Below are 576,716 nucleotides of genomic sequence, written 5' to 3'. Positions count from 1 at the left end.
ATCATTTTCAAAACATTTTTTTTCTTCTTGAGCCCTTGGTATCAGCTCCTCATTTTTCCTCTCCCTCCCCCACCATCGCTCCTTCATGAGCCCTTGATAATTTATCCATTTGTTTTTTTGAAATTAGAACACTTTATTATAAACAAGTACAGAATATAAGCTGATTTTGTATCAGAACTCTGAGAACTTTTAAAACCAGATTTAGATCTAGGCTTATTATTGTAATAGGTTTAATTTTCCAATTTCCAACCTAGAATATACACGACATGTTAGACAATAATCAATCTAAATTGCTCACAGAGAAAAGCAACAAACAAAAAAGTGCCCCGCTAGAGCCAAACAACCCCAACCAAGAGCTAGATTCTGCGAAGCTTATTAATCCTCCAATTTCAAACAGTCTCCCAAGGGAAAATAACTCGACTGTCATAGCAATTTGTTTGCTAAAAAGCAGAGTCATTATCATTAAGGAAAATTCCATTATATATAAGAAAATGTAACGATGCCTTTAGAGAGTAAGGAAAAGTAGTTTCCGTGTTGGGGAGTAAGCATACTAAACTCTTCCCATTCAATTCGTCTTTGCTGGAGATTAAAATAACTGTTCATGTCAGAAAAGTGACATGAACATGAAACCCACAAAACCAAACTACTCAACAAGTTTTTGTTGGAAATAATCTTAGGGGAACCAATCATGTGCTATCAAAGTCCAAGGGTGGACTGGCCCCACAGCATTTCCTCCTCCGTCCTTTCTCCGCCTTGGGCCTTTTTCTCTTTTCTCCGCTTACGTTCCTCTTTCTTCGAGGATGCTTCTCTGCTCTGGTTCTCCTTTCCGCTCTTGGGCTTTTCTGTACCGACACTCACTGTTTCCACCTCTGCTTTCCTCCTTTAGATGCTCCCAACTTGTTTGCTTCCTGTGCTTGGGTCGTACCTCCATGGGGTTCTCTGCCTTCCTCAAGTGCCTTTTCCTCTTCTGGTGGATGTGTTTGCGACCGGCTTGATGGGCACCGGGACTGGTTTCTGAGGAGAGGTGCTTGTAAACTCCGGATTCTCCCCGACATGAGGCACAGTTATATTCTTGCTGACCGAGGCCCAAGCGTACAGTTTTTCTAGGCTGGAGAGTCTCGTCTCCGTCTGCTCTCATGAGCTGGGAGCTGTTAAGTAACCAGTTTTCCAATGTTCGTGGACGATTATCTGACCTTAGATAAGTCTGCACAGCTTCAGATGGGAGTATTTGATTAGACATTCTATATCTGGGTCTGAAATCAACCTCTTCTTTATACCCAAAGGTTTCCAAGTAGTCCTTTGTCAAATTTCAGAAACAAATCTTTGGCTCTAAGCCCCTGGCTTTTTGCACTTTTATATCATCTTCAAGTTCATCTTGGAAAGAGTCCTATGTCGTCTTTGAATGCACCATTAAGTTGACAACAAGGGATTCTCCTTATCAAGCTGAGAACTCGGTGGAGAAATGTGATATTTGCTCATTAATGGCTCCAGTTTTTCTGCATGAATTCCCAAATAATAAGTGTGTGTGGAACCAGAGAATTAAAAATTATGATGCAGAAATTATAAAATCAGTTTTTGTACAATAATCCATTTTCATTCTCCTCTGAGGCAGGGTGGGCATCTACAACTACTGTCCCCCTCCCCACCAATGCCACCAGCCAGGAGAGAGGCCCAGGTGGAGGTGTCAGAGAGGGAAGAACAACCGCTGCCACCCAGCAGGCGGGGTAAAAAGCTAATTCTATTTTTTTAAGTTTTACACTGACCAGTGTCTCCCTTCACACACTTTTCTGTTGTGTGTCCCTCTGGGAGGGGGTTATATGTAGATCATTGTGATCGGTTCCCCCTTTCTCCCTCCACCTTCCCCTCACCCTCCTGGTATGGCTACTTTTATTATTGGTCCTGAGGGGTTTATCTGTCTTGGATTCCCTGTGTTTCCAGCTCTCAACTGTATCCATGTACATGCTCTGGTCTAGCCAGATTTGTAAGGTAGAACTGGGATCATGATAGCAAGGAAGGAAGCATTAAAAAGTACAGGACTGTTGTGTCTTTCAACGGTACTATACTGCACCCTGACTGACTTGTCTCTTCCTGGTGACCCTGCTGGAAGGGGATGTCCAATAACTACAGATAGGCTTTGGGTCTCCACTCTACACTGCCCCTCATTCACACTGATATGATTTGTTGTTCTGGGTCTTTGAGATCTGATACCTGATCCTATCAACACCTCATGATCACACAGGCTGGTGTGCTTCTTTCATGTGGACTTTGTTGCTTCTCAGCTAGATGGCCTTTAAGCCATCTTCAAGCCTTTAAGACCCCAGACACTATATCTTTTGATAGTCGGGTACCATCAGCTTCCTTCACCACATTTACTTATGCACCCATTTTGTCTTCAGCAATCGTATTAGGAAGATGAGCATCCAAGGATGCCAGGTTATTAGAACAAAGTGTTCTTGCATTGAGGGAGGACTTGAGTAGAGACCCAATGTCTGTCTGCTACCTTAATACTAAACCTATAAACATATGTACATAGATCTATTTCACTATCATTGTATAGATTTACATATGCACATGCCTGTATTTAGACTTCTATAAATGCCCTTTGCCTTCTAGTTCTTTCCTCTATTCCTTTTGTCCCACTGTCATGTTCAGCCTTACTTACTTTCAGTAAGTCCTCTCCGTTACATTGCCCTTGATCAAGCCCTACTAGTATCCTACACCCTCCTCACTATCTACTTTAGCTCACTTGTTCCCTTGTTCCTGGGTTTGTTAACGCCAATTCCTACAACCCCCCATCCCCCTCTACCTTGTCCCTCTGGAACCATCAGTCCTGTTGTTTTCTCCTCAGGATTGTTTATCCTGCCTATCTTATCTAGATAAACATGCAGAGACAATAATAAGCACAAAAACAAGACAGAGAAAAACAAAACAACAGCAGCAAAAAGAAAAGCCTATAAATAGTTCCAGGCCTGTTGGCTGACCTTTAGGAGTGTTTTCTGGTTGAGTCTGATGGGGTGCCATGCCCTGGCCCCAATGTCTATTTTTGGTATTCCCCAGGGACTTCACTGCTTTGCTCTTATTCCTGCTCTGTTGCAAGCCCTTAGTGTTTCACCCCGTGTGGTGGGGTCAGATCAGGCATAGTTCCCATCCTGTGCCTCCACTGTTGTCCCTCTTAATGATATGGGTCAGTGAGGGATGTCGTGTCTCCTGGTGGGGCGGCCCTATGTCCTCTCTGTGCATTGCCTGCTCTGAGCAGGAATATTATCCAGGGGCTTGGTATCGCTGTTTTTTTTCTTCAAAACAAGTCCTTTAGTTAGTCATCCATTCTTATGTAGACTGGTATTATCCTTCATTCAAATGAATCTTTTTCTTTCTTTCTGAATAAATCTTCTTAATTTCATTTAAAGGACTGTGTGGATTGTTTGTTGTTTTTGCTAAAACAAATGCTTTTAAAATTGAAGCATCATATTTAAACAGTTCAACTATTAAACCGCCTTTAAAATAAACTTTGGGATGTGATCATTTTATGCATTGAAATTTCATTCTACCACTTGTAAAAGTGCCTCTCTTTATAGTGTGTATAAAGTATGCATTATCTATCATGAGCAGTACTCTTTTCTTCCCTCCCAGCTAATACCACCCCAGAAGTTCTCTTTCACACTAACACCCCAAACAAACAAACAAAATTATAAAAATAAGCCTGTTGCCCTGGAGTTCATTGTGACTCATATCAATCCTGTAAGTCAGAGCAGAACAGCGGTCGGAGGTGTTCAAGGATATCAACTGTACAGCGCAGACCACCCCCTCCTTCTCCGAAGAAGTGAGTAGTTGGTGGAGGTAACCACTGCTGACCTGCTGACTAGCAGCTGAGCACTGTGACCACTGTGCCACCAAGTGTCCTCACTGAGGCCCAAGAACTGATCACTATGGCTACTCTACTGGGAGTTTATTTTAAACCAAAACAAAAAATGTGGGGGAAAGGCCAGCCCCCCACAACTAATCATGGGTTCAATGGGTACAATTGTATGGTTGTGATACATAAAGATTACAATAAAGCCTCCCTGGGCTCTCCTTCAGGGAAACAATCTACTACTTGTTGTCAGATGAACAGTGGTGTCTGCTTATTCTAGATGGCTGATAACCCCTAGGGAGAATAACCCCTGACCTACTTCTGTTGACCTCCAAGTGTATAGTCATGTGCCGCGTGTAACAAGCAGCTAAGTTTGGGATATATTTGGGGGAGACAACTTGGGAGAAATCTTTCTGTTTCCCATACCAAAAGAACCCAAACTCACTGCCATTGGGTCAACTCCAACTGATGGCAACCCTATAGGAAAGGGGAGAACTGCCTCTATAGGTTACCTAGGCTTAAACTCTTTACAGGAGTCGAGAGGGAGTCTTGTCTTTCTCCTACAGGACAGCTGGAGTTTCAAACTGCCGATCTTTCCAATTGCAGCCCAAAGGGCAAACAATTCGCCACTGGGGTCCCTTCCATCTAGTAACACCTAGAAGTTCCCTTTCACACTAAGAGCTAAACCAGAACAGCACACCTGCTCCCATGGGGTCAATTGTCATTTATAGCAAAACTGTAAGTCTGAGTAGAACTACCTTAGGATGTTTTCAAGGTTATAATTCTTTTCAGAATCAATCTATGACCAAACTACCAATCCAGGTCCACAAACTAAAATGAGATACTTAAAAATGTTAAAAGATGTATATATTTAATATTCTAGTAGGCCCATATGAGAAAAAAAATATAAACTTGTTTAATAGATCATTTGTTGTAGCCTACTGTCCATTCCCAGAAAGAAAACAACCCGGACCACCAGCAAGTTCAAAAGAATAAGTTTTATTTCCTGCACAGGGACTGTCAGCCCTCTTGAGAGGAGACTGAGCGGTCACCAGTGTAACTTTCCAAAGGTTTATATATTATTGCAACGTGCAGATTCACAAGCAACCATAGAACGGAAGCGGGATAGTGCGGTTAGTCTTTCTTAGTTGAACAACAACTGCTCTGGTTGTTCTCTCAAGCCTCTGAACAAACACTTCCTTCAGTACATTCCATTGCGCTACGTCTGCACAGCGTACCTCCCCAATATCAGCTAGTACATTTACAGTTCATAGCTAATTCATGTACAGTTCATAATGGCTTCTGTCAGCTCAAAATGGCCTCACTCTTGTCAAGGCTGCTTAAACTTTTCCCAGAGCTACTACACATTCCCAAAGGTGGGTTCAGTTCCAGGTTTAAGAGTTTCTAAGAGCCATGGTTTCTGGGTTTCCACTAGTCTCTACACACCAGTAGGTCTGGTCTTTTTTATTATTTTGAATTTTGTTCTACTTTTTCTCCTCCTTCTGTTCAGGGATTTTGATTGTGTCCCTGATGAGAGTGGCCACTAATGGTAGACATGGACCATTCTAGTTTAAATATGAATAAAAACTGGGTAGTTCTAAAATTCTGAAAATTACTTGGGCTTCCACTAAGTTAAAGGTCTTTAAAATTCAACATCGGGGGGGGGGAGGGAGAGGCATTTCTATGTTTTAGGATGCATACAAGCTATTTATATACTTTCAATGGATAGAGTTTTAGAGCATATATTGAAAAGTAATTCCTCTAAATCTTTATTAAGATCAAGATTTAAAGGAATTACAAACTACTCTGTATCTCTGTTACTTCTACCACCAGAGCCTATCAGAATTTTAATCTCAATTTCTCTCATCTAAAATTTTACTTTTATTAAACTAATATCCTTGATAAATGGAACTTGACTCAATGATAAATTGGACTATATAATTTGACTGTGCTTGATCTATAAAAACAGCAATCTCATATGGTTAAACTTAGTACTGCACGATACAACCTGTGGTAGTTAGATTTTATGTCAACTTGAATTTGTATGAACATGTAGGGATGGAGTCTAACCTATCAATCAGGTCACAACTCAACAGTGCCTCCTGAGAAGTGTGACGTTTTTATAAGAGAAATACTGGTGACCCCTCCCCTCTCTCTTTGCCCCTTCACCTTCCTGCCTGCTGGGACTCTGTGCTCATCTCCAGGGGCAGCCCCAAGTGGCCCTCTCGACCCTAAGAATTGTAGGCACCCTGCCATGTCTCCATGAGTCCTCCATGACCTTGATTCCACATGACCGTGCACCCACCAGCCTATGGTCTTCCTGCAGCCTGCAGCTACGTGAATAAGAAGAGGGTTCCAGCTAACATAGGCCCCATGGACTTAAGTTGGACTGAGTTGGGACGCCATCATGATATAAGATTACTTCTTGATATAAAGCTTTTTCTTATACATATTTGAATGATCCTGGTTTTGTTTCTCTAGACAACCCAACCTAACATACCACCTTATATCATCACTTAGTTTTGCTTGTGAGATATTGTCAATTCACCTATCATACGTGTTTCTATGACATTTCTTGGAAGAGCACTACTACTAATGGGACAAAATACTGGACAATCCGCTCCTTGAAGTGTACAGCCTAAGCAGTCCTGTGAGGGAGTTCTATTCTGGCATATAGGGGTCATTCTGAGTGAGAATAAACTCAATAACCCACAACGTAATGTTTTCTGCTATTGTGGTGCTTTCAATAATGTCCTCACAATGCTCTTAAGTATCTTTGTAAAAGATCACTATAGTTGGAATCAATTTGACAGCAATGAGCATGGTTACATATAAGTCACTAATAATGCCAAGTTAAAAAAGAGAGATTCTGAACTTAAATATAAGAACATATATACTATCAAATTTCGGAGGTGTTTTTTGTTCCCCAACAAATGTTGAGTGTCTTATGTAAAGTGTGAGTAAAACACTGTGTTTTGCTGTGACTCAGTGGCAATAAATTCCATTTTGACCATGGAGCCCAGAAAGGGGAAACTCATGATTCCTACAGATATCATTTTGTGCTTCCATACCATGTATCTGGGATCAACTATCTTCTTTTTTTAAAAAACAGTGGAGAGCGCAGGCGCAGTCCCCCACTACCACAAATTATGCAGTCGAGTTTCCCACATTTGGGGAAATCATGGGGGTCATCACATCCGGAGTGCAATGGATAAGGCTCACCCTGGGAAAAACACCTTCGTGATCATGGTATCTCCCTGCCAGGTAAGTAGTCACTTTTATTCTTGGTGCTACTCATAGGAATGATTTGACTTGAGGAAAAGTACTTAATTTCTTGACACCGAAATTTCTTTGTCTACTAAATGAAAAAAAAAAAAAAGGACTGTTGATAGGATCCAATCAAATAATGCACTGAGGAATTTTAGTACTGTGCCTGGCACAAGATAAGCCTTTAGTCAGTGCTTTGCACTCGTACTAAGTGCCGTGCATTCTATGCTGTTGCTATAGCGGCCACCCAGTTGGTTCTGACTTATGGAGATCTCAGGTGTGCAGAATAGAACTACTCTGTAAGGTTTTCAAGATTGCAAATTTCCAAGACTGTCTTCCAAGGCACCTCTGGGTGGGTTCTGAGGCTCCACTGTGCATAATTTTGGCTAGTTGAGCACAAACCCATGGGCTGCATAGTCCCATTATCATTGAGTCGGTTCTGACATATAGTAAACCTATAGGACAGAATAGAACTGCTTTTAGGATCACCTTAGGAGAGCAGATAGCCTCATCTTTGTCCTGCAGAGCAGCTGGGAGGTTTGAACTATTGACATTGGGTTTGCAGTCCAATGCTCAACTCAGTACACCCCAAGAACTTCTTATGAACTGTGTAGTGGGCTGGAAATTACACATGTGCTGTAAACTGAAGTTTGAGCGTAAGCCGCATGCCCTCTGGACTTCAGATTGTATGGCATGTCCATGGAACTGATGGCCAGGTGTAAAAAGGTAGACAGGAACCTCCTAAACACTCTTTTCTTTACCCTCCCCCACTTGTTTAAAATGAACTTGTGTATCTCTAAAGAATCCAAGGTCACTTCACTTTTCCTTTTCCTCCTTTACAGTCACCCAGTCCAATGTTTACTGATGAATAATAAGGAATTTGGAGGGTTTTTAAGGCTGTGAGGCTTCACTCTTTCTTCAATGCTCCCCCCCATATATGTTGTTGGGTGTCCCCCCAACTCCAGCCCTCCCTCCCTTCATCTATCATTTTGTGTGCCTCCCCTTTCACTGTTCCAGCCCTCGTCTCTGGAATCTTCAGAGTTTTCAAAGTTGTACCCTTTGGTGTGAAAATAATTATTCTTCTTTGTTTTTCCTTACAATAATGGTATCATTAAATACTTATCTTTATAAAACTAACTTTGCTAAGAATAATATTCTCTAGTTTTTCCCTGTCTTGCAGGGCTTCACAAAATCAACATTGTTTTCCATTGGTGCATAGTATTCCATTGTATGACTATACCGAGTTTTTTTATACATTCCTCTACAAATAGAGTTTGGGTTGTTTGCATCTGTTAGCTGTTATGGAAATTGCTGCAGTAAACAAGCATTGCATAGGTTTGCACTCCATTTATTTAAGATATACACCCAGTAGATAGATTGTAGGATGATAAGTTAAATTATACTGGCATTTGTTTAAGGAAGCACCATACTGATTTCCATAATGGTTGTATAATTTCACAGTCCCACCAGTAATGGACAAGCATTCTCATCTCTCCATGTCCTCTCCAGCATTTATCATTTTCTGTTTTTCTTAATTTTGATAAGATTGTCAGTGTGATGTAAGGTTTCTCATTGTTGTTTTAATTTTTATTTCTCTGACTGTTAATAAATGTGAATATTTATTCATATAGTTGTTGTTCACCGGGATGTCATCTTGAGTAAATTGTTTATTCATGTCTTGTACCAACTTTTAATTAAATTACTTTTATTTTTCCTATTAATTCTATAGCTTTCCTATACTTTTATAGATCTTTGAAATTAGCCCTTTAAATTATGTATTTCCCCCCCAATCTATGGGAAATCTAATCTAAATACTTTTCCTAATCTATGGGTTCTCTCTCTGTTGTTGTTGGTTTTTTGGGGTTTTTTTAAAAATAACTTTATTGGAGGCTCATACAATTCTTATCACAATCCATACATCCACCCATTGTGTCAAGCACATTTGTACATTTGTTACCATCATCATTCTGAAAACCTTTTCCTTCAACTTGAGCTCTTAATATCAGTACTCATTTTCCCCCACCCTTCCCATTCCCCAGTCCCTCGGGAACCCTTGATAATTTTTAAAGTTTTTGTTTTTAACAAATATTTTATAGCATAGCATAATATTGTCGCGTGCCAGGTCTCGCCAGCAAGAAAAGACGCGCCACAACAGGATTCTTCCACAGGCGTTTAATTTTTCATAATGCGGTAAAAGACCCCGAAGCCCCAAACTACTGCTGCTTATATATGCTCTATGGGGATGTGCTGTGCCTTGATTGGTGCATTTGCCAAAACCTCATGCATTGATTGGTGAGTTCGCCAGAACCCTCGTTTGCATACTCCAGGGTGGAGTGATGACTACGTCATCTCAGCAGCGCGCATGCGCTAAGTGGTTGTTTACCACTTAGTTGGGCCACCGCCCTGACTGCCCAGCGCCATCTTGTAATGGCGGCGAGAGCTGCGGCTTCCCACATCGCGAGAGCTGTGGCTTCCCACATCTCGCGAGAGCTGCGGCTTCCCACATCTCCTCCTTTCTTTTTTATTTTAAGCCTAATCCATCGATCAATCCCGGAGCCTCCAGCAGCCCCAGGAGATCAAGATGGATATAAAAACCCAAATCTGGTCACCCTGATGTGTGCAATGAGCAAAACTCCACATGGTGCAAGGGCTGACCAAGATCCAATTTCTGTCACTCTTCCCAGTGCAATGGGACAATTCCCTTGGGGTGCAAGAGCTGACAACTTATGGGGGTTAGTTTTCTTTTAACAAAGAAAGCCAAAGATCATGGGAACCACCGCGCTTAATCGCTAAGAGCGCCTGCGTGATGATGACTTTGTCACGTTTTTGCTGAGCTTTAAGCTTGCAGAGCAACCATAGCAACAACACTCCTCCACAGCACATTATTGCAGCAAATGTAAACACCCCCACCCACTCTTTAAAGTAGGAAAAGGCAGTAGAAAGCCAAGAAGTAAAATCTCCAATAGTTATGGGTTTCATTCTTGTGCCATTAAGAGTCGTAATCTGCATCCGGAGTTGTTCTTGAAGTTCTTCCAGTTCAGCTGTTCATTGTCCTGTAAGGTACTGGGATATATTCTTGCTGCTAAAAGAAGACTCATTCAAGAATTTTAAAGGTGTTATGCAAAAATTAGGTGTTGAAGAAACACAACTTAATTGCACCATACTCGTAAGAGTATCCACTTGTTGTTGTAATAAATCAACTCTCTGGTTCACTAACAGTAAACCAGACATTAATCGAGCATCCATCTTATGGACTGTAGATAAAGCTTCTGATGTAGATTGCGTAATATTGTTAATGACATTTGCTGTCATTACTTGATTAGACATAGCCAATCCTGCTGTAACCGCTGCCGCAGCTGAGATAGTAATAGCTGTAATAATCGCTGCGGTAATGCCAAAATCTCTTTTATATCTATAGAGTGTAGCAATAGGAAAAGTATTGGGATCTGCTTCAACCGGTATGGGTATCATAGTGGGAATTTTTACTATCAAAGCAAATGGCTCAGAGCCATTCCAACATTCAGCAAGCCAACACTGACTGCTAAAGCTATTACATGAAGCTTCCCAAAATGTATCATTTGCATGACTAATGTTGAATGTTAACAGAAAGAAAAATGGAGGCTGGACACAAACAGGTGATGGCTGAAATTGCACTCTTGATATATTAACCATAGTATTTACTTTCAGCTTCCTTGTAGTAGTATTATACACACCTGTAACATTGAATAAGGTGTCATTAATCCCATACATTCTTGCAAAGGGAGTCACTATAGTAGATGCTCCTTGTTGATTATACACCATCCATTCATACCATGGCCAGGTATTATCAGGACCAGTGGTATTAATATTACTATTCCATTTTGCTTTACCTAAAGCTGGAGTCATATCAAAACCTGGTATAATAGGTTTGTTCCGATAATTTGGAGACTGACATTGAGTAAAAGTAGGCGGAAAGCTTTTTTCAGGTGAGCAACTAGGTAATATGGCACGTCTGGTCACATTAGGTGACGCTACTGATCCATTAATGGGCCCAGAGGGCCTGGATCCTTCACGAATCACCATGAGTATTGTAATATTTATCGCTTTTCTTTTCTCAGAAGTACCATTTCCACCTGTGACACCTTGTGCAACCTTTGTAAGGGTAGATATAATATTATTAACTGCAGAGTCTCCAGAATGATCCACCCAATTGACTAAAGATCCATTTCTTACATATATACAAGGTGCACTAGTATTAATGGTGGTAAAACACAAACTATATGCCAATGTAAAATTGCTTGCATTATATACTTTAGGAGGCTCCCCTCTAGGTGTAATACATGGTATTCCCAAATCACATTGCGTTGATAAGAATAAGGGTAATATTGACGCATTCGAGTGTATGGGAATAGGTACAGGCCAAGTTTTAGCTATAGCCCATAAAGAAACTCCTTTAACTATTGGGGTCCATATTACCATCAGTATCAGCAACATTATTAGGTTGATCATCGTCTTCTTCATTCTTCCTGCTCCCACGATCTTCATCCTCCTTAATTAGTCTCACCAGTCTCTCTGGCACCCAGATGGGGGTTTCTTCTTTCTGTGGAAAGATACAAATTGCTCCCCTGGACCTGATTAATATGGGGTCCGGGCCATACCATTTATTATCTAATACATTTTTCCATCGGGCCATTGCCTTTGGTGGTTTTGGCCATTGCCCGTGTCTGTCTGCAGCTGATTGGCCTTTCTCATCCAAACTTTAAAAATTTAGAGTAAAAAGAGTTAAAGATAAGGCCATTCTAGGGGTAGTGACCATCACGGCCTCTATTCCCCCTTTTTGTTTTAATAAATATTGTTTTAAAATACGATGACACCGTTCCACAATCCCTTGCCCTTGGGGATTGTACGGCAAACCCGTGAAGTGCTTCACCTGCATTTGCAAGCAAAAGTGTTGGAACTTGGTAGAAGTGTATGCAGGCCCATTATCTGTTTTTAACATGGTGGGCTTGCCCCATGCACTCCAAGCCTCTAAGCAATGTTGAATTACTTGGCTGGATTTTTCCCCTGTTAGGGGTGTTGCATGTACAATGCCAGAACTGGTGTCCACTGACACATGCACGTACTGCAATTTTCCAAAAGCAGATATGTGAGTAACGTCCATTTGCCAGATGTCGAGAGGACGGACGCCTCGAGGATTTACTCCAACTGAAGGTTTAGAAATAAATTCTGCACACTTGGCACACTGCAACACAATAGTGCGAGCCTCTGCGCGAGTAATTGGAAACTTAATGCGTAAAGTGGCAGCAGGCACATGATACAGCTCATGAAAGTCTTTAGCAAGGTCAAAGTTGGATTTAGTTAACACAGGGAAAGCTCTTGTAGCTTGATCAGCCAAATCATTACTTTTTACCATGGGTCCCGGGAGCAAGCTATGAGCACATATATGCTGAATATAAAATGGGTGTTTTCGTTGCAAAATACATTTTCTAATTTGAGACAATATGTCTGCTACCTTGCTGGATTGCTTAATGTAGCCAGCAATTTCCAGCTTAGACACCGCGTTGACTACGTAATGAGAGTCAGATATGATGTTAATTGGTTCAGTGAATTTCTTAAAAACTTCTAAAACCACCAAACATTCTACTAATTGAGGTGCATTAGCTAAAAATTGCAATGTAGTTACTTGATCATTTATTACATAACATCCTTTACCTGTTTTAGAGCCATCTGTATAAATGTCTAAAGCTTCCTTAATGGGGTTGTTAACAGTGACACGGGGAAAAATTACTGGATGAGCAGTCACAAATTGCAACAAGGAATGTTTAGGATAATGGTTGTCTATTAGTCCATTAAAACTGCATTTAAAAATTGCCCACTCATCTGTAGTGGCACACAGTGTAGCAACTTGCTCACTAGTATATGGGACAGTGACACTGCTAGGCTCTTTTCCAAAATGCATAATAGCTGTCTTAACACCTCTTAGGGCCATTGTGGCTACCATAGAAGGATAGTGTTCAATAGTTTTTGAAGGTGAAGAGTGAGCATGGATCCACAACAAAGGCCCAGTCTGCCACAGTACCACAGTAGGCGCACAGGCAGTTTTTAGAATGCACAGCTGAAAAGGAGATTTTATGTCTATTCTATCTAGCTGCGCTTCAGAAATGGCTTTTTCAACCTGTTCTAATACTTTCTGGGCTTGAGGAGTGATTTCTCGAGGAGAAGTAATATGGCTTTCTCCTTCCAAGATATTAAACAATGGTTTAAGGTCAGCAGTGGATATCTTTAAATATGGGCGGAGCCAATTGATATCTCCTAACAACTTTTGAAAATCATTTAATGTCTTTAACTGATCCTTCCGTATAGTCAATTTTTGAGGCGTTATGTGACATGGGCTTATTGTGGCTCCTAAAAACTCTCCAATTGAAGATTGTCGAACCTTATCTGGTGCTATTGCTAACTGATGGGATTCTAATTCCTTAACTACCTCACTGTATCCCTGCTGCACATCTAGCTCCTCTTCTCCAGTTATTAATATATCATCCATGTAATGGTAAATTTTTAACTGACCAAATTTCTCTCTGACGGGTGCTAGAGCGTGGTCCACAAATAACTGACACATAGTAGGACTATTAGCCATTCTCTGTGGCAAAACTCGCCACTGATAACGTTTATCAGGTTCTTCATGATTAATGGAGGGTAGAGTAAAAGCAAATCTTTCCTTATCTTTCTCATGCAAAGGAATGGAGAAAAAACAATCCTTAATGTCTATTATAATGACAATCCATCCTTTAGGTATTGCAGATAACAATGGAAGGCCTTTCTGTACAGGACCCATGAGTGACATTTGGGCGTTGATTGCTCTTAAATCATGCAACAATCTCCATTTCCCTGATTTTTTTCTTAATGACAAATATGGGCGTGTTCCACGGTGACACAGATGGTTCTAAATGTCCTAGTTCTAGCTGTTCTTTAACTAACTTTTGTGCCGCAATTAATTTTTCTACTGGAAGCGGCCACTGTGGTACCCAAACTGGTTCTGCTGAGAGCCAAGGAATGGGTAGCGGCTCCGCAGTGGCCCCTAGGAAAAACCCAGACCTGTACAATCTTTCTTCACTGCTACTTCTATTGGTTCAAGACAACCCTGCAGGTGTTTCCCAACTCCCTTTCCCGGTACATATCCCATTTTTTGCATAAGTTCCTGACTTATAGGTGAGTAATCATTAGTTAGTACTAATCCTAGGTCTGTCAATATGTCTCTTCCCCACAAATTTACGGGTAAGGGGAGGACATATGGTTGGAACTGGCCTGATTGTCCTTCCTCAGCCTTCCAGTGCAACCGCCTGGTGCTTATCATAGGCATGGATGCATACCCGAGCCCTTGCAAAGACTGTGAAGATTGTATTACCAGCCAGCAAGAAGGCCACCATTTGGTGGATATAATGCTTTTATCTGCCCCTGTGTCTAGTATACCTTCAAAGTTTTTCCCTTCAATATTCAGTGTCAAAGTTGGGCGTTGATACAACTGCACCGAAAAGAAAGCTCCAGCTTCTCCTGATGATCCAAAACTCCTTTTTTCCCTACTAATTTTGGTACTTGGAAACAGTGCATGCTCACTAGGCAATACCAAGAGCTGCGCTATACGGTCTCCAGGTGAGATGGCATATATTCCCCGTGGGGAGGAACACATTGCCTTTACTTGTCCTGTAAAATCCTGATCAATAACTCCTGGGTGTACAATTAAACCTTTTACAGTGGTGGAGGACCTACCAAGCAGCAAGCCCACGGTGCCTTCTGGAAGGGGACCATAAAAATCTGTAGGAATGGGCTGGCATCCCTGCTGTGGCATTAGTACTGCTCTGGTGGTGGCACTGAGGTCCACCCTGCGGATCCCGCAGTGGCCCTTTTGGGAATGGCCTCCCTAGTGGGAAGAGGCCGTCCTCCTGGATTGCCCCATACATTTGCGGGCCCTGGGGACAAGGGCCCCACTTCCCGTTTTTTGGCTCCTGGTAATATTGCTCTAGGGAGCGTCCCTTGCTATCCTTCACAGATCTGCATTCATTGGCCCAATGTCTACCTTTACCACACCGAGGGCAAACTCCTGGAGTCCTTTTGGCCCCTACTCTAGTTTGACTCGCAGTGTTAGTAAAGCAATGTTTTTTAATGTGTCCTTCCTTCCCACACTGAAAGCATTTTAATGGGCCTCTTTTTTGGGCCGCCAATACTGCAGCAGCCAGTCCTGCATTAGTTAAAGGACCGCCAACTTCCCTGCAAGCCTTCATCCATGCCTGCAATCCTTTAGACTTCCATGGCGTAATAACTGCTCTACATTCTTTAGTATACTGCTCAAAGACTAACTGCTCAATGAGAGGCATAGCTGTATCTTGATCTCCAAAAATTTTTCCTGCTGCCTCCAACATTCGTGCCACAAAATCTGAAAAAGGTTCGGTAGGTCCCTGTATAATTTTTGTTAAGTTGCCCCTAACCTCTCCTTTATTAGGTAAAGTTCTCCATGCCTTACTTGCAGCAGAATTTATTTGCTGATATACTTGCGATGGATATACTGTCTGATTATTAGCCCATCTTCCTTGGCCTGTAAGCATTTCAAAATCCCATGCTGGCTGCCCTGCCGCAGCATTTTCTCTAGCCTGAGCTGTTAATAAATCCTGCCATAAAGATTTCCATTCCAAGTATTGTCCCGTAGTTAATACTGCTTTTGTTACAAATGTCCAATCAGCAGGAGTCATAGCTTGACCCGTAAGCCTTTCAATTAAAGATTGAGTATAATTTGCACTTACTCCATAAGCTCTCACAGCTTGAGCTAAGTCCTTCACTTGTTTATGTTCTACGGGTGTATGATAGCGAGCATTATTCTGGTCCTCAAATACTGGATACATTTGTTGAATTGCTCTGCGGATATTGGATGGGCAGAAGGAGTAGCCACACCCTTTCTGCTTGTCTTCCTTATAAGGAGGTGGTGCTGACGGACTCACAGTTATCTTCCGTAGAGCACTATACTGCCCTCCTGCGGTCGCTTATAGTGCGTCATACCGACCTTCCTCATCGCGAGCAGCTATTTCCTCTAACTGCTCCTCCTCCTCCTCTGATATTTCCAAGAGTTCTAGTTCTCGCCACGGATTTAAAGGCTCCGAATGGCGGGTACGGTTCTTTTCTCGCCACGGATATAAAGGTTCCGAATGGCGGGTACGGCTCTTCTTCTGTTGATCAACTTCCTCCCCTAATTCTACCTGCGCAGTTTCTTCTGTTTTGGCATGCCTTTCCTGAGTCTCCTTAGACTCATCCCGAGTCTCTTTGGACTCGCCCCGAGTCTCCTTGGACTCGTCCCGTTCTGTTTCTGACATGCTTTCCTGAACGTCCTCCAAAGCCTGCTGTCCCTGTTGTAATGACTGTCTACACTCTTTATCCTCAATACATGCTTTTATTAACTTCCGGATGGGTCTAGTTCCCGATTTCAATTTCCCTTCTTTTGCTGCTCGATCTACATCTCATCCCAGTTTATTCCAACTCGCTAGAGTTAGAGAACCTGTAGATACAAACCACGGTGCTATCTCATCCACATTTTTTACAAACTTACGCAGCATCGGCTCTGAAATTTTCAATCCTCTCTTTCTTAATAAAGCATCAAGCACTGTAACCATGGTCTTTATTGCTGCGTTCCCCATATTCCCTTCTTATGTATACAAGGATTCAACACACAGGTTCACACGAGTTTATTCACACCTGATTTATGTGCAAAATAAGAAGCAGCAGGCTGTCCGCCGTCGAAACCGAAAGCGGAAGTATTAGAATGCATACAACAGTTCGCAGCTTTAGCAATCATTCAGGCTCATGTCTCTCAGAACTTACCTTTATAATTCACGCCATGTGGTTCTGAATCCTCCCTGGTGATAGGGGGTCTCCACTCGTGCCTAAGGTGATCGTAAATTCCCGGGTTTCTCGGCACCAATTGTGGCGCGCCAGGTCTCGCCAGCAAGAAAAGACGCGCCACAACAGGATTCTTCCACAGGCGTTTAATTTTTCATAATGCGGTAAAAGACCCCGAAGCCCCAAACTACTGCTGCTTATATATGCTCTATGGGGACGTGCTGTGCCTTGATTGGTGCATTTGCCAAAACCTCATGCATTGATTGGTGAGTTCGCCAGAACCCTCGTTTGCATACTCCAGGGTGGAGTGATGACTACGTCATCTCAGCAGCGCGCATGCGCTAAGTGGTTGTTTACCACTTAGTTGGGCCACCGCCCTGACTGCCCGGCGCCATCTTGTAATGGCGGCGAGAGCTGCAGCTTCCCACATCGCGAGAGCTGTGGCTTCCCACATCTCACGAGAGCTGCGGCTTCCCACATAATATGACTTGAATTTTATGAGATATTCTTGCACACTCTAAGAACTGTAAGTAAAACACTTTACACAGACTACTTCATTTAGCCCTCTAAGCAATGGAGAGATTTGCTGTTGTTGTTTACAGATGAAGAAACTAAGATGCAGTGCGACGTGATTTCCCAAGTCACAGCTAGAAAGTAGAAGAATGAAGAATCCAGTTATGACAGAACATTAAGTCATTGTGCTAATTAGACTGTTTCCCTGAGGTTAAAGTAACTGGACAATGTTCTCTGCTTTTAAAAAATATAAAATTAAAGCATAACTTAGGATAATGATTTTTAAAGTTTTTCTTGATTTTCAATAACAAAATACATCTTAGAGAATTAGTAGTAGAAGTAATAGAAATATAAGAAGTAGTCGGGGCATTTATGCCTGCACCACACCCAGCTAGATGAGCTCTACCCTATATAGCTAGCCTGAGACAGGGGAAAGACCTGATTACCTCCACCAGGTAATACTCTGCCCAACTTCCGAGCGGGGAGTTCCTGCCTGTGTTCCTGGGGGCATAAGGCAGCTCATCCAACACTTGTCAACATTCCAAGCTGCTGCAGGAACCTCTGACCAACCTCCGCAACACTGAAGCAGGCAACCCACCAGCCTTCTGGGGGTCTCCCCTGAGCTGGAAGCCACAGGAGGATAAAGTGGTAGGTTAATTCCATAGTGAAATTAGCTGTAAATAGTTTGAAGAAATATTCCTACAAGTCTCCCAGAGAGAACCAGTGCTCTTTGACTCCCTGGAAAATGGCACCTGGCTCCTCTAAAACAACGCAACATAAACAGCCATCAGCCCCAATGATCTCAATGAAAAAACAGGAGAAATAACAGGCAATGGCAGAAGGTGTCCCGAATATAACAACATACATAGAAGAAGCAGATACTGAGCTGCCACAGAAAGACATTTTCAGAATGCTGCTTGGAGTCATACAGGATATGAGGGAAACAATACAGAAAAGGGATGAAATGATAGAGCAGATAAAGGCCATACACCAAAGGGAAAAATAGGAACTTAGGGAGGAGATAACAAAAATGAGTAGCAGAAACAAGGACCTCAAGAATCAACTGGAGGAAGCAGAGAACCGCATCAGGGACTTGGAGGACAGCCAAGCAGACTTTCATACCCACAAACAAAAATCTAATAAGATCATCAGAGAAGCTGAAGAAAACCTAAGAGCTATGTATGAAGCGGAACAGTATTAGAATTATTGGATTATCAGAGGAAGACACAACAAAGAAGTCATCTGTAACAATAGTAAGAGAATTCTTGGAGGAAAACTTCCCCAGCTTAATGAATGGAAACCAAGCAACCAAGAACACCAGGTAGGTTGAACCCAAGAAGGAGTCACCAAGGCGCATGATAGTTAAACTATCCAACTTTGAGGAAAAGGAGAAAATCATGAGAGCAGCTAGGGAAACATAGGCAATCACATATAAAGGCTCCAAAATAAGAATATACTCAGACCTATGAGTAGAAACTATGAAGAAAAGGAGAGAGTGGAGTAACATACTCCAAAAATTGAAGGAAAACAATGCAAACTCAAGACTACTCTACCCAGCCAAATTATCAATCAATATAGATGGAGAAGTGAGTTTTCCCAGACAAGGAAAAACTCAAAGAATACGTTAGAAGAAACCCAGCCCTTCAAAAGATCCTTTCCAACCCAGTAGGGGCAGAAGACCAATACTCACCAAGCAGGAAGAAGAGACCATTACATAGAACAACCTCACCAAGAGGGCAACAAAGAGAAAACAGACCCCAAGATAACATTGGTTTAAGGGTGGAAAGAAGTCAAGAATGATACCCACACACACATGCACAACACACTAATGAGAATGGAAAGTAGGAAAAGACCCAACACAAAAGGTATAAGATGACATCACAGAGTCCACAGATGGAGATAATAATCCTGAATATCAATGGCCTGAAGTCAGGCATTAAAAGACTAGCAGACTGACTTAGAAAACACAACCTATCAATCTGCTGCCTACAGGAGACATATCTCAAGGTTACAGAAAAAAAAATAGGCTGAGAATCAAAGGCTGGAGAAAGGCATATCAAGCGAACAACCATTCAAAAAAGCAGGGGTTGCAATTCTAACCTCGGATAAAGTTGACCTCAAAGTGCAAATCATAAAACGAGATAAGGGACACTATATAATGCTCAAGGGAATGGTAGACAAAGAACAAATAAGCATTGTAAACATATATTCCACGAATGAGAGACCCCCTGAATACATCAACCATACACTCCAAAAGATGAAAAAAGAATTCACATCCTCAACAATTATAGTGGGTGACTTCAATACACTGCTTTCTGAGAAAGATCAATCACAGGAAAATAAACTCAAAGGAGGCTAGAGATCTAAACACCACATTAGACAATTTGATCTGACAAATATTAACTGAGCTTTTCACCCAAATACAAAAATAAATCCACATTATTCTCAAGCACACATGGCACATATTCAAAGACAGACCGCATGCTGGGGCATAAGATGAATCTACCTAAATTTAAGGACATTGATATCATACAGATCTCTCTCTCTCTGACCACTGTGCCATAAAGCTGGAAATCAACAAAAGGAAGACGAAGAAAAAAGAGCAAACAATTGGAGAATGAATAACTCTACTGTGAAAGGAGTGTGTAATGGGACAGATCAAGGATGAAATTAGGAAATTTCTAGAAACCAACGAGAATGAGCACACGACGTACCAAAACTTATGGGACACAGCAAAGGCAGTTATCAGAGGAAGTTTCATAGCAATACATGCGTACCTGAGAAAGGAAGAAAGACTCATGATTGATATGCTGGCACAAAATTTACAACAACTAGAGCAAAGTCAGCAGGACAATCCTACTAATAGCCAAAGAAAAATCAGGGTTGAGATTCAGGAGAGGGAAAATAAGAAAATTGTGGAAAAAATTAATGCTGCTAAAAGTTGGTTCTTTGAAAGGATAAACAGAATCGATTGCTGGCAAACCTAACCAAAGAAAGGAGGGAACAAATTTTAATAGCAAGAATAAGGAATGAAAGAGGAGACATTACAACAGACCCTAATGAAATCAAAAGGATAATTACACAATATTATGAAGGATTGTATTCCAATGAATTAAACAATTTGGAAGACATGGACAAATTCTTGGAAAAACAATCCTTCCCTAGACTATCTTTGATGGAGGTCAAGAATCTCAACAGACCCATAGCAATAGAAGAAATAGACAATGTTATCAAGGGATTACCAACAAAAAATCCCCTGGACCAGATGGCTTCACTGGAGAATTCTACCAAGCAATTAGGGAACAACTAACACTGATCTTACACAAACTCTTCCAGAACATAGAAAAAGATGGCAAACTCCTGAACTCCTTTTATGAAGCTAGTATAACTCTGATGCCAAAACCGGGTAAGGATCCCACAAGTATTGAGAACTACAGACCAATATCTGTAATGAACATCAATGCAAAAATCCTTAACAAAATACTAGCCAACAGAATACAAAAGTATATAAAACAAATAATTCGCCATGACCAAGTGGGATTCATACCCAGGGATGCAGGAATGGTTCAACATATGAAAGACCATTAGTATTAATCGTCACATTTACATGAAAGACTATAAGAACAGCATAATATCGATAGATGCAGAAAACACATTCGACTACATCCAACACCAATTCCTATTTAAGACACTTGAAAAGACAGTAATGGCAGGAAAATTCCTCAAGACAATACAAGGTATATAAGAAAAACCAACAGCCAACGTGGCAGTCAATGGAGAAAAGACTAACACAATCCCACTGGAAAAGGGGACCAGACAAGGATGCTCCTTGTCCCCACTCTTATTTAATATCATGCTGGAGGTTTCAGCTAACAGCATAAGGCAAAAAAGAGACATCAAAGGTATTCGTCTGGGGAAGGAAGAGGTGAAACTATAGTTATTTGCAGATGATATGATTCTATATGTGGAAAAATCCCAGAAGTTCCACAAGGGGAGTACTGGAAGCAATAGAGGAGTTTGGCAGAGTGGCAGGATACAGAATCAACAAACAGAAGTCCATTGGACTGCTATAAACATCAGATAAGACCACAGAAGAGGAGATAAAAAAGGTGATACCCTTCACAATAGCCAAGCACAAATTGAAATATCTAGGGATATACCTGACTATAAGAACAAAAGATTTTAAAAAAAGAACAAAAGATATATATGGGGAAAACTACAGAACACTATTACAAGAAACCAAGAGAGACCTCAACAAATGGAAGAATTGAATATCCCTGGCTCATGGATTGGAAGACTCATTATAGTTAAGAAATCAGTTCTGCCAAAGGCAGTATATAAGTTTAATGCAATCATGATATAATTACCCTCATCTTTCTTCAAACAAATGGAAAAACTGATTGCCAACTTCATATGGAGAGGGAAGAAACCCAGAATAAGCAGAGAACTCCTCAAGAAGAAGGACACAGTGGGAGGGTTGCTTTACCTTATTTTAGCACATACTATACAAACACAGTTGTCAAAACCACATGGTATTTGTACACTGACAGATACTCAGACCAATGGGAAAGAACTGAAAACCCAGAAATAACGTCATCAGCATACAGACAACTGATCTTTGATAAGGGCCCCAAAACTATCCAATACGTAGCAGATGCCCTCTTTAACAAGTGGTGTTGGAAAAAATGGATATTTACCTGCATACAAATAAAGCAAGACCCTTATCTCACTCCATGCACAAGAATAAACTCAAGATGGATCACAGACCTTGAAGTTAAACCCCAAACTATTAGGGCCATCAATGAAAGAATCTGGACCAACTTGAGAACTTTGGTACAGGGAATACATAGACTATCCATATTAGGGAAGGAAACAAACACAGGGGAGGCACAAATTGACAAATGGGATATGCTGAAGATAAAACACCTGTGTACATCAAAAGAATTCACCAAGAGAGTAATAAGAGAGTCCACAGACTGGGAAAACATTTTTAGCAATGACACATCAGACAAAGGCCTTATTACTAAAATCTACAACACTCTGCGAGCTTCCAAAAAGAAAAAAAAACTATAATTGCCCAATGAGAAGGTGGGCAAAGGACCTGAACAGAAGTTTCACAGGGGCAGAAATCCAAATGGCCAACAAACATATGAGAAAATGTTCCCCATCTTTAGTCATAAGAAAAATGCAAATTAAAACAAGAAGATACCACCTAACTCCCTCAAAGGTAGCCCAATTCAAAAAATCAGAAAGCAACAAGTGTTGTAGGGGCTGTGGGGAATCAGGAACTCTCATCCACTGCTGGTGGACCTGTAAGTATGTACAGCCACTATGGAAATCAATCTGGCAATATCTAAAACTGATGGAAATTGAGTTACCATACGAGCCAGTAATCCCCCTACTGGACATATGCCCAGAAGAGGCAAGAAAAAATCCAAGGCCAGACATCTGTATCACAATGCTCATTGCGGCACAATTCACAATTGCAAGGAGCTGGAAACAACCAAAATTTCCATCAACTGATGAGTGGATTAAAAAGCTGTGGTATATACATACAATGGCATACTATGCATCACTAAAAAGCAGTGATGAACGTATGAAGCATATCACTGAATGGGACGAACTGGAGGAAATCATGCTAAGTGAAGTAAGGCAAACACAAAAGGACAAGTACAACATGAGCCCACTGAGCTAAGCTTTTTTTAAAAAAAATGCAAAAGGGGCATAGGGAAAAAGCTACTGTATACAAACATTCCTGGGGTGAGGACCAGGTAGTATGACAGGGGCCAGACCAAATATAGAGATACACATGGTAGACAACTAAAAAGGAGGTGGGGAAAAGAAAAATTAAAAAAAAAATAGAAATGGGTAGCAAGGGCACAGTGTACTAGCCCACCCAAGGGGAGGGTATTTGTTCTATATTAATAGGGAAAGAGAGACCAGACTTTAACCCAATGTTCCAAAATGTGAATGCAACATGCCGGCATGGAGTAGGGGAACCAGTGGAGAGGTCTGTGGGGCCAGCCCCAATACCAACTACTAAGTGGAAACCTGCATCTCTCCCCAGAAGAATTTATTTCAAAGGATGGCATTGAATCTGCAGCTCTGGGAGAGGGACATATCTGATTGGAGCACACAGGAGCAGATGAATGGGAGGAAGAGAAGGTGGAGCACATCTTGGCCCACCAGGCCATGAGGACAATGTTCCAAATTAGAGAAGCCAGTCCACAGCAAGGACCACATGGCCGGCCCCACTATGAGATATGACGCCCCTCACTGACCCATAGTGCTACAGAGGACAACACCAGAGACAGTGTGGGAATGACACCCAATCTGATCCCACCACACCAAGGCAAAACACTAAGGGGGTGCAACAGGATAGCAAGAGAACGGAGCGGCAAGGTCCTCAGGGAATGCTGACGGTGGACTTTGGGGCCAGGGCATGATGCCCCAACAGACTGGACTGGAAAACACTCCTAAAGGCCAAGAAACAGTCCTTGAACTAATTATAAGCTTTACTGTCTTGTGTTTTGTTTTGGTTTTTGTCATTGGTTTGTTGTTGTTGTTTTGTATATTGTTGCTTGGTTTTCCTCTGTCTTCTTTTTGTGCGTGTTATTATTTCCACAGGTCTGTCTAAATAAGATAGGCTGGAAGAACAATCTGCAGTAGAAAAGAACGGGACCAACAATTCCGTGGGGACATGGGAGAAGGGGAGGTGGGGGGAAAGGTAGTGGTGTTAACAAACCCAGTGACAAGGGAACAAGTGATCCAAATCGGTGGTGAGGAGGGTTCAGGAGGCCTGGTAGGGCATGATCAAGGGTAATGTAACCAAGAGGAATTGCTGAAACCCTGGTGGGGACTGAGCATGATAGTGGGACAAGAGGAAAGTCAAAGGAAATAGAGGAAAGAGCTGGGAGGCAAAAGGCATTTATAGAGGTCTAGATAAAGATATGTACATATGCAAATATATTTATATATGAGGATGGGGAAATAGATCTATGTGCATTTATTTATAGGTTTAATATTAATGTAGTAGAAGGGCATTGGGCCTCCACTCAAGTACTCCCTCAATGCAAGAATACTTGTATTAAATTGGCATTCTATGATGCTCACCTTCCCGACACAACCACTGAAGACAAAGCGGGTGAATAAGCAAATGTGGTGAAGAAAGCTGATGGTGCTCAGCTATCAAAAGATATAGTGTCTGGGGTCTTAAAGGCTTGAAGGTAAACCAGGGGCCATCTAGCTCAGAAGCAACAAAGCCCACATGGAAGAAGTACACCAGCCTGTGTGATCACGAGGTGCTGAAGGGATCAGTTATCAGGCATCAAAAGACAAAAAATCATATCATTGTGAGCTCACCTCCATGATATGATTGCTGAAGACAAATGGGTGCATAAGCAAATGTGGTGAAGAAAGCTGATGGTGTCCGGCTATCAAAAGATATAGTGTCTGGGGTCTTAAAGGCTTAAAGGTAAACAAGCGGCCATCTAGCTCAGAAACAACAAAGTCCACATGGAGGAATCACACTAGCCTGTGGCATCATGAGGTGTCGAAGGGATGAGGTAAAAGGCACCATTAGAACAAAAAAAAAAAATCTTACCATAGTTAATGAGGGGGTAAGTGAGGAGTGGAGACCCAAAGCCCATTTGTAGCCCATTGGACATCCCCTTACAGAAGGGTCTCGGGGAGGAGACGAGCCAGTCAGGGTGCTATGTAGCAACTATGAAAAATACAACTCTCCTCTAGTTCCTAAATGCTTCCTCCCCCACTGTCATGATCCGAATTCTACCTTGCAAGTCTGACTAGACAAGAGGATGTACACTCATACAGATAGGAACTGGAAACACAGGGAATCCAGGGCAGATGATCCCTTCAGGACCAGTGGTGTGAGTGGAGATACCGGGAGGGTAGAGGGAGGGTGAGTTGGAAAGGGGGAACCGATTACAAGGATCTACATGTGACCTCCTCCCTGGCGGATAGACAACAGAAAAGTGGGTGAAGGGAGACGTTGGACAGGGCAAGATATGACAAAATAATAATTTATAAATTATCAAGGGTTCATGAAGGAGGGGGCAGCAGGGAGAGAGGGGAAAAATGAGCTGATGCCAGGGGCTTAAGTGGAGAGCAAATGTTTTGAGAATGAGGAGGGCAATGCATATGCAAATGTGCTTTACACAATTGATGTATATATGGATGATGATAAGAGTTGTAGGAGCTCCTAATAAAACAGTTAAAAAAAAGTATTCTACTTTTCACATTTTCTAGTAATTCGTGTTCATTATTAGAGCTATTGTTGGTAATATTTGACATGTGCAAATCTCCCCAAATTTTCTCTTCCTATCTGTCACAGCTTCGTGCCAACATTTTACTAATTCTATGTATGTGGGCAACTAAATAAGGTACATTTCTCCATTGTTTCTGAGATTAGATTGCCTTCTCACTTATATAGATGAAATTGTTGGGTTCTCTCTTATAAATCTTTTGATAAAGTCTTGTGATGTGCATAAATGTCATGTATTTAGAAGATCCAAGTCCTTTATTTTGTCCTCTATAATGTGATTATTTTTCCTGATTGATAGTATATTCATGCCTTACATTAACACTCTAAAGTTTGTCCATATTTTTTGTTGATGGTCTTTATGGTTGTCGGGTTTATGTTTAGATCTTTGATCCATCTTGAGTTTGTTTTTGTACATGGTGTTAAATATAGGTCTTGTCTGATTCTTTTGCAAGTAGCGCTCCAATGTTTCAATATCATTTATTGAAAAGGTTTCTCTCCCATTTTTAAAAACATTTTATTAGGAGCTCATACAACTCTTATCACAATCCATACATATACATACATCAATTGTATAAAGCACATCTGGACTTTCTTTGTCCTAATCATTTTCAAAGCATTTGCTCTCCACTTAAGCCCTTTGCATCAGGTCCTCTTTTTTTCCCCTCCCTCCCTGCTCCCCCCTCCCTCATGAGCCCTTGATAATTTATAGATTGTTATTTTGTCATATCTTGCCCTATCCGGAGTCTCCCTTCCCCCCCTTCTCTGCCGTCCGTCTCCCAGGGAGGAGGTCACATGTGGATCATTGTAATCAGTTCCCCCTTTCCAATCCACTCAACCTCTACTCTCCCAGTATCGCCCCTTACACCCCTGGTCCTGAAGGTATCATCCACCCTGGATTCCCTGTGCCTTCGGCTCCCATGTGCACCAGTGTACAACCTCTGCCCTATCCAGTTCTGCAAGGTAGAATTCGGATCATGGTAGTTGGGGGGAGGAAGCATCCAGGAACTGGGGGAAAGCTGTGTTCTTCTTCGGTACTACATCACACCCTGACTGACCCATCTCCTCTCCTAAACCCCTCTGTGAGGGGATCTCCAGTGTCCGACAAATGGGTTTTGGGTCTCCACTCTGCACTGTTTCTCTCCCATTTAATGTGTTTTAGTCCTTTATCAAAAATCTGGTGTCTATAGGTACTTGGTTGTATTTCTGGGTTCTCAATTCTAATCTATTTGTCTTCATGTCTATTGGTATACCAGTACCAAACTGTTTTGATTACCATGGCTATATAATAAGTTTGAAACTCTTGGAGTGAAAGGGCTTTTACTTTGTTTTTTGTTTGCTTTCAATAGGGTTTTGTATATCCTGGGTACCTTTCCTTTCCATATAAAATTGGTGATTAGATTTCCAACTTGGAAAGTGTTTTTGATAATATTGACATTTTCACTATATTTAGCCTACCTATCCAGAAGCATGGGGTATTGTTCAATTCACATAAGACTCTTTTGGCTTTGTTTAGGAATGTTTTGTAGTTTTCCTTGGATAAATCTTCTAGTAAAATTGATTTCTGTTTCTCTATTAAGATTGATTTCTAGATATTCTATCTTTTGGGTAGCTATTGTAAATGGTATTGTTCTTTTAATTTTCTTTTGTGTGCCACCTTCTTCAGTATACAAGAGTCCAAATGATTTCTGTATGTGACCTTTTAGCCTGATACCCTGACAAATTTTTCAATTAGTTCCAGTAATTCTGAATGGAATCTTTGGGTTTTTCTATACATTAGATTATATCATCTGCAAATAAAGAAATATTTGCTTCTTCTATGTCAATGTGGATGCCTACAATATCATTGTGGCATCTTACAGCTCTGGCTAAGACTACCAAGACTATATCAAATAAGAGTCATGACAAAGGGCAACCCTGTCTGGTCCCTGCTTGAAGGGGAATGTTTTCAATTTCTCTCCATTAAGTGAGATATTGGCCATTGTTTTTGCACATATGGTCTGTCTCATGTTGAGGAATTTCCTTTATATTCTTTTTCCCAAGTGTTTTTATCAGTAAAGGCATTAATCAAATGCCTTTTCTGTATTGATTGATATAATCATATGGTTGTTGTCTTTCCAGTGGAGAGACTTGTGGGTTTGAACTGCTTACCTTGCAGGTAGCAGCCCAGTGTTGGACCCACTCTGCCACCAGAGCTCCTTTGATGGTTGTTCCCTTTCATTGTGTTTGTGTGGTGGGTTATATTGTTTTTCTTTTTTTCTTTCTTTCTTTTTCTTTTTTACATTTTATTAGGGGCTCATACAACTCTTATCACAATCCATACATATACATACATCAATTGTATAAAGCACATCCGGACATTCTTTGCTCTAATCATTTTCAAAGCATTTGCTCTCCTCTTAAGCCCTTTGCATCAGGTCCTCTTTTTTTTCCCCCTCCCTCCCCGTTGTTTTTCTAATATTAAATCGTCCTTGGAAAACTTCTCTCCTTTCCTAGTGGAAGAGAGTTAAGAAACACAAGTTTAGCTTAAAGAAAAGAAGATAGAAATGAGGTTAATAAGACCTAGTATTCAGAATACCTGATTGAGACAATCTCCAATCAATACGATTAAATTAAGAACAAAAATAACAATATTTATTTGAAAAATTAGAAATACATTATCAGATAACTCATAGAGCCAAGCAGAAATCATGCTAGAAAATAAGGCATACTTAAATTGAGCAATAATGAAAATACAAAATATTAAAACTTGTGGATGAATCTGAAGCAACACACAGGGTGGGGAATATACAGCTCTCAGCTCATACACTTAACCAAATTCACTGGCATAGAATCAGTACTGACTCAGAGTGACCCCATGCACCACAGTAGAACTGTCCCTGTGGGTTTCTGAAACTAACTGTTTATGGGAGTAGAGAGCCTACTCTTCCTCCTTTGGAGCACCTTGTGGTTTCAAAGTGCCAACCTTGTAGTTAGCAGCCCAACACATAAATACTCTGCCACCAGGGTTCCTTCAGAGGTGACGAGGCCCATGTCATCATTGATACCAGCTGATAATGCTTACCTCACCAAAGAAAAGCAATTCAATAATTATAAAACCCTATTACAGGAAATCAAAAGTGACCTTCACAAATGGATGACCCTCCCCTGCTCATGGTTAGGTAGGCTGAACATAGTAAAGATGACAGTTCTTCCTAAAGCACTCTACAAGTTCAATGCTATACCAATCCAATTACCATCAACCTTCTTCAAAGAATTGGAAAAACTGACCACCAACTTCATATGGAGAGGGAAGAAACCCAGAATTAGCAGAGAACTCCTCAAGAAGAAGGACACAATTGGAGGACTCACCCTACCTGATTTTAATGCCTACTACACAGCTACAGTGGTCAAAACAGCATGGTACTGGCACAATGATAGACACTCAGACCAGTGGAAAAGAATAGAAAGCCCAGGAGTAAAATCATCAGCATATAGACAACTGATCTTCGACAAGGGTCCCAAAAACGTCAAGTGGGAAGCAGATGCCCTCTTTAATAAGTGGTGCTGGAAACAATGGATATCCACATGTAGAAAGTTGAAACAAGACGTCTACCTCACCCCATGCACAAGAATACACTCAAGGTAGATCACAGATCTAGAAGTCAAACCCCAAACCATCAGGACCATTAAGGAGGGAATCGGGACTAATCTCAGAGCACTGGCCCAGGGAGCACATAGGCTCACTGCAACAGGGAAGGGGACACACACAGGTGAACTGGAAATCGACAAATGGGATCTAATAAGAATAAAACACCTGTGCACCTCGAAAGACTTCGCCAAGAGGGTGACAAGGCAACCCACAGACTGGGAGAAGATTTTTAGTAATGACACATCAGACAAAGGGCTCATTACTAAAATCTAAAACACCATCGTGACCTGCAAAAAGAGGAAAACAGTTAACCCCCTAAGGAAGTGGGCAAAAGAAATGAGAAGAACTTTCACTAGAGAGGAGATCAATATGGCCAATAAACATATGAGAAAGTGCTCGAGGTCCCTTGCCATAAGAGAAATGCAAATCAAAACAACCATGAGATACCACCTAACACCCCTGAGACTAGCCCAGATCAGTAAATCAGAGAGCAACAAGTGTTGGAGGGGCTGTGGTGAAGTAGGAACCCTCCTCCACTGCTGGTGGTCGTGCAGATTTGTACAGACACTGTGGAAAGCAATCTGGCGATACCTAAAGAAAATGGAAATTGATCTACCTTATGACCCAGCCATCCCTCTACTGGGCATATACCCGGTTGAAGCAGCAAATAAAACATGACCAGTTATATGCGCTCCAATGTTTATTGCGGCACAATAGCAAAGACTTGGAAACAGCCTAAGTTTCCATCGATAGATGAGTGGATTAGCAAACTTTGGCACATACACACAATGGAGTATTATGCAGCACTGAAAAGCACCGATGAGCACATGAAACACGTTATTTCATGGGAAGAGCTGGAAGGAATTATGTTAAGCGAGGTAAGCCAGACCCAAAGGGACAGGTACAACATGAGTCCCCTGAGGTAAGTATAGTCAGCATGACAGAAATAGAAGAATAAACATCCATCCCACAATAAACGGGAGGAAGCATAGATAGTTGGAGGGAGGACAGGCCACACCTAGGGAGGTACATGAGAGCCCAGCATAAAGAAGGTGTAGTGGGGTAGGGAGAGGGAGAACCGGGAGGGGGAGAATCCGAATGGATGGTATGTGGGGGGGGGGGGGCAGGGTACTAACCCACCCGGGGGAGAGTATCGGTTGTGTCCCCACAGATCTGGAACATGCATACGGACCCCAACACGACACACCAAACAAGGAGGGCAACACAAAGTACAGAGGTCTACACAAAGAGGCTGGATGACAAGCCGGCCCAAACCAGAATTGGGCCGACCCCCACACTCGAAGGGAATACCACAGAAAACAAAAATAGATCGTCTGGAGTGGGAAAGGAACTGACCCACCACACCACATCCAGAAGGAAGCTGAAACAAAAGAAGGAGAAAGGACGTAGTGGAGTACACCTGGGTGCACCAAGCCCAAGGTCGATAGACCAGCTAGAAGGGCCCATCATACAGAGAGGACCATTCAGCTGACCACACTATGAGATACGACATCCTGCACCAACACATGGCCCTACACGGGACAGCACCTGAGACACAATGGGGGATGGGCGACTGAGCTGACCCCGCCACACTGAGGCAAACACTGGGGGCGTGCAATGGAGCAGTGGAGGAAGCAGAGCAAAGGGAGCCCGAGGGAGTATAAAGGATGGTCTTCTGGGCCAGGACGTGGCGCCTCACAAGCTACACCTAGAAAACACTCCTAAAGGCCAACGAAAGGACCTTGAACTACTAGCAATTTTTCCTTTGCTATCTTTTTGTTTAGTCTTTTTAAATTTGTTTTGTTTTTTACCTTGTAAATTTTGTATGTTAGTGGCTTTTCTGCTTATCAGCATGTCGATGTTGCTTCTGTCAAAGCCATGTTCTTATGGGCCACTTGGGCGCAGTCAAGTCATATCCATTTGTAAGCACATATTACTATGTCAGCAGGTCCACCTAGACAAGATAGGCTGGACAAATAATGAGAGAAGAAAACAACAGGACCAACGGTCCTGGAGGGACATGAGAGCGTGGGAGGTAGGGGGAAGGGAGGAGGTGTCGCCCAACACAGGGACAAGGGAACAGCGAGTGGTTCAAAACCAGAGGAGGGAGGGGAGGGGAGGATTGGAAGGGAGTGACCAAGAGCAAGGTAACTGAGAGGAACTACTGAATCCAGAATGAAGGCTAAACATGGTAATGGGTCGGGAGGAAAGCGAAAGGAAATAGAGGAAAGGAGTAGGAGGCAAAGTGCATACAGAGAAGCCTAAATACAGACATGTACATATGTAAATATATTTATGATTATGGGGGCAATAGATTTATATGCATATATTTATAGGTTCAGTAGTAGGGTAGCAGATGGACATTGGGCCTCCTCATGCATAATCCCCCAATACAATAGCACCTCGCCCTGCTAAGCAGCCATTGCAGGATACCCATCTTCCCGACATGATCACTGAAGACAGCCGTGTGTGTAAGCAAATGTGGTGAAGAAAGCTGATGGTGCCCGGCTATCAAAAAAAGATATAGCGTCTGGGGTCTTAAAGGCTTGAAGGTAAATAAGCGGCCATCTAGCTCAGAAGCAACAAAGCCCACAGAGAAGAAGCACACGGCCTAAGCGAATACAAGGTGTTGAATGGACCATGTAGCAGATACAAAGGAACAAAAACAATCATTGTGTGATCACCTTCCTCACATAATTGCTGAAGACGAAAGTGTGCATAAGCAAGTGTGGTGAAGAAGGCTGATGGTGCCCGGCTACTGAGAGATATAGCGTCTGGGGACTTAAAGGCTTGAAAGCAAACAAGCGGCCATCTAGCCCAGAAGCAACCGAGCCCACATGGAAGCAGCACACCAACATAGGTGACCATGAAGGACAGAGGAGACCAGGTCTCCAACAACAAAGGTGGGGTGGTGGTGAGAATCACATCACCGTGAAAGAGGGGGAGTGCATGATGGGGACCCAATGCCCACCTATAGACAGCTGGACACCCCTTCCAGAGGGGTAGTGAGGAGGAGATGGGCCACTCAGGGTTCAGTGTAGCAACAATGAAACTCAAAACCTTCCTCTAGTTCCTGAACGCTTCCTCCCCTCCCAATCATCATGACCCCAATTCTACCTTGCCTTGCGGACCTGGTTATACCAGAGGATGTACAGCGGTTCAGTGGGGATCTGGAGGCACAGGGAATCTAGGACAGACGAACCCCTCAACACCAGCGGTGGGAGTGGCGACACCAGGAGGGAAGGGCATGTAGAAAGGGAGAACCGATCTCGGAGATCTATGTGTAACCTCCTCTCTGGGAGATGGGCAAGGGGGAGGCGGGTGAGGGGAGACGCCGGGGAGTGTAAGATAAGATATAATAATTATTTATAAACTATCAAGGGACCAGGGGTGGGATCGGGGAGGGAGGGGGATGGGGGGGAAAAAAGGGAAACCGAGCTGATTCCAGGAATCCAAATGGAAGGTGAATTATGAGAGTGACGAGTGCAACGAATGTATAAGGGTGCTTTGCTCAATTGATGTATGTACAGATTGTGATAAGAGCCTTATGAGCCCCAATAAAAAGATTTTTTTAAAAAAAAGGAAAAAAGAAAAGCAATTCAAGCTATCACATTGCCATTTGCTATTTTTTTTTGTTAAGTCTCATCGAGTCAGTTCAGATTTATATCAACCCTACGTAAAACAGAACGGAACATTGCCTGGGCCTGGGCAATCCTCAATTGTTCTTATGTTTGAGTCCTTGCATGCAGCCACTCTGTCCATTCATCTTGTTGAAGGGCTTCCTCTCTTTCGCTGCCCCTCCATTTTACCAAGCATGATGTCCTTCTGCAGGGACTGGTCTCCCCGACATGTCCAAAGTATGTAAGATGAAGTCTCCATCTTTGCCTTGAAGGAGTATTCTAGCTATATTTCTTCCAAAATAGATGTCTTTGTTCTTTTGGCAGTAAACGGTACTTTCAATTCCCTTTGTCAGCACCACAATTCCAATGCATCTTTCTTCTTTCACATTCCTTCTTCGGTGTTCAACTTTCACAGGCATGAGACAACGGATAATACCATGGCTTGGATCGGGCCCACCTTAGTCCTCCAAGTAACATCTTTGTTTTTCAACACTTCAAAGAGCACTTGGGCAGCAGATTTACTCAAGGCAATGCATTGTTTGCTCTTTAGACTGCTGCTTCCATGAGCGTTGATTGTGAATGCAAGACAAAGTTCTTGACAAACTCACTCTTTTCTCCATTTACCATGATGTTACCTACTTTCTTCTTAACGTGGAATTGTAGTCCATACTGAAGGCTACAATCCTTGATCTTCATCAGCAAGTGCTTCAATTCCTCCTCTAGAAGTAATTATGTAAACATCCCAGCCCAGTCCAACTCAAGTCCATAAGTCCAATACTAATCCATAAATCCCTCTTCAGACTCACACAGCCACATACAATGATGCAGAATTCAGGAAGATCACAGGCTGGTGCATGCAAAGTCATGTGAATCCCAGGTCAACAGAAAACATGATAGTGTTTCAGAAGCTCTCAGGGTGACCAGCAAGCAGGAAGGTGAAGATAGAGAGAAGGTGGGGTGGGAAGAGGTTCCCAGGGTGGTCCTTATGAGAAGGCCACACCCACAAGGAGGTGTCATTAGGCTGTGACCCAATTTACAGCTTGAATATCACCCCTACACTTCTTTTTTTCCTTCTAATCATTGTATCGGGGGCTCGTACAACTCTTATCACAGTCCATACATCCATCATTGTGTAGACCACATTTATACATTTGTTGCCATCATCATTCTCAAAACATTTGCTTTCTACTTGAGCCCTTGGTATCAGCTCCTCATATGTTTCCCCTCCCTCTCCACTCCCCCCTCCTTCATGAACCCTTGATAATTTATAAATTATTATTACTTTGTTATATCTTACACTGTCTGACGTCTCCCTTCACCCACTTTTCTGTTGTCTGTCCCCCAGGGAAGAGGTTATATGTAGATCCTTGTAATTGGTTCCCCCTTTCCACTTCACCCTCCTTCCATCCTCTCCCTACACTTCTATATATCTTCAGATTGAGATAAAATTACATAATTATCACGTGACTGTTGGAAAAATATAATTAAAATGTTTACTCCCATCCCAGAAAACTTCTTCAAAGTACAGAGAAAGAAAAGTTCAATTATTTGTAGGAAAGCATTGCTCTGTTCCCCCTGGGAGGGTAACCTGAATGCATCACTATTTGAAGGTGCCAGGAACTTGGTGCAAACGCTGCTTATGAAAAAGAGATTCCTTCTTGCAAACAGCAGTGTGGGGCACAAGTATACAGAATTATATAGTTCAACTGTGTTAGGGCTAAAATAGGCTGCAGAAAACCAAAGTTTGAGATGGGCCTAAGTTTCGGTTTCTCGGAAAGGGCATAAGGTTCCTGGAACAGACGAAGACCACTGCCTGATGTAGTCTGACCCGAGCTGACCAATGGGACACAGTGTCCAACAGGTGACCACCCACCTTCAGCAGATCAATCGGGAGGACACACGCAACCCTACTGGCCAGTCACTGCTGGACAAGACTGGCACCAGAAATATTCTCCAATAAATTTAAAGAATAATAACCCTGGACTGCCCCTTGCCTCCTAACCCTATAAAAGTCTGGAGAACAAAGAACTCGGGGCTGATTCCCTTTGGATGCTCGGCGCCCGCTGTGCTGGACAGTGGAGGGAGGGAACCCCTAGCTCGAGCTAGAAAAATAAACTCCTTTTGCCGCTTTTGCATCTCAACTGGTCGTAATTCTTCTGTGCGCCCAAGGTGAGCCGCATTCTATTCCCCAATCCAACAGCAGGAAGCCTCCCTTAGGTCAGAATGTCTTTATGTGCAAGAATATTTTTATAGTCTGAGAACATCTTGAGCCTGAAGTTGCAGTTCCCTAGTATAACTACCACATTTGAAACTTTGTAGAATTTTTTTCTTTGGTGTGTTAATAAAACTGTCCAGTGGAGATGCTAGCAAGGTCTTCTCTTCCTTGGGTACCTCTCTCTTTCCTTCCTGACTGATTCTTGTTGCTTGAGTAGGTATCCCATGCATCTCAGCTCCCAGCTGGCCAGAGTGCTACAATTGTTGAAGACCCACTAAACCAGATGTAATGCATCACTTGCAGTCTTATAGAGGTTGCAAAGACAGAACAAAACCTTACCCTTTGAAATAGAGGAAAGAGTTAGGAGGCAAAGGGCATTTATAGAGGTCTAGACAAAGACATGTACATGCAAATATATATATGAGGATGGGGAAATAGATCTATGTGCCTATATTTATAGGTTTAGTATTGATGTGGCAGAAGGACCTTGGGCCTCTACTCAAGAACAACCTCAATGCATGAATACTTTCTTCTATTAAATTGGCATTCTATGATGCTCACCCTCCCGACACAACTGCTGAAGCCAAGTGGCTGAACAAGTAAATGTGAAGAAAGCTGATGGTGCCCAGCTATCAAAAGAGATAGCGTCTGGGATCTTAAAGGCTTAAAGATAAACAAGCGGCCATCTAGCTCAGAAGCAACAAAGCCCACATGGAAGAACACATCAGCCTGTGTGATCACGTGGTTGCGAAGGGATCAGTAATCAGGCACCAAAGAACAAAAAATCATATCATTGGGTGCACACCTCCATGGTACAATCGCTGAGGACAAACGGGTGTATAAGCAAATGTGGCGAAGAAAACTGATGGTGCCTGGCTATCAAAAGAGATAGTGTCTGGGGTCTTAAAGGCTTGAAGGTGAACAAGTTGCCATCTAGCTCAGAAGCAACAAAGCCCACATGGAAGAAGCACACCAGCTTCTCCGATCACGAGGTGTCAAAGGGATCAGTTATAAGGCATCATCAAAAAAAAAATCTTACCATAGTGAATGAAGGGGGAAGTACAGAGTGGAAACCCAAAGCCCATTTGTCGGCCACTGGAGATCTCCTCACAGAGGGGTCTATAGGAGGAGATGAGTCAGTCAGGGTACGACGTAACACCGATGAAGAATACAGCTTTCCTCCAGTTCCTAAATGCTTCCTTCCCCACCCCCCACTACCGTGATCCGAATTCTACCTTGTAAGCCTGGATAGAGCAGAGGTTGTACACTGGTGCAGATAGGAGCTGGAGGCACAGGAAATCCAGGGTGGATGATACCTTCGTAACCAGGGGTGTGAGGGGCGATACTGGGAGAGTAGAGGGTGAGTGGGTTAGAAAGGGGGAACCGATTACAAGGATCTACATGTGACCTCCTCCCTGGGGGACAGACAACAGAAAAGGGGGTGAAGGGAAACGCCGGATAGGACAAGATATGACAAAATAATCATTTATAAATTATCAAGGGCTCATGAGGGAGGGAGGAGTGAGGAAGGAGGGGAAAAGAGAGGACTTGATGCAAAGGGCTTAAGTGGAGAGAAATGCTTTGAAAATGATTAGGGCAAAGAATGTACAGATGTGCTTTATACAATTGATGTATGTATATGTATGGATTATGATAAGAGTTGTATGAGTCCCTAATAAAATGTTAAAAAATTTTAAAAAGAACTATTCGAATGTTGCTTATTGGTTCAGTTATAAGAATTTTTATCTTCTTTGTAATGTATTATAATTGATACTCAGTGCTATAGTCTTTGAGCTTCATCAGTAATTTCTTTATATTCTTTTCACTTTCAGCAATAAATATATGTCTTTATACATTAAAAAAAACCTTATCCTTTATATAAGTATAAAATTGAAGGGATACAATCCATTACACATTCATGTTTTCTAGATAATTGAATATCCTTATGGCCAGTCAGGCTCAATCACCTAAGATTTGCTATTAGCTTTCAGGGAGCTAGGACATAGATTACCTCATTTTAAAGCTATGGTGGTCGGGTTTAGTGTATATCTTAGATTTACATTGGAGATAAAGGACCTACAATTGCAAATTACCTAAAGTGAATTCTGGAAAAACAGGGGAAGAGAGGAACCTCGTAAGTAGGGAGAAATAAAATATCTTAATTCAATCTGCATTTGTACTTTATACTACGTATATAACCCATAATAAAATGCTATTCAAAATATATAAAGAACCCTAACAAGTAATGTTATCATGACTAATAAATGCCCAAGCCTTTTCTTTCTCCTTTTTCTTCTAGGCTTGTTCTGTGCCTCTCATGTCCCATTTGGAAACTCTAATTTTAAGACAAAATTACCCTTTTTCCATAAATAAAATACATTTTATAATCTCTAGCTTAAGTTACTGTGGTGAAGTTGAATTGCTTGGTATGACTCTTCTAGGCATAGTCTTTGTAACCCCTACCCAGCGACTACATAGGCACATTCAAAGAAGGTGTAGAATACCTGTTCCACTGGGAATAAAAGCGAGCCATTGCAGAAGCAGAAAGACAGGGAACCCCACAATCATCAAGAAAGAAGAATCAGGTGAATGGGGCAAAGGGTGTGTGTGGCATGGAGTAGAGACCCAATGCCCATCTGTAGACAGTTGGACATCCCCTCACAGAGGGGTCACAGGGAAGAGATGAGCCAGTCAGGGTGCGGTATAGCACTGATGAAACACACAATTTTCGTCTAGTTCTTTGATGCTTCCTTCACCCCACCATCATGCTTCAATTCTACCTTACAAATCAGATGGGGCCAGATCAGGAACACTGCTACAGAGAAGAGCCAGCAACACAGGGAATCCAGGATAGAAAAACCCCTCAGAGCCAACAAGGAGAGTAGAGATACCAGTAGGATTAGGGGATGGTGGGGGTAGAAAGGGGGAAACAATCACAAGGATCAACCTAGAACCCCCTCCCAGGAGGACAAATAACAGAAAAGTGAGTGAGAGGCAACAGAGGACAATGTAAGATATGGAAATAATAATCTCTAATTTATCAAGGGTTCATGAGGTAGGGTGGGGGGGAGGGAGAGGGAAGAAATGGGGAACAGATATCAGGAACTCAAGCTGGAAGATAATGCTTTGAAAATGATGGTGGCAGCATATGTGCAAATGTGCTTAACACACTAGATGAATGTATGGATTGTGATAAGAGTTGTAAGAGCCCCCAATAAAAGTATAAGAAGAAAGAAAAATCATCAGCAGAGTGTGAGAACCCTGCTTAAAGTGGTGGAAGCAGCAGAAGCACTAGAGGTCACAGCACTGAAACCTTGAGGCAGAGCAGTGGGCTTTCCAGGCCGTGGAACAAGTATGGCCGAGTGCCTTCAGGCAGGAGGCTGGCTTGCAAAGCCGGCCTTTATCCATACTAAAGGACCTTTGTAACACTTGCCAGAGCAGCACAGATGCCAAAGGACTGAATGTCCGAGGACCAGAAAGACTGCGGAGAAGTGCAGCAGACAAAAGGACTACATAAATGCTTTCCGACCCTGACTTAAGCTTTTTTGTATCCAGTGCCCTGGAGTAGTGAATCAATCAGTGAAGTAGAGTATTGTAAGAGGGGTCGTTTGTATTAAAAAAAAAAAAGGGTAAGGCTTAGGGTAACCGAAGTTGGAGGGTGGCGATACATCTGACTCTGCCTTGTGGCAACCAGCCCTGGGTTGATTTCTCCTTCAGACTTCCTTTGTAGCATATATGGAGCTCCATGCTATTTCTTCAATTACACAGTAAGAGTTTGCTTTATGATTTTACTTTCAAACTTTACATAGTTCAAGTGGAAATTTCTTAATAAAGTTCTTTTACTCAAATCTCTGTAACTCCCACTACAGGATTGAGCGGAACTACAGATATGGGGTGGGGGGGAGTGTTACCACTAATAAATGGGGTAGGTCAGTTTTTGGTACCAGCCCCTGATTGTAAGGATGAGCCAGCCGTCTTTGAGGCAACACCAGAGAGAAACCCAGAGGGCCTTGGAAGAGCACGTGCAAGATCTCCGTCAGCCAGATGCTGCACAGACAGGGGCAAGGAGACCCAGAGAAGGAGCATCGAGACCATGGGGAACCTTCTCCTTAACTGGCCTGAGACCATGGAACTGTAGGAGCAGAGCGACAGGTGTGCCGGTTTCGTAGCCCCTGGAGGCAAAGGTCGAGGGACCACATGCCTGAGAAAGTAAGAACTGGAGAGAAACTTGGCTACCATGTGGTTAAACAGCTGAGAGCCGGAAAGAAAACTGGTCATTGGCTGAGAAGACCCATGATTGCATCCTTACTGTTTGCTGATCTTGACTTGTGGTAACCTGTTAACTTCGGAAGAACAAGTATTGTTTGTGAGTTCTGTGTGGCACTGCAATGGATGATCGAGTCCAGCGTAGTGTAGAGTGGTGCAGGAGCAATGGTTGGTGTCAGAAAAGGTAAGCATGGATGGAGCACCGAGGTTTGTCTGACTCTTGCCTGTGGCAATTCGGGAAGCCAGAGGATGTCCAATATGCCCACCTCTACTGCTGTTCACCTCACAAAGAATAAACCTTTGCCAGAACAAATTCACTTCTGTTAATTCCTGAGAATATTAGGACTATTTTATTTGTATATGGACTTATTTATCATTAAGACAATCGAATAAATCCATTGAGGAAATATAATCTAATTTAATAATACCAACTGGAAGTAGTAATTACTTCCTTTTTGTGGGAAACAGATTGTTCCCAAGTTGTCTTCCCCAAGTATATTCCAAAGTTAGCTCCTTGCTATACATGGCAAATGATCATACACTTGGAGGTCAACAAAGTAGGTCAGATTATCAGCCATCTAGAGCAATCAGACTGTATAGTCTGTCCCACCCTTAGTAAGGCCCACTCCCTTCTGATAAGGATAGTAGTAGATTGTTTGATTGTTTCCCTGAAGGAGAGCCCAGGGAGGTCAAGCTCACTCAAGGGTGACCAAGGTTAGACTTCCATCATGAATCTAAGATCCGCCCTTCTTGTCACGTGTATACCTTTAGTCCCTCCCTTTCCTATCATGTACACCCCTAGCTCATCCCCTTCCTGTTATGCTTATGTCCATTGTATATCCCCCTCCTCTTGCTTGTATTACCTATTGTATAATCCCTTCCTGTAATGTGTGTCTTTACCTGTAATTAGAAGGCATGCACACCCCCAAAGATATATAAGCCTTGGTTAGCAATAAATCTCTCTCTCCTCTCTCTCCTGCCCTGTACCACCAAGAAGAGCTGAGGTGAGCATGCTACTATGAAATGTGTCTGACTCCTTCATTTTTCACTGTCTCTTCTGTCTCTCTTGCTTTTTATGACTTTACTATAATCTTTACTTATTATTGCTGTACAATTGCACCTGCCATGCCTGTGATGATTTGTTAGGGGCTGGCTCCCCTGACACCTTTTCATAATGATGTTTTTACAGTGAGTCTGTAAAATGTGTGCTCACAGACTTGAGGCTATCCTGCAAGTCTCAGCAAGTGCAATTAATTCAACTTATTGGGCTAAAGTAACTTCAGGGAGAGTGTCACTCCAGAAAACCATGGTGGAAATAGAGTGTATCCTCTCATATTGAGAATTAGTAGGAGTGGATTTAAATACAATCAGCCAACCAAAAAGTTAACTTTTAATTATCAAGGAAACTACATCCCAAACCAGTGTTCTAGTATGGAGAAACTCAGGTTTATTTATCACTCACACACACACACACACACACACACACACACACACACACACACACCTCCACGAGCACTTCCATCCAGTCACTTTTGACTCATAACTAACAGATAGGTCAGAGTAAAACGGCCCTTCCAGGTTTCCAAGATGGTATGTCTTTAAGGGGCAGATTGTCACGTCTTTCCCCTGGAGAATGGTTGGTAAGCTAAAACCACTGACCTTTTGGTCAGAAACCCAGCAATAAACCAATATGCCACCAGGCTTTTATATGGACTGAAAAAAGAACAAGGAAACCAACCCATTGCCACTGAATCAGTTCTGACAAATCACATCCCTACATAGGCTCGAGTTCTGAGGCTCTAAGTCTTTCCCAGGGAGCGGCCCTTCCGTTTGAATTGCCAACCTTGCAGTTTGCATTCAGATGCTTACCTGACAGGCAAGCACCCCCAGTTTCTTCAGGTGGACCAGCTGGTATCCATCAGGGAGTCCAGGTTGGTAAGTTTTCATCAGAATTCTAAATTCGCCCTCAGTGTGTTCTTGAGACCCACACACTGCCATTGACTTGATTCCGACTCGTAGTGCCGTTCGAGGACAGAGAAGACCTGCTGCTTGGGGTTTCTGAGACTAAAGCTTTCAGGGGACCAGCCAGCCTCATTCTTCTCCCATGGAGTCGCAGGTGTGGTTGAACTGCTGACCTCCTAGTTAACAGTCTGCCTTTGACCCACTGCACCCCCAGGATCCCTTAAACTCTTTTGACAAAGAAACATGGAAACTATCCAAGAAGAAATCCAAAGGCAGCTGCCACGGAAAGTGCAGAGGAAGCAACTGCCAAGTTTGGGCAAGTTCTGATAGGCTGAAACAGCTGCTGGAGGGGCCGAAAGAGAAAGGCACTTGAAATTGACATTACTTATATAGTTCAATGTATCTCAAGATTGTATCTTGTGGGAGGCAAATTTTACTATCCTGCTGTCTTTTGATGATGTATCACCTTGGGGGAAATCTTCTGAAAAAGAGCTTTCTCCCTAAAGTGTTAACAAAGGAAAGCACCACACCCACTGCCATGGAGCCAGTTCTGATGCTATAGAACTGCCCTGTGGGTTTCTAAGGCTGTACCGCTTTATGAGAATGGAAAGCCTCAGCTTTGTCCTGCAGAGCAGCTGGTGGTTTCAAACTGCTGACTGTAGGTGGTCGAGAGGCATCAGAGATCAAATCAGTCGAATTTAAGCAAACAGGCTGTATTAAAGAGAAAAACCCAGCCTAGGCAAAGTCCCACAGTGCAGTGTCCAGGCTACAGGGGTGGTGTTTATATGGCCGGTGAACATGTGACTGGGCTGCCTTGAGTCCATATAAGGTAAAGTAGTCAGGGATTGGGAGATACAGGTATGTCCAGGTTTCTGGAATGTAAGATGACTTCCTGGTTCCGGATGCATCCACGCCGGGTGCAGGGTGGGCTGTGAGCAAAATAGGGTGGGGAGGGAGTGGGGAGGACTTGCAAAGCTGCTGACAGTTTACATTAGTCAGCTCTGGTCAGCTCCTCAGGTGTGTGGGGGAGATTCAAGGCCACTTGCTGACAGTTGCTTCAGCCAACTCAAGGTTACTCGCTGCTAGGAGCCGGCCTGATATTGATCCAGCCAGACACTGACCTTGCAATTAGCAGCCCAACATATAACCCACTATGCCACCAGAGCTACAGGTTAAAAAGGAAGTAGTCATTTTTAAGACTAAGGTGTATCTGATCTTAGATATGGAATTTTCAATTGTCTAATAAGTATGTGAAAACCAGACAATTATCAATAAGGAAGACTAAAGTAGAATGTGCTGACTTTGAATTATGGTGCTGGTGAAGAATATTGAATATATTACGGACCTCCAAAAAATGAATGACTCTCTTGAATTGTCTAAACCATTGAGTTCAAATAATCCACATGCAAGATTAATTAGAGATTAATAAGCCTTTATTGGCCAACGGTCAAGAGGCAGCTACTGTCTAATATGCTCTCCGCCACAGTTTTTCTTTTTTTAAATAAAAATAAAGTGGACTTTATTTAGAAGATAAAAGTATGGTGGTATCAGTTTTGGTCAATCAAGTTAGGCTCACGTGTTTTAACAGGTCTTTAAATGACATCACAGACGGGCATGCCAAGGACATTCTGAAGGCATATTACATATTGAAGTTATTTCAGACACCAAGATGTTCTCAAATACTCATGAGTTTGGATTTCTCTTAAAGTCAGACTAACATTTCAATAATGAGGGACGAGATTGCTGAGTTGTGAAAGTGAAAACACACACACACAAAGAAAATGGAAACACTGCCTAAGCAGTCCTTCTCCCGTCCCCACCAGGACCTCAGACAAAATTACAGTTACCTCTGACAGCCAACCGGTCATCAGAGGGAGTTGATGGGGCACTGGAGAAGGAAAACGTAAATCCATAAAGGTCATTATAGTTGATAAAGGCAACTGCCACATGTGGCAAACCAAAGCCTAGTCCCATGCCCCTAAGAATAAGGGCACTCTGATCTGATCCCACCACACTGAGGCAAAACACTAAGGGCATGCAACAGAACTGCAAGGGGAACAGAGCAATGAAGTCCCCAGGGAATACCAAAAATAGACTTTGGGGCCAGGTCTTGGCACCCCTTCAGACTGGAGCGGAAAACACTCCTAAAGGCCAAAAACAGCCCTTGAACTAACGACAAGCTTTTCTTTTTTGTTGTTGTTGGGTTGGGTTTCTTTGTCATTGGACTTTTGTTGTTTTGTTTTCTTTTTTTGCTTGGTTTTGCTCTGTCTTGTTTTTGTCCATGTTATTATCTCTGCAGATCTGTCTAAATAAGATAGGTTGCATGAAAAATCTGGAGGAGAAAAAATGGGACCAACAGTTCTGGGGGGATATAGGAAAGGGAGAGGTAGGGGGAAAGTAAATGGTGTTAACTAACCCAGGGACAAGGGAACAAGTGATCCAAATCAGTGGTGAGGAGGGTATAAGCGGCCTGGTAGGGTGTGATCAAGGGTAATGTAACTGAAAGGAATTACTGAAATGAAGGCTAAGCATGATAGTGGGGCAAGAGGAAAGTCAAAGGAGATAGAAGGAAGAACTAGGAGGCAAAGGGGATTTATAGAGGTCTACATAAAGGCATGTACATATGTAAATATATTTATATATGAGTAAGAGGAAATAGATTTATGTGCATATATTTATAGGTTTAGTATTAAGGTAGCAGATGGGCATTGGGCCTCCACTCAAGTACTCCCTCAATGCAAGAATATTTTGTTCTATTAAACTGGCATTCCATGATGCTCATTTTCCTGACACGATTTCTAAAGACAAAGTGGGTGCATAAGCAAATGTGGTGAAGAAAGCTGATGGAGCCTGCCTATCAAAAGATATAGCATCTGGGGTATTAAAGGATTGAAGGTAAACAAGTGGCCATCTAGCTCAGAAGCAACAAAGTCCACATGAAAGGAACACACAAGCCTGTGTGATCACAAGATGTGGAAGGGATGAGGTATCGGGCATCAAATAAAAAAAATCATATCATTGTGAATAAGGGGAGTGCAGACTAAAAACCCAAAGCCCATCTGTAAGCAACTGGTCTGGGGGAAGAGACCGGTCAGTCAGGATGCAGTGTTGCAATGATGAAACATACAACTTTCCTCTAGTTCTTAAATGTTTCCTCCCCACCCACTATCATGATCCCAATCTGGCTACCCCAGAGGATGTACACTGTTACAGATAGGAATCGGAAACAGGGAATCCAGGACAGATGATACCTTCAGGACCAGTGGTGAGAGTGGCAATACTACAGGGTAGGGGGTGGGGGGGAGGTTTGAGTGGAAAGGGAGAACCAATTACAGGAATCTACATATAACCTCCTCCCTGGGATCAAACAACAAAAAAGTGGGTGAAGGGAAACGTTGGACATAGTAAGATATGACAGAATAATAATTTATAAATTATCTAGGGTTCATGAGGGAGGGAGGAACCAGGAGGGAGGAGGAAAAATGAGGAGCTGATGCCAGGGGCTTACGTGGAAAGCAAATGTTTTGAGAATGATGAGGGTAACGAATGTCCAAATGTGCTTTATACAATTGATGTATGCTGGGAGAGTGGAGGGTGAGTGGGTTGGAAAGGGGGAACTGATTACAAGGATCCACATGTGACCTCTTCCCTGGGAGAGGGACAGCAGAGAAGGGGGGAAGGGAGACTCCGGATAGGGCAAGATATGACAAAACAACGATGTATAAATTACCAAGGGCATATGAGGGAGGGGGGGAATGGGGAGGGAGGGGGGGAAAAAAAAGAGGACCTGATGCAAGGGGCTTAAGTGGAGAGCAAATGCCTTGAGAATGATTGGGGCAGGGAATGTACGGATGTGCTTTATACAATTGATGTATGTATATGTATGGATTGTGGTAAGAGTTGTATGAGTCCCTAATAAAATGTAAAAGAAGAAAAGAAAAAAAAACAATTGATGTATGTATGGATTTTGATAAGAGTTGTATGAAACTCCAAAAAATGATTAAAAATAAATAAAATGAAAAAGAATAAGGGCACATTTGCACTGACAGCTTCCCTGACAGAAATTTTAAAGGAATATGCCAAGACTAGGGTGGGGAAGGCCTAGAGCAGTGAGCAGACAGAATACATCTTGGTGCAACTGATTCACAACAGTGCCTGGACTGTGGAAACCCACTAGCCAAGGGAACTGGAGAACTAGGAGGACGACACGCACAACTAGTGCAGACTAACTGAGAGGCGCCAAGGCCACCAATCTCTCAGCCCATTCCCCTCCTCTCCAGCACTGAATGGATCTGGGAGAAAGCAATACTAACAGCACTTGTCGACTGCTTCCTTGGAACAAAACAGAACACACAGAAGACGTGGCTTCCATTCTGGTGCTCAGTGCTCTCTATGCTCCTGCTTTCTCGCTAAGCAGCCCTCACAGGACAGAAAGGGGAAGTCCTGAGGAATGGTCAGATTTTTTACTCTCCTAGGCCCCAGCCCATTCCGATCGAAGACCAGGAATGGCGAGTCTTTCGCCTGCTTCCTTCAAACAGCTAAAACTAAAGGTATTGAAGGGCCAGGCCTCCTCTAACAGGGCGTAGGAGCTGGTGCAAGCTCTGTTCACATTGAAGTGTCTCTCCTTCAGATAACTGCATTCCTGTTTGTTTGTTTGTGTACATGGACTTATAGCTCGGCACTTGAGTTTGAACCTGCCTCCAAACGGCACAATATCTGATACCCCATATAAGAGCTAGTCGAGGTTCTGCTTCATGGATGGTCAAACAAGCCCATCCACTTATACGAATGGACAGCTCGGATAGGGAAGGTAAGATGGTGAAGGAAGAGGCAAAAGGAAAATAAAAGCCCTTACTTTTGCCAGAATGGAAATGAAAGTCTTATTTTTCATTCTTCCAAATACTGGGAAGAAATTTTTTTTAACTGCAAAAAAAACAAACAAACCGTAGTTTCTTTGAAAGGAACATATTGGAAAGGCTAGCAATGATACCGCACAACTGTAAAAGCTCACCCACAGTCCTTATGCTGGAGGATTCCGAACCAAAGTGGAGGACGCCCTCATCCCACGGGAAAGGGGAAAGAATGAACTCAGAATCATGGTATGCACAGCCCAGCGCACCTTGAAAAATGTACACTGACGTGTGTGAGCAGGGGACTATTTAACACCATTTTCTTCATGTTCAGTGGAAAAATAGAACCATTTTCATCATGGACAGTTCTCATAGCTATACATTATCTATCTATCCATCTATATATGTATCTATTTATACATCTATCTATATGTATCTATACATCTGTCTATCTTTTTGTTCTGTTGGTTAGTTGGTTTTGAAGTGCAGCAAGTGTAGTCACGAGCAGTTTCCAAGTGGTTACTTTATCAGATTGTTTGAACATTAAATTTATCTTTGTTCGCAAACCAAAATAGCTACCTAAAGTTTGCTGGGTTTGCTTTTATTGTCTATTTGTTTTCTAAACCCTTTGGTATAGTGTTCTGGTGTGTTCAGACTGCCATGATACGGATCAGGCGTTTGACTTTGGTGCCGCCAATGCTGCGCAGTTACAGCTTTTGATTTGTTGGGTTGTGGATCTTTTTGTCTGTTTGAAGTCTGTATTCTCTATTTATAACAGTTGTATTTTCATTTTTCCTATATCCTCTAACTCCAGAGCTTTTTCTCCCCACCCTGCCCCCCTTCTACATTCACACACGAACCATATTATCAGGAAAGGTGCCTGCTGACAATACGAGCTCTGAAAACACTCATCAGTGTTTTCCCTCAAAGATATTTAGATTTTTTTTTAATTGAGACAAATGAAAACCCTAAAGAGTGTCTTTCCTTTTTTTATGGTCTTGAACATCTCTTGTGGAACCCAGTTTTCATACTGTGGAATAGACAAGCAGAGGGGCATGTGGCATTATCTGTGTGGAAAAACAGGAACTTAGATACAAGGGCAGTTGGTGCTACGCTCTTCAGATAAATGGGAACTTACAAAAATAAAGAGGGGGTTGCAAGCAACATCAGCAATTACAGGAACAAGTGGTAACAGGTCAGCAGTCTCAGAAGACGTTAAACAGTGGCGAAGGCCACACTTAGGCGAATAGAAAATGGCTACCCTTGGGCTAACGAATACAACTGGTTACATTGGAGCTCATGGTGGTGGGAAACTACACAAAGGAGTAAGGGCAGAAGACTCTTAGAAGTGAGGATGATGAGACCTTGTCTTGCATACTTTGGACAAGTCATCCGGAGAGAGCAGTCCTTGGAGAAGGATATCGTCTTTGGTAGCGGGGAGGGTCAGCACAGAAGGTACACACTCGCAGTGAGACAGGCTGACACAGAGCCTCTCACGGTGAGCCGAAGAAGCACAAGCAATGCTGTGCAGCTGGCACAGCACTGGCAGGGCCGCATTCTGTGGTACATACAGTCACCATGAGTCAGAAGGTAGGCTCCATGCCACCTAACAACTCAAAGCAGTGATCCCATTTTTATTCCATGTGGAGGGCCTATTGCCACCAGGCACTTCCCATTTTCCCTTTGATAGCAATCTGGTTTTCTCTGAAAAATTTTATTTTAAAGGTTGAAAAGACGCACATACCATCCACGCTCCCCACCCCCACCCCTGGGTGGTAGGGGGACAAAAGAAGACACACTTTTTATATGTAAAAAGGTTGAAATTTGGGGACCACTTATGGTGGGAAGTGGACATTGAACTTTTCTGGTTGCTTTTGGCTAGAGAAGCAGAGGTTAAGAAACAATTTTGTGCACTCAAAAAATTTAAAGGCTTAATGCCAGCAGCCACACAGGAGCTCCAGAGAGTCAGATGCTAGCTCAGTGCCTCATATTCTAGTTCTGAATACTTTCCCTTCTGAAAAATCCGGAGGGTGTGGCCTCTTATATAAAAAGCTCGACCTCTGAGACTTTTCAAACTTGAAAAACCCAGCTGGCTATGGAGACATTGAACTGAAAGCACAAAGAAAGACAGAAAGAAGCCATTAATAAACTTCAAAGGATCTCAATGCAAAGAAAGTGGAATTCTGATCGAGAGGGCTTACCTTGCAGACGTCTCCAAAGAAACAGTGGAGAAAAATTTGAGATTAAAACATTCAAGCAGATCTGGATGTTTTCTAAGGTCCTAAAGACAAGACCTCTTTGAATCACAACCACTGCCATAAACATGGCAACCAGTAAAAGAACTTGACCTCTGTTTGAAAATAAAAGCAAAGAGGAGCTGATGCCAGGGGCTTACGTGGAGAAGAAATGTTTTGAGAATGATGAGGGTAACAAATGTACAAATGCGCTTTACACAGTTGATGGATGTATGTATTGTGATGAGTTGTATGAGACCTCAATAAAATGATTTTTAAAAAAGAAAAAAGAAAAGAGGTTTATTACAGTAACTAACAGTAAAAAGTGTTCTGACTGGCTACAAAAGTAAGTTCTTCTGATTGAATAGTTTTGACAAACTATTAAGGACATGCCCAGCTCAAGGAAGTTCTTTGTTTAAGAAGAACATGCCTAAGCAAAGTCCCTCGTTCTGTGTTGTAGCATAAAAGTACATACTAGTTAATAGTTAAATAACACTAGTAGGAAGAAAACTGAATAATAGTTCATCTGCTTTCAAGGACATTCTTCCTGAAGACAACTGCCCCTCCCTAGGCTTGACAGAACTTGTCTAAGCATAGCCACGTTGCTGGTGTATTAGTCAGCCAACATCGGGGAAGTGATCGAAAGAACGCAAGAGGGTCTGAACTTGTGTCAAGACTCATCCGGAGTGAGGACTCCAGCTATAGACCAAACCTTCCATGATCCAAGTGCTTTAGGACTCGCACACAAGGGCTCACCCATAATGGACATCATTTCTTTAGCGAAAAAATGAGTCTCTTTTGAGTCTGGAGTTCATCAATCGTGTGGCTACTTAACATTTTAGTTCACAATCTAATCACACTTGGGAAGAGATGACCCTGCCAAGTAGACTGAGGAGTCTGTAGTCAAGTCAGCTTGTCTTCCATTGGCAAAAGGCCTACTTTCCTTTCCTCTGCCTGCCCTTAAAATTCAGTGCATCCTTGGGATGGTTAGAGTTCCTATCAGCCAAACATTCCTCGGTAGAGGTGGAACCCAACCTGTCAATCGGGTTGAGGTCTGATGACACCGCCCTAAAGGTGTGGCCTGTTGTATAAGAGAGAGAGAGCTTTAACAGAGCTGAGTTCTCCTTTGCCCTCTTGGCTTCTGCTGGAGCTCGATTCTGCATTTGCTTCATTGATCCCCTATTACAGTGGGTCTCAGCCGTCCTAATGCCTCAGCCCTTTCATACAGTTCCTCATGTGGTGGGGACCCCAGCCATACAATGATTTCCATTGCTACTTCATAACTGTAATTTTGCTACTGTTATGAAACATCATGTAAAAATCTGATATGAAGGATGTATTTTCATTGTTACAAACTGAACATAATTAAAGCATAGTGTTTAATCACAAAACAATATATAATTATAGATTGTGAAATATTTATTTCTAATTACAAATAAATGAAATTTTGTCTTGAAGCATGGTGTAGCATGGGTAACAGTCTTAATATAAGAGCAGTAAACTACAGTACTACATTTTGCGAGAGTATGCTTAAAAAGCCAATGTCAGTGTGAAGGTAGAGTTTATTTCTCACCAGATCAGCATATCTGCATGTGGGCGGACCCACCTAGAGACGGATAGAGGAGCTGTCTCAGTTCCTTCCTAAAACCATCCGAAATATGTGTATTCCGATGGTCTTGGGTGACCCCTGTGAAAGGGTCATTTGACCCCCACAGGGGTCGAGGCCCACAGGTTGAGAACCGCTGCCCTATTGTATTTCCTGCTGATCCCAAGGAGGTATCAGCAGACTGTCGACCTTGGGTTCATTCAGTACAATTTAGATTCACTTACTTCTGCTTCTTCGGCCATACAAGTGTAACTGGTTTTGCTTCTTTGGAGAACCCAACCTAACACAATTCTTAAAATACTTGAGGTTTGTGACTTAGAACATAGAGCAGTTAAGAGCTTTGAAAGAGGAAGCTGCTGCAATCATTTCCTAAACATTTCATTAGTTTCACTTTGCCCTGGAGAAAGACTCCACCTTGCAGTAGTCAAACCAGTTCATCGCTTACTTGTGAGACTTGCCTAAAGTTTCTAAAAATAGATTGACTGTGAGTGAATAAGCATGTACAAAAGCACTGACTGCAGATATGTTTCTGGAAGAATGTGCCTTAGAGCCTCACATCAAAATGCACTTGGTCTGTCCACTGCTGGGGCCCTAACTCCATGTTGAGTCTTGATATACTTTGGATACCCAAAATGTATTTTTTTTCAAAGCGGTGTATTTAATTTTTTTTTAACAAAACAGCCCTATCACGTTCAAAGTACTCTCTATTACACTTAATACATTTGTCAAATTTGTGATTCCATTATTGGAAACATTTTTCAAACTCATCTATTTGGATGACTGACAACACCTCCCTCTTTCTTACTTCACTTCTTGTAATGTCTTCAAATCACTCTCCGGTCATGCCCCTCTTTATTCTTGGAAACAAAAAGAAGTTGCATGGAGCAAGGTCAAGTGGGTAAGGTGCCTGGGGCAATAGAGGGATGCTGGGGTTTGTTTGTTTTCCCAAAACTGGCACACTAAGATGGCTGCAGGAGCAAATGGCAAAACCAGTCCCCAGTCTGCCACAAACCAGGCCTTTTTTGTCACACACTGTTACATTATCTTTACAGAACCTCTAAATAGAAAGCTTGATTAACAGTCTGACCTGGTGGAGCAAACTCCAAATGCACTACCAGTCAATATTTTAGTCTGTTTAAGCAAGATGACAGATGTCCAGAATAAAGTTTGTCATTAATCGACATTTCCCCTTTTTGAAATGAGAAAACCACTCGTACCCTTGAGCTTTTCCCAGTAGCGCTGTCCTTGTAAGCTGTATCCAACATCACAACAGTTTCTGTGGCACTTCCCCCATGCCCCCCACCCAAGCAGGAAACAAAATTTCACAGCAGTACGCTGTTCTCTTAAATCGGCCATAAAAAAAAAAATGAGGTTCAAGCCAAGCTGCTTTTATGAAAAAATTCACTGTGAGCAGAGGAGACCCTTCCCAGGCGATGACACTGGGTGCACTAACTCAAAACGAATTGCTTGATACTCGCTAGCAGGAAAAAAATGCGTACTACAAAAGCTCTGCTCTGCCCAGTGCAATTCTGAGTTTTTTGGGTATCCCCTCCAATAAGTTCCAATTGTATTTGAGTTCTTCAAATGCTTCCGCAATGCTTTCTGACCATTGCACTAGCCATGTGGTTATGCTTAGACAAGTCTGGGCAAGTCTTTGGATAGAGCAGCTTACCCTAATGAAGGGTGTTTTTGAAAGCTGAGTATTTAGTATGTAAAAAAAATTGCTTACTCAAAGAACTAGGGAATTGGCCTGGATATGTCTTTCTTACACAAACAAGAGATTTAGATAAAAGTAAATTATCACATATTTTCCACACTTCCTTTACCCAACCACTGCCGTGAGTGGATCCCAGTGGCTAGTGACCTATATATAGGATAGAGTAGAACTACTCCATCGGATTTCCAAGTATGGGAGCAAGCAGCCTCCTGTTTCTCCTGCTCAGTGACTGCTAAGTTTGAAGCACTGACCTTTCAATCAGCAGCCTCACTCTTACACCCACTGTACCACCAGAGCTCCATTCATCTACCTGTGGGAAACGAAGGGACCGGATGACAATGTCGATGGCCAAATTCACTTTGCTCATAATTACAGTGTCTGGAACTCCGCTCCAGTGGGGGAAGGTCCTCACAGTTATGAGATAACAAAGATTCTTAATACACATTCTCATGACTGAAAATAGTCCCTACTAAAGCCCTCCATAAGGGAGCTGTCATAAGGATGTGCTTGGCTGTTCACAGGTTATTTGCAGTTAAGAGCAATCAAATTATATTGCCTGTTTCACCCTAAAGAGTAGCTAACCCCCTTCTGAGGTCTTCTGGTACTAATCATAGATTGTTTCCCAGGGGAGGACTCAAGGACATATGAGGTTAGACCATTCTTACATTACCCATTCCCTCTGTTATGTGTTCACTGTATTTGCATGCCTTTTGAAAGACTTATAAGCCCCATAAGTATATATACTCATTATGAAATACATTTACTCTCCTGGTCCCGGCATAAAAACAAGGAGCCCCTAGGCCCCGCTTTGTCTAACTATCTTATTTTCCACAATCGCAAAGTTGCTCCTAAGCTGCTCCTAAGGACCCATTCAACTGTTGGGGGCTGGTACCCCGACATCTTCCTTTGGTATTTGGGAAGTTATAACATTTGTTGGACCAGTAAAGACCCTTCTGAGTATCAGTACTGAAATGTATACCAATGATTAACCTAGAAAACAATCACAGAGATTTAGCAGTTACTAGAAAACCAATGGAAAGGGAAATTTTTACTTATTTGTAATCTCAAGAAAAGTGTGCATCTGTGTAGACCTGTTGAAATTAGCATATTAAAAACAACTGGGGATAGTCAACGCATGCGAACTGATGTATAGCCATTTTGCTATAGCTGTGTACCCATTTTTGTAACCTCCCTGCAGACACTTCCCTGAAACCCAGAGCTCACCCCCACTTACCCAGATAACTCGTGAAGAGGAAGCCATCCGTTTTTTTTCCCAGTATGTGTCTCAATGTAAAATGAACAACAGGAAACCACAGTGTTCCAGATGCAAAACAAGATTAGCCCAGATCCTGTTTTGCAAGAAGTTTTCTGCTCAAATCTTTGTTTAAATAATGATAAACACCACTGATGCAAGCCCTCTTGACTGTCTATGAGTATAAAACCCCTGCCTCTGATCACTCAGGGACAGAGTGACTTAGTGATTGATCGCTGACACTGCCTGCATTATGTCCCTTTGATCCACACACTGAGGCTCGCCGTTTCTCACATCAAGGTTGTATCTTCATACCATACTGATTCAATCTGTATGCTGAGCAAATGATCAGAGAAGCTGGGTTCTATGAAGAATGTGGTACCAGGATTGGAGGTAGGCTTCTTAACCTTTGATGTGTAGGTGACACGGCCTTGCTTGCTGAAAGAAAGGAGGACTGAAAGCACTTGCTGGCGAGGATCAAGGAGTTAGCTTTCAGTGTGGAAGATATTTAATGCAAAGAAAACAAAAATCCTCACAACTGGACCGATAGATAACATCATGAGAAACAGAAAAGCATGCAGTTGTCAAGGATTTTGGTTTGCTTGTATTTGCAATCAATGTTCATGGCGTAAAGCAATAGTCAAGAGATCAAAAGACACATTGTATTGGGTAAATCCGCTATAGAAAACCCCTTTTGAAATGTTGAAAACAAAAGGACTTTGAGGACTAAGGTGCACCTGACCCAAGCCATAGTATTTCTGATTGCAAATGAAAGTTAAACATTGAATAAAGAAGATTGGAGAAAAATCAATGCATTTGAATTATGATGCTGGCAAGGAATATTGAAAGGACTATGGATTGCCGAAGAAACAAAGAAAACTGTCGTGGGAGAAGTACAGCCAGAATGCTCCTTAGAAATAAGGAAGGGTGGTGAGACGTCTCACATACATTGGACCTACAAAAGGGCATCATGCACGATCTAGTGGCAGGGTAAGAATAAGAAGACCCTTGATAAAATGATACAGTGGCTACAACAACAGATCCAACGACAATTGTCAGGATGGTGCAGGACTGGGCAGTGTTTTGTTCTTTCAAGTTTTCTTTTATGTTTATAAATCACTTTATTGGGGCTCTTACAGCTCTTATAGCAATCCATACATCAATTGCATCAAACACATGTACATATGCTGCCATCATCATTTTCAAAACATTTTTTCTACTTGAGCCCTTAGTATCAGTTCTTCTTTTTTCCCTCCCTCCCCACACTCCCTCATAAATCTTCATAAATTGTAAATTATTATTATTTCCATATCTTACACCATCCTCTGTCTCCCTTCACCCAAGTTCCTGTTGTTCATCTCCCTGGGGGGTGGGGGTGAGGTAGGTTATATGTTGATCATTGCAATCGGTTCACCCTCTCTCCCTCTTCTCCACCCACCTCCCGCCTACCCTCATGGTATCACTACTCCCATTATTGGTCCTGATGAGGGATTTATCTGTCCTGAATTCTGGGTGTCAAAAGTTCTTATCTGTACCCTTGTACATACTCTGGTCTAGCCAGATTTGTAAGGAAGAATTGGGGTCATGATATTAATGGGAAAGCATTAAAGAACTAGAGGACTGTTGTGTGTTTCATCAGTACTATATGGCACCCTGGCTGATTTGTCCCTTCCTTGTGACCCTTCTATGAGGGGATGTCCAAGTGGCTACAGATGGGCTTTGGGTATCTACTCTGACTCCCCTTGTTTGCATTGATCTGACTGTTTTGGGCCTTCTGATGCCTGAACCTGTCATCACCTCATGATCACTCAGGCTGCTGTGCTTCTTCCATGTGACTTTGTTGCTTCCATGCTAGATGGTTGCCTGTTTAAAATCAAGCTTTTAAGACGCCAGACGCTATCTCTTTTGATAGTCAGGCACCATCATCTTTCTTCACCACATTAGCTTATACACCCATTTTGTCTTTAGCGATCGTGTCAGGAAGGTGAGCATCACAGAATGCCAGGTTACTAGAACAAAGTTGTCTTCCATTGAGGGAGGTCTTGCGTAGAGTGCCAATGTCTGTCTGTTCCTTAGATGCTTAACATAGCAATATATATATAAATAGACCTATATCCCTATCATTACATATGAATATATTTACATACATGCATGCCTATATTTAGACCTCTATAAATGGCTTTTGCTTCGCAGTTCTTTATTTCCTTTTACTGCCCTCCTGTCCCACTATCGTGTTCGACCTTCATTCGACTATCAGTAATTCCTCTTGGCTACATTGCACTTGATCAAACCCTCCTCACCATTGATTTTAAATCTCTTGTTGTTCCCTTGTCCCTGGGTTTGTTGGCTTCCTTCTCCCTTTCCCCCACCTCCCCCTCTCCCCTTTTCCCCCAGAACCGTCAGCCCCCTTGTTTTCTCTGAGCAGTGTTTGTTCTGTTGTACACAGTCTCACACTGAGCCAACCAATTCAGTGGCACCAAATAACATAGACTGCTGACTGTAAACTTCTTCAGATTCGGATAAACATCGCTCTGACACATCTGCATCAACCAAATAAAGTCTCTGTTCTTCACTGCTATAGCTGTAATGATTCTACCCTAGGACAAATGCCAATGAGTGGTCATATGGGTAATGACAAAAGCATCAGATACATTTTGGGTTAAGATGGTAGGTAGAACTCCTGATCTAAGGTTTTTTTTCTCCACAAAATTTACTAAAAGTAAAATAGTGAGCTTTTTAAAATGACATAAAAGCATCCAGAGGAGGAGGGCAACTATAACATTTTGGAAAAATTAAAACAGACAGATGGTTGTTAACTGACTTGGAAAAACTGAGAAAGGTTAGTTACGAAGCCATCATGGAGAAAAACTGAGAGTCCAAGAAGTGGAGGTCAGCAGGTACAGTTGAAAGCATGGATCCTGTGGCCGTTAGATTTTATGTCAACTTGAGCCTGTGTGGACACGTACGGGTGCTGTCAACTGATGCCTTCCTAGGGGTGTAGCCTTTTCGACGGGAGACACTGGGACCTTCTCCTTCCTCCTCATGGGAACTTCACTGGGATTCAGTATCTGCCCACGGTCCAGCATAGGCAGCCCTAGGTGGGCTGCCAACCTGGAGGATTGTTGGCATCCTGCCATGTTTCCATGGACTGGATTCACCAGATTGTGCCCTCACCAGCCTATGATCTCCCTGCTTCCCACTCCACCTTTCTGCATTACCAGGCTGCAGCTCCATGAGTCTGAGTAGAGAGTCCTGGCTAGCCTCAGACCAAGGGACTTGAGTTGGACTGGGGCGATCTGGCTCCTGGATATAAAATTACTTCTTGATGTAAAGTTCCTTCTCTATTTATGTCACTATCATGTGTTTTATTTCTCTAGACAAACCAAGATACCTTAAAAAAATGATATGCTGACAGCTGCTAAGGTTCCATACCTGATCAACAGCCTTCATTCCTCAGTCAGTCCCTAAACTCAGGACACCCAGATCTTTACCCTTGAGGTAGAAGATTCGAAGAGCTTACTCTGGGGATTCAGAGCAGCACGAGAGAAAAGAAATAGAGATACTGATGCTAGGGCAACAAATGCATGGTCTTACTGTAAACCCGAGGTATGGTAGAACAGTGGTTAATCACTTGGCTGATAGATTTCATGTCAACTTGATCCTATGTCCAGGTGTAAAGGTGGGGTCCAACTTGCCAATCAGGTATCACGGCCTGATGATACCCTCCTGGGGGTGTGGCCTTTTAAAGGAGAAACCAGAGGATGTACACTGGTACAGATAGGAACTGGAAATAGAGAATCCAGGACAGATGATCCCTTTGTGACCAGTGGTGTGAGTGGCGATACTGGGAAGGTGGAGGGAGGGTGGATTGGAAAGGGGGAATCGATTACAAGGATCTACATGTGACCTCCTCCCTGGGGGGTGGACAATAGAAAAGTGGGTGAAGGGAGGCATCGGACAGTGTAAGATATGACAAAATAATAATTTATAAATTATCAAGGGTTCATGAGGGAGGGGGGAACAGGGAGGGAGGCGAAAAAATGAGGAGTGCCGGGACCACTTCCAACCATGGGCCTTGACAAAGTCAGCAGATAGAGGAGGAGCATTCAAAGAAGGCTCCACCAAGGAAGGTCTCTTCCATGAACCCTTTGAAATAATTGACCTGATATCATTATTGATAATTATAGCTGCTCTCTGGTTCTTGATAATTTTGATCACTTCCCCTTTTGGGAAACAACTGATGTCAACCGAGGAATATTCCCCAGAAGTTGAGGTTACTCCCCTTCCTATGACTTTGAAAGATCCATGTCCTGACTGCGTGCAAAGTGTATTGTATAATAAAACTAGAAACTGGAAGCCAGTAACCCCCTTAAGGAATTTATGTTAGATCTTGAACACGCTGAGCTATTGCAACCAAAACCCACGGAAATCTCAGAGGCTTGTTGGAAGCTTTTGGGCAAGACTGTCTAAAAGTTTGTCATCCTCTTCCCACGGTTTTTCCCTTTCCTTATATTGGTTACCACATAGGGAGTAGAATATGGCACCCCCTCCCAAAGAGAAATAGAGTTCCTGGTCCCGATTTACCTTAAAAGGGGCTGATAATGAAAATGGCATAAGAATAGTTAACAAAGAAGGTGTACAAGTTCCTTTTAGTAATTTAAGTTTTATGGAACGGTTAGCAAGAAGAGGGCCTCTGTGATGTTTGAAGTCCAAATTACCTATTGTGAGGCAACTTGAAATCCACTGAAGCAAAGTTACCTATTGTGAGGCAACTCATACCTTGGTACAGAAAGACTTTGGGGCGCTTAATTTATGGGAACTTAGTGGAAAAGTAAGAACAAGAAATGAAAGCACTGGAGGAACAGCCTAAGAAAGAACAGAAAGAACAGCCAAAGCCTGTCAAGTAATCTTTGATAATGAAATGTATTAATGCTTTATTGATTCATGGTTAGAACAATGAGCCCTAGTTGGATGATTTTTTTTCTTTTTTTACATTTTATTAGGGACTCATACAACTCTTATCACCATCCATACATATACATACATCAATTGTATAAAGCACATCCATACATTCCCTGCCCCAATCATTCTCAAGGCATTTGCTCTCCACTTAAGCCCCTTGCATCAGGTCCTCTTTTTTTTTCCCCTCCCTCCCCTTTCCCCCCTCCCTCATGTGCCCTTGGTAATTTATACCTTGTTATTTTGTCATATCTTGCCCTATCCGGAGTCTCCCTTCCCCCCTTCTCTGCTGTCCCTCTCCCAGGGAAGAGTCACATGTGGATCCTTGTAATCAGTTCCCCCTTTCCAACCCACTCACCCTCCACTCTCCCAGCATCGTCCCTCACACCCTTGGTCCTGAAGGTATCATCCACCCTGGATTCCCTGTACCTCCAGCCCTCATATGTACCAGTGTACAGCCTCTGTCCTATCCAGGCCTGCAAGGTAGAATTCGGATCATGGTAGTTGGGGGGAGGAAGCATCCAGGATCTGGGGGAAAGCTGTGTTCTTCATCGGTACTACCTCGCACCCTAATTAACCATGTCTATCACTCTTGTAGTTGAGAAAGTTTTAGTTTCAAGATGTACTAATTTTTAACCAAGGATCATGATGTGATTGATGTAACTTGTTACGGTCTTGTGGCCTAATATATGATCTCAGGCCATAAGCTTTAAGCCAAGAAAAAGAATGTATAAGTTGAAGCTTTGCATGAATAAAATTGGAACAGTCACCTGCAACCTTTGAGTCGTGTGGTTTCTGTCTCCCACTCGTCGACGCCGTGACCCACATTGAGGAACCCCTGGACCTTGCTGCAGCTGGACTGCGGCAGAGGAGCTGATGCCAGGGGCTTACGTGGAGAGCACCTGTTTTGAGAATGATGAGGGCATTGAATGTACAAATGTGCTTTACACAATTGATGTGTGTATGGACGCAATAAGAGTTGTATGAGCCCCTAATAAAACAATTTTTTAAAACATTAAAAACAAACAAACAAAAGAAAACAAGGTGCCTTACGTATATGCTCCTATGTACTTAGAAAACAAAGAATACATTGCCAAATTAGATGTAATATTCGGACAATTTAGAGATTTTTATTTTTCAGTTAAATGTCAGAAAGCATGAAAACATCATCCTTTAAAAAAAACTACAGAAGGGGCAAAGAATGTACAGATGTGCTTTATACAATTGATGTATGTATATGTATGGATTGTGATAAGAGTTGTATGAGCCCCTAATAAAATGTTTTTTAAAAAAAGTAAAAACAGTAAAAACAAAAAATAAATAAATAAATAAGACAGCCCAAATAAAGTAAATAAATTTTTTTAAAAACTACAGAAGTTTTATATCGACCCGTATAAACTGCTGCCACAAAAGAAGCTTTCACCTTGACCTCCGGGTGAGAAAGGACCTTCCAAGAGGTGGTGCCCAGAGAGGCTGAGGAGGAAGAAGTGGAAGAGGAGGAAGAGGAGGGGGTGGCAGAGGGGGTGGGGGTTGCAGAGAGAGAAGACATTGGATGTAACAGTGCACAAACAGACCTCACCGTTTGACTTCTGCTTTAGCCTTCATGGTCTACTTATTTCTGAGTCAAGTCTGAAGAACTGGTTATTTGTGACACTGGATTTGCATTGTCACCATCATACAAAAAACCCGAGTGCGATAGGATGGCCATCTTGCTCCCCAAGAGCAGGAACTCAGTCATTTGGTGACGGTGCTACTTAGGAGTTTTCTTTTGAAGACTATTTGAATTTTTTAAAATAATCTTTTTATTCTTAAAAAAAATCATACCCTTGAAAACCTATCTGTAGAATTATTATGAGTCAGTCAACTCAACAGCAGTGGGTTACTGTCAACTCAAAATATATAGGACCTGTCCATACACACAGAATTTGAAATCGCCTTCCTATCCCATTGCTTTCATTGTGAGTATCACTGATAGAGTACCATAACACTAAAGAAAGTGTCTGACATGCAAACACAAAAAGTAACTTCAAGAAAACAGAATGTGTAGGTAAAATAAAACTTTGTATAATTTGTATTTAATCAAATAAGTCTGTCATGATGGAGGACATTGTGCCTCTATTCAAGTCCTCCCTCAAGGTAAGAACACTTTGTTCTAATAACCTGGCATTCTGTGATGCTCACCTTCCTGACACGATCGTTGAAGACAAAAGCTAATGTAGTGAAGAAAGTTGATGGTGCCCAGCTATTACAAGATATAGAGTCTGGGGTCTTAAAGGCTTGATGTTAAACAAGTGTCCATCTAGCAGGGAAGCAACAAAGCCCACATGGAAGAAGCACACCAGCCTGTGTGATCAGGAGGTGTCCTCAGGATCAGGTATCAGGCATCAGAAGACCCCAAACAACCATTTTGATGTAAACGAGGGGGCTCAGAATGGAGTCCCAAAGCCCATCTGTAGACAATTGGACATCCCCTCACAGAGAAGGGATGAGCCAGCCAGGATGTAGTATAGCACCGACAGAATACACAATATTCGTCTAGTTTTTTAGTGCTTCCTCTCCTCCATTATCATGACCACAGTTCTACCTTACAAATCTGGCTAGACCAGAGCATGTACACTAGTACAACTAAGAGCTCTCAACACACAGAATCCAGGACAGATAAACGCCTCAGGACCAATAGTGAGAGTAGTGATACCATGAGGTGGTTGGAGAAGGGGGAAAAAGGGGGAACTAATCACAATGATTGATGTACAACCCTCCCACCACCACCAGGGGGATGAACAACAGAAACGTGGGTGAAGGGAAATAGTGGATGGTGAAAAATATGAAAATAATAATAATAATGTATAAATTATCAAGTGTTCATGAGTGTGGAAGGGTTGGGGAGGGAAGGGTAAAAAGAGGACCTGATACCAAGGGCTCAAGTAGAAAGAAAATGCCTTGGAAATGATGATAGCAACAACATATGTACAAATGTGCTTGACACAATTGATGTATGGATTGTTATAAGAGCTATAAGAGCCCCCAATAAAGGATTTGTTAAAATAAAAATGAAAAACAAGTAAGTCTGACACACTTAAAACAAAAAATAACAAAGATAACCAACAAGTTTATGCTTAGTTTAAGAGAAATGTAGCGGGTAAGGGAGGCACTACCCAGAAGAACTTGCTGAGTAATTTGAGTACGTACATTTTCTAAAGTTCTATTGGAGAAGAGTTAGTAAAAAAAAAAAAAGAAGAAGAAGAAGAAACAGAAAAAAAAACAAACATGTTTTAGAGTGAGAATTGCCGATGGTAGGGGAAGGGAAGGAAAGAAAACGAGCAGTTGGGGCAAGTTCTTCTGAATTTGCAAATAAGCTGGTATCTGATTGCTTGCTGATAGGTTAAGGGATGTGTTTTCAAGCATCTGTGGTTTTATCTTTTCTGAGCACATGGGTCCAAGCTACACTGCTGCTGAAAGTTGATCTGTTTTGCCATTTGTGGTTTTTTTGTTTTTTTAAAGTAGTGGTTTCTATAATTTTCCACTTCACAGTCCACAGAGAGAAAAGAAAAAGCTATTTCAGCCTTAAGATATGAACTTTTTTTTTAACTAAGGGGAACATTCAGAGAAGAAAGAAGACCTTTTAGAAGTTAAAGGCATAATAAAAACTTAATAAGAGTTGAAAGATAAATTTAAGGCAATTACCCAAAAAGTAAAAGAAAAAGACAAGAATGTATGAAGTAGGAGAAAAAAAATATTTAAAGCCAGTCTATGAAGTTGGGCATTCCATGGAGGGAAAAACACATGGCAGGAAACCTACAATGAAGTAACTTAAGAAAACTGTCCAGAACTGATGGACACTGATTTCCAGATTGAAAGAGTTCATCCTAATAGGTTTCCATGGTTCTACATTAAAGGATATTCTTGTAAGATTTACAGTATTTAAGTCAAATTAGAGATGTTCAGACTTCCAGATGGAAGAGGAAAAGGGAAGGAAACAACAAGAACCACAGTGGCTTTGCATTCCTCAGGAGCAACAGAGCAAGCTCGAAGACAGTATAGAAATGCTTTCAAACTTGTAAAGGAAAAATTCTTAGAACACAGAGCTCTGTATCTGGTCAAATTATCAAGCAATTGTTCGTTTCTGTCTGTAGACTTGCAAAGATTAAAGGGAATAAGGGAAGGAGGAAGTGAGCGTGGAGAGGGGGAGCGCTGATAGGCAGGCAGGCAGGAAGGAAGGAAGAGTAGAATTACTTCCCAGTTACCCTTTCTAAGGACTCTATTGGAGGTAATATTCCACTAAAATAAGAAAACAACTGAAAGAAAGGAAGACATAGAATATAAGAAATAGGAGAAGGAAATGCCCCCAAATAATGCTGAAGATTACAGATGAGAACTAGATGCCAAGTGCAGGGGCAACTAGTCTGGATTGAAAGCTGTATGACTCAAGGGTGGCATCCTTGGGGATGTGTTATGTATGCTTTGGGTGATGCCCTCAAATCTCTTTATGTGTGCCTCTATAATGTCTTTTAAACTGTACGATCCTTTTTAAAGATGCTCTTCAATTCCTATGCATTTAAACAAAGAATAAGCAAAAAGTTCATGGGAAAATGCCGTTTTCTTTTCATTCTGTTTTTCAATAAACTTTTTTTTCCAGGGGTGAGAGTGAACGCAGTCCCCCACTACCACAGATTATGCAGTCGAGTTTCCCACATTTGGGGAAATCGCAGGGGTCAGCACATCCGGAGTGCAAAGGACAAGCCTCGCCCTGGGAAAACCACCTTTGTGATCATTGTATCTCCCCTGCCAGGTAAGTATTCAACCAACTTTTTGAAGACCCCTCAGAAAAGTCACTTCGTAGGAACTACAAGTCACTAAAAAGTTGTTCTGACCTTAGAGATGAATAAGGGGACTATGAGAAATATGTGAAATATGTTGTAAACAACTTCCCTAAAATAACTGTACCTGCATACTGTGATTATTTATTTATTTTTTAAGTAACATCCATAAGATCTCTGTAACTGGCCTGGAACATAACTACATCAAAGGGGAAATCATTTAAATTCCTTTTGCCATTGAGTTGATTCCTGTTCATAGCAAACCTATATGACAGGGTTGAACAGCTCCACAGTGTTCCAAAGGCCATGATCTTTACCGGAATGAGCCACAGCCTCCTCCCAGACAGCAGTTGAGAGGTTCACTGCTAACCTTTCGGTTACTCAGCCACTGCACCAGTAGGACTCCTTTATGTCACATAACAACCCTATTCATTGCGTTTTCAGTTTTGTGCAAGAAACTGGTTTATGTATTATTCATGTTTAAACTTTTTATTAGGGATTGGGTGAAGGTTTTCAGAGCAGATCAGCTTTCCATTCAATAATTCAGACACCATTTTGTTTCATGGTCATTGATTGCAATCCCCACAATATAACATCACTTCTCCCATTTCCTCTCTGTTTCCTATTTCCATTTCTTCTTTGATAACTCTCTTGCCTTCTGAAATTTGTCTCTGGGCAAATGCTGCCCTTTTGATCTCAAACGGTTGATGACTCTAAGGCAGAGGTGGGAACATCTGACCTGTGGGCCGTACAAGGTCTGTGAAATCCTTTGGCTGACCCCACCAAGACAAGAACAGGCGGAATTGAAATGCAATAGATCCAGGAGCTTCTTTCATCGTAATAGATACTTATATTAAGTGATTCTTAATGCTAACAGACATTTTGAGGGGCAAGAAAGGAACATCTCTATGGGATAGATAGGACATACACAAGTGTAGGCACGTGTGGTTGCCTGAGGCCCATCTGCTTGTATTATCGTGACTCAGAAGACAGTAGTGCCTGACAGGCTGGGAGTGCGACACTGTTAGCACACTGTGGAGAAACAATGGTGGTCTCCTAACGACCAGAAAAGATGCGAGGAGATGTTTCTTCACGATGTTGATCACCTTGCCTCTGGTGATGAATGAGGATGTTGCTGACTCCTTCGTTGACCTAGACTATAACTCCAACCCAACCTTTATCTACCTGTCCATGATCAACACTCCTCTCAATAACCGCATCTCAGTTGAAGATCAAGGAAATTACAGTACCTGGAAAACGCCACAAGAGTTGATGATGTAAGTGCTGAATATGGTCCAAATCCAAGATGCAGGATTAAAACTATGATCAAAGCAAAATCATGGAACCACTTATGAGACACACACTGATCTCGTACTATAAATGGAGACTACAAAGAATAAACGAGTTGAGGCCGAGTGTCGATCGTTCCAAGAGTGTGAGACTGACCAGGGACAAGAGGAGTACAGTCGCACATGAGAAAGATCGAGAAAAAAAGACAAAGTTGGGGGTAGGGACTCAAGTAGGGGAAATCCCAAAGTCCAGATCTTTATTCGAGGCAGGCTTTATACAGTACTTGTCACGTATACCTGCCTCCTGTGACAATTTCTCACAGAAAGTATTTGTTAATAATTATCTGAAGGCAAACAAAGAAGAAATTATATTTTAGCCAATTTGTCTGTGGTCTGGAGAGGAAGATAGAGCCAGGTACAAGGAATCCAACTGATATTTTGCAGGATGCTGTGTTTCAGCTGCCTCCCAGGGAACAGGAGGGAAAGTGTCCACTTTATCTTCGATGAAGGTCAGACTATCAGCTTTCTGGGCTGAGCCATCAGCACCTTCCCACGGGGTCTTGCCTAAACTGTGGTGTGGGAAACAGCAAACGGGAGGAGAGTGTATGAGAATGAATCCTTTATTCTCATCTCTCAAGAAGCCTGGCAGGCTGTGGAGGGAGGCGTTCACCCTTGTGAGTTGGAAATGAGTCCCAGTCACATCCTCATAATTAATATTGTTCCCCACTATATCCTCCCATAACAGTGCTGCCTTAAAGTTATCTCTTACAAGCACATGGCTGGATTGCTGTCAAGCTGGTAGCTTTAATTGTAGGAGCAGAAGTGTGCTGTTCCCTGTGGCAGTGGTTCTTAACCTTCCTAATGCCGTGACCCTTTAATACAGTTCCTCATATTGTGTTGACCCCCAAACATAAAATTATTTTCATTGCTACTTCATAACTGTCATTTTGCTACTGTTATGAATCATAATGTAAATGGGAATGTGTTTTCCAGTGGTCTTAGACGATCCCTGTGAAAGGGTAGTTCAACCCCCAAAGGGGTCGAGACCCACAGATTGAGAACCACTGCCCTATAGGCTCTGCAGACAGTCACTCCCCTTACCTGCCCCCAGCACTGGTGTTAGGTTACTCCTCCAATGAACTCAGGACCTTGAAGTTTGGGGACAGCCCACTTTGTTACCTCTGTGGTTTCCTGTGATTAGGGGGAGATTGCCTGCTTGTATATAAACTGTTGTTGGAACTACACTATCTTTTTCAGCACAGACCTGGCTACAGAAGTCATGGCGGGAGAGGTGAGCTCTTGCATGCTTTATCTTGTCTGGTGTCTCTTTAATTTACCCCTCAACTACACAACCACTCCCTTGGACCTATTTGTTTGTGGGGCTCACACCCTACCCCTTGGCAGGTGATGATCCTTTCCTACTAGAAGGTTCAACCTATCTGTAAATGTACTCTGTTACTAAGAAGTCCGGAACAGCATTCTGCTGCAGATTCTTTGCATTCAGAGAACTTAACACCAATATCTCCACATTCAGAGACTTTAGCGCATAATCTTTTCTCAGAATTCATCTGAGGACAATCTGCAGCCACACAAGAAATTGACAAATGATTTCTGTTGTTCTTGAAGTCAGACAAGCCTGTGTGCCTAGTTTGTGGCAATCCATTAGCAGTAACCAAAACCCATCCGGAGTGCCATTACAGCTCAAAGCATGCGGAAGTCACGAATTGGGAGGTCAGATGCATCAAGACAAACATTAATGCTCCGAAACAGAGTTTGGAATCACAATAAGCTCTTATCACTAGTGAGTGAACTATGAGTTAGGTAGTGAGTGAGCATGGAGAGAGGGAGTTTGTTAAAGAGTGCATTTTTCCTGGTTATTGTATAAGGTCTGATAAGTGGTAGGTATTTGGAAAGTAGACATCAAGAAGATTAATTGTAGAGTTCTTATGGACATTAGCTGTCACATACACTAAACAGTTAGTCAGCTTCATTGAATGTGCAACTCATGTTGCTAGGAAAATGGTGTGAATGTTTCCTGTGGACTGAAGTGATCTGAGGACAGGCTAAACTGTCCTGGTTACAGTTAGATACTGCTGGACGTGGTTAGCTTAGCTTTCAAATAAACGGCTGTTCTCTTTCTCTTGTCCATTGGGAGTGGTTATTGATTAGGCTCCAGGGCACAAGACCTAATGTTTTCAATAACATCTTGCAGAGCTTCCTCTTTCTAGAGAGCATCAAAGTCAAGAGATTGATGTTCTGTCCATGCCTTCTCATGATGGGTGAGCAGATCAGGCGAACTCACCTTGGCTTCATAGTACAAAGGCCAGCAAGATGTCAAAGACTAGCTTGTTAGAGCTTGTCTCCAAGTTAGAGATTGTGAAGATTGTTTAAACATTTGGGTTGGGGTAGTTTACAAAGATTAACTATGTGATGTTTTCTTTTATCCTACCATGTTTGGGTCAAAGCGAATGTAAAGGTTGTTGTGTTAGTCCGGGTTGACTAGAGAAACAAATTCACAGACATATGTGTATAAGAAAGAGCTTTACTTTAGGTGGAAAGCAAATGTTTTGAAATGTTGACGACATGAATGTACAAATGTGCTTTACACAGTTGATGTATGTATGGATCATAAGAGTTGTAAATGCCCCTAATAAAATAATTTTTTAAAAAGAAAGAGCTTTACGTACAAGAGCAATTCAATATTGCAAAAACATCCCAGCCCAGTCCAAATCAAGTCCATAAGTCCGATATTAGCCCATATGTTCAACACCAATCTATAAATTCCTCTTCAGACTCATGAAACACATGCAATGATGCTGAATGCAGGAAGATCACAGACCAGTGGGTGGAAAGTCCTGTGTATCCATTGGCTTTGTAAGCATGTCAGTGCTGGTGTGGGTCTCCACATGTCGCCTTCAGCTGCAGGGTACTAGTGTAGCTCCGTGTGTCTTGTCATCAAGAATATCAAACAGAAGAACACAGCTTTCCCCCAGATCCTGGATGCTTCCTCCCCCCAACTACCATGATCCGAATTCTACCTTGCAGGCCTGGATAGGACAGAGGCTGTACACTGGTACATATGAGGGCTGGAGGTACAGGGAATCCAGGGTGGATGATACCTTCAGGACCAAGGGTGTGAGGGACGATGCTGGGAGAGTGGAGGGTGAGTGGGTTGGAAAGGGGGAACTGATTACAAGGATCCACATGTGACTCTTCCCTGGGAGAGGGACAGCAGAGAAGGGGGGAAGGGAGACTCCGGATAGGGCAAGATATGACAAAATAACGAGGTATAAATTACCAAGGGCACATGAGGGAGGGGGGAAAGGGGAGGGAGGGGAAAAAAAAAGAGGACCTGATGCAAGGGGCTTAAGTGGAGAGCAAATGCCTTGAGAATGATTGGGGCAGGGAATGTATGGATGTGCTTTATACAATTGATGTATGTATATGTATGGATGGTGATAAGAGTTGTATGAGTCCCTAATAAAATGTAAAAAAAGAAAAAAAAAGAATATCAAACAGATAGTACATGTGTCCCGCCTCCAGTGAGCTATTTATCACCAGGCGCCTCTAAATGAGGTCATCAGGCAGTGACCTGATTGACAGGCTTAACTCCACCCCTTCACTCTTAATATTCTCAAATTGGCACCAGATTATGTAACTACCATGGTTGTTTACATCCTTTTCATTTTTTTTAAGTGCACCAAGACTTTCTTTGTTTCCCCTCAAAACCATTTTATTGGGAGTTAATACAGATATCATACCATTCCATAGCTCAATCATTCTTTTATTATTATTTTTTAAAATCATGTTATTAGAGATTTTCCAGCTCTTATCACAATCCATACATGCAGGCATCCTGTCAAGCACATTTGTACGTATGTTGCATCATCATTTTCAAAACATGTTCTTTCTACTTGAGCCCTTGGTGTCAGCTCCTCATTCTTTCCCCTCCTCCCTCATGAATTTATAATTTTTTTTTCATGTCTTACACCGACTACTGTCTCCCTTCACCCACTTTTCTGCTGTTTGTCTCCCTGGGTGAGGGGGTATGTTATATGTCAACCATCGAAACCGCTTTCCCCTTTCTTCCCCTCACCTTTCCCCTACCCTCCTGGTCAATCATTCTTTTAGAAGCTCCCAGTGGCACTGTTTGGTAAGTGCTAGACAGCTAACTGCAAAGTCAGCAGTTCAAACTCACCAGCTGCTCTGAGGGATAAACATGAAACTAGTTGCTTACACAAACATTTACAGTCTAAGAAATACTATATCAGGTTGTTATGAGTTGGAATCTACTTGATGACAGTGAGTTTGTTTTTTTTATTAGTCTACCATGGAAGATTGGGGAACTCTTCTAAGAGGAATTTTGCTTACATGGCACCATTTGACATCAGCACCAATATGTGAATAAATGCAGAAAACAAAAAGACCAAATGACTCGTAAAGGATGGGTTTGAGAGCATGAGGAAAGTGCTCTGGAAGGGCATCACGTACCTGAGAGGGTGGACACTTTATGAAGAGATTTGTATATGGTGCTAGGGAGTGTCAGATCTTTTGGACTCCTTACTGATGGTGAGTGCCCTAGTCTCGAGTTGTGCTGCTAACTAACCACAGGGTCAGCAGTTCAAAAGTACCAGCCACCCTGCAGGGGAAAGACAAGGCTTTCCACTCCTGTAAAGAGTTGGAAACCCACAGGGACAGTTCCACCCTCTCCTCTAGGGTCGCTATGAGTCAGCATTGACTTGATAGCAGTGAGAGTTTGAGTGACAGTGAGTACTTGCAAACTTAAAGTAGAATCTGGCACAATCACATTTGCAGTTGATGAATTACCCTGAATATGACAAGGACAGATTTAGGGGAAGTAGAAAGTAGTCAAGGAGGGTGAAAGTGAAGAAGGGCAAAGACCCCAAAGCCCTCAATAACTCTCAGAGATGAAACACTGTCATTAGATGATAAATTTTAATACTTACTCATTTTTCATAGTGAAAAAACAGCTGATAATTGAATATGAATTCATAAAATATGTCCTAGATTGCCCATCAATGCTTGGCTGTTGAATCCTAGCTTATACCTGTTGTCCTGGCTCCTGCCTTCTCTCTCAAAAGTGACTTGGATCCCCCACTATCATGATCCCAATTCTACCTTACAAATCTAGCTAGACCAGAGGGTGTACATAGATAGAGATAGCAACTGGAAACACAGGGAATCCAGGATATGACTCCTCCAGGACCAGTGATGAGAGTGGCGATGCCTGGAGGGTGGAGAGAATGTGGGGTAGAAAGGGGGAACTGATTACAAGAATCTATGTGTAGCCTCCCCCCTGGGGGAGGAACAGCAGAGGAGAAGGCGGGGGGAGACATTGGACAGTGTAATATATGACAAAATAATAATTTATGAATGATGAAGGGTTCATGAGGTGGGGGAGGGGAGAGGGAGGGGGGAAAAGAGCAGCAGATATTAAAGGCTTAAGTAGAAGGCAAATGTTTTGAGAATGATGATGGCAACAAATGTACATATGTTCTTGACACAATGGATGTATGTATGGATTGTGATAAGAACTGTATGAGCCCCCAGTAAAGTGATTTTTTTTAAGTGACTTGGTTTGAATAATGGTTTATAAATTCATGCTCTTTTTCTGGCAACCTCTGCTTTGAATAACAGTGATCCATGAAATTGCAGTTCAACTCTTCCTCTCATGATCAGCGTGTCTTTAAACTGTAAAAGCAAACCAAAGCCATGGCTGTGAGTTGATTCTGAATCATACGGACCCTGTGGGATCGAGCAGAACTCTCCTGTCAAGTTTTGGAGGCCAGCGACCTTTACGGTGGCAGATTGTCACATCTTTCTACACTGGAGCCACTGCTGGAGTCAAACGGTTGACTTCTGGGGTACCAGTGGAGTGCTTAACCACCGCACCACCAGGATTCCTCTGGCATGACTTTACCTCTCTATAGGAGTCAGTTTGCAAAGCAGACATCTAGGTCATATTCTCGGTGGGTTCTGGTTCTTTTGAGGATCTCTATTATCAAATCTCTTCCCTGCATTAACAACTATGCTTGTGTTTTTAAACCTTTGATTAAAACGCACAGTTCAAGTTCAATTTTACATCACCAAAAAGCAAAACCATTGCTATCAGAGGGACTCTGACTCGTAAACCCCTATCTAAGCTCCCTGAGGTTGTAAATCTTTACTGGAGTAGACAGCTTCACTTCTCTCCCTTGGTGTCGCTGGCGGACTGGAACGCCAACTTTACAGTGAGCTGCTCAGTGCCTAACCCAGAGCCACAAAGACTCCTTAATATATCCACAGATATATATAGATATAGATATATATATATATATATATATATATATGTATATATTTTCACAAAATAATAACCTTACCTACTACTTGCCCTGGGCTCTAGCATCTTATATTCTCTTGTGGTGCTATTTTCTAGGTTACTCCATTCTTCACTTTGAAAGCTCTCGTCAAAAGCTACCATCTTGGTTCTGTGACTTCCTTAGGGAGTCGCAGTCCACAGTGAGACCTGGGGGCTGTCATGTGAATGATCAAGAGCGTCTCTTTATATATGTGTGCCTGAATGGAAGTCTTCTTTCTGGAGTGTCAGCTCCTAGCTTTTTCCCATTTAAAAAAATTAGATTCTCTTTTTATGATTCAGATACTAAATTTTTCTGTCAATATTTAGACATGTACATTGGATATGTACTTTTTTAGACGTGTAATTTGTTTAGATAGGTACTTACTGTGGCATTTGCTTTTTTCATTTTATTTATCTTTCTTTTCTTTAAAAAAATCATTTTATTGGGGGCTCATGCAATTCTTATCATGGCATATACTTTTTAAGACATGTACTTTGGACAGAAGATCAGTCCCTTATAATGGACATCATGCTTGTTAAAGCAAAAATAAACATCAAGGAGATAGACTGACACAGTGGCTGCACAAATGACCTCCAACATAACGAAGATTGTGAGCACAGTGCAAGATTAGACAGTGTTTTATTCTATTGTGCAGAAGGTCATTATAAGCAGGAACCAGTTCCACGGGACCCAACAACAATATAAACTTTAGAGGTTCATGCTTTGTTAGATATGTCAGTGCCTGGGGGATGGGAAACAGAAAAGTGGGTGAAGGGAGATGTCGGAGAGTGTAAGATATGACAAAATAATAATTTATAAATTATCAAGGGTTCATGAGAGAGGTGAGTGGGGAGCGAGGAGGGAAAATGAGGAGCTGGTGCCAGGGGCTTAAGTGGAGAGCAAATGTTTTGATAATGGTGAGGACAATGAATGTACAAATACGTTTTACACACACAATTGATGTATGAATGGATTGTGATAAGAGTTTTATGAGCTCCTAATAAAATGATTTTAAAAAAGAAAACAATGGATGTATGTATGGATTGTGATAAAAGTTGTATGTGCACAGTCGATATTAAGGGCTCAAGTAGAAGGCATATGTTTTGAGAATGATGATGGCAACAAATGTACAAATGTGCTTGACACAATGGATGGATGGATGGATTTTGATAAGAATTATATGAGCCCCCAATAAAATTATTTTTAAAAAATACAAAAGAGAGAAGATTCATCATGGGTTGGGTAACAATTTAGAAATTCATGATTACTGAGCAGACAGTAAAAAGACAGAAAAAAAAAGAACAAAAATTATCCACTGCAACCCCCCCAAAAAAAGATATGTCAGTGCCAGAATTGTTTTCGCAATCATTAGGTTCTCTTCATAGTCTTTGGGAAAGGCTTTTAAAGTGCATCAACAGTTAAATTTTAGGAGGTCCTTGTCTGTTGTTTATACATTTTTACTTACCGTATATACTCAAATATAAGCCAACTTGAGTATAAGCCGAGTTCCCTAATTATTACCTGGGAAACCAGAAAAACTGATTGACATGAGTATAAGCCTAGGGTAGAAAATGCAGATTATTGGTGAATTTCAATAATCAAAACAAATGAAAATAAAATTACTAAAAATTTAGACATCAGTGGAGTAATGTATTTAAATATTTATTTTAAATTTAAAAATAAAAGGACAAAAAGTCTTTTAACATAAGTAAACCAACAGTTAGTGGAAAACAGGTTCAACAAAAACAATAAGGTATCAACAATGATACCTTAAGAGTACTATTCACTGAGCTCAATCAGCAACCAAGCTAAAATGTAGAGTGAAAATCCTTCAAAACTGGATTCCTCACCATCTTCTGTATCTCAATGCAGAGCTTCAGCTGGTGTGAGGTCATGATAGACACTGTCCTCACTAAGATTGCTGCCATCACCATCACTGCTGTCATTTTCATACAAAGCGCAGTCTTCACTGCCATCCACAGCATTACTAATACTACATGTCTGGAAGGCATGTCGCACCATGTCTTCTGAAATGTCTTCCCATGCATCTCGAACCCACTTTGCTATTAACTCTATGTCAGACTTCATGAGATTTCCTCCTTTTGTTAGTCGGGCTTGACCAGATGACATCCATTCATGCCACATCCTTTGCACATGGTCTTTAAAAGGCTTATTGAAAGATACACCCAGAGGCTGCAGGACAGATGTAAGCCAACCTGGAATAACAGCTAAAGTAACTTTACTAGATTTTGCCAATTTTTTTTATGTCATCCGATAGGTGGGCTCTGAACATATCCTAAACAAGTAATGATGGCTTTTTCTTTAAGGCTGCTCCTGGTCGTTGGTTCCAAATTTCTTCCAGCCGTTTTTTTTGGTTCCGTCTTCATCCATCCAACCTTTAACATTTGCACGCACAATAATTCTTGGTGGGAAATTGATCTTTTTAGGCAAGGTCTTTCTTTTAAAAATAATGACAAGGCGCAGCTTAGTTTCATTAGCCAAACATGATAGAACAACTGTAAAGTGTTTTTTTTCCATTTCCTGTGGTTTTGAGAAAAATGGTTTTTCTTCTAAACTTGCCACAGTTCTGTTGCTTGGAAGATGAAAAGTCATGGCAGTTTCATCCATATTCCCAATATCTGCCAGGTCATAATTATAAATCCTTCTTTATTTTATAATAAATGACTGGAATGTCATAATTTTTTCTTCAAGGTCTTGTGGCAATTTCTGGGAAGTCTTTGTTCTTTGTCTCAAACATACCAGTAGGCCAAACCTATTCATGAAGCGGGTACACCATCCTGCTGATGCAGCAAATTTTTCAGTGCCTGGTGCTTTAGATTTGTCATCCTTAGCCATTTGTAGAGCACGTATGCGAATTCCCATTCATATTACACAGTAACCATTTGACGACACTCCATAACCCATTTATGCAATTCACTCTCTAGAGCCCCCTAAAAAGACGTTAAACCACGACGAGCTTTTTTAGCTTTTGGAATCTGTTCCAAGTCAGCCTTCATTTTACGCCACTCCCTCACTTGCTTTTCATCAGCACAGAATTCCCTACTTGCAATACTGTTATTGCTGTCTTCTGCTCTGGACACAACCTTCATTTTGAAACCAGCCTCATATGACCAGCATTTTTGTTTTGGTTTACGAGTATCCATTTCTAATAGGATAAAAAAACCAAGACTTTGAAAAAGAGCTTTCATGGTAATGCCCCCCTACTCCCCTGCAATGTGTTAGCCGGGAGGAGGAGGGGGAGTCCGTGCAGGCGGAGGATGCAAGATGTGAATTAAAACACGAGACCAGAGGGGAGAGATGGAGCGCAGCCACAGACACATCCTTACCAGTTCAGCTGCCAGTGTAAGTTAATCACCACGGGTGCTTCTGCTAATTGGAGCCGTCCACGTCATAGGATGGCTCTGGTTGGTTAGATGTGAGTAAACAAACATTCAAAGCCCTGCAGTGTCAGCGGGGCTTTGAATGAACAGTGGAGAAACGGCAATCACCTACGAGATAATGGGCACTGTCCCATTACCTCGGGGGGCCCCAGCGAGATGTTACACCTCACTGGGGTACCACTGACCCGTGTATAAGCCGAACCCCAGCTTATACACGAGTATACACGGTATGTTTGATAGGCAAACATACTCTAAATTAGGACTAAGTATACCCCTGTTTTTTTCCTCCATGATCTTTATAGTTTTGGGTTTTACATGTAGGTTGTTTATCCAGCTTGAGTTAGATTTTATATATAGAGTGAGATATTGATAGTTTGATTTTTCTGCAAATGGATATTCAGTTTTATCAGCACTGTTCATTACATTAATTAATTAATTAATTAATTCTCTTCCACCTTTTAATGGATTTGATTCTTTTGTCAAAGACTAGCTGTCCATGGTGGATGGATTTATTTCTGGGTTCTCAATTTTCTTCTATTGGTCTATGTGTCTATCTTTCTAATACCAGGCTTTTTTGGACAATCTTGGCTATGTGGTAGATTTTGAGGTGGGAAGTGCAAGGCTCCTACTTTGCTGTTCTTTTTCAGTGGTGCTTTGCTTATCCAAAATCTTGTTGCTTTTCATACAAAAATTGGTGATTTGTTCTTCCAAATATTTAAAGAAGGTTGATGGGATCTGGATAAGGATTGCATTATATATTTTTGATAGCACTGCCATTTTCACAATTCTAGGTCTTCTCTCCAGGAGCATAGTATGCTTTTCCACTTATGTTGGTGTCATTTGGTTTCTTGCAGTAGTGTTTTATAGTTTTCTTTATATACAGTTTTCACATTCCTGCTTAGGTTTAGTCCTAGAAATTTAATCACTTTTGTAATCCCAGTTTCTTGCTATTGCTGAGTAATATTCCATTATGTAAATGTACCCTAATGTATAGTATACCAGCTGTACATTCATCAAGTGATTGTTTCCCATTTAAAAAATATTATGAACAAGACTATATGTAGGAGATCTGCTGGTCAATATGTTTATTGGTGGGTGACTAATTAGCCTCCTGTGCCTCTGTTTACCTTGCAGCTAAAAGCATTGAGAGATAACTCAGTTATTTGTGAACCCTTTAAGACTCTGGAACCCTGCATATCATTGGGGTTACCTAAGAATATAGTGCTATTATTATTCAAGTGTTTAGACAGTGTCACTACTTAAGTAATGTTTACATAGATAAGAGGTTCAGAATGTTTTTTTAAAAATTAGTACTTTAATGTTTACTTTGTAATCATTCCCTTGTAAGAAGAGTATAAAAACCAAGCTTTGAATGTACTCGGTACTTCAGTCCATCAGACCGTTGTCCTCCCAATCCCATGCTTTGTCTATGTCTTTCTTTTCTTTTCATCTGCATGGCTCAGTTCAGATGCAGCTTGATGCGAGATAGCTGGTCTATCACCTGCAACTATAATGAATGATCAAGTACAATTCTTTGTGGTAATTATTTCATTGCTTTGGGGTAAGTACCTTGGGTCAACTTGCTGGTTCATATGGTAAGTGTATGTTTAAGTTAAGAAGGCACCAAACTATTTTTAGCTGTTTTCAAAATATTTGTACAATTGTGCATACTTGCCAAAAATGAATGAGAGTTCTAAGTGCTCTGTGGTCTCACCAATACTTGTTATAGTTACCCTTTTTAATTTCATTCCGTGTAGTCCGTGGGAAGCATTGCGATTTTAGCTTTATCCCAATGGATAGATGATGAAGAGCATCTTTTTATATACTTATTTAGTATGGGTTATATTTATTATATATTAATAAGTATAATTATGTAATACACACTATATATTAATAAATGTAGCCATATACTTATTATATACTAGTTAATGTGAATTTAATTAATTCACATAGATTCTTTGATGAAGCTGAAAAAATACTTTTTCTTAGGCAGCACAAATTTTATCTTATTTAGTTTGAATAATTATGAATAATTATTTGATATTAATAATTGGTGGGATCCTACTACAGTGGGACAATTTCAACATACAGAATGGACTCAAAAAAGAGTCCTTACACTTGAACTTAATATATCCCTTGGAGAGATTGGATGAGTGAAGACTCAGGTGGCAGCTTTATTTAGGCTACTTCTGAACTTGGTGGACAAAAGTAACTATAATTAGTGTGCTTACTCTAGCTTGGTCCCTAAAGACGTATATATCCCCAAGCTAAGACATCCTAAGGGTAATTATATTCGCAAGTTTTTTTTCCTTTCCCCCAAAGATTTTATGCATGTTACAATAAGTTAAAAGCCATCATACCCTACACCTGGACTTCTAATTACATAAGATAATAAATTCCCACATTGTGATGAAAGAAAAGATAGGAAGGAAATACAGAAAGGAGGAAGCAAGGAAGAAAAGAGAAGCAAAACAAAAAGCAGCTGGGCTAGAAATGCCATCCTGTGCAGTGACTCAGGGCTTCCTTGAAGAAAGGACTCTGCTTGCTACAGGATAATTGCACAGTTCTATGATGTGGAGATGCAAAGATGTTTGGAAGCCATTAAATTGAATCCCCTGATTAAAACAAACAAACAAAACCTCATAAAAGGTAAATAATTATTTTAGTTAGAACCAAGCTACAACCATAATTTAGATTGTCTGACCAATAAACATATATGCCTCATTCTATGTCCCACTACTGCCTCTCCAGTCACTTAGTTCAGTAGAAAGAACAAAAAAACAAATATTAAACACTCTTTGCCATCATGTCTATTCCAACTTAAAGCAATCCTATAGGACACAGTAGAACTGTCCCTGTGGATTTCTGAGACTAGATCTTTACAGTAGAAAGCCTCATCTTTTCCCCTCAGAGAGGCTAGTAGTCTCGAGCTGCTGACCTTGCTGTCAGCAACCCAATGCATAAATCACTATGCCACCAGGGCTCCTACTCAAGGAAGCACATAGTAGGACACAAATTCAAACAGCTAAACAAAGATATTTAGCTACAACTTAATTATTCTAGATAAGAGACCTTTCTAGACATATTCCTTAGAATGCAATTAATATTTCCCTGAAGTACTAAAGCGAAGTTTTCAATTCTTTAGACACCTCACATGATTAGGGATTGTTAGGCACTAGAAAGAAGATAAATACATCCTTTGTCCTTACTTCTTACAATATAATAATCAGGTAGGACAAACAATTTTTTAAGAAAAGATGGGTTTATCTTGATTAGGACATACTATAGGCATAAAGGATTTTGTCAAGTTGGATTCACAATCATTGCTCATAGAAGCAGCAGTCAAGAGGTCATACAAGACATTGCATTGGGTTACCATGCTGCACAGGTCTCTTTAAAGTGTTGACCAACAAGGGTAGCACGTTGAGGACTAAGGTTGACCTGGTCTAAGCGGTGACATTTCCAAAAGCTTCATATGCATGTGAAGCTGGATATTGAATAACTCACTCACTGCCATCGAGTTGATTCCAACTCATAGTGACCTTGTAGGACTGGGTAGAACTACCCCTGTGGATTTCTTAGACTGTAACTCTTGATAAAAGTAGAAAGCCCTGTCTTTATCCTGAGGATGTGCTTGTGGTTTTCAACTGCTGAACCTGCTCATTGCAGTCCAATACAGAAGCACGACACCACCAAGGTCCCTGGACATTGAATTAAGAAGACCAAGTAAGAATCGATGCATTTGAATTATGTGCTGGCAGACAACACTGAAAGTACCATGGACTGCCAAAAGAATCAACCAATCTATCTGTCTTGGAAGAAGTACAACCAGAATACTTTGTAGACACAAGGATAGAGAAACTCTGTTTCCTGTACTTTGAACACGTTATCAGGAAAGATCAGTCCCTGGAAAAACACATTATACTTGGACAGCAAAAATAGAGGAAACCTTTCAACAAGATGGACTGACACAGTGGTTGCAACAGTGCCATTTTCCCTGCAGCATGTGCTAATTTTGTGACATATTTTAGTAAATCTTACAATATTTCAAACTTTCATAATGCTACTTAATGCTATTACTTACTTAATGCTATTAAGTAATAGACTGTAATAGAGTATAAAAGTAACTTTTACAAAAAAACTCATGTGACTAGCTTTATTGCCACAGCTGCTTTATTGTGGTACTCTGGTACAGAAACTCTAATAGCTTCCTGTATTATTTATACCTGCTAAAGACACAGCCAAGACAAGTAACGAAGTCTCAATTGAACATAATACTTTTACTCAGGCTATTGCAACAGGGAGGAACCCTGGTGACTTAGTGGGCTTCTAACTACAAGGTCAGCCATTCAAAACTACCAGCTGCTCTGTAGGAGAAAGACAAGGCTTTCTACTCCTATAAAGACTTACAGTCTCTAAGTTTCTATGCAGTCCTTGGTGACTCAATCCATGGGTAACCAATTAGTCTATAGACTACTGAGCCTTTCAACTCTCTTCTTTTGAGGTGCACAATATCCTTCAGAGTGCAGACCAGAAGGACTCAATGTGGAAACCCTACTTAGTGAACTGGGCTTTACTTCAAATTCATCTGTCGCCATTGGACTTAAGGCTGAAACTCCCTAGTGTGAGAAGAAGCAGAAGACTGGTATACCAAGGACATAGAATTGGTAGGTAAACTTTGATTTGAATCTCTTGCCTTGAGGATGCCCAATGAATGGTGGCTCAGAACCATATACTTCCAATTTCAATGCCCTCCTTGCTTCACTATGACATGTATTAACTGGTAACCATGACTCTGCTATTGTGAATGAATATCCTTGCCTATCACCAACACCCATGGTAAATAGTGCCCCGTCACTTCAGAGTTTAATCTTTAATAATTACCAGTTCATGTATTATGGTTCATAGCTGGCCTATACTCATATGATTTCCTTTCCTCGGCAGTGTTTTAAATTCTATACCATTGGCTAAACTAATCACACTATCAATGTGTAATGGTTATACATTGGGCTGCTAGTAGCAAGGTCAGTAGTTCGAAGCCACCAACCAGGAAGAAGAATAAAAGATGAAAGAGCATGAAGCTTTGTGCTCCTGGAAAGATTCACAGTTCTTTCCTATCCAATGGGGGCAGTTCTGCCCAGTCCATAGGATCACTATGAGTCAGCATTGACTTAATTGCAGTGGAAGTGATGCCTCAGAGGAATGACTAATAATATTCTCCAACATAAAATGGTAATCAAATCTTTAAGGTGAACCAGGGACATATATAAACCATAGACATAGAGATGGGTTTTGAACTTGTACTTAATTTTAGTCCCAGTCTAAGAACAATCAGTTCTTATAAGATGCCCCTGCTTGATGTTCACCCTGTGAAGAGATCACAGGAACTATGGATGCAACAGCAAAGTGTGGTGAAGAAATTAGACAGTGCCTGGCTATCCAAAGGAATAGCTTTTGTGTCTTAAAGGCTTAACTTCAAGCATGCAGCCATTACAAATGAGACATAAACTAAGCCCACTTGGAAGAAGCACCTAGCCTGTGTGGTCCGAGAATTGTAAATAATAAAACCCAAAATGGTAGCAGAGCTTAAATTGTGAACACCTGGCTTGAAGAAGGCTACGGATGACAGTGGAAGCCCAACATGTATTTGCAGGGTCCGCACGTGGATTAAGCCTCCCGTGAACACCCTCTGATCATCATCGAGGGGTGTGAATAGCCTTGTCATCAGCAGAGAGCACGGTAAACTCAGTTATGGCAGCCACAGGTCAAAATGAAATAGTTTCCATTTCATCTCCTTTTTGAAACATTTTAAAGCTATTTCGGTCTCAAAAAACTTAAAGTGATGGGAAATACACATGGATTAAGTCTCTAGGGCAACGGTTCTCAACCTGTAGGTTGCAACCTCTTTGGGAGTTGAACCACCCTTTCATAGGGGTCGCCTGATTCATAACAGTAGCAAAATGACAGTTATAAAGTAGCAACGGAAATAATTTTATGGTTGGGGTGGTGGTGTCACCACAACCTGAGGAACTGTGTTGAAGGGTCGCGGCATTAGGAAGGTTGAGAACCACTGGGCTAGTGGATGCCCTCTGACCACAGACCAGGGATGTTATCATGCAGAATGCACTGGAAAGTGGATTCTTGCAGATACACTTAGGTTAAAATCTAATTCCCTATCCTCTGCTTTCTCTTTTGATTCATTTTAAATTTGTTCTAGTTTTCAATATTTTCTTTCTCTTTGATTGAAATTTTTATCTGTTTTTTGTTATTGTTGTTAGTTTAGTTTTGCTTTTTTAATGTTTTTCTGTAGATGAAATCTAAGATAGTTAAATCCAGAGAGACAGAAACTGAATTAATGGTCCCTTGGGGCTATGGCAGGGGAAGCTGAGTGGAAAAGGAGAGCTAATAACGATGAGTACAAGAACAAAAAAAAACGTCTTAAATGTATTGTGGTGGATTGCACAACTCTGATGTGATTGAACTACTGAATTGTGTGATACGGGAATTATATTTCAGTAAAACTTGAAGAAGAAGGAAAAAGAGTTAATAGTGTCAGAAACTCATAGGTGTAGTTTTACTCTGGACCATAGATTAACTATAGGGTCAGAAGTGACTCTATCAGTGGGTTTAATTTTGGTTTATTATAATAGAGGTCCGTGGTGACTCAAACAGTTAATGGCACTTTGTCACTAACTTAAAGGCTGGAGGTTCAAGTCCAGCCAGAGGTTCCTTGATCTACTTCTAAAACTTCAGCTTAGAAAACGCTGAGCACATTTCTACATCGGATCTTCATGAGTCAGAACTAATTTGACACTTGGATTTCTGACTTATTATACTAGGAAGGGCACCTCAGATCCCAAAGCAAAGGATCTCTGGCATGTGGTTTTGCCATAGATTTTATAGGGGGGTGTCAGGGGAAGCCAGCCCCTAACACATCATTACGGGTCCGGTAGGTGCAATTGTACAGCGATAATAAGTAAAGATCATAGTAAAGTTACAGAGAGCATGAGAGATAGAAGAGAAATTTTGAAATAAATGGAGTCAGTCACGATTCATGGTAGCATACTTACCTCAGCCCCGCATGATGGTCCACGTGGAGGGAAAAAGCAATCTTTAATGCTAGCCCAGGCTTTTTATATTCTCTGGGGACATGCAAGCCCCCTAATTACAGGTAAGGACATACGTCACAGGGAGGGATTGTGCTATAGGTGATACAGTAATGGGAGGGGGTGATCTAGGGGCATCCACGGAATAGGAAGAGGAGGGATTGGGGGTATACATATGGCAAGATGGGCGGATCCTAGATTTAGGATGGCAACTTAACTTTGGATGTCACAGAGCCAGTTTTGCCTGTTACCTGGCTCAACTGATAGAGACCATTATTGGTAGGGTGTGACCGCTTGGTTACAGGCCTCAGGGAGGAATAGTTTATTGTCCCCAGTAGCAGGGAGTGAGACCTACCCTGTAGTCTGGTGACTAACTGCCCTAGAGGCCTATCCTGTAGTCTGGTGACTAACTGCCCTGGGGAGGATGTCTGTAAGTGTCTGACCTCTCCCCCAGGGGGGCGGGGGTGGTGGGAGGGGTGGAGTAAAACAAATTGCAGATGGAGTGATTTACAGTTAGAGTTCCTCTGCGAAAAGAGGAAGTTTCAGCTGAACAGGAAATGCTTTTTTTGCGTGGCTAGCTAGTTTAGGGTTGTTTCTGCTTAGTAAGCAGCTTTAAGCAAAAGAAGGACCTGTGTGTAGACTGCCAAAATTGTTCTAGTGAACAGTCTTTGAAGCGCTCATTATTTCTTGATTAGAAGAGATCCCACAGGGAACCAAATCATCCATTGTTTGGTCATAGACTTGGTAGAAAGCTCTTTTACCCCCCCCCCCCCAAAAAAAAAATCTAAAGAAAATAAGAACAGTTTATTACTAATGCTTTTAAACTTTTCCTTATGAAAAATTTGCAGATAATGATATTGTGTAGCCAAAACTTCCAAAAAAGATAGACCTCAGTAAAAGTAGCCTGGTATAAGAAAAATAAACTCATAGAAAAAAATCAGAAAGCATGAGAAAATCTTTCTAATAGTAAGAAAAATTTATGTACTGTCTAGAACAAAATTTACTAGACCATTTATAAGACATAAAAGAACATCTAGATAAATGGGTATACATTTCTAGATGAAAAAAACATCTTAAAATAGAAATTCTCCAATTGCTGTATTCATTCTATGCAATACAAAGCAGGTCTCGTTGATTTTTCAGTCACCTCATATATATGCAAAAGCTGGACAATGAGTACAGCAGATCAAAGAAGAAGAATCCAATGCCTTTGGATGATGGTGTTGGTGAAGAATATTGAAAATACCACACACGGTCAACAGAGAAAACAACTGTCTTGAAAGAAGTGCAGTCAGAATGCTTTCTACAAGCAAGGCACATGTGCTTCATCTCATGTACCTTGAACATGTTATCAGGAGAGATCAGTCTCTGGCGAAGGATATTATGCTTGGTCAATGAAAAAGTGGAAGACACTCAAAGAGATAGATGGAAACCACAGCTGTAATATGGGCTGATGCATAGCAATCGTGAAGAAGGCACAGCATGAGACAGTGTTTGATTCTGCTGTACACAGGGGTCCCGGAATGGGAAGCCACTCAAAGGTACCTAACAACAGAGCACTTACTAAGTCACCCACTTCCTCTAATGTCACGCTCTTGGGAATTTCAGATACTTGCCCACAGTGCCTATCTAATGTAAGTACGGAATGACTACAGGGGCATATATAAAGTTAGGAGTTAACCTGTAACATTAGGAAGTTGTTAGACTGTGCATCATCAAAGACAGCCCCAAATATAATAAAGCTCTATTATCCTCAAGAATGTTAGCCAGAATATAGCAAATTTAGCAATTTGTCTTCCCCCTTCCCATCTGATTGTATAAGTAAGTCTCTATTCCTTAAATACTTCTAAATCCAATTACTTTCAAGTGTGTTGGTTCCTATGAACCTATAAAACCTTTATATGTACTAATGAATTCATCTAAGAATTTTGTTTCAATATAATTGTTTATTCTCTAGACAGGGTTCTGGAAGGAAAATGGGACAGTGGGAATTTGAAGTTTTACATTTATGCCTTTCTTTTTATAAAAGTTCTACTTTTAAAATGTTCATATGCCTAAGTAAAAGTGGAAATAATGTCTAAAAGAACCTTGTTTCATCACTAGGTATAGGGTTTAGTAAACTACAGGGCCACTTTTTCTTGAGAAAATACTCATTCTTTAAAACTCTATTGTATTAGAGTATGTGAAATTTAAAAAGAGAGAGAAAACATCACAAAAAGAAATCATGAGAGTACAAACACCAGTATATTAAAGAGTGCAATCACACCTTCCCTCCCCCCTTCATTATCCTCTGTGCCTAAGGAGCATACATTGTTTTTATAATGAGAAAAATGTTAGTAAAAACAAAGCATCCACATGTTTCAGCATGTCCTGACCTTTCTCTTCTAGGATATCGGATGCAATAGCTCGGCCTCTTGTGACTTAGAAAAAGCTTGTTCATTTTTGCTTCCTCCCCTACTTCGGAAGTGTACTTCATATTAGGAATATTTGGTTGTTGGCTTTTTTTTAAAGGAGGGCAAGCTAGCACTTTAAACTGTGGTTGAATGAGGTAGAGGATATAGTTATCATAGATTTTGATTAAGAAGACATAACACAATGTAAGACATGAAAAAAATAATAATAATTTATAAATTATCAAGGGTTCGTGAGGGAGGGTGGAGGAGGGAGGGGAAAAAATGAGGAACCAATACCAAGAGCTCTAGTAGGAAAAAAAAGTTTTGAAAATGATGGTGGCCACAAATGAAAAATGCTTGACACAATGGATGGATGGATGGATGGGTTGTGATAAGAGCTGTCTGAACCCCCAATAAAATGATTTTTCTAAAAAGAAGACATAGCACTTTTATATGTGTTAATCAAGTGAACTTCATATGGCTTATCTATTTGGGAAGCACTCCTTTATAGTCTAAACAAAAATGAAGTCCCTTTTGGCTCTCTGCACGACACCATGGCGGTTGGCAAGAACAAGCGCCTTACCAAAAGTGGCAAAAAAGGAGCTAAGAAGAAAGTGGTTGATCCATTTTCTAAGAAAGATTGGTATGATGTGAAAGCACCAGCTATGTTCAATATAAGAAATATTGGGAAAACACTAGTCACCAGGACTCAAGGAACCAAAATTGCATCTGATGGCCTCAAGGGTCGAGTTTTTAAAGTGAGCCTTGCTGATCTACAGAACGACGAGGTTGTCTTTAGGAAATTTCAGTTAATGACCGAGGATGTTCAGGGCAAAGACTGCCTGACCAACTTCCACGGCATGGACCTGACACGGGACAAGATGTGCTCCATGGTCAAGAAATGGCAGACCATGATTGAAGCTCATGTTGATGTCAAGACTACCGATGGGTATCTACTTCGTCTGTTCTGTGTTAGTTTTACTAAAAAACATAATAATCAGATTCGGAAGACCTCTTATGCTCAGCACCAGCAGGTCCACCAAATCCGAAAGAAAATTATGGAAATCATGACCCGAGAGGTGCAGACGAATGACTTGAAAGAAGTGGTCAATAAATTGATGCCCGACATAGAAAAGGCTTGCCAGTCTCTTTATCCTCTCCAGGATGTGTTTGTCAGAAAAGTAAAGATGCTGAAAAAGCCCAACTTTGAATTGGGAAAACTCATGGAGCTTCATGGAGAAGGTGGCAGTTCTGGAAAAACTACTGGCGATGAGGCAGGTGCAAAGTGGAGCGAGCTGATGGCAATGAGCCTCCAGTTCAAGAATCTGTGTAAAATTCAGACTCAATGTTGACAAATTAAAGGTCTTATTGTGAAAAAAAAAAGAATGAAGTCAAAGCATCTATGGGGTAAACATTCATCTTTCTTAAAATATGTGCGAAGCTTTGGTCCTTTGAGGAGTTCTCGGGCATTAGAAAGGGATTTTATCCAACACAAGTGTGTTTAGTAGTGACACGGAAGGAAGGGAATAGGACCTGGGGGATGTATAGGAGGAATAGAACAAAGGTATCCTGGGGTTTTTATTTTAAGAATAAGTAAATAAATGCTCAGAGTTGTCATGCATAAATGTGTTTACATTATTACAAGGTATTGAAAGCCACAAAATTAATTCATTTAGTATTCAAACCCATCAAACACACTGTCACGGAATCAGTTCTGACTCACAGTGACCCTGTCAGGCCGAGCAGAACTTTGGGTCTCCAAGACTTTAAGTCTTCATGGGAGCAGATAGCTTCTTTTTTCTCCCATGGAGTGGCTGTGGAGTCAAGTCACTAACTTTGTGGTTGGCTACTATATGTAGCTATATGTACCCACTATGCTGCTGGGCTCCCATTTAGCCCTGTAGAATCAGAATTAATAATTACAATAGTTCAATGATTAGAACCAACTTTCTAGAGTTTGGGCTTTGCCTGTAACTAATTGAGAGGCATTCCCCTTGTAGGTGAGAGTAAGAGTTAGCGAGACCTTTTGCCCCTGCAAATTTACAGATTCTTAATTAGTTGACAATGATATCAATTGTTTTGTGAAGTATATTTGTCTCAAAGCCAAGTGATTAATTAGAATCTATGGGAATCGTATAGTGACCTATTTATATTTCAAGGCTAAGTTAATTAAAATGATGAGAATTTTTTAGTGATTTTATTTCAAGGCCACTTGACAGAAACATGATTAATGTTAAATTTCATTACACAAATTGATGCATAGCCAAATTTAGGGAAACTCTGTGCCCTCTTTCGCACACTTTAATTTTCCATTTCTAAAGTTAGAATCGCTTTCTAGTTGCATACTTTCTAAAGAGTAGTAAGTCTAGAATGACTTACAGTTAATGATAAGAACACATCAGACATATTTACACATGCACGAACGGGGCAGTCTGCAGATTACAAACATCCATTCCCATATTGTTAGTTATTTGTAGGTTGGTCAGACCATTTCATAAGGTTCTAATTTATCCTTACTTTGGTGCAAGGAAAAGCTTGAAGGCTTTTCAATGTTTTTAAAACTCTACCTGCAGCAAGCCCAGGTAATTATGACGAAGAACTTGTGAATAGGCGTGAGTTTAGTCAGCTCAGTCACAGTGGGAGTAAATTTACATAAACCTAAAACATCAATATCCTAATCTAATGAGCACTATCTCTGTGTATAAGGCTATTGATATACTTCCCCTACCCCACACCCCAGTTATTATCCTCTATGCCAAAGGAGCATGCATTGTGTTTATAGTGAGAAAAATATTCGTATTCCATTGTATCTGTGTATTGATGAGCATTTAGGTGATTTCCATATCTTTGCTATTTGGAATAATGCTGCAATGAACATGGATATGCATATGTTTGTTTATGCCATGGCTCTTATTTCTCTTGGATATATACCTAGAAGTGGGATTACTAGACCATACAGGATTTCTAGACTTTTGAGGAAAATGACATATAATTTTCCATAGTTTGTTACATGATTTTCAACAGCATCTGTGGGAGAAAGACAGGGCTTTCTACTCCCATAAACAGTCACAGGCTCCTTGGAAACTCACAGCAGCAGTGCTACCCTGTCCTAGGCCACTCTGGGTCAGCATCTACTCAGCGGCTGTGATTTTGGTGTGGATAACACAATTTTAAGAGCTCCAATCTCCCGGACCACTTTGCCAGCATTTCTTGTTCATTGTTTGTGTTGTTGTGGTAAGTGTCATTTTTATAGGACTGAGAGATGGCATCCCATTGTGGTTTTGATTTGCATCTCTCTGATGACTAATAAACGCGATCATCAACTCACACGTTTGTTGTTGTTAGCGTCAGTCAAGTTGGCTCTGGCTCACAGTAACCTGTGTGCAACACAGCAAACCATTGCCCAGTCCTGTACCATCCCCATAATTATTTTGATGTTTAAGCCCATTGTTGCAGCCACTATGTCAATTCATCTCATTGAAAGTGGCCGTTCTGGTTTTCGCTGCCCTTCTACTTAGCTGAGCATGAAACCCTCCAGGGACTGTACTCTGCTGATAGGACGTCTAATTCTAATGGGCATGAGATGAAGTCTCAAAGTTCTAAGGAACATTCTGGCTGTACTTCTTCCTAGACCGATCTTTTGTTCTTTTACCAGCCTGTTAAGCTTGCACTATCTTTCACCAACACCATAGTTCAAATGCATTGAGTTTTCTCCAGTCCCCCTTATTCAATGCCCAACTTTCACATACATATTAGGCCATTTAAAATACTGTGCTTGGGCCAGGTGTGCTTTCATCCGCAGAATAACACTTTAAAGAAGTCTTGTGAGGTAGATTTACCTAATGCAATGCGCCATTGGATCTTTTCACTGCTACTTCCATGCGCATTGATGTGGATCCAAGAAAGATGAAATCTTTGATAACTTCAATCTTTTCTCCATTTATCATATTACCTATTGATCCAGATGTGGGGCTCTGGGGGTTCTTTACACTGAGTTGTAATCCATACTGAAGGCTGCAATCCTTGATCTTCAACAGCAAGGGCTTCAAGCCCGCCTCACTTTCAGCAGGCAAGGTGGTACCATGCTGATTCAGTAAGTATGGTGAGAGGATACAACCCTGATGCACAAGTTTCCTGATTTTAAACCATGCAACGTTCCCTTGTTCTGTTCACACAGCTGCCTCTTGATCCATGTACATGATCTGCCTGAGCAGATTTGGGTCTTTCGGAATTCCTATTCTTCTCAAGCCTATCCATGAGTGTCTGTATGTTGATATATTTACTGCTAGGTCCTTAGTTTTGTTCAATGATCTATGTCTATGCACTAGTATTATGCTGTTTTAACTCCCATGGCTCTGTAGTAGGTTCTTCAATTATTCGTCTTCAATAATACTTTAGCAATTCAAAGCCTCTTTCCTTTCCACATAACATTCATTACTTTTTCCATTTCATTAAAGAACATTATTGAGGTTTGGATCAATATTATGGTATATCCATGGATTGATTTAGATAGTATTGCTATGTCACAATGTTAAGTCTTCTTATCCATAGTATGTTTTTCCATTTAAGTAGATCTCTTTTGGTTTCTTGCAGTGGTATTTTGTCATTTTTCTGTACATAAGTCTCTATTCCTAGATATTTTATACTTCAGATGGACTATTGTAAATGGTATTCTTGATTTTCTTTTTGGAGATCTCTTTATTAGTGTAGCAGAATTTAATTTTTGTTTGTTGATCTTGTATCTTAAAATTTTGCTGAATCCTATTAATTCTAGTAACTTTCCTATGGAATCTAGCATTTTCTATGTATAATAGCTTGGCATCTGCAATTAGGAAAAGTTTTATTTCTCCTTATTAATTTGTATACTACTTATTCCCTTTTCATACTTTATTGGTCTAGCTAAGAATTTCAGTACAATGTTGAATGAGTGATGATAGCAAGCATCTTAGTCCTGCGTCTGTCCTCGGTGCTCTCAGTGTCTCTCCACTGAGCATAATGTTGGGACTCTCAAGCACAGTGTTTATGCATTGGGCTGACCACTGCAAGATGGGCGGTTTGAAAGCACTAGCTGCTCCTTGGGAGAAAGATGAGGCTTTCCACTCCCGTAAGCAGTTACAGTCTCAGAAACCCACAGGGCCATTTCTAGCCTATCCTATAGGGTTGCTATGAGTCAGAATTGACTTGATGGCAATAAGTTTAAAATTTTTATTGTTCCTTAATTATGTTGTGGGATTTTCCTTCTATTTTTATTGGCCACATGTTCTTAATAGGAGAGGGTGTTGAATTAATTTATCATATGGCTTTTGCATCATTTGAGATGATCATGTGAATATTATGTTTTGTTTTACTTATGTGGTGAGTTACATTGATTGATCTGATGTTGAACCGTACTATATACAAATCCTTTCTGATTGTGATGCATTTATTTATTTACTTTGAATGCTGTTGAATTCTGATGACTTAAATGTTGTTGAGAAGTTTTGTATTTATATTCATGAGATATTAGACTGTAATTTTTTCTGTGGGTTTTTTTTTTTGGTGGGGGGGTGACTTTTTGTCCCAGCTTTGATATCAGGGGTATTCTGGTCTTATAGAATGACTTGGGAAATAGTCTTTCCTTATCTATGTTCTTGAACAGTTGGAGTAGGATTGGGTCAACTCTTCTCTGTATGAAGAGCCTGTGCTCGGGTTGTACAGTATGTGAGTGCTAGGCTAACTGAAAGGTTGATGGTTCAAACCCACCAGTCAGTGTGCTGGAGGAAAATGTGGCAGTCAACTTGTGTAAAGATTTAGAGCTTTGGAAACTATGGCGCAGACCTAGTCTGACCTGTAGCCATGATGAAGCTGAATCAACTGTATGGCAACGGGCTTGTTCTTTTCTTCTTCTCTGAACATCTGTTAACACTCTCTAGGGAAGTCATCTGACCTTGGGTTCCTTTTCAGTTTGGTTTTTATGACATCTTCCATTTCTAATTCTGTTTTATTTTATAGGGGGCTCTTATAGCTCTTATCACGATCCAGACATATATCCATTATGTCAAACACATCTGTACATCTGTCATCATCTTTTTCAAAACATTTTGCTTATACTTGAGCCCCTGGCATCAGCTCCTCATTTTTCCCCTCCTTTCCCCACCCTTCCTCACCCATGTCCCCTTGATAATTTTTTTATTTAATCCTTTTACTGGGGGCTCACACAACTCTTATCACAATCCATCCATCCAACCATTGTTTCAAGCACATTTGTACATTTGTTGCCATCATCATTCTCAAAACATTTGTTTTCTACTTGAGCCCTTGGTATTGCTCCTCATTTATCCCCTCCCTCATGAACCTTGATAATTTATAAATTATTATTATGTTGTCATATCTTGCACTATCTGACATCTCCCTTCATCCACTTTTCTGTTGTCCGTCCCACAGGGAGGGGGTTATATGTAGATCCTTGTAATCGGTTCCCTTTTTCAACCCCACCTTCCTTCCACTCTCCTGGTATCGCCACTCTTAGCAGATGATCCCCTGAAGGATTCTCTGGATTCTCTGTGTTTTTGGTTCCTATCTGTAGCAGTGCACATCCTCTGGTCTAGCCAGACTTGTAAGGTAGAATTGGGATCATGATAGTTAGAGGGAGGAAGCATTTAGGAACTAGAGGAAAGTTATTTGTTTCAACATTGCTATGCTGCACCCTGACTGGCTCATCTCCTCCCTGAGACCCTTCTGTAAGGCCTACAGATGGGTCTTGGGTCCACAATTTGCACTCCCCCTCATTCACAATGATTTGGTTTTTTGTTCTTTGATGTCCGTTACCTCATCCCTTCAATACCTCATGATCATACAGTCTGGTGTGCTTCTTCCATGTGGGTTTTTTTGCTTCTGAGCTAGATGGCCGCTTGTTTACCTTCAAGTCTTTAAGACCCCAGATGCTATATCTTTTGATAACCGGGCTCCATCAGCTTTCCCCTTGATAATTTATAAATTCTTTTCTTTTTTTCCATGTCTTACACGGACCACTGTCTCATTTCACTCACTTTTCTCCTGTCCATCCCCTGCCAGAAGGTCCACAAGGAAGAGAAGAGCTAGTCAGGGTGCAGTATAGACAAAACACACAACTTTCTAGTTCTTTAATGCTTCCCCCTCCCACCACCATGACCCCAATTCTATCTTACAAGTCTGGCTAGACAAGAACATGCACACTGGTATAGACAGGAGCTTGCAACACAGGGAATCCAGAACAGATAGACCCCTCAGGACCAATAAGGGGAGCAGCAATACTAGGAGGGTTTGGTAGGGTGCAGGAAGGGGGAGTAAGAGGGAACAGATCACCATTTCTTCTTTTGTAAGGGACCTATTTAGGTTTTGCACCTCTGTGCTAGTTTAGGTAATAATGTGCTTCTAAATATTTGCCCATTTCATCTAGTCATTCAAATTTGTTAAGTACAGTTTTTTCACAGTATTATGACCCATTGAATTTCATTTGGTTCCAATATAATGCTCTCCATTTCATTTCTTATATTTGGTTATTTGTATTTTTCCCCCTTTGTTTTTTATTTTTCAATTTGACCAGTGGTTGGATAGTTTAATAACTCACTCCAGGAATCAACTTCTGAACTTGATTTTTTCTACTGAGTTTCTACTTTCTATTTATTTGTTTCTGCTCTGATTTTTAATTATTATTTCTTTTCTTCTAATGACTATAGGCTACTTTGGCTGATCCTTTCTTACTTGTTTGAGTTGTAGGGTTAAGCAATTACTTTTTGCCTTTAGTTCATTTTTAATGTGGGTATTGTTATAAATACTAATCTAAGCACTGCTTTTGCTACGTCCCAAAAGTTTGGGTACATTGTGTTTTTATTCTCATTTAATTCTAAGAATTTAAAACTTTCATTTTGAGTTTCTTCTACTGCCCAGTGGTTTTCAGCACATTATTATTTAACTTCTATGTATTTGTTTTCCCCTTGTTCTCACTGTTATTCCAGTTTTATAGCATTTTGATCAGAGAAGATGCTTTGTGTTATTTCAATGTTTTAAAATTGTATTGAGGTTTGCTTTGTGACCAAAATTATAGGCTATGATGGAAATGATCCACAAGCTTTGGTGAAGTATGTGCACTGTGTGGCTTTGAGTGGTGTGTTCTGTACATGGTCCTCGATTGTGCTATTAAGATCTCTGAGATAATAAAAAAATTGCTGCTATCTTTGAGCTATAGTGTTTCTGTCCATCATTAAAGTGGTGTGCCGCCAGAGCTGTTTCATGCCTAGGGCACATTAAAAAAAAAAAGTGGTGTGCCTCCTCCTATTTTTATAGAATTGTTTGTTTCTTTTTCAATTCTATTAGAGATTTTTTTCATGTTGGAAAGCATTTTGTTTATTGAGGTTTCAAATGTATACAGTAAGGTTCACTTTATGTAGTCATGTAACCATTCACATGTAGAAGAGTTACATCATTTCCACAAGGCCATGCCTACCCAGACAGCCACTGTTTTCAGTCAAAAGGGTAAAATATGATCATTAAATCATACAATTAAATGATTATAGTATAAAGCAAGCTGTGACATAAAAATCAAAATCACGTTTTGTTAGCAACTGAAGAATGAAAAGTAAAAACCATCTCAAGTGCGGGGAAATTGCATAAGAGACTCTCACGCTGCAGGGAGAGAATGGTTTATGTGGATCACCAGTCTGTTCACCAGAGAGGCTCAGGTTGAGTTTGGGCCCAACTGTAGAGACTTGTTGGAAAGAGTTGCTTGACTAAATTTTGCTAACCAGTATTTTGTTTCATGATTCTGAATTGATTGGGAAACAAGGACTGTCTGGCTTTGATATTAATGAGATTTAAAATATCCCAGTCAAATTCTGATGGGGGCTGACTGATAGAATGAAGTAATATAAATGATTTTCTATGCAATTGTCTTTGGTGCTGTTAGCCTGGGTAGACTAGAGAAACAAATCCAGGGAGATTCTCATATGTGTATAATAAGGCGTTTTATATACAAGAGCAATTGAATATTGAGAAAACATCCTAGCCCAATCCAGATCAAGTCCATAAATCTGATATTAGCCCATATGTCCGATACTAATCTATAAAGTCCTCGTCAGACTCACGACACACATGCAATGACACCAAATGCAGGAAGATCACAGGCCAGTGGGTCGGAAGTCTTGTAGATCCAGTGGCTTTGTAAGCATCTCAGCTCTGGCAGTGGTTCCTCCAGCTCCAAAACTCTGACTGCCTCAGGGTAGCTTCATGTGGCTTCTCCTCAGAAATGTCTCTGAGGGAGTGAAGAGAGAGAAAGAGAGAGAGAGAGACAGTCTCCCACCTCCAAGGAGGAAATCCAGCTGTTCCCAGAATCCTCAGGAGAAGGCCATGCCCACCCAGAGGCCTCATTAGCTATGACCCAATTGACAGACTGGACTCCACCCCTTCATTCTTAATCCTCTCAAGACCCAAATTGACACCAGATGATGTAACTACCACAGGTGCCAATTCAGCCACAAGGGAAAGCTATGGATAAGACATCTTCCCCTCTCAAAATTCATCCCTGCCACATAGTAAGAACCTCTATTTTGTATGTATCCATCCTCTCACATTGAAATAAACCTTTACCTACTCAGGAAAAGGGTGTCTTTCACAGAGCAGCCCTACAGTCCATTAGCAACTTGAACTCCACTCAGCCAAGTCCTTTGCTGCAGCCAAAAACTAGAACTTATTTTATGTATTTTGGAGCTCTGTCATCAGGTACGGAAATATTTATTATGGCATGTCCACTTGATGGACCCGTATGTCACAATATGAAGGTTTAAAAACGTATGGAGAATGTATATCATAAAAAATTATGCATGGATTCAAGCAAAATTGGCTTCAATACCACCCCACCCTCCATCACCACCACCAACACATGGGTAAGGTTATATTTAAAGGCCACCCAATGAAATTGCTACCTTCTGTAAGCTGCTTTCACTAGCCCTTTTTCTGAGCACATTCCTAATACTTTTGATCACCTATTACCTGATTCAAATAATATCTACTCATAATAAATATATTAATAACACTAATTTCTAGTCTTCTCTATGCATTTACATTTTTTAACAAAACGTAAAGCTATTAGCAGGACTTCTATGATTTTTTAAATAAAGAAAATATCATAGAAATATATATCATGTGAAAGTTAATTTTTGACCATAATCTCGATGTAAGAATGCACGTATTCTACACATTTCACATGGTATATGTGTATGTGTGTGTGTGTGTGTGTATACACAGAGAGAAATTTTAATTAAAAGATAATGGAATCCCCATGGTCAATGTAAACACAGTTCAGTCAATTAAGAACACAATCTGTACAAAGCAACAACTCATAGATTGTGGGGACCAGCCTTCATAACCCATTGGGCCCAAGGGGGTGGTGTGATTGAGGGGTAAATTAAAGAGACATGAGATAAGCCGTTCAAGGGCTCACCTATTCTGAAGGAGAACAGAACCAGAATGAGGGAGTAATGTGTTCTCTCACAGCCTTATGTACTCTCGTGCATGCAAGCCACAGTAAGCACATATATAACAGGAAGGGGTTGTGTTACAGTCATACATGTAACATGAGGGGGACGATCTAGGGAGGTTATGCACTCAATAGGAAAGGGAGGTGATAGAGGCATATGTGTGACAGGAAGATACATAGGTAACAAGATGGGGGAGAGGGGCAGTTCTAGAGTCAAAATGGCAGCCTAACCTAAGTGGCTTTGAACTCTCCTCCCAGGGAATAATGTATGATCCTTATCAGAAGGGACTGGGCCCTACTTAGGGTTCGATGATCTGACTGCTTTTGATGGCAGATCACATTTAGGCAGACAGCCTTCAAGCATTTGACCTTCAATTGTCTATAGTAGCAACCTGTGCTTGCAAGCACCTTAAGATAGGCATTATTTTGAGGGACATCAGTGAGTAGGACGCATCTCCAACCCACAAACATGAAGGTCTCCCCCAGGGGAGCCGCAGCCTCCTAGACTGAGAGTTTCTCCCCATACACTCTCTTCCCACTTCTGTTTTCCACTATGGATTGGAAGTTGGACTATATTCACATAAACTCCTTAAATTATTTTTTCTTTTTTAAATTGTTGTATTAGGGGCTCATATAACTCTTATCACAATCCATACACATATCAATTGTGTAAAGCACATTTGTACATTCATTGCCCTCATCATTCTCAAAACATTTGCTCTCCACCTAAGCCCCTGGCATCAGCTCCTCATTTTTCCCCTCCCTCCCCACGCCCTCTCCCATGAACCCTTGATAATTTATAAATTATTGTTTTGTCATATCTTGAAACTCCTTAAATTCTATGCCATTGGTAATATATTGGTATCATCAGTACAATTGCCTTATATCCCAGGGAGGTGATTGACAATGCTTTGTTGTTGTTGTTGTTTTGGTTTTTGTTTGTTTTTGGTTTTTTGTTGCTCTTCTTGTTGGACTTTCCTTTTGTCATAAAATGACCCATAAAGTAGACCTGAGTCATTCATAATCCATGGACAAACAGATGGAATTCTGGCCTCCCAGTTAATTCTAACCCCAGTCTGAGAACAGTTAGTTCTGATAATATGGCTTTGGCTCAATGCTCGCCTTCATGAAGAGACCACTGAAGATAAGGGTGCTACAATTGGAATAGTTTCTGGGATCCTCAAAGCTTGTATTCAAACAAGCAGCCATCTAAGTGAGACGTCAAGGATGTCCACAGAGAAGCTCACACCAGCCTGTGTGATCCAAAGATAACTGTAACAAAACCCAAATTTGAAGAAGGGAAAAGAATCCGAGCTTAAATTGTGAACACACATTTGATGACGACTATGGAAAAGAGCGGGAGCCCAAAATCCATCTGCAGAGTATCTAGTCAGATTAAGCCTCTGGCAGACCCCTCTGGCCACCGGCGAGGGACTTGAACACCTTTATGATCAGACAGTGATTATTGTAAACATGATTGATTATGGTCTAATATGATACTTAGTCAGTTGACCTCCCTCTTGACCCAAATTAAATTTGTTCAAGGCATATTTGTTTGTTCCATGACAGAAATTTCTTCTCTGGCTTTTTAAAATCATGCTGGTGGTCTTTGCTTTCTGAGTCTTTGTTTGTATTTTTGTAATCTTTATATTATTATCATTTATTCTTTATGTTTTGTTTTGACTTTTATTGTTTCTCTTAGGGTTCCTAGTTTATGCAGCACAGAGGAGTGGGTGCAGAGATAATAACTCTTGCAGTGGTTTATCAGGGGTGGGGTGGGGGAGGGGACAGGGGGGCCAACAATGAATGAAGCCATGGGAGGACACACTAGAATGGATTGTCATGATGTGTATGCAACTCTTTTTATTGAACAGTTTGGTGGGTATACAACTCTTTTTAAATTGATTTACTAAGTAAATAAGTAAAGTGATTCACTATGGAAGTTTATATGATGTGAATTTTATATCAAGAAAACTACTAAAAAAGGAAAGAAAAATACCAAAGTTGACCAGTGGTTACCATGGGTAAAGGAAGAAGAGTTTTTGCTTAGGGGGCATTGAGTTTTTGTTAATGGTGATGGAACAATTTGGAAAAGTATACAGTATAATTGTATAATATGAAGAGTATAATCACTGGTACTGTATTATACAGGTAGAAGTTGTTGAATTGGAGAATGCTTTGTTGTGCATATTTTTGCCACAAAAAAATAATAATTACACTAATAGCAATGAGTACAAGGAAGATGAAAATGGTCTAAAAGTGATTGTGGTAATGATTGTACAACTCTTCTGGACATGATTGAGTTGTATGATATGTGGATGTGAATGAAGTGCCAATAAAACTGTTTAAAAAATAGATAATGGAATTCTTCCATGAATTTTTTGAATCCCCTTTACTTCTTTAAATGAGCACAATAAAATGTACTGAAAGTTGACTGAGAAAATTGATGGCTTAGTGGTGCTGGAAAAAAAGGTAAGTGGAAAAACAAATTGTGGGGGGCCAGCCTCCACAACTGAATGAATGGGTCCTAGAGGGTGGTTCTGTAATTAAAGGGTAAATTCAAGAAACATTAGACAAGGCACATAAGAGCTCACTTCTTCCATGGAGACCAGGACCAGAGAGAGGGCAAATGCATTCTCTCACAGGCTTCTATAATCGACGGGCTTATATAATCTCACAGGCTTCTATAATCGACGGGCTTACATAATCAACAGGAAGGGGATGTGTTAGAGACATACACATGACAGGAAGGCACACAAGTAACAAGGTGGGCACGTCTTAGAGATAAGATAGATGCTTAACCTTGGTGTCCCTGGGATGGCTTGACCTTAGATGTCCCTTAGCTCTTCTCAGGGGAATAATCTGTGATTCTTACCAGAAGAGAGTGGGCTGGACTTAGGGTGAGGTTGTCTGATTACTTTTGATGGCAAACAAGCTTCAGGCAGATAACCTTCAAGTAGTTAACCTTCAAGCAATTAATATTCAAGCCTATAGCAGCAGCCATGTGCTTTCAAGCAGCATCTTAAATTTGCATTATTATGTTGGAATAACTTTAGTTAGGAGGCTATGACTGGGATTCATCTTCAACTCACGAATGTGAAGGCCTGCCTCAACCAGCGTCTCGTCCTCCCAGACCCCTTAAATAAGAGCATAGAGATTTTGTCCACATGCATGATCTTCCTGGTTCTCAGTCTCCCACAAATATTACTCATTACAGATTGATGTTGAAAGATGATGGTGTGAACTAGATGCTGATTTATCTTTTCCGTAAGTGAGCATCCAGCTGTCTCCATTTGTTAAAGTGACTGTCATCTAAGCGAGACAGTATTAGAGCTTTAACCTGAACATGACGCCCCTCTATTTGTAAAGGGCTTCTTTGAGTTTTCTCCAGTTCCAAGTATAGCGATCTCATGGGTTCCAGGGTGGAGAGCTTGCACAGATATTGGTAGAATTATCCCAAAGTATTTTTATGCTTTTAGAAGTGGTATTATTTTAAAATTAATACTTTCTAATAGTTTATTCTTAGTATTTAAAACTATAATTGAATTTTTGTATATTTAACTTTGTTGAATTGCTCTGGTTTAACGCCAAAGGGTATTTTTCAGTTTAGTCTTACTTAACTTTTAGCAAAACTGAGCACTCTCTAGCCTTGGGACTCGTTCTCTTTCCGTTGCCTCTGTGATTTCTTTCTTCTGGTTTTACTTTTCCCTCTCTGAACTGAGCATTCTGTCTCCTTAAGGCTTGTCCTCTATCAAAGAAAGAGCTACACAGAAGAAGGTTAACCAGTAAGAATGGCCTTTGCTCTAATGGGTTAAAATCAGGTAGGAGAAGAGGGATGACAAAAAGCCTTTGGGGACATGGAGCTCTACTCCATTGAGACAGCACCCTGAGAACTGTGTACAAGAAAGGTAGTGGGATTGACTATAGCGCTGAATAAGTGCTTTACTCGGGTAAATTGAATAGGACCATTTTGTTCAGAATATTTTTTCCTATAAAGTGACGTGGATCTTGGGGTTGAGAAATAATGATAAAGATTAGGATGAATAAAAAAGTCTATAAAATTATTTAAACATTGTAGTATTAAATCCATTTTGATCAATTGTTTGCACTAAGCCTTCTCCACAAAAAACAAGCTTCTTCCCCAGGTATAAGGCATCATGCAAAAAAAAAAAAGATATAAGTGTGTGTATGTATGTGTATATATGTGTATGTGTATATATGTATGTATATATATGTATATATATATCATATTAAATGAAGGGGGAAGTGCAGAGTGGAGACCCAAGGCCCAAGTGTCGACCAATGGAGATCCCCTCATAGAGGGGTTTAGGAGAGGAGATGGGTTAATTAGGGTGTGAGGTAGTATCGATGAAGAACACAGCTTTCCCCCGGATCCTGGATGCTTCCTCCTCCCAACTACCATGATCCGAATTCTACCTTGCAGGGCTGGATAGGACAGAGGCTGTACACTGGTGCATATGAGGGTTGGAGGTACAGGGAATCCAGGGTGGATGATACCTTCAGGACCAAGGGTGTGAGGGACGATGCTGGGAGAGTGGAGGGTGAGTGGGTTGGAAAGGGGGAACTGATTACAAGGATCCACATGTGACCTCTTCCCTGGGAGAGGGACAGCAGAGAAGGGGGGAAGGGAGACTCCGGATAGGGCAAGATATGACAAAACAACGATGTATAAATTACCAAGGGCATATGAGGGAGGGGGGAATGGGGAGGGAGGAGGGGAAAAAAAAGAGGACCTGATGCAAGGGGCTTAAGTGGAGAGCAAATGCCTTGAGAATGATTGGGGCAGGGAATGTATGGATGTGCTTTATACAATTGATGTATGTATATGTATGGATTGTGGTAAGAGTTGTATGAGTCCCTAATAAAATGTAAAAGAAGAAAAGAGAAAAAAATGATTAGGGCAAAGACTGTACAGATGTGCTTTATACAATTGATGTATGTATATATATGAACTGTGAAAAGAATTGTATGAGCCCCAATAAATTGTTAAAATTTAAAAAAAACAAGCTTCTTTAACAAAGGACTGAGATAAAATTCAACTTTGTCACCCCTATTTTGTCATTTGGTTTATGCATTTTTTCAAGGTTTTGTTCTGTATCAGTTTTCACTCTCCATTTTTTTTTAAAGTCAGGCAATCGAATGAAAAATAATTTATTTACACAATGCACCTATAGATACCTAAATACATTTTGGTTTTGAAACTAAATGAGACCACATGTCTAACCATTACATTCGGAGTGCGTTATCCAAAAGCCATACAACAAAGTGAAACAGCATGGCAAATCCAACACACATACAGATGTTCTTTGAATTCACGCTTCATCGAGCATCAAACACCACCAATCTTTTAGTCCTTTTCTTGTACATTATTCTGTATCCACATTCTCTGCATCTGATTGGATCCCTGGATTTTATTTCATTTTCTGTGTTACATTCTCCGCAGATATATATCATTGGCTGCTGTTTTGGGGGTTGCACGTCGTCCTCCTGGGGGTCCATTGTTAAGTGCCCCTCATTTTCCTACCGACGAAGTCCTCACTCTCCATTTTATATATGCTATCTGTTTCTTTGGTGTACATTATAGCTCAGTGAAAAGACCAAAACCTCACAACTGGACCAATAGATAACATCATGATAAACAGAGAAAATACTTACATTATCAAGGGCTGTGTTAGTCTGGGTAGACTAGAGAAACAAATCCATGGGCACTCATGTGTACAAGAAAGAGCTTTATATACAAGAGCAATTGAACATGGAGAAAACATCCCAGTCCAGTCCAGATCAAGTCCATAAGTCTGATATTAGCCCAAATGTCCGATACCAATCTATAAAGTGCTCTTCAAACTCAGGAAGCACACACAATGACATTGAATATAGAAGATGACAGGCCATTGGGTAGAAAGTCTTTGGATCCAGTGGCACTGAAAGCATCTGAACGCTGGCACGGGTCTCTGCATCAGATTGGGTCCATGTCTCTTGCCAGCTGCTATGTCTCCCAGCATGTGAACAGAGAGTCTCCAACCTCCAAGGAGGAAGTACCAGATTTCCCAGAATTCTCAGAAGGCCATGCCCACACAGAGGCTTCATTGGCTATGATCTGATTGACAAGCTGGACTCCACCCCTTCACTCCTAATCCTCAAATTGACAAACGATTGTATCTCTACCACAAGGGCAGCGTCTTGCTTGGATTCTCAATCAGTGCTCATGGCAGCAGCAGCCAGGAGATGAAAAGGAGAGGTGACTGCGGAAGCCTTCTGCACCAGCACGCTTGCATGTGGTGAAGAGCAAGGACACCCCTCTGAGGACCACGGTGCACCTGACTCGAGCCATGGTATTTTCCATGGTCTCCTATGCATATGTAAGTTGGACATTGAAGAAGGAAACCCAGAGAAGAATTGATGCACTTGAATTATGGTGCTGGTGAAAATAGAGAAAATATCATAGATTGCCGGAATAAACTTTATCTCCAAAAGTACTCCTGGGAGGCAAGGATGATGAGGCTCTGTCTTAGGGGCTTTGGACATATTAGCAGGGTAGACAATGCCTACAGAAAAACATCTTGTTTGGCAAAGTAGTGGGGCAGAGAAAAAGAGGAAAGCTCTTGACAAGATGGATTGATACAGTGGCTGCATCAATGGACTGGTTATCCTCTTGGGGTGTCCTTGACCTTCTGCTCCATTTGCCACTTTAGAATCACAGTCAGTGACCCAATCACGGTAGAAAAGTATCACGTGGGCACAGCATCTCACTCAGTGAAACACTTCTCTCAGGCAGCAGTTTGTTGAGGGAGGAACAAGTGTGGAGGGGACATGATCTAGGGTGTAGCAAGCAGAAATATCTATTCTGTTTTTTTAATGTGTGATAGATAACTAAGGTGAGGAGGCTCATGACGGTTCAGGGGAAACAGAGGCATGAGGTTTCTTGAGTGGGTAACACCTCGCTTCTTGGCTTCGCGTGGGAGAATTCACACCGAAGTCTGGTTTATAATCCAAGTGAGTTTTTATGAAGGACGAGAGAAGTTTCAGGTTTTACAGTCTCAAGAGTACACTCTATTTCATGGATGCATACCAAGCCACGTGTAAGCCACACAGTGTCTCACAAGTGAACACAGGCAACCTTGTGGGATTGCGCGCCCACACATTGTAAACTGAGGCCAGAGAGACTGCAGTACAGCCGAGTGGGCACAGGAACAGGGGCAGAGAACGTGCTTTCATGCTGCCTGGGTGTTTTAACCTCTGGCTGGATAGGCGTGGTCGAAGGTATTGGTTGACCTCATTGGCTGAATCAAGCCCACGTGTGGCTAATTTGGGCCACCCAAGTATAATACCCACCTGGCTCAGGGGCCTGAATTGGAGCATGCTCAGTTAAGGGCTTTATGGGTGACTAATGATCACCTGATTTTCCTTTCCAACCTCCAGGAGGGGGGCTGTGCAGGCAGGGGGACAACCCTCCTGTCCCTATCCTGGCTACCTAACAGACAGAGCTTCCAATAAGTCTGAGGTGCAACCCTCACACTCCCTTATTTGGTTAGGTTGAAAGTATCACAGCGCTCCCCTAGGTCATAGTAAGCTACCATGGTTCTAGTGGGTGTGATTTTTATTATTATAATGAGCAGTCAGTAAGGTCTCTTTAGGTTATTTTTTTTCCCACCATGCAAGCTCAAGATGGGAGAGTGTTCTCTAATCATTGGAGGTCCTTAGACTCCTCCCTTATTCTTAGCTTGTTTTTTTCTCAGTGGAATTTTCCAGCCTGCTTGTTCTTTCCATAATAGGTTCACACAGAAGAACAATTGTGAGGATGCTGCAGGATTCGGCAGTGTTTCATTCTGCTGAATAGAGGCTCATTATGAGTTGGGACTGACTGGATCGCACATCTCTCTCTCTCTCACACACACACACCACATCTCTTTCATATAAAGAGTTTAATCAACTTTAAAAGACAAATATACTTCTCTTTCTATTTAAGTAATACTCTAGAGCTCATTCAGGTTAATGGAGTTTTTTCCCCATAAATATTTCAGTATCTCATCTCCTTCTTTTTGATTCTTTAAAATACTCCCCTAAAGAAAGACTATAACTTAGAAGACTTCTATTGCTGCATGACAAATTGTCATTAACTCAGCTGTTTAAACAACATCGTATTACCTTATCTGTGTGGCTTCTTTTTATTATCTCATGATTGTAAGGAGAATCATAACAAGGTATATTAACCTTTGGAAAAGAAACTCAAAGCACTGCTACACTCCATGTATTTCCTCTTTCCTGGAAAGTATCCATTCCCCTGGCCCCTTTACTCAGGACCATGTCTGCACTAGAAACTCCTGCCTATTCCACTTCTGTGACCTTACTCATGCAGATGATGAAATATAAGAGCCACGCCCACCTGACATTCAGGGTTCAGATCTTGCAGCATGCGAGTTCCTCTCTTGTGTTGGTCTGTGTAGACTAGAGAAATAAATCCAGAGACACTCATATATTTGTAAGAGAGAGCTTTATATCAAAGAGTAATTGTATATTAAGAAGACATCCCAGGCAAGTCCAGATCATGTCCATCAGTCCAATATTAGCCCATATGTCCGATACCAGTCTATAAATTCCTCTTCAGATTCACGCAACACATGCAATCACACCGGGTGCAGGAAGATCACAGGACAGTGGGTGGAAAGTCTTGTACATCCAGTAGTGGTGATAGCACCTCAGCACTGGTGTGGGTCACCACATAGCCCCTCCATCTCCAGGGCTCTGGCTCCATCAGCAGATCTCCATGTGTCTTGTCAACAGGAATGCTAGCAGGGAGAGTGTGTGTCCTGCCTCCTGGGAAGAGGACAGGAGTTCCCAGAATCCTCAGGAGAAGGCCATGCCCACACAGAGGCCTCATTGGCTATCACCTGATTGACAGGATAGACTCCACCCCTTCCCTCAAGATGAGAGTAGATTATGTAACTGCCACATCTGGGAAATCTATCATTTTTTCCTCCAGCTAAAAAATTTTTCCTCTTTCAAGTTCTCCAAGAGTGCTGCCTTGTCATTCCTGAGTCATGGATTTTTCTGTAATATAATTACTTCATAATTCTACCTTATAATACCTCACAATTACCTCAGAAGTGTGTTTGTAGTGTAGTTTAGTTAGATTCTCTGTTTTGATTTTTACTGAGTACGTACCTAAAAGCAAAGGCACCCCTGAGAGAGCCTGGTTTCACCGAAGCTTTAAAATAGTCCAAATGCCATCTTGAACACTCCACATTCACTCTCTGACCACCAGGCTGCCAAGGTGAAGCCCCAAGGAGACAAGGAAGGGCAGTAACCCTGAGGAATCTCCTTAGTAATCTGGGAAGGCCTGGAAGAGCATGTTATTTATGGGAAAGACAGATGAAGGAGGAACATACGAATTGACTAGACACATAGGTGAAGGGGGACATAGACAAAGGATAAGGGTAGACATAAGGAAGTTCCCTCTGGTGACCAAGATATGCAAATAGAAGAGGACCATCTCCTTTATCTTCCTCAATTCTGGCTTGGTGGTTCAGTGAAAGACCCCTTCTGATTGTCTTTACCATCAGCCTTTGACAAATGTTTTAAGAAAATACTGCTTACGTTCATCTCATTTGTTGTAAGAAACGAACCATTACCAACTCTTCATAAAAAGAGCAAATCATGTATGGCTTTTTCGATTCGCTCAGACATAGTGTTGATGGTGTCAACCTGTTTCCCACCTTTCTTTTCACTTTGCCACATATCTACCAAATGAAATTCCGTTTTTCCTCACTATTATAATCTTTTGGTTATTTTCCCTTTGTTATTGCTGTCAGGTGTGATCGGGTTGATTCTAACCCATAGTGACCCTATGCCCAACAGAATGAAACACTGCAGTCCTGCACCGTCCTCACAAACTCTTCCTCTGCTTGAGCCCAGTATTGCAGCAATGGTGTCAGTCTGTCTCCACGAGGGCCTTCCTCTTTTTCGCCGCTGCTCCACTTTACCGTGCATGATGTTCAAGAGCACTGATTGTGAATCCAAGAAAGATGACTACTTGGCAACTTCACTTTTTTCCGTTTATGATGTTACCTGTTGGTCCAGTTGTGAGATTGTTGGTCTTCTTTACATGAGTTGTAATCCCTGCTGAAGGCCTGCAATCCTTGATCTTCATCAGCAAGTGTTTGAAGACCTCCTCACTTTTAGCAAGCAAGGTTGTGTCATCTGTATAACCCAGGTTATTAATGAGCCTTCTCCCGAACTCGATACTCCATTTTTCTTCATATAATCAAGGTTCTCTGATTATTTGTTCTGCATGCAGATTGAACAAGTATGGTGAGAGGATACAACCCTGACATGCACCTTTTCTGATTTTAAACCATACAGAGGTCCCTTGTTCTAGTCTCACGACTAGCTTTAATCCATGGACAAGTTCCGCATTAGTACAATGATGTGTTCTGATTACCATTCTTCTCAGCACTATCCAGAGTTTATTATTTGGAAGACAGCTACTTAGCCAACTGACTGGAAGAAATCTATATTTTTCCCTTTCCAAAGAAAGGTGACCCAACAAAATGCTCACATTAGAGAACAATATGATCAATACGATCACTAATAACACATGGGGGAAAAAGATCATCAATATCACATGTAAGAAAATTTTTGCTGCAAATCGTCCAATGACTGGAACCGTATATTGACAGGGAGCTTCCAGAAGTCCAGGTAAGATTCAGAAGATGAGGAACAAGGGATATTAATACTTTTGTGAAATGGATCTTGGCTGAAAGTAGAGAATACCAGAAAGATGTTTATATGTGTTTTACTAACTGCAAAGGCATTCAACGGTAATTTTCCCCTAAGGCACTATAACAAAATATATTTAAATTATAAAAATCTTAATAACTCTTACCTTACTCTTTACTTATTTTATTATGAATCTATTTCTTTCTCTCTTTTTTTTAAATGTGTAAGTGTTGTGGGTTCAAATAAATGATGACCACTGTAATGTTTAAGAAACTTAGGTGTGTATTAGGCTAGGCAACAGCAGGGAACTAAAGCATTCTGGTTGACTGCAGCACTGAGCACAGCTGCAAGCAAGTTTATAAAGGCAAAAACCACAGCCTGCTTGGCTTGTTTGTCAGGGACTTTCTAATAAAGCAAGCAGGTAACACAGAAACAAGACTAGCAAAATTAATTTCAATGTCCTGGTTCCAGGTACCTAGGGTACATTCCGAAATAATCGCCAAAGAGCTTTCTGAGAAGGGAGAGAAACGGGGGCAAGAGTGCCTGATACAAGCAACAAAATGGGGTTACTGTGAGTAGTTTGCCTCATTCCCTACTGATTTTCTTTCGGAATCAAAGAGTTGATTCATCAGCAACTTCTTCTGGGTTTAGGGCTGTATATTGGGTTCTTAACACCATAAGCCTGACAGCCCCTGTATGGTTTTGGATGACCTTACTAAAGCATTTATTTCACATAGTCTAATTAGTACCATTAATAAGAGGAGACAGGCAAGGCCGGTAATTAAGGTAGTGACCCAGGGAAACCAATGAATAAGTTTCAATACCAATTGCTCATGGATTCCATTTTTTTTTCACTGCTCTTCCACACTCTTGCAGACTAAGGCCAGAGTGTCTCAAACAACCCCAGTTTTGTTTGCATAAAAACAACATTCTTCTGCAAGGGCAGCTCATAGCCCACCTTGTTTAAGAAATAATAAATCAAGATCTCCTCTGTTCTGCAAGGCTACCTCAGCTAAGGACTCAATTTGCTCTGATAATTCTGAAATGGATGTTTGTAGTCAGCTGATGCCTGCATCAATCATGTGGGAGATGCCTTTTAGGCTTTGATCTTGAGTGATGTGTGCAGAGACGCCTATGGCTGTGGGACTGGCAATACCTAGTCCTATTTAAAGGGGGATTAGCATAGGGGCTCATCTGTGCCTAGGATATTCAGGAGCGGTTATCAGCGCTAAGCCTTCATCCTCTTCATATGGATCAATACAGGGCAACAAGTACACTAAGGTACAAAGCTCTGGTGTGATTGAAGTGTTAAATGCCTAAGTAAACAGGCAGGTGATAGGCCAAAAGAGCAAGAAAACCATGTCCCAGGGGAGCCTTGAAATATACTTGTGATCCATTGTAACACATCTAATAGTTTGATTATAATATGCAGAAAACCTAGACGGAGCCACCTTACACCAGGATGAGGTGAAATAATACCCTGGTCCTTGCAAATCTCCCAAGATTAAGTAAGCAACCTGGGCACTAATTCTTGGGTGGTGGTTGGAGGGATTTGTCAGGCTTTGAGGCCCCCATAAAAAGAGGGCCTTGGATTTAGGCACAGCCAACAGTCTTGAGCTAAGTTAGGATTGGAAACATTTAAAACTTGGTGGGTACCAATCAACAGATCCGCCAATGAATTAGCTGAGTCAGTTGTAGGGGTGGGGATATTGGGGAACTATGAGTTTGGAGACAACTGGATCCGGGTGCTTTTCTCTCTCTACAGAAAAGAATCTGGCCTCCTTGCAGGATTACAGCCATTGGTTGGATTTGCATGGTAAACAAGTTCTTTGTAGCATACCCTTTCTATAAAGTCTAATGCCCCAAATGTGTCCGCTCCTTCATAATTGGGTTAAATCATCAGGGAGCAAAATAGTGATATTTAAAGGAGTGCATTGGCCTACTTGGCAAGAGAGAGGGTCAGGGAGGCATCAGACCTGGAGATGCTTATCATTTTGTTTCAAATACCCATGTATGGTGGAAATAGTCTCACAACTCCTTTCATGGCAATAATAAGCTCCAAGGTCATTGCATCGCCTTGTTTGTTGACTGGGTGACCCAGGACAATTGTAAAATCTAATTCTTTGAAGGTCCTTTTCTCTTCCTTATTTTCCGAACCCATACAAGTAACTGGACTTACCTTCATAACATACCTGGACCCTGCCCTTCACCCTACATTGACAGTCGTTGATGATTAGCTAGGGTCCCATCAATAAACACAGCTATACCACAAAGCTTAGGGGTTGCCTATACATTTTGGGTTGAACTAGAGTAAAATTATAAACCACTTGTCCAGTAGTCCCAAGGAAAGGTAGCTAGATTTGGGGAAAATTAGGGTTGTCTACCCAATGCCTGCAAGAGGCCCACATAGAGGGGCTGGAAAGAGATCAGGCACTAATTGGACACCTAAGGGAAGACCCAAACTGAGCATGCACAGACTAGGATCCCCTGGCACAAGTGAAATCTAAAACCTAACCTCCACCTAGACCAGTACATCATCCACGTGGACCTAAACTCAGTCGATGAGGTCAACCAATACCTTCCACCACACCTCCCTAGCCAGGGCTGTTAGATACGCAGGCCTAGGCTCTCACTTTTACTCTTTTTGCCTGCCCACGTTCTGTTGTAAGGAGGGCCTCTAGCATTTGGGGCGGGCAGGCACCTGCGTGCCCCCTCAGGGCCCGCTCCAGGCCTACTTGGGCCCACAGGATCTTGGTCTCTCTGGGCCTCTTGGTCCCCAGGGATTCTCTTCCCAAGTTGATTTTCATGCCCAGCTCTGAACCCCAGCATGGTTTCCACGTGGCCTGGCACTCATTCCAGAAATAGCATGTACCTTTTTAGACTAGAACACCTGAATCTTTTTCATTCCTTCCTAAAAACTCAGATTACAAAGTGCTTCTGTGGCGTGAATTCTTTCAACGTTGCAGAGCAAGAACTGAGGTTTATCCCACTCGAGAAACCTAACACTTTTGGTAATAGTCCACCTAAATCTAGTGGGGGAAATTTCCCAACAGCTGCCTGCAACCCAATATACACACATAAAAAACATTATTTGGGAGAATGGGACTGTCTTAGCTTGAGGGGCTGGTCCGGATTCTTGGAAACCCACTATTCTGTCTCAACTGGTGCAGGTTTTTGGTGTGAGTGGTGGACCCACAGGGTGACTCCACCCACCTTTACAGCTGTAGGGTGTGGGGAGGACAACAGTTAAGGGGCCCTTCCACTTTGGGGTGAATCCAGTTGGCGTGTGCCGCTTGCCCAATTCCAAGTCTCCAGGCTGGAGCTGATGAAGAGGCTCAGCTGGGTATGAAGGGTAGGGGACAGCACCCTTTACAGTCTGGGACACCTGCTGCTGCGCTACCTGGGTCATCTGGAAGAACTCAAGCAACTTCTGGTTATACAATTCAGCTTGTTTTAAATCTGGAACTTTAGGCAACGGGCTTGGCGGGGTGGTATCTAAGAAGCATCGTTTCATAAGGGTGAAACCCTTTATACGGAGTGCAGATTGCTTGTAATAAGGCAAAGAGAAGCAAGGATGGCCAGCCTGCCGCTGTTTCTACCAAAAACACAGACAAAGTTTCCTTTCTGTTCATTCAACTTGTCCAGAGCTTTGAGGCCTATAAACAAAATGTAATTTCCACTCAACCCCTAGGGTTTTTGAAATTTGTTGCGTCAATGTGGCAGTAAAAGCTGAGCCATTGTTGGACCCAATTGATTGAGGCAAGCCATATCTTGGAATTACTTCTTCTAATAACTTTTTGGTAACTATGATAGCAGTTTCGTGGGTGGTACAGACAGCTTCAACCCAAACTGAGAAGGTGCCAACTAGCAAAAGCAAATATTTGTACCCTTTAGCTGGGGACTTGATCTCGGTGAAATTTAATCCCGCTATTCTCTTGCATTTGTCATTTTAATCCAATACCTTGCTGGGCAGGGGGCTGAAGTATAAGCATTTACCTGAGCTGAGTGCACGTTGCACATCTAGTTATTACAGTTTTGGGTATACTGTTTAAATGTGGGATATGTGGCAGTTACATAATCTCCTTTCAACTTGAAAAGGGGTGGAGTCTAGCCTGTGAATCAGGTCACAGCTTGATGACCTCATTTGGAGGTCCCATGGAGATAAATAGCTCACTGGAGGACAGATACAGACAGAACTCTGATTGTCTTACTGTGAGATATTCCTGATAACAAGCCACATGGAGCTATGCTGATGGCAACCAGAGCCTTAGAGCTGGAGGAGCCACGTAGGCACACGCAAGTGCTAAGATGCTTCCACAGCCACTGGATCTACAAAACTTTCCACCTCCTGGCCTGTGGTCTTCCTGCATTCAGCATCATTGCATGTGTTGTGTGAGTCTGAAAAAGAATTTATAGATTGGTATCGAACATATGGGCTAATATTGGACTTATGGACTTGATTTGGACTGGGATGTTGTCTCAATATACAATTGCTCTTTGATATAAAGCTTTCTATTACACACATATGAGTATCTATGAATTTGTTTCTCTAGTAAACCAGACTAACACAGAATATAAAACTATTTTCTGATTAATTCACTGAGCTTGGTTTTACCTAAATGAGTAAGTAGCATGATGCATTTGTTGTACCATTGTCTTTTTGTTTTTAATCAATTTATTGGGGGCTTGTACAACTGGTATCACAATCCATATATATATATATACATTGTGGCAAGCATATTTTGTACCATTGTCTTACCCAGCACCTCTGGAACCGTGATCCTACTGTCAGGGAGAGCCAACCAACCTTTTTTTCCTTTCAAGGGAGAGCATGAACACAGTCCCCACTACCACAAATCATGCTTAAAAAGGCAAAAACCACAGCCTGGTTGGTTTGTTCATTAGAGACTTTCTAATAAAGCAGGTGTTATAGAAGCAAGAGTAGCAAGATTAATTTCAACATCCTGGTTCCGGGTATATAAGGTGCATTCTGGGAACAACCACCAATGGGGCTTTCCAAGAAGAGAGGGGAAAGGCCGTGCAGATCACCTGGCACAGTCAACAAAATGGAGTTACTGTGGCTAGGTTGCCTCATAAGAAAGAGTTTTTTTAAATCATTTTATTGGGGGTTCATATAACTCTTATCACAATCCATACATACATCAATTGTGTCAAGCACATTTGTGCATTCATTGCCATCATCATTCTCATAATATTAGCTCTCTACTTAAGCCCTTAATATCAGCTCCTCATTTTTCCCCTCCCTCCCTGCTCCCCCTCCCTCAGGAACCCTTTATAATTTATAAATTATTATTATTTTGTCATGTCTTACATGACTTTTTTTGTGTCCATCTCCCAGGGAGGAGGTTATATGTAGATCCTTATAATCGTTTCCCCCTTTCTACCCCACCTTCCTTCCACCCTCCAGTACATCCACTCTCACTACTACTGGTCCTGAAGGGATATTCTGTCCTGGATTCCCTGTGTTTCTGGTTCCTATCTGTACCAGTGTACATCCTCTGGTCTAGCCAGATTTGTAAGGTAGAATTGGGATCATGATAGTGGGGCGGGTGGGGGAGGGGAGGGCGAGCATTTAAGAATTAGAGGAAAGTTGACTGGCTCATCTCCTCCCCATGACCCTTCTGTAAGGGGGGTGTCCCGTTGCCTACAGATGGGCTTTCGCTCTCCACTCTGCACTCCCCCTCATTTACAGTGATATGATTTTTTTTTGTTCTTTGATGCCTGATACCTGATCCCATCAACACCTCATGGTCCCACAGATTGGTGGGCTTGTTGCTTCTCAGCTAGATAGTGGCTTGTTCACCTGCAAGCCTTTAAGACCCCAGATGCTATATCTTTTGATAGCCGGGCACCATCACCTTTCTTCACCACATTTGCTTATGTACACATTTGTCTTCAGCGATTGTGTCAGGAAGGTGTGCATCATGGAATGTCAATTTAATAGAACAGTGTTCTTTCATTGAGGAAGTACTTGAGTGGAGGTCCAGTGTCCATCTGCTGCCTAGTACTAAACCTATAAATGTATGCACGTATATCTATTTTGCTATCATCCTATATAAATATACTTACATATGTGCATGCCTGTATTTAGACCTCTATAAATTCCCTCTGCCTCCTAGTTATTTCCTCTATTTCCTTTTACTAGGAAAGAGCTTTATATGAAGAAGTAATTATGAAAAAAAGAAGTAATTATGTATCAAAAAAAATCCCAGCCCAGTCCAATTCAAGTCCATAAATCTGATAATAGTCCATAAATCCTTGTAGGTTCACAAAGTCATATGCAATGATACAGAATGCAGGAATATCACAGGCTGGTGGGTACAAAGTTCCGTTGATCCGATGGTAGTGGATGAATCTCCAGGGCTCTGGCAGCAACCAGAGTCTGCCAGTAGGAAGCTGAATCTATTTATTTTACTTAAACTATTTTAACAAATGTTACATTCATCTCTGCTTCCAAAAAAAAAAGCAAAGTTAATTCACCATCAACTGTAACCTGTATTAGAGCTTATATTAAGAGCACTGTGTTTGTAGGAGACTATGGATGATAGTGAATGCCTATAGGGAATCACTGAATTTTAACTTAAGTGTACTGGTGACTGTCTGGGGTGCTTGGGGACACTGTGTCCTTATGAACCTAGAATGTTGGGACAATGGTCATATGTGTCCAAGATGAATTCCAGGATGTGTTCCTTGGTTCCAAGATGCCCTGAGTATACTGAGAACAGAGCTGCATTTGTTAAGATTAGTCCCAAGGAACTGTTGGTGTTTAGAACAGTGGTTCTCAACCTGTGGGTCGAACCCTTTTGGGGGTTGAAATGACCCTTTCACAGAGGTCAGCTAATACATGTTTGTATCAGATATTTACATTACAATTCACAACAGTATCAAAATTACAGTTATGAAGCAGCATTGAAAATAATGTTATGGTTGGGTTCACCACAACATGAGGAACTGTATTAAAGGGTCATGGCATTAGGAAGGTTGATAACCAATGGTTTAAAGCAATTTTATCAGAATGTTATTGTTACACTATGCACGCTATGTATCCTTGGCTAATTACTACATAAAGTTGTACTTTGGAAATAAAATTTGCTTTAGATCATCAGTCTACTGGTCTGTCTTTTTATTCAACTTGTCACTCCCTGCAGGTCCATACCGCTGGATGGTAACAATTAGTAGTATTAGCATTAAGTTAATCACGATAAACATCAAGTATATTTTCATAATATATTATAATTAATACAGAGATCCTTAAGTACCATTTACATTTATCATTTTCAAAGTTATGACTGTCATATCTGTTACTAAATTTAACTTCATCAATAAATTCAAACTGATAGTGATACTCCCTATAGGCTGTCTGAGGCAATAAATCTTTTTTGTTTGTGTGGTATCATACAATGTGATAGTTACATAATCTCCCGTAAACTTGTGAAGTGGTGTAGTCTAGCCTGTGAATCAGGTCACAGCTTCATGATTTCATTTAGAGATGCAAGGGAGATAAATAACTCACTGGAGGCCATACATTCACTCCCTGCAAGACATTCCTGTTGACAAGCCACAGGGAGCTACACTGATGGCGCCAGTGCCCTGCAGCTGGAAGAGCCATATGGAGATCCACGCCAGTGCTGAGATGCTCACATCACCACTGGATCCACAAGACTTTCCACCCACTGGCCTGTGATCTTCCCGAATTGGGAGTCATCCATGGCTGCATGAGTCTAAAGAAAATATGGACTAGTATTGTGATAGTCAGCCTGAGTGGAACCATCTTCTAGCAGTTTCCATTTTGTATAAAGCTATGGAAATTCCTCTGAGGTTAAGGTCAAGCAAACATTTGCCAGAAAATAGCAGCTGCAAGATAAGGCCACACACTATCCTCGAAAAGAAAAAAAAAAGTTTTAAAATGTCAAGGCTAACTGCAAGGTCTGCTTCTGTTCCTGCTTACTTGCTTGCTTGCACAGCTGCAAAGCCCCATTGTTTGTCCCACCCTATAAAACCCAAGTCTGTAAGCAATCGGGGCCAGTCACTCGAGCTAGACTCGGGGGGGGGGGGGGGTGGTGCAGAGAACTGGTCCCTGTGCAGGTTTTCCTCTTTTCCCTTTTTCAAATAAACTGTTTTGTTTTATACCAGACTCTGAGTTGTTCTTGTCCAGTTTATGTACAACAGTATCAACATATGGGGTAATATTGGACTTATGGACTTGATCTGGATTTAGCTAAGATTTTTTCTTAATGTACAATTGCTCTTTGATATAAGGTTCTCTCTTATACACATGAGTGTCTATGAATTTGTTGCTCTAGTCAAGCCAGACTAACACATACAGCAATGTTCTGCTAGTTTTATCCTTTTAAAAAAAAACTCCTTAAAACAGTTTTATCAGCACTTCATCCACATGTCATACAATTCAATAATTCAATCACAGCAAGATGATGTGTACAATTGTCACCACATTCAATTCTAGAACATTTTTCTTCCTTGTACTCACTGTTACGCATGTAATTACTATTTTTCTAATTGTGGCAAAAATATACACAACAAAACATCCTCCAATTCCACAACCTTTACTTGTATAATTCAATACCAAGGCTATCAATCTTTAAGGGAGCAGAGTGCATGGTGGTTTTGGATTGCTGACTTTGAGATTCAATATCTAATCCACAGTACCACCAGGGCTCATTCACATCTGCATCTAGAATGTATTTATTTGTTTAAAAAGAAATGCATGTTGCCATATCACATATTTAAAATGTTTTAATAACTTTCATATTGATCTTCTTTGTAATTATTTTATTCATTCCATAACATTATGCTAAGACATGGTATCTGTGACTTACCAAACTACCTAAGAGGTCCAGGGCATAAAATAATTAAGACCTCCTGACCTTGGACCTCATTATTTTTCTTTTCATAGTTGATATAAGTTAACTACCATTTCTACAAGTGTAAGGTGGTCGAGGAGTGCCAGATACCAAATCAGTCGAATTTTAAGTAACCAGGCTTTATTAGGGAGAAAAACCCAGCCTGGGTGAGGTCCCACAGCCCACAGCATCCGGGCTGAGGAAGTCACGCCCCAGGCTACAGGGGTGGTGCTTATATTGCAAGGGAACATATAGCTGAGCTGCTTTGAGCCTGTATAAGGTAAAGTAGTTAGGCGGGATTACTGGCATGTCCGGGTTTCTGGCCAGGCAGAGGTGTCTTCTGGGTTCCAGGTTGTCTGCGCTCACGTGGTGTTACATGCAAGGTCAGGAGAGAGTTGCATCAGCCAGTTCTGGTCAGCTCCACCAGTGGGTGAGGGGAAGTTCAGAGGTCAATCACTGTGGGAACCAGCCTGATACTGATCCGGTCAGACATTAAGTCAATCCGAGAGAATGGAGGATGAAGGAGAATGTCAAGAAAAGCCATTTCTTGAACAGCAGTTATGTACTGTCCTCAGATGTCATTGGTAAGAACTGACGCATGGCAACACCTGGCTGCAAGGGAAATTGTGCCAGCTAAAACTGTCAAAGAACAGGAGCCAGCTAAGAAGTGATAAGCAAGGAAACAAAAAGAAAGCCAATGACACAATTTACAACTTAAATAAATGATAGTTATCTTCTGTAAATCAATATGATTTGTTTGTATAGACATGGCCATTATGTCATATAATGTCTCTAAACCATTTTTAAAAATTTTTTTTATTTTAACAATTTATTGGGGCTGATACAATTCTTTTCACAGTTCATACATATACATACATCAATTGTATAAAGCACATCTGTACAGTCTTTGCCCTAATCATTTTTTTCTCTTTTCTTCTTTTACATTTTATTAGGGACTCAAACAACTCTTACCACAATCCATACATATACATACATCAATTGTATAAAGCACATCCATTCTAAACCATTTTTTAAAAAACATTTTGTTAGGGATTCATACAACTCTTATCACAATCCATACATATACATACATCAATTGTATAAAGCACATCTGTACATTCTTTGCCCTAATCATTTTCAAAGCATTTGCTCTCCACTTAAGCCCTTTGCATCAAGTCCTCTTTTTTCCCCTCCCTCCCCGCTCACCCCTCCTCTAAACCATTTTTCAAGCTTTGGAAATAACAGACACTTTGAGACTGAGTCCTCTCCTGAAAAGATTGAGGTAACAATGTAATAATTCAAACCATTTTAATAATTTAAACCATTTTTATGAGTGAATTTGTGGATAAAAAAATTTTTTAAGTTTATTTGCATTTATCAGCAATATAGCCGAGAGGAATTACTAAGAAGCAGAAGAAGAGCTAGAGTGATGGTGGGAAAGGAAAAAGGTAAAAGGAAACAGAGGAAAGATCTAGGAAGCAAAGCTATGGATAGAACTATGGATAAACATAGGTGTGTATATATGTAAACACATTAATTCATAAAAACAGAGATATTGGACTATGTACATATATTTATATTGCAATACACTTAGCTCAAGCCCTAACCTGACGTTCTGTGATGCTCACCCTCCCAACACAATTGCTGAAGACAAAATAGGTACACAAGCAAATGTGGTGAAGAAAGCTGACAGTGCCCAGCTATAAAAAGATACAGGGGTCTGGGGTCTTAAAGACTTGAAGTTAAATAAGCGGACATCTAGCAAAGAAGCAATAAGCCCACATGGAAGAAGCACACCAACCCCTGCAATCACGAGGTGTCAATGGGATTGGGTAACAGGCATTAAAAGACCCAAAACAAACAAACAAAACACCCATCTTATTGAGCACAAGAGGGGTTGCAGCAGAGACCCCAAACCCATCTACAGACAATGGGACATCCCTAACAAAAGGGTCACAAGGAAAGGATGAGTCAGCCAGGGCTCAGGTTAGTTGTTTTCAGTTGTGGGCACCAGTGTAGCTTTAATGCAGTTCGGCATGCTTGCCTGGAATAGACTATACAACCTGAAATTTCTTCCGTCCTTTATAAAAACACACTTGGATCATGTGTTAGTCCATGTAGACTAGAGAAACAAATCCATAGAAACTCATATGTGTATGAAAGAGTTTTATATAAAGGGTAATTTTACATTGAGACTCCAAACCCAGTCCAGGCCAAGTCCATAAGTCTGATATTTGCCTATATGTCCAATACTGATATATAAAGTCCTCTTTAAACTCACGAAATACATGCAATAATGCCAAATGCAGGGTGGTCACAGGCCATTGGGTAGAAAGTCTTTGGATCCAGTGGCATTGTAAGCCTCTCAGCACTGGCAGGGGTCCCTGTGTAGCTTCTCCAGCTTCAGAGGTCTGGTTGCATCAGGGTAGGTCCATGTGACTTCTCCAGCTCAGGGCACCATTTGTCTTGTCAGCTGCAATGTCCCCCAGGTAGTGAGCAGAGAGAGAGTCTCTCCCACCTCCAAGAAGAAAAATACCAGAATTCCCAGAATTCTCAGGAAAAAGCCATGCCCACAGGAGGCCTCATTGGCTATGATCCGATTAACAGACTAGACTCCACCCCTTCACTCTTATCCTCAAATTCCAAATTGACACCAGATTATGTAATTACCACAGATCACAAACCAGGCTTTGGCGTGAATTCTTTCTCCTGGGAAGCCAAAAACCAAGGTATTACATACTCAAGAAACCTAACTCCAAGTTCGAGATTAAAAAGAGATAAGTTTATTTGTGTAATAAAGGTGACACCATTAGGGAGACCACTGTCATTCAGGCTGTCTTGATAGAGTCACACTGTGATCCGAATATGCAGAGTATATACCTTTATTCTGGAATTTTGAGGGGGAAGTTGTGTACTTTTCCAGGTACCCTCCGTTACTCAAGTCACATAGTCACAAGGTATAAATGTCCGCTCTAACAATCAGATAAAACTAGAAGTATGACACTGATAATGCACAAGAAATTTCCTTCTGATGTACATGAGCCGGACAAGAACAACTGAGACGTGAGATTGGAAGAATTAAAAAAGTTTATTAACAAAAATAAAAAGAAGAACCCTCCCAGGGACCAGCAGCCTGAAAGGAAGAGGGAGCTTGGCTGGCCGGTCCCCTCTGCTTCCAGCCTTAGGTTTTTTTATGGTTTCGTCAAACAGTTGAGCTGCTCAGCTGAGCAAGCAAGCTGGTACAGAAGCAGATTTTGCGGTTGCACAATTTCCTGGTACAGGATAGTCTATTGCTAGTTCTAAGGACAAGGTGCTTTTTTTTTTTCTCCTGAGAATGCTATAAGGCCTGTGGTTGTACTTTAGGACTGGTGCAGAATGTTTGCTTAATATAAAATGACTTTGCTTAGGCTAACTATTACACTTCCGTGTCTAATGAACCTCCATGCGATGTTGCCCAGATGGCCCTCCAATCTTCCAGATCGTTCTAAAGATTCCACAGAAGCTGGAATGAGGAGCAAGGCAAACCTGGAAAGAGGTAGGCTAACTCCAAATAAGGAGCAAGTGGAGGTTATGCTGTCAAATGCAGACCACTTGTGAGATCTGGAAAAGAAGGCAACACCCACCAGTGAGCACTCTCACTGCATTGGTGAAGCGGGACTCCAGCGGGACTCCAGCGGGACGCCATTGATAAAGCTCAGATCCTGGCCAAATAGCCACATGGCAGCCTAGCTTGTGCATTCTTTCCAAAAATCGGGACTTTTTTAAAACGCTGAGGGACGCAGCAAAAATTGTTAAAAATCAGGACTGTCCTGCCAAACGCGGGATGCCTGGTCACTGTATTTTACTGTAAACAATGTGGCCTTGAGACCCTAGCTGCTGTTTGTCTTCTTGCAGGCACATCAGCATAAACTCGGTGGTCCGGCTTTACCTCAGGCCAGCAAGATTCGAAAAGTAACAATTATGTGAAAGCATGAAGGTGGAGCATTGTATTTCCTTATCTAGATTACGTTTCGGGTGCAGCCGCTCAAGGAGGAGGCTCAGTGTTTCCAGCTTCACTCCTCAGTTCAGGCTGGGGACAATATTCAGCCAAGGGTCAGAAAAGATTTGAGCAGAAAAAGTGAGTCTATTGAAGGGGGATGCTTTGGAAAAGAAGTCTCAACAACCACTAGCTAGTCTAAAAGGTCAGGTGGGGGTGGGGGAGATACACAACGCAGGGCCTTATACTGGCTAACGTGGCTAATGGTGGACCACCCACCAAAGACTGGCTTTCAGGTGGGTCTTCAGCTACTGGCTGGTCCTCTTCCTTTCCGTACGTGCATCCCAGACTCCAAGCTGTGCCTTTGTCTCAGATGCAAACCGAGTCCCTCCTTGTGGGGGTAGTGTGAATATTTTCTCTTTCTCCACCCAGCCCTTTCATTATCTCCGGTCTCTCCTATTGAGACGCAAATGTGTCCTATCTGCCCTTCACCTTCCTTCGGTGCCGGAGAGGTCCGGGCGAAGCCTGTCTCCACCTTTCTGGTGTTCAATACTCCCGCCAGTTTCTACTTATCCGCCTCGTCTAAGCTTACGATTTTCCGACTAGATGACAACGTCTTCTTTTTTCCTTTAAGATCCATTCTTGTTTCTGCAAACTCTTTAATGGATGGCCTGTGATGCATAACAGTTTGGTTTAATGCGTATTCAATAATTAATCTTTTCTTCCTCTTCTATTTCTGTGACGAGGTTTTCTGAATTGGGGGTAGATTTCATTTTTAGTAATCATCCACCCCCACCCCCTCAACACATTTCTTTATTGTGTGTTTTCCCTCACACAACGTTGTCTGCTTTTCTATCTCACACTCAAAGCTTCACTGCCATCAAATCCATTCCAGCGCACAGAGACCCTGTGGGACAGACTAGACCTGCCCTGCCCGGCTGGGTTCTCGGACAGTAAACCTTCCTGGAGTAGAAAGCCCAATCTTTCTGCTGCTGAGTGGCTGGCAGGGTCAAACTGCTGACCTTGGGACCTAACCCAGTGTGTCCCCAGAGCTCTTCAAAACAAAACAAACTCACTTCCACAGGCCCACAACACCTCATTGTGACAGAAAGGCAGGATAGAAATCACCTTGTGAGCTTCGGAGGCTGTAGCCCTCCATGGGAGTAGAATGCCCCGTCCTTCTCCCTGGGGAGGAACAGGCACTAAATGATGCCACTAGAAACAGCCAGGTAACTTAAACCGCGCCCCACAAGTGGGAGGCAGGAAGGGATCAAAAGGGACCTATCTCCTTTGGTTCCCGGGCTCTCTAGATTCCCAGGCCCTTTCTTTCTGGTCATTTTCTCCGTGGAGCTCCCCAGAAACGGCCATTTTCGGTCCTCCACTCTATTGCAGCTTCCCTCTCGGACCTGCAGGCGTTTCAGATGCAGCTCTGGGGGCATGAAACCTTCCTGGGCATTGAACTCTCCTTAGTGGTATACCAATGGGGCCCTTACCAGACCTTCAGGAACAAAATCCTTTCTCTTGGGTTCATTTCTGCTTAGCTGTGAGACTAGTTGTTGGAAAACCCCTTATCTGAGCCAAGTGCTAAGGCCGTCTATAGGGCTCACTTTACAGATTTCTAATTCCTTTTTAAAGATGTCCTGGTTATTGAGAGGAGGTTTCTTGCAAGAGACACTAGACACAGTTGAATTCAGGAGAAAGACATTTATTAAAGTCTTGCCTGTACCAGGCAGACACGAGATGAGATTGGGGTCTGCTCACCCACAGGCAGAATGATTTGGGCTTTTTAGGGGGATTTTGTGGAAGCTGGGGCCAGCAGAGGCTTTGGCCTCTCAAAAGCAGGTTTTGTCTTGGTTCTTTTGGCCTATGCTGGAAGGTGAAGGGGTAAGTTGAGCTATTCTGGGCAGTGGAAGGATGAGTTTTGATTGTTCTGGATTCGTGAGCTAAGCAGATTTTTAAAAAATCATTTTATTAGGAGTTAATACAACTTTTATCACAATCCATACATACATCAATTGTGTAAAGCACATTTGTACGTTCATTGCCCTCATCATTCTCAAAACATTTGCTCTTCACCTAACCCCCTGGCATCAGCTCATTTTTCTCCTACCTCCCTGTTCACCCCCCATGAACCCTTGATAATTTATAAATTATTATTTTGCCATAGCTTGCCCTGTCTGATGTCTCCCTTCACCCACTTCTCTGTTGTCCATCCCCCAGGGAAGAGGTCACATGTAGCTCCTTGTAATTGGTTCCCCCTTTCCAGCCCACCCTCCCTTCACCCTCCCAGTATCACCACTCACACCACTGGTCCTGAAGGTATCATCTGCCCTGGATTCCCTGTGTTTCCAGTTCCTATCTGTACCAGTGTCCATCTTCTGGTCTATCCAGATTTGCAAGGGAGAATTTGAATCCTGATAGTGTGTGTGGGGGGGGGGGGCGAGGGGGGGTACGAAGCATTTAGGAACTAGAGGAAAGTTGTATTTTTCATCGTTGCTAAATCGCACCCTGACTGGCTAGTCTCCTCCCCGAGACCCCTCTGCAAGGGGATATCCAGTGGTCTACAAATGGACTTTGGGTCACCACTCTGCACTCCCCCCCTCATTTCCTATGATAAGATTTTTTGTTCTGATGATGCCTGATACCTGATCCCTTCAACACATCTTGATCGTACCAGCTTCTTCCATGTGGGCTTTCTTGCTTCTGAGCTAGATGGCCGCTTGTTTACCTTCAAGCCTTTACTACCCCAGATGCTATATCTTTTGATAGCCGGGCACCATCAGCTTTCTTCACCACATTTGCTTTTGCAGCCATTTGTCTTCAGCGATCATATCATGGAGGTGAGCACACAATGATAAGATTTTTTTTGTTCTTTGATGCCTGATAACTAATCCCTTAGTGATCACACAGGCTGGTGTGCTTCTATGTGGGCTTTGGCTAAGCAGATTTTTATCTTTCTGTTATCCAGTGCTGCTGGAACAGAAACATAAGTGTTTATCAATTGAGGAGGTTGGACATCAAAAAATTCAGAGTGCTAATGTTCCAATCTACAGTATTTTGACCTACCCCCTCGAGTAATATATGTAATGCCATCTTGCCTTAAAACCATGTCCCCTATAGCCCACTAGTATAACTGGTAGTTTGCTATGTCTTGTGGTAATTTCCCAAATCAAAGTTGGTAGCCTTCAGGTAACCCTCCACCTCTACCCTGTTCCAGCATGTTATTGCAAACTTCATTCAGATACTAAGTATGTACCCTGATCCTGTTTTAGGATGTTATGTAGACTAACACCTCTTTAAGCTGTAATTGGCCTAAATATTAGAGTAGAATGTCTGTACCCCAGCAATTTGGAAAACAGGGTGCAGCTGGAGTCCTGCACCTTGCAGCCAGAAAAACAGGATACAATTTTTGCTTATATATACCCTAACTACTATTAGGGGCCTCAGGGTTTTAAGCAACATTGGTCCTCCGGAGGCTGCCAGCTTAAAAAAGACTCCTAATTTGGATTCATGGCATTATAGTGGTCTTTAATCTCCTGTGGTATGTAACAGTAACTCTAAGAGGAAGGCCTGTTCTCTTTCTATTGGCTCTGCAGGAGAGGGCCTTGTTTATTTTCAATATGTGTGGGTTTAGTGTTCCTTGAGGATTCCCCTGAGTCTTAGCATCATCCACCTTCTCCTGGATCTAGATTTTCAGCACAGGGACCCCAGGTTTTAAGGACATGCTCAGCTCCTGATTCTTCTTGCCTGGTGGTAGTTCGATCTCTTTGTTCTTCTCTTTTATCCTGGTAAGATAAAAGGTAATTCTTGTGCCACACCCCAGGAAAACTCTCCTCACATTAGAACAAGCCTATGGCCTCAGTAGGGATACTACCTCCCTCCCTAATCCTTTACATGTGATTGGCTGATCACATCAGATCACACCATGGGGATGATGACACCATCACATAGTTGACAACCCACCAAGAATGGCCCAGCTGAGTTGACAAATGTTTAGGGAATCCACTTTAATCCATGACAACACAGCAAAAAGAGATGCATATTTTATATTACTTTTTCCTCTAATAGGAACCTAACTCTATCCAATTTCACACTTGAGTCTTTAATATCCAAAATCTCTTCTGTCTAGTGATTGTTATATTTTGTCTGTGATGAAAATAGTAGGAAAATGGAAAAATGCTTCCAAATTATCAATCTATTAAGGGTTATTTAACTAAGGTGACCAGACGTCCTGCTTTGGGCGGGACAATCCCGATTTTAAACAATTTTTCCCAAATCCTGTGGTGTTTTTAAAAAGTCCTGATTTTTGGAAAGAATGAATGACAAGCTAGGGTATACGGTTTTTAGCTGCCATGTGGCTGTTTTGCCAGGATATGAGTTTTATCAATGGTGTTCCACAGGTGTCCCGCTTTACCAATGTTAAAATCCGGTCACCTTAGTTTAACTCAAAAGTCCATATAGACATAAGCCCCATATGAACCCATAAAATACTCCCCAATTGCCCTTTCCTTTTACCCCTTCCCTCTTCTTATTCTGCCTACAATAGCAACCTACTACCAGCCACCTCTTATCCCTCCCAACCTCTATACCTTTGGGACAAGGAATTTGGTTTGACCTTTTGATTCTGATTTCTGAAAGCAAATGCAAACAAAAACAACCTATTACCATCTAGTGAATTGCATTCTGACTCACAGTGCCCCTAGAACTGCTCCCATTGGCTTTCCAAAGCTGTGATCTTTACAGAAGCATGTTGCACATCTTTCTTATGCAGAATGCCTGGTGAATTCAAACTGGCATTTTTGTTTAGCAACAAGTGCTTAACCACTGAACTATCAGTGTGGGGGGAGGTCAGACACTTACAGACATCCTCCCTGAGGGCAGTTAGTCACTAGACTACAGGGTAGGCCTAGCTCCCTGCTACTGGGGACAATAAACTATTCCTCCCTGAGGCCTGTAACCAAGCGGTCACACCCTACCAATAATGGTCTCTATCAGTTGAGCCAGGTAAGAGGCAAAACTGGCTCTGTGACATCCAAAGTTAAGTTGCCATCCTAAATCTAGGCTCCACCCATCTTGCCACATGTATACCCCCAATCCCTCCTCTTCCTATTGCATATATGTCCCTATACCACCCCCTCTCATTACTGTATTACCTATAGCACAACCCCTTCCTGTGATATACGTCCTCACCTGTAATTAGGGGGCTTGCATGTCCCCAGAGAATATAAAAAGCCTGGGCTAGCATTAAAGGGGGCTCTCTCCCTCCACGCGCACCACCAAGCGGGGCTGAGGTGAGCATGCACCATGATTGTGTCTGACTCCATTTATTTCAATACTTCACTTCTATCTCTCATGCTTTCTATGACTTTACTATAAACCTTACTTATTATCGCTGTAGTGATGTGTTAGGGGCTGGCTTCCCCTGACATACCAGGACTTCTTTCCCCCTGAAAACTGTTCAAGCAATTCAGGTGTTCTTTGTTTACAAACTAGCCAAGCAAGTCGGACGGCACTGGCCCGACACTGAGACTAACCTCAAGAAAAGAAGGAAAGGCCTGGTAGTCATGAGTACTCACTGACTGGATTGGTCCTAACTATGCATTAAGGCCAAAGTAAGACGCGTTTATTGAGGTTCCAACAGCCAGAGAACCCAGAACCTTGGCCTACTCTCTCTGGGGGCGGCCCCTGGATTGGTGAGAACATCAGTGACTAGTAGAGGAAGCAGCAAGTCCTTGGGGACAACGATGCTCCCATGTTTGGAACTCTCCCATCTTGCCTGGTGGATCTCTATACTACATTTATATCCTTTCTGTGTATAATAAATGGGAAATGAAAAGTGTAGTAAACTGTTTTCATGAGTTCTGAGTTCTCGTGAAGCACTGAGCTCAGGGAGCAGGGAGAACCAGGGGAGAGAACACGCTCCTCCTTGGACAGTGATCAAACCCTAACTGGAAGAGAGCCCACGGTGTAAGATTAGGGTAAAAGCATGAACATACCACACAGGTGGCAGAATGATGATGTGGGAGAGGGGGAATATGAGGTAGCTTCCCATTTTGGAAATTAGTCTATTGTCAGCTGTTACTCACAATCTCCTATACCCACTTCCCCTCATGCATCCCAAATCACCATTCCTCCAGGAACCCAGAGATAATGTCACAAATGAGACCCTAGTAAATTCTCTTGAAATCTTTGTCCTGAGAAGACTTACATCCATTGGTAAGCACTACCTGAACCTTCATAAAAATCTAGAAGAATTAATAAATCAGTTCAGAGTAATCCTAGCAGCATGCTACCCGCTGCAGCTTAACCTTCACCGCTTCAGTGTATTTATTGGCTAGTGACTAAGGCAGCTCTAGGGTTTAAATGAGCGATCCAAAGAGATGTTGGTAGTTCCCTACGTACAGCGAGGTTCCATGATGATGACTCCTAAGTCAAATACCTTTCCAATGTATTTTATTCTTTTTTAGTTTCCATGTTTATTGCCTTTACCATCAGTATCTTTATAGATTCAGTTGTTTGTTTTTAAGAGTTGAAAACCATACATATAAACTTAAAGCTTCAACAATGCCACTTTCTGCTTCTCTAGTTATATGCTACATGCAGCAAGATTAGATATAAAATAGAGGTCACAACTTGTTAGCGGGACTGCCTGTATTTAGAAAAACCAAATCACTCTTGCAGCTTGCAGGCCATAGGTGTAGAAGATCAACTCCCATACCCTATTCTTCTTGTATCCCCTTCTAAAATGGATTGTTGCAAAGTTCAACATTCATCAGTATTGATATAAGGCAGAGGTGTGCAAATAACTTGGAAAACTGTCCTGGCCTTCTTTTAGATAACTGGCATTAGATAACAGAGTTGGTGCTACCCACTTGTTTGGTTAATACATTGAAACATGGAACAGGGACGCCAAGCTTCATTGATACCTTGCTCCAACTGAGCACTGACAACTTGGCAAAAAAAAAAATCTTTGAATCTATTCTCCAGATCAAACAATCGGAGGAAATGGTGGTATAAGGTTCAACGTGACCTGCTTTGGCCACCCAGTGAGGAAGGAAAATCCAGTTCCACACCAGGCCAGGGCAAGACATGCTCTGTGAGGTCTCTCGAGTGGGTGAACACCTCCGTTCTTGGCTTCGCACGAGAAAGAAGTCCCGCGAGTTTTTATGAAGGTCAGAGAAGTTTCCGGTTGTACAGTCTCAAAGAGTACACGCTATTTCAGGGCAGTGTGCCAAACTATGCCGAAGTTGTGTTGGGGCTTCAGGCAAACTGCTGGCACAGCCCGCCTACATGTGGTGAACTCAAGCCAGAGAGGGCAGCTGGGTGAGCAGGCGTGGGAGGGAGGGGGTCATGGTAGTGAGAAGAGAGAGGCTGTGGGTCCCAAGCAGGCCAGGAGTGGGTTCTGAGGGGGTCCGCCCAGGCAGCGTGTGTGCCCCTCCTACCACCACCTGCCTCTGGCTAGGAGCTCTGTAAAAAGAGAATGGCTTTTCCCTGCCACTAGGGTATTTCAAACCTCTGGCTGGGGAGGAATGGTTGAAGGTATTGGTTGACCCCATTGGCTGAATTAAGCCCACCTGGGCCTAGTTTGGGCGCCCAGGTGCACCACCCACCTGGCTGGGGGCTTGAATTGGAGCATGCTCAGTTAAGGGGTCCTCTCCTGATTCCTCCCCAACGTCTCTGCAGGCATGGGAGAGACAAACCCCTGTCCCTGTCTCCAGCTACCTAACACTTCCACTCTCTAATTTCCTTTACCTTTTCCTGATATCAGCCATCTCTCCCATCCACTCTACTTCTCTATTTGGTTTAGTAATCCATTGCTTTTGAGATGGATCATTTTTCTATTAAGTGGAATCGAAAAATGCACCAGAGTTAGAGCCCCATTTGATGCTCCCATCCAGTTACTAGGGGTGAGTTACAAAGACTGAACTGAAGAGAGATGCCGGGTGATTTCCACGATGTCCAAAGAAAAGAAATCAGGGAAACCAGTCTTTTAATCACGGACTTGCCTCTGAGGGAATGCTTTCCGGTACCATCAACTGCCCTAAACACAGGGCAGAAGTTATCCTTCCTTCAGTGGGTATCTCACTAGTTTTCTCATAGAAACCTGGACTACTCACTCCCTCGACCATCAATACCTAACTTCCCCACCCTCTGAATTCAGAAATCTTTCCCCGTGGTCTTGATAGTTGTCTATTACCCGTATTCACCTAACATTTTGCACAGCCTTACTACCCTAGCAAGGTGCTAGAAGGAGAAGTGCTCACCCATGGAACACTAGCACTGTGTGCTTCCCAGAGGACTCGTCCTGGAAGCTCCTGATCCGTCTCCTACTTGCCAGATTCCCTTATCACCTTGACGCATATCTCTCACCTCATAGTTCCCTTTTTACTCCTATTTTATTTCTCTTTCAAATTCAATTTTATGCTTTCTATCCTTGAGGGCAAATATACCTACAGAGTTGTCCCCATATGTGATCATAATCAGGAAACTCTGAATTTCCTGTCATCCTAGAGTTTCTATCACTCTGAACTTGTCTACTATCTAAGTCTGGTAGCCAGATGTATTAGCAAGAATTCATTATGTACACTCATGCAAAGACTTCACGTCATCACCTAACGGAAGGCTCGCCCAGGCCTGGACCCAGGTATTCCAAATAAAAAAAGTGTAAATCCTATTCCAAACGAAAGTATATCCCTACAGATGTTCTTCAATTGAAGTTCGTCTGGAACTCACTTTTAAGAAATAATATTAACTTTGACGGCCATAACATGTTTCCTCTAATAAACAGTGGCTAAATTTTATTAAGAATTCATCATGTTCCAGAAACTATTGGAAATGTTACATGGATTAATTAATAACAAGTATTGAAGCAATCCTATGGGTAGGAACTACAGTTACCTCCTATTATGTATGCCTTCATGTATAAGTTAGACTGTTCTGTATGCTTTTCACACTGTTATTGCAGGGGGAGTGAATTATTTAATATGGCTTTTCTAGTCAAAGTCTCTAATTCCCACCAAACAATCTTTTCCTGCATGGGTCTGGTAAGAAGGTAGGAGAAGACACTGACAGGACTCACCTGTGAGTAATTGTGAACAGGATTCCCTGGGATGCTATCCTGGTGTGTGTAAATGAGCTCTTTGAGGTGCAAGAGTCAGTATCTCATTATCAGCAAGAGCTGAGATCCCTGTTCAGTGAACCACCTGAATCCCCAAGAAAGAGCAACTGCAGAACCAGGAGTCAGCATGGCGCAGAGAGATGGACTTCTCAACCCAGGGAGCAAGCAAAGCTGTGCTTTTGTACAGCAGGTTGGTTTGTGGCCTGGGCTGCCTCTGGGAACTTAACTGGGGAAGCTGGGCTTGCTGACCCACTAAAATGGAGCTAGATGCTTTCAGGCTGAGGGTGACTGGATTGGAGTGCCTCTGGGCACTGAATTCAGGGAAATAGGTTTGCTGACCAGTTCAGCTTGAACTGAGTGCCTTAGGGTGGAGATTTATAGCAGTGATATGCCCCTTTGGGCATGTTAGCAGCCCAGACAGAACATGGTAACATGTCCTGAGAAAAAACTATCCTGAGCATTTCTCACTGTTAACTTCCATTATGAACACTTTCATCATAAATTTTGTCTGTGAGTTCTTTGTAGTCATTGCAATGGATATGAGACCCCAGTGAGGTAAAATGAAGAACGCTAATGAAGACATTATGTTATGATGCTTTTAATGTGTAATTCAGTTATATGAAGTCAGAAATAGAATTTCTGAATTTAGAAGCAGAACTATGTATACATTACTTGTATGATGCTCTCTAACCATTAACTGTTAAGTCATTACAAATACAGCCATTAGAAAATGGTTCTAAACCTCAGAAATGGGTAATACATGTATATGGATGATGTTGTCAACAAGCATATAAATGTCATGTCAACCTTTATTTCTCATAAATAAAATCTCTAAGTAGTTGTATGGCTTATGTGTGACAATAACACATACTAATGATTTAAATCTCTGTAAATTGGCCACTAATTAATTCCTTTAATTGGCAATAACACGTACCATTTATGGTTACACATGACAGCACCTTCTTAGGAAGTCAAGACAAAGATGCCAATAATAAGCCCTGGGTTTCTGTTCACTTTCCGAAGCAGAAGGCGTCTACAAAAGGGCTATGTAAATCTGCCTCTCTATGAAGACTGAGATACTGCCCACACAACCAACCTCAGACGGAGGGGGGGGGGCGGGGGGGCTCCTCTGAGTGTAAGGGATGGGGTGAAGTCTCCTCCTTGAGACTCTTCATTAGAGGCAATGAGTGGGGGGGGGGGGGAGGAGAGGCGAAAAGAGGAGCCGACCCTAAGGACTCAATAGAAAACAAATGTGTAGAGAATAATGATGGCAACATATGTACAAATGCATGCATTGTTACAAGAGCTAGAAAAGTCCTCAATAAGATGTTTTGTTTCTTTTCAAAGTAATGAGTTGTAGTCAATTGATAAAGCCTTCTCACGGTCATCCCTTCCATGATGTACTGTGATGCTGGCTCCGTGCCTGTGGCTACCATCTCATTTTGGTTGTCATTTTCTCCTATAGTTACAGATCCCATGAGGGTGGGATTAAGACCTGCCTTCTAGTGCAAACCAAATCACACCTTGTTTCCTCGGGGATATCTTTGACTCTGCCTATGAGAGGGTGTGGCATCTTTGGCTAAGATCAAGTGAGAGGGTGTGGCTTAAGATAACATCCTTTGTACTCCTTGGATGGAGGTATAAATGCTGGTGCCAGCTACCAACATGGTGCCGCACAGCACAGGAAAAACCATACTTCTACTCCCTGACTTGAGTTTTGGTCGCAGCAGGAAAACCTGCTGTGACTTTTGGACATTCTGAACTTCGGATTCTGGGCCCTGCCCTGCATTTGCCTCCCCACTGCCTGAGCTTCAGTTTGGGGATTACACAGCACCCACTGCCATGGGAAGGCATTTGCTTTGTTTGGTACGTTTCTGAGGGAGGTTGCAGCGGCTTGAGGGAATGTGCTCATGGAAGAAGCCGTGGGGGTGATGGAGATGAACAGCATCTTGGAAGAGCTGGCCACTTGGGAGGCTTTCATCTTCAACTCCTTGGGACTAGTCTGCTATTAATTCTAAAACAACTATTGCCACAGGTAAAACTTGATGCCTTAAGATGTAGACTCTAACCATTAACAGAACATTGTAGTTGTTAGTTCTTATTCTCCAATACTAAATGAATGTCTTGGGATCTTGTTGAATCCTGCCATGATTGTGTTTTAGGGAGATATGATCATAAAATTATAAAAGTTGGGGGTGGGGAGGGAAAAAATGAGGAGCTGATACCAAGGGCTCAAGTAGAAAACAAATGTTTTGTGAATGATGATGGCAACAAATGTACAAATGCGCTGGGCACGATGGATGGATGGATGGATGGTGATAAGAGTTGTATGAGCCCCCAATAAAATGATTTTTAAAAGAAATAATTATAAAAGTGAGGAAAATAAAATTCCATCTATGGAAAAGAGGTGGGAAACCAATCAAAGCTTTGTCTGTCTGAGTAAAACTAACAATACACAATTAATATCAAAGGTTAATAGAGTCAAAGTCCGGTCCTTTCAATAGAGGAGTTTTTCCAAAGGTCTTCATTACAAGCTTTTGTGGCTGGGGCAATCCGAAAGGGTCTTTTCAACTAGCCAGAAATGGAGAAAACAAAAGAAAGATAGCACGATAGTTTATTGTGCCAGCCTGGCCGATAAACACAAGTAGGATTAATTGAAGAGTGGAGGGATGAATGGATCTGTGAGCCTCGCCTTGCTTGCTCTATGCCTCAATTTAAAGGGGTACACTACCTGTGGGATGCCTAGCCTGTGGACTGTGTCGCTGTAAATTGAGGTCCCTTTAATCCCACACGATTGGAATGTTCATCTCTGGAGCTGGGGACCGACAGTTGATGACAGTTGGTGACCTGCCTTGCTGTTTGCTGCCCAGCTCTCTCTACAGAAAGGGACTGGCAACTGGCGGCTCGCAAGCCTTAAAGGACTGCTAGTGTCTCACTGCTTTATAATTTAACTGTTAATTTCTTGTATTAGCTATCTGTATATAATTTAATGGTTCATTTCTTGTATTATATATCTATCTTTATAAATATATTTAATTACTAGCAATCTGGTTTGTCTCTCTAGAGAACCCTGTCCAACACATCATCCTTTACTTGTCTTAGTTCGAATGACTCCCTTAAACCAACCTTTCTTATTCCTTGTGGTTATCTGTCTGCCTACTAGGCAAACTGCTCTTCCCATCCTAGATTATCATGGAGATTCCACTGTCCTGCCTTGTCTCCTTGAGATCTCACTTTGGCAGTTGGGTGGTTGTCAGAAGTAGAATCAAGACACTCAAGATGTCCTTAAGGATTATTTCAAGGTTTTGGGTGGAACTTGGGCTTTGGCTGCAGGTTAGGGAATTGCTTTTGATTTCAGGCACTAACTCAATTGCAATGAATGAAATGTGTTTACTTGACACAAACTTGGGCATTTATTTATCCTCAAAATAAAAATTCTCCTGGACACGAGGATTGTACAGATTATAAAACTGAGACATAGCAAAATTAAGTGATTATTCCATGGTTTATAACTAGTGAGTGGTAGAGCAAAAAACATATCCCAAGTGTCCGGTCTTGGCACAACAGACTCCATGTTGAGTCCTGCACCTCCATCTTAGCTCTCAAGACTGACCCCTAACCAACCTCCCCTCCCCTGCTCAACCCCAAATGCCTGGAACCAGCTCGTCCCGGAGCCAGAATGTTTTCTGAAGATATGTTCACTCCACCCGTCCCTGACATGTAGATAAGATTAGTGACCTTTTCCCCTCTGAGGTACCTGTGTGCGCAGATCCTCCCCAGCCGTGCCTGCCGGCAGTGGGTATAAAAACGCCCAGGATTTTTTTCCCCTCTGCGCAGCTTCAATAGCTCAGTACCCTGAGTTGCTGAACCCGCCCACAAGCTTCTCAATAAAGCCTGCTTCTAAAACTCCGTTAATTGGGTCTTTGATTTTGTTTTCGCGTCCAAATAAACCTTATACCAAGGACAAAAGAATATTCCACCTCCTGCCATATATGTAGCCCCACTTTTGGATTAATAGAAGATTCCTTAAAACTCAAGGTCAGTGTCCACTTTGAAAAGGTTCTTCAGCATTAGTGAGTGCATTCGTCCTAAGAAAATCCGTTCCTTAATTGTTTAGGAGCACACTGTCTTTCCCACCAGTATTGCATTGAATTGTGTTTACCATAAAGGGATTGTGAAGTGTTGTCAATGGGACCTGGTTTGGAAAGTCTTTAGAGATGTTATCGGTTAACATGAATGTTGGTTTTATTAGGTAAATCAAAATCCAGTTTGACTGTGAGAAGAGACAGATACACAAAGGGAAGGATGCCAGGCAATGGCGGAGGCAGAGTGTGACTACAAGAGAGGAACACCTGTGTCTACCAGAAACAGACATCTAGAATCTTCAGAGCGAGTCTAGCCACACACAGAACAAACACACCAAGCCCAACCCAAAGAGAGGCGTGGTGATCCCCTCAGACGGAGTGGAACTTCCCCACAGTGTCTCTGCCCCATAGTATGTAAATTTTTACAGAACTAGACACACACATCTCTCTCTCACAGAGCTGCTGCTGGGTTCAAAGAGCCTACCTTTTGGGGGTTAGCAACTCATCACTTAATCTCAATACCACCAGGGCTCTTATAAGCCCCCATAGACACACTGAATCTGGGATTCATGGCGGATTGTGAGAAAACACGGTTTCCTTTTTATAAGCCACCCACTTTGTGGTACCTCTCACTTTATGCTTAGGAAATGGAAACAGAACTAAAGTCTAGCTAACCACAGCTGAAGCTAATCACAGAAGAGGGGTGAGAATTCGCTGTTGTTTTTTTTTGACAGATCTGGAAGACAGTGAGATGTCTCTTGACTGCTTTGCTTTCCCCAATCCAGTGAGTGTTTTATGCCCTTCTGGGTATCACAGTACATCTATATTGTCCTATTCTTTTCTCAGTCTACATTCCACTGAATCACAGTGGTTTACATCCTGCCCCTGATTAATGTTCCTAATGACAGCATCTGCATAAGGGTCCATTCTTTAACGCATGAGCCTATTAGCCCCGTTTGTTTTTGTCCTTTTCATAGCTAGTTCCCTTATTCAAAGTTTGAGTTAACAATACAATAATACAACATTAAATCAGTCAGCTTATACGTTCCAGAAGCATGGGCACTTGGTAAAGATTAGAGCAGGAAAAGACTAAAGGGTTTAGACATAGTATTACTGTTGTAGGATCTGTAGTCTGGTGTAGGCGATGATGACAGAAAATGAGCAGGCACTCAGAGGAGGAGAAAGCCAATCTTTATTAAGCTGGCAAACCTAGAGGGGCAGCTGTTCCCAAGCTCTCGGCCCAGAATGAAGGGTAAGCAGGCCTTTCATACTTTCCTACTTCCAATTTGTAAGGGGTTCTGCGAAGGGGTTCTGTGAATGTTTTTTTGTTGTTGTTTGCGAATATGTTTTTACAGAAACAAAAGTTTGGTCAGATCAAGCGATGTTCAGAAAGTACATTGGTGAGACATTCTGTGGTCAGGAATTCTTCCTGGGTTGGTGGACCACCTCCAATTGTTTGTAGCCCTGGGTTATTCTGGCGGTTTCACTGTTTCTCCACTTCATTTTGAGATATTTGATTTTTAAAACTTATTTTAAACCCTTCTCTCAAAACGAACACAACAGGAAATGAATACGGTACTCCTGGTAGAAAATTTTTGCCTACCTGTATAGAGCATATAAACTCAGAATATGAACTAAGTATCGCTCAGCCTTCATGACATCACTCCAAATGGCCTTCCAAGAAGTGAAACCAAGATAACATACCACCACCATGAAAAGGACCTTATCTGGAAACCATGTGGGGTAAAGGTTTTCATTTAGTGAAACATGGGCTTATCATATGGGCATAGGAACTAGACCATTCCCACCAAGTAGCATTCTCTTGGGCCTGCAGCTCTAGCTGTTGCTCTGGGGGAGCGCTCCCCTCTTTCTTAGGATATTGTTATTTGCTGGGTTAATTAACATCTGTGTGAGAGAACATAGATCAACAGCAATTATACTTGTCTTGTGATGAGAGCAATAAAGAACTGCCTTGCAGGGTGATGGATGCTGAACACTTGCAACTCCATCTTGCAAGAAAAGGAAAGCCCTACAAGGCCCCGCAGAAATGCGGAGTCACAGCAAAGAAGTCAACAAGTGGACTAGGAGCCACCCCAGAAAGTCTGGGGGCCCCTGAGAAGACCAGACTGACGTCAAACGTCCAGCTGGACTGCCTGTATAAACCCGGGTAGAGAGACTGAGAATTCAGTTAGGACCCACGGAGACATGGACTCCTGCTCTCTCCAACTCTACCCGGGTGAGGACGCCCATGAAGCAGGCAATGCTTAACGGGCTATGACGCTGAATTAATTGTGTGTTACCCTTACAACTTAAGTACATTTAAAAATTGTTAGACTGATGTGTGCTTGCAGTGAATAAACCGAGCATTCGAAAATGTCCAAGAGCGTTAAGTAATTATTGTTTGCGCCGCTCGTGACCCTCCTGTGCATTCTTAACCGGAATCTAACTCAGTCGCTGGAGACACTGCGCCAGGCCACCCGGTTCTGAGGCTAGAACTCTTCGCGTCGCCAGGAAACTTCTTGGAAATGCTAATTATAGAAGGCTGACCCAAGACCTTCAGGCGATTCCGCTGACAGTCAGTCACAAAGGAACTGCTCTGGGCGGTTCACTGGCCGGCCGACGGTGGCGTGCCCGGCTAGCCTGGGCTGCAGACCGCGCGGGCCGGGCCGCCGCGAGCGGGGCGCAGTAGGACCGCGGGGACGCCGTCCTCGACTGCGGGGCGGGGCCTCGCGGGCCGCAGGGTGGAGCCCCGCTTCCTGTGGGCCCGCCCCGGGGGCGGGGCGGGATGGGCTTGCTGTGGCGTTGAGGCGCTCGGCCGCGGCTGCCCTCGTCGGTGAGTGGGGAAGGGTACCCGAAGCCCGGCGCTCGCCCCCAGGAGCCCCCGCGGAGCCGCGCCGGGGTCCCGACGTGCCCGCCGGCGGGCTCGGGGCGGGGCGACAGCGCTTTTGTTCTTCGGTGAGGACGGAAACCCAGGCCGCGGCCTCGGCCCCGCGAGCGCCCGCGCCCGCGCCCACGCCCGCGCCCGCGCTTGGCGGCCGCCGCTCGGAGCCCGGGCCGCCCGCCCGCCCGCCCGCAGCACTCGCCGCTCCCCGAGCGGCTCCGGGCCGCCGCGCACGCCCCAGCCCTGCCCCCGAAGGGCGGTGTCTCGCTTGTGTTTTCGTCATTCGCTGTAGAGGTCGTGGGTGGTGAGGCAAGTGTGCATTTTGTTGGCACGGTGCAACGATTGGCGAGGCGGGCGACGGAGCGCTGCGTATGTACCGAGTTCTTTCTGGTCGCGGGAGGGAGGTGGGGGGAAACCTTTGTCTGCTCGGTTGCGGTTTCCCCTGCGTTGCGCGCTCCGCTCCGCCGGCGGCCGTGTCGGCTAGAGATGCTGGCCGGTCCCCGGCCAGCGTTCCCTCTTGGAGGCGCTTGGAATGAATAGATGCACACGCTTTTTAGGTGGTCCCCAGGGAGGCGGGAATGCCCGGAGGGTCCTGAGTTTTGTCACAAGCTTCCGGGGGACTGTGCCGGAGCAGTGCATTAGTAATCCTTTCAGTGCCTGCTTTCAAAACATTAGGTAAACAGGGGACGTACCTTAGGGTGGGGATGAATTTTTAATAGGCCGGCTGCTGAGGGCTGGGGATTTTGTTTCTGTTAAATGTGTGAAATCATGTTGAAGCTAGTAGCTGTTAATATGCCCCTAGGCCAAGGTTTTATTTATTGATTTGTTAACTGTACAATAGATTTCGATTATCTGTTAATGTTCGAACTCAAAGCCATACATTTTGGCGAGATTCCACAGCGACGCCTGGACATTTTTTCACAACCGCACATTAGGCCAGGTGACCTGGGGAAGGTCAGACCTCTCTGGAGAATATGCTTTCTCTTTAATGCAGACTTTGGAGTACATTAATTGGGACTTTCGAGCCTGTTTTGAATCAGTTTCCCATTTAAAAGTCCTGCCCACTAAGCAGAGTGCAGTCCAAACCCGGTGTTAAACAATGAGTTCCCTTCCTGCACTTCCACTACCCCTCCCCTCAAAGCCAAGACCTTTCTCTAACCACTCTTAAGAGCATCTATCATTGCCTTCTGGACCCTCCCCCCAAAATAAGCCCTGTGATAGATTAATCAAACCCTGTTTACTCAACTCAGTGTTCTTGAGTAACAAATCAGAGTTCTACTTAGCGTTTATTTTGGAGAGGGCAATGATGGGCTTGAGGACTACCCAGGAATTCTAACTCAAGAAGTTCATTGCCATCAGAACTAGTTTCTACTTTTTTGATACCTAACACAGAATGAAGTGTTTCAGGTGTTTAAATGGCTTCCCTCAGTCAAGCACCAAATGTGAGTTACTCGAAAGGCCATTTAAGAGAAACAGCTTGTCACAATGTCAAACAAAAATACAAATGAAATCAAACGTTATCGGCACGATTTGTCCTGTCAAAATAGAAGCGACGTTAGCATTCACTGACCAACTTAAAACCAAAGCATAATACGATTAACCAATCAAATCAAAGTGGTAAGAGACTTACCCTAACCCTTAAAAGGACTCTGATTTTTAAAAAAAGAAAAGAGGAGAAAAAAAAAAAAAGAATGTACAGATGTGCTTTATACAATTGATGTATGGATATGTATGGACTGTGATAAGAGTTGTATGAGCCCCTAATAAAACGTTTAAAACAAAACAAAACAAAACAAAATTAAAACTAGAAAACCCTAAAAAAAAAAAGAGACTGATTTCAGCTTTCTACCCATTTCCCATTTGGGATGCTCTCAGTAGGGGTTCTCACTCATTAAACCATATTAACTAATTCACTCATCTTCCATAGGTACAACCTTAATGATACTCAATTGCAGTGGTGTGCCATGTAACAGATTAGCAATTATCAAGTGTTTATTGCTTGTTCCTGGCCCCGAAGATGTATGTCTGGAGGAGGGTGGCCTGCAGGAATGTATGATAATTGAAGGGCAAAATTGTGTTTAAAGGTAATCCTTGTGGCACAGGAGGTTGAGCATTGGAGCACTACCTGAGTGGTTACAGCCTTGGAAACCCTCTGAAGCAGTTCTGTCCTGTCCTCGAGGGTCATGAGTTGCATCAACTCAGTGGCAATAGGATTGTGTTACTTCTGAGCTATCGGCAGGTTTAATTAACTGAGTGGTTATTCACACTCTAATCTGCTTTTAGGTTGATTCCAGCTCATAGTAAGTAACCCAGTAGTTTATACCAACAATAAATCTTCATGGGAGCAGACAGCCTCATTTCTCTGGAGCCACTGGTAGGTTTGATCTGCAATCCTGTGCTCAGTTGCCTAAAGCCCAACCCAGGTGCCACCAGGGCACCTTATTGACTACTACAAAGTAAATGATCTGCAGAGGAGCTAAGTACATAATAACAAAATGTCTGGAAAATGTTAGCAGCTAATTGTGCTGGTACAGGAGCAAGGAAACACCACAGAGGATCACTCTGGGAGAAAATTTCCCAGACCATACAGCCCATGTCTAAAAGTTCAAATGGGGTTAATTTCATGCTTGTTTGTAGCCCTGATTGACTCTTGGAACGGATATTCCTTGACTTTCAGAGACGTTGCCAAGGGCTTAAGCATGACCGAAGGTATGCACTGCATTGTTCCTGATAGGAAGTTGTGGAAGGAAATCTATATCCCAAGGTCAAACTGATTTAAGCACAGTGTGTAGTCCAGACAACATTTGGATTGACCAAACTGTTCTTCAGGTTTAAGGCCAGGGTACATGCTAGCAAGCCACTGGAATTCACTATTCATTCTTCTAGACGACCTTCGGAAGTTCACCTCTCTCTGCCTCATCTGTAAAATGCCAACAGTAGCATCTTGTAACATATAAATTACAGCAGGTCCTGTTGCTTGCTGAGTCATCAGTAAATTCTAGATACTAGTTTGTTGAAAGGAATAATTCTTAAGGTCAGAGATAATTAAAATCATGTCTTAATAGAAAATTGCTGTTCTCACTTAAATTGGTCAGTTTTGCATTAATTAAATCCATCACTGCATTCTCTGTTGTAGACTCTAGGTAGGGATTGCCACACACTACTTTGGTTTTCAGTTGCAAGCTTGTTTTAAATCAAGAATGCTACTGTTCAACTGACGTTGCTTGGGCACATTTGGACCAGGTTTCTTCTTGCACACTACTTCCCTGGTGGCACTGCGCCTTACTAATTTGATTCCTAGATCTTCCCTTTGTAATAGAAACTAAAATGTCTACCTAACTTGTTTTAAAAGATGTATTCTAAAATCATGGCTCCGCCCACAAAGGAATACACTTGTAGTAAAGAGACAATGGAAAGAATGTAACCACTAAAGGACCCTGAAATCCTAACCCCTACAATCTTGTTGTGACCTTGTTTGGAGAAGTAAGGTAGCCTTTGTGATGTTATCAGTTAAGGAAGTAGGGTGGATCTTCTTCCCTCCTGAGTGCTGGCCTTATAAAAGTAGAACAGGCAAAGTGACTAACAAAGGGATGGCATCGTTAACATCTGGCTCCTATATCTAGGAATGCCCATACCCACTGGGCTGTTAACCACACCAAGGTCAGTGGCTGGGAACCACCAGCATCTCCAGGGAGAAAATGCTTTCTACGCAGCGCAAAGAGTTCCGGTCACGAAAGGAGCGGTGGTACTCTGCCCTTTCGGGTCACTATTAGTGGGAATTGACTTAGTGTCAGTGGGTTTGGTTGATTTGTGGAGGGCACATTTCAATCCATAACAACCTCATTGTACTTTTTATTTATATTTCCTAAATGGTTCATAGTGTTGAACTTTTTTTCCCATGTTGGCCAATGTGTATGTTCTTTGGAGACTTAGTCAAATTTTTTGCCAACATTTAAATGGGATTGATTTAAGTAGAGAGAAATTCTTTACATATTCTGGGTATTAGTTCCATATCAGGACTATCATTTTCAAATACGGTTTTTGAGGATTTTCTTTTCCCTGCCATGATTTCTTCTGCAGTACCAAACACTTATATTTTCCGTAAGTCTCAAGCTACCTCTTTTTTTGGGGTCACAACTAAAGTCATAACTAAGTCTAAGATCATAACTCTTAGAACTCTTAGCAGTTACGTTTTAGGTCACTGATCCACTTAAAATGTAAGTTTTGAGTGTATTGTCCAATTAATTCTTTTGCAATTGGATATCCGATTGTCTTACACTATTAGTTCTTTCTCCCATTTAATTGCATTGGTCCCCTTGTTAAAAACCTAGTTCTGCATAAAAAACATCAGGATTATTTGTGTTGCCCGAGCTTTGAAGTACCTTTTGAAATAGGGAAACTCGAGCTCCAGTTGGGCCCTCTTTTCATACTTCTGCAAACCAGGCCTTTAGGGTTTAGATAGGATTGCCTCTTTATCCTGGAATGTGGGGTGTCTTTCCACTTACTTAGGGTTTCTGTGGAGCTGCTCTGTTCTGGACCACATGAGTAGAAATAAACCTGAGGGCAACCACGTTTTTGTGTGTGCCCTAACAGATAACTGACCCTAAATGTTCTGTAAATGTTTGATGCTGTTTGCCTGTGAAGCCATCTGGGGTTTTCTTTGTGGGCAGTTTTAAAATATTTATCCTATCTCTGCTTCATTTTCTTTATTAAGACATTGTATTCTTGAGTTAATTTCTATCATTAGGTTTTTCTAGGAATTTGTTCTTTTTTTTAACGTAGGGGCCCTGGTGTTATTGTGGTAATGCATTGGCCTGCATGTCTACGTGGTTGGCAGTTTGAAACTACCACCAGCTCCCTGGGCGAAGGACTGGGTTTTCTATCCCATCATGTTTGTCCTTGAGCCATAGGATCCCATGCTTAAGATTGTTGTGCTCTGTGTGGTTTTGATGAGGAGCCATGGTGGCACTATGACTAGACTTCAGGTTGTTACTGCAAGGCCAGCTGTTCTGCAGGAGATAGACAAGGCTAGCTATCTGCTCTGGTAAAGATTTACAGCCTTAGATGGCAGTGGGCTTGGTTTTTTTAATAGAGTTTTCATTGACATGTTCAATGTCTTGAAGCTTCACTGAAACCTAGCCAGTGTCACAGCAGCCTGCAAGCTTCCACTGCCAGATGGGTGGTGGTTGTGCTCTGGGTTCACTGGGTGGGAATTGGACGTGTGTTGGCCTCATGAAATCAGAATTTTATCACCGATGCGCTACTATCCCCAGAGCATAGGTACCACCCTGAATATAACAGATTGCTAGAACTGTTCTCCCTGTGTGACTTCACCGACCTATGGGTCCCTTGAATCACTAATTTCCACCTTTGGTCCTATAAAATTTGTCCTAACGTCATGCCAGCAAAATACCTCAGCTTAGGTTCTTGCAGCCTTTAAACAGAACCAGAGTGGACCCTATACTCCTGCAGTGTGGACCCCATCAGATGCTGTTTGTGACTTTTACTTGTCTCTGGTGCACACTAGCTTGCTATTCTGTAACGAATCCGGGGTTTTCCAGATACAGTTGTGTTAGTGCCTCATGTTTCCTTGAGGTACACGTCCACAGAGGACTCCAAGGCAGAATTACTATGGAAAGCTCAAAGGGAAGGATACCTAAAAGCTCACAGGGAAGGATACCTAAGTCCTCCTGTGTACTCTGATCTGTAATGTATGTTTACAGTGGGGATAATAACCAGAAAGGGTAGCCTGAAGTTTGTCTCTGGCCTTGGCTCTAGAAAGAAGCAAAACAAACTAGTATAGCTGTTCTTTCAAGAACAATGAGATGTAGTGAGTCATGTTGCTTTGAATTTCCTGTTGCCTCATCTGCTGGCATGCGTTCTATTGGCAACACCTGATGCTGTACCCAGATTAATCAGGAAATGACTGTTTTCCCACTTCAGGGAGAAGGTAGTTTGGCTCAGACTGGTGAGCCTTATTTCAGTGGCTTATTTTGCTGGCCTCATTCTGGATAGGCAGGCTGGTTGTGACTCTCATCCAAATAGGACTGCTGTGTAATCATTTTGCATGGCTCAACAATCAAGGCAGAGGGAAGCAGCCTTCAGGAAAGCAAATGCCTTGTTGCATGTGTTGCAGAGGGCGGTTCTGCACAAGAACCATTTAAAGTGTTGTACAGCAAGGATGCCACTTTGAGGGCTACAGTATGACTGACCCAGTCAAGATATTTTCCATTCCCTCCTATGCATGTAAAAGTTTGATGAATAAGGAAACCTGCAGAAGAATTGATGGCTAATGGTTAATCCATTTGTTCAACATATAATTAATTTTTGAAGACTTGTAGGCATCCATCTCCTGGTTTATCGAGTAAAACATCTTTCGGGTGCCCTTTGACACTAATGCTTTCATAGGGACACTATTGAGTCCATGACTCAGTGGCACTGAGTTTGGCTTAGTTTAAGGGGCCTCAAAAAGTTCATAGGAAAATCCCAATATCTTTTAATTTCACTCCCCCTCTGCCCCCACAAACTTGTTGAAGCCTCCTTATATAAACCAATTCTTGCTGTGGTGTTTTGTACACCAGGTTGTTTCTTGCCACGTCATCTGACCTGTAGCGGATGCTGAGAGTCCTGAACAATAGGGTGGGTCCTGCCTGCAAGAGCTCTCTGGGGAAGAGCCAGGGAACCTTACTGACTATATGGTAATATCCCTTGAAACCATTAGTACAAAAAACAGCGCCATTAATCAGCTTAGACTTGACTGCCGGAGAGACACATTGTTCTCTTACACTGTTCAGTGTATAAATATCCAGGTGATACTGCACAGAACTTGGTCTGGCCGACTCTTGGGAGTTGGCTTGATATCTGACACTCAAGTTTACTAGCAAAGCCTTGTCTTAACCATTTATCAGTTTTTACTGCTACATTTTTTTGGAATCTACCCTGTGTCCCTCAGCCATGCCTGTTGCCAGTCCAGTGGATACATGGACAGCCTTGGGTGGGGTGCCCTACCATTAAGGGCTGCACACCTTATCAGCACCAACATTAGAGCCCCACCTATTGTGTATCTGCAAAACTTAGAGCCAGATAGGTAGGGTTAAAATACAGTCCAACTGCCATCTATATTTAGGATGAACATTTTGGGTTTGATAATTTCCCTGTAGCTTGTCTCTTAGCAAAGGTCTTAGGGGAAGTCTCCAGCTGTGAGAGGATCATACCCACTTGACACCTATTACCCTCGCAAGCGTACTGACCCTTTGCCCAATTCTTGATGAGAGTCCTTGGATTGGTAGGTTCAATCCACAGAAACTGCCAGGGTAGATGGTGGTAAGGAAGGCAAGACATTGATAGATTTTTTTTTTCTCTTTTCTTCTTTTACATTTTATTAGGGACTCAAACAACTCTTACCACAATCCATACATATACATACATCAATTGTATAAAGCGCATCCATACATTCCCTGCCCCAATCATTCTCAGGGCATTTGCTCTCCACTTAAGCCCCTTGCATCAGGTCCTCTTTTTTTTCCCCCCTCCCTCCCCCATTGATAGAATATTTATGCCTTTTCTGGCCATTATTGAAAGAAAGATTTTGAAGTCTCCAATTATTATTCCTTTGTTAGTTTTTGCTTCATGTATTTTGACATTGTTGCATCTATTGATCACTTTCCTGATGGATTGATCCCTTTCTCATTATAAAAAGTCCTGCTTTATCTATTAGGAGCCCTGGTGATGTCGTGGTTATGGGTTGGGCTGCGATCCTCATGGTTGGCAGTTCAAACCCACCAGTAGCTCGTTGGGAGAAAGGCTGGTCTTTCTAATCCCTTAAACACGCAGTCTCTGATACCCACAGAAGGTTGTTCTGAGTCCACATTGACTCAATTGACATTTTCCCGTCTGCTTTGTCTTAGATTATTAGTAAAGCCCCTCCAGCTTTCCTGTGGCTGCTGTTTACATACATGATGGTTTTCTGTCCTCTGACTTTCATTTTATTTGTATCTGGATTTAAAGTGTATCTCTTGTAGGCAGTATATAGTTTGATTTTGGCCTGATACTTGCGTCATATAAATTGAGTAATTTTAAACAATGAATCATTTATTATATTCTCTACATATGGCCTCTCTTCACATTAATTGTAGAGTGGAAATACTATGAACCTGGCTTAACAACACTGTAGTCTGGCCAACCTTGTATCTATGGAGCATTCTGCCTGTATTTCTTCCAAGACAGATTTGTTTGTTTCTCTGGCAGTCCATGGTACTTTCAGTAATCTTTACCAGCCAATACCATAATTCAAACACATCAATTCTTCAGTCTTATTTAATGTCCAACTTTTCTTCACATGCATAGGAGGCCATTGAAAACACCATGGCTTGAGTCAAGTGCATCATTTTTGTTTTTTACTTATACATAGTTTTATTGGGACATAATCCAAGTAACATTTTAATAGTTCAATTATATCAAGAAGAGTTGTACATTCATTATCACAGTCAGATCTTCTGTCAGTGTTCAATGCAACCAATCTGTTTTTAAGAAATTCTTGAAATTGAGATGGAACAGACTGAAGGTTATATTTTTGGCTCTGGTGGACTTGTTTTTAATATCTTCAGCTTCAACCTAAACATAATAGTCAATTTGATTTCTGGAGAAGTCCCATGGTATATTGTCACCTTCTGTGTTGAAAAAAGGTGTTCACTGTGAAAAAGTTGTTGGTCTTGCAAAATTATTTCATGGAATCTGCTGCTCCTTCCTCTTTGTGTCCAACCATTGCATTCCAATTGTCAATAATTTTCAGTGCATCTTGATTGCATGTTTGATCAATTTAAGACTGAAGATGTTGGTAGAGTCTTTCAGTTTCTGCATCACTAGCTTTAGTGGTTGGTCCATAAATTTGAGTATTTGTATTGATTTGATCTAAAGGTGGATAGATAGCCCTATTATATACAGCATTATACTTACTGATCTTAAAGTGCCTTTTTTTGATGAGGAATGCAGCGCTACTTCTCTTGATTGTCTCGATAATTCTCTTCTCACCACAATAAACCATATGATTTTCTGATTCAAAATGGCCAGTACTATGAATTATGAAGGCTCATGAGGGAGGAGCAGGGGGGAAATGAGCTGATATTAAAGACTCAAGTAGAAAACAAATGTTTTGAGAATGATGGCAACAAATGTACAAATGTGCTTGACACAATGGATGGATTGTGATAAGAATTGTATCAGCCCCCAATAAAATGAATTTGAAAAAAATGATTGTTATCTGAGGTGTTATTGAGCTCATGAGCCTTCATAATTCATAAAGTGTCATATCACACTGTCCGACGTCTCCCATCACCCACTTTTCTGTTGTCCAATCGGTTCCCCCTTTCTACCCCACCTTCCCTCCACCCTCCAGGATATCCATCTTTATGATGTGTTTCATTTCATTGTTGGCTGCTTCTCAATTTTCCTAGAGTCATACTTCGTACACTCCAAGTTCTGATTATTAAATTCATTTTTGCAGATGTTTCTTCTCATTTAGAGTCATGCTCCATCATCAGTAAATGAAGGTCCCCAAAGCCTTACATGTGGGATCCAGTTCCTCAATTGAACGGCTCCTTAGGAGCAGCTGTGTGATTCAAGAAGAAAAAGACAACAGACCGCAAGGCACAGGGACTTGCCCCAACCTCAGGGTCAAGAGGCTTGCCAAGCCTCCCGCAGGTATAGACTTAATAGAATAAGCAGGTAGTAGAATGAGGCAGCAGCTTCCCCATTGGTGTTCCTAAGCTCTCCCCAGGGGAACAATCTATGATTGGTGTCAGAAGGGAGTCGGCATGTTGGGTGGGCTAAAGAAATCTGCATTCTCTAAAGACAGGCAGCCTTATGGAGGGCTCTTGTGGGGACTTTTTCCAGTCTGGAGAAAGTATTTGAAACTGTAGTTGTCTATCAGAACTGTGGAGATCTTTCTTCAGCTCAAGAGCCTATTGTGCTGATGATGTGACCAGAGGGACCATCCTTGAGAATACCACCTTAAAATGTCCACCTCGGGATAACCTGCAAAAAATTCCCCAATAACAAGTGCTAGACAACCAAGTTTCCATGGGCTTCCTGGTTGGTGAAATGACATCAATGTAAATGGAGGTAACACATCCCTTTTGGGGTCAGGGGATCACGTGAGGAACACCCCCACACCTTGCACTATGTGTGTCTCATCCTTTTCCTGTAACAGCTGTAATTTGTACTGAGCTCCTCTCAGGTCTAACAAAGTACCAAAACTCAGTGAGTAGTGGGAGCCAGGAGGTTTAGAAGTAAGAGATCTGGTGACCTCCAAGCTTATGGCTGGGCTGGAAATGGAGGGAACCCCAAATTTGTATCCAGCAGGTTAAAGTGGGAGTGTGTGTCAGGAAGACTCCCAAGCTTGCAGTTTGTTGGTGTGTTGAGCAGTCTTAGACACACACTTGGCCGTGCGGTGTCCTCTGAGTCTGATCTAGCTCTCAAGTGTTTAGGGTGAGGATGAAGCAGCACTACATGTGTAATTGAGGGCAGAACAGAAGCGATAAAAAGTGGAATTTTATATCAACAAAGCAAGAATTAGGTGTATCTTCAGCTATCTCATTTAAAACAAACCATAAACGAGACCAGGTAAGGAGAAATTAAAGCAGCAAATGCAGATTCGCTATAAGATGGTTATGTGAAGAGGAGCGTAGAAAGTCAGTCTGTGGCTGGTGTGGAAGCATTTCCTCAACCATCAAGTTGATGCCAACTCATAGTGACCCTGTCCAAAACCAAACTCCCTGCCATTTGTCATGCCACTCACAGCGACCCCATAGGTAGAACTGCCCCTTTGAGTTTCTAGGACTGTTTATGGAGTCGAAAGCCTCATCTCGAACAGTGCTGGGTGGCTTCAATCTAGGACCAAGTAAAACTGCCCCTGTGGGTTTTTGACTGAGGCTTGGAATATTTATGGAAGGAGACTGCTTCCTCTTTCTCTCTTGCAGCAGCTGGTAAATTCAAACCATTGACCTTGTGGTTAGTAGCTTGAAGTGGTGTCGCCCACTATGCCACCAGGGTCCCTCTTGTGTGTTGTTTTATTTATGAGTACAAGGCAACTGCCTTATAGAAATTAACAATCTTAGCATATTGTAAGGTAGTTATGGCATGGTACACAAGGCATTGTGTTTATTGTTGTTAGGTACCTTTGAGTCAGTTCTGGACCCATAGTGACTATGCACAGCAAAAGGAAATGCTACCTGTCCTTTGCCATCCTCACAATTGTTCCCATGCTTGAGCCCATTGTTACAGCCACTGTGTCACTCCCGCCCTCCTTTTTGCTGCCCTGCCCCTCTACTTCACTATGCATGATGTCCTTCTTCAGGGACTAATCTCCTGATAACATCATGGCCAGAGTATGTTAACATGAAGTCTCACCTTGCCTCTAAGGAGAACTCTGGGTGTCCTTCCAAAACAGATTCTTAGCCTGTTCTTAGCCTGGAAGCTCCACTGACACCTTCTCACATTTGAGTTAATCTGCTGATATTTGAAATATCAGTGACATGTTTTCCAGCATCACAGCAACACAGAAGCCACTATAGAATGACAGACTGACAGACTAGTTCTGGAAGACATGCTTTTTCATGCTGGAAAATGAATTAACTACAGCGTGCATTCAGTCAATGGTTAATGTCTAAGGGGTTTACATTTAGCAAGTTGTCTTGAGAGGAAGCCTTGGCCATGTCTCTGAGAAGGCAGAGGTCCCTCGGAACTAAGGTCCGAGGTTGGTGGCAGTAGGCCTCCATTTATAATGTCAGTCTTGAGGTAGTCCATGATGGCCCTCTGTTGAGTGACCAGAAATTCCAGGTTTATACGTGACCATCTTATTTGGACCTCATGGAAAGGGCCAAGGTGACCAAAGACCAGTAGGTCACATCCTGTGTTAGAGATTTCCTCCAAGGTTAGAGATTATGGAGGTTGTTTGGATTTGTCTTAAGGCTAGTTTCATAAAGATGAACTTGTTCTGCTTTTATCAGCCTACTGGTGCCAAAGTCAATTTACAGGTTGTTTACCAGATTCTTCACATGCTTCTCCCGTTTCTATTTTTATAGTTAAGAATTTCTAAGTAATTTGTCTGTGATTTACAGTTAATAGTTAGAGAGCTTTACAAAAACAGATCTATTCCTGTTTCTGAATTCATATTATTTATTAGTACTTAACAAGAGGGTAGTTTGGAAGCATACCTAACAATGACTTCATGTGTTAGTGATCTGGGAACCTTTTAGAAATATGCTGAATAATATTAAGAGTGAATGTGTATAGACCACTATAATTGAGACAATTTGATAACGGAGAATTGGAAAGGGGGAAAATAAGGTTAAAGATCATAGAGATCTACACCTCTTCCCCTCTTCTGAAATACAAGCAGCTGAATAGACAGGTTATGTCTGTGAGTTTGAGTGGCTTGGATCAAAGAGGAGAAAAAAGGTCTTGGAGATTGGGGTGTAGGGTAGGGGGATTTACTCAAAATAGGATTACTGCCAGATCTGATGTTTTTTGTTGTTGTTGTTGTTGTTGTTGTTTTTAACAATTTATTGGGGCTTATACAATTCTTTTCACAGTTCATACATATACATACATCAATTGTATAAAGCACATCTGTACAGTCTTTGCCCTAATCATTTTTTTCTCTTTTCTTCTTTTACATTTTATTAGGGACTCAAACAACTCTTACCACAATCCATACATATACATACATCAATTGTATAAAGCACATCCATACATTCCCTGCCCCTCTGATGTTTTTTAATATTTGTGCTCACAAATTAAAACCAAGTCTCTGTCCTTGTGTGATTTTTTTTTTTTTGCCCCCTCCAGAAAACGTTGGCTGCTTTTATGCAGGAAAGGAAATTCAGCCACTGTTGGGAATTTGTCAGGTCAGCTACCACCAGGTAAGAAGTGGGGATTGGTGAAGGAGATGTGGAGATTTCAGGGCAACATATTGAAAGGATTTGTGGGAGGAGAAATAACAGTGATAATTGTTGTTTGTAAATTGATAATTGTAAATGATAATATCGCCCATAGTTTGAAGTCTCACAAGTTTTAAGTGTTCTTGATGGAAACATTCTTAAAGATTTACTCTCTTTCTTACCTTTTGCAGCCCCCACATTTATACTGTCAGTCATCGTTAGAATGTTTTTAAGTTTTCATTGTACCCCTCCTTAATTTACATAATTCAGAATGCTTTCCCAGGCTTCCTTGACATCAGAGAAAAGGAAGACTACTTGCTACTTTGTGTTAAACTCCTTCATCTATCTGTTCTATTAAACTTCATAGCAAGGTTATGTGAAATACATAGACCTTTGTTCTTAGGGTATTCTATTAAATAATAATAAGATGAATACCTTCTCCAATCTTTAGCCCCTTCATACAATTGCTTCCACTTTTGTGATCTAATCAGTAACTTGTGTGAAGTATATGATCTTAACAAGGGTGAGAATGGTGATATAAATGTAAACAGATGACTTGGAAACTTTATTATTTTTTAAAAACATTTTATTAGGGGCTCATACAACTCTTATCATAATCCATGCATATACACACATCAATTGTATAAAGCACACCTGTACATTCTTTGCCCTATTCATTTTCTTTTATTTTTTTTACATTGTATTAGGGGCTCATACAACTCTTATCACAATCCACACATATGCATACATCAATTGTATAAAGTATATCTGTACATTCTTTACCCTAATCACTCTCAAAGCATTTGCTCTCCACTTAAGCACTCTGCATCAGGTCCTCTTTTTTTCCCTCTCCCTCCCCGTTCCCCCCTCCCTCATGGGCCCCTGATAATCCACAGATTGTTATTTTGTCATATCTTGCCCTATCTGGAGTCTCCCTTCCCCCCCTTCTCTGCCGTCCATCTCCCAGGGAGGAGGTCACATGTGGATCCTTTTAATCAGTTCCCCCTTTCCAACCCACTCACCCTCCACTCTCCCAGCCTCACCCCTCACACCCCTGGTCCTGAAGGTATCGTCCACCCTGGATTCCCTGTGCCTCCAGCTCCCATATGCACTTGGAAACTTTATTAAGGAAAAAATATAGCCAGGAAAAATGGTGAAAGACACACAGATTAAAATACCTAGTAGCTAAAAAACAAAACAAAAAAGCCCTAGTAATTACTGCATTTATAATTTAGTGGTCATATTGATTAAGGATTTATGAGGTCTTCTTTATTTTGTCATTTGGTGTTCATATTGTGGTTGTCATGTCTGATAATCCATTGATTACTGCTAGATCCTGTAGTTAAACCCCTATATATTTTTCTTTTATTGTTTGATTTTTAAATTTAGTTATTTGGTCTACTTTGTGTAGTTCTTTTATCATGTGTGGTGCGAAACATGAACTTTATTCATTCGTTTTTTTGCTTGTGGAAATTGCATATTCACGGTAGTAGCATTTCTTGAACTAGACTATCCCTTCTATGCTGAACAGATTTGGCACACTCACTAAAAACCAGTTCACCAAAGATGTGTAGGTTATATCTGGACATTCATGTTTTGTTCTATCTGGCACAGGGTCCTCTACTTTTATTGCTAGGCTCTATAATTCATTTCAGTGGACACTACCGTAGGGAAGTTAACAGGTTACCACTCGAGTGGAAATGCTCCTTAAAAATTGTTCAGACAGCACATGTTACAGAATTCTTTGGAGATTACTTATTAACATGGCATGCCCATTGTGCTATAAGCCTTACCCCAAAAGCAACTCAGCTCTAGCTCCATGGGTCAGCAAAATGAGCTCCCCCAATTAAGTGCCCAGAGGCACCCCCACTCCATAATCCAGCCTCCTACACAGAAGCACTCAGCTTTATTTGCTCTGTACATTGGGAAGTCCACTGCTGTGGCTCCTAGCTCTGCACCTGTCAAAGCTGTCTTCTTGATTAAGGAGGTTCCCTGTGCAGGAATTTGGGCTCTTCACAGGATGTGCTCCACCCCTAGCTCCTGTTAGTGGGATCCCTCCTGAGGGGGTTCATTTTATATGCAAGAGGATGGCCTTACAATGAGTAACAAGCACTCACAACTTTACCCTATTAGTGTGTTTTCCCACCTTCTACCCAGAGCATTGGAGAAGGTTTCGTGTGACTACAGCTAGAAGAGTCACATTAAATTCTCTTTCTGTTCTGTGTGTCTATTACTGTAATACCAGCTTCAGGCTGTTTTAATCACTGGCTTTATAGTATGACTTAAATCAGAGTGTGAACCCTCTTTACTTTAACTTCTAGATTTATTCCATTGTAGCCTATTCTGAGTTAGTTTGGTCTTCCAAAATTGGACCTTTGCTTTGACTTGAAGATTGGCTTTTGTGCCTCTGCAAAGAAGGCTTTTTGAATTTTGATGGGAATAGTAATAATAATGAATTTTCAGATTGCTTTTGATGTTATTGACCTCTTCCAATCAACACAAATGAGCTGTCTTTCCACTTACTGAAGCCCTTTAAAAATTTTTGTTACTTAGCCAGTAGGAGGCGAGGAGGCTTTAACTGAAATTAATTTTCCTAAAATAAGTAGACTACAACCAAAAGTTAAACACTCTGCCATAGAATCGATTCCAACTATAGTCACACTATAGGACAGGGTAGAACTGCCTCTGCGTTTTTCTGAGTGTGTAATCATTTCTGGGAATAGAAAACTTCATCTTCTTCCACAGTGTTTCCTAACGGCTGGCCTTGCATTTAGTAGTTCATTGTATAACCACCATGACACTAGGACTCATTATTAGAAGCTCAAATTCATAGTGCCAGCTCAAAGGGAAGACTGTTGGGAGGAAAATTGCTTGTATTTCTAGCTTCTATTCCTTGTTCCTTGCCAATATTCATGTGATATCTACCTTCACCCATCTCAAGTACACAGGTGAGTCAAGGTGTTCGTAGAGTAGTAGTATCTTGTCATTCAAAATTTTTACTGATAGCTTTTTTCAAAATTAAGGAAATTTCTTTAGTAGAAATACTTTTAAAACATGCCTACCATTTTAATACCTACAGGATCTATAGTGATACCTTGCTTAGTGTATTAACTTTTTCTTGTTCATCCTATAATCAGGCTAATCAGAGGCATATTAATTTTATTCTTTTAAAGAACTAGCTTGTGATTTGCTGAAACTGTTTATACATTTGTATTCATTTCCCTCATTTATTATTTTTATTTTCAGTTCTTGAGAATGAACGGGGAGGATAATTTCCAGCCTTGTTAAAAAAAAGTCTTAATTATCCTAAGTCATTTCAAAGTGTATTGCTTTCTTTCCAATTTGCATTTTCTAGTTATCATATTTTCTTTAATTGGTAGAGTATTCCACAGTAGTAAACTTTGTAAATTTTGCCTGAAGTATTCCAGGTGCACTTAGAGTGTATGTTCTGCTTTTATTATTGATATTATTAGTGCTTATTAAGTTGTTTGTTTTTTTGTTTTTTTTTAAACATTTTATTAGGGGCTCATACAACTCTTACCACAATCCATACATATACATACATCAATTGTATAAAGCACATCCACACATTCCCTGCCCCAAAGTCATTTGTTAACCATCCATTTTTCCTCCCGTCCTGTGCTGAGAAGGGCTGTTAGGTCTCCCTCTGGTTGTAGATCGGGAATCTGTCAGCAATCTTTGGGGTACCTTGCACCAGTTAGGCTTTCCTTCTAGAATATTTCCATTGGTACTCTATTTAGGTAGAACAGCTTTTTTTTATACTCTTATAATCCACACATACATCAATTGAGCAGCGCACCCTCATACATTCGTTGCACTCGTCATTCTCAAAATTCGCCTTCCACTTGGGTTCCTGGAATGAGCTAGGTTTCCTTTTTTTTTTCTCTCCCCGCTCCCCCCTTCCCCCTGCTCCCTTAATAGTTTATAAATAATTACTTTATCGTATCTTACACTGCCCAGTATCTCCCCTCACCCACCTTCCCATTGCCCATCTCCCAGAGAGGAGGTTACACATAGATGTCCAAGATCAGTTCTCCCTTTCTACACCCCCTTCCCTCCTGGTGTCACCACTCCCACTGCTGGTGTTGAGGGGTTCATCCGCCCTAGATTCCCTGTGTTTCCAGATCCCGACTGCACCGCTGTACATCCTCTGGTATAACCAGGTCCGCAAGGTAGAATTGGGGCCATGATGATTGGGAGGGGAGGAAGCGTTCAGGAACTAGAGGAAGGTTTTGAGTTTCATTGTTGCTACACTGAACCCTGAGTGACTCATCTCCTCCCCACTACCCCTCTGGAAGGGATGTCGAGCTGTAATAGCTTTTTAATAAAAGGTTTTTTATTCTTACAGGTTACTGATGTTAAAAACAACTGGTTTTTAAATATATGAGTACATCGAATCAACAATGAACTGGAATACAAAACCAACAAGTGATATGATGCCACAATTGCCCTCTAAAAGCCAGTCATCTTTTTTGCAGCAGGCTTTAATAAACCCGCTGGCCTCAGCGTCTCACGGTTCTCTGAACTACTCTGGAAGTAAGCAAGAATCCTGCATGTACCCCAGTCAACCAAATACACTTGCACAGCCACTGATCAGCCTCAAAAATTATGCAACTTCTCAACAAATCTCCATTTCTGATATGCATGATGGAACAAGTATGGCCTCACAGACTTCAGTAGAAACAAAACCATCCTCAAATGTTAAAGGACATAAGCAATTAAATCACAGTTTGCAATTGTCTACAGGAACTGTACAAAATACATGGTTGCACTCACCCATGAAGAATTCCAAGCTCTCTCATACAAGAACAACTGTTGATTCTAATCAAATTAGTTTTGGAGCTAATCCATCCACTATTCATATAGTCCAGAATCAATTTGTGTCATCAGATACATACTCTATGCAGTTACAAATGATCCCTTCTAATTCTGGAAGAGGTCCTGTAACTTGCCAAGGAAATCAAGGACCCAATCCATCTTTAACAGAGCGATGCATTGACTGGGCACAACAACTTACTTCTAATGGCATGACATTTCCAGACTACAGATCACCCCAAAAGCAATATTGTAATTCACAGCAAAGATCAAGAGGTCACATACTTCAGAAACAAAACCCTATGCTGTCTGAACTGTTACATGTTAAAAATACTCCAGTTTCAAATAGTACTCATTTTCTTCAGTCACAGCAAAATCCACCTGCACAGTCACAGCAATATGCAATTTCTCAAATTGGTGACAGACTTCCGCCTCCAGGTTATAACTATAAATATGTACCTGGACAGTCACCGCAGAATGTAGTCTTACCGTCACAGCAGTATGCAGTTCCGCAAGTTGACAGTAGACCTCCTCCTAGTTATGGCTATAAATATGGACCTATGCAGGCACAGCAGCATGCAGCTGTGTCACCACAGGAGAACATACCTGTACAATCACAAAATGTACCTGTCCAATTACAATATGTCGTTTCTCAAATTGATAATAGAGGCCCTCCTCCCAATTATGACTGTAAATACACAAGCCTGCCTTTACAAAATACTCAACTTCTTAGTAAACACTCTCCAAAGGAAATTCCTCAGAATCATGATACACACTTAAATGAAAAAGACTATCGCGGTGACTTCCAACAGTGGCAAAACCCTAATAAAGAAGTCAACACGATTGGAAAATTTTGTAATTTGCAAGTAAATCAGTCTGTAAATAAACCAATGCGATCTCTTGTGAATGGTGTTCAGACTGCTTCTCAACACAATCAAGATAAAAGCGTGGTTTCTGGCAATTCAGCCTCAACTCAAGTACTGGACACAAATGTCACTAAAGAGGTGATAGCAAGCGACATTAAGACATTAATGGAAATAAAAAGGAACTTCTTGGAACTTGCGAGAAAAATTAAAATAAATAAAGAACTTTTGATGGCAGCAGGTTGTAGTAAAGCATGTAATGCTTCTCATGGTGAATTAGCTGAGAATTCTGAATTGCCTATGAAACAAACTTCCAAAATCCAATCCAGGCCACAGGTAACCCATGTAATTGCAAAGTTTTCTGAGGGCCAGCTAACAAGAGTAATGAAATGTACGGGAGAAATAAATAGAACGCACAGTACATTGAATACCGAGATTCAGGAAATTGATGGCAAAAAATTAAACCAAGACAAGTCTATTTTACTCAACTCCGACTGTTTGGAAAAATTACCAGTGACAGGTCAGTTTGGTGATTCGCAAGCTTTAAAAACATCAACTGTTGAGTTTACCCAGACATTCAATGACAGTCAGTTTCCATCAGAAAATGTCAAAGGTGACCAGAATGTGTCCGCAAATGCTGAAGCAGTTCCTGTTCCTCAGCTAGTACTTTTAAAGGAACGTGTTCCAATACCGACAGACAAAAAGGCTGTCCTCCAGTTTCTTTTGTTTAGGGATAAAGCTAAAGATGCAGCCAGAAAAAAAGCTAGTGAAACTACACAAGATCCTAAACCAAATCATTTAGAAGTGAATCCGAATACTCAAGTCATCAGTGAACCACCAAATCTGAAAACCACGGAAACTCAAAATACTTACCATGTACGTACCAAAGACTCTGACAAGTCATTTTGTGTTGATCAGGAATCCTCAACAAATGGAGGTTCTAAAAGTGACTGTTCCATGGAATTGATAGCAACATGTCTTTCTCTGTGGAAAAAGACACCGTCAGAGTCTGCAAAAGAAAAACACTGCAATGAACTGAGAACAAACAGAACAACAGGGGACACTTGTAAACCTGCAGATCTGTATGTTGAGAATCCATGCGTGGTTGTGGAAAATGCTCAGAACAGTACAATGTTAATTAACTCAGAACAGCAGGAAACTTTGCCTGTGGTGGTGCAGACTTATGAACCTTCCGGTACAAATGTAACAAAAGGATCAGAACTTCAGGTAGCTGTAGTGTCACCTCTGATCCTTTCAGATGTCAAAACCATGTCTGTCAAAGCAGTTACACCTGAAGCATTACCAGAAACTCTGTATCCCGTTATTAAAGAAGGTAGTGTTTGTAGCTTACAAGATCAGTCAGCAGAAAATATAAATGTAATTACAACTTTGAAAGCTGATGCTAATCAACCAAATACTGCACCATCAACTAAGATTTCTCTACTAATTCAGAAAGAAGAGCAAGACAAGCCAACTATTTGTAATTCGGGTGTACTGAATACTAATCAAGAAAAACACATCAAATCAACCTCAAATGTCTACTCTTCTTCAAGTGAAGATACTTCAATTTTCTCCAGAGTGAGTGGTAATCAGCAAATGAGTAGTGACATGTTACAGATTGCCAATATTTGTTCTCTTGTTGAAGGTGATAGGTCCTTTAACTCCCAGATAGCAGAGATATTTAACTCTCCCTCTTTGAATAAGGTTCAGCCACAGAAACCTTGTCTGCCTGATGAGCAAGTAATGAGTTGTGTACAACAAAAAGAAAAATTAGATAATGCCATAGAAAATAAAAACTTTGGTTTTCAAAAAGAGAATATTGTACAGTTCACAGATGGTTCTTCCAAGCCTAAGATAACAACGGATACTCATCTGCCATTTTCAGAACCATCATCTTTGAAGAGTGTTGAAGTAAATGGAGAAATCTTAGAGGCAAACAAATTGGAGTATATTGCTAATAAAAACACCATTACCAATACATGTTCAGCTGATACTAGACAGGCTGTTCCAGAAACTGATACACCCTACAGTTATACTGCCCAAGATCCTGCAAACAGTGCAGTACCCAATGACAAGACATCTATCTTATACCTGCATGATCAGCTGTCAGAACTTTTAAAAGAGTTTCCATATGGCATTGAACCTGTAAACTCCCGGGACAGTCCAATGGGCCAGCAAGTAGAAGATGACATATTGACAAATGATCAAAGTTGTGATAAAGCTGGTTGTGACTCCCCAAATTCAACAGACCAAATAAAAATTACTATAATAAGCTCAGAGCAAATGAAAGAACTATTTTCTGAGCAGGAGGATCAGCCCAGTGATGGAGACAACCTGGCCAAATTGACCAAACTCCAGAATGAAAACCCTTCCACAAAAGTAGGGAGCAAGTGTGCTCCAAAAGAAGAAACACATGAAGGAAGTCATTCTGTAGTACCAAATGATCACAAAGATGATATCCATTGCTGTGCACTGGGTTGGCTCTCTCTGATTTATGAAGGAGTACCCCAATGCCAATGTAAATCCAATAACTCGGCTTCAAAGGAAGAAAAAAACAGTCAGTGTTCCCCTTTGGAGATCAGTAAGTGTGAACAAGGAAATAAAGACTCTGACAGAAACCTCACTGTTGAAGGTAATAATCCTCCCAGTAAGGACCAGAAAGTTTCTGTGACGCCGCCAGGTGGTCAAAAAGGGAATAGGACTTCAGATGGAGACATCACTGCTGAATGTAATGGTTCACCCACTGAAGACCACAAAATGTCTCAAACTCTGTCAGATGGTAAAAATCTTGTCTCAGAAATAAAACAAGACAATAACATAAAGGATAAATCTAAAGCAAACCATAACTCAGTAAAGACAGACAGAGCCAAGTGTGATAAAAAGCTAGATCCCTTGCACAGTCACAAAAGAAAAAGAGAACTTCAGTTCCATGAGATAACTTTTCACTCCAATAGTAAAATGCCCAAAATTGGTGAACAAGATCCTTCAGAGAGCATACAGAAACACCAGGCACAAAACCCATGCCCACCGAAAGCAAAGACGGGTAATTTGACAGATCATAAGAACGGCTCTTTGATGCAGTCAAAATCACCAGAGAAGAAAAAATTGAAGTTCAAAGCAGGTAGCTCCAAATATAAACTTATGGACAAAAGGAAGCCAGAATATGGAACTCCTGTTGATAAGGAGAGACAAAAGAAGAAACATGATCAAGGAGAGCAGAACAAAGACACTAGAACTTCCTTCAACCCAAAACCTTTGTCACACTCAAAGGACAGAGCCAGTATTAAAGAAAAGACTGTATCCATAGAAGTAAAACCCACAAACGGGGAAGCCAACATCCACAGAAGTTTAACGAAGTCTTCAAATTCAGACATTAAACCCTCAGAGTCACAGGATGCTTCATGTAAAATTAAAAAGAGAGTTCTCACACCCAAGGAGTATTTAGAAAGGCAAAAGCATAAAGAAGCCGTGAGCCACAAAGCCACAAAGGACAGTATAATTGAGAAAGTGAAAACTGTGCCTGAAGACTCAAGACCTAGTAAACATGAAGATGTGAGACCTAATAAACATCACACGCGAGGAGAGAGTTTGGGAAAGTCAAACGAGAGAGGAAGCAGCCTTGTACAGACTTCAGAGTCACTAAACCTTCCAACAAGCCATGGTAAACCCCTCAAAATGCACCATCCTGAGGAGTCTAAGATGCCCAAGAGTTCCAAAGTCATTGAAGGAAAAGATGGTAGACTGCAACATGATAAAACATGCACAGTTAAGTCCAAGACAGACAAACACTTAGCCAGTCTAAACAGTGAAAGTCACATGGCAAAGGATCAAGGGAAACGGTACCTGAACAGGGTTGCATTTAAATGCACTGAACATGAAAGCATTTCTCTCTCAAAATTGGACAATTCCCCCAAGAAGCCAAATACAGAGAGGAGGCAGGAAAATGACACAAAAAATGTTCTACCTGTGAAACCTTCCATTACAAAACCACCAATGCTAGAGTTTAAGTTATGGCCGGACACAATTTTGGGGAATAAGATTGATGAAGAGAGGAAGACGCTGAAGCCAAGTCCTAAGAAAGAGCAAGCTCCCATACAAGGTCCGGTATGGTTTTCTTGATGGTGTTTTGCCATTACTGTGTGCTCCATTGGGCAAAATTTGTTTAAGTTGCCATTAATTAGTTTTGACAACATGTGTATTATACAGTTTGTCAAATACAGCTCATTTTATACAAGAAATGTATGTTACGTAGAACATCTCATACGTTAGATGTGTCAAAGTTAGTCTAAAGCAGATGTTCTCAACCTTCCTAATGCCGCGACCCTTCCATCCAGTTCATGTTGTGACCCCCCCAACCATAAAATTATTTTCATTGCTCCTTCATCGCTGTAATTTTGCTACTGTTATGAATAGGGTCACCCCTGTGAAAGGGTCGTTTGACCCCCAGGGGTTGCAACCCACAGGTTGAGAACCGCTGCTCTAAAGAGTCTGCTTGCTGGTTCTTGGTGGTTCTCCTTTGCACTTTGCCCTTTGAAAGCCTCATGAATTTATAATTTTGCTCTAAATATGAGATTTGATGCATGTTAAATAATTTTTTGTTCAATGGAAATGGCTTACCTTACTATAAACCATCTTAGTAGCCATCTCAGTTTAAATGGATGTTAATAGCTTGCCTCCTTGTGAAATGGAAGGCTGTGGGAGCAGTATTGCTCTGTCCAAAAGCCAGAATAACAAATGTATTTGGTGATAGCAATGAAATTCTTAAAATGTTTGGAGAGAAGGGAGAAAATAGGTAGCTAGTTATTTATAACACAAATATTAAAGGTACAGAAAGTATTATGCTTAGAAATTAAGATTGGAAAATAAAATTTGTAGTGCTTTTGAGAATATCTGTTGGGGTGCATAAGCTTAAACTAGCAATGTATTTTCTCAGGGTGTTAGGGATTCACAAGTACAAAGTTTGTTTTTTTTTAATGCTGTTTTTTCTACTTTGAAATCTATATTAGACTTGCATGATTTTCCTTCATTGAAACAAGTTTTAATAGACATTGTAAAAAAGAGTACTGTCTTGAGGTCTGAAAAGAAATGTTTAAATAGTTTCAGGAATGAAAAGTACAAAAGAAGCCTGGCTAAAATGTGTCAACAGTGAGAAAAGGATGCTGGATGCCAACCAAAGAGGTAAAATCATTTTCACTTGTACTCCCACTCTGCTTTGTAAAATGGAGCATAACTGTGGTTTTACCCGTGCCTTTTATTTGTGTGTATGAGTGGTGGCCTGACGGAACTCTGATCTGTTTTTAATAAAAATGAAAATCTCCAAAACATTGAGTAAAGTGTTAAGGATTAGTGTTGCCAGACTTTTTTGAAGGAAAATACAGTAACTATGTCAGACCTCTGTTACATTCCTTCTGTTACCTATAGAAAAAGGTAACTAAATGAACATGGCCTCATGGCAATAAAATTTTATTTGCCAAAACAGCGGCATACCTTGTCCATTAAGAAGGTATTTTAAGGATTAGGAAAAGAGAACTAAGACTCTTGGCAGCTTATTTTTTGAAAGAGGGTTTTGGGGACCATGTCAACCATAAATATGAGATATCAATGTCCAGATAATTAATGGAACTTATGTACTGTTATTTTGAATGAGAAGTACAAACAACACTTTGGGAGTTTGGATTAATATAATACATAAAGACATGGGTTCAGAGTCAATTGAAAATGGAGACAAGCAGAACTTTACAAAAAGCAGTAAGCAAGTATATTGTGGAAGAGAGACAACTTTACATAAGCAAACATATAGGAGGAAACCAGGAAATACAAAGAAAAAGGTGCCCTTAATCAGTACGGGAAAGCAGCTGAAAGAATTAAATCAATCATTTCTACAGGTAGCAAAGATGAGATAAGAACTGGATATAAGAGACTGGGACCAAAAATGGCCATGGAAATAGAGTAGTCAGTACTTCAGAGAGAAGGGGTTCCAGGGATATAAGCTACGAACAGGAAAGACTGCACAGTAAAGGTCAGATAGCTATTCAGTTATGACTCAAAAGAAGACAGGAAACAACACATCTAAAGCAGGATCAGAAAAGCACAACAAAGAAGCAGTTACAGATGTATATACATAAAGTTAAGTGATATAAAGCAGTCCAAACTGATAGAAAATGAGAAATTGGAGGTGGTGCCACATGGGTTTAAGAGATATTTCTGACCAATGGGATTAGGCCTAAAATGTGTCTGGGAATAGAGTGAAAGTTGAAACATAAACATATGATTAAGATTAACAATGATCTATTAAAAAATGAGACCAGGCGGGGGACAACGCACATCGTTCCAAAGGATTGTACCTAATCTGTTTGCATATAAATGTGATAGGAAAGTTGAAATAGAGGGTGTACTTTGAGACATAATCAGTTTAAAAAGTAGTGCAAGTTTGACAGATCTAATAGAGTTTAGCAGAGAAGCTCATTTTCTGCATCTAAAAGTCGGTGTGTTACACACAGGGTTCTCTAGAGAGATAAAACCACATTGCTGATAATTATATATATATATTTATAAAGAGATATAAGAAATGAATTGTTAAATTATATACAGATAGATATATAATACAAGAAATGAACAGTTAAATTATAAAGCAGCACAAATGGCTCAGTGCAACTCATACCCATGAGAGAGTTGTGAGGCACTGGCAGTCCTTCAAGTCTTGAGGGCTACTAGGTAGTTCTCTGTAGAGAGATTGAGGCTATCCCAGCACAGGCAGCAAACAGTAAGGCAGGTCACCAACAGTCAGTCTCCAGCTCAACAGATGTAAATTACAATTGTGTGGTCTTAAAGGGACCTCAACTTACAGCAACACAGTCCACAGGCTAGGCGTCCCGCAGGTAGTGTTGCCTGAAAATTGCACAGAACAAGCAAGGCAGCTGTACACTATTCCGATGTTCACAGAGCAAGAAACAAGAAAGGCAAGGCTCACTGAGCCATTGATCTCTCTACCCTGCAATTAATCCCACTTGTGTTTATTGGCCAGGCTGGCACAGTAAACTGTCTCAATCCACCCCTTGCCAACCTGGCACCTGTATACAATTCTTTAACCATATATACTTATATAATTTCTGGACATTGAGGAAATCACACTTATCACCAATCATCTATCATACATATAAATGAAAGCACGTTGAGTCCAATTATATCTGATATATCATACCTGAACAAAGGAAAGATATGCAATAAGCACATAAAAAGAAAATACATTGAAAATTACAAACCTCGCTTTTGCAATTGATCATGTGGTTGTAATTGATAGGTGGAACTACCTTCTACTACTACCCATTATGTATTGACTTTGCCCTCAGCAAGCACCTCAGCAGTCTGTGGTTTTTTTCCCTGGTGGGGTGACCCGGACCTTAATTCCTGAGAGTTCTGGGTCATTATACGTCCTGTCAGGATTGGGTTGCTGTAATTTACTATTTACTTTAATCACAGGGCATGGTAGCACTCAGAGTCAGCCTATGGGATCTCCTAGATTCCAGACATATTCTTCTTTCCCTCCATTATGTAACACCAGTCCAATATTTCTCTTTGGTGATCAGGATCAGTCACACCACTTACTACAGTGACACCCTTCCTGACCTGTTGATCCAAAGGCATGAGAAGCCCAAAGTGGTCAGGGGGCATTCTCAGCTGCCAGTTCAGTGGAATCTGTGCCATGTTTCCAGGTGGGAGAGTTCCTTCCTTCGAGACCAGGACCTCCAGGCTTGAGGAACACAGGGTTGCTGGGACAGGAAGCAAAAATGCTGCAAGGGGATCACTAGGAGTAATAGTGAGTGGTGCCCCTCCAGCTTCTACCTCTTGGGTCTTGGACCCATGAATTCTGACTTGAAGACACAGCACCATATATTGGCCGCTGGTTTAGAGCATATACAGCTTCCTTGAGAACATTGCCCCAGCCCCACAAGTTGTTGCCACCTAGTTGGCACCGTAATTGTGTCTTTAGAAGTCGATTCAATCATTCTATCAAGCCAGGAGCTTCAGGATGATGAGGAGCATGATACGACCAGTGGATTCCATGGGCATGGGCCCATTGCCGCACTGCGTTTGCTTTGAAGTGAGTTCCTTCATCTGAAGCATTGCTATGTGGGATGCTATGCTGGTGGATGAGGCATTCTGTAAGTCTGCAAATAGTCGTTTTGGCAGAAGCATTGCGTGCAGTGAAGGCAAATCCATATCCAGAGTAGGTGTCTATTCCAGTAAGAACAAAACGCTGTCCCCTCCATGATGGAAGTGGTCCTATGTAATCAACCTGCCACCAAGTTGCTGGCTCATCTCCCCAAGGAATGGTCCCATATCTTGGACTTAATGTTGGTTTCTGTTGCTGGCAAATGGGGCACTCAGCAATGGCAGTGGCCAAGTCAGCCTTGGTGAGTGGAAGTCCATGTTGCTGTGCCCATGCATAACCTCCATCCCTGCCACCATGTCCACTTTGTTCATGTGCCCTTTGGGTGATATCAGGAGTGGCAGAAGAAAGAGGAGGACCAGTCTCCACAATGCGTGTCATCTTATCCACTTGATTATTAAAGTTCTCTTCAGAGGTAATCCTTTCGTGAACATTCAGGTGAGATAGAATCACCTTTACTTTCTTGGCCCATTCAGAGAGGTCTATCCACATACCTCTTCCCCAGACTTCCTTGTCACCAATTTTCCAATCATGGTCCTTCCAATTCCCTGACCATCCAGCCAAGCCATTAGCCACAGCCCATGAAGCAGTATGCAGTCTCACATCTGGCCAGTTTTCTTTATATGCAAACTGAACGGCCAGGTGCACTGCTCGAAGTTCTGTCCATTGGGAAGATTTCCCTTCACCACTGTCCTTTAGGGAGATCCCAGAAAGGGGCTCTAGTGCTGCTGCTGTCCACTTACAAGTGGCACCTGCATATTGTGTGAAGCCATCTGTAAACCAAGCATGACTATTTTGGTCTTCAGTTAAAGTATGGTAAGGAACTCCCCAGGAGGCCATAGGTGCAGACTGGGAGAAAGAAGGTAATGTAACAGGTGTGGAGACCGTGTGCATTTGGGCCACTTCTTCATGCAGCTTACTTGTTCCTTCAGGTTCTGCTTTGGCCCGATCTTGTATATACCACTTCCATTTAACAATGCAGTGTTGCTGCGCACATCCAACTTTTATGCTTCTGTGGGTCAGACAATACCCAGTAGTTAGGAGTATGGAGATTATTAATAGAGGAAAGAAGCTGATGAAAGTCAGGTCTAGAAACGCACAGAGGCAGGAAGAGCTGAATCCATCACAAGGATAGGGAGGAGAACCATGCTGAAAGAGGCTAAAGTAATGGCAGCAATGTTCAGATATGTCTTAGCATGTTAGACAAGACCAGCTATTAAAACTGTCCTTCCCACTCACTTTAAAGCTGTTTTGTGCCAGAACTTTTGAAACACCACAATAGATTTGTAACACCACAGTAGATTTTTAAAATGAGGGTATAAAGGAAAGCTCATCGGAATGGGATGAGCCTTACTGGAACCTTCCTCTTAGAAAACACAGGGCATATTTGTGCGTTGCACTGACCAGCCAAAACGAAAACAATGGTGTCTACCTGAAAGATGATGACTGGCGGTGTCACTGAATGTGTTACTGTGCACAGTTCTGGCATAGCAGTGATCTGATGTCACACAGCTGACTCCTGGAGTTTCCCATTCCAAGACTTCCCTTAAAAATGTTTTCCGTTCGACTAAACATCTGGATCACCAACATTTCGAAAATTTGTTTCTGCCCAGTTTCACTTCACGTGCCATGACTGAACCAGTTCAAACTTGGTTTGAAGCCCTGATTTCAGCTCCTTGGTGCTCTCTCAAGGACAGTTAAGAAGATCTAGGTGACAATAAAGTGTGTGAATAACAGATACTTTATTGAGCCTAGAATAACCCTGGGCAGGAGTAATGGAGAGAGTTGGGGGGAAGCTCTTAGAAAGGAGAGGTAATATAAAGAATTGTACACCCACCCTGCACATGTCAACATTGTTAGGTTCCAAAAACTGGGTCATGTTTGGATAGAATCTTGGAAAAACGGTGACTTGAATCGGATCACAAACTGGAGAAGTGACCACATCATTATACAACAAGCATCATTATGTAACTACCCAACCACTGATAACTGGCTCTGCTGATCTGAACCACCACAGGCAACAGCACTCTGCCCACTCACCTCTGCCAGGTGCAGTTCATATGCAAAATAGATAGTAGAGATAGGGTGTGGATAGGTTTTGACAAAACTTTTTGCTCTTTAATCTAGGATTCCATTCAAAACTCAGGCCATAGGTGATGAATGGTGTTTTCCCTGCTAAACATGGTTAACAAAATTTTTGTTTGTATTCTTAGATAACAATATTTTGCCCAAATCAAAACTCCCGAAAAGAAGCATCAGTGCAGATGGACCTGAGACAGTACAAAACACAGTAAAAGATTCAACAGGAATGTTTCAAACCTTCAAAAGAATGCATATGGAAAAGAAAAATGCTGGAAATGGCCTGTCAACGTAATAATGTGGGGTGATTCTGTAATTGCTTTGATTTTGCTGAGTATTTCTCTACCAGAGATGTATATGCTTCACTGAAATTTTAACCAAAACGGCAACCTCTTGTTTTGAGACAGCCTACACAAATAGTTTTTGGTGTTGCGGGCAAACAAGGTATTCGACCATCTACACTATTGAACGAAGTTTACCATCATTTTACAAGGAATTCTTCCATGAATCTTATTTTGAAATCTGTGAAAGGACAGTTCCCAGTTAGGACATGTTTATTTTAACTGGCGCTGTGAATATATTTTGTTTAAGCTACATTAGCAAAACTTTATTTTTAAACAATACACAACAAATGTCAAAGTATATTCTCAAGTATTTTGTACTTAATTGTAAACTTTTTTTAAAAGTCTTTTTTTACTTGTTAAAATGAACACAAACTTTGAAAAATGTTTAAACTTTTCTTTTTAAAAAATAAACATTTATTTTTTAAAGAAAACTGAGAAGTCTATTGGTTTGCTCTGTTGGATTTTATTTTCCACTTTAGAAACATTTTATAATGCTGAAATACAGTTTTACTAACTTCAGAAGAGTGAGTAATGTATACATTTCTGAATTGTGCTTTCTGACTATCAGTCAACTACTATACCACTAAGGAGGGGCTCTTTAATGGCTATAGGTTTGGCTAATTCTCAATTGTTTTCATAACATGCAAAAAATATACCCCAAAACATTCACCCAGCACAACCTTTACTTTTGTAAATCAGTGACATTGGTTATATTTTTCAGATTAATGGTATCCCTTAACAAATTTTCCAGTCACTACTAACATAAGAATGAATGCCTTTAAATAAAGACTTTCCATCTCTTAGCACTGTGGCAGCCATTAATAATAATTTCCTGTGTGTGTGTGTGTGTGTGTGTGTGTGTGTGTGTATGTTTGTGAGATTATTCAATGTTTGCCCCATGGAATGGACTGATTTTGCTCAGAGCAGTGTTTTCAACATTTATCTCAGCAGTGGCATGCTTCCATCATTTTATGTAATGCCACATTCTGTTTCCACATCCATTTTTAGATGGTTTAATTGGCATGTAACTTATGTACCATGTACTTCAATGGCTTAAATATGTTAAAGTTGTATGGTCACAATTTTAGAACATTTCTTGATACTTGTCATTTATTAGCTCCCCATTTTGCCCCAACCTCTCCTGCTAAACACTAAGGGGCTATTATATTAATTTAGTTACTGTCTGTAGATTTATTTTTTCTGAGTTTCATATTAGAGAAAATTGTACCAAAACCTTCCCCCCAAAATAATGAAACAAATTCCTCAGTCCAAAAGAAAGCGCAAAATGAAATTTAGAACAAGTTAAAAATGGGTCAAAAGGGAAATTGGTGACATGTTAAATTTTAATATATCTATTATAAATCCCTTGAAAAAATAGGTCTAATCAAAATAATGCTTTCTGGTGATTCAGAGGAGTAACCTTGATTTTTCTTGATCTGAGAGTGTCATGGGGACTTATCATGAAGTAAGAAAACTGAAGACTGCATTTGTAAGAAAAACAGCCAGGAAGTTATACCAAGGAATGCCATCTAGCTCAGCAACAAAGCCCACATGGAAGAAGCACACTAACCTGTGTGATCATGAAGTGTCCGATGGCATCCGGTTTCAGGCATCAGACCTAGAACAAAAAATATCAATGTGAATGTGGAAGAGGGCAAATGAGACCCCAATACCATCTGTAGAAAATTAGACATCCCCTTACAGAAGGAACACAAGGAAGAGAGGAACCAGTCAGGGTGCCAAATCGCTCTGATGAAACATACAACTTTTCTCTAATGATTCTTCCCCCCCCCCCCCACCCACACACACTTATGACCCCAGTTCTACCTTACAAATCCGGCTAGACCAGAGGATGTACACTGGAACAGTTAAGATTTGCAACACAGGGGATCCAGGACAGATAAACCCCTCAGGACCAATAATGAGAGTAGTAATACCAGGAAGACAAAGGAAAAGGTGCAGGGACAAAGGGGAAACTGACTACAATGATCGACATAACACCCTCCCAGGGGGATGAACATAGAAAAGTGGGTGAAAGGAGAGAGTGGTTGGTGTAAGACATGAAAAATATAATTTCTAAGTTATCAAGGGTTCGTAGGGGTAGGAGGTTGGATGAGCTGATACCAAGGGCTCAAGTAGAAAGAATGTTTCGAAAATCATGATGGCAGCATATGTAAAAATGTGCTTGACACAATGGATATATGTATGGATTGTGGTAAGAGCCCCCAATAAAATGATTTATTCCAAAAAGAAAAACTTCAGAAGTTTATAGACCTAGATGGACAAAATGTTGAGAACCATGTTTTGCCGTTTTTTGAATATTTCTATGGTTTGTAAGCAGTTTTGAACTTATCCTTGTATGCTGAGCATTGGGTGGCTGGGTCTTATTTCAACATTTGCCTAAACTTCCACAGTGCTGACCACCAGTGAATAAGGGTTTCAGTCTGCACATGCCCACAACCCTTGTGCCCCTCCTTTTTATAGGTAGATGTTCATTATGTCTTGAGGAATTGGTATCACCTTTTTCTCACTCATACTCTGGATATACCACGATCTGTATATCCACTTATTGGATACCATCTTAATCACTTCCATATTTTGGCATTTATGGATAAAAGAACTAAACCTTGATATGTGGGTTTACATTGACTAATTTTTTTCATCTTATAAAACACTTGGAATGTGATTGCTAAATGATATGCATGTTAATTGTGCAATGGAAATTGAATATTTTTCAAAATGACATTAATGAGTCTTGCTCCATACCCTCAGAGTGTCGTGCTGTCAGTGTCCTGGATTTTAGGCATTCTAATAAATGTTTTGATTATTTTGTTTAGCAATTACGTAATGACATGAAGGTCGCTGAGTGATACAGTTTAGGTGAACAGTTGAAAGTTCAACCCCACCCAACTGAACCATGGGAAAAAAGCCTAGGAAACATTTTCTGTAAAAGATTACAACAAAAACCCTGTGGTCTGAAGGTCTACTGTAACACTTGAGTGTGAATCCTTGAGCTGGGTTTGGGTTCATGACATTTATAGAGCATCCTTTTACTTCCATTCGTATGTCTTTGGTGCGGTATCAAAAAATGTTTGCCCACTTTTGTAAATAAATGGTTTCCTTATTGTTGATATTAGGGGTTCTTTCTACATCTTAAGGATGCTTGTGGCACTGTTGTGTAAGTATTAGCCTACTAACCATAAGATTGGTGGTTCAAACCCTTCAGCTATGATTTGTAGTAGTTTCGTAGGCAAAATGCTTCTGAAAGTGACTTGAAGCACCTAGTTAGTGAACATCAAGGGCTACGCTCTTTGGTCTGTTTTACATTCTCACAACAACCAATAAGCAACATCATTAAAAAAATCATAAGTGGAAAATCTTGAAGTTGTCAAAGACTTAATTTTTCTTGGATCCACAAAATGTACATGGAAGCAGCTGTCAGGAAACCAAAGAATGTCACTGGACAAATCTGTTAGAAACAACCTGTTTTAAAGTATTTAACAATCAAAGAGAACTAAGGTGCAGTTGACCCAACCCAAGCTTTTAAAAAATCAAATATATGCAAACTGCTGTGATTGACATGACTTGATGGCAGTGAGTTTGATATTCAGCTTTCATTTATGTAAAATGAGTAATCGAAGCATTACCATGGAATGTATCTTCGACTGCTGGAAGAACAAATCTATGAAGATAGAAGTACATCTAATGTTGGATGTTGTGTCAGTGGATGTCATACTTGATGTAATAAAAACATCTGATGTTAAGTATTGTCAATCCTTAGTTCAATGTTTTCACATGTTAAGTCTTTGACTACTAAAAGCCAGGATCCCAGAATTAGCTTGATACTTTTCCGGGGCATCAAATATTAAAGGATATTAGCCAAAAGTCACCTTAGAAAATTTCTTACTAAAGATCCTATTAGTACTTAGGTCTACTTACTAACTACTAAATTTTTTTTTTTTTACTAACCACTAAATTATAGGGGTTTAAGACTAAGATTCACCTAACCCAATAAGAAAATACTGTAGCTAGAGCTATTTGTGCTATCTACTGAGGAACTTGAACTGAAACGAAAGCACCCCAGTGCTCATAAAAGAGCTTGACACAAGACCAAGTCAAAGACTACATGTTGTTAGATATCATTGACTTGATTGTAGCTCAGTGAAATAATATCCAGTCCTGGGTTACCTTACAAGTAATTGAACATTTTGCTGCCCCTGTGTCTTCATCTCCCCGAGTGTCTTCCTATTTTTCCCTGACCCTTTAGCAAGCATGATGTCCTTTTCCAGAGCCTGGGCTCTTCTAATAGCATTTCCAAAGTACTGAGGCAGTCTTGTTATCCTCATGGTTAAGGAACATTCTGGCTGTATTTCCAAGACATTTGCTTATTCTGGTAGGCTATGATAATTTCAATATTTTTTGTTAATAAGCAATTCAAACAAATGCATTAAACCAAACCTTTATTCAGTGTCAAAAGTTGACATGTATATAAATTGGTTGAAAATACCATAACTTGGGCCAGGCACATCTTAACCCTCAAAATGATAGTTTTGTTCTGTAAAGAGGTCTTGTGCAGCAGGTTTTCCCAATGCAGTAAGTCATCCTACTTTTAGTATTTTGTACATATTATCTTATTCTGTATTTTGTTCTATGACAGAAAATCCAAAACCTCAAATTCACTGCCATTGAGTCAATTCTGACTTTAGTCCCTATAGAAAAGTAGAAATGTTCATTTGGGATTTGAGACTACATCATTTCTGTTTGTTCTTGTTTTAACAATTTTTTTAAGTCTACAACTTTTTAAGATTGGGAGTTAATACACATATTCCATAGTTCAATAACATCAAACAGTATTGTACAATTCCTACCACAATCAATTTCCATCATTGGATTTCTTTACTGTTGCTTCAATTAGCTTTGATTGTGGATCCAAGTAAAATTAAATTCATTTCTTCCATCTTTTCTCCATTGTCTGTTAATCCTGTTGGAAAAATTTGTTTTCCTTACATTGATGCATAATCCACACTGAAGTCTTTTTTTTAAATCATTTTATTGGGGGTTCATAGAACGCTTGTCACAATCCATACATCCATCCATTGTGTCAAGCACATTTGTACATTTGTTGCCATCTTCATTCTCAAAACATTACTTGAGCCCTTGGTATCGGCTCTTCATTTTTTCCTCTCCTCACGCCCCACTCCCTCATGAACCCTTGATAATTTATAAATTATTATTTTGTCATATCTTACATTCTCCAATGTCTCTCCACCTACTTTTCTGTTGTCTGTCCCATAGAGAGGAGGTTATGTGTATATCCTTGTAATTGGTTCCCCCTTACTACGCTTCCCCCCCCACCCCCTGCCCACTTTCGCTCCACCCTCCCAGTATCGCCACTTTCACCACTGGTCCTGAGGGATTCATCTATCCTGGATTCCCTGTGTTTGCAGTTCCTATCTGTACCAATGTACATCCTCTGGTCTAGCCGGATTTATAAGGTAGAATTGGGATCATGATGGGGGGAGGAAGTATTTACAAATTAGAGGAAGTTGTGTTTCATTGTTGCTATACTGCACCCTGACTGGCTCATCTCTCCCCGACCCTTCTGTAAGGGGATGTCCAGTTGCCCACAGATGGACTTTGGGTCCCCAATCTGCGCTCCCCCCTCATTCACAATGATATGATTTTTGTTCCTTGATGTCTGGTACCTGCTCCCTTCAGCACTCGTGATCACACAGGCTGGTGTGCTTCTTCCATGTGGGCTTTGTTGCTTCTGAGCTAGATGGCCGCTTGTTTACCTTCAAGCCTTTAAGACTTCAGGCACTATATCTTTGATAGCTGGGCACCATCAGTTTTCTCCACATTTGCTTATGCACCCATTTGTCTTCAGTGATATACTGAAGTCTTTGATCTTCACCAGTAATCACTAAATTCTCTTTTAACTCACAAAATTGTGTCACCTACATATAACAGATTTTAATGATCCTCCAGTCCTGATGCCACAGTCTTCCTGTAATCCAGCTTCTTGGATAGTTTTTTAAAAACATTTTATTAGTGACTCATACAACTCTTATCACAATCCATACATAAATCAATTGTATAAAGCACATCTGTTCATTCTTTGCCCTCATCATTTTCAAAGCATTTGCTCTCCACTTAAGCCCTTTGCATCAAGTCCTCGTTTTTCCCCTCCCTCCCCGCTCCCCTCTCCCTCATGAGCCCTTGATAATTTGTAAATTATTATTTTGTCATAACTTGCCCTGTCCAGCGCCTTCACCCCCTTTTCTGTTGTCTGTCCTGGTCATTTGTGTAACATAGAAATTTAATACAGTGGAGGGATAAATCCCCGATATACATCTTTCCTGATTTTAAACCACATGGTAACTTGTTCCATTCAAATGACTATCTCTTATTCTATGCACAGGTTACTCCCCAGCACAGTTAAGTGCTCATTCTTTCCAATGCTACCTATAGAAGATAGCGATGTTCCTGTAAAAAGTCAGCACTGGGCAGCATTTCACCTCATCCCAAGAGAGGAGGAGAATCAGCTGCAGTGCCCCAAGGCTAGTTTGCAAATAGCCTTCAGTCCTCATGGGTTGGAAAGTCTCTGCTTTGCCTTATGCTCTGGCTCTTTGTTCTTTTGCCACCACTCTTTCTCCAGTGTTTGGTTAACAGGAGTCTGTGCACAGCCTACAGCATTACAGCCCCTTTTGGGGATCTCTCTGGAAGACTAATGGAAGGAAATCTTCCCAGTGCACAGACATTTGAGGAAGGCACCTTTTTGCTCATTTTGCTTGGAAGGATAAATAGATGTGTAAATTCATATTGATTCACTGGCTGTGGATAATCAATGGTTTGGCTGATTGGGATCATTGAAGGAAATGATTGGAAAATTGGTTACAAGAAGATTCAGGATAAGAGGCATATGGACAGACCTCTGTAAATGGACCGAAAATATGAAGATAATTTGTTTCTCACTGGGAATGCTGATCGAAGTGTTCCTTGGCAGAGGAAGCTTTTCACTCCACATGGTTACAATTAGATCATAAATCAGACCTATACTGTCTTATGGTACAATGCTACTTACAGTTATTGTCATTATAAGGAACAATGAAATGCTATGTAAAAGTTACTGCCAGTGTTTTGACCCAGAGAACCAGAATGAGGGGTACCCCAAAAACCAGAATTGCACTGGGCTGAGTGGAGCTTTTTTTTTTTTCATGTACATTGTTCCCATTGGGCGAGCATCAAGCAACTTGCTCTGAGTTAGTGCACCCAGTTGGTGTTGCCTGGGAAGGTTCTCACAGTGAACTTTTTTGTAAAAGCAGTTTTGCTCAAACCTCATCTTTGCGATGACCAATTTATGAGAACATCATGGAGCTGTGAAAATGTGTTTCCTGCTTGGAAAAAAGGCAGCAGAAACTGTTGTGATGTTGAACACAGCTTAGAAGGACAGCACTGTAGCAGTTACATAATCTTTGAATTTGCACAGCTGTGGGGTCTGGCTGGTCAACCAGGTCGCAGCTTGATGGCCTCATTTGGAGGTACAATGGAGGCCAGATACACTCTCTGCTTCGTCTTTCTGTTGACAAGACACATGGCACTAAGCTGACAGAGCCAGAGCCCTAGAGTTGGAGGAGCCACAAGGAGACCCACGTAGTGCTGAGATGCTTCTACCACCAATGGAGCCACAAGATTTTCCACCCACTGGCTTGTGATCTTCCTGTTTTCTGCATCATTGCATGTGTTGCTTGAGTCTGAAGAGGAATTTACAGACTGGTATCAGACATATGGGTTAATATCGGATTTTAGGGAATTGACCTGGACTGGGGTGGGATGTTATCTTAATATACAATTACTCTTTATATTAAGCTCTTTCTTATACACATATGAGTGTCCATGAATTTGTTTCTCTAGTCAACACAGACTGCCAAATCGTTGTAGGAAAAACTCAAGTGTGCGGAGTGGTTTTCTTGTTTCAAAAAGATAGAAATGTTGATTGATGACAAACCTATTTCTGAACAAGAATGTTGACTCATTGTGCATTTGGAGTTCATTCTACCAGGTTAGACTGTTAATTAAGTTTTCTATTTAGATGTTCTGAAAAGATTGCTTAACAGTGTGCTACAAAAAAAAAGGCCCGATTTGTGGCAGATGGAGGACTGGTTTTGCCACCACGACAGTGCACCCGTTCACCCAGCCATCTCAGTGTGACAGTTTTTGGCAAAAAAAAAGCATACCTCTATAGCCCCACTCACCTTACTCACCAGGCCTTGTTCCATGCGACTTCTTTTTGTTTCCATGAATGAACAGGGACATGAAAGGACTTAGAAGAGGTGAAGGAAAAAACAAGGGAGGTGCTGTCAGCCATCCAAACAATGAATTTGAAAAAAATGTTTCCAAGAATAGAATTGCAGATTTGACAGATGTATTAAGTGTAATGGAGAATACTTTGAACATGATAATGTTTTGTAAAAAAAAAAGTTAAATACATAGGTTTGAAAAAAAATAAGTCTGAGTGTTTTTATTGGGGGGTACCCCCTCGTATGCCACAGTATGGCTGGAGTTCCAAGATTGTGTTGAACAAAGTAAGTCAGTCGCAAAAGGACAAACAAGTTTATTAGTGGTTAGGAACGGAAGGAAGGAGAGAGTTAATGACAATCTGGACAGACACTATTATTGTTATAAACCAGAAAGACAAACGCCACTTGACGGTATGGAGAACCGGTTGTTTATTACGCAGGCACGCTCAGTGGGTTAGCACCCAAAAAACCTGAGCTCCCAACGGAGTGGCGGTTAGGTTTCTATAGAGTGGGCATCATGTGAGGTGGTTGACAGATGTGGAACTTAGGAGTGGGAACGTTTACATGTAGGAAACATCTGTCAGGATACATGGGAGAAACATTTCATCCGAAAATATGATTACAGACAGGAAGCAGGGTGGAGTTACCGGCAGGAAACATCAGACAGGAAACATGGACAAATTTTCTACTGCAATAGGACAAAGAATGAAAAGCAAACAGTTCAGACATTTTGAGGGAATTGTGTCAATAACCTGTAGTGTGAGGCTTCCAGTTGTATAAATCTGAAGTAGTAAAGGGGATATGAACGCACACCAAGGCTTGAGTTTGCTTAGGACCCTCCCTGGTATTTGTGGCTGAGCTACTGCTCTGCTGGTCTCTGCCATAGGTCTTGGCCAGAGCTTGGTCTCTGGTGTGGGTACCCTTGCTGTGTGAATTAAAGGCTAAAGGCCCTCTAGCCAGTCCTCGTGCTGCATTTTATGGACCTGGTTCTGCGTCTGGGAAGGGTTCGGGTGAGTCGAGGCTACAGCTGGTAGTCTGAGGCAAATAAATGGGAAGCTGTAGCTCAGGACTGAACTAAGACTTTACATTGTACTTGAATATTATTGTCATGATATAAAGACACAAAAATATCCTCATAATATTAATCTTTTCTGCAGAATAGAGACCCAAAGCCCATTTGTAGGCCACTGGAGATCCCCTTGCACAGGGGCCTCAGGGAGACCAGCCAGACAGGGTACAATGTAGCAACGATGAAAAATACAGCTTTCCTCTAGTTCCTAAATGCTTCCCCACCTCCCAACCCCCCAACTATCATGATCCCAATTCTACCTTGCAAGTCTGGCTAGACCAGAGGATGGACACTGGTACAGACAGGAACCAGAAACACAGGGAATCCAGGGCAGATGATCCTTTCAGGAACAGTGGTGTGAGTGGTGATACGTAGAGGAAGAGTGGGTTGGAAAGAGGGAACCAATTACAAGGATCTGCACATAACCTCCTCCCTGGGGGACGGACAACAGAAAAGTAGGTGAAAGGAGACGCCAGACAGAGCAAGATAGGACAAAACAATAACTTATAAATTATCCAGGGTTCAAGAGGGAGGGGGTAGCGGGGAGGGAGGGGAAAAATGAGCTGATGCCAGGGGCTTAAGTGGAAAGCAGATGTTTTGAGAAGGATGAGGGCAATGAATGTACAAATGAGCTTTACACAATTGATGTATGTATGGATTGTGATAAGAGCTGTATGAGCCCCTAATTAAAAGAAAATTTTTATGATGGGCCAAAAGGAAAAAATATTAATCTTTTCATTTTATCCAACTTTTATACATTATAAGTCTAATTTCAAGATACGTGTTATAATTTCATGACCCATTTGGAGGTCAATATTCTTGGTTCCCAAGGTGGTACTGATATTGGGAATTGGAAAAATAAGCCTGTTAGTCAGTACTGGAAATGTAACACAGTGTGTTGAGTTATAGTTTGTTAAAGGGGACCCAGATTGTAACAGCCCCTTCCCCCATAGTAAATTCCTTTTAACCCTGTGAATTATTCAAGCCCTGGGTCTGTTTTAAAATCTGTTTTGGCTGGAGAGAGGGGGGGAAAAAGAGAAGCTGATATCAAGGGCTCAAGTAGAAAGAAATGTTTTGGAAATGATGATGGCAACATATGTATGAATGTGTTAAATACAATTGAATAATGGATTGCCATAAGATTTGTAAGAGTCCCTCAATAACATGATTAATAATAATTTTAAAAGAAAATCTGTTTTGTTACTTAGGATGCTTCTAATTCAGAAAGGGAGGTGCAGGGCCATATGATAAGCAACTGGAACTGAAACCTCAGAGAAGAGGGTCTGATAATCCCTTGAGGAAATTGTAAATCATTTCCTGTGAACCTTGCTCCCTTTGTTCCGTTGCTTAAAGGTGTTCTGATCCTTGTAAAACCTTGTTAACTATGTTCCCCCACCTACCCCCCTGCAACCTGCCACAAAATTTGGGCTACATAGCTTGTTTGATTATAACTGGTCTTTGAAACCTGGCTGGTTCCTTCTGTCAGCACTTGCTGGAATAAATTTTAAATTTCCTGATCACCCTGTTCAGTAACTTGCTCTCTGACTCTTTGACAACCAACAACAGTACTGGGGCCAGACTGTATTTCACACACACAAAAATAATTTTCTCTTTCCTCATTGGCTCAAAGCCAAATTAATAGTAATTTTAAAAAATCTTAGGTGCTTGTCCTTAGGAATACTCTGTTACTTATGATTGAGTTTTTTGTTTTTGTTTGAAACAAACTCATAGGTTGCTAAAGAATCTACGTCTGCTTCAGTTTTGCTTTTCTTCCTTTTGTAGCCGCTCAGACCAATGTTGAGATCTGATGGGTAAAGAATGCGGAGGGTTTTTAACGCTGTGATCCTTCAATCCGATTTTTCAGTTTAAACCTACATATATGTATATTCCACATTTGTGTGTAGATTATAATCAGTATAATTTATATCTATAAGAATACATCCTCTGTAGTCGCACACACCATCTCATCAAGTCAGATCAAGAACAGAATCCCATTACACCCCCCCCACAAACCCAATAAAAAAAGTCAGAAAATATTAAACACTGAAACAACTTTGAAATGGGTGAAAAAGGAGATCAAATGATAAAATATTACATTCTAACCTAACTAGATCTGCCGTAATCATATAGACTGAGTCTTTTACAGTTTCTATCTGTTTTCAATTGTAGAAATTGCTGCAATAAACATAGGTACGAATATATCTGTTTTTGTTTTGTTCTTTATTCCTGTAGTAAAGGGATTTCAGGATCATAAGATATTTATTTGTATTTGTTTATGAAAGTATCGAAAGATAAATAGAAAGATTTCCAAGAAATGGGGGGAAAAAGTATCATACTGGTTGCACAATTCTACAATGGTCCCATATCTCCTCATCCACTCCAGAACTTATTATTATTATTAATTTTTGCTGAGAGTTAAGTATGAGGTAGTATCTTCTTATTGTTTTATTTTGTATTTCTCTTATTGCTAGTGAACACAAATATTTCTTTGTATACTTTTTGGCTGCCTGGATGTCATCTTTAGTAAATCATCTATTCATGTCTGTGCTCAATTTTTAATTGGGTTATTTATATTTTTCTCATTAAGATGTAGTTTTCTATAGATTTTGAAATTAACCCCTTATCTGGTATATTATTTCTAAATATTTTCCCAACCTATGGATTCTCTTTTAACTCTTTTGATGTGCATAAAAGTTATATTTCAGAAGGTCCCAGTACTCTGGGTTTTTTGTTGTTGTTGTTTTTAATCACTTTATTGGGGGCTTGTACAACTCTTATCACAATCCATACATACATCCATTCTGTAAAGCACATTTGAACATTTTTTGCCATCATCGTTCTCAAAACATTTGCTTTCTGCTTAAGCCCTTGATATCAGCTCCTCATTTTCCCCTCCCTCCCCGTTCCGCCCTCCCTCATGAACCCTGGATAATTTATAAATTATTTTTATTTTGTCATGTCTTACACTGTCCAATGTCTCGCTTCACCCATTTTTCTGTTGCCCATACCCCAGGGAGGGGCTATATGTAGATCCTTGTAATCAGTTCCCTCTTTCTAGCCCACACTTCTCCACCTTCCCAGTATCGCCACTCTCAGCACTGGTCCTGAAGGGATCATTTGTCCTGGATTATTTCCTGTGTTACCTGTTCCTATCTGTAGCAGTGTACATCCTTTGGTCTAGCCAGATTTGTAGGGTAGAATTGGGATCATGATAGGAGAGGAAGGAAGCATTTAAGAACTAGAGGAAAGTTGTATGTTTCATCGATGCTACACTGCACCTTGACTGGCTTATCTCCTCCCCCTGACCATTCTGTAAGAGAATGTCCAATTGCTTACAGATGGATCTTGGGTCCCCAATCTGCACTCCCCCTCATTCACAATGATTTGATTTTTTGTTCTTTGATGCCTGATTCCTGATCCCTTTGACACCTCATGATTACACAGGCTAGTGTGCTTCTGTCATGTAGGTTTTGTTGCTTCTGAGCTAAACGCCGCTTGTTTACCTTCAAGCCTTTAAGACTCCAGATGCTATATCTTTTGATAGCCTGTCACCATCAGCTTTCTTCACCACATTTGCTTATTTACCCGCTTTGTCTTCCTGATTGTGTTGGGAAGGTGAGAATCATAGAATGCCAATTTAATAGAAGAAAGTATTCTTGCATTGAGAGAGTGCTTGAGTGGAGGCCCAGTGTCCATCTGCAACCTTAATACTAAACCTATAAATATATGAACATAGATCTATTTCCCCATCCTCATATATAAATATATTTACATATGTACATGCCTTTATTTAGACCTCTATAAATTTATCCTTTGCCTCCTAGTTCTTTCCTCCATTTCCTTTTACTTTCTTCTTGTCCCACTATCATGTTCAGCCTTCATTTGGGTTTCAGTAATACCTCTTGGTTACATTACCCTTGATCACGCCCTACCAGGCCTCCTACACCCTCCTCACCACCGATTTGGATCACTTGTTGTTCCCTTGTCCCTGGGTTTGTTAACACCACTTCTTTCCCTCCCCCCACCTCCCGTATGTTTTGTTTTTTGTAGTGTGATTATTGTTACGTTCAGTTGTGTACTTAAACCTTGTATTAGGGCCTATAAGTTTGTCCCCCTGTTTTCACTGAGAGTCTTTACAGTCCTAGGGTTTATATTTCGGTCTAATCTCTCTTGAGTTCGGTTTGCACATGGTGTGAGTAGTGGGTCCTGCTTAATTCTTTCACACTTGGAGATTCAATTGTTCCAGCACCATTTCTTGGAAAAGCTATCTCTTCCCCACTTTGTGTATTTTAAACCTTTACTAAAGATCAAGTATCTGTAGATATTGTGTTTCTGGATCCTTAGTTCTAATCCATTGATCTTCTTGGCTATTATTGTCCCAATTTCAAGCTGCTTTGATTACTGTAGCTATATAATAGGTTTTAAAATCTGGGAGTTTTGTTTATTCTGGTGTCTTTCCAAATAAAATTGCTGATGAGTTTTTCCAGTTCTTTGAAGAATTGTTCTGGAATTTGGATTGGAAGTGCATTGAATTTGTAAAGTGTTTTTGGTAATATTGACATTTTCATTATTTTTGTTCTCCCTATTCAAGAGCATGGGTTGTTGTCTCATTTGTGTGATCTCTGGTTTTTGTTTGTTTTGTCAAAGTGTTTTATAGTTTTCTTTGTATAAGTCTTTTATTTTGTTAAAACTTATTCCTAGATATTTTATCTTTGAGTAGTTTTGTAACTGGCATTATTCTTTAAATTTTCTTTTCATTGTCATATTCTTTAATAGACAAGAATACCACTGATTTCTGTATGTTGATCTTATAGCCTGCTATGTTGACAGATTTTTCAATTAGTTTCAGAAAGTTTTTAATTGAATGCTTGTAATTTTCAATATATGGGATTATGCATCTATAAATAGAATTTTGTTTCTTCTGTGCCAGGACAGATGCCTTTTAATTTTTGGTGTTTTATAGCAATGGCTATGACTTCTAGGACCATGTTAAATAAAAGGAGCACCCATTATCTCGCGGGTGATTGCTGTTTCTCCGCTGTTTATTCAAAGCCCCGCTAATACTGCAGGGCTTTGAATGTTTGTTTACTCACATCTAACCAATCAGACTTGTCTTATGACGTGGACGGCTCCAATATGCAGAAGTACCCGTAGTGATTCTCTTACACTGGCAGCTGAACTGGTAAGGATGTGTTTGTGCCTGTGCTTCATCTCTCCCCTCTGGTCTCTGTGTTAATTCACATCCTGGATCCTCCGCCGGCACAGACTCCCCTCCCCCCCCCCACCCCCCGGCTAACATGTTGCGGGGGAGGAGGGGCTGGCATTACCATGAAAGTTCTTTTTCAAAGTCTTGTTTTTTTTATCCTATTAGAAATAGATACTCTTGAACTAAATGAAGGCTGTGTCAAGAGCAGAATAGAGCAATAATAGTATTGCAAGTAGGGAATTCTGTGTTGACGAAAAGCAAGTGAGGGAGTGGTGTAAAATGAAGGCTGACTTGGGACAGATTCCAAAAGCTAAAAAAGCTCGTTGTGGTTTAACGTCTTTTTCGGGGGCTCTACAGAGTGAATTGCATAAATGGGTTATGGAGTGTTGTCAAATGGTTACTGCATAACACACATGGGAATCCGCATACATGCTCTACAAATGGCTAAGGATGACAAATATAAAGCACCAGGCATTGAAAATTTTGCTGCGTCAGCAGGATGGTGTACCTGCTTCATGAATAGGTTTGGCCTACCGGTATGTTTGAAATAAGAACAAAGATTTCCCAGAAATTGCCACAAGACCTTGAAGAAAAAATTATGTCATTCCAGTCATTTATTATAAAACAAAGAATGATTTATAATTATGACCTGGCAGATATTGGGAATATGGATGAAACTGCCATGACTTTTGATCTTCCAAGCAACAGAACTGTGGCAAATTTAGGAGAAAAAAACATTTTTTTCTCAAAACCACAGGAAATGAAAAAAAACCACTTTACAGTTGTTCTGTTATGTTTGGCTAATGGAACTAAGCTGTGTCCTGTCATTATTTTTAAAAGAAAGACCTTGCCTAAAAAGATCAATTTCCCACCAAGAATTACTGTGCGTGCACATGTTAAAGGCTGGATGGATGAAGACAGAATAAAAAAATGGCCGGAAGAAATTTGGAACCAACGTCCAGGAGAAGCCTTAAAGAAAAAGCCATAGTTACTTGTTTGGGATATGTTCAGAGCCCACCTATTGGATGACATAAAAAAATTGGCAAAATCTAGTAAAGTTACTTTAGCCGTTATTCCAGGTGGGCTTACATCTGTCCTGCAGCCTCAGGATGTATCTTTCAGTAAACCTTTTTAAGACCATGTGTGAATGATGTGGCATGAATGGATGTCATCTGGTCAAGCCCGACTAACAAAAGGAGGAAATCTCATGAAGCCTGACATAGAGTTAATAGCAAAATGGGTTCGAGATGCATGGGAAGACATTCCAGAAGACATGGTGCAACATGTCTTCCAGAAATGTAGTATTAGTAATGCTATGGATGGCAGTGAAGACTGCATTTTGTATGAAAATGACAGCAGTGATGGTGATGATGGCGATCTCAGTGAGGACACCGTCTATGATTTTTAAAATAAATATTTAAATACATTACCCCACTGATGTCTCATTTTTTAGTAATTTTATTTTCATTTGTTTGGATTATTGAAACTCACCAATAGCTTCTGCATTTTCCACCCTAGGCTTATACTCAAGTCCATCAGTTTTTCTGGTTTCCCAGATAATAATTAGGTACGTTGGCTTATACTCGGGTCGACTTATATTCGAGTATATATGGTATATATCTTTTGGGGGCATACAAGCCCCTGATTATAGGTAAAGATATATGTCACAGGAAGGGGTTATACTGTAGGTAATACAGTAATAAGAGGGGGAGATTTAAGGGTATATAAGATATAGGAAGGGGAAGGTTTGGGGGTACACATTTCAGAAAGGCAGCCTAACTTTGGATGTCACTGAGCAGGTTTGACCTGTTCTCTGGTTCTCCATGGAATCAATTTACTATCCTTATCAGTAAGGTGTAAGCCCCACCTACAGTGGACCAGACAGTAATCAGATGGCTGAATGTCTTCAGGGAGAGTATCTCTAAGCATCTGACCTCCCATCGTGTGCTGCCAAACAGCCTCTAGTGTTTGGCATATCTTTGGGGGAGACAAAGCTGGGGGAAAGTCGTTTTCTATCCCACAACATTGGAGGAAGGCGTCTTAACAACCTGTGATGTGCAGGCCACAACCTTATTTGCTGAAAATGAGGAGGAATTGAAATGCTTGCTGATAATAATCAAAGATTTCAGTCTTTGATGTAGATTATGACTCAAGGTAAAGACAACCAAAATCTTCACAACGGGACTAACAGGTAACATCATGATAAATAGAGAAAAGATAGAAGTTGTCAAAATATTTCATCTTATATCCACAATCAATGCTCAAGGATGCAGCAGACAAATGATCAAAAGGTGCATTGCATTAGATAAATCTACTGTACAGGACCTCTTGAAAATATTGAAAAGCAGAGATGTGACTTTGAGGACTAATGTGCGCCTGACTCAAGCGGTGTTTGCAATCATCTCATATTCATGTGAAAGTTGGACATTGAATAAGGAAGACCAAAGAATATCAAACTATTTTTAATTATGGTGCTGCCAAACAGTATTGAAATTACCATGGACTGCCGAAAGAATAAATAAAACAGTCTTGGAAGAAGTACAGTCAAAATGTTCTTTTGTTGCAAGGATGGTGAGACTTCATGTCACTTAGTTTGGAAATGTCAGGAAAGACCAGTCCCTGCAGGACATCCTGCTTAGTGAAGTATTGGGGCAGCAAAAATAGGAAGGCCCATGACAAGATGGATGGATTGACACAGTGGCTGTCTTGCTGGGCTCAGCTCAAACAGAAGAACAATTATGAGTGTAGCATAGGACTGGGCAGTGTTACATTCTATTGTACACAGCATTGCTATAAGTTAGAACCAACTCAACAATATCTAAAAACAACCACACGGGCAAGACATGTAAGTTCAGGTTGAAGTTGAACAAAATTAGACCTTGAGCATATCCCATCTGATTTTAGAGACCATCTGAAGAGCAGATTTAAGACAGTGACCACTAAAGACAAAACCCCTGATGAGCTATGGAATGACATAAAAAAGCTGAACCTTGTGAAGATCAGGGCATCAGGATTACAGGAAGGCGCATTTTAAGAACCTGAAATATGCAAATAATGTGCCCCTGCTTGCTGAAATCAAAGAGGACTTGAAGCACCCGGTAATGAAGATCAAGGATTGTAGCCTTCGGGAAGGATTGCACTTCATTGTAAAAAAAAAAAAAATAAAATCTTCACAATTGGACCAATTGACAGCATCATGATAAATAGAGAAAAGACTGAAGTTGTCAAGGATTTCATCTTAGTTGGATCTGTTAGGGAGCTAGATTCAGGGACAAGGGGGTTGTCCCTCTTATGCCTGCAAAGGCCCCCATAAAGGAGGTTGGGAAGAACTCAGGCAACCATAAGACACCTATGAAGACCTTAACTGAGCATGCTCAAACTCAAGCCCCCCAAGCCAGGTGGGAGGTACACCTGGGCGCTCCAAACTAGGCCTGGACCCACGACATCCCCCAGGTGGACTTAACACAGACAATGGGGGTCAACCAATACCTTCAACCCCACCTTTCCAAGCCAGGGGGTGGGTTAGAATAAAGGCAGGAAGCAAGTTCTGGTACACTCTCTTCCCCCAGCACTCTCTCATGCCCCGTGTTCTCTCTAGACCCGGTCCTCTTCTCCTTTCTCCCCAACCCTTAGGTCCCTGGGATCCCTCCCCCAGTTCCGCACATTCGGGTGTGCTATTCCATGAGGTTGCTCATGACCAGTTGTGAGTCCTAGCTAGGTTTCTGTGCCACTTTGTATGCTTCCCTGAAATAGCATGTATTCTTTTGAGACTGTAAAACCTGAAACTTAGGGGAGGCGGGGAGGGAGGGGAAAAATGGGGAGCTGATACCAAGAGCTCAAGTAGAAAGCAAATGTTTTGAGAATGCTGAGCACAACAAATGTACAAATGTGCTTGACACAATGGATGTATGTGTGGACTGTGATAAGAGTTGTACAAGCCCCCAATAAAATGATTTAAATTAAAAAACCCTGAAACTTATCTCATCCTTCATAAAAACCCACTTAGATTACCAAACAAACTTTCTTTGGCGTGAATTCTTTCTCATGCGAAGCCAAGAGCCAAGGTATTACCTTTCTTTGGCGTATTACACACTGGGGAAGCCTTAGAGAACTACAAGGAATACTCAGAAAAGTCGCAGTGAATAAATCAAACTACATATTGCATTGGCAAATATGCTGCACAAGACCTCTTTAAAGTGTTAAAGAGCAAAAAAAAAAATTCACTTCATGGACTAGGGTGTGCCTGAACCAAGCCATGTGTGCTTATAACTTATTTTATAAGAATTAATACCAAATGAGTCCTATGAGGATGGAAGTTGAAAAAGTCCCAAAAGTCAAACTCTTGAAAGATGTTCTGTTCCATTTCCCCCTGCTCTGCCCTTGAGTATTATCCCTCATATCATTACGGTATTCCACAAAACTCAAAAAAATTCAAGAAACTTTCTCATCGGTGGTGGCTACATTTCAGTCCAAAGTCTGAAGGTCAGGCTGAGGTAAGCCAGGTACCGGGACCAGAGGACATGCTCTACTCCTGGCTTTCTCTAGTGATGAGATCACATCCCATGCTTCTTAGCTGATTCATTTTATATGCAGCAGATGGCATTGCAGGGAATCCTGTTACTCATAGGCGAATCCTATCAGTATCTTCTCCCACATTCTTACCAGACCAATGCAGGGAAAGATGGCTGCTAGGAGTTACATGTGCAATCAAATGTAATAATCTGTTCTCCACCCCGGACTGTTTCTTACTTATGCATGTATGATCTGGGGCCTCTAGCAAGATGTTTCCAGTAGGCCTCCATCTCTGAATCAGCTAGAAATTTTCCCAGGCCACTCCAGAAACAGTGTTCTTTGTAATCTCAGCTGTCGCATATAATTATTACATCCATTATAAACAATAGTAGCTATGATAACCATTAAATAAAGAGTGTGATCCAATTCACACCATCTGCTAAAGTCAGACCTGAATCTCATCCCATTCTTGTTTGTTAGCAAATAATGCCTTCATATTAGTCTGGGTTGACTAAAGAAACACATCCATAGACACTCATATGTGGGTAAAAAAGAACTTTATATCAGAGTAATTGAACATTAAGAAAACATCTCCGCCAAGTCCAGATCAAGTCCATAAGTCAGATATTAGCCCATACGTCTGATACCAATCTGTAAATTCCTCTTCAGACTCACAAAACACATGAAATTATGCCAAATGCAGGAAGATCACAGGCCAGTGAGTGGAAAGTCTTATGGATCCAGTGGCGGTGGAAGCATCTCATTACTGGCATGGGTCTCAATGTGGCTCCTCCAGCTCCAGGACTCAGCTGCATCAGGGTCGTTGTCAGTACTGTCTCCTAGGGAGTCTGTCTGTTTCTAGCCTCCTGTGAGCTTTTTATATCCATGGCGCCTCCAAATGAGGTCATCAAGCTACAACCTCATTGAAAGGCTAGACTCTGCCCCTTTGCAAGTTGACACCAGATTATGTAACTACCACACCTTCCAGAATGGGACCACAGTCATAGGCATATGAAATCCTGAATTACCATTTATCACATAAGGAATTATCGTTGGAAAGGCCATATTAATTGAGTATGACTCACCATGGTATTTTCAATAGTCTCATATGTATGTGAAAGTTGGACAGTGAAAAAGGAAAACCAAGAAGAATGAATCCATTTAAATTATGATGTTGGTGAACAATATTCAAGTTATGGTGGAATGCCAGAACAAAAATATCTGTCTTGGAAGTATTGCTAGAATGCTTCCTAGTAGTGAGGATGGTCAGACTTCATTATACATATTTGGACATTTCAAGATAAACCTGTCCTTGGAAAAAGACATCCTGCTTTGAACATAGGTCATAAGTAGAGAGGTCTGAGGGGCTGGTCCCAATCCCAACTATGTGGACAGCTGCCCCTCCCCCCAGAAGAATTTACTTCAGAGGAAGCACTAAAGCTACAGCTCTGGGAGAGGGACATGTCTGATCAGAGCACACAGGAGCAAATGAAGGGGGAGGAAGAGAGAGTGGAGCACATCCTGGCCCACCAAACCCTGAGGACAATATCCCTGCTCAGAGCAGCCAATGCATAGAGAGGACCATATGGCCGGCCCCACTATGAGTCACAACATCACTCACTGACCCAGAGCCCTAGAGGGGACAACACTGGAGAAAGTGTGGGAATTGTGCCCGATCTGACCCCACAACACTGAGGCAAAACACTAAGTGTATGCAACAAAACAGCAAGGGGAGCAGAGCAAGGAAGTCCCGAGGGAGTACCAAACACAGACTTTGGGGCCAGGGCATGGCACTCCATCAGACTCCACCAGAAAACACCCCTAATGGTCAAAAAGCAAACCTTGAACTATTTATAGGTTTTCTTTTTTTGTTGCTGTTGTTTTTTCTTTTGTTGCTTTGTTTTGCTGTCTTGTTTTGGTGTGCATATTATTATCTTTGCAGGTCTATCTAGATAAGATAGGAGTGATAAACAATCTGGAGGAGAAAACAATGGGACTAGCAGGTAGGGGGAAGGGGAGAAAGGAAGTGGTGTTAACAAACCCAGGGACAAGTGAAGGACAATTGATCAAAAATCAGTGGCGAGGAGGGTGTAAGAGGCCTGGTAGGGTTTGATCAAGGGCAATGTAACCAAGATGAATTACTGAAGCCCAAATGAAGGCTGAGCATGATAGTTGGACAAGAGGAAAGTAAAAGGAAAAGAGGAAAGAATTAGGAGGCAAAGGGCATTTATAGAGGTCTCAATAAAGGCATGTATATATGTAAATATATTTATATATGATTATGGGGAAATAGATCCATGTGCATTATTTATAGGATTAGCATTAAGGTCGCAGATGGACATTGGGCCTCCACTCAAGTACTCCCTCAATGCAAGAACACTTTGTTCTATTGAACTGGCATTACATGATGTTCACCTTCCCGACACAACTGCTGAAGACAAAGCGGGTGCATAAGCAAACGTGGTGAAGAAAGTTGATGGTGTCCGTCCATCAAAAGATACAGTGTCTGGGGTCTTAAAGACTTGAAGGTAAACAAGCAGCCATCTAGCTCAGAAGTAAGAAAGCTCACACGGAAGAAGCACACCAGCCTGTGTGATCACAAGGTGTCAAAGGGATCAGGTATCGGGCATCAAGGAACAAAAAATCATATCATTGTGAATGAGGGGGAGTGCAGAGTGGGAACCCAAAGCCTATGCGTAGGCAACTGGACACCCCCTTACAGAAGGGTCATGGGGAGGAGACAATCCAGTCAGCGCAGTATAGCACCAATGAAACATACAACTTTCCTCTATTTCCTAAATGTTTCCTCCTCCCCCTCCCCCCCCACCCCACTATCATGATCCCAATTCTACCTTACAATTTGTGGCTAGGCCAAGGATGTAGACTGGTACATATAGGAACTGGAAACACAGGGAATCTAGGACAGTGGTGAGAGTGGTGATACTGAGAGGGTGGAGGGAAGGTGGGGCAGAAAGGTGGAACCGGTTACAAAGATCTACATATAACCCCCTCCCTGGAGGATGGACAACAGAAAAATGGGTGAAGGGAGATGTCAGACAGTGTCAGAGATGATAAAATAATAGTAATTTATACAGTATCAAGGGTTCATAAGGGAGAGGGGAACAGGGAGGGAGGGGTGAGGATGGCAACAAATGTACAAATGTGCTTGACACAATGGATGGATGGATGGATGGATGGATGGATGGATGGATGGATGGATGGATGGATGGATGGATGTGATAAGAGTTGTACGAACCCAAATAAAATGATTAAAAAGAAAGAAGGAAAGAAAAGTAGGTCTAGAAAAGGGGATAAACCTTCACAAAATAGATCAGGACAGTCGCTGCAGCAATTGCTGCAGTCCTCAAGCAAGCAGGGATTGTCAGCAGGGTTGAAGCCTGCACAGTGTTTTCATTTGTCATATGCTGTGAGTCAGAAGTGACTTGGCAGCACCTAACAAAATCCGCATGTCTATATATGTAAAATGAAAGACAACGTTTGAGATTGGGATTGGGTTTCTGGGTTTAAAGCTTTAGGGCCAGAGTATCTTGTGGGACAACTCTGTCAATTGGCAAAATATAATTTCGAAAGTTTAGGCCATAAATGATAAGTATTACTTGAATTCTTATGTGCAGCCATCTAAGATACCATGTTCAATCTCTGCCTATATTGAGCAAAGAAGAGAGAAATTAAAGGCTCAGTGAAGAAATCAGATTAAACTGTTTACACAAACCTTGACCTTTCCTACCTAAAGACCAGAAGAATTAGATAGGGCCAGTTACCACTATCAACCTTCCTGATCTGGGCCACAATGATAGACACCGATAGGAGGGAAGAAAAATATGGAACAATATTTAAATTCTTTAAAAGTTCAAATATAGTGAACTGTTAAGACTAGAGGATTCCCCCACCCCCTGCCCTGGGATACTCCAAAAATCTTGCACTGGAAATACCTTCTGCAGGCTCTTGTTAGCTAAATAACCGAACCCCAAGTGACCAAATTCACTGCCATTGAGTGGATGCCAAGTCGAAGAAATCTTATAGGACAGGCTGCGGACCAGAGAGAGACTTGGCTGCTGACTGAGAAGAGATTTTTGATCTTGGCTTGTGGTAACCAGTTAATTTTCCTCATAACCTCCCTACTGAAGCTAGAGGAAGTCTGATGTGGCCCCAGGCTTTTTCCTCAGGGTTATTAGAGAAATAAACATCAAGAGGTACTAGTGATAAAGTATTGTGTGAACCATTAAAAAATTGTTATATCACTAGTATGATTTATATTCTCCCATCAGGAGCAGATAACAGTAACTTTTTAAAATAGCTTTGAGTTGTTTATACTGCAAATTCTTGGGTTTAATTTTGAAACAGAGAAAGTTAATACTGATTTTTTAAGCTCTATAGCAGTTGGAAGCTAACATAGTCCAGACAGGCAAAAGCCAATATTAATGACTAGAACAAGTATAAAGAATGTCCCATCTAGTTTGCACTATCTTGGCTTTTGAGGGTAGAAAGATGAGGCTTTCTTCTCCAGTAAAAGATCAACGGTCTTAGAAACCCACACAAGCAGCTGTACTCTGCTGTATAGGATTGCTATATATCAGAATCTACTCCATGGCAGTGAGTTCGGTGTTTTGGGCTTTAGGAACCTTGTCCTCCAGTGGCTTAATTTAACAGACCATCACTGGTTACTCCCATTGCGAGTGTCTTTAGCATTTCTGTCCAATAATTCTGTATCTGCACTGTCAATTCAAGACTGTGGGTCAGACGGTAAGCTGGAAACCTCTCCCAACCTTTATAGCTGCAGGATGAGAAGAATCAGGAAGCAGGAGGACCATGGGTTGCAGAAAAGCTGATCCCAAGGGCTCAAGTAGAAAGAAAATGTTTTGGAAATGTTGATGGCAACTGTTGTACAAGTGTGCTTAATGCAATTGAATGATGGATTGTCATAAGATTTTTAAGAGCCCCCCCACCCAATAAAATGATTAATTAGAAAAATAAAATAAACAAAAAGAATGAATCCCTCAAAAAAATAACAACAGCAACAACAAAAGGCCACAGGCTGCAGGAACCCAGGTCAGCAGTCCACTGATGGCTCCTGGGGCTGCTGGGACTGTTGATGGGAAGCGTTGGCTCTGTCACCATGGACAAACTACTTAGGCTTTTTAAGCCCAAATGTTTACTTCCCCAATATTCATTCATTTATTCACAAGATAAATGCTTATTCAGAAGATAATTAATAACTGAGTTGCAATGGTGAAGAAGATAAATGACTTGCTGCTTAGCACTGGGAACAATAATCCCAATATCACAAGGTTATGTTAGATCTCTCTGGAGCTAGATCGATACCTCGGTCCTTGGCTCCGCGTGAGAGAGAATTCACGCTGAAGTGAGTTTTATGAGACAAGTTTCAGGTTTACACGGCACCCACAGGACTCCTCCCGAACATGCAGCCTGGCTGGTAGCTGCTCGGTGTCACGCAAAAAGGTCCCGCTCAACTCTGGGCTTCTGCCTTTTCAAGGATTCCACGGGGAGGCGTGGTGGACGTCCCCTGATCGACCCCATTGGCTGAATTGAATTCCCACAGGGGTCGCCCGATTCATAGCAGTAGCAAAATGACAGTTATGAAGTAGCAAGGAAAATCACTTTATGGTTGGGGCATCACCACAACATGAGGGAGCTGTATTAAAGGGTCGTGGCGTGAGGAAGGTTGAGAACCACGGGAATATAGGAAGTCTCTCTACCTCTCTTGGGCTTGAGGCAAAATCCTATTGATAAAATGTCTTGCTAAAGAAACGAAAAAAAAAAAATAAATAAAAAAAAAAAAGAAACTCCATAAAACAACAAATCTCAGGATGTAAATGATACTAACAAATTTAAGATTATTGTTTAATAAGTCTTGATAACGTTTAATCTTATTTCTCCCTCCCCTTTCTGTGCCGGTGAAGCACAGTCAAAGTGTGTTTCGTCTGACAAGCAAACTGCTCTCACTCTCTCTGCAGATCAGGGCACACACTGCAGCCTTTGCTTGGGCTCTTGTGTCTCCTCACTTCGAAAAATCTTTGTGTCTCTATCCCTCCATAAACCTCTTTGCATTCATTTCTGGTGGAGCATGAGCCTGGTGTGTTTTCATCTCAGTAGGACTGGACAAAGAAAGAAAAGGGGGCTTGTTGTTGCTTGTCACCCCTTTGGTTCTGGCGCATAGTGACTCTACATACAATAGGATAAAGCACTGCCTGGTCCTGTGCCATCCTCACAATTGTTCTGTTGTCTGAACCTATGGTGACAGCTACCAAATCAATCCGTCTTGTCAAGGGCCTTTGTCTTTTTCACTGCCCCTCTGTTTTAGCAAGCATGATGTCCTTCTCCAGGGACTGGTCTCTCCTGACAACACATTGAGAAATGTGGGGCAGTTTCAAGGCCATCCTCTGGGCAGAATACAGCCAGGGTAGAAGAACTCCAAGTGCAAGCGAAAGCAATAAAAGCAGCCCTCCCAAAAGGTCTTTGTTACAAACTGTTAGTAAGACCTGTCACATACCTGGCTTGTGGAGTTCATTTAGTATCCCTGTTAGTTTAGTATCCCTCTAGTCCTGTCTGCCCAGGACCAGTTTGTCTTCACGTAAGAAGAGTATTAATGGACATTAACCTTAAGTTCACCCGACAAACCAGTTCTTCAGTGTACAGTACAGCAAACAGAGGCCTCCACGAGGATAGCTGCAGGGAAAGGGTGTCAACTGAATGTGGCCAATTACCCAGAAGGGTAAGGCATGATATGGGGCTAATAGCAACAGAAATGACATATTCAGAGACATTTCCAGCGCTACAGAAGAACAACTCTGTGCTGTGTACAATAGTTTGCAACTAAGGGAAAACTTCACCAAAGGAAGTGACAGTACAAAGATAAACGGCATGCATACCTGCATCAGAGAAGTACTGTCAACTAGTACCCTGAATGCTGAGCTACACCAGCTCCTCTGGCCAGTGCCACTTGACAATGAGGAAGCAGACAACTCACAGAGCAAAGAGCTGCCCTGGCAGAAAAGCTCCAGAGTTGAGGGCCTGGGGCCAATGCCAGAGGAGATCCAGCACCCAGATGGATTGATGCAAGGCACCCATTCCTGGTTGACTGTCAAGGCTACCCAGGAAGCTACAAATGGTAGGTTGATCTACAGGAGGCAAAGGTTTTTTTTTTGTTTTTTTGGGGGGGCTGGGGGGTGTTGTAGCAGAGCAGCCAATGGACAAAGCTAAGGCCTGCCTGAATGGTCCTGATACATGACCTTGTCCCTTTCTGCATTACATAGCAGGCCCCTGCCAAATCGGAGGCACACTGGCTCCATCAAAAGACAGGACACAAAGGACAGTAGACTCTGAATGCTATGGTCAAACAAGTGAGACTATTTCTCTATATGAAGCACGCCACGGAGGCTTACAGGGATTTCCCCAGCTGCTTGCTGGGAAAGCGTAACTCTACCTGCCCTCAACAAAATGCCCCATGCAGATACGCCAAAAGATGTCCATAGCAACTGGGGAACCCACTTCACTGGACATAACAAATGGACCAAAGGCTCCATGGTGCCAAGGTTGAAAATTCAAGTGTCTGGTAAAGATGTGAGATGCTTTTTGCCTCTTCCTGGGAACTCCCGTAATCTACCGTTGCTTTGGGCCCAGGACAGGCCCCTGGAAGACAGTGTTCTCTACCATGGTCTTGGCAAGACAGTCCTTGGAGCCTCAATGTTTTGATACCTTTGGGGAAAGGGCTAAAGTTAGGATTGTAGATGGTGCCTGGTCTCCAAGAACTCTATGTATATTTCTGGATGGTCATGATTTTACCCAATATTAGTGCTTCTCATATGGGAAGAATGCATCATTTAAAGTCAGAAAAGCTCTACATCAGGGTTGTATCCTCTCACCATATTTGTTCAATCTGTATGCTGAGCAAAAATGAGAAATTTGACTTGTAGGAAGATGAATGTGGCATTAGGATGGGAGGAAGGCTTGTTAACAACCTGCAACATGCAGAAGACACACTCTTGCTTGCTGAAAGTGAGGAGGAATTAAAGCATTGGCAGATGAAGATCAAGGATTGCAGCCTTCAATATGAATTACAAATCAATGTAAAGAAGACCCAAATCCTCACAACTAGATCAATAGGTAACATCACGAATAATGGGGAAAAGGTTGAAGTTGCCAAAGATTTCCTCTGCTTGGATGTACAATCAATGCTCATGTGTGGTAGTTACATATCTAGTGTCAATTTGGAACTGTAGAGAATTAAGAATGAAGGGTTGGAGTCCACGCTGTGAATCTGGCCAGACCAGTGAGGCCTCTCTGTGGTCATGGCCCCGCCTCCGGAGTCTACCCATTCTGCTCCTTCCTCCGTGGAGGCAGGGGCACTCTCTTTCGGCTCTCTTCCTGTGAGACATCCTTGAGGAGAAGCCACATGGACCTCACTTGATGCAGCCCTGGGTGCTGGAGAAGCCACGTGGAGACCCTGCCAGTGCTGAGATGCTTACACCACCACTGAATCCAAAGACTTTCTACCCACGGGCCTGTGATCCTCCTGCGTTTGGCATCATTGCATGTGATTCGTGAGTCTGAAGACGACTTTATAGATTGGTATCGGACATATGGGCTAATATCGGATTTATGGGCTTAGACTGGACTGGGCTGAGATGCTTTCTTAATGTATAATTACCCTTCACGTAAAACTCCCTCTTATACACACATGAGTTTCTATGGATTTGTTTCTCTAGTCTACTCAAACTAAGGCATCATGGAAGCAGTAAAGAGACCAAAATATGCATTTCACTGGATAAATCTTCAACACGAGACCTCTTCAGAGTATTGAAAACCAAAGATGTGACTTTGAGGATTAAGGTGTCCCTGACTCAAGGCATGGTATTCTCCAGTGTGACCAAAGTGCTCCTTAGAGTCAGGGATGGCAAGACTTCGTCTTATATACTTTGGTCTTGTTAGAAGAAACCAGTCCCTGGAGAAGGACATCATGTTTGGCCAAGTAGAGGGGCAGCAAAGGAGAGGAAGACCCTCAGGAGATGGATTGACACCATGGCTGCACCACTGGGGCTCAAGCATAGGACAATTGTGAGGATGGTGCAGGACCAGGCAGTGTTTTGTTCTGTTGTACGTAAGGTCGCTATGGGTTGGGACTGACTTGAAAGCACCTGGCAACAACAATAACAAGTGTGTCTCACTTTCACTCCAAGTGTTTCCAGGAATATTTTTTCTTGCCAGTTGAGCCATAATGATTGCTGATGTCGAAAATCAACTAGATTGTGGAAAAGTCCTAACATTTTCAGCTATCAGCCTATTGTAGAAGGTTGCTCCAGCCATTGCCAGTATAGTACCTCCACGTGCCTACTGAACTATTGGAACCAATCCGGAATGTGAAGGTTGGGGGTGGGGTGGGGTGGGGTAGGGGTCGGGGAGACTATTCCCTGTTCCTGGAGGTTATCTATAGACAAGAGCAATCAGATTTTCTTCTTTCTTTTTTTATAATCATTTTATTGGGGGCTCTTACAACTCTTATAACATTCCATGCATCAATTGTATCAAGCATATTTGTACATAAGTTACCATCATCATTTCCAAAACATTTTCTACTTGAGCCCTTGGTATAAGCTCCTCTTTTTTCCCCCTCCTTTCACCACCCTCCCTCCCTCATGTATCCTTGATCAATTTTATATTGTTATTATTATTTCATATCTTACACTATCCATTGTCTCCCTTCACCCACATTTTTGTTATTCATCCCCTTCAGTGGGGGGCTATATATCCAATCTTGTGATGGGATCCCCCTTTCTCCCCCTTCCCCCTCTTGGACCATCCCCCTCCGCTCATGATATCAGTACTCCCACTACTGTTCCTGAGGGTTTATCTGTCTTGAATTTCATGTGTCGAGAGCTCTTATCTGTACTGATGTGTGTTCTCCAGTCTAGCCAGCTTTGTAAGGTAAAACTGGGTCATGGTTGTGGCGGAGGGGGGGGGGGGGAGGAAGTATTCAAGAACTAGAGGAATGATGTCTGATTCATTGGTGCTATACTGTACCTTGGTTGAATCATCCCTTCTTTATACTGCTTCTGTGAAGGGATGTCCAATTATCTATAGATGAGCTTTGGGTCTCCACTCCAACCCCCCTTATTTACATCAATATATTTTTTGTTTTGGATCTTTTTATACCTGATCCTGTGAACACCACATGATCACACAGGCTGGTGTGCTTCTCCCATGTGGGCTTATTTGCTTCCCTGCTAGATGACCGCTTATTCAACTTCAAGCCTTTAAGACCCCAGACACTATATCTTTTAATAGCAGACATCATCCACTTTTTTCACATTTGCTTATGCACCTATTTTGTCTTCAGCGATTGTGTCAGAAAGGTGAGTATCAATGAGTGCCAGGTTATTGGAACAATGTGTTTTTGTGTTAAGGGAGACCTTGGGTAGAGGCCCAAAGTTCATGATCTATCTTAATACTTATCATATAAATATATGTACATTAGCCTTTACCCTTTTCATTATAAATTAATGTATTTACATCTATACATGCCTATAACTATATCTCTATAAATAGCTTTTGCCTCCTTTTCTTTCCTCTATTTTCTTTCACCTTCTTCTTACCCCACTATCATGCTCACGCTCCATTCGGCTCTCAATATTTCCTCTCTTGATCAAGCCCCACCCAGCATTATATGCCCTCCTCACCATCATTGTTTCCTTCCCTCTGAGTCTGTTGGCTCCCCACTCCCCCTCCCCTTCAGGGCCCCCCAGAACCATCAGTCTCACAGTTCTCTCCTCAGGATTGTTCATCCTGCCTATCTTATATCAACAGCATGGGCAAAAGAAAAACAAGGACAAACAAAACATAATAAACACACACAAAAAAAAACAGAAGAGAAAAAGATAGTTCCAGGTCTGTCTGCTGACCCTTATGTATGTTTTCCGATCAAGTCTGATGAGGTACCAAGCCCTGCCCCCCAAGTCAAAAGTCTATTTTCAGGATTCCTTGGGGACATGATTACTTTGCTCCCCTTGCTGCCCAGTTGCACTCCCTTCAGGTTTCCCCCCATTGTGCATGGGGCAGACTAGGTACACTTTCCACACAGTGTCTCCAGTGCTGTCCCCTGTAGCGCTATGGGTTAGTGAGGACCATCCTTTCTGGTAGTGGGGCCGGCCCTAGGGTCCTTTCTATGCACGGCTACTCCAAGCAGGGATCTCATACCTGGAGCTTGGTGGGCCAGGATGAGGTCCACTCTATCTCCCTCTCCTTCTTAGTTCATTCCAGTGTGGACTAGACAGACCTTCCACTCTCCCTGGGCTATATCATCAGTGTTGTCCTTTGTATTGCCTCCTTCTGGTGAGGAGGTCAAAATAGCTTGGCTTGGGCCCAACCCCGTGGCCCTCTCTGTTAGTTCATTGTTCCATTGAGGTAGTTAGTTTATTGTGCCAACCTGGCTGATAAACACATGTGGGATTAATTGAAGGGTGGAGAGAAAAATGGCTTGGCGAGCCTTGCCTTTCTTGTCTCTTGCTCTTTGATCATCGGACCAGTGTGAAGCTGCCTTGCTTGTTCTGTGCCTCAATTTTCAAGCTACACTACCTGTGGGACACCTGACCCGTGAACTGTGTCACTGTAATTTGAGGTTCCTTCAAGACCTGCTTAGCCACACACATCTCTTGAGTTGGGGACTGTCAGACCCTGTCATCTGGCTGACTGTTGGTGACCTGCCTTGCTGTTTACTGCCTGTGCCTGGATAGCCCGAATTGCTCTACAGAGGACTACCCAGTGGCCCTGAAGACTTGAAGGACTGCCAATGTCTCACAACTGTCTCACAGGAGTGAGTTTCACTGAGCCATTTGTACTGCTTTATAATTTAATTAACTGTTTATTTCTTATGCTATCTATCTGTATAAATATATATATATATATATATATATATATATATATATATATATACATAATTATTAGCATTCTGGTTTTGTTTCTATAGAGACTCCTGTCTAACACATCCATGCCATTTTATGAGCAATCAGGTGCTATAGCCAACCCACTGTAAAATGTAGCAAACTCTCCTCTGCCTTATCTTACTGATATTGATCACAGATTACTCCCCTGGGGAGGGCTCAGGGGTGTTTGAGTTCAACTAGTAATAGATCAAGATGATGACTCACCTCATTGCTTTTTTATTGTTACCACTTATGATATTACCCATGGACTATGTAAAATGTTCACTGCATGATGTGTATGTCTTTTGAAAGATCTGTAAGTCCCATTATATACTAGTAAAATAAATTGACTCATGTACATTAATAAAACCTAATCCTTAAATTATTTGCTTGGCATACAGATTGAATATGGTGATAAGAAAAGTTGCTTCTTGATCCATGTATAGATTCTGCAGGAGCACAATGAAGGGCTCTGGAGTTCCCGTTCTTCTCCAGGCTACCCACAGTGTATTATGGTCCGCACAGTTGAATGTCTTAGCATAATCAATAAAACACAAGTAAATGTCTTTTGGTATTCTCTGATTTCAGCCAAGATCTAGCCAACATTAGCAATGATATCCTTTGTTCCACGCCTTCTTCTGAATCAGGCCTGAACTTCTGGCAGGTCCCTAACAATACTGCTACAACCATTGTTGGATACTCTTCAGCAAAATTTGACTTGCAATAAATAAATAAATTGATAGATAGATAGATAGACTTGCATGTGATAATAATCACATTGTTCTATAGTTTAAACATTCTGTTCAGTCACCTTTCTTTGGGTTGGGTACAAATTGTTTCTGTTCTAGTCCGTTGGTCAAAAGACTTTCTAGTTTCTTGGCATAGAAGAGTTGAGTGCTTCAGCTTGTTCACACATTTCAATTGGTATTCCATTAATTCCTGGAGCCTTGTTTTTGGCTAATGCCAAAAGAACCAACAAATTATCTTGAAAAAAGGACAGTCCTAGTGAGACTTTGTCTCACATACTTTGGACATGTTGTCAGGAGAGACCAGTCTCTGGAGAAGAACATCATGCTATGGAAAGTGGAGGGGCGGGGGAAAATGAAGGCCCTTCATAAGGAGGCTGCAGCAGTGGGCTCAAACATACGGACAATTGCAAGGACTGTGCAGGGTCGGGCGTGCTTTGTTCTGTTGTATGTAGGGTCCGTGAGTCAGGCCTGAGTCGATGGCACCTGACAACAATTCCTTCAATGAATTTGAGCTCTCGCTCTAAATACTTCCTATTTCTACGAAGGAGTTCGTCTAAGGGAGCCCTGTTTCTTGCTAGCACTTGCACAAGATCACTGAGGACTGCGCGCCTGATGAAGGCATGGTAAAGACAGTGCATAGTGCCTAGCCAGCCTTAAACACTTGCACTAATGTCAGCAGCCATCCAAAATGCAATTAAAATGAAATGGGTGTGGGAAAAGTACCCTCTTGTGTGTGCTCAAAGAATTCTGTGATTTTTTTTTAATCAAAAGGAGGAATGAAGAGTCTGAAATTTGAGGTAACTGATGTGGGTAACCGAACAGGTTGTAAATGGAATTTCCACTCTATGTAGTGTCTTAACATGAGTCTTGAATCCATGTGGAATTTTAAAGTTAAAAATGCCTAACAGCAGTGGTTTTATCTTTTTCTCCTGTGCTTCACCATATATCCTAAAGATGTTTATCTCTGTTATGCAGGATGTTGGCACCTTATTCCTAGAATATCTATCCTCTGTGATCAAACAGATAGAGGGTATGATAGCCTATGGCCAAAGGATCTTGATGTATATCATGATCAACACATCTTCTATAAAATAAACCCTTGGGTAAAAAATGCTTCAAAGAGAAGATTTAATAAGCATATTCCTAGAAAAGCATGCTGAGATAATTAAGGTTGATTGTGCCAACTTGGCCGATACACACATGTGGTATTAATTGAAGGGCAGAGAGATAAATGGCTCAGTGAACCTCACCTTTCAAGTTCTCGGGTCTCTTGCCCTCTGATGGTTGGATTGGTGTGCGGCTGCTTTAGCTAGTTCCCTGCCTCATCTTGCAAGGCTCACTTTCTGCAAGACATCCCTGAGGAGAAGCCACATGGACCTATCCTGATGCAGCCCTGGGTGCTGGAGCAGCCGTGTGGAGACCCCTGCCAGCGCTGAGATGCTTACACGCTCACTGATTTGGCTTTCCTCCTGCATTTGGTGTCATTGAGTGTGTTTTGTGAGATGAAGGAGGACTTTGTAGATTGGTGTCAGACATATGGGCTAATGTTGGACTTCAGGGCTTGGAGAGCACTGGGTTGGGGTGTTTTCTTAATGTACACTTACCCTTTATATAAAGATCTCTCTTATGCATCTGAGTGTCTGTGGATTTGATTTCCTAGTTTACCCAGACCAACACACATGCCCTGTTAGTATCATGTGTTTGCCCCTTCATCAGCTGAGAAGCACTTTCTTCATATATCTAGCTTCTCAGACTAGTTGATCATACAGATTGAATAAGTATGATAAAAGTATATAACCCTGACACATGATTTTAAACCATATAGTATTCCCTTGTTCTATTCTAACAACTGCCTATTAGTCCATGTATAGATTCCAGATGAGCACAACAAAGTATTCTAGAATTCCCATTCTTTTCCATGGTATCCATAGTTTGTTATGGTCCACATTGTCAAATGCCTTGAATCATCAATAAAACACAAGAAAACATCTTTTCGGCATTCTGTGTTTTCAGCCAAGATTCTGTGTCAACAATGAAATTCCTCATCTTATTTTCTTTTGCCCCAAAATTGGTTTTTTTAAGGCACCCTAATGAGTCTTAAGAAAGGTTATTATTGTGCTCGCTTCGGCAGCACATATACTAAAATTGGAACGATATAGAGAAGATTAGCATGGCCCCTGCGCAAGGATGACACGCAAATTCGTGAAGCGTTCCATATTTTAAAAAAAAGAGAAAAGTTATTATTAAAAGTACATGCCTGTAGCCATCTGCTGATTGCAGAGGTATAAATAAACATAGTTTGCATAGAATAAACTTTTATGTATATATAAACTGGATTCCTAGTACCAATACTTTTTTTTATTTCTCCTTGTATACCAGAACCTAGCAGTATTGCTCTCAAGAAGAGCTGCAACTAGCTGATAAACAATTTGCAGTAAGTAAGACTTTTCATATAGTATTATCTTAATGAACAATTAAAATAATTACTGATTTACTCTAGAACAGGTGTCCCCAACCTATGGCCTGCAGGCCACCAGCGACCCGCCGAGGACATTTATCCAGCCTGAATGTATTTGCCCCGTTTTTTTTAACTTCAAAATAAGATATGTGCAGTGTGCATAGGAATTTGTTCGTAGTTTTTTTTAAAACTATAGTCCGGCCCTCCAATGAGTCTGAGGGACAGTGAACTGGCCCCCTGCTTTAAAAAATTTGAGGACCCCTGCTCTAGAATATAGTTCCCAGTCTGATTTTGGAGTTTGCTTCATTTAACTGATGGAATGTCTTTAAAAGATCACAATGCTCAAGGCTAATGGTCTTACTAGCTCACCTAAGCCAAGGGTTGGCAAACATTTTTTAAAAATTATTTTATTGGGGGCTCTTACAGCTCTTATCACAATCATACATCATCCATGTGTCAAGCCATGATCATTCTCAAAACATTTTCTTTCTACTTGAGCCCTTGGTATCAGCTGATTTCCCCCTTACTCCACTCTCCCTCTGTCATGAACCCTTGATAATATATAATTTTTTATATCTTACACTGACTGATGTCTCCCTTAATCCACTTTACTATTGTCCTACCCCTGGGAGAGGGTTATATATATAGATCATTGTGATTGGTTCCCTCTTTCTCCCCACATTTTCCCCTTACCCTCCTGGTATCACTATTTTCATTATTGGTCCTGAGGGAATTATCTGTCCTGGATTCTCTGTTTTGATCTCTTATCTGTACCAGTGTACATGCTCCAGTTCAGCTGGATTTTTAAGGTAGAATTGGGGTCATGATAGTAGGGGCCGGCGGTGGTGGGGAATGGGGGAGAGGAGAAAGCATTAAAGAACTATAGGAAAGTTGTATGTTTCATCGGTGCTATACTACACCCTGACCGGCTCCTCTCTTCCTTGTGACCCTTCTGTAAAGGGATGTCCAATTGTCTACAGATGGGCTTTGGATCTCCCTTCTGCCCTCCCCATAATTCACAATGGGAAGATTTTTTGTTCTGGGTCTTTGAGGCCTGATACCTGATCCTACTGATACCTCATGATCACATAGGCTAGTATGCTGCTTCCATGTGGGCTTTGTTGATTCTCAACTAGATGGCTGTTTATTTATTTTCAAGCCTTTAAGACCCCAGACGTTGTATCTTTTGATAGCTGGGTACCATCAGCTTTCTTCCCTACATTTGCTTCATTTTGTCATTAGTGTTCGTGTCAGGGAAGGTGAGCATCACAGAATGTTGGGCTATTAGAGCAAAGTGTTCTTGTGTTGAGGAAGTACTGAGTAGAAACCCAATGTCCGTCTGCTACCTTAATACTTATATAAATATATGTATGTAGATCTATTTATTTATTCCTACCAACAGATAATCAATTTATTCAAATAGTTGATTTAAGCATCTGCAATGGTGGCTTCAACCTCTATGCTAGGCTCAAAGCTATTGGAGGTGATCTGCTTAACTATCTCAGAAGGATTGTACAAATCAATGAGATGCTTGTGGATTCTCATCTGGAAATGATCCCAGGCCTTAGAACATTCACCACAGGGAGTTTTCCTGGTTGTGATTCTCAGTCTTGATAGGCATCCTAACTGGTCCCTTCACGTTCAGGTTCTTCTTCTCCTTAGCCCCTCTGATCAAGTCAGCACACACTTTCTCCAAGGATGTCATGTTGCGGCTGGTTAGAATCATTTTAATCCGGTGAATGGCCCCCTCTGGTTCTACAGGTGTCTTTCTGGTGTCCTCAAATTCCATGGCGTTGAGGGAGCTTCCTGACCGACTTATTCCTCAACAAGAGCAAATGGCAGTGAGTGTGGAATTGGAGCAGGGGAACGGAGAACAGTGAAACTACAGCTGAGTCTTCCTCAAAGAGCCATAGATTTATTTCCCTATCGTTATATAAATATATTTATATATGTACATGCTTGTATTTAGACCTCTATAAATAAATGTCCTTTACCTCCTAGTTCTTTCCTCTATTTCCTTTTACTTTCCTCTGGTTCCACTATCATGTTTGGCCTTCATTCAGGTTTCATTCATTCCTTTCAGTTACATTGCCCTTGATCGAGCCCCACCAGGTATCCTATACCCTCCTCACCAGCAGTTTCAGATCACTTGTTGTTCCCTTGTCCCTGGGTTGGTTGATACACTTCTTTCTTTCCCCACCTCCCCCTCTCCCTTGTCTCTCTGTGGCTCCCATTGTTTTCTCCTCCAAATTGTTTATCCCACCTATCTTATCTAGATAGACATGCAGAGACAATAGGTGCAAAAACAAGACAAAGCCTGACAAAACAACAAAGGAAGAGAAAACAACAAAAATCAATGACAAAAAAAGGAAAAGCCTACAAACAGTTCCAGGTCAGTTTGTTGACCTTTAGGAGTGTTTTCCCCTGGTGTCTGATGGAGTGCCACGCCCTGGCCCCAAAGTCCATTTTGGTATTCTCCCCAGGGACTTCACTGCGTTCCTCCCCTTGCTGCTCTGTTGCAGGGTGGGCATACTTTTGAGACAGGAGAGTCAATTGTGTTCCTCACAACAATTTAAAAATTATTCAAGAGCCCTAAATATATTTTCTACAAACAAATGAAATCACCATATCTGAACAATATCCTTTAAAATTTTTCCATTTAACCTCAGAGCCACATGTTTATTTGTACTCAAAAGAGTCACACATGACTCACAACCCAAAGTTTGCCAATCCCTGCCCTAGACCATTTTTCAACTTGAAATTGTCTTTTAGGAACCAATGTTTCCCAAGGCTCAAAGTCTAAAAGACATCCAAGAACAATGATCTGGGTTCCCTACTTTCTATGAAAGCCTGAAATCTGAATTCCATGAGAATTAAAATATTTTCTGTATTTCACATTAAAAATATGGAGGGCTTCAAAAATTTTGTGAAGAATTTAATTTCGTTTGTCTACCACAGTTTTGAAACCTCCTTGTAAAATGATGGCTTTCTGTGATATAAACATCCTGGTTTGGGCTTAGCCCTTTGAAGGGTGTAAAAATATTTGCACTGTAGCTTCCCTGAAACCACAATATGTGCCAATAATCTTGATGGTCACAATTCAAAGATGTTTCATGCTCTTTGGGGCCAAAACAGGAGCCCTGGTGTAATACTGTGTTACATGTTGGGCTGTTTACCGAAAGGTCAGTAGTTCCAATCTACCTGCCACTCCATGGGAGAAAGATAATGTTGTTGTGTTTTCCCTCCCTTAATGATATACAGCCTTGAGCATGATAGTGGGAGAAGAAGAAAGTAAAAGGAAATAGATGGAAGAACTAGGAGGCAAAGGGCATTTATAGAGGTCTAGATACAGGCATGTACATATGTAAATATATTTATACAGGATGATGGGGAAATAGATCTACGTGCATGTATTTATAGTTTTAGTATTAAGGCAACAGGTGGACATTGGGCCTCCACTCAAGTACTTACTCAATGCAAGAGCACTTTATTCTATCATGATGCACACTTTCCCAACATTATTGCTGAAAACAAATGTATGCATAAGCAAATGTGGTGAAGAAAGCTGATGGAGCCTGGCTATCAAAAGATATAGAATCTGGGGTCTTAAAGGCTTGAAGCAGTCATCTGGTTGAAAAGCATCTAGTTAAATAAGCAGCCATCTAGTTGAGAAGCAACCAAGCCCACATGGAAGAACCACACCAGCCTGTGTGACAAGATGTCGAAGGGATCAGGTATCAGACATCAAAGAACAAAAAATCTTATCATTGTAAATGACGGGGCTGGAGACTAGAGACCCAAAGCCCATCTGTAGGTAACGGGACATCCCCATACAAAAGGGTCGCGGGGAGGAGATGAGCCAGCCAGGGTGCAGTGTAGCAACAATGAAACATACAACTTTCCTCTAGTTCTTTAATGCTTCCTCCCCTCCCCAATTCCCCACTATCATGATCCCAATTCTAGACTAGAGGATGTGAGGGAGATCAGATGCATACAGACATCCTCTCTGAAGACAGTCAGTCACCAGGGAGTAGGCCCTGCTCCCTGCTGTTAAGGACAATGGACAGGCCTGCAGTCATTGATTTGGTTCCTTTAGGTGGAATTCACACCCTACTAATAATGGTTCTTATGGAGATTCATGTTACGGAGTCGCGCCCAACATAGACCACTGACCCACAAGCAGCTGCAAAGTAACAAAGCAAATCTGGATTTGGGCTACAGCATGGCCACACAGGGTCCAAAACTGAAGTGTCTGGCAAAATTTTTCTTTCCCTTTTATACACTAAAAACCAGCCAGGCGAGGGGGGTAGAGCAAGGAATGGGGAAGGGTGTTTACACAAGATAACAGGGATGCGGGTAGTTCGGCATGTCCTGCCCAGCTTATCTTGGACCAGATGTTCTTGCAAACTTCTTGCTGACATTTACAAGCGGATATTTGCAAGGTCACAGTGACTTGCTTTTCTAAAATAACATACCTCTCTTAGAATGGGGGTGGCACTTAAGCTTTTCAAAATGGAGTAACTTAAGACAAATTATTTTACTCTATTAAGCCTTAACAATTCAGAGAACAGATCAAACTAGCTCCTTGACATCCAAAGTTAAGCTGCCATCCTGAACCTAGGATCTGCCCATCTTGTCACATGAATACCCCCAATCCCTCCTCTTCCTATTGCGTGTATGTCCCTAGATGACCCCCTTCCATTACTGTATAACCTATAATGCAACTCCTTTACCTGTAATAAGTGGATTTGCACGCCCCTAAAGGTATATAAGCCTGGATTAGCAATATAGGTCTCACTCTCTCGGCTCCTCTCTTGATCTCTCCTTGGCTCCCTCTCTTCCCCTATTTCCCTTTCCCATTGCCCTCCTTCCCTTCCCCCTCTCTCCACGTGGACCACCAAGCAGGGCTAAGGTGAGCAATGCTACCATGAAATGTGTCTGACTCCATTATTTGACCCTCTTCTATCTCTCATGCTCTCAATGGCTTTATTATAATATTTATATGCCTCAACCGTACAATTGTGCTTACCAAACCGGTGATTAGTGGTGGGGGGCTGACTCCCCCAATTCAAACCACAAGAGGCTGTACACTGGTACAGTTAGGAACTGGAAACATAGGAAATCCAGGACAGGTGATCCTTTCAGGACCAGTGGTGAGAGTGGCGATACCAAGAGGGTGGAGGGAAAGTGGGGTACTGATTACAAGGATCTACATATAACCTCCTCCCTGGGGAATGAACAACAGAAAAGTGGGTGAAGGGAGATGTCAGAGAGTGTAAGGGAGGGGGAAGCAGAGAGGGAGGGGGGAAAATGAGATGCTGATACCAAGGGCTTAATTGGAGAGCAAATGTTTTGAGAATGAGGAGGGTAATGTATGTACAAATGTGCTTGACACAATTGATGTATGTATGGACAGATAAGAGTTGTATGAGCCCCCCAATAAAAATGATTTTTTTTAAAAAAGAGATAAACATTTAGAAATCGGAAATAAAAAAAGGTACACAGCCTTGTCCCATCCACTCATCAGGTCCCACCTCCCCAGTCCCAGCAGCAAGCCCAGACCCTGGTTCTTCAACCCATGTTTCCGTCTTCACCTCTGTCTCTCCCACCCATTTCCGTCCAATCCAAACCACGTCTAGCACCTATTAAGCCTCTTGCATTTGGGGCTGCTAAGTTATCTGCTACCCACCAACTACCACTTCACATATCAGGGCAAGTTGTAGGCACCCGATAGCCAGGTACAGCCCAGGCACAGGCTTTGGGGTTGGCACAGCTGGCAGATGCTGTATCTACTTCCCAGGGAATGCCAGGGGCAATGCAGGCCACTGGCCAGGCCCATCTGGGTGCTTCACCACCTCTATCCCAGGCTCCTGGTGCACCGCAGGGTGCTCTCCCACACTGGCCCTGGGGTGACTCTGCCCCTGTGCAGAGGACAGCACATGTTGTAAAGGCATTGCAACGACATTCTCACCCGCTGTAGCCCAGCTTCCTGCCCCCTTCCTCCCCGCGCAGTCAGTGCACGTAGGGCAGACACCAGACTGGCTATCAAACCCAAGGCTGCGTCTGAAGGAGAGAGAGAGGCTTCGACGTTGATTCAAATGCTTCCTGCTGTGGAAACAGGACAGGGAAGAGTTCACACAAGGCCAGGGTTTCCTGGAGGGAACCTTCACATTCATGGGCTGGAGATTCATCCCACTCACATTCTCCTAAGTCAGTGGTTCTCGACCTCCCTAATGCCACGACCCTTTACTACAGTTCCTCATATGGTGGTGACCCCCCAACCATACAATTATTTTGGTTGCTACTTCATAACTGTTATTTTGCTATTGTTATGAAGCGGGCGAAAGGGTTGTTCAATCCCCAAAGAGGTCACGACCGACAGGTTGAGATCCACTGTCCTAAGTAAAAGTCATTCCCTTCAACGTCCCCCCATAATAATGCCAACTGCTTAAAGGCTATCTGCCTGAAGGTTGTCTACCATCAAAAACAGTCAGACTTTATTGTCTGTCCCACCTTAAGTACAGACCACTCCCTTCTGATAAGGACCATAGATTATTCCCCTGGGGAAGAGCTCAAAGACACCTAAGGTCATGGCTGCCATCTTGACTAGAGTTTACCTCTCTTGTTATGTATGTACCTTCCTGTCACATGTATGCCCCTAGTATATCCCCTTCCTATTGTATGTATACCCCTAGCTTGTCCACCTCCTGTTACATGTATGCCTCTAGCACAACCCCTTCCTCTTACATATGAGCTTACTGTGCCGTGCTTGCCCAAGATTATATAAGTCCGTTAGAGAATCAAGTATGGTCTCCTTCTGGTTCCAGTCCTCATGAAATAGGTGAGGCCTTGCATACTTTATCTTGTCTGATGTCTCTTAAATTGATCCCTCAATTACAAAACCGTCCCTTGGGCCCATTCAGTTGTGGGAAGGCTGGTCCCCCACATCCTGCCGATGCATCTCCAGCACCACCTCTCCCACGCATCATGGTGTCCAGACAGACTGGTGACTCAAACCCTACAAAGGCCAGTGTGAAGCACCAGATTCTCGCTCACATCATCAAAGGCTGTAATCCGGAAGAAGACCCTTACCCGGTGAGATGTTCCCAGTTGCTGAAAGAGTCTGAGAAGCCACCACCGGCAGGTCAGGTCCCCCAACAGAACTGAATGAGAATCTCTCAGGCGCACCCTGGGGGACAGCCCAGCTGCCAAACTAGACAAGAAGGCGAGTACGGGGGTAAGTAGCCCCCCGAGGAGCAGTTTCAAGGGTCCATGATGTGTGCCAGGAAGTGCAATGCAAGCAGGCAGCCACCAGTGCTGATTGAAGAGAACATGGAAGCGATGCAGGAAGCCAGCTGTGCTCTTCTTTGCTGGCCAGGGCCCTGACACAGCTCCTCCGATATTGCCAGGGCCCAGATCCAGGGCAAGTGCCGGGGGGTCAGGAGGACTCTAGTCGGGGTTCAGATAATTCCACTTATGACGAAGCACTCTCCAACATCTCCTGGGCCTTTGTCAGTGAGAGCTGGGCATGGAAAAGATGACCTGGGAACTCTATCAGGCTGCCTGGAGATTGTAGAGGGATTTCCCTCCCAGGAGATTGATGGACAGGCTCTTTTATTACTTAAAAAGAATAATAACTGATGAGCACCATGAACGTCAAATTGGGTCCTGCCCTCAAGATCTTCTCCAAGATGAATGTCCTCAAGGAGACATGGTAGTGCACCCTCTAGCACAAACTAGCCTAAGACTTGCCGCCTGGCTCATTCAACCTGGAGCCAGCAGAGACTGTTCCAGGGAAGAGCTGCCCCAATCCTGTAAATCTTCCATGGAGGATGGCTGGGACAGGGAAGGCCAGTGCAAGAACTGGCTGCTGGGGCTACATGTGTGGCAGCAGCTTTTGATATTTTCTCTGGGTTCTACCTTATTTTAACGTCTTCACCGCTCTCACCTTCCCCGCTGACCCTCCTTCTATCTTTATAAAAGTGCCAGTCTAGAGCGCCAGGACTGCTCAATCTTATCCTGGGGTGGACCATCTAGCCAGGGCGGCAGTTCATTCAGAGGGGCTGATAAGGCAAGGAAAGGGTGCGATATAGATTTGCTTCCCTAAAAGGGGAGAGAAGGATAGGGCTTTCTAGCTTGTGTGACAAGTAGTAAAACAGGGCATACCTCAACCCCTCTTCCCTCTGGATTGTCGTTGTTACTCCCTTAGAACTGAACATTTCCACCTGTGTCCATAGCAGGTCACCAGCCAGTGATTGGTTGGCATCTTTCTGATTTGCTGCAGGGATTACATTGTTTCCCTGGCACCTGTGTGGCTGTGGTCATTCTTTCTGCATCTCTGCTCCCCTCCAATTTATCTGTTGTTTTCTACCCTACCTCCTTTACAACGTCACCTCCGCTCTGTTTATAAAACAGGAGCATGTGGGGTTAAGGCTAGGCATATATAAGTACATTCCTTGTACAACAAAAATGCTAATTTTTGTTCTTCCTCAGTAAAAAGATTGAAAATAAAATAAAAGGGTTTACTGCCTTGGGAACCCAAAGGGGCTGTGGTAGTTACATAATCTTGTTAATTTGAGACTTAAGTGTGAAGGGGTGGGGTTTAGCCTGTCAATCAGGGCACAGCTTGACCTCATTTGGAGGTGCTAAGGAGGTAAATAGCTCTCTGGAGGTGGGACACACGCTTCCTCCCAGAGAGACATTACTGTCGTCAAGGCATTACTAATGAGGAGTCTGATAGAGCTATGCTGCTGATACATCCTGGGATCTGAAGGAGCCACATGGAGATCCCTGCCAGCGCTGAGATGTTTTTACCACCACTGGATCTGTTAGGGACCGAGAAGCAGGGACCAGAGTTGTCCCTCTCCATACCTAGAGACCCCTACAGGACGTTGGAAGAGAATCAGGTGAGCCTATAGCCCGTCATAAAGACTAACTAACTGAGCATGCTCCAAATTCAGGCCCCCGAACTAGGTGGGCAGTACACCTGGGGTGGGCCCAAACTAGACCAGGTGGGCTTAATTCAGCCAATGGGGTCAATCAATACCTTCTACTATGCCTCCCAGCTGAAGGCCTTAAATACTGGGACCTCGAGACTGCCAACTGCCTCTCCGCCTTCCGCTCAGCTATGTTGCGGTCTGTCTCTCAGGTCTTCGGCCACCACATGTGGGTGTGCAGTCCCGCCAGCTTGCCCGTGTTCGGGGCTGTACAACCTGAAACTTCTTCCATCTTTTTATAAAAACTCACTTGGCTCACAAACCACACTTCGGCGTAAATTCTTTCTCATGCGAAGCCAAGAACTGAGGTATTTTCCACCCGAGAAACCTAACAAGGCTTTCCCCCCCACTGGCCTGTGATCATCCTGCATCCGGAGTCATTGTATGCATTTTGTGAGTTTGAAGAGGACTTTATAGATTGGTATCGGGCATATGGGTTAATATCAGAATTATGGACTTGATCTGGACTAGGCTGGGATGTTTTCTCAATATTTGATTGCTCTCATATATAAAGCTCTATACACATTGATTGGACTGAACTGAAGCAGGTCAGGGCCCCACTCCCCTGCATGTCCCCAGAGGTCAGCAGATGTCCCCCTGAAATGAGGAGACTGGAAAATAATGCCTGGAAGGCCTGACTCCCTGAGAACCGGTGGGCCTGCCTGCCAGAGCTGATAGAGTGCATCCTGGGCCACACACCTTGCTGCTGCAGCACGGACCGCCCTCTCCCCGCTCTCCTTTAAAACCCCAGACCCCGGGCAAAGCCCGCGATTCCCCCGGCTACTTGCTAAACCATGGAGCTTTGCCCAGGAGTTCCCACTAATAAAGCTATTTCTGTTTCTGCTCTCCTTTTGTCCTGTCAGTTATCTTGGTCTGTCTCCCTGTGCCTCAGTTTACCTCTCACTCGTCCTGTGCCTAGGTTTATCTTCATACACACTAGTGTCTATGAATTTGTTTCTCTAGTCTATCCAGACTAACTCAGGGGCAGTTTGACTCTGCCCTTCACTCTGAGTTGGAATTGACTCAGTCACAGTGGATCTGGTTTTTTTGGTTGGTTTGGAGACTATCAAAGAAATCCAGAAAGCTGTGTCTAGAAGCTTCAACCCTTGCTTTCTTTCCTCTAACTTCCTTTCTCTTGCTATCATGCCCACTGCCTTTATTAAAGTCTTACATAAGACGACCAGACAGGTGTTTAATTGTATTTACTATAGAAAGGCGTAGAGAGTCACTCAGTTTTAACTGAAGTGTTGTGGTGACTCTCTGGGGTGTTTGGAGACACTGTGTCCTTCTGATGTTTCCCAAATTCTGAGACACAATGAGCACCCTGAGAACACAGCTGCATTGTTAAGATTAGTCCCAAGGAGCTGTTTGTGCTTAGAGCGATTTATCACGACAGTATTGTTACACTATGCACCCTTGCCTCATTATATGTACAGCTGTACTTTGGAAATAAAAGTGTCTTTGGATCATCAGGGCATTATCCCCTCTTTTTCTTCAGGTCATCTCTCACTGCGGGTCCAAACTGCTGGACAGTAACAATGTGGCGCCTAAAACAGGGACCTGATGGTGCCATCAACCACCTGGAATGGTATTAAGGAGCGACGACTCCCCTAAGGTGAGGGGCTGTGGAGCAGTGGCTCCCTGGGGAACTACCAAGGAAAGTTTGGGGCTTTTCCTGGACTGATCTACCGTATGTTAAAAAAACAAAACAAAACAGGGGCTTTCTGTGTCTATAAATAGGAATATTGATTGAAAGTAATCTGAAAGTTTAATCCCTGGTTTCCAGATGAAGGCACCCTTGATGATGAGAGTTGGTTTAGAACTATAGAAATTTTTGGAAAAGGCTTGAACTTCTCTAAATGAGTATGAAGTAGATGATGTAAACTTGAAAAACGAAGGGCATAAGATTATCCCCTCTATGCCTTTACCACCTATCCCCCCGTAGTGTGTTTTTTTATTTTTATTTTTTAGTTCAAGGATCGTTTGTTGGCCTTTAGGAGTGTTCTCCAGTCTAGTCTGTTGGGGCACCACACCCTGACCCCAAAGTCCTCTTTCAGCATTCCCTGGGGACCTTGCCGCTCCATTCCCTTGCTGTTCCACTGCACTCCCCCAGTGCTTTGCCTCGGTGTGGCCCGGTAGTCATTTTAAATAATCATCCTTTTGCTTTAAATATTATATCTGATTCTGTTTGTTGTTAATTCTTTTTTGTTTGTTTTTTAAAAGTTTTATTAGGGGCTCATACAACTTTTATCACAATCCATACATATACATACATCAATTGTGTAAAGCACATCAATACATTTATTACCCTCATCATTTTCAAAACATTTGCTTTCCACTTAAACCCTTGGCATCAGGTCCTCTTTTTTCCCCATCCCTCTCTGATCCCCCCCTCCCTTGTGAGCCCTTGATAATTTATAAATTATTATTTTGTCAAATCTTGCCCTTTCCAACATCTCCCTTCATCCACTTTTCTGTTGTCCGTCCCCCAGGGAGGAGATCACATATAGATCCTTGTAATCAGTTCCCTCTTTCCAACCTACTCTCTGTCTACCCTCCCAGTATCGCCACTTATACCTATGGTCCTGAAGGTATCACCTACCCTGGATTCCCTGTGTTCCAGTTCCTATCTGTACCAGTGTACTCCTCTGGTCTGCCTAGACTTGCAAGGTAGAATTAAGATCATGATCGGGAGGGGTAGGGGAGGAAGCATTCAGGAACTGGAGGAAAGTTGTATTTTTCATCAGTGCTATATCACACCTTAACTGGCTTATTTCCTCCCCTAGACCCCTCTGCAAGGAGATCTTCAGTGGCTGATAAATGGGCTTTGGGTCTCAACTCTGCACTTCTCCCTTCATTCACTATGGTAAGATTTTTTTGTTCTGATGATGCCTTATATCTGATCCCTTTGACACCTCGTGATTGGACAAGCTGGTGTGCTTCTTCCATGTGAGCTTTGTTGCTTCTGAGACAGATGGCCACTTGTTTGCCTTCAAGCCTTTAAGACCCCAGACACTATACCTTTTGATAGCCGGGCACCATCAATTTCCCCCCCCCCCACATTTTCTTATGTACCCATTTGTCCTCAGCGATCATATTATTGAGGTGTGCACCGAATGATATGAGTTTTTGTTCTTTGATGTCTGATAACTGATCCCTTCAGCACCTCGTGATCACACAGGCTGGTGAGTTCTTCCATGTGGGCTTTGTTGCTTCTGAGCTAGATGGTCACTTGTTTATATTCAAGCCTTTAAAACTCCAAATGCTATATCTTTTGATAGCCGGGCACCATCAGCTTTTTTCACCACATTTACTTGTTCACCCGCTTTGTCTTCAGCGGTTGTATTGGGAGGGTGAGCATCATAGACTGCCAATGTAATAGAATAAAGTATTCTTACATTGAGGGAGTGCTTGAGTGGAGGCCCAATGTCCTTCTGCTACCTTAATACTAAACCTATAAATATAGGCACATAGATGTATTTCCCCATTCTCATATATCAATATATTTGTATATGTACATGTCTTTATCTAGACCTCTATAAATGCCCTTTGCCTCCCAGCTCTTCCCTCTATTTCCCTTGACTTTCCTCCTGTCCCACTATCATGCTCCGTCCCCACCTGGGTTTCAGCAATACTTCTTCCTTACATTACCCTTGATCACACCCTACAAGGCCTCCCAAACCCACCTCACCACCAATTTGGATCACTTGTTGTTTTCTTGTCCCTGTGTTTGTTAACACCACTTCCTTTCCTCCTACTTCTCCCTATCCCATTTCCCCCGAAACTGTCAGTCCAGTTGTTTTTCCTCTAGATTGTTCATCCAGCCTATTTTATTTAGACAAACCTGCGGCGATAATTACACGCACAAAAACAAGACAGAGCAAAACCAAGCGACAATACACCACAAAAGAACAGCAACAACAACCCACTGACAAAGAACAAAGCAAAACACAAGAAAGAAAAGCTTGTAGTTAGTTCAAAGATTATTTGTTGGCCTTTAGGAGTGCTTTCCAGTCCAGTCTGTTGGGACACCATTCCCTGGCTCCAAAGTCCACTTTCAGCATTCCCTGGGGACCTTGCTGCTCCATTCCCTTGCTGTTCCTCTGCAATCCCCCAGTGCTTTGCCTTGGTGTGGTGGGATCAGGTCGGGTGCAATTCCCACACTGTCTCCGATGCTGTCCCCCGCAGGGCCATGGGTCAGTGAGGGACATCATGTGTCTTAGTGGGGCTGGCCATGTGGTCCTCTCTGTGGACTGGCTGCTGTAATTGGGGTCTTCGTCCTGAAGGCCTGGTGGACCAGGGTGTGCTCCACTCTCTCCTACTCCCCCTTCACTGATCCTGTGTGCTCTGATCAGATATGTTCCTCTTCTGGAGCTGCAGATTCAATGATGTCCTTTGAAACAAATTCTTCTAGGGGGAGGGGCAAGCATCCACTTAGTATTTGGTACTGGGGTCAGCCCCCCCCAAACCTCTCCACTGGTTCCCTACTCCACACCAGAATGTTGCATTCACACCTTGGGACACTGGGTTGAAATCTGGTCCCTCTTTCCCTGTGGAGATATGTCCCGACTCGCAGGAACTGCAACGCGGACCCTGGAGGAGGGAGTGGGAATTGGGGGGACAAGAGACATGAGAAATGGAGACAAGACAATAGCCTGATCAAGTCTCGTTTATTGAGTAAAAGGCTACAGCTTATATGGGCCAGGGAAAAGCAAACACCCGTCGCACATGTAAATTAGGCTACTTTGGTGATGGACCAATCAGGGAGTTCGGGGGAGCGCGCCCTGCCTGTAAAGTCAGTATCGGCTTAGTCTTCAACCAGGTACGCAGAGTGACATGTTATGCAAATCAAGTGCAGGCGCTAGATAGGGCAAAGACAATCTTTTACTCAATCAAGGGGAAGCAGGATATAGGTGCTTTAGAAGCGAGCTGCTTCCTGTGAGTGGAAGGCTGGCAAAAACAAACTGCCAGCCCCTTCTCTAAAGGGAAACAGGCAGCACTAGTAAATGGCGAAATAGAAATTTACAAGGCTCGGGCAGAAAAGATCAAGGCTATTGCTGGGCCTAATGACTCCGGACAGGGATATAAACAATACCCTCCCCTTGGGTGGGTTAGTGCCCTGTGCTCCCGCTACCCATTTCTTCCTAATTTTCATCCCTTTTTTCCCCCTTTCCTTTCCCCACCTCCTCCCCAGTTGTCTACCATGTGCATCCCTGCATTTGATCTGGTCCCTGACATACTACACGGTCCTCACCCAAGAATGTTTGTTTACAGTAGTTTTTCCCCCATACCCCTTTTGCATTTTTTTAAAACACTTACCTCAGCGGGCTCATGTTGTACTTGTGCTTTTGTGCCTGACTTACTTCGCTTAGCATGATTTCCTCCAGTTCTTCCCATGCCGCTATGTGCCTCATATGTTCATCACTGCTTTTTAGTGATGTGTAGTGCTCCATTGTATGTATATACCACAGTTTTTTAATCCAATCGTCAGTTGATGGGAATTTGGGTTGCTTCCAGCTCCTTGCAATTGTGAACTGTGCCGCAATGAACATTGGAGCACAGATGTCTGGCCTTGGTTTGTTTCTTGCCTCTTCTGGGTATATGCCCAGTAGGGGGATTGCTGGGTCATATGGTAACTCGATTTCCATCTGTTTTAGATATCGCCAGATCGATTTCCATAGTGGTCATACATGCTTACAAGTCCACCAGTAGTGAATGAGAATTTCTGTCTCCCACAGCCCCTCCAACACTTGTTGCTTTCTAATTTTTTGAATTGGGCTACCTTTGAGGGTGTTAGGTGGTACCCATTGTTGTTTTAATTTGCATTTCTCTTATGGCTAAAGATCGGGAACATTTTCTCATATGTTTGTTGGCTATTCGGATTTCTACCCCTGTGAAACTTCTGTTCAAGTCCTTTGCCCACCTCTCAAGTGGGCAATTAGTTATTTTCTTTTTGGAAGCTAGCAGAGTATTGTAGATTTTAGTAATAAGGCCTTTGATGTGTCATTGCTAAAGATGTTTTCTAGTCCATGGACTCTCTTAGTGAATTGTTTTGATGTGCACAGGTGTCTTAGCTTCAGTATATCCCATTTGTCAATTTGTGCCTCCTCTGTGTATGTGTCCTTCCCTATTTCTGATAACCTGTGTATTCCCTGCACCAAAGTTATCAGGTTGGTCCCAATTCCCTCATTGATGGCCCTAATAGTTTGGGGTTTAACTTCAAGATCTGTGATCCACATTGAGTTTATGCTTGTACATGGAGTGAGATAAGGGTTTTGCTTCATTTTTCTGCTGGTAAATATCCATTTTTTTTCCAGCACCACTTGTAAAAGAGGGCATCTACTTCCCATTTGGTTTTTTGGGGGCCCTTATCAAAGATCAGTTGTCTGTATGCTGATGGTTTTATTTCTGGAGTTTCAGTTCTTTTCCATTGGTCTGAGTGTCTGTCATTGTACCAATGCCATGCAGTTTTGACAACTGTGGCTGTATAGTATGTGCTAAAATCAGGTAGTGCAAGCCCTCCCACTATGTCTTTCCTCTTGAGGAGTTCTCTGATAATTCCGGGCTTCTTCTCTCTCCATATGAAGTTGGTAATTAGTTTTTCATTTTCTTTGAAGAAAGATGAGGGTAATTGTATCGGGATTGCATTAAACTTATATAGTGCCTTTCGCAGAACTGGCAGCATGGGATATTGTTCCATTTGTTGAGGTCTCTCTTAGTTTTTTGTACTAGTGTTCTGTAGTTTTCCCCGTATAGATCTTTTATATTTTTAGTCAGGTATATCCCTAGATATTTCAACTTGTATTTGGCTACTGTGAAGGGTACCATCTTTTTTATCTCTTCTTCTGTGGTCTTATCCGATGTGTATAACAGTCGGATGGACTTCTGTTTGTTGATCTTGTATCCTGCCACTCTGCCAAACTCCTCTATTGTTTCCAGTACTCCCCTTGTGAACCTTTTGGAATTTTCCGTATATAAAATCATATAATCTGCAAATAACAATACTTTGACCTCTTCCTTCCCCAGATGAATACCTTTGATGTCTCTTCTTTGCCTTATCCTATTAGTTAAAACCTCCAGCATGATATTAAATAAGAGAGGGACAAGGGCATTCTTGTCTGGTCCCCTTTTTCAGTGGGATTGTGTTAGTCTTTTCTCCATTGACTACCACGTTGGTTGTTGCTTTTTCATATATAGCTTGTATTGTCTTGAGGAACTTTCCTTCCATTCCTGTCTTCTCAAGTGTCTTAAATAGGAATTGGTGATAGATGTTGTAGAATGCTTTTTCTGCATCTATCGATATTATCATGTGGTTCTTATAGTTTTTCATGTCAATGTGACGAATAAAACTAATGGTCTTTCGTATGTTGAACCATCACTGTATCCTAAGTATGAATCCCACTTGGTCATGGCGAATTATTTGTTTTATATACTTTTGTATTCTGTTGGCTAGTATTTTGTTAAGGATTTTTGCATTGATGTTCATTGGGAATAATGGTCTATATTTCTTGATTCTTGTGGGATCCTTGCCCGGTTTTGGCATCAGAGGTATACTAGCTTCATAGAAGGAGTTCGGGAGTTTGCCATCTTTTTCTATGTTGTAGAAGAGTTTGTGTAGGATCAGTGTTAGTTCTTCCCTAACTGCTTGGTAGAATTCTCAGGTGAAGTTATCTTGTCCAGGGGATTTTTTGGTTGGTAATCCCTTGATACACTTCTGTATTTCTTCTATTGCTATGGGTCTGTTGAGATTCTTGATGTCCACCGAGGTTAGTCTAGGGAGGGATTGTTTTTCCAAGAATTTGTCCATGTCTTCCAAATTGTTTAATTCATTGGAGTACAATCCTTCATAGTACTGTGTAACTATCCTTTTGATTTCATTAGGGTCTGTTGTAATGTCCCCTCTTTCACCCCTATTCTTGCTGTTGAAATATGTTTCCCTCCTTTCTTTGGTGAGGTTTGCCAGCGATCTGTTGATTCTGTTTATCCTTTCAAAGAACCAACTTTTAGCAGCATTAATTTTTCCCATAATTTTCTTATTTTCCTTCTCCTTAATCTCAACCCTGATTTTTATAATTTCTTTCTTTCTTTTTTTTTGTGCTATTTGTAGGATTTTCCTGCTGACTCTGCTCCTGGTCTAGTTGTAAATTTTGTGCCAGCATATCAATCATGAGTCTCTCTTCTTTTGTCAGGTGTGCATGTATTGCTATGAAACTTCCTCTGATGACTGCCTGTGCTGTATCCCATACATTTTGGTACGTCGTGTCCTTGTTCTCGTTGGTTTCTAGAGAGTGGTTTGTTGAAATCACCCACTATAATTGTTGAGGCTGTGATTTCTCTTTTATATTTTAGAGTGTTTGGTTGACATATTCAGCGGGTCTCTCATTTGGGGAATATAGGTTTACAATGCTTAGTGGTTCTTTGTCCATCATTCCCTTGAGCATTATATAGTGTCCCTCCTTATCTCTTTTTATGGTTTGCACTTTGAGGTCAATTTTATCAGAGATTAGGATTGCAACCCCTGCATTTTTTGTATTGCTGCTTGATTGGTAGGACCTTCTCCAGTCTTTGATTCTCAGGCTATTTTTGTCTATAGCCTTGAGATGTGTCTCCTGTAGGCAGCAGATTGATGGGTTGTGTTTTCTAAGCCAGTCTGCTAGTCACAGTCTTTTAATGCCAGACTTCAGGCCATTGACATTCAGGGTTATTATTTCCCTTTGTGGACTCTGTGATGTCATCTTATACCTTTTGTATTGGGAGTTTTCCTACTTTCCTTTCTCATTAGTGTGTTGTGCATGTGTGTGTGTGTGTGTGTGTGTGTGTGTATCATTCTTGACTTCTTTCCATCCTTAAGCCAATGATATCTTGGGGTCTGTTTTCTCTTTGTTGCCCTCTGGGTAAGATTGTTCTATGTGGCGGTAGAGACATGGTGAGTGTTGTTCTGCCCATACTGGGTCGGCAAGGATCTTTTGTAGGGCTGAGTTTTGTCTGATATATAAAGATTATAGTAAAGTCATAGAGAATAGGATCCATGGTAAGGGTGGTTATGCAGGTGGGTGGATGGAAGGTGGGGTTGAGAGGGGGAACAGATTACAAGGATCTGCATATAAACTCCTCCCTGGGTGATGAGCAACAGAAAAGTGACTGAAGGCCAGGAGATATCAGACAGTGTAAGATATGACTAAATAATAATTTATAAATTATCAAGGGTTCATGAGGGAGGGGGTAGCAGGGAGGGAGGGGGGAAAATGAGGAGCTGATGCCAGGGGCTTATGTAGAGAGCAAATGTTTTGAGAATGATGAGGGCAATGAATGTACAAATGTGCTTTACACAATTGATGTATGTACGGATTGTGATAAGAGTTGTAAGTGCCCCTAATAAAATGATTTTTTCTATGTACATATAATTCATTTATTTATTTTAATAAATCATTTTATTGGGCTCATACCACTTTTATCACATTCCATACATACATCAATTGAGTAAAGCACCCTTATACATCCATTGCCCTCATCATTCTCAAATTTTACCTTCCACTTGAGTTCCTGGAACCAGCTCATTTTCCTCCTTTTTCCCTCCCCCCTCTCCTCCCACCCCGCTCCCCCTTCCCTCATGAACCCTTTATAATTTGTAAATTATTATTTTATTTTCTCTTACACTGCCCGGAGTCTCCCCTCATTCATCTTCCTGTTGCCCATCCCCCAGAGAGGTGGTTACATGTAGATCCCCAAGATCGGTTCTCCCTTTCTACGCCCCCTTACCCCCCAGTGTCACCACTCTCACCACTCTCACCCCTGGTCCTCAGGGGTTCATCCATCCTAGATTCCCTGTGTTTCCAGATCCCTACTGCACCACTGTGCATCCTCTGGTCTAACCAGGGCCGCAAGGTAGAATTGGGATCATGAGAATTGGGGGGGGGGGGGAGAAGCCTTGAAGAACTAGAGGAAGGTTTTGAGTATCATTGTTGCTACACTAACCCTGAGTGACTCATCTCCTCCCAACTACCCCCTCTGCAAGGGATGTCCAGCTGTCTACAGCTGTCTACACACTCCCCTCATTCACAGTGATGTGATTTCCCCCCCAACCTTTGTTGTTTGGAACCTGGTCCCCTGAGCCCTTCATGATCACACATGTTGGTGTGCTGCTTCCATGTGGGCTTTGTTGCTTCTGGGCTAGATGGCCACTTGTTTACTTTCAGGCCTTTAAGTCCCTGGACGCTATATCTCTCAATAGCCGGGTACCATCAGCCTTATTCTCCACACTTACTTATGCGCACATTCGTCTTCAGCGTTTATGTGAGGAAGGTGATCACACAATGATGGTTTTTGTTCTTTGGTGTCTGCTACCTGATCCATTTAACACCTTGTATTCACTTAGGCTGTATGCTTCTTCTCTGTGGGCTTTGTTGCTTCCGAGCTAGATGGCCGCTTGTTTGCCTTCAAGCCTTTAAGACGCTATATCTTTTTGATAGCCGGGCGCCATCAGCTTTCTTCACCACATTTGCTTATGCACACGTCTGTCTTCAGTGATCATGTCGGGAAGGTGAATCTCATGGAATGACCATTTAGCTGAGTAAGGTGCTATTTTATTGAGGGAGTAAAATGATTTTTTTTTTAAAGAGGAGGCAAAATAAAGGAATCAGACACATTTCATAGCATGCTCAACTCCTGAACAGCCATGATCTCACTAGCTAGCACCGGCAGAGAGGGCAGTACCATCTCTCTCTTTATTTCTGGCCAAGGCCCATATATACTCAGGGGTTTGATTACAGGTAACCACACACATCACAGGAAGGGGCTGAACAATAGGTATAAGTGTGACAGGAAGCGAATGAGCTAAAGGTGTACATGTAATAGGAAGGGAGAGACTAGGGGTATACACGTTACAAGATGGGAAGACCCTAGACTCAATATGGCAGCCTAACCTTGGTCATCCTTGAGTGAGCTTGACCTTGCCTGTGGGGTCTCTTTTAAGGGAATAATTCACTACCCTTATCAGAATGGAGTGAGTCCTACTTATGGTGGACAGACTGTACAGTCTGATTGTTCTAGATGGCTGATAACCCATATGCAGAATAACCTCTGACCTGCTTTGTTGACCTCCAAGTTTATAGTTCTTTGTCATGTGTAGCAAGCAGCTAGGTTTGGCATATATTTGGGGGAGACAACTTAGGAGAAATCCAGCTGTTGCCTGTGTTGAAATGTAATTTTTTTTTCTGAATAAATCCTCCTGATCTTATTTAATGACTGAGTAGTCCTCCCCCCACCTGCCACCACCACTGTGACAGTTACATAGTCTTGTCAAGTTGAGCAAAGAAGTGAAGTCTAGCCTGTCAATCAGGTCATAGTCAATGAGGCCTCTGGTGTGGGCATGACCTCCTGAGGATTTCTGGGAATTCCTGTGTTCCTCCCTGGAGGAGGGACACACTTTCTCTTTCACATGGAGACACACTGATGGAGCCGGAACTCTGGAGCTGGAGGAGCCACATGGAGACCTACACCAGCACTGAGATACTTCCACTGGATCTACAAGACTTTCCACCCATTGGCCTGTGATCTTCCCGCATTCGGCATCATTGTATGGCTGGGTAAATCTAAAGAGGAAATTATGGAATAGTGTGTTAGTCTGGGTAGACTAGAGAAACAAATTCATAGATACTCATGTGTATAAGAAAGAGCTTTATATACAAGAACAATTGAATATTGAGAAAACATCCCAGTCCAGTCCAAATCAAATCCATAAGTTCAATATGAGCCCATATGTCTGATACCAATCTATAACTTCCTCTTCAGACTCACACAACACATGCAGGAAGACCACAGGCCATTGGGTAGAAAGTATTGTAGATCCAGGGGCAGTGGAAGTATCTCAATGCTGGCAGGGTTCTCCACATGGCTCCTTCTGCTCCAGAACTCTAGTGTATGTAGCTCCATGTGCCTTTTCAACAGGAATGTCACAGGGAGTGTGCAAGTGTATCCTGCCTCCAGTGAGCTATTTACCTCCTTAGCAGCTGCAAATTGAGTCATCATGTTACTGCTGGCTGTCCCTTGGCCCCAGGAACAGAGAGGCAGAGTCACCATGGCTGCAAACAACAGTAGTTTATTGGCTAGCTCGAGCTAGTGCCCATGTCCCAAGGTACCAACACAGTATCCACCAAGTACGAGGACCCCGGCCGGGGGTATTAGCCAAGCTTTTATACTTCTGACAGCTTATATAAGCTGGGTAGAACATCCCCTCCACCCTCCCTTTGTTCAGTGAATTCATCTGGAAACAACTGGTCTTGTAGGTCCTTGATTGATTGACTCCATTCTCAGGACATTCCATTCTCGGGACTTTCCAGTTGTGGTCAGTGTCATCTCGGGGAAGAGGGTGACTTTTATTAGGGAAATGAAACTTAAGGCTGTTAGAGAAATGAAACTTAGGTCTGCCTTAGGAGGTGCAGCCTACCCTGGAGTATTCCACTTTTCTTTCTTGTCTTACATTTCCCCCCTTTTTCTTATACCTACGAGCACTCTTGCTCGTGCTGATACTGCTGTTGCAGCACCATAAGCTGCACAGTATTGACTCATTCTTTTATGAAGGCAATTAATTTATTTAAAATGCACAGTCAAAAAGTAAGAATGAGCAGGAGCACAATTAGGGGTCCTAATAATGTGGAAAGCAGAGTAGTTAACCAAGGGGAGTTGTTAAACCATCACTCAAACCACCCTTCCTTTTGAAAGGAACACCAGATCCAACCCGTTCCTGTTCTGCAGCACCACCTCGGTCAAAGAGGTTAGGAACTTTTCTAGGTGGGAGATGGATTTCTCAATCCTACCTATATATTCATCTATGGCTGCTCTTAGGATATTAAATCCTCTGTGCTGGACCGCTAAGGATGAGATACCTGTGCGTGCTCCTATTGCACCTAGAATAAAAATGGTTGCTAAGGTTATTGCTGTAAAGGGTTCCCTTTTTCCTCTCATTAACCTGTTACTTTCCATTCCCTTTGTCCATGCATCATAAATAACATTTTCTTGGTGGTAAATAACTTTTGGGAACACCAACACCATGATGCAGAATTCTACTGATTCATTAAAAACAGTTAAGCTGAGGCAGGGAGTCAGGCCAGTTGCAGAGCATACCCACCACCTGTTGAGTGCTGGAATTATCCATTTTCCCTCATTGCTTCGGTTTACGGAAGGATGGACCTTAGCGCAGAGCCGGGTGTGACTGGGAGGCACCTTCCCAGTGCAGGTTCCGTTCCCTGTGACTGCCTGGAGTGTAAGTCCTGGCCCTTTTGGGTCCCACGCGCAAAACCTAGGGGTCTCCTCACCCGAATATTTGTAGGGGGGAGCTACTCCTGCTGCTTCATAGAAAGGGGGTCTGATGTCATAACATACCCACAGTTGCTGTCGCACTGGGGTCGGAGCAGTTTAAAGCCTCTTATGCTGCTGTTAACATCCTCCACAGAGGATCTCCTGGCTTTTGCCCTCTAGGGGCCATTCCGGTCTTTAGTTTTGTGAAAATGTCTCTTCCCAACAATGGGGTGGGGCACTCTGGAATGACCATGAAGGCATGGCTGACTAGCCCTGAGCTCAAGTTCAATTTTCTCTGGGTAGTCCATCGGTAGGGCTTGGTTCCAGTTGCCCCCTGCACCCAACTGGTCTTACTGGTCAATTTTCCAGTGGTTTTTGTAGTAACAGAATGTTCAGCCCGTGTCCACCAGGAAACTGACCGGGTTCCCCTCCAAATCTAAAGTTACCCTGGGTCAGGGAAGGGATCCAAACCCCGTCTTTCCTATTCACTGTCTTCTTTTTGCCCTGCCACTAAGACCTTCTTGGGCAACTCTTTTCCCGGGGCCCCCTTCTTCTTGGGACACGCGCTACCCCAATGTCCTCTTTCTTTGCAGTATACTGTACTGATCCTTTTCTAGCCTTCCCCTACGAGGGCGACCCTTTTCTTCTTCACTGTAATGCTTTCTTTCCAATGTGCCCCCCGTTGCTGCCGAAATAATTTTAGCCATCTCCTTACTGGCTTTTCTGGTTTCCCCCGCCTAAAATTTTCTATCCTCTTGTCTTATTCTCTCTAGTCTTTCTTTCAGGGACTCCCTATGATTATAGACCCTCTCAGCCACTTCCAGCAGGTCCTGCAGCATTTTCTCTCCGAGTCTGCCTATTTTCTGCACTTTTCTCCTTATATTGGTGGCTGCCTGGTTTACACAAGCCATCATTACTGCTGCCTTGCTCTCCTCCACAGTGGGATCCATAGGCGTGTACTGCCTAAAAGCTTCCATAATTCTCTCTAAAAAGGCTGCCGGACTCTCTTCCTGTCCCTGGCGAACTTCTCCTACCTTAGCCAAATTATTAGGCTTTTGTGCCGCCGCTCAGAGACCGTCCATTAGAGCCTGGCGGTAGACCCAGAGACGCTCCCTATCTCCAACCTCACTGTAATCCCGGGTGGGTCGCTTAAGTGGAAACGCCTGGTCTATGACTCCTGGATTGGTTGTGGGTCTGCCATCATCTCCTGGAATCAATTTCCGCGCTTCCCCTTATATCCTCTCCCTTTTTTCCATGGTGAAAAAGACTTTTAGTAACTGCTAACAATCATCCCAAATGGGCTGGTGAGCGAATAGACAGCATCTAAAAGGTTAATTAAATCTTTAGGATTATCCGAACAATTGGTGTTTTGAGACTTCCAGTTACACAAATCGCTAGTTGAAAATGGCCAATATTGGTAAGCCTGCTCCCCATCTACCTGCGGAGGCCCTGTGGCACGTAGGGGTAGAGCTGCCACCGGCTCTGGGTCTGGGGTCCTGGTGGCTCGTTGCTGAGTCCCATATGCCGGGCGGTCCGCTGGAGGAGGTGCCCCAGCGGAGCCTGAGGCTGCTGCAGGGTTATAGGGAGGGGCGAATTCCACTCCAAGCCTACTAGGTCAGGATAGGGAGTCGAATCTGGGAGAACGGGGCGACTTAGAGGGACCACTATCTGCGGGTTCTGACTTTGACCCTTTTTCCTTCCTGTTTCCCATCGCCAGCATAATTTTGCTGAGTCCTGTCCGGCAGGACCTTCCTTAACCAGGGCGGGGGATCTTGGAACAGACCCTGCCAGACTATAATGTATGGGATCTGATCCGGGTGGCCATGTGGCCCTTTATTAAAAATAATTTCTTTTACCTTAGAAATGACATTAATGTCAAATGTACCATCCGGGGCCACCACACCCCGAAGGTTGGCCACTCGGACTCACAAAAAGCAATAAACTTTCTCCTTTTTATTTCTACCGAAAGGTTTTGAGCTCGATCCCTGACCTCCTTAAAATGGTCTAGGAGAGTAGACAGAGGCGTCGTCTGAGTGTCCCTTTCTGAAAATGTAAAAGTTAAAACACAAACGAAAAACAACAGTGTTAGAGACAAACAGAAAAAGCAGAGACAAAAACACGAGACAGAGACAATGACAAAACATTGAACAGTTCCCTAATCCTTGCTGTGGTTTCCCTTCCAAATGGTCCCTAGATGATCCTCCGGAAACCTACCCAGGGAGTGAAGAACATCTCCCTGCGCTCCCCACCAGTGGCCCTCCAGCGCGTCCACCTAGGTCTTCTGCTGGTCACCTTCTAAGGCCCGAATACCTGCGCTGCACGGATTTCTCAGAAGTCTAACTCCTCCTCGGGTCCAGATACCGTTCTGAGGGCTTTGGGATCCCGGACGAGCCCCCAAATGTTACTTACTGCCGGCTATCCCTTGGCCCCAGGAACAGAGAGGCAGAGTCACCGAGGCTGCAAACAACAAAGGAGTTTATTGGCTAGCTCGAGCTAGGGCCCATGTCCCAAGGTACCAACACAGTGGCCACCAAGGGCAAGGACCCCGGCCTGGGATATAACCAAGCTTTAAAACTTTTTTTTTTTTAAACGTTTTATTAAGGGCTCATACAACTCTTATCACAATCCATACATACATCAATTGTGTAAAGAACATCTGTACATTCATTGCCCTCATCATTTTCAAAGCATTTGCTCTCCCCTTATGCCCTTGGCATCAGGTAGCTTTTATACTTTTTACAGATTACATAAGCTAGGTAAAACATCCCCTCCCACCCTCCCTTTGTTCAATGACTTCATCTGGAAACAACTGGTCATGTAGGTCCTTGATTGGTAGGCTCCATTCTCGAGACTTTCCAGTTGTGGTCAGCGTCATTTCTGGGAAGGGGGTGACTTTCATTAGAGAAACGAAACCTAGGCCTGCCTTAGGAGGTGCAGCCTACCCTAGAGTAATCCACTTTTCTTTCTTGCCTTACAATCAAGCTGCGACCTGATTGACAGGCTAAACTCCACTCCTTCACTCTTAAGTCTCAAATGACAACAGATTGTGTAATTACCTCAACTTGTATTGGACTTATGGGCTAATATCGGACTTACGGACCTGAGCTGGACTGGGCTGGGATGCTTCTTACTATACAATTACTCTTTGATATAAAGCTTTCTCTTACATATATATGAGTGTTTCTGGATTTGTTTCTCAAGTCAACCCAGATGAACACAATGACCCCAAACTGCAACAATAACCAGAGGCAGGATACTCAGATGAAAAAAGCTTTAAAAGATTCATGGAAAAAGTCCAGTATCTTTTCATTCCAGTTTACCCCATTTTGAAACCACCTCATATACATTAGAGATTAGTGTATTTATTTGGGGGACATTGAGATATTTAGTGGGAATAACTAAAAGAAATATAAGATAGTTATCAAGGGGATGGGACTAAAAATAGCTTGGACATGATGTTTGAAGAGCCATTGTTGGGAGCCATCCCAGCCATGCTGTCTAGCAAAGCTCCAGCCTGGTTGAAGGAGCTTCTGCAGAGCAGAGCTTCCCAGGGAGGGTTTCCAACATCCCTCAAATATTTACTGTTGTTAACTCCATTCTTGAGAATTTTGTGCATTGTCATGTTTACTGCACCTGAGAAGTACGAATGAAAACAGATCTAAAATTTGCTTCAATATGACGGCATTGGAGAGGCATAGACTTCTTTGGGAATTCTGAGGAGGATATGTGGGACTTGAGAAACCCCAAAGTTGAGGTCAAAGGAGAAAATGAAACCACCGACAAACCTTAGATTCCATTCAGATTAGGTACAGGGGGACTCTTTTGGCCTCCCCTATACAGAGGACCATATAGACTCCCTCCCCCAACTGACGTCCCTATACCTTGGACAGGGGTTTATAAAGAAGGAGAGAGAACGATTAACATTAATAGAAAACATGTAAAATGGAAAACATTAAGTCTTTGGCAAACAATCAGATGTTTTGACCCCCCATGGTGCCTCAGGAGTACAAAAAATAAAAGAGACATTGGTAGACAATGGAGCAGTTACCATGGGAGAGCTTACCCTAATTGTGAAAATTGCTTGATGAAATGGGATAATGGAGCCATTGTAGAATAAAGGAAAGTATTTGAGAAGCATTTGACTCTGCCTTTAGACATTTTTAGAATAATGAAGACTTTGAAGCAGCACACGAAGCAATCTGATTGTTACGTTAGTCGTCAACGAGGAAACGGACATTGAGAGCAGAACATAGGGCAGTGCGCAGGATATGAGTCTAACCAAATTTTCTGAACATCTTAAGAATAGCATGAGACTTATAAAACAAACAGTACAGAAAGAAAGAACCAGGAAGAGGACAGAAAGTGATAAAATAAAAAGTACATTTATAGTTTAGGTTGACTTTATAATGGTCTTTTATTAGGTTTTAGTGGAAACAATAGGGTGACGAGTTAATCATAAGGCATTGTTTATGTCTAGTGGTTTGCAAAACATTTTATGGTATAAATAAAGCTGTTTGGAAGAACTCAGCAGAGATTGCCTCCACCAGAACATCTCTCGTGTCTATCTCATCTGTGTTTGCCGACTCCACACCTCCTTCAGGTGTGCAGTTCAACCCTCCTGGAGCTGGACTCCAGCAAACCATGACTATTGTAATTTATATTTAGTCTTCGGCTAGTTGCAAGTTGTTTCTATTTCTCCACTGGGAACCCACAAGAACATCACTAACAAAACATGTTAAGAATCTACAAGGAAGATGAAATGCCAGCCCTTTCTCTATACCAGTCCTACACAAAAAATGAATAAAATGTTATCAATACCGATGTAAGCATCAGTCAAGCTATCAAAGAACTCATTATATTGGATAAATATGTGCACAAGACCTCTTTAGAGTATTGAAAAGCAGGGATGTTACTTTGAGAACTAAGGTTTTCCTGACCCAAGCCATGGTATTTTCGAATGCCTCATAAGCATGGGAAAGTTACATTGACTAACGAAGGCCAAAGAGGAATTTGAATTTTGGTGCTAATGAGGAATATAGAAAGTACCATGGACTGCCAAAAAGACAAATAAACCTGTTTGGGGACAAGTATGACCAGAATGCTCCTTGGAAGCAAGGACGGCAAGACTCCATCTCATGTACTTTGGAAGTGCTGTTGGGAGAGAGCAGTCCCCAGAGAAGGACACCCTGCTTGGTAAAATAAAGGGGAATTGAAAGAGTAAGGCCTTGCTGAAATGGATTGACGCCGGCACTGTGACTCTGGACTCAAGCGCAGGAACAATTGTGAAGGTGGCATGGGACTGGCAAGTACTTTGTTCTGTTGTGCATAGGGTCACTGTGTAGAAACAGACGCAGCAGCACCTAACAATGCACTATGGGACGAGAAAGTCTCAACTTTTTTGGGCAGAACACCTGATGATTTTGGACTCTTGAACTTGCAGTGAGCAGCCCAACTTATAAGTCACTGTGCCACCAGGGTTTAAATTTTTGTTTTAAAGCAGAGTTTAAAAAGCCAAAATATTGATGAAACATACAACTTCCCTCTAGTTCTTTAATGCTTCCTTTTCCCCTCCCACCCCCATTATCATGACCCCAATTCTACCTTATAAATCCGCTAGACCAGACCATGTACACTGGTACAGAGAAGAGCTCGAAGCACAGGGAATCCAGGACAGATAAACCCCTCAGGGCCAATAATGAGAGTAGTGATCCCCGAAAGGTAAGGGGAAAGTGAGGGGAGAAAGGGGGAACCGATCACAATGATCTACATATAACCCCTTCCAGGGGGACGGACAACAGAAAAGTGGGTGAAGGGAGACATCGGACAGTGTAAGATATGAAAAAAAGAGATCATTTTATATGGGTTCATGAAGGAAGGAGAGTGGGGTATGGGAAATGAGCTGACACCAAGGGCTCAAGTAGAAAGAAAATGTTTTGAAAATGACAATGGCAACATAAGTACAAATGTGCTTGATATAATGGATGGATGTATGGATTGTGGTAAGAGTTATATGAGCCCCCAATAAAATGATTAAAACAAAAATATAAAATAGCCCAAATAGCCTAAGGTACATCCACCTAGATGGAGGCACAAGGTGAGGAGAAAGGTAACCTGATTTGTTTCAGGATATGGGGGCTGAGTCTTGAGGGCAAAGATTTATAGCAGCTAATCTAAACATATCTCTTTGGAGCATATAAAACCTAGGCAGCTTGTGCTAACCAAGATTTGATAAACATAATAAGGTGACTAATGAAGGAAAATGTCTTCATGAGATAGGGGTTGCCGTGGGTCAAACCAGCCGCATGAAGGTTTTTTGACATCTATTTCCATCTTAATCCAAAGCAGTGTGACTTTGTGGTGCAATGGACCCTGAAAAGCACAGAGTGATTGGAATGCCACATGTTTCCTTGTGCTGTGGAGACACAAATGAGAGTCTGCTGGTCTACAGTCAGGTTGACCTGGAGGAGTATTTGTCTGACAACCGCACTGGGTTATTGGTGTACAGCTACTTGAGAATAATGGACACTAAATGTAGTTGGATCGGTTTCCCTGGTATTAAATCTGTATTTGTATGGCAAATTCAACAACTGTTTGATTGTTTCCTCTTGTCTAGTATTTAAGAAACTTAAAAATAACATTAGTATTCCAGGAGGTCCCTTCCAAGGGGTATAGTAGAAAAGTAAAAATATAAAGAGATTGTTTTTCTCATGATAGCAGAACAACTGATTATTTAGTAATATCTAGAAATCATTATATCTCTTTGGGAAACTATATAATTATATGTAAAACACCAATAAACAAAATAATAGAAGTAAAAAATACTTAAAATCAGAACTAGTTGTTACTGCTAAGAACCAGTTCGTACCTGCTAATTTGTGGAGTCTTTTTAAACATACGCTTTAGTTCATCTAAACTAGGGAGCATCTCCATTTGGTAGGAAGCTGTGGCATCTGTTGACCTTAAGCAGCAGTGGATGTTAGTTTCACCATCATATGGTGAATCCCTCAACATGTTCCTCCAGTCAAGAGTGCAGAGAAGGTTAATATCAATAATCCCTGTGCTCTGATCCACTTTTCTTCAAGGTGTACTTTTGTACCCCTCAAATGTTCATGGAAATACAACTTCCTGGTTTGTGCGCAGGGAACCTCAGCCATTGGGATGGTCTGGAAAGTGGCTTGAGTGTACGTGTGAGGAGAATCCAGAATTTCACTCCCCCGTACCCATGTCTGACTGATAGTTCTCCAGGCTCATGGATTGTTACTCCCCACATTTGTGCCACATTGCCACTTCTACCGTCTGGATAAATCTGAGGAAGCTAAAACAAGTCCACAAGGGCCACAGTACGATCTTGCGTCTCTCTGCTGCCGTCAAGTCAATGCTGACTCGTGAACTCCTGTGGCTTTCTGAGACTAACTGCTTGTGGGAGTAGAGAGCCCAGTCTGTCTCCTGCACAGTGCCTTGTGATTTTGAACTGCGGACAATGCGGATTGCAGTCCACACATAACCACAACTCCACCTGGCCTCCGACCTTGAGTCTATGTCACCTGAATTTTGAGAACGTCTCAAGAACAGATCGGACACACTGAACACGAATACTAGAAGGTCAGATGAGCGGTGGGAGCACATCAAGGACAGCACTCCTGAGGAAAGCAAAAAGGACAGTTGAGAGATAGGGAAGAAGGACAAGAGCAGAGTGGGTGTCAGGAGAGACTCTGAAACGTGCTCGTGGTCATAGGGCAGCCAAAGCAAAGGGAAGAAAGGCGCAAGGCAAGGTGAACAAACTCCAAATGCACTATCCTCCTCACATAAAAAAAAAACCAAAAACCAAATGAGCATTGTCTTGATCTGTGATTTCACTTGATGAGCTTTTTTCGGGTGAGGTGAGAATGGCATCTTCCACTGGCTTGATTGATGTCTGCTTTCAGGGTCATAGAACAGCTCCTTGTCATGTCACCTTGGGAAAAGTCTGGGTGGCTGTGGGGCTGTTCTTTCAAAGCACGGCATGTTTCCACTGGACTCTCTTTTTGTTGGTCAGTCAGAACCCAAGGCACGAATTTTTCAGCGAGCCTTCTCATTCCCAAATCTTTTGTTAAAATTCACTGAACCGAACTCTAAGGTAGTCCAAGTAACTTCCCCATCTCTTCAACGGTCGGTTGTCAGTCTTCAAGCACAAGTGCATGACTTTTGTCAACATTTTCCTCTGTTCGGGAAGTTGATGGACGTCCAGAAAGGGGGTTGTCATTAATCAATCGACATTTCACATTTTATGAAACAAGAAAACCACTGTACACTTGCATTTTTAACCATAGCGCTGTCTTTGTAACATGGACAACATGTTACGACATCACAACAGTTCAACATCACAACAGTTTCTGTGACATTTTTCCTGAGCAGGAAACAAAATTTCACAGCCACACTCAGCCAGGACAGCCTTGTTCTCCGTCCTCTTCTGAATGCAACCTGTACCTCTGGAAGTTCCCTGTCAATGCGTTGTTGCCACAGGTGTTGGATGATCTACAGCAAAATTTTACTTGCATGCAACATCGCTGTTATCGATGTATACTTAGAGCGCTCTGTTGAGTCACCTTTCTTTGGAATGAGCACAAATGGGGATCTCTTCCAGCCGGTTGGCCGAGGAGCAGTCTTCCAAATGTCCTGGCATGGGAGAGTGAGTGCTTCCAGTGCTTCATCAGCTCGTTGGAACATGTCAATGGGTGTTCCATCGATTCCTGGACCTTGGTTTTGACTAATGCATTCAGTGGTGTTTGAACTCCTTCCTTCAACACCATTGCTTCTTACTCATATGCTACCTCTCGAAATGGTGGGATGTCGACTAGTTCTTTTTGGTCCAGTGACTGTGTATCTTTCCATCTTCTTATGATGCTTCCTGCATCCTTCAATATCTTGCCTACAGAAACTTTCAAGATTGCACCTCGAGGCTTGAATTTTTTTTCTTGAGTTCTTTCATTTTCAGATATGTTGAGCATGTTCTTGCCTTTTGGTTTTCTAATTCTAGGTCTTTGTACATTTTGTGACAATATTTGGTTTTGTCTTCTGTCGCTGCCATTTGAAATTTTCTATTCAGCTCCTTGACTTCCTCCTTTCTTCTATGTGCTTTAGCTACTCTGTAAGTAAGAGCAGGTTTCAGACTATAAACCGACCGACCTGAACATCATCCGAGGCACCTAATTTTACCACAAAAACGGCATAAAAAATGCACTGAAAAACTCAGCTTATACATGATTATATATGGTACTTTGATCTTTTCTTTCTTTCTGGTCTTTTTTATTTAATAGTTTTATTAGGGGTTCACACAACTCTTATCACAATCCATACATACATCAATTGTGTAAAGCACATTTGTACTTTCATTGATCTCATCATTCTCAAAACATTTGCTCTCCTTTCTTGTCTTTCAATGATCTTTTGCTTTCTTCGTGAGTGGTGGTCTTAATGTCCTTCTACAATTCATCATGTGTCAAATCTGTTCTTGAGATGCTCTTGAAATTCAGGTGGGATAGACTCAGGGTCATAGTTTATCTACATGGACTTGTTTGAATTTTTTTCAGCTTTAATCAGAACTTACATATGAGTAGTTGATGATCAGTTACACAGCCAGCTCCTGGCCTTGTTTGAGCTGCTGATGTTGAACTTCTCTATCATGTCTTCCCACCGATGTAGTCAATTTGATTTCTGCGTATTCCAGCCGGGGTATTGCATGTGTATAATCACCTGTTGTTGAGTCGCTGACTTTGCAAAATGCTATCATGCGATCTCCAGTTTCTTTTCTACCACCGAGTCCATGCTTCCCAACTACGTTTCCTTCTTTGTTTCCAACTTTTACTTGCCAATCACCAATAACTATCACTGCATCTTGATGGCATGTTTGATCAATTTCAGACTAAAGTCCTTGGGAGAATTCTTCGACTTCTTCATCACTAGCTTTTGTGGTTGGTGCATAAATTTGAATAATTGTATGGGCTGGATTTCCTTGAAGGTGGATGGAGATAATCCTAACACAGACAGCATTATATTTCATGAAGGATTTAGCAAGATTTTTTGTGACAGTGGATGCCAACTATTCCTCTTGATAGTGTTGTTCTCAGCATAGTAACTCATATGATTTTCTGATTCAAAATGGCCAAAACCAGTCCATTTCACTTCACTAAGACCTACAATATCGATCTTTGTGCATTCTGTTTCATTTTTGACCAATTCCAAATTTTCTGAAGTTCATCCTTCCTACATTCCAAGTTCTAATCATTAGCAGATTTTTGCACCTGTTTCTCTTTACCTTGACTCGTGCCCCATCAGCTAATGAAAATCCCAAAGGCAAGTCCCCACAATGGACTTCCCTCCAAGAAATCATCTCCTCAGTCACATTTCAAGTGCCCTGGGACCTTAGCGGCCCATCCTCTGACTTTATCTCCCACAATGTACTGCTTCATTTGTTTATGTTTTCATCATTTGACAATGCTTCAAAGTTATGTAGAAGATTTTCAGTGGCTTTTCCCTCCAAACTGGAGAGCCAAGTCCTTCTTCCTTTTCTCTTCTTATTCTGGAAACTCCACGGAAGCCTGTTCACTTTGGATGGCCCAGCTGGCATTTAAAAGACCAGTGACACAGCTTCCAGCATCACTCGTTAGAATGGCAAATTCTTGACCTTCACCCCAACCGGTTCGGTCAGAAGCTCTGGTAAGCTTCAGCAAATTCTTCAGGTGATACTTATGCGAGGCACTGGCCAACCCATGTTACCATCTGAGCGCTTCCGTTGCTCACTCCCCTGTTCTACTTAATTTATCTCTGTCAATTATGCCCTCCTTAAAACTCCTTATTGTGTTCACTCATCTTAGCATTCTATTTTGTAACAGATACTTCCATAAAGCAAGACCCACATGTAAGCCTTCTGTTAGAATCCCTTAGTAATTCAGTCTTCTTCAGAAAGACTTGACCTGCACGGTTTCAGAAATTGGCATTCCCTTGAAAAGCAATAACACTATTGCAGTGATTCCTTGGAAACCTACATATTCCCTTGAGTGTCCTAAGGGGGCACTTAAAGCTCTAGTTAAGTCTTTGACTGCTTGCCATAAAATCGGTGGTTCAAATCCTCCCAGCTGGCTATATGCCCATAAAGGTTACAACCTTGAAATCCCTGTGGGGCAGTGCTATAGGTCTGTGACTGTGGGGTCCAGCGCCACAGCTGGATGGGTCCTTAGGAGCAGAGTGTGTTAGGAAAGGATGATAGACAGCAGGGCACAGGGTCTCCTCCCGATGTTGGGATCAAGAGAGCTAATGTATTTTTCAGTGGGTTTATATAATCACGAGGCTTGCAAGCCTCCACCAGACACATGTAATAGAGTGGACAGGTAATAATGTGAGTCAGTGGCTTAACCATTGATGTCCCTGAGCTCTCCCCAGGGGAACAATCTATTATCAGAATCAGAAGGAGGCATCAGAAGAGAGTTAGCAGAACTTTGGATGGGACAGATAAAGGGATCTGATTGCTTTTAAATTGGGTAGCCTCTGGACGCATAGTGAACAGGTGCAAGTATGAGCCATCTTTTATGGTAGCACCTTTATGGGGGTCTATTGTAGGGGCGTTTTTTTCAGTCTGAAGAATGTGTATTTGACGTCTTCTCTATCTTGGAACTGTTGAGATCTTTTTCTAGCTAGAGCCAGTCTTCCAGATTCTGTGGGCAAGGAGCAGAGTTTAGGCTGCATACACTCCCTTCCAGGTCCTCAGTATTCCACATCTTACATGGGGTTGGAATCAACTCCACAGCACTGGAGAACAGAGGGACACTTGATGAAGAGGGCTTCTACGGGTTTTTTTTTTTAAGTTAACATTAAACAAACAAACAAACTCACTGACATGGAGTCGATTCTGGCTCGTGGCAACCTTATACGACAGGTGAGAACTGCCCCTGTGAGTTTCTGAGACGGTAACTCTTTCCCGGAGTAGAAAGCCCGTCTTTCTCCTGATGAGCTACTGGTGCTTCCCAACTGCTGACCTTGCAATTAGCAAGTCAGGGCCTAACCACTGTACCACCAGGACACTATAAAGGTAATATTTGTGAAACATTGACCAGATAGTTCCGTACTTTTAGTCTCTCTCAAAGCAACCTGTTATTATTATTTTTAAGCATTTAATACATGTTATATTTTATTAGCTCAGTTTTTATAGCTAGTTCCCCTGTTAAATCGTAAGCTTCCTGTGGGCTGGGATCTTTCTCTGACTCCTTCAGTTGGTTTACTCGGCACTGAATTCAAAGCCTGGCATGAGCCATGTAGGTGCTTAATGATAACTTGGCAAATCAATGACTGAATTGTAATGAGATAACTTAATTTCTTCTTCAATTATTTCATTAAATATCATTTTCTTATTCTTAAATAAGGCAGGACTAGATGCTCTGTGAGATGATTTCTGTTTGAGCAGGTTATGATTCAAAATAAAGTTTCCACATTAAGCCTGTCTGCTTATACACATTCTCCGTGGACTTTCCTAACTCAGTATGTAAGGCATTTATGTTAACTTCCCCAATGAGTGAGAGGTGGCGCCACCTGCCACCACTGACTAGCACGGGCCCCTTGAAAGGACTGGAACGTGGACATTGCTCAGCATTACCGCAGAAAGCACTAGGTGTAAAGAGAAATACAGAGAACCTTGTCATTTGGGTCCAGGAAAAGGAGGCTTGGGAATATGTTGAAAGGGTCCAATAGCGAGACCGTTCCCCGTTTCCAGCCAGTTTTAGTCCCCCATCTTCTTTTACAAACAAATCCATGCTCCCTGTCTGTCCCGCCCAGAACAATGTCACCCCTGCAGACCAGGGCAAGCATCCGCCTCGGGGCGCTGTAAGATCAGACCGGAAAGATGCGCGGGAACCCTCCTGCCTGGGTCATAAATTATCCTCCTGGAGATGTAAAAGTGGGGGAGCTTCGTTGTTCTCGCCCCCACCCCCACCCCTTTCTGGCCACTTCTCTTTTGGGGCACTGCCCTTGCTTTCTGCAGGCTCCTCTGTCTCAGCTTGGCCGGCCTGCCTCGGTCTTGGCTCCTTCAGGTTCCTTAACTCATTAACTCTTTACTTGCCCAACCCTACTACACTGTGCTATTGGATCTGTGTTGAAACCCGCCAGTGTCTTCTACATCGGCTGCTCTTGTGGTCTTTTTCTTCCACCTGTTACTCTAATGTCTTCACTTCACTTCCTTTGATCTCCAGAAGTCCCAATACCCCAAAATAAAGTCCATTATTAAGACCCTGTCTCTCATCTCTGGCCTCTGAAATACCTTAGAATGTATAGTTTGTTTGAAATAAATTAGCGTTGTAACACACTGAACAACGAAGAGTGCAAAATTGTGAAGAAAAGGGTGGAATCATTTCCACAGTCCCAGACTTTTTGGTTTTCGCATCATAGACTTGCCTTGGAATTCAGGGCAAGTGCCAAACCTCTTTTGGTTGTGTGTATGTGTTTCAGTATGCAGACAGTAATTTAAATACACTAAAAATAAAATTTCCATGATATCAATAAACTACAGATATGATAGTCTTCCAAATGTTCTCTTTGTTGATTTGGGAGGGTTGTCTGTTGTTTTAAGATCTTTAAAATACCTTGTTCAGAGCCCAGGTAACCACACCTCCTATCACACTCACTCACTCACTGCCACCGAGCAGATTCCAGATCATAGCACCCCTAGAGGACAGACTAAACTTGGCCCTGTGGGTTTCTGAAACCTTCTCCAGCGGATGGACTGGTGAGTTTGAATCGCTGACTTTGGGGTTTGCAACCAAGAGCATAACCCTGCTATGCCACCAGAGCAAGGAGACCCCAAGTCTGAAACACAGAGATGGAGGTCCTACCTCTAAGCCCATCATTAAATTGCTGTGTGACTGCAAGGAAATCATTCAATGTCAGTGTCACCTTTTCTTACTTGTAAATATGCTGGGTCAAGATGTTCACTATAGGCTCTTTTAATCTTAATGGTTTTTTTTTTGTCAGTATGGGTCTATTTGGATAAACACACTCTATTTGGCTTTTTCTTTATTCATACCGTGAAGATAGACAAAGAACATAACAAAATGAGAACAAAGATTGCTCATTCAGTACATGGGAGTTAACCATTACTTGTAATTGGCAGCGAGGAGCGTGGGGAAGCGTCATAGTGGGGAAACAGAGAAGTCAGAGCCCCAGTGGGCTGCTAACCTGTTCACATATTTCCAGTCTCAGAACCCTTAAGGAGCAGTCTGACCCATCCTACAGCCCTGAGGACGGTGGGTTTGGTGCAATGGTTAGCGTGCTTGATGGCCACGCTAAGGAACACTATGTAGGTTGCAGTCCATCAGTCATTCTCGCTGCTCTGCAGGAGACGGCTGTGGCCGTCTGATCCGGTCATGTTTACAGGTTTTAAAAACCTACGGGGAAGCTCTCTGTCCCACATGCTTGAAGTCAATTTGAAGAGCTTGAATTTGGTTGATTGGGGCTAGCTTGAATAGGAGAGTGAAAGGTTTAATAGAGTCTGCTACGAATCAGTCCCTATATGTTCACCCCAGAACTTCTGCTGTAAATTCCCAAGTTCTTCACAAACTGGTAAGAAAGTATCTTTGTCAGAAACAAGCAAACCAAGAACAGCGTTGCAAGAAAAGGGACCACCTCAAATGAACACCTGAAACCATTCTGAAAATTCGATGATGCAGACGATCACAAGCACAAGGAAACAATGTCAGACTACCGATCCCCACCGCACCCCCACCGCACGTACCCCGATCCTGATCCTTTGCCTTGCACTGTATAACCCTGTAGTTGGGGCTGATGCAGTTATAAGCCCAACCCAGGCTAGTGCACTATTCTGCCTCAGCCTGTCTGCACCGAGAGAAAATAAATCGTGCCATTTGCCAACACTTGACCCGCTAAGTCACCTAGAGGAATCTATAGATTTAATTGTCTCTCCCCAAATTTTGTGTTGGAATTTTAATTCCTATATCAATATATGTAATTCCACTGAAGTGTGGATGTAGTTTTTATATTGGCAAGATCATAGACAAATGAGGCATCACTGGCTATGATGTTTGAAGACCAGTCTTTGACATCTGATTCTATTTGGTGTGCTATTTGTGTTTTCTTGGACCATGTGTGATCAGTCTACTCTAATAAAATAGATCATCTAAAAACAACAAGACCCAGGGATGACTGACACTGCTTTATTATCAGTTCCGATGGGGTTTGTTTCTCTGCCTGCCTTAGTTTGCTTGTTTCTGTTTGTCTCTTGTCATCTGCTAGTTGGTTTGTTGCTGTTGTTGGGGTTGTTGGTCACACGGCGTTTTGAAATGGTCATAGTACAGCTGCCAAAGTAGACCTGAGTCACGCATACCCCAGGCACAAGCAGTTGGGATTCCGGGCCCCCTCTGAATGCTAGTCCCAATCCAAGAAGAGTTAGTTCTGATCACATGGCCCCACCTACATGAAACGATCATGGAAGATAAGGGTGCTACAGCAAAATGTAGTGAAGAAGGCAAAGGGTGCCTGGATATCAATTGGAATAGTGTCTGGGGTCTTAAAGGCTTGTATTCAAACAAACAGCCATCTAGGCAAATCGCTAACTAACTCCACATGGAAGCATACCAGCTTGTGTGATCCAAAGATGATAATAACAAAATTCAAAGTGTTATTGAATTTTGATAAAAAAACAAAATTCAAAGGGAAAAGAATCAGAGTTGAAATCGTGCACACCAATCTGTAGGTTATGGAGGGCAGTGTGAGCCCTAAACCTATCTGCGCAGTAGTCACATCAGCCACTGGCAGACCCCCACAAGATTCTTCTAGGTGTATATTTCTTGCTTGTTCCATGACAAAAATTTCTTCCCTGACCTTTTAAATATTCACGGTGGTTTTTTCTTTCTTACCCACTATTTTATTTTTATCTATGTATTATTTTATCCTCACAGTAATGTTGGGTCAGGCACTGGTCGGAGGACATTAGGACCATTAGGACATTGGGAAAAGCCTGCCTGTCCCAATAATTCCAGGGGCAGCATATCAATGAGCCATCTGCCTTGGCGCCAAATGACCAAAGCACCACCCTGCCTCGGAATTTTTATGGACAGAGACCCATTAGAGCCTCCCCACCCCCCAGCTGAGAATCTTCTCCCCTTCCTGTATATTTGCCCACATGTGTTTCTACCCACTCCCTTTATTGCCTTCCCCTGCTCCCCTCCTGACCAGCTTAAAACTCGCTCTCCACCACAGATAATCAGACCTTCTCCAGTCCCCTCAATAAGGGAGTTTGCAGGGGAAATTAGGGCTCCCGTATTTCTGTCCTTCTCTACTTTCCCTCTTCCTTCTGGAGTCCTGAATCCCTCCTGGGAAGCGCAGAATAAACTTCCCCCTTTCTTTCTCTCTGGCCTTGCCTCTGATTATCTCTCCAGCGAACTCACCATTTAATTTTTTCCTGTTTTTTACTGTTTCTGTTGGGATTTCTAGTTGGCAAAGCACTGGAGTAGAGACAGAGCGAATAACTGATGCAAGGGTTTATAAGGGAGGCAGGGGTGCAGGGTGGGAGACAGGGAGGGGAATTGGGGAGCAGACAATGCATGTGGGAGAAAATGTTCTAAAATTGATTGTGGTAATGATTGTACAACTTTTCCCGAAGTGATCGAACTATTGAATTGTGTGATATGTGGGTGAAGTGCCAATAAAACTGGTTAAAAAAGGTTAAACAAGGGGGAAAAAAGAAGAAGAAGAGGATGTATAACAAGGGATATCATTGCTGATGTCAGATGGATCTTGGCCTAAAACAGGGATATCAGAAAGATGTTTACCCGTGTTTTCCTCACTGTGCCAAGACATTGGATGGTGTGGGTCATAAGTAACTGTAGAGAGCCTTGGGAAGAAAGGGAACCCCTGAGCGTTACCTTGCGCTCATGCAGAAGGTATACAAACAGAACGTGAGAACTGTGTTGGTTTAAAATCGGGGAGGGTGTGAGTCAAGGCTGCATCACTATACTTATCCAATCTGTGTGCTGAGCAAACCGTCAGAGAAGCTGGCTTGAAAACAAAATTCAAAGTTACTCCTGAAGATCAAGGATTTCAACCTTCAGTAAGGATTAGAATTCAAAAACACAACTTTCCTCCAGTTCCTAAATGCTTCCTTCTCCCCCACTATCATGATCCCAATTCTACCTTACAAATCTGGCTAGACCAGAGGATGTACACTGGTACAGATAGCAACTGGAAAACACAGGGAATCCAGGGTGGATGATCCCTTCAGGACCAGTGGTGTGAGTGGCAATACTGGGAGGGTAGAGGGAGAGTGGGCTGGAAAGAGAACCGATTACAAGGATCTACATGTGACCTCCTCCTTGGGGGACAAACAACAGAAAAGTGGGTGAAGGGAGACGTCGGACAGGGCAAGATATGACAAAATAATAATTTATAAATTATCAAGGGTTCATGAGGAAGGTGGGAGCAGGGAGGGAGGGGAAATAAATGAGGAGCTGATGCCAGGGGCTTAGGTGGAGAGCAAATGTTTTGAGAATGATGAGGGCAATGAATGTACAAATGTGCTTTACACAGTTGATGTATGTATGGATTGTGATAAGAGTTGTATGAGCCCCTAATTAAACTATTTAAATAAAGTAGAGCTCATTTTGTGAAAAAACTATATATATAATAAAATATGGGGGGAAAGGATTAGAATTGAATGTCAAGAAAACCAAAACCCCACAAATGGATCACTAGGTAACATCATGATAAATGTGAGAGGTGAAAATGGAGCCGCAGAACAGAGATAAGATTCAGTCAGGAATGTGAAGTTAAGAGAGGCTGTATTGAGGCAAGGAAAGAACTCCCCAGTGGATCCCACAACCTTTGGAGGCAGGTTAAGGAAGTCGCAGCGTGGCAGTGGAGTGGCAGGATGTGTATCTATCTGGTTTGAGCCAAGGACTTAAGCGCTGATATGGGGAAGGGAGGCTTTTAGTGTTGCAGCTGTAGGATTTTAGTCAGGACATTTGTGAGTGAATTATCTTGCTAATTGAAAATCTGCATTTTGGAATGCTGGGGGAAGGGGCTAAGTGGACCCGGTTCTGAGAGATAAGTAACTGGGCTCAGCTAAAGCAGGCTGGCCCGCTTCCCTGTGTATCCATGGAGGTCAGCAGTTGCCCTCTGGAATGAGGAGACAGAAACGGAGCCAGGGATGCCCGAGTCCCCCATAACCGAATATCGTACCTGCCAGAGCTGATAAACTGCTAAACCTTGCTGCTGCAGCATGAACCTCTCTCTCCCGCTTTCCTTTAAAAATCCCAGACTCTGAACAGGGCCCATGGTACTTGGTAGACTAACAGATTTCACGCTGGAAGGGGGAGGGGGGGGCGGAGGCGGTGTCTTTCTCTTTCTTTCTCTGTCTCCCCTTCCCTGCTACAATAAACTTTCTCTGACTGCATCTCTTTGGTCCTGACTTTCTCATGTGGTGCCTTACTCTTTACTATAACCTTCTTGGAATGCTGGAAACTGGAAGCAGGGGAAGCAAAGTCGAGCAGGTCATCGTCTTCCTGAGATGCCAGGGAAGGGGCTGCCTGGTCTAGACCTGGTCCAAACAAAATGGAGAAAAGATTGAAGGTCAGGATTTGGTCTTGCTTGTATCCACAATCACTGCTCGTGGAAGCAGCACTGAAGAGATCAAAGGGTGCATCCCATTGTAAATCTGCTGCACAGACCTCTTTAAAGTGTTGGAAAGCAAAGGGTGCTACTTTAAGTACTAAGGTACACATAACCCAACCCGTGGCGTTTCCTATATCCTCTCTGCCTGTGAAAGTTGGATATTGAATAAGGAAGACCAAAGAAGAATCAGTGCTTTTGAATTACGGTGGCAGGGAAGAACACTGAAAGTATCACGGACTGCCAAAAGAACAAACAAACCTGGTTGGGAAGAAATACAGCCAGAATGCTTCTTAGAGGCAAGGACGGCGAGACTTCCTTTCACATTCACAGACTCTGGTCATGCTATCAGTAGAGACCAGTCCTTGTAGAAGAACATCATGCTTAGTAAAGTAGGAAGGCATCAAAAAAAAAAAAAGAGCAAGACTTTCGACAAGATAACTGATACACTGGCGGAAGCAAAGGACTCCAACATAGAACAACCGGGAGGATGGCACAGGACTGAGAAGCGTTTCATTCTGTGGTTCACAGGGTCGCTATGAGTCATAGCTGACTCAACAGCACCTAATAACAGCAGCAAACCTTCGGGCAATTCCAGGACACCTCTGTTGCTAAATCAGAGAGCAGGAATTAGCTGACACTAGAAGGCTATGTGGCTGGTTAAAATTGCTGTCAAGTTGTTTCCAACTCCTGACAGCCCTGTGCTGTGCCTTGAGGGAGGGGGTTCAGTGGTGATTTTTCCCTAACTAGATTGCCAGATCGGTTGTTCAAGGTGCCTCTGGGTAGGTCAGACCTCCAGTCTTTCGAATAGCAGCCAAGTAAGTACATTAGCCATTTACACTACAAAGAGGCTTCCTGTGACTGGTGGGGGAGCATATTGGGTTGGTTGTACATTGGAAGCAAGGGCAAAAATCAAGTAACTACCGGTAGTTGTCAATCAAAGGCTGGTTTGAGGGAGCCACTGTTGGAGAGCTCTTTGTTCGAATCTGTGGAATCTGTGGGTTGTAGGCCAGAGTTCTAGTTTTATATTTGGTTTGGCCCCATGTTCACATAGTCTCTCAGCCCGATGAAAAGTTCATTAGCCTTGGCCTAGGATTTAGCACGTGTTCTGTGAGTTTGCATAGAATCAACCTTCAAGAATGCATTGTTTTAAAAATTCAGTTGATGGTTCCAAAGTTTCTTTTTTTAAAAGTAGAGATGTAGTTGTCCCATATGCAAATCAGTTGTTTGTTAAAGAACACACCAATTAATTAGTGTTCAATAAGCAATATTTTAAGCATGTTACACCTAGCAGGATAGTTTGTTGTTTTAAAAATAATTTAAATCCAGGGTGGATGATACCTTCAGGACCAGGGATCTGAGGGGCGATACTGGGAGGGTAGAGGGTGAGTGGGTTGGAAAGAGGGAACCAATTACAAGGATCTACATGTGACCTCCTCCCTGGGGGACAGACAACAAAAAAGGGGGTGAAGGGAGATGCTGGACAGGGCAAGATATGACAAAACAATAATTTATAAATTATCAAGGGCTCATGAGGAGCGGGGAGGGAGGGGAAATAAAAAGAGGACCAGATGCAAAGGGCTTAAGTGGAGAGCAAATGCTTTGAAAATGATAAGGGCAAAGAATGTACAACATTCTTTGTACAACATTTGTACAACACATGTACAAATATGCTTTACACAATTGATGTATGTATGGATTGTGATAAGAGTTGTATGAGTCCCTAATAAAATGTTAAAAAATAATAATTCATATAGCTTGGAAGTTCAGAACCATAGTCTCAGGGAACACAAGTGTCAATTGGCCTAATAAAGCACACAAAGACTATAATGGTCTATATCAGGGTGTCACACTGGCGGCTTCTGGGTAATTTTTTGAGGTCCATGATGTTTTTCCAGGCACTTAAGACTAGCCAAAGACCTGTTAGGTAGCTAAATTCAGGGACAAGGGGAGGTTGTCCCTCCCATCCCTGCACAGACCTCCTATAGCAGGTTGGAAGGAAATCAGGCAACTGTTAAATGCCTATGAAGACCCCTAATTGAGCATGCTCCTAAATTAAGCCCAGAAGCCAGGTGGGAGGCACACCTGGGGGGGTCCAAACTAGGCCCAGGCTCATGACATCACCTAGGTGGGCTTAACACAGCCAATAGGGTCAATGGATATCATCAACCACACCTCCCAACCAGAGATTTGAAATACCCTGGCTGTAGGAAGGTCATTCTCTCTCTCTCTCTCTCTCTCTCTCTCTCTCTCTCTCTCTCTTTCTCTCTCTCTTTTTAATCATTTTATTGGGGATCATACAACTCTATCACAACCCATGCATCCATCCATTGTGTCAAGCACATTTGTACATGTGTTGCCCTCATCATTCTGAAAACATTTGCTTTCTGCTTGAACCCTTGGTATCAGCTCCTCATTTTTTCTTGGTCATCCTCTTTTTACCCTGCTCCCTCAGGGCCCGCTCCAGGCTGTTTGGGGCTCACAGCCTCTCTTTCTCTCTCTCTTTTTCTTATCTCTCTCTCTCTCTCTTTCTTTTTCTGTCTCCCCTCATGCTCCATGCTCTCTGGTCCCTGCTCGTGCCACAGCCTCTCTGGGCCCTGTTCCACCCATGAGGGTGCTCTTTTCCACAAGTTTGCTCATGTCCAGTGGTGAACTCCAACATGGCTTCCACATAGCTTGGCACGCTTCCTGGGATAGCGGGTATCCTTTGAGGCTGTAACACATGAAACTTCTCCTGTCCTTCATAAAAACCCACTTGGATTACTAAATGGGCTTCGGCATGAGTTCTTTCATCATGCAAAGCCAAGAACCGAGGTATAACCCACGTAAAAAACCTTATAGACCCTTTGGACTTCTTTTTCAAAGTACCCCCTTCCATAAACTCAACCTTTCTGCTTAAACCTTTTCTCTAACTCATTAGAGTTTTGCCTCTACCCCAAGATCTTTCTCGCAAGCAGGGCAAGAACTGTAGAGTGGAGAAGCTTGGCACTCTGACCTTCCTCCAGCTTACAGATGGATGGTAAGCTTGAGTTTGGTGGGAAAGTAAGCGTCTTTCGAAGGGAACCAGAGGGTGGTGTTAAAAAATAATAAAAATGGACTAAAACTTGAACAGTTTTTTTAAATTCTGCACAGTACCCTACATGTGTACAAGGAGGCCATTTTGTTTTTCAAATGTAAAGAAAAAAATCAAGTAAATTTGTGGAGGAAATCAGCCCCCCACAACTTATCAAGGGTTCGGTAGGTGCAATTGTATGGTTAAGATATATAAAGATTATAGTAAAGTAATAGAGAAATAGGACATATGGGAGAGAGTACAATAAAGAAGTCAGACACATTTCATGGTAGCATGCTCACCCAGCTCCTCTTGGTGGTACATGTGGAGGTGGGAAATGAGCAGGCAGGAGTGAGAGCATGAGGTTCTATTTCTAACCAAAGCTTATATATCTTTGGGGGCATGTAAACCCCCTGATTACAGATAACAATCCATGTTATAGGAAGAGGTTGTAACAGAGGCAATACAAGGATTAGGAAGGGGATGACTTAGGGGTGTATGTGCAATAGGAAAGGAAGGGAATGGGGGTATATATGTGGAAAGATGGGCGGTCCCTAGACTCAATATAGTAGCCTAACCTTAGTCATCCTTGAGTGGTCCTGGGCTTGCCTTTGGGCACTCCTTCAAGGTAAAAATGTCAGAAGGGAGTGAGCCCTGTGAGTCAGGTTATACAGTCTGTTTGCTCTAGATGGCTGATACCATTAAGAAGAATAACCTCTGACCTACTTCTGTTGACCTCTTAGTGTAGAGTCATTTACCATGTGTAGCAAGCAGTGCCTTGGGTTTGGCATATATTTCAGGGAGACAACTTGGGAGAAATCTTTCTGTATCCCACAATTCCCCCTTTTGTTTTATATATTAAATTCAAAAGAGCTACAGAGGTTTCATGGTTATTTTCTATACTGTAAAGACGAACTGAGGCACAGGACAAGCGAGAAGTAAACTGAGGCACGGGGAGACGGACAAAGATAAGTGAAAGGATAAAGGGAGAGAAGAAACAGAAATAGTTTTATTAGAGGGGAGCTCCCAGGCAAAGTCCCATGGTCTAGCAAGTAGCCCAGGGGGATCGTGAGCTTTTCCCTGGGGTCTGGGTTTTTTAAAGGAAAGTAGGGAGAGTGGGGTGAGAGGTTGAAAATGGAGGAAGGGGCTGTGCACTGGTCAGAGGAAGGCCAGGGCAGCACAGAGGTACCTCCTGTCCTTCCCAGGTTTCGGCACCAAGATGAGAGGTTGGAGACTGAAGCTTGGAACCAAGATAGACTTTAGCCAGGAATGTGGACTTGAGAAAGATTTTATTGAGGCAGGGAAAGAACTCGAGGGAGGGGGCGGGGAGGGGGTGGGGAGAGCAGAGTAAGGGATGGGGTGAGGTAGTTAGTTTATTGTGCCATCCTGGCCGATAAACACATGTGGGATTAATTGAAGAGCGGAGAGATAAATGGCTCAGCAAGCCTCACCTTTCTTGTTTCTCTCTCTTTGATCATCGGAGCAGTGTGCCTAGCTTGTTCTGTGCCTCAATTTGCAGGCCACATGACCTATGGGACACCTAACCTATGGACTGTGTTGCTGTAATTTGAGGTTCCTTCAAGTCCTGCTTGTAGGAGGCGGTTGGCTGGTCCATGTGTTTCCTGGTATGTGACTTGGAACAATAGTTACATAACTATTCAGTCCCCTGTGCCTCTGCTGACCTTGCAACAAAATATATTGCGTGACAACTCAGTTCTTTGTGACTTCCTTGTGACTCAATTGAACCTTGTATGTCCTTGTGCTTATCTTAGAATATAGTGTTCTTATTATTCAAGTGTCTAGACAATGTGCCTTGTTAAGAAATATGTTTGCATAGATAAGAGGTTCAGAATGTTTTATGAAGCAAGTGCTTTGTTTTTTGTTTTGTAACCATTTCCTTGTATGAATAGCATATAAACCAAGCTTTGAATAAACTCAGGGCTTCAGTCAAGCAGACTGTTGCCCTCCCAACCCCATGCTTTGTACTTGTCTTTTTTCCTTTAATCTGCACTCCTCATTTCAGATGCAGCTTGGTACGGGATAGCTGGTCTATCTCCCACACCTGCTTTGCCACACAATTGCTGCCTGTGCCTGAATCTCTCTATAGAGGACTTCCTGGCAGCCCTAGAGACTTGAAGCACTGCCAGTGTTTCATAACACTCTCACAAGAGTGAGTTTCACTGAGCCATTTGTACTGCTTTATAATTTTTTAAAAATTATTTATTTTTTAATAAATCATTTTGTTGGGCTCATACAACTCTTATCACAATCCATACATACATCAATTGAGTAAAACACCCTTACAGATTCGTTGCCCTCATCATTCTCAAAATTCGCCTTCCACTTGGGTTCCTGGAATCAGCTCATTTTCCTTTTTTCTCTCCCCCTCCCTACCCGCTCCCTCCTCCCTCATGAACCCTTAATAATTTATAAATTATTATTTTATCTTATCTTACACTGCCCGGCTTCTCCCCTCACCCACTTTCCTGTTGCCCATCCCCCAGAGAGGAGGTTACATGTAGATCCCCGAGATCTGTTCCCCCTCTGCTTTATAATTTAACTGTTCTTTCTTGTGTTATATCTCTATCTATCTGTATATAATTTAATTGTTCATTTCTTGTGTTATATATTTATTTATCTGTATATATATATAATTATTGGCAATCTGGTTTTGTCTCTCTGGAGAACCCTAACACACTTTGGTACCAGGAGTGCTTCTAGAGAAATAAAATAATAAATATGGGCTTCTTAAATTGGCTCTCCAGCCTGATTAGTCTTAACACTAGTAATACTTTCAACACCCTCACCACCCATTATTTCCACTAGACCTGTCACTAAAATTAAGTCTCAGAAAGCTCCTAAAGGTGAGGTTGAGATGATTATCCAAGAAAAAGCACGCTATATTCATAAAGACCTGCTCGAGTTTTCAACTACGTACAAGCAGAAGCCTGGGGAATATCCCTGGGAATGTTTACTAAGAGTGTGGGATACTGGTACACAAAATGTAATATTAGACCGGTCTGAGTTTCTGGATATGTGACCCCTAAGCACAGACTCTTCTTTCAATGTCTCTGCAAGAAAGGCTAAGAAGAGGATCTAATTCTTTATTTGGTTGGTTCAGTGAAGCATGGACAGCCAGATGGTCTAGATTAGACCAACTTGAAGTACCTGACCTACCTTGGTACACTGTAGAGGAAGGCATCCAAAAGTTTAGTGCAATTGGTATGTTGGAATGGATCTATCAGGATATTCCCATAGACCCTAAAAGGGGGTGTCCTGAGGACATACCCTTTACCACAACCATAAGGAACAAGTTTGTGAAGTGGGCCCCAGCATCTCTTAAGACTCCTGTAATTTCTATTTTATGTGCATCAGGATTAACAGTGGGCACTGCCCTAAGAGAACTCCGACATTTACGCACAATGGGGCTGATTGGTCCCCATGATGGTAGAGGACAGGTGTCAGCACTGAATCAACAGAGACAGGGTGGGAGTGGTTATGATAGACAACAATGTTTCTGTAGTAATCAAAGCAACCTGTCTCGTGTAGAATTTTGGTATTGGCTACTTAGCCACGGTGTCCTTAGGAATGAAATAGATGGGAAACCTACTAAATATTTACATGATCTATACAGGCCAAAGAATGATAGATCAGGTGAACAGCAGAATAGACAGTCACAATTGCTCAATCAATTTCCAGACCTGAGCCAGTTTACAGACCCACAACCCCTTGAATGAGGGGAAGTCCAGATCCCTTGTAAGGAGGACCTTGCTACATCACCGAAGGTCTATACTGTTAGTCTTTCTTCTAGCCTACCCCAAAAGGACCTGCAACCTTTCACACGAGTGACTGCTCACTGGGGGAAAGGAAATAATCAAACTTTTCGGGGATTACTGGACACTGGCTCAGAACTGACAGTAGTTCCAGGAGACCCATAGTGTTTTGATGGCCCACCAGTCAGAGTGGGGGCTTATGGAGGTCAAGTTATCAATGGAGTTTTAGCTCAGATACACCTCACAATGGGTCCAGTGGGACCCTGGATCCATTCTGTGGTTATTTGCCCAATTCCAGAATGTATCATTGGAATAGACATACTTAGTAACTGGAAGAACACACATATTGGATCCCTGAAATGCGGAATCAGGACTATCAGGGTAGGAAAGGCCAAGTGGACACCATTAGAACTGCCATTACCTAGGAAAATAGTGAACCAAAAGCAGTACCGCATTCCTGGAGGGATTGCAGAGATCAGTGCCACTATCAAAGACTTGATAGATTCAGGGGTGGTGATTCCTACTACATCCCCACTTAACTCACCTATTTGGCCTGTAAAGAAGACAGATGGATCCTGGAGAATGACAGTGTATTATTGTAAACTTAACCAGGTGGCGACTCCAATTGCAGCTGCCGTTCCAGATGTGATTTCATTACTTGAGCAAATTAGTACTTCTCCTGGTACTTGGTATGCAGCTATTGATTTGGCTAATGCCTTCTTTTCAATACCAGTCTTGAAGGACCACCAGAAGCAGTTTGCCTTCAGCTGGCAGGGGCAACAATATACTTTCACAACTCCTCCCAGGGGTACATCAACTCTTCTGCTCTGTGCCATAATTTAGTCCAAAGGGACCTTGATCACCTGTCTATTCCACAAAATATCACACTGGTTCATTATATTGATGACATCATGCTGATTGAATCCACTAAGGAGGATGTATCAAAGACTCTAGATTCATTGGTACAATATCTGCATACAAGTGTTTGGGAAAGTAACCCAACGAAGATTCAGGCACCCTCCACCCCAGTAAAATTTCTAGGGGTCCAGTGGTGTGGGGCATGTAGACATATTCCTACTAACGTGAAGGATAAGCTATTGCATTTGGAGCCCCCAACGACTAAAAAAGAGAGACAATGCCTAATGGGCCTCTTTGGATTTTGGAGGCAACATATTCTTCATTTGGGTGTTCTACTTCGACCTATTTATCAAGTGACATGAAAAGCCTCCAATTTTGAGTGGGGCCCAGAACCAGAAAAGGTTCTTCAACAGGTTCAGGCTGCCGTGCAAGCTGCTTCGCCACTGGGACCATATGATTCAACTGACCCAATGGTGCTAGAGGTGTCAGTTGTAGATAAAGATGCAGTGTGGAATCTTTGGCAGACCCCTATTGGTAAGTCACAGTATAGACCTTTGGGATTTTGGAGTACAGTCCTGCCATCCTCTGCAGACAACTACTCCTCCTTTGAAAAACAGTTGTTGGCCTGTTACTGGGCCTTGGTGGAGACGGAACGCCTCACCATGGGCCACCAAGTCACCATGAGGCCTAAACTACCTATCATGAACTGGGTATTGTCTGACCCACAGAATCATAAAGTTGGACATGTGCAACAACACTCCATTGTTAAATGGAAGTGATATATACGAGATCGGGCCAAAGCAGGACCTGAAGGAACAAGTAAGCTGCATGAAGAAGTGGCCCAAATGCACACGGTCTCCACTCCTGTCACATTGCCTCCTTTCTCCCAGTCTGCATCTATGGCCTCCTGGGGAGTTCCTTACCATACTTTAACTGAAGACCAAAAAAGTCATGCTTGGTTTACAGATGGCTCTGCACGATATGCAGGTACCACTCGTAAGTGGGCAGCAGCAGCACTACAGCGCCTTTCTGAGATCTCCCTAAAGGACAGCGGTGAAGGGAAATCTTCCCAATGGGCAGAACTTTGAACAATTCCCCTGACCATTCAGTTTGCATATAAGGAAAACTGGCCAGATGTGAGACTGCATACTGCTTCATGGGCTGTGGCTAATGGCTTGGCTGGATGGTCAGGGAATTGGAAGGACCATGATTGGAAAATTGGTGACAAGGAGGTCTGGGGAAGAGGTATGTGGATAGACCTCTGAATGGGCCAAGAAAGTAAAGTTAATTCTATCTCACGTGAACGCTCACCAAAGGATTACCTCTGAAGAGGAGGACTTTAATAATCAAGTGGATAAGATGACGCGCGCTGTGGAGACTGGTCCTCCTCTTTCCTCTGCCACTCCTGTTATCGCCCAATGGGCACATGAACAAAGTGAACATGGCGGCAGGGATGGAGGTTATGCATGGGCACAGCAACATGGACTTCCACTCACCAAGGCTGACTTGGCCACTGCCATTGCTGAGTGCCCCATTTGCCAGCAACAGAAACCAACATTAAGTCCAAGATATGGGACCATTCCTCGGGGAGATCAACCAGCAACTTGGTGGCAGGTTGATTACATAGGAACACTTCCATCAAGGAGGGGACATCGTTTTGTTCTTACTGGAATAGACACCTACTCTGGATATGGATTTTCCTTCCCTGCGCGTGATGTTTCTGCCAAAGCTACTATTCGTGAACTTACAGAATGCCTCACCCACCGGCATGGCCTCCCACATAGCATTGCTTCAGATCAAGGAACTCACTTCACAGCAAATGCAGTGCAGCAATGGGCCCATTCCCATGGAATCCACTGGTCGTATCATGTTCCTCATCATCCTGAAGCTGCTGGCTTGATAGAACGATGGAATGGGCTCCTGAAGCCATAATTGTGCCAACTAGGTGGCAACAACTTGTGGGGCTGGGGCAATGTTCTCCAGGAAGCTGTATACGCTCTAAACCAGCAGCCAATATATGGTGCTGTGTCTTCAATAGGCAGAATTCATGGGTCCAGGAACCATGGGGTGGAAGCTGGAGTGACATCACTCACTATTACTCCTAGTGATCCCCTTGCAGCATTTTTGCTTCCTGTCCCAGCAACCCTGTGTTCCTCAGGCCTGGAGGTCCTGATCTCGAAGGAAGGAACTCTCTCACCTGGAAACATGGCACAGATTCCACTGAACTGGCAGCTGAGAATGCCCCCGGACCACTTTGGGCTTCTCATGCCTTTGGATCAACAGGTCAGGAGGGGTGTCACTGTAGTAAGTGGTGTAACTGATCCTGATCACCAAAGAGAAATATTGGACTGGTGTTACATAATGGAGGGAAAGAAGAATATGTCTGGAATCTAGGAGATCCCATAGGCTGACTCTGAGTGCTACCATGTCCTGTGATTAAAGTAAATGGTAAATTATCCCATCCTGCGGGAACTTCCAACGTGGATAGCTGGAGGAGAGAGTGGGAATTGGGGGGACAAGAAGCACGGAGAATGGAGACAAGACAGTATCCTGATCAAGTCTCATTCATTGAACAAAGGGTTACAGCTTATATGGGCCAGCAATGGGGGAAGCACCTGTCACACATGCAAATTAGGCTACTTTGGGGACAGACCAATCAGGGAGTTCAGGGGAGCGCGCCCTGCCCGTGAGTCAGTAACGGCTTACAGTCTTCAACCAGGTATGCGTAGTGGCATGTTCATGCAAATCAAGCACAGACGAGGACAATCTTACCCAATCAAGGGGAAGCAGGCCCAGGTGCTTATCTAAAGAGCATCACACCTTGTTTGCTCAAGCTTTACAGCTGCAGTGCTCTGTCAGTAGGCTGGGGTAGAAGAATACCCAGAGCCCAGGCTAATAAATTCCAAGTAATGGCCGGGCCTCATGGCGCCGGACAGTAAATTAAAGCAACCCAATCCTGACAGGACTTATAATGACCAAGACCCCTCAGAAATGAAGGTCTGGGTCACCCAACCAGGGAAAAAACCACAGCCAGCTGAGGTGCTTGCTGAGGGCAAAGATAATACAGAATGGGTAGTAGAAGAAGGTAGTTCTACCTATCAATTACGACCACATGATCAATTGCAAAAGCAAGGTTTGTAATTATCAGTGTATTTTCTTTTTATGTGCTTATCGCATATCTTTCCTTTATTCAGGTATGATATATCAGATACAATTGGACACAGTGTGTTTTCATTTATATGTATGATAAATAATTGATTATAAGTGTTATTTCATCAATGTCTGGAAATTATATAAGTATATATGGTTAAAGAATTGTGTACAGGTGCCAGGTTGGTAAGGGGTGGATTGAGGTAGTTAGTTTAGTGTGCCAGCTTGGCCAATAAACACATGTGGGATTAATTGAAGAGCAGAGAGATAAATGGCTCGGCAAGCCTCGCCTTTCTTGTCTCTCGCTCTTTGCTCATCGGACCAGTATGCGGCTGCCTTGCTTGTTCTGTGCCTCAATTTGCAAGCCACACAACCTGTATGACACCTAACCTGTGGACTGTGTCGCTGTAATTTGAGGTTCCTTCAAGGCCTGCTTTACCACACAATTGTAATTTACATCTCTTGAGCTGGAGACTGACAGTTGGTGACCTGGCTGACAGTTGGTGACCTGCCTTACTGTTTGTTGCCTGTGCTGGGATAGCCTCAATCTCTCTACAGAGAACTACCTAGTAGCCCTCAAGACTTGAAGGACTGCCAGTGTCTCACAACTCTCTCATGGGTATGAGTTGCACTGAGCCATTTGTGCTGCTTTATAAGTTAACTGTTCATTTCTTGTGTTATTTATCTATCTGTATATATATATAATTATTAGCAATCTGGTTTTGTCTCTCTAGAGAACCCTGTCTAACACACAGGGTCATCTTAAGCTCCCAGGCATGGTCTGAGACCCAACAAGTTAGGTCAGGGAAATTGCGCCTGGCAGTGAAGCAGTGGGACATATGTAGGGCTTGAGCCAAGGACGTATGTACTGAGAAGGGGAAGGAGGGCCTTCTGGTGCTGCAGTTGCAGGGTCTGAGTCAGGATGTGGTCTGTGAGCAAATCATCCTGGAACACTGAGGGAAGGGGCTGTACAGACCGGGCCCTGAGAGATAAGCCCCTGGAATGCTGAAGGCAGGGACTGCACAGTCCAGCTCTGGCCTTGAGAGGTGGGGAAAGGGGCCACACAGTCCAGCAGGCCATTTTTCAGCAGGCCATCTAAGGGAGGCAGCTGCATAGTCCAGACCTAGCCCATTTAGGAGGTCTGTGCTGCCCAGCAAGGTTTATGGCCCAGGAGGTCAGCAGTGAGGTTTATGGCCTAGGAGGTCAGCAGTGAGGTTTATGGCCCAGGATGCAGTTTATCAGCTCTGGCAGGTAGGGTGTCTGGTTATTGGGGAGTCAGGTATCCCTGGCGCCATTTCTTGGTCTCCTCATTCTGGGGATCAAGTGCTGACCTTGAGGGATGTGCAGGGAAGTGGGGGCACAGCCTGCCTCAGCTAGCCCAATCATATACATTGAAAGCCGTCAAGACAAAATTGATGACAATATTAAAGTAGCCAAGCCCCAAAATTCAGGCTTATGGCAGGCATTTTGAATCCAGGGTAGGGGATGCAGTCCCCCTATTCCCATCTACTATTGGGGGAAGGTGTCAGAAAGGTTGGATGCCGCTGCGGGGAGAGATAGAGCCAGTAGGAATGTCTGCTTCTGTAGGAAGACAGAATCAACCATGCGCTCACTTAAGGCAGCACAGCTTTAAGGGGAGAATCTGTGGGAAAGATTGTTAATGCAGGTAAATGTACTTGGACTATATCTCTAACTTTTCAAAGTGGTGGCTTTCCTTACGTAGAATACTAGCTTTCCAGATTCTGTGTGTACTAGTCAGGGAATAAAACCCAGTCATCTTGCCCATATTATTTAAAGAATTTAACTCTCATGGCCTGCTGGAATCTGACTCATAGCCACTCAACCCAGCTTGTAGTCCACTACACTACCAGGTCTCCTCTTTAAAGAAGGCAGGTACTGTTAGGTAGCTAGCACCAGGGATGGGAAAGTCCATTACCGCATGCCCAGGAGAGCCAGCATAGGACAAAGCTGGATTTTCCCACCGGTGGACTCGGATGGGCGTTACACCTGGAGCAGCCCACCTGGGCCAGGTGATTACAATTCAGCCCATGGGAGCGCCCTGGGGTCGTTCACCACGTCTCCCCCGGGAATCCTTGAAAAGGCAGAAACCAGGAGGGAGAGGGGGCTTGTCTGGTCGTCTTCGTGGGAGGAGAGAGATCCTTGCGTGACCCGGCCGCATGGTCAAAGGAATCCTATGGGTGTCATGTAAAACCTGAAGCTTCTTTTGACTCTCATTAAATTCACTTGGATCACGAGCCCGGCTTCGGCATAAAATCTTTCTCGCACGGAGCCAAGGACCGAGGCTGAAATCTAGTCCCAGAGAGAGAGAGACCTCACAGTACAATTGAGTTTAGAAAGAGAGAAGAAGGACGCAATATAGATCAACCACTGGCTAATCAGCACAGGATTGATTGACCCTTTTACCAAAATCCACCAACGCCTGGTTAAATTCTGGCTGCTAATAAATTCTAGCATTTCCCCTACCTACAGCCTAGATTAGAGGCTTTTTGAGATTTAAATGAGGAGTTAGTGGCTTGACAACATCCTTTTCCAGTAGGTTTTCATAGCTTTGAATCTTCCCTATAACAATGTAAATTTGTGATAAATGGAGAAAAGTTTGTAGTTGTCAAGGAAGCAGCTGTCAAGAGATGAGAAAGGTACATTGCATTAGGTAAATCTGCACAAATCACTTTAAGCAATGGTTCTCAACCTGTGGGTCGTGAGCCCTTTGGAGGTCAAAGAACCCTTTCACAGGGGTCGCTTAAAACACATATTTCCAATGGTCTTAGGAACCGAAACACTGCTCCTCAATCCGTCTCCAGGTGGTTCTGCCCACATGCAGAAACGCTCACATACGAGTACCTGGTGTGAAGACTGTTACCCATGCTACATCATGCTTCAAGACAAAATTTCATTTATTTGTAATTAGAAATAAATATTTCACAATATATAATTACATATTGTTTTGTGATGAAACACTATGCTTTAATTATGTTCAACATGTAACAATGAAATACATCCTGCATATCGGATATTTGCATGATGATTCATAACTAGAAAAACTACAGTTATGAAATAGCAACAAAAAGGATTTTATGGTTGAGGTCAACACAACATGAAGAACTGTATTAAAGGGTCGCGGCATTAGGAAGGTTGAGAACCACCGCTTTAGAGTAGTGAAGAGCAAGGAGGTTACTTCGAGGACTAAGGTGCACCTGACCCAAACCATGGTGCTCTCCATTGCATTATATGCATGTGAAAGTTGGACATTGCATAAGAAAGACTGAAGAAGAACTGATGCATTTGAATTGTGGTGCTGGAGAAGAATACTGGAAATATCTCGGACTGCTAAATGAACAAACTGATCTGTATTGGAAGAAGTAAGGCCAGAGTGCTCCTTAGGGGTAAGGGGCTTCATCTTTGGGTATATCATTAGAAGAGAGCAGTCCCTGGAGAAGGACATCATGCTTGGTAAAGTGGAGGGGCAGCAAAAACGAGGAAGACCCTCAGGAGATGAACTGACACAGCGGCTGCATCATTGGGCTCATTGTGAGGGTGCTGCAGGACCATGCAGTGTTTCACTGCATGGTGGATAGGGTCACTATGGGTCAGAGCTGACTAGATGGCACCCGACAAAAACAACAGGGCAGATCCAAACCCACCAGCCAATCAGCAGGAGAAAGATGAGGCTATCTGCTCACGTAAAGATTTAGAGCCTCAGACACCTTCCACCGGATTGCCATGAATCAGAATTGACTGGATGGTAGACAGTTTGGTTTGATTTTATAGGACACTTTCTGGCAGACTTTATAATTAATATTTGGCTTTATGCATATGAAAAACCACACAATCTTAGCAAGTTGTCGGTTACTGATTTTCCTAGTTACAGTGTAAAACACAAAAATTAGGCAAGTAAGGAGATTGATTTTATTCACACACTTGCAATAGTCAGCACTTCAGGTCAGAAGATCACTGTCTTCCAGTAGACGGTTTTTGTTAGGTTTCCCGGGTGGGAAATAGCTCGGTTCTTGGCTTCCCATTAGAAAGAACTCATGCCAAAGCCTGGCTTGTGATCCAAGTGGGTTTTATAAAGGATGGAAGAAGTTTCCGGTTTTACAGTCACTGAACACGAGCAACCTTGTGGGACTGCACACCCACATGTGGTAGCCTGAGGCCAGAGAGGCTGGGGCATGACTTAGAATGCACAAGGCAGGAACCAAAGGGCAAAGAAGAAGAATGGCCCAGGAGTCTCCTGGTCTATGTATTTGAGGCCTTGGGTTGGGAGGCGTGGTCAAAGGTATTGGTTGACCCCATTGGCTGAATTAAGCCCACCTGGTCACATGGTTCACGGGCCTAAATTTGGAGCATGCCCAGTTAGTCTTTATGGCTGGCTAAGGGCTCATCTGATTCTCTTCCAACCTCCTGTAGGCGCCTTCAGGCATGGAGAGGGGCAACCCTGTCCCTATCCTGCTACCTAACAGTTTTGCCTTAGCCTTTTGCTTGTTTCTGGTTTACAGTCGCTGTGGAACTGATGCTAACTCATGATGTACCCATGTGTGTCAGAGTAGAATGGAGTTTTCAATGTATTACTGCCGGAGTCCAGCTCCCTGGGGGTGGGGGTGGGGTTGAACTGGACACCTGAAGGAGGTGTGCAGTCGGCGAGCACAGATGGGACAGACACGAGAGAGGTTCTGGTGGAAGCAATCTCTGCTGAGTTCTTCCAAACAGCTTTATGTATACCATAAAAAGTTTTGCAGACCACTGCATAAAAACAATGCCTCATGATTAACTCCAAAGTCATGCTTATTGCTTCCATTAAAACCTGATAAAAGACCATTATAAGGTCTGTACTTTTTTCTGTTACTTTCTGTCCTCTTCCTGGTTCTCTCCCCCTGTACTGCATGTCTTATAACTCACACACTATTCTTGATTGAGGTGTTCAGAAAATTTGGTTAGACGCATCTCCTACTCACTGCCCTACTTTTTGCTCACCATGTTCCTTTTCTCATTGACTAACTTAACACAATGAAACCACCTCATGTGCTGCTTCAAAGCCTAATATCTACAAGCAGAGTTAAATGCTTCTCAAATATTTTCCTTTACAAACTCTCCCATGGTAACTGTTCCATTGTCTACCTATGTCTCTTTTATTTTTTAGACTCCTGAGGCACCATGGGGAGCCAAACCGGCTGATTCTTTGCCAAAGACTTAATGCTTCCCCTTATACGTGTTTTCTATTAATGTGAACCATTCTCTCTCCTGTGTAAGCCCCAGTCCAAGGTATAGGGGTGTTAGTTGGGGGAGGCAGTCTATAAAGTCCTCTATATGGGGAAGGTCAAAAGAGTCTCCCACTACCTAATCTGGATGGAATCCAAGGGTTTTTGGTGGATTTCATTTTCTCCTCTGACCTCAACTTTGATGTTTCTTCCTCAATCGATTCCCACATATCCTTCTCAGAATTCCCAAAGAAATCTCGCTGTCTAAGCCTCTCCATTGCCTCAGTTAAGGAAAGCCCCATCACATTGAAGCAAGTTTTAGACCTGGTTTCATTCGTACTTCTCAAGACTGCCCTCACATCCACTCCAGGTGCAGTAAACATGGCAATGCACGAAATTCTCAAGAATGGATTTAACAACAGTAAATATTTGAGGGATGTTGGAAACCCTCCCTGGGAAGCTCTGCTCTGCAGGCTGCAGCTTTGCTAGATGGCATGACTGGGATGGCTCCCAACATATTATGTAGAGGAGACTCAGAGTTTCAATCTTCTCCACTGCTCAGTTTTTATCCCACTCACAAGAAAGATTTCAGACAAGGGACAAAATTCACGCCAGGGTCAGAGAAAAGGTTTGAACAGAAAGAGTGAGTTTATTGAAGGGGATACTTGGGCAAAGAAGTACAAAGGACCCTGTAGACTAGCTAAAGGGCCCGGCAGAATGTAGAGCCAAACCTTATATTTGGCTATTGGCAGACTTCCTACCACAGGCTGGCCTTGTGGCAGGTCTTCTGCTCTGGACTAGTCCTCTGTAGGGAACTTCCTCTTCTCAGGTACGTGTGTCCCAGCACTGCAGAGTTCCTGCTGTGCCCTTGTCTCAGACCTAAACCCCAGTCATTGTGCCAGGGTAGTTACTGTTCATATAACTGTAGTTATCTGCCCTTTACCTTCCTTTGGGTTGGAAAAGTACCTTCAGGGAAACTGTCTCCACCTCTGTGTGCTAGAGAGCTATGTATGGGAAATGGGTCTTCACCCCCTTTACAGTTTCTGCCAGATTCATGCCGTCACCACCTCCTCTCCTTTGGACAGCCTATGGCTGGCTACCAAATGACAGACACGCAGACACAATCATCAGACTCGTCTTCTAAACTCCTCTGGATGGACTCAAACTGCCAACCTTCTGTTTGGTTAGCAACCTTGTGTATTAACTGAATGAATCCTTTATTACAGGGGTTCTCAACCTGTGGGTCGAGGCCCCTTTGGGGGTAGAACGATCCTTTCACAGGGGTCGCCCGATTCATACCAGTAGCAAAATGACAGTTATGAAGTAGCAACGAAAGTAATTTTGTGGTTGGAGGGGGTCACCACAGCATTAGGAACTGTATGAAAGGGTCGCAGCATTAGGAAGGCTGAGAACCACGGATCTAGGGACTCCATACACTTCTTTACAGGGTAGGGTTAAAAAGCGTTACAATTCATAACTAATTCACTGCCACTGAATTGATCCTGCCTCTTAGTGACCCGATAGGGCAGAATAGAATGGCCCTGCGCGTTTCTGAGGCTCTGCATCGGCACAGGGACAGAAAGCCTCATCCTGCTCCTGCGGAGTGGCCGGCAGTTTCACAGTGCTGACCTTACTGTTACTGGGTGCAGGCTCAGAGCCTCAAGCCTCTCCGCTCCTTGGTTCTTGTCCCGCCTGAAAGAATTCAGATGAGGGACAAAATTCATACAAAAGTTTTGAACAAAAATCGAGTGAGTTTATTGAAGGGAAGAAGTCCAAAGAGCCTTTAGCTAGTCTAAAAGGCCAGGCAAAATGAAGGTGATGCTGGACCTAACATGGGCTAATGGTGGACTTCCCGCCAGAGGCTGGTTTTCTGGCAGGTCTTCTGTGTGCTCTTGACTGGATCTCTGTAGTGTCCCTCCTCTTTTCAGGTTTGCAGATTCTGACACTATCACTTCAGTACCCTAGACCCCATGCTGTGCCCTCCAGTGCAGATCCAAAACTCTAGGGTCTGTTCAGTCATTGTGGGGGTTGTATGAATATCCCCCCCCCTTCTTCCTGAGGGCCATTTCATTATCTCCAACATCTCTGTTCTCTTCCATTGATAAGGAAATGTATTCTTTTTTCCCCCTTTTCCTTTTTAAATCATTGTATTGGGGTCTCATACAACTCTTTTTTTTTTTAAGTTCCAACAAAGATACCTTTATGGTTAGGGGGGCCACCACCTGAGGCAGGAACTACATGAACGGGTCTTGGGGTGGGGAAGGCTGAGAGCCACGGGTGGTCTAGATCCTCCCAGGTGCTTCTGGGAAGGGACCGTGTCCACACACGGGGGCGGGGGTGGGGGGGTGGGCAGGGAGGGTGTAGAGCATGCACTGTGCCCACAGTGGCTGGCCTTTCCTAGCTAGGTCCCCGTGGGCGGGCCGGGTCTGGAGCCCTGGCGCACCTTGTAGAGCCCGCCCTCGATCTCCTCCTGGGCCTCGTCCTCGCCGTCGGCAGTCTCGCGGTGGCTGGAGCCGCTCTGGCCCAGGCAGCAGCCGGAGTCCCTGTCGGTGTCGGAATGCTCCGAGTCCCGCTCCCCGCAGTTGGGCGGTGGCGGCGCCCGGCTCTGGCGCACCAGCAGCTGGATGATATCATTCAGGTGGACGTCGTAGTCGAAAAGTCGTGTGGCCGTCCTCCATCTGTTTGCCCCGCTACAAAAGTCTCTGCAGCCGGGGCTCCACGTGGAAAAGCTCTTGGATCTTGTGTCGCACCTCCTCCACCTTGGTCAGCCTGGACAGCGAGTCCACCCTGTGGGTCACCTTGCCGTCCGTGGTGCGTACTTGGATCCACATCGTGTCCTGCCTCTGCCCGGCGGCGGCGACCAAGCGCTGCGGCAAGTTTGGGGTGGGGGGGGGGTTCGTTCTCGGGGGACGCTAGAGCCCGGCCGCAGACCACCGCCGCTAACGCGACCCTCTCTCTCCAGCCCACGCCCCCCTCATACAACTCTTATCACAATCTGTACACCCATCCATTGTGTCAAGCACACTCGTACATTTGTTATCATCATTCTCAAAACATTTGCTTTCTACTTGAGCCCTTGGTATCAGCTCCTCATTTTCCCCCACCCTCCACCACCCCTCACGAACCCTTGATAATTTATAAATTATTATCTTGTTATATCTTACACTGTCCAATGTCTCCCTACACCCACTTTTTGGTTGTCTATTGTCCCGTCCCGCGGGATATTCAACGTGGATCCTGGAGGAGAGAGTGGGAATTGGGGGGGGGGGGGTACAAGAGGCACGGAGAATGAGGACAAGACAGTATCCTGATCAAGTCCTGTTTATTGAGTGGAAAGTTATAGCTTATATAGGCCAGGGAAAGGGAAACAAGCCGCAAATGTTTCCCTGAGAACAATAGTGGGGAAGCAAAAATGCAGATGTTTATATATAATCATTACACACATGTTTACCCAAGGTTGGAGCAGAGTTCATACCAGGAATAGTGACGGCAGAACAGAATCGTGCAGACAGAGACTTCCTTATCTATGTCTGTCGAGATAAGTAGTCAAACACAGCTGCAGTGCTGCAGGCTGGGGTATAAGAATACCCAGAGCCCAGGCTAATGAATTCCAAGGAATGGCCGGGCCTCATGGCTCCAGACAGTCTATCCCCCAGGGAGGGGGTTATATGTAGATCCTTGTGATTAGTTCCCCCTTTCCACCCCACCTTCACTCCACCCTTCCAGTATCGCCACTCTCACTAAGGGATCATCTGTCCTGGATTCCCTGTGTCTCCAGTTCCTATTTGTACCAGTGTACATCCTCTGGTCTAGCGGATTTGTAAGGTAGAATTGGGATCATGATGGTGGAGGGACAGAGCATTACAGAGCTAGAGGAAAGTTGTATGTTTCATCGGTGCTATACTACACCCTGACCGGCACGTGTCCTCCCCGTGCGACCCTTCTGTAAGGAGATGTCCAGTTGCCTACACATGGGTTTTGGGTCTCCACTCTGCACTCCCCTCATTCAAAATTGAGAGGTAAACTGAGGCATAGAATGAAAGTGGAATTCAGATGAGAAACATGATGTTAAGAGAGATGTTATTAGAGCAGGGAAAGACCAATTGGGTGGGTTCTGCAACCCAAAGAATTAGGTCAGGAAAATCGTGCCCGTCAGCAGGGTGGTGGGACATATATAAAGCTTGAGTTAGGGAGGTATCCGCTGATAAGGATAAAGGAGGTTTCCTGGTGCTGCAGCTGCAGGGTCTGAGTCAGGAGATGGCTTACGAACAGATTATCTTTTTCACAGACCAGCTTCTTGGAATGCTGGGAAATGGGCTGCCAAGTCCAGATCTGGCCTTGGGAGGCTGGGGGAAGGGGCCACACAATACAGCAGGTCATCCCTCTGGAGAGCTGGGGAAGGGGCTACACAGACCCAGCCCAAACATTGAGATGATTTTTTGTTCTTTGATGACTGATTCCTGATCCCATCTACACCTCGTGATCACACGGGCTGGTGTGCTTTTTCTATGTATGCTTTGTTGCTTCTCAGCTAGATGGTCACTTGTCTATCTTCAAGCCTTTAAGATCCCAGATGCTTTATCTTTTGATAGCCAGGCACCATCATCTTTCTTCACCACATTTACTTATGCACCTGCTTTGTCCTCAACGATCATGTGGGGAAGGTGGGCATAATGGAATGCAACTTTAATAGAACAAAGTGTTCTTGTGTTGAGGGAATACTTGAGTAGGGGTTCAATGTCCGTCTACTACCTTGATACTTAACATATAAATATATTTACCTAGATATATTTCCTCAACGTTATATATAAATATATTTTCATATGGACATGCCTGTATTTAGACCTCTATAAATGCCCTGTGCCTCCTAGTTCTTTCCTATATTTCCTTTGACTTTCCTCTTGTCCCACTATCATGCTTAGCCTTCATTTGGGTTTCAGTAATTTCTCTCAGTTACATTGCCCTTGATCAAGCCTTACCAGGCCTCTTACACCCTCCTCACCACTGATTTTGGATCATTTGTTGTTCCCTTGTCCCTGGGTTGATTCCTTGTCCCTGGGTTGGTTAACACCACTTCCTTTCCCCTACCTCCCCTTCTCCCATGTCCCCACCCCACTCCCAACCCCTGAACCATTGATCTGTTGTTTTCTCCTCCAGATTGTTTATCCAGTCTATCTTATCTAGATAGACCTGCAGAGATAATAATATGCACAAAAACAAGACAGAGAAAATAAAGCAACAAAATAAAACAACAACAATAATCCAATGATGAAAAAAAAAAAAGCAAAGCCTGTAAATAGTTACAAGGTCTGTTTGTTGCCTTTAGGAGTGTTTTCTGGTCAAGTCTCATGGGGTACCATGCCTTGGCCCCAAAGTCTATTTTGGTATTCCCTCAGGACTTCGCTCCTCTGCTCCCCTTGCTGTTATGTTGCATGCCCTTAGTATTTTGCCCACACTGTGTCTCCAGTGTTGTCCCCTGTGGGGATATGGGTCAGTGAGGAACGTCATGTCTGATGTGCTCCACTCTCTCTTCCTCCCCCTTCATTTGCTCCTGTGTGCTTTGATCAGACATATCCCTCTCCCTGAGCTACAGTTTCAGTGCCCTCCTCTGAAGTAAATCCTGGGGGAGAGGGGGTTGTTCACTTAATTGGGATTGGGGTTGGCCCCTAAGGAAATGTATTGTTTTCTATCCTTCACCTTTCTTTGTCCTGGCGAAGTATGTGAAGAAGCCTATCTCCCCATTTTTTGTGTTGAAGATCCTGCCCATTTCCTTCCCCCCTCCCCCCCTTCCCCCCCCTTGTCACCTCATCTAACCTTGTCATTTTCTGACTAGCTAACATGACCATTAACAGCCCAAATCATAACTCAGTATAGCATCAGGGCATCTAAAAATGAAAGAAGAAGAAAGAGAAGAAGGAGGTGGATAGTTGGGATGATTTTGGTTTGGAGTTGTGTTTTTTTTTTAATAAACAAAGAAACTAAAAAAACAAACTTGCCACTGTCACAGATTTGGATAAAAGGAGACCACTACAATGTCCAATTGGAATTATTTTTCTGAAGTCTTTATTTTTATATCACGCTAGCCTGGACTGCAATGGAATGTTCAAAGAGAACTTCTCTCCAGACTGCAGCCCCCTCTTCCCTGTGCAAGCCACCCTTATATTACTCAGGGAGGGCAGAATACAGAAAGCATAAGAAAAAGCAAGTTAAATACAGATGCCACGAAGTGGTATTGACAAAAGTAAAACAAAAATATATTTAGTTAAAGTTCAAGCACCTTGTTTTATGACCCCATCCCTGGATTTCTTTGCTAGCTTGCCCTGCTAGCAGGGGTGGGAAATGAACATTCCTTTCCCTGAGAAAGACATACAGCCTCTCTTGATAAGAGTCAAGGGGTAGTTTAAATAGGAATTGCTCTGAAGGCATTTACAGACCTGCATTCCTTTGTGATGGGCAAACAGATTGCCTCAGGCCAGGCAGAAGCTGGTTGGAGTGGGGGTGGGTGGGAGGGAGAATGGCCTCAAGAAAAAGTGTTCTTTTTCAGGCATCAAAGAAGAAAAAAACCACATCACAGTGTGCTCACCTCCATGATAAGATCGCCTGAAGACAAAACCGGTGAGTAAGCAAATGTGGTGAAGAAAGCTGATGGTGCAGGGCTATCAAAAGATACAGCTATCAAAAGATACAGCTATCAAAAGATACAGTGTCTGGGGTTTTAAAGGCTTGAAGGTAAACAAGTGGCCATCTAGCTCAGAAGCAACAAAGCCCACATGGAAGAAGCACACCAGCCTGTGCATCACAAGGTGTCAAAGGGATGAGATATCAGGCATCATCAGAACAAAAAATTATGTCACTGTGAATGAGGTGGGGAGTGTGGAGTGGAGACCCAAAGCCCATTTGTAGGCCACTGGACATCCCCTTGCAGAGGGGTTTCAGGGAGGAGATGAGCCAGTCAGGGTACAATGTAGCAATGATGTAACACACAACTTTCCTCTAGTTCCTAAATGCTTCCTCCCCCCCATCATGATCCGAATTCTCCCTTGCAAGTCTGGCTAGACCAGAGGATGTACACTGGTACAGACAGGAATTGGAAACACAGGGAATCCAGGGCCGATGATCCCTTCAGGACCAGTGGTGTGAGTGGCGATACTTGTAGAGGGAGGGTGGGTTAGAAAGGGGGACCCGATTACAAAGATCTACATGTAACCTCCCTGGGGGATAGACAACAGAAAAGTGGGTGAAGGGAAACATCGAACAGGGCAAGATATGACAAAATAATAATTCATGTACAAATGTGCTTTACACAATTGATGTATGTATGGATTGTGATAAGAGTTGTTTGTGCCCCTAATGAAACAATTTTTTTTTAAAAAAGGAAAAGTGTTCTTGGGATAGTTCTTAAATGTGGTGATATGAGCTTGTCTACTTCACGATCACTGAGTCAGTAGTGACCCCTGTGCGTTTCCAAGATTGTAACCATTTAAGAGAATAAAAAGTCCAGTCTTTTTCCTGAGGAGCGCCTGGTGGTTTCAAATCATAGACGATGTGGATTGCAGCCCAACTCTTAACCACTACACCACCAAGGAATGTAAGTATTGAAGTCTCAGTCAATTATATGAACAGAAAAATGTTTTCATCTGTGATTAACTGGTCTTGGGGGCATCAAATCATTATAATCTTAGCTAATCAATCATAAAAATAAGATCTGTCCCAGAGGATGTACATTGGTACAGATGGGAACTGGAAACACAGGGAATCCAGGATAGATGATCCATTCAGAATCAGTGGTGAGAGTGGCGATACTGGGAAGGCGATGGGCAGGGGGTTAGAACGGAGGAACCGATTACAAGGATCTACATATAACCTCCTCCCTGGGGGACGGACAACAGAAAAGTGGGTGAAGGGAGACTTCGAACAGTGTAAGATATTACAAAATAATAATTTGTAAATTATCAAGGGTTCATGGAGGGGGGGCGATGAGGAGCTGATACCAAGGACTCAAGTAGAAAGAAAATGTTTTGAGAATGATGATGGCAACAAATGTACATATGTGCTTGAAACAATGGATGGGTGAATGGATTGTGATAAGAGTTGTATGAGCCCCCAATAAAAATTATTAAAAAAAAAAGAATAAATAACTTTTTAAATGTCTGTTGCATTAAAAAAATAAGGTCTGTCTTTGGCATGATGTTGAATGCCATAGTTCTTATTGTGTAGGGTTTCCACCTGACAGAATAGGATAGTTTTCTAGGCTGTAATTTTGGGCAGCTAGTTTAGGGACAAGTGGTTGTCCCTCCCATGCCTGCAAAGGCCCCCATAGACAAGGTTGGAAAGAAATCGGGCAACCATTGGACACCTCTGAAGACTCCCAAACAAAGCATGCTCATACTCAAGCCCTGAGCCAGGTGGGAGGTACACCTGGGCGGTCCAAACTAAGTTTAGGCTCATGACCTCACCCAGGTGGGCTCAACCCAGCCAATGGGGTCAGCCAATACCATCAACCACGCCTCCCCAGCCAGAGACTTGAAACTTCCTGGCTGTGGGAAGGTTGCTTGCCCTCTTTGTACCCTGCTCCTGGTCAGAGGCAGGTTGGAGGGTGGGGGCACTTATGTGCCTCCTGGGCGGGCCCAGGTGCAGCTGCTGGGGGCAGGGTGGGTGGGGCTCACAGCCTCTCTTGCCACCTGGCTCACCCTGCTCCTGGTCAGTGGTTGGTCGGAGGGTGGGGACGTACACATACTCCGGCTGGGCGCGCCCCCTCAGGGCCCACTCCACACCTACTAGGGGCCCACAGCCTCTCTTCTGCCCCCCCCTGTGCCCTCTTGTCCTCGCTCCCTCAACTCCTTGGTCGCTGGGACACCCCCCCATCCCCGTTTCGCAACGGTGTGTGCTCTTTCGTTATGAACCCCTTTGAGACTGTAAGACCTGAAACTGGCCCTGCCCTTCATTAAAAACCCACTTTGGGCCTGCGAAGTTAAGAACTGAGATCTTACCGCCTGAAAAACCGAACATAATCTGTTCAGGAGGGGCCTGGGGTCACCGCCAAGGGCAGCAGCTCAACTCCACCCGCCGCTGCACTGGAGAACGGTGAGCCTTTGTGCTCCTGGCACGGATTTAGTCTCCCTGAGCGGGAATTGGCTCAGAGGCAGTAAGGACTCTGTAATGTTTACAGGCGGAGGTCCCTAGACCTACCCCCACACCCAATACAGCTAAGGGGTGGTTTCAAACCGCCAACCTTTCAGTTAGCAGCCAAACTCATAACCACTGCATCATTAGGGTTCTTGAGTACACCAGGGTCCAAAAGGGACTTTTTCTTTTTTTTAAAATCATTTTATTGGGGGCTCGTACAATTCTTAATCACAATCCATACATCCATCCATCGTGTCAAGAACATATGGACATATATTGCCATCATCATTTGCCTCAAACTCTTATCTCAAAACATTTGCCTTCTACTTGAACCCTTAATATCTGCTGCTCATTTCCCCCTTCCCTCCCCACTCCCCGCTACCTCGTGAACCCTTCATCATTCATAAATTATTATTATTTTGTCATATGTTACACTGTCTGACGTCTCCCCCTGCCCTCTTCTCTGCTGTCCCTTCCCCAGGGAGGAGGCTATATGTAGATTCCTGTAATCAGTTCCCCATTTCTACCCCCACATTCTCTCCACCCTCCAGGCATCGCCACTCTCATCACTGGTTCTGGAGGAGTCATCTGTCCTGGATTTTCTGTGTTTCCAGTTGCTATCTGTACCAGTGTGAATCCTCTGGTCTAGCCAGATTTGTAAGGTAGTATTGGGATCATGATAGTGGGGGGGGGGGGCCAGGAAGTATTTAAGAACTAGAGGAAAGTTATATGTTTCATCGTTGCTACCCTGCACCCTGCCTGGTTCATCTCCTCCCCACAACCCCTCAGCAAGGGGTGTCCGGTTGGCTACCATTGGGCTTTGAGTCTCCACTCTGCACTCACACACATTTTCAATGATATGATTTTTTTGTTTCTTGATGCTTAATACCTGATCTCTTCGACAGCTTGTGGTCACACAGGCTGGTGTGTTTCTTCCATGTGGGCTTTGTTGCTTCTGAGCTAAATGGCCACTTGTTTATCTTCAAGCCTTTAAGACCCCCAGATGCTGTATCTTTTGATAGCTGGGCACCATCAGCTTTCTTCAACACATTTGCTTATGCACACATTTGTCTTCAGTGATCATATCAGGGAGGTGGGGACCACTGATATGGTTTTTAACTCTTTGATGTCTGATAACTGGTCCCTTCTGTACTTTGTGGTCAGACAGGCTCGTTTGCTTCTTCCTTGTGGGCTTTGATGCTTCTCAGCTAGATGGCCACTTGTTTATCTTCAAGCTTTTAAGAGCCTAGACGCTATGTCTTTTGATAGCTGTGCACCATTAGCTTTCTTTACCACATTTGCTTATGCACACGTTTGTCTGCAGTGGTTGTGTCAGGAAGGTGAGCACCCACAGATATGGTTTTTAGCTCTTTGATGTCTGACAACTGGTCTCTTCTACACCTCGTGGTCAGCCAAGCTGGTGTGCTTCTTCCATGTGGGCTTTGATGCTTCTCAGCTAGATGGCCTCTTGCTTATCTTCAAGCCTTGAAGACTCCAGACGCTATATCTTTTGGTAGCCGGGCACTGTCATCTTTCTTCACCACATTTGCTTATGCATACATTTTTCTTCAGCAATCGTGTCAGGAAGGTGTACATCATGGAATGCCAATTTATTAGAACAAAGTGTTCTTGCATTGAGGGAGTGCTTGAGTGGAGGCCCAATGTCCATCTGCTGCCTTAATATTAAACCTCTAAATATATGCACATAGATCTGTTTCCCCACACATATAAATATATTTACATATGTACATTCTAGTCTTTAGACCTCTATAAATACCCCTTGTCACCTAGTTCTTTCCTCTATTTTGCTTTCCTCTTGTCCCACTATCATGCTCAGCCTTCATGTGGGTTTCAGTAATTTCTCTCGGTTACCTTGCCCTTGCTGAATCCCTACCAGGCCACTCACACCCTCCTTGCTACTGATTTTGGATCACTTATTGCTCCCCTGTCCCTTGGTTAGTCAGTACCACCTCCATGCCCTCAACCCCCTCTCCTGTGTCTCCCCAGAACCATAGGTCCCATTGTTTTCTCCTCCAGACCATTCATCCAGTCCATCGTATCTAGATAGATCTGTAGAGATAATAATATGCACCAAAAATCAAATCATTGCAAGATAGGCAATGAGTGAGAACACAGCTATGACAATAAAAAGGGAAACCAATTACCCATAGAAGAATAAATTAATAAAAGAAAAAATTTTTAAAAAGAAAGAAAAACCTGTAAATAGATCAAGGTCTGATTTTTTATCTCTAGGCATGTCCTTCAGTCAGGTCCAATGGGGTACCATGCTCTGGCCCCAGAGTCTGTCCTTTGTACTCCCTTGGGGGCTCCCTGCTCTGCTCCCACGGTTGCTGTGTCACATGCTTTTAGTGGTTTGCCTCAGTGTCACAGGGTCAGTCTGGGCCAGTCCTGGCCCTGAGTCTCCAGTATTGTCCCCCTTAGGGCCCTGGGCTATCAAGGGATGATGTGTCTCCTAGTGGAATCAGCCACATTGTCCACTCTGTTCGTTGGCTGTTCGGAGCTGGGATATCGTTCTCCAGGCTTACTGTGCCAGGATGTGCTCTACTCTCTCTTCCTCTCCCTTCTTTTGCTCCCATTTGTGCTGATCTGACATGCCCCTTTCCCCTAGCTGGAGCTTCAGTGCTGTCCTCTCAAGTAAATTCTTCTGGGGTGAGAGGCAGTTGTCCGCATAGCTGGTTTGGGGGCCAAAAGGGAGATTTTTGTTTTGTTTTTAAACATTTTATTAGGGACGCATACAACTCTTATCACAATCTATATATACATCAATTGAGTACAGCACATCTGTACATTCTTTGCCCTCATCATTTTCAATGCATTTGCTCTCCACCTAAACCCTTTGCATCAGGTCCTCTTTTTTCCCCTCCCTCCCCGCTCCTCACTCCCTCATGAGCCTTTGATAATTTATAAATTATTATTTTGTCATATTTTTCCCTGTCCAACATCTCCCTTCACCCCCTTTTCTGTTGTCCATCCCCCAGGGAGGAAGTCACATGTAGATCCTTGTAATCTGTTCCCTCTTTCCAACCCACTACCCTCCCAGTATCGCCCCTCACACCCCTGGTCCTGAAGGTATCATATTCCCTGGATTCCCTGTGCCTCCAGCTCCTATCTGCACCAGTGTATATTCTCTGCTCTTTCCAGACTTGCAAGGTAGAATTCGGATCATGATAGTATTCTTCATCATTGCTACATCGCACCCTGACTGACTCATTTCCTCCCCTAGACCCCTCTGCAAGGGGATCTCCAGTGGCCGACAAATGGACCTTGGGTCTCCACTCTGCACTTCCCCCTTCATTCACTATGGTAAGCTTTGTTTTTTTTCCCGATGATGCCTTATACCTGATCCCTTTGACACCTCGTGATCGCACAGGCTGGTGTGCTTCTTCCATGTGGGCTTTGTTGCTTCTGAGCTAGATGTTGTAGCCAGTGCGCTAATCTACCTTGTCAAGAATCTTCCTCGTTTTCATTGGTCTTCCACTTTATCAAGCACAGTGTCCTTTTCTGGGGACTCATCTCTCCTGATAATATGACCCTTCGTCTCAGGATCATTCTCACTGTACTTCCAAGAAAGATTTGGTTGTTCTTCTGGCAGACCATGGTACTTGGACTCCTCTTTGTGGCACTATCATTCAAATGCGTGGATCCGAGCAGATGGATCCACAGTTGTGAAACACTGCTGCCACCAGGTGGTGTGAGTGGCAAACCTCAACCGTGAAAAGAAATAAGGCCCTTTTCCTTTTTTTTGGCTTTTGTTCTTAATCATTTTATTAGGGGCTCAAACAACTCTTATCACAATTCATGCATACATCAATTGTGTAAAGCACATTTCTACATTCATTTGCCCTCATCATTCTCAAAATATTTGCCCTACTCTTAAGCCCCTGGCATCAGCTCCTCATTTTTTCCTCTCCCTCCCCGTTGCCCCCTCCCTTATAAACCCTTGATAATTTATACATCATTATTTTGTCACATCTTTCCCTGTCTGATGTTTCCCCTCATCCACTCCTCTGCTGTCCATCCCCCAGGGAGGAGGTTATATGTAGATCCTTGCAATTGGTTCCCTGTCTACTCCACCCTCCCTCTACCCTTCTGGTATCCCCACTCCCACCACTGATCCTGAAGGGATCATCATTCGTGGATTCCCTGTGTTTCCAGTTCCTATCTGTACCAGTGTACATCCTCTGGTCTAGCCAGACCCACGAGGCAGAACTGGGATCGTGATAGTGGGGGTGGGGGTGGGGGGAGGAAGCATTTAGGAACTAGAGGAAAGTGTATGTTTCATTGTTGCTACATCACACTCTGACTGGCTTGTCTCCTCCCCGAGACCCTTCTGTAAGGGCATGTCCAGTGGCCTACAAATGGGCTTTGAGTCTCCACTCCGCACTCCCTGCCTCATTCACAATGATATGATTTTTTTCTTTTGATGATGCATGGTACTTGACCTCTTCTACACCTCGTGGTCACACAGACTGGTGTGTTTCTTCCATGTGGGCTTTGTTGCTTCTGAGCTAGATGGTGGCTTGTTTACCTTCAAGCCTTTAAAACTCCAGACGCTATCTCTTTTGATAGCAGCTTTCTTCACCACATTTGCTTACTCACCCGCTTTGTCTTTAGCGATTGTGTTGGGAAGGTGAACATCATAGAATGCCAATTTAATAGAACAAAGTATTCTTGCATTGAGGGAGTACTTGAGAGGAGGCCCAATGTCCTTCTGCTACCTTAATACTAAACCTATAAATATATAGACATAGATCTATTTCCCCATCCTCATATATAAATATATTTGCATATGTACATGTCTTTATTTAGACCTCTATAAACGCCCTTTGCCTCCTAGCACTTTCCTCTATTTCCTTTGAATTTCCTCCTGCCCCACTATGATGCTCAGTCTTCATTTGGGTTTCAGTAATTCCTCTTCGTTACATTACCCTTGATCACACCCTACCAGGCCTCCTACACCCTTCTCACCACTGAACTGGATCACTTGTTCCCTTGTCCCTGAATTTGTTAACACCAGTACATTTCTCCCCACCTCCCCCTCTCCCATGTCCTCTGGAACTGCCAGTCCCGATGTTTCCTCCTCCAGATTGTTCATCCAGCCTATCTTATTTAGACAGACCCGCAGAGATAATAACATGCACAAAAAGAAGACAGAGCAAAATCAAGCAATAATATACAATATAATCACAACAACAAACCAATGACAAAAAAACAAAACAAAACACAACAAGAATGAAAAGCTTGTAGTTAGTTCAAGGACTGTTTATTAGCCTTTAGGAGTGTTTTCCAGTCCAGTTTGTTGGGGCACCAAGCCCTGGCCCCAAAGTCTATTTTTGGTATTCCTTGGGGACTTCATTGCTCTGTTCCCCTTGCTGTTCTTTTGCAGCCCCTTAGTGTTTTGCCTCAGTGTGGTCAGATCAGATCAGGCACAGTTCCCACACTGTGTCTCCAGTGTTGTCCCCTGTAGGGCTATGGGTTTGTGAGGGTTGTCCTGTATCATAGTGGGGCCGGAAATGTGGTCTTCTCTGTAGATTGGCTGCTCTGAGTGGGAATATTGTCTTCAAGGTGGACCAGGATGAGCTCCATTCTCTCTTTCTCCTTCATTTGCTCCCCTGTGCTCTAATCAGACATGTCCCTCTCCTGGAGCTTCAGAGTCAGTGCTGTCCTCTGGAATAAACTCTTCTGGGGGGAGAGGCAGGTGTCCATGTAGTTGAGATTGGGGCCGGCCCTTCAGACCTCTGCACTGGTTCCCTACTCTACGTCGGTATGTTGCATTCACATCTTGGAGCACTGGGTTGAAGTCTGGTCCCTCTTTCCCTGTGGAGATATAAACAATACCCTCCTCTTGGGTGGATTAGTGCCCCGTGTAAGGCACTTTTTCCATGAGCCAAGTAGGCTGGACTCTCTGTACTCCAGGAGTGTGCAAAAAATATATTAGGATGCAGGGCCTGGGGTACAAAACAAAAGCTCAAATAAGTTTCCAAACTGATGAGTACCTATTAATAACATCCTGGAAAAAGGAAAGTACAAGTCTTCCTAAATTTTCACAGTAGTTACATTCTTGAAAGATGCCTGTGAGGTAAACCATGCAAAAATTATTTACATTCAGATCATTGTAAATGGGTTTTAAACCTAAATCAATGTGCAGAGGGCTTCTGGAAGCTCACGTGGGTTGGGAAACAGTTTTGTTTTTCGAGACTACTTTACCCATTGTCTAGTGTCTGCCTCCTACTCACACAATGAGTGTTAGCCACAGAGAGTCTTCCACTTCCAAATTCCAATCAGTGGGGCAAAGTTTCCCAAAATTCACGCTAGGGGGCAGTACTGTCTCTGTGGAGAATCACTGAGCTAAACCGAGAGCTGCAATTGACTAAGCCTGCAGCAGGGAAACTTTTTCCCCCCTAGAATTGCCTTAGTTTTAGAGGAAGCCAAAAGGAAAGGAAGGGGCATAAAGGAGAGGAAAGGGGAGGAAGAATTCTCTAAAGCAGTGGTTCTCAACCTTCCTAATGCCGCAACCCTTTAAAGCACTTCCCCGTGTTGTGGTAACCTCCAATTATTTCGTTGCTACTTCATATCTCTAATTTTGCTACTATTTTGGATTGTCATGTGACTATCTGATATGCAGGATGTATTTTCATTGTTACAGATTGAACAGACTTAAAGCATAGTGATTAATCACTAAAGCAAGATGTAATTATATATTGTGAAAAATTTTTTTAATTACAAATGAAATTTTGTCTTGAAGCATGGTGTAGCATGGGTAACAGTCTTAATATAACAACAGTAAACTACATTGTTATATTTTTTGACAGTATGTGTGAAAAGCCAATGTCAGTGTGAAGGTTGAGATAGCTTCTTTCTCACCAGATCAGAAATTCTCGGGGCAGTCTTTGCAAGAGCAAGAGCACAACGAAGATCATCTTCCACAACAGGTCTAATTCTGTATTTAGACTCGATACCCAACAAGCTGGAAAACCCTGTTTTACAAAGATATGTTGTTGGAAATGGGAGAAGACACAACACAGGCTCAGACAGAACAGGATATGACTGCAAACATTTGATCCAGAATTTTGTAACTGACATTGTAGAGAAATCAGTTCTCTCTACAATGCTGTTAATAAGTTCAATGAACTCCTCTTGTGCTGTCTCAAGAACATCTTCAACTTTAACTGTGAATGGGCTTCTGGAAAGTGCAAATGGGGTGTCAAGTAGATTTGGAAAGTATGATGAAATTTTGTTTGGAAGCATGTGCAAGTGTTCTTTTAAAGAAATTATCATCCTAATCCTTTTGTCTGGTTCAATGTCATATTCCTCAAAGAAAGCAGATAAGGTAGGCAACATGTACATTTTATTTTCATCATTTTTTTTGTTGTTGCCAAAGCTGAAGTTTCATTTGGAATGATCAGATCTTTTCAGAAAAATTGAGGCATGTTGCATTTGGTCCTTGCAGTAATAAATGTAATTCATTCAAGATGACAAAGATGTCAGCCAAGTAAACTAGTTCCTGCAGTTCACGTTCATCGCTGAAAAGTGCTTTAAGTTGCAATCTTGCTTTCTGATTAAAAAACGTTTTGAGTTCATCACAAAGCTCAAAAACTCATTTTAAAACTTTTCCTCTCGACAACCATCTCACTTCAGTGTGAAACAGCAGAGCATTGCTCGGCGCATCCAGCTGGTTGCTCAGTTATGAAAATAGTCAACTATTTAAAGTGCCCGCCTTTACAAAATTGACAGAACTTAGGACGCTTTTCATTCCTTCTTGTAACTCTTGTGGCAGCATCTTCATTGCTAATATTTGCCAATAAATCATGCAGCAAGTTCCGATGACTTTTGGTGACTCATTCAGTACCAAACGTTGAAATCCAGATCGACATCCTAGCATAGCTGGAGCACCATCTGTGCAAACACCACAAACCTTTTCCCCAAGAGATCTTACGCTCTTTCAGAAATGAACCAACTGTATCAAATACATCACGTACAATAGTTGTCATTTCAAGATGTTTGCAAAAAAAAAGCCCTCATCTTTTAAGTCGCCATCAGTAATATACTTCATGTAAACCAGTAACTGTGAACAGTTTGCAACGCCTGTAGATTCATCAAACTGGATTCTAAATATTGGAAGTGGAGCAGATTTAATTTCCTGGATTACCTGATCGAGAATATCAGCAGCCATGTCATCTTATTCTTTTGCGGACAGTGTCATGAGATAAGGACATTGCATTCAATTTCATAACAAATTCATCTCCAACCATAACTCAAACAATGTCTTTGGCTGCTGTCAACGGTAAATCCTCAGCAATGGTGTGAAGTTTCATAGCTCTGGTGATTCTGAATGCCACCAAATATGATTCTGGTGATTCTGAGTGCCACTTAATACAGCTGCTTATTTGTGATACTTGCCACCAGTGTTAAGTCTGGCTTTCTTGAGTCCATCAGCTTTGCTTCTAAAACAGTTGGTATCCTTGCTGGTAAAACTCAGATGCTTGCTATCAAAATGGTGTTTTAGTTTGTTTGGCGTCATAGATTTGGCTGATAGAACTTCACAACAAATAACACATTGCAGTTTCTCAATTTCTGGTGTAATTATTGAAGTTAAACCATAATGTAAAAAATCCTTACTATATTTTCTTTTCTTTTTTAAAAAAATATTTTCATTTTATAACGTTCTTCTCTATGTGATCCATTGTCATGGGATGGTTTGCTAATGAAAATAATATGTAACAATAGCTTTATTAATACAAAAGATGATATGTGGCATAGTTCATTAAGTTTCCTATGATTTACCATTTTTTGTTTTTTTTACATACCTGTTACTACCATAAGGGGGCAGTATTCACATTAACCACAGCTGAATATGAAATGACTGATTAGCATCCAGATTAAGTTCCCATGGTACACTTTGTTTTGCAGTAGTTGATGATTTTACAGTACATGATTTTACATTTACCCAGTAATTATAATTCATGAAATTTTGTTTTACCTCCAATACTGATGCTTTTAACAGAGTAGTTACTTTCAATACAGCAGCTGCTTTCTACACAGTAGCTGCTCTCTACACATGTGTCCATATAAGTACATTATGGTGCCAACCCTGTCACATACACCTGTATCTGTAGGGGGTATATGTGATGGGGTTGGCGCAATTATGTCATCACATCGGGTGCTTGGATGTGGCGTATCTGCATGTGGGCAGACCCACCTGGAGATGGATAGAGGAGTGGTGTCTTGTTTCCTATGACCATCGGGAAATATGTGTTTTCTGAAGGTCTTAGGCGACCCCTGTGAAAGGGTTGTTCTACCCTCAAAGTGGTTGTGACCCACAGGTCGAGAACCGCTGCTCTAAAGCAAATGTGGTTAAAAAAACAAAATGCTTGTATATAAGTGAATGGCATATATTTGCTCATTGCATTATTGCTGCAACTTTTCTTTTTGTTTTCCAATGTGTTTTTTTTAATTATTTTGTTGGGGGTTCTTACAGCTCTTATTACCATCTATACATACATCCATTGTGTCCAGCACATTTGTACATATGTTGTCACCATTTTCAAAACATATTCTTTCTACTTGAGCCCTTGATATCAGCTCCTCATTTCCCCCCCTCCCATCCTCATGAACCCTTGATAACTTTTAACTGCACCCCCACATATCCCAATTCTTACACCAACTGCTGTCTCCTTTCACCTACTTTTCTGTTGTCCATCCCCCTAGGAAGGGGTTATATGTAGATCATTGATCAGCTCCCCCTTTCTCCCTCTACCTTCCCCTTCCCCTCCTGGTATCACTATTCTCATTATTGGTCCTGAGAGGTTTATCTGTCCTGGATTCCCTGTGTTTCTGGCTCTTATATGTACCCGTGTATGTGCTCCGGCCTAGTCAGACTTGTAATGTTGAATTGAGGTCATGATAGTGGGGGGAGGAAACATTAAAGAACTAGAGGAATGTTGTATGTGTAATCAGAGCTATACTGCACTCTGATCGACACATCTTCTCCTTGTGACTCTTTTGTAAGGGAATGTCCAATTGTCTACAGATGCGCTTAAGGTCTCCACTCCATACCACCCCATTCACATTGATAAGGTTTTTTGTTCTGAGTCTTTGATGCCTGATACTTGATCCCATCGACACCTCATGATCACACAGGCTGGAGTGCTTCTTGCATGTGGGCTATGTTGCTTCTCAGCTTGATGGACCCGTGTTTGTCTTCAAACCTTTAAACCCCAGATGTTATATCTTTTGATAGCTGGGCACCATCAGATATCTTTACCATATTTGCTATGCGCCCACTTTGTCTTCAGCGATTGTGTCAGGAAGGTGAGCATCACAGAATGCTGAATTATTAAAACAAAGTGTTCTTGGGTTCAGGGAGTATTTGAGTTGAGGCCCAGTATCTATCTGCTACCTTAATACTTAACATAAATATAAGGACATAGATTTATTTCTCTATCATTATATATACATTTACACATATACATGCTGTATTTAGGCCTCTATAAGTATCCTTTGCTTTCCAGTTCTTTCCTTTATTTCCTTTTACTTTCCTCTTGTCCCGCTATCATATTTGGCCTTCATTTGGGTTTCAGTAATTCCTCTTGGTTACATTGTCCTTGATTAAACCCAACAAGGCATCCTACGCCCTTCTCTCCATGGAATTTAGATCCCTTGTTGTTCCCTTATCCCTGCATTGGTTGACATCCCCCTTTCTTCTCTCACTTCCCCCTCTCACTTGTTCCCCCAGAACTGTTGGTCCTGTTGTTTTCTCTCCAAATTGTTTACCCCACCTATCTTATCCATATAGACATGCAGAGACAATAGTAAGCACAAAAAGAAGACAAAGCCAGACCAAACAACAAAGGGAGACAAACAACAAAACAAAATAACAGCAACAACAAAAACCAATGACTAAAAAGGAAAAGCCTATAAATAGTTCCAGGTCTGTTTGTTGATTTTTAGGAGTGTTTTCCAGTCGAGTCTGATGGGGTGCCACCCCCTGGTACCATAGTCTATTTTTGGTATTCTCCGGGGTCATCATTGCTTTCCTCCTCTTGCTGCTTTGTTGCATGCCCTTAGTGCTTTGTCCCAGTGTGATGGAGTCAGATTGGGGCACAGTTGCTGCACTGTGTCTCCTGTGTTGTTCCCCGTATCTCTGTGGCGCAGTGAGGGACATCGTGGGGCCAGCTCTATGGTCCTCTCTGTGCATTGGGTGTTCTGAGCAGGAATATGTCCTTGGGGCTTGGTGGGTCAGGATGTGTTTCATTTGCTCTCTTTCCCTCTTTCTGTGCTCCTGGGTACTCTCATTAGACGTACCCCTCTCCCCAAGCTGTAGCTTCATTGCTGTCCTCTGAAGTGCATTCTTCTGGGGAGTGGGGAGAGGACTACATAGTTGGGATTGGGGCCTATTCCTGCAAGTTTTCTAAAGGCTAATTTCTAAAAGTTTAATTTTTTTTCAGGATAAAAGTAAAGAAATATTCAAAATGTAACTTTCAAATACTTAAATACATGACTCTCACATGAATATAAAATGATTATGTACCAAACAGGAACCTAGGTTATGGGGAAATTCAGAATCATTTGAATAGACAGAACTAAGGAACATATGCAACATCTTGTGGTGTTTCTCCCTTGGTCTGGCGTTTGTTTGGCTGGGTCATGCCTGTCTACCCTGGGACTGGAAGAAGCTCTGGCGGGAAGTGTTTAAACAGTTCTGCTGCTAACCAAAGAGCAGCAGAAGGGATGAAAGAGCAAGCCTGCTGTTAACCAGACACTAGAAGTGTAACATAATTTAGGATTTGGTCTGTTTGAGATTTTGGTCTTTTTGATAAAAAGGACCCAGAATGCAGCAGCCCCTTCCTCAATAGTAAAAATTCTTTTAAACCTGTTAATTATTCAGATTGCAGGACAGGGGAAGCAGGGCCATTTAGATAAGCATGCACAGTGAAACCTGAAGCGGTATCAATCTCTGGGTGATGAAGATATTCACAGATGGTCTGTGAATCTCTCTGGAGGAAATGTACATCCCCCTGTGAAACTTGCTCCCTGTTGTCCCATTGCTTGGAGGTCCTCTGATCACTGTAAAAGCTTGTTGGTTATCACTACCCCCCCCCATGCTAATGCCGACTCATTGTGACCCTATAGGGAAGGATAGAACTGCCCTTGTGAGTTCCTAGGACTGCAGCTCTTTGAGAATGGAAAGCCCTTTCTGCCCCAGAGCAGCTGGCGGCTTAGAACTGCTGACCTCGTGGATTGTAGCCCAATGTGTAACCACTACACTACCAGGATTCCATACATACTTTGGACACATTGTCAGGAGACATCAATTCCTGGAGAAGGACGTTATGCTTGGTAAAGCTGAGGGGCAGTGAAAAAGAGGAAGGCATTTAGGGAGAGGGGGATTGGCATCATGGCTACAAGAATGGGCTCCAGCAGAGGAACAATTGTGAAGATGGCACAGGACTGAGCTGGGTTTAGTTCTGTTGCACATAAGGTCACTGTGGATTGGGGCTGACTTGAAGCCACCTAACAACCACCTGCCATACAGTTGATTCTCACTGGATTCTCACTGGATCTTCGGAACAGTGTGGCGAGAGACCTAATTATTTTTTTCTATCAGCGCTTGCAGGAATTAATTAGGATTTCATGACTCAACCTGGTCTCTGTCTTTGACTATGCAGGGACAGGCTCTCCTAGACCCCTTGTAGCCGGCAGCAGAGGTTCAAACCCACCTGCTGCTCTGTAGGAAAAAGCCGGGATGATCTGGTTCAGTAAAGGTTTTACCTGTCCTATATGATTGCTACAAGTCAGTATTGACTCAAATGCAAGGAGTTTGTTTTTTCCCTTCAGAACCAAGGAATGATTGATTCTTTTTTCCATAGGAATTTGAACCAGCTTTGGGCTGGGTAAAAGCTCATATATTTCATCTTTATTTAGAGTTTCAGTTGCCAGCCGACTGCTTTGCCACCACCAGTTTTCCTTGACTTAAACAATAGGCATCTAATACCTCACATGGCAAGGCATCTGGAATACGCCAACTGCTCAGCGAGGTCGTGGAAACAAGGGATTCTCTCTGTCTGTCCCCTGTGCCACTCTCGGCACATGTTTGTGGACTTGGGCTGTCTCCTCATGGTTCAAAGGTGCCTGACACAGCTCTCGGGCTCTATTCCAATGGCAGGCTCAGAGGCAACATCTTGTTTGGTATAATCATTGTTTAATCAATATATATATACATTTCTGTTTGATTCTCCTTTTGAGAACAAGGCAAACCTTCCCAGGAGGTCTCTTAGCAGACATCATTGGCTGGAACTTTATCGCTGTCCCTTGGCAAGAGACACAGCACCTTTGTGATTACTTAGGCCAGTAGACTCATCTCTTGGTCTGAGAGGATGCTTAGATCATCCTGAATACTTTGTCTGGATGATGAACAAAATCTGGTTTGGGTGAGATGACCAAGTGTCTGCTATACTTTCTCCTTCTTTAAAAAAAAGGTGTTTGGTGTTTGGGTGATATCGAAGACAGAAAGTGACTGAGTATAAAATGATATAGAAACCAGGTGAATATAAAGATAAGATAAAATGAATTATTTAGGTCAGTACCTGGCATGAAATATATATTAAGTATTCTTTTTTTCTCCTTCTTAAGATTTTTAGCTGTTGCTTAGCGAAAAGATGGCAGTAGTGCGAACTATCTTCAATTTCATAGTCTCTGCTGTCAGCTGCCAAGCGGAGATGATTAATTCACATAATTCACCACATCTATTTTAGAATCCACAGGCCCGCTAAGTGCTCTGAATTTTGATATTGCTAACCTGGCACTATTTAATAAGCCATTGCTTACATTTTAAATTCTGTAGCAACTATTCTTGGAGATTTCCTTTTACATCAGTCCACTTCAGAGAAGAGACTATAGGAGGGTAAATTTTAAAAATATATCACTATAAGTTGTTCAGCTCATGCATGCGCTGCTTTATTCAGAACAAGGCATGTTTAAAGTGTCTCTGAGATCGGTGGATGTCTACAAACAAATGATCTGTGTCGTGGACTTGTCTGAGTTTTGCTAGGGAACCTTCAAAAATAAAATGTCCAATCAAAACAGAGCCTTCCGCGGGGATCAACTTGGCCAGTTCAATCCAAGGCAGAGAGGTCTGCTTAGAAGATTATGGTGACTGTGTCCTGGAATTCCAAAGGGAGAGTCTTGATAGATTCTCTCAAAGGACACAGGACAATCACAGGGCTGTGATGCACATGCTCTGTATCCCCCCACTTATTTGTACGCCTTAAAACCCACTTTGACAGAGGAGGCCCTACCTAAGCTGGGCTCAGTTGCTCATGTTGGGGGTGTGTTCGGCTGAGGTGTGTAGAGAAACTAAACCAGTTCCGTGCATATGTGTATTAGAAAGAGCTTATCTCAAGATGTAGCCTTAATTAGAATCTGTGGGGGTGAGGCCTTGAAGTCTAAGCCTTTATCTCACTCCCCAGAGAATTCTTATGTATGATTGTATTAGCTCCTGCTATGTTTAACTTTGATGTAGTTGTTAATTTTTGTTTGTTAGTTTTGGGTTTTTTTGCTGGTTTTTCTGTCTATGAAATCCAGAGTAGGTCAATCTGTAGAGCCAGTAGCTGGATTAATGGTACCTTGTGGGTATGGTAGGGAAGGCTGAGTAGAAATGGGGAGCTAGTGATGAAAACAAGAACAAAGACATGTTCTAAAACTGTGGTGATTGATCATTGTGCAACTCTTCTTGATGTGATTAAACTACTGAATTGTATGATATGTGAATAACACTTTAAAAATGCAAATAAAATATTAAGGTGCAAAAAAAAAAAAAGAGTGACCGTCTCAGAAACTCACGAGAGCAGTTCTACCCTGTCCTAAACTATCACTGTGAGTCAGAGCCCACCCGAGCAGTGAGTCAGTAGGTGGCACAGGGTGAAGCACTTACCTACTAATGAAAAAGCTGTTGGCTTGAACCCATCAGCAGCGCAGCCTGAGATGATGCAGCAGTTTGCTTCCAGGAAGATTTGTAGTCTTGGAAACACTACAGGGTCATTGTACCCTGGCCTAAAGGCTCATGGAACTGACTTGATGGCAGTGGTTTTGGTTTTGGTATCGGTATATAGTGGTCGTTCATTGTGATTTTAATTTACATTTTCTTGGACTGAATGTTCGTTCATTCTTAAGTGTCTGCTCAAATACTTTGTCTATTAAAAAATTGGGTTGTCTTTTTACTGTCAGATGTAAGGGTTCAAGTATTCTTAATGTAAATTCTTTGTCAATATGTATTTCAAATATTTCTTCCAGTCTATGAGGGGGTATTGCCCTCATAATTTGGATATTTTCTCCCCTCAAAGCTATGTAATTAAAATTTTTATAAAACAACCTTATCACCTTCTAAGTATTTTCTATTATACATAAAACATTGTCAAATCTGTGATTCCATTCTTGGAAATATTTTTCTATATTTTAAAGATCATTTTATTAGGGGCTCTTATAGCTGTTATAATAATCCATACATCAGTTGTACCAAGCATATTTTTACATATGTTGCCATCATCATTTTGTAAACATTTACTTCCTATTTGAGCCCTTGGTATCAACTCCTCATTTTTGCCTCCCCACCCCTCCTTGTGACCCCTTGATTATTATTTTCATGTCTTACACTGACCACTATCTCCCTTCACCCACGTTTCTGTTGTTCATCCTCCTGATGGGTAGGGTGGGGGTAGGGGTGGAGGTAGGGTTAGGTGTGTGTGTGTGTCTGTGTGATGCGTTGATCATTGCGCTCGGTTCTCCCTTACTCCCCTCTTGCCCCTGCATTTCCCCTACCCTCCTGGTATTGCTACTCCCATTTCTGTTCCTGAGGTGTTTATCTGTCCTGGATTCCACGAGTCATGAGCTCTTAACTGTACCAGTGTATATGTTCCAAACTAGCCAGAACTGAAAGGCAGGCCTGGGGTCATGATAGTGGGGGATGTTGTGTGTGAGTGAGTGAGGAAGCCTCAAGGAAATAGAGGAATATTGAGTGTTTTATCAGTGCTCTACTGTGCCCTGGTTTTCTCATCCTTTCCTTGTGACCCTTTTGTGAGGGGATGCCCTTTTGTCTACACATGGGTTTGGGGTTTCTGCTCTGACCCACTTCATTCTCAAAAATATGTGTTTTGTTTTGGGTCTTCTGATGCCTGTTTCCTGATCCCGTCGATACCTCATCATCACACAGGTTGGTATGCTTCTTGCATGTGGGTTTGTTGCTTCTCTGCTTATTTAACTTCAAGCCTTTAAGACTACACCCTATATCATTTGATAGCTGGGCACCATCCGCTTTCTTCAGCACATTTGCTTATGCACCCATTTTTGTCTTCAGTGATCATGCAGGGAGAGTGTGCATCACAGACTGCCAGATTCTTGTATTTAGGGAGGGCTTAAGCAGAGGCCCAAAGTTCATCCACTTCCTCAATGTATTGCCATATAAATATCTGTAGATAGGCCAATACCTCTATTTTTATGAATTAATATATTTACATAGTGCACATTTACATTTACACCTCTATCCATAACTTTGCTTCCTAGATCTTTCCTGTTTCTTTATACCTTCCTCCTGCCCCACAATCATGCTTGCCCTTATTCTGACTCTTAGTAATTCCTCTCAGTAAGATTGCTGTTGCTCCAACTTCACTGGGATCTTTGCAGGCTTCTAGTTGTTGTTTTTAATTCCCTAGTTGTTCTGCTGTCTATGGTGTTGTTTGCTCACCACTCCCTTCCCCACACCCCCTTCTTCCTCCAAGCCCCTCCACAACCATTGGTCCCATTGCTTTCTCTCCAGGCTTGCTTCCTATGCCTATCTTGTATAGGTAGGCAAATCAACAATAACAGAGACAAAAGATTGGATAAAAAGAGAAAAAAACTAGCAAAAAAAAAAACTAGCAAAAAATGAAAACGCTTACATGATTTGAAGTCTGTCCACTGACCTTTATGACTATCACCTCAGGGGCTTTGTGGATTTGCTTTGCTCCCATTGCTGATCTGTTACGTTCCCTTCTTGGTTCACCTCACTGTGGGGGAGGTGAGACCAGGCTTACTCCCCGGCAGCCTATGTCCCTAGTATTGCCCTCTGTTGTGGTAGGTTCCCGCCAGGGAATGTCCTATCTTGAGCTGTTGTTGGCCCTCTCTCTTTTCCCTTCTTGGTTTGCTTTCCTGTGGGCGTGGCAGGCCGGCCCCTCTGTAGCACACACTGCTAGGGTGGGGGTCAGTTTGGCTCTGATTGAGGCCGGCTCTATAGCCCTCTCTGCTAATGAGTTGCTCTATGTACTTACGTTGCCCTCGAGGTTTGGTGTGCCATGGTGGAGTCTGCACTCACTCTTCCAATTCTGTGGAGACATGAACAATACCCTCCCCCGGGTGGATTCGAGCCCTGCTCCTCCAGTGCCATCATCTCCCTCTTTCCCCCCCCCACCCCCACCCTTCTCCCTTCTTTGTGTTGGAATGACATGTACATCCTTGGGTTTGCCTCCCCCCCTTCCCCCAGACTGCCTGTACCTCAAGCCGGGTTGTGAGAGAGAAGTGGCTTTTCTTCTGTATCTTCTGTGCTGATTGTACTTACTGCGGTGGACTCATGTTGTGCTTGTCCTTTTGTGATCGGCTAACTTCACATAGCATAATTTCCTCCAACTCTTCCCATGAGATTCTGTGCTTCATGTGATCATCAGTGCCTTTCAGTCATGCATAATACTCCATTGTTTGTATGTGCCAGAGTTTTCTAATCCACTCGTCCATCAATGGAAATTTAGGTTGTTTCCAATTCTTTGCAATTGTGAATTGCACCACAATAAACACTGGAGCACAGATGACTGGTCATGGTCTATTTCTTACCTCTTCTGGGTATATGCCCAGTAGAGGGATAGCTGGGTCATATGGTAGCTCAATTTCCATTTGCTTTAAATATCTCCAGATCACTTTCCACAGAGGTTATATGTATCTGCAAGACCACCAGCAATAGAAGAGAGTTCCTCTCTTGCCACATCTCCTCCTCTCTGCTTTTCTGATTTGGGCCATCTTTAAGGAAGTTAGGTGGTATCTCATGGTTGTTTTAATCTGCATTTCTCTGATGGCTAATGATCCGGGAGCATTTTCTCATATGTTTATTGGCCATTGGGGTCTTCTCCCTAGTGAAACTTCTGTTCAGGTCTTTTGTCTACTTCCTCAGAGAGTTAACTCTTATTTTTGCATGCTAGAAGGGTATTGTAGATTTTAGTAATAAGCCCTTTGTTGTGCCATTGCTAAAAGTCCTCTCCCAGTCTGTGGGTTCTCTTGTTACTCTCATGGTGAAGTCTTTCAATGCACACAGGTGTTTTATATTTTTGTTTTGTTTTATTTGATCTTTAGCATATCCCACTTGTTGATTTCAACTTCATCTGTGTGTGTACCCTTCCCTATTACAGTTAGCTTCTGTATTCCCTGTGCCAAGGTTCTAAGGTTTGTCCTGATTCCTTCGTTGATGGTCCTGATAGTTTGAGGTTTTACTTCTAGGTCTGTGATCCACCTTGAGTTTGTTCTTGTTCATGGGGTGAGGTGAGGGCTCTTTTCATCTTTCTACAGGTGGATATTCACTGGGAAACATTTTTCAAACTCATCTGTTTGGATGGCTGACAGAACCTCCCTTGTTGTTGTTTTTTCTTACCCTCTTCTATTTCATCAAATTGCTGTCCTTTCATGTTCCTTATTATTCGCAGAATCAAAAACAGGTCACAAGGAGTGAGGTCAGGTGAGTGAGGTGCATGGAGCAAGAGGGGAATGCTGTTTTTTGCAAAATGGCACACTGAGATGACTGTGTGAGCAGGTGCATTATTGTGGTGGCAAAACCAGTCTCCTGCTTGCCACAAATCAGGCCTTTGTTGTCACACACAGTTATACAATCTTTTCAAGCTAATAGAAAGTTTGATTAATAGTCTGACCTGATGAAACGAACTCCAAATGCTCTACGAGTCGACATTTTCATCTGTTTGTGAAGTTGACTGACATCCAGAATGAAGTTTGTCATTAGTCAACCTTTTTTCCTTTTTTGAAACAAGAGAACCACTCATGCACTTGAGTGTTTCCCATAGTGCTTTCCTTGTAAGCTGTGGTCAACATCCAACAGTTTCTGTGGCATTTTTCCCTGAGCAGGAAAAAAAATTTCACAGCTGCATGCTGTTCTCTTAAATCAACCATCACAAAAAAACAAGGTACTAGTAAAACTTTTTATTAAAAAAAAAAAATCACTGTGACCAGAGAGAACCTTTTCCCCAGGTGATGCCACTGGGTGCACTAACTCAGAGTGATTTGCGCCATGCTTATATGTATATATATATCATATTAAATGAAGGGGGAAGTGCAGAGTGGAGACCCAAGGCCCAAGTGTCGACCAATGGAGATCCCCTCATAGAGGGGTTTAGGAGAGGAGATGGGTTAATTAGGGTGTGAGGTAGTATCGATGAAGAACACAGCTTTCCCCCAGATCCTGGATGCTTCCTCCCCCCAACTACCATGATCCGAATTCTACCTTGCAGGGCTGGATAGGACAGAGGCTGTACACCGGTGCATATGAGGGTTGGAGGTACAGGGAATCCAGGGTGGATGATACCTTCAGGACCAAGGGTGTGAGGGACGATGCTGGGAGAGTGGAGGGTGAGTGGGTTGGAAAGGGGGAACTGATTACAAGGATCCACATGTGACCTCTTCCTTGGGAGAGGGACAGCAGAGAAGGGGGGAAGGGAGACTCCGGATAGGGCAAGATATGACAAAATAACGATGTATAAATTACCAAGGGCATATGAGGGAGGGGGGAATGGGGAGGGAGGGGGGGAAAAAAAGAGGACCTGATGCAAGGGGCTTAAGTTGAGAGCAAATGCCTTGAGAATGATTGGGGCAGGGAATGTATGGATGTGCTTTATACAATTGATGTATGTATATGTATGGATTGTGGTAAGAGTTGTATTAGTCCCTAATAAAATGTAAAAGAAGAAAAAAAAATCACTGTGACCAGAGAGAACAGTTTCCCCAGGTGATGCCACTGGGTGCACTAACTCAGAGTGATTTGCGCCATGCTTGCCTAGCAGGGCAAATGGGTACTTATGAAAGCTCAGCCCAGTGGAGATGTTTTCTGTTTGGGGGGTGGTGTCCCCTCATATAGCTTGCTTTTTAAATTTCCTCTTATGTGACTTTCACAGAGAAGTTTTACTTATTGACGAAGTCCAAGTCACTGGTTATCCCACTATTTTTTCTTTTGATATCTAAGGTAACTTTGACTAATACAAGGTTGTAAAGTTTCCCTCCCATGTTTTTGAAGAATTTTGATGATTTTAACTTTTATCTTCAGATTTGTGATTTACTTGGAGTAATTTTTGTGTATGTGAGGCAAGTTTTGAGGTTCACTTTTCCCCTCAATATGAATATGTGTGTTCGCACAATTTGTTGTAAGACTGTTATCCTTTCTCCATTGAAGTATTGATATTCTTGTTGAAAATCAATTGGTCACATATGTCTGAGTGATCTCTGGACTCTATTCTTCTACACTCATCTATCTGCCTACCTCAATGCCAGCACAAAACTGCCTCCATTACTCTAGTTTTTATAACATCCCTTCAAATCAGACCATGTGTTCTTTTAAAATAATACTTAGCTATTTAAAGTCCTTTGAATTTTTATGTAAGTTTTAGATTTAGCTTGTTAATTTCTACAAAAGAGATGCGCTATTTTCATTGGGTTGCACTGATCTGTAGATCAACTTGGGGAACATTAGCACTTTATATTGAATCGTTTGATCCATAAATATGACATACTGTTATATCCATTTTAATTTTTTTAATGTATCTCCATAAGGTTTTGTAGTTTTCAGTGTACAAATCTTTGGGTTTTATTTATTTATTTAGAGAAAGTTTTATTTTACTTTCATGTTTTTCTAAAAATCATTTTATTGGGGGCTCATACAATTCTTATCACAATCCATACATCCATCCATTGTGTACAACATATGTACATTTGTTGCCATCATCATTCTCAAAACATTTGCCTTCTACTTGAGCCCTTAATATCGGCTGCTCATTTTCCTCCTCCCTTGTAGGGAGCTGCGTGTCTCCCCACCCTGGATTTTAGCCATGAATTTACTCTCGCCATACAAACTGCCCTGAGGTTTTACTGCCCTTTGTTCCTTTCCCGCCACAGGGTGACTGCCCTGACCCTTGCTAGGATTGGTGATCTATCACTAGCAGCTGCTATGCTCATTGGTCAATACATGTCTGATGGCATCTCCCCCCAGGCTCACCAGGAATGCTTCATTAGCATACTTACCTGTTTGATCAGTTGCCCGCCATTCCTTCCTTGTTTGGAGATGCATGACTATTAGCTTACCTCAGCTGTTCCTTATTTTACATGTGACGTAATGGTGCCAGCCCCTCGCTGGCTATTTAAACCTCTGCTCTCAACTCAATAAAATGAGGCTTGATCAGATTCCTGTCTTGCCTCCATTTCTCGTGCCCTTGTCCATCTTCATTCCCAGTCCCTCTTTCAGGTCCACGTTGTTGATGTCCTGCGGGCCAGGACACTCCCTCCTCACTCCCCCCTACCTCATGAACCCTTCATAATTCATAAATTACTATTATTTTGTCATATGTTACACTGTCCGATATCTCCCCCTGCCCTTTTCTCTGCTGTCCGTCCCCCAGGAAGAGGCTATACATAGATTCTTGTAATCAGTTCCCCCTTTCTACCCCACATTCCCTCTACCTTCCAGGCATCACCACTCTCACCACTGGTCTTGAAGGAGTCATCTGTCCTGGATTCCCTGTGTTTCCAGTTGCTATCTGTACCAATGTACATCCTCTGGTCTAGCCAGATTTGTAAGGTAGAATTGGGATCATGATAGTGGGAGGGAAGAAGCATTTAAGAACTAGAGGAAAGTTGTATGTTTCATCATTGCTACCCTGCACCCTGACTGGCTCATCTCCCCCCCACAACCCTTCAGTAAGGGGGTGTCCGGTTGGCTACTAATGGGCTTTGAGTCTCCACTCTGCACTAACCCACATTTACAATGATATGAATTTTTGTTCCTTGAAGCTTGATACCTGATCCCTTTGACAGCTTGTGGTCATACAGGCTGGTATGTTTCTTCCATGTGGGCTTTGTTGCTTCTGGGTTTGTTTTAATCATTTTATTAGGGGTTCATACAACTCTTATCACAATCCATACATATATCAATTGTGTAAAGTGCATTTGTACATTCATTGTCCTCATCATTCTAAAAACATCTGCTCTCCACCAAAGCCCCTGGCATCAGCTCCTCATTTTTTCCACTCCCTCTCCGCTTCCCCCTCCCTCATGAACCCTTGATAATTTACAAATTATTTTTTTGTCATATCTTTCCCTGTCCGACATCTCCCTTCACCCACTTTTCTGTTGTCTGTCCCCCAGGGAGGAGGTTATCCTTGTAATCAGTTCCCCCTTTCCAACCCACCCTCCCACCACACTCCCAGTATCGCCTATCACACCACTGGTATGTATATCCTCTGGTCAAACCAGATTTGTAAATTAGAATTGGGATCATGATAGTGGGGAAGGAAGCATTTAGGAACGAGATGAAAGTATATGTTTCATCATTGCTACATCTCACCCTGACTGGCTCATCTCCTCCCCAAGACCCTTCTGTAAGGGGATGTTCAGTGGCCTACAAATGGGCTTTGTGTCTCCACTCCATACCCTTCCCCCCATTCACAATAATATGATTTTTTGTTCTGATGATGCCAGATACCTGATCCCTTTGACACCTCGTGATCTCACAGGCTGGAGTGCTTCTTCCATGTGGGCTTTGTTGCTTCTGAGACAGATGGCCATTCATTTACCTTCAAGCCTTTAAGACCCCAGACACTATATCTTTTGATAGCCGGTCACCATCAGCTTTCTTTGCCACATTTGCTTATGCACCCATTTGTCTTCAGCGATCATATGAGGGAGATGAACACACAACGATATGATCTTTTTTTCTTTGGTGCCTGATAACTGATCACTTCAGCACCTCTTGGCCACACTGGCTGGTGTGCTTCTTCCATGTGGGCTTTGTTGCTTCTGAGCTAGATGGCCGTTTGTTTACCTTCAAGCCTTTAAGACCCCAGATGCTATATCTTTTGATTGCAGGGCAGCATCAGCTTTCTTCACCACATTTGCTTATGCACCCGTTTTGTGTTCAGCAATTGTGTTGGGAAGGTGAACATCATAGAATGCCAATTTAATAGAAGAAAGTATTCTTGCATTGAGGGAGTACTTGAGTGGAGGCCCAATGTCCTTCTGCTACCTTAATCCTAAACCTATATATATATATGAACATAAATCTATTTCCCCATCCTCATATATTAATATATTTACATATGTACATGCCTTTATTTAGATCTGTATCACTACCCTTTGCCTCCTAGCTCTTTCCTCTATTTCCTTTGACTTTCCTCTTGCCCCATTATCATATTCAGTCTTCATTTGGGTTTCAGTAATTCCTCTTGGTTACATTGCCCTTGTTGAATCCCTACCTGACCTCCTACACCCTCCTCACCACCGGTGTGGATCACTTGTTCCCTTGTCCCTGGGTTTATTAACACCACTACCTTAACCCCCACTTCCCTCTCTGCCATGTCCCCCCAGAACTGTCGGTCCCGTTGTTTTCTCCTCCAGATTGTTCATCCAGCCTATCTTACTTAGACAGACCTTCAGAGATAATAACATGCACAAAAACAAGACAGAGCAAAACCAAGCTACAATATACAACAAAACAACAACGAACCAATGACAAAACACAACAAGAAAGAAAAGCTTGTAGTTACTTCAAGGATTATTTGTTGGCCTTTAGGAGTGTTTTCCAGTCCAGTCTGTTGGGGCACCACGCCCTGGCCCCAAAGTCAACCTTTGGCATTCCCTGGGGACCTCGCTGCTCCATTCACTTGCTATTCTGTTTCACCCCTTAGTGTTTTGCCTTGGTGTGGTGGGATCAGAGCCAGTGCAATTCCCACACCATGTCTCCAGTGTTCCCCTTTAGGGCTATGGGTCAGTGAGGGACATCATGTCTCATAGTGAGGCTGGCCGTGTGGTCTTCTCTGTGAACTGGCTGCTCTGAGCAGAAACTTCGTCCTCAAGGCCTGGTGGGCCAGGATGTGCTCCACTCTCTCCTCCTCCCCCTTCACCTGCTGCCGTGTGCTCTGGTCAGATACGTCCCTCTCCCAGAGTTGCAGATTCAGTACTGTCCTCTTAAATAAATTCTTCTGGGGAGAGGAGAAGTTGTCCATGTAGTTGGGATTGTGGCCGGCCCCTTGTACCTCTCTACTGGTTCCCTACTCCATGCCGGCATATTGCATTCACATCTTGGAGCACTGGGTTGATGTCCGGTCCCTTTTCCCTGTAGAGATATAAACCCTCCCCTTGGGTGGGTTCATGCCCTGTGCCCCTGGTACCCATTTCTTTATTATTATTATTATTTTTAAAAATTTCCCCCTTTCTCCACCTCCTTTTTTGTTGGCTACAATATGTATCCCTGTATTTGGTCTGGTCCCTGCCATACTGCCTGGTCATCACCCCAGGAATGTTTGTATACAGTAGTTTTTTCCCTATGCCCCTCTTGCATTTTTTTAATGCTTACCTCATCGGATTCATGTTGTACTTGTACTTTTGTGCATGTCTTACTTCGCTTAGCATGATTTCCTCCAGTTCTTCCCATGCAGTGATGTGCTTCATATGTTCATGCATAGTACTCCATTGTCTATGTACCACAGCCTTTTAATTCACTCCTCAGTTGATAGAAATTTGGGTTGTTTCCAACTCCTTGAGATTGTGAACTCTGCCACAATGAACATTGGAGCACAGATGTCTGGCCTTGGTTTGTTCCTTGCCTCTTCTGGGTATATGCCCAGTAGGGGGATTGCTGGGTTATATGATAACTCAATTTCCATCTGTTTAGGTATCGCCAGATCGATTTCCATAGTGGCTGTACATACTTACAGGTCCACCAGCAGAGGAAGAGGGTTCCTGTCTCCCCACAGCCCCTCCAACACTTGTTACTTTCTGATTTTTTTGAATTGGGTTATCTTTGAGGGTGTTAGGTGGTACCTCATTGTTGTTTTAATTTGCATTTCTCTTATGGCTAAAGATCAGGAACATTTTCTCATATGTTTATTGGCCATTTGGATTTCTGCCCCTATGAAATTTCTCTTCAGGTTCTTTGCCCACCTTCTTAGGGACAATTAGTTTTTTTCTTTTTGGAGGCTAGCAGAGTGTTACAGATTTTAGTAATAAGGCCTTTGTCTGATGTGTCATTGCTAAAGATGTTTTCTAGTCCATGGACTCTCTTATTACTCTCTTGGAGAATTCTTTTGATGTACACAGGTGTTTTATCTTCAGTATATCCCATTTGTCAAATTGTGCCTCTTCTGTGTTTGTGTCCTTCGCTATTTCTGATAACCTATGTATTCCCTGTGCCGCAGTTCTCAAGTTGGTCCCAATTCCCTCATTGATGGCCCTAATAGTTTGGGGTTTAACTTCAAGGTCTGTGGTCTACCTTGAGTTTATTTTTGTGCAAGGAGTGAGATAAGGGTCTTGCTTCATTTTTCTGCTGGTAAATATCCATTTTTTCCAGCACCACTTGTTAAATCTGCTTCCCATTGGACCTTTTTTGGGCCCTTATCAAAGATCAGTTGTCTGTATGCTAATTATTTTATTTCTGGGTTTTCAGTTCTTTTCCATCTGCTTGAGTTTCTGTCATTGTTCCCATACCATGCAGTTTTGAGAACTGTGGATATGTGCTAAAGTCAGGTAAAGCAAGCCTTCCCGCTATGTCCTTCTTATTGAGGAGTTCTCTGCTAATTTTGGGCTTCTTTCCTCTCCATATGAAGCTGGTAATCAGTTTTTCTATTTCTTTAAAGAAAGATCAACGTAGTTGTATCGAGATTGCATTAAACTTATATAGTGCCTTAGGCAGAAATGACATCTTGACTATATCCATGAGCATGGGATATTCTACCATTTGTTGAAGTCACTCTTGGTTTCTTGTAATAGTGTTCTGTAGTTTTCCCACTATAGATCTTTTGTTCTTTTAATCAGGTTTATCCCTAGATATTTCAATTTGTGTTTGGCTATTGAGAAGGGTACCACCTTTAAAAAAAATCTCTTCTGTGGTCTTATCAAATGTATACAGCAGTCTGATGGACTTCTGTTTGTTGATCTTGTATCCTGCCACTCTGCCATATTCCTCTATTGCTTCCAGTACTTCCCCTTGTGGAGCTTTTGGGATTTTCCATATATAAAATCATATCATCTACAAATAATGAGTTTCACTTCTTTCTTCCCCAGACAAATACCTTTGATGTATTTTCTTTGCCTTATATTCTTACCTAAAACCTCCAGCATGATATTGAATAAGAGAGGGAAAGGGCATTCTTGTCTGGTCCCTTTTCAGTGAGATTGCGTTAGTCTTTTCTCCATTGACTACCACATTGACTGTTGGTTTTTCATATATAGCTTGTATTGTCTTAAGGAACTTTCCTTCCATTCCCATCTTCTTGAGTGTCTTAAACAGGAATTGGTGTTGGATATTGCCAAATTCTTTTTTAGCATCTATCAATATTATCATGTGGTTCTTACAGTTTTTCATGTCAATGTGGCAAATGATACGAATGGTCTTTCGTATATAGAACCATCCCTGCATCCCTGGTATGAATCCTACTTGGTAATGATGAATTACTTGTTTTATATACTTTTGTATTCTATTGGCCAATATTTTGTTAAGAATTGTTGCATCAATGTTCATTAGGGATATTGGTCTGTATTTCTCGATTCTTGTGGGATCCTTGCCCAGTTTTGGTTTCAGAGTTATACTAGCTTCATAGAAGGAGTCCGAGAGTTTGCTGTCTTTTTCTATGTTCTGAAAGATTTTGTGTAGGATTGGTGTTACTTCTTCCCTAAATGCTTGGTAGAATTATCCAGTGAAGCCATCTGGTCCAGGGGATTTTTTTTTTTGTAATCTCTTGCCTATTTCTTCTATTTCTATGGGTCTGTTCAGATTCTTGACATCCTTTGTGGACAGTCTAGGGAGGGATTGTTTTTCCAAGAATTTATCCATGTCTTCCAAGTTGTTGAGTTCATTGGAGTACAGTCCTTCATAGTACTCTGTAATTATCCTTTGATTTCATTAGGGTCTGTTGTGATGTCCCCTCTTTCATCCCTCATTCTTGCTATTGAAATTTGTTCCCTCCTTTATTTGGTTACTGTTGCCAGCGGTCAGTCAATTCTGTTTATCCTTTCAAAGAACCAACTTTTAGCAGCATTAATTTTTCCCATAGTTTTCTTATTTTCCCTCTTCTGAATCTCAGCCCTGATTCTTATTATTTCTTTTATTTTGCTATTAGTAGGATTGTCCTGCTGATTTGGCTCTAGTTGTTGTAAACTTTGTGCCAGCATATCAATCATGAATCTCTCTTCCTTTCTCAGGTGTCCATGTATTGCTATGAAACTTCCTCTGATAACTGCCTTTGTTGTAGCCCATTAGTTTTGGTATGTTGTATTCTCATTCTCACTGGTTTCTAGAAATTTCCTAATTTAATCTCAGATCTGTGCCAATACGCACTCCTTTTGCAATAGAGAATTATTCATCCTCCAATTGTTTGCTCTTGTTTTCTTCGTCTTCCTAATGTTAATTTCCAGCCTTATGGCACAGTTGTCAGAGAGAGGTCTGTATGATATCACTGTGCTTAAATATATGAATGTTCGCCTTATGCCCCATCATGTGTTTTGTCTTCGAATATGTGCCAAGTGGGCTCGAAAAGAATGCATATTTTTTTAATTTGGATGAAAATCTTTGTAAATATTTATCATGTCAAGTTGTCTAGTGTTTAGATCTCTAGTCTCCTTGTTGAGTTTCTTTCCCTGTGATCTATTTTCTCAGGGAGTGGTGTGTTGAAGTCACCCACTGTAATTGTTGAGGCTGTGATTTCTTATTTCATCTTTTGGAATGTTTAGTTGACGTATTCAGCAGATCTCTCATTCGGGGAATATATGTTTACAGTGCTTAATGGTTATTTGTCTACTATTCCCTTGAGCATTATATGGTGTCCCTCCTTATCTCTTTTTGTAGTTTTCACTTTGAGGTCAATTTTATCTGAGATTGGGGTTGCAACCCCTGCTTTTTTTCATTGTTGATAGCTTGGTATGCCTTTCTCCAGCCTTTGATTCTCAGCCTATTTTTGTCTGTTGCCTTAAGATGTGTCTCCTGTAGGCAGCAGATTGCTGGGTTGTGTTTTCTAAGCCAGTCTGCTAGGCTCAGTATTTTAATGCCTGAGTTAAGGCCATTTATATTCAGGGTTATTATCTCAATCTGTGGACTCTGTGATGTCATCTTATACCTTTTATGTTGGGTGTTTGCCTACCTTCCTTTCTTATTAGTGGTGTGTGTGTGTGTGTGTGTGTGTGTGTGTGTGCGTGATTCTTGACTTCTTTCCATCCTTAAGCCAATGCTATCTTGGGGTCTGTTTTCTCTGTGTTGCCCTCTGGGTGAGGTTGTTCTATGTGGCAGTCTCTTATTTATGGTTGGTGAGGGTTGTTCTCCTGCCCATACTGGGTTGACAAGGATCTTTTATAGGGCTGGGTTTCTTCTAATGAATTCTTTGAACGTTTCCTTGTATGGGAAGACTCTTACTTCTCCATCTATCTTGAACAATAATTTGGCTGGGTAGAGTATTCTTGGGTTTGCATTGTTTTCCTTCAATTTTTGGAATATGTTACTCCACTCTTTCCCCTTCTTGATAGTTTCTGCTGATAGGTCTAAGCATATTCTTATTTGGGAACCTTTATATGTAATTGCTTGTTTTTCCCTAGCTGCTCTCATGATTTTCTTTTACCTCAAAGTTGGATAGTTTAACTATAATGTGCCTTGGTGACTTCTTGGAATTATTCTAGCTGGTTTTCTTTCAGCCTCCTAATGGTTGCCTGGTTTTCATTCATTAAGCTGCAGAAGTTTTCCTCCAAGAATTCTCTACTATTGTTGCAGATTATTTCTTTGCTGTGTCTTCCTCTGGTAATCCAATAATTATAATGTTGTTCCGCTTCATAGCATCAGACACAGCTCTTAGGTATCTCCAGCATTTCTGATGATCTTGTTAGATTTCTGTTCGTGTTTGTTAAGGTCTGCTTGGCTGTTCTCCAAGTCCCTGATGCATTTCTCTGCTTCCTCCAGTTGGTTCTAGAGGTCACAGTGGGTCTTGCTACTAGTTTTTGTTATCTTTTCCTTAAGATATTGTATTTCCCTTTGGTGTATGGACTTTATCTTGTCTATCATTTCATCCTTTTTCTGTATTGTTTTCCTCAAACCCTGTATGACTCCAAGCAACATTCTGAAATTTTCTTTCTGTGGCAGCTCAATGTCTGTTTCTTCTATGAATGTTGTTATGTCCAGGACATCTCCTGGCATTGCATTTTGTTTCTCCCGTTTTCTCGTTGAGGTTGTTGGGGCTGATGGCTGTTTGTGTTGCGTTGTTTTAGAGGAGCCAGGTGCCATTTTCCAGGGAGTCAAAGAGCACTGGCTCTCTCTGGGAGACTTTTAGGAATCATTCTTCGAACGGCCTACAGCTAATTTCACTATGGAATTAACCTACCACTTTGTCCTCCTGTGGCTTCCCTTTCATGGGAATTCCCCAAAAGGCTGGTGGGTTGCCTGCTTTTGCGTTGTGGAGGTTGGGCAGTGGTTCCTGCAGCAGCTTGGAATGTTGACGAGTATTGGCCGAGCTTCCTTAAGCCTTGTGAGGCACTTAGGTAGGCTGGAGGAAGTTCCCTCAGTCACATGGAACAGAGGAAAAATAGGAGCTCCCCTAGCCACACAAGTAGGAATTCCCCATAAGAAGTTGGGCAGAGTTTCCCCTGGTGGAAGTCAGCATGTCTTTCCCCAGCCTCATGCTAGCTGCATAGGGTGGAGCTCACCTATCTGGGTGTGGGGCAGGCGTACATGCCCTAGGCTAAGGGGAGTGGTCTGAAGGTCAGTAGTGGAGTGTGAGAGAACAGGAAAGAGACAAAGAGGAGAAAAAAATTAAAAAGTAAACCTGGTGAGACAGGGGAGGGGGGTAGAGAGAAGAGAGAGAAACAAAAGTAACAATGTAGCTGAGCCCCAATCCCTGTCCATGTGGCTGCAAGGGTTTAATTCCTGCCCTCAGGTGGCGGCAAGCTGTGGCTATCTTGGGAAAAAGCCTCTGCGCTGGTCCTGGCTCCGGCCAGGACAGTGGTGGGGCTAAGATCAAGCCCTAGCCAGCCTCCACTGTGGTAAGCCAAAAACCCACAGCCCCACAAAACCTTTTGGGTCTGTGCCTACTTATCTTTATGATGCTCCTTCTGCTAGCTGGCAGTGTTGATTTTCCCTCTTAGTAACTCTCCTGGGCTGATTTCTGCAGAGTCCCTCAGTATGTATTACTCAGTTCCATCTTCCTGGAATTCCTCTTTGGGTTGTTTTTTTTTAAATTTAGTTTTGACCTCCATCCCTCTAGTGTACGAATCTCTTGAATATTTGGTTTCAAAATTCTCCAAGTAGCTCATGTTTTTGGAAATTACCATAAATCACTTGTTTCAAATTTCTAGCTTTTTTGTTGATATATAGAAGTAAAATTGATATTGCTTATTATTTTTGTGGTTTGTAGACTTGCCAAATGAATTTATTATTTTAAATGCCTGTTTTTGTATTGAGAGAATTATGCTTAAAACTGTCTAAAGTATAGAAATGTTCATCACTACTATGTTGTCATTGCTTTTCGGGATTTTCTCTGGAAGATATACATTGATAGAATCATGAATGTACAATAATATCTCAATTCAAATTTTAGATGACTTGTTTTTTAAAATTATTATTAACAGTTTTATTGGCATATAATTCTCATATACAATTTGTTCTATCATATTAAAAGAATTGTATGTACAATTATCACCACATTAAATTTTAAAATATTTTCTTCTTTCTTCTACTTATTGTTATTAGCTCCCCATGTACTCCCAACCTGCCCTACCATATCCCCAAGAAACTATAAATCCAGTTACTGTCTCTTTAGATTTACCTATCTTGGATTTCATATTCAGAAAAACATACCTCCCAAACCCAATAACAATAACAAAGTAAAACAGATAGAAACTCCAATAGAAGATAAGGCAGAAGTAGGAGGCAAAGGGCATTTATTGAGGTCTCAATACAGGCATGTACATATGTAAATATATTTATATATGATGATGGGGAAATAGATCTATTTGAGTATATTTATAGATTTAGTACTAAGGTATCAGATGGACATTGGGCCTCCACTCAAGTACTCCCTCAATGCAAGAACACTTTGTTCTATTAAATTGGAATTCCATGATGCTCACCTTCCCAACACAATCGCTGTAGACAAGGTGGGTGCATACGCCAATGTGGTGAATAAAGTTGATGGTGCCTGGTTATTAGAAGCTGTAGTGTCTATGGTCTTAAAGGCTTAATGATAGACAAATGGCCATCTAGCTCAAGCAACAAATCCCACATGGAATAAGCACACCAGCCTGTGTGATCACAAGGTGTTTATAGGATAAGGTATCAGGCATCAAAAACCCAAAAATCATACTATTGTGAATAAAGGAAAGTGCAGAGTGGAGACCCAAAGCCCATTTTTAGGCATTTGGACATCCCCTTACAGAGGGGTCACAGGGAGGAGATGAGCCTGTCAGGGTGCAGTATAGAAACATACAACTTTCCTCTAATTCTTTAATGCTTCCTCCCCACTACTATCATGACCCCAATTCTACCTTACAAATCCGCCTAGAGCAGAGCATGTGCACTGGTACAGATAAGAGCTGGAAACAGGGGGATTCCAGGACAGATAAACAAACTCATTAGGACTAATAATGAGAGTATTGATACCAGGAGGGCAAGGAAAAGGCGCGGGGGCAGGGGGGGGGGGGGAGAAAGGAGGAACCAATCACAATAATCTGCATATAATTCCCTCCCTGCAGAATGGACAACAGGAAATTGGATGAAGGAGACATCGGGCAGTGTAAGACATGAAAAAAATTAACAATTTATAAATTATCAAGGTTTCATGAGGGGGAAGGGTGTGGAAGTGAAGGGGGAAATGAGCTGATAACAAGGACTCAAGTAGAAAGCAAATGTTTTGAGAATAATAATGGCAACAAATGTACACATGTGCTTGACACAATGGATGGATGTATGGGTTGTGATGAGAGTTGTATGAACCCCCAATAAAATGATTTTTAAAAATTTAACATTCAAACAAGAGTTAACATAAAACCTTAATAAATTAAATAATTTCTGAAAAAATAAAAAAGAAAATAAGGCAGAAAATATTAAACTAGGACAAATTTAAAATGGATCAAAAGGGAGATCAAATGACACCTTTGGGTCAAGTGCACCTGTAGTAATCCATTTGCCAATGCACTCTGCATGAGAGCAAAGCTGTTGACATCCCTAGTCTGTTGTTAGAAGGGATTCACCAGAGGCTTAATCCACATGTATTCCCCTTCACTTGTTTTTTTCCTAAAGTGAAACAACTTTAAAATGGGTCAAAAGGCAAATCAAATGATAAGATATAATTCTGCCTGTCTGATAACAGGCCCAGCATTGAAACCTTGCTCTAGGCCTACTGAGTCTTCAAGTCAATGAAAAATAAAATCTGGTGAAAGTAGGGCCTCTGCCTCTCACAGGGAGGAATCTGGAGTTGGCCTGCTTAAGTGAGCCCAATGTCAAGTTCAGATGTCCAACTTTTCCCATTTTCTCTTCCTCATGCCAACCTCATGTTTCTAGTTTGATTGAATGGAATTCTATTCTGTACACCTCCCATTCGCCTTCTCTCTTCATCCCACAGAGCTGGCTCCACTTACCTGGATCTCCATGTCCTGGCCCGAGTCTGGGACATCTTTGGATTTGTAATGGTAGCATGATTCTGACAGCAGGTTTTGCCAGTTCCTATTGACTCTTATAGGAGTGCTGGTGGCAATGTGGGTTAAGTGTAAGGTCAGCAGTTCAAATCCAACAGCTTCTCCAAGGGAAAAGAATGAGGCTATCTGCTTCCATAAAGCTTTGTGTTTACTTTGTCTGACATGACATCAGAATCCACTTGATGGCAGTGGGTTTTAATGGCTCTTGTCCTGAGATTCCTAACTAGTCGAATGAACTCCTTAGCTAATGAGTCCCACCTGAATCAAATATCCATTACACACTCCCTAGCAAAACTCATAGAGGTGCACACACACATACAACCTATGTTAGTCTGGGCACTTTAGAGAAACAAATCCACAGAAACTCATGTATAAGAGAGAGTTTGACATAAAGGCTAAGTGCACAGCAAGAAAACATCCCAACCCAGTGCTCCCAAGCCCCCAGTCCAGCATTAACCCATTAACCCATATGTCCAACACCAATCAACAAAGTCCTCCTCCATCTCACAAAACACATGCAATGATGCCAACTGCAGGAGGAAAGCTGAGCCAGTGAATGGGTAAGCATCTCAGCGCTGGCAGGGGTCTCTATGTGGCTGCTCCAGCACCCAGGGCTGCATCCGGGTTGGTCCATGTGGCTTCTCCTTGGGGATGTCTTGCAGGAAGTGAGCCTTGCAAACTGAAGCAGGGCAGCAAGGCAACTGCACCCTGGTCAGAAAGCAAGGGACCCGAGAACTCGAAAGGCGAGGCTCACCGAGCCATTTATCCCCCCGCCCTTCAATTAACCACACCTGTCTTTATCGGCCAGGTTGGCACAGTAAACTACCTCACAACACCTCCCTCCAAACAAAACAAAAAACCATCTTTGAAATTTTAATTTCAGAGGCTGTCTTCACTTTAGATGTGGTTCTTTTACCCTTAGTTGTAGTTCATTTGCTCCTTGGGCTTACTTGCCTCTCCCTGCTGAGTCACTGTGGAGCTCCCAGCAAACCTCAAGGCCAGGGCTATGTATGGATATGAGAAAGGCTCATCTGCTTCCACTTGGCGCTGCACAAGGATTTCCTGTGACAAGCAGCTAAATGCCAGACTTACTGCTTCCAATCTCCCTTATTTGTCCACTTCTTTGGAAAGGGAATGAGTCTTGCTCTCCGTCTTAAACACCAAACTGACATGATATTTTTAAAGTTGAGTTTTCTTATGTTCTCTTAGTTAATGGAGTGGACTCCTGATCCAATGTTGGCAAACAAGAAGGGAGAGTTGGCCAGAGAGGACTTCCTTTCTTCCCTAACAAGACAAAGAAGCATGAGAAGAAGAAGCGTGTTTGTCTCCTGTTTACTGGTGTGGATTGAACCAGTGCTTGCAGCAGCAGGGACAGCCACCATGCAACCCTGGGCTGACATGTATGTGTACACAAGCCAACATGCTAAGCACCGCAGAGCAGGAAGAGAAAAGCTTGAATCTCTGATGGCATAATTTTTCAGCTGAACTAATGCCAACAATAACCTGTTTCTAGCTGACTTGTTTGCTGAGAAAAGCCACTTAGTATTTATTTTAACTTGAAGCTGGATTTTCTATTACTTGTAAAAGCATGAATTCCTAACGCAGTTAACTTTCTCTTTTTAGCACATCAGTCTGGTCTTATTCCTAGGCATTAACTCATCCAATACTTTTTTAAAAAATCATTTTACTGGGGTCTCATACAACCCTTATCACAATCCATATATCCATTCATTGTGTTAAGCATGTTTGTACATTTGTTACCATCATCATTCTCAAAACATTTTCTTTCTACTTGAGCCCTTGGTATCAGCTCCTCATTTTTTTTGCCTCCTTCCCTCACAAACCCTTGATAATATATAAATTGTTATTTTTTCATGTCTTACACTGACCGATGTCTCCCTTTACCCACTTTTCTGTTGTCTGTCCCCCAGGAAGGGGTCTGTTTGTTGACCTTTAGGGGTGTTTTCTGGTCAAGTTTGATGGGGTGCCACACCCTGGCCCCAAAGTCTGTTTTTGGTATTCCTTCAGGATTTCGTTGCCCTGCTCCCCTTGCTGTTCTGTTGCATGCCCTTCATCCATTGCTTTTTATGTTCTCATATTCACTCATTCCTGGCTCAGTCATCTCACTGGATTTTATTTTTCCTTTCATTCTAGCCTTGACTGTATACTTTTCCCTGTTGATTACTGAATGTCCATCTGCACTTTTCTCTAAGAGGGTTAGTATTCTCCTCCAACATAAATATCAAACAAAGAAGGAAGGCTGGTAGGTGGAAGTCCTAATCTATGGGGGAGTACCCCCACAAAAAAAATGGAGAAAAGCTCCACTGGGCTGAACTTTTGTAGTTCACATTTTTCCTTCTAAGTGAGCATTGAGTAACTAATTCCCTCTGAGTGTCATTGCCTAGGAAGGTTTTCTCTGGTCACAGTGAATTTTTTAATAAAAATGGTTTCACTCTAACCTCGTTTTTGTGATGGCTGATTTAAGAGAATAGCATGCAGCTGTGAAATTTTATTTCCTGCTTGGGAAAAAATGCCACAGAAACTGTTGTGACGTTGAACTCAGCTTACAAGGACAGTGCTTTGGGAAAAACTCAAGTGTATGAGTGGTTTTCTTGTTTCAAAAAAGGGACAATGTTAATTGACGACAAATCTCATTCTGGAAGTCTGTCAACTTCCCAAATGGATGGAAATGTAGACTCATAGTATTGACTCATTTGGAGTTGTTCCACCAGGTCAGGCTGTTACTCAAGCTTTCTATTTAGAAGTTCTGAAAAGACTGCATAACAGTGTACCATAACAAAGGCTTGATTTGTGGCAGATGGGGGACTGGTTTTGCCACCACAATAAAGCACCTGCTCACGCAGCCATCTCAGTTGCCAGTTTTTGGCAAAAACCAGCATGCCTCTCTTGCCCCACACGCCTCATTAACCTGGCATTGCTCCTTGCAGCTGCTTTTTGTTTCTGAAAACTAAGAGACATGAAATGACAGCGATTTGATGACGTAAAAGAGGTGGAAAAAAAAAAGGTGCAGTCAGTGATCCTAAGAGATGCGTTTGCCACATGTCTCCAAGAATGGAATCGCAGATTTGACAAATGTATTAAGTTTAATGGAGAGTACTTTGAAGGCGATAAGTTTCTTTTGTAAAACAATTTAATCCATAGCTTTGAAAAAAAAATCTGGTTTTTATTTTGGCTACCTCCTGGTATATCATGTACCACACCAGGTGCTTTATAATTATTACCTTACTGAATCTTCAAACATGCTGATGTGGCTTTGAGTACCTTACCCACTTTCCCAGAAGAGGAAATGTAGGCACAGAGCAGTAATTCTGCCCAAAGTCTCTCAGCAAGCAATTTGTAGAGTCAACTTTTACAGGATTCCAGAACTCAGTATTTTTGATGTACTAAAATGCTGCATGGCTTAAAGTCAAGAAAGCTATGCCTCAGGGTTGTATTATCCCCCCATACTTATCGAATCTGCATGCTGAAATAATAGTTAGAGAAGCTGGTCTGAAGAAAGAAGAAGAATGTGATATGCAGATGACCCAGTCTTGTTAAAAGCATGGAGGACTTGCCGCACTTGCTGACGGCAACCAAGAACTGCAGCCTTCAGTACGGATTGCAACTCAACGTAAAAAAATAAAAACCCAAAATCCTCACAACGGGACCAATAGGTAACATCATGATAAACAGAGAAAAGAATGAAGTTGTCATGATTTTCGTCTTTCCTGTGTGCACAGTCAATGCACATGGGAGCAGAAGTCAAGGGGTCAAATGATATATTGCACTGGGTATGTCTGCCACACAGACTTCTTTAAAGTGTTGAAGAGCAAGCATGCTACTCTGAAGAGACGGAGGTACACAGAATCAGCCCATGTTACTTTGGACATTGAATAAGGAAGACTAAAGAAGAATGGATCCATTTAAATTACGGGGCTGATGAAAAAAGTTGAATCTACGGTGGTCGGCCAAAAGAACAAACAGATCTGTGTGGGAAGTAGTACAGTCAGAACGCTCCTTAGAAGCAAGGATGGCAAGACTGCACCTCAAGTATCGGGAGAGACCAGTCCCTGGGAAAAGACCATGCTTGATAAAGTATTCGGCTGTGACAAAGAGGAAGGTCCTTGACGAGATGAACTGGCACAGTGGTGGCAACAAGGGGTTCAATATGAGAACCACTGAGGACGGGCCTGGACCAGGCACTGCTTCCCTCTGTTGTGCACGTGCATTGGAACCCCTCACAACAGCCACAACACAATGCCCTTGCATTCTGGAGGGCGGGCTTATAATCACCACCCTAATTTAAGCAAACATGAACTTTTCAGGGTATGGGATACCTCAGAGAATTTCTGATAGAGCCAATAGCCACTTTTTTTAAGGGCCAATCTTGAATGCTGAACATCCAACTATATCACAGAATGTCGTCATAGAAACCTCACTGTAAATTGCTCAAGGAACCCCTGGGTGCCTGTGACACTAGTGGTCAGTCGAGCATTGTATAGCAGCACTGGGGAAACCAAGTGCTTTTGCCACCAAAGACAGCCGGCCTTTCTGTAGCCAATCCTCCTGGGGATCTCTATTCTTGCCTGCCAGGCTCCCATTGCTGTGTGGTGGGGCTGGGACATATGTGCCACTGTGACTTCAGACGAGTTTAGAAAAGATTTCTTAGTTTTCCAGTATCTAGAGTGCAGAATGGCAAGCTAGGAGGGGTTGGAACTAGTGTTGAATGAGCTAATAGGAGGGTCTGCTACAACTTCCTTAAAGACCTTTCTTATTTTTAAATATATTAGTTGAATATTACCATAGGGCAGAGAGAACAAATAGTTTTCAATTCAATGTCCACTCTGAACAACTGGTATTGGCCATTTAAAATACAGCATGAGATTGATTTTCAGGCCAAATTTCAAAAAAGAGGCAATGACAGATGAGTTATGTCATCTGTATTAGTTTCCTGAGGCTGCTGTTACACAATACTATAAAATGGATGGCTTAAAAACACAGAAGTTTATTGCCTCGGGAGGCTAGAAGTCCAAAACCGAATGCCCGTCAGACCATACTCCTTCTGACGCCTCCATGGGAAGGTCCTTTCTTGTCTTTCCAGCTCTGGCAGCTGGGAGACATTCCCTGCTTCTAGGTGCATCTTCAGGTGACCATCCTTTCTCTGTCTGTCTCTTCTTTTATAAGGACACACACAAAATCGAGAAAATAAAATAAAACATTGAATCGATTCTGACTCATATTGGCTCTAGTAAAACCTGTATGGGATCAAATGGCTTCATCAAACTTCTGAGGCCACTGGCGGGTTTCAACCTCAGCCTTGCAGTTAGCAGTTGATAGCAATTACCTACCAGGGCCACCTTCCAGATTAAAATCAGGACGAATTCTCTCTTGGCCTCCTGAGTGCTCTCATGCTAACTTATAACATCTTGAAAGATCCCATTTCCAAACAAGATCACATTCACAGGTACTGGGATTAGGACGTTAATAGATCTTTCTATGGGAACACAATTCAATCCATAATCGCTTCCGTGAGCTGCAAAGTGGGACATGATAGTTTCTTGCCATAGGCAGTATATCTGAAATTTCTTTTAGGTAGCTCAGTCTGTAATCTATTGAAAATATTCACATGTGTCTTTTTCGAAAAAAATCAGATGACGATTTGTTTTGTAGAAATCAAGAATTTATTTTTTAACCTGGTTTATGTTATTTGCTGTTGTTTTATGTTATTTGTGTTGAGGAATTTGACCAAATGAAGATTTTCTTCTGCTTCTAAATGAGTATATTGAAAAGTCAGCATGGGGCATTTAAAAAATGTTGCTGTGATCTTATGAAAGATAGTAAATCCAAGGTCTTCTCATTAGTTGTGAGGGTTCTGGGTGAGTGGAGTGTGGAATCGGGAGAGAACCCATTCTAACTGCGTCGTATTCAACAACTTAGCAGTGAGCACATTTCCACATTTTAAGAAAAACCTAAACTATACGTTTCTTCTTTATTCTGTGCTAAATTATGATTTACAATTTGTTGGCTTTTCCCCCTTTTAAATACAATATTCATTAATTTAATGTCACCAGCTGGTTGACAGTTGCCCTCTAGGCTACCAAGGGCACTGACAAATGACAAGGATATTGCTTTTCCTGAAGGGCTCGGGAAGGTCTTCCACCCCAACTCACAGGGGACTGATGGAGGAGGTCAAGTCTACTGGCGGGGAGTCTCCAAGTGGCAAATCGAACACTTCCTACTGCTACCAAATGGCCAACGGCAGCTCCACTTTGTATTCAGCATCCTCCCGGTTCATTCCTTTGCAGAGCCCGTGTTTCCTTTGACAACACTTCTCAGAGAGAGTTGTGACAAATGTACAAATGAACTGTCTACCCCTGCTTTGCAGTACACACGTCTGCTGTCTTAAATCCTCAAACATCGCAGCTTCTAGTTCACTTTCTTGACGCATTCATTATGGAAGCTTTCCTGGCAGTTATTGAATCAACTTTTCTTTAGGGAAGCATGCCTCTCTTGGCAAGCTCTCATAACGTTGACTATGAAGTGACTTTAAGCAGGGGCATGCCCTTCTTATTAACATCTCATAAAATAGGAACTTCAGGCTTATTAAAAAGAAACTAGTATCACCATTCTCACCACTGGTCCTGAGGGGTTCATCTGTCCTGGATTCCCTGTGTTTCCAGTTCCTATCTGTATCAGTGTACATGCTCTGGTCTAGCCAGATTTGTAAGGTAGAATTAGGATCATGATATTGGGGCAGGGGGGGAGGGAAGAAGAGGAACCATTTAGGAACTAGAGGAAAGTTGTATGTTTCATCATTGCTAAACTGCACTCAGGAGGGCAGAGGGAGGGTGGAATGGAAAGGGGGAACCCATTACAAGGATCTACATATATCCTCCTCCCTGGGGGGATAGACAACAGAAAAGTGGTTGAAGGGAGATGTTGGACAGTCTATGAAATGACAAAATAATAATAATTTATAAATCATCAAGGGTTCATGAGGGAGGGGCGAAGGGAGAGGGAGAAGAAATATGAGGAGCTGATACCAAGGGCTCAAGCAGAAAGCAAATGTTTTGAGAATGATGATGGCAACAAATGTGCAAATGTGCTTGACACAATGGATCTATGTATGGATTGTGATAAGAGTTTTATGAGCCCCCAATAAAATGATTAAAAAATATATGTAAAAAATAGAAAGAAACTAGTGGAAACACTTAACAGGGTAAGGTGCATTCAGAGGAAAAAACTGTTAAAGAAAAAGAAATAGCAGGAATAACAATTTCAGCACGTTTCAGTGCAAATATCCTATTCAATGTTTGTATTAGTCTGGGTACTTTAGAGAAACAAATCCACAGAAACTCATGTATAAGAGAGTTTTATATAAAGGTTAAGTGCACATTAAGAAAACATCCCAACCCAGTGCTGCCCAAACCCACAAGTCTAACATTAGCCCATATGTCCAACACCAATCAACAAAGTCCTCCCCCATCTCACAAAACAGAGGCAATGATACCAACTGTAGGAGGAAAGCCAAGTTAGTGAATGTGTAATCATCTCAGTGCTGGCGGGAGTCTCCACATGTCTGTTCCAGCACCCAGGGCTGCATCACAGTAGGTCCATGTGGCTCAGGGATGTCTTGCAGGAAGTGACCCTTGCCAGCTAAAGCAGGTAACTGGCTAAGGCAGCTGCACCCTGGTCCAACCATCACAAAGCAAGAGACCCAAGAACTTGAAAGGCGAGGCTCACCAAGCCATTTATCCCTCCACCCTTCAATTAGTCCCACTGTGTTTATCGGCCAGGTTGGCACAATAAACTAACTACCTCGGTGTTCATTTAGAACTAAAATCATATAACTGGGAAATTAATTTTCTAGGTTCTCAAGTTTATGTAACCCTTCTAAAATCTCAGCTCTATACCTTTTAGCTGTTGTTACAAAGGAATTTAAGGAGCCTGTGTTTTGTTGTTGACTCAACAGTTTGGCTTGGTTTCTGTTGGTAAAGGTTTCTGTATGTGTTATAGGTGGTGCCGTTTGCAGAATTTCTGATGTAGAAAATGCTTATGAGCTGTCTTTTAAAACCTACTTTAAGGTTTTTATTTTGTTCTGGGGAATGTGGCCAAATGAAGCCTCCCTTCCTTCTAAACAAACTTAATAAGCAAGTAGAAGTTTTACATGGTTTTTGGTAAGCCAGGGCCAGACTTATGAGCAAGATGATCATTTTAGCTTTTGTGTAAAGTTTCATCTGCACCTTTAGGGTAAAAGACCCAAGGAATGTTGTCTCCTAGAAAAATCCTCCTCATGACTCAAGTTTCTTCTGCCCTTCTTAGCTTAGAGTCCTTAGCTCATCTTCTTCTTCTTAAAAAAATGTTTTTATTGGGGGCTCATACATCTCTTATCGCAATCCATACATACATCCAGTATGTCAAGTACATTAGTACATTTGTTGCTATCATTGTTCTCAAAACATTTTCTTTCTACTTGAGCCCTTGGTATCAGCTCCTCATTTTTTACCCTCCCTCCCCAACCCTGCTTCACTCATGAACCCTTGATCATTTATAAATTGTTATTTTTTAATGTCTCACAGTGACCACTGTGCCCCTTCACCCACTTTTTTTGCTGTCTGTCCCCTAGGGAGGGGGCTATATGTAGATCATTTTGATCGGTTTCCCCTTTCTCTCCTCACCTTCCCCTTCCCCTCCTGGTACTACTACTCTCATTATTGGTCCTGAAGGGCTTATCTGTCCTGGTTTCCCTGTGTTTTAATCTCTCATCTGTACCCATGTACATGCTCTGGTCTAGCCGGATTTGTAAGGTAGAATTTGGATCATGATAATGGGGAGGAGAAAGCATTAAAGAACTAGAGGAAAGTTATATGTTTCATCGGTGCTATACTGTACCCTGACTGGCTCCGCTCTTCCTTGTGACCCTTCCGTAAGGGGATGTCCAGTTGTCTACAGATGGGCTATAGGTCTCCACTCTGCACTCCCCCTCATTCACAATGATATGATTTTTTTGTTATGGATCTTTGATATCTGATACCTGAATCCATCGACACCCATCGACACCTCATGATCACAAGGGTGGTGTGCTTCTTCCATGTGGGCTTTGTTGCTTCTCGGCTAGATGGCCGCTTGTTCACCTTCAAGCTTTTAAGACCCCAGACACTATCTCTTTTGATAGCCGGGCTTCATCAGCTTTCTTCGCCACATTTGCTTATGCACCCGTTTGTCCTCGGTGATCGTATCATGGAGGTGTGCAGCCAATGATATGATTTTTTGTTCTTTGATGCCTGATAACTGATCCCTTCGGGACCACGTGATCACACAGGCTGGTGTGTTCTTCCATGTGGGGTTTGTTGCTTCTCGGCTAGATGGCCGCTTGTTTATCTTCAAGCCTTTAAGACCCCAGATGCTATATCTTTTGATACCTGGGCACCATAAGCTTTCTCCACCATATTTACTATTCACCCTTTTCGTCTTCAGTGATTGTGTCAGGAAGATGAGCATCACGGCATGCCAGGTGATTAGAACAAAGTGTTCTTGCCTTGAGGAAGTGTTGCTTAGCTCATATTCTTGACCTTATGGACGCAAGTGGTTTTGTGTGCTTCTCTCCCTTTGTCATGTTTGAAGGGTGTAACAAAAATATCACAAAGTGTACTTCCAAGGTGGAAGTGCTTCTGGAAGGTATCATTCTTGACCTACTAACTTCTGAGATGGACCTGCACCTTACAAAGTTCTTTCTTTCTTTCGTTTTATTAGGCATTCATACAACTCTTATCACAATCCATATATACATCAATTGTGTGAAGCACATTTGTACATTCATTTCCCTCATCATTCTCAAAACATTTAATCTCCACTTAAGCCCCTGGCATCAGGTCCTCATTTTTCCCCTCCCTCCCCTCATGAGCCCTTGATAATTTATAAATTATTATTTTGTCATATTTTGCCCTGTCCAACGTCTCCCTTCAGCCACTTTTCTCTTGTCCATCCCCCAGGGAGGAGGTCACATGTAGATCCTTGTAACCGGTTCCCCCTTTCCAACCCACCCTCCCTCTACCCTCCTAGTATCGCCACTCACACCAGTGGTCCTGAATGTATCATCTGCTCTGGATTCCCTGTGCCTCCAGCTCCTATCTGTACCCGTGTCCATCCTCTGGTCTAGCCAGACCGGCAAGGCAGAATTGGGATAATGATAGTGGAGGTGGGGAGGAAGCATTTAGGAACTAGAGGAAAGTTATACTTTTCATTGTTGCTACATCTCACCCTATCTGGCTTGTCTCCTCCCTGAAACCCCTCTGCAAGGGTATTTCGAATGGCCTACAAATGGGCTATGTGTCTCCACAACCGCACTCCCCCGCTCATTCACTATGGTAAGATCTTTTTGTTCTGATGATGCCTGATACCTGATCCCTTCAACACCTCGTGATCACACAGGCTGGTGTGCTTCTTCCATGTGGGCTTTGTTGCTTCTGAGATAGATGGGCAAAGATCTTTCATCTGTATTAGCTCATTTGATTTTGGTGACTTCTGTCTGAAATCATATAGGTATTATTATTATTGATTTTTTGGTTATTTTTATTTTTTTGTTGGCATTATTATTTCTGACAGATGATAAAATTAAGGCCCAATAAGGTTATGTGATTTCACCAAGGCCACATGGGACATGAATCCAAGTATTATGACTATTGGGCCACTGCCTTACCCACTGCAGCATTTTGGCAAAGAAGATTTTAATCTCAGTTTTATATACTAATGGGGATGGAGGAGGAAATGGTAGAAATGAGATAAGAAGACATATTATATTCACAGCTGATGAACATAATTTACCAGTTGTGAAGATTTGGGCAAAGGACATAACCTCTCTGTGCCTATATTTTTTCATCTGTAAAAGAGGAATAATAAGAGTATTAACTTAATAATAATTACCTTCAAACTTATGGGGCTGTTGTAAGAATTAAATTAGTTGTTATATATAAAACATTTAGAATAGCACCTGGCAAAAAAATAGCACTTAAAGGCTGTTATCTTAAAAACTGTTTTCCCTTTATACAATTGATGTATGTATATGTATGAACTGTGATAAGAATTGTATGAGCCCCTAATAAATTGTTAAAATTAAAAAAAAACTGTTTTCTTTACAGTGGAATCCACACACACACACCCCACACACACACACATTTTAACCATGTCCATTGATGGGCATGTAAATAAAATAAGTATATACAAACAATGGAACGCTGTACAATAATAAAGAATAGCAACAAACATGTGAGACACCGTAACATGCACAAAGCTGGGGGATATTCTGCTGAATGAAATTAGTCACTCACAGAAGGACAATATTGTATAAGCCCACTATTATAAGGAGTCAAGAAAAGGTTTTCACTCTCAAAGAAACATTGCACGATGTTACCAGGGATAGGAAAGGAAGCAACTGGCTAGAGGCAGACAAGTGTTAACGTGAACGAAGGGGAAGGCACTAAGTAGACACACAATAGACAGGTTGGAAAAAGTATGGCAGCAGGGGAAGACACTGGAGGAGTGTGAGAATAAATAGAGGCATATTGAGTTGTATACAGAATCCTGCAATAACAGTGATCTCCAAGCAGATGCATGGTAAACACAGCTGGACAGATGTGGGAGAGAGATGGAAGTGCGTCTTTAAGTATACGCAGGTGTAACAGGATATTTGTACAGAGGCATTGACCTTTGCTGCAAATCCATCCATGAATATGGTGGCACTACAAGGATAAAATCATGAAAACGTCTTAGGCATAATAACCCCAAACCTTGAGTGAATGCGTCCTTGGGAATTTGGGGTCAGGATTACAGGGGACACTTAGGTCTATTGGCATAGCAGAGTTCACAAAGACAAGGTTCTATATCCTTCTTGAGTGAGTGGTGACTGGAATCTTACGGCTCCTGAGTGGTCAGCTAAGGAGCAGCCACTATTGAACTAGACCAGCTCAGCAAAGAGACGAGTGGTGACAATGGGAAGAGACATGGAAACAATCCAGTGGACGAAAGGACTGTGAGAACATCAGTCTCCATGAGCTGGAGACTGAAGAACAAGGTGGTGCCCAGGTACCAGTTGCTCTGAAAGGGATCACATTAGAAGGTCAGGATAGAGTGGGTACAAAATGTGGAACATAATTTAAAATCATAAGGTTTACTGGTTGGACAGAGGTTAGTGGAAACTGTAGACTATGACCCTGAGTGATGCTTCAGGAGTGGAAATGAAGTCATCCCCATGGCTCAATGTTCAGCCAGACAACAGACAGGCTGTAAGACGATAATACCACTGGCGAGGGACCAGACCTTAGGATAATCAGCCCTTTGAGATTACAGGGCCAGCATTGGCCCAAGGACAAGTTCAGAAGGGTTAGGAAAAAAGAAGAATGGAAACAGGAAACACACAGAGGAAATGGAATAAGTAATGTTACATTATGGAGATTGCATGAAACGAAATGTATATTAATTATTGAATGAAAAGCGGATCTTCTCTATAAACCTTCACACAAGTCACAATTAGAAATGCCCCCAGAAAACAAGCCAAGAACACCAAGCTGTATGTGAGCTCTGTTCAACTCTGTTCAGTGTGTGATCGTGAGTTGGCTGGAGAAAATGTTGGCGCTTCAGCAACCTCATGAGGATGGGCTGCTCTATCCAAGGACTGTATTTGGAGAAATCAGAGGACTTCTCTGGCATATACTTTACACTCACTAAATTTTTACTAAGAGAACAGGCGACCCTAAAATGTTAAAAAGAGAAGCTAAGAAGTTGAGTTGGGTGTGCAACACGGTGCTACACACTTGCTACCTTCCCTCCACTAGCAGCGAGAGGAAGCATTTCAAACGTTATTGGACGTCAGTAGTTGTAGCGGTTGATTTGCCTTGGTTTACTAGAAATTAGGTGTGTGAGCTGTTTGTGCAGCCATGGCATCTGCTGGGTGTCCATGGCTGTAAAGATACGTACTCTTCTATGGTGTTGGCATGAGGCACCCTGGTGCCATATAGCTATGTAGGGCTGCGCCCGGAAAGTTCAGCAGTTGGAAAGCACCAGAGCTCCTCAGGAAGAAGACAGGCTTTCTACCCACATAGAGAGAGTCTCAGAAACCCTGGGGGGAAGCTCTGCCCTGCAGGGTTGCTATGAGTCAGAATTGACTGGAAGTCAGAGATTTTATAGTTTGTAACAGAGAACAGCTTGACGATGATCTCAGTTACTTTGTAATTCAAGGAATGTCATTTCAACTTGCACAAAACTTATATTTTACTATTTTCTGTAATTGGCTATGATTTAAAGGGGAAAAAAAGAAAGAGAGATTTGGAAGATGTTCGTTAACTGTTTTTTGCTATTGGAATGACAAATTCATTCTTAGTTAACAAGATAGCAGCTCACTCTTAGCAAGACCTGTATTCTGGCTTAGCCAATCATTTGTTTCCTCTCTCCTTTATTCCGGTTCCCACTGGGATTATTCCTCTGTGAAATTCCCATTCCAGACGTGGAACAGAGCAAGATAGGACAAAATAATAATTTATAAATTATCAGGGGTTCATGAGGGAGGGGGGATATGGAGAGGGAGGGGAAAATGAGGACCTGATTCCAGGGGTTTTGGTGGAGAGCAAAAGTTTTGAGAATGATGAGGGCAACGAATGTACAAATGTGCTTTACACAATTGATGTATGCATGGATCGAGATGGGTGGTGTATGAGTCCCTAATAAAATGATTTTAAAAAAAAGAAGTGGGGGAAAGTGGGAAGATGCCATTATATTTTAATTCATTTTTTTCTACACTTTAAAAAAATCCCCTCATATTATACTTAGCCTTAAATAATACACTGTTTAATGGTATTTAAAAAAATATTATATGCCATCTATGTAAAAAAAAAGTAAAGAAAATGTTTTGAAACCGACTGTGGTAGCAATTGTACAATACTGTTTTATGTGATTGATGGAATGTTATGATATATGTAAGAGCTCCCAATAAAATGTTAATTAAAAAAAGAAATTCCCATTCCACCCTGCCTTTCTCTCGCTCAGTAGATGACTCTAGACACGTTAAACAGAGCTGGCTTATTGTCTCGCTTAAGTAGCCAAAAAGGAAGCCACAGAGACCTCAAAGGAAAAGTTCAAATGATGAGAGATAGAAGAAACATAAATGATAATATGTGTTTTTTATGCAAAGAGTCAATCTCATTCATATAAGGGAGAAGTTTATGAAGCCTTTTGACTGGATTAAAAGATTGGATTAAACTTAGTGTTGCTGAATTAAATTGATCCTTTTATATGCCTGTCCTGTATTCTGCCTCGCTACTCTAAGTAAGTCAACCGTAACTTTTTACAGGTGCCTGGTATTGGTTTTGAAATTGCTAGTGGCCTTGAGGGAACAGAAGGGATGTTTCTCTATGCGGTCAAGTCAGCATGTAAAAGAAATGCATTCCAAGGAAGAGATTTGTTTTTTTAAATTGCGAATTAGGTGGGTGTTTCCATTTCAGGTCATCATTTTGCATTCAGCGATTTGTCTAACCTCCCAATAGCTGTCCCTTCCCCCACCCTTCTGCTCCCTTCTGACCTTGTAGGCTATTCTCTCTCGCTTCGCCTAAGTCAACACCTCTCTACCCGGCCTATTGCATCCCTTCCCTCCTTCACTGGTTCACTCGTAGCCATCAAAGTCTGTTTCTTTTTGGATGAAAATATTTTTCTTGATTTTTTTCCTTAAAAAATCATTTTATTGGAGGGGTCTTACAAATCTTATGACAATCCATCATCAATTGTATTAAGCACATTTGTACATATGTTGCCATCAACATTTCCAAAACATTTTCTTTCTACTTGAGCCCTTGCTATCAGCTCCTCTTTTTCCCCCTGCCACCCTCATGAATCCTTGATCAATTATATATTATTGTTATTTCATATCTTACACTGTCCATTGTCTCCCTTCACCCACATTTCGGTTATTTGTCCCCCTGGGGGGCTATATATCCAACCTTGTGATGGGGTCCCTCTCTCTCCCCTTCGCCCCACCCTCATCCCCCTACTTTCATGATATCCACACTCCCATTACTATTCCTGAGGATTTTATCTGTCCTGATTATTTTTTTTATGACATAGTCTCATCTAATATTTGTCCTTTGTGATTGACTAATTTCACTTAGCATAATGTTCTTCAAATCCATCCAGGTCATGACGTGCTTCACGATTCCATCTTTATTCTTTAAGCAGGGTGTGGAGAATGCTTTTGCATCTGTGTTCATAAGGGCTATTGGTCTGCAATTTTATTCCGGTAATGCCTTTGGCTGGGTTAGGTATCAGAGAGATGCTCGCTTCATAGAATGTGTTTGAGGGCCTGCTATTCTTTCCCACATAAAAACTGAGATGTAGACACAGGTAACTTTATATGCAAAGGGGCCTAAGAAATATTTCTCCCGTCATTACATTAGCTGTAAAGAGTCCTTGAGCCTGCGTTATCAAGAGTTTCCCAGAAAACATCGCAACATTATGTTTTAACAAGCAGTTCCTGGGAAAGGGATCACCAACATGGCTCTCATAATGTCTAAGGCATCTGATTGGAGTTGTTTCCCATCAATCAGTGATGTTTTTATGACCTCTCCTGAAGGATATATAACTGATGGAAAACCTTTGTAATAGGTTCCTAAAATCAATCGCTGTAAACCTCTGTGCCCAGTTGTCCAATAAAAGCCCATTCCTGTCTCCTAACCCATTCTTTCTCTGACCTCAAACAAAGACCAATCAATGGGTTGTTATTATCATTTCTTTGCTCCTTGGACATATCTGTCCTGGTTAGAAGCATCTTTGCTGTAGCCATCGACATGTAACCTGAGGTCTCCTGCCTTAGAGTGCGTTTTTCGTTGTTTTCTGAATGAACACTCTTCATCTTGTTGTAAGGCAGTGCTGGTGGAGCGGTGGGCTATGTATGCACTGAGCTGCTAAACACAAGGTCAGGGGTTTCAACCCAGGTCCATCTGAAAGAGAAAGATGAGACTGTTTACTTCAGTAACGATTTAAAGTCTTGAAAACCCAAAGGCGTATTTCTACGCTGCTGAAATCAGCTCAGGGGTAGTGAGTTTTTGTTTTTAAATCTTGTTTTAATGGCTCTCTGTTGGCAGAGTGGTTACTCAATTGGCTGCTAACTGCAAGGTCAGCAGTTCAAAACTACCAGCCACTTTTCAGCAGAAAGACTTTCTATTCCAGTAAAGAGTTAGTCTTAGAAATCTAAAGGGGGTTGTTTTATTCGACCGGGTCAACAATGAGTCTAGGAGGGTAGAAGATTTCAAAAGAGCAGCTGTTTTTTGTTGCTAGTTACTTGGCTTCCAGGTTTGATAGACCATGAAAGTCAGAACATTTTCTTTTTAAAAAACACTTTTTAAGAAGAACACTTTTCTTTTTAAAAATGTATTTTATTTTGTTCGGGGCCCAGGAGTGCATCTCTGGAGAGATAACGGCAGTGAAGGAGAGCCAGGTTGGCGAAAAGGGTGGCAAGGATGCAAGATTTCCAGAGAGGTCCTCAAAACTCTGGGAGTGGATACCTGAAGTTTCTCATGAAGGGAGAGAGTTCTGGACTAGGAGATACCTACACCTAGGAGCCAGGTGGCAGCTGAGTCTCCCCGTGGTCAGGCAGACTTTCACTTGAATGTGAACTACCCATCACTGTCATCTCATCTCCTTGCAGTGCTAGGTGAGGACCTTGCTCCTTCCGGTTCCTGCACTTAACCTGGGTATGAACCACTGCAAGATTTCCGTGAATCCCTGTCCATTAGCCTGCAGGATCATCCTCTGCCACCATGTCCTAAGACATTAGTACAGTAGTTCCCAACCTTCCTAATGTCACGGCCCTTTAATACAGTTCCTTATGTACAGTAGAATGAGACACTGCTCATCCTCACAATCATTCCTGCCATTGAATGCACTGTTGCAACCCATGGCGTCTATTTCTTTGAGAGTCTTCCTGTTTTTGCTGAGCCTTTACTGTATCGAGCCAGGTGTCCTTCACAGGGACTGGTCCCTCTTAATAACATGGCCAAAGTATGTGAGACAGGGTCTTGTTATCCCCTCCTCTAGGGAGAACTCTGGTTATATCTTTTCCGGCATGGATTTGTTCATTCTTCTGGCAGGACATACTATACTTACAGTTCTATATCAATATCACAAGTCAAGGCATCGATCCTTATTCAGTGCCCAACTTTCACATAGATATGAGACAATTGAGAATCCACGGCTTGGGGTTTGGTGCACCTAAGTCACCAAAGTGACGTCTCTCCTTTTTTTTTTTTTTTTTTAACAATTTCTTGGGGCTGATACAATTCTTTTCACAGTTCATACATATACATACATCAACTGTATAAAGCACATCTGTACAGTCTTTGCCCTAATCATTTTTTTCTCTTTTCTTCTTTTACATTTTATTAGGGACTCCAACAACTCTTACCACAATCCATACATATACATACATCAATTGTATAAAGCACACCCATACTTTCCCTGTCCCAATCATTCTCAAGGCATTTGCTCTCCACTTAAGCCCCTTGCATCAGGTCCTCTTTTTTTTCCCCCGCTCCTTCCCCTTTCCCCCCTCCCTCATATGCCCTTGGTAATTTATACCTCGTTATTTTGTCATATTTTGCCCTATTCGGGGTCCTTTTTAACACTATAACCAGGTGTTTTTTTTGTTGTTGTTTTTTTTTTACAGCAGAGTTGCCTTTTTTGCTTCCTTGGTGCTTTCATAGCCTGTGCTCGTTGGGCCGTTCTAGCTTCAGGCTTCTGGCTCCTCTTGGCCATCACATCAGCAAGCGATGCACTGGCGGCAGCCCCTTGGAAGGTGACTGCCCAGTGGGTCCTTTTCTTGTGGATGTTTTTCCAGTGACCCCTTTTTATGTTTCATTCTGTCGAGGACAGTCCAGTTTATCTGATGGAGGTTCCTCTTGGAAAGGAATGCCAATTCACATTTTGCATGAAGAAATTGGAGAACTTTTCCATCGGTCCTGGCATAGCCTGTCTCCCAGGTCCGGGATCAATCTTGTCTTTGCCGAAACGGCACAGCTTTCCCCCTGCATGGCGGCAACAGCGGAGGTACAGGGAAGGCGGTGAAGAACCCAGCACCATAATGCAAATGCATCAATTCTTCCTTCAATATTGAAACCCAAGACTTTGATTTTTTTCTTCTTCAGTTCTTTTAGCTTGAAAAATATGGAGCCTATATATATATATTTTAAATATATATATTTTAAAATAACTCCTGCTCTTTGCAGATTTCATTATAGTACTTTGTCTTTTTGAGTTGGAATCTGCTCAGCTCTTTTACTTCACCTTTCTGTTCCCTTTAGCTTTTGTGGTAAAGATCAAGTGTCAGTCTCTTCTGACATCTCCTTTAGACTCTTATTTCTTGTCCTTTTAATGATCTTTTGTTTTCTTCATATATGATGTATTATGTCATCCTATAACTTGTCTGGTCTTCGGTCACTAGTGTGTAAGAAGGCGCATCTATTCTTGAGCGACTCTAAACTCTGGAGCGGTGTATTCCACGTCTTACTTTAGCACTCATGGACTTTTTCTAGCGTTCTTTATCAACTTGAACTTGTATATGAGCCACTGGTGGTCTGTTCCACAGTTGACCCCTGGTCTTTTTTCCCTAAATGATGATATTGAGCTTCTCCACAGATGTAATTGATTAGATTTTGTGTATCCCATCCATCAAGGTCCATTTATGTTGTTGAAAGAAAGGCATGTACATCGAGTAAATAGCTGTTCTGGCAAAGTTCTAATGTGATATTCAGAGCTTTTCCTCTCAAGGTCATTATTTGTCAAGAAGTGATCCTTCTTGTTGCTGATTTTCACCTTCCAAACATCAGTAATGATCAATGCATCTTGATCACTGGTTTGATCAATTTTATACTGCATATATTGGTAAAAAAAACTTCAATGTTTTCATGTTTGGTATTAGTGGTTGATGTATTAATTTGAAATAATAATCTCATTAATTGATCTTCCCTTTAGATATATGGAAATTATACTGACCACTGACAGCATTGCACTTTAGAGTATATCTTGAAATGTCCTTTTGGATGATAAATGTGTTGCCAGCAACAGAGCTCAAATTCTAGCTCTATAAAAGAATACTCATAAGGTTTTTAATCGCTATCGTTTTCAGAAAGAGATTGCCAGGTCCTCTTTCCTAGTCTGTCTTTGTCTGGAAGCACCTGTCCACATGGGTGATCCTGTCAGTATGAAATATCAATAGCAAACCTTCCAGCTTCGTAGCCACAGGTGGACCACCACAGTGTGGCCAACGGTCAGGTGAGCGGTAGAGGGGTGGAAGAGTGGAAGAGAAGTTTAGAGAAATAATGGGGGCTAGAAAGTCTTTAAATTAGTAGGGCACTGTAAGGCTTTTGCTTTGCATTTGACTCACGTGAGAGCCTTTGAAGGGTTGTGAACAGAGGAGTGACATGTTCCGCCTTCCATTTTCAGAGACTCAGTCTGGCCATGTGGTAAGAATGGATGGTATGGGCAAGGCACAGTGCACAAACAGCAGTTGGGGGGTCACTATACTCTTCCTGGTAAGACTGGAATTAGAAATTGGGACAAAGAAGGAGCTAGAGACGATCCCAGTGTTGTCTGAGGAACAAGGATGGGGTTGCTATTGATTAACATGAGATGACTGGGTGACAAAAGCTTTGGGGGCAAACATTAGGAGTTCATTTTTGGACATAAGTCTTCAGGAGAAACAGAGTTGTTTTGAAAACTGAGGATAAGCATGTGGATTTTCTCTCTCTCTTTTTAAACTGTAGGCAGTGCCTGATTTACAACAGGATCCTGTTCTGAGCAGCCCATCTTAATTCGATTTGCCTTGAGTTAAAGTCTACTTATTTTTTAAAAAGTCAGCATTATTAGCATGTTTATCAATATTGTATTTGCCTTTAGGGGTTGGAAACATCACATATAAACACGTGGCAGTGAATATCTGAGAATGACAACATCAGCAAATCAATATTGGAAGTAGGTTGTTAAAGAAGAAGCCCACAGAGGGTCATAAATGTAGTTTGTTGTAGCTCAGAAATGGGTAAGACGGGGTGCTCAGTTACTTTGTTACACAGATTTTCCACTGTCCCTCTCAAGCCAGAGGAAGACTTGCTCCTCTGTTGGTATGAGGAGGATTTGTCCTGTTCTGGAAAAGCCAAACAGCCACGTGGTTTTCCTGTTTGTTTGTTTATTTAAAATAATTTTATTGGGGGCTCATACAACTCTTATCACAATCCATCCATCCATCTAGTGTGTCAAGCACATTTGTAATATTTGTTTTTCTCATCATTCTCAAAACATTTGCTTTCTACTTAAGCCCTAGTTATCAGTTCCTCATTTTCCCCCTCCCGCCCCCAGCCCTCTCCCACATGAACCCTTGATAATTTATAAATTATTATTTTGTCATATCTTACACTGTCCGACGTCTCCCTTCACCCACTTTTCTGTTGTCTGCCCCCAGGGAGGGGATTATATGTAAATCATTGTGATCGGTTCCCCTATTCTCCCCCCACTTTCCCCTTCCCCTCCTGGTATTGCTACTCTCAGTATTGGTCCTGAGGGGTTTATCTGGCCTGGATTCACTTTGTTTCTAGCTCTAATCTGTACCCATGTCCATGCTCTTATTTGTAAGGTAGAAATGAGGTCATGATAGTTGGGGTGGGGGGAAGCATTAAAGGAAAGTTGTATGTTTCATCGGTGCTATACTGCATCCTGACTCACTCTCTCTTTCTTGTGACCCTTCTGTGAGGGGATGTCTACTTCTCTACAGATGGGCACTAGGTCTACACTCTGCCCTCCCCCAACGTGGTGTTCATTGCTTCTGTAGATTCACAATTTTTAACTTGAGGCAGGCTCTTGACTCAGTGTGGCCACAAAGTGAATTACAAACAACCTCTATATTTTTTGACTGATACCACTTTTTTTCCTTTATATCCCTCCCACCTTTTTTCCTGGTCTGTACTCTTCATCTCTACAATAGTTTTCTAAATAAAATTTACATAGAGGAGGAATTGGTTGATCAGAAACAGGTAACTCAGAACATTGCCTCCAATCAAGAAACTCCAGGTTGCTCAGTGGATAAATTCTAAAGAGTTAATACTTATTGATTAGAACCCCTGAGTGTTACTCTAAAGATTCTTTCTTTAAGTATGTAATATGAATGTATCACAGTGCGCTACAAACTCTTATGAATGTTTTCACCCCAGATAGATGGACAATGAGTTTCATATTAAAGAATGAATAAGATTGAGCCCTGAATTCAGAATGAAAGAGAACAGCAGTTCGAAAGTAAAATTTGACAAAAGGTGGAAAAATTGTCATGCCAGCTGAAATTGAATACTTGGAGAATACCAGTGTTTTCCTGTGCAGAGCTGACTGGGATGCAGGCTGTGGATGAGAAAAATCCCAGCAGCCACAGAGAAACAGAGGCCACTGGTTTCAATGATGTTTTCCTAATCAGCACCTTGCATCCTGAAAGAGAAGAAAGAAAAGTTAGCCGACGAGCTCCTGAATAAACAGAAGGCGCGGGAACAGAGGAACAAGGCTCATCAAGCAGCTGAGTGGAGGGAAGCAGCACCCTCAGGACTCCGGTAGGGCTGGGCCCAGGGGTGTTCCAGATTTAGGAGCGTATTTGGACTTGTTCTCCAAGCTGCTCTGTGTACCGATGTCTGAGTAGCTTGGAGAGCAAGTGCCAGGGCCCCAGAAGGCAATGATTGAGAGGACAACCTCACATCTACTTTAAGGATGCGTCTCCATAGATGAGATGCTTTAAAAGGCAGATTTCCCCCCAGTGGTTTACAGCACAGCACCTCAATGCATCACAGACCGATCTTCCCATGTTACCCCTTTAATCATTTCTGAAGTTGTCTGCTCAGGCTGCTTCTACTTCTTTTTTAAAAAAAAAGTTTTATTTATTTATTATTTTATTTATTTTTTATCATTTTATTAGGGGCTCATACAACTCTTATCACAACCCATACATACATCAATTGTGTCAAGCACATTTGTACATATGTTGCCATCATCATTCTCAAAACACTGCTTTCTACTTGAGCCCTTGGTATCAGCTCATTTTTCCCCTCCCTCCCCGCTCCCCCCTACCCTCTGAACCCTTGATAACTTATAAATTATTATTATTTTGTCATATCTTGCTTCTACTTCTTAAGTTACTATTTGAGTTTCAGTTCAAACCAGGTTTCCACCCTCTCTGTTCAACAAACTATTAAGAGGATCCACCTTCACGCTGTCATGAAGAACAAAAGAACTCACTGCATTGAGTCGATGCCAACTCAGAGTGACCCTCTCAGACGGGTAGAACTGCCCCTGTGGGCTTCGGAGACTGTAACTATTTACAGGGTGTAATTGTTTACAGGGTAGAAAGCCCTGTATTTCTCATATCCAGTGACATTTCTATGTCCTCAATCACACTGTCAAGCTGACTCAGACTCGTAACAGCCTTACAGCACCGAGTAGAGCTGCTGCCTAAGGATTCCGAGGCTGACATCCTCACGGGAGAAGACAGCTCAGGCTGCTGATCTTTCAGTTAGCCTCTGAGGGCCCCAGGCCTGAATCTGTCAGTGACATCGATGTGTTCCTTAGTCCTTCATTCCTCAAACACTGTTCTCTTTGGTTCCTTTCAAATATTGCCTTCCTGATTTTTCTTTCATCACACTGTATGGTCCTTCCCAGCTTTCGTTGCTGGCTTTTCCTCTTCAAGTTGAAGTGCAGTAGTGGAGGCCTCACAGCTGGGTCCTAGGCCTCCTTCTAGTCCCTATTTAGAGTCTTTACTTAGCTAATTCCATCCATTTTAAATATTTAAAGATACGATTTTAAGCAAATGATTTCTAGGCGAGAATTATTACACCTTTAAAGAAGTCTCTTGTTAATTCATCTTACCTCTAATTGTCTGTTAAAGATTTCTATTTTAATGTCTCAATCTTAATATGTCCAAAATGATATTCTTGCTCTCCTGATACTGCCCGCCCCCACAACTTTTCGAATCTAAAGGGGAAATCATCTTAATTGACCCAGTCAAAAAATTATCGATGCTTTCTTCACTCCCTACCACACACCCAACTCCAAGCAATTCTTTGCAATGATTCCGTTCCTTCCCCTAGTCTGTCTTGCCTCTGCCCACCTCTCTTCCCCTCTGCCAACACCTTAGTCCAGGCTGCTGTTTTCTTCTTCCTGCACGCATGCCATAGCCTTTTAGCCGTCCCCTTGCTGTGTTCAACACGTCCAATCTTTGTAGCAGGCTGTACTCTTCTCAAAATAAAAATGAATAATTTCATTCCCTAATAAAGCCCACTGACCTGCAAGGCAGGGATGGTCCATCCTGCCTACCTGCCTGGGGTTGTTTATGTCTCCAGGGCAATCTCGGGCAGTTAGCTGCCTTGGCTCACTAAGCACCAGCCTTCTCATGTTTCATTCCTCAACCTCTGGAAAAAACGCTCAGGCTTTGACACAGGAGGCCCCTTTCTGGAAGGCCATTTCTCCACATTTTGCTGCTCTAAGTCTGTCTCACTGTTTTGGCAGTGGGATAAAAACTTCTTCAGAAAGACGTCACTAGTCATCTTTGTCTTAATCTTTCATTTGTTTTGCTCTTCTTAAAAAAATTTTTTTTGCTTGAAAACAACAACAAAACATGTGGTATCAGGTACTGTTCTATTTAACCAATTCTATTTTAAATAGATTCTCATCCAGGAGTTCTTTACCTCAAATGGAATATTTAACTATTTAGAACTGAAAGGAATTACCTAGGGATAGACTGTAAACAGGGATGAGGAAGCCTAGGACCTAGCTCTGAGGTACTCATTACGAAAAGTTGACCTGAAGGTGAAAAGCCAGCCAAGAGAGCGGAGAAGGACCATGTATTTCACTTTTATAGCAACCTAATCAACAGGATGTATCATTATCCTGTTTTTTTTCATTAATAAATTTTTTTATTGGGGGCTCATACAACTCTTATCACAATCCATACATACATCAATTGAGCAAAGTACCCTTATACATTCGTTGCACTCGTCATTCTCAAAATTCACCTTCCACTTGGGTTCCTGGAATCAGCTCGGTTACCCTTTTATTTCCCCCTCCCCCTCCCTTCCTGTTACCCCCTTCCCCCTGGTCCCTTAATAGTTTATAAATAATTATTATATCTTATCTTACACTGCCCGGCATCTCCCCTCACCCACCCTCCCATTGCCCATCTCCCAGAGAGGAGGTCACACATAGATCTCCAAGATCGGTTCTCCGTTTCTACACCCTCTTTCCTCCCGGTGTCACCACTCCTACTGCTGGTGTGGAAGGGGTTCGTCCCCCCTAGATTCCCTGTGTCTCCAGATCCCCACTGCACCGCTGTACATCCTCTGGTATAACCAGGTCCGCAAGGTAGAATTGGGGTCATGATAATTGGGAGGGAGGAGGCATCCTCTGTTTAAGAGTGACGCAACGAAGGCACAGAGATGTAAAAACAACTTGCCTATGGTCACATAGGAAGTTGAATTTGATGCAAGCGACCCATTTTTTTATCGTAAAAAAAATATTACTCCCAAAATTCCCTTTCCCTCCCTAACCCCCAACCCCTGCATTCCCTATGACCCCTTGTATCAGTTACTCTCATTATGCATTCACTCCGCCTGTGCTTCATAGCTGGGAGACCCAACAGAAAACAATAAAAAACAAAATCACCCTAAGGTGGTAAGGTTAGAAACATACTAGTATACAAGCAAAAATACAAATAATGTGCAAGAAGGAAAAGACCTTCACAAGCATTCCCAAAGTCAGGGAGGAAATTAATGTCATGGAACAAGTAAGAGATACTTGTCCCCAGTACAAATGCCGGTTATGTCTATAGGAGGGTCATATCAAGTTCGATTCAGCATAATCAAGATTACAATGGTCCCCGCCTGATAGTAAGGCTATTTGATACTCTTGCCCTTGGTGAGAATGGATCTGCCAGTGGCTCAGTCTGACTAGATACTCTCCAGAAGGGTTTGGGGCTCCCGCTGTCCTCTACATAGCCTTCTACAACTGGGGTGTTTAAAACTGTAGCTCTGGTGCTTTGCTCTTTACCATACTTAAATGTTGTAATTATCATCTGTGGATCACACAGGCTGGTGTGCTTCTTCTGGGTGGCCTCAGTTGACTCCTTGCTTAGATGGCTGCTTGTTTGATACAAGCCTCTAAGACCCAGGCACTCTTATCTTCAGTGATCATTTCACGAAGGTGAATATTGAACAGGGTCACGATGCAAGAACTAACTGTTCTTAAATTAGAGCTAAGATTTAGTGTGAGTCCAAGACCCATGCCTGGGTCGTGAATTATCCTAATAGCAGTCAATCAATTAAAAGGGAATTTCCTTGGGGCCGTGGTCTACTACCAGTATACCTGCAGGCTTTGGCAAAGCTTGCTTGCTTTTTGCTAGATATGGATCCTGGACCTTGCTTGCCATCTGACCGTCAGTCCTTTGGACTTGAGCCAGGGGCCTGCCCTATTGCCTGATGACCCTGGAATTCACAGACCAGTCATTCTTGGCTTCATTCACCTCTACCACCAGAATCCTACCACCTGACCTGCCAGTCTTGGGTTTAACAGCTCCTGAAATTATGAGTCAGAAGTCACCAGCCTGACATTTGACCATGGACCTGGAACTTGCCAGCTTCCACAGCCATTTTCTTGAAATAAAAACCAACGAGCTGACCCCCAAACAAGCTTATCGCGAGCTTGTCAACTTTGACTCATGTTGACTCTAGAACAGAGCAGGATTGCTTCTTTCGGTTTCTGAGACGACACATCTTTGTGGAGCAGGCACCCCCATCTTTCTTCTGCGATTGGCTGGCGGATTTGAATCACCAACAGTGGGGTTAGCAGCCCAGCACTTAACTGTGTCATTGAGACTCTTTTTCCTGGGATGAAACTCTCTGCACATGCACATATACAAACGTCACTGGTTTTGCTTCTTTAGAGATCCCAACCAAAGAGACCATGCATTTTGCCCACTTTAGATATCTCACTAAGTGGGGCTATATAATATTTGTCTTTTTGTGTCTGACTCATTTCACTTACCACAATGTTTTCAAGGTTCATCCATGTTATACTATCTATTAGTACTTCATTTTTCTCTGCAGCTGAATAAAATTCAGCTGTATAGCGATAAAACATTTTGTGGATCCATTCACCTGCTGATGGGCATTTGACTTGTTTCCATTTGTTTCTTTTGGCTGCTGTCAATAGTGCTGCAGTGAAAACTAGTGTACAAATATCTACTTGAGTCACTGGTTGCAATTCTTTTGAATAGATAACCCCTGGGAATGCTGTTCTGGGTTACGCAGTAATTTCTGTCCATCTTTTTGAGGAGCATCAAACAGTTTCCGTAGCAGCTGTTGGATTTGACTTTCACACCAGCAAAGGATGTGGGTTTCAATTTCTCCATATCTTTGCGGTCTTTTATTTTTGTTGCTATTTTTTGGGCAGGGGGGTGCGGAGGTAGGGGGCTTTCTCTCCAAGTGTAAGAGCACAATCATGACTCAAGAATGGCTAGGAAGCACTCTTGGAGAACTTGAAAGAGGAAAAATTTATTGGCTGTCGATCTAGAGGAACTAGGCTCCGGAAGATCCCAGTCCTTGTTTGTGCTTTATTTACATGAGCAAGGTCTCAGAAGTCAATAGGCAGGGATTTCTAGGGCAGGCATGGTCCTTAGTAAAGGAGGAAGTGGGGTTGGGGGATTAGTGCCTTCTGGAAATGAGGAAGTACATGGGGTGAGGCAGTGCATTGGGTTTCTTTTCTAATTGGTTAAAATTCTCTATTGGGATTTTCCTTACACAAAACACAAGCCCCATGAGGTCAGAGTTCACTGACCACTGACATCTTATTGATCATGATTTCAGAATGCCTACTACTGTATCATTAATATCACATGCAAGTAAAATTTTGCTGAAGATCATCCAACAATGATTGTAGCAGTACTTTGACAGGGAACAGCCAGAGGTTTCATCTGGCTGGATTCAAAAGAGGATGTGGGACAAAGGATAGCATTACTAATATTAAATGGATGTTGTCCATGCAGATAATACCAGAATGATGCTTGCTTGTGTTTTTTTGATTGTGCAAAGACATTTGACTGAGTAGATCATAGTAAACTATGGCCAGCCTTGAGAAGAATTGGAATTGTGGTACACTTCATTGTGCTCATGTGGAACCTGGACACGGATCAACAGGCAGTTGTGCAAACAGAACAAGGGAACACTTCATGGTTTAAAATCAAGAAAGGTGTACATCAGGGTTGTCGCAACAGATATATTCCATTTGTAGGCTGAGCAACCAATCAGAGAAGATACACAACCTGTGATATACAAATGACGCAACCTGGCTTACTGAAAGTGAAGACTTGAAGCACTGGCTGGTGAAGATCAAGGATTGCAGCCTTCGCATGGATTACAAAGATTATAAAGAAAGCTATTGGAGGGGGGGGGGAGAAAAAAATAAAGAGAGCTATTGGTAACATCATGATAAACTGAGAAAAAGTTGAGGTTGTCAAGGATTTTGTTTTGCTTGGATCCACAATCAATGCTCATTGAAGTAGCAGTCAAGAGACCAAATGAAGCTTTACACTGGATAAATCTGCTGCACAAGACTTCTTGAAAGTGTTGAATAGCAAGGATGTTACTTTGAGGACTAAGGTGTGCCTGACCGAAGCCATAGTATTTTCCATTACTTTATATGCATATAAATGTTGGACATTGAACAAGGAAGATGGAAGAGGAATCAATGCATTTTAATTTTATGCTGAATAATATTGAAAATACAAAAGACTAACAAGAACAAGCAAATCTATTTTGGAAAAAAATACATCCAGAAAGCTCCTTGGAAGCAAGGATGTTGATACTTCATCCCATGTAATTTTGATAATGTTATTTGGAAAAGAATTTCATGCTTGATAAAGTCAAGGAGCAGCAAAAAAGAGGAAGGCTCTTGACAAGTTGGACTGACACAATGGCTACAACAATGGGCTCAAACATAAGAACAATTCTAAAGATGGTGCAGGACCAGGCATGGCTTTGTACACAGGACTGCTATGAGTCGGACCGACATGACGACACCCACCAACTACTGTACCTAATGTGTAACGTATACTTAAGAAACATGTTTAATGAATAAATGAGTGACAGGAAGAGAAAATATTCATGCTGGAAACGTTCAAAGCTCTATCCATTTCTAAGTAAGAACACTATGTAAGTAATTGGGGGCTACTGTGATGAAAAAAGTGGATCCCTGGTAGTACAGTAAGAGTTGGATTGCTATCCACAGGGTCCGAGGTTCAAAATCACCAGCTGCTCTGAGGGAGAAAGTTGAGGCTATCCGCTTCTGGCAAGATTGGTAGCCTTAAAAACCCATAGAGGATTGCTGTGAGTTGAAACTTAAGGACAAGTGGGCAGGACAAGAAATATAACAGAAGTTTGGTTCTAGGAATGGTTTAAGATATATGGTTTTCTAGATATATGAATATATATATATATATATATATATATATATACACACAAAAAAAAATAGAGGGAAAAAGGAGGGAATTGGAGATGTAACTTCTTCATGTTAGAAGAGCAGGGTGTATAAGGAAACAAATTTATATCCATGTTAGAGACCAACATATAGGAACAAAGCTATAATACGTAAAAATAATTGTTAAAGTACTCCCTCAATCAATAACTCTTTATTCTATTATTATTATTTAATTAAAAGATCATTTTATTGGGGGCTCTTACAGCTCTTATAACAATCTATACATCATTTGTATCAAGCATATTTATGCATATGTTGCCATAATTATTTTCTAAACATTTACTTTTTTAAAAAACATTTTATTAGGGGCTCATACAACTCTTATCACAATCCATACATATACATACATCAATTGTATAAAGCACATCTGTACATTCTTTGCCCTCATCATTTTCAAAGCATTTGCTCTCCACTTAAGCCCTTTGCATCAGGTCCTCTTTTTTTCCCCCTCCCTCCCTCATGAGCCCTTGATAATTTATAGATTATTATTTTGTCATATCTCGTCCTATCCAGCGTCTCCCTTCACCCCCTTCTCTGTTGTCCGTGCCCCAGGGAGGAGGTCACATGTTGTAGATCCTTGTAATCAGTTCCCCCTTTCCAACCCACTCACCCTCTACCCTCCCAGTATTGCCCCTCACAGCCCTGGTCCTGAAGGTATCATCCACCTTGGATTCCCTGTGCCTCCAGCTCCTATATGCACCAGTGTACAACCTCTGCTCTATCCAGACTTGCAAGGTAGAATTTGGATCATGGTAGTTGGGGGGAACATTTACTTTCTATCTTCTTGATATCAACTCCTCTTTTTTCCCTCTCTCCCCCCTCCCACCCTTGTTGACCCTTTGATAAATTATAAATTATTTTCATATCTTACACTGACCACTATCTCCCTTCCTCCTGTTGTTCATCCCCGTGTGTGTGTGTCTATATGCCCATCATTGCGATTGGTTCTCCCTTCCTCCCCTCCTCTCCCCACTTTCCCCCTACCCTCTTGGTATCGCTACTCCCATTCCTGTTCCTGAGCATCTTGAGATTTTATCTCTTATCTGTATCTGTGTGCATGCTCTGGTCTAGCCCACAGTGAAAGGCAGGATGGGGGTCATGATAGTGGGGGGCAGGAGGGTGAGGAAACCTCAAGGAACAGGAGGCATATTGTGTATTTCTTTCATTGGTGCTATACTGTTCCCTTATTGACTCGTCCCTTCCTTGTAACCCTTCTGGGAGGGGATGTCCCATTGTCTCTAGATGGGTTTGGGGTCTCTGCTCCGACTTCCCTCTTACTCAACAATGGTTTGGGGCACTTTGTTCTATTAAATTGGCATTCCATGATGCTCACCTTCTCGACACAATCGCTGAAGACAAATATGTGCATAAGCAAATGTGGTAAAGAAAGCTGATGGTGCCCAGCTATCAAAAAATATAGCATCTGGGGTCTTAAAGGTTTGAAGGTAAACAAGCAGCCATCTAGCTCAGAAGCAACAAAGCCCACATGGAAGAAGGACACTAGCCTGTGTGATCACATGGTTCCAAAGGGATCAGTTATCAGGTATCAAAGAACAAAAATTCATATAATTGTGTGCTCACCTCCATGATAGATCGCTGAAGACAAATGGGTACATAAGCAAATGTGGCGAAGACAGCTGATGGTGCCCGGCTATCAAAAGACATAACATCTGGGGTCTTAAAGGCTTGAAGGTAAACAAGCGACCATGGAAGAAGCCTATGTGAGCATGAGGTGTCAAAGGGATCAGGTATCAGACATCAAAGAACAAAAAAATTATATCATCATGAATGAGGGAGTGTAGATTGTGGACCCAAAGCCCATCTGTAAGCAACTGGACATCTCCTTACAGAAGAGCCAGTTGGGGTACAGTGTAGCAACAGTGAAAGATACAACTTTCCTCTAATTCCTAAGTGTTTCCCCTGCCCCCCCACTGCCACTTTCATGATCCCAATTCTACTTTACAAATCTGGCGGCTAGGCCAGAGGATGTACACTGGTACATATAGGAACCAGAAACACAGGCAATCTAGGACAGATGATCCTTTCAGGCCCAGTGGTGATACCAGAGGTTGAGGGAAGGTGGGATAGAAAAGGGGAACTGATTATAAAGATCTACATATAACCTCCTCCCTGGGGGCAGACAACTGAAAAGTGGGTGAAGGGAGATGTTGGACAGTGTAAGATATGAAAAAATAATAATTTATAAATTATCAAGGGTCCGTGAGGGCGGGGGAGCGGGGAGGGGAAAAACTGAGGAGCTGATACCAAGGGCTCAAGTAGAAAGCAAATGTTTTGAGAATGATGAGGGCAACAAATGTACAAATGTGCTTGACAGACAATGGATATATATATGGATTGTGATGAGTTGTTTGAGACCCCAATAAGTTGATTTTAAATAATCATTAAAAAGTATTAAATAGTGTACATGCCCGAATGATGTCAGACTGAACATTTAACAAAAGGATCAGACGGAAAACTGATGCAGGATAAAGCAGAGGGAAGGGGCTACAATGGAAACTTAGAAAAAGGAAAATTACAGAGGCAAATTCCATTTTTAGTTCCATCCAAGGGAAAGAGAGGCACAAGTCATCTACTTCAAGTATTATGACCCTTTCTGAAAGAGCTGAGCTTATTTTGTGATGTGAGCAATGGCCAGGGAAGGTAGGTTAGCAACCTGCAACTACAGGTTCCATGTCCTTCTGTTCAGGAGCTGTTAAAGGCCATTCATCAGTGAGATGGAGAGGGTGGGCATACGGAAGCACCTGGGAGGAGCTGCTCCACTGGAAGGTGAGATATAGGAAGCATAGGTGTGGGGTCATTATCACCTGCTTCTCTTCAAGGTTGCCTATTTCAAGGAGTTTATTTTTAGATCGGATAATCAAGGGAGGGTATTCTATTTTGATTGTCAGCATCTGTAAGGAATTTGCCTTCTTTTCTGGGGCAATGAAAACCACATCCAGATTGCCGATCAGTGGAGACTTTGTAAGGATATCGACATTCTCTCTTCCTCCTGCCAGCAGCACTTTTTTTCTCTCCCTTGACCACGTACACAGTGATGGAAGAGTTGGGTCCTGCTTCCTAACTTACAAAGCCCGTGTTGATAGAGTAGGTGAAAGAGTTAGCTTGTTAATAAAAAAACTGGGAATAAAATTTAAGATTTAGTTGTTGGAAATCCAAAATGTAACAAACCTCCAATCTTGCAGTAAGGATTCCTTGTAAGTTTCATTTGGAAGCTGGGAAGTAAGGCATTAGGATAGGTAAGCAGGCCAGGAGTATCACCCACGGAGACAAGCAGTGGAGCACAGTGCTTCAGGGGATAGTGGTCTGCCCGTAGAAAACTCCAATGTACTTGTTTCCTGCATTCATTCCAAACTCACTCTTTTGTCAACACAGTTTGAGGTCTATAATTTGCTCGAGTTTCAGTGGACTTTCAAAGCGGTTTGGAGGCAGCAAACCCGGCAGTGTCCTTCTGACTTGCAGAATAAACACAGACTTCTCTCAAATCCACTTGGTCTCTATCTGGCTGAAGCAGGGACAGGCCATCCTGGACCCTTGTTACAGGAACCCTGAGTTGTGCATTTCAAACACCTGCCCGCTGAGAAACAGCTCTGGGATAAATGACCAGCAGACCAGCAGGAGCCCTGGTGACGCAGTGGCTAAAGCTCTTAGCTACTAACCCAAAGGTGGCTTGAACCACGCGGCCTCCCTGCGGCAGGAGAAAGCCGTGACAGGCTATTTCCAATGACTGTAGTCGGGAGACCTTATGGGTCAGTTCTACCCTGCCCTACAGGTTAGCTCGGAGCCGAGTCGGAGTCAGCTCTATGGGAGCAGGACCATGAGCATCAGTAGGTGTGAGGGCCTCCGTCTCTCCACCCACTGTCATCCGATCCGTGTTCACCCAGAGTGCGCCTGCAGAACAGTCTGGAACTGTGCCTTTGGGTTTGTTTCCAAGGCTCGGAGAAAGCGTTCTCGCAGAGCCGAGTTGTTGGTGGGTTCAAATACAACCCCATTATATTACCAGGGGTCTTCATTGTCTCCTAAGACACAGAAATCAGTCCACCCACCCCACCGCACCTGCCCCGCTCCGATGACTTCCTCCTGGGCGGTTCTTCGTTCCTCTCGACTTCATTTTTTCACCATGACTTCACCTTGACCTCTTTTGGAGTGAGTCTCTCTCATCACCCTGACACCACGCTTGATGGACGAGTCTGCAATGTGGTCACCCGAAGCGCCTATAACACTTACTGGATTTGGTATTATTAGTCACTGAAGATGAAGTCGGAATCGGCTCGGTGGCAGCGAGTTCGTGTTTTGGGAGTAGGGCGCACGGGGCCAGCCCCGGGAGGGCGCGGTGAGGCGGGAGTTCGGCTGCCCCTGGCGCGTCCGCAACGTCGGGCAGCGCAACGCTGCCCCGGGCGCACGGAGGCGGCTCGGGCAGGAGGCTGCCAGGCTGGTGGGCGAGTGGCGGGGACGGCGAGGTCCGACGGCGGCCACCCCGGTTTCCCTTCGGCGCGGAGGCCAGGCCGTGGCCTCGGCTTCCGACCACGTTGCGGCGGGCGCGGGGGTGCCCACGCCGCACGGGCCGGGTTCCACTCGCACGGAGGCGGGGCGGGCGCCACGCCGGGCGCGGCCAGCTGTGCCGGGCGCGCGGGGCGGAGGCGCGCACCTCGCGCGCGGGCGCGTCCTGACCCCGGCCGGCCGGCGTCTCCGCCTCGCGCGCCCGTGCGCGGCCGCCGCAGCCCCGCGCGCCCGTCGGGCGGCGCCGCGGGGAGTTTCCGTCCGGTGCTGCCCCCCCCCTCGCCCCTCCCCGCCCCTCGCGCCGACTCCAGCCTCCTCCCCGCCCCTGCGCGGCGCCGGGCCCCGGCGGGAAGGGAGGGAGCGGGGCCCGAGACTGCATCATTCTGCACCGGCTGCTGCAGGGCCGGGGGAGCAGGTGGAGAGAGCGGGCGCGCGGGAGCGCACCAGCCCGAGAGTGGAGACTGCAGTGACGTTGCCCGGGAGACCCGGTGTCAGTGAGGAAGCAGAACCCGGAGCCCCCTCGTCGCCCCCGGCCGCCGCAGCCCGGACCATGCCGCACGGCTGCTGACCGCTCGCCAGGGCCGGCCCACAGGACCCCGGCGGCCGCCGCCGCCCTTTCTCCGCGCCGCGTTCTCCATGTTGCATTTCTGCTCAGTTTCCCGGGCCGGGTCGTAGCTGCGGGCAGAGGAGCCTGCGGGACGTTGCCCTGCTCCTTCCGCCGCTGCACTTTTTCTTCCCCGCCCCCCCCCCCCAGCTCCTGCTTTCATCCCCTCCTCGCCCCGTGCGCCCCCGCCCCCCCATCTTGTCTGCCTCCATCGGCCGGGGCTATGGCCGCGGAAGAGGGCTTGCAGACGGTGGACCATTATAAGACGGAGATCGAGAGGCTGAGCAAGGAGCTCACGGAGACCACCCACGAGAAGATCCAGGCTGCCGAGTACGGGCTGGTGGTGCTGGAGGAGAAGCTGACGCTCAAGCAGCAGTACGACGAGCTGGAGGCGGAGTACGACGGCCTCAAGCAGGAGCTGGAGCAGCTCAAAGAGGTGGGTTCGCGGCCCCCCTCTGCCCTCCGCGACCCCGCCCGCCCCCGGCGCCAGCCCCCGCGAAGGATGTGATTGAAAGCACCGTTTCTTCGTCTTAGCAGTTCTTTTGTTGATAAGCGGAAAATGGAAAGAGCCCATTCCCCCCCCCAATCCCACCCCCAAGTGAAAAATTGCTCGGGAAATGAACGTGTCAGCTAGCATTTGGGAGGCAATGGGTGTTGGGGCTGTGGGGGAGGGAGATTCATGAAAGTCTTCAAGTCTAATCAGCACTCTTAAAAGGACAGCGGGGTTGGAATGAGTACACCAAACTTACCCAAACTGTGGTTTTCTCCACCCCAGGTTTCAGGGACCATTCCTGAGACCACAAAGGCAGTGGGTAGCTTTGGACCTGCAGACCCACTCCCTGAGGCGATGTAGTTTTTGGGACCTCAGCCTTCAGCTGAATGTAACGACCTTTGGCGAGAGGGTGCTGTTATTAGGAACAACCCCCAACCCCCAGCCCCGGCAATCCCACTTGACCACAGCTGGGAGGTGTTCGTTCTCCTGGGCTGTGGTCATTCTTGTCCTCAGGCTGCCGGAGAAAAACAATTCTGCTGGGCTGCTGCCCGCTGCCTTGATTTCACCTCACATCGAGGCTGGGCCATGCCCAACCTTATGAGGTCACCCCAGGCAGGGAAAACTGAACTCACCTACAAATGGTAAGAAAGGATGCTGTATACGCAACACCTGCCTACCTGGGTAGCCTTGTATTTCATCTCCAGCGAGACTTTCCTGGTTGAAATAATTATATTGAAACAAACAAACAAACCCAGAATCTCACAAATGAGCCATGTATAACATTTGCTCTCTTTCGGCTTTGGGTGTTTTGGCTTCTTTCAACAGCTGTCTAATGTACTTGGGGTGGGGGTCAGGGTAGGGGTTGGCAGAGGCTGGAGCGGAGGGATGAAGGTGCTTTGATTTCCTAGCAAACGCTCTTAGGAATATTGCTGATTCCCGAGGCACCATGGGTAACAAGCAATCAGTTGCAATTTTAATATATATACTGCTTTTCTATGCCGCGAGTCTTCATTTTCAGGTGCATATTGGTGTTGTAAATGTTGATTCTTGTTTGGTATAAGATATTGTAAAAAGTATCTCTAATATACTCACGCAGTATTTTTCCCCTTTAGCTAAGAAATTGGGTCTTGTTTTGTGTTTTTACAGCTAAAAGTTGACATCTAATCAATTTGTCTTCTTTAATACATCATAGGGAAGACATTTATACTTTTAGACGTTTCTGATTTTTATTCTGGTCCCTAAATGACAAAGCAAACAAACACCCCCCCCAACAAAACAACAGAAACACAAACACCCCCACAAAAGAAAATGAAATACTTATAGTTGAAACTGTCAATTAGAACTTTCATTTGGGTGGATTAGGCTGTGCATTGCTAGTTCATGAGTGTCTTTTGTTTTCCCTTTGATCACGTCTCTGCTGTTAACTAAAGAGGCTATTTTAGGCTTTAGGCCACTATATTTCACTGTACTGATGCTAAAACTTGTGCAGCAGGAAGCACAGGATGCTGATTGTAATTCTCAGAGCGTGTTTTGATGCTGTCTGTGCCAATCAACACTGCTTGGTCAAGATAGGGAAATGCAAACTGGACAATGCTAAGCCATCACCACCATAGGATAGGAGGGAGACTTAATTTTATGAAATCAAGTACAACCTGCCCACTTGATTTAAACAAATCTAAGATATTTATGTGTCATTGTTCTTAACTCTACATGAACACATTTCTCTCTTTTCTTAGTAGACCAGGAGCTCTTCAGGCAAGAAATATGTGAATTCATTTTGTACTCAAGCCTTTATCATAAAACAAATTTCATAAACCATGAAATTCATATTGATAGGGGATACATCTTTTATCAGGTATTCAGAGGTCAAGATTAGTTAGTGTCTGAGAAAGATTCAGAAAATGAGAAAGTGACCAGGTTTTAGAAACTACTAGTATTCATTTCATCAGCAATGATGACAAAAATGAAAAAAGGAAGCATTTTGTAGGAATGCCAATGGCTTCTTATGACAGAATAGTGCAAATACCCATTACAAGGTACTTTTTTTAAATTAAAAATTGAAACACATTTTGTTTTATATAGCTGGGGATTAATAAACATTTATCAGAATTATTTTTATCAAATGATACTTGGTCACATATATAGTATAAGTTGGAGCTAGCATCAGTATAATTCAATTGAAAATTTTGGTGAACAGCCTTCAATAATATTTAAAAACATCTTTAAAATGACAAGGTAATGACTTGATGACTTGATAGTGAGACCTTTATATCCTTTCAACATACTGTAGACTTTAGTTGGCTTTATTATTTAAATAGGCAGAATCAGTCTCAAGTAACATTTCCTATTTGAAAAATAAATCCAGAATAGTTGCGCAAACTGAGGTCTGTCAATGAGGATATCATGAAGAAACCATTTTTGACAAACATGTTTGTGTGTGTGGGCTCTTATGCTCTGGTTTTTGAAAAGGAAGTTTTGCTTATTTCCACAGGGAGTAAACATGACTGTTGCATTATATCTGTAAGCCAAATTGGAAACAAATCTGGAGCTAACTTTTCATCTGTTTCAGCAATTATGTTTAATTTAAAAATAATTTTAAGATAATTGCTAAAAGGAAAAAAGGCCATACGGATTTGAAGTTGGATATTGGTAACCTGCGGTGCAGGGCCAGGGCTCAGTGTTTACTTTCAATGCCCGCACGTTCTCCCCAGGCTCAGGACTGTTGTCATAGTTAGGCAACAAAACAACATTGCCTAAAGATGCGGAGAAGCAGATGTGCAAAACTCATGAATTTTCATTGCTCGTTATTTTCCCCCCTCATCCAGATGCTTTTTGGCCCCATACCATTTCAGGCTCTGCCCTGTACCTAGTTGAGTGCCTGCTGGAATTCTGTTCCCAAAAGGACACTTGAAGGAAAAGAGCTAAGGGCCTGAAAAAAAGATGACTTTGCTTTTCCCCCAGTTTGCACAAGTGGACCAAGCAGCACGTCCACTAGATGACTTGACCATGGTTTTGCGATTTCACAAATCATGTCCATTCTTCCGTGACCTCAGGGGCCCCCAGGCCTGGCCTATTCTAGGGATTGGCTCATTGTGTGTTTGAGACTGTGCACAAATGAGCACTATGCTTCTGTCATGCTGACAAAAATAGCATCTGAAGAAGAGTCATAGTTTTCAAATGATTTGAAAATTAAACACATGAAAAGCCCCTACATGTTAAATTTAACTTTTAAAAAATCCAGTTGACATTGGAAATGCAGTAAGGTTTAAAATGTTGAGTTGTTGTTGAGATTATATTTAGCAGGTAAACACCGATTCGGCAGTTCCTGTTTGTACATTTCAGCGACGCTGATGATATTCTCATGTACATCCTCTCACTCTCCAGTGCTGGGCGGCTCTTCCTCCAGGAGCACCAACGCACTGCCCTCGAAGGCTCCCAACTCATTTTGAAAGTTTCACGGTGCTGTTGTCAATTTGATCCCATAAACAAAACATAAAACGAAACAAAATCTCACTCCTATACTGGCCATTCTGACTCAGCAACCCCAGCTAGTGTTTCTGAAATGCTAAATCCTTAGGAGAGCAAGCAGCCTCATTTTTCTCCTGAGGAGCAATAGGTGGATTTGAACCACTCATCTTGTTGTTAGCTATTCAGCGCCCAACCCAGAGCACCATTTGGTTCCATATACCTAAGAGCATAATGTTCAAGGCAGATTTAAAAAAAAAAACTACTTAAGCTAAAAATACGCCAGGCTTTAAAGTCCCCCCTTCTCTGCCATGGAATGATTCAGCAATATTGACACAGTTTTTAAAAAGTCAAATAAAAACTTTAGAAAATGTTTTGCAACTAGATTACAAAAGTGTGTACTAATAAACTTTAATTTTAATTTTTGAATCATTTTATTGGGGGCTTATACAACTCATCACAATCCATCCATCCATCCATCTATTTGTGTCAAGCACATTTGTACTTTTATTTCCATCATCATTCTCAAAACATTTGCTTTCTACTTGAGCCCTTGGTAATAGCTCATTTTTCCCTTCCCTCCCCACCCCCTCCCTCATGAACCATTGATAATTTATAAATTATTATTTTTTCATATATTACACTGTCTGATGTCTCCCTTCACCCACTTTTCTGTTGTCCATCCCCCAGGGAGGGCGTTATATGTAGATCACTGTGATTGCTTTCCCCTTTATCCCCCAACTTCCCTCCACCCTCTCGGTATCGCTATTCTCATGATTGGTCCTGGGGGTTTATCTGTCCCGGATTCCCTGTGTTTCCAGCTCTGATCTGCACTTGATCTTAGCCAAAAGGCCGGGAAGCGATCCAGTTCCGATCTGTACCATTGTACATCAATTAACTTTAACTAATTTTCTGAACCCTGCCTTCAGGAGAGTCACCGTCAGCTGCCGGCTGTTGTAGAACGCTGATGGACACTCAGCAGCTTCTCCTGGATCCCACTTTAAGCTTTTTCAGGGCTTTTGTTCAAGAAAGGTGGCTAGTTGGCATTTCAAACCAACCAGCTGCTCCTTGGGAGAAAGATGAGGCCAACTACATCTCATCAAGATGTACAGGGTCAGAAACCAAAGGGGTACAGTTCTTGTCTGTTCTCTCGGGTCATTGGGAGTCAGAATTGCCGAGTGGCACTGCGGTTTTGTTTTTTTTTAATATATAGTATCAGGGAATGTCACAGATGCATTGAAAGCCATTTAACCTGAACTATTTTCTTCAAATATTTAGGAAGATTGTTTTATATCTGTAAACTCACATCTTATATATTTTGTATCTATAAACTCTTAGACATGAAATCATGGGGAAATAATCACGAAGAGAAAGTTAATATTTAATTTATTATCTAAATTATTCTTTAACTTACTGTTTATTTTTACTTACTGTTTTAAAGGAAGAAACATTCAAATTAGGAAATTATGTTTAAAAATCTAAAATATGTCAATATATGATCTTAGAAACCGTTTACCAACAACTTGAACAAAGAAACATCATTGGTTACCTTCATTCAAATCCTTTTTTTGACCCAAGTGGCTCTGACTTGTCCTATCTTTTTATCTCAATTTAAGACTTGATCTGTGCCCGTTATTTCACAATAATGGCATAGCAAAATCTTATAATCTTTTATCACCTTTCCACCATCATACTTTCATGGACATGTGTTTCAGCCACAATTTGAGGGTTTGCCCCCAAATCCTGTTGCCTGCTAACTTGGCTCCTAAATAGAAGGAGGCTTCAAAAACATCTAGAAAAATTCCACTTTTTCCCTGAAAAACTTTTTGAAGCCCCCTCGGATACTTGTATTGATATTGTGTTCCAGAAATTGAAAATATGATCACTTACACTTTGCAATATGCGGTGAAGGACTTTCTCACTCAGGAGAGTATATGTGTAGTTAAGGAGAGGAGGCATAAGGACACGTATGACCTTGCTGTTCAATAAGCCATATGCCGAAGACAACGGTATGTAAAGTCAAATGGTGGAGGATGGGATTGCACAAGTGGCCATGGCCACATGTTGTCTTGTGGATGAGAAACTGTTGCAAGGAAATGAAAGTAAATGATATGTGTTGAATGCCCTGCACATCGCCTCTTTTAATCTTCAAAAGGGTGCAGAAAATTATCGCCCATTTTTACGGATTAGAAAATATTACACGTAAAAAAACATTGGATTATGTAAATCATTTAGGAATAGTAGCTTTGCATTCCTTCTTTTGAATTTTTATAACTCTCCTTATACAAAGTAGTTACTGCTCACATATTACAGAAGATAGGTTAAGGGCCCTTTGGAAGGCCACAAAACTAATAAGTGAAAAAACCTGATTTAGGAAGCCTTCTTTTTTTTTAATAGATTTTTAAAATTGTGAATTAAGGTGGGTATGTTAGTCCAGGTAGACTAGAGAAACAAATCCAGGGAGACTCACATGTGTATAAGAAAGAGCTTTATGTACAAGAGCAGTTGAACATTAGAAAACATCCCAGCCCAGTCCACATCAAGTCCATAAGCCCGATATTAGCTCATATATCTGATACCAATCTATAAAGTCCTCTTCACTCACAAAACACATGCAATGATGCCGAATGCAGGAAGATCACAGGCCAGTGGGTGGGAAGTCTTGTGGATCCAGTGGCATAAGCATCTCAGCATTGGCAGGGGGTCTCCTCTGGGTCCTCCAGCTCCCAGACCTCTGGCTGTATCTGCATAACTATCAGGCTCCTGGTCTGTAAAGTCTCACAGGGAGTGAGCAGAGATAGGGAGAGAGAGAAAGAGTCTTCCTCCTTCAAGGAGGAAGACAGGACTTCTCAGGATCCTCAGAAGGCCATGCCCATACAAAGGCCAAATTGACTATGACCTGATTGACAGACTAGACTCCACCCCTTTACTCTGAATCCTCAAAGTGACACCAGATTATGTAACTACCACAGTGGGGGTTTACATTTCAAACCGTGAACTCTGCATTCAACAGTTCAAACCACTCACTAACATTCCCACACCCCCCACCATATTCTATCCCATGGCTTCTCCCCTGAATGGTCTCCCTCTCAGGGATTTCTGTCCGTGTTTTCACCCAGGCCAATACCTGCCAGCTTTCCAGTCCGCTGCTTCATCTTCCCACCCTCCTTCCCTTGGGAACCTCCAAAGTCTGTTTAGTATTCAATTATTTGAATACTAAAGGGTTTAGTGTTCAATTTTTTGTCTTGATTTTTATCCTGATAAGTAGTGGTCTCATACAGTATTTGTCCTTTTGAGATTGACTAACTTCACTTTGCATAGTGTTCTCCATTGTTTTTTCGTGATGTGTAGTATCCCATTGTGTTTATATGCCAGACTCTTTCTATCCGAGCTATTTCCAACTTGGAAGGAGCCACATTGTTTTCATTGGACCTTATCTCAGATTTCATTGTAGTTGGCTCTACAATGAACACTCATGGAAGCAACAAGCAAGAAATTAAATAACATTGGGCGAATGTGCTGTACAAGATTTTTAAAGCATTGATGAGCAAAGATGGCACTGTGAGCCTAACACGTGTCTAATCCAAGCCAGGTTATTTTCATTTGCCTCATATGTATGTGAGTGTTGGACAGTGATTAAGGAAGACTGAAGAGCACTTACTGCATTTGAACCATGGTGTTGGTTGAGTGTACTGAGAGTACTAGAAGTTGTCCCAAAGAACAAACAATTCTGTCATGGAGACAGAACAGTCAGAACGCACCTTAGATGCAAAGATGGCAATTGTATCTCATACTTTAGACATGTTATTAGGCAAGACCAGACCATGATACTTGGTAAAGTCAAAAAAAGAGGAAGCCCCTCCGTGAGACTGACACAGTGGCTGCAACAGTGGATTTAAGCATAACAATTGTGAGGATGGTGTGGGACTGCGCAGTGTTTTCATTCTGCTGCACCTAGGGTCTCTAAGTGAGAGACGTCTCAGTGGCATCTAACAATGCCATCTCAGCCCAGTCTGCACCTGCAATACAGAAGGTCGCTATGATGGTCACAAAGGGTGGGTGGGAGGGCAGATGACTTAGGCAATAGTAATAGGAATAACCCCCAAACTAAATCCACTGCTATCGAGTCAAATCTGAGTTAGCATCCCAATGTAGGGTTCACAAGACTAAATCGCTATGGGAGTAGACAGTGTCAGTTTCCTCCACAGAAGCAGCTGGTGAATTTGATCACTGGCCTTGCGGTTAGCAGCCCAGTGCATAACCAGTACTACGCCGCCAGGACTCCACCAGGTGGTCGGGATAGAAGCTACCACATCCACTGTCACCTGGCCATTTCCAGCTGATGACGACTCCAGCGTAAGATGGAGCAGACCTACTCCTTAGGGTTTCCAAAGCTGCAAATCTTCCTGGTGCAGATAACCTCACCGTTCTCTGTCAAGGCCTACTGGGTTTGAACTGCTAACCTTGGAATTAGTAGTCCTTTGCTTACTTAACAGTGCCACTAGGGTTCCTTAGTTAGCCAAAGCATATATAAATTAATAACTGCCCATCCTTTCATCCTAGGCTTATCTCTATTTACTACTTGGTATGCATTCTTTTATATTGTTCAACATATGCAGGGGAGTTTTGTTCACATTTGTTTGTTTTTATAACAACCGAATCATGCATTATTTTTTCCTTTCATTTGATAGTAGTCTTTTTAAAGACTGGCATTTCTAGGGCAGGGTTGTGGTTTTTAAGTCACTGATGCTTCAAGGGTGAAGAAAATGGGACTGATTAGAGATGAGAGAGACCAGAGAGACTCAGGGCATGTGAGTGACATGTGGTGGAGTGGTGGCAACCAGATCTTAATAACTTGGCTCAGGTGCAGCAGGGAGATGGGTGGTGAGATGGGAAAAGTATAGTGGGGTGAGTGTGAAAGAGAGATGGAATAGTTGGTTGCCCCAGAGGAGACCTGTGTATGATAATGTGTAAGGCTTGTGGGTGAATTAGCAGGAGTCTCTCTTCCTTGTCTTTATCCTGAGGTTGGAGATACATGCTTCAGCATAGCATGTGGCTGGTTTCCATGGCCAGCAAGTGCAGGTCCTACAGTGTGACCACATGTTTGTCCTGGGTCTTGGTTAGATGACACCATGATACAGAACCTGGGCTTTGTTCTGTTAAGCCATCTTTGCCTTTGGTATTGTGTTTTGAGATGGTTGAGTGGGATTTCATAGAGAATCTCAGGATGTGCATGCTCCGCAGGAGGTTAGGAGAAGAATGGACAGGACTAGAAAATTCTTGGCGGAGTGTTTTTACGTACAATAATGGAAGAGAAAGGGAATATGAGTGGCAATTGATACTGTCTCCTTCTAGGGCTTAATTACCTTGCCAGTGAAATTAAGGGGTTGAAATGGATAATCTCTATAATTGTTACCAACTCTATTTCTGTGAAGCTATTTTAGAGCTACTTATTTTACTTTTTTTTCGCCTGTCTTTATTTTTTTTTTCATTTTTTTAAACCCAATACAGAAGAATCTTACTTAACTGTAATAATTTTCAGCTGGTCTTTAGGGATTTGTAGCAAGTGTTTTTTGTATTTTTCTTCCATCCATTTATATGATGGTTACTCAGTTCCAGCTGGGATAATCTATCTGTTTTGTACTCTGTTCCTCCAAACACACACACACACACACACACACACACACACACACACACAATCTCATAGTTATCCCTTCCTTTGGGCACTTGGCTTACATTTATTTCTCTTCTAGATGTACTGTATATACTCAAGTATAAACCAACCTGAATATCAGCCGAGGCACCTAATTTTACCCTAAAACTGCAACGAACATGTGCTGAAAAACTTGGCTTATACATGAATATATATGGTACTTCACTTTTTTAGTCATACTGCTGTAGAACTGACTCTCTGAATTTGGTCAGTGAGTGTATTAGTGTGGATAGACTAGAGAAACAAATTCATAGACACTCATGAGTATAGGAAAGAGCTTTATATAAAGAGTAATTGTACATTAATAAAACATCCCAGCCCAGTCCACATCAAGTCCATAAATCTGATATTAGCCCAAATGTCCAGTATCAGTCTGTAAATTGTTCTCCAGATTCATGCAACACATGCAATGATGCTGAGTGCAGGAAGATCACTGGCCAGTGGGTTGTAAGTTTGTGCATCCAGTGGCAGAAGCATCTTAGAACTGATGTGGGTCTCCACGTGGCTTCTCCAGCTCCGATGCTCTGGCTGCCATCAGCATAACTCCACGTGGCTTGTCAACAGGAATGTCTCACAGGAAGTGAATGTGTGTCACGGCTCCAGTGAGCTATTTATCTCCTTAGTGCCTCCTAATGAGGTCATCAAGCTACGACCTGATTGACAGGCTAAACTCCATCCCTTCACTCTTACTAGTCTCAGGTTGACAACAGATTATGTAACTGTCCCAGTGATGTATTTATACTTGGCTTAAGAGAGTAGAACAAAGCCTAGTAGGTCACTAGTAGCCAGACTTTGGACCAAAATAAAGAACTTTCTAGCAAATATAGAAAATAAGGTAGTCCTCTTTAGGAAGCAATCTGTTCCTTGTCATGAAAGAAGTTTATGAAGCAGCTAGCCAACCACTTGCTTGGAATAAATAGGGTCATCTTTGTAAAGGAGTTTCTTTGTGACCTCTAAGGTCCTCCTCCTCTCCCGTCCTCTCTTTGGTTTTATCATTCCAGATGCTCCAAGTAACTTCTTAAGTCTTTTATTTTGCCTTCCGCACCACTGGATTACAGTGTTTTCAACATGGTGATAGGGCTTGATGACTTTTGAATATTTTGGAATGTTTTCATAGTGTATAAAACAAAACTGGAATTAATAAAACTTAAGTTTAAGATGACTTTAGCTGTACACTTTGAGACGTTTCATTTGAAGCTCTATACATTTTGGATAATATGGTGGCTTTGAGGATTATTAGGACCTTCAGAATCTGTGCTCTTCATCCACAAAGACATAGACACACAGATATGAGAGCGCTTCAAAAGGTTTTTGGGAAAATTCCATTATCTTTTAATTCAAATTTTCCACTAGCGTTTTGATGTTCCTTTGTACACACCATACTTGTTTATGTGTTTTGTCATTAGCAGTCCAATATTTTAGTCTTGTCATCTACTTGCATTATTTGCTAAGTTACTTCTTTGGTTTAGAATGTGTATTATCTCTCGTTCTGTTTTACTTATTCAGCAATTTCACTGAGTGCCTACTAGGTTGGAGAAGGAGCCCTGGTGGCGCAGTGGTGAAACGCTCTGTTGCTAGCTGAAATCCACCGGCCACTCTGTGGGCCAAAGTTGTAGCAATCTGTTTCTGTGCAGCTTTATAGCCTTGGAAACTCTATGAGACAGTTCTCTGCCCTGTGTTGGAGTTGACTTAACAGCTATGTCAACTGCTGAGGAGAGAGTGTAGAAGCTCCTGAACGAAGACTGTGTGTCCATGATGAGCCGTAGTCTACACACATGCAGATTTGCAGAGAGATGCCTTGACATGTGCAAAGCCTTGAGTGAAGCTATAGAGGCTGGTTGGGAAAAGGTGATCAGGTTATGTTTTGGCAAACCCAGGAATGATGTGAAGCCTGTCATGTGGAGACTGCTGAAGTCTTTTTTAGGCAAAGGGATACGTATAAAGAATTTGGGATTTTGTTTGTACTCATTAGGGGAAATGAATGACCATAGACTGAGAGAAAATTAACCATCTTTGAACAAGACGATTCTGTGAAGATTTTTCTGAGATACTGGTTCTCATCATTAGAAAGATTTGATCAGAATCTTGAAGACTCTTAGGGTTTGTTAGAGGAGGTGAATCAGCCCAAGCGACCCCGGTGCAGGCTGCCTACGAGGGGGAGCTCTTGCTTTAGTATTTTAATCCCCTTATCTTTGGATAGAGCTCTGGTGGCGTGGTCAGGTGAGCATTGGGCTGCTAATTGCAAAGACAGCGGTTCAAACCTGTCAGTTGCTCCATGGGAGAAAGATGAGGCTTTCTACTCCTGTAAAGCTTACAACCCTAGATAGGCTTGCTACGGGCTGGAATTGACTGGCTGGCAGTGGGTCTGTTTTGTTTGTTTGTTGTTGTTGTTCTCCATAGGAAGAGCACTGATGGTGCTGTGTGGTAGGCATTGTGCTCCAACATGCAGGTTGATGGTTCAAACCCACCATCCACTCTGAGCCTTGGGGGGAATCTGCTTCCCAGAGATCACAGCCAGGAAAACTCTGTAGGGCACAATTCTACTGGGGTTGCCACGAGGGGGAGTCTCCTTACAGGCCACTACTTTGATTGATTGTTTGTTTGTTCTCATGGGTGTAGTCAGGTCTGAGAAGCTTGCATCTAGGTATGTCCAATTCTAGCATTGAATGACTCCATAAGAATAGAAGAGTTTGTTCAAATGGGAAGTTATAAGGTTATTTATAAATCCTAAATGAAAGCTTTTGACTGTTTGCCCTTTTCCCCCCCTGGAAATGAAGGCACTATAAAACCTTCCGGAAAGTCAACAGACATCAAGAAAACTGTGGTGGGCAGAAAGATGGCTGTAAACATTTACATTTTAACACTTGAGGGTTTTTTCATGTGTCTTTTAAAAGTTACTTGTCTTCTTGGTTCTATTCTGTTCACAGTTGTTTATGCCAACTTCACAAGTGTGTAAATAGAGTAGTAGAGAAAATCATTGCTTTGATGGCTTTCTCTTTCACTTCTGGAATTATTTTTAATTGCTCTTTTGGTGATGCACACTTGCTGTTTGCAAACATCATTTCATAGGGGTGGGAAAAAATTTTTTAAACATTTTATTAGGGGCTCATACAACTCATCACAATCCATACATATACATACATCAATTGTATAAAGCACATCTGTACATTCTTTGCCCTAATAATTTTCTTTTTATTTATTTATTTTTTACATTTTATTAGGGACTCATACAACTCTTATCACAATCTATACATATACATACATCAATTGTATAAAGCCCATCTGTACATTCTTTGCCCTCATCATTTTCAAAGCATTTGCTCTCCACTTAAGTCCTTTGCATCAGGTTCTCTTTTTTCCCCCTCCCTCCCCGCTCCCCCCTCTCTCATGAGCCCTTGATAATTTATAGATTGTTATTTTGTCATATCTTGCCCTATTCAGAGTCTCCCTTCCCCCCCTTTTCTGCCGTCCATCTTCCAGGGAGGAGGTCACGTGTAGATCCTTGTAATTAATTCCCCCTTTCCAACCCACTCACCCTCCACTCTCCCAGCATCTCCCCTCACACCCCTGGTCCTGAAGGTATTGTCCACCCTGGATTCCCTGTGCCTCCAGCTCCCATATGTACCAGTGTATAACCTCTGCCCTATCCAGTCCTGCAAGGTAGAATTCGGATCATGGTAGTTGGAGGGAGGAAGCATCCACGATCTGGGGGAAAGCTGTGTTCTTCATCGGTACTACATCGCACCCTGACTGACCCATCTCCTCTCCTAAGCCCCTCTATGAGGGGATCTCCAGTGGCCGACAAGTGGGTCTTGGGTCTCCACTCTGCACTTCCCCCTTCATTTACTATGGTATATATATTCTTTTTTTTGCATGATGCCTTATACCTGGTCCCTTTGGCACCTCGTGATCGCACAGGCTGGTGTGCTTCTTCCATGTGGGATTTATTGCTTCTGAGCTAGATGGCCGCTTGTTCACCTTCAAGCCTTTAAGACCCCAGACACTATCTCTTTCGATAGCCGGGCACCATCAGCTTTCTTCGCCACATTTGCTTATGCACCCGTTAGTCTTCGGCGATCGTATCATGGAGGTGTGCAGCCAATGATATGATTTTTTTGTTCTTTGATGCCTGATAACTGAGCCCTTCGGTACCACGTGATCACACAGGCTGGTGTGTTCTTCCATGTGGGCTTTGTTGCTTCTGAGCTAGATGGCCGCTTGTTTATCTTCAAGCCTTTAAGACCCCAGACACTATCTCTTTTGATAGCCGGGCACCATCAGCTTTCTTCACCACATTTACTTGTTCACCCGCTTTGCCTTCAGCAGTTGTGTCGGGAAGGTGCCTTCTCAATTTAGGGGGGATGGGGAAAAGAAATAATAGTACGTAACCATGACCTTTATAAAGATGGCGCTAGTGATTTGTACTGTACATGTGTTCCCTGGTAAACATTCCTGCTTTGGCCTCATTGGCCCGTTTTCATTGCCTTTGTCCTCAGAGATGTTTTTTGTTGCATGTGCAGCATTTTTCTGCCTGCCGCGTTTTCTAGATCTTGAATATTGATACTGGAGTTGGAATCAGTGTGAATGAGGGCAGGCCTCGGTGGTTATGTCCACCTCTCCTCTGAGCATTAAGAAGAGGGATGTCAGGTATCTCCTGTGACTTCCATAGTGTTGGTGTGTTTTCATGGTGCAGAGTGGCGAAAGGTCAGCATGGGATTTTGATCGTGTAAATGGGTGGTGTTGGAAATCTTACTGGGACCTACGATCTAGGTCTTGTACTGTCACTGTAGAGACAAATGTCATTGAAGAGTTTTTCATAAAGTATAAAACCACAGCTATAAGGCAAAAGTCTCTTTTGAGTACACAGGTACATATTTCTAACTAAAACAGGGCATCTAAAATATCTTAGGAGACCTATAAAATTTTTTCCTTTGGTTGTTTTTGCCTTGTAGTCATTGGCAAGATAAATTACAACATTGCTTCCCAACCTCCTATGTGTAACATTTTATTTCTAACATAATTTTTAGTTTATTATTGTTATTTATCAATAACATCAATACTGTCATGAAATTTAAGATCTTCCCAGAAAAATCTCAGATGAAATATCACCTAAGGAGGATTTTTTAAATGGCTTTATATTATTTTATTTTCAGTATTATTAAAAATGTATTGTGGAAATGACCTTTTTATTAAAAAGAGATTATTGTGTGATTTTTGCTCAGATAGTTCGAAACCAATAGCATAAAGCAAATTTCAAATGTCTACTTCTGGTGAAAAAATATACATAGTAAAACATGCTCCGACTCAACACTTCTACACCGTGTCTGTGATACCTGGTCTCACTCTTCACGGAGTGTGCATGGACTCACTGTTTCCTTTACCGGGGCATCACTTCCGTTCTTCGCACCGCCCTTCAAGGCTCATCTCTGCCGTCTCCATCATCTACTGCTGCTGTAACAGCAAAGAGAGTGGATTCAGCAAAGCGACATGTATTTCCTTCCAGTTTGAAGGCTGGAAGTCCGAGTTCGGAAAGGAAGGCCTGTCGCCCTGTGTACTCTGGAGGAAGGTCCTGTTCCTAGGCAACCTTCCTGTGGCTTCTTATGAAAAGCCTGTCTCTCCCCCATCTGTGCTTGCTTGCTTCACTGCTTGTTCAATCTGTTCTTTTTATATCTCAAAAGGGATGATTTACAGTACACCCCACATTAATACTATCCATTAACATAACAAAGAAAACCCTTTCCCCACATGGGATTGTAACTATAGGTTTAGGGGTGAGGATTTATAGTGCATGTGCTTTAGGGGATGATTTAATTTGTATATTATAGATCATTAGAATAATTTGTTTATTTGGTGTCATGTAGATTAGTGTGTTTTTAAAATTAGCTGTTTTTTAATGCAGCTCTTATAACAATCCATACATCAGTTATATCAAGCACATTTGCACATATGTTGCCATCATCATTCCTAAAACATTTTCTTTCTCCTTGAGCTCTTGGTATCAGCCACCTTTTTCCCATCCCTCCCCACTCCCACCCTCGTGACCCTTTGATAAATTATAAATTATTATTTTCATATCTTATCCCATCTGCTGTCACCCTTCACCCATGTTTCTGTTGTTTGTCCCCCTTGGGGGGGTGGTGGCGGCGGCAGCTATATGTCGATCATTGCGATCGATTCCTTGTTTCTCCCCATCTCCCCTCACCTACTTGCTACCCTCATGGTATCACTATTCCCATTTCTGTTCCTGAGGCGTTTATCTGTCCTGGATTCTCTTGTTGAGAGCTCTTATCTGTACCAGTGCACACGCTCCTGTCTAGCCGGATATATAAGGTAGAACTAGGGTCCTGACAGTGGGGGGGGGGGCAAACTAAAAGCACTCTCCAAGGTGACGTGCTTTACTATTTAAGCTAAACTGTTGAACAGTTTAAAGGTGACTTTGTGGGTTCATAGTTTTGGTTCAAGGTGTAGAGAGTTCTTGGGAACACCTTCAGTCTCAGTGGATCAAGTAAATCCAGATTCCTTAAAGATAAGAAGTTCTCTTCCAGTCAAGATCCGTTGATTGCATCCTGGAGCAGAAGGTCTGGAAGTGGTAGCTGTGCACAGTCTAGCTCTTCTGGTAAACCAGTAGGCTTTCCTCTTATGTTAGCAGGTTAAAATATCCTAGTTATCTTTTCTTAGTGGAATTAATAACATGGTGAGGAAAAGTCAGTAACAGCACCACATTTTATTTTAACAGATAATTTTATTGGGACCTTTTACAGCTTTTGTAACAATCCATATATCAGTTGTATCAAGCACATTGTGTGTATGTTGCCATCTTCATTCCAAAACGTTTTTCTTTCTATTTGAGCCCTTGGTACCAGCTCCTCTTTTTCCTCCATGCTTCCACCCTTGTGAACCTTTGATAATTTATAAATTACTTTTATTTCTTATTTTACACCATCCACTGTTTCCCTTTACCCACCTTTCTGTTGTTCATCCCCCTGGTGGGGGTGGGGTGGGGTTGGATACTTCCATCATTATTAATCTCCTTTCTCCCCCTCCCCCCTGCGCCTCCCCCCTACCCTCATGACATTGTTACTCTCATTATTGGTTCTGAGGGGTTTATCTCTCCTGGATTCTGTGTGTCAGAGCTCTTATCTGTACCATTGTACATGCTCTGGTCTAGCCAGATTTGTAAGATAGAACTGGGGTCATGATAATATGGGGGAGGAAGCATTAGAGAAGTCGAGAAATAGTGTGTATTTCTTTGGTGGTATACTTCTCCCTGGCTGGCTTAACCCTTCATTCTGACCCCCCTCATTTACATCGAAATGGTTGTTTGTGTGTGTGAAGGATGTGAAGGTGTGAAGGATGCCTGATCCCTAATCCCATTGACACCTTGTGATCCCAGAGGCTGGTGTGCTGCTTCTGTGTGGGCTTTGTTTCTTCCCTGCTAGATAGCCACTTGTTTAACTTCAAGCCTTAAAGACCCCAGATGCTGTATCTTGTAATAGCTGGGCACCATCAGCTTTCTTCACCACATTAGCTTATGTACCCATTTTGTTTTCAGCGATCGTGTTGGAAACGTGGGTGTCAGAATGCCAGGTTATTAGAACAAAGTGTTCTTGCACTGAGGGAGGACTTGAGTAGAGAGAGACTCAGTGTCCACCTGCTACCTTAATATTTAACTTATAAATATATGTACATAGACCTATATCCATATCATTATACATTAATATATTTACATATGTACATGCCTATATAAATACCTCTATAAATGTCTTTTGCCTTCTAGTTATTTTCTCTATTTCAGCAGTTCTCAACCTGTGGGTCACGGCCCCTTTGCGGGTCAAAGAACCCTTTCATGAGGGTTATGAGGTGTCACCCGATTCATAACAGTAGCAAAATTGCAGTTATGAAGTAGCAATGAAAATAATGTCATGGTTGGGGGTCACCACAGCACGAGGAACTGCATGAAAGGGTCACGACCTGAGGAAGGTTGAGAACCGCTGCTCTATTTCCTCTTACTCTCCTCCTGTCCCACTATCATTGTCATGTTGGACCTTCATTCGGCTATCTGTACTTCTTCTCAGCTACAGAACAGCATCACATTTTAAATTCCTTCTTTAACCTTAAAATTAAAGACTTTCCCTGCCCCTCTTTTCTCCCTGTACCTATTTCTTCATCTGTGTTTTAAAAATTCAAAGCATTTGTCAATTCATCTTCTCTTTATATGTTCAATTCAAAGATGTTAATTACGTCAAGCATGTTATGTGGCCATCACCAAAATCTGCTACCAAAATTCCCATCACCATAAACAAACTCAGTGCTTCCTAAAAAAAATCTCTTTTAAAAACAGTTTTATTAGCTCTTAATATACATATTATATAACTCAATAAATAAATCATATCAAAAAGAGTTGTATAGTTGTCACCACATTCAATTCTAGAATGTTTTCTTCTTCCTTGTAGTATTTGTTATTCATGTAATTTTTTTCTAATTGTGACATAAATATACCCAACCCAACATTCTCCAGTTCCACAACTTCTACTTGTATAATTCAGTGCCACTGAACAGTCTTTTAGAAACTCCCTCTATTAACTTTAATGGATTATTAAAGAATGATTTCTAGTTGGAAGAAAATTCCAGAGAACATTTATTAAGTACCAGTGTGGAGGAACTCTGATTGAGCAATATCTAAACCAGTATTTCCCAAAGTGGGTGAAACTGCCCCACTGTGGGGTGCTGCAGCGGTCAGGGGAGTTGTCAAAGCAGGCAAGTGTGCACCCTTAGCAAAAAAATAGACCTTTATGTGATCTTGGTCTGTACTAACAGACACCATCTAGAAGACATTGGTAAACACAGGCCTCTCCACTCCCAGAGCACCATGTTCTAGGTGCCACAGAAAGCACCAGAGGGGACCCATGCCGGGGGTGGAGGAGGGCAGACGGAAGAATAGAGAGCTCTGAATGCAAAACTAAAAGGCTCTTCCTTAAAGACGACGAGCAGTGTGGACATAGCAACCATCGAGGAGCGAGACTTCCCTGATGTTCAAGGAGAAGCCAAAAGTGAACTGATAGGGATCTCTGGGAAGTGACTCGGGCTCTTGATTTAATACATTTAATAATAATTGTATTTAATTCAATACATCAGAATTTTCCATTTTAATATGTAATCAATATGCAGCTGTATTTGAAGTGTCTTCTACATATATATTTAAATTCTAGAAAGTCTTGCAGATCTGGTGTGTATTTTACACATACACCACATACCGGTTTGGACTGGCCGCAGTTCAAGTGCTCGGCAGCCTCGTGTTAGTGACACAGCCCTGTGATGGATTTCGAATCAGCTGATGTTTAAATGGGTTTGAGCACTGTGGCTGTCATGAAGGATGCCGTATTAAGACATCAGAATGAGAATGAAGTCCACCGAGTAGCACTTGTTGTCCTGAGGCTTATTTTGCAATGACTGCTTGGTTTTTACTTTAAAGGTAGAAAAAACAATGTAGTTAAATGCCAGCAACTATGGCCACCTCTTCTCTAGAGCACAGATAGAAACTGTTGTCCCATGGGAAGTATCCAACTCAATGTATTTTGATTTTGGGAGATTCTTTTTTAAATAGGATGGTGAGTTCACCTAAAAACTAGATTCGTTCCACCCTAGAAATTGGACAGTCTTAGAAAGGCAAACAAACCATCCAAAAACCACGTATCTTCTGTTCCATAGTCCCTGCCATTCTAGTTCATTCATTTCATCTTGCTGCTTGTCCACGTCCCTCACTGACACCATCTGTCTCTCATCCTCGTTGACCTTTGAGCTCTGCCTTTTCCTTTTCCTGCCTCTTCCCCTCATTGGAAAGCTAAAGGAGGAAGGGAAGTGAAGAATGAGAAAGTAGAGGCATGGAAGGAAGATCACATTTAGAACACAGTGCCTTGCAGTCTTTTTCTAGTGATTCTGGCTCGTGGTGACCATGTGCAGGTACAAGTATGGCCCATAGGGTTTTCACTAGATGATTTGGGGGAAGCAGGTCTTTATTCTGAGGCACTTCTAGGTGAACTAAACCCCCAACCTGTTTGGTTAGTAGCTGAGGACATTAACTATTGACATCACTCAGGGACTCTTGGAGTAAGACGACCCTAATTTAATTCTCGGTTCTTCCTCATATTTCAAAGCCTCAACTGACTCATCTGCTAGATAGGAGTACTGTTTAAATTTGAATGAGATAGCATATGCAGGAGCACCTGGCATATAACCTTGCCCAAAGTACAAGACCAGTTCAAGTTAGCTGAGGCTACTCTAAAACCCAAGGAACAGATTTTCCATAGGAATCCAGTTGTTGACTTTTGTGTGTACTTCCCCTACCAAATTTTGTGTTTGGAAGAAAAGAGAATCTTGAGAAAAGGGTGATGGCTGAGTGTTTCCTTCCTCTCCCCAGAACTTTGCTGCCAAAAGCTCGCTGTGGACTTGCCTCTCTTTGGAAGACTGTGTCCATGTTGAACTCTCACAGGAAACTAAGAAATTAATTTTTTTGTTAAACATATCCTAATTTCTTAGTTAAGAGCCTTATTATCAAATCTGCTAATGGCTCCTGACATATCTATTCATACCTAGAGCTAAAACATTATTTTGGTTCATTATGTCTCTGATTTTCATGGACTACTTGGTATATTGAAGTTAGTTTTATAAAAAAATCTTTTTGCTTTTGTGACCCAAAGCAAGACTCTTAATATAATTATTCTAATGAGTAATTTCTCTTTGTTTTCTAAGAAGGAAACCTTTACATCAGCAGAAGAGAACAGGAGAGTCCTCCTGTTTAGTGGCTTATGTTTTATGGGGACACCTGCCTGGAATACCTGACATACAAATTCTTTGGAATTTAGCGTTTACATGCTGCTTTGTGTTATTGTGCCGTATTAAGTACTTCATTATAAAGCTTTGATTAAATGCCCTATTTTGTATCTTTTCTAGTAGCAAGACTACAGAACTTGCTTTAAATTAATCAGGACACCCAATTTTAATTTTCTGTACACAGGCTATGTGGTTGGAGCTAAACATTTAACCTGTAAAGATAGTTAACTTATAGTCACTGCCTCGCACATCCTGGGCATGATGCTAGATAGTTGGTATGCTTTACCATTTTAAAAATAGATATTTTTAGTATTATTTCTATTTTGTAGATGAGAACACCAAGACAGAAAATGAGGGAACTTGTCTAGCTAGTGATAGAGCTAGAAGTTGAGTCAGGCAATGTGACTTCAAAACTTGCATTTTTAAACTGAAACAATAATATTAACAACAACCATAATAATACGGTAGTGATAAAAATTCTATAGGTAATCCCTGACAAACATTGGTTATGGTATATTAACCCCATCATACATTGGTTCTGACAAGTCAAATACCTCTTTAAATTTTTTTCATTATTATTGGCTTTTATTATCAGACCTTTACAAATCTAATCTTTCTTTATCTTTAGGAGTTGGAACTATTATATCCCAGAATCATTGCATCAGCAAATTTTGTGCTTCCAGTAACATATGTAGTACATATTTTGAACGATAAGCTGTACAGTGAAACAAACAAGGTCCTAAATGCAGTTCCTCGTAACTCAAGTGCATGGTGGGTTGGGGACTGTCTGCAGTGATGTGCCAGGCAGCTGGCCAAGTACCGTACGTATATTAACTCTTGGAAATTCATTCTACACGTTCTTAATTCATAGAGTTGTTATGAGCATGTGTGTACTGATATCCATGCTGTGAACATTGTAAATTAACTCCAAATGATTACCCCATTACAGAGGGCCGTGATTGTCTTACAAACAGCAGCTCACTGCCATGGAGTCGGTGCTGCCTCATAGCAGCCCCCTTGTGGGACGGTCACTGGTTACAGGAGGAGAAGGGCCTGTCTTTCTCCCGCAGCGCTGCTGGGTCATGAGGACTGCACAGACATCAAAGCGCAGAGTTTTGTCATTTGGGTTGATTCATTTCTATCCTTTCAAGGTGAGCGGGAAACTAGATTTTACTGCACACAGAACAGCTGCCTATCCAGTAATTTCCTAACATCTATGCTAGAAAGACCTTGGTCCCTCTTTAATCAGTTTGTAGCTCACCTTTTATTTTTTTCTCAAACTTCCGGCAGTATAGAATTTTCCCAGTGTTGTTACTTAGAAGCTATATTAATTATTTTGTGCTTTATTTCATGTGGTTGCTCTGGTGACGAATTTACAAAGCATTTGCCTCCTTTGGCTACTGATGAGGTTTTCAGTGCACTATACTTGTGCTCTGGGCCGTGTTTTCTTATGTGGACTTTTCCCCTGTAAATTTGTGCTCTTTACCTCAGAATTATCAAGGCTGTTGTTTATGGCCAACATAATACTCTCCTTTTGTGTGTGGGCAACATGGTGATAAATAAAACCAGAATTGAATCCATGCCCTTAAACTGGAGGATAAGCTTCTTTGGACCCTTTTCCGATCCCTTACATATGGTCAATTCTTGTGAATTGGCTCTAAGCTGAAGGATAACATTTAGCGTAGCATATGGTAGACCAATGCATAGAGTTTAAAAAATGATGCTGGTAGTAGAAAACTTGTTGGCATGCATCCATTAAATTTTTTTTTTCATTTTAAGATTTTTTTTCTAAAAGGTCTCATACCATATGAGATCCAGCAGGACCATCTGTCCCCTGTACCTAGGACGGATCTCAGTCATCCTCTGTTCAGTGGCTACTCCCTTTGTAGTGGATTCCCTTGCTGTGCTGTAATTAAGTCAGCCAGTGGGAGTCCCTGCAGGAAGGGCCCCCCTCCCTTTGGGTGAAGTACTGCCACCTTTCTGTTATCTGCCATGTTATTGTGGAGTGGCTAATATTTTTTTCTTGCCTGGGCTTGATTTAACAGCAGGATCCTCTGGACCTCTTCCAAGAAGGACCATGTTTCCTGGAAAATAAATGGAGGATGAATTCTTTTTTGAAGTTATGGAAAGCTGTTAAGTAAAAGCGTTCTTTTTCTGATGTTGAAAGCAATGATAAATATTTACAATGGTGCTCCCAATGACTTACTTGTTTCACTCACTTCCTCTGGCAAAGATGGACTTCCCCCTCATAGCTGAGACATTAAAAAAATTAAAGTGTAGAGAAATGGCCCCAAAGTCGAGAAAGCAACATCTTTGTAAGGCTCTCTCTGTAGTATAATAAAAGAAAGGCTATAAATGAGACTGCTAAAATTGGATCTGCATATCCTTTATTCATCTTGTCTCATGCTGAGCAAGCTTTCCTGACTCTTAATGTCGCCCAAGAATGTTCTTTCATTCTAACTTAATTTACCTGTCTTTCCCTGCAACCTTTCGTAGAAAATGTTGTCCATTATCTCCCACCTCCTACAAATTAAAGAACCCAAGGAGAGTGAGATAATTTCTCTTCCCCCACTGCACCCTCTAAGCCATTGCTCCATTATCATGAGCTCTGCTTTTCCTTCTCCTGTGCTGTGTACTCTTGGCTCTAGTCTATTTCGATTAAATCATTTGGTGAGGAGGAAGACACCTCCGGAGGACACCTAAGTGGGCAGGTCATTTTCATGGTATAGTAATTTTACCATGAAATCTTCTTTTTCGAATCTAAATCCATCCCTGTGCTCTCAGTTCTGACGATATAACTAAGTAGTAAGGAACTTCAAGAATGAGACTGTGAGGGGGGTCTTCAAAAAGTTCTTAGAAATGTAGAATTCCCACGATATTTTTCTGCTAAAGCTTTGCCTAACTTCCCAGAAAACGTTCTCACAATAAGCAGATAGTGTTGTTCTCTGGCCCTCTAGAAAGCTAACAAGCTAAATGCCGTGAGCATCCCTAAAGGCTGTACCCTGACCTTGTCTTCCCCAGTCCACTTTGACTTTGGCTGGATCACTTCTCCCTCATTGTGGCCATGACATTGATTGTGCTTTGTCTGCAGGATCATACTGGCTGAGACTTGTTTCATCTTTGGCAGTTCTTAGAAGAAATTCTTCAGAACCTTGATCCCGTTGGTTTAAAGTCTCTTTGAAAGCTCTCTTCCCTGCGGCAGATCTGGGTACCTACCTGCCCATCGCGTATCAAGTTTGCTCTGTGCAGGTTCTTTAGTCAGAATTGTGGAAACTGAGCTAATTGTGATGTCTGAGGTGTGGGCTATTGTTTTTACTTTTAATCGCCAGTCCTCTTTAGTTAGGACAGGAATGAGACTGCTCCCTTGCAAATCGATGTGACGGTTTTCCAGTGTTAGGAAAAACTATGCATAGACTGCAATGTTGTCCAGTTTCTTCTTAAAATGAGTTATTCATTTGTAAGCTGCTTATTTTTCTAGGGGCTCATACAACTCTTATCACAATTCATACATACATCAATTGTGTACAGCACATTTGTTGCCATCATCATTCTCAAAACATTTACTCTTCACTTAAGCCCCTGGGATCAGCTCCTCTTTTTCCCCCTCCCTCTCTGCTCCCCCTTCCCTCATGAACCCTTGATAATTTATAAATTATTATTTTGTCATATCTTACACTGTCCGACGTCTCCCTTCACCCTCTTTTCTGTTGTCTGTCCCCCAGAGGGAGGTTATATGTAGATCCTTGTAACTGGTTCCACCTCTCTATCCCACCCTCCTTCCACCCTCCAGGTATCACCACTGGGATAGGAAAATTTTCAAACCGATGCCTCAAACTAGACCCTATCCAGACAGGCATGAGTTTATTATTGAAAAGAAAAAGAAAAAAATGGAGTCTATGCATAGTTTTTCATAATGTTATTTCCTTGAATTTTTTGAACACTCTTCTGTAAGGATTGGGTATGGGTAGAAATATTAACATTTCATTGATAAGATGCTTGCTTGTTCTAACGTTTGGCTAATTAGGTCAAAATGACCCTTAGGACTTTTCCAAGAAGCATTTGATGGCTTTTATGGATCAAAAGATATGCTGAAACCCTAACTTCTGGTTCCCACGTGTGAGAAGACTTCAAAAAGTTTGTGGAAAATGGAATGAAAGATAATGGACTTTGTTTGGCAATAAGGTCTTTGAAGATGTTACCTATAGCATGAGGTCCTACTGAAATAGGCTGGGAACCAATCAAGTTTGAATAGGGTCCTAAAAAAAAGAAGTGAGAGACAGGGACCCCGGAGAAGAGAGGGATGCGTGAAGATGGAGGCAGCGATGGAGGCAGGCTACAGCTGTAAGCTATGAGAAGCGTCCAGAGACATGAAAGGGCCTTACTTTAAGCTTTCAGAGAGAGCATGGCCTTTGCCTGTCACCTCGAATTCAAATGCTGTGGTACAGTGGTGAAGCACTCTAAGGTCGCTGGTACAAACCAACCCAGCCGCTCCGGAGGAAAGCCCTGGTGATCTGCTTCCATGTAGATGGCAGCCTGGAAGCCCTCTGGAACAGTGCTGTTCTCTTAGAATAGTGAGGCCGAACCAACTGGATGACACTGGATAACAGCAACAATAACAGCCGTCTCCAAAATGGTGACACCAAGTCTCTGCCATCCTATGTCAGATCTTATTGTTTGATTTCCCATTGGCCCCATTTTAAAGTTGTTTCGTTTTTAATATTTTCTGCTTTCTTTTCGATGGAGGTGTTCCTCGGTTCTGGCTCGTCATTATTGTTAGGTTTGTTTTTCTGTGTGTTAACTGTTGATATTTTGTATGATATTTTTGTGCATGAAATGTAGGATGTGCGAGTGTCCAGAGGCAGTAGAGTATTAGAAGTGCGTCAAGGGAGGGTGGGGAGACCTGGGCGTGAACAGGCGTGAGGACGAGGGAATGCTCTGCTAATTCTGCTACTCGCGCAGCTCTTGGGAGGAGTCAGTGATTCACTCCTGTGATGTTGAAGTTTATATCCAACAAAACTGTTTTTGAAAGCGTTTCTACCATCTTGAGCCACTTCTTTGTGGGACTTTGCCGGGGTGGCCCTGGGAAACGAGCACACTGGTAAGCCCATTTCTGGTTTGAAAGCTCCCCAGTCCTGCCCTTGGGAAGTCTGCCATCGCTCCCACGATGCAGTCACAGAAATGACACGTGATTGGAAATGTAAGTTATGAAACACGCTGGATTGTTACCCACTTGTACATGCAAGAGGTGAAAACTTCCTCTTTTCAGCATCTGGTTGCCTCGACGGGTAACACAGGGCATGCTTATTACTTAAAATATTAAAATTATTAAGCAGGCTGGATAGTTATTGTTCATCTTGTTTGGCTGCTTCAATTCTTCCACTGTCAGAATTTTTTTGGGGGTGTGTGTGTGTGGTCTGTGTCCACGGCCTTTTTTTTAACCAATTTGTATATCAGTGCCTCCCTAAGTAGATTCCATTGCTTGAAAGGACCTTTTATTTTCTCAACTGATTGTTTGATTACATATTTCTAATAACTGCAGCTAAAGATAAAAAGCTAGATGTTGAGTTTTAAATTCTTCAGGCTGCATACCGATGTACATGGATGGTTCTGTCACAGTGTTCACGTCTCACACTAAGTGGGTGTCATTTTGGGAACAGAGCAGCCATCACCGCCACCACCATCAGTGACACCATGACAGACCCCAAGAAGGGTGACAGTTTAAACTCAGTGACTTAAAACTCTAAACATTTTCAGTCTAGTTGAAATCTCTTCTTTGACCCAGAAAGGAAAAAAAAACGTTAGAAGGCTACATTATTTACCTGCTAACTCTGTAAAAATTGCTCACATTCGAAGTCTTCTCTCACTTTTTGAGAAGCACTACTTTAGAACCAGTCTTTCTGGTTTGCATCTTTTCCTTTGGCCCAAGTGGTTTACCCTTTCTGGGTTTCTTGGACTGCTTTCTGTGAGCATACGGTATTCCATCTGCTGTTTCAAAGTGAAGATTAGAATTCAATCAAGAAAATGTTTTCATGTTATATCCTCCCCCCTCCTTGTTTTTTTTAAACAATATACCAGCTCAAAATCAAGAAGATGGAATTATTCAAGACCTTATTGTCTGGTTTGTACTTTTTCAGGATTCATACTTATTTACTTTTGTCTTGATATCTGCTTTTGACGGATGTGTTGTGTTTTTGTTGTTAAACCCAAATCTAGGACAACAAAACAAAACAACCCTAGCAAAAACGAAATCTTATACAGCTAATGTACAATAAGAAATTTGATTTAAAGGTTCCTCCTTTGGACCACCTTAACCATGGTGTGTTATAAATATTGGTATTTTTGACTTTTCTTCTTTCTTATTCTTATTCCTCATTCTTGGTAAGCTTGCTGAATTAGCAGTCTTTGTCTGATCTGCCTTTCTCCCAAGAGCCTCACACCTGGTAGGTGGTGCACAAATGTCTGTGGAACATAAGGTAAGTCGTAGTTCAGTTTAGACAAAGAAGTGTTTTAAGTTGGTGAGTTTTATACCTATTTGGTTTGCTCTTTTGCTTAACCAAAGATGAGATACTGGAATTTCTCTTTTTAAAACAGAATTCCATTACAACAGAAATTAAAATGAAAACCACGGAGGCATCTTCATTTTGTTCTTCAAGTGCTGCTGAAGAGGAACTGAGCTCCGGGGAGGAGCACATGGTTTAGACTTCAGAAATGTTGACGGTGTTAGGGTGAAACACGTCACATTGTCATTTTTATGTTAAACAATGATAAAATGCTACAATTCCCAGTGGCTTACACAGAAAGGAGGTGTCAGTGTGAGGGCTTAAAATGTAGTTCATTTTGAGAGCCTCTAGTCCTTGAGAAAGGAGCCCTAGGGAGACGGGCTGTGTCAGTCTGGGCACATTAGAGAAACAAATCCACAGACACTCGTATGTAGTTTATGTAAAGTTATGCAAGTGCACATCAAGAAAACACCCCAACCCAGTACTCTCCAAGCCCATAAGTCCAACATTAACCTGTATGTCCAACACCAGTCCACAAAGTCCTTCTCCATCTCACAAGACACACACTATGACGCCGACTGCAGGAGGAAAGCTGAATCAGTGAGCGTGTAAGCATCTCAGCGCTGGCAGGGGTCTCCACACGGCTGCGCCAGCACCCAGGGCTGCATCGGGGTAGGTCCATGTGGCTTCTCCTCAGGGATGTCTTGCAGGAAGTGAGCCTTGCCAGCTGAAGCAGGGAACTGACTAAGGCAGCTTCATCCTAGTCTGACCGTCAGAAAGCAAGAGACCCGAGAACTAGAGCGGCCAGGCTCACCAAGCCATTTATCTCTCCGCCCTTCAATTAATGCCACATGTGTTTATTGGCTAGTTGGCACAATAAACTTTATCTCACATTGAGGGTTACAACTCTCAATTGTTAAACAAAAAGTTCAAACCCGCCAGTGGATCCTTGGGAGAAAAGATCTGACGATCCGTTCGATCCGTTCCTGTAAAGATTACAGCCTCGGAAGCCCCAATTTGTCCTGTCGGTCAAAGTCAGCATCCGCTCAGTGGCCCACAGCCATAGCAAAACCTGGGAATAACTGACATACAGAAAAGCTCAAAGCAGAATGAATGAATTTAAAATGCAAACCAAACTTTCATAGTAAATAGGAAAAAAAAAGACAAATTGGAGCCTTTATAAAAATACCTAAACAGAAAATACATAGATACTTTCCTCATAACTATCAACTATTTTTGTAAATTAACAGTGAATACTTTATTATTATTTTGGTGCACTTTTTAAACAAAACTACAAATAAAGACACGTTAATGAAGTCTTCACACTGGACTCTTGGAACATTGCTGCCAAGCGATTCAGGATTAAACTTGAGGGCTTAATTTTTCAAGGGCTCAAAAAAGTCCAGAGAGAGATGGGGCTTTCTAGTCCTGTAAAGAGTTACAGACTTGGAAACGTAAAGTGTTACAGGCTAGGAAACAGGTTTGGAAACGCACAGGGGCAGTTCTACCATGTCCTTAGGGTCAGCACCGACTGAGATGAAATCCTACTAAAATGAAAACTGCACAAGAGAGAGGACTTTGTTTTCTTCAAAGCTATTTCCCCAAAGCCTACTATGGTGCCTGGCACATAGGAGATGGGCAGTAAATATTTGCTGACTAATTGAATGAGAAACAAAGGCTCTAGGGAAACATCAAGAATGAGCATTCATTGCAGATATTCTCCTGGTATGATTTTTCTGTTTCTCTTTCTTTGTTTTTGCAACTCGAAACATGCAAGGACTCAAATAATTAGATATTGGAATAAAATAGAAGAATCATTCAGGAACCACACACTGAAAGTATTTTCTTCAGCCCAGTACAGAAGAGCGAGCACTGGAATTTGGCCCAGTTCAAGCTGTGGTTTGTAGGCAGTGTTATAAAAGAAATCATTAAAAAACAAACAAACCAGCAAAGCACTCAGATCATCGATGGCGTGAGAGTCAGCAGGTCTGAGGTGGGTTTGGCTCGAGATTGAAGTAGGGGCTAGCAATGGGGCTGAGCATATTTTTCTGTTATTTCATCAGCCATAAAGATATCACTATGTTAAAATGTTATTCCTTGGCTAATTTTCACGTTGTTTTTTTTTTTACCTCATCCAGATAGTACTTCCTTAAAGAGATCTTCTCTGTTCTCTAGGTTGACTTTGTCGTTAGCTGCCTAGAGTGAACCAGGCTCATGGTAACCCCATGCGCAATAGAATGAAATGCTATGCCATCCTCATGGCTAGTTTCCACTGGACTATTGTAACTCATAGAGTTTTTATTGGTTGACTTTCAAAAAGAGATCTGCAGGCCTTTCTTCTTAGTCCATCTTAGTCTGGAAACTCCATAGAAACCTATTGGGTATCATAGTAACATAAAATCTTCCACTACAGACTACCCCTACAGATGCGCGTGTGTGGCAGTGGGATGTGTGTGTGTGTGTGTGTGTGTGTGTGTGTACGCGCTGTCCTTGAGGTACATTGGCTGGGCATGGACCTCAGGTCGCCTGTGTGACAGAGGAGGATGCTTCTATTGAACCTCCATGCCTTTCAAACCAAAGCCTATCATTGCCAAGTCAATTCAGACCCATAGCAACCTGTTAGGCCAGAGTAGAACTGCTTCACAGGAACTCCAAGACTGCATCTTTAGGGAAACAGACTGCTACACCTTTCTCCCTTGGAGTGGCTGTTAGTTTCCTTAGGTATTTGTCTATTTTTAAAAATTGATAGCAGTGCACGCATTATATGTGTCCTGGATCCTAGTCCTTCATAGGTTTTCTGTGTTGCAAATAGCTTGTTTTACACAGTGGATTTTTTGCTCCCTTTTTTGGGTATTATCTTGTGTTAAAACTCCAATTTTAATGGAATTTAACTTCTCAGTTCCCCTCCCCTTGTTCATATATTTTTGTGTCTTCTTTAAGAAATTCTTTTTACTCCAATGATGTTTTTTTTAACATTTTATTAGGGGCTCATACAACTCGTATCACAATCCCTACATATACATACATCAATTGTATAAAGCATATCTGTACGTTCTTTGCCCTAATCATTTTCAAAGCATTTGCTCTCCACTTAAGCCCTTTGCATCAGGTCCTCTTTTTTACCCTCCCTCCCCGCTCCCCTCTTCCTCATGACCCCTTGATAATTTATAAATTATTATTTTGTCATATCTTGCCCTATCTGGCATCTCCCTTCACCCCCCTTTTCTGTTGTCCGTCCTCCAGGGAGGAGGTCACATGTAGATCCTTATAATCCCTCTTTCCAACCCGCTCACCCTCTATTCTCCCAGTATCGCCCCTCACACCCCTGGTCCTGAAGGTATCATCCACCCTGGATTCTCTGTGCCTCCAGCTCCTATCTGCACCAGTGTACAACCTCTGCTCTATCCAGACTGCCCCAATGATGTTTTACGTCAACTTTTGTCTTACATAATGGTTAAATTGGCACAACTTTGTTATTTTTTCTCCATTAAAAAATCATTTTATTGGGTGCTCTTACAGCTCTTATTACATACATCAATTGTATCAAGCATATTTATGCATATGTTGCCATCGGTTCCAAAACATTTTCTTTATACTTGAGCCCTTGGTATAAGCTCCTCTTCCCTGGATGCCAGTTCTTAAGAGACCATATAGGACAGAGTGGAATTTCCCCTGTGGTCTTCCAGACTTTGGCCAGAATACAAAGCCGCCTCTTTCTCCTGTGGAGCCAAGGTGGTCTCAAACTGCTTATCTTGTAGTTAGCAGCCCAACATGTAGCCAACTATGCTCCACCAGGGCTACTTCTGAAGTACAAGAGGTATGGATTTTTCATAAATACTCAAGATTATGGTTTAAGCCAGAAAAATATACTTTCTTTTAAAAAAAGTGTCTAAACTACAAGAAATATGTGATCAAATAGTCCTTGGCTTTATATGAGACACATGGAGACTCATCAAGAGATGTTATATAGTGAAATCAATCCACTTATGGCAATAGCACTTGTTAATTGACTTCATAAATCAAGTTAGGTCCATGTACTATCTACTTGTATAGCAATGTCAAAAAAAATCCATCTTCTACTAAAAACTTCTGTATAGCAATTAAACTTTGGTTGCCTTCTTAAATATTAAAATTCAAATATTAAGCCAAACTACCCAGAATCCCCCTTTCTTTCTCACTTTCCTGGTGCCTGCATCCCCATCTACCATGGGTTGTCAATCAACGCAGGACCCAGAGCTCTCCTCTTTTATACTCAATTGTCAGGTCATCTGCTCACTTTGATGGACAGCTACTAATGGGTGGGTGCTAGTGACATTGTTTCTTATTGAGGAAAAGAATCTGCTGTCTCCAGATGGTTGAATGGTATACAGAGACTTAGGGAGACTAAGTTTTCATGAAAGCAATACTCTTGCCAGTGTTTTAATTAGTACCACTGCATATATTATTTCTGCATATTTTAGCACTTTGTGTTGGACTCGTGTTCCTGGTCATTGGTTCTGATAAGGGATTAAGGGAAGAATAAGGAATTATGACAGCCATAATGTTAGATAGGTCACAGCAAAACATCATCGAAATCACTAGGCTTTCTGATACGAGATACTGATTGTGGGTCTGACACAAAATGGAAGAGCGAATGAAGCCAGGGAGAGGTGAAAAGTAGGAGAGAGGCAAGGATTTATCTTTGCGATCAAAATCCTCTTCGTTATTCTATAATTTTTTTTCCTTTGGAGTATGAATTACTGGGTCCAATTAAGTTTTCAGGTACTCTGTTAACATTCAGTTGTTAAACAGGAAACCCTAAAATTGTGTAAGTAGTTCCTGTTCTTGGGAAAGAGAAGGATAAAGATGTCATTATAATACATTATAATAGGCAGAAAGGAGTCCCTGGTAGTGCACAGTGTTAAGCACTCTACTACGACTTGTTAAGGGTGGCGATTTGAACTGACCTTGAGGTGCTTTGGAAGATGGCCTTGCATTCTGCTTCTGAACCTTCGATATGAAGTACCTACTCTATACGAAGTACAGTTATTAGGTGTTAGGACTATGACAACAAGTGGAACAGGTGTGGGACCTGATGTCATAGTACTTAGAGTTGAGTGAAGAAAATGGAATAAATCAGATGTCCGTATTTATAATTACAAATGACATGCACCTCCAAATAAAAGTTCTGTTACAACCCATAAGTTAACAGTTACTTGTCTGACTTCTTGAGCAACCAGTTTTGCAATCTTCCTCGTTTTTGCTAACAGTTACTGTGACACTGGTCACTGTTATCTACTGGCCAAGAGTGCTCCCAACTCATGATGGCTTCCATCATGATTTTCAGTGTGGAAAAGCTGAGATGGATAGAGCTGCATCAAAATAGAAAACATAGGGGAAAAGATTTGAGGGCTGTTTAGAATTAGGGTTTGAGCAGGTGGAGTTTCAGGAAATTGTAAGATATCCTGGTGGAGGGTACTAGATAAAATTGAAAAACCTGTTGCCATTGAGTTGATTGGATTGATGCTAACTTATACGAAGCCTACGCGTTTCACAAGAACTGTGTTCCGCAGGGTCTCCAGTGGCTGCAATCTTTTGGAAGTGGACTTCCAGGCCTTTCTTCCAAGCCATCATTTAGTAGCCAAGCACTGTGGTACCCAGGAATGAAGTGAGTTTGTAAGTGAACTTGTAAATAAGGAATAGCATCATACCCAGCTGTGAACTTGTAAATAAGGATAACATCACCACTTGAAGGCAGTTGATAGTGGCTGTGTGTTATCAAGTTAATTCCAAGTGATAGTGACACTATAAGACAGATTAGAGTAGCAACACTATGGACCCAGTAAGACAGCCTAAAGGGTTTCCAGGCCTACAATCTTTATGGCATCAGATTGACAAATTGTTTTTTCCCCTGAGGGCAGCTGGTGAGTTTGAGTTATTCACCTTAGGAAGGAAAATCTCAAAGCTACAGAAGGGCCCCCGGTCAGCAAGCTTTCAGTATAATCTTGAGAAAAATACTACTTCCTTTCATAAAGACTGCTGCAATCCAAGATGCGTTTTTTTGTTTTGTTTTTTAAGAGAAGCAGAGAAAGAAAGACTGGAAGAAGCAGATACTGTCTGTGTCCAAGCACACACCATGAGCAGGGGTAAAACAACAACGACAACAAAACACAAAGAGCAGGGGTAGGTATGCCACCTGGTCACTGTCGTGGTTAGTTCAACTGAGAGGCCCATGTTGTGGGGACGGACACATTAGGCGTTAAGGGCCCAAGGCAGTGATTTTCCAACGATGCATGTCTCATTTTGATTCCTTGCTCCCCACAACCAATGACCTGGCTTGTCTTTGGGGGAGAGTATGTGACTTTCCCAGTGATGTCCTTCTCGGACCTCTTGGCAGTTATACAATTCTTACTGTAAAACATCCTGTATTTGTGTATCAGTTTCCCATGGCTTTAATCCATGTGCACGAGCATCACTGAGCCTGAATGAGCCAGGAATGGGGTGAAGTTCCCTAGTCCGTGGATCAGGACCCAAATTGTGTCAAATTCACCCAAGTCAAGTAAGGTTTCTTGGCAAGCAGCAGGTTCTTTTTATGAAACCCCTCCTTTGTGTGGCCATGAGGCCTTCCACTAGGAACGTGTTTTAAACCCTAAAACTGACGATGTTTAATGTGACAAGAATGAATTCTCTAATCGTAAAGACGTGAAGTAAGCATTATCTGATATGAAATGAGTGAATGGCTGTTTGAAGCAATCCATGGCTTGTTCCCACACAGCCATGGGTCCCCTTGTCTTCACCTACACAGGAGAGGCCCTTTCCCTTTGACTGGATAAGGGAACATAATCTGTCTAAGCGTGCATTCATTCCCGAGGCTTTGTTGTTCCCTGTGGCTTTGAGTTGATTCCAGCTCATAGCAGCCCTCTGTATGTCAGAGTAGAACTGGACTTCATAGGGTTTTCTCAGTGGTGGATTTTTGGAAGTAGATCTCAAGGCTGCCTCTGTGGATACTGACATGCAAGCCTTCAGTTAGCAGCTGAGCCTATTAACCATTTGATTCTGCCTTAAACATAGATCTTGGGTAATATTGGAGTCTGTGTTGTTATCAGTAGAGATTTGCTTTGGGATGACAAGACTAGTTTCTTATAAATGACGCCATCCTTACAACAGTGTGTCCTTTGTATGTTGTGTGTAATTTAACAATCGTGTGTTCCAGGCTGTATTTTATATTTTTCCATGCTTATTGTAGGATCACCTTCCCCCCACCCCACAGACGTTAGGAAACATGGGTTGCTTCATGTTGGTAAATGTATATGTTTTGTCAGATAAATATATCCAAAATATTATCTAAGGAGATATAGTGCAGTAAAGTCAGAGCTTTAGATTGTTTAGGTGAACCAAGAAAAAGAAGACTGGAGTCACAGTTAAAAATATGCACAAATAAGAGTTAAGGAATAATGTGGATCCTGCGTGATATGGCAACATTCTGGCCATGTGGTCCTTAGAAGAAAGGGTAACCAGTGCAGGATTTCTCCAGTGGGCGATCTCTGTGCATGGACTGTCCAAGGCGTTCTGTCAGGCACTAAGAAGGCAGAGATTTTCTTTATTTTTTTAAAATCATTTTATTAGGGGCTCATACAACTCTTATCACAATCCATACATACATCAGTTGTGGAAAGCACGTTTGTACATTCATTGCCCTCATCATTCTCAAAACATTTGCTCTTCACCTAACCCCCTAGCATCAGCTCCACATTTTTCTCCTACCTCCCTGTTCCCCCCCATGAACCCTTGATAATTTATAAATTATTATTTTGCCATAGCTTACCCATAGCTTGCCCTCCCTTCACCCACTTCTCTGTTGTTCGTCCCCCAGGGAGGAGGTCACATGCAGATCCTCGTAATCGGTTCCCCCTTTCCAACCCACCCTCTCTCCACCCTCCCAGTATCACCACTCACACCACTGGTCCTGAAGGTATCATCCGCCCTGGATTCCCTGTGTTTCTGGTTCCTATCTGTACCAGTGTACATCCTCTGGTCTAGCTAGATTTGTAAGGTAGAATTGGGATCATGACAGCGGGGGAGGAGGAAGCATTTAGGAACTAGAGGAAAGTTGTATGTTTCATCATTGCTACATCACACCCTGACGGGCTCGTCTCCTCCCCGAGACCCTTCTGTAAGGGGATGTCCAATTGTCTACAGATGGGTTTTGGGTCTCCACTCCACACTCCCCACCTCATTCACAATGACATGATTTTTTCTGCTGCTGATGCCTGATACCTGGTCCCTTCGATACCTCGTGATCACACAGGCTGGTATGCTTCTTCCAAGTGGGCTTTGTTGCTTCTGAGCTAGATGGCCGCTTGTTTACCTTCAAGCATTTAAGACCACAGATGCTATATCTTTTGATAGCCAGGCTCCATCAGCTTTCTTCACCACATTTGCTTATGCACCCATTTGTCTTCAGTGATCCAAGGAGGTGAGCACACAGTGATATGAATTTTTCTTCTTTGATGCCTAGTACCTGATCCCTTCGGCACCTTGTGGTCACACAGGCTGGTGTGCTTCTTCCATGTGTGCTTTGTTGCTTCTGAGCTAGATGGCTGCTTGTTTACCTTGAAGGCACATCTTTTCTCCTTAGAATTTGGAAAGAGTTTTAAGTCTGCTGTTTCCTTTGTCGAAGCAGATAAATCTTGGGTATGTGTGTGTGTGTGTGTAAAAAAGCAATGAATTCTTGATAGACAAGATGGATGAAACTGGAATTAAAAGAAAAAGATCCTGACCAGGCTTACTGATCGGAAAGAGACTGGTAGAACTCTGAAGGCTATGACCTTTATTCATGGCTGGCACTGAATTCAGCTCCAAGTTAGAAAGTCAACCATTTAAGATAAAATACGACAGCATTTATCCAAGGACAAAGTTCAGAGACTTAGAGAAGGAGGGATGGAAACAGGAACCATTGGGAGGATGTGAGATAAGCGATGGCACATTGAGGAAATTGCAGTAGAATTCAATTAGAATGTGTATGAATTGTTAACTATAAAGCTGTGGTCTACTCTGTAACCATCACCTAATTCACCATGAAAAGCTACAAAAAGAAAGAGAACGAAAAAGAACTACCGTATATACTCGAATATAAACCGACCCGAGTATAAGCCGAGGTGCCTAATTATTATCTGGGAAACCAGAAAAACTGATTCACTCGAGCATAAACCTAGGGTGGAAAATGCAGGATGTGAATTAACACAGAGACCAGAGGGGAGAGATGGAGCGCAGCCACAGACACATCCTTACCAGTTCAGCTGCCGGCGTAAGCGAATCACTATGGGTGCTTCTGCGAAATGGAGCTGTCCAAGTCAAAGGATGGCTCTGATTGGTTAGATGTGAGTAAACAAACATTCAAAGCCCTGCAGTGTCAGCTGGGCTTTGATTGAACAGTGGAGGAATTGAAATCACCTGTGAGATGTTAAACCTCGCTGAGGTACCACTGACATTTTTTTGTGCTGACAAACCCAGCTTATACACGAGTAGATATGGTAGGTCTCTTGGGCTGAGTGGAGAGATTGAGGGTCTAAGAGGACACCTAAGTAATTGTGATAATTCAGGTTATGAGTCACCTTGGCTGAGCCGTGATTGGAGGTTATGATGTACTTCACCTCCATGATGAGATCTAATCTAATGTAATCATATCCATCATGAGATCTTCCATGAGCAGCCAGTCAATTGAAAGGGCATTTTCTTTGGGGATCTAACATATATATATATATTCCAGTAAAGCTTGTTTGCTTTGGGCTGGATCTGTAACCTGTACCTGGCTTGTTGTATAACTTCTGGTTTTTGGCCGTGAGCCAGTGGCCTTCTGTATTGCATACTGACCTAGGATTCATACACTTGCCCAACCAGAAGCCTTCCTTTTGACCTGCTGATCTGGTTCATCCACTCCTGAAGCTTCATGAGTAAGCGGAAGTCTCTACATGAGATAACTCTCCTTAAATACATACACAAGTCAGTTTCACTGGTTTGCTTCTTTATAGAAACCAGCCTAAGACAGTGAGCTTTTCTATATAAATGCATGGCTTATTAACCTATTTTTTGAATTCACACCCTTGCATTTCACATCATAGGCAATTTCCAAAGTACATCCCTCAAGAGAATGTCCTTTCAAAGATGATGTGGAACTACTTTGGAGAGTAGTGATGGAAATGTAATTTATAAAATTACCTGTGTAACCTGACAGAGGCCGGGGATTTCCCATGAGGAACTTATGCTGGTGTCTCTCTGCAGTACAGTCTTGGTATCTTCTGAAATAGATAAGGTTGCTCAGCGTTGTTGTTCAGAGCTAATGCTCCTGGATAATTCATCGATTCTGTCTAAGCTTTTCACTGCCATGCTCATGATAGTTTTTCCTGTAACCTTTGTATAAATTCTGTGTTTCTCTGATTTTGATAAATCTATGTACCTCAGCAAACATTCCAAAGAACAACAACCACAACAAAAAGTTGGATCCACTGGCTTATGTGTTTACATGGTTGTTGGCATCAAAATCAATGGTGATGGGATTGTGGAAGTGTTGGAAGGATGACAGCAGACACAATTTGCTAAAGATACATGTTTTCTTTCCTGTGAAAAGAATTCCAATAGTAATGTGACCAAAAAGCAATTATTATTGTCACAAAGCAGGAGTCAATGTAAGTCCGTTCCCAGTGTAGCATGCAGCAAGGGCTCCCCGCTGCCCGCGGCCCTCACGCAGGTGCCAACTGCAGTGCTAGAGCCCAGGCAGCTCTCGCCAATGGAGAGGCCCGCTCCTCGTGCGGGACTCCTCAGTCTTTCTGACTGACTGTTCTGGAGCCTGGCTGCCCGCCTGGCTGCCCACCTGCCTGCTCACCAGGTGCAGCTCATTCATTACGTGTACTCACTGTGCTTATTGGGTTATGGCATTGCTTTGCGTAAATCACCGACATTTTTCACCCTGATTAATTTGGAGACATGCACATGCCAACACGAGCACAATCAATCTTACAGCGTTTACTGCAAAGTCGGAGGAGCTGAGGGCCATTCCCAGGCTTACTGTGGAACATGATGCTTACTTTATATCGGGTGATAACCAGATCGACTTGATCAGATCCTCCCGCTGGTGGAGACTCAGAAAGGAAGGGGTAAAAATGCCAGTGAGGGCAGCAGAGGGAAAGGAGCAGAGACAAAAATCAATTGAACCAGAGCACACCGAGTCACGGCGCGAGGAGTCTCCGAGTGTACTCAGGTGCATGGGCATCGCTGCCTCTGTCTGCACATCTTTTTCCTACCCTGCCTCTACATTGCTGTCTTAACTTCCCTAGGGTGATAATTACCAATGTTCAGGAGAATGGCCGAGTCGAGACTGACGCCTAGCAACACCATAGCACACGGTAGAACGGCCCCTGTGAGTTTCCGAGACTGTAACTGTTTATGGGAGTAGAAAACCTCACCTTTCTCCCGAGGAAGCGCCCACCTGGTGCTGGGCAACCCGAGGATTAACTACTGCCCCACCAGGGCTCCTTCCAAAGAGACCAGCACCTTTCAACCCTACGTCCAGTTACTAGAGGAGAAGGAGTTAATTCCCCCCTGGGATCAGATGTTTACTATGCTTCTATTCTGCTGTAACCAGGAAGCTAGATTAATGTTTAAGGAGGTTGCTGAGACCCAAGCCCAGGAACACAGAGGTTGGAGTAATGTTAGAATGATAAAGTCCTGCTCATTGTGGAGTTATTTCTGGAGTCGTAGCATAAGCTTCACATATATCCATTCCACCACTCCCCCACCCTCACTTTTGAAGAAGCTGAACCCATTTTAGTAATTACATAGTCAATGAAACAGAGCCTAATCTGGTTAGATATTATTTATTATCTACCATTGGAATTTGAATGAAGGGTGCTAATTTTCATCCCCAAAGCTGAAAAATTACAGGGTAGCCAAATTATTCTGATCACTGACTCAGCAAGGCCTTGGTGACAGCAGAGAAAATCTAAGAACAATAAATTAATAACAGATTCTCCCAATGCTTGAAGTCAGAGGATGGAATCAAAACTCACCCAGCTCTAAGATTCTTTGATCCAAACTCCAGTCTCACTGCCATCGAACCAGTGCTGACTCATAGCACCCCCTTGTGGGTTTCTAAGACTGCTGTTCATAGGAGTAGAAAACCCAGTCTTTCTCCTGAGGAGCTGCCACTGGTTTCAAACTGCCAACCATGTGGGTCACAGCCCAATGCATAACCACTATGCCACCAGGGCTGCTTCTCCAAGTTTATTATGGTCCTCATAGTAAACAAGTTAATGAGATATGTCTTTCAGTGCTAATTATTCTGGACTTGCTACTTTTTAAGTACGTCCTTGTTCTTTGAGCTTCTATGACATAATGTAGTTTTTTTTTTCCTGATTTTATCTCCAAACGTCCCTCAACTCTCTTCATCTTACCACACTGAATAGAACAGGCTTCAGTCCATGGCTTCTTTTCTTCTTGTTCAGTCATGTTCACCCAAAGAAAACAAAACAATCCACCAGACGCACTGCCATCAATTAGGTTCCAACTTAGAGTGACCTATAGAGGATTCCCAAGGCTGTTTATAGGAGCACACAGCCTCGTCTTTATTCAGCCGAGCAACTGGTGCATTTGAACTGACTACCTTGAGGCTAGCAAGGCATTGCATATGCAACAGGCCCACCAGAGTTCCTAACTCATGTTCCTAAGTTTGTCCGATGTCCTCGTGCTGAAGAGGCATATTTCTGGTCCTGATTGCTCCCATTGCCAACTAAATAACTCAGTGCCTGTTTACTACACAATTAGGAACGTCTCTATGATACAACCAGTCAGTGAAAGGCTATTGTCCACCTAGGCGTAATGCCACACTGTCCTTCTGAAACCTCCTCTCTTCCACCAACCCCAATGAAACGTCTAATGGAGGTTTCCATCCCAGTGTCTCTAAAAATAATTCCTTCCTCTCCCGTTGCCATGACCACAGTCCAGATTCTAACTAGAATGCTTTCTTCAATGATTTGTAAGATATCTTCTTCCCTCCCTGCCTGCCTCCTCCTCTCTACCACTAGTCCAGTGGTTCTTAGCCAGGAGCCACATCAGAATTACTTGAATATTTTCAAGTTGGCTCCATAATTGTCACAATCTCTAGAGTGGCCTGAAAAAAAATGGAGCTATGGTTTATTATGAAAAAGCTGTTCATGATTCTGATGTGAACCTTTGCTGACAAACCACCGCTCCTGGCTTCGCTCCCACGCTCCGCACTCTCCACTGTTACATCAGTGCCTTCAACACCATGTGAAGCCTCTTTTGCCAGCCTGTCAGGTTATGGTCCAACTCCTCAGTCTAGCATTCACTGCTTACTCTTGCCATACCCCGCCCCCCCCCCCCCGAGTTCCAGGTAGGTCTGTGTCTTCTGTGCTGCCGTATTCTTACTCAGTTTGGTGACTTGCTTGTTTCATGATGGCAGTTCTTCCTCGACTCCCCCAAGAGTCACCCTCTCCGTTAAGCATTCCCAATGAGTGCGGCTCATGCTGTCTTTCTTCCCTTCCGAATTTCAGTGTTCTTGTAGTCCACCCTGCCGGCAGGTCCTCTGGTGGCACAGGGTTATGTGCTGGGCTGCCAGTGCTAAGGTCAGCAGTTGAAACCACCAGCTGCTCAGCGGAAAAAGATGAGGCTTTCTACTCCCATGAACAGTTACAGTCTTGGAACTCACAGGGGCGGCATGCCCTGTCATACAGGCTTGCTATGAGTCGGCATAACTCAGTGACAGTGAGGGTTTGTTTGTTTGTTTCATATTGCTTGTAAGGTTATGCTTGGTTATGAACCGCTTTACACTAGGGCTTCAAAAGATGGGATACAAAGATAGCATTTTCCATAAATTTTTGATGCCCCCGCCTCTGTAGGAAAATGGCAGATAATCAGTTTCCTATCAGTAGAAGAAAGTCTTTGGTGTTCTGTGCAGTCCACCATAGCCTGGCACTCCATGGGACACAAAGTCGTACAATAACTAATATCTATGCTGATGAATTGCGGCTAATGCTCTTAACTGTATTCTCTGTCCAATTAAAATGATCCCATCTCAGATTTCCTCTCCTTCAGACATTCGGCCCCATGTTGTTTCTGTAATTAGGCAGATAAGTGAGCATCTGTGAAGTCAACCTTTTTGCTTTCCTGACTCCAAAACACTGCCAATTTTAATAAATGTAAAAAAAAAAAACCCCAGCAACACAGAACCTTGAGCAACATACTTTTTTAAAAAAAGAATTTATTCCCTTCAGTTCACTATGTTTTCAAGTTCATAGGACAGACATGTCCCAAAAGCAAGTATCGATTTTGTCCAGAGCTGTACCCATAGGCTACTAAAAGTCTCAATGCATCATTTCAAAGGCACAGCAGTCATTTACAGTTTTTATTACCCAGGGGTATTTCAAACTGTTACTGAAATGCATTCATCCCTGGAGTAGCCATCTGTGAATGGCAGCACCATAAGGAAGAGCGATGAGAGGCGAGATCTAATTGGTGTGCAAAAAGGAGTTACAGCTGCCCAGCTCCAGAGATGGAAATTCAGCCTTTCTGGCTCACGGTTCAGCTAGATTAAAAAAAAAAAAAAGAACCTAAAAAAAAAAAAAAAATAGAACCTAGCTCAAGACCTCCTGTTTCTTCAGATTTTCAAAGATAGAAATAAAGCAGTTTTCTGCTGAGATTTGAATGTCTCAAAGCGAAAGTATCTTCTGCAGTGATACTTCTTTACAGGAAGATTCTTGTGAAATGCAAGGATGTTCCTATTGTTGCTATAAAACAGCAAAATGACAGCATTGCATTTTCTTTGTTCATTTGCCTGTACCCCAACTCCCCTGTGGGAGGAAAACAAGGAAAATGCCGTGATTCAATAATACTTTACTTGCTTTAAAAGCAAACTTGGGGAGGAGCATTTGTAACAATGACCTGAAACCTTAAAACAAACAAACAAATAAAAAACACCTCCACTTTAAGAAATGTAGTCTTGAACAAATGACTTAAATTGGCCGTCTGGCAAGATGTCCCTAGGCCACTTAGAAATGTCTAGGGATCCCACAGATCCTGCAGAGATTTCACAAAAGAGGTTTCGGGATGATGTATAAGTCTATGTGGGCAAATAGCACCTTGCAACGGTAGCGAGGTCTTGAAAGCCCTTTTGCTGCTCCGTCTTGGGAGAACTAGACCTGTTCTCCTGAGGCCACCTCCACATGCTGATGTGAACTGACTCCTGGCAGCCCGCGACAGCCGCGGATTATCAGACACTCATAGAGACAACAGCAGGCTCGGGCCTCTCGGCAGTAAGACAGCGCTGAATAATGATGGATCCTCCAGGATTGTTAGATGCAGGAGTAAGGCTCGCGGCCTCTCAGACAGCAGACACACAGCGCTCTATTTGATGGCTGGACAAGCAAGTCCCTGTGTCGAAGGCATCTGCACTTACCCGGCCCTGGGTCAGGGAAGCCACAGAGCCATTGTCTCTGATCCTCAGCAGGGCTCAGACCCAGTTCCTGGGATGACTTAATAAAGGGATATTGCTGAGGGCAGCTTTCGGTGGGGCTCAGGTTTCCAGCTGTATCACTGTGGAAATCTAAGGATGTGTTTACCATAATGGGAGGAAAGCCCTTCAGGTGTGTATTGGCTGGGTCTGGATGCTGTGGGGAGATCACTGTTGGGAGCTACTTGACACTGGAAACCTGGACTAATGACCCTAAAATTTCAATATTTTAAGGTGGAAGTTTGGGCTCCAGATATGATTTTTCCTTAATTTCTTTTTAATCATTTTATTGGGGGCTCATACAATTCTTATCACAATCCACACATACATGAATTATATAAAGCACATTTCATTCTCAAAACATTTGCTCTCCACCTAAGCCCCTGGCATCAGCTCCTATTTCCCCCCTCCCTCCCCGCTCCTCCCTCTCTCACGAACCCTTGATAATTTATTTTGTCATATCATACACTGTTCAGTGTCTCCCTTCATCCATTTTTTCTGTTGTCCATCCCCCAGGGAGGAGGTTATATGTAGATCCCTGTAATCGGTTCCCCCTTTCTACCCCATCCTCCCTCCACCCTCCCAGTATTGCCACTCTCACCACTGATCCTGAAGAGATCATCTGTCCTGGATTCCCAGTTCCTATCTATACCAGTGTGCACCCTCAGATCTAGTCAGATTTTTAAAGTAGAATTGGGATCATGATAGTGAGGGGTGTTTGAGGGGGGGAAAGGAAGCATTTAGGAACTAGAGGAAAGTTGTATGTTTCATCGTTGCTATACTGTACCCTGATGGGCTCTACTCCTCCCCGTGGCCCTTCTATAAGGGGATGTCCATTTGCCTACAGATGGCCTTTGGGTCCCCACTCCACAGTCCTCCTCATTCACAATGATGTAACTTTTTGTTCTTTGATGCCTGATTTCTCATCCCTTTGACACCTCGTGATCACAGAGGTTGGCGTGCTTCTTCTATGTGTGCTTTGTTGCTTCTGAGCTAGATGGCTGCTTGTTTACCTTCCAGCCTTTAAGATCCCAGACACTATATCTTTTGATAGTCGGGCACCATCAGCTTTCTTCACTGCATTTCCTTATGTACCTATTTGTCTTCAGTGATCCTATTGGGGAGGTAAACACACAATGCTATGACTTTTTGTTCTTTTATGCCTGGTAACTGATCCCTTCTTCACCTTGTGTTCACGCAGGCTGGTGTGCTTCTTCCATGTGCGCGTTGTTGCATCTCAGCTAGATGGCTGCTTGTTTACCTTCAAGACTTTTAAGACCCTAGACGTTATGTCTTTTGATAGCAGGGCTCCATCAGTTTCTTCACCACATTTTCTTATTGACTCACTTTGTCTTCAGCAATTGTGTCAGGAAGGTGAGCATCATGGAATGCCAGTTTAATAGAACAAAGTATTCTTGCACTGAGGGAGTACTTGAGTGGAGGTCCAATGTCCATTTGCTACCTTAATACTAAACCTATAAATATATGCACATAAATCTATTTCTCCATCCTCATCTATAAAGATATTTGCATATGTACATGCCTTTATTTAGACCTCTATAAATGCCCTTTGCCTCCTACCTCTTTCCTCTATTTCCCTTGACTTTCCTCTTGTCCCACTATCATGCTCAGTCTTCATTTTGGTTTCAGTAATTTTTCTCAGTTATATTGCCCTTGCTGAATCCCTACCCGGCCTCCTATACCCTCCTCACCACCAATGTGGATTACTTGTTCCCTTGTCCCTGGGTTTTTTAATACCACTTCCTTTCCCTCCACTTCCACCTCTCCCATGTCCCCCTGGAACTGTTGGTCCTGATGTTTTCTGCTCCAGATTGTTCATCCAGCCTATCTTATTTAGACAGACCTATGAAGATAATAACATGCACAAAAACAAGACAGAGCAAATCCAATCAACAAAAGAAAACAAAACAACAACCAAACCAATGACATAAAAAACCCCACAGCACAACAACAACAACAAAACAGAAAAAGCTTGTGGTTAGTTCAAGGACTGTTTGTTGGCCTTTAGGAGTGTTTGCCAGTTGAGTCTGATGGGGTACCAAGCCCTGGCTCCAAAGTCTATTTTTGGTATTCTTGATTTTTTTTCTAAAGAATCAGTAACTGTCAGTTTTGGAGTAATGATGTCCTTAAGCATTTTTCAGTATTATTTACAATGAACAGATGCTTGCATTTCAGAATACTCACATTCAGAGCAAGGACCATATTTTAAGACAAATAATGGGCCCAGTATGTTATGTGTGCTACTTCCCCACCTCCACATTATCATAAGGGAGCTACAAACAATATTTTTAAAACAAAATAAAATGTGATAGCTTTAGTTGCTGAATTTTCTGTCCAACAGACTTGCTGTTAAGTCTTTGTCCTGGTGCCTGTTAACACAGGTACAGCAGTAGACACTTACTTTCGAGTCTTGGGTTTCTAAGACAGCCCCTTTCCTGGAAGAATTCCTTCCCTGCTCAGCAAGCCACTTTCTCCATGTAAGAAAGAGTCACTTTTTCTGTCCCAGAAACAGAGCCTTGTCGGAGTGGCCAACACCCAGCCAAGGAGGCACATGCCTCTGTGGCCACTCAGGTGGGTAAGGCTGCCCAGGGGCATTGCCAAGGACCTGTACACCCTCCTTGTCGCATTGCCTGGCTTCCCATGGGGCCAGCACCTCAGGACTCTGGCACATATGGACAGTAGCCCCTGTATCCCATGAGACCACCCGTGCTCAGACCGCCATGGCAAACCTCTTCTGTAAAGATTTACAGCTTGGAAACCTTGTGGTGCAGATCCGCTCCTTCATAGAGGGTCGCTCTGAGTTGGAATCCACTTGATAGCACCGGGTTGGTTTTGCTCTCTCTATTGATGCAAACAGATACTGCAGGACACAGTCCACTCACATGGATGCTGTCAGCTTACCCTCCCTTGAAGGGTTGAGACATTGGAAGGACAGTCCTCAGAGGCCGGGCCTGGTGATCTGTTTTCTAAAGGTTAACGCCCCACCAAACAAAAAAACAAACAAAAATGATAGAACAGTTCTACTCAGCATAGATCGGGTATCCACGGGTCAAAATCCACTTGATGGCATCTGAGTTTGTTTTTAGCATTGTTTGTGTATTAGCGAAACTGTTGGATCGTGATTTATTACTGGTGTCGCAAAGGTATGCCAATTTTGTGGCATTAGGGATTAAAATGAGTTGTGCCTGGGTTGTTAGGGCAGTTTACACTATTGCATATTACTTGGGAAAATATTTTTGGGATATAAAATTCTAGAGGAATATTGGGATAGAGGCTCCTCTCTACTGACAGCTGACTGATGGCCAGTACCTGGGGGGTCACTAGGTTGACCACCTCTACACCTGTACCCTCAGAGCCTGAAAGGAAGCCAAGACCTTTAAATAAATAAAACAGATGCCACAACCGTATTTAACTTTCATTCGACCGTAAGTAGTGTGCGAGTTGCTGTGTGCTGAGGGCTGGAGGTGGTAATAGAATTGCCGTAAGTGGTTGAGGTAAGGGCTTTGGAAACAGATGGCTAGGTTTAGATCCTGCCTCTATCACTTATTCTAGCTGTGTGACCTTGGATAAGTTACAGAACTTCTTGGTATATTAATCATGAGGGAGGGCGGGTGGCCGTGGGAGGGAGGGGGAAGAAATGGGGAGCTGATATCAGGGGCTCAAGTGGGAAGAAAATGCTTTGAAAATGATGATGGCGGCATATGTGCAAATGTGCCTGACACACTGGAGGAATGTATTGATTGTGATAAGAGATGTAAGAGCTCCCAATAAAAATATTAAAAAAATAAATTTATAAAAGCACAATGCTTAAAGGTATTAAGGACTAAACAAATTAATTTGTGGAGAGAATACCTGTGACGCATAATAAGTACTCAAAAATATTAGCTGTTCTTATATATATTTTTAAACACTGAAAGAATTGTCCTTAGTCCTGTTCTCCCAGAACTCCCTGTCTAAGTGCAGAGACGGTCATGCACTTTATTCATGTGTCGCCCTCACAGATGCCTTAACCTCCTCCTCTGTGCGCTCCTCCCGTGGGTGGGGTTCTGTTAGAGCCTGTGCTAGACCACTGCAGTTTATTTTCTCCCATTTCCTTCTGCCCAGGATCATGAACCCTTCTAAGGCAGGGGCCACGCTGTTTGGTTATATTTTCCTGGCGCTTTGTGTAGTGCTTGCCTCTCTTAGGAATGCCTAAGAAATGTTTAATGTGGGAATGAAGGAAAGTGTGGGGCCAATGATTTGTAGACCCCATTGCATACATTAGACAATCGTTTGGTGAGACTAGGACTCAGTGAGTGTTTAAAAAGTCTGAACAGCTCATTTTTGTTGAGTGCTTGCTCTGTGCCAGAGGCATTCCTTTCCCAGGTCAAGCTGGTTTGAGTTCTAGGTCTTCTAGCCAAAGACTAGTTGGCGTGATGTGTGGCCCACTGGGGGGTGGTAGAGGAGAAAGCCAGGCATGCTGACTGCAAAAATTAGCCGCCAGGGACTACAGAGGGGAAGAAGAGTATAGAAAGCATTGCACTCTCGGGCTACTCTAGTCCCCACACTGGCATGTTAGTACAACAGCCAGTTTGTCAGTGTTGCCCTCCCAGTGCTGCTCAGCTATGCCGTTCATGTTCCTCACTTGATGTAGTACTAGCCGCTTGGTTTCTAGAGCTAGCATGCGCGGTGAAGGTTCACAGAGAGCCACTTCTCCAGCTGGTGAGATGCCGGGTTTATCTTGTTGCCAAAGATGTCGTCTTTGGTGTGTCTGTGCCAGTATATTGGGTATTTGTGTCCCAAGCCAACACCAGTATGGGCTTAGGCGCTGCCTTGGATCCAGCCTATTTGCCAGACTTCACATGTAGCCCAGCTTCCCTCTCCACGCTCCTTCTTGGAGACTAATAAAGAAGTAATCAGTTCTTCCTCCAGGAAGGGATACAAGACTGCTTGCTTTGGACAGAGCCTTCCTTCAGAAGGCCTGAGCTAGACAGGCTGAGGGTTAATGCCAGGCTCCAGTATTTCTTAGCTATCCTGAGCAATGCTCTGCGTCTTAGTTTCTCACGAAATTTAATGATAATGCCCACCTTATATAGGTTTGTTATGAGATTAGATGGCATGTATGTAAGGCACCTGACACATACTTAGCTTTCAACAAATGGCAGCTGCTGTCCCTTTTGCTGCTGTGTCTCATTGTTAGATAAGCTTGCTCTGTAGATCACCCCCCTCTGGAACCAAGCGTACCTTTCTTGACCAGGCAGCTGTAGCTAATCCTGGGAGATGAGTGCCACAGCAAGACCAGTTTTTTCCCAGCATGCCTTACGCAGTTCCTGCTGACATGATGTTCACACTACCCAGTGTTGTTAAGAAAAGATTATATCTTCCAAAAGCTAAACTATCCTAAGCTATTCAAAATTCTATTACATTTTGTATGCAACAAATAGTTCCATAAATGGGATTAAGATAAAAATATAAGCTCATTTATCTTGAAAACCATAATGCCTCACTTAAAAAAAAAGAGAAAGAAACCAAAAGCAATACAACCACCCTTCTCATCCCCAAAACAACAAAAATAACAAACCAGTGCTGGTACAGATTCTGGAAAATCAGACGAAAAATAGGAGTTTTTGAATATCAATTCTGGGACATTATAGCTAGGTGACTCAGATTAGTTTTATATCTTGTCATTTGATATGGACATATGAATTTCCTTGAAATACAGTGATGCTGCCTGAAATGAAGTTTGTTTCACTTTATTCCCTCATGCTTGCTGACTTATGTACATGGTACCTAGGTAGGTGCACATTCCTGTTGCTAATGGTGAAACATGTTTTGGTATAATAGGAGCCCTGGTGGCATAGTGGTTTGTGAGTTGGATTGCAAACTACAGAATCAGCAGTTCAAAACCACTAGCTGCTCCACGGTAGAAAGATGTGGCTCTCCACTTCCGTAAAGAGTTACAGACTCAGAATTCCACAGGGGCAGTTCTATTCTGTCCTATAAGGTTACTGTGAGCCAGAATCGACTTAGTGTCAGTTTTTTGGGTTGTGTTTTAATTTTACTTTTTTAAACTTAAGTCATCATGTACACACATACATATATATGTATAAAATCCCTTTCCCCTTTCATAGTCAACATAAATGAAGGTAGATAATATTTCAATTGTATTATCTAAATTTGCTTTACTGACAACAAAACTGTTGAATAGTAACATTTACTTTAAAAGTTTTGTTTGTTTTACACAGTAGGTAAACTTTGACTTAATGCGTTGCATATTTTGATCTACGTTTTGAAAAATAATATAACATGTAGATACGTAGGACTGCCCATCAGCTGCTCACATCCAGAGAGAAAATGAGTGGAATGTGACTGTGCTTTCACATGCTCCTGGATGTAGCCTTTCACACGGCTCTTTCACATGATCGCTCCAAGATCTGACCTTGAAGACGCCCATTGTGAAATCATTACCCATCATGCTGTTGAGTATTGTATAAGCTGAGTTTTCCCAGCACATTTAAAAAATCATTTTATTGGGGGCTCATACAATTCTTATCACAATCCATACATCCATCCATTGTGTCAAGAACATATGTACATTTGTTGCCCTCATCATTCTCAAAACATTTGCCTTCTACTTGAGCCCTTAATATCTGCTGCTCATTTCCCCCCTCCCTCCCCACTCTCCCCTATGTCATGAATCCTTCATAATTCATAAATTATTATTATTTTGTCATATATTACACTGTCCGATGTCTCCCCCCGCCTTCGTCTCTGCTGTAGATTCTTGTAATCAGTTCCCCCTTTATACCCCACATTTTCTCCACCCTCCAGGCATCGCCACTCTCACCACTGGTCCTGAAGGAATCATCTGTCCTCGATTCCCTGTGTTTCTAGTTGCTATCTGTACCTATGTACATCCTCTGGTCTAGCCAGATTTGTAAGGTAGGATGGGGATCATGATAGTGGTGGTGGTGGGGAAGCATTTAAGAACTAGAGGAAAGTTATATGTTTCATCGTTGCTTCCTTGCACCCTGACTGGCTCATCTCCTCCCCACAACCCTTCAGTAAGGAGTGTCTGGTTGGCTACCAATGGGCTTTCAGTCTCCACTCTGCACTCACACACATTTTCAATGATATGATTTTTTTTGTTCCTTGTTACTTGATAGATGATCCCTTCGACAGCTTGTGGTCACACAGGCTGGTGTGTTTCTTCCATGTGGGCTTTGTTGCTTCTGAACTAGATGGCCACTTGTTTATCTTCGAGCCTTTAAGACCCCAGATGCTATATCTTTTGATAGCTGGGCACCATCAGCTTTCTTCACCACATTTGCTTATGCACATGTTTGTCTCCATTGATTGTATCAGGGAGGTGGGCACCCATTGATATGATTTTTAGTTCTTTGATGTCTGATAACTGGTCCCTTCTGCATCTCGTGGTCAGACAGGCTGGTGTGCTTCTTCCATGTGGGCTTTGTTGCTTCTCAGCTAGATGGCCGCTTGTTTATCTTCAAGCCTTTGAGACTCTAGATGCTATATCTTTTGATAGTCGGGCACCGTCAGCTTTCTTCACCACATTTGCTTATACACACATTTTTCTTTAGCAGTCGTGTTGGGAAGGTGAGCATCCTGGAATGCCAATTTAATAGAACAAGGTATTCTTGCATTGAAGGAGTGCTTGAGTGGAGGCCCAGTGTCCATCTGCTGCCTTAGTACTAAACCTATAAATATATGCACATAGATCTGTTCCCTACACTCATATAAATATATTTATATATGTACATTACTGTCTTTAAACCTCTATAAATACCCTTTGTCACCTAGTTCTTTCCTCTATTTCCTTTTACTTTCCTCTTGTTTTACTGTCATGCTCAGCCTTCATTTGGGTTTCAGTAATTTCTCTCGGTTACCTTGCCCTTGCTGAATCCCTACCAGGCCTCTCACAACCTCCTTGCTGTTGATTTTGGATCACTTATTGCTCCCCTGTCCCTGGGTTGGTCAGCACAACCTCCTTGCCCCTTCCTTCCCCTCTCCTGTGTCTCCCCAGAACCATTGGTCACGTTGTTTTCTCCTCCAGTCTATTCATCCAGTCTATCTTATCTAGATGGATCTGTAGAGATAATAATATGCACCAAAAATCAAGCCATAGCAAGATGGGTGATGAGAACACAGCAATGACAACAATAAAGGAAACCGATTACCTGTAGATGAATAAATTAATTAAAAGAAAAATATTTTGAAGGAAAGAAAAACCTGTAAATAGATCAAGGTCTGATTTTTGATCTCTAAGCGTGTCCTTCAGTCGGGTCCAATGGGGTACCATGCTCTGGCCCCAGAGTCTGTCCTTTGTACTCCCTCGGGGGCTCCCTGCTCTGCTCCCACGGTTGCTGTGTCGCATGCTTTTAGTGGTTTGCCTCAGTGTCACAGGGTCAGTCTGGGCCAGTCCCGGCCCTGAGTCTCCAGTGTTGTCCCCCTTAGGGCCCTGGGCCATGAAGGGACGGTGTGTCTCATAGTGGGATCAGCCATATTGTCCACTCTGTCCATTGGCTTTTCAGAGTGGGGATATCGTCCTCCAGGCCTGATGGGCCAGGATGTTTCAGCACATTTTTAATGCAGTTTTCGTGGTAAAATTAAGTGCCTCGGCTGATATTCAGGTTGGCTTACACTCAAGTATATATGGTAATAATCTTTCCAAGCTGAAGGTGGCTTGCTGTTTAGCAGAGAGAAGGGAGCATCCACTAGAAAAAACATTAGTGAAATCAATATCATTTCAAACAGAGACATAGACTCCATTAACAGTATGTCAATATGACCAATTATTTTCAGTAGTACTGACATCCCCTGTTCTTTAGGAGAGTATAATGTTGCTCACTGTGATCGTTTCAATGATAGCCATTCCCAGAAGGTCCTCATTTTGGAACTGTTACAGTATGATCAGACCTGGCTATACTTGTCTTTATTGATAGCTATGTTCTTGATTGTAGTTTTCCTTACGTTGAAGGTTAAGACTATTAAGCTGTACTCAACATTCCGTGAGTTTTTATGGGTTTTATACACATTGTGAGTTTCGGGTAGGCTCTCTGACCCCTCAGGACCCCAGGTGTGCCGCGCAGAGCTGCTCCATAGTGTTTTCAAGGCTGTGACCTTTGGGAAGCAGTTTATCGGACCGTTCTTCCAAGGTGTCTCTGGGTGGGTCTGTCACCAATGTTCTGGCTGGTGCTCAAGCACTTAACCATTTGTTCCGCCCAGGGACTCCAACGGGTCGAGTATAAGATGAAGTGGAGCCTAAAGCAGACCATTGAGAGTTTATAAATATGTATGTATTTGCATAATTATTTGTTCATTTCTGTTCCATCAGCTAGACTGTAAGCAGAGCTGGTGGGTTTTGCTTGCCATTGTATTCTTATCATCTAGTACTACTGTAAAACAGCCACCGAAAACCCTACAGAGCGCAGTGCCTCACGGGCCCTCATGGGAGGGCCACAAGTCCAAACGGAGGGAGTAACTATAGCAACTGGACTGCATTGTGCCTGGCTTATAAAAAACACTGGATGCATGGTTTTTGATGAAGTTGCTTGTAATTTTTCATGAACAATAATTTGATGCCCATATTGGGAAGTGGTCTCTATAGCTGCCAGGGCTTCACCGCTACTGCCCCATTGAAGAAGCTGCTTTGATTAGGAAACTACCGCTGCCGATTCCAGAGTTAGTCAGATCTGCTACAGTGTCCAAAAGCAAGATAGACACCTTCATTATACGTTTCCAACATCCAAGGAATGAGAACGTGAACACTGTAGCCTTTGATAACCTGTCACCTACCTCTGTGAACATGTTTCTAATCTCAATTCCTCTCCCGCTTTCTGAAACCAACATGGGTCCATCTGATTGGTGGATGCTATATCATGCCCAAACCTAGCTGTAAAAGACAGCTATTTTTAACAGTCCGCAAGGGTGGGGGCAGGGGAGGGAAGCACATGAGGACTGTTGGAACGGATGCTGAGCACCAATCTACTGTATCCACATTACCTCCTTAAAAACATACATTTTTGTAACAGTCTTTGGGAGAATTTGATACAGACTAAGATTTTACAGGGCTACCAAAAAATATCCATGTATGAGGATAGGTCAACGAGTATTGCTACTAAGGTTCCAGTTTATTCCAACAAAATGTGCTTAAACATGCTTTTATGATCAGTGGATGGCTACAGACAAGTTCTCTTAAGCAACACATTTGTCTTTGCCTTATGAAGGGCCTTTCACAAAGAGCAGCGACTTCTGAAGGCATCTGCTGAGACGGTTACATTCGCAGCAGAAAGGTCTGCTCATAAGGAGATGACTCTTGTTTTTCTGGGATTCCAAAAGGATAAATCCTTGTCAAAGAACACAAGGAGATCACAGAGGCTTATTATCAGGTGATTTAGACAAAGCTAAAAACTACATTGGAAAGACCAGGAAAGATGTGCCAAGGAATTGTTTCCACCACAATAAAGCATCTACTCATTCTTCCAGGATAGCGAGAGCTGTCTTAGAAGAATTTCATTGGAAAGAAATAAAAGGCCTGTACAAAGAAAACTAGAAAACACTACTATAGGAACCCCAAAGAAATCCACATAATTGGAAGCATGTACCATACTCCTGGATAGGAAGATTAAACATTGTGAAAATGTCAATACTACCCAAAGTAATCTATAAATATAATGCAATCCCAATTGAGATCCCAGCACTATTCTTTAAAGTAACAGGAAAATTAATCATCAATTTTATATGTAAAGGAAGGAGACCTAGGAAGAATAAGGCATTACTAAAGAACAACAGAGTGGCAGGGCTCTCTCTTAATGATCGCAAAATCTAGTACATAGCCATGGTAAATCAAACAGCCTGCTACTGACACAATATTAGCTATAGAGATCAATGGAACTTACAGACAACTGATTTAAAAAAAACATTTATTGGGGGCTCTTACAGATACTATAACAATCCATAAATCAATTATATTAAGTGAACTTGTACATATGTTGCCATCATTTTATTTTCTTTTTTAATAAATCATTTTATTGGGGGCTCGTACACCTCTTATAACAACTCATAACATCAATAGTATCAAACACATTTGTACATTTGTTGGCATCATCATTTTAAAAACATTTTCTTTCTACTTGAGCCCTTGGTATGAGCTCCTTTTTTCCCCCTCCCTCCCCACCCTCCCACCCTTGTGTCCCCTTGATAAATTATAAATTATTTTTATTTTCATATCTTATACCATCTGCTGTCTCCCTTCACCCACATTTCTGTTGTTCCTCCCCCTGGGGCGTGGGGGCTATAACGTGTCGATCATTGCTCTCTGTTCCCCTTTTCCCCACACCTTCCCCCTACCCTCATGGTATCACTACTCCCATTATTGGTCCTGAGGGGTTTATTGTCCTGGATTCTGTGTGTTGAGTGCTCTTATCTGTACCAGTGTACATATTCTGGTCTAGCCGGATTTATGAGGTGAACTTGGGTCATGATATAGTTGGGGGAGGAAGCATCAAAGAACTAGAAGAGTGTTGTTTGTTTCTTCAGTGCTGTGCTGCACCCTGACTGGCTTATTCCTTCCTTGTGACCCTTCTCTGAGGAGATGTCCAGTTGTCTACAGAAGGGCTTTGGGTCTCCACTCTGTCCCCTCTCCTTCACATCATTGTAATTGTTTGCTTGTAATCTTCTGATACTTGATCCCATCGACACCTTGTGATCACACCAGACAATCAATTTTTGACAAAGGGCAAAAAACTCTAAACGAAGAAGAAATAGTCTCTTCAACAAATGGTGCTGGCAAAACTGGATTTCCATTCACAGAAAAATTAAGCAGGATCCATCCCTCACTCCATATGTGGATTAAAGAGCTAAATGTAAAACTTAGAACTGTACCAGTAACAAAAAGGAGATAAATCTGGCAACTCTAATACAGAGGATAAACACTGTTAAGCATAGCAAAACACACGCACAGAGCAGAAGACAAAATAGAATGAGGCTTCCAAAATAAGATATCGAGGGGCATCAAGAGTCTTCACCAAAAGAATAAAAAGAACCCAGAGGTGGGAAAAAACAAAAACTCAAAAATGACACATTGGACAAGGGACTAATCTCTCGAAACTTCAATACCTCAACAACCAAGTATAAGCTGAGTTTTTTCAAGCACATTTTTATTAATAAATCATTTTATTGGGGCTCATACAACTCTTATCACAATCCATACATACATCAATTGAGTAAAGCACCCTTATACATTCGTTGCCCTCATCATTCTAAAAAAAATTCACCTTCCACTTGGGTTCCTGGAATCAGCCCATTTTCCTTTTTTCCCTCACCTCCCTTTCCCCTCCCCCCTCCCTCATGAACCCTTAATCATTTATAAATTACTATTTTATCTTACACTGCCCGGCATCTCCCCTCACCCACATTCCTGTTGCCCATCCCCCAGAGAGGAGATTACATGTAGATCCCTGAGATCGGTTCCCCCTTTCTACACCCCCATCCCTCCTGGTGTCACCACTCTCACTCCTGGTCCTGAGGGGTTCATCTATCCTAGATTCCCTGTGTTTCCAGATCCCTATTGCACCACTGTGCATCCTCTGGTCTAACCAGGTCCGCAAGACAGAATTGGGATCATGATAATTGGCGGGGAGGAAGCGTTCAACAACTAGAGGAAGGTTTCGAGTGTAATTATTGCTACACTGAACCCTGAGTGACTCATCTCCTCCCCACTACCCCTCTGCAAGGGATGTCCAGCTGTCTACAGATGGGCATTGGGTCCCCATCATGTACTCCCTTTATTCATGGTGATTTGATTTTTTCCCCCGCCTTTGTTTCAAGCACATTTTTAATGCAGTTTTTGTGGTAAAATTAGGTGCCTCGACAGATATTTGGGTAGGCTTATACTCGAGTATGTACGATTATCCAATAATAAAAAAAAAGTTCACTAAAACAGACTTTTAGGCAGCCAACTTATAGATGAAGAAATGCTCATAATCATTAGCTATTTGAAAGGTGGAAATCAAAACAATGATGAGATACTCTCTCACCCCAGCATTGATAGCAAATTTAAGAAATTACGTGCTGGAGAGGGAGCAGAGAGATTGGAACCTCCACACACTGCTGGTGGACTAGACAGTGGCGTAGCCATGTAAAGCCAGTGGAGCAGCTTCCTGAACACATTACAAGTAGAAATACTGCATGACCCAGCAGTCCTACTCGGTACATACTGCTAAAGAAATAAAAGCCACAACACAAGTAGATACATGCACACCTATGTCCACCAGAGCATTATTCACCCCAGCAAAAAGCTGGGACAACCTAAATGCCCATGCATGGAAGAACGGATAACCAAGCATACACATGTGCAATGCCAGGCAGCATTACAGATGGAGGCCCTCATGATGGGGATGAACCTGAGGCCACTGTGCGGAGTGAAGCTAATTAATCACAAAGGATACATATTGGGTGAGACCACTGTTAGAAAAAAATCGGAGAAAAACATTCACACTAAAAACAACAGACTTTGATGCTTCCCAGGAGTGGGCGAAGCCACAGCCCCGAGAGTAGACGGGTGCCAACTGCCCCGAGAGTAGACGGGTGCCAACTTTGATGAAGGAGAAGATTACATGGAACCAGAGGAGGATGAACAGAAAGTGATACAAAGAGGGCAAGAAGACATTGGGACATTTGTTGAGTTGCTGAAAGGAAAACGGATGATTTGCTTTGTAAACCTCCACCTAATGAAAAATAAAAAGTTTAAAACAAATTCTCAGTTAAAAACAGACTTGCACTGGGCAATCTTACCCCGTCTACATGATAGCCCTAGTCTTCCCCCTTCAGACTTCTTTTTGTTCTGAAAATTCAGAATAAAAGGAAGAGAACCCCTTAAGGATTCTCAAAGCGTCGTCGTTTTGATGTGGTGTCAGATGCGGAGTGCACAATTCTTTGGGGAAGATTAGCAAGAAGGAAAGACTGCCTTCAGAAGTGTATATACCTGGCTGGAAGATACGTGGAGATGCAATTGCTCCGTTTTTGGATATTTTTCTTTAAGAAAAGTATCTATGATTATCTAACAATTTTCTAACAGTATTTTTTATTTACTCTTACTTAAAGTAGTGATTGGGAGCATCATGCTACCTGAAATCAAATCCTCTTTCACCTCTCTGTGCTCCTTGCATCTGTAAAATGGGCATACTCTCTCTCTCAAATATTAATTTTAGGGATATTCTGTCTCCCACGGGACTCTGCTTTGCCTTCGCTCTCCTTTTCTTCCTAGTTTTCTCATTCATTTCAGTGGCCGCTCAGAACTTACAGACAACGCTCATGACTGTGGATTTTAACAGGGAAGTGAACAGGTATACAATCCAGGTGAGAAATGCTCAGGATGTGTTTCAAAGCTCTTTTCAGGTTGTTAATCAGTGCCCAAAGTGCATGTTGCTCCCAATAAGCCTCATGCTGAAGGCATAGAAAGTAAAGATAACTTATTGGTAGGTAGCTGATATTTTTACTACTGGCATATTTATACTCCTTAAAAAATAATATATATTCAGTATGATATCCTTTAGTTCACTTGACTATTAAGAACATATTCCCATGTCATTAAATATCCTTAGGAAACATTTGAATGGCATGTTAATATTTCATTATTGGGAATAAAAAGTGCTGTTTCCAGTTTTTCACTATTGAAGTAACATCTTTTTTTTTTTGAAGTAACATCTTTTGAATAAGAATTCTATTTTTCATCAAATTCTCCAGCTGTCCCTCTACATTTCCTTGCTTCTCTTTAGTTCGATTAGGACTATGAGATGAGCTTTAGCCGGTGGGTTGTGGACAGAATTGACTATTGAATTCTAGGCCATGAAAACTGAGAGCCAGTGTGCTTCACTTAACCTTTTCTAGCCCTGTGAGGATGAACTTGCAGGCGGTATATTGATCGATGGCATGCTGTAACATGGAGGAGGGCTGCCCCTTGTGCTCTCAGTGAGATTTGAGAATGTGTCAAGGTAGCAGTTTATGTTAATTATCCTGATCGTTTATAAATTTATTGTATTTACCAATGATACTGATTCGCTATTTGTTTTTTGTTTTGCTGACCAAGCTATGGAGCACCAGTTATCATTAGTGCACTCAGTCATTAGTTCTTTCCACCATATAAAATGAAAATAAATAAGATCATATGGTTTAAATAAAAACACAAAGGAAAGCTGGTTACTAACAGATCTATCTTTATTTCGTTTATTTCTACTGATATGAAAGGAGTCAATAATTTTAGATCTACTTTAAGGAGGAAAGTAAATGGATTGAGAGAATCCCTTGATGTTTAAGGGAAACTTTGTAGTGATTGCTATAAAAGTAATTAGGAAAATTAGGGAAAACCCAATTAGCATCTGTTTCTGTGTGTTCTTTTTTTTCCCCTTGTAAGGGTTAAAGGGGAACATTGCATCTGAATTCAATAATCCCTTTCGATAACACATTAAGAGAGAAACATTATTCTTTCAGCTTGTTCTTCAAGGTTCCCAAAGGACAAAAGTGAATCAATGAACACTTCAAGGGTCTGAAGACTGGGCAAAAGCAGTGCAGGATGTAAAACAGAAGGTTACTGGAAGCAGTGGTTGGTATTTGTGTTCCTAGATGAAAGTGTTTCTAATGAGCACCCTGACGGTGCCTGCTTTCAGTGGGTAAATGTCGAGTCTAAGGTCACAGGGGTACAATTAGCTGACACTGCCCTGCCTTTGCTGCATTAAAGGGTGTGTTGCTTCTTTTGGGAAAGATCCAGAGTGGACCATAAAAACCAGAGAGTGTTTTCTTTGAGAGCTCACATTTCAAGCCAGAACTCAGAGGAATTGCTACACAGATGAATTGGCTTCATGAGTATAAAATACAATATGATAGGAAGAAAGACAAGAATTACTGGAAGACATATTTGAAAATATATTTTGAGATTGTTCAGATTTGCATAAAGCCTATTGGAATAGACGCTGTGCCATTTTCATTTGGCGTTTGGATTTGGATGATCGCTAGACAACCTGCCTCTGCCTCAAACCACTTTGCATCTTGATTTGACGATGACGAGGATTCATCCTGGAAAAATAAATAAACCACCTTCACAAAGCACAAAATAAACCTACGGGAATCACAAAGCCATGTGTGTGCGACTCTGATCCAGATGAATTCTTGGGTTTACTTACTTTCCTTCAGAAAGTGACTATGTGTTGCAGTTGAAATAAATTTTGAGTTGAGGTGTTTTTATGATTTATGCAAAGGTCTAGCTCAGTTAACTAGATATGGTTTTATATTTGGAATGAAAGTAATATTTCTTTTGTTCTTTTTAAAATCATTTTATTAGGAGCTCATACAACTCTTATCTCAATCCATACATAACATCAATTGTGTCAAGCACAATTGTACATTCATTGCCCTCACCATTCTCAAAACATTTGCTCGCAACTTAAGCCTCTGGAATCAGGTCCTCATTTTTTCCCCTCCCTCCCTGCTCCCACCTCCCCCATGAACCCTTGATAATTTATAAATTATTATTTTGTCATATATTGCCCTGTCCGACGTCTCCCTGCACCCACTTTTCTGTTGTCTGTCCCCAGGGAAGAGGTCATATGTAGATCCTTGTAATTGGCTCCCCCTTTCCAACTCACCCTCCCAGTATCGTCACTAACTCCATTGGTCCTGAAGGGATCATCGCGCTGGATTCCTTGCGCTTCCAGTTCCTATCTGTACCAGTGTCCATCCTCTGGTCTAGTCAGACTTGCAAGGTAGAATTGGGATCATGATAGTGGGTGGGGAGCATTTAGGAACTAGAGGAAAGTGTATGTTTCATTGTTGCTACATCGCACCCTGACTGGCTCATCTCCTCCTCAAGACCCTTATGTAAGCGGATGTCCAGTGGCGAACAAATGGGCTTTGGGTGTCCACTCCACACTCACCCCTCATTAACTATGGTAAGATTTTTTGTTCTGATGATGCCTGATACCTCATCTCTTTGACACCTCATGATCACACAGGCTAGTGTGCTTCTTCCATGTGGGCTTTGTTGTTTCTGAGCTAGATGGCTGCTTGTTTACCTTCAAGCCTTTAAGACCCCAGATGTTATGTCTTTTGATAGCCGGGCACCATCAGCTGTCTTCGCCACATTTGCTTATGTACCCATTTGTCTTCAGCGATCTATCATGGAGGTGAGCACACAACAATATGAATTTTTGTTCTTTGATACCTGATAACTGATCCCTTTGGAACCATGTGATCACACAGGCTAGTGTCCTTCTTCCATGTGGGCTTTGTTGCTTCTGAGCTAGATGGCTGCTTGTTTACCTTCAAACCTTTAAGAACCCAGATGCTATATCTTTTGATAGCTGGGCACCATCAGCTTTCTTCACCACATTTGCTTATTCACCCGCTTTGTCTTCAGCGGTTGTGTCAAGAAGGTGAGCATCATAGAATACCAATTTAATAGAAGAAAATATTCTTGCATTGAGGGAGTACTTGAGTGGAGGCCCAATACCCTTCTGCTACCTTAATACTAAACCTATAAATATATGCACATAGATCTATTTCCCCATCCTCATATATAAATATATTTGCGTATGTACCTGCCTTTATCTGGACCTCTATAAATGCCCTTTGCCTCCCAGCTCTTTCCTCTATTTCCTTTGACTTTCCTCCTGTCTCACTATCATGCTCAATCCCCACCAGGGTTTCAGCAATTCCTCTTGGTTACATTACCTTTGATCATGCCCTAACAGGCCTCCTACACGCTCCTCACCACCAGTTTGGATCACTTGTTCCCTTGTCCCTGGGTTTGTTAACACCACTACCTTTCCCCCTACCTCTCCCTCTCCCATGTCCCCGCGGAACTGTCAGTCCCATTGTTTTCTCCTCCAGATTTCTCATCCAGCCTATCTTATTTAGACAGACCTACAGAGATAATAGCATGCACAAAAACAAGACAGAGCAAAACCAAGCAACAATATACAACAAAACAACAACAAGCCAATGAAAAAAAAAAACCCAAGAAAACATGAGAAAGAAAAGCTTGTAGTTAGTTCAAGGATTGTTTGTTGGACTTTAGGAGTGTTTTCTAGTCCAGTCTATTGGGGCACCATGCCCTGGCCCCAAAGTCCACCTTCGGCATTCCCTGGGGACCTCACCGCTCCATTCCCTTGCTGTTCTGTTGCACCCCCTGAGTGTTTCGCCTTGATGTGGCGGAATCAGATCGGGTGCAGTTCCCACACTGTATCTCTGGTGTTGTCCCTTGTAGGGCTATGGGTCAGTGAGGGGCGTCATGTCTCATAGTGTGGCCGGCCATGTGGTCCTCTCTGTCAACTGGCTGCTCTAATTGGGAACATCGTCCTCACGGCCTGGCAGATCAGGATGTGCTCCACTCTCTCCTCCTCCCCCTTCATCTGCTACCATGTGCTCAATCAGATATGTCCCTCTCCTCCAGCTGCAGATTCAATGCAGTCCTTTGAAATAAGTTCTTCTGGGGGGAGGGGCAGGTGTCCATTTAGCAGTTGGGATTGTGGCCAGCCCCTGAGACATCTCTACTGGTTCCCTACTCCATGCTGGCATGTTGCATTCGCATCTTGGAGCACTGGGTTGAAGTCTGGTCCCTCTTTCCCTGTGGAGATATAAACAATACCCTCCCCTTGGGTGGGTTAGTGCCCTGTGAGCCCGCCAGCCATTTCTTTTTAATTAATATATAATTTTCTTTTCCCCACCGCCTTTTTAGTTGTCTACTATGTATATCCCTGCCATATTACCTGGTCCTCACCCCAGGAATGTTTGTATACAGTAGCTTTTTCCCTATGCCCCTTTTGTGTTTTGTTTTTTAAAGCTTACCTCAGTGGACTCATGTTGTACTTGTCCTACGTTCATCACTGCTTTTTACTATGCGTAGTACTCCATTGTATGTATGTACAATAGCTTTTAAATCCAATCGTCAATTGATGGAAATTTAGGTTGCTTCCAACTCCTTGTGATTGTGAACTGTGCTTCAATGAATATTGGAGCACAGATGTCTGGCCTTGGTTTGTTTCTTGCCTCTTCTGGGTATCTGCCCAGTAGGGGGATTGCTGGGTCATATGGTAGCTCAATTTCCATCTGTTTTAGATATCGCTAGTTCGATTTCCGTAGTGGCTGTACATACTTACAGGTCCACCAGCAGTGGATGAGAGTTCCTGTCTCCCCACAGCCCCTCCAACACTTGTTGCTTTCTGATTTTTTGAATTGGGCTACCTTTGAGGGTGTTAGGTAGTACCTCATTGTTGTTTTAATTTGTATTTCTTTTATGGATAAAGATTGGAAACACTTTCTCATGTTTGTTGGCCATTCGGATATCTGCCCCTGTGTAACTTCTTTTTAGTTCCTTTGCCCACCTCCTCAGCGGGCAATTCGTTTTTTTCTTTTTGGAAGCTAGCAGAGTGTTGTAGATTTTAGTAATAAAGCCTTTATCTGATGTGTCATTACTAAAGATGTTTTCCCAGTTCGTGGACTCTCTTATTACTCTCTTGGTGAATTCTTTCGATGTACACAGGTGCTTTATCTTCAGTATATCCCATTTGTCAATTTGTGCCTCCTCTGTGTTTGTGTCCTTCCCTATTTCTGATAGCCTGTGTATTCCCTGTGCCAAAGTTCTCAAGTTGGTCCCAATTCCCTCATTGATGGCCCTAATAGTTTGGGGTTTACCTTGAGGTCTGTGATCCACCGTGAGCTTATTCTTTTGCATGGAGTGATATATACCTTGGATTTTCTTATTGCCAGGTTGTATGTGATTGAGGGAAACCCAGGAGCAGAAAACAGTAAGAATCTTGCTTAGTGGTTAAGAGCACAAACTGGAGCCAGACATCCATAAGTCAAACCCCAGCCTGAACACTCACTAGTATTTGACCTTGGGCAAGTTACTTAACATGGTGGCACCTTGGTTTCTTCATTTTTAAACAAGGGAAATAATAATATCCTTATCAGGTTATGAGGCAAAAAGGAGATCATGTATCTCATCTCTAACAGTACCTGGCTCATAATAGGTCCTGTGTAAGTACTTCCCATCATTGAAAGCTGGACGTATTTTAAATTTTCTTCTCCTTTACCTATTGCACAGAAGAACGACAAAACACTGAATTTGGTCAAACAAGGATAATTTGGGGAGACAGTCTACATTACATAACGATGTGTCAGGCTGCACTATGTTCATTAATTCAATTGCACAGGGCTGCCCTTTGGCTTGCTTTATATCAGAAGATCGTGTTGTTTAAAACTAGCTCCTAGTGTCTTTCCAAGTTGTAGTTCTTGGTCAGAAACCTTCCTCACCTGGCACTTTTTTCAAGGAAGGGCTCACATGTGCATTTGAGTTGTGGGATATCACCTAAGGAAACATTCCTGTGGAGCTCTAGTATATTTTTCTGTTTCTACTCAGTTGGTCTGACTGCAGGACTAACTGAGCCTTTGGCTTGGAGAGGTTTCCGTTTAGGCCAAGGAGCAAAGAATGGAAGCAGGCTCCTCAGAGTCAGGGGAGGTTCTGTGCTGGGCCTTGAGGGAAAGGGATGGTGAAGGTTAGGGGAGGGGTTTGAGATTGAGATGAAAGCAGATCTCACATTTCTGACAGAACTAAGAAAGTCTAACAGTGTGTGATGACTGGTAACGGTCATTGGCCCATACTTATGATGCGGAAGCTCTGGATTCAGCCAGTGATGGGTGAGGTCTTGAATGGACCCCAAACGGGTTCTTTGTACCTGTCTTCCCTACAGCCCACCGTTAGGAGGAGATCTAGCACAGGGGGTTCATTTCCAGAAGTGGGCTCAGTGGGTAACTCTGCCAAGTTAGCCCTCCAGGGTCTGACTGGAAATCATTTCAGCGGCTGTCAACTTTTCATCAAAAGGTCAGCTAAAAATTGCTTTTAAGAAAAATAATATGTGAAATAACATTTACTCTGTTATCGAACAGGGGCACAATAAATACTTGTTGATTTGTAGGATCTTAAGCATTTGAACGTGTATTCGCTGGGCTCTAGTACCTTTTAAACTGCCCCAGAAGACTTCTGTCTTTGCCTTGATCTATATATGGCCCACACTTTTCTAGGAGATACTCTGGAGAAAAGGTTTTCTGCTAACCACACTCGGAATGCCCCTACTGTAGATTAATGTCCCCTTTACCCTTGGGTTGCCTAAGGTACCAGCACACATCCCTGTTACTCTAGCTTCTCAGTTAGACTTTTACATTATATTTAAGGTTTATATCAGAATCAACTTTTATTGTTTTTTAGGATCTAGGTCCTGTTAGCAAGTGTTCCCTGTGAAATGTATCTCATAAGTTTAATCCTTAAAAAAAATCTTCTGTGATTAGAGAATATCATTCCTCTTTTCTGACCATGTAAATTTAAATTACATAAATATCTTATCTTCAGTATTTCCTTAGACATCTGAAATTCTGAGCTAGGTTTTCTGTTTAATCACAGGAATGGTTTTTTACTTTTGCCATGGGGAGATTTGTTTTCTCTTTATTCTTCACCTATTATCTCCTCTCCCCCCCTTTTTTTCCTTTCAGTCGACTGCACCTGCCTTTTTATCAGCTGCCTCAAATGCTCTTTGGAATGAGGCAGGATATAAATTCAATAAATAAAAGATATTTAAATCACTTATGAGGAAAACCTTCTTGGGACAGTGCCTGAACATTACTTATACAAAGAAGGTTTGGCTCCCCACCTTTGTCAGGAAAGCTGTTCACTCATTTCCCCATACTCTTGGAAGGTTATGGAACGTCAGTGAGCGTGTTAGAGGGCTTCTGGTCTACATTACGTGTTTACATGATGCCGTGTCCTCAGTGTTCATTTACAGGTTGCTGAGCTATCACTTAATCGGACCGTCATCATTCTGTGGCATCAAAATCTGGCCAAGGATCTTCTCTTGGGTTCCGAGGGCTGCTGTAACCACAAAGGATACAAGTGGATGGCTTTAAAAAGAGCAGCAATCTGTTTTCTCACAATTCTGGGCGACAAAAGTCCAGCACAGTGTTGATGACTTCTGTTGGTCTCTTGCCGTTTCTGGTGTCAGTCAACCATCCCCGGCATTCCTTTGCTTGAGAACTTCGGTGACATCTCACAAACCCTGTGTGTGTCCTGGGTTTCTTTTGACATTTAATGATGATGATGATGAAGACGTGCCAAACGTAGGATCTGCCTTTCTCTGATATAACTTCTTGGGGAAGACCTCTATTTCCAAACAAGTTAGGACTTCCACCTTTCTTTTTGGAGGACAGAATTCCATCTACAACAGGTCTTACACAATTTGTATTATCGATTATTGTAACACTGAACTTTAGAATTAGAGATCATTCAGTCCAACAGTTGTCAACCAGTGACCATGTTTGGAGATACTTTGGGTTCTTACAACTGGCATCTAGTGAGTAGAGGCCAGGAATGCTCCTACAATTCACAGGATAACCTCCATAACAAACAAAAAATCATCCTATCCAGTTTTTTCTTAAGTTGATGGAAAGGTTTCTTTTTTTAAAATAATTTTATTGGGGGCTCATACAACTCTTACCACAATCCATCCATACATCTGTTGTGTCAAGCACATTTGTACATTCGTTACCTTCATCATTCTCAAAACATTTGCTCTCCATGTAAGCCCCTGGCATCAGCTCCTCATTTCCCCCCATCCCTCCCCCCTACCCCCTCCCCGCTCCCTTATGAACCCTTGATAATTTATAAATTATTATTTTGTCATCTGTGACACTGTCCGATGTCTCCCTTCACTCATTTTTCTGTTGTCCTTCCCCCAGAGAGGAGGTTATTTGTAGATCCTTGTAATCAGTTCCCCCTTTTTATCCCACCCTTCCACCACCCTCTGGTATCACCACTCTCACCACTGGTCCTGAAGGAATCATCTGTCCTGGATTCCCTGTGTTTCCAGTTCCTATCTGTACCAGTGTACATTCTCTGGTCTAGCCAGATTTGTAAGGTAGAACTGGGATTACGATAGTGGGTGGGGAAGAAGTATTTAGGAACTAGAAGAAAGTTGTATGTTTCATCGTTGCTACACCACTGCACTCTGACTGGCTTGTCTCCTCCCCGTGACCCTTCCTATCCAATTTTTTGTTGTGGCTAAGAAACACTGAATTAATCAGCTACTATTATTTTTTAGGTAACTTGAGGCCAGAGATTTTGAGTCTTACCCTTTGACTATAAGGCATAGACTAGAATTACCCCAAATGGCTTTTAAAACAGTGAAACGATGAGACAAAGATGGTTGACTGTTTTCAGGAGTTTAGCAAGAGGACTAAACATTGCCACTCCCAGGACTTGGACCTGGCTGCTGGTCTTGATTTGGTCCATAAAGCGTGTGCAGAAGTGTGAGTGGCAGTGTTCCAGGTAGAGCCAGAGCTCTCAACCTGCTCTCAGAGTGAAGGGGGCATGAACCATGCTCTTCCTGGCGGAGATGTGGCAGGAGCTAGAAATAAATCCGTGCTGGGGTTTTACAAAATATAACCATATCAAAAATTAGATCCCTAGGAATTGTGATGTACATTGAATTGTGCACCCCCAAATACAAGAGGACTGTAAAACATTGGTAGAAAAATGGAATTAAAATTAAAGGAATTTTCCCATGAACTTTTTGAAGCCCCTTGGATCTCCAGGATTTGGCCGTTCTGTAGTGATATAATGTGGCACTTGTGAAATTATGTCATCATTCCACTTGGTGGAATACAATATTCTTCATAGGATCCTGAGCCCTGGTCTGATGTGAGGGGGGTGTTCCTTGGGGTCTGGCCTAGATCGCCTCTTATCTTAAAAGAGGTAAAAGGAGAGAGCAGAGAAAGAGGAGTTGGAAGTAGAGTGCGTGCCTTGGATCTCGGGGCTCTGTGCTGGGAAGCCCTGGGCCCAGGAGCAGATGGATGCCGAGGCTCGTGAAGATGCCCAGGCTCGTGGAGATGCCCAAGGAACTCCAGGCCTAGAGATGCTGAAAGGAGACAAGGGTTTCCCCTGAACGGAACCAACAGAAACCGCCTTCCTCTGTGGCTCATGCCCTGAATTCTGACGTGGGCTTCCTGTGCTGGGAGAGAAGATAGAGGTTTGTGAAAGCTGTCTACGTGGGCTGGCTCTGTGAGAGCAACGTGAGACACAGCATTCCTAGCAGGGAGGTGCTGATCCGCTCCCTGTCTTCTTCTTCTTCTATGGCACCCCCGGCCATGACCATCTGGACTGAACAGTATGTTCATGCCACATTTCTGTTATGACTGGGATACCACGAATAGTTGTTTGTTTACTCTTCCTGTTTTGTTGTTTGTGTATTTATGTCTTTTAAGATTATAGTACTAAAACTGTTGAAAGTGAGCGCTAGACAGTAAGACAGTTTTTCTTCACCTCCCTTTATTGAATCGTTTTTCCTTCCTCTCTTGTCTTTCCTTTTAGGGTTGTTTCTACTCAACTTTGAGCACTAATTTGCCCCTTGCTGGTTGTTCTTGTTTGGTTTTCTACCCATGTGTCTAGAGCAATGAGTTTCCTGAGGCGGGGTGTGGCGGGGGTGGGGGGTGGTGTGAGTGGCCACTGGAGCTTGCTGATCTGGGCAAATGGATCACAGGTGAACTCAGTGAGAGCAGCTGGCTTAGTTCTGTACTGACACTCATTAAAGGGAGGTGAAAGAAAAAGGTTCCTTATTTGAACATCTTAACCTTGCAAGGAAATAGACTTTTGAGGAAGGCTATTTTGCCTTGTCATTCCCTAAATTCACATGTGACTCTGATCTCACTACTTCACTAATGAAGAGAAAGTGCACCCAGGGAAAAAGCAATAAGAAATCTAGACTGTAGGGCTTACAGGAGATTTGGCTGATTTCACCTTCCTCCCACTGCACCCCCGCCTCCCCCTAAAAGCCCTTCCCACAACCCCAGGTACTTTAAAGGTACGGAGAATTCAGACCCTGTTGCCTCAGACTTTTGAGGAAATCCAAAGTGGTCAGTCCCTTGATCCTTCAGAGCCTGATGAATGGTTGATGTAGTCCCTAAGAGGCTGACGTGTGTGGGACAGGCTTGCTTCCATTCCTGTGTGTTCTTTTCATGTGCCACGTACAGGCTTTCCATGCTTTCCAGTGGCTATCCAGTGCTAAAGGACATCATGCTTGGTAAAGAAGCCAGGCGGCTAAAAAGCGGAAGGCCCTTGACAAGGTGGAGTGACACGTTGGCTGCATCAGTGGGCTCAAGCACTAGCACACTTGTGAGGGTGGCCCAGCAATGTTTTGTTCTGTGTCCACAGGGTCTCTGTGAGTCGGAACCGACTCAGCCACACCCAACCACCTCTAATGCTCAATGGCGTACAAATGAAGCATGCTGTTTTTAGGGGTCTTCCAGTCTGGGCATTAATCATATGAATCTCCATTCCATACGGAGGACAGTGCAGTCTGGTCTGGTACTTGTTTTGGTTAATTCATTGTCCAGTTGCCACACGTCTATCACCATGTAGTATTGTGCCAGCTGTCAGCATAGCCCAAGTTATTCCTGGAGCATACAATGCCCTAGGTGACCACCCACCCACCTCTGTGCCCAACTGCTCGGGCAGCGTTCCAACTGCCTGCATCCACTGGCTGACTCTTAAGTGGTACGTTCCGCTGGGACACTGGAAATTCATGCTCTGCCCACCTGCTCTGTCTCAGCACTAGTTGCGGAGATAAACTGGGTGTCAACTAATCTCAGCAACCATCTCTGAAGAATTTAGCTTAAGTAATTGTTCTTATGAATATTCTGTTTTTAAAAAGGGACTAAAACTGCTAGAGCAGTGTTCTCAACCTTCCTAATGCTGTGTCCCTTCAATACAGCTCCTCATGTTGTGGTGACCCCCCCAACCATAAAATTATTTTCGTTGCTACTTCATAACTATCATTTCGCTCCTGTTATGAATAGGGCAACCCCTGTGAAAGGGTCATTTGACCCCCAAAGGGGTCGCAACCCACAGGTTGAGAACCGATGCTCTAGCATCATGCTCGTCTAGTTTTAACTCCTGATTTTTTTTTTCTATTCAAGCGTAACGACAGAGCAAACATGTAAGCCTGCAACATCCAATTCCTTGTTCCTGGTTCTCTTCAGCACTTTAGAAATTTTTAGGCATTTAATTTGGCTTGGTTTGATTCAGTTACCTCTGGTAAGGGCTCCTGTCCTGGAACAGCTTAGTCAATTCACTAACACCAAGGGAGAGGGAAAAAGAGAAGTTTATTAGAAGATGACCGAGCTGGGGGGGCTTGACAAAAACGTAGCGTTTATGTACTTGCATACTGGAATGTAAAAGGCATTTTGAGGGGAGTCATGTACGTTCCCAGGCATCTTCCCTTATTCAAGTCATAAATGAACACAATGTCAGCGTTGACCATAACAATCTTATTAAACAATAAGCAACATTGATGATGCACAAGCACTCCCCTTCGATGTCTTTATGACCCTCCAGACAGAGCTGTCCAGAGTCATCCAGATGATGGCGCACTATGTATGTATCTCTTTGAACAAGACAGAAAGTTAGGAAAATTCCCTGGAGGCTGGGATTAGGAACCAGGCAAATATGGAGTGAGTTAGGCTAGTGACAAACCAGGGGTAAGTCTGGCTTTTTTTTTTTTTTTCTGAAAACTTCCTCAGACTTTTTTTTTATACCATAATACATATATTCATCAAACTGTCTTTGAAAGCACTTGCACATATTTGGAATTCAATAAATATTTGTGGCATAAGCGATTGTGAATTCCGTAGGAAGGGCTTATTTCACAAATAGCCTCTTAGAAGAAGACTTCCAGACGTTTTCCATATGAAAACAAAAGAATAGGCTGCCTCTCCCCACAGAATTTTAAAACTGCTTTTACACAACGATCTAGAACATCGACCTAAACTTGTTTGTAGGCAGGAATAAAAAGACGTCATCACATTTTTTCTAGTGGCTGGTTCATTGTTTTTCTCATGAATTTGTAGGCGTTCTTTGTCTATTTATGACTAGTAACATATTTTGTCTGTCTCGAAAATAGGTTGTCTTCTGCCTTGTTTCTTCCTTCCTTTATTTTTTAATTTTTATTTTTTCTCTTTTTATTTTGTGCTTTTAAAATAATACTCATCCAATCTAATGGATATATGTTTCCTTTCTAGTTTCTTTATTTTCTATTTTGTATAAAAAGTCTACTAGATCCCTAGATCACACAAATATTCTTAAATTTCTTCTAAAATTAAAAAAAGGATACTTTCTAAGCAATCCTCAGGATTCGCCCTGGACTCCCTGTCTTTCAGTTGGGTCGGTGACAGTGTCAGCGTCATCAAGCCCCTGTGCCTGCAGTGCGGTGAACTCCCAGCTCTGTCAGTACTGACAGCTTTTCCTGGTTCTCCAGTCTGCTCCACGAATCTATGTCCTACAGTTAGACCAGTAACATCCTGCTGGAAAACGGCATCTTTAAAGCAAGTTTAAAAATAGAGAGATCGTAACAAGTATAGACTGCATTACTTTTGTTTTTTAACATTTTCTTGGTTATCTTCAGATTTTAATTTTTTAAATATATGTAATTATAAATCAGTCAGATCACTTATTCCCAAAATTTTGTGGGGATTCTAACTAGAATTGCATTAAATCTCTGATTTGCAAACATGAAATGTGTTTCCTTTTATTCAAGTACTTCTTTTAAATTTATTTATTCATTCATTCATTCATTTATTTATTTTTTATTCAGGTACTTCTTAACGTTTTCCAATATGAATGTTATAGTTTCTTCATATAGGAATTGTGTCTTTCTTAAATATTTTATAGTTTTTTTTAATAAATGGAATCTTGACAATTTCCCTTCCTACTTGTATATTCTTAGTATAGCGAAAAGGTCTTGATTTTTTTTAGTCCTGATGTGATAGCACTTTTTATTTGCAATAATTTATTAGTTCAATTTTTCCTTTTAGCCTGTTCTTTTGAAGTTAAGTGTAAGATAGATTATACCTACCATGCTTACTCTTTTGTTCTTAGCTTTCAAGTAGAAGCAAAGACTAAGGAAAATAATATGTACTGCTATCAAGTTGATGGAGACTCACAGTGACCTTGTAGGAAAGAACAGAGCTGCCTTGTGAACTTGAGACGGTGAATCGTTATGCGGCAGACAGCGTGTTTTCTTGCTGGAGCAGCGGTGGGTGTGAGCCGCTGATCCTGTGGGTAACAGTCCATGTGTAACTCAGGACACCACCAAGGCTACTTCAACAAAGCATTTCCTCCTTTAATAAGGGTTTGAGCAAAACTTCAACAAGCTACTCCTTTCCCTTGCAGTGCTAACCCATACTAAACTTTTAACATTCTTGGATTCTTGCTCCCTCTGAATTCAGAAGGTCCCTAATTTTCCTCTGAACTTTCTTTTTATTACCTTTATGTATATTCAATGGATCATACCTTTCACTCTTCATGCTTAGTAATTTTTTATAACTTTATTGCAGCATCAGCAGAAGTCAGCTTTCAGACTGTTTTCTTGCCCTGCTGAGGCCCTGACGACCCAGTGGCTGCAGCCGTGGGCTCAGACAGCACTGCGGTTGTGCGCTTAGCCCAGACAGGGCCGCGCTCTGTTCAATGTGTAGCGTTGGAATAGACTTCATGGTGCTTAACAAGAATGCGACCTTTGATGTCCATACACATTCTGTCCATTTCCCAGTTGGTGGCCTTTTAACTTAGTTCACAATGCTATTGTGAAGATTCATGTGTAAATCTTTGAGGGTTATATATTTTCTCTCTCTCTTTGTATGATTATGCCATCTTGGATAGTGTTTGCTTTTTAACTTCATATAGAAAAAAAACAGGTTATTTTTAAGTGTGAATTATGAATATATTTACATTCTTTTTATTAAATGATACTCTGCCTAGTGTAGGTATACTTTCATGCGATTTGGGTGTGTCTTTAGTTACATGGTAGGCATACTGATTATAAGAACCAAATTTTCAGCACTTCATGTGTCTCCCCTCTCAGAATAATATTCACTGGTTTATAATACCAAGAGATCACCGCTGGACGCAGCACGAAGGAGAATCAGAGAGAATCGAGAGTAAGCATTTGGGAGATGGTAGGAAATCGTAGGCCATGGCATTGTCCACATGCCTTTAGTGCTCATCCTTATTGTTGCAACTTTAACTTGACTACAGGTCTTAAGTTACAGTGTTAACTGTACAGAAAGGTACAGAAAACTAGGACCGGGTAGGACCAGGGTTAAAGAGAACTGACCAATTTGGTAGGTCAGCACATTAGATCCTAATTTGTAGATCTGAAAGACTAGGATTTGATCTGTTTTGGCCTGATTCAAACTGGAGTGCCCACTGCAGATACCCCAGCTTGTGAGTGGACTGTCACAGCAGGAATCCCACGGCACAGCAGTAATGACAATCCAAATCGGTGTCCACTTACTGGTTCTGCATCATAGTGCCTGCATTGGGACGGACGTCCAACAACTAATTAGGCAGGCAGAAAGAGCAGGTCTCCCCCATGCTGGAGGAGGGAGGAACAGCCATGAAGGCTTTTGCATTACATATTCCCTTAAGGGGTTCACAGTGCACTTTAGGGAAACAATAACTATTTCTTAGTTAGAACTCCACTTTCTAACCGAGAGCAGCCATTTTATCTGTGCTTGGTAGGGATAGATTTGGGGCATATAAATATTCAGCAATGAGACTTCCTTAAACAAAATATAAACAAATCTCTAGGAAGATAGCCTTTAAAAGGTGGTATTGCCTATAGTAAAGGGACCTTGCTTTGCATTCTTTCCCTGTTATTTAAGCAATTTGTGGCACTTCTTTAGAAACAGCCGGCCACATCTCAAGGGATTAAGCAGTTCTGTGGAGAAGCCCATTATTGCCATATTTCCAGTGCCATGCCCACTTATATTTTAAGAAAATATATTTTATTTTTTGTATTAATGATCACTTATATTTTAAATAAATGATCACAGCAATTTTAGACCAGGTATACATTATAATATAGAAGCATTATGTCATTGGTATATTTATCAATTCATACTTACTGAAGTTGAACCTGACAGGAAAATATTGATCCCTTTCTAAAATAGATAAAATGCATTTTGAGGCAAATTGTTTTTCTTCCTATTTGTGCTAGCCACTCACTGCTTAAAATCTAATGGTATGACACATTGAATAGTAAAGGAGTCCATTTAAATTTTGTCAATTCTATCTGTGCTATACTAAAACTGTGAGAATAAACAAGAGTTTTTTCTTAACTCTAATCCTAATTTCTTGTGTGTGGAAATTGTATAGTAGGCTGAAGCAATTGCTGTCTTTGTAACAGGGATTTAAAAAATGGAAGATGCCCCTTAAAAATAATGTAGAGAGCCTTAAAAATATGATCGAAGAGGACTTACTTAGAAAAACAAACAAACAAACAACACAAAAGCAACGTAGAGCAGAGACAATTACATCCAGATTCAGGAGGACACCAGTCTGCACAAGTGAGAACCGATGACTCCAATGACCGTGTTCTTCACCAGGTGAAGTCAACAGGCACAAGCTGTTTGGTTGCTTAATTTTTAGTTGACTCACAAGTAGGAGGGGTTGGGGTGGAAAATAGGCTTTTTTTTGGATGATTGGGCATCAAGTTACAGTATGATTTCAGGAATTAATTACAGTGGTTCTTAATTTTTAGTTTTATAGCTTTCAGGTGGGCTAGGAAAACACCACTGGTAGATGTTAACACACGTTTAACCACATAATTCAGGAACGTGTGAAGATTGATTTGGGTTCCAGGATTTCATTCCCTTGAAACATCTTGCTAATCAAAACCTTTAGTGTGATCTGGTAAACTTCTGATAAGGCCAGCTTCAAGATCTTGAAAGCAGTTCTCTTTTATTACATTTTTGTCATGAAGGAGCCCTGATGGTGTAATGGTTAAGCATTGGGCTGCTAACCACAAGGCCAGCAGTTCTAAACCATCAGAGCTTCTCAGGAGAAAGATACTTTCTACCCCAGTCATTCTCAACCTTCCTAATGCTGCGACCCTTTAATACAGTTCCTCATGTTGTGGTGACCCCCAACCATAACATTATTTTCATTGGTACTTTATAACTGTAATTTTGCTACTGTTAAGAATCGGGTGACCCCTGTGAAAGGGTCGGCGACCCACAGGTTGAGAACCGCTGTTCTCCTCCATTACAGACTGGCAATCTCAGAGACCCACAGGGGCAGTATAAGGAGATGACCTTCTAGTTCTAGGATTTACAGCAATTAACATATCCACAGTGCAGGGGGTTGTCAAGATTATCATGAAGACAGTGAATAAAAACAACAGTCTAATTCGGCAAGAATTGAGTTAAATTTAGTAATTCCGCTTTGGCTCCAAAAGGTTTTATGAATCATGCTTTACACTGAGCAAAGGAACAAGCTCATACTTACTCAGCTTGCATCCCAACTTGAATTTCTTTTCCACATGTTTTCTTCCTTTAGGAAGTGTTAACACTATGAGGTAGGAGACCTGGTGGCATAGTGGTTTGGTTGCTAACTGCAAAGTCAGCAGTTCGAAACCACCAGGTGCTCCTCCGAAGAAAGATGAGGCTTTCTATTCCCATATAGAGTCACGGTCTTGGAAACACAGTGGCAGTTCAGCGGATCAACTCGAGGGTAATGAGTAACTATGAAGCAGACTTTGGTGCCCCTGAGCTCCTGGGTCCAATAGTCATCTATAATGCCCTGCTCTCCACTTCCTGGTGGCATAGTGGGTTATCAGTTAGTGGTTGGATTGCTAACCACAAGGTCAGCAGTTTGAAACCACCAGCAACTCCATTGGAAAAGGGCAAGGCTTTCTACTCCCTGAAAGGGTTAGCATCTCAGGCCCCCACAGGGGCAGTTGGGCAGCTGTACCCTGTCCTGTAAGTTTGCTATTAGTTGGACTTAGCCCCATGGCTCCATGACAGTGAACTTGGTTTGATTTTTCATGCCCTGCTCCAATAACCTATGGGGTGTCCTCCCTGGATCTTGTAGTCAAGTGCTTGGGATTTGTTTCCTGGCTCTGCTTTTTCTCCATTCCACACAGAAATGCCCTTTAATGTCCTCTGGAAGAATTTGAGCAGCATTTGACCTTCCATAATGGGGAGGACTCACATGTCTGAAAACAGGCACCAGGCACACATTCCACTAATGATTCTGGAGTTGGTTCTTCCTCTGATGCATCCTGTGGTCTGATTCTGATTTCTTTAAAGATTCCCATCTATACTCCCCCTTGGATCTCTTCACTCTGTGCCAACCATTTCCTAGGCAAAGTTACTCTAGTCTGATAAGAAGTACCTGATCCCTTAAAGAGTCTGACATAGAGCCTTTTTCTGTAGTAGCTCACAACTGAGCTGTGATCACAACAGATTCTATTTTCCTCCTAACATTCTGGATTCTTGGGTCCTGGCTTGCCAATGCAGGATATCTTGGCCATCTTAGAAAAAAAATCAACATTTATAAACATTCAAACTGCCCTCGAGAATTATTGAGCCCCAAACCCCTCTCTGGGGCGAGAAAGGTCACTAGGTCTCTTGACAGTAAATGATCTCCTCCTTCACCTCCAGTCCCCTCAATTCCCCGAATGAGGGTTGCAGTATGTTAATTAAAGATGTAAATGCTTTTAAATATGAAGGGGCTTCAAAAATGTGTGGAAAATAGAATTTTAAAATAATGGGCCCCCCTGGGATTATCTGAGTTGATGTTCACAATTATGTTACCAAATTCAGAGTACTCTCTTCATTTTGAAAACAAGAAACCTGAGGCTTCCAGGTTGTCTTCGTGACCTAGCGCTGCTGTAACAGAAATACCACACGTGGGTGGCTCTATGCAAAGGAAGTGTGTTCTCTCAGTGCTTGGGAGACTAGGTGTTTGAATACAGGACTCCCGCTCTATGGGAAGACTATCTGTGGAGGTTCTGGAGAAAGGATCTTGTCTTCTTATAAAATGTGTGGGCCTCCCATTCCTGGAGCTCTCCACGTGTCCTGGAATGAGTGCTTCCTTCGCTGTCGGCGGAGCTGGACCCCAGCTCCATAAGATGTGCTCCAGTCCTGCCTCTGCTTTCTTGGTTTCTCCTCTCTGTTTGTTTGCTTCATCACTGTCATATATTGAAAGAAATTGTTCCAAGATATAACCTAATTATGTAGATTGTCTTTTGCTTCAATCACATAACTGTCTTTACTCCTACTTTATTAACATCACAGAGGTTAGGATTTATGATACAAAGGATAATGACATCAGGCCACAATAGGGAAGATAATTGCAAAATTATGACCCAGCCAAGTTGACATGTATTTTGGGGGCACCCAATTCAGTTCATAGTGGAGGGGTTAATGAATTCCCCAAAGTCACACAGATGACAAAATCCAGAGCACTTAGTTCCAAAGTCTCTGCTTTAATAAAATGTGGACATACTGTTTCTGATATCACCAAGTAATGAGGGCTTCAAGGACATCATGTGTTAGCTGCCCTCAAATGCAGTGTGGCGTTAAACCGAGGACTACAGAAGTCAAACATTTGGGGCCTCCTGCTTTTTAAGTAAAAAGATGCTGGTTTGAAAGGGAACTAGTGTGGGCATGTGCAGCTTATGTCTTGTTACCAAGTGGCTTTGTAGTGATTTTAATTTTTCTATGAAAAAAAACCCAGTGTTGAGTTGTTACCATAATGAAAATGATTCTGTAAACAAAGATCTGCTCCTTATAGGGTGAGAGCTAATGGTGCAACCTGGAAAGAATTAAGACCAGCACCTGTAAGACTGCATCTTAAATTAAGTCTTTGATTATAGATCATTTAATATTGCTGAGTGTTCAAAATATCAGAGGACAGTGGACATGGGACACAATGTAGACCCAATGGTTTTATTTTAAAAATGCAATGTTTTTGTTTTTCCCCCTAGATATCTATAGTGTAAACATTGCAGATAGCACAGAATCACATTTAGTCTGGGACTCACTAGGTCTATAAACTTGGCAAGGTCCTTAACCTTTTTGAGGCTCCATTTCCACATCCTTAAACTGAAGAAAGTTTTACCTCTTTCCCGGTTTCCTTCGTGGATCAACTGTCAAGTACAAGGTTAGTACCTTTGCAGGGGTGAGTGGTTGTTGCTCCCCACCCCTGCAGAATAATCTTGAATTCGCTGCTATGTAACACTCTAAAAAGTTGCTCGAGGAAAGTAATATTTATAGAGGATTTTCTCAAGGATATGAAGTACTTCAGATGTAAATTTAAACCCTGGATGAAACCATACACATGATTTTGGCCCTTCATTGAAGTGCTCAGATGAAGTGTGCTTACGCTTAATGCCGTTAAGATTCATATTATAAAAGGGATTATTGACATGGAAGACATTGTTCAGAGATTCAGTGGTTCTCAAACCTACTTGATCATTAGCATTACCTGGGGAGCCGAAAAAATAGGAATTTTGGGGTGCATTTAGATCCTGACTAAAGCAAGTGAGGGTGGGTAGCAAAGTATGAAATTCATCCTTGACCGTGGTGATTCTGAGAGCGTGATGCAGTGATTAAGCTCTCGGCTGTTAGTTGCAGTGTTGGTGGTTAGAACCCACTAGTTCCTCCCCAGGAAAAAGACGACAGTCTTATTTGACAGATGTCCTTGCTGTTAGGTGCCATCCAGGCGGTTCTGACTCATAGCGAGCCCATGGACAGCAGAATGAAGCACTGCCCAGTTCTGCCCAGCCTCACAATTGTTCTTCTGTTTGAGCCCATCGGTGCAGCCGCTGTGTCAGTCCATCTTGTCTTTTTCGCTGCCCCATACCACACATGTTATCCTTCTCCAGAGACTGGTCTCTCCTACATGTCCAAAGTGCATGACACGAGTCTCACCATCCTTGCCTCTAAGGAGAATTCTGGCTGTACTTTTTACAACCTCAAACTCTACAGGATCGTTCCTGTAGGGCCACTGTGATTGGAATCCACTCGATGGCACACCACAGGAACTTTGTTTGAGAATGAGCTCTTTTATCTGTGAAGTTTGCTTTGTGAAGTTTTCAGGAAGACTCATTTGCTGGTTATGATACCAGGCTCAGCTGTGCTTCCCGTAAACACATTCTTCTATAAGGACATTGTCAATGGTATAATTAATTAGCTTTTGGTTTTTTTGCTTTGACTGATTGTAAGCCTCTGGTATATTTACCATTGCTCATCAAATGTATAGCAGTATGATAAGCGCTTTCTATATTAGCTCTATGCTAACCTCAAATAATGTTTCTACCTTTATTCTTTTTACCCCTCCCCACTTTATTGTTTGCTGCGTTTTCTAATTGTGGTATCAGTATCGTCTACCTTTTATCTCTCTGGGAATAAATAATGGAACCAGCTTGTACAGGTTTTCACAAGTGAGAACTGAGCGTTTCTTCCCAACACCACTTTCAGTGACAGTATCTTGGTAGCTCAAAATCAGCATGCTAAATGAAGTTAAATCCAACAGGTCATTATCAAACTTGAGAGCTCTTTCTTCTTCAGTCTTCATGTAAGCAGCTTCTTTAAACCCAATAGAAATTAGGACAGCTCACCCCCTGGTGATAACATCGTAAAGATTCTCTAGGATTCGAAGAGCTTGCTTTCCTCCCTTCCTTTCTTTCATTTCTGAAGCTCGTTCACTCATAGATGCGGAGCTATTTCAACCTCTAGCACTCAGAACGCATTCAATGAATCCCTTCCATCAAAATTAATGAACAATCTGCTGGGCTAATGTAGACATGGTGCTAAGCACCAGAGACAGTATGAAGGTCGCCCTGCCTTTGTTTGACTCCCAAGGCAGTGGGGAAACAGATGAATATCAGTAGTTACAGGATTTGTACTGCTGGCAGGCAGTACATGACACCATGGGCAGAAGCATAGCACCTAATTCACCTTCAGGGACGTCAGGCCAGGCTTCCCACACTCTGCTGATGAAAGAGCCTCAGTGGAAATGTTGCCGGGAACAAGTTGCCTGGATTGCTTGTGACTGTTTCAGCCAAAGACAGACCAGGTTGATACAAGAGAAACTAAGTGTATTCTGCAAGTGTTGAGTCAGAAGGGGCCAGTAGGGTCTGCTAACTCCAAACTGCTTTAAAAACCCAGTGACAACCAAGTAAGTTGTATACTCCAAACCATATGACCAAAAAAAGCAGGTGTTCAGTGTTCACAGGAAACAATGATCTACACTTAAATTTCTCCAGGGGTTTCCAAATCACTATCTCCCTGCGGTCCCCTGCTCCATTGTTTACCATGAGAGATGCTTTGTGCCTGGCTGCTTTGCTTACTGCCTTCCCTACTGATTAAGCCGCAGAAGCACTCAGCTTCCCTTGCTCTGCGTGTTGGTTCGTCCACCACTCTGTTCCATGCTCTGGCTTTTGGTTCTGCTGCTGCTACTCTGAGATTACAGCTATCTTCTGGATCCAGGAGCTTCACTGTGCAGGGATCTCAGGTTCACAGGGTAAACCCCACTCCTTGCTCTTGCTGGTAATACAGTTTCCCTCCTGTTACTCAACGGGCACATTTTATACTTAGCAGGATGGCATTCCAGGGAAGCCTGTTCAAAATTTGAGGTGAGTCCTGTTGGAATGAATCTTCCCTGCCCTTCTTCCCAGACCCATGCAGGGAAAGGTTGATTGGTGGGAGCTGGAGACTTTGGCTGCCCCTGCAGAGATCATTTGTCCTTTAGAAATACTTGTCTTAGTCACGTGAGGGCCTGTCAGTGAATGTAGAACAGGTCAGTTCTAGTACTTGAAAGGTAAAGTAATGTATTACTTCAACTCTAATCTAAAACCTCTGTTATGGAAAACACTGTCTACCTGGCTAAGACACCTTTCCCTTATAGTTGAGTCAGTTAATACAGTGAGTTTAACAAACATGAATGCCCTAGGTTAGAGTTTCGGGTTCTTGTTGTCTTTGTTGCTTGAGTAGTAGCATTTGACAGGAAAAACGTCCTCTTAAAAAGGAGTTTGGGCCGAGAGCTGCAGTCACCCTACTGACATATATTCCAAACTCACTGCCCCTGCGCTTTTCTGAGACTGTAACTCTTCATGGGAGTATTTTTTTTTCAGATTGAGCTAAGCTAATGATTTTATCAGAAAATGTATTTTTCACTGGCTGGCTGGCTTAGCAATTGCTACATATGATTGGAATTTATGGACATAGGTGTCTGGATTGGGATATTTGGTCCTTGCTTCATAATGCTGAAAGAATTCATGCAGCAGAAGCACTTTCTGTAATACAAGTGGCTTTCATGAGGTAGTGGGCAGTTTCAGCTTTTACAGGCACAAGAAGTACTGTGCTGTTTCAGGAAAGCAGTTCATGAGTGAATGTCAAACGGTTCATGACTGAACACGGACAGAATGCAAGAACAGGAGCAGAAAACTATGCGCACAGAACCATGACACCCCTAGGGGCCAAGAGGGGGCAGTCCCTGAGTGAGCACACAGGTGTGTGCGCACCTCAAAGCAGGAGAAATCTCACCCTCCGCTTGCAGTGTGCACCTGAGCAAGGCAGGGCGGTGTGGGTAGGGAGCATTGGCCTGCCTTGCAGTCTGCTTGTATCTCCTTCCCTCCCCACTGGCCAGGGAGGCGTGGTTGAGTGTATAGGCCGACCTTATTGGCCGTGTTTAGGTGCACCTATGTGATGTAACATGGCTATTGTCTAGTCACTCAGGTGGGCCTTCCACCTGGACCTAGGGAACTCGGGTCTGAGCATGGTCACTTCTGAATTTTCCCATAAGTGTCTAATGGATGTCTAATATCCCTGCAACCCCTTTACTGTGATCCTACACAGGCATTTGGAGAGACACCCCCTTTGTTCCTATTCTAGCTATCTAGCATTTCCCACTGAAGGACTATAGACCAGATCTTTGGGGATACTGGGGGACAACTGTTTCTAGCTGCTTCCTTCCTACTCTATTGGGAGGGTTTGCCATCCCTTAGGGGCCCACGGTCGATGAGGTTGGGGTGATCCAGGCCCTGGTGATCCTAGGGTTAGCAGTCTTGTCTCAGTGTCATTAGTAATCTGGTGACTTCTGGAAGAAACAAAAAAGGCTAGCACAAAAGCTGTTGTACAGCAATGCCCATGGAAGTGTGGGTTAGTTTTACACTGGAAGATTCCAAAGGACATCTCAGGAGTATTGTTAACACTGGATTGACAGACCTAGCCTGCAAGTTTACACAGGAATTGTGTCATAAAATTACTAGCTTAAGACTGTGTGGGTCTGAGGTATTCTGAAGAGCACGTATCTGTCTCAGGGTGCTGAAGAAACACCACCGTAAGGCTGTCTAATGGTTCACAGGTGTGCTTATCTTGCTTTCTTTGATTTGCATCTGAAGGAATCCTGCAATGGCTTCCAGAGTTTTACCTGTTAATGGTGGATTTGTGCACTTTGTCCTTGGACTTTAATGGCAGTGAATTATGGGAAATGGATCCTTACAGACTGGCTGGAGCCGGGAATTTGGGGACCTGTCCTTCTAGGTTTTTATAAGAATTATAAGTCTGTAGGGAGGCACAAAGGGGGTGGTTTTTCTTCCCCTTATGCCTGGATGAGCCCAAACTGATGGAATGCCTTCTAGCATTGGCTATTTTTTTTTCTTTTAAAAATCATTTTATTGGGGCCTCGTATAACTCTTATCACAATCCATATATCCATCCATTGTGTCATCACATTTGTACATTTGTTGCCTTCATCATTCTCAAAACATTTGCTTTCTACTTTTGAGCCCTTGGTATCAACTCATTTTTCCCTTCCCTCCCCACCCTCTCCTCCTGAATCCTTGATAATTTATAAATTATTATTATTTTGTCATGTCTTAAACATTGTCTGAGGTCTCCCTCCACCCACTTTTCTGTTGTCCATCCCCCAGGGAGGGGGTTATATGTAGATCCTTGTGATCAGTTCCCCCTTTCTACCCTACCCTCCCTCCACCCTCCCAGTATCACCACTCTCATTATTGGTCCTGAAGGGTTTATCTGTCCTGGATTCCCTGTGTTTCCAGTTCCTATCTGTACCAGTGTACATCCTCTGGTCTAGCCAGATTTGTAAGGTAGAAATTAGGATCATGATAGTGGGGGAGGGGAGGAAGCATTAAAAAACTAGAGGAAAGTTGTATGTTTCATTGGTGCTATACTGCACCCTGAATGGTTGTCTCCTCCCTGTGACCCTTCTGTAAGGGGATGTCCAGTTGCCTACAGATGGGCTATGGGTCCCCACTCCTCACTCCCCGTCATTCACAATATGATTTTTGTTCTTTGATGCCTGATACCTGATCCCATCAACACCTTGTGATCACACAGGCTGGTGTGCTTCTTCTATATAGGTTTTGTTGTTTCTCAACTAGATGGTCGCTTGTTTATCTTCAAGCCTTTAAGACCCCAGACACTATATCTTTTGATACCTGGGCACCATCAGCTTTCTTTACCACATTTGCTATGCACCCATTTTGTCTAAAGTGATCGTGTCAGGAAGGTGAGCATCATGGAATGCCAGTTTAATGGAACAAAGTGTTCTTGCATTGAGGAAATACTTGAGTGAAGGCCCAATGTCCATCTACTACCTTAATACTAAACCTATAAATATATGCCCATAGATGTATTTCCCCATCATCATATATAAATATATTTACATATGTACATGCCTGTATTTAGACCTATAAATGCCTTTTGCCTCCTAATTCTTTCCTCTATTTCCTTTTACTTTCCTCTTGTCCCTCTGACATGTTCATCCTTCAATTGGGTTTCAGTAATTCCACTCGGTTACATTGCCCTTGATCAAGCCCTCCTACACCCTCCTCACCATCGATTTTGGATCACTTGTTGTTCCTTTGTCCCTGGGTTTGTTAATACCCACTTCCTTTTCCCTGTCTCCCCCTCTCCCGTGTCCCCCCAGAACCATCGGTCCCGTTGTTTTCTCCTCCAGATTGTTTATCCCGCCTATCTTATCCAGATAGACCTGCAAAGATAATAATTTGCACAAAAAACATGACAGCAAAACAAAGCAACAAAAGAAAACAACAATAAAACCAATGACAAAAAAGAGAAAAGTCTGTAAATAGTTCAAGGTCTGTTTGTTGACCTTTAGGAGTGTTTTCCAGTCGAGTCTGATGGAAAGCCAAGCCCTGGCCCCAAAGTCTATTTTTGGTACTCCCTGCTCTGCTCCCCTTGATGTTCTGTTGCACACTCTTAGTGCTTTGCCTCGGTGTGGTGGGCTCAGATCAGGTGCAATTCCCGCACTGTGTCTCCAGTGTTGTCCCCTGTAGGGCTATTGGTCAGTGAGGGATATCGTGTCTCATAGTGGGACCGATTCTATGATCCTCTCTGTGCATTGGCTGCTCTGAGCAGGGATATCGTCCTCAGGACTTGGTGGGCCAGGATGTGCTCCACTCTCTCTTTTTCCGCCTTCATTTGCTCTTGCTCCTGTGTGGTCTGATCAAACATCCCTCTCCCTGAGCTGTAGCTTCAATGCTGTCCTCTGAAGTAAATTCTTCTGTGGGGGCATTGGCTATTCTTATGTCATATTGTTGTATTAAGGATACTTCCTTTTCTACAGCTGCCTCTGTTATGAGGAAAGGTCGCCCATATAAAACTTCATAGGACAGTGGTTCTCAACTTGTGGATTGCAACCCCTTTTGGGGGCGTGTCCAAGGACCCTTTCACAGGGGTCGCCTAAGACCATCACAAAATGCATTAATATTTCAAAATATGAAATCATATTGTATTGTGATTAATCATGCTTTAATTATACTCAATTTGTAACAATTAAAATATATCCTGCATATCAGATATTTATATTACAACTCATAACAGTAGCAAAATTAAGAGTTATGAAGTAGCAACAAAAATGATTTTTTGGTTGAGGATCATCACAGCAGGAGGAACTGTATTAAAGGGTCGTGGCATTAGGAAGGTTAAGACCCACTGTCACAGGGGCTTAACCATGTAGGTTTCTGTGGGGACAATTCTGAGACTTAAGGGAGCTATTGGCAGTGCATCTTTCCAGTTCATCTGAGTTTCTCGTGTCAACTTCCTGAGGGTTAGTTCTCTACTTGCCCTGAGGATTGTGGTCTCCAGCCATCAAGCAGATGATAAGCTATACTTAAGTGTCAAGCTATTGCTTGGAGCCTGAGGAAGGAGGTTAGGAGAGAGTAGACAGCACTAAGTAGGGAAAGTGTACTGTCCTCCCTGTCACATCCATGCACAACTGGGGCTCCAGACCAGTGGCAGCAATGCTGCTGGGCCATCCGGCTGGGCTGCCGCAGCCCAGGTTGCAGTTGCAAACTCACCAGCAGACCACTCTCATCTTGGTTTCCCATAGGGCAGAGCGCTGCCAGTGGCCAGTTTATTTACAATGATAGCGTGAGCAGGTGCAGGCCTGTTTCTGGTAGGGCAGTTCCTTGCCCAGTGGCCCACATGCCAACACACATGGCACTTTGTACCCTGTGCAGGGTCTTTGGATCCTGGGGGGCAGTGGATGGGCACTGATTATCTATGGAGGCTAATATCTTGCATCTTTCCTTCTCCTCCTGAGTCCAAGCCTTGCTCTTTGCCCCTGTTGTAAAAGGCTGTGTTGGCACTAGTGGCCATCTCTTCTAGGAGAGCTCCCCCTCCAGGCTCTTGCACTAACGTCTGGAGCTTCTTCTGAATGTCTGGTGTGGCCTGTGTGAGAAATGTGTCTTTTAGTATGACTTGCCCTTCCTATGAGTCTAAGTCTACCAGGGGGTGCTATTTAGGGCTTCTCGCAGCTGCTCCAAGACGTTTACAGGACTTCCATTAAGCAACTGGTTAATGACTATTGCTTTGGTGTAGTTGATGGCATTTTGCTGTCCTTACTGTAGTCCATTTTTGATACACACTGGAAAATGTTCCCATGTCCACTGGTCAGTGGGATCATTGTAATCCTAGGTGGGGTCCTTTGGAGGCACAGCTGCTTATCCTGTTGGATACCTATCATTTATCACATGTAAACATTCTGAACATTTCTTGGCTTCCTTTAGTACTTGCCTTTCTGTTTGTCAAAATCTATCCTAGAATTATCATTACATATTTCCAAGCCAAGTCATAGGCCTGGGTGAGGTGCTGAATGGTGTCTATGTACTGTTCTGGGTTGTATGCAATCAAGGTGAAAAGCTTATGAATCGTCTGAGGACCAAATTGCCAAGCTGCCTTTATCAAGGGTAGAATTTTGATGGGCCCATCTTCCTTCCATGTAGGTTCAGTGACCGAGGGCAGTGTTGCTGGGCTAGGGGCTTAGAGGCTCTCAGCCTCAGGATCTCTTACAGGGTTCTTGGTACATTTGGAACAAACGCCTGAACATAAGGGACTTCGCCCACTTTCCCCTGCTTTATTTATATTAGGTTCTGGCTATAGTAGAGGAGGGAAGGAAAGTGTGTTATTGCTTTGGCCAGGATTCCCATCACCTCGGATGCACTGTAGCCAGAGTTACAGACAAATGGTAGTTTCTACTTTTTTAGCATCTGCAGGTCCATCTGGAACAATAGAGCGGATATGGTACAGAGGAATTGTTTGAGGGATGGACACCTGGTTGCACATTGATAAAACACATAGCAAACGGTTAGAGTGCTCGATGCCCCAAGGTCCTTAACCAGAGGTTCCAGTACTCCGTGGAACCTGATTGATTACCTTGGACAGACGCCTCCGTCTTGGGTGGTGTTGGGACCCGGCCTTAGCTGGCTGGCTAGGCCGTGACTGTTCTCTAGACAGCAAGCCAGGCATTTGGGTACTAAGGAGTTAATCACTAGCATGGGTGACACACCAGGACTTCTGAAGGCAGAGGCGGGGTGGGGGTGGGGGACCTAATGACTCAATCTGAATGCAGTCAATTCTAGGGAAATTGCAGCCCTTAGCTGGGTATTTATTGACCCAGTGGAATTGTACCAGGGATGTAAATGACCTGATGTATGGGTCCATCCATTGTGATGTCAGGAGGCACAGCTGTGCTAAAAAAGCCTCGAATGATCTTGGAAACAACAGGGTTATCAATTGTTTAGTGACCTTACTTCCTAAATTCTTTGTGACAAAGCTTGGCAAATGGAAACACAAACTGGCAGGAAAACAAGGACTAAACACCAAAACCAAACAGCTGAACTCAAGAAAACAAGGCATTTCCTTTCATCTGGCTTATCTGTAAGCTGGAGGGAGCGTGCTTGGAAGAACCAGAAGGGCAAGGGGAAAGCCAGAATGGAGTTATGGGGTGGAGAGGCAAACTGGAGGGACCATGAGAACTAGGCGGGACTAGCCTGGGAAACGGAAACGGACCAGAAGATGAACTAGAATGGATGGGGTAAGGCAAACTGCCAGGGACCAGAAGGGGATGGCTAACCAGCAAGTCCCCGGCCCCAGGTACCCCAGTGGGTGGAGCAAGAGACGCCTCGTAAGAGGACATCTTGGCTTGGCAAGGTCAGCAGAGGATGGCATGTTCAGCTATCCTACAAAAATGGCAGGGAAGTCGGGAGACTGAGGATAAAAAGCATGGAGAACAGGTATCCTGCAGAGAGACCAACCAATTTAAACAGCATGGATAAGCAGCAGTTTGGGGGTTACAAGGAAGATGGGAACACGAGTGAAATGCGCCAGAAAAGCAGAGGAAGACATAAGGGTTTGGTGGAACAGATTGCAGATCCCGCAGGGAGCCTTCAGATGGTATCATAGGAAAAGGCTTCAGGAGGTGCAGATAGCGAAACGGGGACACACGAATTGCACAGCAGAGTAGGAGGCAGACGTGGCAAAACACGGAAGCAGGAATCGCATGGGAGCGGAGGAAGGCAGACACGCAGTGGGTGGTCGGGAGAGGGTTCCAGGAGCCATCTTATCAGAGAACTGTTACATCTGTCCGTGGCCCCGTAGAGCAGGCTCTCCTGGCAGTGCCTCCAAAGGGCAGGGTTGAAGCCGTGGCGTGAGAGAAGGCCCTGGCCCCCTGCAGAGGCTGCTGGATCAAATGGCAGGCAAGCCTTGTAAGTCTGATCCCGCTGCCCGGTGAGGTTCGCACGAAAGGGTGCACCCAAGAGTGAGGCAGAGATTTGTGCCCGCTCCAGGGACAGAGGGTGCCCCGAAACATATGAACTAGAATGTGGTGAAAAGTTTTCATTCTGTCTTTGTCTTTTGGACATCGTTCTCGACAGAATGCACCCTTTTAATTGATCCTGGTGAATTCATCTGAAAAGAATCAGTGCATATAAACACATATTAATCAATGTATACAGTTCCTTCCTATCCACTTATCTCCTTATATGGCATTTAAAATTGAAGACAACTTTGGAAAAAGTATCACACGATCTCTTTGAGAATGTGAGTCACGTGGGTCAGGCTCGGCTGCCTTAAAGGTGGAATTCAGAGGGTTTTTATCCAAGTCGCGCCACACCAACATGCTAGGTTTCCGGATTGGGATACCTCGGTTCTTGCCTGGCACCGCTGCAAGAATTCCCGCGGCAGAAGCACTTCTGGTAATGCAAGTGACATTTATGACGGGAAGGGGAGTTTCAGATATCACAGTTTCAAAAAGTACGCGCTGTTTCAGGAAGGCACACAAGGAAGGCTGCGTGGGAGACCACAGGAGTTCAAGGCTGCACGTGAAAAACCGCGTGGAAAGAATACAAGAACAGGAGCCCAAAACCACGCGTGCGGAACCAGGAACCCCTGTGGACCGGGAGGGTGCAGGTCTTGAGTGGGTCTTCAGCGGGCACGCAGGCGCAAGCACGTCCGCACCCACACGCGGGAGGAAGCTCCGCCTCCCCTCGGCTTGCAGCGCACAAAGAGCAGAGAAGAAAAATAAAGGGGCCTGCAGACTGCTTATATCCCCTTCCCTCCCACTAGCCGGGAGGCATGGTTGAGGGTATTGGCGAACCTTAATGGCTGCGTTTAGCCATACCTGTGTGGTGTAATATTGCTTGTGTTTAGTTTGTGCACCCAGGTGAACCTTTCACCTGGGCCTAGGGGACTTGGATCTGAGCATGCTCAGTTCTGGATTTTCCCATAGGTGTCTATGGTTGCCTGATTTCCCTGAAGCCCCTTTTCTGTGGTCCTATGCAGCTTTTGGGGCGATAACCCCCTCCCCCTAGTCCCTGTTCTGGCTACCTAGCAATTCTAGTGTAATTGAAATTTTCTCTTTATGTATAACTCATGAGTTCAGCAAAACTTGAGCCGATTTGGAAGTCCTGTGTGCAGATCTGCAGAAGTAATCTGCTGATCCATCTGACCGTGATGTCTCAGGTTCACGATACTCATTGCTCTAAGATGCATTCTGTTTTTACAGACACATGCCGCGGCTGTTTTTAATTAGCTATTACAAAGGGAAAACCCAACAACAACCAAAGCCGCGCGTTGCTGTGGAGTAGACTTCACATTGTGGGGTCTCTCTGGTGCAGGCTAGGACCCCTGCAGTCTTGGAGACTGTTGCGTATGCAGTCGTGGAGACTGGTGCAGGGCTGGCCTCAGTTTGCACGATTGTAACCTTTCAGAAGCAGATCACGAGGCCTTCTGGGGTGCGGTCTGCAACGTTGGAACAGCCACCGCCTCAAGTAGAATTCAGTGCTTACCATTTGCATCTTTGGGAGGATCCCCATGCGTCAGTGGGCTTGATGGCAACTGTAAAACCCCAACACGCAACTGGCTTTGAGTGGGTCTTACCGCATGGTGACCTGAAAGGACAGTGTAGAAGTGCCCCACAAGTAGGGAGTTTGAATGTGTGATGTACTGTAAGTCTTCCAATGAACTCAATAGCTGTAACTGCAAGACCAACATATTCCACAGATTTGATACAAACTGTACGTTGATTCCAACTTGTAGTGACTATGGGACAGTAGAACCGTCTAATAGTGTTTCCAAGATTATCATCTTTATCAGAGAAGACTGCCACATTTTTCTCCTACTGAGCAACTGGTGAGTGTGAATCCCGGCCTTTTGGGTAGCTGCAGAATGATTAACCTCGGCACCACCAGGGATCCATTCTATATGTCATAAATATTACCACAAAGTGATTTCACCTTACAATGTTTAATGATGACAGTTGGGACATGGAAGAACTATTCAGGGTTATTTACTAATATGAGTTACCATGGGGACCCATGTCAACAGCTTACAAATAAGAGTATAAAACAATGAATGGTGGTCTGGACATGTTTGCCAACGTGTTAGTGTATTCTTGAATGATACAAAGTAAATTTAAAATGAATATGCATTCACATTTCTGGGTTTCTTCATTGATGCAGGGGCAGTGAATTATTTAATGTGGCACTCCACCAAATGACTTTTACATGCTTGGATATGGCTTACAATGTGGAGAGGGACACTGATAGAATTCACTTGTGAGTAATTATAAATAGAATTCATTGAAATGCCATATGGCTGGGTATAAAATGAGCCCTCTGATAAACAGGAGAGGTGATTTCACTACCAGCAAAAGTGGGGCATGTCTCCTGGACCCTGAGATCCCTTCACAGTGAAGCTCCCGAATCCAGAATACAACGGTGACATTAGAGGAATAGCAGTAAAACCAGAGCATGGAACTGAGTGGTGAGCTTCCTAGCCTTTGGAACATGGAACGCCGGTGCTTTTTGTGCAGGTGGCTGATCTGTGGTGTGGAGTGCCTCTGGGCACTTAATTAGGGGAATTGGACTTGCTGACCACTGGACGTGGAGCTCAGTGCCCTCAAGTTGAGGCTTACTGGAGTGGGGTCCCTCTGGTCACTTTATTCAGGAAGCTGGATTCTGTGGAACTGGAAGTGGAGCTTAATGCCTGTAGGTTGAGCCTACAATGGAGTGGTATCCCCTCTGGGCATTATTAGAAGCTTTGAGAGAACTTCAGAATGTGTTCTGATGAACAACAATTACGAGTATTTCTCACATGCATCACAACCTATTGATGTCCTTAATAAACCCTATAACCATTAATATTGTCTGTGACTTCTGCATAGCCATTGCAATATAAGAAAGGAGATGAAAAAGTAGAGAATGATGTTTGAGATGGGGCACAACGATTGAGGGGTATTTTAGATGTATTAGTGTCAGCAGCTTTGTGAGTGCTGTGTTTTTGCTAAAATCTCTGTATTCCATTTGTAAAGATGCCTAGGATCTTGAAAGCCGTTGCCAAGTGTTAGGAGGGCTAATTACATTTCTCTGTGTTTAAAGGACCATTTAAAATCAGGAGCTGCTCCAAGGTGATTCCCTCTTCCAAGGGACCAACTGGTGCCCCTCTCAGGAAAGTAGCAGCTTGGAATAGCATATGGCCTGCCCGAGATGTCCCTGGGTGAAAGGACTGCTCTTCTCCTTTGGCCCTCCTTTGGCAGCCTACAGAGATCAGGGAAAAAATAAAATAAAATCAGGAGCTGAGTCATGTAATGGAAAGAACATTAGAGTAAGAGCCACATTTTCTGTATGATGTTGGCTACTTTCACTAACTGGCGATGTAAATGGAAACTCTCTAGGTCTTGATTTCTTCTACAGTGAACTAAGAATCTTAGACTAGTGAACATTAATGTTTCAGACAGTGCTAAAATCCTGTGACTAGCATTCCCTCTAGTTCAGCCAGGTTTTAATTTTTATCCTAAAGCATTTGCTACTCACATAAGGAATATGAGATGTGAGAACTGAACTCACCTGTCAATATTATTTAACTCATTGTTCCAGGGAATTCTTGTCTAGGAAAATGAGCCTGTAAATTAATAAATCATTTCGCTGTTTGCTTTAGGAAATTCTTGCAAATCAATTTATCAGGACAAACAGTTTGCTCATTTGAGCAAACATCTCTCTTATTAGAACAAGCTATTGCTCACCTGGGCAAATAGCTTGACAAGAACATATGTGGAAGAATAACATGCGTTGTGATTTTGAAAACCAATCTGCTGTAAATGCTGTTTTATCTTACTGTCTCACCGAGGAAAATATCTTAGTATCTGAGCCCAAGTGCTTCTTTCTGACTCGCATCAGACTTCACACGATTTATATATTTACATATTATGTGAGGTTCATTAGAATAAGATCAACGAAGTCACAAACATCATATTACCATAATTATAACAAGGTGGGTAAGCAAATCCAGTCTCTTTTATCAAACAGTGTTTACATTTTTAGGGGTGGAGGGTGAAGTTCACAGACTTGATAATTTTGTGCTGGATGACTAAAAGGCAGTGCTTGTTGAGAAATGCCTCAAAAATACAAGTAAAAATAATGAGGAGCCCGAAAGTTCTTCACACTCAGGGTCAGGGTCAGGGTCAGGGATGGATGCCACATACATTACTTGGTAATACATAGCAAACAATTGTGTGCTGTGAGAGAGCATGTTTTGTAGTGAGGTGGGTCCTGCTTGTTGGACTGGCTCTCCACTATCAGCCCACACTCCCCCCTACCACTCGCCTTTAAAGTGGTGGGTGAGACACTCCGCTAAACTCACTTATTTTATCATTTCGTACTTCCTCTTCAGTTTTTTGGATGGCACCATGATCTGCTTCCCCTCCCCCACTTCATAGCTTCTGATAGTCTCTGAGTAAGAACTTCATCTTCCTCCCTACAAGCCTTTGCTGAACTTGCCAGCTCCAGCCACAAACCCCTTTCCCTCCCTCCTGCCAGTCCACATCAGTCGTTGTCTTTAAAACAGTCATCTCAAAGGAGTCTTTAAGTTTAAACTCTGGGTTCATCAGTTATTGGATTTGTGATTCTAGACAAGCATCTTAAATTTAATTTCTCATCATCTCACCTGGTCACCCCCGTCCCCTTTGACATCGTTTATTTCTCAGTTTCTAACATTGTTGACATTCCTGGTTTTTTCTGTCTGGAAGATCGGCGATAATGATACTAACTCAAGAGTTCAGATGCTCCCTCATTACACTCTGGCTTCCAAAAGCACGTACTCGCGTTTCTTTCCTGCAGTATTACGGACCTGCTCCTTTTTGAAAGGAAATCTCTGTTGATGAGTCCTTTCGAAGTAAGAAAACTTTTTCCTTGATCTAGCATAATTTCCTTTAAATATCGCTCTCATCCAGAGGGTTGTATTGAGGTCCCTATGCCCGAGATGATTTTAACTTAGTTTGTCTGATGTACATGTTATCAGGAGAGGTCAGGCCCTGAGGAAGGATATCAGACTAGTACAGCATCAGCAAAACTGAGGAAGAACCTCAAGTTGGGTCGACACGTGTCTTCAACAATGGACTTCAACCCAACTGGGAGGATGGGACAGGGCTGGTCATGTTTCAGGCTTTTTGGTATAAGGTCACTGTGAGTCAGAGCCGACTTGAGGGCATCTAATAATACTTTAATGACATACACATCCATTAGATAAGACCCAGAAAAATAGTTCTCCTGTTTTTATTCATACTTTACTTAATAGAACTTGAAATATGTATATCAGTTGAAGACTTGTATTTGGTTATCATGCTCATAAAATGTGTCCATCTGAGTCCCATCTGGAATTCCCTGCTGAACACATGTTTTTTCCACTTTGAGTCTCAGTCTGTTTGCTCAGTGACTAGGTAATAAGGACTCTCTTCTGACCAACTAGAGGAAAGTGGCATGAACTGTTAGAAATAAGATTGGCCAGTATAATAATTATAAGATAGTGGTTGTACAGCATTTTATCCCAAGATTTCTTATAGCATATATCATATTTAGAACCCAAAGAAAAAGTGGGACCCTAGGAAATAAAGGGATAGAAGGTGGCTGTAATCCTAGGTAGATGGCTTGGCCATGGTTCCCAGCATAGAAGACTAGATCCTACTTTGAGGCCCGGACCCTGGTAAACAAGAACAAGTATTTAAGACCTCAGAGGACCCAATAGAGAAGAGTAGGCAAAAATTTAAAGATGACAAACATGCTTAACTTGTGAAAGTGAGGGAAGAGAGGTGTTACAACAGGTAAATTTTTTCTTTGGTTTTTGTCGTTGCCTGTATATATTTTTTTAACTAAAAGTTTATTTTCACATGTCACAATACAAACAAAAATCGTTTTGTTCTGCTTTTTGTCCACTACACTCCAAAAACTATTCTCTTTTTGAGAGAAAGGGGGAGCAGGTCTTCCACGATGTGCTGTTAGAAAACATCCAGAGTCGTAGCAATAGATCTCCGGGAGAGGGGGCACAGTAAGAAAAACGTACTACAAAGAGGCTGTGCGCTGCCTTTATCTGTCTGGTCGAGTCATTCCTGGCCGAGTGGGCACCATCATAGGATGGGCTGGGGGCCGTGTCATTGGGGGCCCAGGCATCACTGGCATGTGACCCCCCATGGTGGCCTCAGTCCAGGAGCAGGTCACACTGACATCATTCCAGGAAGAAGAGGGTCCTTCATTGGCATCATGGTGGTCAGCCCCATGTGGGGTGCCAGGGGCAGGAGGACCCGGAAGACTGGGGAGAGGCGGGATCATGGCCCCTGCTGGAGGAGGAGCAGAGAATGGAGAAGGAGGTATCTTTCCTTGTTGAAATGCAGCCGTTGTTTTGTCAATCAGACTGTGAGCCTGCTCGTCCATCCATTTCTGATTGTCGTCTTTCACACTCTCTTTGTGTTTCCTCCCACCGCCATGTGTCTTTCTCACAGACGGCGAGTCATGGGTGAGGTATGTATCGCAGTAGTCACAATTAAACTTAGGCATGTTGCTCAACCGACCGTTTGCTACCTATATTTTCTTTAATAATTATACTCATATATTTCAATAAAAATACGTCATTGAGTCAATTTTAACTTAGAGTAACCCTGAAGGATGGCCTAGACCTGCCCCTGTGGGGTTCTAAGACTGTAACTCTTTATGGGAGTAGAAAGCTTCATCTGGTGGATTCAAACTTTTGACCTTGAGGTTAGTAGACCCATGTGTAAGTTTTAAAGCTTTCTGACATAAAGAAAAATGTTTTGAAAACTGAGAGGGAAAATATATGTATGTATTATGTTTGATGATTACAGTCTAGCACTTTATACAAATTTTAATATTGTGGGAAAGAAATAAAATAGATTTTAAATAAAAGCCGCATTCGTCATTTACCTGGGATAAGGTCTAAATTGCCTAGGATGGAATTCCATAGTCCTTGGCTTTTCTTGCCACGCGATTCACCTCAGTAGTTCCTCCTTCTACCGCATGTGCTGTAGGCGGCAGAATATTTGGTACTTGGCTGGTAACCAAGTGGGTAATCAAGTGGTGGTTCAGATCCACCTGGTGACACTGGAGAAGAAAAGGCGTGGAGATGTCCTTTTGTAAACATTACAGTCAAGAAGACCATATGAAGTAGTTCTACTCTATAGCGCATGAGGTTGCCATGCATCAGAAATGACTAGCACAGATAGCAAGTCTGCATCCTGCACCCAGTACTTTAGGTCCAACACACCAGCCAGACATTCCTCTTCCCAGAATGCCCACCTTCCTTCCCACATCTTTGTTCCCCCTCCCTGCAAGATCTATAGACTATTTTCAAGACTTGCTTGAAGCATCCGTCGAGAGATCAAAAGACAACGCGTTGCATTAGGTAAATCTGCACAGACCCTTTTAGAGTATTAAAAAGCAAGGATGTTACTTTGAGAACGAAGATGTGCCTGCCCCAAGCCAGGGCATTTCCCACTGCTTTGTATGATGTGAAAGTTGGACATTGACTAAGAAAGACCAAGAAGAATCTACGCGTGTGAATTGTGGTGCTGAAGATGACAATTGAAAGTACCATGGACTACTAAAAGGACAAACTGGTCTGTCTTGGTAGAAGTATGACCAGCGTGTTGCTTAGAGGTAAGGATGACAAGACTTGGTCTTACATGTCCCTGGAGAAGGACACCGTGCTTGGTAAAGTGGAGGGATGGTGAAAAAGAGGAAGGCCCCCAAGGAGATGGACACCTTGGCAGCGACAATGGGCTCAGGCATCGGAGTCAGCTTAAGGACGGCCCAGGAGCAGGCAGTGTTTTGTTCTGTTGTGTGTAGGGCTGCTATGGGCCGGAGCTGACTCGATGGCACCCAGCAACAACAATCCCACCTTCTAGATACTTAAAATTAATCACGTCATACACATGCCTGTTTTCCACGAGATTTCTTAATCCTCTTGATTGTGTGTATCCTCCGTAGCTGGCAGAGCGCCTGACATATAGCAGGTGATTAGGAGATGCAAATTAATGGATAAATGATAGAAGGCCAGAGGGCACAGCCTTTTTCTTGATATACTCAATGCCTGATAGAGTTTGACATGTGTCAGACACCACATGAAGATTTGTGGAATGATGGGGGGAAATAAGCTAGAGCAGGGTTGGTGAACGGTGGCTCGAGAGCCAGATGTGGCTCTTGCTTTCGGTATGGGCATGTGGCTCTAAGTAAAATTTTAAAAGTTTAACGATTATATGCTGATCACGGCGATTTAATTTGTTTATAGAAATATATTTCCAGCTTTTGAATACTTTTTAGATTGTGAGGGACAAGATTGGCTCTTCCGTCTCAAAAGTATGCCAACCCCTGAGCTAGATCGTTGCCTTACAAGTTTTCCAATATAAGAACAACGAGGAGTCCAAAAAGCAGCGAGCTGTTGAAATCTTGCATTGGTGCAGCCTCGTGGAATAGTAATGGCTCGGAGTCAGACTTGTTTCAAGTCCTGGTGGTTCTCCTTCAGGGAGCCCTTGAACGATAAAGTGTTCAACTACCAGCGGAAAGGTTGACTGAACCTAGTTCTAGAAGTGTCTGAGAAAACGGCTGATGCTCGACTTTTGAAAGGTCACATTCTTGACAGCCCTCTAGGCAAGCCCATGCAGCACATGGGATCACCAGCAGTTAGAATGGACTTGATGGCAGTTGGCTTGGTTCTAACTGAACAATTAAGTCAAAGTTGGGCCAGGATCCTCGGGAGCTTCCCTGCCCCATACCCAGGGCAGATCTAAAAACAGACAACGCTGACAATGGTGCAGTACTCCAGCAGCATCATGAGCTCACCTAGGTGTCTTACCTACATGAGAATATGATTATCCTGTACGATAAATGAATTACTAGAGTTAATAAATGGAACAAAACACTTAAAATATTTAATGGTTTACTTAATAGAATGAACTATTATCATTTAAAGTGTCCAGTACAGTGATGCTCTTCTTGCTCATGAAAAAATTATTAAACGTCACTTCCCAAAATATCCTTTCCTTTTTTTCTCTCCAACCCACATCATGGAGTTTCATGCTACGTCCTTCCCATGTGCACATTTGGCTGACCCATTTCGAGATCCCATGACTCATGCTGGGTTTAACAAAAAGAGGGATAAGCTTAGTGGCACTGATTAAATTTCAACCTCAATATAAACTTGTACAAAGTATATAATTTTACGTATAGATTGCCACTAGGGTATGTTGGTATGACATTCCGTTTGCTGCAGTTATTTGACAGTGAGTATCTTAATGAGCAAGATTTGGCTGATGCAAGGTACTCCTTCTCAGAAGAACGGCTTTTCACTTCAATCCCTGCTAAACATCAGCGGAGCATTATGGGACAGCCTAAAAGCAAGTGCACCTGTCAGTTTGATATATGACCGTTTTAGCCCTCATCAACAGTTCATAAAATGGTACTAGGGAAATTGATTATTCAGCTAGAAGACAATGAAAACAGATCTTTACTTCACTCACTAAAACAATTCGGGTGGTTCAGGGACTTAGATGTAAACAGCAAACTTTTAAACTTCTAGAAGAAGATGTAGGAGAAAAGCTTTATTAAATGATCTTGGAGGAGAAAATAATTTCTTGAGTAAGATAAAAGTGCTAACTTTAAGGCAAAGGATTGATCATTTGACCACCTTAAAATGAATGCCGTTACGTCAAAAGGTATCATTAAAAGAATGAGAGGGAAAGCCACACACTAGCGGGCAGGGATAGATACTTGGCATACATATATGTGACCAAGAATAGGGATACAGAAACATATCCTTTGGGAAATGGGACTTCATCAATGACATTGTAAAAAGAGCAAGCCATAAGTTGGGGGAAGAAGCTTGCCATACATGTAATTAACAATTAAAAAGATCAGGTACTATTCCTGTACTGTCTTCAGTGTTGTCCCCCGGAGCACTATGGGTCATCGAGAGACGTCATGTCTCGTGGCGGGACTGGCCCTATGGTCCTCTCTGTGCATTGGCTGCTCTGAGCAGGAATATCATCCTCAGGGATTGCTGGGCCAGGATATGTTCCGCTCTCTCTTTTTCCCCTTTCATTTGCTCTTGTGTTCTCTGATCAGACATGTCCCTCTCCCTGAGCTGTGGCTTCAGTGCTGTCCTCTGAATTGACTTCTTCTGGGGGGAGGGGGGCTGTCCTCATAGTTTGGATTGGGTTCAGCTCCGTAGACCTCTCTATTAGTTCCCTGTTTTATGCCAGTATGTCACATTCATGTCTTGGAGCACCAGGTTGGTCCTTCGTTCCCTGTGAAGATATAAACAATACCCTCCCCTTGGGTGGCTTAGTGCCCTGTTCCCCCAATACCCATGTCTTCCACCCACCCCTGCCTTTGTAGTTTGCTACCATATGTATCCCTGGATTTGGTCTGACCCCTGCCATGCTACCTGCACCTCACCCCAGGAATGTATGTATAGTATACAGCAGCTTTTTCCCTATGCCCCTTTTGCATTTTTAAACTTACCTTAACAGACTCATGTTGAACTTGCCCTTTGTGCTTGTCTTACTTCACTTAGCATAATTTTCTCCAGTTCTTCCCATGCAGTGATGTACTTCATGCGTTCATCACTGCTTCTTAGGGATGCGTAGTACTCCATTGTATGTATGCACCAGTTTTTTAATCCATTCATCTGTTGATGGAAATTTGGGTTGTTTCTAACTCCTTGCAATTGTGAACTTTGCCGCAATGAATTAGGAGAACACAGATGTCTGGCCGTGGTTTGTTTCTTGCCTCTTCTGGATGTATGCCCAGTAGGGGGATTGCTGGGTCGTATGGTAGCTCAATTTCCATCTGTTTTAGATGTCGTCAAATTGATTTCTGTAGTGGCTGTACATAACTACAGGTCCACCTGCAGTGGACGAGAGCTCCTGTCCCCCCACAGCCCCTCCGGCACATGATGCTTTCTGATTTTTTTGAATTGGGCAATGTTTGAGGATATTAGTTTGTACCTCATTGTTTTTTGGGGGGAGTTGCAGTAACATTTTTAAAAATCATTTTATTGGGGGCTCATGAAATTCTTAACACAATCCATACATCCATCCGTTGTGTCAAGCACATATGTACATTTGTTGCTATCATCATCCTCAAAACATTTTCCTTCTGCTTGAGCCCTTAATATCGGCTCCTCATTTTCCCCTTCCCTCCCCTCTCCTCCTTCCCTCATGAACCCTTAATAATTCATAAATTGTTATTATTTTGTCATATGTTATACTGTCCGACATCTCCATCCGCCCTCTTCTTTGCTGTCCATCTCCCAGGGAGGAGGCTATACATAGATTCTTGTACTTGGTTCTCCCTATCATTGTTTTAATTTGCATTTATCTTATGGCTAATGATTGGGAACATTTTATCATATGCTTATTGGCCATTCATAATTCTGCCCTTGTGAAACTTCTGTTGAGGTTCTTTGCCCACCTCCTCAGTGGGCAATCAGTTGTTTTCTTTTTGGAAGCTAGCAGAGCGTTGTAGGTTTTAGAAATAAGGCCTTTGTCTGATATGTCATTGCTAATGATGTTTTCCCAGTCTGGGCTCTCTTGTCAGGGGAAGCCAGCCCCTAACACACCATTACGGGTCTGGTAGGCACAATTGTACAGCGATAATAAGTAAATATCATAGTAAAGTTATAGAGAGCATGAGAGATAGAAGAGAAGTATTGAAATATATGGAGTCAGACACAATCATGGTGCATGCTCACCTCAGCCCCGCTTGGTGGTCCACATGGAGGGAGAGAGCGATCTTTAATGCTAGCCCAGGCTTTTTATATTCTCTGGGGACATGCAAGCCCCTAATTACAGGTGAGTACAAACGTCACAGAGAGGGGTTCTGCTATAGGTAATACAATAATGAGAGGGGGTGGTCTAGGGACATGCATGCAATAGGGAGAGGAGGGATTGGGGGTATACATGTGACAAGATGGGCAGATCCTAGATTTAGGATGGCAGCTTAACTTTGAATGTCACAGAGTCAGTTTGGCCTGTTCCCTACCATTATTGGTAGGGTGTGAACGCTTGGTCGCAGGCCTCAGGGAGGAATAGTTTATTGTCCCCAGTAGCAGGGCGTGAGGCCTACCCTGTAGTCTGGTGACTAACTGCCCTAGAGGAGGATGTCTGTAAGCATCTGACCTCCCCCCACACTCTCTTACAACTCTCTTGGTGAATTCTTGTGAGGCACACAGGTGTTTTGTCTTCAGTATATCCCACTTGCCAAAAATTGTGCCTCTGTGTGTGGGTCCTTCCCTATTTCTGATAGCCTGTGTATTCCCTGCGCCAGAGTTCTCAGGTTGGTCCCAGTTCCCTCATTGATGGCGCTAATAGTTAGGGGTTTTACCTTGAGGTCTGATATCCACCTTGAGTTTATTCTTGTGCGTGGAGTGAGATAAGGGTCTTGCTTTATTTTTTGCAGGTAGATATTCATTTTTTCCAGCATCACTTGTTGAAGAGGGCATCTGCTTCCCATTTGATATTTTTTGGGCTCTTATCAAAGATCAGTTTTCTGTATGCTGATAATTTTATTTCTGTGTTTTCAGTTCTTTTCCCTGTGGTCTGAGTATCTGTCCTTCTTATACCAACACCATGTGGTTGTATAATATGTGTTAAAGTCAGGTAAAGCAAGCCCTCCCACTGTGTCCTTCTTCTTGAGGAATTCTCCGCTAATTCTGGGCTTCTTCCCTCTCATATAAAGTTTGTTATCAGTTTTTCCATTTCTTTTAAGAAAGATAAGGGTATTTGTATTGGGATAGCATTAAAGTTAGTGCTTGGGCAGAACTGACATTTTTTACTATACTGAGTTTTCTGATCCACAAGCGAAGGATATCCTTCCATTTGTTGAGGTCACGCTTGGTTTCTTGTAATAGTGTTCTGTAGTTTTCCTCATACAAATCTTTTGTTTTTTTAGTAAGGTATATCCCTAGATATTTCAACTTGTGCTTGGCTTTTGTGAATGGTCCCACTTTTTGGGTTTCCTCTTCTGTGGTCTTGTCTGATGTGTATAGCAGTCCAATAGACTTCTGTTTGTTTATCGTGTATCCTGCCACTCTACCATATTCCTCTATTGCGTCCAGTACTCCTCTTGTGGAGCTTTTGGGATTTTTCTTATATAGAATCATATCATCTGCAAATAACAATAGTTTCACTTCTTCCTTCCCCAGGTCAATACCTTTGATGTCTTTTCTTTTTCTTACGGTGTTAACTAAGACCTCTTATATGATGTTAACTTAAATAAGAGTGGAAACAAGGGGCATCCTTGTCTTTTTCAGTAGGATTGTTTTAATCTTTTCTCCATTGACTACCACGTTGGCTGTTGGTTTTTCATATATATCTTGTATTATTTTGAGGAATTTTCCTTCCATTCCTATCTTCTTGAGTGCCTTAAACAGGAATTGGTGTTGGGTGTTGTTGAATGATTTTTCCGCATCTATCAATATTATCAGTGGTTCTTATAATTTTTCATGTCAGTGTGGTGAATGATACTAATGATCTTTCTATGTTGAACCATCCCTGCATCCCTGGTATTAATCACACTTGGTCATGGTGAATGATTTGTTTTCTATGCTTTTGTATTCTATTGACCAGCATTTTGTTAAGGATTTTTGCATCGATGTTCATTAGGGATATTGGTCTGTAGTTCTCTATTCTTGTTGGATCCTTGCCCAGTTTCAGTATCAGAGTTGTACTAGTTTCATAGCAAGAGTTCAGGAGTTTGCCGTCTTTTTTTATGTTCTGGAATAGTTTGTGTAGGGTTGGTGTACTAAGTGTATCTTAACACTTGTATCCTAACACAGATCCATTTACTTAAAACCTCTGTAGCTGTAGTCTGTATGTCAATGTTTTTAAAAAGTTCTAGGTGATTCTAAATTGCCGCTATGATTGTGAATTGCTACACAGACTTTTGGAAAATAGTGCTTAAAGTGTATCAGTGGTTTAGTGCTCCTTGTAACTGGTTTGCTTCTGAGTCAAGATATGTTTATACTGACATTTTCAATAAATCATGGTACAAATTTTATTATCCTTTTCTTTTGTCTCTTATGTTTGTTCTGATTTTGTTTATTAAAATGGTCATACCTGTTGAATTTAATATAGCAATTTGAGATTTGTGTTTTTCAAAATTTTGTAGAAATTTTTGAGATATAAGTGATACACAATGGACTACATGTATTTAAAGTATAAGATTTAATAAATGTTAACAAATGTATACATCTGTACTTCTCAGATTACTTGCTCAGCATAGAAATTGAATAAATATGGTGACAAGCTCTGATGTGCACCTTTCCTGATATTAAAGATCTCAGCATCAGGTTTGGAGGAAGATTCTTGTAATGACTTACTATATGCAGATGGTACAACCTTGCCGGCTGAGTCCTAAGAGGACTTAGAGCACTTACTGGCTAAGATCAAAGGCTGCCGCCCGCAATATGCATGGATTATACCTCAACAAAAAGAAAACAAAAATCACCACGCTATATCAATAAGCAAAATCTTGATGAAAATAGCCAAAAGTGAAGTTCCAGAGATTTCAATTTACTTGGGTCTACAATCAATTTCCATGGAACCAGCAGTCAAGAAATCAAACACAGCAGTGGAAAAATATATTGCAACAGGCCTTTTAAACGTATTTTAAAAGCAGTGTGTCACCTTGAGGACTAAGATGCACTTGACCCAAGCCACAGTTTTTCAGTCACCTCTTGCATGGTAAAGGTGAACAAGGAATAAGGGAAAAAAGAGTCGATGCCTTGGAGTTATCGTGGTAAAGAACATTGAAAGTACAGAAGACTGCCAAAAGAATGAACGAATCTGCTCTGGAATAAATACATCTAAACTCCTCTTGGAAGCAAGCGTGGTGAGACTTAAAAAAATAGTTTTATTGGCATATACTTCACATATGCAATTTAATCATTCAGTCGCATTAGGAAGATTTGTGCAATCATCACCACAATCAATTTCAGAACATTTTCTTCTCTTCCTCATTCTGCCGCATCTTTCCCTGCTATGACCTTAGACAGTTATCAATCCAGGTAACATCTCTGTAGATCTATTTATCCTGGACTTGATATACAGAAAATCGTACAAAACATGAAGCAAAGTGCAAAAACAGGAAGCAAGCAAACAAAAAGGAACAACAATGACTAGACAAAGCATAGACAAAGCAAAAAAGATAGCAGAAAATATTAAAAATGGAAGTGACTTTAAAGTGAGTCAAAGAGCGATCCAATTATATGGTATTACACTTTAGCCTAACCACATCTGCCATACTCGACCGTACAATGAGGTGCTGTCCATCACAGGGCTACATGCATGCAACCCAGGCCTGTGTTCTGAGTGGATGCAAAGAGCAGAAGCTGAGTCTTGGTGTGGACTCTGCAAATGGATGTTGGGCTTCCACTGTCATCCGTATCGTTCTGCAAATGGGGTGTTCACAATTTAACATCTGATACCATTCCCTCCTTCAGATTTTGGATTTTATTATTTACAATCATTGCATCACACAAGCTGATGTACTTCTTCCACGTGGACTTAGCTGCTGCCTCATTTAGGTGGCTGTTTGTTTGAAATCAAGCCTTTAAGACCCTAGATGCTATGCTTTCTGATAGCCAAGCACCATCTGGCTTCTTCAAAAGGATAGGGTCTGAAGTCCCAGTAGTCTATAGCACACAGTCTGAGTCACCCAGGGTTGGATGGGAACTATGTCAAAGGTGTCCCATTAAGAATATAGTACCTAGTCTCCTCTTGTGTTCTGTGTAAGTAGTGCTAAGCATTTTTTCCTGATGGGAGGCTGATCTCCCCAGTTAACCCACTAACAAATGTAATCTTGGTGAAACTTTGTCTCACATTCTTAGGACATGTTCTTAGGTGAACAGAAAGGGTGTCATACTTGATACAATAGAAAGTAAGCAATATGTATATAAATTTTAAAAGATGATATATGTAATTTTCAACAAGATAGATTTACACAGTGGATACAATAGCTCATACTGTACAAGGATTATGAGCACGGTAAGGGACCAGGCAGTGTTTTGTTCTGTTGTACATAAGGTCACTATGGTTGAGAACTGACTCCTGGCACCTAACCACAATAGCGTATTCCTGTGCTAGCTCTACTGCAACCAACACAATGAACATGCCCATCACCTTTCAAAATATCCTTGTGCCCCTTTGAAATCCTTTCTTTGTGCCCCTTCATGCTCTCTCACCACTCTCTTCCTCAGCACAAAGACCAATCTGCTTTCTGTCTCTACAGATGAGTTTACATTTTCTAGAATTTCGTATAGTGTGATATAGGTGTACTTAACCAGAGCAAGCATAATAGAGGGGAAACGATTACACACCTGGAACTTTTCAGGTGGCGTGTACGGGCATCAGATCGACTACACCTGTGAGAAGAAAGGCTGCAGAAGCTCAGTGTCATCAACCCAAACCAGGCCAGGAGCCAACACTGGAACAGATCACCCGTTGCTCATACACAAGTTCATTTGAAGATGAAGAAAACTAAAAGTCCACAAGAACCAAAATGCAATTTTTTTCTTTATTAGTACAGTATTTATTTGTCTTCCCTCTGTCAAACCCTGAGCCAATTTCTTTCCCCGGGCTGCCTGGGGAGGTGCAGGGAAAGCAGACATATAGGGCAGACGAGGCGCGGGACAGAGAACTCTGGGAGGTGAAGCAGGCTCCTTCACATGGTGAAGAGGATGAGGAAGGCCACCATCAGGCAGAAAAGCCCCATGGCCTCCGAGAGGGCGAAGCCCAGGATGGCGTAGAAGAGCTGCTGCTTCAGAGAAGGGTTCCTGGCATAACCAATGATGAGGCTCCCAAACACAGTCCCAATGCCAGCTCCAGAGCTGGCCACTCCAACTGTGGCAGCCCCGGCCCCAATGAACTTGGCGGCTGTGTCAATGTCCCTGCGACTAGGGATGCGTGAGGTCAGGGGACGTGGGGCTGTCCAGCTGCTGAAGCGCTCGTCTGTCAGTGTCTCAGGCTGTTTCTGCACCAAGACAGACAGTGGTCGGCTAAGCAGCTGGGAGGTACTCCTAACCAGGGAAGGGGTGGAGACGAATTTGGCGCAGGCGTACATTTTTAGGGGGTGAGGGACAGTAGCAGGCAAGCTGCTCCTAGTGTAGAGAAGACAGCAATGCAATTTTGTTTTTAAAGAGAACATTTATTCTTAAATGGGACAAGGGCAAGAAAAAGGCTAAGACATTTCCCAGATGAGGAAAACAGCATGAGGTCATAATGGTGGCCAAGTATTTACTGATATACAGAACTTTAAAAATGACATGGGAGGTCAAAGAAAACTGTCACAAATGCATGGTTGGAGTCAGGTCATGGTTACAGGAGGGAGTATCGAAAGAGGATGGAGCCATGATTGAGACATGTACATTGTGTTGGAGCAGGGATGAGGAAGAGAAGTAATTTTAGTCCTCAAATTAGAGGTGAGTCAATTACGGTATGTACGTGTGTATAAGCCGAGTTTTTTCAGCACATTTTTAATGTAGTTTTTGTGGTAAAAGTAGGTGACTTGGCTGATATTTGGGTCGGCTTATACTTGAGTATATGTGGTAAATGTTTGACTAAATGTAGCAGGTAAGTTTTTCGAATTTTTTAAAAATCATTTTATTGGGGACTTTTATAGCTCTAATCACAATCCATCCATCCATCCATCCATCCATCCATCCATCCATCCATTGGGTCAAGCACATTTGTACATTTGTTTCCATCATCATTTTCAAAACATTTTCTTTCTACTTGAGCCCTTGATATCAGCTTAGTCCCTCCACCTCCATCTCTCAGTAACCCTTGATAATTTATATATTTTTTTCATGCCTTACACTGACCACTGCCTCTTCGCCCACTTTTCTGTTGTTCATCCCCCTGGGAGGGGGTTGTATGTAGATTATTGTGATAGGTTTCCCCTTTCTCCCTGCACCTTCCCCTTCCCCTCCTGGTAACGCTACTCTCATTATTGGTCCTGAGGGATTTATCTATCCTGGATTCCCTGTGTTGTGAGCTCTTATCTGTACCAGTGTACATGTTCTGGGAAGGCTAACTTTTAAGTTCATAATTTTGTATGGCATGCAAATGATGGTATCAATATCAAAATGGCCCTTGGCAGAAAATAAGTCCCCACCCTAGTGTTCAACAGATGAACATACTAGGTTGTTCTAAGGACCTCCCCCATGCACAACAGGGCACGACTTACGCTTGTGCAACCCCAGGCCAGATCTCCAAAATGCAGCCTTGAGTAGATCCTACCTGAAGATATCAAAGTAGATGTCAGAGGAGATGCCGAAATTTGCTCTTGAATGTAGAATTCCTGAAAGAAACGATGGAGTAAGAGCTGAACAGAAAATTTCAAAGGGCAACCGCAGAATACAGAGCAGAGTATTAGAATTCAGTGTGCAAATACTTGGAGTTAAAAAGCCAAAAAAGAAAGAACATACTAAGCATCACTCAACCTAAAAGAATGGAAGAAGAATTCATACCTTAAGTTTCAATAGGGAAGGATTTTTATGGGCAAAATCTAGAATGATGCCAGAGCGTTCAAAGAAGGTGGAAGAATGCAGAAGCCCTGGACCAAGAAGAGTTGGTCAGCATTCAGCCATTTAAAGAGGAGATGATCAAGAGCCAATGGCACTGGGGGAAGAAGTCCAAGTTGCACTGAAGGCATTAGCTAAAAACCAGACTCCGGGAATTGACTGAATATCAATGGAAATGTTTCAGCATTCTGATGAAGGTCTAGAAGCACTCACTGATCTACACTAAAAAATTGGGAATACAGCAACCTGGTGCCCATTCCACAGAAAGGCAATTCAGCAGAATGTGGAAATTATTGAATAATATCAGTAATATCACATGCAATTAAATTTTGCTGAAGACAACAATAGATACATCAGTATATGGAAAAGAAGCTTCCAGAAATTCAAACTAGATTCACAAGAGGATGCGGCATAAGGTATATCATTCCTGGTGTCAGGTGGATCTTGACTTAAAGTATGGAATACCTGAAAGATGTTTACTTGTGTTTTATTGACTATGCACAGACACTTGACTGTGTGGATCATGGCAAACTATGGATAACATTGAGAAGATTGGGAATTATAGAACACTTATGCTCACACTGAACTGTTTATAGACTAAGAGATAGTCTTTTCAACAGAATAAGGGAGTGCTACATGCTTTAAAATCAAGAAAGGTGTTCATCAGGGTTGTATCCTCTTACCATTCTTATTCAGTCTGCATGCTGAGTAAATATTCAAAGAAACTGGACTTTATGAAAAAGAATGTGGTGTCAAGATTGGATGGAAGGCTTATTTGCCTGCGACACGTGGGTGGCAGAACCTTGCTTGCTGAAAGCAACGAGGCTTTGAAGCACTTTCTGATGAAGATCAGAGACTGCGACCTTGGTATGGATTGCAACTCAGTGTAAGGAAAACCAAAACCCTCACAATTGGAACAAGACAACACGATGAAGGGAGAAAGATTGAAATTGTCAAGGATTTCATTTTTCTGGGGTCCACAATCAGTGCTCATGGAAGTGGTAGTCAAAAGGTCAAGCAGCATATTGCTTTTGGAAGCTCTGCACAATACCTCTTTAAGGTGTTAAAAAGGATGTCACTGATGACTTAGGGGTGCCTGACTCAAACCATGATATTTCCAAGCACTTCATATGCACAGGAAAGGAGGACAATAAATAGGAAATCAGAAGCAGAATCAAACCATTAGAATTATGATGTTGGTGAAGAATATTGAAAATTCAATGAATTGCTGGACGAACAAACTAATAGTAATGAGTTGGGGGTTTTTTTTATCCTTGTGTAGAAATTACATTAATTACATAACATTAGCAGTTCAGTTTGGTCATGGACTGAATTATATCCCTAACACACACACACACTCACACACACACATGTCCTAGCTCCTGGAACCTGTCAGCATAACCTTCTTTAGAAATAGTGTCTTTGGCGTTACTGTGTTAACTGGGTGTTGCAAGGATTCAGTTAACTTAATGTGAAGTCATACGGGAGTAGGGCGGGTCCTAATCCAATCAGAGTTGCTCCTTACAAAGGAGAAGGGGAGAGACAGGAATGGGCAGATAAGCACGTGAAGATGCATTTGGTTTACTGGAAACGGAGCAAAAGGATATCCCTAAAACTCATTTCCTAAAGCCTGCAGAACATTGTTCTGCCAACACTGAAATGTGGGCTTCTCGCCTCCAGAGCTGTGAGAAAGTACATTTGTGCTGCTTAAAGTCGCTGCTACCTTGTTGCAGGAGTGCTCGCAAACTAATGCAAGGACCTTGGTCACAGTAGACTCATTCCAAGTGCTTAATGACTAGTATTGGGCAGCCCAGGTAGATACTGCAGCAGGTCCTACTGGGCAGTGCTGGCCTAGACTTTTATCCTGGCTTTCATTTTCTCCCCTAGCGTCTTCACAGAATTATGCCGTACACGCACTAACTAACTTATTTATATCACTAGATTCTGTGCTGCAGGAGGGCAGGGAGTGTGTGTGTGTGTGTGTGTGTGCGTGCGCGTGCGCATGCACATGTGAATGTGCACACCAAGCATACATCTGTTCACAATTTCTATGAAGGTCATTCAATAACATTGGCTATATACTTCATAACATGTTACCATTCTCACTATCTCCATGTTATTACAATACCATTAAGTTAGGCTCTCCTGGAAATCAAGAATTTTTATTACTAGAAAATTATTGAATCATCAATGCCTAAAGCAGAGTCTAGCCACAGTATAAGCTCTGTAAATATTCATTGAGAGAAAAATACATGAGTGTTTGAATTGATGAATTAGCATTATTTTGCAGTTTCAATTTTAACATTAGGTATAATGTCTTTCTTTGATGACTTTGTATACTTTTCTTCAATGGTTTCAAAAGGTGGAGAATGAATATACTCTATCCAACGATGCCTATTTTAAAGATAGAGTGAAATATTAAATATACATACTTTTATTTTTCACATTCTGAGAGGATAATGAAGATGAAATGCTACTGAACAACTAACATATTGTCCTCAACAGGAACGTATAAAATATTCAAACCTAGTATTTTCTTTGGATTAAGAAGTTATGTGAGTAGAAGGAGAAAACAAAATGCTATTTGTGTAGCTAATTAGGCTTAAGCTGGCGTGCATTTTAACGCACCTGTGGCACACTGAGACGTACCTCTTTCCAAGTAATGAGATGCAACTCTAGCTATATGCAAGAAAAGAAATCATGAAATGCTCTCTTTAAAAGTGTATGAAAAAATAAAACAAAGTGTATGAAGACGTCTGGTTCCCTCAGTTTCAAATAAGAAATACGCGGGGAACCCAGAAAAAAACCTGGAATTTTTTTCAAAGCTATGTATTTAAATTTTGTTTACAAAACAACCTTATCACCTTCGCTGTACTCTCCATTACATTTAATACATTTGTCAAGTATGCAACTCCATATTTGGAAACATTTTTCAAACTCATCTGTTTGGATGACAGACAGCACCTCCGGCATTTTTTTCTTTACCTCTTCTGGGTGGTCAACTCGCTGTCCTTTCATGCTCCTCTTCATTTGTAGAAACAAAAAGAAGTCACATACAGCGAGGTCAGGTGAGTTAGGTCCCTGAGGCAAGAGAGGCATGCTGTTGTTTGCCAAAAACTGGTGTACTGAGATGGATGCGTAAGCAGGTGCATTGTCGTGGTGCAAAACTACTCCCCTGTCTGCCACAAATCAAGCCGTTTTAAAAAAATCTCTTTATTGGGGGCTCATACAAGTCTTATCACATAACATACATACATCAATTGTGTAAAGCACATTTGTACATTCATTACCCTCATCATTCTTAAAACATTTGCTTTCCACTTAAGCCCCTGGCATGGGCTCCTCATTTTCCCCCTCCCTCCCCACTCCCTTCCCTCATTGACCCTTGATAATTTATAAACTATTATTTTATCATATATTTACACTGTCAGACATCTCCCTTCACCCACTTTTCTGTTGTCCACCCCCCAGAGAGGAAATTATATATAGATCCTTGTAATTGGTTTCCCCTTTCCACCCCACCCTCCCTCTACCCTCTTGATATCGCCACTCCCAGCACTGGTCCTAAAGGGATCATCTGTCCTGGATCCCCTATGTTTCCAATTCCTATCTGTACCAATGTACATCCTCTGGTCCAGCCAGCTAAATCAGGCCTTTTTTGGTGAACACTGTTACGCAATCTTTTCAGAACTTCTAAATATTTTGATTAACAGTCTGACCTGGTAGAATGAACTCAAAATGCCCTATCACCCTCACATCAAAAAGACAAATGAGCATCCGGTTAATGGGATTACCCCTTCTCCCCTTGTATATGAGTATAGAACTGGCCATTTACCTCAATTAAGTTCAAATTAAAATTACCCAAGAAATGATTTCAGTACCCAAATGAAATTTGCTATCTGAGCAAAATCTAAGCAGAAGCCTGACTGCCTTAGGTTTGCCTACAAATAGACATTGAAAGTAGCTTTGTGTTTCCAAATAAGGATACAGCTTTAACAGCCATGAAAAAAAAGATTTTTCTTCTCCCCTGAGTGGGTCCCACTTTGTTGGATGTACTTGAAATGGTGATGGAGGAAAGACGTACCTGGCAGTGACAGGGTCAGCTGGTAAATCATCTCTTTTTTTTAACAATTTATTAGGGGCTCATACAACTCTTATAACAGTCTATACATATACATACATCAATTGTATAAAGCACATCTGTACATTCTTTGCCCTAATCATTTTCTTTTTTTTTTCTCTTTTCTTTTTTTACATTTTATTAGGGACTCATACAACTCTTATCACAATCGATACATATACATACATCAATTGTATAAAGCACATCCATACATTCCCTGCCCAAATCATTCTCAAAGCATTTGCTCTCCACTTAAGCCCTTTGATTCAGGTCCTCGTTTTTTTCCCCCTCCCTCCCCACTCCCCCCTCCCTCATGTGCCCTTGGCAATTTATACATCGTTATTTTGTCATATCTTGTCCTATCCGGAGTCTCCCTTCCCCCCCTTCTCTGCCGTCCCTCTCCCAGGGAGGAGGTCACATGTGGATCCTTGTAATCAGTTCCCCCTTTCCAACCCACTCACCCTACACTCTCCCAGCATCGCCCCTCACACCCTTGGTCCTGAAGGTATCATCCACCCTGGATTCCCTGTGCCTCCAGCCCTCATATGCACCAGTATACAACCTCTGCCCTATCCAGCCCTGCAAGGTAGAATTCGGATGATGGTAGTTGGGGGGAGAAAGCATCCAGGATCTGGGGGAAAGCTGTATTCTTCATCGGTACTACCTCGCACCCTAATTAACCCATCTCCTCTCCTAAACCCCTCTATGAGGGGATCTCCATTGGCCGACACTTGGGCCTTGGGTCTCCACTCTGCACTTCCCCCTTCATTTAATATGGTATATATATATATATACACACACACACACACATATATCTTTTTTTTTTGCATGATGCCTTATACCTGGTCCCTTTGGCACCTCGTGATCGCACTGGCTGGTGTGCTTCTTCCATGTGGGCTTTTTTGCTTCTGAGCTAGATGGCTGCTTGTTCACCTTCAAGCCTTTAAGACCCCAGACACTATCTCTTTTGATAGCCGGGCACCATCAGCTTTCTTCACCACATTTGCTTATGCACCCATTTGTCTTCAGCGATCCTATCATGGAGGTGTGCAGTCAATGATATGATTTTTTTTGTTCTTTGATGCCCGATAACTGAGCCCTTCGGGACTACTCGATCACACAGGCTCATGTGTTCTTCCATGTGGACTCTGTTGCTTCTGAGCTAGATGGCCGCTTGTTTATCTTCAAGCCTTTAAGACCCCAGTCACTATCTCTTTTGATAGCTGGGCACCATCAGCTTTCTTCACCACATTTACTTGTTCACCCACTTTGGCTCCAGCAGTTGTGTCGGGAGAGTGAGCATCATAGAGTTCCAATTTAATAAAAGAAAGTATTCATGCATTGAGGGAGTGTTTGAGTAGAGGCCCAAGGTCCTTCCGCCACCTTAATACTTAATGTATAAATATAGACACATAGATCTATTTCCCCATCCTCCTATATATATTTGCATGTACATGTCTTTGTCTAGACCGCTATAAATGCCCTTTGACTCCTAGCTCTTTCCTCCATCTCCCTTGACTTTCCTCCTGCCCTACTACCATGCTTCGTCGCCACCTGGGCTAGAGTATACCTCTTCTCTAAGCAACCTTACCCTTGATCATTTCCCACCAGGCCTGCCACTCCCCCTCTCTACCATTTTGGGTCCCATGTTGTTCCCTTGTCCCTGTGTTTGTTAACACCACTTCCTTACCCCCCCAACCCCCACCCCAAGTACCCCCGGAACTGTCAGTCCTGTTGTTTTTCCTCCAGATAGTTCATCGGTAAACCATCTTTAACCAGTAGCCAAATGCTAGATGTCAGTTGGCCGTCATATCCAAGTTCAGTTTCTGACAATTCGGAATTAGGTAAGACAGGAGTGCTATCTCCTTCTCTTTTCCCATTTTGAAAGATAGATACTTTCTGAGTTTTTTTAGCTCCAAACAGACTTGCAAATACAGATCCTGGGTATCTCTAGGGTTAGGCTGTGCAGGATTGGTAACACTTTGGTGCTTGAAGGGAAAAAACAGAACCATGAACATTCATATCATGCTTTCCAATGTGCCCGTGCTGTCAAACTCATCGGGAAACTAGAGGCCTTCTAATGAAGTACAGGAATAGGAAGAGCCGAGAGCAGAAACCCTAGAAAAAATGGTACTTTCTAACATTTCACAGATACTCTAAAAAAAATTAGGCTTGGCTCCTTTAGGAAATACATACATACATACACAGAATGCTGCCACTGCAATAAAATTAATTTTAGCATGAAAATGAAAAACTATTGAGTAACCTCACATATTAAGGGGCTTCTAAAAGTTCATGGAAAAAATAAAGAAATTTTTCCATTAACTTTTTGAAGCCCTCTTGTATTTTCACTCTTTTTTAAGATCAGCTCTAGTGCAGGGTCAAGTTATTCATTTAAAAAAATTACTGATTTTGGAAACCCTTGTGTTCAGTTAGTCTCTGAGCTACAATAATTATGAATTAGGATTCATCAAAATTCTGCAGTTACAATTTTAATTCTATTTTTTTACAAAATATTTTTGTTGTTGCTATTGCCCATGTATACACAGTAGAACACACACCAGTCAACAGTTCCTACATGTAAAATCCAGTGGCAGTGATGGTTTCGAACTGCTCACCTTATAGTTAGTGACCCCACAAGTAACCACTATGCTACTAGGGTTCCTTTAGCCTCAGAGTATGTAGTAGAATTGCTGCCTTATAGGATGACTTAGATTGGCTCTTTTCTTTTATCATCCTTTTCAGTGCAGCTCTTCAGTTCATTTTGTAACATAGATTATGTGTTAACTGTGTTTTCTTTTGAGTAACACACACACATTGATTTTAACTATTGCTTGTGGGGTAGTAGTTGAACTATTGCTGTAGTTCTAAGAACCAAAGCTACCAACTCGGAGCCGTGTCACTTCTTCATGTCTCAAGTCCATTTCCATCCCCATTCCATCCTCCTTTCCTTAATTGCCTCCAGTAGGTAGCCAATTTATTCTTCTATTTCTGTTTGTATAAATGAGCAAATAAATATATGTTTCCTTCAACAGAGATTACATTTAAATGTCTTTTTATAGGCCGAGGGAATTCAAATACTCATAAAAATTTCTCTTAGGGTACAATATGAGTCATAATGGGTCTCTTTTTACTGTTAATGTAGTAGAAGACTAAAGACACTTTTAAAAAATTAGAAAATAATTTGGTTTTATTTTAGAATGCAGATGACAGCATGTTTTTTGGTGGGTTCATTATTGATGAACTATCGTATATCATAATTGATTGTAATAGACTTTGTTGTATAATCATTGAACTGCTAACTGCAAGGTTTGAACCTACCAGTGTCTTTGTCAGCCTGTAGATGAGTCTGTCTACTCTTGTAATGATTCACAAGCTTGGGAATGCTATAAAGGGTTGCTATGCTTTGGAATTGGCTTGGTGGCAGCGGGTTTGGTTTGGATTGGGTTGGGTTGGTTTGGGTTGGGTTGGGTTGGGTTGGGTTGGTTTGGATTGGGTTGGTTTGGTTTGGGTTGGGTTGGGTTGGGTGGGTTGGGTTGGTTTGGATTGGGTTTGGGTTGAGTTGGGTTGGGTTGTCTTGACAAGGATGGCAAAAAGCCAGCAGCAATACTTTGTAAATTTTATTTAGCTCATTTGTTTGTTTTAGTATGATATGGAAACGTTTCTTTCTCTTTATTGTTTGAATTTTAATTATTTCAGTCATCAATTGGACCTGCTGATCTGTTATGTTAAAAAAAAAATCCCCTTTCTAGCTATTAGTTTAACAGTGCTCTGTTCATTTTGTTGACTGCACTTTCCCTTTCAACCCTTCTCCAGGCATTTGGGCAGTCTTTCTCCATCCACCGTAAAGTTGCTGAGGATGGAGAGACTCGGGAGGAAACACTGCTGCAGGAGTCGGCATCGAAGGAGGCTTATTATCTGGGGAAGATCCTGGAGATGCAGAATGAGGTGAAACAGAGCCGGGCAGTGGTCACTAATATACAGGCAGAAAATGAGAGGCTCACGGCTGTCATGCAGGACCTGAAGGAGGTAAATGGATGGACAGACAGAATTCTGTGGCAGATATGTGTGTGAGAGAAAGCTCTTTGTGGACAGAGGAATACAGTATTTGCTATAAGCAGAGACCTGTATTAAGCAAACAATGCATTTCACTGAGACTGGCAGTTTTTTTGCATTCTCTGTGAAATGACAGCTTGTTCTGAGAGGAGTTTTCCTGCCTCTTACTTCTTTTACTGTTGCTGTTACTGCAAAGGTATTTTTAAAAGATGGTGACATTAGCACTTGCTTTCCTGTGACCTGTTTTACCACAATGTAAAGAATCTTGCTTCACTGTAGTGCCCCATGCCTCCACTAATTCAGAATGGCAGCGGTGTTGGTTCAGCAGTCTTCTAGCTGGGGGACGAGGCCCTAGAGGAGTGTCCTGCAGTGCTCAGAGTCTGGCGAGGCAGCAAGCTATAGCTGCCGGGAATTGGAGCAGTGTTCTTCAGGCCCTGGACCTCCAGCGGACACAATCTAGCTCTTCAACTCTTAGCTGGCAGCATCACGTGCTGTGTAGCTTTCAGGCTGGCAGAGGAAGTCCGTAATGGAAGAGTGATATGGGAGCAGAAAAAGCCCAAAGCAGACTCATGTCCTCCAACAAAAAGCCAACTGACTGTGCTCAAGTGGAGGCCGACTCATAGCGACCGTGCAGGCAGGGTGAAACTGCCCCTCTGAGTCACAGGTGCTTCCTAACTGCTGACTCTGTGGTTGACAGCCCACCACCAGCACGCCTTGATGCGTCCACTGAGTCCCTTTAAGAGCTTCTCTGGAAACCTATTATTCGTTCATTCACCCAGTTTCTTTATCTGAGTGTTGTTGATGAGAGACAGTGTCTGCAGATTCCTGCATCAGCGGTTGATAAATGAACAGGTGCAGCGTCTACCACCAAGTGGTTTATCCCTCACACAACTTGAACATTTAGTACCAGAAAAAGAAGGAAAAAATTGTTCAAAATTGTGAATTATAAGGTGCATGATCAATTCATCTTCCTCTTCCAAGTAATGTTGTTGTTAGGTGCTGTGGAGTCAGTTCTGACCAGAGCGACCTGATGCGCAACAGAACGAAACACTGCTGGTCCTGTGCCGTCCTCACAATTATTCCTGTGCCCGAGCCCATTGCTGCAGCCTCTGTGTCCCTCCATCTCATCGAGACCTTCCTCTTTATTGCGGTCCCTCCACTCTGCCAAGTGGGGTGTCCAAATTTATTGAACTATTGGAAGTCATTTACTTCTTCCCCCGTCCATGAACTAAGTGAATATTGACAAGAAGGATTCTGCTTCATCTGTCTCATTATCTTTGAAATCTCCCAAATACAGCAACATGGCTTCTGGAGAGGGAGACAGGAGTCAGCCACGTAGAAGTTAGTGTTTGGTACTACAAGAAAGATGACACTGTTTCGGGGTACCCTGTCTTACTTCCCCATGACACAAATAAAAATGAAAAGAGAGCAATAACAAGCTGCCCTCCCGTTCTGCGTTTCACCCATATCTTTATGTGCGGGTGTTTTGCCATTATTGCTAACCATATGGGGCCATAGTCCCTCCCCCTCCTGAGTTGCCTTTCACCCTTCCAATCTCAGGCCTTCCAAGGATATAGCAGCCACTGCACACTGGACTGAAGATACACCGTGGCAGTAAATGGCATGGCAGCTTTTTCCGACCCCCTCTGCCTTCCCTACTGCCACGAGGCAGGGTCAGACAGGCCTCCGTGCTCCATCCATTTTGACCTTCTCTGACACTAACCCACTCTACATCTAGCCGGGGTCTATATTTTGTTTCCATGGCTGTACAGAACTCACAGACAATATTCATTATTTAGCGGATTTGTTAGGGACGTAATAAACTACCAAAAGTCCACAGCAAGACTTTTCCATAGCCAGCAACCAAGCCTCTCTGGTCCTCAGTCTCTCAGTTACATGGTCCCATGACCTTTTCCCCCATGGACCAGGAAGTCTGTCTGTCCCTCTGTCTCACAGTCTCATAGTTTTAGCATTACTCTTGCTCTACCCCACAGTCTCTGTGTCATCGTCTCTGGTGCCTCTGGTCTCACCCTCCACCACTTTAGACAGAAATCTGGAACTTGCTCTTCTGATGGCCCTGGGCTCTCTCTCTGCTCCTCTTTCAAAGATTGTTTGGCCTTATCACCAGGGCAGGTGGTATATAAATCTGACCAATCCTCTGTATTAGTGTTATACATACCTTTTTTTTTGCATCTTCCCACCCAGTCATTTGGTGGGAGTTACATAGATATGGGTAGATGAGCCATATTAAAAACATTTCACTCCATTACAACCATCCTGTGTGAAGCACAGCACAGAATATCCCTGAGGGACACCCTCAGCAGCTGTGAGCTGCAGATTCATGTGGCAAGTTGGCAGGAAGGACGTGACATGGGCAACAGAACACACAGGGGCAGGCAGTTGGACAGAGAAGAACTTGACCAGCCACCTTGTGTTGATTGCCCATTTCATTGGATATCCTTTGTAAGCTATTTGTTTCTACTGCCTATGAAAGAGGCAGTAAAGGGCAATAAGAGATGAAGACAAGGCAGGGAATCCTAGATGATTTGTATACAAATCCAGACAGTGGTGATTAATGAGCATGCTCAGTTGCACATGAAGTGCTTGCATCCAGGGGGAGGATGCAGGATAAGCAGCAGGAGTTGCTAATAAAACATGAAGTTGTCGGTTAGGAATGAACTGAGGCCACAAAGGAGAATCATTTTGAGAAACACTTTAAATAGCTAGAGTATCAGACTCACCAGGAGAACTTAACTAAAAAAGGAATCTGCCCCCCCCCCCCCGAAAGTCTGATTTGGTAAGTCTGGGACAGAACAAGGTCAGCAATTTGAAACCACCAGCCGCTCCCTGGGCGAGAGATGAGACTTCCTGTCCCTTTTCTTCTTGCTCCAGTAAGGGTTACAGTCTTATAAACCCACAGGGGCAGTTCTACACTGTTGCTATGAATCTACTTAACTCAAGGCATTGGGGGGAAAAGTTCCCAGGAGGTGTACACACTGGTGGTCTGGAGGTCATACTTTTAGAACCACAAATTCAGATCATTTGGTTGACCGAAGCCTTGGGAAGATAATACCACATTCATAAAGTTCATGGTTAAGGGAAAATTTCTAAAATATCACAAAGACTTGAATTAAGTACTTGACTAACTTCTTTGCCAGGTAATTAGCAGAAGAGACTGTCAATATCTTGGCCTTCTGAGGGGGCCAACAACATGGGTCCCTTTAAGAGTGTATGTGTTGAGTTGATAGGGTTCTTTTGGATGGGCTGAAAGCTTGTAATACACCCTTGATGTTGTTTTTCATCTGTCTTTATGTTTTGCAATTTAGCTTATAATTTACATTCAGAGCTGAATACATGTTGTAAAAGGAGAGTAGGAATAACTATTTTATTTTATATTGATGAGGAGTTTTGATGGCTAGTATTAAATCAAAATCTCAGATATTATTTATAGTAGGATGACTTTTATTCATTTTAAAATACTCTCTCAAGTGAAATATGACAATTAGAAAAAATAGCAATACAAGAACACTTTGTTCTATTAAACTGGCACTCAGTGATGCTCAATTACCCGACAAGATGGCTGAAGACAAAGCAGGTATATAAGCAAATGTGGTGAAGAAAGCTGATAGTGTCTGACTATGAAAAGATAAGCGTCTGGGGTCTTAAAGGTTTGAAGATAAACAAGCAACCATCCAGCTGAGAGACAGCAAAGCCCACATGGAAGAAACACACCAGTCTGTGTGATCATGAGGTGTCGAAGAGATGAGGTATCAGGCATCAAAGAACAAAAAATCATATCATTGTGAATGAAGGGGAGTGCAGAGTGGAGACCCAAAGCCCATCTGTAGGCAAACTGGACATCCCCTTACAGAAGGGTCATGGGAAGGATACGAGTCAGTCAGGGTGCAGTGTAGCAATGATGAAACATACAACTTTCCTCTAGTTCCTTAATGCTTCCACCCCACCCTCATGATCCCAATTCTATCTTACAAATATGGCCAGACCAGAGGATGTACACTGGTACAGATGGGAACTGGAAACACAGGGAATCCAGGACAGATGATCCCTTCAGGACCACTGGTGAGAGTGGTGATGCTGGGAGGGTAGAGTGAGAGTGGGGTAGAAACGGCGAACCAGTTACAGGGATCTACATATAACCTCCTCTCAGGGGGACGGACAACATGAAAGTGGGCAAAGGGAGAAGTCGGACAGTGTAAGATATGACAAAATAATAATTTATAAATTATTAAGGGTTCATGAAGGAGTGGTGAGCGGGAAGGGCAGGGGGGGGGGGAATGAGTTGCTGATGCCAGGGGCTTATGTGGAAAGCAAATGTTTTGAGAATGATGAAGGTAAGGAATGTACAAATGTGCTTTATACAATTGATGTATGTATGGACTGTGATAAGAGTTGTATGATCCCCAAATAAAATGATTTATAAAAAATAAAATAATAAACACAAAACTCCCTTCCAAAATTGCTGTAGGCAAACATCTCCCAATGGAGGACTAATAAGTAATAAAGTTGAAGGATAAATGGAAAGAGAAAAGAAAGAAAGAAAAATGTATTATAAATCCAAACCCCTAGTCTCTGGTTCTAATCCCATTTAGGAATAAATAGTCTGTGTTAAGTAAATTAAGGAAGACCAACATATCTGACCAAAAGCAGACATTAAAAATAATGCTTGTTGAACTGAATTGAACTGAATGAACCAAAGGGATATGCTTGGGAGCTAGCTACCCTAATTTTCCTCCTCCTGTGCCAGTTACCTCCCATAGGATATTGCACAACTAACTTTTCTTCCCTGTGCCTCTATTTCCTTATGTTCATTGTGGCAATGATAATACCTTATTAATAGTCCTGTATAAAATGCCAAATCGGTGTTCATTCCCTGTCTCCAACTACCTCCAAAGGCTGCCTGTGTTTAGTCTGGGTACTTTAGAGAAACAAATCCACAGAAACTCATGTATAAGAGAGAGTTTTATATAAAGGTTAAGTGCACATCAAGAAAATATCCCAACCCAGTGCTGCCCAAGCCCGCAAGTCCAACATTAACCCATATGTCTGACACCAATCCACAAAATCCTCTTCCATCTCACAAAACACACAATATGACACCGACTGCAGGAGGAAAGCCGAATCAGTGAACATCTAAGCATCTCGGCACTTGGCAGGGGTCTCCTCATGGCTGCTCCAGCACCCAGGCTGCATCGGGGTAGGTCTATGCAGCTTCTCCTTGGGGATGTTTTGCAGAAAGTGCCCCTTGCCAGCTGAAGCAGGAAACTGGCTAAGGCAGCTCTGCACCCTGGTCTGACCACAAAGCAAGAGACCCAAGAACTAGAAAGACAAGGCTCACCGAGCCATTTATCCCTCTGCCCTTCAATTAACCCCATGTGCATTTATCGGCCAGGTTGGCACAATAAACTAATTCTCTTACTGCCCCTCTGTTGCCTGGTAGCTCTAGTTTCTAGCCTCTGAATCTACAGAGAATACATCTTTTTCATCTCCTTTCCACTTAACCATGCCCAAAGCCTCAAATTGTCAGAAATAACTGTCTTCTCCTTTTTTCAAACCAAACACGTCCAAATCCATGAACACTTCCTCAAGGTTCCAGGGCATCTGAGCATCCTGGTTATTCTTCTTAGACATGCCTCCCTTATCTCTTAAAATGTTTGTCTGCATTTTTTAAACAAGGCACTATTGACTTTTTATTTCTTTTGGAAACTGCCATGAAAATTTGGAGCTAGATTTTTAGTTTCTCGTTAAGCATGCATCTCAGAGTTTTAATCTTTGGATGTTCAACTTTGCCATCAGATAGTCATTAGTTTGACAAAACCTTTTCAGAGCATGATCTGAGCCAATCGCTACGCTTTGTTGCTTGAGAAACACCAACAAATAAAACTCAGGAGAGTTGCTGTTAATCTTAACACAACTAAATATTTTTAGAAAATTTTTTATTTCACTTATATCTGAAAATAGAGAGTGAGGTGTTTTAGGAAACATGTAGCATTTTATACATACACGTTTGGCTGTCTCTCATAAACAGTGGGTAGTGTTTGTTGTGAATCAACAGGCAAAGAATAGAAGCTATACAGCCAACCAGATTCCATGCTATCTACCTTAGCACATTGCAGACGGATCCCGAGTTTACACGTGTTTCACGCACCATCTGTTACGGACAGATCGCGAGATAACTCATGATTTCTACATGCTGTCTTCAGGTGCCGTCTGCTTGGATATATTTTAACTGCTTCATCTATTTAGGTGTTTACATCAGTAGTGAATGTTTCAAAATTGATTGTCTTCATGTTCTTTTTGTTTATTTAGCATTTTAGTGCATTTGGGTTAAATCAAATAGTTACTATTTGTTTGACTTGTTTTGCAAGGAGTTGTGAACTTATCATGATCAAACCTAGTAAAATGTGAAACATGCCCTAAATCGCTCAAGTGATCTCCCCTTACACCGAAAGACATGAAGAAATTCTTAGCCCTAATTCTAATTTTTCAAATATGGATTATGTTGATTATTTTTACAAGTTTATAATTTCATGAAGATTATGGTTCATTAAAGTAATAATGTTCTGCATACATTATAAAATATTGTTTCATAATGTGAGACGTTTTATATTTAAAAACTGAAAGTTATAAATAAATATAAAAAGTTGATGAGATGTAAATCTTACACCAAAAGACATGAAGAAATTCTTAGCCCTAATTCTAATTTTTCAAATATGGATTATGTTGATTATTTTTACAAGTTTATAATTTCATGAAGATTATAGTTCATTAAAGTAATAATGTTCTGCATACATTGTAAAATATTGTTTCATAATGTGAGACGTTTTATATTTAAAAACTGGAAGTTATAAATAAATATAAAAAGTTGATGAGATGTAAACCAATTTATGGTTTAATGCAAAAAAATTGACAGTCAAAAAATTACCTTGCCACTTCGGTAATTTGGTAAAAAAATATCTGGTCTTTAATGTGTTAAGTACCTTTTACACATCAGAGCCCCTTACTTACTATCTGAATGCTTATATACATCTGTTTGATACACACACAATTGTACTGGTAACAGTATTTTTTATAAAGCCAGTACCTTAAGACCTCAGCTTTTATCTTATGGGCTGCCAGCCAAGAATGCAGAGAAATGAACTATTATACTATGTGCCTTAAAGTGCTCTGCCCAGGGAGACTGACTGTGGAACCTAATTTCCCCCACCATGAGAGCAAAAACCATCTCCATGCATGAGAGAGGTGTGGCTTGTTCATGGGGAGGGTGGCTCAGCAAATCAAGTGCTGGAGGCCTGGAGTGGAGCACACAAGGCTCTCCTTCTTCCCTAAGCTGTCCATGGATTGACCTGTCTGGTCACGGATTAGCTCCCAGTGGACATCCAGCACACGCCATGATCCCGCACTCTGCCCTTTTAATATGTTTGAAAGTAGCCTAAGCAATATCATCCAAAGATTGCCCTTCTCGTGCTCACATGCGGTGCATGGGCTCCCTGGACAGCACCGTGATGTACTACTGTTCTCAATGAGGTGCCGTTCTTCAAGTGACCCGTTGCTGCCCTGTTTGGCCTCCAAGTCAACAAACTATGTTAACAGTTAAAAAAAAAAAAGAAAAGCAATAATGGTGGATATCCTGACACCAAAAGCGGAAACTGAAACACATGTTGATCAGCCAGTGGGTTGAAAGAGCAGAGTTGCTTACAGGCTTTCACAAAGGGACTGAAAAATGGAACAGTTCCATGATCTTTTAATACCATTTACCCATGGGCTCTTGGAACCGCCCCCGCACACTATCTATTTGCATCACCTGGCTAGTCCCTGAGAAGGTTATTGCATTATTATTCAATAATGTGTTTTATTCAGTACAGCATCTGTTGTGCTCACTGATGGCTCCACTTACAGGGAAAGATAGAATTATTTAATTAATACATTCACTAAATAACAGAATTTATCTTACAGTCCCTAGTGGTTGTGGCTGAATAATTTGTCATTGGGAGCTGTGTTTCCATATAGCCAAATGAAACTGACACATCCAACTAAATGACTGCTTTTCTGTTTTGTAGAGTTACGGCTTGGGTATAGTCAGAAAGTTGTCTGTTTCTCCAGTGTGCCTTTTCCCCTCTCCTTTCCAAGGGGGACATCATGCTTAGTAAAGTAGAGGGTCAGTGAAAAAGAGGAAGGCACTCAACACGATGGATTGACAAAGTAGCTGTAATTCTCCCTCCTTTTCACCCCTGGAAGCTAATAATTAACTCTGGTCTCTAGATATTTACCTGTTCTTGTCTTTTTATATAAATGAAGCCTTCCAATATTTGTTGTTTCGTGACTGTTTTCTCAGAATCATATCTTCGAGCCCCATGCACTTTGTAGCATGTATCAACTTTATCCCATTGTATGTATGTACCACATTTTGTTGATCTGCTCATCCATTGGTTTCCACCTTTTGGCTATTGGGATAGTGCTGTGGTGAACATTGATATACACTAATTTTGGTCACATTGCGGCCTTTGAGTTCCATGGGTGAGTTTCTAACAATGAAATTGCTACATCATTTGTTACTAGATGTTGTTGGGTAGACTCCAACTGAAGGCACTCTATTAACGCTATTTACCCTACCCACTCCTGTGTCATCCTCCTGATTGTTCCTGTGTTTGAGCCCATTGTTGCAGCCACTGTGTCAGCTCTTCACTTTGAGGATATTCTTTTTTGTTGACCTTCTATGTACCAAACATTGTCTTTCATCAGAGACTGGTCCCTTTTGATAACGTGTTCATCCACACTGGTAAGGAGCATTCTGGCTGTATTTCACACTAAACAGTTCCGTTCTTTCTCTGGCTGCCCACGTTATATTTAATATCCTTTGCCAATGCAAACAAAATGAGACACGTGGGTGCGGCAGGGAGTAAATCATACCTTGATACTCAATGGTAAGGGACTTTAGGAACAAAATTAGCCAGAACTTGTAAGCATTGCAGGGGAAACAGTGTCCCTATGGGAGAAGTCAGGTTTCCATTAAAGTAACAAGGTATGGAGTATGCTATACACATTCTGTAAAATCAATATTATACCTCTTTTTAGGAATTGTAAACTTTTAAAAATTGCAAACATCTTATGACCGTTTTGTAACATATTTGTCGATTTAGAATATTACAGTAGTTTGCTTTTAAAAAGAGTTCTCAAAGTAAGATCACTTGATCTTCATTCAAGAATATCTTTAGTCTTTTGTGAAGCTACTTTGGGGAAATAATCCCAACACTGGATGAGAAGGGCTTCAAAGAAGGAAACATATTTAAACATTTCCAGCCTCCTAATGTCGAGCGGGACAGCTTCAAAAAGTATAGAATTGTGTCATCATATCTCATTTTTGTTTGTGGCTGGTTCCCTTCTGCATTCGACAGTGAGAAGGAGCCCAGGCTTCTGGCTGAGTATGACCGAAGTTGTGCCACCTTCTGCCATAGTGAGTCTTTAGTGCCACGTGGAGAATTCGACGGGGGCGGCAGGCAAGGTCAAGTGAAAGCTAAAGAGAGAAGTGGTGAGAGAGCATTGTCCAGGACACACCATAAAAATGGCAACTCTGAAGCTGACACAGGTTAAACAAAAAGTGTGCTTTTAAAGTGATCCTGCAGTCTCTTTCAGTTTTTAAAAAGGCAATTTACGTTTTATCTGTTATCTTTTGTCATTTAAAAATAATAGTTTTTTTAAAATAAAGGAAGCCAAATGTTTTAAAATGTAGAACTGATGTGGCATATACTTAATGTATCTACATATATATTCTTTCTCTCACTCTCCTGCCTGCCTTCTCATCATCCTGTCTTTCTCTGTGAAAATGGCCCACCAGTTTTGTATCCTTGAAATATAAAAAGCATCATCTATGCCCAATCGACTTTGTATGTATTGATTTTTGGACTAAAAATAGCTTGGTTCTTTTTCATACTCTGTCTTTTCCCATCCCAGGATCAGGGTATGCTCGCTGTGCAGTCTGGGCAGGAATAGTAATGCTTAGTCAGCATCTCAGCTTGATGCTTAGTGGGCAGTTTTCATCTTTTTTTTTTTTTTCATCTTGACCTCTATTTCCAAAGGACGTCCTATTTGGCAGATCTAGCCTGATTAAGATTCTGTTCAGGCATTTAATTCTCCTACGGGAATTTACAGCTTAGTCTAACAACGAGGGAGACTGAATTGATTCAGGACTTAATTTCTGGAAGGTTATAGGGAAATTGCACTTGAACAAGATAGAAAGAGCACTTTAGAAGGTTGAGTTTAATGTGGTGGTGAATCCTACATTTTGATGCTTCAGAAGACAATTTTGTGTGCTTGACATGATGGATGGATGGATGCATGCATGGTCTGTGATGAGAGTTGTATGAGCCCCAATAAAATGATTTTAAAAAATACAATTTTGTTGGTTATCATTGAGCTTGAAAGGATTACTTTGAAATATCCAAGTTGTTTTATGTTCCTCCAAGAACCATTTTGTACCAGTTGGAAGGACAATATTGCTTTTCCTTAGGAATGCATGTTCTATACCAGTAAGGAAAAAAAGAACATATATACATATATATGTGAGTGTGTGTGTGTGTATATATGTATAGCATTCAGTGCTGTTATCAAACCTTGAGTATATGTGGGACTCTTACTATTAGAACAGAGGAAGACGAGGATAAAGATCAATAGGATTCAGACGAGTAGAATTGCCGTTCTCACCCATCCACTTACTCTGCTTTACACTTTGTGCCTGGGGCCACTCAGCAGAGAGAGCAATGAGCCATTCCAGGGTCAGATGGTGTGTTACCACTCTCGTTATGATATGCAAACCCACCACTAAGCTTCAAATGGAGAAAAACGCTTTCAGGTTGACAAGGGCCGATGATGTTTGTGCACAGGTATGCAACCACAATACTCTTGTCCCTGCGCCAAAGAGAAAGAGAAATTCTGTGCTGTGTTTTAATTTGCTACAGAATGTCTCTTTCAGAAATGGCCATCCAGGTAAGCACTTATTTAGTACACACACTATATGCCAAACGCTGCTGGAAATGCCAGTAGGTGGATGGCAGTGGCTGCCTTTTATAAAACTCACTGGACTGCTCACGGTAACTAGTGCATCTACAGTCCCGGTAGTACCCATCCTAGAACGTCCTAGAACGGCAGCCCTTTCGCCTCAGGACTGTTGTCTAATTGAAGGTGGGAAATAGCTGCATGATACTCTTTACCCGGCCTGATAGGGGCCCAGGCTGACACCCTGTGGCTCTCCAGCCTAAAGGAAGTATTAATAAAGTCTCAATGCCTGGTTCTGTTTTATCGATTGTAATGGATATTTTCAATGACCTTGAAGTTGGTCGTTTCTTCATTTGCAGTCCATGCGTCTGTACTCTGCACTACAATCAATAGCAGTTGGGTTGCTGGAGGTCTCACTGGAACAAGGTTTTATGAAGTCTAAGTGGATTCTTAGCTCTCTGTTCCAACTGCCTCTGGAGACACTGTCTCCTGGCACATTTCACCAAATCCCAAACCACAGGCTAAAAATAGTCATACTTGTCCCTGCTTCTTGGGCAAATATGGCCTGGGCATTCCTATCTCTCTTTTTCTTTCTTTTTCAACTCGCTTGCCAGGAAATTGTGTTAAAATCTGTTGTCATTGCTACCTAGTTGATTCCCTGTAGCAACACGGCATTTCGTGTTGGATAACCCCTGTCATTGAAACTGCACTGCAAGTCGGCCACCAGTTGCTGGAGCTAGCAAATATCTAGTAGCTCCCAACTGTCCTGCGAATCTGCTGCTCTCAAAAGCCCATTTTTGCTCCCTGTTATCTACCAATTCAAAATTTCCTTTATATAATCTCTCTTCCACTTTCATTTTACAGATAACCCATATCGAACTCACTATGTTGGCCAAGAATTCTCTACTGGGTCCCATTTCTATGCTTTGTACCCATCAATGCAACACTTAAAACAATTGCTGGCATGTAGTAATCCCTTAACCGGTGTCTGCTATTGTGTTATTCCATTGCTGTCTGCATCTATTTCAAAGATATTTAGGATTGCGGTGTTTCTCAAGGGTAGCATTTCACAAGTGTAGTTCCTGAATTGGTTGCTGTGAGGTGCTGGATCAGTTCTGATGAATAGAAACAGTGTGAACAAAAGAACAAACCCACTGCCCTGCCCTGTTTAATCCTCACAGTGTTTGGTATGTCTGGGCCACGGTGTCAGTCCATCTCCTTGAAGACCTTCCTTCATCTTTCTAACTCTCTGCTTTACTGAAAATAATGTCCTTCTCGGGGGTTCCTCCTGATTACATGTCCAAAGTAAGTGAGACAAAGCCCCAGCATCCTTTCCAAGAAGCATTCTGGCCGAACTTGTTCCAAGAAAGACATATTTGTTCTTCTGGCAGTCAGTCGTATATTCAATACTCTTTCTCAGCATCATAATTCAAACGCTTAAATTCTTCTGTCTTCTTCATTGGCCAGGATTTCCATGCATACAAAGTGATTAAAAATTGTTTTAAAAACATTGTTATACATAAAACTTGATCATTTTTTCTAAAGAATTGAACTAATTCATGCTCCTATTAATAGTAAGATGATCCCTATTTCACCGAGCCCTGGCTTTCATTAAACTTCATAATTCTTTTCATTTATTTGACAGATGAGCAGTGGCATTTCAATATTAATATGGGTAGGGATGTGACTTATCTTATTCGTTGATAAATAGTAGCACAGAGCATGATTTAGAGTACATGTTAGATACCTAGGAAAAGAAACAATTGAATGGATGAGAAATTGACAGCTTTCATTAGTTTTTCATTAATTAGGTGAATAATTAATATTCCTTCATTTTAGCATATTATTTCATTAAAATATAAGTGTTTCTATTATTTACATAACCTCCAAAAAATTGATTTTTCTTAATCACTCACTGGATATTTCTTCCAGTTTGTTATTTGTCTTTTGAGTTTGTTTTACATTTGACACAGAGGTTAGTGTTCTTGTTTTGTAATCTGGGTTTTAAAAAAAAATCATTTTATTGGGGGCTCGTACAACTCATCACAATCCATACATACATCCATTGTGTCACGCACATTTGTACATTTGTTGCCACCATCATTCTTAAAACATTTGCTTTCTATTTGAGCCCTTGGTATCAGCTCCTCATTTTTCCCCCTCCTTCCCCTATCCCCCCTCACAAACCCTTGATAATTTATAAATTATTATTATTTTGTCATGTCTTATACTGTCAAAAGTCTTCCTTCACCTACTTTTCTGTTGCCCGTCCCCCAGGGAGGGGGTTATATGTAGATCCTTGTGATCGGTTCCCCCTTTCCACCCCGCCTTCTCTCCAACATCCCAGTATCGTCACTCTCACCACTGGTCCTGAGGGATTCATCTGTCCTGGATTCCCTGTGTTTCCAGTTCTTATCTGTACCAGTGTACATCCTTTGGTCTAGCTGGACTTGTAAGGTAGAATTGGGATAATGATTGTGTGGGGTGTTGGTGGGGGTGTGGCAAGTATTAAAGAACTAGAGGAAAATGATATGTTTCATCTGTGCTATCCTGCACCCTAAGTGGCTCGTCTCCCTCCGTGACCCTTCTGTCAGGGGATGTCCAGTTGCCTACATATGGGCTTTGGGCCTCCACGCTGTACTCCCCCTCATTCACAATGATATGATTTTTTGTTCTTTGATACCTGATACCGGATCACACGCCTCATGATCACACAGGCTGCTGTGCTTCTTCCATGTGGGCTTTGTTGCTTCTCAATTAGATAGCTGCTTATTTATATTCAAGTTTTTAAGACCCCAGATGCCATATCTTTGGATAGTCGGGCACCACTACTGATTATTTTTATAAGGTTTCTTTTGGTGATTTTAAGCTTAGTAAGTTTTTCCCTTTACTTTTCTAACAATTATAAATCTTAAATCTCATTTCCTCCAGTTTTCATGGCTTAATTCCCTACTTTTAACTTTCAATCTATATGAGTTTGGTATGCTTTTCAATTTAGACTTTTGATTAAATTTAAAGTTTTTGTTTAAAAGTTTCCTCTGCCCACAGAAGCACAAGCAGCAAAAGATGAATGGGTTTTCATTCAAATGAAATGCTTTGTTCACCAAAGTACCTTATGACCGGTGAAGAGAGAGCCTATGGAGTCGGAGAACATGTGGAGGATCATTATCTCGTAAGAGTCTAATAGATGGTACATGGTGTGTATATGTCTTCTAAAATGTAATGGGAAAATGAAAACCCCCCAAAAATGCGCAGAGCACTTAAGCAGACTCAGTCCGCGAGAAAGAATATTCAAATCTTCAACAGCCGCACTGAGTGAGGGGTTCTGAGGAAAGGATTTTAATCCATTTCCTTTTTCATGTAGTGCTATCAGAAGATGAAGTGGCTATGGCGTTTCAAACCTTTTAATCACTACTGTTTCTGCCCTAACTTTTCCCAGGTCAACTGCACTTGGGACATACAGGCTGAGTGATTTAGTGCTGTGTCCTGTATTGTTCAATCAATCTTAATGTAAGGGAAAACTCAGAAAGGTATGAGCTCAAGCATTAATGAAGGTACCTTTAGACAGGGGGAAAGCTACCTCTCAGGATGCAAATCCTGTGACTCAGTGAAATGTAGATTGTACTCCTTGATGAGAGGACCACTGAACTCTGAGAAAACCATGAAACAAGGTAAATGTGCGGACATTCAGAGAACTAAGAAAGCCCCAACCTTATCGGGGAAAGTAAGGCAATCTTTGAGAGTCACTGTCCCTCCAGATCAGTCAGTAAACCGTATGCTCATTTCCACCCCATCTCTGTGATTGGCTGCAGCAGCTGGAGGCCACAGTGAGCTTTCACCTCATCCATAGACTAACAGTTATTTACAAAATGGGAAACAGCAAGCATTGAGGCTGTAGACAGGTTGAAATTATCACCTATGCCTATGGAAAAGCAAAATGGCACTGGCACTGTGGAAAGTCATTGGCAAGTCCTCAAAAATTGTAACATAAGCCTACCACATGTCCCTGCAATCCCAGTCCCAAGTAAATACCCCAAAGTTGTGCAGAGAAGAACGCAGAGAGCCCTGTATGCCTTGTAAAATGACAAGTAGTATATGTCATTGATATAAAATAAGCAAGTATGTAGAAAGTAAAGGTTATGAGTGGTTCTCAGCTGTGGGACAGACGATGAAATGGAGAGTTTTTTTTTTGCTGTAGGGACATTGGGCTCATGTTAATGGTGGTGCCGGGATTTGGAAAAGGAGAGTGGCAGTGGCCATACAACTTGAATGGAGGCAGTGTTTGTTAGTGGTACATGTTGAGGTGGTGGTGGTGTGTTTCCACTACACTTGGCTTTAAAAACACACCCTTCTTGTACATGACCAGATCACTGTCTACGTACTTCTTACGGCACAGTGTCCTCCCCCGTGAATCAGAATATTTCATTCTCACACTGGTGTCAAAGATAGAGCTCCAGCTCCTGTTATAGATTCTTAATGCACAACACACAAGTGATTATTTTATATTCTTGCTTATCAGGAATAGTTAAAACCCTGAGAATCAGAGTAAATTGTAATAATCTTAAGGGTAGAAAGACTACCTACAGAGCCACAAAGGTTTTTTTGGTTTTTTTTATAGTATTGGAAGCGTTAGATCTCTCTCTCGTGGGAGAGATACACCTTGGTCCTTGACTCTGCACATGAAAGAACTCACTCCGAAGCCTGGCTGTGATCCTGGTTTTATGAACGTTAGGTTTAGTTTCCTTTCAGGTTTTACAGTAAATGGCATGGAAGCCCGACACTTGGCACTGTTGCGGGCCCTCCGTTCTGGGACTGTAGCCCGGCCGTGCTGTGTTGTGTAGCACCTGCTGGGGGAGAGAGCCAGAGAGCAAAACCACTGGGCTTTTCAGACCTCCTACCACCACCACCACCATCATTGTGAGGCATGGTCGACAATACTGGTCCACCCCACTGGCTGAATTAAATTCACCTAGCCCAGATGGGCCAATCCAGGTGTAACGCCCACCTAGGTGTACTACTCCTTCTTGGCCAGGGACTTGACCCCTACAGAAGAACAAAATAAATGAAAATTATTAGTAAAGCCATTTTCAAGATGAGTGAAAAAGATAGGCACATTTTCTACAATAAGCAACTTTGTAAATTGACATAGTTCTTTGAAAACACAATTTGTAAGCATTTAACTCTGCCAGAAGCCCTGGAGCTCAAGGTTTATGCTTCTGATGATAGCTTCAATATTTTTATTTTCCATATCGGGTCTAAACTAATTTCCCTCAGCCTGATTGGTTTACAGTAGATTTTGATTAGCTCCTTGAATCCTAAATATTCAGTAGTCTCCTGCATTCTTACCAAATGTGAGAAAATATTTATATATGTTGTATCTGAATAAATGAAACATTTTTTTGTTCTGAGTAATTTTCTTCATAACTTTATTTTTATTAAAGTTGTTCCCTTTGAAGATATGCACATTCCTGTTTCAAAGGAAAGCTGGCATTCTGTTTTCACTGTAGTTTTTCTGTACAACTCTGTCTCATTTCTGTCCCATTCTATTTTCCCTTTTCCATAACATGTATTATTGCCATCTAGTAAGATTTGTTAGTACTGTATTCCTCTAACTGTTCCCTTCTGTTTCGATTACTTTTCTGGTTCTTATAATTCCAAATGAGCCCTGGTGACATAGTGGGTTACACATTGAACTGCTCATTGCAAAGTCAGAGGTTCAAACCCACCAGTTCTGAGGGAGGAAGATGAGGCTGTCTGCTCCCATTCAGGGTTAAAAGTTTTGGGAATCCAAAGGTGTCCTACTGGTCACTATGAGTCAGAATCGACTCAATGGCTGTGAGTTTGTTTGGTGACTGTTCGTTCGTATCTAAATTACTTGACTCTGCTTTTAGATTAGCAATATGCCTAAATACCTAGCAGAGCAGGTGGGAAGAGAAATTACTTTTTTTCTTTTTTATTGTGCTGATAAAGTATCTTGTCTAGGCGTAGTTTTAAGAAATCACTACTTTTTATCTGCAGGTAAGAAAAACCATTGTTTTTCAACACATCAAACTTTTAATCATTGCTTTTCATAGACATTCTCAAATGAAACACAGGAACCAATAATATTTAGCCAGATATTATCATAATCAGCACCAAGTGTCTTTGTATTGGAAATAGGAGGCCATTGTTTCACAGGCTTTTTTTGCCCCTCAGTATGAGTGAGCTCTTCTTAAGGAGTGTTTGACCCTGGATGAGGGGCTCCCTTTGCCCCCCTCCCCCAGAAGTATAGAAGATAACCCCCGCATCCAATCAAGGCATCACACTGGCTTGTGATCATTTTTAATGAAATATCGGCCTTGCCATCTGCTCACTTGGTACCCAAACGTTTGTCTCTTCCTTTAGTCTGCAAACCAGAGGATTGGAGGTTGTTATCCGACAGTGACCCACTTGTTATTCCAGTCTTGTCTCAAATCCCGCAGGGAGACATGCCAGGGGCACAGTACAAGTCACGATCAATCACCAACTCCTCTATTTATCATTCCAATCGAGCCTTCTCTTGAGGCAGAATATTCTAAAAGATGACCATAGGTTGTTTTTGTTGTTGTTGTTGTGTGTGGAGTGGGGTGGGGGGGGTGTCACGTAATTATTTAAAAATTTTTCCTAACATATGTTCCTTTTAGAAATATTTTGTTATGTAAGGCACTTGGAATGAAATAAACATACGTGAAATGTGCATATGAGGAGACCACGGGTTCTATGGAATTTAAGGAAATGTAAGAAGAGAAAACATGTGTGCTAAATGCAAAGGTAAAATCTGTGTCTTTTCAACTGAGATTTGTATCATAGAGGGATGGATGCAGCAGAAGCGGAGGCCTTTTTAAAAAAAATCATTTTATTGGGGGCGGTCCCCCAGAAGCAGACTGCCAGACCTCTTTTCTGAGGCCCTCCTGTGTGGATTCAAACTACTAACCCCTGGTCAGTATCTCAGCACTCCGCAATTTGTGCCACTCCTCTTAAACAAATATAAGTGAAGAGAAAAACAAACTAACTCACTGCTATCATGTCGGTTCTGGCTCATACCAGCCCTGTTAGGACCCTGTGGTTTTCTGAATCTGTATCCCTTTACAAAAGTAGAAGCCTCATCCAACTCCTGACATCGGGGCAGCATAACCAGTATGTCACCAGAGCTCCCTTCCAAGGTCATTGGCAAGGCCTTTAGTCACTACATCAGAAAAAATAACATTTAAGAAAACAATACAAAATCAAACAAGGAAGCTGAATACTGCTTCCTCCTTTAACCCAAAGCCTACTGTATTCTTAGAGCTCCTTAAATTTCATTCTGTACCAGGAAGTTTTTAAATCTCGTATTTAAATTGGGGAAATGCATTACATGCATAGAAATGTAAGTGGCAGGTATATTTCAATCAGTGCCATCTGGAGAGAACTGTATTTGGGAGCCCTTGAGAGTATCAACGTCCCATGGAAAAGCTGCCCACTGTTCTGAGCAGTAGGAGGCAGCATCTGAAAGCAGAGACTGAAGTTGGAAGAGCCCTGCACTCACCATCAGGCATCTACCATCGAGCGGAATCTGGTCTGAGACGTACAGTCTCTCTGAGCCTCAGTTTTTGTCTATACCAGAGGGAGGAGGTAGCAGTGGTGGGTTTCTCTTGCATATTTAGTACTATTTTAAAAACCACACTGAGGATGATTGCATGTCCATCTATGTTTCCTCATTTCCTTGTTTGTAGGAAGCCGAGAGGTCAGCTTAAAGCTAAGTGAAAATGACTACTTAAGATAGTTGCAATTGGCATCAAAGAACAAAATCTCATATCATTGTGAATGAGGGGGAGTGGGCAGTGGAGACCCATAGCCCATCTGTAGGCAACTGGACATCCCTTACAGAAGGGTCACGGGAAGAGCCAGTCAGGGTGCAGTGTCACACTGATCAAACATACAACTGTCCTCTAGTTCTTAAATGTTTCCTCCCCCTCACTATTATCCCAATTCTACCTTACAAATCCAGCTAGACTAGAGGATGTACCCTGGTACAGATCAGAGCTGGAAACAGGGAATCCAGGACAAGTAAACCCCTCAGGGCCAATAATGAGATACCAGGAGGGTAAAGGGAAGGTGGGATAGAAAGGGGGAACCAATCACAAGGATCAACATATAGCCCCCTCCCTGGGGTCAGACAACAGAAAAGTGGGTGAAGGGAGAAGTCAGACAGTGTAAGACATCCCAATACAACAATATTTTATAAATTATGAAGGGTTCGTGAGGGAGGGGCCTGGGAGGGAGGGGAAAAAACTGATGAACTGATACCACGCACTCAAGTAGAAAGCAAATGTTTTGAGACTGATGATGGCAACAAATGTGCTGGACACGATGGATGGATGGATTGTGATAAGAGTTGTCTGAGCCCCCAATAAAATGATTTAAAAAGAAAAACAAAAGGTATTTGCTATTGTTTGACACGTGAGCTCTTTTCCTAGGTGAATGTACAGTCTGGTGTCTAAGATAAACTGCTTTTTAAAAAGAAAAGAGTGAATTGAATTGTTGTGTCACTGTCAGACTTCTCCCGGGAAAAGTTTCCCCAGGAACAAGCCAGTAAGTCATGTTGACATAGACAGGCTCCGTTCTTGGTCCACCAGCTAACTCCAGCCACTGCCATCAAGTTGTACCAGTTCAAGGTGACACTAGACCTAGGGTTTCGGAGGCCACAACTCTTCCCAAGAGCAGACGTTATTATTGTTGGTGGTCATCGAGTGGGTTCTGACTTATAATAATCCGGTGTACAGCAGAACAAAGCACTGCTCCGCCCTGTACCGTCCTCACAAGCACTGTCATGCCCAACCCATTGCTGTAGCCACCATGGGAATTCAACTGGAGTCTTCATCTTTGTCACTATACCAAGCATGGGCTCTGTCCAGGAACTAGTCTCCCTGATAACATGCTCAAAGGTCGTGAGGCAGGAGCAGTAGTCCAGCCTGCAGCGCCACCAGGAGGCCTTTATTACGCTCATGCTTGTGGCCACTCTTCTCAAAGATACCTGCTTGCTTCCTTTCTTTTCCCCATAGTTTTTAATTTCTTCCCTCTTTTTTTATTGATCATTTTATTGAGGGCTCTTACAGATATAACCATCCATCCATCAACTATATCAGGCGAACTTGCACAGATGCTACCATCATTTCCAAAACATTTTCTTTCGACCTGAGCCCTTGATATCAGCTCCTCTTTATTCCCTCCCTTCCCTGCCTTCCCCATTGTTTTAAATGTCTTGTTTTTAACTGCTTATTGTATGTGTATATTTCAGTATAAATGACTTCAAGGCATTTACCACAAATAGGGCATGAGTAATAATAATAGCCCTCATAATATAATCCAAATGATAAGCAGGGACAAAGAAACTGAAGGGCCAAACGGGACAGTGGTTGAGGAATGCAATCTCAGGTCAGACTGACCTGGCTTTAAAGCACAGTTCTGAGCAACACACTGACCTCCCTTTACCCCCACTTTTTTACAGTTAGATGAATATTGCCATATAGGGTTGTTTAAGGGTTAAATAAGGTAAAGCAGAGCTCTGGGAGTCGATACATGATAAGATTTCAATAAAGAGCAGTTTAAAGGGAAAAAGGAGCCAGTCACAACTTGTAGCTGTAGGCATTTTATGGACCTGAGCCATGGGTTGAGTTTGGGAGGTTTGGGTTGAAGCAAGATTGAGATCTTAAGAACCAAATGCACACTCAGCTTTTCTGATGAAGAAAGATTCAACACCATGGATTTTTAAAAGTGTCTTATTTTAATCAGTCTCATCTCAGGGAAATCAGAACATTCAAAACCTGGATATGGGCAGAGTTTCTAAAAAGGTCCAACTCCAAATTTCATACACTGGACTTTTGTTTTAGAATCAAGAAATCCAAGGAATGAGCCTACATCACTTCCACCTCTATAGTTGATTTATTTAAACACTTTTGCCAATTTTTGGCAAGTGTGGAGAAATATTAAAATAAAAAGCGGTCGGATTATATTTTTAAAATTGTGAAATGTTGCCTAAGTTGGCTTTCCAGTATAAAAAGAAGGATTTTTTTTAGATTGAAAAACAGCTATGAAAAAGTATCCAGAGATGTAAAAGTTCCTTGAGTCTGGTACACGTGAAGGCCCGTTGTTGTCAGGTGCCAGTGAGTTGGTTCTGATTCACGGCAAGCTTGCAGGAAGAATGAAACACTGCCCAGTCTTGTGCCATCTTCACAGTCGTTCTGCTTCAGCACATGGTTGTAGCCGTGGTAGTAATCCCTCTCATCAAGAATCTTTCCTTTGTCATTGATTCTTCTTCTTTTTCCTCTTTCTCTTCCTCCTCCTCCTCTTCTTCTAGTGAACCACAATACATGAATTGTTGACTTGTGCAGATTAAACCCTTAGGTGACTGGACACTACTCACATAAACAATGCAGGTTGGTGATAGGACAAAATTTTCAATAACATCCATTCACAATGAGAGAGCCCAGCCTGCCAGGTTAATACACATCAAAATAAAGCCAGGAGGTCATTAAAATAGAATGTATGTGGTAGTTCCAAGCCATCGCTCATTGGGTACCCCCAAGACAGGAGATTCACACCAAAGTCAGTGTCTGCTAGTTCTGTGCCGTTGGGCTAGCAGCCATCTGCTTCTCCTCCCACTAGGGAGTTTCAGCCGTAAGTCCAAAGGCGACACATGAGTTTGAGGTAAAGCCCAGTTCACTTCATAGGGTTTCCACATCAAGTCTTTCCAGTGTGAGCTTCACGAGAGCCTAAAATCCCAGTAGTCTGTAACACGTGGAATGGGCCACCAAGGGCTGCATAGCGATTGCTTACTTTACCAAGCATGTTATCCTCTTCTAGGGACTGATCTCTCCTGAAAACATGTCCAATGTGTGGGAGATGAGGCCTCCCCATCCTCAATTCAAAGGAGCATTCTGACTCTACTGTTTCCAAGACAAGTGTTTTTGCCCTTTGGTTAGTCCATGACACTTTCAATGTTTTTGACAACACCATAATTCAAATGCATGAATTATTCTTCGTTCTTCCTTATTTACTCTTCAGCTTTCACATGCATATGAGGCTGTTGAAAATATAATGGCTTGGGTCAGGTGCACCTTAGTCTTCAAAGTGACATCTTTGCTTTGTAACAGTTTAAAGAGGTCTTGTGCAGCAGACTTGCCCAATGCAATATATGGTTTGGTTTCTTGATGGCTGTTTCCATGTACATTGATTATGAAACCAAATATGTTTAAATCTTTGACAGCTTTAGTATTTTTTTCCATTTATTAGGTTTTTGTCTATTGCCCAGTTGTGAGGGATTTTCCTTACAATGAGTTGCATTCCACAACGGAAGCCTGTAGAGTTTTCATTGCGTTGGCAAGTTCTTCAAGTCCTCCTAGTTTTCAACAAGCGAGGTTATGTCATATACATATTGTGCAGTTTGTTAATAAACCATTGCTCTTCCAATCCTGATGCCAAGTTATTAAGATATTTAGATATCTGTATTGTTTAATACAGATTAAGCAATATAATGACAGGATACTGTCAGGGGAGTCCAGCCTCTAACATATCATTATGGGTCCAGTAGACATAATTGTACAACGATAATAAGTAAAGTTTATAGTAAAGTTATAGAGAACATGAGAGATAGAAGAGAAATATTGAAATAAATGAAGTCAGACACAATTCATGGTAGCATGCTCACCTCAGTACCGCTTGGTGGTCCATGTGGAGAGAGAGAGAGTTTAATGCTAACCCAGGCTTTTATATTCTCTGGGGGCATGCAAGCCCCCTAATTACAGGTGAAGATAAAAGTCACAGGAAGGGATTGTGCTATAGGTAATACAGTAATGGGAGGAGGTGGTCTAGGGGTATCCACGTAATAGGAAGAGGAGGGATTGGGGGTACACATGTGGCAAGATGGGCAGATCCTAGATACAGGATGGCAGCCTAACTTTGGATGTCACAGAGCTGGTTTGGCCTGTTTCCTGGCTCAATGGTAGGGTGTGAACGCTTGGTTACAGGCCTCAGGGAGAAATAGTTCATTGTTCCCATTAGCAGGGAGCAAGGCCTACCCTGTAGTCCTAACTAACTGCCCTCAGGGAGGATTTCTGTAAGCATCTGACCTCCTCCCCGCCCCCCACAAGGATACTACCCTGGTGAACACCTCTTCTGATTTTAAGCCTCTTGTTCTGTTTGAATGACTGGCTCTCGATTCTACACGAGCACAGTGAGGTGTGGTGGGATTGCCATTCTTCTCAATGTTATCCATAGTTATGAAGCACCCATACACCTCTGTGTAGTACAACAAAAACAAGGAAACATCTTTCTCGTCTTCTATGCTCTCAGCCACGATGCATCTGAAAATGCGGGACACAGGTATAGTTCACCTGGGTCAGGGCTGGAACAGGCTGTGGAAAGCCAAAGTTTGAGGTGGGCCTAAGTTTCGGTTTCTCGGAAAGGGCCTAAGGTTCAGTTTCAGGTTCCTGGAACAGACGTAAACCACTGCCTGATGTAGCCTGACCCACGCTGACCAATGGGACACAGTGTCCAACAGGCGACCACCCACCTTCAGCAGACCAATCGGGAGGACACACGTGACCCTACTAGCCAGTCACTGCTGGACAAGACTGGCACCAGAAATATTCTCCAATAAATTTAAAGAACATTAACCCTGGACTGCCGCTTGCCCCCTAACCCTATAAAAGCCTGGAGAACAAACAGCAAGGATATCCTTTGTTCTACATCTTCTGATGATGGCTTGAATTTCTGGCGGCTTCCTGTTGATGGACTGAGGCAGCTATTTTTACATAGTTTTCATCAAAATTTTATTTGCATGTTATATGATTTTGTTCTTATATTTTCCACACCCTATTTTGTCACCTTTCTTTGATATGGGAACACATTTTAAATATCTTGTGGTTAGTTGACTAGGTAGCTGTTTTCCAGATTTCTTAGCATAAACTAATGAGTGCTTCATGACTGCATTAGCTGATTGGAACGTTTCAATCGGTATTCCATCAATTCCTAGAAGTTTGTTTTTGGCTAGTGACGTTAGTGCAGTTTTATCTTCTTTCTTCAATCTCATTAGTTCTTAATTATATGCTACCTCTTGAAATAGTTGTCATTGACCAATTTTTTTGGTATGATGGCTCTGCGTACCCCTCCTACTTTCTCTTGAAGCTTTCTGCATCATTCAGTGTTTTGCCCGCAGACTCCTTCAGTATGTCAACGAATGAAGACGAATTTTTCTTCAGTTCTTTGAGTTTGCAATATGCTGTGTATCCTTCTTTTTTTTTATTTCTAGCTGAAAGTCTTTGCAAATGTCACTGTAATATGTCAGGGGAAGCCAGCCCCTAGCACATCGTTACGGGTCCAGTAGGCGCAATTGTACAGCGATAATAAGTAAAGATCATAGTAAAGTTATAGACAGCATGAGAGATAGAAGTATTGAAATAAATGGAGTCAGACACGATTCATGGTAGCATGCTTACCTCAGCCCCGCATGATGGTCCATGTGGAGGGAGAGAGGGAGATATTTACTGCTAGCCCAGGCTTTTTATCTTCTCTGGGGACATGCAAGCCCCCTAATTACAGATGAGGACAAACGTCACAGGAAGGGGCTGTGCTATAGGTAATCCAGTAATGAGAGGGGGTGGTCTAGGGACATACATGCAATAGGAAGAGGAGGGATTGGGGGTTATACATGTGACAAGATGGGCAGATCCTAGATTCAAGATGGCAGCCTAGCCTTAGTCATCCTTGGGCGGGTTTGACCTCTCTGGGGTCTCCTACAAGGAAACAGACAACTACTATCCTCATCAGAAGGGAGTGGACCCTATTTGTTGTGGGATAAACAGTGGTGCCTACTTGCTCTGGATAGTTGATAGCTCTCAGGGAGAATAACCCCTGACCTACTTCTGATGACCTCCAAGTGTATGGTCATTTGCAAGCAGCTGTTTGGCATATATTTGGGGGAGACAGTTTGGGAGAAATCCTTCTGTATCCCACAATAATACTTTGTATTATCAAGCTGCCCTTTGAGATTTTCTCTTCAGCTTATTTATGAGTTTGTAGTTATTTTTTCCTCCTCTGTAGATTGTTGGATAGTGAGAAGAAAAGTTGGTGGGAGTGATCATTGAATTGGAAAGTAATTATCTTTACCCCAGAAATGACATAATAAATCAGTTGCTGTGGAGTCAGTTCCGTGTTTCAGAGTAGAACTGCTGCGTAGCCATTGGCCTTTCAGAAGCAGATCACCAGGCCTATTGACTGAATTCCACCAAACTTTAAAAATAAAACCACCTATTTGCTTATTGCTACTGGCAGGAAGAACTACTAAGAACCCATTTCCATACTTAATAGTTTTTTTTTTACCCACTATTCTAAATTCATCAATTATTGAACACTTTCTCTGTGCTAGATACTGCTCTAGGCACGAGAGATGAATCAAACAAAAAGACAACAGTCTTGCCATCTTGAAACTTACATTTAAGTTAGTGAGGTGGAGAGTAAACATATTTATTATGTGCTTTCATAGTGTCAAACAGTTGGAGGGGAGGTGTGTGCGTGCGTGTGTGTGTGTGTGTGTGTGTGTGTTGAGGGGAGAATCAACAGTTCTTTTTTGGTCATGTTTGGTTCAAGACAGATGCCTGTGGTAGTTATACAAGTTCATGTACACTTGATAAATAAGAAGGAAAGGTTAGAGTCTAGCCTGTCACATCAGGTCACAGCCTGGTGATCCCTCCTTGTGGGCGTGTCCTTCTCATGAGGATTCTGGGAACTTCCTGTCTCTTGATTCTGCTATCAGAAGAGGCGGACCACTCTCTTTCTCTCTCTCTGCTTCACCTTCCTGTTGACAAGCCATGAGGAGCCACACTCCGAGAGCTGGAAGAGCATCACACCAGCCCTGAGATGCTTCCACCGCCACTGGTTCCGTAAGACTTTCCACCCACTGGCCTGTGATCTTCCTAGATTCAGCATCATTGCATGTGCTGTGTGAGTCTGAAGAGGAATTTATGGACTGGTATCAGACCCATGGGCTATTAGACATCCTAGTGGAGACAGCTGGACACACAGTTCAGGAGTTCACGGTAGAAGTGGATGCAGGAGATAGTTTTGGGAAACCATCAGTGACTAGAGGGCACTGAAAGCAGTGGGCCCAGATGCGGTAGGTTACAGAAGGACAAGATGTCTTTGGGTTTGGCCTCGGCCATTGAACTATTCAGAAGTCAGTGAAAAAGAAGAGGAACCATGAAAGGAAGCAGGTAGGAGCAGTTGCCTAGAATTCTAGAGATACATGTGTTTTATTTATTTATTTTTAATCATTTTATTGGGGGCTCGTACAATTATCACAATCCATCCATCCATTGTGTCAAACACACATGTACATTTGTTGCCATCATCATTCTCAAAACGTTTGCTTTCTACTTGAGCCCTTAATATCGGCTGCTCATTTCCCCCCTCCTACCTCATGAACCCTTCATCATTCATAAATTGTTATTATTTTGTCATATTACACTGTCTGACGTCTCCCCCTGCCCTCTTCTCTGCTGTCCCTCCCCCAGGGAGGAGGCTATATGTAGATTCCTGTAATCAGTTCCCACTTTCTAAATGTGTTTTCCAAAAGAGAAAATGATAAACTGAGTAAGATGCAGCTGAAAATTGATATTATTTTTTAGCAAGGTGTAATTTATGGATAAACCTTGACGAGAGGGTGACCCCTGAGGTGGTGGGAACCAAGGTCTGAGGAGGGTTGGTTGGAGCACAAGTGTGAGGAAAGAGATGGCAAGTGACACCTCATTGCGGAGTGTTGCTGGGCAGGGGAACCATGAGGTTTGTTTTGTTGTTAGTTGCTGCTGTGGGGGCTCCTTATTTGAGTGGAAGGGAGGTGTTTGTAAATTGATGGTCCCGTAGAGAGGGACAGATTGATGATTCAGCGAGAGGTAGAGGAGATCATTGTAAGAGTAAAGTCCTTGAGCAGGTGAGCTCTGCCTTTCTGCTTTGAGTCAACATGGGGACCTTGAAATGAAAACAAATCCTACACTGATTTTAAGAGCAACGAGGTTCAGTGAAAGCATCTTGCTTTACAAGGGAAAGACCTGTGCAGAGCCACTGTGCTTTTGTCCGGGGAGGCATGCTTGTCGGTCGGATGCGGACAGGTTGCAGCAGCATGTCTAGACTATGACTAGGGAGAAAGGTCTGGATCTCTACTTCCGAAAACCAGACTTCTCTGCAACTCATGCTGAGGATGATGCATGACAGGGCAGCCTTCACTTCCACTCATTGTCTTCGGGAGATGGAGGCTGGCTCGGTGGCAGCTGACAGCAATGACCGAGTTAGACCAGGGTAGGATGACGTGTATGAGGTTTTGGAGCATCGAAGGAGTTGGAGACTAATAAGTAACTGCTTTTATGAAAAAGGAACCTCACATAGGTAGGTTAGAGCATGTTAACAGCTGGCCCCAATCAAAAACAAAGAAAAAGAAAAGACTTGGGCTGGAAAAGTAAGCCTAGGTAGGGCTTCAGTGACAAGAAGCCTAACGTGTTTGAGGAGTTTTTATAAAGAACTCTTATCACCGGGTTCTTGGAAATAGTTTAATTACTACTAATACACTTCAGTTAGCGCCGTCTAAATCGACTTTAAAATAATTTGTGGGTTGGTCTGTGAATATGTTTTCTCTGCTTCCCTTTTTCTTACCTAAGGCTTGAACAAAAGGGAAGAAACTATTTAGTGGTCAAATGATCGAGTCTGGGACAGAATCTTCTTAGGCTTCCCAAGTATCCCTCGTAATGTAAAAAGAGAATTCACCTTAAAATGTTGTGAGCTTCTGAGTAGTATTTTCTTAGATCTCAATGGGGGCTTCTGGAGCCCTGGGTGGTTTTGTTGTTGTTGTTGTTTAATAAGCATGAGATAGGTCATGTGGAATTTCTGGGGTTGTGTTTAGTACCTATTTATATTTTCGTTATTTTTTCCAAGTTGCTGCCCCAGAAATCTGTGCCAATGAATTCCTCCTCCAATGAAGATATGGAAGAGTTCATGTTCTGTAGGTCTGTGATGGTTTTTTTTTAGTTTGTTTTTACAAAAAATTTAAAACTTTATGCCTAGACCAGATCATAAAGAATACCACCTCCCCGTCTTTTCCCCCATTATGAGTCGATTTTGTGATCTTTTCATCGTTCTTAGTCATTTGGATCTGTTTCTTGGAATTGCTTCTTGTTTTTATTTTTGTCTGTGTTTGTCTGCTTGATTTAATACTTGGGAAAATGGTATGGGAGCCACATCTGACCTCCTCCAGTTTCCGGAGGAAGAAGGAAAATCCAACTCCAGACAGCCCAAAGCCCATGGCCACAAGGCAGAGGTCAAACATGCCTCCACCCTCTGTAACCCTATTTCGGCATGAGCCATTCCTCCCGTGGCACACTACTTCTCTGGCTGGGTTCAACAATCCACCCAGAACTCATATATGATACTTATGATGATGGGGGTTTAAGAAACAAACTAGCACAAGTCAGGTTCAGAAACATTAAGGATCCAGTCAGTGGTCCACAGTACTGCCTCTTCTCAGCCAGCAGCATTTCTCTGGCTCTCTCTGGTCCTTAGCCTCTCAGTCAGAGTTTCTGATCTCTGCCTCGGTAGGAAGAGGGAGCTCACCTGCCACTCGTAACCTGTGATCTCAATGTTGCTTATTCCTCTGTTCTGTCTCCTGATCTCCGTGCCACCACCTCTGCTGCCTCTGCCCCAGGAGACAGGGCTCTTTCTCCGCTCCGCTGGTGGTTCTTCTTTCTCGGAGGTCACAGGAATCTCTGTCCTTTGCGGTGACTCTGATCTCCAGAGGGATGGCAAAGCTGACCAGTCCCTGAGTTGGGACTCTATATCTTATTTACGTGATCGCACACAATTGCTTGGTGGGGGTTATAAAGTGATGGAGAAAAGAGTCATAAATCATTTCATTTCATTTCATTACAACACCTTAATTAATAATAGCAGAAATTATGCTAGTGACTGTGCAAGCTGCAGAAGGATGTATTCCTGACCTCTGGCTCTGATCTGCTTTTATTCTAAATCTGACCTCATTTATCTGACTCTGGTGCCCACTCTACTTATCCAACAACATTTATCATTTCCCCTCTCAAAAAAAATCAATACCTTCAAATTTAGTAGAATGATAATAGTCCAAGAAAATGTATATGCTATTATTTTCTTGCCTTTGTACCAAACACAATTAGAATGTTCGCTTTTCCAAGGACAAAAAGAAAGCAGTCTAATAGATATTTATTAGTCACCAACAGTAGGTGAAGGAAAAGCAAAATAGCTCCCCAGTTACTAGCTATAGAACATGTCTGTTTTATATTATATTTATATGAGCATTTTAACCGTAGTTTTCTGGTTTTGCCCCTCTCATTGCAGTATAAACTCTTTGTGGGTATGGACCTTATATGTCTTCTTCACTAATCTGCCCAAGTCCCCAGAATAGTGGCCTAACACTTAGAGATGCTCAGCGAATATTTGCAGAGTGAAATACTAGTCGTGTAAGCAAAATAGAAAGCTTACATCTCATAGCAGGTACCATAGTTTTATAGCCAGGGTGCTACAAAAGTTCGTGGAAATTTTTTGTTCCCTTTCCATTCCATTTTACTATGAACTTTTGGGAGTCCCTTCAAATTCCCTAATAATGTCTGTTTGCAAATCTCTGAGCAGCCTGAGCCAACAAGTAAGACCGCATCCTGCCTTGTGAGGCTTGCTCCGTTGCTCCAATGCTGCTGTCAAAACAGTGCATTGGCAGAGTGTCACTGTGTCAGTCTGGGGACTTCAGAGAAACAAATGCACAGAAACTCATGTATAAGAGAGAGTTTTATATAAAGGTTAAGTACGCACCAAGAAAACATCCCAACCCAGTGCTGCCCAAGCCCACAAGTTCAACATTAACCCATATGTCCAACACCAATCCACAAAGTCCTCCTCCATCTCACAAAATGGACACAATGATGCTGACTGCAGGAGGAAAGCCGAGTCAGTGAGCGTGTAACCATCTCAGCGCTGTCAGGGGTCTCACACGGCTGCTCCAGCATCCAGGGCTACATCAGGGTAGGTCCATGTAGTTTCTCCTCAGGCATGCCTTGCAGGAAGTGAGCTTTGCTGGAAGTGAGCCTTGCCAGCTGAAGCAGGGAACTGACTAAGGCAGCTGCACCCTAGTCCGACCATCACAAAGCAAAAGACCCAAGAACTAAAAAGGCGAGGCTCACCAAGCCATTTAATGCCTCTGCCCTTCAATCAACACCACATATCGGCCAGGTTGGCACAACAAACTAACTACATCAGTCACTGTCTCATTTGGTCTAGGACAGTACGCCATCTACTTCTTACTGAACTAGCCTTGAATCAGATGAATGAAGTTTAGGCCCAGTCTTCTGGAATTCGGGGAACGCGGTTACCTAGTTTCCCTCTGGTGCAATTAGAAAGAAGCCATGAACTAGTAGATAACACTGCTTCCAGAGCAATTTTCTTTTTCCTTTCCCCTTGTTTAATGAGTTAATTTTTTTTCCTGAGCTCTGGGGAGTCACTTTGTTTCTCAAAAAGCAGAGAATTCAACCAGATGGACTCAGTGCTTTGGTGGAGACTCTAGTCCAAGGAAGTGTAGGCAATAAAAGCAACATCTCCAGAAATCCCCAAACCGAGAAGAGGTCTTCGCAGTAGGAATATATACACTTGTGTACACAATAGTTTTATTTGGTCTAGAATGTGAAATATGGGACGTGTATTACTCACTCAAGAGCCAGCGATCATACAAATACGTGCAGTATTTTGTTGCTCTTAAATTGTGTGTGATACAAATGATCCGAACATGCCTGCTGGTTGAGAGGCAAGACTTCAGATAGTGTGGCAGTGGTCAAAGTCTTCTGAGGGCTCAATAACCAATCACTGAGGTCAAATGCACAATGAATCCCGGGCGTTTCTGGCAGCACTTGCTCATGTCGCAGGTTTCTCAGCTGAAAGGGGGTCATGAGTAGACAAAGTTTAAGAAGCCCTGTGAATCTAGCCTACCTATAGTATGACCCCTCCCCCCAAGAAAAGGCCTAGAGATCAGCTTCTGTATGAACCCCTCTGTACACTTGGGGTGGCTATGGATCAGAATTAATATCAATGCATTATACCTTTTGTTTTTGTTCTCTTCCAAGACCGTGCCAGGGTATATAAAAATGTATAGATGATACTAAATGTAGTTAAAGGTGTGGTTAGGGGAAACGCTCTAATGTGGCAAGAGGTAGGATAAGTTGGTGCGACCACTTTGGAAAATGGTTTGCCTATCTAATAATGCTAAAGAGCATAGGATTTGGTTATTCCAGCCCTAAGTATGTACCTACAAAAAATGGTAGAATGGTTAGTCAATAAAAATGAAAAGAAATAAACTAAAGCTACGTGTATAAACATGTGACAAACAAATTAAAGATTAACTCATTTATGTAAAATTAAAGAAGCATAAAAATTGAGTAGCTCATAAGATACAGCTGTTGTTATCTCAGGGGAGGGAGGAAGGAAAGAGGAGGAAGACAGGACGGAGCTACATGACCTTTAGGTTAATTTATTTTATTTAACTGTACATAATCACAATGAATATTTGTTCCTTTTTATGTGTGATTGAATTCATTCAGTAAATGTATCTTCTTAAATTTATTTTAATGTGGTGATATAAAATCCAAACATGGTCCTGGGTTTTCCTAAGAACTGGAACATACATCTTCAGAGAGTACAAAAAAGAATTTTGAAAAGTTACTTACTACAAAATATAATAAATAAATAAAATAAAAATTGCTTCCTATTTTTCTGTTTTAATTCTGAACACACGTAATAGACATGTAACTAATGTCTAGTGAATTCATTTTCAATCCCAGAAGAAGCTGTTGTGTAGATAAATAACAACAACAAAGCCACCATCTGCTGTCTGTCAGTCCAGACACTGTGCTAGGTCCTTGATGCCCATCATGCCTAATCCACACAATGACTCTGAGAGGTAGGTGTCGTATCTCTACTTCCATGATGGAAAGTTGACGTTTAGGGAGAGGCGCCTGGTGAAGAGTCACCTAGTAAGTGGTGGAGCTTGGATGTGATTCGAAAGAGCTGTTCTGGCCGCCCTGCTGCTTTGCATGAGATAGTGGATTTGAAAATGTTTTGTAAATATTTAAACATTCTTTAGCTGTAAGATTTTGTAACTATTATTCTGACACTTATAGTAATGGACATAAGCTCCAGGTTCATAGCTTTAGAGAGTGATGAACTTTGGGGGTTTATTATATTTTGCAGAGACATTTTGATAAAAGCAATTATCCTTGTAAACTCTTAAAATAATGCACATATTCAGCAAAGTATACAAATTATAAAAATACTTCCACAAAGAGAATAAGCCCAGGTACTCAGCTTATAGAACAACAAACAATGGTATTATCAGGATTCTGGAAGCCCGTTGACCTGTCTTTCAATAATTAATTCTCCCAAAGGTTATCTTGACTTTAAATATCATAGATTGTAAATTTATAAATGGGTCATACCATACGTGTTTTCCTTGTGTATGATTTTTCTCCGCTTTCTGTTTGCGATTTCTTCAAATGATTGCATATAATTGTAGTTTATTCTCTCTCTTTCTCTGTCTCTGTCTCTCTCTTGGTTGCTCTGTGGGTTAGAAGATGGTTCAAAAGTTTTTGGAAAAAATGGAATTAAAAGACAATTAATATGCTTCCATTAACTTTTCAAAGCTCCATTATATACACATACACCCACTCCTCTCTTCTTGACATGGTTCCAAAGACCAGCTCATTATGTGAAGTTCGGCATTATTCAAAAAGGGATAGTGAAGACGTCATTACATAATGGCCAAATTATATCATTATGTAACTGCCAAAAATACATCATTGTGAAACTGCTGAACTACATAATTACACAACGACCAAATTGTATCATTATGTTACTACCCAATCCACAGAGAACATGGTCTTGTCAAGTGGATGCACAATGTCGATCATGACAGTCAGTGGGGATACTCTTTTCTGACGTTTTGACATTCATTATTGCAAGGCATGTATTGTCATTGCTCAGAATAGTGGGGTAGTAGGCCTTTTACAATAGTCATAAATGCAAAATGTTGAATAGTGAAATAGTCAATAAATCAGAAGCAGGTGTGTATTCATATAGCCATAAGAGGGTGTACCCCCCAAAAAAGCATTTTTCCCAAACCTATATATTTAAATTAAAAATCATTTTATTGGGGCCCACACAACTCTTTTTTTTTCTTTTTTTTTTAACAATTTATTGGGGCTGATACAATTCTTTTCACAGTTCATACATATACATACATCAATTGTATAAAGCACATCTGTACAGTCTTTGCCCTAATCATTTTTTTCTCTTTTCTTCTTTTACATTTTATTAGGGACTCAAACAACTCTTACCACAATCCATACATATACATACATCAATTGTATAAAGCACATCCATACATTCCCTGCCCCAATCATTCTCAAGGCATTTGCTCTCCACTTAAGCCCCTTGCATCAGGTCCTCTTTTTCCCCCCCCTCCCTCCCCATTCCCCCCTCCCTCATATGCCCTTGGTAATTTATACATCGTTATTTTGTCATATCTTGCCCTATCCGGGGTCTCCCTTCCCCCCTTCTCTGCTGTCCCTCTCCCAGGGAAGAGGTCACATGTGGATCCTTGTAATCAGTTCCCCCTTTCCAACCCACTCACCCTCCACTCTCCCAGCATCGTCCCTCACACCCTTGGTCCTGAAGGTATCATCCACCCTGGATTCCCTGTACCTCCAGCCCTCATATGTACCAGTGTACAGCCTCTGTCCTATCCAGCCCTGCAAGGTAGAATTCGGATCATGGTAGTTGGGGGGAGGAAGCATCCAGGATCTGGGGGAAAGCTGTGTTCTTCATCGATACTACCTCACACCCTAATTAACCCATCTCCTCTCCTAAACCCCTCTATGAGGGGATCTCCATTGGCCGACACTTGGGCCTTGGGTCTCCACTCTGCACTTCCCCCTTCATTTAATATGATATATATATATACATATATACACATACATATACACATATATACACATACATACACACACTTATATCTTTTTTTTTTTTTTTGCATGATGCCTTATACCTGGTCCCTTGGGCACCTCGTGATCGCACTGGCCGGTGTGCTTCTTCCATGTGGGCTTTTTTGCTTCTGAGCTAGATGGCTGCTTGTTCACCTTCAAGCCTTTAAGACCCCAGACACTATCTCTTTTGATAGCCGGGCACCATCAGCTTTCTTCACCACCTTTGCTTATGCACCCATTTGTCTTCAGCGATCCTATCATGGAGGTGTGCAGTCAATGATATGATTTTTTGTTCTTTGATGCCTGGTAACTGATCCCTTTGGGACCACTCGATCACACAGGCTGGTGTGTTCTTCCATGTGGACTTTGTTGCTTCTGAGCTAGATGGGGCCCACACAACTCTTATCACAATTCATACATACATCAGTTGTACAAAGCACATTTATACATTCATTGCCCTCATCATTCTCAAAGAATTTGTTCTCCACTTAAGTCCCTGACATCAGCTGCTCAGTTTCCCCCCTCCCTCCGTACTCCCCTATCCCTTATGAACCCTTTATACTTTATAAATTATTATTTTGTCATATCTTACACTGTCCAACATCTCCTTTCACTCACTTTCTGTTGTCCATCCTCCAGGGAGGAGGTTATATGTAGATCCCTTTAATCAGTTCCCCCTTTCCACCCCACCCTCTCTCCACCCTCCTGGTATCACCACTCTCACCACTGGTCCTGAAGGGAACATCCATCCTGGATACCTGTTTCCAGTTCCTATCTATACCACTGTATATCCTCTGGTCTAGCCAGGTTTGTGAGGTAGAATTGGGATCGTGATAGTGGGGGGGTGGGGGTTGGGGGAAAACATTTAGGAACTAAAGGAAAGTTATATGTTTCATCGTTGCTATACTGCACCCTGACTAGCTCGTCTCTTCCCTGAGACCCTTCTGTAAGGGAATGTCCAGTTGCCTACAGATGGGCTTTGGGTCTTTAATTTGCACTCCCCCTCATTCACAATGATATGATTTTTGTTCTTTGATGCCTGATACCTGATCCCTTCGACACCTCATGATCACACAGGCTGGTGTGCTTCTTCCATGTGGGTTTTGTTGCTTCTAAGCTAGATGGCTGTTTACCTTCAAGCCTTTAAGATCCCAGATGCTGTATCTTTTGATAGCCGGGCACCATCAGCTTTCTTCACATTTTCTTATGCACCCATTTGTCTTCAGTGATTGTATCAGGGAGGTGAGCACACAATGATATGATTTTTTTTTCATACCTGATAACTGATCCATTCGGCACCTCGTGATCACACAGGCTGGTGTGCTTCTTCCATGTGGGCTTTGTTGCTTCTGAGCTAGATGGCTGCTTGTTTACCTTCAAGCCTTTAAGACCCCAGATGCTATATCTTTTGATGGCCGGGCTGCATCAGCTTTCTTCACCACATTTGCTTATTTACCCGCTTTGTCTTCAGCGATCATGTCGGGAAGGTGAGCATCATGGAATGCCAGTTGAGTAGAACAAAGTGTTCATGCTTTGAGGGAGTACTTGAGTAGAGACCCAATGTCCATCTGTTACCTTAATACCAAACCTATACCTATATCCACATAGATCTATTTCCCTATCATCATATATAAATATATTTACATATGTATATGCCTTTATTTAAACCTCTATTAATGCCTTTTTCCTCCGAGCTCTTTCCTTTTAACTTCTTTTTACTTTCCTCCTGTCCCACTATCATGCTCAGCCTTCATTTGGGTTTTAGTAATTCATCTCAGTTGCATTACCCTTGGTCACGTCCTACCAGGCCTCCACTTGTTGTTCCCTTGTCCCTGGGTTTGTTAACACCACTTCCTTTCCCAAAATTCCCCCTCTCACATGTTCACCCGGAACTGTTGGTCTCTTTGTTTTCTCCTCCAGATTGTTCATCCAGCCTGTCTTATTTAGACAGACCTTCGCAGATAATAATGTGCACAAAAACAAGACAGCAAAACAAAACAACAAGAGAAAACAAAACAACAACAAAAAGCCAATGACAAAACAAAAAAACACAACTACAACAAAAAAGAAAAGCTTGCCGTTACTTTCAGGACTGTTTGTTGACCTTTAGGAGTGTTTCTGGTCGATTCTGATGGGGTGCCAAGTTGTGGCCCCAAAGTATATTTTTTGTATTCTCTGGGGACTTTGTTGCTCAGTTCTCCTTGCTGTTCTTTTGCACACCGTTAGTGTTTTGCCTCAGTGTGGTAGGATCAGATCAGGCGGAATACCCACAGTATGTTTCCAGTATTGTCCCCTGTAGGGCTATGGGTCTGAGAGGAATGTCGTGTCTCATAGTGGGGCCTGCCATATTATCCTCTCTGTGGATTGGCCGCTCTGAGCGGGAATATCGTTCTCAAGGCTTGGTGGGCCAGGATGTGCTCCACTCTCTCTTCCTCCCCCTTTATTTGCTCCCGTGTGCTCTGATCAGACATGTCCTTCTCCCTAAGCTGTAGCTTCAGTGCTGCCATCTTAAATAAATTCTTCTGAGGGAAGGGGCAGATTTCCACATAGTTGGGCTTGGGGCCAGCCCCTCAGACCTCTCCACTGTTTCCCTACTCCATGCAGGCATGTTGTATTCATATCTTGGAGCACTGATTTTACATTTTTTTACAAAGCAACCTTATCACCTTCAAGGTACTCTCCATTACACTTAACACATTTGTCAAATCTGTGATTCCATTCTTGGAAACATTTTTCAAACTCATCCGTTTGGATGGCTGACAGCACCTCCCATGTTTTTTCTTCACTTCTTCTATGTCGTCAAATCACTGTCCTTTCCTGCCCCTCTTCATTCACAGAAACAAAAGGAAATCACATGGGCCAAGTCAGGTAAGTAAAGTGCGTGGGGCAAGAGAGGCATGCTGTTTTTTTTGCCAAAAACTGGGACATTGAGATTGCTGTGTGATCGGGTGCATCATTGTTGTGGCAAAACCAGTCCCCTGTCTGCCACAAATCAGGCTTTTTTGATCACACACTTACACAGTCTTTTCAGAATCTCTAAATAGGAAGTTTGATTAGCAGTCTGACCTGGAGGAATGAACTCCAAATGCACTATCCCTCTCACATAAACAACAACAGCAACAACAACAAAACCAAAGCAAATGAGCATCATCTTGATCTTTGATTTCAATTGAGCTTTTTTTGACAAGGTGACCATGGTGTTTTCCACTGGCTTGATTAATGGTTGCTTTTGAGGTCATAAAAATAGCATCATGTAGCATCACGTAATGACCTTGGACAAAGCGTCTGGGTGGCTTTGGAACTGTTCTTTCAAAGCACAGCATGTTTCTACTCAGGACTCTTTTTCCTGGTCAGTCAGACCCAAGGCACAAATTTTGCACCAACCCTTCTCATTCCCAAATCTTCCATTGAAATGTGCTGAACCAAGCTCCAATGGAGTCCAGATAACCTCCCTATCTCTTCAATGGTCCATCATGGCCTTCGCTTGAAGTGCACAAATACACACATTTTATCGACATTTTCGACCATTCAGGAAATTGACAGACGTTAGAGTGAGGTTTGTCATCAATCGACATTCCACCTTTTCTGAAACAAGAAAATCACTTGTACACTTGAGTGTTTTCCATAGCGCTGTCCTTGTAAGCTATGTTCGACATCATGAGTTTTTGCAACATTTTTCCCGAGCAGGAAACAGAATTTCACTTAAATTTCACAAGCTCTTCTCTTAAATCGGCCATCACAAAAATGATGCTTGCCTAGAGGAGAAATGTGTACTATGAAAGCTCTACCCAGTAGAGCTTTTTTCTATTGTTTTTTTTGGGGGGAGTACCCCCTTGTATATCCTTCATTACAATTTGAAGTTCAAATGTTTTAAAGATACAAATATAAATCTAAAGTACACATTACCTTACTACCCAAGACATGCGTGTGCACACACACATGTGTGTGTATTCATTCATATAAAGCCCTGATGGAACAGTGGTTATACATTGGCGGCCTACCTCTAGGTCAGCAATTCGAAGCCACCAGCAGCACCTGGGGAGAAAGATGGGGCTTTCTATTCCTGTAGAGACCACAGGGGCAGCTCTATGCTGTCCTACAGTGTCGTTGCGAGTCGAAATGGACTCAGTGGCAGTGGGTTTTGGGGTTCGATAGAGTCATATACACATACAGTGAATCTTGTCAGAGCCAGGACACAATGGGACTCCTTTGTTTTTCTACGTCTCACATACTGTCTGTGTTTGGTCAGGTGCTGGCTTTACAGTTTTCTATCACTCACTCTTGAGTGGGAGATAGTTTTCCTTCTCTGACAGGTTTCTACCTTACACAGGTTTTACGCTTTCATGAGTTCTGTATATGCGGTGATGTGCAAGAGTGTCATGTAAGAATGGTCCCTTGTCATACCTCTCTACAGTGCATGCTGATAGCCACCATTCTACTTCTTTCTTTATCTTACCTTTTTATTGCACTTTTTCTCACTTCACTGATATGTGAGGGCCTACAGCTTGAAAGCATTTCTCTCAGTCATGTTATTTGAATGCTACTGATTAATTTTCTAGACTGCATTTCTATCCAAGGCCTCGAGATTTCCGGGACAATTTGCTGTGTGAATGAAGAGCAGCTGCTTCCCTCACTGATTTTAATGCACTCAGTGACTAGTTTTACTGGGGTCGTAAATCAAACATCAGTGACTTGACTACCCCACAGTTCCCCTGCTTACTCTTTTTAACTTGACTTTCTTTTTAAATTAACAGCTTTCAGGCACATCTATCTCAACTCAAAAAATTCATAATTTCCTGGCTGAGCGGGGAAATAGGAACAAATGTAAATCATGTTGTAGGTATAGGCGGGAGAGTGCCCAGCAAAAGACTGCGTGTGGCTTTTATTACTTAGCGAGATCCAGGCACGCAGTTCCTGCTATCTTGTTAACTAAAAAGTCTCTATCAATAACCTATGCGAGGGATTGGGGACTTAGCACCCCAAAGTTGAACAAAGATCTTCTAGGTGCAAACAATGTAGATAGTGATAATTCATTTCCATATTCCTTCTCTTCTAGATTTTATTTCTTCCATAGGTCCAAAGATCCATTGTCAGAGGATAATTATGCTTAAATGCTTGTGATGCAAACATATCTTCCCATTCAGAGCTTCATGGTTGGTTGTTCAGTGATGCTTGTCTGGGTGTGTATGGAGCGAGTGCATGCTTGTCGTTGTGAGGGGAGAGAGGCGGGTGAAGACTCTCAATAAAAAACATGTTAGTCATTAAGACACAAGCAACATTGCTCTAACATCCAATGGAAAAGAGAAGGATCTTGTCTTCACATCATCATGGGATCCAATGAGGCTTTGCATTTAAGGACCATCCCATTTTGATCATGAGAGGATCCCGCCACCCCACCATGATGTTGGTGCCCAGGGAACCCAGCATAATCAAGCATCAAGGCCTGGTTAAAAATCTGAGGGGGATGGGGGGTGGGGGAGGGAATCTGAGGAAAGACTCCTCAGAAGCAGTAGTGTGTCCCAGTAGTGGACTTACCTGCAAGAGGTCAGTGGGAGAAAGCAGTGCTTTCTACTCCTATGAAGAGTTAGTCTTGGGAATTCCAGGGGCGCCTACATGAGGGCGGGGAGGGGTGTGGAGGGGAGGTGAAGGAGAGGAGAGAGTCGTCTTCATTCCCCTGTTTCTAAGATTTGACCCCGTAGCACCAAATGCTTTTGCCAGCTGATGAAGTTATTGGAGAATGGGGTGGAGGTGGGGGGGAGGGGGAGGCTAGTCAGTGAACCAGAAGCTGAAATGCCTCCAGAGGAAATCGAGTTTGTTGATGCTTCACTTTTTTTTTCATGACAAAATTTCATTTATTGATCATTAGAAATATTTCACAATCTATAATTACATATTGTTTTGTGATGAATCACTATGCTTTAATTATGTTCAATTTATAACTATCCTGCATATCAGATATTTATTTATTTATACATTTTATTAGGGGCTCATACAACTCATCACAATCCATACATATACATACATCAATTGTATAAAGCAAATCTGTACATTCTTTGCCCTAATCATTTTCAAAGCATTTGCTCTCCACTTAAGTCCTTTGCATCAGGTCCTCTTTTTTCCCCCTCCCTCCCCGTTCCCCCCTCCCTCGTGAGCCCTTGATAATTTATAGATTGTTATTTTGTCATATCTTGCCCTATGCGGAGTCTTCCTTCCCCCCTTCTCTGCCGATGTTTCACATTTAAATTGAGAAGGAACCAGTTGGGATGGAGAAATTTGTATTTAAAAAAAATGTGTAAAAAGGAGCCTAACCTGCTGTGTAAAGCGTTCACCTAAAACACCATGAAACAGTATTGTTTCGAAATAGCACCCCAGTGTCACTCCTCACTTTTCTGAAGAGATTCTGCCAGACAACGTTTCCGTTTCTGCCGGCAGTGCCTTACAGGAACCGGCTCTCCCACTTCACTTCCAAGCATGTGTGGATCAGGATGGAGCAAAGCACCTCGACGTATAGAGAATGCTGCTGTTGCCTGCCCCAACGCACATACCTCATAGTTGTGAAGCAGGATGGTGAAATAATGTGTCATCTCTCCTTTTATGTGTGCACCCATTTTATCACCATCGTCTGTTAGGCTCTCACATTGGGCTTTAGACATTGGTCTAAACATTTAATGATGACAGATACCACTTGCCTCATCCAAGATCAGAGATCACTTCTATTAGGTCCTTTTAGTGCAATCAGCTATTTCTCTTCCAAGGTCATAGCTTATAATCCCATCATATGGAAACAATCTATTTAATAGAGCACAATAAAGCTATTGGAGGGGGAAAAAGAGGAACTGATACCAAGGGCTCAAGCAGAAAGCAATTGTTTTGGAAATGTTGATGGCAACATATGTATAAGTGTGCTTAATACTATTGAGTGATGGATTGTTATAAGATTTGTAAAAGGCCCCCAATAAAATGCTTTTAAGTAAAGCTGTTGGACTGTTAAAGCACTCCTGGAGACAGGAGGTGGGAGCCCTTCCTTCAGAGACGTGCAGCTTATTTACTGGAGGATCTTTCTTGTGTGAGAAGCACTCCTAAAATTATATTTTTTTCTCAAAAACTTCACAGTTTCACCGAAAAGTGTCCATTATCAATGTTATGATAGCTGACTTTCTTTTCAGTAGAATGACTATGCGTGTAAGCGCAAGTAAACAGAGATCTTCATAGTTTTTGTTTTTTTAATAGCTGTATTGGCATGTGCTTCACCTATCGTACAGTTTAATCGCTCCGTCCCACGAGGACGCGCGGCCATCACCACAGTCCGTTTCAGAAGGACGTTTTCTCTTACTCGTGGTCCTTTGAGCTCCACTTCCCGCCACACCTCCCTTGCCACGCTCCCCCGCCCCCAACTCCACAATGTCTCCTTGTTTCATTCAGTGTCACTTGGTTCTGTTCAGCCGCTATTGACACCCGCTTCCACCTTGTTTTGCCAACATTGGCCTAAACTCTGTGACCCTAGGCGACAACCCTTTCCCCTTCCCCTGTGGGAACCGTTGGCCAAGTAGATTTTCTTTTTTAAAAATAGTTTTGCTGACATGCACATATCATCTAGTAGTTCAGTCATATTGAGAAGTCTGTACCCTCATCTCAATCAGTTCAAGAACATCTCCCTTCTTGTGTCTTTATCAGCCCCATTGCTCTCCAAACCCCACCCCTCATAGTTTTTCTATTGTTATTGTCTATAGCCTTTATAATGGTGTCTGGCATACCATAAGCAACTAATAAACTCAGTAAATAGATATTGAATGAATAAATATTAAATATTTATCATTTTTGTGATAAGCACATATGCCGCGTTAAAACCCAAAACAAACAAAACACGGGTGCACTTCAGTCAATTCTGACCCATGGGCACCTCGTGGGTGTCGGGGTAGAACTGTGTTCCATGGGGTGCTCAGCGCTGTGACCTTTCAGAAGTGATCATCAGGCCTTTCTTCCAAGTGCCTGTCTGTGAACTGGGACCACTGGCCTTTTAGTTAGTGGTGTAACGCTTACTATTGTAAAGCTGGGTGCTTGTCCCTAGTTAGAAGCTTATCTTTTCGTTTACATTTTTGTAAAGAATGTTTTGGTGAGTGGAAATTTTGTGTTTTAATATAAAATAGATCAATTTCTTGAAGATAAGCTATTTTTATTTAAATACCGTATGCTGAAATGTCATACAGATATTCACCTATATTTATTCTAGCCCATCTTCAGTGACTTTGTATAGGAAGTTTAATATAAATATGAGTGTTTCTAGGATCTCGGTAATTATCCACTGTGTGTCAAACAGCACCCAGCCCTTCATAGGAGGTCAAGGTAAAGATGTTGCTTTTTGTTCACTTTCTGAAGTAGAAGGCATCAATGAAAGATCTCTCTGACTCTGCCTCTCTGAAGACTGAGAGCCTACCGAGGTACTGCTGCCCACCACAAACCAACCTCCGACCCTGGCTACGGAGGGGCCTCCTCTGAGTTCAAGGGGTGGTGTCCTCTTCCCTCTTGAGACTCTTCATTAGAAGTAATGAGCTGAAGTCAATGAATACAGCCCCTTGTCACCTTAATTCCTTAGTGCTGTATCTCTATTCCTGTGTTGGTTTGAACTTCATTTTGGAAGGAGCTCTCAGTTACAAGATTAAAGTGCCAGGTAAGTCCTGGATCTAGTAGAAGGTGTGAATCCAGTCACCCCTTCTGTTCCTCGGGGGCATCTGAAAGAATGCTTCACTAGAGGGTAAGACTCCGGACACCATGCTTGGTGGCATCACAGCCTAAAAGATAAATACTAAGCCCCCATCCAAGCAATTCCTAGTACGTGAGAGCTAGCTGGGACTCAGAGAAATGCAGGACAATCGGAAGATCGTGTCCTAGATCTCGGTCTGAAGTGGTGGAGGCTGCCGAGACCAGACCCACAGAGACTGTGGTACAGAGGCTCAGAGAAGTGCTGAGACTTTTCTTCACCATGGGACTCTGAGACAGAACGACAGGTGGGCTGGCTTCCTGGCCCCTGGAAGTAACGGCAAAGGGATCACATGGCTGAGAGACAGAGAACCAGAGGGAGACTTGGTTGCAGGCTGAGGAAAGGTGGTGTTGTGGACCAGTGTGTGTCTCCTGACTGTTCACTGGCTTGTGGTGGCCTCTTAACTTTCCTCATAAAGTGAGTCTTGGCTGTGAGTTCTGTATGGCTATTGGAATGGATTATCCAACCCCGTACACATACAGAGTAGTGTGGAAGACTGGTTGGTGCCAGAATAGGTATAGAATGATGGAGCAGGGAGGCATGTCAGACCCCTGCCTTGTGGCATTAGGGAAACCCAAGAAGCTCAGATCTGACCCTTCACTGAAATCATTAGTGAGTTTTATCTGCTAAACTTATAAATACAAGATTAAAATGCTAGATAAAACATTTTAATACATGAATAGTGATGAAGTCATATAACAGAGTTTCAAAATCTCGATATGATTGGGGTGACAGCGATGTTTAGCGCGCTGGTGGCTCAGGGGTTACATTTGGGGCTGCTGACCACAGGCCGGCAGTTTAAACCACGCAGGTTCCTTGGAGGAAGTTGAGGCTTTCTACTCCAGGAAGGAGTCACTGTCTCAGAAGCCCACACCATGTCCTATAGGCTTATGGTGAGTCCGAATTGACTGGACAGCTCTTGACTTTGGCTTTATACCAAAGTTCTTGTTACTGGCAGACAAGGTGCAGGAGAGCCTGTGACTGTTACAGAGACCAGACTGATTCGAGAAATCCTAGTTTAGTTTTGCAAGTGCTGACAGAAGGAAACATTCAGGTTTGCTGCTGCCAAACTGCTTCTACGATTCAGACAAAATCAAGCAAGTTTGATACCCCAAACTATTGGACAGGGCACGTGTTTTCCAATAATCCTAGGAGGTGATGAATAGGTTTTACAATGATCTGAGGACCTTAAGCAATGGGACAAAAGGGAGCAGGATTCACAGGAAAACACTTTTCATTTGTACAAGGAATGCCCAGACCATCAATTGATCTCTTCGTTACTCCAGGGACTGTCAGCCGGTACCTCTAAAGTTTCAGGCTCTCTTGCTTATCTCAATGGCCTTGATTCCCCTTTGCTGAGTTAGAGCATCTTTGCTGATTAGGTTTAAAAGGATTTTTTTTTAAGGTAGGGGCTGTTACATCACGGATCTCTTTTAACAAACGAATTCTCAACAGATCAAATCCAAGTGCGGTATATTATATTTCCAGTATTTGACCAAAAGGGGGTTGAAGCTTTCACCCCCTCTATCTTTAGGATTGATTCTTTACAAAGTGTTGTCCTGATGTACTGAATAATTCATCATTTAAAACCCGTACATGCAATTACTTAAGAACGTGAGTTTTACTGGAAGTATAAATGTTCGGTTGGGTCATCTGGCCTTAAAGACATGAAATAGCACCAAAGAATCAGAGCTCACTCCCCCATACTTTGATTCATTAAATGATAAGTGGGAACATGTTTTATTTCATTGTTCAACTCACTGTCCTGCTTGCTATCTGGAGCCTGGGTGGTGGAGTGGTTACACATTTGATCCGTATGGTCGGCAGTCAGAAACCAGGAGCAGGTCCATGAGAGAAAGATGGGCTCTCTCCTCCCATCAACAGGACGGTCTCAGAAACCCACAAAGGTAGCCATGAGTCGGCATTGACTCGATGGCAGTGAGTTTGGTTAGGTGTTGTTAGAGGAAGAACAAAAAGGAATTATAAGGAGTTTTTAGATAAGCCTGTGACAAGATTTAAAAAATCAGAATATACTGACTGATATAGTCTATTTCTCTCCCATCTGAGAGTTCTTTTGGTTAATATGGATTCTTTATCTTTTATTTTTATTCATTATTTATTTATTTTTAATATGGGTTCTTTATATAAATGTTATAGTATTTTCTTGGCTCCGGTCAGCAGGCATTTCTCAATTAGTCATTTTCAAGTTTATTGCCTAACATGCTAATTGAAATTCTAGCTAAGGAAGAATACATCACTGGCCTTTGTCTATCTGTGAAAGGCCTTCTAATTGGACTCCGCTCCCTATAAAAGCTTTTCTTCCCCTCTTCAAACTGAGTGGGCCCCTATGAATGAAATGTGTTCATGGGTCTTGAAAGAACAACATAGAGACCAGTTGCTCACCAGCCAGAAGCCATTAGACTCTCCTCAACCTCACAGCCCAAAGGATGGAGGGCACCTGGCAATTAGGCACCAGAAAACCATTTACAAGCTTTCCAAAAATATTTCCCAGGGCTGGGGGAAGGGAACCATCCTGCAAGCCCCTCGGTAAAACACATCCTCAGGCCCCCAAGACTGCCATTTCCACTCCCAATTAGTGTCCTTTCTTGGAGCTAAATAAAACTTTACCCGGAGCCCAAGGCTGTGGCCCCTCAGTTCTGTTTTTACAGTGCTCTGAGCTGCCTCTTAATTTGCAGAGAACTTTGCATTTTCTCCTTGCCGATTTTAGTCTACCTCAGTGTGTGAAGCCAGAAGCCGAAGCCAGAGTGGCTTAGAGAAGGACCTCGGTCAAATTCCAGGCCGATCATGTCCAAATTCTTGACATACATCAAGTTCCTTAATCCCACTAGACCAAAGTTTACTCACTTTTATTTTTATTTAAAAAAAACATTTTATTAAAGATGGCCTTCGGAAGGCTGAGAACAAAAAAAAAAAATATTGGGGGTTCATATAACTCTTATCACAATCCAGCTATCCATCCATTGAGTCAAGCACATTTAGCTTACTCATTCTATAGTACACTGTAAACTGAAAGTGTTTATTTACTTATACTGTACTTAATTACCATCAACGCATAGTATATTAACTGGTATGAATTACCATCAGATAATATTATCATGCATAAGATATTAATTATTGATAATAAAGTATGCCTTACAACTCAATGTAAAGAAAACCAAAATCATCCCCACTGGACCAATAGACAACATCAGGATAGAGAAACTATAGAAGTTCCCAAGGATTCAGTTTTGGTTGGATCTACAATGACCTCTTATGGAAACAGTAAAGAAATCAAACAATATAGTGCATTGGAAAAAATACGCTGCAGAAGATCTCTTTAACGTGTTAAGGACTGAAGATGTCACGTTGCAGACCAAGGTAAACCTGCCAGGCCATGGTAGTTTTCAGTGGCCACCTACGCATGTGATAGCTGGACACGGACTATGGGAGACCACAGAAGAATGAAGGCATGTGGATTAGTGTTGGCAAAGTACACTGGAAGCATCGCGGGCTGCCCTGAAAGAGGACAGCTCTCTCCTGGAGGAAGTACATGCAACATGTTTCTGCGTAGCAAGGATGGTGAGACTTCTACTTTGGACATGTCATCAGGAGAGACAGTTCCTTAGAAACAAAACATCATGCTTAGTAAAGTTGAAGGTCCTCAACAAGATAAGATTGACACCTGGCTGCCATGATGGCCTTGAATTTAACAAGAACTGTGAAGATGGTGCCGGACCCGGCCATGTTTCCGTCTGTCGCACACCGCAGGGCACCTAACAACAAAAGCAAGGATTCTGTAATGGCCCTGCATGGCCCTGTGGGTCAGCCATCGGCTGCTAACCACATTCCAACGCAGCAGCTGTGCCACAGAGGGATGAGGCTGGCTGCTCCAGGAAAGATACTGAGTCTCCATGCGAACCCTTCTGCAGGAGGGCTGAGTTTTATAGCGTCCATTGGGATGGCCTCAGGGGCAGTGAGCAGTGTGATGTTTTGGTTACATAGTAGAGTTATACAATTCGTGTTGTTTAATACCTCAGATATTTCAGTATTACGACTGAGAAATGATATACATGTAGTTAAAATAACTTTTCTTAAGACAAAAACCAAGGTTTCCTAGTGTGAAGCTGTTGTATATTATTCAAAAGGTCACTCTGAATGATTATAAAATAAGCAATGACAATAAACCAGTTGTTATTTTGAGTATAAAAGAAAGAGAAGCCTATGAAATCTAGGATCTGTTTACCTCGTCCTGCCAACAACAAACCGAGTTTTGTATTTGAAATGTCACATAACTGTATTCCCACACATTTCATACATGGAATCACCCTCAGGAGTATGTGTTCAGATGTTTTCTTCTATGCATCTTGTCTGATAATCCTGTCTTTGGCTTAGCGATCTTGCCTGCAAAGTTATAGTTTCTAGGGAAACCATTCTATTCGAAATTGGAGTGTGTGAAAAAATGTCTAAGTGTATTATCTTTTTTGGAAGGCAGAACAATTCAAATGCAGTTCATGTTCCTGGCATCTCTGTTTGCGTTGGACCTTGGACTTCTGGTAACCTGAGAGTGAGCCTCATCAGAGTCTGCAAGAATGTGCTGCCAGAGGCTGTCTTTTCTTCTTCTGGGTCTTGCTGAGTGCTTGCCAGAACAGCCCTGGTAACATAGTGGTTACAAGTTGGGCTGCAAACCACAAGGTCAGCAGTTTGGATCCACTAGCCGCTTCTTGAGAAAAAGATGTGGCTTTCTACTCCTGTTAACCGTTACTGTCTCGGGAGACCCACAGGGACTACTTGAGACCATTCTTCCCGATAGGTTGCTATGTGTCATAGCTGACTCAACGGCAGTGATTTTGGTTTAGTTGGATGCTTGCTGGGATTTGTAATTACTGAGTTACAGGTTCCTAACACGTTTCTCTTTTTGTTTGTATTTACTGAAATGCCATCAATTACAAAGGGAAGTATCTGAGGCTTTAATAAACGTAAGAATCTGGAGAAACAGCGTCCCGAGACTTCCAGACGCAGCACTCAGGGCCTGGTCTTAGTCTCACAAGTGCACTTCATGTTCAGATTGTGCAACTACCAAGATGCAGGTCCAATTCTTTGTCTCAAGAGGAGGCTTTTATACCCCACTGTTGGTGTAGCTAAACCCTGGCAGTAGATGACATATTGAAATGGATATCAATCATCTTCTATAAATAATATTGGCCAGCTAATGGAAGGTCCCTCCAGGGATGTTTTTACTTTCAGCGGCACATTATAAATCACCGGTCCATTTTGTCCCTGTTATGGCCCCGGGTCAGTCTCAGACTCGCAGGGGTCCCTAGAGAGAAGCATGGAGCTACCAACACCTCTTGTGACAGTGGGCCTTCCGCAGTACTCCCTGCCCTTAGCTAACACTGTCTCTCTCTCCCCTGGGCTTTTCAGCGTTTACCTTCCCCAGCTCTCACCTCTTCTGCCACCCCAGATTCCCTTGTTTGACTGATTCCAAAGTTCCGATTCTACTTATTTTAAAACAAGAAGAGCACATTGATACCAGGAAGATTTTAGTAAAGTCGGTTCTTTAAAGTGTTGCATGTAGATTATAGAAAGTAGATCACCTTTCATCATTACGCTTAAAGTGCATTCTTGAGTTTCTTCGGCTTCTATTATTATTGAAAATGGGAATTTAAGCGACCCAAAAAGCTAGCTCAGTGCTTTATCATTTACATTTGATAAATGCAACACAACTGGAGTTCTACCCGCACTAGCCATCGCGACTCACATTCCTGGGATAATGAACGTCTTCAAGGGGAAAGATTCTGGAAGCACGTGAGCATCCGGGTCCCAGGTAGTACCTTCCCGCAGCAGCCAGAGTTCCTACCTATGAACGTTATCTGTCTGAGAGGCAATGCATGTCCAAACCACGGGTAACTATTTCTACCATTACACTATTAGCTCTGGAATCGGAAGGAACTTTTGTAGAAAATCATCTTGAAAAATTAAAACAGATAACATATTTCCGGAAGAGTATCCACTAAAGCATTATAACCTGGGACAGAGATACTGTGGCATTGATGTTTATCTTAATTCGTTATTTTACATAGAGGAGAAAACCATGACATAAAATTAGAGGTAATAATAACCTGGTTAGCAATAGCTACCCCACTTAATGACCAGCTCTCCTAAATAAGCTGTTAGTAGAGGTAGCAAGGTGGTTTAGAACATGAGTTCTAGATTTAGAGGGCCCAGGTGTGACTCCTGACCCTGCTACCCACATACTCTGTAGCTTTGAGCATTGCATTCCTCAATTCACCTCTCTGTTAAGTGGGATTAATAACGGGTGTTTGTCAGCATTGTGTGAGTGCTTGTTCAATAAATAAGTGAATATCGTGGTTTGCAATTGAGGAATATTGCGTGAGGGTACAGATTTTAGTGATACAGAGTTTTAAAATAAGCAAAATGTGAGACGATCCTGGAAATATAAATAACATCTTTTTTATATATAAAAATAACATCTTAAAACCAATGGTGTCCAGTTGAGTTCAGTGGGCTGGTGGGGAAACTCAACTGTTGAAGACAAGATGCAAGTGTTTCTATGCAGTGTGTGTATGTGTGTGTTTTCCTAATTCCTCAATCTGGAGCCTAACTCCTCACACAAATCGTTCATGTGATGAGTTTGAGTTACAGCTACATGTTGATTTTTTTTTTCCCAAAGAGTCTTCCAGTGGGTAGTGCTATGAATGAACATTCTGAAGACCTCCAGTACAGTTAATTGGCTTTTATAAAACTACCTCTTACTAAAGCTAACTATTATTTACAGAATGTTTCCAGACATACTTTCTTATTTGTTTCTGTAGAAAATTCTGACAACAGAAAAACTAATACTTCTAATTTTAGACATTAGAAAACTGACAGAATGTTTTTGACAAAAGTCCATATTTGAACTCAGATCCCAATTCATAAATATTTTTACTCTGTAACCCACCTCTTTATGAAAAAACAGCTCTCGCTATTTTTAAAATATATTATTTCCTATGTTGAAGACCCCATTTGAGTAGTTACATCACTATTATTTCAAGCATTCTCCTTCAATATTTGAGCTCACATTTGTGTTATAGATAAAGGCATTTTGTCCTAGCGTAAAGAACAGTTCACGAAGACTGACTGGATACCCCATTACAGTGTCTGAGACCTGACTCCTCAAAACAAAACCAGAGCCGCTGCCATTGAGTCTGCGTCACAGCCCGACTCCTGCCTCCGTGGGTCTCTGCCTCTGGAACGCTTTATGGGAGTCGACAGTCTCGTCTTGCTCCTGAAAAACCAGACCAGAGTAGCCTAAGTCTTTCTGTTCTGTCTTCGCTACACACAGACCTGAGAAATAAACAACCATACTGTGCTAATAACTTTCAGTCCCCTGAAGGATCAATATCTAACTTCATTCAGATTATGTATTGTACTAATGCCCCAAAGTCTTCAATCAGCGCCATGTCTAACGTCTTGTTTCCTGAATCATCTCAACCAAACATTATCAACTTTTTCTTCCTGATGATCCTGGCTTTGTTTTTTTTTTAATTAGATATTTTTATTGGAGACGCTTACATCTCTTATCACAATTCATACAATCATCCATTGGGTCAAGCACATTTGTACATTTGTTGCCATCATCATTCTCAAAACATTTGCTTTCTACTTGAACCCTTGGTATCAGCTCCTCCTTTTTCCCCACCCTCCCCGCTGCCCCTACCTCATGAACCCTACTTAATTTATACAATATTATTATTTTGTCATGTCTTACACTGTGACATCTCCCTTCACCCACTTTTCTGTTGTTCCTCCCCCTGGGAGGGGGTTATATGTAGATCCTTGTGATCAGTTCCCCTTTTCTACTTACCCTTACCCTCCTGGTATCGCTACTCTCATTATTGGTCCTAAGGTGTTATCTGTCCTGGATTCTCTGTGTTTCCAGCTCTTATCTGTACCAATGTACATTCTCTGGTCTAGCCAGATTTGTAAGGTAGAATTGGGATCATGATTGGGTGAGGGGGAGGAAGCATCAAAGAACTAGAGGAAAGTTGTATGTTTCATCATTGCTATACTGCACCCTGACTGGCTCATCTCCTCCCCGCGACCCTTCTGTAAGGGGATGTCCAGTTGACTACAGATGGGCTTTGGGTTTCCACTCTGTACTCCCCCTCATTCACAATGATAACTGACTTTGCTTGTTATCTCAATCCTTTCTAACCTCTTATCCTTCTAATTTAAAAATATTATCTCAATTTTTAAATGTTATAAAAAATCATATAAATTATTTTATTGACATAAATCTCTATCTTTGTCATCTCTTTTCCTTTCATGGTGTCTCTTAATTAAAATCTACACAGTGTATTCCCATGTTGAAGGGAGCTAAAATTACTTATAATCAATGATCTTTAGACTTCTGGTGGAAGCCCACAGGAGCAGTTTCACATTGTCCGATGGGACCTAGGACAAGATGAAGATTTCTGCTCCCATAAAGATTTAAAGCCCCAGAAACCCCGTGAGTCAGAAACGAGCCCTGGTGGGAACATGGCTTAAGCACTGGACTGTCATCCACAAGGTCAGCAGTTCAAAACCACCTGCTGCTCTGCAGGAATAAATGAAGCTTACACAGAATCCAGGACAGAGAAACACCTCAGGAACAATAATGAGAATAGCAATGCCATGAGGGGAGAGATGGGGGGAGGAAGGGGGACCTAATGGCAATGATGGACATATGATAAACACATTACCCCCCAACACACAGGCACACAGTGTGACAGCAGAAACATGGTGAAGGGAGACAGTGGATGGTGTAAGATATGAAAATAATAATTTATAATTTATCAAGGGTGAGAGTGGGAGAGGAAGAAGGGGGGGTGGGAAATGAGCTGATACCAAGGTCTCAAGTAGAAAGAAAATGTTTTGAAAATGATGATAACAACATATACACAAATGTGCTTGATATAATGAATGTATGGGTTGTTGTAAGAGCTTAAGAGCCCCCAATAAAATAATTTTTAAAAGAGAAAAGATGAGGCTTTCTATTCCCCTAAAGATTTAGTCTCAGAGACCCACAGGGACAGTTCAGTTCTATCCTAAAGAGATGCTGTGAGTGAAAATTGATTCGATGGCAATGACTTTGTTGGTGTTACGAGTTGAAAATGCCTCGGTGGCCATAGGTTTGGTTTGGTGCTCTTGATTTAGATGATCTGTGCAGAAAGATCCCAGTAAAGTCTGTGAGCTTGACATACAAGATTATTTTTGCTAGAGATTGAATTCTTCCTGGAATGTCTCTGAACCCAGTGTTCATCTTCAATGCACACTCTAGATTGTACATGAATTTAGTGCCTCACTTATATTTCCCTTTTCTATGTAATGAATTATTCTACTACAAAAATCTCAATCAAGGCAGCATCATATTCATAGGCATAAGGTGACTGTATCCGATAAGAAAACTGTCATTCACTATGATGTTTTGCATCTCCGAGTTTTAAAGAGAACAAAAATTTAAGCAAGTAGGAAAGCAGTCCCTAGACTGTAGTGGGAAGTCATCAGTAGCTTCCTGACTGTGGTCGCGATTTTGGAGAACAATTCCAGTGGTTTATATTTACAAAGGTTTGTTCCAAAGCAAATCAGTCTCCTCAGGTTCTAATAGCTAGGTCACAAGTTACAATTTCATTAATTAAAAAAAAAATTGCAGCTTACTGAGTGAATGATCATCCTCCCTCATGAAATCACAATGGCTGGATCTGCTTCATGCTGGAGAAATGCCAACACATTGCAGTACTTCCCTGTCATGGTGGAAATGGATTTTGTACTGCCGACAGCTGCTGATAGATTTTGAAAAATGAAGATATTTTTATCAGCAGAAACGAAACTGATTGACAGCTTACTGTCACAACAGACTACATATTGTACAATTCCATTTATATACAATTCAGAATAGGCAAATATATAGACACAAAAAGTAGATGAATGGTTCCCTAGGTCTAGGGGATGGCTTTTAAAGAATGTGGAGCAGTGACAGGCGTACCAGATCTATGGAGGGGGAGCAATGAAAATGTCATAAAATAGAGAGAGCTGATGGTCCTAACACTATGAACAATGGATCATTTACTGTAAATAAATAGGTGAATTATGTGATAGGTAAATGATACCGTAAAGCTGACAATGATGGGGGAAACCTATAAAAAGCTTTCTTTAAAACACATGTTCCACTCAGTAAAGATACCAATTAAAACATTTAGTAAGCAGTTTTATTACTTAATTACATCTTTGTAAAATGTTCTTTTATGTAAGAAAATACTATAAATTAGAGTACACAGAAACCAGCTGTGTGTTATGCCACTGATTTCAGTTCCTTAAAAGGGCAGATTTTATGTGACCGTCAAGAGTTTGCTTAAGATAAATGTTGGAAATGAAGTATCGAGGGGCAAACCACTGGCTAAATGTGTTTATCCTTGCTTTCTAGAGGAATGAAGCCGGTGTTACTTCAGATTTGATTTAGAATAGATACACCTTTCACGGGACCCTTTCTTCAGAACCAGATTGACATCGTTTCAAAGGGAAAGTTGAGGAGCCTTGGATTCACGATCACTTTATTACATGTATTTCGCACTCCTTGTCAGTAAGGATTTGACTGTCCCATCGCACCCTTTTTTCTATCTCATAAATCGTATGCTGTGAGTTAAATGTGATGGTCCAGTCAGCCCTCAGCCAGAAAATAAATCAAACCACTGCCACTAAGCCCAGTCAGACTCAGTGCAACCCTGCACCGGTGTCCGAGGTTGCATATCTCCACAAGAGCAGGTGACCTCCTCTGTCTCCTCAGGAGCCAGCCAGCTGGTGGGCTTGAACCTCTAAACCGGGCTTGGGGTTAGGACCTTTGTAGTGCTCACCCCAGCTGTAGAAGTATTATAATTTTCTTTTATCCTCGATTGATGTTTTCTACAATTTGGGCTGAGAATTGCCTAAGTGCTCCCATAAAAGGGTACAGGTTGTGTGGTCAAATGAATGTAGCTAACACAGCTGAACTTGTCTTGTCCTTTGAAGATCTCCATGCACACTAGCCTGTTAGTGACTCTGAAATGCCCAGCAGCAAAAGAAATAAGTGAATCGCTAAACCGTATTTCACCTGATGTTTTCCAAATGAACAGTTTAAGTTTTGTCAGGCAACCAAATCAGTGGCGTTCATGATATTCACCATGTTTTTCAACCACTGCTGCTACTGCTGTTACATGCTATCAGCTCAGTCTAACGCATGGCCACCTCGTGTCTCAGAGCAGAGACAGAGCTATAGTCCGGGGCTGGGACTTTTTAGAAGCAGATAGCTAGGCTGGTCTTCCACGGCACCAATAGGTGGATTCGAACCATCAATGTTTCCGATAATATTTGAACACTTAATTGCTTTCACCACCCAGAGAGTCTTTGTATAAGCCTTACTGTGGTCCATTTTACAAAGGTTTTCAATACTGCAAGCAGAAACTCAATATTCTTTAAGCAATAACTTCTCATATAATCCCTGCCTAGCCCCTGATAACCACTTATTGATTTTGATCTCAGTGCATTTGCCTATTCTAAGTTTTAAAAACATAACGGCCATCAAGTCGATGCCCTCAAAGCAACCCTATAGGACAGGGTAGAACTGCCTCCTGTGAGTTTGCAAGACTGTAACTGTACAGGAGTAGAAAGCCCACCTTTCCTGACTCCTAGAGATTTCATATAAAATTTAAAAACCAAACCCACTGCCATTTAGCAGTTTCCCGCTCCTAATGAGCTTATCTTAGGTATCTCATCGTTCTCTCACAGAGTGACTTATAGGCTTGAACCATGGACCTTGTGGTTAGTGGTCCAAGGCTTACCCAACAGAGCCACCCTTTCCTATAACACACCACTGAACCAGCCTATTGCCGAACTCTGCGATGAGAACGCTGTCTTGAAGCCACAAGTTTCTTTTTTGTGTTTTCAGCTGTAGCTTTACATGTATATATTTTTCTTGCTGAGCATGTTTGCTTTAAAGCCACATTTCAAACTTGCCATATTTGCTCATCTTGGTTATTGCCCAGTTGTTAGGTCTGGGTTGCATTTTGAAAGATGCTGATTATATGGTGCCTTGGATCTTCTTTTTCCCCTGAAGACTTGTGGAGCCTATATGTCTACCTGATAGACCAATAAGACTTGACTTTTTATGACTTGTGAAAAAAATCTGGTCTTGTCTGATTCCTCTCTAGTAATGCATCAGTCAATGAGCAAAGCCTACCATTTCAGACTCTGAGATGTTCCTGACACGTCTCCTCAGTATTCCTCATGGCCTCACTCACTTTGGGCCATCAAAGCAGTTGTTTGGTTTGTTCTTTGTGATTCTTGCTTTTCATCCTAGTCTGTCCTTCATACATTCAGAGTCACTTATCAAAACATAGATCTGATCATGCAGCTGTTTTGTCTAAAAAGACTTTGATAACTCTCCAAATTCCTTTGTTTAACACAGAACTTCCTGCAAATTCACTTTGTGCCAGCCACACCAAACGGCATCATTTCCTGACTCCAGCCTTGTTAGGATTGTAAGCACAGACATTAGTTTGGTTCCTCCTTGTTATCCCAAAGGTTAACAACATTGCAGATAATTGGACATACTTGATTTGATGAGATTTTCTTCCCCAAACCCCTGCTTTGCTGGTGCCCTGGCTCAGTCTGATTATTGGGTAATTTACTACTGCCCTTAGTGCATTATGACCCTGCTTTTCTTCTCGGGTTCACTTCTGATTGGAAAGCTTGCCCTATTTTTATCCATTTGGTTAACTTGACTTGACTTTAAGGTTCTACCCAACTTAACTTGCTTTATACAGATTTTCTTGACTCACACGGGAGGAACCTCTGTAACAGCACTTGCTCCATTGTGGTATGGTCCAGCCACTGTGGGCCTTACACCTCTTCGGATTTCCCTAGGCTGTCCCCTTCTTGTGCTTGTTAGCTGCACATTGGAAGGGCCCCTGACTGGCAGTCTTTTTGTTTTGTTTTTTTTTTTTGCGCCCCACCCGCCCACCCCAGCTTTTTTGTTTTGTTTTGTTTTTTTTGATGTTTTGTTTATAAATCATTTTATTAGGGGCTCATACAACTCTTACCACAATCCATACATACATACATACATTGTGTAAAGCACATTTGTATATTCATTGCCCTCATCATTCTCAAAACATTTGCTCTCCACTTAAGCCCCTGACATCAGGTCCTCATTTTCCCCCACTCCCTCCCTGTTCCCCCATCCCTCATGAACCCTTGATAATTTATAAATTATTATTTTGTCATATCTTTCCCTGTCCGACTTCTCCCTTCACCCACTTTTCTGTTGTCTGTCCCCCAAGGAGGAGGTCACATGTAGATCCTTGTAATCGGTTCCCCCTTTCCAACCCACCCTTCCTCTACCCTCCCAGTATCGCCACTCACATCCCTGGTTCTGAAGGGATCATCCATCCTGGATTCCCTGTGTTTCTGGTTCCTATCTGTACCACTGTACATCCTCTGGTCTAGCCAGACTTGCAAGGTAGAATTCGGATCATGATAGTGGGGTGGGGGGGGGAGAGCATTTAGGAACTAGAGGAAAGTTGTATTTGTATTTTTCATTGTTGCTACATTGCACCATGTCTGGCTCATCTACTCCCCGAGATCCCTCTGCAAGGGGATGTCCAGTGGCCTACAAATGGGCTTTGGGTCTCCACTCTGCACTCCCCTGCTCATTCGCTATGGTAAGATTTTTTTGTTCTGATGATGCCTGATACCTGATTCCTTCAACATCTCTCGTGATCGCACAGGCTGGTGTGCTTCTCCATGTGGGCTTTGTTGCTTCTGAGCTAGACGGCCACTTGTCTACCCTCAAGCCTTTAAGAACCCAGATGCTATATCTTTTGATAACTGGCCACCATCAGCTTTCTTTATAGGAACAGAGCCTTATCTTTGTCACTGTCCTTGTTAGCACCCAATGCTTATCCCACTATTGCCAGCCAAGTCGCCCACATCATATATGAGAATTCCATCACTGAACCACTAGGACCTTCTGTTCTATCATTAAACCCACCAAATTACTGTGTGGACTTCCTGGGTGGTACAAATTGTTGGTGTACTCCAACAATTAACCTAAAGGTGGGAGGTTCAAGTTCAGCCGGTAGTGCCTGGGAGAAGTACCTGGCAACATATTTCTGACCATCACTCTTTGAAAACCCTATGAGGAACATCTCTACTTTGACCCACAAGGAGTTGCCAAGAGTCAGATTCAATGAACTCATAGTGACTGGCTATTACTAGTTGTTGTCATTAAGGGCTTTCAAGTTGATTTAAGACCCCAAATTCCCAAACTTGACCACTCATTGGAATCACCTAGGGATCTATCTAGGTAAATCACCTAGGAAAAATGATAGCTCCCTGGGCTCTTCCCAACAGAGATTCTGGTTCATTAGTTGTCTTAGGGAGCCCAGGGATCTGTAGTCTCAACCGCTCCCCAGGTGATTCCAGTGATCAGCCAAGTTGGAGAACCTAGGGTTTAGACCCCTAGAGACCTCGTATAAAAGAATAAAGCTCATAGAGTTTTTCGGTGGCCATGCTTTGGTCTGCTAACCATAGTCAGCATTTCGAAACCACAGCTGCACTGCAGAAGAAAGACAAAGCTTTCTTTTCCTGTTGCGTTTCAGACGTGGAGACTCACAGAGGCAGTTCTACCCTGCCTTTCGGGGTCGCTGCAAGTCGGATTCAGCTCGATGGCTGTGGTTTCAGTTTCACCTTGGGGAGTAGATCACCAGGTCTCTCTCCATTGAGTCGCTCAGTGGGTTTGAACCATCAACCTTTCACTTAGCAGCCATGTGCTTCGCTGATGAGATCTCACTTTACATATGAGAAAATTAGATAATTATAAGACTATTATTAGCATATCATATGATAATGAGTATAGTTAATTTATAATTTATAGTAATCTATCAAGGGGTCACAAGGGTGTGGGGAGGAGGGAGGGGAAAAGAGGAGCTGATGCCAAGGGCAGGATAGAAAGTAACTCTAGAAAAGAATGCTAACATATGTACAAATATGCCTGATACAGTTGATATGTGGCTTGTAATAAGCATTGTAAGAGCTCTCAATAAAATGATTTTTTTAAAAGAGAGACTAATAGTTATGTAATTGTAAGAGAAATAAGAATACATATCTTATTCCTCCAGTGGTGAAAAAAGTTTATGTCTATATTCTCTTAGAGGAGAGACCTTATTTTTCTTACATTACTACTTGAAGAAGTCATTTTAAAGTTTATTAAAATAAAAACTTCAAGAATGCTCCCTCACTCAGGTGCTATACAAATAGTGAAGTATGAAGTATGTCTAACCCCGTCTCCCCTTGAGGAGAGGCAGGTGCTCAGGTCTCAGCAGGTGAAGGTGAAAGCACTCCCAGTGGACCCATTGCTCCTGCTTCCTCCTTCTCATCTCATCCTCCATGGGAGCTCTCTGTAGAGCTCACTCAGACCATCTTATCAGGAAGAAAAGTATTGCCTGAGATACCTCGTGGGAGTGCAAAAATCAGTAATGGCAATCTTTTAACTGTATTTTGGATGCAAAAATAATGCCTTTAGAATTTAATCTTTGGCAGTCAGTAAAACAGGGATTTCTAACAAAATAAAGGTTTGTTTTCTATCGAGATCCATTTAATCAGTCTCCTAGCAAAGCTTTTTCCTTTTCTTCTTGTCCCTAATTAGCATCAGGAGTCTTCATTAGCTTTTTTTTTATGAGTTATTTGTTTAGTGAGCCTCATTAACTTTGCCCTAGTCTTAAATTTTTCTTGACAGTTATTACTGTACCACATGTGATTTTATGGATAACTCCCAGGGTATAAGAGTCAGATTTCTGGCTACTCCATCATTTACAATGTATATATTCACATTTTATAGTGTCTCACATGTAAATATTGTTCTTGATAATTTTATCTAAAGGACTGCCATCCAATATCTTTGACTTTTTCAGATCCTTATAAATACCAAATAAGGATAACTAAATATATATCTGTTACTCAGTAAATTATGATGTATATCTTAGGAACTAAAAACAATATTAAGATTTCATGTTTCTTCAAAATTAAAGAACTCAGGGTTAATGTTGTTATTGGGCTCTTGAGCCAAGTTAGGAAACCCACGCCTTTGTCTTCTACGCTCGTGCAGCACCTATGCTCAGAGCGTGGTTCAAGAAACCAGGGATTAAAAACAAAACAGACATGAAGTAATATTTTGGATTCAAGTAGCTCGATAACTTAATGAATAAGAATTACAAGTCTAATTATGTCACTGATTTTGTAATATTTTAGAGTATGTTTTTCTCCTTCTCTTTCCTCTTGAAAAACAACATAAGAGAATAAGCAAAGTCATCCGTACACGCATGTCTCCCTTATTTCGTTTTTGTTCTATTTCTGCTTTATTATTCATGCCCTGGCCAGAAGGGCCCGAAGCGTGCCACATGTCAAGGACACGGCAGAAAACATCCTTTTTAGGAATGAAATCAATGCAAATACATAAAGAGGTCAGGGAACTTCAAGCAAAGAGTAGTGCTCTTCTCTCAACCCTTTTTCCCCCTTTGTCTCTAGTCCCTGCCCTCAGCTACCCTGCTTCCAGACAGTGAATGGCACAGCGTGCAGCGGGAGAGGGGACTGTTCAGGGACGTCCCTCTGTGTGGAGAGCATTTGAATCGAGACCCACGTGACCGAGAAGGCCACTTTCCTCACCCAGAGCAGGGCGGCCGTGACCAGAGTGAAGCTTAAGACGAGGCATAAGACAATTGTCACATAATGGAGGGGGTGTCAGTAACTGCTAGCGTCCTCGATTTGCTATAAGGAAAGCCAAGCTAGGTGGTGTGGAAGGTTTCTGACTAACCCCCTCATGATGGTCCACATAGTAAGTCGAATGCAAGACTCCAAGGCAGCCAATTAGTTCGGTAATTAGATTGCTAATAACATTCCACAGGAGAATGCATTCAATGCAGGGAACACTAGAGTGCAGCCGGAGAACTCTCATCACGACAAGGAAAAGGACAGGCATGCCTTTGATGTTGACAGAGCGCTTGCCCTGCACACGTTGGGATTTATATCACCAAGCCCCGGGACTTGGATTCTTGCACTCTCCTCCTTTTTCCTTAGTGGATAGTAGGTCGTGACTGTCGTACGTCCCACGAGAGTCGATGCGCTTGCCTCCCGGGGTTTAGAACTAACAAGCCACCTCGCAAAACAACTTTCTGATTAGCCAGACTGAATCAATTAGAATGGAACATACAGTTTCCTTTTTTCCTTACGTGCAAGAGTATGGGCTTCTGATTTGCTATTTCCACATAAGCAGAACCCAGGGAGACTTGTACTTAGGGACCAAGTCATCAGGAAACATGACATTTAGACAATGCGAGCAGCAAAACCAGTCCGAGGCATAAACTCAGAGTCGGAGGGAGTTATTTGTGGTAAAGATCTGTAGAAAGTAAAGCAACACGAGGAGCACTTGGGAACACGCAGACAAATCAGGAAGGGTCCTGCGTTAGGACCCCCAACCAAACCCACTGTTAGATGTCAATGAGTTGGCTCCAACTCATAGCCGCCCCAAGGGCAACAGAGCAAAACATGGCTGTCCTGCACCATCCTCCCCTTTGTACTTAGGTTTGAGCCCATTGTTGCAGCCATTGACTCCCTTTTATAGGCTTTCTGAGACTTCAAATTTTTACGGGAGCAAATAGCTCCAGCTTTCTCCAGAGGAGTGACTGGTGGATTTGAACCACTGACTTTGTGATTAGCAGTTCAATGTCTAGCCCACGGTGCCACTCTGGACGCATTTCTGTTAGGACAGAAACCTTTTAAAGTGGTCCCCTGCTTGTAGATGTCAGTACCCCTCGTCCAGAGATCATTACCGTATAGGTTGGCTCACTGTCAGTTAGCTTGGCACGCTTTTGAGCCTTGTACGCGCAGAAGCTTACAGCAGGATAGTCTTTTTACCAGGCGTCCTTAGCTCAACGTTATATAGGTGAGATTTATCCACATTGCAATTGGTATTCAGTGTCAACCTTCCGTAATTTTGTATCAAGTGTCAGAAGATTATGGCCTGGAGGTTAAATGCAGGCATGATTCTTTTTGTTTTGTTTTCATATGGATTTCCAAGTATTGCATCAGATCAGTGTGGTCTTTGACTGGTCAGTACTTTTCCTTCACATTTATCTTTGTTTGAACAGGAAGCTAGTCTATAAGGTGCTTTACATATTAATAATATATTGTGAATATAGTTCTGTTTTAGTATATGAAACTCCTCATTATTTTTTCTCATTTTCATATTTTTATAACATCTCATTCAATGGATACATGATAATTTATTTAACAGTTCCCCTCAAAGAAAACAGACAGTTTTTAGTTATTTGTATATATATATACACACATTCTAAAACCAAACTCACTGCCAATGAGTTGATTCTGATTCATGGACTGCACACTGAAGTGCTAACCACAAAGTCACTGGTTCAAGTCCACCAACTGCTTCACAGGAGAAAGATGAGGCTGTCTAGTCTTATAAAGATTCCTGGTCTCGGAAAGCCAAAAAAGGGGCCATTCAACCCTGTCCTGTAGGGAGACTGTGGGTGTAAGTATACATGTATATAGTCTTCATTTTATTTACATCTATGAGATGCCTGCAAGAATGGTTCTTAAAGTGTCATTTCTGGGTCATGCTTATATGCTTTTAGCAGTTGCATGAGATTGCCACTCTAAAATGGCTGTACTCATTCAACTCTGTGAAGCGTCTTTAGTATTGCTTTTTAATTACCAAGACTATTTACACCTCGTAAAACCTAGGACAATGAAAGTGTGTATTCATTGTTTATTCCTTTTTTTTTTTCAGAGCAATGAGATGGTGGAACTACAGAGAATACGAATGAAGGATGAAATACGAGAATACAAGTTCCGTGAGGCCCGACTCCTTCAGGACTATACTGAACTGGAAGAAGAAAATATCACGTTGCAGAAACTGGTGTCCACGTTAAAGCAGAACCAGGTGAGGCTCTGGGAGTTCCCTTGGGCTGCACTCCAGAAAGATCTTCAGCGTATGGCTCATTGCTCACTGCCATCAAACCAATACTGACTCATATCAACCCCTGCGAGGCAGAGTAGAACTGACCTGGTAATTTTCTGAGACTGTCACTTTTGAGAAATAGAAAGCCTCATCTTTCTCCCTCAGAGTGACTGGTGGTTTCAAACTGCTGATCTTGTAGTTAGCAGTCCAACAAGTATCCATAACACCTCCAGGGCTACTAAGGTTAAGTCGTATGATTATACCTTAGTTGAAACAGATTGAAATATGTCCCCCAAGAATATGTGTTGTAATTCCTGCCCTCTTTGGGTCAAAATTGACTCAAAGGCAAAGGTGTGGTTTCTTTCGTGGTTTTTCGTTTTTCTTTTGTAATGGCTGTGGTTATAATTCTTTTGGGGAGCAGACGGCCTTTGTTATGTTAATGAGGCAGGATGACTGTGGATGTACCTTAAATCCATCTCTTTTGAGATATAACAGGGATTAGACAAGCAAGGTGGCCAACAGAGATAAGAAAAAACAGATGCTTCGTCTTCTTTTTATCCCTGTGGATAGTCCATCCCTGCCCTAAGAGATAAGGTTATTATTGACAGTTTTGGGTATTCTTATAAATACATAAAATTATGACATTTATATATGTGCACATAGGAGGGAATTGCCAGCATTCTTAGAAGAATTTCTTTATCTTTCGATTCCATGAATGTTTGAAGCCCCCTTGTATATGCCTGAGAGGACAAATGGCATCCCTGCCCCACCCCAAATACGTGTTGTAATTCCTAACCTAGTCTATGCCTTTATTAAGGAGCCCTGTCGGTGTAGTGGTCACATGCTGCACTGCAGTTCAAAACCACCGGTAGCTCTGTGGGAGAAAGATGAGGCTTTCCACTCCCACAAGGAGTTAGTCTCAGAAACCACAGGGGCAGTTCTAGCCTGTGCTATGGGGTTGCCTTCACTCGGAATCCCCTCAGTGGCAGTGAGTTTTTGGTAATAATTCCAATTGGGGATGGGGTGTGTTTGTTATGTTAATGAGGAGGGATAGGTGTGTCCTGAGTCAACTTCTTTTAAGATTAAACAAGCAAATGAGCCTGCTGATATTAGAGGGGGGGGTGTCGGTGGGGGCGTGGAGGTGTGGTGCCACAGGAAGGTCACACAGGAGCAGAAGCTCAGAAGAGGCGAGGACCCTTCCTCCAGAGCTGACAGACCAGAGAAAGCCTTCCTGGAGAATCCACACCCTGGATTCAGACTTGTAGTCTCTTTGTAGTGAGAAAGAAATGTCTGTTGGCCTTTCTGTTTTAGCACACTAGATAACAAGATGCCCCGAAAGGAATTGATCCACTTTTGCTGTAACTCCTTAATCATCTCCCTTACAAAAGTTTTATGATGAAATTTCTCAACCCTCCCATTGCTGTTAAAATTGAGAAGGAAATTGACAGGTCGGTGTAGTATGAGACCAAAAGTAAGTCACGGCTATTGAGTCATTCCCGCCTCTTAGCAACTCTGCAAGGCTGGAGTGGGACCGCCCTCTTGGGACCGCCCTCTTGGGCTTCTAAGATTGTAGCTCGTTACCAGAGGAGAACTCCTTGTCTTTCTCCCAAATAGTGTACAATGAATGTTCTTTAGATAAGAAGAATTTTAATCGACCCTTCAGTTCAATGTTTAATTCAAATGAGATCAGATTCTTTCAGGGTGGTATGGTTGTAGACTGTTTATTTCTGGAGTGAGTAATGGGAATTGGCACAAATTGTACCCACCAACTTCTAATTAAAAGTGTAGGCCTATAAATTTGTGTTATAAATGAAAGAAGCAAAGCAGGATTCTCTTTGATCTCCCTACTGCTGCTTGCTCCCCACCTACCATACTTTGGCAATTTATTTCAAATTGTAGAGGGAAACAAATTTGGAAAGTATCAACCAATGAGGATAAAATAATGAGGACATAGCCCACGCAGAGAGCTATTACCCGATTAAAAAGTTGCTGTTTTGAGATTTTATTGAAGCTATCTCAAGTTTTTCGGATCGAGGTGTACTTTGATTTTCTTCATAGGGATTAGCAATAGCGTTGCTGGGTCTGTGATGATAGGTTGTTTTAGGGATACAGCTCTACCTTGTTAGTAGCTAAGCCAAGGTGAACAGGATGTTCAAGTCCTTTTCATTCGGATCTGAATGTATTGGAAGTTCCCAGTTCCAGTGGGCGAACTGTGTGCCAGGCACTGTGCTAGTCTGACGAGATACAAGACTCCATAGAGATTTTTGCCCCTGTATACTTAGAGACCAGACAAGATCTATGGTTCTATTCCTGTTCCCTGCCCACGTAGGACATCTATGCCCCAAACTACTATTGCTGTTAATAGATAACGTATACAGTGGTTCAGGGTGAAGGAAAAGGAAAATTGCAGATGAGGAAAAAATATTCATGTAGTGAAACCATTGAAATTTGATTGCTAATCATTGCCACTTCCCCCAGCTTTGGAGGGGTGGGGAACAAGAGGTCTGCTAAGGGAGGAGTATGCAGGATCGTTTGGGAACAATTTTAAAAGGGTTACCAGGCTGTGTCCTCATTGCTTCCCTTTCTGGCTCTGAGCGGCGGCTGTACCGTGGACACTGCAGGTCTTGATGGGGTTGGGGTTGTGGAGCTCACAGGAGAAGAAATAAAATTTAGAACATTTAAAAAAAGTTTTCTTTTAATGTTTCTCCAAAACTTGTTAAAACTAGTTTTTGTTGTTGTTGTTTTTTCCCTGGCAAATAATGTAGAAGACTTAGAGTACATTTACCTGAAGAGAGAATATTTCAAGTGACCTGATTGATACAGATTCCCACTCGGCATGAGCAGACATGCTTTAACCCACGGCCTGCAACCAGGCAGCCTCCCTGTAGAGTCCAGCAGGAATAGATGTGCTAGGCTAATTTACTTACTCGGGAGGTTAATGAAGGCCAGGATTAGGTATTCTTGAAAGCTTCCCAAGGTATCCTGTGAGTATTCATTAACCCAAGGGCTGCTTCTCTGGGAATTTGTATTGTCGGTTTACAGTCTGCTTGCCCCTTCCACCAGGAATTGAAAGAGCAATTGATGACTAACTCAACCGTTCTTTTAAAATGGGGAACTTGACACATTTCCATAGTTTTATTTCTTTTTTTCTGCATTATGGTAATTTTCTCAATGAAGAGTCTAATGGGTCCCTTTGACATCATTAGTGCCAACGAGGACACGGTGGTGTCACAGAGCTCTCGGTTAAGGAAAGAAAGCGTACCCTAGCCCTTATTCACAAAAACTGGCATCTGCTATCAACACTAATCAATGAAATTGTATGTGTAGTATTTTATATTCAGATACCCCAGACTACTTTTAAGAGATGAAGGTGACTGGTCTGAAAGTTGCTTTAGATCCCTAATTGGGCGATGCAACCCCTGGGTAGAACAATTCAGAGGGATCTCAAAAGCAGACACAAAGACTTTACCTTGGATTGTAGGCTGCAGTAGGAGCCCTGGTGGCGTAATGATTACACATTGAGCTGCTAACTTTTAAGTCAGCTGTTTGAAACCACAATCCGCTCCTCAGGAGGAAGATGGGGTTTTCAACTCCCCTGAAGAGTTACGATCTTGGGAACTCACAGGGACCATTCTCTCCAGTCTTACAGGGTCACTATGAGTCGACATCAACTTGATGGCAGTGAGTTCAGGTTTTTATGAGCTACAGTACAAAAGTTTTTAATTGTTGGGGTGGGGAAGGTAGCGGGCACTGGGTAATTTGTTTTCCCCAAAAAGGGAGCAGTAGGTCAAATAAGTTCAGAAACCTATCGTTTAGTATACGCTTCTACCTTGGTTTAATGTTTATCAAAAAAATCTACGTTACTGACATTATCAAACGCTTAGTTCAGAGAAGCAGGCGAGGTTTCCCTTCTGAGGTTTCATGTATCTTTTAACGATTGATTGATTGATTATTTCCAAGTAATTATTAGTTAAGTAGCCATTTGAATCCAGGAGCAGTCACACGAGTTAGAGATGTGTCCACCTGCTTAATTGCAAGACTTACAGCCTTGGAAACACTATTGTTCAGAACTACTCCATCCTATAAAGTTGCCTTGAGTTGCAATCAACTTGTACTGTACTGGGACATAGTTAACCATACCAATTTTTATTTGTGATTCCAAATGTAAATATGTAGGAACTGCTCTGCCTTGAAGGGATTTGAAGTCGGCATTGATGGACGAGACCTTGGAGGGTGTATTTTCCCACCCTCCAACTGGGGAGAGCTGGTAGCCAGGGTCCATGAATGCTTTTGGTGCCTCGTGGAGGCAACAGCGGGTTGGGATTGTTAAAGCATAACTGTTTATTGCTCATGGATGGATTTCCCCTACAGAATAATTTACTTTTTCAATGAAGCTTCTGTGCTCTTAAATAACGGAGATCGAATACTGTCAATATCAAACCTAGGAATTCCCTTTTGAATACATTTAGAAGGCAATTACAGTAGTATGTTACTGATAGATTTGTTGTTTTTCACTTTTAAAAATGTATTCAGTGGTACATTTGGGTGCAACAACTAGTACTTAATGATTATTGTTGTAAATAATAGACACGGTTTGACTGTGTGACCCTCGGGAGTGATCCTATCATGGAGGGTGCCAGCTGCCTTTCAATGCATGTCCCTGCTGTACCTCTCCCAAAGCACTGCCCGGTTTTTACCTAGACTTAACTCTTTGCTGGCCAGCTATTTCAAACCAAAACTAGCCCGAGCAGCTGGCTCCTATAAAGGCCTGTATTGCTTGCAGGCTTACAAACAATGTAAACTTAAGTGCAAACACAAGTTAACGTGTGAGCAGACTGCAACATTGGAGCATGAAAACATGAGTATACTGTTGACCGGTCAGCATTGTGTTAGGACACTCAAAGAAAACACTGGATTTTATTTTCACCTTCTTGTCACCACGTGTCATGTGACCAGTGCTGGCCAATAAGGAGATGAGCAGCGTTGAGCTGCGTTATGCAGGGGAACAGGTGAGCCCCCACTCCATCGCTCTGCTTGGACCTTGGTCAGGATGGCAGAGCCCTGTCCCGCGTGTGGATTAGAGAAGGCAGAGCAATGCACGCGGGACCCTAGTGGAGGCCCTCGGATGCCCTCTGGGTCCCTGTCTGTCTCCACGTGCATCGTTTGTTACTGGAGAACTCGTCCTTCCCCCCCAGGTGCTTTCCGTACACGCTTTCTCGTCTTACTCTCAAAGTTATTTTTGAAGTTATAGTCTTATTGTCATTTAAAATTAATATTTTTCTAGATATAAAATGTCTTTATTATTAATAATTTAGTAAAGCAAAGATAATAGTGATCCATTATTTTCTTGGACTGTGACTATTCTTAATAAATTATTGCAAAACTATTCCTGAATAACTAGTAAAGCAGTTCCCCCTTGTGAACTGTAAGAGAAATATTAATGTAGTAATATTTAATGTAGTAATAATATTTAATGGTAGATGAATCCTTGGTCATCTCAGATAAAATAGAATTTTACTTATTAATAGCACTGAATCCCATGAAGTTGGAGAAAAGGTTTTTCTAGCGCCATTTTACTTACGTGTTAAGTGTTTGATTTTCTAAAAAAACCAACTGGTGTCACCTTAAAGACTACATGCCATGCGCATTTAAAATCACTGGTTTTAGACAGATGGGCCAGTTTTAAGAATGATTGTTACGTCCACTCGAGCGTCCAATGGCAGTTTTGTAAAACGCAAATTTTAGTTTTATGAATCTTCCTTATCATATCTAATTCAGGTTGAATACGAAGGCTTAAAACACGAGATGAAGCGATTCGAGGAGGAGACGGTACTGCTGAACAGCCAGCTGGAGGATGCCACGCGGCTGAAGGAGATCTCTGAGCACCAGCTGGAAGAAGCCCTGGAGACGCTGAAGAACGAGAGGGAACAAAAGAACAGCCTGCGGAAGGAGCTCGCCCAGTACACCCCCCTCAACGACACCCACATCAGCCTCGCCGTGGAGGGGCTCAGGTTTGCTGAGGAGGGGAGTGAACCCAACAACGAGGACAAAATGAATGGGCACATCCATGGGGCGCTAGTGAAGCTGAATGGCGATTACCGGACTCCCACCTTAAGGAAAGGAGAGTCTCTGCACCCCGTCTCGGACTTATTCAGTGAGCTCAACATTTCAGAGATGCAGAAGCTGAAGCAGCAACTGATGCAGGTAAGGACTCTTAGGAGTGTTCTGTTTTCATCCCACGTTGCTTTTTGTAAACTTAAGATTGCTCCTCATTGGACAATGTTTTAGAAAGACGTGCTAGACAAGGTTTTGCAGCTCGTGAAGAGAAACTTCTCATTCACCTTGCTTTCAGAAATGAATCTCGAGGAGACACATGGCATTTATGGAACTGGATCTGAAGGGAGGAAATACAGCCTCCTTAAGCTTGTCTGGCTAGCAAAAGAATTCCAAATCTTTATGCGCAAGTGACATGGTAGAAAATGCACATTCTGTGCCTGAACCACTGTGGGCATGGTCCCAAGACCTCGGTGATGCTCGTGGTTAGATCGCCATGCAGAATCAGCTTTAAATGAGTAGGAAGACGCTGTGCAGGTGGCGCCTGCCCAAAGCCTGGCCTCTCAGCCCTGCCCTCTCAGCTCTGGACCCCAGGGCTTTGATAGCCACGCTGGTGCTCGAGCACACCTGGGGCTGGGTGAGAGGCACCGATGGCAGCTCTGATGATCGGGCAACTGGTAGGGCTAGAGGTCAAGATGGATCTATAGAGGTTGTTGCCCATGCTATGCCCCTGCAGCCACCCCCGACCCCTGCAGTCTCAGTCATCTGCTGTCTCCCCACAGTCTGAGCAGACCCTACAGACACAAATGACATGCTGCTGGTCTTGAAGAGCTAAGGGTTTTAGGGTAGGGCCTGGAGACCAGCAGCTGCTCAGAAAAGGCGCTCAGTCGCCTGCTTCTCCTGCAGCCTCCTGCTCTGAGTTACCCAGTACCCTTCCCACTGCAGGACTGGGTCTCTTGGGGACACTTGAGCCGAGGGGAGCAGACGCAGCTGTGCGGACACTCACTGGTCCTTTTCAGAAAGAAAACGATTCTGCCGTGTGCACCCTGTCTACTATCCTCACCCAGTAGGGTCAGGCGTGTCGCTGTCTTAGGGGTCGTGGAGTCTGCTCTGACCCCTAGTTACCTGTGCACATAGCGTGAACCTGCCCAGTCCTGTGCCTCCTCACGGTTGTTCCTATGCTGGAGCCCAGAGCTGCAGCCCCGGGGTCAAGTGTGGCATCTCTAAATGGAGTGCCACTGTCTAGAAAATAATGCTGGCCACATATGTACAAATATGCTTGATACAGTTGGTGCATGGATAGTGATAAGAGCTGTAGGAGCCCCCAATAAAATGATCTTTAAAAAAAAAGTACTGCCATCGAGGGGCTTCTGACCTGTAGTGACCTTCTAGAGCAGGAGCAAGGGAGCATCGCTCCTTGTGAGTTTCCTTCACGCTAATTCTCTATGGGAGTAGAAAGCTTCATCTTTCTTCCATGCAGCAGCTGGTGGTTTAGAACTGTGAACCTCAAGGTTATCGCTGTAATCCACTACACCACTATGGCTCCTTTGTTAGTTCTCAATAGTCAAATAATATTAGCATTTCTTTAGTGAGATATGAGTATTCATATAAAGATCATACAAGGCAACATGTAATTTTGCTGCCCTGTAAGTTCAGCGTGGTCTGAATATCACCACCCATTGAATTATGATAAGACTTTTGAGCTTTTGGGTCGTGAAATGGTGCTGTCGTAGAGGCGGTGATTGCCCTCTTTAAAGCGCAGTTCTCGGTTTTCCGTACCTCAGCTTGCCGCCTCAGCACACTGAGGACTGGGCAGTGAGTGTTTTCATAGTTTTCCTGTTTCTTGGCATTTGGCTGGGATTCAAAGCACTGCATCTGAGAGAAAGCTGTGCACCTTGGAACCCAACCCCTGCCTTTAGTTGTTGTGGAGAGTTTGTGAAGACGGAGAGGAACCCAGCGCCTCGTGCACCATTTCCCAGCCTCCTACTGTTTCAGTCATGGCCCGTGAGCCATACCAGAATGGGCCTACCTGTTTAAAAAGTGAATGAGCCAGAGTGCTAACTGGAATGGGGGAAAAATGCCAGGTTGAATCCCTGCTGGAAACTCAGTCTCTCTCTTTGGAAACAAGGGCAGTGTGCACATTGTGTGGCACCCACTCTTTTGACCAGCTGAGTCGTAAACAGTGGTTCCTGGCTCAAAGATGGCAGCACACTACACTACTTATCATGTGGTTTCTCTGCACGGCCCGGCAATAATGCCGTGTCATAGAGCCGGCTCCCGAGAGGGACCACCCCTGTCCCCAATCTTCCATTCAGGGCTTGTACCCTGTACTTTGCCCATTCCAGTTAGCCTTTGGGTTCACGCCAATAGAGGCTATTTGGATCCGTTTCCATTTTGTTCATTGGCTGGCACTGGACCAGTTCTAAGTGACAGGGACAGAACTGGAACTGCTGCCGGCCAAGGGGATGGACGCTCTGCTTGCTAAAGCACAAGTATAGGTCTGCTCTGGGAGCACGCCTTCTGCAGGCCCGGAGAGTAACCGCTGGACCCAGAGAGAGCAAGCCTGGTCGATGTCTCCACTCGCAGGGCAGGCTGAGCGTGTAGCCTAAAACATCTCCCCCAGGTTTTCAGCCCGAGATAGGATTCGAAGCATCCTGACTCAGAATTGTCACCTGATATAAATTAGAAAGAAATATGTCGGAGACCCAAGGATGAGCATTGTGACTAACTAGACGGTGGCCCACCATTGTCAAAGCCACCATCCCCTGCCTTTCGAAAGCACCCTTTAAAAACTAGAGGTGTCCCTTTCGTCGCTGCGGCCGCAGCCATGAGTATGCTCAGGCTTCAGAAAAGGCTCGCCTCCAGCGTCCTCCGCTGCGGCAAGAAGAAAGTCTGGTTGGACCCCAAGGAGACCAATGAGATTGTCAATGCCAACTCCCGTCAGCAAATCCGGAAACTGATCAAAGATGGCCTTATCATCCGCAAGCCTGTGACCATCCATTCTCGGGCCCGATGCCGCAAAAACACCCTAGCCTGCCGGAAGGGCAGGCATATGGGCATAGGTAAGCGAAAGGGTACTGCCAATGCCCGCATGCCCGAGAAGGTCACGTGGATGAGGAGGATGAGGATTCTGCGCCGGCTGCTCAGGAGATACCGGGAGTCCAAGAAGATTGACCGCCATATGTATCACAGCCTGTACCTGAAGGTGAAGGGGAACGTGTTTAAGAACAAGCGGATTCTCATGGAACACATCCACAAGCTGAAGGCAGACAAGGCTCGCAAGAAGCTCCTGGCTGACCAGGCTGAGGCACGCAGGTCTAAGACCAAGGAAGCACGCAAGCACCGTGAGGAGCGACTCCAGGCCAAGAAAGAGGAGATCATCAAGACTCTGTCCAAGGAGGAAGAGACCAAGAAATAAACTCCCCTCTCTTCTCTGTACATAGTGGCCTTGGCATTTCTATTGATCAGTCACTCAATAAAAGCAAGCCTTACTGGCCTGCCCCTGAAAAAATAAAATAAAATAAAACTAGAGGTGTTTCCTTAGCTCCATCCTCCTTACCTCACCCTGTCCTACAGGATGCTTCCAATCTTATTTCCAGCTGAAAATCTGGGTGAGATGTTTCTCTTTCGAAGTGACCCTACGCTTAAATACACTTGGGCTTAATTCGCTGCTGCTGCTGCTGCTGGCATGTGTGTGTGCGTGCGTGTGCAAAGTGTATCCCTGCTTCCGTACAAACCACAAGGTTTGATGGTTCTCCCACAGACGACAACCCCATGCTGGACTGTCATTCCTTCCTTCGCAGGACTGAAGTCACACCGATCAGTTCGTAGCCCTGTAGGAGATCCGCAGTTTGAAGATCTTCCTTTTGAAACAGGCCTAGCCCATAGCCTTCTTGTCTTGCATGACGTTAGAAGGTTCTGTGCACTTGAGCCACGTCTCCCATCTGAAGGTGTGTGGCAAACCTGATATCCATCCCACCCCCCAAAATAAAAAGAATTCTGTTTTTGCCTTGAGTATCAGAAATCTTGGGTAAGTTACTTCACTTCTGGAAGGCCCTTTCATAAAGGGGAAGGTAACTCATTAGCCCCACAGCTAGTCTGGTGATGCCTTTGGTGGAATTAAGGGAGTGAATCTCTTGCCTTCAGATACCAGACTGCCATCTGCTGGGGAAAATTGTAGTTGGAATCATAAACAGCTACAACTTCAATAGTGTCTCCAGACACACAGCCTGCCTTGTCAAATCACCTCTTTTACAGAGTGTTCCACAGACGGAATGGGATGGGGACTGTGAAACAATGTGTAGGTGCTAGAAAACATTACAAGGCATTCTTGTACTGGGACTGGCTGTCCATTTCTGAGGTGGCAAAAAGGTCACCACCAGGCTAAACCATAGAGTATGTGGGGAAAGGCAAGTGGAGGTAAGGCTTCGTCTGGTTAAAAATCTAGCTGATGTGGATTCTGGGCACTCCCGTGTGTCTCCCAGGAGAACTGCGTGATGCAGGGTCTCCAGGCACTGGTTAGGGGAGGTAGTGCCGTGCCTCCGAGTGAGCTTGACTTGCCCACCCTTTGGGGTTTGTAGTCAAGCACACACCTTTTGCCTTATCCGGGGTCCCTGTCTAAATCATGGGGTGCTTTTTGACCAGAACAATTATTTTTCTGACTTATATTTCTTCCTAGATTATGGAACAAATGACAGTAATATTTTAAATTTAGCCAATCACACTATTTTGTACAGAAGCATGTATATAAAAATCGCAAGAGAACATACTTCACGCATCTAAGAATCCCTGTAAACTTGACAATAGACCTTGCTAAAGCACAGCTCAATGAGTGTCATCCTTTATTGCCTGTGAGAAATGTCTCAGCCCATTATTAGATGAATTTGTTTGGCTTTTGGTGCCCTTAAGGTTTAGTTATTTTAAATAGATTATAATCTACATTTTTCATTGACAGTCAAGTACCTTAATTATTTTAGTAGGAGGAAAATAACTAGAGCCTGTCTGGAAGAACTAACGAAATGACTTAATCTGTTTAAAGGAGCCTTCGATGCTTGTGCTAAAATTGTTCCCCTTTTCCCTAACATCTGTGAGGCACAGTAAGCAGGATAAATTCTTTGGATTTCACCTCCCACCACCCTTTTTCAGTAGCAAACTGGATATATCATTTCACATGGAATGTGAGAAAAAAAAACTATGATTTCTATAAACCTTAAATTAGCAAAATTTTTTGTTATGTCCTCATGGATGTGCAAGACATAAAATTACATGTTGTTCTTAGGTCCATTAAAGGCCATTTAAATTTTATAATGAAGCTAAGTGTTCAGTTTGCTATATCCCGTTAAAATTCAAAGCATTTAGGTGTGTGTGATTGTTTTATGTGCTTATAAAAAATTCTATGGGGTAGATAGTATTGCCCCCGCCATCAATTTTATCAATAAGGAAATTGAGACACAAAAATGTAGGTTGAAAAGTAAAAAAAAAAAGCATAGTAAATGAGAGAGTCAGACAACTTAATTATTATCTACACAATGACTCATCCAATATTTATGGTGAGATTAATTAAAACGAGATTGATCAATTGCTTCTTTTTAAAACCTAGATGACAAGACAGAGCCCTAGTGCAAAGACGACATTTGAATTGGTTAACTATTATAAACGATAAGTTTAAAATCACATTTATAAGCTTTGTAAAAAGAACAGAACATTGCCGTTGAGTTACTTCTGACCCACAGCTCCCCCATGTGTTACGGAGCGGAACTGCTCCTTGGGTGGCTTTTGGCTGCATCTCCGTGGAAGCACGTCCTGCTGGCCTAGTGCACCTTGCATTGAGCCTGCCAGCTGCAGTCACTGGACGCAGCCAGTCACTCTGAGGGAGACAGATGAGGTTCTCTGCGCTCATGGCGATTTTTAAAGTCTTGGAAACCCAAAAGGGCTGTTGGCTTAATGACAGTTAATTTTTTATTCAGGGTTTTTTGTTTTTTTATGAAGCCGATTTCCAGGTTTACCTGCTGCTGTTCCTCTGGGTAGAACTGCAAATCTTAGGGTCATAGTTATGTACAACTTGATGCTGGTTGTGGGCTTTTTATAGATAACTTTTATTAGATGAAGAAGTTCTCTTCTACTCCTTGTTGGTTGAATGTTTTTATCAGGAAGGGATGTTAAATTTTGGCAAATCCTTTTTTCACCCGTAAGATCGTGTGGTTTGTGCCTTACCTTGTATGACTGTGGTGTGTTGCAAGGAGCCAGGGTGGCCACAAAGCCCGTGGTTTGAACACACAAGCTGACTCATCGAGACCCTGTGTAGAGGTTCTGAGGCTGTAAATATTTAAGGGACCAGATGGTCTCATCTTTTTCTGCAGACCAGCTGGTGGGTTTTGAACTGCTGGCCTTGCAGTTAGCAGTACAACATTTACCCAACAATACCACCAGGGCTCCTTGAACTATGGACCAAATGTTCTAAAAGCCAGTGCTAAATACTATGTTTATTTCTTAAAGCCATGTAATGTTTTCCCTAGGTGCTGAGGAGATAAAAAAGTAAGATCGTTGAATAACATGCATGTTTCGCGAGTTTGTATGTGTATGGTGCATACAAGTATGGAAAGTAGCTTATGCAGCCTAATCCTTTTATTTATTTATTTAAATCATTTTATTGGGGACTCATACAACTCTTATCACAATGCATACATACATCCACTGTGTCAAGCACATTTGTACATTGTTGCCATCATCATTCTCAAAACATTTACTTTCTACTTGAGCCCTTGGTATCAGCTCCTTGTTTTTACCCTCCCTCCCAACACCCTCCCTCACGAACCCTTGATGATTTATAAATTACCATTATTTTGTCCTATCTCACACTGTCCGATGTCTCCCTTCACCCACTTTTCTGCTGTCTGTCCCCCAGAGAGGAGATTATATGTAGATCCCTGTAATCGGTTTCCCCTTTCTACTCCACCTTCCCTTCCCTCCCAGTATTGCCACTCTCACCACTAGTCCTGAAGGACTCATCCCCCCTGGATTCCCTGTGTTTCCAGTTCCTATCTGTACCAGTGTATGTCCTCTGGTCTAGCCGGATTTGTGAAGTAGAATTGGGATCATGATGGTGGGGGGGGGGGCAGGGGAGTATTAAAGAACTAGATGAAAGTTGTGTGTTTCGTTGTTGCTACACTGTGCCTTGAGTGGCTGGTCTCCTCCCCGTGACCCTTCTGTTAGGGGATATCCAGTTGCCTACAGAAGGGTTTTTGGGTTCCTGCACTCCCTCTCATTCACAGTGATGAGATTTTTTCTTCTTTGATGCCTGATACCTGATCCCATAAACACCTCATGATCACACAGGCTGGTGTGCTTCTTCCATGTGGGCTTTGTTGCTTCTCAACTAGATGGCTACTTGTTTATCTTTAAACCTTTAAGACCCCAGACACTATATCTTTTGCTAGCCGGGCACCATCAGCTTTCTTCACCACATTTGTTATGCACCCACTTTGTCTTCCATGATCATGTTGGGAAGGTGAGCGTAATGAAATGCCAGCTTAATAGAACAAAGTGCATTTCTTGCATTGAGTGGAGGCCCAAGGTCTATCTGCTACCTTAATATTAACCCTATAAATATATGCGCATAGATTTATTTCCCCATTATCATATATAAATATATTTACATATGGACATGTCTGTATTGAGACCTCTATAAATGCCCTTTGCCTACTAATTCTTACCTCTATTTCCTTTTACTTTCCTCTTGTCCCACCATCATGCTCAGCCTTCATTTGGGTGTTAGTAATTCCTCTCGATTATATTGCCCTTGATCAAGCCCTACCAGGCATCCTACACCCTCCTCGCCACAGATTTTGGATGACTTGTTCCTTTGTCCTGGGTTTGTTAAGACTCACTTCCTTTCCCCTCTCTCCCCCACTCCCCTGTCCCCCGAGAACCATAGGTCCCGTTGTTTTTTCTTCCATATTGTTTATCCCACCTATCTTTTCTAGATTGACCTGCAGAGATAATAATACGCACAAAATCAAGATAGAGTAAAACAAAGCAACAAAACAACAACAAAAAAAACCCCAACCCAATGACACTTAAAAAAAGAAGCCTGTTCAAGGTCTGTTTGTTGACCTTTAGGAGTGTTTTCCAGCTGAGTCTGATGGGGTGCCACACCCTGGCCCCAAAGTCTACTTTTGGTATTCCCTGGGGAATTCGTTGCTCTGCTCCCGATGAGTTCTGTTGCACACCCTTAGTGTTTGCCTCGGTGTGGTGGGGTCAGATTGGGTGCAGTTCTTACACCGTGTCTCCAGAGTTGTCCCCTGTAGAGTTATCAGTCAGTGAGGGATGTGTGTCTCACAGCTGGGCTGGCCATATGGTCCTCTCTGTGCACTGGCTGCTCTTAGCAGAGATATTGTCCTCAAGGCTTGGGGGGCCAGGATGTGCTCCACTCTCTCCCCTCCCTCTTCATTTGCTCCTGTGTGCTCTGATCAGACATGTCCCTTTCCCTAAGCTGTAGCTTCAGTGCTGTCCTCTGAAGCCAATTCTTCTGGATGGAGGGAGGCTGTCCACCCGATTGGGAAGAGCCTAATCCTTTTAATATCATGTCTTCTCAGAGCATTTAAAGTAAGGTTGCATTACTAAGCGCATTAAATACACTCCGGTTTAATTGGAATTAATAATGGAAGCTTTGCCTCTGCTGAGTCACTTAAAACGCACTCGGCCCTGATGGTGAATGGATGAAGCTCATCATCGACGTGGGCACTGAAGCCATTCCTTGACATTCTTTTGCCGTTGCAGGTGGAGCGGGAAAAGGCCATTCTCCTGGCCAACCTCCAGGAGTCACAGACCCAGCTGGAACACACCAAGGGCGCGCTGACGGAGCAGCATGAGCGTGTACACCGGCTCACGGAGCACGTGAATGCCATGAGGGGCCTGCAGAGCAGCAAAGAGCTCAAGGAGCTGGATGGGGAGAAGGGCCAGGACTCGGGAGAGGAGGCCCATGACTATGAGGTGGACATCAACGGCTTAGAGATCCTGGAGTGCAAGTACAGGGTGGCTGTCACCGAGGTGATCGACTTGAAGGCTGAAATCAAGGCCTTGAAGGAGAAATACAACAAGTCTGTAGAAAACTACACTGACGAGAAGGCCAAGTACGAGAACAAGATCCAGATGTATGATGAACAGGTGACCAACCTTGAGAAGACCACCAAGGAGAGTGGCGAGAAGATGGTCCACATGGAGAAGGAGTTGCAAAGGATGACCAGTATAGCCAACGAAAACCACAATACCCTTAATACCGCCCAGGATGAGTTAGTGACCTTCAGTGAGGAGTTAGCTCAGCTGTACCACCATGTGTGTCTGTGTAATAATGAAACCCCCAACAGGGTTATGCTGGACTACTACAGGCAAAGCCGTGTCACCCGCAGTGGCAGTCTGAAAGGACCTGATGACCCCAGGGGACTTTTGTCTCCACGGTTAGCCAGGCGGGGTGTGTCATCGCCAGTAGAAACTCGGACCTCATCCGAACCTGTTTCCAAAGAAAACACAGAGTCCAGTAAAGAACCAAGTCCCACTAAGACTCCCACCATCTCTCCTGTTATTACTGCCCCACCCTCCTCGCCAGTACTGGACACGAGTGACATCCGCAAAGAGCCAATGAACATCTACAACCTTAATGCCATAATCCGGGACCAAATCAAGCACCTGCAGAAAGCTGTCGACCGGTCCTTGCAACTGTCTCGTCAGAGAGCAGCGGCCCGAGAGCTGGCCCCCATGATCGATAAAGACAAGGAAGCCTTAATGGAAGAGATCCTGAAGCTCAAGTCCTTGTTGAGCACCAAGCGAGAGCAGATCGCCACACTGAGAGCTGTGCTGAAAGCCAACAAACAGGTAATCACCCTCAGCTGACAACACCTCCCTTCTCCTAGCTAGGTTCATTCTGGATTTTGTTGAGTATCCACTATCAACAGAATGAGGATTCAGGTTCCTGGTCAGGGGAGGAATAAAGCAAACTCTACCCCCAGTGCCAATCAGAACTGAGTTATTTTGTTGAGAGTGAATACATGAAATAAGAGAGTCACTATGCTCAGCTAGGTGGAGGGAAGTTGTCATTGAGTACCATTGATTTGGTTCAGATCCTGTCGGGACCCCGGGTGTGCCAAGGAAAATTGCCCCATAGGGTTTGCCAGGCTTTCATCTTTCCAGAAGCAGAATGTCAGGTCTTCCAACTGGGTGAGTCAACTGACCAAACTTCGTTAACACCCGAGCGGGCGCTTAACTGTTATCCCACCAGGACTCCTTAAGTGGAGGACTCTCTAAGGAAGTTAGAAAGGAATGGTGGGATCTAGCTTGCAGCTTACATCAGAAGATACAGCAAGAAAGACAGACGTGTTAGCCAGAAGCTGGAACAGCGCAGGAGAATCCTAGTATAGTCACGTTTGGGGAGGTCTTTCAGCCAATAACCATGTCTCGACTTTGAAGTTGTGGATTCAGATTTAGGACTCACTTTCTAGAAGTGCTAACAAGATAGAAGATGTTCTTCAACCCAGACTTAGAGAAACAGAGTACCAGGTAAGTCATTGAATCAGAGACTTGGGGATGAAGGGCAAGACAGTGGCGGGAAAGTGAGTGACATGCATGCAGAGAGACAAGTTGTCACCAAACTAGATTTTTTGGGGGGAGGGAGGGTGAGAACATTAGCATTATAAGAGAGAGAGTGGGGAGAGAGTGGCAGTGACCACACAGCTGAAATATAGGATGACTCAAGAATGTTAACTCACCTCAGCCCTAGAGTTTGTTTACTAAGCATAGAACTTGTCCTTCTGGAATCAGTAGGATTGCCATACCATGAACCTACCTGATGCTGACTCGTTCTTTAACTCTCGTTTTTTTAAAATTTAGTTATTTAGCCACAGAAAGCCAAAGTATATACCACATATGATGAAAATACCACATATGATGAGTAATATTAAGTGCTAAATTATATATAGTTTTCCTTTTTTTAGCCTTTTGTGAATTGTGTGAAGATTCACAGAGGAGATCAATTTTCCATTCAACAGTTCATACACGTTTGTTTCACTGCAGCCCCACCATGTTGCATATCCCTTATCCAGGGATAGAACGTGGAGGTCTCGCCAGAAGCAGTGGTGGTGTTTTGTGGCCCCACTCAGCAATAGAAATGGTTAGGATGGATAACGTGTGAGAGCCCTGGCTCCAGTTTAAGATGAGAGTGAAGAGAAAGAAAAGTTAATCATAAACTCCCCTAAAATACAAAGACCCACTATGGTCATGAATAACCAACGCCGTCCCCGACGGTGCTCACACCAGTTTTATGAAGTCCTTAATGTGCGGGAGCATCCCTGGAAAAGCCGCTCAGAGAAAGCCTCGGGTGTCTCTCTCTTAGTTGAATAGTCGCAAACGGTGTAGTTGACCAGCCAAGAGAAAATCATTCAGGAACAGGTTTCATTGATTATGTGATTCATGACAGCTACTCAGTAGGGCTGCAAAGATTTAGGAGTCCTGGGATCACTATCTGCTGGAGTTGACTCCGTGGGCGCCAACCACGGCCATTTGGTAGGAAGAATCCTTGCGTAACATCAGGTAACCACTTGTTCACTGACCAAAAGATAGGTGGTTAGAATCCACCCAGAGTTGCTTTAGAAAAAAAGCCTAACTGCCTATTTCCAAAAGGTCACAGTCGCAGAAAGCCCTTTGGAAGCTTGTTCCTATTCTGAATGTCGCGGGGTCACCGTGAGTCGAGTCTCCTCAGTGGCAGCAGGGCCGGTTGACTTGTTTAATGCGGTGGAGTTGACACACGCTGACAGCCCTCTGGAGGATGGAATGCACTAGCGGTCTAGAGCGGTGTGAACAATGAATGCACGGAAACACTGAGTAGGCCAAGGCATTTCTGGCCGAATTCTCATGTTCACAGCATTTGCATTGCATTAGAGACACATCCCTGATGGGCTCAGCCAATTAAATGGAAATTTATTTCTAGGCATGCATCTGCTATGCATTTTAATAGTGTTGGGCCTATCACTGTGATGTTTCTGTGCCATAAATAGCGTCAATTATCTATAAATGGTATCTAGTATATTTAGACGTTATAGAATGTTCATTTGCAGGCTCAGGTGAGAATTCTGCGGTGTCAGGAGAATGGAGAGAGCGGGGAGAGAGAAGCTTCCTTTACTAAAATCAGCATTTTATATACATTCTCTGCACATCTTTTAATCTGCTTTAGGATGATTTTTATAAGCTTCTGATAAAACTGGCAAAGATGTATGAAGTGCCACCTACGTACCAAACTAGGCAAGATCCTGAAGATTCAAAAAAGATGCTTTTAGCTTAATGAGGTGTCAGAATATAAGCAGAGAATTACAGTTCAATGTCAGACTTGTTGTAATCCAAGTTATAGGAATGTAAACAGAGAAGCCAACTACTGCTTCCCGAAGCACGGGGCATCAGGTCAGGGCTAACGCACGGTGGTTCTGTGGTGTCAGGGTGGGACGGTGCTCCCTGTAGCTATCAGGGCCTGGTTGTGCAAACAGATTGCCAGGCCTTTCTTCCGAGGTGACTCTGGCCAAACTTGAACTTCCTTCCAACCTTGTAGTTAGCAGCCAAATGCACTAATTCCTCTCCTGGAGGAATTGAGAAAGACTTCACAGAAGCAATTTGAATGGAGTTGGTTGCTTACCAGAGGAGGAGGAAATCATTCCAGGCAGAAAGAAAAGGAGACAGAGAGGTGACAGATAGGGATTGGTTGTGAAAATCTCTGTGGTCAGAAGAAGAAAGATCCCATTATCTTTTCCACAAATGTTTTGAATCCTCTAATTTATTAAAAGCCAATTTGGGGAGAGTGTGGCTGGTGAGACATCAGCAAATCCACAAATGGATTTCACTCTCACTGCCGTTCAGTCGGTTTCCACTAATAGAGTGACCCTATCGCCCACTGCCATCTAGTCAATGCTAACTGATAGCGACCCCCTGTGGGTTTCTGAGACCACTGTTTAGGTAGGAAAACCAGTCTTTCTCCCAGGGAGCTGTTGGTGTGTTTGAACCACCGACCATGCAGATTGCAGCCTAACTCATAGCTACTACACCACCAGAGCTCCTATAGACCAGTGGAAAACTGTTTCTGTGCGTTTCTGAGGCTATAAATCTTTTTTTTTTCATTTCATTTATTTATTTTAATCATTTTATTGGGGGCTCGTGCAATTCTTATCACAATCCATACATCCATCCATTGTGTCCAGCACATATGTACATTTGTTGCCCTCATCATTCTAGAGGCTATAAATCGTTATGGGAGCAGAAAGCTCCCACTGGGAGTCTGGTGAATTTGAACCACTGATCTTGGAACTCATTTTGAGCCAGATCATGACTCATGATACCACCAGAGCACTTTCCTACTGGGTTATACAAATAAATTTAAAATTTTAAACTTCAAACTCACTACCATGGAGTCAATTTCAACTTACAGTGACCGTATAGGAGAGAGCGGAACCGCCCCACGGGCTTCTGAAAGTGAGACTGTAACCCTTTATGGGAGGAGAGAGCCTCATCTTTCTCCCTTGGAGGGGCTAGTGGTTTCAGATTCCTGAACTTGAGGTTTGAAGTCCAGTGTTTCATCTACCCTGTTACCAGGGCTCCTCATGGGTTATAGACAAAGCCGATTACAATCTGTAGACAAACGAGAGACAATAAACAAAAAATGGGATCCTGTTGGGTCGCTCTCAGAATTCATAGAATGGGTTTGTCCTGCTTCAGCTCTTGCTTCTCCATCACCTCCTTGTGGCTCTGTTTGTTGGTAGATTCATTACATGTTCACTTTCACAACTGCTTCTAATTTACAAATATGTATTGAAACTTTTAAAAACTATAAGCATCTAGTATTTTGCTCTAGATCAATTTCTGAATTTGGGATAATTTTCCAAAGCAATCATAGTTCTAATATTTGACTACAGAACTTACTAAAATATTTTATAAGTAACTTCTCATTTCATCTGAATTTAAATATAATAAGAACTTTCTCTGAAATCAGAAACAACAGATCACGCCCCCCATATTGATTTAATTTTAAAATAACCAATCTCTAGGAATTTAATGCTTTTCCTAACCAAATAGAAATTATTTCAAGCACAAAGGTAATGCAAGAAGAGTAATCTGGGAATTTCATTAGCAATGACTTTTTTATTTCTTCAATGATTTCTTTTTCTTTAGTGTTGGATATATTGACCCAAATATCGTACAGTTTTATGCTTTTAAAACATTGTAAACAACATGCCTAGTTTATAGTTTGGCTTCATGATACATGCAATGTGCTATAGACCAAATGAGCACATCCGAAATATAGACTGATTTCATGTATTCATTCAATTTAAGGGTCTGTTGTATAACCAGGCTGGGTTAATGCTTTATATTTATTTGCATTGTTTAATTGTCACACAACTTCACTTGGCAAGACTCATGCACACACAGCTGTTTTTTTACTATTCAAAGAAGAATGACAGGGTATTCATGTTATATTTTTGCAATGTTCAGATCATCTTTCTATATTAATCTTGAGGAGGGCATCAAGTTGTAAAATGTCAGGTCAGGCTGGTTCTTCATTTGAAGCAAGAGTTTCAGGCATGCCAAAACCTCCGATCCAAACCAATTTTTCAGCTCAGTCAACATTGTGAAATATTTGCTTTTATGCAAATTGTGAAGCATGACATTAGACTTTAACTCATTGTTTGGAAGGTAGTGTCTGGAATGTGTAAGAAAGTAATTGATTCACTGTGGAATTTCCTCCTGTGAAAATATAGTAACATAGATTTATAGTTTGCCACAGATGCCTGTTTGAGGTTCCAGGAGTCTACCTGTTTAATCTTTCTTTCCAGCCCACAGAGCGTAGGTGGTTTGTAGATCTCTGCGTTCATGGTGGCGGCCAGGACCTGGGAAAGAAGGGGGTGTAGGAATGGCTACACATGGCTTCCTTCGGGGAGAAGAAAATACTTTGGAATTAGATAGACATGATAGTTTTCCTAGAATACAAACATACTAAATGCCCTTGAAGGGATCTTTTGAAAATGGTTTAATTTTGTGTTAAATGAATTGAACTTATTTGGGGGGGAAAGAGAATAGTTGAGCTCTAACATACTTCAGTTGTTGTGCTTCTTGACTAGTTTATCCTTGAGCTAAATTAGCCCGCACGATCTGGAAATCCCACACCCCTATAGATCTGCAGTAAATAATTCCTGAACTGCCATCCTTTCCTTAGCTCCTGCTACGGCCTCTGTTGAAAGTTGGTTTCTAGGGCAATTTAACAACATTATGAATTCACAGTGCATTTAGGCATTCAAGAAAAAAACGCCCTGTGGTTTTTCCCTGTGTCCAAAATATCATTCAAGGGTAAATAAAAACAAAAAACAAACCCAGGGCTCCAGTTCATACATGCGTGGATTTGACATGTCTGATCAGGGGTGCCTACAGACAAGTCCTCTCAAATACTGTCTCACCAGGGAGCCCTCAAAATAAAGGTCCCCTCAAAACAGTGGCTCCTGAGGGATCTGCTGAGTCAGTTAACTTTAAGGCAGAAAGGTCAGCTCAGAAATTGTTGAGTACTCCTCCCCCCTTGACAAAGGCATAATAAGGACAGGGTGATCATAGAAGCGTCTTATGAAGAGGTTTTAAGAAAATTGAAAAGTGCATTCATGAGACAAAGACCAGGAAAATTTACCAAAGAATTTTTCTCTAAATCTGCTCACCCTTCCAGGGGAGCAAGGACTGTCATTGGGGAAAATTGCCCATCTCCTCTACAATCCTGATCTTATCCCTTCAGACTTTTTTCCTGTTCCCAAAACTCAAGGAACATTTCCAAGGACACAGTCAAATTCCCTGGGTTCCCAAAATGGGCTTTGGATGGGGCGTGCCTCACACGGGAGGAAGGAGGGGTAGAGCAGTGGCCACGACACGTCTTCTGAGGCGTAGACCTAGATAGAGGCTGTGGAGAAAAGCAACAGCTTCCCTTCAGGATGCTGTGCTCAATAAAGGTGTGTATGATTCACGGCAGTACTTTTTCACGTACTCTCCTATGTGTATATAAAATGTAACCAAATCAGTCTCACTTTCCATTTGTGAGAGAGAAGAAGAGATGCTCCATGAGGAGATCTGTAGGATCTGAAATCCTGGTAGGAAAACTGTGTAAGCATTCTGATTTTTCTGCTTCAGACAGCTGAGGTGGCACTAGCTAATCTCAAGAACAAATATGAAAACGAAAAGGCCATGGTGACGGAAACTATGACGAAACTTAGAAATGAATTGAAGGCTTTGAAAGAAGATGCAGCAACTTTCTCGTCCCTGAGAGCAATGTTTGCAACAAGGTAACGCTTTTCCCTTGCCGACATTGGGTGCTGTGCTGTAGGAAGAGACTTTGGAATTCTCTTGGTGTTTTGGGTGTCTGGGTGTGCTAACTCGAGGGGGAAGATGAGGAAAATCCATGAGATTATTACAGGATGGCAAGTTCAAGAGAAAAACGTGCTGCTTTTCCAGAGCCCTCTGGTGGACACACTTGATCAAGAAAGTCTTTGACATGGAAATATCTTTCATTTAGGAAAAAGACTTCGTATGCCTGAAAACATTAGAACTGCAATAACAGAAAGCCTCCGATGAGGAAAGGAGTATACTTCATCCATTGCTAAATGGCTATCATCTCCAAAACACTTTATAATTTTGGAAATTTAGCTATATATATATATATATATATATATATATATATATATATATATATATATATATATATATATATATATATATATATATATATATATATAAAACCAACATTTTCACATTGTCTAAATAATTAAATACTAGTTGCTAATTATTATTATTTCTCCCATTAACTTCATCATGAAGCCCTATTATATTTTGTTTTTAAACTTGAGGTCGTTGTTAAAAATGTATTGCTCGGACGGTGTAAACACCTTTGATTTTCACTCCAGTGTTGAAGTTCTGTTTTCCACCATCACATTTCAGCATTCCACCTTCACCTCCACTCCCAAATGCTTGTATCGTGCAAAATTTACAAAATTGTAGATATGCCTTTACTTACATAGCACGCTTTCTTACATGTAGCTAATGTGTTTTTAATTTTATTATTATTTTTTTATCTTGAGTTTCACAGGGTCCCTGAAATGTGTCCAGTTCTCTTTGTTAGGAGAAAAGAGGCTTAAGTTTAGTATGTTTTGTGATTGAATCTCTTAGGCTCAGCAAGGAGGCTACATGCCCAACTGCCCATGGGTGTGTGGAGGGGCTGCAGGGAGCTGGCTTCTGGGTCTCAGAGCACAGTGAAGTTTGAGGAATAGAGCTTTGCACTTCTAGTCGTTATGGGGTTCAGGATAAAAAATGAGAATGAGACACAATGTCCCCCTCTTGGATGAGAGAAGTCAGTTGGCATTATATTGAGAAGCATTACAATAAATGGTTCCTTTGAGAATAAGTTTAAAACCTTAACCTGATTTAGATAATTTTTTCCCATCATCTCCCAAAACAGTGCATTTTCAAGGGCCTTTGTTGGTTCTTTGAATGCCTTAATCCATAGTATTTTTAAAATACTGTTTTCCAACCAAGTAAGATGACTTCAGGGTCTAGCCCTTCCCTTCGAGTTTACTATGCTCAGCCCTCTCTTACGGCACCCACACCTCCCCTCAGCTCCTGACAGCCAGGGTTAACAGCGAAAATGGAAAAGTAGACACCCAGCTGGATCTCAAAGTGTTTCACGACAGAACCTGTCCACTTTTTTCTTAAAAATGTTTTGTCCCGTTAAACGCCCAAGGCTTATACTGGTAGCAGAGTGTACACAGCCCATCCCTGATAAATCTATAAAGCCACGAGCCATCTGCCAGTGCGGAAGAGGACTTGTTGATATCTTAGTAGGTAAACGAATTCCGAGAAAAGTTCAGAATGAGCTTTTCTCTCACTCTACTCCTTCCTTCCGGGTACGGATGTGCTCAAGGTTTAGGTTGGGTGGGAAGAAAGATCTCTGACCCTGTCTACCTGCTGTAGCAGGAGTACCAACGAGGCATGAGCTGACCCGGTCACACAGCTTGGTTTTCTTTGACAACTCATTGTCACAGAGATCCATCAGGCTTGACCATCGGGCTCATCTGCCATGTCGAAAACAGTGGCAGCTGCAACCTGTACCGGGTGAAAAGCAAACCTGTAACTGTAGACAGGAAGCAGGAGCCATCTTGTTGAGAAGCATTCTTCTCCTTCTGCGTGCCACCCAAAGCAAACGGATCCAGTTGCCGTGGCGTTGCTTCTGCTTCATGGCGATCCCCCGTGTTGGAGCGCAGACCGGCTCCAGAGGGTGTTGTTCTTGGCTGTAATCTTTATGCAAGCCGGTCACAGCCATTCTTTGCTCTTGCCTCTGGGTGGGTTCAAACTGCCAACCTTGGGTTAGCAGTTGAGTAGACACCATTTGCACCACCCAGGGTCACTTGTGGATGCCACTGGCATAGACTATAAGAAACTTACCATGTTCCTACCCCTCCTCTCCCAGACCATATTACGCAGTAGAAAGGGTCTTCAACAACACACAGAAGGCTCTGTGGAGACTATACTTCACTGTTTGTTTTTCTCTCACCACTGAACAGCCCCCGCAACAGTGCTGTGTCTAAGATGCCACCTATTGAAATATCCCCGTGTGCATTCCATCGCATGAACTGAACCGACTCTTCCCGGTTCCCGGTTTTCCACTACTCTAGGCTGTCTGCTTCTGGGAAGACCAGCAGTCTATTATGCAAACACCAGTAGCTGATTACTTTCCCACTAAAGCTCCCAAGGCTCTCTTCCTGACTAGTGTTGCCTCTTGGTTCCAGATGTGATGAATATGTCACCCAGTTGGATGAGATGCAGAGACAGTTAGCAGCCGCAGAGGACGAGAAGAAGACTCTAAACACTTTGTTACAAATGGCTATCCAGCAAAAACTCGCCCTGACCCAGCGGCTGGAGGACTTAGAGTTTGACCATGAGCAGTCCCGACGCAGCAAAGGCAAACTTGGGAAGAGCAAGATCGGCAGCCCTAAAGTAAGTGGGGAGGCATCAGTCACCGTGCCCACCATAGACACTTACCTGCATAGGCAGGGCCCACAGACACCCAACATTCGGGTCTGCGGTGGCGCCCAGAGGAAAAGGTATGCATGCAGCGATCTTCATAGTATGGTGCACTGGCCAGATTTTAGTTAACCGCGAAGATGTATGTGTTCTCATTGTAGAGGAGGGGAAGGGAAGGGGGGAGGTGGGAGCCGGGCCTGGGGACTGTGCTAATGTGGGGTCTTTCCAGATGAAAACTTTTGGTGAAGTGTGTTTCTATACCACCTCCATCCCACCTCTTGATTAACCATAATATAATTTTCATGTGTCTGTCAACATTTTTGTTGCTCTTTCTATGCACAAATATGGCTCCCTTTTGCCCCCAACCTGAAAAAAAAAGCTTGTATATTAAGAATAAAGCACTGTTTTACAAGAGTTACCATTTTAAAGGTCAACGTACCTCTCCCTGATAATGGTGCTAATCTGACAGATATCTTGATCAATGGGGCAAAGAAAGAACTAAAATGTTCTCTTGGGGGAACCTCTGACCATGTTACCAAAACTGAGAGCCGGCAGAAAGGGGGTGTCTATATTTGTGTACAGGGGAGTGGAATATTTACAGTTCTTTGCAAAAAAAGTAGGTTTGTGAGTATTGCTAAAAGAAACCACTTGTAAGTTTCTTAGGGACTTGAATGTGTGACCTTTTTCCAGAATCCTGGATGTTGAGTTATTTATCTTATAATGGTAAAAATTTCAGCTAATGGTAAAAATTTTAACTTTTGGAACCTTTAGTAAAGAATCAAATAATACAAGTATGTTCTACTTGCGGTTCAAGCTGACCGAGTAATTATGAGTCTCTTTTCCACTAGCCAAGACAGTTTCCAAATAGAGGTGTATCCTGGTGTGGAAACTTTAAAACAAAATGAAACAAAAAATGGGGGAGGCAAAAATCTTGATTTATATGTCTTAAAAATTAACTGACAGTATAAATAATGTTATCGCTGGTGAGGCGTTGAAAGGTAATTAAAGTAAAACTTTTTTGTTTCCTATATGTATTTTTCTTGGATCTCCTGCAAGACAATTTTCACCTTCCCTTTGTGATCAGAGCCGTCCCAGGACTTCAGGGGCTTCCTACCTACAGAATTTATTAAGAGTTCCCCCTGATCCCACCTCCACAGAATCATTTCTTCTGAAGGGCCCCCCTTCCATGAGTGAATTCATCCAAGGGCAGCGGCTCAGCAAGGAAAAAAGGTTAACCGTGGCTCCACCAGGTAAACATTTTTTCCTTGGGTGCATGTGATGCAAATGATTAGTTAAATAGACACCCTCCCCTTCCTTCCATCCGCTCGTGCCTGCCCATCCATGGAGTCTAACGGTGGACTTGACAATTCCCACGGTTACAGTAAAAGCCCCTGTGTGCGCCCAGCTCGAGGATTTCTCCTTTCTTTTTGGTCAGATTCTAGTTGTTTAGGCATCTCCAGGGACTTCTTTTGAACAGCCCCGGATGGAAACTGAGAGTTGGAAGGAATGGGATAGGTAAAGGGACATGAGCAGCAGGCACAATGCAGGGCACACACCTGGATCCTACATGCAACTTGGTAGCTAATGGCAAGTCCATTTTGGTTAGATTCGGTTATTTTGTTTGGGGCATTTTTAATGCAATGTCAGTAAAGGGAGCCATCTCTATTAAAAAGCCTTTTGGGAGAGTTTCCTTTTGTGGCGGCTCAGAATGTCTCCCTACCCAGCACATAGAAAATAAGAGTAGACCCCTTCCAGTGTTTGCTCCTCAGGAACATGGACGTGGAAGTGGAATATTCTTGTAGTTGGCAAGTCCGTACTGAGTGATGCTTACTAATATGCTCACAATTTACTCTAGCTTTTTCTTTTCTCGTTTAATTGTTTTTCTCCTATGAAGAGGCCTCAGTTGTAATGTGGCTAGAAAACCCATGGAACAAAATAAGCTGAAGGGCAGCTGTTATTTCGTTATCAGCGGGAATGAGAAAATGAAACTACTTCAAATTAGTTGTCAACAGTTAAAAATCAAGATGTTAACATGTGAGCATCTCGATTTCTGGCCTCTTGGGAATGTCTTGAGATCTGGCAGCCCCGGGCTTGCATTCTTGCATGTCAGCAAATCATCAGGACCATGTAGGGTAGGAAGTGCTGCTTTTAGACAGGAAGCTTTCTGGTTTTTACCACACTCCCTATCGCTCCCTATTACCTTATACCTACCTGCTGGGTATAAGGTCCCTCATGTAACCTTTGAGCTTGCCACCTTTGCTACAGAATGTTTTGTTTTTAATTTCCTGTCCTCCTACCTAATTTATTTCAATTTTACCTTAATTCCTTTTTGGAAACCTCTGCCTTTGGGTCTCTAAAACTTTCCTTTCTGAATCTTATGATCAGTTTACTGATGCTGGTTAAAAAAGCGACAGTGTGGAAATTTACCACATGTGCTCAACATACCAAAAAAATGGTTGAGGAAATTGGTAGAAAGACAAAATCAGAAGAACACTGTAGCTAAAATGGACCCCGTAGAAATCATCATCAATTCCGATGGGTTGCTAATACTTTCAAACTCATTTCCTACTGTTTTAGAACCTGTTGGAAAGTACCTTTAAAGATCCCACCAAAGTGGTAATGATTCATCAGGACACAACTTGGATACCCCATACCCACTGCCATCTAGTCTATTCTGACTCATTGCACGCCTGTCGAACAGCACCGCACTGCCCTCTAGGGTTTCTAAGGTGGCACATCTTTATCGAAGCAAATGGATGCATCGCCCTCCCCACGCCCCCAAGTTCAAATTGCCAACCTTTGGATTTGTAGCCCAGCGCTTAACCACTGCGCCACCATGGCTGTCATGTTCAGTGTTTCAAATGCATTTCGTAGCACTATCTACTAGAAATTAGAAAATAAATGGTATGAGCAATTAATAATTACTACTACATTTGAACAAAAGTCAATAAAATTAAAATAGTAATAAATATCAACAGTAACTGCTTTATTTTTGCATCTGACCATTTGATCTTTGTTCATGAGTGTATGTGCAACATAATTGTCATTACGTTGTAAAAACTGTTGACATTCTATCATAAGCTTTTCCATGTTGCTACATAGTCTTTGTTTGAAAGATTGTTGTATCATTTTGTTTCAGATGTTATGTTATGAATCAGTACTTGCTTTTGAGTTGTCCACTGAGGTAGACTACTGCTGTGGATATCATCGTATATACAATTTCTAACCTACCCTTTTTTTTTCTCAAGTGAAATTATTGGTTTAAAATGTGACCATCTTTATGCTTTTTAAAATGTTTCTGTTTTGTTTTTCTCCTGCTTCGTTTGGTATTGTTCTCTTTCAGGGTATATCAATGCACTAAAAGCTTCAGAAAATATTTTCTTCACTTCACACATTTTGAAAATTTCTACTGCTTAATGCACACCTTTTTTGTTTTTTAATAATTAAATCATTTTATTGGGGGCTTATGCAACTCTTAACACAGTCCACACATACATCCATGCGTCAAGTACTTTTGTACATTTGTTTCCCTCATCATTCTCAAAACATTTGCTTTTTACTTGAGCCCTTGGTATCAGCTCCTCATTTTCCCCCTTCCTCCCTGCTCCCCCTTCCCCATTAACCCTTGATAATTTTTAATTATTATTATTTTGTTCATGCATATTTTTCACATCCTATACCTCTACATTTCTTTGGGTGAATGTAGGTGCCATTAAATTACCTTAAGTGCTCTAGTTTTGGATAACCATAAAGGTCTTTGGCTTTAGAAATGATTGCTATACACAAGACTGGAGCTATAAACAACATCGAATTAAGAATTATCACTGTCCCAGAAAATCACTTTAATAACAATATTTCTGACCACTTATCTTGTTTATAACTGTTTATTTTACCTTAAAATCATAGAAGAAAAGTTTTCAGATTTTTCAATTTATATATCATGGAATCAACTGGGCTCATTTTAAATAGATTATTAACAGATCAAGCCAGCAACATTTTCTAAACAATTTGATTAAATGAATTATTGTAGAAGTTGATTGACCTCCATACGAAACAAATTGTAGTTTCTAAAAAGATCTGAATTGTTGATGATATGTTATTTTTTCCCTTAGCTGAATTACATTAGCTAAACCACATTGAACATTATGTTTTTTGGAGTGCCTTCATTAAATTGAGGAAGAGAAATTATGTCATATACAATCAGCCAGATATTATACAAGAAAGTTAAAAACCCACAATTCAAATTCACAGCGACTCTATGTGAGGGTCCCAGTACTGTAAATCTTTCTATGAGCAGACAGCTTCCCAGTTTTTCCCCACAAAGCAACTAGTGTTTTTGAACTACTGATCTTGTGGTTAATAGTATAAGGCTTACCTGCTAATGCCACATGCCTTAAACAAAGAGTAATAATAGTTCCTATGAGTATCTTCTTTGTTTCATGAGCTTAATATGTTATTGATTATTGTAAAATTTATTAGTGAGTAACAATATACATTCATGATTTTTTTCAAGATTAATTTCATTTTAATTGATCAGCTAAGTAATATATATTTGGAGTATATCTTTTTAGATAATTTCAGTTAGTCTAATAAGCACATTCTGAGGTCACTTTTCTATTGAGGACCATTGAAACGATTATATTAAAAATAAATCAATTTGTGTTCGATCTTTTGGTTATGCAATTGAGAGACCACAGCCTCTGAAATTCAAGTTTCTGGCCACGTCTTGCTGACTTTTTGATCCTGACCTATCCCTTCCCTAGGCCACAAACTTGACTGTGTTCTCACCTGCCCCTTAGGCTTAGTTTGTTCGGTCTCAATTATTAATTGGCAGACTAATCTGACAAGCGTTTATAACTTTCATGGACTTAAAACGAACCTGGGGCCATCAAGGCATTTTCAGTCTAGTAGCAGACTATCTAGCTTCATAAAAATCATTGTCGACTTCACCATGTTGTCCGGCTGCCTTCCCCACCTAGGCCTCTCTCCTAGCAGCAGTGCTCCCACTTCATCCATAATTAAAGCTAGGGCACCGGAATGTGTCCCAGGCACCCATCTGACTGATAAGAAAGAGATGATATTTCTGTCGTCAAGCTCTGATGAATGAGAAATTTCAAACGTGAAAAAGACGTGAGCGTAAACTCTCTTCTTGAAGGACTAGCCGATGCCATTCGCTCCTTCCTGTGCTGCCCTTTCTTGCTGTGGGAACCTTTCCTCTGGGATCTCTTCCTTTCGTGGGTCATCTGCATTCCCTTCATCCATTCTTCCCTTTCCTCTCTGGCCGACACCCCACTCCACAACATGATTACTGAGCTAGAGTGAGAGAGTGGTATCATTTCAAAATCTAAGACTGTTCCCTGCTGTTTTATATTCCACATTTTGGTGAATGTCTTGACCTTAGCTATGTAATCACCCCTTTAGTGCATCGTTAGCAATAAACACATGTTTGTAGTGACATTTGCCTTTGCACTTCACTACGCTCAATCAGGGAGATGTTTATTTAACTGTTTGCTGTTAATCAAAGCCTATGTTTTTAAGCACATTCCAGATCACATTTCTTGCACTCGCTCATTTGTTCATTCCTCAAAACTTACAAAATGTATTGAGGACCTACTACTATGTGTCAGGCTCTTTTATTTGCTCTTAGAGTAAAATTAGATTCAAATTTTAAAAGCCCTCTTCTTCAAGAACCTAATAATCTCATAGAGATGAGAAATAGACAGAGTAACATTATTATGATTGTATTAAGTAATATTAATATACTCATTAAATAATGAATAACATTTTTACTGTAATGTTCATAGATGTTCTTGGAGTAAGTAAAAAAGACAAGGTAATCATTACAAACAGTCTTTTTTTTTTCTTCTTTTTTTACATTTTATTAGGGGCTCATGCAACTCTTATCACAATTCATACATGTACATACACAAACAGTTTTAAAGAAGAGATGTGAGTGGATGTGGGGCAAGAACCTGAAGACAGAGGTCTGGATTAGTGAGGATCACTTTATTCGAATAGCTTTAAGCATATGCTCAGAGTTTTGATTTACAGGCTCACCGTGACAGCAGGCTGGAGACTGCAGTAGATGTGGGCACCATCTGAGCTAAAGAAGCAGGTCCGAGGGCAAAGCAGCAGCAGCAGCAGCAGCAGCAGGTCAGGGGACTACTGCAGGACCCAGAGCACGGTGGTGGGCGCATCAAAAGTAAGGATCACAATTGTTTACACAGGTCTAGAGTGAGAGGCGCCTAACAATATATGAAATCCATAGGGTTCCGGTTATATCCAACCTGCTTTTACTGCAAGAGAGAAAAAAAGAAAGAACTCAGTTAAAAAAAAATGGAGCAAGAGGATTTAGTGCTGGGAGGGGAGGGTTAAATACCCCTAGATTCAAGAAGGCACATACATGAGCACTGATGGTTCTAGTCAAGAATTCCCTACCTAGAGACACAGTACATGGAACATTGGTTGAGGTTATAGGTAGGAGAGGTTAGTGGTTGGCTATGTGCTTCTATTGGATAGAGAGCATGCTGGTGATTGACTTCAGGAATTAGCTACAGATGTTTACAATTCAAGCCACGTAGCCTTCCGGCGGGACTGTCAACCATTATTTCAGAGGCATCTAAAGCAGTAGGGCTCAGTCAGCCGGCTCAGGGTGTGTAAAGAGGTGCACAGCAATGCCAGGTTGCAATTTCCCTAAATGACTTGTGAAACAAAACTTTTCAAGTGTTTGAGGAACTTTAGATAAGGCTGACTCCAAGACCCTTTCAAGCAATTACCGTATGTGCTCCTGTACAAGTCGAGTTTTCCAGCACATTTTTAATGAAGTTTTTGTGGTAAAATCAGGTGCCTTGGCTGATATTCGGGTCGGCTTATACTCGAGTATATAAGGTATCTTAATTACAACTTTGCCATGAGAAGAAGATTCTTTTGGCCCACTTTATACATAATTTTGCTGTGTCAAGATTCCCTTACTGGGACTGTATTTCTTTTTTTTTAAATATTTTATTGGGAGCTCTTACATATATCATAACATTCCATCAATCACATAAAACAGTATTATACAATTGCTGCTACAGTTGGTTTCAAAACATTTTCTTTTTTTCTTTCTTTTTTACATAGATGACATATAATATTTAAAAATAGCACTAAACAATGTATTATTTAAGGTTAAGTATAATATGAGGGGATTTTTTAAGTGTAGAAAAAAATGAATTAAAATATAATGGCATCTTCCCACTTTCTCCCACTTCTTTTTTTAAATCATTTTATTAGGGACTCATACACCACTCATCTCAATCAATACATACATCAATTATGTAAAGCACATTTGTACATTCATTTCCCTCATCATTCTCAAAACTTTTGCTCTCCACCCAAGCCCCTGGAATCAGGTCCTCATTTTTTCCCTCCCTCCCCACTTCCCCCCTCCCTCATGAACCACTGATAATTTATAAAGTGTTATTTTGTCATATCTGGCTCTGTCCCATGTCTCCCTTCACCCACTTTGCTGTTGTATGTCCCCCAGGGAGGAGGTCAAATGCAGGTCCTTGAAATAGGTTCCCCCTTTCCAACCCACCCTCCCTATGCCCTCCCAGTATCGCCACTCACACCACTGGTCCTGAGGGTATCATCCACCCTGGATTCCCTGTTTCCAGTTCTCATCTGTACCAGTGTACCTTTCCTGGTCTAGTCAGGCTTGCAAGGTAGGATTCGGATCATGACAGTTGGGCGGGGGCGGGCGGGGGTGGAGGAAGCATTTAGGAACTAGAGGAAAGTTGTATTTTTGATCGTTGCTACGTTGCACCCTGACTGTCTCGTCTCCTCTCCAAGACCCTTCTGTAAGGGGATGTCCAGTGGCCTACAAATGGGTTTTGGGTCTCTGTACTTTCCCGCTCATTCACTATGGTAAGATTTTTGTTCTGATGATGCCTGATACGTGATCCCTTTGACACCTCGTGATCACACAGGCTGGTGTGCTTCTTCCATGTGGGCTTTGTTGCTTCTGAGCTAGATGGCCACTTGTTTACATTCAAGCCTTTAAGACCCCAGACGCTATATCTTTTGATAGCCGGGCACCATCAACTTTCTTCACCACATTTAGTTGTTCACCCACTTTGTCTTCAGCGGTTGTGTTGGGAAGGTGAGCATCAAAGAATGCCAATTTAATAAAAGAAAGTATTCTTGTGTTGAGGGAGTACTTGAGTAGAGGTCCAAAGTCCCTCTGCTGCCTTAATACTAACCTTATAAATATATGCACATAGATCTATTTCCCCATCCTCATATATATATTTGCATGTACATGTCTTTATCTAGACCTCTATAAATGCCCTTTGCCTCCCAGCTCTTTCCTCTATTTCCTTTGACTTCCCTCCTGTCCCACTATCATGCTCAGTCCCCACCAGGGTTTCAGCAAGTCCTCTTAGTCACATTACCCTTGATCGTGCTGGGACTGTATTTCTCTCACACCTTAAGTTCAGCAGAAAGAGACATTACCGTCTAGATTTTATGGCTTCTAAGGAGTAATGTATCCCAACAGCAAATTGTGGGGGGATTTCTGCAGCTAACCTTCCCAGGCCGGCAGATTGGTGAGGCACAGTTGAATTCAGCAAGAACTGAGTTGGATTCCGCCATCTGTTTTCATCAGAGAGTTTTCGAGTTTCCCTTTGGACTGCCTTTTGTCTCTCACCTCCCAGGCTTGTCTTGTGGAAGGAGCCCTGTGAGGACTATTTGAGCTTTCTTCTGAACTAACGACCCCAGTCATTATTCTCTAAAGTATAAAGCATATTCTTTTCCTGAGCCCTGGTGCTGACACATTGTGCTCTGATCCTCATGGTCAGCAGTTCGAAACCACCAGCAGGACCGAGGGAGAACACTGTTCTTTCTCCTCCAGAATACAACAGTTACAGTCTTGGCAACCCTAAGGGGGCTCGCTATGAGTCAGGATGGGCTCAATGGCAGTGCTTCCTTCTCTTCCTGTAGTGCTTTTTCCATTTGTGCGTGTTCCCCTGGCCCCATGCCATTTGTACTTTTTGTTACACACACTTCAGCTGTTGAAATTACAGTGATTCCTCCGTTGTCGAACTCAGTTCACTTCAAATAATGTTTCAACACCAAAAAGTTTGAGAACTGAATGTATTTTCCCCATAAGAAATCAGAGAAAACCAAATAATTGGTTCTGAGACCCCCCCACCCCATCCCCCCCCCTACATGACTTCTAAGTTCACTAGGGAGGCTTTTAGTCTTCTCGCAGAGCAGTGGTTCTAATTTATCCAAATTAATAGTAAGTTTTCAACCTCTTCTGAGGTCTGGGTTCTTTGCTTTCTGGTTAATGATTTCATATCGCATCTTTCTCTATATTAGCTGCTTTGATCACGTTTTCCCTTAAAAAAAAGATGTTGATAATTTTAGGTTAGCCATGTTGCAGTCAGCTGCCAAGTCAGGCAAACGATAACCCGATTCCCATGTCACCATGATTTCTTTAACTCGCTCCTGGCGCTCACAGTTTTCCTCTTAGCGTTACTGTGCGGGTCTCCCTCGCTGGCTTTGGAGCCATGATCCTTACGTAGATCAAGCATGATGATGAGTTGAGCGGTGCTCGGACCAGAGCGTCACCCATGTGTGTCCGTGGCCAGATGTGACGCTTGACTCATGGCCACACAGGTTTTTTCAGGCCAGATTTTCGATTTGATTATGAAGCAACTTTATGAACACCAAGAAGATTTTTTTAAGCTTTGCTATTCACGCAGTAGAAAGTTTGAACCTGCAGCTGTTTGCCAGCCAAGATTTCACTGTATACAATAGAACCGTATTGGATATTCTTTGTGGTAGGAGCAGGCACTGCAGTTGCTTGCCTTTGGCAAGGCCTTGCCCTGAGACCCAAATCCCCACGTGCTGAGAAGAGTTTTAGGATTTGTCCTGGTGGGCAGCTTGACCTCTCTCTCATTTGATTCCAGATGTGTCCACACTATTTAACCAAATCTGCCTACCCCAGTATATTATATACACCAATAAGCCCTTCCTATAATCACATAGCAACCTTGGTCATAAACACTCTGAGATGTTATATCTAAACATACCTTTATAGGAACTTTTCTTGCTTGCAATGCATACGAAGGAAAAAAAACAGTAATAAAAATCCACAATTAGGTACCAAAAGAAGCCATTCTGTATGTTTACCAAGCATATCTCCTGCCCCAAATATGTTTATAAATGTAAAGGAGAAATTTCAGTGAAGAATCCTACAGGGCCTCCTCCTAGCTCTGAGACTCTGATTCTAGCAAGAAACACTGTTCTCCCCAGGATTTGGACTCGAGCTCAGTGTTTTTAGATAGACTTATAAATAATAAGTAATTTAATCTCAGCCCAATACAATGTAGTCTTCATCAAGGAAAAGGAAAGTTCTGTTAGACAATTTAAGAATTTGTGTGTTACAGGTTGTCCAGACAAGGCAGGAAAAGGGCAATGTTCTTACAGTGTACGAACACTTTGATTTCTTCCTTAAAACCAATGGGATTCATTGCTCTGGCTGTGAGGACCAGTGGCTACTCTGGAAAAACTTCTCGGGTGTCCATCAATTCCCCTGAGCCATTAAACAGCGTGAAGGGGTGGACCTTCTGCAAGTTGATCCTGGGGTTAGCAGCTCTCCTGAGTGCTGAGCAAGGTGTACAGTCTTTAGAAGCATCCTGAGCTCTGCTGCGAACCTGCAGAGTACTCTAATTATAATGCGCATTGGAAGCCCACACTGGCTACTTTGACTCCTTTGTTTGAAATGACAGAGCGAAAATACTGGTCTGTAGCATTTAACCACCGGGCTTCTAAAAGTAACATAGTAATTAAGCTTGTACCACAAGCAACCTCAAAGGATTTGCAGACACTGTGTCCTCACCCAGCAACAAAGCCCCTGCGTCCATCCCTCTGTGCCCCTCTTGCTCAGCCCTGTCTCCCTTCCTCCCGACACCCATCGCCATGGTCACTGATGCTTTTTGGGCTTTCTTGGCTGCAGCCCCAGCCTATTCCGCCCAAAAGGTCTGAGAGGGAAAAAAAGAAAGGCATAATTCACAATGGTTAATTCTCTTCCTTTCTTTTGTTTACTCATGCGAAGGCAGAGTCCCAAATATATCATAGCACTATTACATTATTTTTCCTGTATTGTCACCACGCAGCCAAAAATAATCAGTCATTGATATACGCTAAGCGTCACAAATTTTAAGTCGTTATGAACTCTATGGACCAAAGCCAAGTTTGCTTTGGCTTTAGTCATTGCTGTACGAGGAGGTTTTCTTTCTTTCTCTTTCTTTCTTTCCTTCTTTCTTTTGGTGTGTAGATATTTTCTGTCATTTCAGTGTGCCTATGTGTTAGCCCGGGTAGACTAGAGAAACAAGCCCAGGGCGACTCATATGTATAGGAAAGAGCTTTACATCAAAGAGTAATTATATATGAAGAAAACATCTCAGCCCAGTTCAGATCAAGCCCAGAAGTTCGATATTACCCCGTAAGTTCCGTATTAGCCCATGAATTCCTCTTCAGACTCACACAGCACATGCAATGATGTTGAATGCAGGAAGATCACAGGCCATTGGGTGGAAAGTCCTGTGGGTCCGATAGTGGTGGACACATCTCCAGGGCTCTAGCTGCCATCAGCATGGCTCCATGTGGCTTGTCAACAGGAATGTGAAGCAGAGTGTCCCACCTCCAGAATCCTCGTGATAAGGCCATACCCGTCACGAGGGCATGATTGACCCTGATTGACAGGCTAGACACCACCACTTCATTCTTATTGATCAAGTTGACATGAAATTGTGTAACTACCACAGCCTAGTTCCACTAATCAGATCTTCTGAAGGATGGCTTCCAGAGCTGGCCTCTCACATAATTCTTTTAGTCCGCAGAGAGTCTCCAGAGATGGAGAACATTCGATTAATGCTTTTAAAATGAACTGTTTAAGAGGAACCATGACCATTTCAAGAACTGTGATTCCGAGATGGACGGGAAAGCGTTTTGCATTTGTTTTGCAGGATGGTGATCTACCACAGGCCTGTCATTGTAACTGAACTTTCCGTGGGTGGAGAGTGACAGAGAGTCTCCTATGTCGAGGTGGAGAGTGACAGAGAGTCTCCTATGTCGAGGTGGAGCGTGACAGAGAGTCTCCTATGTCGAGGTGGAGAGTGACAGAGAGTCTCCTATGTCGAGGTGGAGAGTGACAGAGAGTCTCCTATGTCGAGGTGGAGAGTGACAGAGAGTCTCCTATGTCGAGGATATTCCTTCTGCTTGGTGTTGATCCTCTTGTCCTTTCTCTCTCTCTCCCGGTTCTTTGTTGCCTAAATCTATGTTTTACTACCAATTAAAAAGAAAATCAGCCCCTCGCCACTTGGAATCACTAAGAACACAAATGATAAATGTAGCGTGTGAGGAGGTGCCATTTGTTTCCCGTCAGAGGTGCCCAGGTCCGTGTCATAGAACTCCACAGAGGATGTGGCTCACTGAACCTTGAGTACCTACAGCTACCTTTCCAGGCCACTCTAGCTCCGGCACTAGTCACAAGAGCCTGTAGAAACCAGTGTAGTGCAGTTATTTTACCCTATTTATGGTATAAGCCGTTATGTCGCAACAATAGAATCAGTTAAACAATTCTTTTTCTCTTTTTATGCACTACTTGACATCAAAAGCAAAAAGAGGTAAGTTCGCTATGAACCTATAGGAGAATCTTATTTCCTTTAATAGTTTTTTTCTCGAATAACTTTGCTTCATTTAGATGATTATCCATCCAATATTTTTTTCCATCAAGTATTTTAACTTTAGGAAGCTTGTTATTCTAAGTCCTTCATTTCTTTGCAAATGAGTAAGCACCTTCTGTAAACTTGGATTTTAAAAATATTTAACATACTGCTTTTCCTTTAACTGGAGTTATCATTATGGTTTTAACTTATGAAGACATAATGCATTTTAAAGTACTTTGTTTAGTTTGAGGGTGTCAGATTATTTCCCCCAAAATGTGGTTTCCATTACAGGTTGTAAATATTCCTTTCTTTAAAACAAAGAAAGAACCAGGCCAAAACTACAGAGTTACTGCTACAGAAGAGGATGTCATGAACTTCTTGGGTACTTTTTAGGGTCATTTTTTTGAAGTGATAATAAATTATCAAAAATATTAAGAACATTAAACACATTTTGCTGGATGTCATATTTTTCTTGTTTTGGTCGCTATTTTGATCATTGACCTCTTTAGCGAACACTTTGTTTCAGTTTGTATACCTTATTTCTCTTTGGCTTCCTTTTGAAGAATTAATTTTACATGTCCAAGGACTAGCTGGTCTTCATGTGATATGCACTATTTTTGACAGTGCTACACCAGATGGTACTGTTCTTCCAAAAGTCAGTTCTTATAGTTGGTTGTAAATTTCTGGCAGCAAAATGTGCTTTTACCTCTTGGTGCCACTGTGTCCGATCACCTGTCTCTCACGGCTTCTCACGGCTTTTCTGAGCATCTATGGGCCGTCACACCGATGTAGGTGGCTTCACTGTACCCCGCCCAGAAGTTGAAAGCTGAAGATCCTAGAGGATGCTTTTATAATTCTCTTTTGCAAGATCTGAAACAAAAACAGGCTTTTTTTCTATGAATGTCGCTTTGTTTTATCAGCTGTTCATATTTATCAGGACAAGTGGGAAGCTGAGTGAACATTTTTGTCCATTGTGTAATCACTGAAAAGGTTGCGCATGCTCCCAGCTTCTCAGCAAGCCCAGCTCTGACTCGGCATTGTCGAAGCCAGTGTGCATGTTTGTCACCACAGTGCGAGTAGCAATTGTCATTTGTGTGAAGGCGGAGCCAGGTGCTTTTTAAGATTGTCACGGAGTCCTTATTTTGTATTGAGAATTTTTTCATGTGTTTCAGTCATTCTGTCCTTGGGAAAATTTTAATGAACAATGATTGTTTCTGCCTATCAATAGTACAAACAAAAATGGTATTTACTTTGCTAAACTCTGATGTAAAAATGAGACTGAAGTATATGATTATATATTTATGCATATATATGAATGAATTATGAATTAGATTACACACATGAGAAATTATAAATTATGCTGTAATCATATATGTGTCCTTCCAGAGAATTGGATGAATGGGGTGTGTAGAATGTCAAAAAGGGTTAAGATAGTCAATTCTATTGTGTTCGATTATAAAATGCTAAATGTTCACAATTATCCATTTTGCTGTCAATACATCATTAAATTCATCTTTTAATTTTAAAAATTCAGCTTTACCTAACTGTTTTATGGAAATATTTTTATCCTATTTTCTTATTTTTTAATATAATATTTCTATCTTAGTTTTTCAGTTATGTATATTAGAATCTCTGGGACTAGTTCAATGTTCAATTGTTACTACAAAAAGAGTGTAATTTGATGCTGATTTCCTTGAACTTTTTTGTTAATTTATTAACACTATTAATCGTTTTGCAGATTTAGTGAGGAATAATTTAGTATTAATCTCATTTGGCACATACTAAATAATGGAAATGTAAAAAATACAATATAATCTTGTATTATATTTTGCTTTGAAAATTAATTTTCAGATGACTTTATGCTTCAAAGTCTTATGATTATCAGAGAATGATTATGGTAATCATTTAGTATCACTAAAACCACTTTTTAAATTTGTATCGAGCGTTTCCTCTTCTGTTATTGGAAGGAAATTCTGAGGATGAGATAAATGCATGTTATAAACTTCCCTTTTCCCCAGAAGACTTATCAAACCATGAGAATGAATGAAGTTATAATAAAGCAACAAGTCTAGGAAGACAGAGCCCATATATCAGCAAGAATGTTCCACCCCATGGATGTTTCTAAGCAGACATCTATGGGGAACAAGCCTCAGGCCGGGTCTTGGGGCTCTCCAGGAGCTGTGTGCTTGCCTGTGGAGGTGTTTGCAAGGAGAGCAGTCGTCACAGGCTGTGTGGAAGGCATGCTTCCAGAGACAAGATACATGCTAAGGGGGTTTAGAGGAAGCAGGTGTTTCCTTCTGGAATGGTCAGGGATGGAAACAACCATGTTTCTGGGCAGTCAAAGAGAGCAAACATTTCGTATTGATGAAATGATAGGAGCAAAGGCTTGCTGAAATCAGTTGATCATTTTGGCCTTTCTAATTTCATCCTGATTAACAGCATTGACTCTCTTTCTGGAAGCTGAGGACAAAGGGCATCTCAACTCCTTCCCTTCCTTTGTCCCTCCTTTCTATCTGTTTCTGACAGGGGACTCCTGGCTAGAAGCTTTCACAAACATTATCTCCCCGCCCACCCCCACCCCTTGCAGGATTGGCATTTCGCAACCCATTTAACTGATAGAAAACCGGAGGCTCCTGCTGGTTAGAGCATCTTTAATGGCCCTCAGCTTCTGGTTGGCAGAACTGGGATTCAAACTCAAATTGGGATTCCGACTGGACTCTTAAGTCCCATGTTGAAAGAAGAAAAGGAATAGAGAAGAAGGCAAAGAAATCTCTCTCGAAGCTCACAGGAAAATGTAAGGAAGTGGAAATAAAAACAGCAAGGAAGTGCCTATGGCGTGCCTCTTGTACAGCCTGATGGCTTTGGGACTGTTGGGTACAACTTTCCCTAAAAACGTGAGTGTATCCATAAGTGTATCAGTAAGAAAGTTACAACTATTTACAACTATTCAGAATCCTGAGTTGGGAAACTTACTATGAACACCCAATGGTTCTGCCTTCAATTCAGCGTACAATACATAGAAACTTATATTTTCTATTAAATTATCTATTTTCACATGCCATCATCAGTTTAGTTCTGCAATGTTAATAATTGGGCCAGTTTAATGGCTCTCTAAAATGACTTTTGCTAAGGAAGTTGAAAGGATTCCCTGGTGGTGTGGTAGCTATGGATTGGGTAGAGAACCACAAGGTTCGCTGTTCGAAATCACCAGCTGTTCCTCAGGCGAAAGATGGGCTTTCTCCTCCCATAAAGAGTTCATCTCGGGGACCCACAAGGGCCGTTCTACCCTGTCCTGTGTGGTCGTTATAAGACAGTATCAACTCCATCGCAGTGAGAAGGTAGTTTATGCTGAAATTCAGGTGTACCGTTTCATTCAGAATTTAAGCTCCTGACCCATGATATGAGGGGGTACCAAAAAAGTTTCAAAAGGAATATTTTTACAAAAGAACCTTATCACCTTCAAAGTACTCTCTATTACACTTAATATATTTGTCAAATCTGTGATTCCATTCTTGGAAACATTTTTCAAACTCATCTTTGGATGGCTGACAGCACCTCCTTCATGTTTTTTTTTTCACCTTCACGTCCTTCTTCATTTGAGAAAACAAAAAGAAGTTGCACAGAGTGAGGTCAGGTGAGTCAGGTGTGTGGGGCAAGAGAGGCATTCTGTTTTCTGCCAAAAACTGGTGCACTGAGACCAGTCCTCCGTTACCACAAATCAAGCCTTTATTGTTGCACACTGTTAGGCAATCTTTTCAGAACCTCTGAATAGAAAGTTTGATTAACAGTCTGATCTGTTGGAACGAACTCCAAATGTACTACGAGTTGACATTTTCATCCATTCGGAAAGTTGATGGACATCCAGAACGAGGTTTGTCATCAATCGACATTTCATCTTCTTTTGAAATGAGAAAACCACTTGTGCACTTGTGTTTTCCCCATAGCGCTGTCGCTTATAGGCTGTGCTCAATATAACAGTTTCTGCAGCATTTTTCCCAAGCAGGAAACAACATTTCTCAGCCGCATACTATTCTCTTAAATCAGCCATCACAGAAACCAGGTTGGAGCAAAACCGCTTTGGGGTTGTTGTTTTTTTGTTGTTTTTTTTTTTTAGTGCCCCCTTGTATATCTTCTTTGATCTTCCTTTAATCCAAATATTAAACCACTTAATGTTTAGAGAGAATGAAGTAAATGGGAGCTGTTCTTGGTTTATGTAGCCTCTGGAGCAGATACAAAGGCTCCATTGGGTGACCCACTAAAAGGACATAGGACAAATAGAGCTCACTGGTCTCCTGGCCACACTAAACAATTCATTTAACTCTTGAGATTCTCCGTGGACTCACTGGTGAAATAGGGAGTAGGACAACAAACTTCAGTTGGGTTTTGTGGAATGAAACATAGTTTTCTTCACTGTAAAGGTCATAGAACACATGGCCCTGCATACACTCCTTAGCCTCCCTATTCATCAGTTTCTTTTTGTAAGATGAAAATAAGACCTACCTCGTTAATTTTTAAAGACGAATTGGAGAGTTACTGCATGCTAAGGGAGTAATTCAGGATGTGTAGTCTATATAGCACTTCATAAATGTTGCATATTTTTGTTATTTTCCATCTTTTACTCTTCCTCCTCCATCTCTTCTGTTGACCCTCACTTTTCTGTCCATTTTCCCAAGTCCCAATTCATTTGGAAGAACATGGTCAGATTTGCTGGAAAGTGAAAGAGGTCTTTCTTTGATCATTCTATAGATTGTTAATTCTAGGACCGTCAACAAGTATGTGTCAACTTTTTACCAACATTCATATTGAAAGACTCTTACCCTTCTAAGTGTTGATTGATCACTTGAACGTATTGAAAGTTATGGACTGTTTATTTCAGGATGTTTTGGTCCAAAATGTTACCTGTTTGTAACTGACAGTAGGGTGATATTTAATGACTGCATTTGTCCAAGAGGATTGATTTCATTATTAAACGTATCTTTCCTGAAATAGTCCTGGGCATAGTGCACCCAGTGACCTAGGTTAACTAAGACAGTAACTAAATGTTTCAGCAAGAGGCGGTTAGCTCGTTGGGCCACGAACTTTTCATTTCTCCAGTTTTTCTGTTTATGAATGGGCGTTTTCGAGAGGGAAGAGGAAAAGCCGTATCTCTTTCCTCCTCGTTTTGCTTGTTGGAGAAAACAAACTGTGGACTCATGGCAGATTGACTTATGGAAGAGAGGTGCCCAGGGCAAAATGGGACCCGGAAGCGAGCACTGTAGATGCCTGGTATGTCAGCAAAGCAGAGATGTGGAAATAGGGTTTTTATATAATCTGAGTTCATCAAGAATGATTTATGCCAGATCACTCTCATTCTCCATCTCATGACATCAGAGAAAAAGTAACGTCATGTATCTGAACGTTGACAACCAATGATACTAACCAACTAGGTATTTCTTAATACTTTTAAAGCCGGGAAATCATCCCTAGATAATGAAATAATTGTCTTTGTAACTGGCCGGATGACAAGTTCTGCCTCCCGGAGAACATTGGGCTCCAAGGAAGTCACTCCAGTAGCTCGCCCACTCATCCTGGCTGGGTGTGGTTTCTCACTTTCACCCACACTGCCGTTGGCTTACCCAACGGAAGTTCTTGAAGCACCATTGTGATGCCATGTTCTGGGTTGGAGAGGTCATGAAAAATGTTTTAAAGAGGGTGGGGAGGTGGGAGGAGACACTCAAGATGCAGTAGACTATGATGTACTCTCCTATATTAAAAAAATGCTTGCTTCCTCATAATTTGGGAGTGTGGATGCGACTTAAATACCCAGTGTGAAGTCTCTAAGAAATTATTTCATGTTGATTCAGCAAGTCTCATCCTTCTTTGTTTCACCTTCTCTTTTATACCTTTCCCCTACTTGAGGCTTTTGTGTATGGAAGATTCATGAAGATTCACACTCTTCATGACTATATCGAGACAGATTATCGCTGCCTGCGAGGCACTAACCAGCTCTGGAGTGTCTTTCTGTGACACTACTCAGGCAGGCTGCCTTAGAACACAGACTCTCCGTGTGGCGTAAGGGCTGTGAACATTTCGAGTACCTGCTTCCATTAATTTGATGATGAAACATTTCCTTAATACAAGGAGAGCCCACGAACGATTTATAGTTGGCTAAGGAGCTTCTTGGCTATCTCCTTACTATGTAGATGTCAGCCTCAGTGTCACCACCTCCAGGGACTATTCCAGGATCACTAAGTGCTTCCGCTCCGAGTTCCCATAGTCCCCTGCAGTCTCCCTATCATGGGAAAGGCAGCACCGTCATGTATCAGTAAGGTAAGTTCAGCCTCTGGATCACACAGTCCTGGGTTCAAACACCCCACTCTACCTCTCAGTGGACTTTGGCAAGTTCCTTAATCTACATCCCTCTTTCCAAAATGATATGAATAAAACGGGATTCCAGATGATCATGTTTACTAAGTGCCTACACAGTGAATGGCACCCGGTCAAAAGAAAGAAGTGCTAGATGCTGTTGTCATCGTCTTCGTCGTCACCACCCCACCCCCACTATTATTACTGCTTATTGCATGTGCTTGCCTGCCACTGTCCAGCATCTGTTGCCTGAGACAGGGGCATCTCAGCTCTGTTCTCCTTTTGTCTAAACAGCTTAGCTCATTGCTGCACAGAACCAAGGGGTTCACACCGCAGCTGTTGAGTGCTTGTGATGAATCCTGTAGCCCAGCAGTCAGCTGCGATTCTGTGCGCCTTCTCCTCCACTCACCTAATTGTCATGTTGCGTGCCCCAGAAAGCAGTCTGAAGCCAAGTCCTTGAGAGCGCGTCTAGGAGAGTAGATTCTGCCCAGAGCAGGAATGGAGCTCTCCTCTGAGCTTGGACTGTCCCAGTCCCCCGACTTTTCTAAGTGCGTGCTAATGGACATAATCTGTGCAGGCAGCGAGGCTGAACCCGAGCAGGATCGGAGGGCTGGAGCTTGTCAGAGGGGTTTGGAAGACCATTGACTTGGCCCCATGAAGCTCTTTTTTAAACTCAATTTTTTAAAACCCGATCACTGTCTAAACTATGGAATTTGATTTTTATTCTTAATGGTAACACTCGGTGCAGTACTTATAAATCATAAGTGTAAGTCAGAAACAAAAATTAGCCCAGTGGTGATGCTGCTTCTGCAAGAGGAGAAAGTGGCATCACTGTAAGTGTAAAAGACAGCCAGCACATGTTAAATCGCCCAGCAAGGGAATAATGCATTGTGGTTCTTATCACCTGCTCTCTAAATTTACTGACCACAGATATGTTTAATAAATACTTTATAACTGCATTGGCAAAAATTTCTAGTAGAATCGAGGTATTAAAAACTAAGATGTTAGGTATTTAAATACTCTAATTACTCCTAATTACCAGCATGGTCATGATCCTCAGAGGCCAACCTGCTTCACGTACCCCTCCTTGACAAGGTCAGACTCTAAAGGTCATGTTCATTTTCATCCACTGCATTTTCCCAAGTCTGCCACAGGAGGGGAGTACACACCAGGTTAATTAAAGAAAAACTCACTCCCTTTAGCTAAAATGCCAGTGGAAAAGATACAGGAGTACACACGAATGCATCTTTTAAGATTTTGAGTGTCTACAAAAGGGAATAATTCGGACTAATCAAACTGCAAAGTGGGAAAATAAGCCATTAAAAAAGAGAGAGGAAAAAAAAAGAGAGGAGAATTCCCCAAATCTGTGAACACTGTGTTACAAGTATCTGTTAACCTCTGAGCTACTTTTCCTGAGTTCTGTAATGTGAACACCAGTGACTCGGGGAATCTAGTCACAACAAAGACCATTTCGTAAAGGGGCTTCTTACCACAGTGTCTTACAGTGAGTACATCAGTGAGAACACCCAAGCATTCCAGTGTGTCCTACGCAACGATCCGCGGTTCTTATGAATGTTTGGTAGTCTGTAGTGAAGTCAACATGCCACCAGAGTTCTCTTAGGGAGAAATAAAAGTCCAAATAAAACCAGGGGCTTCTCACAGAATCTGTTGGGCCACTTAATTTCAAGGCCAAGTGTTTAGCTCCGGTGTGGCAACTGGTTTTTGGAATCTTAAATGGATCTTGACAGATTTTCTCAAAGGACTCTGGGTGATTGTGGGGCTCGTGATGACAAAGTCTGAAGGAAATGGAAATTTGAATGGATACAAACAAGGCCTGGATGGTGCACCTGCTCATTCATCGAGGTTCCGAGGGCCGCCCTCCAAGAATTCCACGGGGGCCCCGTCCCATCCATCCGACAGACCCGATCTCATCCCTTCAGACTTCTTGGGACCACGGTTTGGGTCCATTGAGGATGCAAACACTGCCCTTTTGACCTGGGTATACAGCTCGGGGCGCACGGAAGGTCCCAGGGAAGGCTTGGGGAGCGGGAGCCCTGCCTGCCTTCCGACGGGTGTCCGCCTAGACGGGGAGATGTGGGGAAGCCCTAGGCACACTGTGATTCCTGTGGAGTACGATTTCTGTGACTTTTATAGCCTCACCTTTGACTTACAGCCTCAGTGACTCTAGTTTACATGTTTGCAAACGAGTCTGACCAAGCATGTTTTAAGGTACTCAAGAGGTCCCGTGACAAGTATTGATGTTGCTGATTTTTGTAATATAACATTTAAATAAGGAAAAATATAGTCTTTTCAGTGGGCATCAGGAAGGAAAAGGAAACGCTCCAGATGTAGGGTGTTTCTGTGTGAATGAATCTTCCTCACTAAATCTCAGGCAACTGCTGTAGGCTTTATACTGTTACTAACACCGTGGGCTGTCATCTCTTTGTATATATGTCTAATTTATCAGTTTCTTGTAGATTGTCAGCAGCCTGCTGCCTCCGTACCGCCACAGTGCTCACAACTAGCCGGGAGGCAAGACTGCCCGACTGTCAGGTAAATTCGGACATCTTTCTCTTCTCACCCAAGTGCATGCCAGACCCATAGACTCCACGTTATCTCTCCTGATGGCACCCTCACGCCTTACGTATCACTGTATGTGACTACATCTCATTTCAATCGCGAGCCATGGAAACGCATGCCCTCCATCCCTAGGTCCTCATGGGCCATGGGGAATGCCGCAGAATGAGGACCGATTTCACCGGCCCCGAGACCGGAGGCTGCCTTCAGCCCTCTGGTGTAAGCCAGTAATTGCATTCCTTCATCATCCTGTTGCCTTCCAAACTATCCACTCGTTTGTTTGTTTGTTTGTTTGCTGTGTTTTCCTTTTTCTTTTGACTTGTATTCTGAGCATCTATGTTGTAGGCACACAAACTAGAAGATTATGAAGCATAACTCATGCGTGCTCCAGGACGACATTATTGATGTGTTTCTATTTACTGTTCACCCCGTACTCTCATCAAACTGGAGATGTGCGGCCCTGATGCTATCCTTAGGAACCCAGCACCTAACCCACAGGGCCACCAGGCTGAATATAAATATAGAACCTAAAGTCGGAAGACTTGAATAAATGGTAGTTGGGGATTATTACTTCCCATCTGCAGAATTTCTGCAAAAATATCATCGTTATAACCATCCACGTCAAAGAGAAAAGGCAAACATTTTCCTACCCTGTTTATTTGGAAGTGAGTTCTCTGAATACTGAGTGAAATACTAATTTACTAACAGTGTGCAATACTAATACAAGTCAGTGGTGCAACGAAGATCTGAATAATTTTCAACTGATTTCTTTCCTAGTTTACAATTTTAAATTGCTTATTATGTTTCTCAGCAGAAGTAAATTGCCTTATGTCATTTTCAAGAGTTCTTCCACCATAATACAGTGTGGCGCTGTGAAGTTAAAAATAACTACATTTGAAACATGTTAGCAGAGTTTAAACAGATTGTTGAATGGGAAATTCCCAACCATTTTGAAGCATGTTATACATATTTTGTATTTATATTATAATATATCATAACAGTTAGTATAGTATCATAATAGCTACCATCTCCTGAATGCTAGCATTGGACTAGAGGTCTAATATGTTACAATATTTGTTACTCAGACACAAAGGAAACCTATGAACTATGATTTTTCCTTTTACAAATGAAAATACAGAGGCTCACAAGAGTTAGCTCATGTGCTCAAGAGCCCCACACTTGTAACTAGTAGAGACGGAATCCCATGGCTCTAACCTGTTCTCCTGTCCACTGGGTGAGGCAGTCATGAGGAGGACAGGTCACACATAGAAATTAAACTAAAGAAAGCATTACAGCTCAAGTACTGCAAAACTCACCGTGTACGCAGAGGTTCCCGCTATAATTTCTTGAAGGTTCTAAAGACACGTTTGGTTCTCCCTTGGGGAATCTCTGAATATTTCACGTAAAATAGTTTTAATACATACACCAAAACTCAGCAGATCTGAGGATTTCAGTGGAGGTGCTAAAGACCTATTTCCAAACTGAACTGTAAGTGGAACTTTTGAATTCTGGGAAGCCTTCCAAATCATCATGCACTTACCCCTCTCCCAGGCCCACTGCCATGTAGCATCAGAGCCCGACAGGAGTGCTTCATCTTTGCGTCTTGCTTCACCCCAGCCTCTGTGGCCTCTGAGGGTGCCGGGTCTTTATAGCCTGGTTGTAGTTTCACCAATGCTTCCTGCCTGGTGCACATGCTTGACACTCAGTACTGGCCTAAAAGCTCGCTTGTTTGAACTCCCCCGGTGATGCCATAGGAGAAGGGCCTGGGGACCCATTTGCATAACACACTGCAGCTGAGAAAACCCCACGGAGCAGTTCTCTCTGTCAGAAGCTACTGTACAGCAACAGCTTGGTCTTAGAGTCTGCTCGCTTCTCTCTTCTTGTTTTAATACAACTGTTGCTCTTCTACCAGGGTAAGACTGCTTCTTCTTCTTTGTAAGGCTTCTTTTGAGTCGATGCAAGCCCAACATGTCGCAGTGCCTGTCCGAGGAGTGGTGTCAGTGGCAGGCTCCATGGGGTCACTGGCGGAGTGAAGGCCATCTGGAGAGAGACAATTGCAGAACGTAATGGCAGCCAAGGTCCAAGCTTGACTTTATCTCTGGGGCCACTGGACAGTCAGCTGTTGTGTCGGCCGGGTTGTCTGGAGAAACAAAACCAATGACATGCATGTATGTTTAAGAAAGCGCTTTATGTCAAGAAGTCTTCTTACATCAAGGAATGTGGGCGTAGCCAGCCCCCCAGTTCAACTACTCACGGGTTCAATAGGTGCAATCCTATGGTTAAGATATATAAAGATTATAATAAAGTCATAGAGATAGGAGAGAGAGTAACATAGAGAAGTCAGAGACATCTCATGGTAGCATGCTCACTTCAGTTCCTCTTGGTGGCACACGTGGAGGTGGGAGACAAGCAGGCAGGAGAGAGAGCATGAGGCTATTTCTAACCAGAGCTTCTATCTCTTTGGGGGCATGAAACTGCTCTGATTACAGATCATGATCTGCATCATAGGAAGGGGCTGTAACAGAAAAAGTACAAGCAGTCGGAGGGGGTGACCTAGGGGTGTGCATGCAATAGGAAAGGGAGGGAATGGGGGTATATGTGGCAAGACGGTCGTCCCTAGACTCAATATAATAGCCTAAGCTTAGTCACCCTTGAGTGGTCCTGGGCTTGCCTTCGAGCACTCCTTCAAGGGAACAATATCAGAAGGGAGGGGGCCCTACTTAGGGTGAGTCAGACTATACATTCTGGTTGCTGTAGATGGTTGATACCCTTAAGGAGAATGACCTCTGACCTACTTCTGTTGACCTCCTCGCATACAGTCATTTACCATGTGAAGCAAGCAGCGTCTTGGGTTTGGCATATATTTGGGGGAGACACCTTGGGAGAAATCTTTCTGTATACCACAAAGAAGTCATCCCAGCCCAGTCCATCTCAATCCAAAGTCTGATGCTGGCCGGAGCCCTTTTCAGACTCACGTAGCTGCAGGCTGATGACATGCAAAGGTGGAGTGGGACACAGGAAGATTAGAGGCCAGTAGGCACCACGTCATGTGGATCCAAAGTCGGTGGAAACATGGCAGGTGCCCACAGCTCTCAGTGTTGAGCAGTCTACACAGGGCCTGCTCCTGGAGGCAGGCAGAATCTCAGCAAGCAGGAAGGTGAAAGAGGAGGGGAGAGGAGCTTTCCCAGTTTCTCCCTTATAAAAAGGTCCCACATCCAGGACGATCCGGCCTGATGGACAGGTTAGAGTTCACACAGGGTCAAGTTGACGTGACATCGAACTGCCACAGCTGTGTAATGGAATATCAAGTCTGCCGGAAAAGGTACAGGACAGAATAGGTTTGTGTCTCTTGTTTGTTAGTCTCAGTCTGCACTGCTGACCGCATCCTGTAACAAGGTTTTTATTTCAGGAAGATGCCTTGCTAACATTCTCATACCATCTTATTGAAGTAGCCATTTGTACAGCATTTAATTATGTAAGTTATTGGTTATGCTTATTGCAACCCCCTTAGTAGATGCACCATAGGGAGCGGAGCGGTTAAGCACCTGGGCTCTTACTCCTGTAGTCCCTTCTCTACAACACAGCCCCACATGCCTGCTGCTGTTTGTTCCCATCAAGTTGAGTTCAACTCAGGATGAGCCCCTGAGTGCAGAGTAGACCGGCGTCCTGCGGGGCGCCAGTGTCCACTTTCTCTACAGTCCATCACCAGTCCATTCTTCCAAGGCACTTCTGGGTGGATTTTACCCTCCACCCTTTCGGTTGGCAGCTGATCATGTCCAGTTTGCACCAGGCAGGGATTCCCAGTACCTATTGGCTGCTCTCCCGCCTACTGCCCCTCAAGACAAAGGGCTGCAGTCTGGCCCATTCCCCTCTCTCATGTGCCTGAGCAAACAGCAGAGAAGGCGATTAATCTCAGCATTTTGATTAGATACGAAATGGAAGGGTTTTGCCGAAAAGGTTTAACAGTTGATTTCACCTTTTGTCACCCTGCCACCCCTAACCGGTTTGATTACAGTGGGTACAGGTACCGGTTCCAGCTCCTCTGGGATTACTGAGGTTGGTTGTGTGCCACCGCCACAGAGATGCTTTCCCTTACGGAAAACCAGTTGGATGAACCACAACTGTCTCCCCACCTGATACAGCATGGTTCAGAGCAGGTTTCTCGGTTGCCCATGTGGGTGTACGCGAAGAAATGATGTCTCTAACCAGACTCGCCTTTTAAAAGTCCCACCCAGGCCCACTCCCAAACGGATTACCGTTAAAACGTTCATTGTCCTTTTTGCTTCTTTCTAGCACAGACGCGAACACGTAACCAACCTTAGAAAGCTTACTATGTCCGAGAGTGGGAGTAAGCATTCTCACCTTCAGTAAGGAGAGCACTGTTATACCCATTTTTTAAATGAGGAAGCAGAGGCTTAGGGAGGTCAAACAATATTGCAGGGCCATGTAGCTAGACAGCAGGCAGCCGACACACATTCTTCTACCGACCACCACTTACCTCTCCACTCTGGAGGAAGAGGCAAGCAACAGCACATTTACATCATCCACGTTGCCGCTGTATTTCTGAAATGAAAAGGCATTTTTGTTAAACATGAGAAGATAGACCAGCCAAGAAGGCTGAGCGGTTTCTAACGAAATGGTCTTCGGTTTTACATGATCTATCTGTAACAAGTAACGTCTAAAATAGCAATTTAAGATGGCATAAGCTGAAAGACCAGGGGGCCATCAAATTGAAACTGACTTTATACTTACTATATGGTAAAGCTTATCAAATGTTTGCATTCAAGAAATAATGTCTCAAGCCATCATCCAAGAAGCTATGTGAAAAAAGAAGATATGTGATGTGTACTTTGAATGTGTGATTGCATTTTATGCAAATATAAAATAACGGTCACCTAAAATATTTATAATCACTCACTTTATGTAGGAAATCTAAAATAATGAGAAAATGTAGCCATCATCGATGACATACAATCAAGTTGTTGAGCCAAGTGGGTTCAATCTGTGTTGGAGTTGTTGCTGTACACTTCAGTGGGTTGGGCACAAATATTTGGTTTCCATGTCAAAAAGGGTCTTGAATTACATAATGTCATCATAAAATATCCGTGCAGTATAATGTGATTGCCCATTTCTTGTCATACTGATACTGAATAATGCATTTCACACCCTAAAGAGGAACCAGTCCTAAATGATGTCATTTTCCAGAAAGACACTTGATTAGGTCTGTGTGAAAAGCAAGTCTGCTGGCACTGTCACCTGCTGTGCTCCACAGCCACGGGTTCTTTCTGGGGACAAGAGTGCATCTTTCCACACAGATTTTAAAGTCTTGCTGCAGCTCCAGTTATTTCATATTTTTCTACCAAGTTTTAAAAACAACTTGGAAAAAATCATTTTTCTCACAAGCTATCCTAATAATACAGAACAGAACACCACCCACCCCCCCCCCCCTTGGATTAAATTGGTAATGAATTCATTGCCAATGAGTCCATTCCAACTCATAGCAACACTGTAGGGCAGAGCCGAATTGCCCTTGTGGGTTTCCAAGATGAACTTTTGATGGGAGTTGAAAGTCTCCTCTTGCTCTCACGGAGTGACTGGTGGTGAGTGTGTGAAGGGGCCTGAGAACCTGCCTTTCCCACGAGCCCCTGTGGTGCTGGGACACAGACACAGGCTCTGAGGATTCGGTGCTGGCTGCAGGTTCTCAGGCCCACTTCACACACTGACCACCCCCTGGGGGCTTTGTGAGAACAGACGGAAGGCAATGCTGCAGTTGAACACTGTCGACTTGTAGGAGTCAGTGCAGAAAAATGGACAACGGCAAAAGCGTTCCTCTGTCATTGCCTTAATACCTTGCATTTTCCTAGTTTGCACGTTGTTTGTTTGTTTTGGAAAGTTGAAGTTGTCTTGGCATTTCAACTATTTTCCATGAAAAATTCCCACTGATTTTTTTTTTTAATGTATGAGGAAATATATCATCTGATCCTTTTCGAGTGTGCCTGGCTCTTGCCAGCGTGCATCTTGCTGACCGGCTTGTTTCTCGTTTGCAGTCCTGATGTAGCGCTCCCCGAGGAAGAACCACCTTCCAGCCCCCAGTGTGCTCCTCTCCACTGTCTCTCCAAGCCCCCCTGCCCCAGCTCGCCATCACCCGGGGCCGAGCACCTGGGGTGAACATCGGCCACCGGACACAGGACACTGCCCGAGATCCAGCGGTGTTTTCTTCTGGGCTCTCAGCGGTACCTTGGATGAATTCCCATCTTCGTGGAGGATGAGAGAACATTGAGAAAGAATAACACGAAGCACAGATTCCGATGTGATGAAACATGTTATGGTTTCTCTAAAACCAGAGATAAACGTGTGCGAACAAATGGCTACGGTCCAACTACGTAAACACAAAACCAACAGGAAACCCCTATCTCAGATGGCTGGCATGGCCTGATAGCCTCAGAGAACCCAAGACAATGTAAAATACAGATACTGTAAAACCGTCTCAGCGCACACTGCAAGTTCAGCTATAGGAGTTGGTTCTGATACTTTTTACCATTGATATTTATTTGATACTTTATTTGCTACATGGTGTGTATGGAGAAAAGCACTTCTATGAGAGGTGACCTGCATTCACTTATTTTTCAAATAAGCATAGTTTGTGCCGTTCGATATGTTTTAACTTAGTTTAAGATGTGTAACTGGCCAGGCTCCGGTCACTCTTCCTGCACAAAGTGGCACATGAGGTGCGTCGCAATGTTGACCATCACTGGATTTTGCTGCTACATCAATAGGGTCTTGCACTTATTTTCTAATCGCTCATTAACTACTGGATTCTTTTTTTAACTAGAGTTCCTCACTGGACATTATTAAGTAAACCTAAGAAAGAGACTACATTATTAGTCACTGACTTATTAAATTTTGGACTGCATCTTTCATTCTTTTTTTTTAAACTGCAGACGAGTAGATGCACTGGTGCTGCTCCTGCGTGTGTGTGTGTGTGTGTGTGTGTGTGTGTGTGTGTGTGTGTGTGTGTGTGTGTGTGTAAAAGCTAAATAATTTGAAGGGGGAAAATGGTGTGTTTATTAAATGACCAGAAAAAAAATTTTTTACTTCTCCCCCAATTAGGGTCCTCTAATGAATCCTTCCTGCTAAAAGGTATCAAGTACAAATGGGAGATTATACACATGGGTTGATATGAGGTAGCCTTTAGTTTATTAATTTACTCAGAAAGTGTTCAAAACTTGGTTAAAAGTGTATGTTTTGTTTTTTGTTTTCATAACCTTCCTTGCCCCCCCAAAAGAGTGAGAGAGAGAGAATAAACCTTAGCTCATTGTCTACTTTTGAAAAAACACTCAGGTGCCTACAATCACTATAATAGATTGAGATAATACTACATGTTCTTAGTTCATTTACAGATTCTCCTGAGTATCAGGTATGACTTGATTCAAGGAGTAGATGTTCATGGCAAAATTTATTTTGCACCTGATCTGACAAACGGGAAGCGGCTCCTTGGGCTGAAAGGTCTACCAATGCTCTTGGGCTCCTCGCTCCAGGGCTGCCCACGCCATCGCTCCTTGCCCTGCTCTTTGTCTTGGTCAGGTAGCCTTAACTTCTGTCAAACCAGAAGGATTTGGCCTTTTCATGTACTGATACCTGTCACTTTACCTCAGAATGAAAATGACCATCCGTGTGAACACCAAGAGGAACATGGTGATGGACTGGTGGTGCACTGCAAGCTCCGGCACGGCATGGTAGAAAATGGGTCTTTCTAATTCCTTCAAGAGTTACAATTTTAGAAACCCAGAGGGGCAGTTCTACCCAGTCCTACCCTGTCAATGGCAGTGAGTTTGGCTTTTGGTTTTATTAACACAAAGATTGATGGCAGTACAGGTCACTGATCAGGAAGAACTCATAGGGCCCAGTTGGCTTCCTGAGCGGAAATGGGTGGCAACTTCACGGACTTGGTACATCCACAGTGGTGGCCAGCGGGGCAGTCATAAAGCACATGGCGGGAGCTTTCGCCGGCCCTAAGCTTAGTGAGTGGTCCCAGTGACCAAAGCAACCAAAGGAATTTGAGTTCCTTATGCCCCATTTTTAGCAGTGTCATTTATTGTGCAACTTGGAATACATAGTTGAAAATCCTCACCAAAATAGGGACTCAGGTTGATGTACGGAAAACGAAGCGGATCTCCATAAAGCCCTGATCCTAGCAACTGAACCTCGGCCCTTTCTCCCCACGTGGCCTTGCTGGCGTCCCCCAGAGTTTCCTGTGTGTGAAGTTTGCCTGCTACCAGCAGCAGTTGGTGAGGTTGGGGATTGTTCCCGTGGGCTCAAGGAGAGGAAGCACTCCCCGCCCCCTTTTCCTTTTTCTTCCTCTCTTCCAAAAACCCGGGTTTGAATGGAGAAGTGGCATAGCTGCTTGGTTGACTGACTTTTCATAAAATCGATGGGGTCTGCGGGGAAACATGCCTTTAAAAAAGAAGTTCCTCAGGGTGCCATCCTCTGTGGCCTCATCAGATTCCCGGGTGAAACTGGGACTCAAGCAGAGAATGCCATCCGTGTGCCCTTCGTGGCAGGGCAGTACTACTGGTTATTGGCAGGCTGGATTGTGGGCTTGCTCACTTCCTCTGTATGTGTGACCCAGTGAAGGACCGACTGACTGGCTCATAAACACAACAGTTATATTTTTTTCCAATTCAGATAAAATGCATAATTAAGACTTTTATCGTAGTAGAATGGAAAAGTTTCATTTTGCAATTGTAACTCTAAATAAATAGAGATTTGAGTGAAACGTGGCCTAGATGATAGGAAGACTTGGAGAAAATCTCATTGTCATCACAAAACTAGGTGACGGTCCCTAAGCAGTATTTACACTGCTGCAATCTTTAATATGCCAGTTTATAACCACCAGGTTTTAAAGCATTTAAATACATGTAGCCTTGATACAAAGCTACATCTGTAAAGATAACACTAGGATTCAAAAGAAGATAAAAGTAGAAAAACTAGTGGAAATCAAAACAAATGGACCTTCTTAATACTCAAAGACGAGAGACTTGGGGAAGAAAAATAAACTGTAGTAATACAGTAAAAATACCGGCTAGTTGCAAATAATAAAGGTAACTGACAAGAGCAATTAGCAATGTAACCAGGGCATTTTGAATAAGTAAGCACAATTAGAATACTAAAGAGAATAGTCAGTATGCAGAGCTACTTTTCAAATGAGGATTTTCATAATTTAAAAACAAAAAGAGCAATAATTTCCTTTGGCCTAAAATATACAGGGGCCCACAGGACTCTCTAAATCATCTTAAAAATCAACTCATGGATTAGCAGATCTCTTTCAAGTATCTAGTTCTGCTTCAGCTAAAAGAACTTTGAAGAACTTTAAAGAAAAAAGTTATTAAATTTAAGGACCCATTTAGGAATATTATACTTTATTTAGCCCAAGAAGTATAATAGTGATCTTCAAAAAAAGAGGTTTTTAACAGATGGTAGTTAAAGACTAGAATAAGAGAAAGTCTTTAGTGTAAAGGATTTGTACTAGAAGGAATTTCTAATATTAAAATTGGTAGCCACAAGATATATTTGTTAAAAATAATATTGGTGTGTCTAGGCAGGAGTAAGTGGAAAGATATCATATGGTAATGCATTATAATTCCGGGAATCTATAAGCCTATGATTCTTTACATTTTTTAAATGCTTTCATGGTATAAGGTTTTGTCATAAACTATTGTTCCCCTTAAGACTAGGATACCAGTCAATTTTTCCAAGGTATTTGGTTAAAAAAAAGAAGCAGGATTATCATTATTTTCCCCTCCTGACTTATGTTGTAACATATTTAAACTTATTCAGAATGTAGTGATTATACTATAAAAAGCCTCACAATTATTGCAGCCTGAAAAGCAAAGATCCTCAGGAATAATTCAGAAACAGAAGATTCACATCCCTTGGGGGAAAATCTCTCTCAAATCTTGTCTTTAAAGGAGCCTCAGCCTTTGATATTTGCTTTTTCCACGCTTTGGGAAGTAGTCTTGCACAGATACATCCTTCTGTTTCAAGCAAGCGTGACTCATGGATCAAAGAAACACCACAGTGATTGGATGTGGGCATTTCCTGACACACCGTAGTAAAACCTTCTGTGGCTCTCAAGTGGAAATTATACAATAGAAGAGGAAGAAACGCAATATATTTTCTAAAGAATGTCAAATTTATTGTATAGATCACATCACCAGCCAGAAGACATAGTCTGTTTCACAGAAGGACACATGAGGGGGAACGTGGAGTTCCCGTAAGTGGAACTACCCTGGTTCGACCCAGGTGTGCCCAGTGCTCCAGGTTCGTGTCGGTATCGTAGTTATACAGCAGAACTAGATTCGAAGGAAACTAAGGGTATTAGAGTGTAAAATTCTCAATTTTAAAACAGTGTTTGCCCTCCAGGTTTCTTGTTTGCGTGCACAGTACGGGTGATTTTAAATGGTCTTTGTTTTTAAGATTGCAAAGAATTGACAAGGATCTGCTTTCACATAGAGGTAATGCAGTTCTTAAAAAAATAAAGATTGATCTGGTGTTATGCTGGCATGATCAGTGCTGATACTGACAAGCATTGCCTGCTTTCATATCCATTTGTATAGACCCACAAAAATATTTACCTCCCGGGGACCTCGTCCATGGTCGGTAATCATCCCCCAGATGAGTTGTGTCTGTGGGTGTGTCATGGCGTTGATTTCATTGCAGCCACTCTCACTGCCAGAGCCCCCAGTGTCTTGCATTTATGAGCTGATCCTACTCTGTTAGTACCCGAAAGCTCTTATCTCAGGACCGCTTTCATTCCTGTGACATAAAGTACAACCAAAAAAGACATTCAAACTTAAGGGAGGTTCCCAAGTGAAGATTTTCCCCCAGAAACAATGTTCTATTTACGAAGCAGCAGCTGAGCAATTACCTGCCGTTAGTGTCAGGGTGTGAATGTAAACTAAAGTATGCAGTATAAAATGTGTGCATGAGATATTTCACTTCATGTAAGCTTTCCCATCCTTGTAATAAGAACACTATACAAGTCTTATTTCTCTTGTGACCTTCTCTCCAGTAAGACTGTAAGGAGATTGTTACCTATAGCCAGTCTCTTTCCATATTGAAATGCATGGCTCTGATCCTCAGTGTACCTTTATCTCTTTGCTCTAGGAGTTCTTTAAAATGTGCCCAATTTCACCGGAAACCTGGCTGAGCCAATTGGTTTCTGTGACTGCAGTTAGGTTGCTATAGAGCACTGTAGGATACCTTTTGATTTGGAAAAAAGCCAAAAATTTTTTTTTCAGAATTATTCTCTGATCATCATGGTTCTCTAAGGAAAATGCTGAAAAGTCAGTCTGCTCCTTTTCAGTGTGAATTTTCTTTTACAAATACTTCAAAACAAGGGTCGGAGAACTATGCGGTAAAGGAGATGCCATCGTTTAGTCACCAAATGCTTACTCAGTGGTGGTCATGGAGATACGAGAGGAGTCGTTTTGTTGTTTGGGTTCAGAGAGATGATTGTGAAGCAGATCTTAGAAAAAGTAAATCATTTTTCAAGCATTGACACAAAATGGTCTGACTGGTTTAAGATCAATCAAGCAATTCTTTGGGGGTCTTGTGTTACCTTTTGTAACTACTCCGTTTTTATTTGCATGGTTACGATGACCCATCCCCCATTCTGATGTTGTGTTTCTTTCTCGTACTAACATCTGTATAATGTGCAGCCAATCCTGATTTGTGTGCTGTGTGATTATTGTTGTAGTGACTCAGCTTTTCCTTACCGTTTCTTGCCATTGTCTTACTTGGCCTTTGAGGTAACTGATGTGAAGTGTTTCCACCTAATGATGAGACATATGAAAACATGACTAAAAGACTGATGGAAAAGACTCTTTTGTTGCTAATTATTTTTTAAAATCCACATATCAAGGGGAAATTATTTTCAAAGACATGGATTTGTTTTAAATACCAAAATGTTCTTATGGATTTATTGTTGTTCTTCCTTAATTTTCTTAAGCTGTCGACCATCCTAAGTAACGTCTCCCGGGGGGATGCACATGCTATGTGCTTGTATTTATGTAATCTGATCATGCACTCAAAGAGCTGGAAAAGGCGCTCCAGTGCTAAGGAAACAACCAGAAGCCAATAGATGAATTCTTATATCTTGGTTTATGTTACCAACTGAATACGGTATAATGCATAACTTTCCAGTAAATAAACTGGTTATCTTTTGTTCATTTCACCTATGCTTTTTTTTTTTAAGTCTGTTTGAGCAATTTCACTGAATGTCATTTTGACTGGTGCTTCCAAACAAGAAAAGAGTGTATGAATTTCTACATGGTATGTGTTTCTTCAGAGTGAGTGTGTGTTTTCACTGGCACCAGAAGGCTTTGTTTGGACACCGTTTCTATGTTTTCTTGCTAAGAAACATGTAGCAATGTTGCCCATTTGTTCCATTTTTCACTTCTTGTCTTTGTAATCTTTACTGACGAGCTATTTTTTGGCAGGAGGAGACGCTTTGCTGAACGAGATGAGCGTCATCAAGAAAGTGTCTGTTTTAAGAAAAAGGGAACCGCATTCGAAAGAAAGGCTGATGTTTGCATGCTTGCGTTTAGAAGGCAACTCTTCCTTGTTCGCTCTGGTATGAAGGATCAGTGAAGTTCCACAAATTTGCACAAATTACTAATAGTGAATCAGCTGCTCTGGGAGCCATCGACTTTGGCTCAGTTTTGATTTGGAAGTTTGAGGGAGAGGGCGGGCAGAATCTGGGTTTGTGGGAGGTTCCAGTTATGCTGAAGCTGCCCTCTTTCTCACCAGTAGATCGACCCATCCTGGGCAGGATAGCAGTGCTGGCTAAAGCCACGTGCTTTCCCCGTGAACGAAGAACCACCAGAACTAATGATACGAACGTCTCTAGTCATCTCTCCCATTTCTCTTCCAAAAGTCATGGCTACTCTTTGAGGTTCAATTGATAAGTTCAGTTGACTCTTCAACCTCGCCTGCTCCATCAAGCCGATATATATTGTCACAGTTGAAAGGTAAAGAGAACTGGACTGGCCTGTACAAGTATCGGTATGATCCCTTTTTATCACTTCATCTTGCTGTACTGACAACTGGGATAGCAGTGGCTGGGGGCGATGCAGACGTTCCTGCAACCCACTGCAGATGAGAAAGAGGCCCGAATGGACGGGAACGTGTCTGAAGGGATTTACCTACCTTTTCATGTCACATGGAGTGACTTGCACCTTGCAGGATCGGAGGTTGGGTGAGAATCTTACATTCTGGAGGAATGGGTTCCTTGGCTCCTTGTCCTGTCACAATTGTTAGCCTTCTTCCAGATGTCTTCCAAGAAATGCCACAGGGCAGAGAGCCAAAGAGGCCACCGTGCCAGTCCAGCACGAGACCAAGGACAAAAGCTTCTCAAGTGTAGGCCCATGTGACTGTAGGAGGCATCCGCCCCTGAGAACTGGAATAACAAGTCAAGACCCCACCTTGGACCCGGCTCTCAGAAGCAATGCTTGGTTTTTAGCAGAGTGGACTTCTCCATTTATTCAGTTGGAGAAAGAAAAGATACCATGCCAATGCTCGTGGGAGGGAGGCAATAAGGTCAGTGGAACTACTTGAGAATGATGAAACTGAATCTTGCACATGTTACCACAACGCAGCTCTCACATTGAACTCAAAAATTCTAAATTCTTACACTCATACCCAGCTAGATGATGAGAATCGCTAAAGGAGATTTTCAAAGTACCAGCAGCAGACATTTTAATTCGTGTATATTAAAGTTCTGAGACCGTCATAATTTGACTTCCTTTAGGGCCATAAATTATTTATAATGCATCAAATGTCACAGGAAGATTCGCCTCACAAAAAGAGCTATCAGTCCAAGATTAATAAGTGATTCCTATAAACTTGACTTCAAAATACATCACAGAGGAAATAAATTATTTACCTCACTGAAATCCTTTCACTTTGAAAATGCGGGCTTTTATTTCTTGATTTTGGCTTATGAAGCATGATTACATTCTGTGTTTATAATATTTTCACAAGGCTTTGTTGGGACCACAGCTAATGATGGTCGTCGTTAGGCGTCATCAGTTCAATTCCAATCAGTGGTGAGCCGATGCACAGCAGAAGGGACACGGCTCAGCCCTGCGCCATCCTCACAGTCGTTCCTGTGCAGCACTGTGTCAATCCACCCCACGGATGGCCTTCCAATTGTTCACCAGCCTCCTGCCTCACCAAGCACAGTGGCTTCCTTATCCAGGGACGGTCTCTCCTAACTGCATGTCCAAGTACGTAGGACAAAGGCTTGCCATCTTCGCCATGTGTCTTCTACGACAGACTTGCTTGTCCTCTTGGCACTCCATGGCACTTTCAATATTCTTCACACCCACTAGAATGCAAAGGCATTGATTCCTTTTCTTCCTTAATCAATGATTCGAGACACATAGTGTCTAATACGCGATGATTGGTAACACACAGTAAGCAGTCAACTCTGAATAATAATCACTGGACAAACTGGATACCCTCTCACATGCACACCATTCTGCATGGGAAAGTACTAAACGTTTAGACTTTTACTTACATGCTTTATCCCCTTTGCTAGAGTATTTAGAGTGGAGCCCTGGCGGTGTAGTTGGCCTGCTAACCACAAGGTCAGAAGTTCAAAGCCACCAGCTCCGCTAAGAGGAACAGATGAGACTGTCTGCTCCTATAAAGACTTTGGGCCTCGGAACCCACAGGGCCAGTGCTCATCGGTCCTGCAGTGTCTCTGAGCTGGAATGAAATCATTGGGAATGAGATGGAGGTGATTCATTAGCGGCATGGTGGCGTTGCTGGGTTAGTGTTGAACTGCCAACTGCGAGAGCCCAGGTTAAAACCCAGCTATTCAAGTAGAAAGTCAAGGTTATCCTTACAAAGACTTGCCGTCTTAGAAGCGCTATATAGGGTTGCCACGAGGCTGAATCACCTGGATGGCAGAGGGTGAAGGTGAATTCAGAAAGGACATGCATTTTAACTGCCAAAAGGAATGCCTGTGTTCTGGCTGCGACATGCTACTTCCATTTCAAAGTAAAGTGCCTACCATAACCACAAAGGCACATATGTGAATTTTTTAATGGAGGGAAAATAAGCTGTTCACTTAAACAGCAAATGAGTGCAAAAGGAAACTCCCCTTGGTCACAGATATCACGTCTTGCATGTGATAGAGGAGGCATTTCAATGCCTTAACCCCCCCAAACCAGAAATGTCAAACGCACTTCCACTCAATCTAGTACTTTGGATTCCCACAACACAGAGATACATTTAGAGCATAAGAGGAAAGCCCAACGCAGGAAAGAAAAAAATGGAGAAATTAAGAAGCTTTGTAGAACACTTTTCCATGGTAATTAAGTACAGAATATGAGGGGTTTTATGTAAGTTTTGGTGTAGGTCTGAATGTATTGTTACTGGGACACCAGCTCATACGTGTCCGGGGTGGATTCCCAACAAAACCTGTTCACACCTGTCTGACCAGTGGCTGGCTGCAACAAGCTCTCATCCCACGGGGGCACCGTCAGAAAAGAGGCTCCTCAAAACGGGGACTTTGAGGGCATCTGCTGGGCAGAGAGGTCAGCCCAGAAGGTGGTGGCAACTTGGGTTCCCAAGGGGTTATCTTGATAAAGTTTTTTGAAAGACACAGGATGATCATGGGGGTATTTGAGAAAGATGTTTAAAGAAAAGAGGAAACTGCAGTAGTGAACAGAAAGGCCAGGGAAGTTTGTCAAGGTATTTGGACAGTGTTGGACTTGCTTATCCTCCTGGGGTAGCAAGGCCACCCCTCCCCACTTCGAGAATTGGATTGGGAAATCCATGCACCCCATAGCACTGACTTTGAACCTTCAGTGTTCCTTTTGTTCCCCTAAAACAAAGAAGACTGTAAAGAAGCACGATTCGAGTCTCCTAGGGAGTCTCCTAGGATGCCCAAACTAACGATTGCTTTGACATGGTTATTGTGAAAGAAACATAGAATTCTGGGGGAACGGGTTAGGAAGGAAACACAGCTTTCAGAGGATATGTTGAGAAAGGATAGCTTTGCCTTTTGATATTTTTGTTTAATAAAGGTTTCTATGATGTTTTAGCAATGCCCTCGTATCCAGTAGTTACTGGTACCCTATATTTAAAAAGGGATAGAGAATCGGTGTAGCTGTTAGCCTGTGCTGCTACATCAGGAACACTAGCATTGGGTGCTTTTAGGAAGCAGGAATTGATTTTGTCACAGTTGAGGAGGCTGAAGTCGAATTCAGGGAGCCTGCTCCAGGGCAGGTTTTTTCTGCCAGCCCTGGGGAAGAAGGGGCCTTGTCTGTCCCCAGCGTCTTTCCTGAGTCCTTGCTGATGGCCAGGGCGCGTTGCATCCGCCTTCCCCATCTTTGTTGAGCTTTCCCTGTTTGCTGAATCTGCTTATTTATAACTCGAACAAGATTGATTGAAGACACATCCTACACGAATGCTGCCACAGTCACAGAGCAAATCCCTGTTCCTACAGGGATGTTAACAACAGGTTAGTAGGATAACACTAATTTTTAGAGGACACAATTTAATCCATCACACCATGGAAAGTGACAAATCTTTATCTGCAGAAGATATGGATGAAAAGGCATTGCGTGGGACTAAGATTTATGTTGTCTTGATACTTCAACCATGGGAATATATTATCTATATAAAAATTAAAAAAAAAACAACCTAATGACGCCCCTCGAGGGGGGTGAAGACTAGGGCTGTAGGTGTAGTGATAGAATGGGCTGTGTACAATATATATGAGTAATAATAACAATGCATACTATATTAAAGGCTCGTGAGGGTGGCAGGGTGGGTGAGGGAGGGAATCAAGAGGAGCTAATAAAGGGTTCAAGAAAGAATGAAAAAAGAATTTATTTTTCATTAATAAATCTTTTTATTGGGGCTCATAAGGCTCTTATCACAGTCTGTACATACATCAATTGAGCAAAGCACCCTTACACATTCGTTGCACTCGTTCTCATAATTCACCTTTCACTTGGGTTCCTGGAATCAGCTCCGTTTCCCTTTTTTTCCCCTTCCCTCTCCCTCCCTGCTCCCCCCCTGGTCCCTTGATAGTTTATAAATAATTATGCAAAAAAATTTTTTAAAGAAAGATAATGTTTTGAAATTGTTATTGGCAACATTTATACATGTCCGCTCGATATAATGGATGTATGGATTGTTACATGTAAGAGCTCTCAATAAAATGATTTTTTTTTAAAGACAACCTAGGCCTTCAGCCCTTTAAGTGAGCCAGGAATAAGGAGCATGGGTCCCGGAGAAATGTTTTGTTTTCTTTGTCTTCTCCCCTACCTCAAGCAGTGTACATCAGTACAGTTCTTTTTGAAAGAATTTTTAAATTTGGTCAAGTTATTTTCCTGGCTTTTCCTAGTCTGTGGCCACAGGAAATTACTGGCCCTCTCTATCCTTTATCTTTTTTGAAAAATAAGGCTGAAATGGCTACCTAGATATGTTTGTGCAGATTAAATACCACATTTAACATTTTTTAAATGGTTTAACCAAAGATTTTTCTATTGGCAATTCAGCATTTACCCACTGAGCACCAGAGTGGGATCCTCTTATGTACTTATGCAATCCTTCATTCAGCAAATATTTATTGTGAACTTCATTCTCACACATTGATATAGGGGCAAAGAATAAAATCAGCAACAAAAAATAAAGTTCACGTCTATCTGTCATTTGAATCATGAATGGAAGCAAAATTCAGTAACATGATAAACATGAATTTGTCAAAGTATGCTGGTGAGAATATTATGGCCAAAGAAATCAGCAGAACCGGGAAAAGCGATTATGCCACAGTTGGAGTAGAGAGGGAGTGAGACAGTTCACAGCATTGTAGGAGGTGATTATGTTGGGCTCATTAAAAACAAGATGAAATATGATACAAATTCTTTTCACACCATGGTTGTCTTTTGTTTAAAACATGCTAAAATATATGATTTATGTTTAATTTTTCAACATTTTTATAAAGTACTATCTAACTAAAAATAGCATTAAAAACCAGTGAACATTATACAATATAAATACAAGTCTTAAAATTGTGTAATTATTTTTAGACCATCATTATAGATTGTACATATCTTATTTTACTATGATGTAGCTTTAAAATGTTTTAATTGTTTTACAGGTATTATGTCTTCTTAGAGCTTAGAATGTGTCCATTTATGCTTTTCCTGTAACAGTTTGTGTCCAGTGATCTTGTTCTACAGCTTATTGATAACTTTCAATGTGGGTGAACTTGTAATTTAAGCTATAAACAGTTTTTAATATCGCCCATACACTGTGTTTAAATACATACTCAGAGACTAACCTGTACGTTTTCTAGGCCTTTATTCCAACTCTCTCCTTGAATGAGATGACTCCCCTGCATGATTTACAAACTTAAGGGCATATTGTCCAACCCATTCTTATAAAAATTTTTTCTCATACAAACTAAAGCAAATATATTAGTACATTGTTAGGTTTTGCATTAGCTTGATGATGGCTATTATCATCTATCTTATATTTGCATAGATTCAAACTTTAAGCTTAGCTGTTTATATATATTAATAGAAATATATACATATATACTTAAAATATACCTACTTATTATTGACCATATATGAGCTTATACGTTATTTAATAAAGCCATCCTTCTCTTTATTCACACGAATAGTTAGACTAATCCTGGTTCCTTTATTATAAACTAAGGGCAGTGTTTACCAAGCATATTGATCTATTATGAAGAGAACATCGCACTACATGGTCGGTAAGCACGCATACTTAATAAGGAGCAAACTGATGAAAGACATCCAACTCATGAAAATCCTGCCTGGTAGTAAAGCGGATCACGAGCTGGGCTGCTAACAGTTTGAGACCACCCACCACTTTACAGGAGAAAGATAGGCTTTCTACTCCTGTAACAAAGAAAGTTGAAGTCCCAGGAACTCACAGGGACATTTCCACTCTGTCCTAAATGGTCGCTATGAGTTGGATTCCCCTTGCTGGTACTTAGCTGAGTTATTAAAATCTAATTTCCAAAGAATAATTTTTCTGATGTCATTTTACATTCCCAGTAGGTGAAAAAGTAAAGTTGATTTGGATCCCAGTATAATTAGGAACTTATCATTTTAATTACACCCTGTTCATTAAGATTTGTTCTTTAAAATGTGTGCTTTACCTGATGTTGATTTCCACATCTAGTGATTAATGAGGTAAACACATTTTTCTTTTTTTTTAATCTCTCACTACACTTTTTCAGAGACATTCCACATAAGCATGTTCTTATTCTGAAGTCCACATTTAAATATACTGTACACGTTGAGTTCCTATTTCTTTAAAGATATATGTATTAAAGTTGAAGGAAAACGTCTTGCTCAATGTACTTTGTTAGTATATCGAAACTTGAATTTAAACCTTGAAAGTGAGGTCAGACTGGAGAAATAGAATCACTCCATGCTTCACCTATTGTTGAAATCAAAACTAAATGAACTCTGGTGAAGTCAATGTGTGGGTGCCAGGGGGTCCTCATGAGTTCTCTTCATGGAGCCATTGGTCCGTGGCAATTAAGGTTGCCCTGGGCTTTATAAGCAATAGAGTTACTACTGAAAATGCTTGTGGCAGTCAGTAGATCAACAGGTATTAACCAGCACAGCATATAGTTAATGGAATCCCAATAATTCCTATGATCAGCCATTGGAGCAAAATTATACCAGTGACGAGACATGAAAAGCCTGGAATATGTGCTGAAGTAATGGCATTCTCTTAGTATTTGCTGCTTTCTTGAGCTGTATCGAGCAGTCCCACTATTTAAAAAATGGAATACAACATAAATCAGTTAAAGTACGTATCAGAATCCATTTGATAAAGTGTGAAAACAACCAGAAAACGTGTGTGTTTTCAGAATGAAAAACCCTACCTAAGGGATTGAACCATTTATTTAAGAACTGATCATGCCCTTGAAGATCAGCAGTGACACATGGCGATACGTGACTGAGTAACTGAAGGTCACACTGGGAGGCTGCCGAGGCAGTGTCGGCTTGTTCTGTTCAAGAGCCTAGTAACAGCCAAGCCCTGCTCATTACACTTGTGCCTGGCAAAGTCTCTGTTTGTCTTCGGATAGCAGCTCTTATCTGCCCTTCAACTGGGGAATTTGAAGACACCTGCTCAGCTCCATAGGAGACCATTCATTTCACCTGGAATCATTAACGTTCTGCTCCCGAGCTGAGCAGGTGTCTGCCCACCCCGTCCACTCCTTTATTTCCCCGTATCCTTGTTTATTTTTTCCTGGTCATAAAACCAATTCACGGGTGTGTTAACTGTAACATGTTCAAAATGTGTGCAAACAGTGGTGAAGGCGGGGAGAGACCCACGGTACAGGTCACCCGCACGCTCATCCCAGGGAACAAACACTGTAATCAGACTGCTGCTTCTCCTGGGTCTTGAATATACCAGTTGGAATCCTGCTTTCCTTTTTTGCTCTCAGCATTCACAGGTGAGTATTTTTGCTGTTACTAAAATTTTCAACTAAATTATTTTTAAAGTTGGCACGATATTCTGCAGGATGAATGAAGTATCCCTAAAAATTGCTCCCTGATGATTGGATTTTATCATGGTGTTCAGGTTTGTATTATAAATAATGATGACATAACATTTATACTGAAATTATTTACATTTCTGACTTAGGATCTATTTCTCAGAGGAATCAATGTCCATGATTCTTCTTTCTTTTCAGCCATTTGTAGGCAATATATTACACTATCACATGCAAGCCACTACGCAAGATGCAGCAGGTGACCTAATTGTGAGTAGAGAGATTTCACCGACGAAGAATTTAGAAGCTAAAAAGGAAAACCAGGTGCACGCACACATGGCTGCAGTACATGGGAGAACGTGATACCTCCGACGAACCAAGGTGGTTGTTGGTTTGCTAGTTTTGGGGGTTTTTTTTTAGCCTTGGAGACTGAAACATGAGAAGAATGCATTCTCAGAATGAGAAATTTAAAAGTGTGAAAATATTTCAAGCCTTCTTTCAAAAATATTTCTGGTTGTAGACAGCAATAAAAATGGTTATCAAATATCTATGGGTGACTACTTTAAAAAACCGATAATGAAGATGTCGCATAAATGATATTCAGAATTTCAAATTTATAAGCTGTCTCCTTTTCAGGGAGATTTTGGATAATTTTGAATATTGTTACTTCTTATTGTAGCCATACAGACTTACATGGGCTACCATAAATGACATGTAAATGCATTAGCCCGGCAAGGTCATGATGATATCATTGAAGAAAGATGGAAATTTTCCAGGATACTGTGACACCACATTCTTTTTCTTCAAAATTATGGAAGTTTATGAGGGAGATAAATAGGATACCAAAAGTCAGGATCAGTAAACAGTAAGGATACAGTTACTGGTCCACAGCAGCCCAGTCTCTCTCTGGTTCTTAGTCTCTCAGCCACATGGCCCCTGGCCTTTGCCTCTGTGGGCCAGGCAGCACACCTGTTGCTTGCCTCCCAGTTCCATAGTCTCCGGCAAGATGAGGAAAAGGACAATGGTCTGGGGCGGCTCCTCTGAGTCTCCTTGCTACAATCTGTGGAGCCTCTGGTCTCAGCAGCCCCTACTCCTTCAGAGAGATCTTGGCTGTGCTCCTCCAAGTGGTCCTGTGACTATTCTCTGTGTCCCAGGTGGCCCTTATATACTGAGGGTAGCTTTGATGGAGGTGTGGTTTATCTTCTGGCCATACAGACCTCCAAGGATCACAGTGCACGCTGCACATTCCACAACTGCTGAACAAGACCTCTTTAGAGCGTCCAAGAGCAAGGATGCTACTTTGAGGTCTAAGATGCACCTGACCCAAGTTGTGGTCATTTCCATTGCCTCCTATTCACGTGAAAGTTGGGCATTGAATAAGGAAGACTGAAAAAGAGGAATCGATGTATCTGAATTGGGCACCACATTCTTATAGCCACAATGTGTTACCTTCTGTTGACTTTGTATATAGAAAAACACAAAAAGCAGAGCTTTAAATTATGTTCTTAATCACTTTTCAAAATCAAATGAGCCTTTTATTAACGTTTCTTATTTTCATCTGGGTCAGAGGTCAACAGATATTTTCTGTAAAGGGCCAAATAGTAAATCTTCCCAAATGTGCTGTGACTATATAGCCCCTGCCCCAACTCCCCGGTTCTGTAGCACCAAAGAGGCCAGCGACTGCTGGCTGTTTATGGGAGCACTTCGTGACTGAGCCATGTGCGTAGTGAGTCAGCATGCCTTCAAAGAGATTTCACTTTCCATAGATTAAAACAAAAATCTTAGCATGTACACAGAAAGGAATGGAAACCGAGCAGTGGCTGTAAATATGATATTGGCAGGGCAATTATTTCCCATTGGCGGCATGCCCACATGTCTATATTTCTCCAACCCTTCACCCCCCCCCCAACTGTCTTATGAGATCTAAGAAAAGATACGCTGTTACTTCTACAGAGAAGTGCTAAACAAATTTCTGTCCTACAACAAGCAGCGGAGGCGAGAAATTGCCACGGCTCAGAAAAACATGAAAGCAATGTCCTAGTGATAGACTCACAGCAACATTTTGTCTCGGTCTAAATCTGCAGAGTTTCTTAGTGCTTCTACAACAGAAGCCGCCTTAAATCTGATGACATAGGATACAGGCCACAGACTCTGTAAATTCAGCTCTAGACTGCACCACTTATCTTTACATGCGGGACTTGACTGCTTTACAGGCTACCTGCCATCTCACAGCATCAAAGCGGTTTGTGTAAACGTGCATTGATTGGAGAACATCTGCTCAACAGCCAGTCCTCAGTAGCGTATGGAAGGCTTGAGGGTTCCACTTTCTCTTTGTGTTTCCTGGACAGGAAAGTGGCAAGTAGGAATTTAGGATTACATCCCACCATTCTATGATAACATTGTTCATCAGCATGTATAAATAAGATACTTAATGCAACAAATCATAACAAAATGACTACACTCAGGATACCAGGGGCTGTACTTTAGAAAGTAACTTCATTCCAGCTTCTAAGTGATTTCCAAATTGTGCCAAAAAGGAGGACATAGACAAGAGAAATAGTGGGTAATTCCAGTACCACCAGACTCAATTTTGGATAAATCTTCTAAGAGGTGTGTAGTTTGGCTCAGTATAGCAGAACAAATTTTTTTTTTTCAAATGTTGTTAGGTCCTGTTGAGTCAGTGCCCAGTCCTGGCCCATCCTCACAATTGTTATGTTTGAGCCCATTTTTGTAGCAATTCTGTCAATCCATCTCCTTGAGGGTCTCTTTTTTTACTGCCCTTTCAGTTAAGCAAGCATGATATGCTTTTCCAGGATCTGGTCACTTCTGATAACATGGTCCAATATGTAAGGTGAAGTCTCACCGTCCTTGCTTCTAAGGAGCATTCTGACTGTACTTCTTCCAAGACCGATTTGTTAGTTTGTCTGGTAATCCACAGTATTTTCAATATTCTTCACCAATTCCAAAATTCAAATGCATCAGTTCTTTGGTTTTCCTTGTTCACGATCCAACTGTCACATGCATATGAGGCGATTGAAAGTACCATGACTGGTGTCAGGTGCACCTTAGTCTTCAAAGCGACATCCTTGCTCTTCAACACTTTAAAGAGGTCTTGTGTAGCGGTTTTTGACTGGTGCTTGCATAAGCAGTGATAGTGGATCCAAGCAAAATGAAATCTTGGACAACTTCAATCTTTTCTCCATTTATCTTGATGCTTAATCAGTCTAGCCGTGAGATTTTGGGGTGCAGCGGTACATCAATATAAATACACACACTCATTTTAACTAATTATTTTTGTACATATTATTTCCATACAACAGATAATATATGCAATTCATGGTCACACAGACATAGAAATTAAGTTAGCATGTTAAAAATATACATATATATTTAAAGGCATATACTACATATATGCCTAATTTGCTAACCTCATTAAATAAATATCATCTTCAATTGGGTCTTTTTAAAATTATATTTTGTATGTCAGCTGCCTAATGATGCCACATAAAAGCAGCATCACTCATGCCTTCTAGTGACCTTTCTTATTTTAATGATATTAATATACATTTATACCCAGAGAGAGCATCAAAGTAAATAACTAATAGATTTATAATTCATGTACTGAAGAAATAAAACAATTCAGCATCAAAGTGAAGGGAGGTCTTTCTTTAGGGAGATTAAAATAAAATGACTAGTAAAATTTTTAATTTCTCTTAAACTCACTTTGAAAATTATAGTCTCTCAGTAGTTGAGTAGAATGATTCTTTTATGCATTCTTTTTGGTTTTATCTTGCTTACTGGATTAATCTTAGAGACTAAGTATAGTGTTAAAATTAAATTCAGAGTTTGCTTAAAACACTTTAATGAAAAAATATATATCAATTACCTATCACTTTTGTTACACTGGAATGTACAAAGAAAATTTAAGGATCATGAACAAATCTGTCTCCTCATGTATCTCCCTAGTCCGAATGTCTGTTAATTCCCAGGGAAGATGGTAGGCAAGCAACTCTTTTCCATCTACTGATTCCACCAGATCTAGGGTTCCAGCTCTTCCAGAGGTTTCTCTGAACTCTGTCAGGGTATCCCAGCTCCTAAGACATCATCACAGGTCCAGTAGGCGCAATTGTACAGCGATAAGTTAAGATTATAGTAAAGTCATAGCATGAGAGATAGAAGAGATTGAAATAATGGAGTCAGACACATTTCATGGTAGCATGCTCACCTCAGCCCCACTTGGTGGTCCACATGAGGAGAGAGAGGGGGGAAGGAGGACAAGGAGAAAGGGAACAGAGGAGCGAGGACAGGGGAGAGAGGA

The 576,716-nt window shown here is 42.4% G+C and overlaps 5 protein-coding genes, 4 non-coding genes and 5 pseudogenes across 17 annotated transcripts; 8 read left to right on the top strand and 6 right to left on the bottom strand.

The window, feature by feature from the left end:
• Positions 1 to 696: 696 nt before the first annotated feature.
• Positions 697 to 1,411, bottom strand: LOC142451557 (lysine-rich coiled-coil protein 1-like; annotated as a pseudogene).
• A 5,548-nt stretch (positions 1,412 to 6,959) lies between these two features.
• LOC142451922 (U1 spliceosomal RNA) lies at positions 6,960 to 7,122 on the bottom strand. Its single transcript, XR_012785026.1, has one exon. It is a non-coding gene; the product is annotated as a U1 spliceosomal RNA (small nuclear RNA).
• A 55,595-nt stretch (positions 7,123 to 62,717) lies between these two features.
• On the bottom strand, positions 62,718 to 62,881 carry LOC142452303 (U1 spliceosomal RNA). The gene has a single exon (XR_012785319.1). It is a non-coding gene; the product is annotated as a U1 spliceosomal RNA (small nuclear RNA).
• A 21,122-nt stretch (positions 62,882 to 84,003) lies between these two features.
• On the top strand, positions 84,004 to 84,782 carry LOC142451117 (small ribosomal subunit protein eS1 pseudogene; annotated as a pseudogene).
• A 14,315-nt stretch (positions 84,783 to 99,097) lies between these two features.
• On the bottom strand, positions 99,098 to 99,478 carry LOC142451116 (DNA-directed RNA polymerases I, II, and III subunit RPABC4). The gene has a single exon (XM_075553040.1). The coding sequence runs from the start codon at positions 99,459 to 99,461 to the stop codon at positions 99,282 to 99,284; it is 180 nt and encodes a 59-aa protein (XP_075409155.1). The 5' UTR covers positions 99,462 to 99,478; the 3' UTR covers positions 99,098 to 99,281.
• A 34,022-nt stretch (positions 99,479 to 133,500) lies between these two features.
• RESF1 (retroelement silencing factor 1) lies at positions 133,501 to 163,234 on the top strand. 6 transcript variants are annotated; one of them, XM_075551902.1, is made up of 5 exons: positions 133,501 to 133,572; positions 146,467 to 146,540; positions 150,928 to 156,356; positions 157,355 to 157,435; positions 162,641 to 163,234. In XM_075551902.1, exons 3-5 carry the CDS (start codon positions 150,983 to 150,985, stop codon positions 162,799 to 162,801), a joined length of 5,616 nt encoding a protein of 1,871 aa, XP_075408017.1. In that variant the 5' UTR covers positions 133,501 to 133,572; positions 146,467 to 146,540; positions 150,928 to 150,982; the 3' UTR covers positions 162,802 to 163,234. The 6 variants fall into 6 exon arrangements, with proteins under 6 accessions (XP_075408017.1, XP_075408021.1, XP_075408016.1 ...); XM_075551901.1 differs by having other exon boundaries at positions 133,564 to 133,694; XM_075551900.1 differs by lacking the exon at positions 133,501 to 133,572 and adding an exon at positions 133,837 to 133,989.
• Positions 163,235 to 196,758: 33,524 nt separating this feature from the next.
• Positions 196,759 to 196,865, top strand: LOC142452028 (U6 spliceosomal RNA). Its single transcript, XR_012785094.1, has one exon. It is a non-coding gene; the product is annotated as a U6 spliceosomal RNA (small nuclear RNA).
• Positions 196,866 to 198,888: 2,023 nt separating this feature from the next.
• Positions 198,889 to 203,942, top strand: LOC142451556 (polyhomeotic-like protein 1 pseudogene; annotated as a pseudogene).
• A 146-nt stretch (positions 203,943 to 204,088) lies between these two features.
• LOC142451555 (polyhomeotic-like protein 1 pseudogene) lies at positions 204,089 to 204,819 on the top strand (annotated as a pseudogene).
• A 125,284-nt stretch (positions 204,820 to 330,103) lies between these two features.
• On the top strand, positions 330,104 to 558,993 carry BICD1 (BICD cargo adaptor 1). 4 transcript variants are annotated; one of them, XM_075553037.1, is made up of 11 exons: positions 330,104 to 330,322; positions 442,921 to 443,133; positions 504,896 to 505,048; positions 510,845 to 511,270; positions 519,899 to 520,990; positions 527,312 to 527,463; positions 529,960 to 530,274; positions 531,251 to 531,444; positions 542,860 to 542,868; positions 551,733 to 551,808; positions 557,880 to 558,993. In XM_075553037.1, exons 1-11 carry the CDS (start codon positions 330,110 to 330,112, stop codon positions 557,998 to 558,000), a joined length of 2,964 nt encoding a protein of 987 aa, XP_075409152.1. In that variant the 5' UTR covers positions 330,104 to 330,109; the 3' UTR covers positions 558,001 to 558,993. The 4 variants fall into 4 exon arrangements, with proteins under 4 accessions (XP_075409152.1, XP_075409153.1, XP_075409151.1 ...); XM_075553038.1 differs by lacking the exon at positions 542,860 to 542,868 and having other exon boundaries at positions 529,960 to 530,167; positions 531,279 to 531,444; XM_075553036.1 differs by lacking the exon at positions 542,860 to 542,868.
• On the top strand, positions 419,520 to 419,664 carry LOC142452141 (small nucleolar RNA SNORA67). Its single transcript, XR_012785182.1, has one exon. It is a non-coding gene; the product is annotated as a small nucleolar RNA SNORA67 (small nucleolar RNA).
• On the bottom strand, positions 422,477 to 422,944 carry LOC142451113 (U1 small nuclear ribonucleoprotein C-like; annotated as a pseudogene).
• Positions 432,990 to 437,957, bottom strand: LOC142451112 (ATP synthase F(0) complex subunit C2, mitochondrial-like). Its single transcript, XM_075553035.1, has 2 exons — positions 437,944 to 437,957; positions 432,990 to 433,556 (listed from the first exon to the last, which is right to left on the bottom strand). Exons 1-2 carry the CDS (start codon positions 437,955 to 437,957, stop codon positions 433,124 to 433,126), a joined length of 447 nt encoding a protein of 148 aa, XP_075409150.1. The 3' UTR covers positions 432,990 to 433,123.
• Positions 513,942 to 514,646, top strand: LOC142451111 (large ribosomal subunit protein eL19-like). The gene has a single exon (XM_075553034.1). It carries the CDS (start codon positions 513,948 to 513,950, stop codon positions 514,536 to 514,538), a length of 591 nt encoding a protein of 196 aa, XP_075409149.1. The 5' UTR covers positions 513,942 to 513,947; the 3' UTR covers positions 514,539 to 514,646.
• Positions 558,994 to 576,716: the final 17,723 nt, after the last annotated feature.

The sequence above is a fragment of the Tenrec ecaudatus genome, chromosome 6 (assembly GCF_050624435.1).
Source record: "Tenrec ecaudatus isolate mTenEca1 chromosome 6, mTenEca1.hap1, whole genome shotgun sequence".
NCBI classification, from domain to species: Eukaryota; Metazoa; Chordata; class Mammalia; order Afrosoricida; family Tenrecidae; genus Tenrec; species Tenrec ecaudatus.
This window is presented reverse-complemented; position numbering and strand designations above follow the sequence as displayed.

What these genes read in the sequence shown, in the direction of transcription:
- LOC142451111 (XM_075553034.1), top strand. Translation starts at nt 513,948, where the DNA reads ATGAGTATGCTCAGGCTTCAGAAAAGGCTCGCCTCCAGCGTCCTCCGC.
- RESF1 (XM_075551902.1), top strand. Translation starts at nt 150,983, where the DNA reads ATGAACTGGAATACAAAACCAACAAGTGATATGATGCCACAATTGCCC. An exon ending in AGAGCAAGCTCCCATACAAG is followed by an intron (nt 156,357 to 157,354) that starts GTCCGGTATGGT and finishes ATGTTTAAATAG; the next exon opens with TTTCAGGAATGAAAAGTACA. An exon ending in GCTGGATGCCAACCAAAGAG is followed by an intron (nt 157,436 to 162,640) that starts GTAAAATCATTT and finishes TTGTATTCTTAG; the next exon opens with ATAACAATATTTTGCCCAAA.
- BICD1 (XM_075553037.1), top strand. Translation starts at nt 330,110, where the DNA reads ATGGCCGCGGAAGAGGGCTTGCAGACGGTGGACCATTATAAGACGGAG. An exon ending in TGCTGAAAGCCAACAAACAG is followed by an intron (nt 520,991 to 527,311) that starts GTAATCACCCTC and finishes TTTCTGCTTCAG; the next exon opens with ACAGCTGAGGTGGCACTAGC. An exon ending in CAAGACTGCCCGACTGTCAG is followed by an intron (nt 551,809 to 557,879) that starts GTAAATTCGGAC and finishes TCTCGTTTGCAG; the next exon opens with TCCTGATGTAGCGCTCCCCG.
- LOC142451116 (XM_075553040.1), bottom strand. Translation starts at nt 99,461, where the DNA reads ATGGACCCCCAGGAGGACGACGTGCAACCCCCAAAACAGCAGCCAATG.